The following is a 548,287-nucleotide window of genomic DNA, read 5'->3' on the forward strand; positions in this document are numbered from 1 at the left end:
CCCACTTTGTATTGGCCTTACTTTGCAATCCTTTTTGAAATGCCCAAACTTGCCACATTGAAAGCATTTTTTGTCTGGTTTTTTAGTCGGCCTATTTTCATGATATGCCTGGGCTCGAACTTGTGCAGCATAGACCTCACTACCCACTATCTCACATCTTTGTAACATTTCTTCCACCCCAGCATCCCTTTTCAATCCTATCATGGCCTTTTTGCAGAGTGTGATACCATCCCGAATCCTCCGTGGGTGAGGGTCATGAGATGGAGTGAAAAGATACCAACACTAGTATTACATGGCAGTTTATCACGCATGTTTGGGGGTACAGGTTTTGAATCTATAGGTAAATCAAATGGTTCACAGCCAAGAATGAACTTTACTGGATTGATCGCAGGATTACCGCTCTGTCTTCAAAAGAAGGTTGTTGGACGATGGACTGACACTACATGGGTTTTTAATAATGTAGCAGCTGATATGACATGGTGTGCAAATATAACTCTGGGACATGAGACTTTAGCTTATCGAGGGGACTCTAGACTTTTTCGCCTATGGACTTGGGTCATTGAGGGACAAGATATGGATAAAAAACGAGAAATAGGTTTGAGACACAGACCATATTGCACAAAAATGAATGGGGCACAAGACATGGGACAAAAACGAGAAGTGATTTCTAGATCTGGACCACAATGTAGAAAGAGAAATGATCCTAATGTCTCCATTTATCATAATTATTCAGGTTTTGTACCATTTGAAGATTGTCAGTCACATCAGTGTCAACAGACTGTGTTATTCTTAGAGCATTATAATGAGAGCCTTACTTCCTGTCACAACCTATTGCATTTTAGGCCAGATTGCTATGTCTCAGGATATCCTGGTCCTAGATATGTTACTAACAAGGGTTCTTATACAGCAGGGATTGAACGGGTGATTGCTGCTATTGGGGGACAGACAGAACAAAGTTTTGTAGGACCATTTATTATTGTAAGACCAAACGGTAAAATAATTACAAACCATATTAGTCTTACAGCGCGAGTTTGTTTAGGATCATCTCATGCCTTTATGTGGGATCGTGCAAGTCAGTCTACACTCATGCCACACATGAATATGACAGGGATATTCAATTTAACGTGTCCGGATTGTTCGGTACATGAATGCATGGGGCCACAATTTGATAAAGAAAGGCTTTACATCATTGCTAGGCCAAAGTATGCACTCACGGTAGTGAAAACACAAGGATGGTATCGCACTCTGGCTGACAATATTATGTCAGTATTAGATCAAAAGATAACAAGTTTGATATGATTCAAAAGATGTATCTCATGTGTAGCGTTAGGTATAACCTTATTAGTTGAGCTAATTGTTAGTTCTACTGCTCTCGCAATGTCTGTCTCTAACACACAGAATAGTGTCCAAGAAGCAAATGCTCTTCATGATTTCATGCAAAATGTCTCAGAAGGATTTCAACGTCAGGCTCAAATGGATAAGGAATTTTACAACGCTATTCATGTTTTACAGAAAGCAGTACTGTTCTTGGGACATGAAGTTGCATATCTAGAATTACAAGCAAAGTTGCAATGTGATTATAGGTACAATACTTTTTGTCTTACTCCAAAACAATATGATGCAACTGAAATGGCATGGGAAAAGATTCGGGCTCAATTACAAGGTGTAATCAGTGGTAATATGACCTTAGAGCTCCAACAATTGATTCAATTGGCAGAAAATATCAATCAGGCTTCCCATGAAGACCTACTTCCACATAAAACTGCTCAAAATATCTTAGATTTTTTCCAACGTGCTGATCCCTGGCACTCACTAAAAACTTGGCTAATTTCATTAGGATCAGGAGTACTAACATTGCTTATATTAGTTGCTATTATACCAATATTATTAAAATGGATATTGTTAACAATTCGTAATTCCCTCTTCTCCACTAAACATATCGTGTTGGCTATGAAAGAACAACTGTACCAAAACAAAAAGGGGGAGTTGTAACGGGACAAGTTAGAGCTGACCCCTATCCATTTCAGGACTCCACACCGAGAGCCTGCCTACATAACCTAGGGGCCTGTCAGTAGCGGTGGAACTAGATGGATTTCAGGAGGAAGGGTCTCGTCTTTGTTTGCAACATGGCAGTTCTTTGTCCAGCTCCGGATGTCCAGTGGAGAAGACACCCATATAAGGAAAGGTGATAGGTGATAGGTTCAATTTATAGGCTTAGGAATGTTTCACGTAATTAAGACTATATATGCATGTGAATTAGCTGAAATAAACGGAGTCTTCACCACCTTTGTCTCCCGCCTCATCTCATTACTCACTAGATCAAGGCCTCTTGCTGGACAAGAGCCTTGGGTTGGGTTTAGGGATCCCCGTAATGGTCTAGGGAACCCCAACAGATTCTGGAAATAATCTTAGGAGGTCCTATAGTCCAGAAGGAGTAGAGCAGATGCCAAGGAAGTAGTGGGAGTGGAGAGTCAAAGGCCAGGTGAAACATGGTCTTGGATCGGGGGGGGGGGGGGGGGGGGGGGGGGGGGGGGGGGTGTTGGGCCATCCCAGGTGTACTTGGCCATTTGTTTTTGTGCTGATTAATTCACCAATCAGGGTATAATGAGCACAGGTTGTTTCTTCAAAAGTTGAGTAGATTAAGTCACAAAGGGCCTGGTCTCTATCATTAGGAAACCCTGCATCAACAGTAGAGAACAGGCCCACTAATCAAAGGAATGTGATTTTTGTGAATTGAGAAGAGAGTCAGCTCTGGGTGTTGGGAATTGAGTTTAGTTTAGTTTTTGCATCCTTCTCTGACTCATATTGAATTCTCTGTCTTCCTGTCTTCCTCACTTAAAGTGAAATACTTTTAAAAGTGGGGAGAGAATAGGGGAGAGACTCTTTGAAGGATGGGTAGATTAAGGAATAATAATTGTTGCTGTGTTCATCCTTCGTTTTCAAAGAGAGATGATGACATGATTTGCCCTTGACTTTGTTTTGAGTGAGGTAGGGCTGTGCAAGGTCACCAGCCTCACTTTCTCCTCCTGAGACATCTGGATCCAGTGACCAGCTATTCATCAGGATGACTGGAGATGGCCCAGGATGCAATGGGAGACCTTGGCCTTTTAGGCTAAGGCCTTTTCAGGTACTCACTTAAAGTGAGGTAATGCCCATTCAGTGAATAGGTCTCTTTAAAAGGTGGTCATGGGGGTGACCCCTTTAATAGAAAAGAAAAAATAAATAGATAAGTCACTCTGGGAGGGGCAGGAGCCTCAGAGTTGTTGTTTGGAAGAAAAACTGTTACTAATGACCTTCAGTCTAAGCCAGGAGGGTCCAAAACCAGCCATTGAGTGAAGGTTGGGCTTCAGAGAGCATAGGGGAGAAAGGGAAGGGAGAAGAAGAAAGGGGAGGAGAGGGGATGGGTTACCCAGCTAGCTGGGTAAGGAATAATAATAAAATTCATTTGGAAGAACAAAAGGTCCAGAATATCAAAGGAATTAATGAAAAAAATGTAAAGGAAAGTCTGGTACTACCAGATTTTGAAGTATATTAAAAGGCAATAATTATCAAAACTATCAGATACCGGCTAAGAAATAGAAAGATGAATCACTGGAACAGAACAGACATACAATACACAGTTGTAAATGATTATAGTAACCTTGTGTTTGATAAATGTAAAGATTTAAGATTTTGGAATAAGAATACACTATTTGGTTAAAATTGCTGGGAAAACTGGAAAACAGTGTGGTAGAAATTATATATGGATCAATATCTTACTTCATTTACTAAGATAAGGTCAAAATGACCTAAATACACAGGGAGAATGCATGAGAAAACTAGAACAACATGGAATACATTGCCTATCAGATTTATAGCTAGGAGAATTTATGAATAAACATGAGAAAGAGAACACTGTGAAATGTAAAATGGATAATTTTGATTAGATTAAATTGAAAAGTTTTTGTGAAAGTGGAATGGGAAGCCACAGGAAGCAAGATTAGAAGAAAAACAGAAAAATGGGAGGAAAAATTTATAGAATGTCTTGGGTAAAAGTCTCATCTCAAACATATAGAGAACTTTGTCAAATTTGCAAGAATGAGTCATTCCCCACTTGATAAACAGTCAAAGGATTTGGGAGAAGAAATAAAAGTCATATATAGTCATAGGAAAAAATGCACTAAATCATTATGTGATTAGAGAAATGCAAATTAAAATAACTTTGAGATATCTGGCAGTTAGGTGGCACAGTGGATAGATCACTGGGTTTGGAATCAGGAATACTTATCTTCATGAGTTCAAAATCAGCCTTAGACCAGTTGTGTGGTCCTGGGCAAGTCACTAAACCCTGTTTGGCTCAGTTCCTCATCTGTGAAATTAGATGGAGAAGGAGATGGCAAACCACCCCAGTATCTTGACCAACATGGAGTCAGGAAGAGTCAGACACTACTAAAAATGACTGAACTGAGATATCATTTTACACTTACCAAATTAGCTAAAAATGATAAGCTAAAAGGATAGAAGGGGGAAATGACTAATGTTGGAGAGGATGTGGAAAAATTCAGGCATTAACATCTGTCAGTGGAACTGATTCAACCATTCTGGAGAGCAATCTGTAATTATGCCCAAAGAGTTATAAAACTGTGTATACCCTTTGACCTAGCAATAATATTGTTTCCCAAGATGATCAAGGAAAAAGTAACCTATATGTTCTAAAATATTGAAAGCAGCTCTTTTTGTGGTGGCAAAGAAATGGGAATTAATGGGATGCTCATCAACTGGGGAATGGCTAAACAACTTGAGGTATATAATTGTGATGGAATCCTACCATGCTATAAGAAATGAGGAGCTGGTTGATTTCTAAAAAACATGGAAAGCCTTGCATGAACTAATGAAGATTGAAATGGGCAGAAGCAAGAGAATTCTATATACAGCAACAGCAATGTTGTTTGAAGAATAATTGTGAACAACTAAGTTATTCTGAGTACTATAAATATGCAAATAAACTACAAAGGACTGAGGTTTTAAAAAGTCAAGGTCTTCTTCCATATCCGGGGTTATCTCCAGTAATCCTGATGTGTTTCTGGCCACTGGACCCAGATGACTCTGGAGAAGAGAGTAAGGCTGGTGACTTTGCATAATCCTTCCTCCCTTAAATCCAATTCCCTTGCATGTCACCTCCCTGCTTCATGGTCCTCTTTGAGAAGGAAAGACAAACAACAACAAAGGATCTATGAAGGAAGACAGAAGAATTATCCATGAGAAAGGAAACAAAACTATCAGATACTGGCTAAGACATAGAAAGATGAATCACTGGAACAGAACAGACATACAATACACAGTTGTAAATGATTATAGTAACCTTGTGTTTGATAAATGTAAAGATTTAAGCTTTTGGAACAAGAATACACTATTTGGTAAAAATTGCTGGGAAAATTGGAAAACAGTGTGGCATTTTTGAGAAGGGTTTGGTCTATCAAAATCAGTCCTCACACACTGTGGCTGTTACTGTGTACAATGTTCTCCTAGTTCTGCTCCCTTCACTCAGCATCAGTTCATATAAGTCTTTCCAGGACTTTCTGAAGTCTGTCTGCTCATCATTTCTTATAGCATGATAGTATTCCATTACATTCATATACCACAACTTCTTCAGTCATTCCCCAATTGATGGGCATCCCTTAAATGTCCAGTTCTTGGCCACCATAAAAAGAGCTGCTATAAATATAGCACAGTGTGGGAGGACTGATTTTAATAGACTAAACCCTTCTCAAAAATGCAAAGACCTAAAACAATTCTAAAGGACTCATGATGGAAAATGCCATCCACATCCAGAGAAAGAACTATGGAGTCAGAATGCAGAGAGAAGCAGGCTGTTTTCTCTTTTGTTTTGTTTTCTTTCTCATGGATAATTCTTCTATCTTCCTTCATAGATCGTTTGTTGTTGTTTGTCTTTCATTCTCAGAGGACCATGAAGCAGGGAGGTGATGTCATGACATGCAAATGAAGACTAATGTGAAAATGTGTTTAATAGGAATGTTTGTGTAGAACCCATATCAGATTGCATGTCACCTTGGGGAGGGGGAAGGAAAGGAAGGGGAAGAAAATGTAAAACTTATGGAAGTGAATGTTGAAAACTAAAAATAAATAAATTAAGTAATTTTTTAAAAAGCGTCACTGGTAGTAGATGCTATGATGATCTCCTTTTTACAAATGAGCAACACAAGGTAAAGAGAGGATGAGTGACTTGTCCAGGGTCACACAGCTAGGGAATTCAAGTCATCCTGATATTCATGCACTGCCCCAAGTGGCTGCTATAAATCTCATCACTTAACTCAGTGCTTGGAACATAATCATCAAAATAATTGTTTACATTTACATAGCAATTACTATTTGTCAGGCCCCATGTTAAGTCATTTAAAAATTTCTTATTTGATCCTCAGAGCAGCCCTGGGACATGGGCACTATTATTCTTTTCTTTTTAAAGATGGGGTAACCGAGGGCGGAGCCAAGATGGCGGAATAGAAAGACACACATACACTAGCTCCAAACCCACAGCCCATAAAATATCTGTAAAAAAGAACTCCCAACAAATTCTGGAGCAGCAGAAGCCACAGAACAACAGAGTGGAGAAGATTTCTGTTCCAGAGAGCCTGAAAACTTCTCACAAAAGGTCCTTCGTGCTGCAGACCCGGAGCCCAGCCCAGCCCTGCTTTGGCTGCACAGCACCGAGAGGAGCGGATCCGAGCAGGCTTCAGGGATGGAATCTCCAGCGGCCACACGGGTCCTTCCACCCACAGGTGACAAGGGTCAGTGAGAGGGTCTCTTTGGCGGGTCGAGAGGGGAGTGGGGTACCCCCATAACTCAGGCCCCCTCGGGAGGCAGCAGCAGAGGCAGCAGCAGACCAGGGCTCCCCAAGCAGGTAGGAGCCTGCATCCATTGTTGAAGGTCTCTGCATAAACCCCCTGAGGGAACTGAGCCCTGTGAGGCAGCCCTGCCCCCACCTGAGCAGCTGAACTTGATCTCACACTGAACAGCAGCCCCACCCCCATCCAAAGCCCTGAGGCTGGGAAGCAGCATTTGAATCTCAGACCCCAAGCACTGGCTGGGCAGATCTGGAGGTGAAGTAGGTGTGAAGAGAATATTCAGAAGTCAAGTCACTAGCTGGGAAAATGCCCAGAAAAGGGGAAAAAAATAAGACTATAGAAGGTTACTTTCTTGGTGAACAGGTATTTCCTCCCTTCCTTTCTGATGAGGATGCTTACCATCAGGGAAAGACACAGAAGTCAAGGTTTCTGTATCCCAGCCCACTCAATGGGCTCAGGCCATTGAAGAGCTCAAAAAGGATTTTGAAAATCAAGTTAGAGAGGTGGAGGAAAAGCTGGGAAGAGAAATGAGAGACATGCAGTCAAAGCATGAACAGCAGGTCAGCACCCTGCTAAAGGAGACCCAAAAAAATGCTGAAGAAAATAACACCTTGAAAAACAGGCTAACTCAATTGGCAAAGGAGGTTCAAAAAGCCAATGAGGAGAAGAATGCTTTCAAAAGCAGAATTAGCCAAATGGAAAAGGAGATTCAAAAGCTCACTGAAGAAAATAGTTCTTTCAAAATTAGAATGGAACAGATGGAGGCTAATGACTTTATGAGAAACCAAGAAATCACAAAACAAAACCAAAAGAGTGAAAAAATGAAAGATAATGTGAAATATCTCATTAGAAAAACAACTGACCTGGAAAAGAGATCCAGGAGAGACAATTTAAAAATTATGGGCCTACCTGAAAGCCATGATCAAAAAAAGAGCCTAGACATCATCTTTCATGAAATTATCAAGGAAAACTGCCCTGATGTTCTAGAACCAGAGGGCAAAATAAGTATTCAAGGAATCCACAGATCACCGCCTGAAAGGGATCCAAAAAGAGAAACTCCTAGGAACATTGTAGCCAAATTCCAGAGTTCCCTGGTCAAGGAGAAAATATTGCAAGCAGCTAGAAAGAAACAATTCAAGTATTGTGGAAATACAATCAGGATAACACAAGATCTAGCAGCTTCTACATTAAGGGATCGAAGGACGTGGAATATGATATTCCAGAAGTCAAAGGAACTAGGACTAAAACCAAGAATCACCTACCCAGCAAAACTGAGTATAACACTTCAGGGGAAAAAATGGTCTTTCAGTGAAATAGAGGACTTTCAAGTATTCTTGATGAAAAGACCAGAGCTGAAAAGAAAATTTGACTTTCAAACATAAGAATGAAGAGAAGCATGAAAAGGTAAACAGAAAAGAGAAGTCATAAGAGACTTACAAAAGATGAACTGTTTACATTCCTACATGGAAAGACAATATTTGTAACTCTTGAAACTATTCAGTATCTGGGTACTGGGTGGGATTACACACACACACATGCACACTCACACGCACACACACACGCATAGAGACAGAGTGCACAGAGTGAATTGAAGAGGATGGGATCATATCTTAAAAAAATGAAATCAAGCATTGAGAGAGAAATATATTGGGAGGAGAAAGGGAGAAATGGAATGGGGCAAATTATCTCTCATAAAAGAGGCAAACAAAAGACTTATTAGTGGAGGGATAAAGAGGGGAGGTGAGAGAAAAACATGAAGTTTACTCTCATCACATTCCACTAAAGGAAGGAATAAAATGCACACTCATTTTGGTAGGAAAACCTATCTTACAATAAAGGAAATTGGGGGATAAGGGGATAAGCAGGGTGGTGGGGATGATGGAAGGGAGGGCATGGGGAGGAGGGAGCAATTTGAGGTCGACACTCATGGGGAGGGACAGGATCAAAAGAGAGAATAGAAGTAATGGGGGACAGGATAGGATGGAGGGAAATATGGTTGGTCTTATACAACACGACTATTATGGAAGTCATTTGCAAAACTACACAATTGCTTGCCTTCCAAAGGGAGGGAGTGGGAAGGGGGGGAGGAAAAGAAGTTGGAACTCAAAGTTTTAGGAACAACTGTCGAGTACTGTTCTTGCCACTAGGAAATAAGAAATACAGGTAAAGGGGTATAGCAGTTATTTGGCCCTACAGGACAAAAGAGAAAATGGAGACAAGGGCAGAGAGGGATGATAAAAGAGAAAGCAGATTGGTGATAGGGGCAATTAGAATGCTCGGTGTTTTGAGGTGGGGGGGAGGGGACAAAAGGGGAGAAAATGTGGAACCCAAAATTTTGTGAAAATGAATGTTAAAAGTTAAATAAATAAATTTAAAAAAATAAAAAATAAAATAAAATAAAAAGATGGGGTAACCACGGTAACCTGGTAAGTGACTCATCCAGGGTCACACAGTGAGGAAATCTCTGAGGCCAGATTTGAACTCAAGTCTTCCTGACTCTAGATACTGGAGTGTTCCCACTGAACCACATGGCTTCTACAAGTCTCATCATTTTAGGCACAGTGCTTAAAACGTGGTAATAAGAATGATATCTACCATTCACAGATAGGTAGGCACTCTGCTCAGCACTATACAAATATCTCATTTGATTCTCAGAGCCCTGGTCTTGAACACAAGTCTTCCTGACTCCATGCTCTGCCCTCTAGCCTATGCCCTTCATAGCTTCTATAAACCACATCCCTTAGCACAGTTCTGGGAGCATAGAGATAATAAATAAGGTAACATTTACATAGAACTTACTACATGGCAGTCACTTCACTAAGGACATTGTGTGTGTCCCATTTAGTCTTCACCACAACCCTGGAAGGTGGGTGCTATTTATTATCCCATTTTATAGATGGAGAAACTAAGGCAGACAGAGGCTAAGGAACTTGCGCAGCTTCACACAGCCACAAAAACTCTAAGAAAGGTTTTGAATCTCCTATAGCTGACTCCAAGCCTGTGCTCTGGCCATGTTACCACAAGCCTTCTCTCCTCACTTTTCCCAGTGCTTGGAACCTGAGAAGAAGAATGACTCCCATTTCTGTAGTACTGACTACAGACCATATACTGTGCTAAGTGCTTTCCAAGTATGGCTTTTGATCCTCACCATAGTCCTGAGAAGTAGGTGGTATTACTTTCCTCATTTAAAAGAGGAGAAAACTGTATTAATCAGAGGACGAGGGACTTGTTCAGGGTTAATTAGCTAGGGAATGTCTGAGCCTAGATTTGATCCCAGGTCTTTCTGATTTTATATCCTGCCACCTATCCACAGCACCACATACGTGTGTGATAAACACCAGCACTTAGAACAGTATTTGGAATATAATACTATCTATCTATCATCTATCTATCTATCTATCTCTCTATCATCTATGTGTCTATCTGTCTATCTATACTCAGGTAGGTGGCACAGTGGATAGAGTGCTGCACCTAAAGTCATGAAGATGAGTCTTCATGAGTTCAAATTTGGCCTCAGATACTTACTAGCTGTGTGACCCTGGGGAAGTCACTTAATCCTCTTTGCTGCAGTTCCTCATCTGTTAAATGAACTGGAGAAGGAAATGGCATATCACTCCAGTATCTTTACCAAGAAAACCCCAAATGAAGTCACAAAGGTAAACACTAAGTACAGACTCAGTACAATATAGATGTGCAGGCTGTCGAGTCCTGAAATAAATCAAACACGTAAGTTGAGAAATACAGCTTTAATTGAGGTAGCAGTGTAGCAAAGTTGCCACTATGGGTGATATCCCACTAGGAGATCTGTAGGAAAGGCTCTTAATGCTTTTAGGAGAAATGAGGGAGGGAGTCACATAGGATGGTCTAATCATGTGATGTCAGTGGCCTTTGACAGTCAGAGTATGGAAAACCAATTCACTCTTGACTGCTTTCTCCTTCATGCCATGAATTCCAATGGAAGGGAGTAAGGACACAAGAAACTAATTTGAAACCTGGTTTTGTTAATTAGAAAATTTCTCAAAGTGGAAACTTAGGGTGTAGCTCAACTCAACCCAATCAAAAATATAGTAAAAGTAGGAATGGAAGGAATTTCAGCATTACTAAGATTATTAAGACGAAGGGTAGGTAATATTACAACTGATATTAACAATTTTCTGTCATTTCCCCCTCCGATTCTCTTGAGCAGGTAGTGTCTTCTCAATGAACTAGTATGACACTCAATACTTTGAGGGGCAGGAGAAAGGGTAGAGAGATTGATAGACAGATTGACAGGAGCGTGTTGGGGGGCAGTCCTCAGAAAACAAGCAGGTGTTAGGGATACAGAACAGAGGTTCCATAGGGAAGAAGTGAAAAGGGAGGTGTAACCTATACTGTCTATTTCCTCAGTCCATCTTATCTTAAGTCTCATAAAGTTGCCTGGTTTCTGAGAACATCTCCTAATGCAGCCCTCTGATCCTCTGGAAATATTTACTCTTAGGCATTCTGGAATGGGTGGGTTATCAGATTAGCTTCTTCCAGCAGGTCTGATTCCCAAGTTCAGGTCTCTTAGGTCTCTTGTAGAGATCCCTATTTTGGTTAAAATCTCTTGCAAAATAACAATTTAGTATGGTGACTTCAAGTTTGCTTTGCCAGTAACCAGGTGAGAGCTAGCCCAAACCTTATTTCTCTAATAAGAACATCAAATTCGGGACTTCTACTCCAGAAAATACCTATCTTTCTATTTTCTATTTTTCCATACTTCTTGCGGTTCCTATCCTTATCTAAGCCAGATATTTGGCCACTGCCAGCAACAGGCTGAAGGGAGAGCTGAAAAGAATCGATGAGGATCTCACTTGTCCAATGAGCCCTGTTAGTTATAAATTTGATATCTGCAATTATAGTTATGTGTGCTAAGGTTAAAAGATGCCTTTTAAATTGGCATACATTCCACCATCCTTTAACTTCTGGTGTTCGTCTACTTCATTCTTCACCTCAGATTCTAGTTCCAGAAAGGGAAGGAACTTCAGTTTATCACCTATAATTGCCTTGTGATATAAGTTAGCAAACTGTCATGTTGATATATTTAGGAAATTCAAATATAAACTGAAAAATCAGAAAAATTCTGATCCTGATTCTTATATTTGGGTAATAATATATATTTGGATTTGAAAACAAAATTTTCACCAAGAACAAAATTTTATTTACTCTAGTTATTTAGTTTTGCTATTTACTTATCGCTGCTTATTCCTCCCTCAGGAGGATGAGATTCTGCAAAGGAACTGATAACAGAACACTTTCTACAAGAAGATGACCTCTAATATGCAACTGAATTCTCTTAAAAGTTGCCACATTAGCTTCAGTTGTAACCAAAGGTTCTGGAATGGGATGGGTAAAAACATTATGTAATCAATTTCAAAACAGTGCATGTCAAATAAATTGTTTATAGCCTTAGTAACTCAAATCTTATATCTGCGTCTTATTTTAGTAGCTCAGTTGTATTCCAGTATTAGCATATAAGATAAATATTTAGTATTTTTTACTAATCAGCTGCCATGATTACAGAAATTTGCCATAAAAGGAGAATAAGAACATAGTTAAACAGTAAAGGAAAAAGGTTGCCCTAACGATGGCAAGAATCATATAGTTAGTATAGATAGGTTTAAAGTCAGCCAGGTGAGATATTTTCATACTGGGGAAATCAAGTGAGGAGAATCCTACCTCAGTCCTTGCCAAAAGTCATTCTCCTAGCTTTCCCCATGATAACTGTACCTGCAGTTCATAGATGTCAACCCCACAGGGTTACTGGTATCATGGATCATTTGCTAAATAGCATTTCTAAATGATCATACTTGGAATTAGACTCAGAATAAGATCAATTACAGTCCCTTAAAGTCCAATAATCATAGCTTTGAGAAGAATAAAAGACAGTCCAACCTTAACCTTCCCAACATCTCTTTCCCAAGCTTATTCCCAGGGACACATATCTACTGGCATTAGATCTCAGATGTCACTCCCATTGAGTGACTGGCATTTTTCTTAAAGCAGTGGAACATTGTAACAAATCTACAAATGAAGCTTAAAAAGTATATTCAGGGTCCCAAAAGTCCTCATTTCAAACAGCAGTTTCCACAATTGTTATTAACACTCTCAAGCTGCAATAAATTAGTTAGTAAAATAAAAATTTATCAGGGCTTCAAAAAAACCCATTTTTACTTAATATTCCTTTCTACTAGTCCTTTCTATATTCTAAGCAATTAGGTAGATGAGTATTTGACCTTATCATCTGCCTATTACTAGTTATATATTTGTGCATAAAAGATCCTTAAATATTTCAAATGATGTGAGAATAATTGGGTATTGATGCAGCAGTTTATGGGACCACACTGTTATTCTACCAATTATTGAAACTAAATCAGAAACATCTTCAAGTTTTGTTTTGAAGGAAAGAATTTTGATGTAATCAATTTCTTAGGAGACAGTAATTTATGGAATATCTTGTGCTACCTAAATGGAAAAAAGTCAGGTTTATTTGGGCTTATTATTCTATTTGGAATTACCAACAAGTATGAATATATATTAAAGTACTTAGTTTGTACTCACAGATTGCCATAATAAAAAATAAATGCAAGCTCACTTGATAGAAAGAAGGCATGAGAAACTGGGAGATCAGGAAAACTACAGTACAGGTGGTGAAGTCTGAGCTGAGCTTTGAGGGAAACTAGAGACTCCAAGAAGTGGGAGAGAGGGAAAGGAGGAGAGCCAGTACAATGGCACAAAAGGAAATGTGGAATTTCTTGTGAGGGATGGTAAGAAACCAGGTAATTTATTATAAGCCTGTAAGAATAGATTGGAGCCAGGTTGTGAAGAGCTTCAAATGACAAAGAGAGGAGTTTGTGCTTGATTCTAGAAGTAAAAGGGAGCCACTGGAGTTCCTTAAGCAGAAGAGTGTTCTAGCTAGACCTGTGATTCAGTAGATCACTATGGCAAATGAGTGGGAGGTGGAGTGGAGAAAGGAAACTTGAGACAAAGATGTCACTTAAAATACTGTAACGAGGAAGCCAAGATAACAGAGTACAGACTGAGACCCAGCAGAACTCATTTTTATAACAGATTCAGATTTATTATTTTGTAGCTAAGAAGAAAAGAGCTCCAGATGTAGCTCCACTGTTCTTATGTCCTACATCTTTAATTATTAATCTTAATTGAGATTAATTGATAGCCTCCCACCAGTTCGAAGTCACATATTCCTTGGGAGGGAATTTCTGCCAAATTTAAATTAAACTGAGATTTAGTAAGAACTTCTTCCTTCTGTCTAACCAGGCTACTGTGATTTTTATTAGAAAATACAAACCTTTCTTGCCTTCTAATCTTTTTACCTGGAGAAGTAAGGAAATTTCAAGAAACAGTACAAAAGGAGGGTGAGAATTCTAATCATTTTTACAACTACAAAGAGTTATGCAAAAGTGCTAAACTTTAATGGAAGTCTAGTATACCCATTTGTTTAAACATATATATACACACATATATATACATACATATATACATATACATATATATGTATTTATAGGATATCCTGGTTGTCTATTGAGACAAGAGAAAGGAAAGGAAGAGCAGGAATTGGAGAAAGATCAGATTTCAAAATCATTTGGAGGGGAATGTTGGGAGTGTTCTACTGGGTAGATTAATGTCACTTTAAAAATCTTTGGCAGTAGATTAGCTACAAATAGTAAATTCCACAATATGAAATGTTTGGAATAAATAGCCCTTGTGTTAAACGTAATGCTAAATAATTGCAAAGACAAATCAAGATTCTGTATGATATGTTCTGATTTGTTATACGGATTCTTTCATTTATCTTAGTCTGACTACACAGCATGACGATAGTGAAAATATACTCAATAGGAAAGTTTATGTAGAATCTATACAGAATTGTATGCAGTCGTGGGGAGGGAGGGAGGTAGTGGGGGGTGGGTGGGGAGGGATAAAATCGCAATTGTATGGCAGTGATTGTTAAACATTAAAAAAAATAAAAAAATTAATAGAAAGGAAAAAAAAAAAGATTCTGTATGATAACATTTAGAAAATAGATCTTTGTGTAATTGTCTCATTTTAAGTGAAATATATTCCTCCTAGAATTTTTAATACTGTATGGATAAGGAAACTTGTTAGCTGTGTGGTTTTAAGCCAAGTTACTTCAGTTATTCAATTTGTAATATGTATAAAGATAATACCTAACATTAATCTGATAATTCATGTGATTAGAAATACTGTTAGGAAAAATGAACTCTTCTTTCATTGTTTTGGGTTATAGATTTAATTGTTAAAAGACTGATATAAATATGTTTTTAAGAAGTCCTTAGAAATATAAAAGATAATGAAAATGGTTTTCTATGAATTTGGCATAGGCATAAAGGATCCCTTTAAAAAGTCCTCACCTGTGAAAGGCAGAGACCTAAAATCTTGGTTACCAGAAGAAGAAACAAGTAGCTGTGCCTCCCTGCTGAGGTAGCTATATGTTGACCTGCCATAAACAAATCAATTTGCCCATGATCACAGGATTGCTAAATGGTAGAGGTGAGAGTACAACCCAGATTGTTGTACCAGCCTAGCCAGATTGATGGTGTCTCTCAGTGAAAGGGAAAGGGAAAGCAATAGGAAAATAGGTTTAATCTTATTATTTGTACAAAACTTTTAAGGAATTAATATAGGAATGAAAGCTTTTGCTTTTTTTAAACTTCTAGCACTTTGCACTGAAATGAAATATTATACAACAGTTAAATAAAACAAAATCCCATAAGACTTACTATCATTTATTAAATGCTTTCTAAACCTTAAAGGATATATAAATTTTAGCTATAATTATTATCTCATTCTTATCTTTTTTGTGAATTCAGGTAGAAACAATCCTGAGACACTATCTTGCTATTAGTCTTTATAGTCAGTGTTCTGTGGATTATTTCCCAGGTGGATAGAATATCTACTTTTTATGGTTGTAATTTTTATATATATGTTAATTTTATTTATTTTCAGTGTTCTACAATCACTACCATAAAACTTAGATTTTTTCCCCCCTTACCTACCCCCTACCTCCTCCCTCCCTCCCTGAGATGGCATACAATTCTAAATAGGATCTACACATACATTCCTATTAAATACATTTTCACTATAGTCATACTATGTAGAAGAACTAAAATGAATGGGAGAAATCATATAACAAACTAAAACATAATACACACACAAAAAAATGATCTGCTACATTCTGCAATTGAATTCCATAGTTCTTTCTCTGTATTTGGAAGACATTTTTCCTTAGAAGACCATTGGGATTTTTTTTTTAAGTTCTTCCATTGCTATGAAGTTCCAAGTCTACCAGTAAAAACTCTCACACACTGTGGTCATGAGCAACTGATATTTTTAAAAGACATACACAAGATGGGAATGAGTAGGTAACACGATGAACACAAAAGAGTAGCAGTCTATTTGGTTTAACATAATCTAAGGATTATGCTAAAATTCAGAAGGAACTGAGGCAGTGAAAGGAATTATGATTTTTATAATAATTGATATGGTATGTATAATGATTATACTAATAGATTAGACTTTTCACAATTGCTTTTTCTAACTTGAGTCAAACTTACAAGGCAGCTTGAAATGGGAGATCAAACCTTTAACAACACTCACAACCACTGGTATCCTTGTGTCTGTATGTGTGTGTGTGTGTGTTCATCCTTTGTTGCCAAAGAAGACCATGCCATCAGAGAAATAATGACCTGACTTGCACTTAACTTTGTTTTGAGTGAGGGAGGGCTGTGCAGGTCACCAGCCTCACTTCTCCTCCAGAGCCATCTGAATCCAGTGACCAGATATTCATTAGGATGACTGGAGATGACCCAGGATGAGGCCACTGGGGTTAAGTGACTTGCCCAAGGTCACACAACTAGTGAGTGTCAAGTGTCTGAGGTGAGATTTGAACTCAGGTCCTCCTGACTCCTGCACTGGTGCTCTATCCACTGTACCACCTAGCTGCCCCTCCTTGTGTCTGTATACCTTAAGGGAAGTGAAATATTTCTCCTACAGGACTCCAGAATTGTATTGTACCCAGCCAACAATTGCTTGCAATCCACCTTCCCCACTTCCTTCCCACTTGTGATTTATGTATAAAATCTCTGTCTTCATTTCAGCATGGTGGAATTCTGATCAGGAGAATTTCTGATTTGCAAATCTATTCCTCATAGTATAACTAATTGATTGCTACCTGATTACTGCCACTTGATCTTTGACCTGCTGTTTTGTCATTCTCAGGTTAGAGACTAGCTCAGTGAAATCCTGATAACAAGGTGTACAGATTCTGTTTTGAATCTTATAGATTCTGCACTATTCTGCCAGAATCTTATAGATTCTGTCCTCCTAAAATCTGCTTGGGAGGAAGATACTATTGTACTGTAAGAAATGATGAAGAGGCTTTGGGGTGGTGGAACCAAGATGGCAGAGTAGAGGCAGAGATTTGCTAGAGCTCTCCCCCCAAGCCTAGCCAAATACCTGTAAAAAATGGTTCTAAACAAATTCTGGAGCTGCAGAACCCACAAAATGACAGAGTGAAGCAAATCTCCAGCCCAAGACAGCATAGAAGGTCTGCAGGAAGCATCTATTGTGCCATGCTGAGAGCAGAGCACAGTCAGTGCGGGCCATGCTGGCACAGACAGGACCTGAGCAGGCCTGGGGGAGGATTGGGGAGGGGAAATGAAACTCTGGCACCTGTGACAGTTTCAAGATTTCACATCCCCAAAACAAGGACAAATTGGAAGGCCAGTGTAAAAAACCTGTGGGATCTGCATGACAGAGTAGAGTGAGCTGACCCCAGCCTCAGGGTGGCAGAGAGGGTGGAAGAGCCTGCAGAAGCAACAGCAGAAGTAGAGGCAGAGGCAGCAGCTGTTTCTGGAGCTCTAGACCCAGATTGTGTGGGGATCAAGTGGCTGACAGTACACCCCCCAACCCCACGGAAAGCAGAGAACTATCTTGACAAAGAGCTCAAAAGTCAAGTCAATGACTGGGGAAATGAGCAAAAAGTGGAAAAAGAATCAGACTATAGAATCTTACTTTGGTGACAAGGAAGACCAAAATATACAAACAGAAAAAGACAACAAAGTCAAACCTCCTACATCCAAAGCCTTCAAGAAAAATACGAATTGGTCACAAGCCATGGAAGAGCTAAAAAAGGGTTTTGAAAATCAAGTAAGAGAAGTAGAGAAAAAATTGAGAAGAGACATGAGAGCGATGCAAGAAAACCATGAAAAGTGAGTCAACTGCTTGCTTGGGGACCCCCAAAAATGCTGAAGAAAAATAACACCTTAAAGAATAGACTAACCCAAAGAGAAAAAGAGATCCAAAAAGCCAATGAGGAAAAGAATGCCTTAAAAGCAGAATTGGCCAGATGGAAAAGGAGGTCCAAAAGCTCACTGAAGAAAATAATTCCTGAAGGATGAGAATGGAGCAGATGAAAGCTAATGATTTTATGAAAAATTAAGAAATTAGAAAACAAAACCAAAGGAATGAAGAAATAGCAGACAATGTGAAATATCTCATTGGAAAAACCACTGACCTGGAAAATAGATCCAGGAGAGACAATTTAAAAATTAGGGGACTACCTGAAAGCCATGATCAAAAAAAGAGCCTAGACATCATCTTTCAAGAAATTATCACAGAAACCTGTCCTAATGTTCTAAAAGCAGAAGGTAAAATAGAAGTTGAAAGAATCCATTGACCACCTCCTGAAAGAGATCCCAAAAAGAAACCTCCTAGGAATATTGTAGACAAATTCCAGAGGTCCCAGGTCAAGGAGAAAATATTGCCAGCTACCAGAAAGAAATAATTTAAGTATTGTGGAAATACAATCAGGATAACACAAGAGCTAGAAGCTTCTACATTAAAGGAATTGAAGGGCTTGGAATATAATATTCCAGAGGTCAGAGGAGCTAGAATTAAAACCAAGAATCACCTACCCAGCAAAACTGAGTATAATACTTGGGGGAAAAAATAGAATTTCAAAGAAATAGAAGACTTTCAAGCATTCTTGATGAAAAGGCCAGAGCCGAATAGAAAATTTGACTTTCAAATACAAGAATCAAGAGAAGTATGAAAGGGTTAACAGGACAGAGAAAACATAAGGGACTTACTAAAGTTGAACTGTTTACATTCCTACATGGAAAGATGATATTTGTAACTCATAAGACCTCTCCCAGTATTAAAGTAGTTGGAAGAGATAGATAGATAGATAGATAGATAGATAGATAGATAGATAGATAGATAGATAGATAGATAGATAGATAGATTGAAAGATAGATAGACAGACAGACAGACAGACAACAGACAGGAAAAGGGGAAAAGGAGAAACTTCTCCCCTCAGATCTAAGAGAAAAGGGGTCACTTCACTGATCAAACAGAGGCAGATTTCAAAGCTGTACTTTGGAATAGGACTAGCACTTAACCCTTAACTAGTCACAGAAAGAAAACTGTGTAATATCATTTGGAATATAGATCCAGGTAATTGAATCCATTCTGGTTACTATTTGACCTTAAGATAAATTGGGAAAATGCATAGAACTGAAAAAGAGACACCTCAGAGACAAAACTTTGAGCTCTCCAGTATGCGGAAAATGGGGAAAAGCCACTGGATCTTTTCCAGAGTCCCATACACCTTGATTGGCAGGTTCAAAGCTCTCATTTTCAAAGAAGTTTTAAAGAGTGGACACAGAGGTGAAGTTCATTTGAGTAAAAGCCCCCAAAAAACCACTAAGATTCTCCTCCCTGTGGTCCTGCCTCTGATGATGATAGGGCCATGGTGCCTTCTCCCTGTGGTCCAGTTCTGACCAGACTTAGCCACAGTGAAACCACTAAGTTCTCCTCCCTATGGTCCCAGCTCTTCCTGCACTGGGATTACAGTACTTTCTGTCATCCTGGCTCTGATTCAGTTAAAAATACTGTGAAAGGTTAGAACTATTAAGATCCTTCAACCCTGTCATCCTGGCCCTCACTGAGCTAAGGCTGCAGCAGAAAAGTTAGAAGAATGGTAGGGAATTTGAGTTAACCTCCCCCATCTGGCAAAAAGAACAAGGGCGGAGGCACAGCAGCTACACTGGGGGCCCCACTGGCAATACCTCCAGGCCCCCTGAAGTACATCTCTCTAGGCAAGCAGATAAATCTCTCCTCTCAAATCCCCAAGTTCTTGGTTCCATACCACCAGAAGTGGAGCTTCTGCTCCAAGTTCCCCAAAGTCTAGCAACCCCTATCAGGAAGCTTGTATGTTCCTCAGGGACCCTCCTCCTTATCCACCAAATCCCCCTCGTCAATGGCCCCTGGACCTTTAGTTCAGGTGCTAGACTCTACAACCTCCTGACACTCCCAGGTCCTTAATCCCTCCTACACAAGGAGCAGTGCCCTCTTTCTCCTTCCTTCCCAACAACTGCACCCACAACCAGGCTCTGCAACTGTGGGGAGAGGGGAAAAGGAGAGGGGAGAATGAGCCCAACCAGCCAAACAGCCTCTACACTTGGTAAGCCCACGCTTCTATCAATAATTTTTACATGTGATGATATGGAAATGCAATTAATGTCATCTAAAGTTTTTTGTTTGTATTATTATTGTATTTCTAAATTGTAGTAAAATTCTCTTACACTCAAAGACAGTGGAAATATTATTTAAAACCAGTTATGTTATTGTATTAAGCCCTGCTAACCCTGTCTTGCAGCTAAAACAAGTTGGCTCTCACTTATGAAAATTATGATTGTTAACTAAGTTATTTGGGATTATTGCTATAACGTTAAAACCTAAAATTGATCCCACAGCAGCTCTAAGGGTAGACAGAATAGACACTCCCTACTCCCCTCCCTTAGGAAGATGGCCAAAATCGCCTCCAATGTAGGGCAATAGAGGGTAAGTGGGGGCCACAGGTACTAGCTACCATATACTGGGATCCAAAAAATAAAATATGGAAACCCCAAAAGACATCCTGGCACATTGGTACTATTATTCTTTCCTTTTCAAGGATGGGATAACCATGGTAACCAGGTAAGTGACTCATCCAGGGTCACACAGTAAGGAAATCTCTGAAGCCAGATTTGAACTCAAGTCTTCCTGACTCTAGATACTGGAGTGTTCCCACTGAACCACATAGCTTCTACAAGTCTCATCATTTTAGGCACAGTGCTTAAAACGTGGTAATAAGAATGATATCTACTATTCACAGATAGGTAGGCACTCTGCTCAGCACTGTACAAATATCTCATTTGATCCTCAGAGCCCTGGTCTTGAACACAAGTCTTCCTGACTCCATGCTCTGCCCTCTAGCCTATGCCTTTCATAGCTTCTATAAACCACATCCCTTAGCACAGTTCTGGGAGCATAGAGATAATAAATAAGGTAACATTTACATAGAACTTACTACATGGCAGTCACTTCACTAAGGACATTGTGTGTGTCCCATTTAGTCTTCACCACAACCCTGGAAGGTGGGTGCTATTTATTATCCCATTTTATAGATGGAGAAACTAAGGCAGACAGAGGCTAAGGAACTTGCGCAGCTTCACACAGCCACAAAAACTCTAAGAAAGGTTTTGAATCTCCTATAGCTGACTCCAAGCCTGTGCTCTGGCCATGTTACCACAAGTCTTCTCTCCTCATTTATCACAGTGCTTGGAAACTGAGAAGAAGAATGACTCCTATTTCTGTAGTACCGACTACAGACCACATATTGTGCTAAGTGCTTTCCAAATATGGCTTTTGATCCTCACCACAGTCCTGGGAAGTAGGTACTATTACTATCCTCATTTGAAAGATGAGAAAACTGTATTAATCAGAGAACTGTTCTGGGTCAATTAGCTAGGGAATGTCTGAGCCTGGATTTGATCCCAGGTCTTCCTGATTTTACATCCTGCCACCTATCCACAACGCCATGTAGGTGTGATAAACACCAGCACTTAGAACAGTACTTGGAATATAATACTATCTATCTGTCTACCTATCTATCATCTCCACATCTATCTGTCCATCCATCCATCTATCTATACGCAGGTAGGTGGCTCAGTGAATAGGGAGCTGGACCTAAAGTCAGGAAGATGAGTCTTCATGAGTTCAAATTTGGCCTCAGATACTTACTAGCTGGGCAAGTCACTTAACTCTGTTTGCCTTAGTTACTCATCTGTTAAATGAACTGCAGAAGAAAATGACACACCACTCCAGTACCTTTGCTAAAAATTCCCCAAACGAGATCATGAAGATCAGATATGACCGAAAACAACTGAATAACATAATATATATATGCAAAGATAGATATAAATACTCTTTATATATATCATACATATATAATAGCTAACACTTCTATTGTCTTTATTGTATATCAGATATTGTCCTCTGGTGCTTTATAAGTATCTCATCTGGGCGTTACAACAGCCATGTAAACCAGGGGCTAATATTATCCTCATTTTAAAGGTGGGGAAACTAAGGCAGGTTAAATTACTTGCCCGTGGTCATACAGTCACTAAATGTCTGGAAGGTTTTGAAATCAGGTCCTTCTGATTCCAGGTCACTTGCTCTAGCCATTGCACCACCTAGCTCACCAGATCAAACCATAAACAAAACAGCTGCGTCCCATCTTCCCCGCCCAGATCTCCCCATCCCTACCTTCCTGGAGCTCTGCCTCAGCGTAGGTGCAGCCTGGGCAGAGACCGGCCCTTCTCCCCAAAAGCTAGTGCAACTGATGTCCCAGACCACACAGGGCTCTGATTCTCATCTTTTCCCATTAACTTAGTGAGACGACTGAATTTGGGGTGTTGTTAGCTAGATGTCGCTGCGAGGCCAAAGAAACACACCACCCATGTGCGTCCGTCGCTCCAGCTTAGACTACGGTCGCTCTGCTCTGTAAATTAATAGGTAATACACTCCCCTGGAGGGATTTTTTTTTGGAATTAGCAGCGGAGGGGGGTGGGGAGGGAGGGGAAAGAAGGGGGAGTTACAGTGGGGAATTGGAGAAAGAAAACATAAAGGAACTGGAAAGAATAGAATGTAGATGGACTGGGGGAGTCCAGGCATGAGAGAGAGGGTGACCCGTGCAAAACGGCTCTTATTTGTTTTCCCATTTTGTTTCCAAACCAGCAAGGGACCGGGTGGAGTGAGATGGGAACAAGGAGCCCCATCTGATGACTGCGGATCGAATGGACGCATTGTGTGGTGGGGGCGACAGTGAGGGAGGGGACAACTGATAACTACACTGAGCTTCAGGACTGGGCAATGGGGCACAGGGACGGCCCGCCTCACTCAAGGACTATCACGGGGTGACAGCCGGGGTAGGGCTGTTGGAGGAAGAGCAGACACTCACCGCAGATGTTTGAACTACCAGAATCCATGAAGCTTGTTCGTAATATGTCAGTCCAAAACCGTTAAAATCCAATACCAATTGTCTAATTATCACAGTATTTTATCTGAATTTAAAATTCCTGAAAGGCTTCTTTTTTGGTCTCCAAAATGTTTTCATATTCACTCCAAGTGAATATGAAAGTAAGGAAAGAAGTAAAAATAAGGAAGGGAAACCAACTCTCAGCCTGTGCTTGTTCAGTCTTTTCCTACTGTCCATGACCCCATTTGGGGTTTTCTTGGTAAAGATACTGGAGTGGTTTGCCATTTTCTTCTCCAGCTCATTTTTACAGAGGAGGAACTGAGGCAAACAGAATTAAGTGACTTGCCCAGGGTCACCCAGCTAGTAAGTGACTGAGGCCAGACTGATGCTCCAGGCCATTACAACAGGTACTAGTACTCCACGTACTAGGAAACTTTTGAAGGTGCTTTTTGTGGATGAGTACTGCTACTAGATGGCGCCTTCTGCCTATTGGTTTCTGATGACCAAGGGAATGCTGACTTCTTGCAACGCCAAAGCTGGACAGGAGGCTAACAATTCCCTTAGTCAAATTTCCACAATTTGTAGTGAAAGCGTGCCCCAGTGAGGGTAAAGGACTTGTCTAAGTTCTTACAGCTAGTCACTACCAGAATTAGAACTCTTGATTTTGGGCCAGTGCTCTTTACACTCCACAAACCAAGGTAACCAAAGGATTAGTGATTTTGTCCAGGGTCACGCAGAGGAAATGTCAGAGGCCACGTTTGAACCAAGTCTTCCTCACTCCAAACCTAGCATTCCCACCTCTGCAGGTCAGAGCTGATATAAACCCCAACACTTAGCACAGTGCTTGGAACATACTACTCATAATTAGAGCTGCCACTTATGTAGGTAGCACTTACTGGGTGGCACGCACTGGGCTAGGGCCCGACAATGATTTTCTTTTTTGATCCTCACAAAAACCCTAGAAAGTAGATGCTAATATTATCTTCATTTTGCAGGCGAGGTTAATATAAGGTTTTAATATACTGCTAGTAAATGTCTCAGGCTAGATTTGAACTCACATTTTCCTTCTCTAGAATTGGTCAGGAAGGAACTTCTCTTTAAACTAATGTAAGAGAAGGCCTTGTGACAGAGAAGGGAATAGTACAAATTAATATTAATAACCAAATGATACAGCATTAAAATTAATTTTCCTCACTTTTGAAATAAAAATGTTCATGCTATCTCTATCTTCTTTGTTCTGAATATAAAAATATAGGGCACTGGGTTATGCTTGAAGCAGCTCAGCCCTTTGACATATTTTAAAATTCTATGACATAAGTAGGAAAGACCCTGGAAGAGGGGAGGAACCACTTTTGAAGGGGAGGATGTACCTGATGTTAGACGCTTGAGTTTGAATCCTGATTGTACCCCTGTATGAAGTGGTGACTTTGGGTACTAGTGTGACATTGAATAAGTCACTGAAGCTAACTGAATCATAGTCTCCTCCTCACTCCTGGGAATATTGAAAACAAAGCCCTTGTATAACCTGTTCTTATTAACTCTTCCTGGATCGATTTGGGGTTTCTTTGCAAAACATAGACGTGGTTTATCATTTCCTTCTCTAGCATCACACATCTAGTAAATGTCTGAGGCTGAATTTGGACTCACGAAGATGATTCTTCTTGATTCTCAGTCTCTACCCACTGAAAAACCTCTTAGTGTTGCAGAAATTTATTACTATTCCTGGTTAATCACTGAGCAATTAACTTAAGCTTGGTAGAAAAGAAAATAGAAAAAAATACAAGAAGCACCTGGGGGAAAGTCATAGAATTTAAAGAATAACATGAATTTTAAAAAGAAAAGGCAGGTGATTAGACAGTGGTGGGACGTAGGGTGAACTCAGGTGAAGTTTGTGTGGGTTGAGGTGGGGAATTGGATTTTGTTAATATTTGTAAGATAGACCAGATTCTCTTTAGTATTTAGTCAAGGAAGAGAACTTTTCAAAGCCTCTATTCCTTTCTGATAAAACAAATGGCAAGTGAACAATCCATCTCGTACAAAGCTGCCAAAATAACTTTACTATTTCATTTCCACAGGCTGTCCCTGATATCTGAAACACCCTCCCTCTTATCTCCACCCCCTGAAACCCTTTTCCTCTGACCCCAACTCTCACCTTGGTGAGGACTCACCTTGGTCAGAACATTCTCTGAATGAGAGGGAATCCTCTTTAATTCCATTCCAGGATTTTCAGCCTTCTCTCACACTGATAGAACTTGAACCAAAAACAAAAAACAAAACCCACCCAAAAAGCGAAGGTCACTCCAGTCTCCTTTTATCTCTGTCCATCCTTCCTTCCCTGTTACTTTCTGGGATGTCACAACATAAGATATTTAGAGCTCTCAGAACCTTAATAAGCACCTAGTTTAAATTCATCTTTTGACAGCAGAGTTTGTCAGCTGTGTGGACAGAAATACTGTGGCTGTTACTTTTGTATCTCAAGATTCTGCAGCTTAAGTATGTCAGTTGAATTAATTTCAGTTTTGCTTTTGTATTACAGGGCTCTGCACGGAATAAGAGTTTGAGGACATTGAGTCTGACTTCCAGCTTGGAGTGGCCACTCCCACACCACCTCCACTGATGGCAGATAGCATGCAAGCCCTCCTGAGAATACAATACGTGATGTTCATGGTTTATTATTGCAGTAAAACGATTTTTGTTGAGTAGAAAGAAAAAAAGGAAGGAAATAGGGAAGGAAGAGAAAATGAAAAAGAAAGGAAGGAAGGGAAAAAGGAAGAAAGAAAAAGAAATTGTTGAATTTAATCATTTACAGAGAAGCATTAAGCACCAGAATTAGGACCAGACTTTCACCCTGATGCCTTCTAATGCTTCTTGGATTTTCTCCATTTCTGTCCATCCACTCATTCCCAGATTTGACCGCCCCAACAGCATTGGTCTAGTCTTTTTCCTGGAAGAACCTTTCACCATGGTTTCTTTAATCTAAACACATCTCAATAAGAAAGCTTTAAAGAAGTCCCCTTTTCTGATACAACAAATTAATGGGCTCATAAGTCTAAAGGTAAAAGGGGCCTTAAAGGTTTTCTAATTCAACTTCCTCTTTTTATAGAGGAGGAAACTGTGTCTCAGAGAGGCCCAAGTGACTATCCTAAGACTGAAGAGACACAAATTAGATATGTGATTTAAATACAAAAGATCATATTTTGTTTTAAAATGAGAAAACAGAAGGCATTCTCTGGCAGATAAGGAGAATTCATAATCAGAGAAATGATAGAGGAAATCATAAAATACAAAATATGCAATTTTGTGAATATAAAATGTAAAAGTTTTCATAGGAGCGACATGTAACAGGAATAAGAAGAGAGGCTGTCAGATTGTGGAAAAGCTTTATATAAAATATCTCAGATAAAGGTCTAATACTCAAAACATATAGGAAACTGACACAAGTATATAAGGTTAAGAGCTCTCCTCTAATAGCTAAGTTGTCAGAGGATATGAGCAGTTTTCAAAAGAATTGCTAACCATCAAAAACCATACAAAATGCTCTAAATCACCCATTAAGAGCCACGTCGATTAAAATAACTCTGGAGTTTCACTTCACATAGATCAAATTGGCATACTGTTTCTCTCAGAAATGTAAGTTCCCTGAGGGCAGGAATTGGTTTTTAAATTTTTTTTAATTAACAAACATTTATTTTTCTCTCCCTGCTATCTCCCCCACACTACTGGAAAAAAGAAAAGAGGAGGAGAGAAATGAAACCATTGAAATAAAATATATATAATCAAGTATATTGGCCAATATTGACCAGAAATGGGTGTCTTATTCTATATATTTAGGTCATTGCCTCTCCATCAGGAGGTGAAGAGCCTTTTTTAAAAAAAATCATTCCTCTGGAATTGTGATCACTGTGCTGACCAGAATTTTTAAGTCTTTGAAATTTATTCACTTCTTGCCATGTTGTTATTATAGCATAAATTGTTGTCCTGGTTCTTCTCATTTCCACATTAGTTAACACATTAGTTCCAAGCATGTAAACATGTCCCCTTATGTCAAATGAGAACAGTTTGTTCCAATGGCCATGAAGGCAGCTGAAGCAGGAGTTGGGAAGTGCTTAGAGCTTGGTTAGAAATCAAAGACATCAAGGTAGTTCACTAATTTGGCTCATTCCATAAAAGATGATTAACTAGAATTTTCAGAGTTCTCTGTTGTTCTGTAAGTTCCTGTGGGGTCCTGATAGGCACACCTCTCCCAAAAGGTCCCTTTCCTCTTAGTGGAGAGAATTCCCCTAGTTATAAGGGAGGACTTTTATTGGGGAATGAAGTCTAGGAAAGATATGAGGAAAGACGTAAAAGATGCAAAAATAGAGAAGAAAATACATTTTAAAAAACTGTTGTTTTGGTGTTGGCCAAAGTGGGAAATGGTAGTCAGTGGTAGAGGGAAGTGCATGGGTAGGAAGTGGTTAATACTAGAAGAAGTAGGCTGATCAATTGACAGCAAAAGTTGTGTTATATGCACTGTTATATGACTTGTGAACTGATGTAATCATTCTGGAGAACAATTTGGAACTATGCCTAAAGGGCAATCAACCAAGAATACCCTTTGATCCAACAATACCACTGCTAGGTCTGCATCCCAAAAAGATCATTAAAAAAAAAAAAGGAAAAAAGACCTACATACAATGGAATGCTATTGTGTAATAGGAAATGATAAGCAGGCAGATTTCAGAAAAACCTGGAGAGACTTCTACAAACTGATGCAAAGTGAAATGAGCAGAACCAGGAAAACATCGTATACCACATCAGCAACGCTGTGTGATGATTAACTATGAATGACTTAGCTCTTGTTAGCAACACAATGATCCAAGACAAGTACAAAGGACTCATGATGGAAAATGCTATCCATGCTATGCCCAAAGGGCTATAAAACGGTATATACCCTTTGATCCAGCAATACCACTACTAGGTCTATATCCCAAAAAGATCATAAAAAAAGTGAAAAGGACCCACATGTATAAAAATATTTATAGCAGCTCTTTTTGCAGTGACAAAGAATTGCAGTGGAAAGAATTGGGGAATGGCTGAACATGTGAATGTAATAGAATACTCTTGTGCTATAAGAAATGATGAGCAGGCAGATTTCAGAAAACCTGGAAAGATTTACATGAGCTAATGTTGAATGAAGTGAGCAGAACCAGGAGAACATTGTACATAGCAATAGTAATATTGTACAATGATTCAACTTTGATAGATTTAGTTCTTCTCAGTAATACAATGATATTAGACAATTCCAAAAGACTCATGATGGAAAATGCTATCCATATCCAGAGAAGAACGATGGAGTCTGAAAGCAAATTGAAGCATTCTATTTTCACTTTTTCACTTTTTTCTTTCATGTGGTTTTTCCCTTTGGTTCTGATTCTTCTTTCACAACATGACTAATATAGAAATATGTTTAATATTACATGTATAACCTAAATCTGATCGCTTACCAACTTGAGGAGAGGGGAGGGAGAAAAAAAGCTGGAATTCAAAATCTTATTAAAGTGAATGTTGAAAACTATCTTTGCATGTAATTGCAAAAAAATATAATACTACTAAGTGCAAGGGAAAAAAAAATAAAATGAGCTAACTCAGAAAAAAAAGAAAATACTACTCACATCGAGATAAAGAAGTGATAGACTCTGACTGGAGATCAAAGCATCCTTTCTTCGCTTAACTTTATTTTTTCATGGTGTTTTTTCTTTTTGATCTGTTTCTTCTTTCAAAACCATGACTAACATGAAAATGTGTTTTACATAATTGTACATATATAAGCTATATCAAATTGCCTACCATTTTAGGAAGAGGGGAGGGGAGGGAATGGGAAGGAAGGAGAAAATTTGGAACTCTAAATCTCATAAAAATGAATGCTAAAAATTATCTTGACATATGTAACTCCAATGCAATCCCCACAACAGCCACTATAGATATGCATGTGCATTTCCAGGGTAAATTTGAAAAATATAAACTCTCTTTCTCAAAGATGGAACCAAAATATTTATTCATATACCAGAAAGTCAATTTCACCATGGCAATAATGAATTTTGTACACATTACCAATAAAGGGAACATGGCTATCCCCAAGCCCTTCCCCTGCCGCAGGCCTCTCCACAAGCTCTCATAGGCAAAATCACTCCCTCTCTCACTCATGTTAGCTGCTCTACTCTGCTTTGTCTCATCTCTGCCTCCTGTCTCTCATAGCTCCACCTCAGTCTTTCTTCCTACTGCACCCATTCAACAAGCTCCTTCCACCATCAGCTCCATATGACTCAGGCTATAGGCTGGGCTAGAGCTCAATGCAGGTCACATGGGCCTAGTAAGGGGCAGAGAAGACCTTCAAATTCCCTTACTATTACCATATATCCTTGGGTGGGGGGGTTGGATGGGAATGAAATACTATTAAAATTTTTTAAAAAATAAAAAATGTATTGTAATTTTACCTTGAAGTGAAAATGTTCATTCTATCCCCAATTTCTTTGCCCTTTGGATTAAAAAAAATATATACTGGATTATAATTGATGCAACTCTGTTCTTTGACATATTCTTAAATTCTGTGATGTGAGTAGGAAAGACTTTGAAAAGGAAAAGAAATCAGAAGGACAGTTAGATCTGGCATCTGAGGACAGGAGCAGAAATCCTGGTTAAGAAGTGATGACTTTGACCAAGTCCCTGAACTTAACTGAGCCATATTCTTCTAATCAGTAAAATGAGGAAATAGGACTAGAAAGCCTGTAAGGGCCCTTCCACTACCATCCTGTTACCCTGAGATGAAGATGCCTACACAGTTAACTTTCTTAGCCAGTCTAACTTGGACACTGCTTGTGGCCCCACTATTCCTTCCTCAAGAACACTAAGTCTCCAGTTTGTTTATCTTTAAACAATCTTTTGGCATCCCAGCAATGTTGAAAACAAAGCAGAAATGTATTACAATTTCCTTGTTAATTATTAAACGATCTGGGGCTAGTAAGAAAATAATAAAAACAAAAATGCAGGAGGGGTATGGGAAAGAGCATAGAATTCAGAGGGTGATTCTGGGAAAGAAAAGAAAATGCTGGCAAGTAGATCAAGGTGGGATATAAGGCAAATTCAGGTGACATTTATCTGGTTAAGGTGGGGAATTTAAATTTTATTAATATTTATGATAGAATTCTGCTTAATATTTTGTTAGGGAAGAGAGTTATCTTTTTAAAAGTCTCTATTCTCATCTGATTTAAAAAAAAAAAAAAGGCCACTGAAAAATCCACCTTGTGCACAACTACCAAAATAACTTCTAACACATTAGTGAATGTTACTCAACTACACAAAAACCTTCATTGACTCCTTATTTCTCATAGAATAAAATTTCAAATCCTAGCACCAAAAACTTAAATATACTCTATAATATGGTTCCAATTCATCAGAATAGCTTTATTTTTTCACTTCTGTCTACCTCAGTTTCCTCATCTATTTCCTCTTGCATCCTAGTTAAACTGAACTAAAATGAATTCTAGTTAAACTGAATTACTAAAATGTTCCTCCCTCTCATTTGTTCCTTCATTTCATCCTCCTTTTCCATTTCCACAGGCTGTTCCTGATACCTGAAACACCCTCCCCCTTCTCTCTATCTACTGAAATCCTTTTCCTTTGAACCCCAACTCAGTTGCCACCTCCTTTATGACACTTTCCCTAAATCCTGCCCTTTCTAAATTTTCTTAAAGATCTTTAGTTTGTGCAATTTGGTGCCACAGTAAATCAAGCACTGAGTCTGGAGTCAAGAAGATCCAGTTGAAATCTGGCTTCTGCCACTTACTAGCTGTGTGACCCAGTCACTTAAATTTTATCTGCCTCACTTTCCTCATCTATAAAATGGGAATATTTCTAGCCCTTGCCTCCTAGAGTTATCGTGAGGATAAAAATGAGATAATGCTTGTAAGGTACTTTGCAGACATTAAAGCACCTGAAGCTACTACTTCCTACCACATTCTGCTTTAAGTTTATCTCTACTATCTGTCTACTCGTATCTGACTTATTTATACAGGCCATATTAAATAATCACTTCCAGCACTGAGTCTCAGTTAGAGTGAATTATCCATATCGTTCCTCTTTTTGTTGACTTTGATTTGAGTTTGGCTTCCATTGGGGAAAAAGTGGATGTTTACGTGGTAGTTACACTAGAAAACATCCAATTATTTTGACCACTGCTTCATGTGGCCCTGAGAGGGTCCTACTAGAAGAAAGGAAAAGTATTTTCTCACAGTGCTCGGGGTCGGGGCCCGAGCCCCCTGGATCCCCCTGACCCACAGGCCTCTACTCTGTGGGCCCTGAAGGAAGGAGACTGGAGACAAGATGATCCAGGCAACAACTCAACTCTATTCAGCTGAGGGTTAGGGTTTATAAAGGCTGATCCACCAATCACATACATGCTGAGCTCATCCCATTACTTCACCATCTCATGACTATTCCACATCCTTACACCCGCAGTAAGGAAGGAAGCTTATCTTGTTCCTGCAGCTAGTTCCTGGGTTCCCAGGCTCACTTGTAACTTTACTGTACAGGACATTGGTATCTGCAGGAACATCAGGTTCCAGGGTCACACAGAGCTTCTTCCAGGGTGTGCATCAGCACCGTTCCCACGGGAACAGGCTTTGCCTCTGACTTTCACCCCCTGGGGCCCTCTGGGCCCCTTACATCGCAGTTTGAAAAACATGAACTGGGAGGTTCTGTTCTTATTTTATTCCTATTTTTTTATTCTTATTTCATTTATACCCACATTGCCATGGAAATGAGAAATTCCAGCAGATGCCACCCCAACATTGATCTACTAGTTATATTTTGGAACTGAGAATTTTGAGATCACTTTGTGAGTATTTCTGGGACTGTATGTGGAGATGTCTGTGGAAGGAGAGAGCCCTTCATCCCATGGCCTCTATCTCAGGGTTGTGCTCTGACTCAACTCTCCAGGCTATTTCAGTCGTATCTGTTCAGTTGCATTTCAGTTTTTCTTGGCAAAGATACTAGTTGCCATTTGCTTCTCTAGCTCATTTTACAGATGAGGAAATAGAAACCAATACCATACTCTGTATACCAGGATGAGCTCCAAATGGATATCTGACTTAGGCTTAAAGGGTGGTCTCATAAACAAATTAAAGGAGGATGGAAGAAATTATCTGTCAGATCTATGGATACAGGCAAAATTCATGACCAAACAAGAGACAGAGAGAATAATATCAAACTACGTCCAAAAAGCTATTAAACTATGCATATCTTTTGACCCAGAGATATTGCTACTAGGTCTGTACCTCAAAGAGATATTAGAGAAAGACAGAGAAAGAGAGGAAATGACCCATATGTACAAAATATTAATAGCAGCCCTTTTGTGGTAGCAAAGAATTGGAAACTGAGGGGATATCCATCAATCAATCAAATGAGGAATGGTTGAACAAGTTGTGGTATGTGAATGTGATGGTATACTGTTGTGCTGGAAGAAATTATGAAGGGGATGGTTTCAAAGAAACCCGAGAAAACTTATGCGAACTGATGAAGAACCAGGAGAATTTATACAAAATCAATATTGTAAAGACAACTTTGAAAGACTTAGAAACTCCAGAAAAACCATGATTCCAAAGGACTCGTGATATGAATTTGGGGATTTTTTTTCTTTGGACACAGTGTATGAATTTGTTTCCCTTGCCTATATTTGTTTGTAATAAGTTTTGTTTTCCTTGTTTTCTCAAATCATGGAGAAAGAGGGAGGTGGCAGGGAGAAAATTCAGACTTTTGATTAATTAATTAAACAAATGAAATTGTTTTTTTTTTTTTAAGTAAAGCAACCCAAAAAGAAAATCAGTCAAAAACAAAAAAGCAAAACTTAGGTATGGTTCATATCCAGAGCCCCAAAGGTCAATAAAAGGTAATCAGCATAAAATACGGGTACTAGACGTGGGACAACTTTTATTTCCTCCTCTACAGAAAGTATATCAAGACACAAAGAACTCACGAGTGCACATATGGAAATATGTACATGCATATATACAGACATAGGAAACACTCATATGGTCCATTATGCTGCCCTTAGAAAATAAAACCCCTTTGTGGTACTGCTGAACAGATATGCCTTTCACTTCTGACCTGTTGTGCCCAAAAAAACTCACAACAATTAGGATTTTAGCCCTCCAGCCAAATGATCTCCTTGTTGGTGGTCTCCTACTCAGAATATCCTTAGAGTTTCCTGATGCTGACAAGTATATTTACCATTTCTTCTTTAATCTTTTTCTTCCAAATTAGTCATCATCATCAGACTTTGGGACTGAAGACGGAGAGAAGACAAGAGACAGAGAAACCTAACTTAGTTTGATTTACAAGAATTTTGTATAAATATTTCAACCACTCCGTGCAACTAGCAAGGCAAACTCTAAAACTATCAGATTAATTTTTTTTGTAGATTCTGGAAAAGAAAGTTGAAAGCAAGTATTACCTGTTCGATTTGGAACAAGAGAATGATACTAAAAATAAATTTCCTTGTCATATTTTCAGACATTAATTTTTCCCCTTCCCTTTTTACCACCAAGTCTTCACTTCTCTCTTTTGCTGGGTTATCTCCATGTAATACAATACACTTTCGAAACACTACTTTTGGAAGGTGAGTTATTTTGGTACTGCCTGATGTAACGTGGTTCCTACTTGAGCCACTGGAAAGGTCATGAAGCAATTCACTAAGATCATAGAACTGTTGCTGGCCTGCAGGGGGAAAGGTTTTTCTTTAACTAGGAGGTCCTTACCCTGGTGAAACACCAGGCTTGGGCCAAATAAATAAATCTGACTTGCATTAACTTGAAATTCATTTAATAAAGAATCCCGTAACTTAATGATGCGGTGTTGTCTTTAGGTTACAATATCAGTTGAGATGTTTGACAGCATAGTTAATCAATAAGCATTGATTCAGCACCTAAGTGGTGCCAGATCCCTACCCTTAAAGAGTTCACAATCTAACGGGGGTGACAATAAACAACTACGTACAACAGGCTAAATGTAGGACAAATTTGCTATTGTTCAGTTGTGTCCAACTCTTTGTGACTCCATAGAAAACAGGCCTTTCCATCTTCCACTCTTTCCTTAAGTTTGTCCAAACTCACATTCTTTGTTTCCATAATATTATCTCTCCATTTTATCCACTGTTTTCCCCATCTCTTTTTGCCTTCAACCTTTCCCAACATCAGAGTCTTTTCCAATGAGTCCTATCTTCTCATTATGCGGCCAAAGTATTTAAGCTTCCACTTCAGTATTTGTTCTTCCAATAGTCTAAATTAATTTCTTTAGGACAAATAGGAAATAATTAACAGAGGACAAGCATTAGAATTGAGAGGTTTGAGAAAAGCTTTCTGGAGAAGCCATACATGGACATGCCAACAGAATAATCCAAAAAGAGGAGAGGAGGAGAGCTGGAGAAGAGAGGAGAAAAGGAGAAAAGAAGGAAGCTGAAAATGGAGCTATAAAATGGATTGTTGATAATAATGTCATTTATTTGACACCTTAAGGTTAGCAAAGGGCTTTAAATAGGTTGCCTCATTTGATCCTCACAATGACCCTGTGAGGTAGGTACTGGAGGTATCTCCATTTTGCAGATTAGGAAACTGAAGCTGAGAGAGGTTAAGTGAGTTGCCAGGGTCACCTCACTTGCAAATGTCTGAGACAAGATTTAAACTCAGGTCTTCCTGGCTCCAAGTTCAACACTCTACTCACCTTGCTAACAATTTACTTTCGCTTTGTATTTTTTAGACATCCTTTCAAACAGTACTACTGAGAAAACCCCAAACCAAGATAAGAAATTTGAGTCAAGTTTTTGAATATTGCTACATTTCAATTTTTTATGTCATCAGTTTGTTGCCTCTTCTCTCTGACTGGAGGACTCAAGGATAGAGCAATAAACTCTTCCCATAGCTTTCTTTTACAGAGGACTGACAGAATTTTCCCAGTCACTTTCCATTTTTCAGCAGCAGCTCTGTTTAGTTTTGACTCCACAGAACATCATTCCCTAGGACTAGGCCCCCCTTAGGACCTTCCTGCTTTTCCGTTTTCCCCATTAAATTGCAAACTCCTTGAGGGCAGACACGGACTTCTTCTATTTGTATCCCCAGAGCTTAGCACAATGCCTGACACATAGTAGCACTTAATGTTTATTGTATTGAATTTTATCATTAATCAAAAGGAATTCTCATTTGTTTTCAGTACATTTACCTGTTTAAACTTAGTTTGTTAAAAATGTCTGTTTTTCCCTGCATACATGTGGTCAAGTTCTCTCACCAGTACAAGTTATACCTTTCCTCTTGTAGTACAGATTGACACAATACCTTTTTTTTGTATTTCATCTGCCAATTTTCATTAATACCTATCAGCTTTCTCACAGAGTTGTCATGAGGAAAATGCTTCTCAAGCCTTAAAGAGCTACACAACTATATATTATTATACCAGAATCTTGCTCTCTAGTCTCAGAAGGTTGGGAGATGGGGTGGAGGAAGCATGTTTTCAGGATCAAGTTATCATAGGCTTAGAAATGGAAGGGTCCCCAAAGGTCATATTATCCAACTTCCTCACTTTCTTGATGAGAAAACCAAGGCCCAGAGATACCCATGCCTCTGTATATAGAGGTATCAAGATCCAGAACTTGGATTCATACTGAGGCAGACCCTCTGATGCCAAGTCCAGTTCTCTATCCCCTGAACCACACTGCTCCCCTCCTCCCTGACAGGAAGTGACTTTTATGCTGAAATTGGATACTTAGACAATGTGTTTCTTAGGAGCACTTATTGGGAAAGTCCTCACCAAAAAGGGACCACATGCTGAAAAATTCAGGGAGTCAGCCTTATAATCCCAACCTCAGACGTGAACAGTTGTGCTTTTTTTTTTTTTGGCTGATCTAAATTATCCCAGAAATAATTTAAAGTCTAGAGTTTTGATAGCTAGAAAAGCCAGTTTCTCTCCCCCAAGACCCAAGTCAGAGGATGAAAAGGTAGGAAGAGACTGTATAAACTTAGCATCAAGATTCATCTTAACAACTTGTGGTCCGGGAATTTCCCTTCAGACAAAAATTACTCATAGATTGGTTGAATCTTAGAGTTAGAATTGGCATGAGGCCCTCAAGTTCAACCCATAGTTTAATGAAGGATTTCCCTACACTCAATTCCTGATGGGCCTCCTGGCAGTTCTGCACCACATCCTGTCTCCTGACTCCATGGGTTTTCACTGGCTGTTGCCGATGCCTGAAATGCTTTTTCTTCTCTCCTTTACTTCCTGGAATCTCTAACTTTAGCTCATCTCTCACCTTCCTCAAGAGAATTTTCACAGACCTCCACTTCTACTGCTCGGGTCTGCTCTCTGAGATCACCTTCCATTTATATTGTAGGTATGTTGATATGCATAGTTATTTGCACGGTGTCTTCCTCACTCTGATGTATGTTCTGGTTTTCTTTTTGTTTGCTTGTTATTTGTATCCCCAGCACTTTTCACACTGTCTGGTACTTAATAAGTAATTTGTGACTGGCCACTGGCTGATTGACTTGAATACTTTTAGGGGAAAATAATTATATTCCTTCTCTTGAAGCCTGTTCTCTAGGTTAAGCTTGAAGAGAACTTCCAGCTATTTCTCATACGAAATGATTTCCATTTCCCCATCATCCTGGATGTCATTCTCTAGATGACTTCTAGTTTGCCAAAGGTCCTCTTAGTGGGAGTCCTATTCTAATATCTATAAGTAGGGAACACAGACGCCCAGGTCGAGTCTGACCAGCGCCCAGCGGTATGAACAAAAGTGGTATTACTTATTTTTTTCTTTATTTTTCATTATTTATTTATTTATTATTATTATTTATTTTCTTTCTTTTTTATTTACATGCTATGAGCTCAGCCTTGGACTATTTCAGCTGTTTTGTGTCCGACTCTTCCTGACCCTATTTGGGATTTTCTTGGCAAAAATACTAGACTGGTTTGCCATTTCCTTCTCCAGCTCATTTAACAAATGAGGAACTAAGATAAAAAGGATTAAGTGACTTGCCCAGGATCACACAACTAGTAAGTGTCTGAAGCTGTATTTGAACTCAGGTCCTCTCAACTCCAGGGCCTCTTACCTACTGCACCATCTCCTGATAATCTCATGCCTTTTTTTTGTGAACCTTTCCCTGTCCCAGAATGAATGTCTCTGCCTGATTTGATATTTTATTGGACTATCAAATGATACTTTTCTGCTTTGTAGGTCCTTTAAAGTTACTGTGGCTCCTTAATATCATCCCTCAAAATAGAAAGTGGAATTAAAACTTGATAGTGTCTAGATGGTTCAGTACCAGCTGAAAATCAGGAAGACTCATCTTCCATAGTTCAAATCCGAATTCAAATCCTAACTCAAATACACTGCTGGACAAGTCACTTAACTCTGTTTACCTCATTTTCTTATCTGCAAAATGACCTGGAGAAGAGAATGACAAACGTCTCTAATATCTTTGACAAATATGAGATCATGAAGAGTCAGATGTGACTGAAAAACCACCGAACTGAGGATATAAAATGGTCAGGGACATCCTTCTAGAATGGCCTCAGAATTGAGTATCTAGGGGCTTGGCCTTTAGCAAATCCCCAAGAAACATGAGGTTTTGAATATGACTCAGAAATCAAGCAAACTCTTTGCTAGAAAGTATCTAAGCAAAATTTCAAGGAAATTTAGAAGTTACAATCACCTTGGGTTCTTTACTTAAACTCTTCCTACTTCACAGAGATGCGTCTAGAAGGAAAAGGCACACAGCACACCAGTTGTAATTCACTTGGAGGGAAAGACACTATATAAATGCAGGCTATTACTGCTGTTATCCTTTTCTTTGCTTTTTTCCTGGTACTTTTATACTTTCATTACTGTATATGCATTTGCTGTATGTTATGATAATATATCATTTTGTTTTTATTTTATAGTAAAATAGTTTAAAACCTAAATTGGAGGATAGTTTAGTAAAGTTAATTTTTCACATGATGATGAAAAATATTTTGAGATAACCTGATAAAATAAGATGTTACTTCAAATGTTACTTATTTGAAATTGTGCTTTTTCCATTTTATGATTAGCATTTCACTTAATGTGAATTTAATCTTTGTTGTAACACATTTCAGGACCTGTTATGCTTGTAGGTTTTTTTAGAAAGACAATCTGACTGGAAACTAGCCACTATTTTTCTTCACTGCTGGTTTCCTTTGTTATTTTTTGTTGAATTACAAGGAAACAATATATCCCCTCCAAGTTTGAAAAAAATAAGAGTTCATATGTCAGACTGGAAAACAATCACAGGAAAGCCAGGATGATAGGGATCAGAAAACTATGTTCCATGAGGAACAGCTGAGAGATCTCTCACAGTGCTTAGCCTGGAGAGCAGGTTTGGAGAGAGGGAGTATAATTCTTCTTCCTTATGAAGGAAGTATTTAGAGAGATAACTCTCTCTAAAATTATAATTTGCAAAGATGGTATTAACCTAAAATAACAAAAGGAGGTTCCTAACCAGAGAGTTCCCTCTTCCAGTGAAATCAAAGGTTCATTTCCTCTCCCTAGCCAGGGTAAAATTTGCCTAACGTTGTCTCTGTCACTGGATGGATGGCTAGATGACAGATAGGTAGATAGATAGATAGATAGATAGATAGATAGATAGATAGATAGATAGATAGATAGATAGATAGACAGATAAACAGATAGATATGAGGTAAAAATATTGGTATGGATAGATATAGATATCTAGAACTTATACTTGCATTGCTATCAAAGAGCCAATTTCAATATACCAGCAGGTAATGGAATTTTGGATGGACATTTTCTAGGCAGGAATCAGGAACTGGTTGGATGGAGGCCATGGTTAAGAATCGAAATCTAGATGCCTAAATTCAAGATCCTATAACCTCAGAAACACAAGGAATGTCAGGGAGCCTTTGGTCCATCCTATATGTGACCAGGAGTCCTATTTACCATATCCCTAACAAGTGATGGTCTCTTCTTAATGACTTGTAGTGATGACTGAGGAAGTGGCCTATTTCTTGTTTATGTAGAGAACTGACTTTTTTTTCCCATTCTATTTGACAAGTATTAACTAAATGCCTGCTATGTACAAAGGAACGTGCCTATTTCATAAATGCTACTGCAGACATCAAAAGTGTAAAGACCAATCAATCAATAAACGTTTATTAAATGCCTACTGTGTGACAGGCACTGTGCTAAGTGCTGAAGATTAGTTGTTGATTGGTTGTTGTCGTTCGATCTCGAAGAGGACCTAAATGGCATCACTATGCTAGAGTCAAGTTTCAATGTTTCCGACTGTGGCTGATCAGACCCATATGAAGTCAAAATGCTCTACCACAGGTCAGGTATAAATAGTCCATGTGAACACTTGGGGTGGCTCTCTAAATTTGTGCATCCTGTATTTCCTTTGAGCTGTTTCAATTCTGCTTTGCTCATAGAGGGCAGCACCTTCTCTGATGTGGGCGTGCCATGCTGAGCAGTCCTGTGCCAATGTCTCTCAAATCATATAATCAATTCCAAAGTTCTTAAGTGAGAGCTTGAGAGCATCCTTGTATCACTTCTTCTGATCACCACGTGAACACCTACTTGTATGAGTTCTACATAAAACAGTCTTTTTGGAAAGGGTACATTTTGCATTCAAACAATATGTCCAGCCCATCAGAGTTGCATTCTCTGAAGCAGAGTTTGAATGCTTGGCAGCTTAGTTTGAGTAAGGACCTCAGTGTCTGGTACCTTATCCTACCAGGTGATCTTCAGAATCTTTCTAAGACAATTCAAATGGAAGTGATTCAGTTTCCTGGCATGATGCTGATAGACTGTCCATATTTCACAAACATATAACAACGAGGTCTGCACAACAGTTCTGTAGACCTTCATTTTGGTAGTCAGTCTAATATCTTTTCTCTCCCATACTTTCCTTCAGAGACTCCCAAACACTGAGCTAGCTCTGGCAACGTGTGCATCAACCTCATTGTCAATGTGTACATCCCTAGAAAGTACACTACCAAGGTAACTGAACTTATCCACAGCATTCAGAACTTCTCCATTTGTTGTAACCAATGGTTTCATGTATGGATGGTGTGGTGGTAGCTCATGGAGCACCTGTGTTTTCTTGATGTTAATTGTTAGGCCAAAATTAGCACAGGCAGCAGAGAATTGATCCATACTTTGTTGCTGCAGGTACAAAAAGAGGCAAAAGACAGTTCCTGCCCTCAAGGAGCCTAAGATCTAATGGAGAAGAAAACCTGCAAACGAATATATACAGAATGAGCTATGCAGAGAATAAATAGTAAATAATTAACTAGAGGGAAAAGGCACTGGAATTAAGAGGAGTTGGAGAAGGCTTCCTGTAGAAGATGGGATTTTAGTTAGAATTAAAGGAAGACAGGGAAGTTAGTAGGCAGAGTTGAGGGGGGTTAGTGTTCCAGCCAGAGAAAATGCCCAGAGCCAATAGTAGGAGTATCCTCTTTATGGAACATCCTTCTATCCAAAGAGAATATGGAACATGATCTCTCTCCAGGAGGCCATTGTCACCAGAGCATAGGGCAAAGATGTAAGAAGATTGAAAAAGTTGGGGCAACTAGGTGGTACAGTAGATAGAACCCAGGCCCTGGAGTTAAGAGAACTTGAGTTCAAATATGACCTCAGACGCTTACCGTGTGACCCTGGGCAAGTCACTAACCTTGTTTGTCTCAGTTTTTTCATCTGTAAAATAAACTGGAGAAGGAAATGGCAAACCACTCCAGTATCTTTGCCAAGAAATTCCCCAAAAGAGGTCACAGAGTCAGAAATGACTGAACAACAACAGATTATGAAGGGATTTGTATGGCAAATAGAATATTTCATATTTGATCCTGGAGGTGAACACTGCAGTCTATTGAGGGTAAGTGTGTGAAGGTGAGTGTAAAAGCAAGCACCCTGACATACACAGGAAGGCCTGCTATCACAGGTTCTTTGATCTGCTTTTCTAAAAGGAAAGCAACTTGAGGGGTCAACAATCACTTTAATTAAGCACATGTATCATTCACTTAGTTCAGAGGAAAAAGTCAGCACCCTGAAATTGAGAGAAAATACAAACAGAGAAACAAAGATCAACCAACAGACAGGGCTTCCAACTGTCTGACAGATCAACAGATAACTATCTAACCATACATACATAGTGACCAGAGAGAGAAGCACAAACATGTGGGTTTTCAAAGCCGAGGGGCTTCTTAGCAGCTGCCCAGAGTCTCATCCAGCCAAACGAAACACTTCCAATCAGTAAGCCTCAGAAGTAAAATTTCACCTCAGTCTTTATACACTTTTCAGAGCCAGAGGGCATCACAACCCTTGAGAACCAGTGCCTCATTAAAAGGTGTAGGCCTTCCTACAAATCTTCCCTAACCAAACTCCTCTTAATGGGTAGGCCCATTAATGGATGAAGAAGAGCTTCTTTAATCACATTAAGGTAATTAACAATACTAATATGTACACTGTTTCTAGTTAAAGACTCTTGATTAATTCAATCAAAGGCAAGGTTAAATCAGAGGCACTTGATAATACTGAAAAACCTCAAATGATCCTACTTTGCTTGTGTGTGTTGTGTGTGCGTGCGTGCGTGCGTGCGTGCGTGTGTGTGAGACACAATTGGATCTGTACTTTAGGAAAATCACTTTAGTTGCTAAATGGAGGATGGATTGGAATGGGAAGAGACTTGAGATAAATCCACCAGCAGGCTATGGCAATAGTCCAAGTGTAAGGTGATAAGGACCTGACTGTGTCAGGGGAAAGAATATGAGAGAAGGGGGCATATTTGTGAGATGATGCAAAGAGGAAATTGACAGGCTATGGCAACATATTGGATATTGGAATTGGGGAGTTAGTGAGAAATGAAGGAGCAGTCAAGGATGACTTCTAGATGTTAAGCTTGAGAGACTGGGAAAATGCCATTGCCCTCTATGTTAAAAAGGGGGATGGTCAGGGAAAAAGATAATGAGCTCTGTTTGGAACCTATTTAGATATCTAGTGGGTATCCATTTTGAAAGGTCTCAAAGGTAATTGCAGATGTGAGACTGGAGATCAACTGAGATGTTAAGGCAAGAAAGGTAGACTTGAGAATCATCAGTTTAGAAATGGTAATTAAATCTCAAGGAGGTGAGGAAAGAACCAAGTAGAGTAGTTTAGAGGGAGGAGAGAAGAGGGCCCAGGACAGAACCCTGAGGGACACCTACAGTTAGAAGGCATGATCTGGAAGAGGATCTAGCAAAAGGGACAGAGAAGGAGCAGTCAGAGAGGTAGGAGGAGAACCAGGAGAGAGTGGTGGCCTGACAACTTAGAAGAGTATCAAGGAGGAGGAAGGAAGTAACAGTGTCAAAGGCTGTGGAGAGGTTGAGGAGGGTAAGAATTGAGGTTTTGACAACAGGTAGAGATATTGAAGTAGTATGATCAGACAGCAAGATGGCACTGTGAACAGAGATCTGGGCCTGGAGTCAGGAACACTTGAATTCAAATCCAGCCTCAGATATTACTAGCTGTGTGACCCTAGGCAAGTCAGTAAGACCTCTGTCTTCCTCAGTTTCCTCATCTATAAAATGGAAATAATAATTGTACCTACTTCCCAGGGTTGTTGTGAGACTCTGATGAAATATTTTTTGTAAAGTACTTAGCACATAGTAGGCCCTTAACAAATGTATTTTTTCTTTATTTCTTCCAGACATAGGGGATGGTCTATATGAACGCACAGAGGCAGGAGGGCAGAGAGAAACCAATACCAACTTCGTAAGTAGCCCAAGATTACAAGCAAAAGTTATTATTCCAGTCATATACTTGAAGAAAAGGAGTATGAAATACAGCTATAAAAACAGGTTGAAGCTAGATCATGGAAAATTTTGATGGTTATCATATGGGGTTTCTATTTCATCTAGTAAGTTGGTTGATCAGATTTCTGCATGAGGAAGGTTATCTGGGCAGTGTAAGATGGATTGGAGAGGAGAAGGCCTAGAGGCAGGAAGGCCAGGTCAGAGGTTAATCCAATAGTGCAGATAAGAGCCTGAACTTGGGTGGTGCCAAGTGGACAAAGAAAGGAAGGAATTAGTAAGACATCTGTTAAGAAGGTAGAAAACAATTGGGTAACTTATGGGAAGAAGATAAAGTAAAGATTGAAGTAAAAAGAAAGGATGAAAATGATTATGAAGTTTCTAGCATGGGGACTAGTACTGTTATTAATGGAAATAGGGAAATTAAGGTTGTGGAGAGTTTTTAGGAGAGGAAGATGAGTTTGAAAATATTGAATATTAGCAGTCAACAGGATATCTAGGTAGAGATTTCCAGTAGGTAGTTATAAACTCATTTTATATACATATATACATACATACATATATACTTGTACATATATACATATATGTATGTATGTATGTGTATTTTATATATATGCACATATGTGTGTATATATGTTTGAGTTATACACAGAGAAGACTATTAAACAGTCGTCATCAAAATCAATTACAACTGTTTCAACAGAATTTCATTCTTGAGAGCTTTCTCATTTCTCTCGAGTTGATTTGTTAGTCATATAATCCTGACAGTCTTATTGACAAACTCTTTGAAATCTTGGGGTTCACACCCACAATTCTTTTCTTGGGCTCTTAGGAGAGACTAAAGACACCTAAGAGAGAGGATGTCTGAAAGAGGAGTCAGAAAAACATCAGATTAAAGGCACAGAATCATTAGCTTTATTGTCATTGTTCACCCTTCTTTTCTAAGAGATTCAATGACATTGTGAGGGGATGTCTTGACTTTTGAGTGAATCGGATTTAAGTGAGGCAGAGCTACACAAAGATGTCAGCCTTACTCTCTCTTCCAGAGTCATCTAAGTCCAGTGGCAGGACAATAGTCAGGTTGACTTGAGGATGGCATGGGGTCCAGTGGATGACCTTGACATTTTGAATATCTGACCAAGCTCTGAAAGCTCCACACCACCTGCTTCAATTGTTCTCATCTACCCATTTCTCTGGGGAGAAGTTATCACATGCTTGAAGTAGACATTTTCCTAACTCACCTACAGGTTGAAGGCCTTTTGGTTACCCTCAACCTGGTTTAACCCATCTGCCCGAGGGTTGTGGCCCCTTACATTATGTGGAATTCAGACAGGGCCATAAGGACATTTATTTAATTGGCTTCACTTAGGCAGTAGGTAACCTTTTTGCTGGTGGAGGATCTTACCTCGATGTTGATGGCTGCTGATTTATCAAGGTGGTAGTTGCTTAAGGTTGGAGTGGTTGCAGCAATTTCTTAAAATAAGACAACAGTGAAGTTTGCCACACTGATTGATTGTGCCTTTCACAAAAGATTTACTGTAGCATGCTATGCTGTTTGATTGCATTACCCACAGCAGAACTTTGTTCAAAATTAATGTCAATACTCTCAAAACCTGATGTTGCTTTATCAACTAAGTTTATGTAATATTCTTCAAGATTGTATCTCAGAGAACAGAGAGGTCAAGGGGAGGGAGAGAGATGGAAAGGGAATGAAAGAGATGGAACAGTTAACACATACACATCAGTTAAGTTCACTGTCTTATATGGATGTGGTTTGTGCCTACCCAAAACAATCAGAATGGTAATAGCAAACATCACTGATCACAAATCACCATAACAGATGTAATCATAGTGAAAACATTTGAAATATAACGAGAATTACCAAAATGTGACACACACACAATGTGAGCACATGCTGTTGGGCAGATCCAGAAATATGATGGGACTTGGTATGCAATTATTGATTTAGCCAATGTTTTCTTTACTATCCCGATAGATTCGAAAGAATGGGACCAATTTGCTTTCACTTGGCAGGGCGGACAATGTACTTTTACACACTTGCCACATGGATATCTAATGACAACACAGGGTTGCTGCAAACCTTTAATTTGTAAAAAACAAAAAAAAACCCCACAATATCTGTGAAGTACAATAAAACTAGGCATGCCTATAGTGGTAGATAATGATAGCTAACATTTATAGAGGTTAGGTTATGGTGAACGAGCAGGAACTTTGTCTTTGACTTTGTCTGGGGTACTAGAGAAGTTTGGTTACCTGCCACTAGATCTGATTTTGTGGATATTAAGGTTTTCATTACCCAAATTACAGTATTATAGGTGTATTTCCAGATAAATGGATTGTGCAAAAATGCTACTTCATCTTGTGATCTGTAGGTGGCAACCTTTCTAAGGTTATGAAAAGGAAGGAAAACTATGGAATAGAGATGGAGCCTTACAGACATGGAGGGGCATTAACAAAGAGAGGAGTACTTGGGAGTTCATGTGCACAGCACCACGTGAGTGGCCTTCTAGGTATGAAGTCTGGGGCTGAGCAAGCTAGTTGTTTCGTTTTGTTTCATTCTAAGGGGAAAATTCACAGAAGTCAAGAGATAGTAGATTGTCATTATTGAATTCTATACTCTGTGGTAATATGAATAAGACATCTTTTATTTATAAACTATGTGTCCAGATTCCTTAGCTAATTACAAGACTCCTAAATTTGAGATTAGCTGTCTTACTCTTCAAATTATCTGGTACTTTCTTATGGGAAGCAAGGGGTTGGGGGGTGGGGTAGGAATGACTGATGGATTTAGAATTAGAGAGACAGGAATGAGTCTGGCTTTGCTGTCTATGGTTTCTGGGACCTTGGGAAACTTTTTTTTTATTTTTCTTTTTTATCATGAACTTAAAAAACATCAATAAACATGAATTTCAATAAACAACAGAAAAGAGGATTTTATATGAAACTGTGAACTTTTATTATATGTAGTTCCTAAACATATTATATTAAACTGAACACAATAGTACCTAAACTATCTTGTTTATCTATGGCTCCTTCTGAACTTCCTTAATGCGTATCTGTCTATGTGAGTATATATGTATATAAACATACACATGTATATACACGTATAATTTGTTCCACTGATACTTTTCTTTTTCTGTAACATCCTCATTACCCACCTACCCACCCTTCCGCCAAACAGAAACTCTCCTTCTGGGACCATTCCACCTATAATAATCTTCTCCTCCAATTTGCTATGTGTGTGCTGTCTTGTGGTATCATGTGCTGTTTGCATGTGTGCATGCATAGCTTCTCATTAACTCCAACTACAGGAACTGTGTGCTTTGTATTTCTCTCAGACCCAGCACAAAGCCTGGCACAGAGTAGATACTTGATTTAATAATAGATGCTAGTTTGACAGCTAACAACCAGGATATTGCATAATGGCCTTTTCTGGCTCCCATCCTACAAAGTTTGGCATCTCCACATGGAAAATGACCTAAGAAATAGAAATGTGCACGCCCATACACATACACACACACACACACACACACACACACACACACACATTGGGGCACCAGGATGACTGTACACCCACACACTAAGAGATAAACCCAGATACTCTCATTCACAAATATGCAGATATTTGCATACTGTGAATCAAGCCCATGACTATGCCCACAGATATTTGACCATATTCACATACACACAGATACACAAACACAGAGGACTATACCCCTAGACAAATAAATACCTTCACATGCATGCATAGGCATGAGCCATCGAACAGAACTGCTCATAAATAGCTCTTTCTGTGCATAAAAACATCTAATCCTGTTACAGAGTCACCTGCTCCCATCATCTTGCAACAAATCATTGGTCCAGACCTTGTGCTAAGCTATTTGCTTTTGATCATAGCTTTTATCATGTGTTGGTTCGTCAACAGAATTAGAAAGGTTAGAGAGAAAGGAAAGAAATAAGCATTTATGATGTGCTTGCTATGTGCCAGGCACTGTGCCACTCAGGGTTTGGAGAATTATGATGAATATAGTACAGTACTTAACTTGAGTTTTAGGTGTCAGCAGGACATATAGGTAAGGAAGTCTAGCTTGAAGATAGAAGATTGGATTTCAGATGAGAGATTTATATAAATTATTTATATAAATTTTATTATTTATATTTAAAATTTACATAAATATTGAAATATTTTGGCCAGCAGCCCTGGGGATCTCCCCCTCCCAGTTTGATACTTTTTTTTAATTAAAAGGGCCATGCCTTGATTCACTTCTTAAAGAGATCTATTCACTGAATGAGCATGGCCTCATTCAAAGTGAGAACTTGAAAAGACCTTAGATTAAAAGAACCAGGGTCTCCCAGTGCATCCTAGGCCATCTCCAGTCATCCTGATGAATATCTGGTCACTGGATCCAGATGGCTCTGGAGGAGAATGTGAGGCTGGTGACCTTGCGCAGCCTTCCCTCTCTCAAAGTCAACTACAAGTCATGTCATCATCTCTCTTCATGGTCCTCTCTGAGAACGAAGGACAAACACAATACCATGCTGGTACCACACATATGCCCAAATACATAGATATAGAAACCTAGACACACATACACATGCATATCCACAGCTGCCCCTTATTAGGCCCCCACATATCCAGATCTAAGCCCATAGATTCATAAATTTAGAACTAGAAGGAAAGTTAAAAGGCATAGTATCATAGATTTATAAATTGTCAAGTCCACAAATATTTAATAATTGCTTTCTATGTGACAGGATCTGTGCTTATCAATGTTGATAAAAATAATAGCAAAAAAATAGTCCCTGCCCTCAAGGAGCTTATATTCTAATGAGAGAAGATAATACATAAAAGGAAGCTGAAAAACTGAGTGGCAGAGCTCATGGGAGCATGATGGACAAGTTTGGGGAGTCTGAAGATGATCCAGAAGAGAAAGAAAGGTGGGCCTAGGCCCTTCCTCCAAATGGAAGTAACAGAAAAAACTCACTGATGAGATAAAGGGGCTACAGCAGAGGATTTTCCAGGGTGAGAAAGACATAAAGACTAAGGGAACTTCCAGGATGAGGAGGCAAGAAAGTCACTGTCCTTTGGGGAGATAGGATGGCTGACCCTAAGACAGAAGACCAGAAAACCCTTGGATGCCTCCAGCTCCTGGGACCTAATTTAGGTCCTTGGCCTGACCCTACGGGTCACAGCTGCTACTGCTAAATGTAATAAGATCCTGCTGAATGTGATAGGATGTCATGGTCCCTCCTTATCTTCTGATTGTGGTATTTGAGCTTCAAGCCTTATGTTACCTGAAGAATGGATCTAGGGGCAGTCCATTAGGGATCAGGAGGGTGAGTTGACCTCTAATGTCCAGAAGGACTCTGGAAAGGGGACTGTGAGTCAGTCTGAAGAAGAGGAATTAGATAAATATGATTGGATCCACCTAGGGCCAACAGACTCTCTCTTCTACTGATGGAGCTTGGGGAAAAGTGACTGGAAGTTAGGGGACACCTTAGACTTAGAGCTTACTCTGCACATGAGCATCAGCCACCCCAGGGGATAGTGTTGAAGTTTGGGCCTGCACCTTTGGGCCTGCCTATGGTCCCCCAAACCACAACATCTTAAACGTACTAGCTGTAATCTAGTTCAATGCTAATTTTGTAGATGAGGAATTGATGGCTCAGGTTCACATAGTTAAATTTGGTTTTTCTACATGAATTTGCAATGTACACTGACAAAGGAGATTATAGCTCTTCTCCTGGGCCAGGGCAAATTCTGAGTTTTATGGCTCCTCAGGGAGCCATAAATAACAGCCATCAATAACTTTCTACAATTCCCTCCTGGGGAACAAGCAGGAAAAATAATTGGCAATGCATTGTAGCCTTCTATGACTTCCCACAGGAGCTTATTGTTATTGTCATGGATTCTTCTTTTCAAAGAGAACCAGTGACATCATAAGGTGATGTCTTGACTCTCTAGTGAACTGGATTTAAGTGAGGTAGAGTTGGACAAAGTCGTCAGCCTCACTCTCTCCTCCAGAGTCATCTCAGTCTAGTGGTACAACAAAAGTCAGGATTACTGGTGATGGCCTGGGATGTGTGGATGACCTCAGCAGCTTTGATGTCTGACCAAGCTCTAAGTTCACTGCAACATCTGCTTCAGCTGCCTTCACAGTCATTGGAACAGATTGTTCTCATCTGCCCTTCTGCCAGAGGAAGTCTTCACATGTCTTGGGGTTAACATCCCACTAACTCTCCAACAGATGTGAGGTCTGTTGGTTATCCTCAACCAAGTTTAGCCCTTTTGCTGAGTTTTACCAAGGAGGTAGATGACAGGTGGACACCAAAGGTAGATGAGCAACCTTAAAAAGGGCTTAGCAAACCATCACACCAGAAGTTCTAATCATCCCTTACAACTTCATACACCTCACAGGAACTTACAGAACAACAGAGAACTCCGAAAATTCTAGTTAATCATCTTTTATGGAATGAACCAAACCAGCTCATTGTCTCCTAGTGGGACGTGGGAGGCAGCCTCTTAGAATTCTGAACTACCTTGGGAGAAGTTATTTCTCCAGTTCAAACCTTTTTGCCAGCTCTCAGGTCTGTTTCTTACTACCCTGTATGGGCAAGAGTTAGTCTTTTAATGTCACTGGGCATCATGCTTCTCATCCAGGAGCTCTGTGGGCTACATAGACTCAAGATCCCTTCTAGCTCGAAATCTATGATCTGATGCCTTTAGGGCAATATGGAAAGACAGAGCAAGAAAAGTACCATCTGGAAAAAAAAATGTTAACATGGTATGATTTGGAGGACACTAGAGAAGACCATAGGTGCCTGGAATTATAGGATTATATAGATGAGGAAGAGACTTTAGAGGCCATTTAATCCAACCTCTTCATTTTATAGATGAGGATACTGAGACCCAGAGAGCAAGAGCCACTTGCCCAAGGTCACACAATCGGTGACAGACCTAGATCCTTTGACCCAGGAAGTATATTGGAGTTGGTTCAAAACTAGGAAAGCCAGTTGTGAAATTTTCAGTGCAAACACTTACAACTTAGAAATCAACGAAAGCTGCAAATCAGGGCTTGATTTATTGTTTTACTGATTATCTAAGAAAAACAATAGAAAGAATGTTAATAATGCAGATTAAACTTAAAAGTTTATTGCATGTAATTTTCTAGAGAATCTGTTGTTAAACATTTACCAGTATACCTCTGCAGTTCTGACCCCAAATAGGGTTCTTTCCCATTTTACCATACTGCCCCTTGCTTCCCTTACTAGAAATTCATTCCTTTGAATCTTAGAAGCCTCCAAGTGCTCAAGGGTCCCCTGCATAAACTGCAGATTCCCTTGGGAGTAGCAACACTTTAAATCACTCTTGGTTAGCATGTTAGGGGCAAATAAGATGATAGTGAAATAAGAGCAGGGGTCAAAGAATACACCCAGTGTCCAATCCAATCCAATAAACATTTATTAAGCACCTATGGACATTCCAGGTGCTGTACTTAGTGCTGAGGATACAATTAACAAAAAAAGAAAGACAATTCCCACCCCACCAACCTAAAGGAGGAGACAATACCCAAAAAAGATGAGGTGAGGGAGTGGGGAATGGGACACCAGAGGGTTCCATGAAGTTGAAATCAGGCTGGGCAGCAGATGCAAAATGGAGTGACCTGAGAGTCCAGTTTCTGCCTTCTATAAAGGAAGGCACTTGGGAGGATTTGGATAATCTACTCTCTAGTCCTCCAAACCGTAGGGAGAAAAGACTGAAGGAGGTGTGACCAGGCTTGTGGGAGCAGCACAATTCAGAAGTGATGAGTTTATGGTGGGAGTGGCACCTTGTTCTGCTGAGTTGAAGTCAGGGAGGACAGTACAAACAAAATTGTGTATAGGAGGTAAGGCAATAAGCAAAGGAAAAGGACACTGATATGGAAGAGCTAAAAATCAAATATCAAATATAATGGAATACTATTGTGCTATAAGAAATGATGAGCAGGTGGACTTCAGAAAATCCTGAAAAGATTTATATGAACATATGCTGAGTGAAGTGAGCAGAACACAGTAAGAGCCACAGTCTTCGATAAGAGCCACAGTCTTCAATGACTGACTGATAGACTTAGCCCTTCTCAGAAATGCAAGGACCTAAAACAATTCCAAAGGACTCGTGATTGAAAATGCCATCGACATCCAGAGAAAGAACTATGCAGTTTGAAGGCAAAGCAAAGCATACTGTTTTCTTATTTTGTTTTGTTTTTTCTTTCTCATAGCTCCTCCCATTCGTTCTAATTTTTTTATACAACATGACTAATGTGAAAATATGTTTAATAGGAATGTATATGTAAAGCCTATATCAGATTGCATGCTGTCTCAAGGAGAGAGGGGGAAGGGAGGGGCAGAAAATTTAAAATTTACTGAAGTGACTGTTGAAAACTGAAAACAAATTAATTAAAATAAATTTAATTTAATTCAAAATTAATTAACTTAAAAAAATCAAACATCTCTAAAACTTAAACCAGCAGACATTTGATCTTTCCCCCAATATCACTCTACTACAGATATGCAAGTATTATAGTTCCCATTTTGTAATGAGAAAACCAAGAGGCAGAGATGAAGTAATTTGCCCCAAATTACACAGCAAGTTAAGGACCGAGCTGGGACTATCCCACACACATCCCACTTCTCCAGGATCTAGAGTTGAGTGCCCTCTGTCCAAATCCCTCTGCTGCTGGTGTCCTCCAAAATGTTATATTCCATCAGGATTATTGGGATCATCAGTTACTACTGCCCAAGAAGCCCCTGTGAGTTGGGGGACTTTGCCCTTTCTTCTTCCTTTTCAGCATTTGATCCTTCTTGTCTAGATTCTTCTTGTCCCTGCTTCTCAAAATGTCCACCAACTGCCACAACAGGACAGGCAACTCTGCCTAGCTAAAAACAACGCATCCTAAAGGAGAGAGAACAGAAGATGTTACCAGGTAGATAAAACCACTGCTACCACCTCCTTTCAGACCCCAGTGGAGACAACCCAGAATTCTGTCCCCAAGCTACCAGACAATGCTTCCAATCTGACCCTGAAGCCCTTCACCTGGAAACATCCTCTGTGGAAATGCAAACTGGGAATTGCCTCTGAAGATTCTGCAATTCCCACCTAGTAGGTAACCACAGCTACTAAAGACCTAGAAAAGAAAGTTCACAGTGCCAAATCTTTGGTACTCACAAATGGTTCAACATCAGAAACCAATATGGTTTTATTAATGCACCCAAATTAAAGAAAATTAATTACCATTTGGTTTGATGATGCACCCTAAGGACTAGAGAACCTAATGATAACCTTCAAACTTTTTCATCTGATTTACAGCTGAAACTTCCTATCTGTGTTGTCCCCTCTCTTGAAATGTGAGCTCCTTGAGAGCAGAGACTGGTTTTCTATTTATACCTCTAGTATTTAACATTTAACCTCTAACGTTTAACATTAACCTCTAGCTTTGCATCAAGTAAACACAAGAAACTGAGGTCAAGGTCAAACTTTTTTTTAAAAGTTCATTGATTCTGTGGTCCTTCCTATTCAATAGAATGTAAGGGGATTGCTTCCTCATCCCCAAAGTGCCAAGTCCTTCAAGACTGGCTGAAATTAGTCAAGGCAGCTCTGAGCTTAATGAACTTATTTATTCTTTTGTGTCTAGAAACTTTGATCTGGTATGACCACAAGCTTCCAAACTGTTGTTGACTCAAAATACTCAAGTGGCTCCTTTGCCAGGATAAAGAAATATTCAAAAAGAGCCACCAATTCTGAATCTGAGGGGAAAAAAGATCCCACCCAGGGAAATAGAAGTTGGCTTTCAGTCACCGTTCCTACAAGCCTTGATAATTGGGATTTCTAATTCCTTCTTTCTGTTCAGCCCTTCTGGCATACTAATTGTGCCATGCCAGTCTTTGGGGAAGGGAGAGGTGCTCCCAGCATCTCAGTCTGTCACCCAGCTCCTGCTGAGAAACTATTTGCAAGTGTTGTTAGCACTGGGAGGGCTAGAGTGTTTGCAAATGGAGGAAGGAAGCTTTAGCTACCTTTCCTCAAACCTCATGACAGCCAGCTTTTCCACCTTACTGACCATGCTCCCTGGGGTCTGTTTATCCGGCCTCCTTCCTCCCTGACAATGTTTCTAGCCCCTCATTTCTTTTCTACCCCCTCCCCCATCTCCTTGCACTGAGATTTTTGAAATCAGGGACCAAAACATACTATACTGTGGGTCATATGACTATTCAAGGCCATCTGGTTGCTTAAGCTGAAGAAATTATGACATCTGCTACGGGGAAAGAAGCACTTGCATATATATTAGTCATTTTTGTTTTGTTTCATGACAAGATTTCCAACTAAGCAAGGGGGAAGAGTTGCTAAATTATTCATCATAAGGAAACATTAAGCTGGGGAAGCCAAAACTTGGTGCCGAAGAACGGAAGAAAGAAACACAGCACATTGACTTCTAGGAAAGGCCCAGCAGGTGGTTTAGGTGGAAAAGGAGGAAGAAATCATTTCATTACTACTTATTCTGTGGTGCTTCAAAAAGGGGCCAAACAGCACCAAGTCTAATGTCAAACTCCTGGACCACAAACCTTCCCAAAGAACTGGGAAGAAAGGGAAGGCTTTCCTTCAGAACTTGGCATCCCCTCGTCCAATGTTGTAGTGAATCCTCTTAGACATCCAATGCCTTCCCTACTGGCCAAGGAAACTCTACCCCAACTTCCACTTGGATCAGCAGGCAGAACTCCATGCTTTTCCCTACCTTCCTGAAACTTATAAAGTTACCCTTCCTGAGAACCTTGATTCATAATTAGCATGTCTAATCCATCCCTAATCTCCCAGGTTAATTTGATAAATTGTTTTCTGAATTTTGACTTAGTATAATGCCCCTCCTTTATCATATTTGCATTTTTAAAAGGGGCTTGGGTGCCTTCCCTAATGTTGCAATTTTTTAGGCACTAAAACAAACCTGAGGGAAGTATTCTGGGGGTGACATGCCATTGCTCATGTATTCAAGTACTCTCTGATTGTCTGCTAGGGCTAAAATTACATTAGGACATTTGGGAGCATAACTTTAATTTGAGTTGACACAGGGCCGATTAGAAGTTCTACCGCTACTTAAAGCACTGATCTCAGAAATCAAGGATTTCTTAACTCAGGGACTACCAACTACTCTCACGAGGGGAATATTGGTAAATGGTTAACAACTGGCTCTCCAGATCGGGAAAAAAAATGTAGATAAGACAAACTTTTAAGTTTGATCTCTTTTTATTAACATTTTCTCCATTACTTTCTTAAACCTGAACAAGTAGTATCAAACTCACATAGAAATGGGGGCCACTAATTCCTACAATCCTATGGCTACATGTAATATTATCTATGTTTTATTGTGGGAGTTTTTTTATTAATTTTGTTAAATATTTTCCAATTACATTTTAATCTGGGTTGGAGAGCACTCTGAAATGTTAAGGGCAGCGTAGGAACTTCAGGTCTATGTTCTATACCTTTGGTCTAGACAATCCACAGAACACTAAATCAAGCCCCAATTTGTAGTTCTTGCCAATATCTGACATGTAAATTTCATATTGGCAATTTTACAATAGGCTCTCCTGAGAGTTTGAACTGGCTCCAGCATATCATTGACTCTCTGATATTCATTTTCCCTTGCTTTCCCTGAGAGATGACTATGGCATTGGCTAAAACGTGTGATGATCTCATGCCAATGGTAGATCCAGAAAATTCCTTCTAAACATTTATCAACATAGAGTCAAAACTTACTTCCTTAAAGCTTTCTCTGATTAATTTTAGCACAACTGATCAATCTATTATTCTGTCTCCCTCAATACATCTTTATAATGGTCCTTTATACTTATGTAAAACAGCTTAAGTAGTTGTTCATTCAGTAATCATTCACTGAATGCCTACTATGTGTGAAGGAATATGCCAGTGTAATATAGATGAAGCATGTTCAGAGCTGCCCTTCCTGAGTGACTCAGCCCTGAAAAGAATTGGAGCCTTGATCGTTGTGGTTGGTTTTTAGTCATTTTTCAGTCATGTCTAACTCTTCACAACTCCTTTTGGGGTTTTCTTGGTGAAGATACTGGTGTGGTTTGTCAGCACATTTTGCAGTTGTGGTATACCGGTCTTTGCTTCTGACAGTAGTAGGGGAATGGGGTGCTGCATCAGAAGGAGAGACAGCTTCTAGCATTCGTTTTTCTCTTTAATTCTCACTGTCCTGTGGCAAGTAATTCACCCATCAAGAAGGAGGGAGAAGGGTTGTTCTTCCCTCCATACCAGCAACATGGCAATTGCTCCTACATTGCAACTGAGCCTTGGCCTATAGCTGACTCTTCTGCTATGGGTTCCTTCCCAAAGAGTGTGTGAGCAAACATTAATCTTGAGATGAGTGTGTACAGGTTCAGAAACATCTTGTTGAGTGAATTTTTGGACCTCCTTTTCCATCTGGCTAATTGTGCTTTTTAAGGCATTCTTCTCCTCATTGACTTTTTGGATCTCTTTTGCCATTTGGGTCAGTCTATTTTTTAAGATGTTATTTTCTTCAGCATTTTTGGGTCCTCTTTAGCAAGCAAGTGACTCATTTTTCATGATTTTCTTGCATCACTCTCATTTCTCTTCCCAATTTTTGCTCTACTTCTCTTACTTGATTTTCAAAATTCTTTTTGAGCTCTCCCATGGCCTGAGGTAATTGCATGTTTATTTTGAACATTTTGGATGGAGGAGCTTCGACTTTGTTGCCTTCTTCTGTTTGTATGTTTTGGTCTTCCTTGTCATCAAAGTAAGATTCTATAGTCTGGTTCTTTTTTTACTTTTTGCTTATTTCCCCTGCCATTTTCCTGATTTTTGAGCTCTTTATCAAGGTAGTTCTTAGCTTCCAGTGGGGGTGGGGGGATATACTCTCAACCACTTGATTCTCCCGCAATCTGTGGGCCTAGAACTCTAGAGATAGCTGCTGCCTCAGTCTCTGCTGTGGCTGCTTCGGATTCCTCTACCCCCTCCACCACTGCCCTGGGGCTGAGACTGGGGCAGTACCACTCTGCTCTCTCACACAGGACCTTCCAATTTGTCCTCCACATTTTGGGGTCATGAAGTCTGGAAATCACCACAAGTGCCAGAGATTCAGTCCCTCTAAGGCCTGCTTAGGCCTTGTCTGTGCCTGCGTGGCCTACACTGCACTGCACTCTGCTCCTGGCTCAGCAAAATAGACACTTCCTGCAGACCTTCCAGGCTGTCTTGAGCTATAGATTTGCTTCACTCTGTCATTCTGTGGGTTCTGCAGCTCCAGAATTTGTTTAGAGTCATTTTTTTACAGGTATTTAGCTAGGCTTAGGGGGAGAGTTCTAGCAAGTCTCTGCTTCTACCAGGGATTTTCTACATGGCAAAAGATACCATAGACAGGGGGAAAAGCTGAAGCCCTGGCTTTTTCTTCTTTTAACTTGCCAGAAAATATGAACTTGCATCTCAAAGCTAAGGTGAAATATAAAAATGCACTCAGCAGTTCTACAAAATGTGGATTTTAAGCCTCAACTATGTGGAAAAGTAGTTCAGCAGTTATAACTTACATAGCCTATTTTAAGTTTGTTGATGTTTACTTATGGTGCTTGAGAGTATTAATCACTTGTTTTGTGTCAGGAAAATAAATTTCTCTCATACAGGATTCATAATGTACATTGAGTACCTTTCTACTTCCTCATTTGGGAAGATCCTAGACATTAGTTAAATCTAAGGTTTAATTAATTCCTCCTTAGGGAGATAGTCCTGGGGAGGAGGAGGTGGGGCCGGTGGCAGGGGGGGAGGGAAGTAACCCAACACAGACTCTGAAAGAAAGCTAAGACTTCTTTAGAGGCCAGGCTCTCTCCTCCCTTTCCCTCCCATCAGGTCTGAACCCAGTTCACCATTTCTGCCTGAGTTCAAAGTTGTAAAGGACCCCCTGGTGGAGAGTGTAAGGAGCAGCATCCCAGCCCTTTGGAACCAGAAAAAATATGTTGAACTGTGAAGTTATTTTTTTAATTAATTTATTTGTTTTCAGTTTTCTACAATTACTTCCATAAATCTTGCATTTTTCTCCTCCTCCCCCCTTCCTCCCCGAGATGGCATGCAATCTTATATGGGTTCTACACATACATTCTTTATTAAATATATTTTCACCTTAGTCATGTTGCATAGAACAATTAAAATGAATGGGAGAAACCATGGGAAAAAAAAGCATAACACAAGAGAAAATAGTTTGCTTCATTCTGCAATCCAATTCCATAGTTCTTTCTCTAGATGTGGAAGGTGTTTTGCCTCAAGAGTCCACTGGGAATTTTTTAGGTCCTTGCATTGCTATGAAGGGCTAAGAATACCAGAAAAATTCCTGGAACGCTGTGGTTGTTACAATGTATAAAGTTCTCCTGGTTCTGCTCCTTTCACTCAGTATCAGTTCATGTAAGTCTTTCTAGGCCTCTCTGAAGTCTTCCTGTTAATCATTTCTTTTTTTTTCAATGTGGGAATTGGTTTTACTTGACTATGTATATTTGTTACAAGAGCTTTGTTTTTCTTTCTTTTTCTTCAGCAGGAACTAGAGGTTGGAGAAAAAGAAAATGAATACTTGTTAAAAGAATTTTTTTTTAAAAGAGGTTGTTCATTATTTCTTATGGCATTCATTCATATACCACAACTTGTTCAGTCATTCCCCAATTGATGGACACCACAAAGAGAGCTACTATAAATATTTTTATATACATGGAACCTTTCCCATTTTTATGATTTCTTTGGGATACAGTCCTAGAAGTGCCATTGCTGGCTCAAAGGGTTTGCACATCTTTGTAGCCCTTTGGGCAAAGTTCCAAATTGCACTCCAGAAGGGTTGGATCAACTCACTGAGCTATGAAGTTATGAAGATGAGAATGATGTGCTTCTCCATCATTTATTTTCTAGCAATTGTTATGTCTGTAAGCATATTATCTATCTTTAATCAGACTCTAAACCCCTGGAGGACAAGGCTTTTATCCTTTAATTATTTTCTATCCAAGGTCTCCCAGTGCATCCTGGGTCATCTCCAGTCATCCTGATGAATATCTGGTCACTGGATTCAGATGGCTCTGGAGGAGAAGTGAGACTGGTGACCTGCACAGCTCTCCCTCACTCAAAACAAAGTCAAGTGCAAGTCATGTCATCATTCCTCTGATGGCATGGTCTTCTTCTGCAACAAAGGACGAACACAAATTTTCTGTCCTCCTTCATTGTCGTTCAATTGTACCCAATCGTCATGATTCTGGAATAGTTTTCCGTTTCCTTCTCCAGCTCATTTTACATATGAGGAGACTGAGGAAAATAGGGTTAAGTGACTTGTCCACGATCACACAGCCAATAAGTGTCAGATTTGAACTCAGGTCCTCCTGATTCTAGGCCTGGCACTCTGTCCACTGCTCCACCTAGTTGTCGCTTCTATTTTCTTAACACCACCTAAAACAGGACTTTTCACATTGTAAATACTCAATAAATGTTTTTTAATTAGCTACCCAATTCTCTGTGATATGTAAGTCCTCAATACCCAATTAAAGAAAGAGGCATCTATATAGTGCTTACAATGGGCTAAGCACTTCATGCGTATTATCTCATTTGATCCTCACAACCCTGGGAAGTTAGTAACGACAGTAACAAGTAACATGTATATAGCCCTTACTATGTGCCAGGCCCTGTGCCAAGTGCTTTAAAACTATTGTTTCATTTTATCCTCACAACAACCCAGGAAAGTAGATACTATTACTATCCTTATTTCACAGATGACGGAACTGTGGCAAACAAAGGCTAAGAGATTTGCCCAGGGTCACAACAGCTCGTAAATGTCAGAGCTAGATCCCAGGACTCCGAATCCTATCTAGCATTCTTTCTATATATGCCTCACTGAGTCCTATATGTTTCTCTATGTTTCAGAGATGATATAATGGCCCTCCCTTCCTCCAGGCAGGTGAACTGCCTCAGTGGAGGTGTGGTTAAGAGTAGAAATGAGGAAGGCAGAGAAGTTGGACAGAATTTCAAGTTGCTGACAACAGTTTCTGAATCTGCCAACCATAGAATGGACTCCATGGACCAGTGGACCTACCTATCTTTTCATGAATACTGAAAAACACAGATTGAGTGCTGTGGCTAGCTAGCAGGGATCTCTTGGGGAAGTGCCTCTCTCTTTCATTTAACATGTTCTGAAAATGGGGAGGGGGGATGGGAGAAATTTGATTTTGCTGTTATTATTTCTAAGGAAAGGATCTCTCCTTGTTGGTGGGAATGGAGCAGATTGGCTCACTCTCAACAACTGACTCTAGACAGTTAATTTCATGTTTTAGAAAGTTCATGTAACTTGGACATGAAACTTGTGTTATCTAGTTTCTCATTAATAATAGGTGAGAATTATGTTCCTCTGAAACAGACATATAAATTTTTAATGTTTAAATATTTGGAGACTTATGTCAGTTGAAAGCTGCTAAAGAAACTTTTTCTTTAAAAAAAAGAAAGAAAGAGAAAAATAATAATAGTTTGGTGCAGTCCTGCCAAGAACATTTGGCCAAAGGAATATGTTTCTTTCATCTTTATGTTCTTCTTTTTTAAAAAGACCAACTGACAATGTGGGGAAATGAATAGAAGAAGTTGGACCAAGAGTCAGGAGATCTGAATTTTTTGTCTCAACCAATCAGTCAATAAGTCACTGCTTATCGCCAGGCCTCAATTTCCTTATCTGCAAAAGAAGAAAGTTGGATTAGCTGATTGCTTGGATTTTTGTGGTTGTTGTTATTCGGTGCTGTCCAACTCTCTCTTACCCCGTTTGGGGTTTTCTTGGCAAGAATACTGGAGTGGTTTGCCATTTCTTTCTCCAGCTCATTTTATGGATGAGGAACTGAAACAAATAGGGTTAAGGGACTTGCCCAGGGTCACATAGTTGGTAAATGTCTCAGATCAGATTTGAACTCAGAAAGATGAGTCTTCCTGACTACAATACCTAGCTGTCCCTGTTCAGATATACTGCAGCTCTAGCGTTCTATAATTCCATGAATTAAGGGGGTGCCCCTGGTTCTGCTCAATTCACTTTGCATCCATTCATAAAGTCTTTCCAGGCTTCTCTGAAACCATCCCAATCATCATGTACCACACAGTTGTAGTCCATCATATTTATATACCATAACTTGTTCACTCATTCCCCAATTGTTAGGCACCCTCTCAGTTTCCAATTCTTGCTACTGAAAAAAGGGCTATGGATAACTCCTTTTTGTACGTACTTATTTAGAATTTGTTTTGCTTATAGAACAAATCCCCACAGAACAAATCTGTAAAACTTGGACTCAGGCAAAAGGCCACACCCAAGGACCTAGAAGGCCACATGTGGCCTCCAGGCCACAGCTTCCCCAGCACTGGTAATCCCTCCCTTAATACTACTCTATCTCATTTCCCCTTATAGCTTCTCCCCTTTTCCCTCTTATTTCCTTGTTTAGTGAAATGTATAAAGAAACTTTCTAATGTAGAAATCCCAAGTGAAATGAAGTCAAAAAAGATTTTGAGTCCTCTTCACACCACCCCAAAAAGCTGTAAAATTTGTGCTTTTGTGCGTTCAGTTTTATGTGAAAGAGCTTTGCAAAGTTAATAGTATCATGTAAATTGGTACTTTTAAAGAAAGACTAACACTGGAATAATATTGTCCTTCTTACTAGCCCTATTACAGCACATTATCATTGCTGTGTCATGGTTGATCATAGGCAGGTAAATAATATAGTGTTAAAATAATCAATATTAATTGTACATCATTTTCTTATTGATCTTATTTACAAGTAATTGATTTTTGTCCTGTAACTGCCTGAGTCATGGCTTTTTGTCTCTGAACTAGGTTCAAAGACTTTGCTGGTCTATAACGGGTTAAGTTTAGAAATTCTTGCCTCAGTGAATTTAGCTGCCCTTGGGGAACTCTTATGAGCACAAGAGAGTTGGGTTTAATATCTTTACACCACCAAGCTATCCTCCAAAGATGATTGGTTTGCTGTCCAAAAGTCTGGACCACTATCTTGCACCTGGACTCCCAGGAAGGAAGGAGGTTTTTGCTAGTCCTCATTACCATACTTCCAACCAATCATAATGTTCCCTGCCCCTCAACTCTGTAACCAGTCATGGTGCTCTCAATCCCACGATGTCCCAAATTCCACGTTCTGGTCTTTATTCTGTACTCCCCAAAACCTATAAAGGGGAACTATCCATTTGCCTTGGGTCTTTGGTGTAAATTGAGGCAATCCATTGTCCCCTTTATTGACAGGCAGCATGCCCCTATTAATAAATGTTATCTTGCTCAGAGAATTGCCTTATTTTGCCCTATTGTTCAATTTCACTTGGAATAGCAAAGGAAAACAACGGAGTCAAAGGACCTGGCTTCAGATCTGTCTCTGCTCCTTACTACTTGTACTGAATAACCTTAGTCAAGTTCTTTAACCTGTCTGGGCTCTTAGATTCTTCATTTGTACAAATAAAAAGGTGAGACTATACAATCTCATGCCAGGTCATTGTGGCATTAGTGAGAGTGATATATATGGAAAAGGTCAAAACTAAAGGTTCAGTTAATGTAGACAAAAAAGTGTGTGCATAAATCCCTTGAAACCAGAGGGCAAATACAAAGTCAGAATTCAGGGTTTCAGACTGAACTGTTAGAAACAGGCTAAGTACAGAAGCAGATACTTGTATCTCATGAGACAGACTGATCATGACAATATAGGAAAACATTGTTTGAGTACATTGGCAGGTCTCAGCCAGCGCTCCGGACTCAAATCAAACAAGAATAGGGTATGCCAAATTAAATTCATTTCCTTTTTTGACAGGTTACTAAATTAATAAGATCATTAGAGTGGTGGTGGTGGTGGTGGTGAGTGTTTGGAGGGTGGCTGTGTTACAGCCACCCGTAGGTTACAGATATGTACCACCATGCTCAGTCAATGAGTATAGTTTGTCTAGTTTACCTATCTACTTTTAGCAAATAATTTGTAAAAGTCTTTCATTCTGTCCTTGTGGAAAAGTTAGAGTGAGGTGGACTGGACAATGCCACAATTAAATGCTTTAGAAACTGGCTGAATGACTAGACAATCAATATTTTTGGTTTGATGTCAAATAAGAATGTCTCCAGTGGTGTGTCCCAGCGATGTAGATTCAGCTTTGTGCTGCATAACATTTTTATCAGTGATTTAATTAAAGACATAAATGGCAAGCATGCTACATTTTTAGATGACAAAAAATCAGGCAGATGACTAATTCTGCTCATACTAGATGATATAGTTTAGGAAGGTCTTGATAGGCTAGAATATTAGGCTAAATTCTGTTCCTAAAACCTATTCTCTCTTTATACCACGCTGACAATCTAAATATTTTTATAGTCACTATTTTTTCAGTCATTCAACTAGTTTCTAGTCCACTGTTTCTCTAGTGAAAATAGCTTTTCTTTTTTTGAAAAAATGTAATTAATTTTTTTCAATCAGAAAAAAATCTGCCTTCTTTTCACTACTCCTTGAATTGAAAAATAAAGAAAAACAGAACTTCTGTTACAAACTTGTATAATCACGAAAAACAATATTCAACAATGACCATATCATGAGTCTTTTACATCTCTGTAAGGTGCGTAGCATGTTTCATCATTAGGTCAGAGTTTCTAAGTCTTTCAAAGTTATTTATCTTTGCAAAATTGTTATCAATGTATATGCTGTTTTCCTAGTTCTGCTCATTTCACTCTGTATCAGTTTATACAAGTCTTCTAGATTTCTTACCCCAGGTTTGTAGCAAGATGACACAATAGATAAAGTGCTGAGCCTGAAGTCAGGAGGATCTGAGTTTAAATTTAGCCTCAGATATTTACTGGCTGTGTGACCCTGGGCAAGTCACTTAACTTCTTTTTGCCTCAGTTTCCTCATCTGTAAATAGGGGTAATAATAGCACCTACCTCTTGAGGTTTTTATAACTAATAATTGTAAAGTATAATTGTAAAATTATAAAATGTATAATAATTATAAATATTTAATAATATATGTTTTTTTCATTGTAAAAATCATGGTAAAATAGTTAGCACAGTGTCTGGCACATAGTAAGTACTATATAAATGTTGCTGTTACTGTTTATCTGAAGCCAGCCCCTTCTTCATTTTGTACAGCACAATCTTAGTCCATCACATTTATATATCATAACTTGTTTAGCCATCCCTCAACTGATGGGCATCCCTTCAGTTTCCAATTCTTTGCTACAGCAACAAGAAAAAGAACTCCTTTGTTTTGCTTAGATCTAATTCCCTCTTTAATCCACCCTCCCTCTAATTCTTCTTTTTCCCTTCTTCCCTTTCCCTCCTACTTCACTCTTAATGAATTTTATGAAACTAGCTGTCTAAGGTAACCATTTGAGACAAACTGTAATTGTCTCTAAATATGGTCAAGGTGATCAAATGTCTCCATTTAGTCATAACAATACTGGTTTTGGACAATCTATATGAAGTGGAGGGTGAGGGGGACCCACGCAGACTCACTGAAGATGTTCATTGGTAACATGGAAGATGTCCTGGGCAAAATCCAAATAGAAAACATATTTCCTACAAACTGTGCTGTTCCCCAGCTAGATGTTCATGTTTGTGGATGAAATTATTTTGATTAACTTAATCCTCCAGAGGTTACAAGGACTCTTCAAGAAAATTAACAAGTACTCTGGAGAGATCAGCCTAATGAGCCAGATTGGGAGGGGGCTAGAGGTGGGGAAGTTGATTTAGAGTGCCTGGCCCTTAGTAATATGTAATATATTCCCTTTGTCCCTTCCCCAACACCCAGGCAATGCCCTAAACCTAGAATGTATTTTCTCCTTACCTCTGCCTCCCTCTTGTGTCAACTTCCTATGCTAAGTCCTTTCTGATGATCTTAGTAGTAAGTACTCTGTCCTCAGACAGTCAGTTGTTATTCAGTCATTTTTAGTAGCATCTGACTCTGCAAGACCTCATTTTGTTTTTCTGTTGTGTCTTACTCTCCATAACCCTATTTGGGGTTTTCCTTGGCAAAGATACTGAAGTGATTTGCCATTTCCTTCTCCAGCTCACTTTACAGATGAAGAACTGAGGCAAATGGGAGTAAGTGACTTGCCCAGGGTCACACAACTAGTTAGTATCTGAGATGGAATTTGAACTCAGGTCTTCCTGACTCCAGGCCCAGCACTGTATCCACTATGCCCCCTAGATCTGACCATATCCCCTCCTGGAATATCTTTAGTCTTATGGTTCTAGGTCATGTGACCCACCTTCCTCCCGTCCCTCCTCACTGAAACAAGGAAACCCATGGAGACTAAGAATGGGACTACGTATTCTACTCAGTTTTGGCACTGAAGGAAAATTATCAAAGGAGGATTTTGGTGAGGAACTTCACTAAGGGCTACCTCCAGGGTGAGCTGCAATACCAAAATCCTATCTGGGACCATTCAAGCTCTCATAAGGATGTTAAATATGTTTTTTGCTGTCGTGTTCTCTGCTAGAAGAGGTGTGGTTAGGCCACAGAGTCTGATCTTTGAGCAACACAGCTGATCTGTGCTATTCCATGACCAGATGGTTTGGACATGTGGCAGCAGATGCCTTTCCTGCAGGCAGCATGGCAAACACAACTATTTTCTAAGGACATTTAACACATTTTTTTCACTTTTTGGAAAATCACAGTGGAAGCATGATAGTATTTTAAATGATAATAATAATTCATATTTACAGAGCACTTACAAATTTTCAAAGCTCACAACCACAAGGGTCCCACTACTTTTGACTACCAAGGTATTATGGTCAGGCAGGAGATACGAGGGAAGAGATCAGAAGGTGTTTTGAAGGTCCTAGTTATCCCCCATCCTATGATATTCCTCAGCCCATGGTTATATTCTAGCCTTAAGGAGTCTACTGTACTAGACTCTATCCCAGGAACATATACAACAAGAAAATAAAAGCACACAGGAAAAGTCACGCAGGTAACAAGACTCAGAGTTGCACATGTGCTACACAGAAGTCAACCTGGCTTTCTTACTTTCTACCCTATTCAGTTCCATAGTAAGAAGGGCTAGTTTATAAGCAGTGGGGCATAAACTTAGGCTAGATCTCCTTTTGTAGGCTAGCTACAGACAACCTAAGACAGGGTGGAGAAACTGATGGTCTTTTCATGTTTATTGGAAATAGCTGTTAGCTTCTTGTTGGAAAAATCTATTGCCTTGCCTTCCTGATCATGGAGACAAAAACTTTTAGATCATTTTGTTCCTCTTGTTGAGTTATTTAAGTCATATCTTGACTCTTTGTGTCCCCTTTTAGGATTTTCTTGGCAAAGATACTGAAGTGGTTTGTCATTTCTTTCTCCAGCTCATTTTATAGATGAGGAACTGAGACAGAGTTAAGTGACTTTCCTAGGGTTAAGTAAGTGTTTGTAGCTGGATTTGAACTCACGAAGATGAGTCTTCCTGACTCCAGATCCAGCACTCTATCCATTGGAGCACAGATTTGGAAGCTGGAAGGGACTTTACAGGCCATCTGGTCCAACCTTTATAATTTGGGGGACAAATAAATTGGAAATCAGAAATTAATTGTCACTCAAGGTCAAACAATAAATAAGTACAGAGCTAAGATTTGGACACAAGTCCTCTGAATCCATATATTTATTGTTTTTTTAAATAAGATTTTATTTTCTCCTGCCCTATTTACATGTAAAAAACAATTCTTAACATTTGTTGTGAGGTATTTTTAAGTTTTGAGTTTCGAATTCTAACCCTCCATCCCTCCACTACCCTATCCCTGAGACAATAAGCAATTTGATATAGGTTGTACATGTGCAATGTAAAAACATTTCTATATTAGTCATTTTGTGTGTGTTCATCCTTCATTGACTAAGAAGACCATGCCATTAGAGAAATGATGACATGACTTGCACTGGACTTTGTTTTGAGTGAGGGAGGGCTGTGCAGGTCACCAGCCTCACTTCTCCTCCAGAGCCATTTGAATCCAGACCAGATATTCATCAGGATGACTGGAGATGACCCAGGATGAGGCAATTTCTGTAGTCATTTTGTACAAAAAGACTAGAAAAAGAAAGAAGGAAAGAAAAATGGCATGCTCCAGTCTGTATTCAGACATCGGTCCTTTCTCTGGAGGTGAATAGAATTTTTCATTGTGAATCCTTCGAGATTATCTTGATAATTACTACTTCATAATACAGTCTGATATCTAGTATGGCTACGCCATCTGGCTTCATATTTTTTTTCATTAATTCCCTTGACTTTTTGTTCTTCCAGACGATTTTTTAAATTATTTATATATTTATATTTTTATTATTTATATATTTGTATTATATATTCTATTTATTATCATATTATATATATTGTGTTTGTATTATTTATTTATATTAGTCATTAGTTATTTTTTCTAGCTCTGTAAAATTATTTTTGGTGGTTTGACTAGTATGGCACTGAAAAGTAGATCACTTTAAGTAGAATTGTCATTTTTTAATATTGGTTTGACCTACCCATGAGCAATTAATATTTTTCTAATTATTTAGATCGAATTTTATTTGTGTGAAAAGTCTTTTGTAATTGTGTCCATAGTTCCTGGGTTTGTCTTGACAGGCAGAATCTCAATATTTTATAGAGTCTGCAGTTATTTTAAATGGTATTTCTATTTCTTGCTGCTGGACTTTGTTGGTAATATATAGAGATGCTAATGATTTACGTGGGTTTATTTTGTATCCTGCAAATTTGTTTAAGTTCTTAATTATTTCAAGTAGTTTTTGGTTGATTCTCTGGATTCTTTAAGTATAACCATCATATCACCTGCAACCAGTGATAATTTTGTTTCTTCACTGACTATTCTAATTCCTTCTATTTCTTTTTCTTCTCTTATTGCTATAACTTGCATTCCTAGTATAATAGTGAATAATAGTGGTAATAATGGGCATCCTTGCTTCACCCTGTTCTTATGAGAAAGCATTCTAGTTTATCCCCATTACAGATAATGCTTGCTGATGGTTTTAGATAAATATTATTTATCATTTTAAGGTAAGTTCCACTTATTCCTATTTTCTTTAGTGTTTTCAATAGGAATAGGTGTTATATTTTGTCAAAGACTTTTTCTGCATCTGCTGAAATAATCATGATTTCTGGTGGATTTGTTGTTGGTTTGGTCCCTTACCTTTATTCTGTGTATAACTCTGTGATTCAAAAGTGTTTCTTATAAACAACATATTATAGGATTCTGGGTTTTTTCATCCCTTCTGCTATCTGCTTTCATTTTATGGGTGAGTTCATCCTACTCACATTTATAATTATGATAACTGTGTATTTCTCTTCACCTTATTTTTCCCCTGTTTATCCTTCGCTTTTTCTTACCTTTCTTCTTTCCTGTCTCTCGTCCACTTACCTTGTCCCTCCTCATAAGTATTTTACATCTGATCCCTGCTTCCTCCAACCTGCCCTTCCGTCTTTCAGTAGCCCCCAACCTTCTCTTAGCCCTATCTCCTTTTACTTCCCTACATGTAAGATAGATTTCTATATCCAACTGAGTGTATGTGTTATTCTCTCTTTGAGCCAATTCTGATGAGATTAAGGCTTTAACATTGCCTGCCACCTCACCCTCCACCCTTCCCCTTCCCCTTCATTGTAATAGTTCTTTAAAGACTCTTTTATGTGAGATGATTTATCCCATTTTATCTCCCTTTTTCCCTCTTCTCCTAATGCAATCTTCTCTCTCACTCGTTAATTTTGTCTTTTTAGATAATTATCCCATCATAGTCATCTCACACCCATACCTCTGTCTATGCATATTCCTTCTAATTGCCATTATGATGATAAAGTTCTTAAGAGTTACAAATATAATTTTGCCATGTAAGAATATAAACAGTTTAACCTGATTAAATATCTTATATTTTCCCTTGCTTATTTCTTTTTTACCTTTTTATGTTTCTCTTGAGTCTTGTATTTGAATATCACATTTTTTTATTCGGCTTTGGTCTTTCAGTTAGAAATGCTTGAAAGTTCTTTATGTCATCTAATATCCACTTTTTTCCTCTAAAGGATTATACTCAGTTTTGCTGGGCAAGTGATTCACCCTGATGGTGTGCTATGAAGGCAGGGCCTTTTTGCTGGCCAGCCCTGGGGTTGAGGTCTTACTACTGGTCAGCAATGGGGGTTGGGCCTCACTGTGCTGCTGGTTTGGGACTGCTGGCTTGCCTTGGGGCTGCTGGCTAGCATGCTGGTGGATTGCCCCAGGGTTCAGAGCCTCACTGCAGGCCTCCTGGGGTATGACTTACCACTGCTGCTTGTTTACCAGGCTCGTCTCCCAGTCAGAAAAACAGACTTTCCCTGCTATGCCAGTGAGTTGCTAAATGAGTTCTGAAGCATTTTTCAGGGTTGTTTGGAGGGGAATTTGGGAGGGCTCCACAGAGTTCCTTCCTCACTCCACCACTTGGCACTGGAAATCCCTCAGAATCCATATTCACTATTCTTTTTCACTGTACCACATTCCTCCTAAAAAGGATGCAGTACAAGTGTTATTACCCTCATTTTACTGATCAGGAAACTGAGGTTAAGGCCATTCAGTTAGTTTTTTTGGAGCCAAGACCCAGAAGGTCTGACTCCAAGACTTGTCTCACCATTATACTGATTTCCCTCTATTGCTGTTACCTTTCTGATTAGTAAAGCTTCTTGCATTTTGAGACTGGGAAAACTTGGTTTTCAGGTCATCTGAGTCAAGGAACTAGGTTGTCCCAAATTTTCTGCTGAAATTACCAGTAATATTCTAACTTGAGCAAGGCCAGGACTTAAAGGGCCTGAAGACAGATGGGATTGCAGGTGTTTATTAGTGTCAGCAGGGGACCACCCCAAGCAGAGAGTTGGAAAGATCTACATGTTGGGGTAGGGAGAGGGCTGGAGGGGAGGAAAAGAAGGGAAGAAGATGAAGAGTGAAATCCACTACCCATGATAATTGAGAACTGGTGGTAATGCAGAAGTGTTGGTATTTAGTAAGACAGCAAGAAAAAGAAGGAGGGTGCTGAGTTGATAAATCCAGGAAAGGAGTCCAAGGAGAAATCCTGACTCACAGGTCTGACTTTAACCCTAATCTATACCAGAGCCAGCAGATGTAACAACAGGAGTTCAGAAGGAATTAAAAGCAACAGATTCTCAATATAGGAGATGTGGGAGTCCTCTGATGTCCCTTTCTGGCCCTTTAAGTCCTACCCCCCTCAGATCCTTAAAGGAATATTCGCCAACCAGTTTTGGTACCCAGCTGGGCTCTGATAAGCATTTCTCAAATGGGAAATAGCACAATTCATGTATACAGTGCTTTTTACTTTCCAAAGCACTTTTCATAGATATTATATAATTGGATCTTCACTACTCTATAAAGCAGGCAGGTCAGATACTATTATTCTTATTTGACAAAAGAAGAAACTGCTGTAAAGAGAACTTCTAACTTGCCCGAAGTTACACAGTGAGTCATTGGCAGAATGAGGACTGAAAGATAGGCCTTTTGGGTTCTGGCTCTGAGTTCTTTTCATTGGCACGAGCCATGCTATGCCCCCTTCCACACCTCTTAACTAACTCCAGGCATGAACTTAGTCAAGGCCAACGATTCTGTCTGAAGCTCATTAATTACAGTCCCAACCTGGCTATAAAAGCATTTCTTTCAGGCTGAAACTTGAAATTCCAGCTGTTAGCTCAGGTGGAAACACTGGTTTGTTTCACTTATGCTTTAGGAATTGTTTCACTAATGTCTTACATTAGGAAACTTTTGACAATGCCCACATTTAACTCGCCAGTACAAAATGGCACCCTAAAGCCTTGAGACGGTGTTCTCTGATGGAAGCTAAATCACTTGCTACGTATTCCAGGTCATAGGACAGATAGCAATGTTGTGCTTATGGATCTCATATCCATAAGTCTTCTGTTTGGGGTGGTATGGGAAAAGGATGCTCTGAATGAGAAGTGGGGAGAAGGCGGGCATTAGCCAGGAGAAAAAAAATATTAGTAGGGGGCATTGAAATGAAATTGTTGTGAAGCAGCAAGATGACTCCAGATGGGCCTGGAACCAGGGAGATCTGAGTTCAAATCCTACCTGGGCTATGTACTGTGTTGGGAGGATCAGACAACCTACGCATGGTGCTTTGCCAACCTTAAAATGCAATATAAATGCTAAGTATTTTTCAGCTTGGTACTCTACCCTCTGACACTCTGAGTGGAGGGTAGGGCCATGAATTCCAAACATCCATTTAAAGAGAGATCTCATCTCTGATGTCTCACTTCTCTTCTGGCTACATTACTTAAGGACCTTTCTCAATTCACCAGGCTCCAGAGTAGGTTATGTTCCCTGCTACCCACACCCTTTTTGGATTCCTTTTGTGTGTTTTCTCCCCCCATTAAATTGTAAAGTCCTTGAGGACAAGGACTTGTCTCTCTTTTTCTTATTTGTATCCCCAGAGCTTAGCACTTATTGACTAATCAATTAATGTAATAATGAACATATTAAGATGACTCAAGGTGTTAGCCCTTCAAGTTTGAATGTTTTAATTATGGATATGGGTTCAAGTTCTGACTATGTGATCCTGGGCAGTCACTTAATCTTTCAAAGTCTCCAGGTCGAGGCAGCTAAGTGGTGCAGTAGATAGAGTACCAGCCCTAAAGATAGGTGGACCTGAATTCTAGTCCAGTCTCAGATATTTACTAGCTGTGTGACCCTGGGAAAGTCACTTAACTCTGACTGCCAAAAACAAAAAAGTCTCTGATCAAAGTTTCCAGGCAACTCTCTTAAACTATAAGCTGGAGAAAAAAGAGCCAAATTGCATCCTTAGAGGGAGTTTCCTATACCAATAAAATCACAGCCCCAGTTTCTACCTTTATCCCTATTAGAGACACAATATTGTAAGCCAAAATGTGTTAAATATTGGAATCTCAGACATCCTGGAAGGCTGGAGATGGAGATATTTTGGAGGGTAGTAAGTTTGATGTTGGGACAAAAATGACTAACTTCCATCATGCCCCTGGCTAATTTGGGGGTGGGTAGTGGGAGGAGGAGAGTAGGGCAATCAGCTTTTGTCTTGGCTTCCTGCCAGCATCAAACTCATTGCCCTACTTATACTCTTCAATCACCTGAAGAGGAGAAGGAAATTTGAATGGTTCATTTAGTCAATTAACTAAGCCCTGGTCTTTACATTAATAGACTCCCAATTAAAAGATCAGTGGACCTAGGCAGAAGTAAATTCATGCCATGGCTTCTCTCTTGTGCAATTTAATTGTGAAAATTAACAGCGTTTTAAATATCCAGCCTCAGTTTTTCTCACTGTTTAAAAAACAAAAAACAAAAGAGGACTGGATTAAATGAACTCTAAGGTTCCTCCTTCCAGCTCCAAATTAATGGTCCTCTGGTCCTTCCAGGGGATGCTCAAGTGAGAGATGTTGCCAGCCTTAAGCAATAAAACCAGAAATTTTGGATACAGAACAACATAGAGAAGGAACCAAAGAAGATAGGCAGCAACACGAGTAGAATCCTAACAATTGTTGCACCTGGAAACACAGCAGACAACTCAGGGCACCTCGTTAAGCAGAGAGATAGAAGCAAATTGGATGGAGTTCAAGGGTCAGCTTCAGTATCATTAAAGGAATTGCTACATCTGCTGAGTGGTGTGGGCACAATGGGAAAGTAGGCTGAGATTCATTGGCTTTGGGGACAAAGCATTAATGCTGAAATGAAACACGAATATTTAGCAGAAGAGGGAAGAAAGGACAGAGGAGGATGAAACAAACGTGAGAACAGTTTGTGGAAATAAAAATTAACAAGAAAACAAAAGGGCTGTTTCTCATAGGATCTAATAGGGACTTTAGAAATCATAAACTCCTTGATTTAGAACTGGGACCTTAGAGGTCAACTCATCTCCCTAACTTTCCAGATAAGTCAACTGGGACCCAGTGAGTTTAAGGGCCTTGCTCAGTCGCATAAATTAAGAACAGAGCTGAGTCTAGGACCCAGACTTCCTATCTCCTAGGCCAGAGTTCTTTCCATTACATACAGTGGTCTGTTGTCCTTTAGCAGTTAAATAATCTTTAGAATATTAATTCAAAACAATTCCTCACCCTCCTCTTTTACTGTCATTACTGTCAACCATTCCCTAAGTGTCTCCTGTTTGGATGTTGCTGTACTCAGCCCTCCTGGACATTTAAACCCCTTAGTTAATTTGCAAAATTAAATTACACACAGAGGCAAGCCATGGCATGGCTCTTTTTTTTTTTTTGAAAAAAAGGATAATTTTATTTTGGAATGCTTTGTACATATTTTTCTTCTAAAAGATTTACCTCTGTAATCATATTTTATTTCATTTAATATTGGGATTATAGGATTTAAAGCTAGCAGGGACCTTAGACATCATATAAATGGGGAAACTGAGGCCTAGAGAAGGGAAATGATTTGTCTGTGATCATCCAAAGCTGGGATTTGAATCCTGTTCTACTGATTTCAAAAATCCATTGTTCTTCCCACTTGACCATGCTAAATTCCCTGAATACATCTCACATATATATAAGTCCTGAGTCTACATCAGCTCTCAGTAGGGAAAATCATTTGGAAGAAGGCTGAGTAAAGGAAAAGAGTATTAGCTGTATTTCCAAATACAACAATTGCTCAGATCCATGTTGCTGCCTGCTTTGTCCTCCACTTCTGAATGTCTCTTTGTCTTTAAATCTAGTTTGTTGCTTGGGACCTAAAATATCCCCCAGGTCCATGGAATGTGTCTCCTTTGGGGGTAATGCAATGTTGCTGCTCTGTCAACACCTGTTGATTGAAATCAGTTTGGTATTAAAAGGTTTTCACAGATAATCTGCAAAGTGGATAATACATGTGTGGGTAATTGAGAGCTGATTATAGATGTTAAGTTAAATGATAAAATGAGTCCCTGCAATAGCAGTGAAAATAGTTTTGCAGAAGTACTCAGGTTTCCTGACAGCTAAGTCTGGGATTTTTCCACAGCATCACAATGCTACTCAGAGGTTCATAGGATTTAGGTCTGGAAGGGACGTTAGAGGTCTTCTAGTCTATTTTATAGATGAGAAAACCAAGGACCAGAAAGATGAAATAATTCTTATTATTCTTTTCTCTTATCCCCCTCCTACCTCCTCTTCTCCCAGATATTTCTACTTTGTCTCATAAACAAGTCACCTACCTATTTCCACTGGGGTAATGGAAACACTTCTAGCCTGGGAGTCAGGAGACCGAGGTTCTACTCTTGACTGCTTCTAACCAGCCATGTGACCTTTAGGAAGTTACTTCTCTTTCCATCTTGAAGGATCTCAAAATCCCAAGGAATGCAGAAGCCATCTAGTCCCACCTGTGTCTGACCAAGAATTCCTTCTGGAACTCTGTCAACAAGTTACCATGCATTCTTTGCTAGAAAACCACTAGTGACCCACAAACTCTCAAGATAACCTATTTGACTTTGAAAGAGTTTTAATCAATACAAAGTTTTTCCCCCTTTTGTTGTTGTTCAGCCCTGTCTGACCCTTCATAACCCCATTTGGAGTTTTTCTTGGCAGAGACACTGGAGTGGTTTGCCATTGCCTTCCCCAGCTCATTTTACAGATGAGGAAACAGGAAGCAGGGTTACGCGACTTGTCCAGAGTCACACAGCCAGTAAGAGTCTGAGGTCATATTTGAACTCAGGTCTTCTCGACTCCAGGTCTGCTATTCTATTTACTGTGCCACCCAGCTGATTCTTTCCCATCCTTCCCCCCGCCCCTCACCTTACATCAAGCCTATATCTGTTTCTGTAAGTTCCATCCATCACTCCTAGTTCCATCTGAGACAAGGAAGTGTAGGAGTGATGTGAATAGAGGGCTGAACTCGGAGTCAAGAAGAACAGGTCTCAGACATTTACCAGCTATGTGACTGAACAAAGTTGTTCCCTCCCAATACCACCTGTTTCCTTATCTGTAAAATGGCATTAACAATAGTACACACCTCACAAGGTTATTGTGAAGATGAAGTGAGATATAAAGCACTTGGCAAACCCTGGTGTTCTCTATAAATACAAGGTGTTATTATTCCACGTGCAAGCCCTTCCAATGTTTGGAAACAGTTATCATGATTCCCATAAGTGCTCTTTTCAGGCTAAATATTTTCAGCTCCTTCAATAGATCCTCATGTGACATAGACCTAGTCCCTGCTTACTTACTTTCAGACTTCCCATTTGTCAATGTCCTTCCTAAAACATGGTGCCCAGAATTCAACCCATTACTTTAGATGTGTAAAGGGAAAATTTGTTGCAGATGCACTCCTAATGCAGCTGAAGACTCAATTAGCTTTTTTGACTGTCACGTCACAATGGTGACTCATATTTAATTGATCAACAAATAAGCCTCCTATTAAATGCCTACAGTGCACCAGATCCCCTCATGAGCTCCCACTACATTGAAATGAATAACTAAACTTTCTGAGCATATCCAAGACAACCTCTCTCTCTCTCTCTCTCTCTCTCTCTCTCTCTCTCTCTCTCTCTCTCTCTCTCTCTCTCTCTCTCTCTCTCTCTGTCTCTCTCTCTCTCTGTCTCTCTCTCTGTCTCTCTCTGTCTCTCTGTCTCTGTCTCTCTCTCTGTCTCTGTCTGTCTGTCTCTCTGTCTGTCTGTCTGTCTGTCTCTCGCCCACTGTTACACAGCCAGTATCAAAGGCTGCTGTTCAACCAGACACTTCCTCAATCTAATGTTAGCTTTCAATCCACTGTAGTATGTTGCTTCTTGCTATGCAAATATGACATATTCTGGAAAAGCCACAAAGAATAGTAGGGTAAAACAGCAAATGGCCCTTTAATTCTAAAAGCATCCAACTCCCAAATCTAGCTCCCCACAATTATAACAGACTTCATGTTTTACATCTGCCCTAAAAAAGAAAAAAAAATTCTCTTCTAAGGGAGGAGCAAACAGCCCCTCTTCTCTGATAGCTTCCTATTCTTCAGAGGATGACTTCAGCTCCCAATTTAACAGCATGATGCCTGGCAAGTTCTTTTAGAAATTGTTTTAGGGAACAGAGAGAAAAAAATTTAAAGGCACAGAATCTGACTTACTATAGAACAAACCACAATATCAAATACTGAACAGGCTTCTGACTTTTCTCATTAGAAGTTTAGCAAAGCTTACTGTATTGTGCCTCCCAGACCACACCTGCATTGGAACAGCCTTGAATTCTACAAACACCTATGGAGCACCTACTGTGAACCTAGACCAGTACTGGGTGTTGTAGGGAACCTGAAGACAGGTAAGACATGGTCCCTGCTCTCAAGGAGTGTATAGTCAACTGTTTACTCAAAGGTGTGAAGTGCTTTGAAAACTTTTAAGTGCTATATAAATATTAGTTTGATAACTAATTACTATAAGATAATTATAATAATTGGAGAAGGAAATGGAAAATTATTCCATTGTCTTTGCCAGGAAAACCCCATGGTATGGTTCATGAGGTCATGAAGAGTTGGACACAACTGAGGGGCTGAACAACAACGACAATTATAGTAATATTTATTCTGGTAAAAAAAAAAAGAACCATACCAATAAGATTATGAGTCTATCACAGTAATGATAATAGTATTATTGTTTCAATACAATAACCATTATTACTGTGACAGATCCATGATCTCATTGGAATGATTCTGTTCTTATCAGTATAAAGAGCAACATATTTACACCTTCCAATCCTGTACTATCCTTTTCCATGTCTGTCCATAAATAACCTCCATAGACCCCAAAGATATCAAAGAAAGAAGAAAAAGACTCATTAGTATAAAAAGAGTTAAACAGATTTTTGTAATAGCTAAGAACTAGAAACCCAAAGGGTATCTATCAATTTGGGGATGACTGTGGTATATGAATGTCATAGAATATCCTTGCACTGGGAGGAATGACGAGGGGAAGGTTTCAGAAAACATGGGCAGACTTGTATGAACTGATGCATAATCATGAGCAGAAGTAGGTCAGTTTGTACAATAACAACATTGTAAAGACAAAGAAATGTGAAAGACTCTAGGACTCTGATGCCATGACCGAGCTCAATTCCAGAGGACCCATCCTGAAGGATGCTCCCCATCTAACAGAGAGGGGATGGACTCAAGGTGCAAAATAGGACTTCAAGTTTTCAGGCAAAGCCAATATGGGAAGTTTTTGTGCTTAACTATGGATATTTGTCACAAGGACTTTGGGGGTTCTTTGTCACCTTGGAGGGGTGGGGGTAAAGCAATAAGATAGGCTATTTATAGGGTATCGAAAGAAAAGAAGTTCATTGGAATGTTAACTCTGCTGTATTCTCTTCTGCTGTCTACCAGCCAAAACACCTAGTCCTGATATTGGAAATGTCTTAGCAGACATTTAGGGGTTGGTAAGGCAGACCATCATATATACTGCCAACCTGAGGCCTGTTTTCCTCCATCCTTAGGCACTACCCTACAAATGTTTACTTGGTTAAACCACTGACAGGGCTGATTGGACAAATAACAACAAAGATTGAAAGGTAAGACATTTATATGAAAAGAGTGCTTCTTGATTAAAAACAACGCAACTATGGGCAATGAGTTGATTGCAAAGTAATACAAAGTATTGTTGCATAAAAGCCCATAAGAATATTTTGCTATAAATGACTTTTTTCTTGCTGTCAAAATTTCTCCTGCACTATGATTCCTCATCTTCTTCTCCCAAAGTTATTCCCCTTGGGTCTGTTCTTGGCCCCCTTCTCCTCTCTCTGTAGTCCCTCCTTGGTCATTTTTCATTGCCACTGCTTCAAATGCTATCTCTAAGCAGATGACAGGCAAATTCTGTCTCTAGTTCTAAGCTCTCTACCAAGCTCCAGAAACTCTTCAAATGCCTGCCAAGTATCTCCATTTGGTTACCCGTCCCAACAGACTCATCTTATCCAAAATTGGAGCTTATGTCATTTCTCAAAACCTTCTTCTCTTTCTGACCTTACTATTTCCATCCTGCTTCATCTTTTATCCCAACTCCCAAGTTCATAACAATAGTGTTGTCTATGATTCTTTTGTCTCTCTCATCTATCATATCCAATCAGTTATGAAATCCCACTAAGTCAACTTCCATCACCTCTTACACCTATTTCTTCTCTAGTCACAGTGATACCTCCCTAATATAAGCCCTCCTCACCCTTGTAAACTATGGCGATAGTATCCTAACAGATCTCATTTCTGCTCCCTGTCCTTTATGTCACTGCCAGACTAATCTTCCTTCTACTGAGATACAATCAAGTCATTCCCTTCTCCAAAGCCATAACTGGCTCCCTAATACCAGCCATTCAAGTCCCCTTCTCTTAAATCTCACATTGCTCTCCTAATTCACATTTATCCTTCAGCCAAACACTACTCCCACCTGAACATACCCTGTGTCCATATCTTTGCTCATGACATTCCCTAAACCTCGAATATTCTCCCTTTCTCTTTTCACCTGTTGAACTTCTAGCTTTCCTATAAAGCCCAGCTCACATACCCTCCTTTCCATCAGCAAACCTTTGGCCTCACATGGCACTTTGTTTTATATTCTCTGCTATACTTACATTGTAGGTTATATGTTATTATTGTTATTAGGAAAAAAAACACTTTAAAATTATATAAATGTGAGACACTACTCAACCATGAAAGTACCCTACAACCATGTGATCAAGGTTCTGGAAGATAGCAACATTATGTATACGAAACTGTGGGGGTTTTTTTTTATTCCTTCTAAGCTCCATGAAGACAGGTGTTAAGTCCTTACGAAATTTTCTACCTTCCCAATAGCATCTGTCATGTAGTTTTATACCTAAGAGGTGCTTGATAAATGTTTGTTGAATGAATTATTGTATGAATGAATAAAACTGGCAAGAAAAGTTGGAGCTAGAAGGACCTCAAATACTACTTAAAGGAGTTTGGTCTTTATTCTGAAGTCTGTGGGGTCTAAGTCTTCTAGCTTTCTTTCTGGCCTCTTCCTCCGTCTTTCTACCTTTCACTCATTTCCCTGTGTTCCAGTTTCTTCTCCTTTCCCACCAATCCCGGATATCCAAGGGAGGCAGTAATCATGATTTGGATAATAGTAATTTCAGCAAACAGAAGTTGGGAGGAAACTGCTGGTGGTTATAGGGGAAGGAGTGGGGTTCTAAGTGAGAGTATCTCCTGGACAACAGCCTTGAAAAATTCTCCTGAGTGCAGCTAGGTAGTAGATGGCTCCCCTTGGGTCCTATCTTCTAGAGATGATCATGTGCAGAAAATTTCTGCCAAAAAGGCAAAGTTCCCACTCTAAAAGGGCCAAATCTGAAAACCTATTGAAGAAACACACAGCTGGGGGTAGCGGGCCAAGCCTAAAAGTAGCCTGTGGCAGTTGGCCAAAGTCTGTTAGCAAGAAGAGAAAACTGGTCTGGCCCGGCCAGGGCCAATAGGCAGAATGCTGGGACAAGGGGTCAGACAAAGTGAAGGACTCCACAGGAATTTCAATGGTAGGAGTAGAGGAGAAAATGAGAGGAACATGGAAGATAGATTTAGGTACAAAGACTACATTAAGAGACTGGTTATTAGATATCCGTTAATGCGTCTTTGAGCATCTTTACTCCTTCTCCCCAGGTTTTCACCAATCAGTTCAACGTATTACCCTAAATTATCTTTTTAAAAAGTTCTTTAAATTGTTATTTAATCTGTTATTCTCTGGCCATGTAGCTGAGAGGACAGGCTGGTTGGCAAGGGCCAGCAGGCAATTGCTCAGAAATAATTTGCAATTTGTAGTATCTGGCATGGTGGGGTGGCTTGAGTTTGTGGCTCAAGCTGGCTTATTCTTCAGATTTTTTCCTCCCTAAACTGTGAGATGTGGGAAGACTCTTACAGGCTATATCACTTTAGAATGGGCAGGAGAGGAAGGCAATGAGATAGGCGTATTTCACTAAGTGTAATTGGTAGGTTGTACTACGTACATCTCTAATATGAATAACCACTGATATTGGACCCAGAGGACAAGAGATACTGTTACAATCTCTGCTGAAAGTTACATGAAGCAGTTTGTGGAACTGCTAAAGAGGCATTCCGCATTTCCCCTCAGCTCTGTACTGTCTGCATAATTTCTGTTCCCTGTCTTCTGCCAGTAATGATTTTCTTGTTACCAGACAGCTTCACCCAATAGACTCACACACAAAGTCACCTCCAAGAACACATCTGTCAGAGAAGGATGTTCTTCTCCCACTCAGGACAGGAAACCTAAAGCAGAAATGGAGGAGGGAGAGGCAGATATAACGTCACTTCACTGAGTGAGTAGGGAGAAAGTGTTGCCCATCTTCCTACTATTCCATGGGAATTCTGTTAAGGAAGAAGCTTTCTCTTCTTTTTAACTAAATTAGTACCCTGCTTCATACTTCTCCCTTACCACCTAGTAGACAAATCAGGAAGACCTGAGTTCAAATTTGGCATCAGACACTAGCTGTGTGACCCTAAGCAAGTCACTTAACCTCTGAATACCTCCATTTTCTCAACTGTAATAATAGCACTTACTTTTCAGGGTTGTTGTGAGGATCAAATGAGATATTTGTGTAAAAAATAAAGCACAGCACAGTACCTGGCATATAGTCTGCATTATATAAATGATTACTTCTTTCCTTTCCCCCCACCCAAATGCTATGATTAAGAGACCACCGGGGGTTTTCTGTATAATACCAAAATGACATATTTCTCCAGAAGTGTCTAGAGCAATTTAGTGTATGTTTAATAGGATGACTCTGACCCTGAGACAACCAACTCATCCCCAACCAATCCATATCCTCCAAGTTATCCTCAACTGAAAAGCTCCCAAAGGTTCATCACCAGGTAAAGTCATCAAGATCAATCCCCTACCATTAATAAATCTGTTATTGAGTTTAGGATTACATGAAACCATTGCTTATAGAAATAGATTTTAAGATAAATAATCTATTATTTAGAGATTAAGCTGATGGGAAAGAAGCATTTAGGAAAGGAGAAACTTTTTTTAAAAAGTGAAGAAAATTATACCTACTTCTGAATTGGGAGGAAGAATCGTAGAGAAAGGTTCTCTGGTGGGGATAGCAGTCAGATACCCTTCATTGCCCATTTCTCCCTCTTCTTCCTTTGCTTGTTTCCTTTTGGAGGAAAGAGAGCGAATGTCTCTGAGCCTGCAGAGGTGAATTTGGTAGCGAATTACTCGAAAAACAGGCTGTGAAAGAGAACAGCTGCAGAAAGAATTTCCAATAAGGAATTCTTAGCCAGCAGCAGAGCCTGAAGTCAAAGATCACCATACAAGTCATTGGAGGGTTTTGACAAGAAGTTAAGATTCTCAGAACTTTGTGACCAAATTCTGTGAATAGCATTATTCTTAGAACAAGCTGATAAAAATAAAAGTTAAGGTTTTGTGAATTAAAATATGCCTTCATCAGTATTCATTTCCTTTAAAAGTATATACTGGAAATTGTTAGCTTTATAACTCACTTAATAATGTGTATATTTAACTGTTAAAAAAGAAGAATATTTTTGACAAGTAAGTGAAATGGTCCAAGCATAGCTAAAGTGTATTTTGGAACTATATACCCTAGAAGCCCATGTATAAATTCAATAGCTTATAGCATGAAGTTGTTATTGTTTAGTTGTTTTTCAGTTGTGCCTGACTCTTCATGACCCCTTTTGGGGTTTTCTTGGCAAAGATACTGGATTAGTTTACCATCTTCTCCAGCTCATTTTACAAATGAAGAAACTGAGGCAGATAGGGTCAAGTGACTTGCCCAGGAAAACATAGCTAAATATCTAAGGCTAAATATGAACTCAGATCTTCCTGCCTCCAGGTCAAGGGCTTTATCCACTAGCTTAAAAGAATGGCTGAAAAATCTCACCAGCAGAGAGGAGTTGGAGAGGTAGAGACTCTCAGTTGGGAGACTGGGGGAATGGAAAAGAATGTTAGCTGAGCAACATTGTGAGTAAGAGACCAAGCAGGGGTGTGCTGGTAAATGTTTAATAATTGGCTCCCCCCTCAAAAAAAACCCCACTAAGCGTGACATGTTTTTGAATTTAATCTGCATCATTAACATTTTCTTTATCACTTTCTTAAGTCTAGACAATTCTCAACACAACAAATCAATCCCTGATTTGTATCATTTACTGATTTCCAAGGTAAAAAATGTTCACACTGAAAATTTAACAATTAGTTCTCACAAGCCCAAAGGAGCTGGCTCCAGCACAACCCCTAAGCTAATAAATATGAAGGTGGGGTGACTACAAGATGGCAGACAGCGGTACAGAGACCAAATGGCTTGGAGTCATGCCAAGTAATACTGTCCTCGAAGCTGAGGTAGGACTCCAGGAAAAAAAAAACATCAAAAGGAAGATGATATTGCCCTTTTACAATTTCTGCTGGACCTGTTTATCATAAAGGGCTTGACCCCTTTCCCTTTGTCTGGCGGATACTCACAGTAGTTAATTGGGAGCTGAGGTTATCAATCCAGGGAGACATCAGAGGAGAAAACTGGGAGTAGAAGATGTGGGGGATTAAGTGCCAAGAATGCTTATTACTTAAATCAAAGTCTTTGATTTACCTTTCTAAATTGATTACATTCTCTTTGTTCTTCACCCTCTCTTTATCAGGGATTCTGATCCTTTCTTTCCTTTTTAAGCTCCTTTCCCCATCCCTTAGTTTAGTGTTCATGTTTGCTATATTTATGATTAATCCCAACCTGAATGTATTTTCCCTCTTATTTACCCTTTTCTTCTCTATCTATTCTCTCCTCTCCTTATCAAATTGAATGTATGTCTACACCAAACTCTTTGCGGATGTGTACATTCTACCCTCCTTTGACCAGTTCTGATCACAGGAAGATACAAGTGATCAAACCCCATCCCACCCCCATCCTTCCTCATTTTTATAAAATTCTATTTGAATTCCCCAACTATGTGAGATACATCCTTCCCCCATCTCTCTCCTTTCTTTCCTAGTGTATCCTTACCTTTTAAGATCATTGAAGTAAAAGAAAACCACTCCCAGGCCCTCATCTCTTTTGGTTCCTTCTATGACCCTGATAACAGGGTTCTGAAAGGACAGTTGTACCATCTCCTTCTCCAGAATGTAAACAATTTACCCTTATAAAGTCCTTTCTGATTGTTCAGTTGTATTTTCCTTTTTATTTTTTCTTGTCTCTTGTGTTTGTATTTCACAGTTTCTACCTATTCCTCTTCTTTTCATGAACAATGCTTGGAATTCCTTTATTTCACTGACAATCCGGTTTCCCCCTGTATGAGTTTACTCAGTTTTTTTGAACAATTTATTTTTGGCTGTAGGTCTTTATCATCTACTTTTGGGATATCAAATTCCATGCTCTACGCTCCTTCATAGTGGTTGCTACTCAATCTTATGCAATCTTGAGTATTGTCTAAAGGGCAAAACAAATATATTCAAACAAGATACATACAGGACAAATTGGAGACAATCAACAGAGGGAAGGATAGGGAAAGTCTTCTTGAGGAAGGTGGGATTTTAGTAAGGAAACCAAGAGGAGATGAGGAAAGAGAATTCTAGGCAGGATGGACAGTGAATGAAAATGTCCATTCAAGGTACAGCAAGAAAACCAGTGTCATTGGATCACAAAGCATGTAGGAATTAATAAAGTATAAGAAGACTGTACAGGTAGGAGAAGGTCAAATTACAAAGGAGTCTGAATGCCACAGAAGATTTTATATTTGATTCTGGAGGTGATAGGGAGCTTCTGGAGTTGATTGACTAGGAAAGTGACTTGCACTTTAAGAGCCTGAATTTGAGAACTGAGTGAAAGATTAATTAGAGTGAGGAGGCTTGAGGCAGGGAGAACAAACAGCAGACTAGTGCAATAGTTTAGAGTTTAAGATAATGCAAGCCTGGACAAAGGTGGTGGGAATGTCAGAGGAGAGAAGGTAAAATGTTTAAGACTTGGCAACTGATTAGATATGAGGAGTGAGAAAGAGTGAGGAATCCAGGATGACACCTATGTTGTAAGCCTGAGTGAAGGTGGTGCGCTTGATAATAATAGCGAAGCTTTGAAGATGAAAGGACTTGGGGGCAAAAGTGATGCACTCAGCTTTGTATGTGTTGAGTTGAGATGTCTACAGGACATCCAGTCTGAGATGTCCAATAGGAAATTGGAGATGTAAGACTGGAGGCAGGAGAGATGTTAGAGATGAACAAGAGCTCTCTCTCCTCAAATATCTCATAATGCTCTGCTTGGGCCTTTCCTTTGCCCTTATCTTATTCTCTCTAATATCACAGTTTTTTGTGTCCTTGTCCTCCCTGCCCCCACCCCATCAAATTGTGAATTCTTGGAGTACAAGGTCAGTGTCATTTATCTTTGTGTCCCTAGCACCTTGCACACAGTGGTCATTTAATAAACGGCTGATGAATTGTTTACTTCTTTCCCTGGAAGACTCCCTGAAGTTATTGAAGCAGCCTGAGCCACTGTTGCTGTGAGCTGAAATTCAATTCAATTCAACAATCATTTATTGATGCCCATTTTGCCAAGAGCTCCTTGGCTGCAAGAAGCCCGGGTGGCGTGTGGCCGGGGAGCTTGCCAAGCAATCTGTTCTGAGCGGGGCTCAGAAATGGGTAAAATTTGACAGCTTGCCATGGGGTAAATAAGATTTTCTTTATTGTTTTTTGTTCTTTGGAGTAGATGAAAGAGAGGAAGAGAGGGGGAGAGATTTGACAGCCTTTCTCACATATAAACAAAGGCATCTGATTCGGCAAATGTGGATCATGAGCACACCATGCAGCAAATCACAGGCACTGCAATGCAAGGGCTGGGGAGGCAGGAGTGAAGTGAGAAGATGTACGCAAATATCCATGAAATATGGGAGCATCAACAAAGGGCCAAGAAGTAGCTATGGTATAATAGAAAGGGAGAGGCCCAGGAAAAATGCTGTAAGAAATCTAAGGAGGAATAAGCTCACTGTCAACCAGTGAAGGGAAGAAGTGATACCTGAACTAGGCCTTGAAGAAAGGACTTCCCAGAATCCAGGATCTAGAAGTAGAAGGGAACCCAGGACCATCTAGTCCAACCCCATCATTTTACAAATGAGAAAACTGACGGCTTGGGAAATAAAAAAACTTGTTGAAAGTCATTCAGGGAATTAGCACCACCAGAAACAGTGGGTCCTTTGACTCCAGACTCACAGTTCTCTCCACTATACCACACTTCCTCTTTTAACTCACAGAGATGGAGTAAGAGGAGGGATTCTGTCCTAGACAATGGGACAGTGCAAGCATAAGCAAAAGTCCCACAGTAAGTACACCTGGAGCTCGTGGGTGGACTCAGATATGAGGGAGAAGAGACATTCTAGGACTAACTGGATAAGAGCCTCAAAACTAAGTCAACATAAACTTTGATATTCAATGATCCCAATGCGAAGGTGGGCACAGAGGAGGCTGGGACATAATATGTTTGGTTCAGGATTAAGGAATTAAAGAGGTTAGAATTTTGCATGCCACAAAAAAAGTCGTGCCTGTCGATCATGAATATTTCCTTAAAGAAGAGAATTTAAAGGTACTAGACATGCTAACAACAAATCACAGAAAACAAAACTAATTTCATCTTTATAGACAAAAATAACTTGTTCCTGATAAGAGTTAGAGTTCACTATTTATGAATAAGCTATCTAAATAGTGTCACACCACTGACTAGTTGGAGGAAAAGTCAAAATCAACATCTAATTAAAAAGACAAAGATGAGGAGATGACACTATGCACAATTACAGCTGCTCCAAGCTGACCTATTCAAATAAGGTGTTGACTGAAAAAAGAACTTGTTAAAGATAACACTATAAAGATATTGACTTTTATTTGTACTTCCTTCCTTCTTCCTTTCTTTACCTTTTTTCCTTTTCTTTCTTCCTTCCTTCCTTCCTTCCTTCCTTCCTTCCTTCCTTCCTTCCTTCCTTCCTTCCTTCCTATCTGGCCTATTTGCCTCACTCCTGTGGGTCTCTGTATTAATGTCAAACAGTTTCAGATACCTGATTGACTCAATCCACTGCAGTTCAGAAACACCTAGTTCAAGAAATCTGACATCCTTAGCCTCCCTGGTAGCAGACACTGCAGGCATGAACCACCATGCCCAGCAAGAGCATTTTTTTTTCTTTTTGGTCTTTTATTTACTTATTTTCTCCCCCCTCCATCGCACCTCCTCTCACACCCATTGAAAAATCAAGAAATATTATATCCATTATACATATAAAGTCATGCAAAATATATTTCTATATTAGCCATGATGCAAAACACACACACACACACACACACACACAAAATAAAGAGAAAACATATACTTCAATCTGACTTCTGAGTTCATCAGTTCTCTCTCCGAAGGTGGATAGCATATTTTATCATGTCTTTCGAAATTATCTTGGATTAATTTGTTGATCAGAGTTGCTGTCTTTCACAGTTGATTATCACTGCAATACTGCTGTTACTGCGTACAACGTTTTCCTAGTCCTGCTTGCTTCTCATTGCATCAGCTCATCTAAGTCTTCACAGTTTTGTTCTGAAATAATCCCCTTTATCATTTCTTATAGCACAAATGTATTCCATCACAATCATAAACCATAAATTGTTAGTCATTCCCCAATTGTTGGGCATCCCCTTAGTTTCTGATTCTTTGCCACCAATAAAAGAGTTGCTACAAATATTTTTGTACATATGGATCTTTTTCTTTTTTCTTTGCTCTCTTTGGTGTATAGAACTAGTAGCATTATTTCTGGATCAAAGGGCACATACAATTTTAAAGCCCTTTGGCATAGTTCCAAGATGTTCTACAGAACGGTTAGACTAGTTCACAACTCCACCAATGGTGCATTAGTATATCAATTTTCCCACCTTCCCTCCAGCATTTGTGATTTTCCTTTTCTGTCCTCTTACCTAATCTGATGGGTGTGAGGTGGTGTCTATGAGTTGTTTTAATTTGCATTTCTCTAACCAGTGGTGATTTAGAGCATTACTTCATGTGACTATTGATAACTTTGATTTCCTCTCAAAACCGCTTCTTCATATCCTTTGACTATTTATCAACTGGAGAGGGGCTCTCATTTTATAAATTTGATTGAATTCCCTCTATGTTTGAGAAATGAGTCTTTTATTAGAGAAACTTTCAGTAAAAAATTTTTCCCCAATTCCTTATTTTTCTTATTCTTTTGGCTCTACTGGTTTTATTTGTGCAAATACTTTATAATTAGATGTAATCAAAATTATCCATTTTACCTCCTATAAAACTCTGTCTTGGTTTGGTCATGAACTCTTTCATACGACAGGTAATTTTTTTCCTTTTTATTGTTGTTTTTCTGTCATTTCAGTTCTGTCTGACTCTTAGTGACCCCATATGGGGGTTTCCTTGGCAAAGATATTGGAGTGGTTTGCCATTCCCGTTCATTTTACAGATAAGGAAACTGAGGCAAACAGGGTTAAGTGACTTGCCCAGGGTCACACAGCTAGTAAGTATCTGAAGCTGGATTTGAATTCAGTTCTTCCTAATTCTAGGTCTGGTGATCTATCCCATGAGTCACATAGCAAATTTTTTTCCTATTCCCCTCATTTGCTTATGACATCATCTTTTATGTCTAAATCATGTACTCGTTTTAAGATTATTTTGGTATATAATGTGAGATTTGGGTCTATGCCTAGTTTTTGCCAGGCTGCTTTCTAATTTTCCCAGAAGTTTTTATCAAATAGTGAGTTCTAGTACTATTTCTTATAGAAGTCTAATTGACAAAGTAATTACCACAGTGACCCCAGAAATCATCTTAGTCAGCAAGCACTTTACATACTAGCCAGACAGAGTCATGGCAGCCAAACTCAATATCATGTTCAAGTACCAACACATTTTTAAAGCATTACAATGAAGAGAGATAATGTAAGATTATGAACAGTATTGCTTTATAAAACAGTGAAATGGAATATCAGCAAGCAACTAAATGGAAGTTCTTAGAACGCCAGAACTGTCACTTTTCCATTTGTAGGCTCAGCACATTGCATAATGTCTGGAATAGAAAAGGTGTTTGATAAATGCTTGTTGGTTGACTGCTTAAGTAGTTTCCAAAAGAAGAAATATAAGCTGTCACCCCTCCCAAAAACAATGTTAAAAATTTCTAATATCAGATAAACAAAATTGAAAAAATGCTGAGTTATCATCTCACATTCAACAAAGTAGTAAAGATGATAACAGTTCAGAAAATTCATTGCTGGAAGGTCTGTGAAAAATTACTTGTAGAGCTATAAATGGGTTCAATCTTTCAGGAAAACATTTGGAATTATGCAGGATAAATTATGAATGTGTTCATACCCCTTGATCCAGAGAGTCTACTACTAAGACTGTGTCCCAAGAGTTTTATTGACAATCAGAAATAACTCCTACTTACAAAAATAGCCATAGCAGAATTATTTGTGGTAATAAAAAGCAGGAAACAAAATATATGCCTAGCGATATCCCTTTGGAGGATTTACAGGAAAAAAAAAAGGACAAGAGTCTCAAAGGATAAGAAGCCATAGATGAGTTGAGATGGACATACCTGGAGGCTGTACCTATGCAGATAAGATGACAGACTCATCAAAGTACTGTCTGTTTTTCACTGCTTCTTCCTTATCCCTGTTCTTTATATTTCCTACAGTACCTAACACTGTTCTGAACTCATAATAGGCAGACACCAAATACTTGTCAGTTAATTGATCACAATACTTCTGGATCTGTATTCATTCAAATGTATTTAGCTGTCCCATGTGCAGGTTAATGATGACTAAAAACCTACCATATGTAACATTTACATCACTGAGTACTTCAATGTGTCTTTCAATCTCTGATTGCCACAGTCCTTAGTAAGCAATAAGTAGAATAATTCAGCTTCTTTGCAGCTCTGTGTTCTAATCCTAAGGATAATCCACAAGGGGAAAACGTCAAAATACATTATACTTAACAGAAGCAAAGATCCCTTATGAGTGTTTCCCAGATCCTTAAAACTGAACAGTACCCTACTTAAAGCCATTGGAGGCACGATGGAAGAAGTCACCAGTAAGGTCTGTCTATCCCCTTGTCCCTACCCACAGGGGGAAAAAAATTAATGGAATGAGTATACAAAGTATCCCCATAAACTGAAATGGGTTCACAACTATTTCACCTTCCAGAGAATGGGTTGCAGAGGTAGGCAGACATTCAGGTAGTAAATGGTATTTCCAGATGGAAATACATAGATGAGGTGGAAAGAGCAAAGATCTAACATTTCTTTTCCTCCTGGGAGCTGAAAACATCTGCTGGTGTAAGATTTTTTTTTTTTTTTGTCTCTAACTTGGTATATCTGCACACACAAGCCCTGGCTTTGTTATTGCTGGGGAAGGAAAGGAATGTTAAGCTCTCTATTTCAGGCAGAACTGAAGATGGCAGGACCCTTAACAGCCAATAAACCAAGGAAAGCTATTTAGAAATCCAGGAGACAGAGTACTTGTGTCTGTCTTAATGTGTCCCGTGGGACACAGCAGAACAATCGTTAGCTTCAATAAGCACACAAAATAGTGCATCGGGGACAGAGATAGTCATAGGAAATCCTCATAGGCGGGAAACAAAAGCACCTAATTACATCGACACCAATTCACCAAGGTGTACCTGTGGGTTGGTTGATGGCGTTCCACATGAATGGCTTTCAGTGTGTGGCTACTGCGGCAGAAATTTAACTCAGAAAAGCTCTGTGGATGAGGCCAGCAGCTGACACAGAGGGGGCAGCGGTGGAGGAGAGCTGTAGACAAAGCTCGCTCATTCAAACCCACAGAAGGGAAAGCCAAGGGGAGTTACTGTATCCCATTGCTTAACACAAAGCCTCATGCAACGTTGGCACTTGAAATTTTTGTTGTTATTGATGATGACAGTTAGAAATGTGGTAGAGAAAATGGAAAGACTTTCACCTCTCTTTAGTTTCTTTATCTGTAAAATGAAGGGATTGAATTAGACAGAACTCTAATTAGTATGCAATAACATGACTTTGCCCCAGGGTACCAGCATCCCAGGGACACATTTCCTCTTCAAGGAGACCACACTGCCTGCCTCTTTTCCAGGTCCTCTACCCACCCAGGCTTTGAATTAGGAAGCCCTGGATTTGAATTCAGACTCTGGCCAAAGTCACTGAACCTCTCAGATCCTTCAGTTTCCACATGTAGAAAAGAGGGATATTTTGTGTGTATACATTGCTTACGCAAGTAACATTTGAAAAACACTTCATAAACCTTAATGTGTTATGTAAGATGTCAGTTATAGTATTATCAGAAGTGAAAAAGAATATTTTTGAATAAATATTGTTTCAGAAGATAGTGTGATGTAAGGCAAGGATCACTGGATTGGGGGTCAAGAGGTTTATATTCTAGTTCTAATTTTGCCCAAAAAAGTAGCTGTGGGACATCAGGTAGGTCCTTTCACCTCTCTGAGCTTCAATTTCCTTATCTATGGAAGGTTGGATTAGACAGGACTGTAATTAATATGAACAGGACTTTTTCCCAATGCATCAACCATCCCAGGAACTTGTTTCCTCCTCAAGGGAACCACAGATACTGTCCCTTCTCCTGGCCTTCCACCCACCCTGGCTGCTATATAGAACAATACCACCCCCTCTCTGCCCCACCCTTTATTCCACTGCCTTAATGATGCCCATATTTGAAAAATTATAGAAGTGAATTATTGGTACTTCATGATACTTCATCAATCATATAAGCCCCAGGTATTTATTGGGCACTTACCTTATGTTCAGAATCAAGCTTAGATACTGGAAAGGATCCAACTTGTTGGAACCAGCTCTTACCAATCTGATGGAACCAATTGTTCAATTTTTAGTGAAAGTCTTGATCCCTTTGTTGTTGATGTTAGTCAGTAGTTTTTCAGTTGTGTCTTACTTTTGACCCTATTTTGGACTCTTCTTGGCAAGGATACCGGAGCGGTTGGCCATTTCCTTCTCCAGTTCATTTTACAGATGAGGAAACTGAGGCAAACAAGATTAAGTAACTTGCCCAGGGTCACAACTAAATATACTAAATATATATTAAACATACTAAATATCTGAGGCCAAATTTGAATTTAGGAAGATTTGTCTTCCTTACTCCAGAATGGCACTCTATCTACTGCGCCACCTAGCTGCCCATTTATACCTTAAAAACTGGCAAAGCTACAAATCAGGGCTTGATTTATTGTTTTGTGGTTGTCTTGACTTAAGAAAATAATGGAGAAAATGTTAATCGTTCAGATTAAATGTAAAAGTGTGTATGTCATACATTTTTCTTGGAGCTGGTTGTTTCATATTTATCTATACACCACAGAAGAGGACTAAAAAGGTTACCAGGTATAGGCCCTATTTTCCTTCTATCATCTGACAGATATCACTTCTTATGGGTTATGAAACGCTTTCCGTTCAGAATCTTCTTTGATCCTCAGAACAGGCTTCTGACGTAACAACATAGATACTCTCATCTCTATTTTACAAAAGAGGATATGGAAAGGTTGGCCACTTACCAAAGGACATAGTGAATATGCAGCAGAACTGGGATTATTATGTGATTGTGGGCAATCACTTAACATCTCTAGACATCAGTTTCCTCATATATTTACTAAAAAAAAAATACTTAAACTGTTCTATATCTCAAGCAATAAAAATGTAATCACACACTACTTAAAACTAACTTTAGGGCAGTAGTTGTTGTAAAGTGATTGTACCACAGACCTCTTTGGCAATCTAGTCAAGCCTATGGGTTTCTTTTCAGAATGATATTTTTAAATGCATAAAATAAAATGAAATACAGAGGATTACAAAGGAAACCAGTTATATTTAAATAGTTTGTTGTTGTTTAGTCGTTTGTGTCCGACTGTTCATGACCTCTTTTGCGATTTTCTTGGCAAAGATACCATCAGTTACCATTTTTTTCTCCAGCTCATTTTATAGATGAGGAAACTGAGGCACACAGGGTTAAGCGATTTGTCCAGGGTCACACAGCTAATAAGTGTCTGAGGCTGGATTTGAACTCAGGTCTTCCTTATTCCAAGCCCAGCTCTCTATCTATTGCACCAACTAGCTGTTCCATTGAAATAGTTACCAAAATATTAAAACAAAAGATAAATTCATGGGCCCCAGATTAAGCTCCCCTACTCCATAGGGTTTATTAATGTCACTGGTCTGGAGTAAGAAAACCTATCCCACCTCTCAGGCTCCTCCCTTACCAGGTATCCACAAAAAAAAAAAAAAATGAATCCTAAGAATGTGGGAGTTTGCTCTTTATAGACCTTGTACCAAAGGAGTTGTTCAGAGGCTGATAGTATCTAGGCATTTGGCACAAAGTCATTAGCTGGCAATTCTGTTTGTTAATGCACTAAGTGATCTGGAAGAGCCTAGAAAGTTTCTTCAATGGTCAAGAATTGTGACCTTGGGCAAAGTCCTCTAACCTCCCTAGCATTTAGTTTCCACATTCATGAAACAGTGGAGTTAAAGATATATGGATTTTGATGTGCCTTCTAACCCTTAATCTTATGGTCTATATAGACCTACCATCACTGGTACACATAAAAAAGGTTGTAAGGATACATATTCTAATCAATCCCATTGGCCACCCAATTTCTCAGCTGTCTATTCTGGTCCTTGGGAGGTAGAGGTAGAGCAGCACAAAGTAGATCCAGGAAAACATGCTCTCACCCAGAACTGCAGATTAGGTATTACCGGAGAAATCATATGGGTTGGAGGTAACAGCGTGGATCTTTTTCAAATGTACCAGCAGAACCCAAGTACCTTTCCTATGAACCAGCATGAATAACCTAAATAAATATTTACAAAGGATGGTAATGTTTCTGTAGTGGGACGGGGTAGGATGGGAAAGAGGTTATATTCAGGCACTAATGGATCTATCAGTTGTTCTTTTATAAATTTTAATTTGCTTTTAAAATATAATTTTAAAAAATTTTATTCTGACCTTGACAAACATGAGCAATATGTGAATTTCCTTTCTATTCAACATTCTAGCTATTTCTGTCAACCTTTTGCCTCCTCTCCGTGGGAGGAGTACAGTCTGCTCAGACTGTATCAATAACTGTCCTACCTACCCCACAGGGTTATTTAGGGAGATCAAAAGAGAGAGATATAAAAGCACATTGAAAGTACAAAATACTATACAAATGTGACTATACAGGGAAGCTCCCATTTTCTGATCCACATTGTCAGATATCTATGGGCTTGATTCTCCTGATCTCTGCCAGCACAGACTGATGGTGCTTTGTTGCCAAATTTTCACAATAATTTCACATCCAATGTGTTGTGATATTTCAAAAATAGTCCATGTTCTTAATCATGGCACGTGCAGGGGCAGGGGCTGGGAGGGGAATCTTGATTATCAATATGGTGCAGGGTTTATCTATATCCCAATTCACAAAGATACATATACTGTGTCTGGCACAAATCACGAATCATACTTATAAGGTTATTGCTTGTATTACTCTCAGTACCTTGCTTATGATTTTTTGTTGTTTAGTCATTTCAGTCGTATCCAACTCTTTGTGACCCCATTTGGAGTTTTCTCCAAATGAGGAAACTGAAGCAAATAGGGTTGAGTCACTTGCCTAGGGTTACACAGTTAGTGAGTGTCTGAGACCAGATTTGAACTCAGGAACATGAGTCTTCCTGACTCCAGGCCCAACACTGAATTGTAAACACAGAAATGAATTAATGATAACATAGTGGGCCAAAAGAATACAATCACTCCAAGCCATCTAAAGTCAAGTTAGTCAAGGCTAGTCAACTTTATCATTTTGATAGACAATTAATTGTTCAATGGTAGAATTACTTATCTATAGCACTCAGGTTTAGTGGAAAGTCATTGAAGTAACCAGATTGCTTAGGTCACAGTTCATTTACTGAGTATTATATAGATGACCTTATTCCCAAGGAATATGGTGCATTGGAAGAATCTAGCTCAGAGATAGCATGAGGTACATTTCAGTCATATCCCACTCTTCATGACCCCATTTGGGGTTTTCTTGGCAAAGATACTGAAGTGATTTGCAATTTCCAGAGGAGGAAACTGAAGCAGACAGGGTTAAGTGGCTTGCCCAGGGTAACATAGCTAGAAAGTGTCTGAGGCCAGAATTGAACTCAGGAAGATGAGTCTTCCTGACTTCAGATCCGGAACTCTATCCACTCAGTCACCTAGCTGCCCAGCTACATAAGGTAAATACATTTCAATTAAATCTAGGTAAGAGAGTCAGAGCCATAACTAGGGCCAGGACTTTGACCCATGGGGCCAAACCACATATTTTTCTGAGTGTACTGCAGTGGGAAGAAGAACTTCATGGAATTACATATAGTCCATATTCATTTATCAACAGATATTATGCACTCACTATATATTCAGCTCTGTCTTACCTGTTCCTGGATAAGTAGTCCTTAAACTACAAGGGTCCGTGAACTTGTTTTGTTTTTTTAATTTTAAAAAATATTTTGATAAGTACATTTAAATATAATTGGTTTCCTTTGTAATCCTATGTATTTCATTTTATGCATTTAAAAACACTTTCTGAGCAGGGATCCATAGGCTTCACCAGACTGCTAAAGGGGTCTATGTCATGAAAAAATGGTTAGGAACCTCTGCTTTAAAGAGTTTATGACCTAATTAAGAAGGCAGGCTTATACACATGAAATAACTAGAAAATAAAAAGCAACTTTATATAATCCAGTACTCACTGTTGTGGTACAAACAATAAGTTTAATGTGTGTTCCCAAAACCCTGGGCTAAACCAACTCAGCAGGAGACCGATAATGCTTTTTCCCCAAATAGATGGTTATGGCCCTGAGAGAAGAACTTACAACTGAGGAGGAAGATATCCCTAGGACCCAATACAGTGCTGAACATGCAGCAGGTACTCAATGAATACTTGCTGGTTGGCTGACTTACTTTTTTTCTTTTCTTTTTCTGCTTTGCTTGGGAAGATTTGTGTTTGTTGGGAGCTTCTGAGCATGCTGGCTGGTTTTGTTTTCCCTTACAAGTAGAGACAGCATCAGGAGTTGACTGCGATGGAGGAAGAAGTTTAGTAAAACTATATGCATGTTGGACTTAGGAATTATTTAGCTGCCCCTCAGATGAATTGATAGTCAGCTAGGTGGCACAGTATATAGAATGCTGGGCCTGGAGTAAGGAAGATTCATCTTCCTGAGTTCAAATCAGGTCTCAGACACTAGCTATGTTACCCTGGACAAGTCACTTAACCCTATTTTGTGTCAGTTTCCTCATCTGTAAAATAAGCTGGAGAAGGAAATGGCAAACCACTCCAGTGTCTTTGACAAGAAAACCTCAAATAGGGTCACAAAGAGTCGGACATAACTGGAAAATGACCAAATGACAAGATGAACTGGGTCATCACTGCATCAAAAGAAGACTGGGAAAAGAAGTGTGAAAGCATGGTCCTGTAGAAATAAGGGAATGATCTGCATGGAAATAGAGACTTTGGGAGCTATTGGGTACCAGTTCTGTGTTAGGAGAGCTGGATAAAAAGGGATGGTAATTAACCCTATTCTATTTAAGGATGGTTTTATTTGGTAATGAACCACTGTTTTATGTAAACTGAACAGCATTCTGAAATGGTGAATCGTATTAACATAATGAAGGGTGGTCAGGGGAAGCTGAAAATCATGAGAGAGTTGAAAAGGTTTTCTAACATATAAACCAATGAATGACTGGTGGTCCTTGGTAGTCCTAGAGTCCCTTCCCTATGCGTAAATTTTCTGTGACTCGTTGCAACTTATTGCCTGGGTGACTGGGCAATTCTGTTTCCTCTTCTATAAAAATGAATGAGTTGGACCAGATGACTTCTAGATTTAAGCTTCAGATTTAAGATCTCTGATCTTAAGTACCCCTTCATTCTGAAAATATGCTCCAGGGATTTTGTGTGTGTGTGTGTGTGTGTGTGTGTGTGTGTGTGTGTGTGTGTGTGTGTGTGTGTGTGTGTGTGTGTGTGTGTGTGTGGCCTGGATGGTGGTTGCAGATATATCTTGTCTGTTTGGGACCATGCATACAAATAGCATTATTGTGCCATGTTGCCAAGGAAAGCCCTGTTAAACTCTAGTAGAGGACAAGGAAAGGTGAAGCTACCTGGAAAGTGATTTGACGGAAAAAAGAAACTCAGGAGAGAAGCTAATGCTTCAGACATAGTTCTGACTAGATTGTAAACTCCTTGAAAGCAAAGACCATGTTTTCCATATTTTTGCATTCTGTTACCTTGCACATAACAAGTGCTTAATAAATGCTTGATGAATAATGAATAATTATATTTTCAACAAGTATTTACAGAAATAAATACCAAGCCTAAGAAAAATGTACAAGGGGCCCCTTTAATAGCCTGGTACTGGGACGAAGAGCCAACTTACAGCCTAACTATGATACATAGGGCTGTTTGGTTTGGTGACAGGGCACAGTTGGACTTGTAGAATATTCTAATCCATGTAATAAAATCTCATGGCAATAACAAAATTCTCTTCTCTAGAGAAGGTTCCATACCAGAAAACTGGATTTTGATTTCATACTACAGCAATTTTTTTTCAGGTTATTATGCTAGAAGATTACTTCTTTGCCTCCAACAGAAGGCGTATTTGTATGTGTACATATGTTTGAGAGGAATTTACTGAAAAGACATGGGTATTAGACCATCTGGCAAAGCTTTCACAGCCAGCATCCTTTTTTAGTCATCCCTCTGCTTTTCATTCTTAATGCTCTGAGACCAGCTTAAAGAAAGGAGCAACCCTGCTGAAAATACTGGGTCAAATTAAGACTTAGATCAGGCTTCTGGATGCAGGGAGAAAACCTGCAGCAACCACCATGATGGGGGGGTAAGGAGAAGGGAAGAAAGAGAATAACATCCTTAAAATCTTATTACTGGCTCCTGGGGAGTAACCCTGTCCCTGATATTGCATTCAAATAAATCACATAATAAAAGGTAGGCTAGGAAAATAGAATTATTAGTTGGTATATCTTATGGGCCCCTACTAAAGAGATTCATAGCTCATCCCCTGAGTCTTCATTGTTCCACTTGCTCTCTGCGTGGCTGGTTACAAATTTATTCCCTCACTGCAGTTATGAAAGATGTTTCTTTCCATTCTCCTTTAGTTTTTAAAATAGGGACTAGACTCTGAATTCATTGATACAGGGAATTCCCAGATGTTATTTTTCCATTCTCTTTTAATTTTTAAAATAGGGACTAGACCTCTGAATTAATTGATAAAAGGAATTCTGACATGAGCAAATTCCTCCCCCCCCATGCAGGGTGGTGCCTACTCTGTAACTAATAGCCTTAGAAAGGTGCCTAAGGGCTACTAGGTGGTACAGTAGAGTCCAGAGGACATGAATCCAAATCTGACCTCAGACACTTATTAACTGTGTGACCCTGGGCAAGTCACTTAACCCATATAGCTATAGTCTCCCCCACCATCTAAAAAAAAGGTGCCCAAAGAAGTAGAAATTAAGAGAGTTGTTCACACAGCCAAAATGCATCAGAGGTTGGATGTGAATCTAGGTTCTTCCTCTTTCTAAGGCCAACTCTCTATCCTCTACCCCATGCTAGCTCTCTCTCTTTAAAAAAAAAAAAAATATGAATTAAAAAAATTTAGCTTATTTGTGGCATCTCAATGCTTAAATGTTCAAAATAGAATTTATATTATCTTCCAAACCTGACCCTTTTATTTATATGTGAGACATCATCCTATCATTGGTCCAAGTTCACAACCCAAGAGTTAATCTTAACTGTACATTCTCTCTCCCTCATTCCCTACCCAATCAATATCCAATTAATTGAAATTTTTTTGTCAATTCTGTTTTGTCAATTCTGTCCATTCTGCTCTCTAGCATCTTTCACATCTTTCCCCTTCTCTTCCCCTACACAGGCAGCTACTACCCTAGGGCAGATCCTCATGACTTTTGGCTATTTCATTACCTCTTTTATGGACTTTTCTTCTCCTATTCTCTCCCCATAGAGCCTATACCCTCTTTTAAGGTTACTTCTCTTTCAAGTGCCACTGACATTGAATTTTTTAAATCATCTGTTTTAGAAAAATCTACTTAAAACAGTATCCAAATATTTCAGGCATTATGAAACTGCTGCTTTTATCCTGCTCCCCCATCAAACTCCTGTGTTTTTCCACAGACATTTTTAAAAATAGTGCTAGGAGGAACACCACAGCCTGAAAGAGGTCATGAAAATGCCACATTTAAGGACAATTCCATATTCCATTACATAGCTGGCAGTACTGAGGTAAACTTTCTCTCTGCTACTAGGACATGAAAGATGTTCCTTCTCTTTCTCTCCCTCTGTCTCCTTCTCTTCTTCCCACCCTCTCCCCCCCCCCCCCCCATAGCTTTCTATTCAAGTTCTCACAGCTGAAAGGGAAGGACATCCAAGAGCCCATCCTTTCTATTTCATGCTGTCACCAAGACACCAGCCTTACAATCAATTAGCCAAACATTCAGCAAGGAAAAAAAAAAACCCAAGCGCCTTTCTGGTTATCCATCATCAGATGGTCCATTTAACACTAAAAGAAAATTACTTTCCCTTTTTGCTGCTTGCAGTAGCTCATGGATCTTCCATCCAGTCCCACTGAGAAGTATAGCCAGAGAACACAGAAGAAAGGGACAGAAAAATTGAAAGGGGTACTGAGGAAAGGAACTATTCCTGCTTCAGAGCAAACAATTCATTTATTATTCTTCATCAAAAACTACATTATAAAATATTAAAACTGAAAAGGTGCTAAGAGAGTATCCAGTCCAACCTACTCACTTTGTAGATGAGGAAACTGAGACCCAGAGAGATGGTGTTCACCCAAATGGTTAGTAGGAGAACTAGGATTAGAAACAGGTCTCCCAACTCTCAATCCAGTGTGGTGAGAAGGTCTCTGTATTCTAAATCAGGAGCCCTGGGTTCCAGTTCCAATAGGGACACCCACAAGCTCTGTGACTGGGCAATTTGATTCAAGTTCCTGATATCTGCCCAACCCCCCTTGTAGACCTTTGGGAGGAAAGTGCAAAGTACTACAGAAGCATGAGTTGTGCATTGTAATTATTATACTTCATGTCACTTTCATCAGGTAATTTTCATAGAACCTTGACTAGAAATAAACTACTTCTCTATGGGACAGACCATGTAGTGGTGCCATATTGTTTTTGTTTTGTTTCTGTAAACTAACACAAATAGTAGGGTTAATTAATCAAATCAGCTTTCCTTTTTATACACACATCAAAAAATATTTCCTGCCGTGGGAAAGGAAATGAGCAGTCATTTGATCATTTCACATTCAGGGTATTGGTGAATTCCCATCTGAAAAGGGGAATTTTGAAGTTTTAAATGAACCTTTTGAAGGTTTTTATGTCAAGCCAGCATTTTATTAAATGGAAATATTAATAAGATCAGAGTTTCTAGCAATTTGGAAGAACCAGGTACCTAGCTCTCTGCCCAACACAAGCTTAGAGGTTTGCCCATCAAAGAAAGCTTGCAAATTATTCTTGTACTTACTGTAAACTATTCCTTTGTAAGAATAAGAAAGGCCATTAATATGGGTATCTTTAAAGTTTTCAATATCAACTTATTGAAAAGGTGTGGTAGTATAGAAAACTTACTGACTTTAAAGTCAAAGGACCTGGGTTCAGATTCTGCCTCTAAAGCATTATCTTTGTAACCTAGGGCAAATCACAAAACCTCCAAGGCATCCATTTCCTCATCTGCAAAAGAGAGGATTTGACTGGCTGGCCTCTGAAGTCCTTCCAGCTCTAGAAATATGATTATCATTCATTATGATTCTCCCTTATCTTTCATAGAGACTCCATGGAAATTGTGGACCATAATTGTCATTAAATAAACTCACTATATATTCTAAATCTCATTTTAGTTTATTTCATTAGACATCAGAGTTTCACATAACAAAGGATTATAGATTATAGAGAATATAGATTTTTGAGTCAGAAAAGACCTCAGGGTCAACCAGTCCAAACTCATCATTTTATAGATAAGGAAACTGAAGTCCAGAAAAACAGAAACATTACCTGGGTGATGATTCAAAACCAGATTCAGGTTTGGAACCCAGGTCCTCTGACTCCAAATTCAGTATTTTTTCCACCATACTGCTGCTGCTCTATATGAAGCTATCTTAATAAGGTAAAAGTTGTTACAGGATAGCATAGTAGGATATTGCATCATACAATGGCAAATCAAGTGGTATATTAAAAAAAATCAGCAGGGAAAGAAATCTACTTGATTCAGTGAAAAAAAAATTAGTCAATTGATGCTTTGTCTTCCTGTAGACAAAATAATTTGATCAGTTTTCCATCTGATTATATTTGGATCATATAAGTACAGCCTTTTGTGTGTTGAAACGTTGAACCCAGTCCTTCAGCTTGTTGACTGAAGACTGAAGTTGTCTAAAAGCACTTTGGAGCCTCAGATTAAAGCAGAGCTGTAGAATGGAAAGGGACATCAGTGGTCATTGTGAAACCCTGTCATTTGAAAATTAGATCCAGAGGAGGTTAACTGATTGATCCATGATCATACAGGTAGTGAATAACAGATCTGGGATTTGAACTCAAAATTTAACCCTCTTTCCATTTCACCAGGATATAAAACATGGGTGATAAGCCATCTCCCAAGCAGCACCAGGTCTGTTGGATGTACATGCCCACTGTTCCTCTGCAGCAAGTTTACAAAGTAAAGAGAGAACTTGGCCCTCCCCTTTGGGAGCAACAATGGAAAGTTCCTACAAAGTTCCAGAGAGTATGTGACTGGAGCTTACAGAAAGAGCTGGAGCAGGAAAAGCCGGCTGATTAGGTTCTCTTCATTCCAGGTACTGTAAAATGTTTTATGAGCCATTCCACATAATTATGCTGTACAAATTCATCTGAAAACTACCACAGGGCTTTGGACTTCATGACTAATTCTCAAGGTCCGAATGTAAAGAAGAAAAAAAATGCACACAGACACACAAACCCTCAACACAGACTTCCAACCAGTGTTTGCTTTCAATGGTGGCTGCCTTCCAGCTTTCCAAACTCTTAAACCTGATTGCATTTCATTAAAGGTTTGCTGGTCTTTATGTAGCATCAAATGGAGAACTGATAAATCACAGAGCTGAATCACAAACCACCAGGCAAAAGTGAGTTTCATGTATGTCTATTACAAGAAGGAAAATATTAAATGCCATCTTCTGTGAAAAAGTAGTCTTTCTAAATCACTTAATCCAAACTGCAAGTGTTTCCTGATCCAAGTGCAGTCAACAGACAATGTACTGCTTGTAGGCCTTGAGAGAGAAGGAGGATGATAACCTCTGGCCTATGAGGTCTGTCTGATGTAGGTGCCCTCTGATGGCAGCTTGCCCTTGAACGCTTTCCTTTTATTCTCATAACTCTCCACCTTGGCTTCCAGTCATTTTTACTTTCTATCCTTATGCTGATAAAGGCATCTCCTATCTTCTTTCAGGATTCAACTTGTTTATGGATAGAAGGTACCAAGCTATCACATACATCATTTTGTGGTTTCATCTCAAAGCTGCTGCCCAAATGTCTCAATGGTCGCCTTGCATCTTGCCAGGTCTTTTCTCCTGAACAAGAGTATAGTTCCTTCCCTGGCTCCAACTGAGTGAGGTAACCTGTTCTGGTGTCAATCTCCTTCAGAATAGCAATAATTAAAAAAAGCTAGCATTTATACAATGCTCTGAGGTTTGCGAAGTGCCTTGAGACACGTTCTCTTGCATGACCCTCACAACAAGGTAGGTGCTATTATTATCTCTATTTTAGGGATGAGGAAACTGAGACTGAGACACACAACTAAGAGGGTGAGGCAAGATTTAAACTCAGGTCTTCTCAACTCCAGGTCTAATGCTTTATATACTGTTCCTCTAGCTACTCATCGGGAAACCTGGGCTTGCCATTTACGCAGCCTGAGCCACTTCAGTTTTTTACTTAAAGCCCTGTTTTAGTGGATGTCCAAAGATCATCAAACTTCCCAGGTGTCCACATAAGAAGTTACTGGATCCACAAGTAGCGTCTATTTCTAAAAACTGGAGTTTGGGGGATTAGGAGAGGTTGAATTTGGTAAAATTCATTATTTTTTAAATGCATACCATTCCAAATAGCCATTTTTCAAAAGAATTGGTTGTTTAGTGGAATTCAAATCTTTATATTTTGTGAGTGTGTGTGTGTGTGTGTGTTTGTGTGTAAATAGTCACAAAATGATCCACCCCTAAAATGCTTTGTTAACTCTTTGTGGAGAACATTTCTACATAGATGTTCTCTTCAACAATGCAGGTCTTGGCACATCCTTTTTTGCCCATATTATACAACTCTTGACCATGTCTGTCCATAAGTTTACCTCAGGGAATCCATCCAATATGATTGCAGCCTCCCTAAGGTTTTCTTGATATTTCAAGGATTTCAGTGGAGCATGTGTCTATTCACTGATTTTGTGACCAACTCATCTTCTTTTTCTGTCATACATTTCTTTAATGATATCATTTCTATACATATCCTATGCAATACCTTGTTTGCCGTGAGTTGCATCTTGCTCACACTCACCAGCAGAGGTATTATTGGATCCAGCTATACCTGGCAATCCAGGTCTAATTGTTACATTTTTAATGTACATGTTTATACCTCACAAGTCAGCAAACTACAAATCAGGGCTTGATTTCTTTTTTTATTGATTGTCTAGATTTGAAAGCATGATAAAAAAGATGCAGATTAAACTTTAAAGTATGTCTTGAATACATTTTTTGAGAACCAGTTAAGCATTTACCAATATACCCCTGCCTCACCTAAATCCAATTCACACATCCGTCAAGACATCTCTGTGAGGTCATTGATCCCTTTCAAAAATGAATGACCACCTCCATCAACAAAATAACAGCAAGCACAGTCCTGAAAGCCTCTCCATTGCTGTATGGATGATCTTCACCTTCAGTTCTTCAGATACTACAGAGTGGCATAACTCCTAACAGCAGACAAAGTACGCCTTTTAGGCTAACAAAGCCTAAAATCTATGATGTATGTAATGTTTCATTATCTTTGAAGATGTAACACTATTTTCCCTAATTAAAGACTTAAACTCCTAATCAGGTTCAACCATATGCATAGTCAAGCTCCAAATATACACACACATACACATACACAAATATATATATACATATATAGTATGTGTACGTATACATATGCATACTGATACATAGATGTAAATACTACATGTATATATAAAATACACACACATATATGTGCAGATATAGCTTTGAATTTTGACTATACATAGGGTTGAACCTTATTAGTTTAGGAATATAATTTTATATGTGTGTATAAATATAATACATGTATGTATATATGTAAATGCATACACATATTACATACATACTGTCTATATATATGTACACACCTTTGTGTGTACACACACACAAGTAACGTGAATGGAGTGGAAATAAAGGACCTACCTGCACAAAAATATCAGCAATGTTATAGTAGGAAAAGACCTGGATTTGGAGTCAGAGGCCTGGATTCAAATCCTAGATCTGACCCTTAATATCTATGTGACTGGGGACAAGTCATTTGGCCTTTCTGGATCTCAGTTTCCCTGTCTATAAAATGAAAATGTTGTACTAAATTACTCCTATTGTACCTTCTAGGTCCAAATCTGTGATCCTATGACCTTCAGATCCTATGAGGGGATTTGACTCGATCTCTACAGTCCCTTCCATCTCAGTCTTTTCCTGTGACCCCCACTCCTCTTATTGCATGCCATGATCCTATCATAACATACCACCTGCAGACTTATTGTCATCGTGTCAGTTAGTCCTGTCTGAGTCTTGATGACCCCATTTGGGGTTTCCTGGGCAAAGGCACTGGAGTGGTTTGCAATTTCCTTCTCCAAACCATTTTACAGATGAAGAAATGGAGGCAAACAGAGTTAAATGACTTGCCCAGGGTCATACAACTTTGCCTTGTGTCAATTTGAACTCAGGTCCTCCTGACTCCAAGTCCAGCACTCTATCCACCGTGCCACCTAGCCGCCCTACCAGTAATCTCATACTATTGATCTCTGCCATAGCTTGAGATTCCCAACATTAGTCATAAATAGGTTACTTTTTTTTTAAAGCAGGGACATTATCTCCAGAAAATCATAGCTAAAATGGGCATGTTAACTTTTGGAAAGAGCATTCATTGTTTGGGTGGTTTTTGGCAAATATTCAACATGTCAAAACAAAATGTGTCAATAAATGTTTTTAAAGAAAAAAATATAATCTGCATGCTATCTTGACATTGTGTTCTAGAACTCCTCTATCAACAACAATTTGTTGTGAGTTTAGTTAGCTGACTGTGAGTCATCGGGGATCAAACATAGAAAGGGAAGTTTCATTTGGAGAAAACATAACAATAACAGGTCCCAACAAGTCAGCAAGGGACCAACATGAGAACAGAAAGATGAGAAGGGGTAGATAGGCTCAAGGCAACAGAGGGACCTGGAGGGGCAGGAGAGTGACCTGAAAAAATAAGCTGAAATGAAATGGGTCTGAAGGACAGGTAGAAGATAAAATTTGCCTACTTCACAATTTTACCCGAGGCCCACCCTGCTCGTACACTCAGGGTGTCAGTCCAAGTTTCTGCAGTGAAGGACAGCAAGTTGCCTCCCTCATTCACTCCAGGTGCCTCTCCCTGGCAGCCACACATGCTCCTCCTTCCATCCATTCAAAGCCGAGGCCCCTATCCATCATCCCAATTTGCTGATAGCTCTGACAGCAGGTGTTGTGCTAACCTTTCTCCCTCCTAACCAGAATCCATCACCAGCAAAACATGCTTACCTGCAATGAAGAAAGTGTAGTTAGCATGACTGTCTTTTCCCTTCAGGTATAAAAAGAAAAATGCCTTTTCACCCAGTTCACTTAGAGAAAGAGTTCTGAAGTGCCTTTCAGATGTACATTCTATGGTTCTGAGACTCTGCATTGTCTGCCATGAGTTCTCAGGGAGACAGATCGACTGTTTAGCCTTCGCTTAGATTATTACTGTTCATCTGAGTACTCTCAAGCAGTTTAGTAATACAGATGAAATGCAGCAGAACCCCTGTGACCATATGAGTAGGATTATGGTTTTCATAGTAACTGGGTCTATATTTGCAGAAGGATTTGGAGGAAGGAGGACAAGTGAATTTAGTCATATGATTGTTTACATGGAGCCGCTGAATTTAAGCATTTGTTTCTAAAATGACTAGTTTTGTTTGTTCTTTTAAAACTAAATTGAGATATGTTTCTTTCAATAATTGTATGTATGGGTGTTTGGGAAGGGGAGGAGGGCTCATAGAATATTAGAACAGGAAGATACTTAGAGATGATCTCATTCAAACCTCTGTTACATTAATTTTTTTTTTTTGAGGCAATCAGATAAATGACTTGCCCAGGGTAAGAATCAGAGGCCAAATTTAAACTCAGGTCCCTCTGACTTGAGAGCCAGCGGTCTATCCACTGGGCCACCTACCTGCCCCCAAACCTCTGTTTTAAAGATAAGGAAACTGAGGTCTACAGAGGATAACTGATTTGCCCAAAATAGTTTCCACATTTTTAAGATGAAGTGGTTCCCCCAATCTCTTGGAACTATTACAGCCTTTATCTAAACACAACTAGTGAGTGGTAGGACCAGGATGAGAATCAAGTCTGTAGATGTCCAATTCAAAGACCTTTCTACAACACTTACTAAAATATTTTTTCTGGAGTGGGGGAGGGGAAGAAGTTTTAAAGAAACCATCAATTCCTCTAATGTGGAGACTTCTGGGTATGGAAACTCCCTTCACTGACGCAGGTTGGCAACCCTTCTGCAAATTATAGTACTGGGCAGTTCCCTGGAGTATTTAGAAGTTAAACAACTTGCCCAGAGTCACACAAGTTGTGTCAGACAGAGGCCTGGAATTGAGGTCTTTCTGATTTCCACGCCAGCACCCTATCGTTGTACCACACAAAGCCTCAAATCAAGAGAAAAATTGGCACATTTTTTTTCTAGTGAATCCTAAAATTCAGAAATCCAATGACTAAAGCTCCAGGTAGAAAATCTCTCTAGAGGGTCCCTACAAATGTGAACTGTACAATTTAATCCCCGATAAGCCTCATAAGTAGCCCTTAATACGCCCTGGGGCACTTTTATCCTGACTCCCACTCTCAAAGGTGAACCAGGTTCTCATTGGCAAGAAATTTTCCCCTCAGGGTTCCAGGGATGATATTGAGAGCTTGGGGGGTATCTTTTGCTAACTCCACTGCTTCAAGCACTCATTTCAGTGTGCTTTTCTAATGTTATCCAATTCTAGCTACAGTTACTATCTCCCTTATATCATAGTTATTATCAACCCAGTATCATTTAACCAATTAATGTCAAGTAAGTTTTCTGAAGGGATTTAGCAAGAGAAGTATAAAACACCCTACCTAAGAAGGGGGCACAATCTCCCCTAAACCACTTCCATCTTGGAGGAGAGAGCTCAGACTTAAAAGTTGTTACAAACATTCACCCCTCTAAGTTCACTTCCAAATTTGGGGTAGTCAAGGGGCTAGAACAGCTCTAGAAAATGGCATCTTGGTTTCTGGATCTGAGTCCACAAGATTGTTCCTGAGGGCCAGGACCCTGCTAAGTCAGGCCATTCCTCAGGCCTTGCTGGCCTTTTCCCTGGACCTAGATTCTCCAGCCTATCAATTCTCCCTCATAGTTCAGGCCCTTCTGTCTTTAATACTCCACCAAAGAGCAGGAAAAAAAATGCAAAGAAGTGAAGAACAGAGGCACAGATTCTTAGCTACATATGGGCCTGGATGAAAGGCTTAAGGACGTAGGCCTTTGTCTCCACCCAGAAGTTTATAGCATGTCTTCCATCTGTAAGAAGAGAAGGAACAATGAGCTCAGTTCTTGTGAGCATGATCTGTTAATGCGATCTCCACATGGACTTGAACATGAACATGTATTGTTTCTGGCCTTCATACCATGTGAAGAAGAGGAGCCTTGGGATTAGCTGCTGAGACTAACTAGCCCTGACATGTCCTCTTTCCTCTGGCAGTGTTCCATGGAAGAGGGTGGAACTCTAATTGTTAGGAAGTTAAGTCTAACAATGAACCAAAATCTTCTGCCCATCTTGTAGAGAAACAGAATTTCTACTTCCCCTGGACATGATAGCTGCAGTGATAACACTCCTGAATTCTCTTTTCTCTAGGATAAATAACCTTAATTCTCTTAAATTTGCTTCATATGGCATGGTCTCTAGGCCCTTCACAATATTGGCTGATTGTCTCCAGGTGCACTTTAGTTTGTTACTTATTTAGCTTAGTAAAGTTTGAATCACAGGAGTAGACATTGTGTTTCAGGTGTTGTGTCCTCCAGATCACACCCTCTAATCAGAGGTGTCCCTCAAGGCTCTGTCTCCTCTCCAGTCACCAGGTGACTATTTTCACCTGGTGATCTCATCAGCTCTTATAGATTCAATTCTAGTTTCAAACTCTATGCTGAAAATTCTCAGATCTACCTTTCCTGCCCCAATCTCACTTTTCCAATTGCCTTTCAAACATCTCAAACTGGATGTCCAGTAGACATCTTAAACTCAGCAAGTCCAAAACAAAACTCATTATCTTTCCCTGTACATCTTCCCCATTACAGTACCTACCTTCCCTATTACAGTAAAGGCCAACACCATCCTCCCAGTCCCTCAGGTTCACAACCCAGGGATCATCCTAGACTCCTCACTATCGCTCACCCCTCTTATTTAAGCTGTTGCCAAGGCCTGTTGATTTTACACCCCGCTTCTCTCCTCTGACACTGCTATTTCCAGTTCAGGCTCTCATCACCTCACACCTGGACTACTGTATTAGCCTTCCAGGGGGTCTGACTGCCTCAAAGTCTCTTCTCACTCCAATCCATCCCTCCTCCCATCTAGCCACTAAAATGATTTTCCTAAAATGAAGGTCTAATCATATCACCCCACCTATTCAATAAACTTCCTATTGCCTCCAGGAGCAAATATAAAATGTCTGGCAGCCAAAGCTCTTCATAATCTAGTCCCTTTCTACCTTTCCAATCTTCTTGTACCTTCCTCCCAGACATGTATTATTTTTTGTAATTTAATTTAATTTTGTTACATTTCAAATTTTCAACTATCTCCCTCCCTGCCCAAGATGACAAGAAAAACAGAAAAAATGTTTTTAATTTTTAATTTTTAACATTCTTTTTTTAAATTCTGAGCTCCAAATTTTCTCCCTCCTTCCATCCCCTCCCATACCCATTGAGAAGACAAAATCAGTTATCCATTTGAAGTCATGCAAAACATATTTCCATATTAGCCACGTTGCAAAAAAAATAAAAAGCAAGAAATATACAGAAAGTTAAAAAAGTATGCTTCACTCTGCACTCAGAGTTTATTAGTTCTCTCTCTGGTGAGGGATAGCATTTTTCTTTTTTTTAAAATAGTTTTTCATTTTTTTCCAGTTATATGTAAAGACAATTTTTAACATTCATTTTTACAAAATTTTGAGTTCCAAATTTTTCTCTTTCCCTCCCTCCTTCCTCTTCCCTCTTCCTAAAACAGTAAGCAATTTGATATAGGTTATATATGTACAATCATGTAAAACATATTTCCATATTAGTCATGTTGTAAAAAAAAAAAAAAGAAATAGACCTGGATAGCACTTTTATCATGGATCCTTTAGAATTATCTTGGATCATTAATCAGAATAGTTTTCATAGTTGATCATCATTAAAATAATGCTGTAATGTGTACATTGTCCCCTAATTTGCTTATATCATTCTTTGTGTCTAAATAATTTACCCATTTTGACCTTTACTTTGGTATATAGTGTGAGATGTTGGTCTATGCCTAGTTTCTGCCCAACTACCTTGCAGTTTACCTAGTAACTTTTACCAGATGGTGAGTTCTTGCCCTCAAAGCTTGGATCTTTGAATTTATCAAACACTAGGTTACTACTGTCCTTTACTACTGTGTATTATATACCTAATCTGTTCCACCGATCCACCACTCTTTTTCTTAGGCCCAGTACCAGAGTGTTTTGATGATTACCCCTTTGAAACCAGACATGTATTCAGTCCAGCGACAGTGGCCTCCTGCCTGTTCTATAAACCACATACTCCATCTCTCAGGTATTTTCTTTTCTTCTCTTCTTAAAAAAAATTAATTTTCAGTTTTTAACATTCACTTCTATAAGAGTTTGAGTTTTGAATTTTCTCCCCTATCTTTTGCTTTCCCCTCCCCTAGACAATATACAATCTAATATAGGTTTTCCTTATACATTCATATTAAATATATTTTCACATTGGTCATGATGTAAAGAAGAGTTCGAACTAATGGGAGGAACCACAAGAAAGAAGAAACAAAACAACAAAAGAGAGGGAGAGCATAGTTTGCTTTCACCTTCATTCAGACTTCAAAGTTCTTTCTCTGGATGTGTATAGCATTTTCCATTTAGATAAACAGAAGACAGTGTTGGTGATGAGAAGGTCATGTGATGCACAAGTCTTCAGCAGAAAATGACCATTGCTGTTGCTGTTTCTAACTCCATTCCTCCCTAGGACTCCCTGCCAAGTCTGGTAGTCTGAGCCTACTCTAGCGTTAAAGTCACCCAGAATTATAAGTTTGTCCTCTTTTGGCCCATTGACGATAAGGGTCTCTAGGTTTTCATAAAATTTTTCTTTGACTTCATCAGGGTTTGTCATGGTGGCAGCATAGGCACTGATGATGGTGGCATGGAGTTTCCCCGTGAGTGGCAATCACATTGTCATGAGCCTGTCATTCACTTCTTTTGGCAGGCATGCCAGCTTGTTGATTACATTGGTTTTGATTGCAAAACCCACACCAGCTTCGCTCCCCTTCACTGCGCCCACTCCAGAAAAAGGTATATCCAGCTCCAACCTCAGTAAGCTGGCCTTCATTTGCCAACCTTGTTTCACTCAGGGCTCAGATGATTGTGCACTCAATGCAGCTTCTGAAGCTGAGATGCAACAAAGTATGGATCAACTCTCTGCTGCCTGTGCTAATTTTGGTCTAATAATTAACATCAAGAAAACACAGGTGCTCCATCAGCCACCAACACACCATCCACATGTGGAACCATCAGTTACAACAAATGGAGAAGTTTTGAATGCTGTGAATACGTTCACTTACTTTGGTAGTGTACTTTCCAGGGATGTACACATTGACAATGAGGATGACGCATGAATTGCCAGAGCTAGCTCAGTGTTTGGGAGGCTCTGAAGAAAGGTTTGAGAGAGAAGAGGTATTAGACTGATTACCAAACTGAAGGTCTACAGAGCCATTGTGCTGACTTCATTGTTGTATGCCTGTGAAACATGGACAGTCTACCAGCACCATGCCAGGAAACTGAATTGTTTCCATTTGAACTGTCTTAGGAAGATTCTGAGGATCACCTGGCAGGATAAAGTACCAGACACTGAGGTCCTTACTCAAATTAAACTGCCAAGCATTCAAACTCTGCTTCAGAGAGCGCAACTGTGATGGGCTAGCCACATTGTTTGAACGCAAAATGTACGCTTGCCAAAAAGACTATTTTATGGAGAACTCTCATGGGGCAGCAGATCATATGGTGGCCAGAAGAAATGATACAAGGACACTCTCAAGGTCTCTTTCAAGAATTTTGTATTTGACTGTGCAACATGGGAGACACTGGCACAGGACTGCTCAGCATGGCATGTCCACATAAGAAAAGGTGTTGTGCTCTTTGAGCAAAGCAGAATTGAGACAGCACAAAGTAAACGCAGGATGCACAAATTTGGGGTATCCACCCCAAATATTCAAAGGGACTATTTGTATCCAACCTGTGGTAGAGCATTCCAAGCTCATGTTGGTCTGATCAGCTATAGTCAGACACACTGAAATTTCACTTTACAACGGTGATTTCATTTTGGTACTCTTCGAAGACAAAGGACAACAACTAACCATAGCATTTTCCATTATGAGTCTTTTGGGGTTATCTTAGGTCCTTGCATTACTGAGAAGTTCTAAGTCTATCAAAGTCAGTCATTGAACAACATGACTGTTATTGTATATCATGTTCTCCTGGTTCTGCTCATTTCACCCTGCATCAGTTTGTATATGTCTTTCCAGGTTTTTCTGAAGTCCACCTCAGGCATTTTCTTTGGCTCTCCCCCTAGTCTGGAATGTTCTCTCTCCTCTGCTCTGACTACTGTCCTACCTGGGTTCGTATAAGTCCTAACTAAAATCCCATCTACAGGAAGCCTTCCCCAACCTCTCTGAATTCTAGTAACTTCCCTGTGTTAATTATGTCCTATTTATCCTGTATATAGCTTTCTTTGTCTATATTTGTTTGCATGTTGTCTCCCCCATTAAATTGTAAACTCACTGAGAGCAGTGAATGTCTTCTGTCCCTTTTTTGTAACCCCAGCACTTAGCACAACGACTGGAGCATAGTAAGTGTTTAATAAATAAATATTGATTGATTGGTCAATTGATTGACATTGATCTGGAAAATAAATTTCTATTCTTTATAAGATCTGTGATTTTATCAATTATGGTACCGGTTCTATCAACCCAGACAGCAGGGAGGGATAGCAAACATATTAGAATAAAGGATTAGGACCCCCAAAAGATCTAGACAAGCTAGAACAATCGAGACAAATCAAGAAGATGAGATTTAATAGGAAAGGGTGATTAAAGCTAGGGACCTCCCACTATCCTCCACCATCAAGTCTGAAGAAAACAAGGAGTCACAAGCAGAAAAACTTTAAAAATTATCTGTTGACTTTATTATTTACTTAAAAAGAAAAACAAGCTCTACATAATCAAAATTTACAATTTCATGAACAACCTTCTCCTTTTGTTCCACAATGTATTTGAAAATGCTCATTTTACTTGATGTTTTTAGAATAAAGTATAATAAAATAATTTAATAGGGATAATGTGAAAGTGGGTTCAAGTGTGATCTTGGGTTCAAAAAGGCAATTGCATAAGTATACAATGGGGCTGGTATGGTAAGATAACAGTTTATACAAAAAATAATAATCTAACCATTATTAATGACATACAACCGAATAAAACAATTTCTACAAAAGCTAATTTAAGCATCACCTTATCACCTTATTGATAGAGATATAGTACACTCTATACTCTGCCCTGATCAAACCTCATTTTAGGAGACACTATAGATCAGAAAAGATATTGATGGTAATCTGGAGCCAGATCAGAGAAGGATGACCAGAGGGATGAGAAAACTGGAAACCAGATAAGAGGCTAGATAGAAGGAATTGGGAAATATAACTGAAAAAGAGAAGAGTTAGTGTGGAGAATATGATAACTGTCTTTAAGCATTTTAAGGGCTTTCATGGGGAAACGGTGTCAGATTTTTATTCTGCTACATGCTGGAGGACAAGAACTAGGAACAATGAGGAAAAGTTGCCAAGAGGCAGACTTTAGGCGTATATTAGCAATAACTTTTTAAGAAGTTGGAATGGGCAACCTCAAGAGATTCTTCACATTGGAGGTCTCCAAAAAAGGAGATGGATTATAAAATGTCAAGGATCTTTGGAAGGACGATTTCTGTTCAAGAGCAAGCTGAACTAAATGATTTTTGAGATCTTCTGCCTCTGAAATTTTATTTGAACTGTTAGAACTAGTGATCCTGTGGCCATGAAAATGTTTTCACTCTGGTTGTTGTTTGTCCTTTGTTCCTGAAGAGGAGCAGTGACATCGTGAGGGTGATGTCTTGACTTGTGTGTGAGTTGGGTTTAAGTGAGGCAAAGTGTGCAAAGTCATCAGCCTCACTGTCTCCTCCAGAATCATTAGAATACAGTGGCAGGACACCTGAAGATGGCCCAGCCCACTCTGGTAAAGGGCCTCTCCAAATGTAATTAATCTGGCACTCATGTGATGGACACATAAGTCATCAGCAAACAATATATTCAAAGTCTTTCCATCTTGGTGGGACTTGCCAGAGCTTACCCTACCTGGTGTAGCCTTTAAGAACCACAGACCACCTCTGCATCATTGTTGTTGCTTGACTTATCCTTTGCCTTTGAAGAGGACCAATGACATTATGGGGTGATGTCAACTCAAGGATGAATTCAATTTAAGTGAAGCAAAGTTACACAAAGTTGTCAGTCTCACTCTCTCTTCCAGAGTCACTGAAGTCCAGTGGCAGGACAAAAGTCAGGAAGACTGGCAATAACTTGGGTTACAATAGATGACCCCAGTGTCTTTGATGTCTGACTAAGCACTAAAGTACTCCATAGCTCCTGTTTCAGTCCCCTTTGCAGCCATTGAACAAATTGATCTCATCTGTCCATTCCACTGGGGGAAGTCTTCATATGCTTGGGATAGACATTCCCTTAGCTCACCACCAGGTTTGAGGCCTGTCAGTTACCCTCAACCTGGTTTAGCCAGTCTGCCACCAAGACAGTTTTACTTAGGTGAGGTCACTGAGCATGCTAGAGCTTCTTGGAGCCTGGCGTGAACAAAAAGGGTGGATAAGCAGCCCTGAAAAGGGTTCAGCAAGACCTCACACCAGAAGTGCTAGACTTTTTTGAACACCTCATATATCCCTTCTGCATCATGATGAGGCAATAGACGGGGATTTTAGTGAAGGATACTTCAATTAATGTAGCTCATTTACATTATTCACTCATTGGGTAAATGCTCTGCAGGTCCCTTTTAAAATACAAATATTGTATCTGGGAGGAATAAGCTACTAAGCTATTATCTACTAGTATCACCCTAGTATGAATTAATCTAGCAGACTAGCCCTTGCTGAAAACATAGCAGCTATGTTGTTCCCTGACACCAGGGAAAATGTTAGGCTTGCCAAATCAGGTATCAGAGTGGAGACATAGCAACCAAGGAGTAGGGACTGAGCATGTAAATAGTATAGAAAGGGTGATGGAAGGATGATGACTGAAGAGAAACTGGGTAAAAGTATAAAACACATGAAGCCTATCTTCAAGAGGGTCACTGTTTTCCTTTCTGGGTCTTTGTTTCTCCTTTCCAGAGTCAAATCTCCCCTGCCCCCACAACATCACCCCCAACCTCAGGATGTTCACATGAGCTTCGAGCTGCCTTAGGCCCTTAACTCTGGTGCTTTCTACCTTCTGCTCTAACCACTGAACAATGATCCTCTCTCTTAGACCATTCTGAGAGCCAAACTTAAGAGCACCTTTCACGTTGTTCTTTTAGAACTTCCAAAATATATTTATTATATTTCTGAATTTCCATCAAGGATCAGGCTAGGAGCAGAGCATCTGAAATGAATTCACAGACCATTTATGTGAGATAGAAGAAAACAACAGCCTGATACTGTGAATTACAACAGAATTATACTACTCTTAACAGTTCCAAGAAAAGCATAAATGGGCTAAAAGTCTCTTGACTTTAAGGAGTTTTAGAGGAAGCCAGAATGTGGGTGGGTCAGAGAGCAGTCTGCTCACATATTTTAGGAAGGAAAATGTTTCACTTAAGTAATTTCAAGGGACTCTCAGCAAAGGTAATTTTTATGTACGATTCTAAATTATACACTTGAATCAACCCTAAGTAACTGTTCATACCAGCTAAAAACTAACCAGTTACTGAACTACCATCCTCCCTAATTGACTTGGCTAATCACCCTGCCCCTCCCACCCCCACTAATAACTGTTGTGCTCTAAAAACCAATTTATTTCTGGAAGACATTATGCTAAACTTCTATTCTGCTCTTTTGTTTTGGCTGTGGAAAGAGACAAACACTGAGAGACTTGGGGAGGGAAAGAAGGAAGATAGGAAGGGAGGAAGAAAGGGAGGAAGGAAAAAGCAGGGTGGGGGATGGGGAAGAAGGAGAAGGAAAAGAGAGAAAGAAGAAAGGAAAGAACAAGAGGTATAGATGATTTTTTTTAAGTTAAAATAGGACTGGGATGTTGATTAGAAAGGAGAAGGAAAGAAGAATCCAAAATCACAATTAACTTTCATGCCTGGGTGAATACAAAAATAATGGTGCTATTGATGGAAAATAGAACGTTGGAAGGATGGAAATTTTGGCAACATTCAAAAGCTAACAAGGAAAAACTAACAAGTTTGCTTTGGGGGCATAAGGAGTCTACAGTTTCCCCAGGAACATGGTATTAAGGGCTAAAGACTCTTTTGAGTTTTATGTTTCTCAGTCTTGTTTCCCTCTAAAAGCCCTAATTTCTAGTAGTGTTAGGAGTATTGATCAGTGATAGGAATGATAACTATGATCGCTAAAACTATTGACCGAAGTTTGGGCAAATCCAAGAAATCCCAATCTGGGCTAGCCAAACTGGTTTTCAATTATACCTTGGTGATTTATTTTTACAAGGAAAAGAAACTCTTAAATAAAATGTCAGGATGTGTTATCTGTTTTAGATTTTTAGGGAAATTATTGGCAAGTCCCTCTCAAGCTGTTCTAGGAGGTACTTTTTCCCTGTGTGTTTTTCCCCCAGCTATTATGCCAAGCATTTTCACCTCCATATTTAGTACCATCTGTTCATTAATCAGGACAATAAAGTCTGTTTCATTAGCATTATATTTAATATGATTGCAAACTTGGGTTTTCACAAGTTAGCCAAACTATGAATTATTTTAGTGGGGTCATTTAACTCCCTCTCTCCCTTCCTTTTTTCCTTAAGACCTAAATTTAGTCTTAAGCACGCTTTTGTTCATCAGTAGTAGACTCATGGATTGCTATGATTTTTAATAGTAATAACTGGCTGTTTTGGAAATTAGTTACTCTGAGTATTATTTCTGGCTTATAAATGTAACTTGATTATTTCCTTATTTTTTCAAACTTAAAACAAGTCATACTCAGTTCACAAGCAATGACTTCTTAAGATAGAAAATGACCAAGAGCACAACTTCCCAATTATCTCACATATCAGACACAGTTTAATACTATGCCTGTACTTCAGAGGTGATCATGAGCCAGCAGGAAGAGAAGTCATGTGGTTCCAGACTTTCTTCAAGTCCCTAGAGGGACAGAAAGACCCCAAGGAGAAGCTGACATGTAGAGGAGCCAGCTACTCAGTCATGTCTTTATCCCCAGCTTATTACACTAGAGACTTTGAGGAATTTCCCCTTGGATAAGATCTAGGACTGACTCTCTTTCTTTTACCAGTGGGTGAGTTCATTTATTTTGTGTATCATCTGTCTATATTCTTATACATATACTTTTTCTGATTTCTGTTTACTATCAGCTTAAATAAATGGGTTATTTGCTACATTGGTTCATTGTAGAAACAGTCTTTGGTGGGAAGTGACTTAACTTAACCTTGGATATATTCTTTGCCCTTCCATGATTAGGAGCTTAGTTTGAACCTAAAAATTCCCTCTACACCAACAGTATTTAAAGTAACAGATAGATATGATCCTATCCCAGTTTCCCCTTTCTCTGAGGAGAATAAAGTGGCCAGTCTCTGGTCCAAACTTCCTACTAACTCTCTTGGTAGGAAGAGATCAGTCTTCCTTGGAGAAAGGTAGAGGGAAGAGACTAGAAATGCCTCCCTGTGAGCCACATCTAGACAGACCCATGTGAACACAGATAATTTATATGGGCAAAACATAGCACACATACCCCTACACTTTTTTCAGGTTAAAGACCTTTTGACATCACATCTATCAAATTGGCTAACATGACAAAACAGGAAGATGTGGAAAAGATGTGGGAGAGTTGGAACACTAATTCATTGTTGGTGGAGCTGTGAACTGATCCAACCATTCTGGAGAGCAATTCGGAACTATGTCCAAAGGGCCAAAAATGTGCATACCCTTTGACCTAGCAATATCTCTTCTAGGACTGTATCCCAAAAAGATCATAAAAATGGGAAAAGGTCCCAAATGTACAAAAATATTTATAGCAGCTCTTTTTGTTATGGCCAAAAACTGGAAATTGAGGGGATGCCCATCAATTGGGGAATGGCTGAACAAGTTGTGGTATACTATGTATATAATGGAATACTATTGTGCTCTAAGAAATGATGAACAGTCAGGCTTTAGAAAAACTTGAAAGGACTTATATGAACTAATGCTGAGCGACCAGAGAACACTGTACACAGTAACAACCACAGTGTGTGAGGACTGTTTCTGATAGACTTAGCCCCTCACAGAAATGTAAGGACCTAAAACATTCCCAAAGGACTCTTGAGGCAAAATGCCATCCACATCCAGAGAAAGAACTATGGAAATGGAATGCAGAATGAAGCAGACTATTTTCTCTTGTGTTATGTTTTATTTTAGGTTGGTTTTTCTCATGGTTTCTGCCATTCATTTTAATTCTATGCAACATGACTAAAGTGAAAATGTGTTTAATAAGAATGTATGTGTAGAACCCATATAAGATTGCATGTGATCTCAGGGAGGGAGAGAGGAGAGAGGAGGAGAAAATTTACAATTTATGGAAGTGATTGCTGAAAACTGAAAACAAATAAATTAATTTTTAAAAAATAAGTTAAATAAATTTTTAAAAAGACCTTTTAATTAGATTTATTAGACACCTAGCAAATGCTTTCTTACCAGCCTTTGTTAGGTGTACCCCCTCTCTGGATTCTGTCAACCATAATCCAGAAATCCAAATCCTATTCTCAATTATCATCTTCTTAGCCAACTCTTCACTTCTCAAACTAATTTCTTCCTCTATATCCCTTGTTTTCAAATGTGCAACAGTGAGGAAACACAATCTATGTCCCTATAGTCTTAAATTTCTTGCCTAAGACTTCCTATTCATTTCCAATCTAATACTCAAATAGGGAGGAGAATGACCTGGGATATGGTCATTTGATATTAAAGGATGAGAACTTTGAAAAATAATAGCAACAAAAAAAGTGCAACAGGACTGAACAGGTCAAAGTTATCCTGATTTCTTTTCAAATGGAAGAAGTTTGATTCTTCAAACTACATGCTAATGAACTTCACTTTGAGTGCTGGCAAACATCTAGTAGGTGTCATCAATCAAATGATTTGTTAACACTTAGGAACGTTCACTATAAGTCAGCGTGGCTTTAACAAGAACAAAAAACAAATCTCTTTCCTTTTTTTGCCACATAAATAGATTTCAGCAATGCATTTAAAAAAAATTTCCTGTAACATCATTACATTACAATAACATTACAGCAGTGAGTACAGTTTTTCATGTTTTGGAGTACTACATAAACATCAGTTATTATTATTATCAAGCCAATTAAGTGAATGTATCTAAAGAAATGGTGATTAACAGATAGATGGCAATCTGAAAGAACATCTCTAAGAAGTGCCACAGGACACTGTTTGCTGCCTTATTCTTTTCAACATTTTTATCAGTGATTATTATGAAGACAAAAATGTCATGGTTATTTAATATGGGAATGGTACAAAGTTGAAAAGGACAACTAATATGTTGGGTAAGAAAATCAGAATCCAAAAAGACTTCAACAAGCTGAAACAACTGAGCCAAATCTAGGATGATGTAATTTAATGTAAAATTTAAAAAAAAAACCATCTGTATAAATACAACATAGGGGACATGTGACTAGGCAAGAGTTCATGCGAAAAAACCTAAAGCAAACATAACGAGGTCAAAGAATATGAAAAAAGAGTTTTCAAAAGAGAAATTGAAAAGTATTAGCAATCATATAAAAGAATGTTCCAGGTCACTAATAAGAAGAAAAGAGGAAAAAAAGAAGGAAGAAAAAGGCAAATCAAAACAAGTTTGAGGTTTCTCCCCACACCCAGCAAGTTGGCAAAAAGATGGCTATAGTAGGTATTGGGGGGATTATGGAAAGATAGACACAGCAATTCTTTGTTGGTGAAATTGTGAATTGGTCCAACATTCTGGAAAGCAATTTGGAATTGTGTGAAGAGAATGACTAAAATGCTCATATGCTTTAAGATTTCAGATCTAGTCTCAGGCTTATCTAAGCCAACCTATGTGCCTGCTATTATGTATGGGCAGGCCAATAAAGAAGAGTCCCAAGCCATACCTTGTATCAGCAAGAACCCCTACATACACAGGAGGGCCTGCTGTACAGGTTCTTAGATCTGCTTTTCTAAAAGGAAAGCAACTTTTGAGGAGTCAGCAATCTACTTTAATCAAACATATATATACTTCACTTAGTTCAGGGGAAAAAGTCCTGAACTTCAGGAAAAATATAAACAGAAATCACAAGCAGAAATTACAAACAGAAAGACCAACAGACAGAGCTTCCAAATGTCTGACCATATATCACAGAACAACAGGTAGATCCAGTTGTCTGACCATATATACATAATTACCAGAGAGAGAAGCACCAGCATCTGGGTTTTCAAAGCCAGGGGGCTTCTTAAAATGGCTGCCCAGAGTATCATCTGGCACGCAAACCTTCTTCCAAAAAATAAGCCCCAAAGTAAAACCTCACCTCAAATTATTTATATACTTTTCAGATCTGGAGGGCAGGACCCTCTAACTCAGTGGCTCAATAGAAATTAACAAAAAGTATTAAGGCATATTAATCGGCAGGGAAGATCTTGAACTCTTACTCCCATCCACCATTTAATATTTACCATTATACACCTTCAGAAGAGAGATTAAAATTGTCTCTCTCTTTAAAGCCTACTTAGAGCTCAATGGTCAGTTTTCTTTGACACAGATGCCAGTTACAGTGTGGGTGGAGGAAGTCAGAAGTACAGAGGGATCAACCATAAGCCTCTGGTTTCAAATGTCCTTTAGCAAGGGATCTACCCATCAGAAGGGCCAAGGCGCATGCTCATCCCAACAACTTTGATTCAAGTGCATTTCCTTTGAGACTACCCCCAATTTATCTATATGGAGCTTATTTTTACACACTTGTTTTCTTGTTATCCCCCCATTGAACTGTGAGTTCCTGGAGAACAGGGACAGGTTTTAATTTTTTACCCTTATTCTTAGAACTTAGGCACAGTGCCTGCCACATGGTTAACGCTTAATGAATGATTGTTGACTTGCTTCCCCAAGAGAACACTACCCAGGAACCCCTCTCTTTTCTCTCTAAAAGGCTCAATCCCCAAACTCTCAAGCTTGATTGCTATGCAGACAACCTCAAAGCTGGTGTTGCCTACTAATTTCTCCTTTTCTTTCTAGAAAGGTTCCTGGGTTCCAGAGCTCTGAAGCTTGGGGTTGCCTGAGAGGTAATCCCAAAATTGGCACTGCTTGGGAAACCAGTTCCTCCTCTACTTAGGGGACTGGAATTCAGAAACAATTACCATTTGGCCACAATGAGTTCCTCTCTGTGGCTGCCATTTCTCAGGCCTGGTGGTTATTCCACTACCTCTCCAAGCCTGGTAACAAGAGCTTGAAAAGAACAGGCTGAAAATGTAAAAATCAAGAGAAGAACAGAAGCACTTCAATAAAAGAAAAATGTCTTCCCCCAAGTTACTTTCTCCCTGAATCCATAAAGGAAAAAAAAAAAGACCATCTTGTAAGAGGAGAGATGGATCCTGGAAATGCTTCCCTATGCCAGATTTTTTTTCCCCATTTTTTCCCATTTCGAACTGCTTAAATTTTTCTGCAGGAGGCATGGAGACTGGGGCTATGGTGAGCCTGGATGTAAGATACACCTGGCAGGACTGAGGGGTCTCCTCTAGGCTCAGCTGTTTGTCCCCAGGTATACAGCCAGAGAAGTGGGATTGACCTAAAGTGTCTAGTATAGGTACTCAAAGAAGCCTAAATTCCAAAAATGGGTATGAAAGAACACTGGTCTTGCAGTGAGGAGAACTAGAATATGGTCCCTACTTGGGCACTTCACTCCCATGTCTCTGATTTCTCTTTAGTAAATCAAAAGGCTAAGATAAGGTGCTTTTAAAGATCCCTTTCTATCTTTGGTAGCTTATGACTCTAAAATTTGGTTTCTTAGCTCACCCTCAGTTTTAGTAAAGGTTGAATGAGCCTTCCTGTATAACCATGGGTCAGTGACTTCTTCCTTCTAGAGCCTCAGTTTCTTCCTCTGTAAAATCAAAAAACTGACCTTAGACCATCCCTAAGGTTTCTTCTAACTCTTAATATGAACTTTTGAGCATTTTGGAGAGATTAGCTTCAGTCCTTGGGATGATGTCTGTTTCATTGCGCCATTCCCCTGTTGCTAACATTACCTCAGAACTCAGCCAAGGGACAAGATCTGGAAAGTCCTGCAGATCCCAAGTTTATGGTTTCTGCTTTTGCTAAAAGGGCATAATACTAGCTTGGCAGGCCAGAAAAGGAGCAGTCAGTGGAGAAGCAGCCCCACCCATCAGTGAACTGCTGTGCAGACTGTTCCTGAGGGAAACAAAGGCTCTCAAGGCCCTGTGGTTCAGTGTTGTGAGTTACCCAGGCACATGGACCACCTCGAACCCTTTTTTGGTGCTGAAAGTTTGTTCCCACTCTCTACCATACATCGGTGGGATATGTGCATCAGTGCGAAAGTATGTCCCAGGTTTATGGTGGCATACTGTGTTATTATTCTTGCTTTGTCTTATGTTTGGTAAATGTTTCTGATTAAGAGTTAATAAAATTCATCTTTGCTGACCTGTTCAAAGGGAAGCACTTCAGTGAGGCTTGAGGAGGTATGGTTTACAATAGAAGGAGTTTATTCTTCCCCAACAAGATTATAGCTAGAGCCATGAGAAAGTGATTTTTAACAGTGACCGTTCCCTCCAGGATATCCCAACCTGCCAAAGTGGGTACAGATGGAGTGAGCAAGTTGACCCAGAGGGAAAGAGAAGTCTACACCTATACTGCATAAGGATTCTAAGAGGGGACGATGAAAAGAGAATACATACTAGGTATGGGGACACTGATGTAAATACATAAAGATGAGACATAATCATATATAAAATACAGAAGTAGGCTAACTTCTCTAGACCAAAGAGTGCATGAAGGGAACTATCATGTATCAAGTCTGGAAAAGTAGACTGGAGGCATTCTGTACAAGGCTTTAAATGCCACACAGAAGAACTGGCATTTTATCCTAGAGACAATATGGAACTATTGGAACTTTTTTGGGGAAGTGGGGAAGGAGGTACCAGGGAGTAACACGGTCAAATCTGTGCTCTAGGAATACCATTTTGGCAGCATGTGAAATATGAACTGGAGTAGGAGAGACCTGAGGCAGGGAAACCAAAAAAAAGTCAATTGCAACTATCTAGAAAAGACATTATAAAGTCCTGAATTTAGGGTGGTGCCTGTGTAAGTGGTAGTGGTGGGATGAATTCAAAAGATGTTTTAGGCTAGGTTTCCAAGATGTCTAAGTGCATCTGGTCTCCCCTCTCCACCTTGCCCCCAAACCTCGATACTGCCCAGTACGACTCATGATTTGAAGCCATCCGCTCCCACCTCAGGCGCCAGTACCTTCTGCAGTATGACAACCCTCATGGCCAGGGGATCGTCAAAAATCCTGCTTTGCTTCATTGGACCTATGCAAGAACAGCAAATATCTAGCCCAATTTCAGACCCACGCCCAAGACCTCATTCTAAGACTCTCTATTTGGAATTTGCCCCCTTGTCTTGTAGATTATGTTTTTAAAACTGATAGGGACAAGAGAGAAAAACTTACTCAAGAAGGAAAATTGGAAAGACCACTGAGCATCATTTATTAAGTCTGTGGAAATGTGAAAAACATAAGATTGCTATGTATTTAAGTCACTGTATTACACATCTTGTCAAATGATGGATTCTTACTTAAATTTTATGATACTTATTAAAAAAAAGAAATGTTTCAGAAGTCGAATTGACAATCAGCTCTTTGCTTATGGGAGAGGTGAAGGAGAATCAAGAGTCAAGGATGACTCTGAAGTTGTGAGTCTGGGTTACTGGAAGATTGGTGAGCCTTGAATGAAGATAAACATTCTAAGAAGTAGAGATAGAGAGATAACCCCATCCAGAAAGATCCATCCTGCTCTCTGCCTTGCTACCAGGACACCAACTTTTGGAATGACATGAAAAATAAGGGAGGGCTACTAGTACAATTTGACTGAGTGCGAAAACTGGCCCTAGGAAATCACTTCACCTCTCTTGGCCTTAATTTTCTCATGCATAAGATGAGGTTGACCTAGAAGACTTCCAATGTCTCTTGAAGCTTTAAATTAGGATCTTAGAGACTCCATAGACAATATCCACATAGATACTGTATGACAGGTATGTAGAGTGGCAAAGTCATCATATTCACATAGAGAAAGGAGAGCAGTCACATCATATACTGGGATCAGAAACTTTTTTAAAAAAATCATTTTTATGATTTAATTCTTATTACAAAATATGTTTTACAAGGTACAAATAAAGTTTATAATAACTCCACTAGGTAATGTGTTCATTTTTAAGATAACTTGAAAACTCACAAAGGATGAATACTGTACTTCACTGACTGCCAAATAATTCAAAGTGTTCTAAAATATATGTTCAGAGGGAAGGCTCTATAGGCATCCAAAAAACAGAGGCCTTAATACCAGTATTAAGATGCATTGCACACATTCCCCAGGCTTATTTTGCTCTTATTATTTGCAGGTTTTACTAAGCTCTTATCATACATAGCTTTCTTTGTCTTTTTAATAAATCTATAAATCTGAGACTCCTTAAAACCACTATGTATATTGTATATTTTGAAACATTATCGAGGTTGAGTGATAATAAAATCAAACCAATAACTCTGGGACCATTTAGCTATGTTTTAACAATAAAAAGACTCTATAATAGATGAGAGGAAAAGTACATTTTTCAAGGATAAAGGGAGATAGAGTAAGCCATCTAAGTTGGTAAATATTTGATGACCACATCTCTGGAGGCCCAACAGAGCACAAATATCTGTTCCTTTGTCTCAGCCCAAGATGTTGGGGAACAATGTATGAACAGAACACACTCTTTGTGTAGAATGTACCCTCACCTCTTAGTTGGGCCTAGTGTCTGAGGCTTCCTTCTGGAATGGTTTCTGGTGACAAATATGATCCAGAGCAGAGTCCTGGTTTCTGGACCACTAACAGCTATAGAGGGCTGAGGATGTTCCTTTTCTCAGATGTTTTGATTAAGAAGGTATTAGCCTCACTTTCCTTCTTTCGTAGTCTTGGCCTTGAAGTTAACCTCTTCAGCTTTGCCATTGACTACCCTTGAATTCCCTTTCCCCTTGTCCCCTTGGGGGCTTTGTAAGTTGCTAACCTGGAGTTCATCCCAACATCTATATTGTTCAGTCAGGCTCATGTGTTAGTGAATTAAGATCAACTAAGTTGGCTGGATCCACATATTACTTTATATATTTTTATGTGTATTTATCTTCTTCCTCATCATAGTGTAAGTTTATTATGAATAGGAATTATTTCATTCTCTGTACTTGCATCCCTAATACTTAGCACAATACCTGGCATATTGTGACCATTTAATAAATACATAATGACTGATTTTTTTAAGAAATAGTTTTTAAATATTAAAAAGCAAACAACAACATGAAGCAAAAAAGAGGTTCCTTAGTCCAGCTCCAATATAGTCCTATATCTAAGATTCTCTCCACATCGCTCTCTCTCATTCTCTGTTGAAATCCTTCCTCTTCTCTAATGCCTGGTACCATTCCTTATTATTGTTATCTGTGCTTTGTTTCAAAAAGGATCAATGACATCACAGGGTGATGTCTTGACTTGGGTGTGAATTGGATTTAAATGAGGCCAATATGGCTGGCATTAATATAACAATGGCACTGTCTATATCTAAGGTTCCACTCCTACTTTCTCCATGAAGAGCACCTGATTTTCTCTAGCTGGAAATCCTCTCCCACACTACAATCTTTCAAAGCTCAATCTCTGTATATGGCCAAGCATTTGTCATATGCTACTCTGTAGGAGACTATTTGTGTACATGTCCTTCTCCCCTCCTGAACAGTAAGCTCCTCACAGGGACGGCTGTTCAAATCTGCATCTCTTCCAAGGCCTAACACAGTGTATCATAGACAGTAGACACTTGATGATAAATATTAGTTGAATCAAACTGAATAGCAAAATGTTTTAAAGAAGGGTCAGAGACCACTAGATGTCACTCAAGATCCCTTAAGTGTCCCCATTTTGTGTCCCACTTTGTGTCCTCCTTCCCCTCCAATCCTGTATCAGAGCTATTTCCATCCCTACTTCTCACTCCTTTCAACAACACATTGTCCATGATATATTCGTTAAAAGGGCTCTCAGATCTAATACTGCCAACTATAAGAAAATGAAAACTTTTTTGCTTCTCAGAACAAGATTCAAAGTCTACATAATAATATTTAGAAGTGGAAAGAAACAAGAATTTGGAGTAAATGGTATATAATATGAATAGTTGACATATATGTTCATATATACACACATATATATATACATATCACATATATACATAGCCATATATTTGCAAATGATACATCTAAAGCCTGGTTTTAGGCATAACAAAGACAGTTAAAGTGATGGAAACTTTAAAACACCATCTGTGACTCACCTATTTTCAACCTTCAAAAATCCCAGATTTCTGAATTGCCTCATCCAAAACACTGCATTTATGCATCTTTCCTGTCTGTTGTGCTAAATAAAATTGGATTGCCATTAGATTAGATTATCCTGTAGGTATCTCTCAATATGTCCAAATAGAACTTACTCTCTTTCCCCACAAAACCTCTCCTCCTCTTCTGAACTTTCCTATCTGTCAAAACTTCCCTATTTCCCTGACACCATCCTTCCATTCACTCAGGCTTGACTATTCAATGTCATCATGGACTTCTCATTTACTCATTCCATATATCCAAGCAGTTGTCAGATCTTATAATTTCTAATTCTATTTTATTTATTGTCCTTTCATCCCTTTCCTTCACTTACACAGTCACCACCTTAGTTCAGGCTTTCATCATCCCTTACCTGGACAATTGTACTTGGTCTCCCTGTCTTAAGTCTCGCTCAACTCGAATTCATCCTCCATGTGGTTGCCAAACTGATTTTCTTAAAGTTTCTTAAACCATATCACTCCCCTACTTAATAAACTCCAGAGATTCCCTGTCACCAAAAGGTTTGACCAACTATAATACTCTCAGCTTGGCATTTAAAGTCCTATACAACCTTGTCTCAATCTACTATTTCTGCTTTATTAAGCATTATTCTTCTTTATACACTTTATAGCAGAGGTGTCAAACATCCAAACCATATAAAACTGTAATTGGGGAATATTTTTAAAAAATAAATAAAGATGCAATAAAACATAGATAATATTATATGTGATTTTTAAAGTCAATATGCAGTTTCTACCACTACTCTATAGTAGGTCAAACAACTTCCCAGTATTCCTCAAAAATGACAATATATGATCTTCATGTTTTTGCACTAGCTGTTCTCTGTGTCTGAAATGTACTATCGTCCTACTTAGAATCTCTAGTTTCCTTCAAGATCCAGCTCAGTTGTGACCTTCTACACGAACCCTTCCCTGATCTCTCCAGCTGCTAGTGCATTCCCCCCATACCTTGTATATACTTTGAATTTACTATATTTGTATATAGTCCTCACCCCTCCCCATTTCTGCTGTAAAATATGAGCTCTTTGAAGTCAAGGTCTTTGTATCTCCAGAACCTAGCATAATGTCTTTGTATATAATATGCCTGTGGATTTGAATGACTTTGATCTCTTTGGCACTGGGAGCTGCCAGTGAGGAAACTTCCTATACGAAAGCAGATCAACCACTGCCCTACTTGGTCCCAGAAATTTGCCTATTGCACTCAAAGGTTAAAAGGCATGCCCAGGATCAAAAAGTCAGTAAATCTTCCTGAATCTGAGGTAACCTCTCTAACTTCTACTCTACTCTTTGTCTCTGCTCTCTGTTTCTGTCTGTCCTTTTCCCTCCCTTTCTTTCTTCTTCTTTCTCTATGTATATATAATGTGTGTATGTAGACACAGACATACATATGAGAGATATATACATAATGTGTTTATGTTTAACAGAGGCAGAGAGAAAAAGAGAGAGAGAGCATGTTTACATAAGAATTCTGATCAATGAAATTATCAACCAACCATGATTTCAGAGCATGTTATTTCTTGACCTGGAGGTGATAGACTCAAGGTAAAAAATGAGATTTTTTTTTCTGGATAAGACAATGTGAGGATTTCTTTTCACTTGACAAGGGGTATTAGAATGAGAAAACCAATTTCTGTTAATTAAAAAATAAAATTAATTTTAAAATAAATTTTATTACTTTTTGCTAATATATTTTAAAATTTTGCATCGATATTCATATTGGTCCATAGTTTTCTTTTTCTGTTTTGACTCTCCCTGATTTATGTATTTATGACATATCTGTGTCATAGAAAACATTTGGTAAGATCCCTTCTTTACTATTTTTACAGATAATTTGTATAGCATTGGAATTAATTGTTCTTGCAATGGTTGATAGATTTCACTTGTGAATTCATCTGATTCCAGAGTTTCTTTTTTTTTTCTTTGGAAGTTCATTTATGGCTTATTCAATTTCTTTTTCTGAAATTAGGTTGTTTAAATCTCTTTTTCTTGTCTGCTAATTGGGATATTTTTATATTTTTAGTCAATGTTCTTGATGTCACTTGTCAGTTTTATTGACATAGGATAGGCAAAATAATTTCTAATAATACCCTCTATTTCTCTTTGTGTGTTGTGAATTTTCCTTTTCCATTTTTGATACTAGTAATTTGGTTTTCCTTTTTCTTCTTTTTAATCTAATTTGCTAATAATTAGTCTATTTTACTTTTTTAAACCAGCTCCCAATTTTATTTATTAATCCAATGGTTTTCTTATTTTCAATTTTGTTAATTTCTTCTTTGATATTTTGGATTTCCCTTTTGGTCTTGATACTTTTTAATTTGTTGATTTTCTAATATTTTCAGTTGTATTCCCAATTCATTAGCCAGTTTTTTCCCTTTTTTGTTAGTAAAAGTGGTTAGAGATATAAATTTTTTCTCCTAAGAACTGCTTTCTATGTATTCAAAACTTTTGATATATTGTCTTATTATTGTCATTTAATGAAATTATCTATAATTTATAACTTATTCTTTGACTCTATAAATCCTTTAGGATTATTATACTTAGAACGCTGGTTGATTTTTAATACTACACTTTTTCCAGTGGTCCTTCCTTTAATATAAATTTATTGCACTGTGGTCAGTAAACAATGAGTATAATATTTCTGTTTTTCTTTGTGAGGTTTTTATGTCTTATGATGTGATCCATTTTTGTAAACATGCTATGCAAAGTATAAAAAGATATATTCCTTTCTATTTCCATTCCATAATCACCAAAGGTCTATCCTATCTCATTTTTGTAAAATAATATTCTAGAATTTCTTTCCAAAAGTCTATTTAACTTCTTCCTTGTTTATTCTACAGTTAAATTTATTGGAGGCTGAAAAAAACCTTACAGATCATGCATTCCTCTTCTGACTCTGCTTTTGACTCTCAGGACTTTGTCACCAAACCTCAGCTGCCTTCTCACCCTGGAACATCTCTCCTCCCTGATACCTCTTTCTCCCATTGGTCCTCCATTTTGAATGAGGTCTCAGGCCTGCCATCCTTCATTCCTCTCCTGGTTCTGCTTATGACTCTCTGTGTTCCTCTTTATCCTGAGCTTTTCTACTCCCTAAAAAGAATCCTTCCCATTAAAAAATAAGCTCTTTTTAGGGCAAAATCTGTCTTTCTTTTTGCTTGTACTTGCATGATCTGTGCCTAACAAAATACCTGGAACATAGTAAGACCTTAATAAATGCTCATTGGCTAATAAGAAACTTAGAAATGAACCAAAATTCCTACTATGTATTTCATTCAATATTGGGGGAGCTTGTAAATATTCATCTCCTTAAAGGAAGTTTGCTATATAGAAATCAAGGTTTCACTTCTAAAAAGGTATGTAAATTATTTCTTTAAAGATACTTTGACTTGTTTAGAACAATGTTATTAATCATTAATAACTTAGAAAGGATTCTAAAACCATTGAAGACTCTCAATATTCCTAATGAGGGCTTTAGCAGAATCATAGGATCGTGGATTTAGCTCTGGAATGGGTTTCATATGTCATCTAGTCCAACCTCTTACTTTACAGATATCAAAACAACAATTAAGAATAGAAGTAGGCTAGAGAGTTACAACCTACAACTGTGGCATAGAGGAAAGAATGCAGCATTTGGTGTCAAAGACTGTTGTTCAGTCACGTCCTACTCTGTGACTCCATTTGAGTTGTTCAAGGATAGTGGAGTGGTTTGACTTTTCCTTCTCCAGCTCATTTTACAATTGAAGAACCGAGGCAAACAGAGTTGGGCAGGCAAATAACTTGCCCAGCGACCCACAGCTAGTGGTCTGAAGTCACATTTGAACTCAGGAAGATGAGTCTTCCTGACTCCAGGCCTGGCCCTCTCTATCCACTGTGCCATCTAACTGTCCACTTCATTACCTAGCTACCTCTAACATTAGGTTCATCTTTTGCCTTCAAGGGAATAAACAGACTAGAATGTGCTAGATTTATAGTCAAAGGTTGCAACCCGTACAAGTCTGTCCATTCTGTGAATTTCTTTTCTATGTCTTACCTATTCTTTAAGGACCGACTCTAGTTCTAGCACTTCCATGAAACTTCCTATGACATCCTTAAGCCATAGTGACTTCCCCTTCCTATGATCTCTTATGGTTTTTTAGTCTGTTTCTTATGAGTAAATCTTAACTCCTCAACTTGATTATGAACTTGTTGAGGACAGGAAGTGCCTTTGTGTTGTATCTCCCACTGAGACCAGCCCAGGGTTGCCCAAGTTAGAGTTACTTAATAAATCCTTTTTTAAAGTGCATAATATACTTTGCATGACTTCACATGTATAATAGGTATCATATTACTTGCCTTTTCAACAGGTAGGGAAGGGTGGCTAGATGAAGGGAGAGGATTTGAAACTCATTTTTTTTAAAAGAATGTTAAAAAATAAAATACTTCTCAACTAAAAAAATTAAAGTACATAATAGCTTGGTTTTATGGATAGAGTGCTAGTCTTGGAGTTGAGAAGACTTGTATTTTAATTCTACCTATAATACTTATTAGCTGTGTGACCTTGGACAAGTTACCTAACCCCTCTGAGCCTCTCTAAGGCAATACTCTAAAGGCTCTATCTAAATTATAGACAGATAGAGTCTGTGTGGGTAGAGGGAATTCTTATACTAATGAAATCACAGGTCTTGACTACTGAGGTAATAAATAATAAATATTTATCTGTTGAAATTAAGGACAAAGGGTAGAGGATAGTCAGATAAGAGATAGGGAAATAAGGGTTCAGGAGAACAAAGAAATAGGGGATCAAAGAGGGAGAGGGAACTGAGGAAGGAGACAAAAGATGTGAAAGAAGGGTAGTGGAAAGACATTGCCAATGGAGCAGGAAATCAGGGAGAAAGGAATGAGACAATGGGAAACGATATAAGAGGAAAAGGAGGAAAAAGTGATAGGAAAGAAAGGATCTAAAAAAAGGGAAATTAGAGTAGAAAAAGATCGTAGAGGTGGATAAAATGAAGATTTGATAAACCACTACTAAGCTTAAAAGCATGAGGAATAGGGAACCTACCAACTGAAACACTCCGAGACTTACCAGTACTTTCAAATAGACAATAGCTATTCCTTTTTGTGTCTTATACCCTATAATCAATGGGGGATGGGGGGAAACAGAGGGAGCCTTGAGTCTTTATCGCACTGGATATCACTTACTTTACAGGGTAGTTGAATGGAAAGTGCTTTGTCAACCTTAAATGTGAATTATGGGGATAATTATTCATGCAGGAATTCAGGAGCGGTGGGGGCCTTTCCCCCTCCCCATAAATCTCTGGGACCTACCAGTTGGCACTTATTTAGTTCCATCTCTGAGAAAAGCCTTTGCTAGAAAAATTCTGTTAATAATTGATATTAGAGCCTCTAGGAAAGGCTATTCCTTTGAGGGTAAATGTCCTCAAATAAATTGTTCCAAATAACTGCATATTTCGGTCTCTTGGTAGGTGACTTTTCCTGTGTGGTTAGAAGCATCACATGCAGGGAAAAGGAGAAAATAAAAAGAAAGCAACACTGCCTGCTACAGGGTCAGGATCCTTCTGGTATTTGAATGGAGTACTATAAAGTTATGCTGGTCAATGCAGCAGATAGAGCCCTGGATTTTGAGTCAGAGGACTTGGACTCTAAGAGGACAGCTAAGTGGTGCGGTGGATAGAGCACGCTAGAGACCTGAGTTTAAATCCTGCCTCAGACACTAGATGTGTGACCCTGAGCAAGCCTTTTTGCCTCAGTTTCCTCATCTGTAAAATAAGTTGGAGAAGAAAATGGCAAACTACTCTAGTATATTTGCCAAGAAAACACCAAATGGGGTTACAGAGTCAGACACAACTGAAACAACTTAACAACTACCTGGACTCCAAATCCTGCTTTTAGCTTTCTTTAGGAGAGCTTGGTCAAGTTGCTTAACTTCTCTGGGCCTCAGTTTCCTCTTCTGTAACATAAGGAATTTGGACTAAATGATTTCTAAGATGCCTTCCAGTTCTAAATCTATGATCATCCAATGACTATTAACCTCAAAATATACTAAATTAGCAGTGTCAGGTACCATGGGAGATACAAAATAACTAAAAGACACAGTTCCTACTCAGTGGGTTTTAGGGAGACAAGATTAGTTTACTTGAAATAATTAAAGGTACCAATCAATTTCCAGTACCAGTGCAGGTTACTGATTTTTTAGAACTTACTGGGTAAGTCCTAGAATTGCCTTCTGCACACAGACATTACTTGATTGGCCATGCAGCTAATGAGTGTCAAGGGCTTAATTTGAACCCCAAAATTTTAAAAATAGATCTACGTTAGAGAATACTTTTAAAAACTGATTTTAATTAGACTTGTGATTTCATCAGCTTAGGGAGCTCCTTGGGATTAATGCCTTTAATAATGCAGGTCAGCATCTCCTTTGTTTCTTTAAAGTCTTAGACAGTTACCTGGGGTACTGAGAGGTTAAGTGATCTGCCTTGTGTTGCAGACAGAAGTATCTGAAATAGGATTTGAGTTCAGATCTCCCCAACTCCCTGATTTATTAGAGGATTAGGTAGCTAATGTCAAGAACTACATGAATGGGACAGTAAATACTATCCATTCTCAGTCAAAGATGAGACCACTGTGGTCTTAGAAAGCTTTGAGGAGGAAGTGAGACTTCAGAGTCTTGAAGGCAGATTAGGATTTAGATGGTCTTGAGAACATATGAATAAAGATATAGAGGTATGACTTCGTATGATGTTGGCTAAATTGAATTAGAGGGATAGTAAGGAGACTACCACCCTCACTATCCTTTTGGTGGAGTAAAAGATTAGGTATTAGGGAATAAGTCTGAAAAACGAGGCTGGACAAAATCATGAAAGATTTTGCTTGAATTCAGATTCTTGTCTGCTAGGGAGTGGTAAGCCTTTGAAGGTCTTTGAACAAAATGACATAAAGAAAGTAGTATTTTAGAAACATTAACCTGGTGGGCAGTATATCAGGTGTAACTGTGAATGCATCAATCAATCAACAAGCATTTATTAAACACCTACAATGTGCTCAACATTGGGTATACAAAGAAAATACAAAAACAGTTCTACCTTCAAGATACTTATATTCTCATGGGGGACAAAACATATGTAAATCAGAATACACAAGATAAATGACAAAGAAATGAAGTTCATCTTTTGCTTGTGAGGGAGCAAATTAGAATGTGCTAGATTTGGAGTCAAAGAACCTGGGTTTGAATTCTGGCTGTATCACTGACCCTTGAGCAAGCCAATTAAGTGCTCCACACAAGGCCAGCAAACCAGGCTATCTGAAACAGCAAGGGACCCTGACCTAGAGACACAAAGCAGCATCCAAGCCATGACCACTATCTTGGCCACTATCTCCCCTCAGACCTTGAACCCAAAAGCTTCAGGAAAGCAATACGTGCACAGCACAGAGATTGCTGCCATATTCCTGGGAAGCAATCCCTGTGTAGATGCATCCCGGCAACTGCTCCTGCAGATGCTACAGCCACAGTTACTGAAGACCCAGAAAAGAAAATTCTTGCCACTTAATGTCGTTGGCACTACCAAATAGTTCAACCTGAGGAAATGATACAAGGTATCTACTTTGTGAGTCCCCTGAGGCCAGGGACTATTGTTTCTATTTGTATCCAGTATAGTAGGTGATTAACAAATACTTCATTCATTCATTCACTTAGCTGTGTGGGCCTTCCTTTCCTCATCTGTAAAATCAAGAGGTTGGACCAGATGACTTCTAAAATCCCTTCCAGCTCTAAGCCTATGACCTTATGATCCCTTTTCTATTTTTACATATACATAGCTATATCCATGCTGAATCACTTTGTGTACATCCGGGAAGTGTGATATATATCTTGTTTTGACATAAGTTTAAGAAGGCAGAACCTCTAAAAGGGGCTAGGCTTGCAGAGAGGTGGTTCAGATTAATTCCTACCTGCTGACATTTAAGTAGTTTGTAAAAGATCAGTCTCTTGCTCAAAATATCTCCCTTACTCAGCCTGAAATTCGACCAATTAGTCTTTCAAAATGCAAATACCTCCAGGAAGATTAATAGCAGTGAGTCATTAGCCATAACTTAGTTTATTCAGATTGCTTTCCTTCTCACATTTAGTTGAGATCTGACAAGCTGAGTGAATGGAATGAAAATTTTTGATAAGTTGGGGGTTAGGTTGGAGTCATTTCAGTTCATAGGATGGGGGATGGGGAGAGGGGAGGCCTGTGTGAACTGCAAAATTCCATGGGGTGGGGGTCAAGGTGAGGGTAGATTTGAACAGCCAGAGGCAGTGTGAAGGACAAGCCAGAGGAGGGGGGCATGTAGGAGAGAGTTCAAAGTTCTGAGAGGGAAATGTAAGGGGGCCAACTTTGAGAATTTAAAATTTAGTAATTATCTTTCTCTCCTCTGCCCTTCTATTTTGTTTGTACATCTCTTATGTACTTGTCATAATAATTCAAATTATTTATTTAGCACTTTTGAGGTTTACAAAGCAATTTCCTCAAAACAGTACTGTGAAGTGGATATTATTATCTTCATTTTATTGTTGAGAAAACTGAAGCTCAATTTGGAGATTCTGTGATCTACCCCAACAGAGAGCAGGAACTATTTTATTTAATCTTACTTCCAGCATTCAGTTCAGTGCTCTTTAATTGATTATTAATGTTTGGCTAATGTAAGGTTAATTCATGTTTGTTGAATTAAACAATTGTGTCTATCAACACCTTGCCTTTAGACACTCGCTCTTATACCTTACTCTCTTCTCCACCCCCTAACCTTCCCCCCCTTCTTCTTTTCATTGACAGAGGTTTTCTTCCTGTTCCTAAAACAAGAACTGCCTCTCCAGATTGGGCACTTTCACCTATCTGGAATACTTTTCCCTCCTCATCTCAACTATCTGGCTTCCCTAGCTTCCTCCAAGTCCCAGCTAAAATCCCATCTCCTCTGAGAAAGCCCTTCCTGCTCCTCTTTAATATTATTGCCTTCCCTCCATTGATCATGGCCAATTTACCCTGTCTATATCTTGTTTGTACATAGTTTTCTCCCTTGTTTGTATACTGTTTTCTCCATGGAACTGTGAACACCCTGAGACCTGAGACTGTCTTCTTCCTTTCTTTGAATCTCCAAGTGCTTAGCACAGAGCCTGTCACTTAGCAGGTACTTAATAAATGCTTATTGACTGACTGATTGACTTAGTATAGGTATATTCCTCACTAATGCAGTTTAAAACTCCTCTGTGTTTTACTGCTCACTTCATGAGCTGCTGTGGCTGAAAAAAATCATTTGCCAGTCAGACTTACAATGGTGAGTCTTTTCTAATTAAGCTAGTCTAATCGTCCTGGTGAGGCCTGTACTACAAATCCTTAGGACCTACCAGAGCTTGTGCAGTACTGACTCTTGAGTTTCAGAATGGAGGGCCACCATGAAGCCTCAAAGTAGTCCTTCAATGGAAGAGACTCATCATACTTTAGGACTTCAATGGATCTGTGATTTCATGGGCATGATTGCTCTCCTCAGTGCTATAGACTGCACCCATGTACCTCATATGCATTTCCTATTCATGATTTTCCACAAATCTTCCATAAAGGAACCATCCAACATAATAAGCCCTTCTTCCCCTTCTTTTCATATTTTGCAGATACCAGCGTGACACTTGGTTTGCTATGAGAGCAGATCCATTTAATACTAATATTTTCCCGATGATGATGATTTTTGGTTTTGGTTTGGGGTTCAGACCGACTAGTTTTATCAATGTAGAGAGAGAATTCTCGGTGTGGAAACTCCATTCTTTGGATGCAGTTGGGCAACTGTCTACCACTGAGAATCTTAGAGAACGGCCGGGCTGAAGGGGTTGGGACTCGCTTTTGGTTATCTGTAGGGCTCCTTCTGACTCCCTGGTAAAGATAGCAAATCCCCATATGCTCCCTTTGCATAGGTATCTCATCGGCGGGCGGTCCAGGCGATGAAGGTCGGCTGCCTTTCACAGGTTGATTATCTATCAGTGATAGAGAAGCAGGTTGGCGGAGTGGCGGTGCCTGGACTCGGGATGAGCTGGAATTCTGGATCTGCTGGGCAGCAGCTTTGTGACCTTGGCCAAGGAACCCGTTCTCTTAGGAGCGCAGTCTCCCCACGGGGGTGGCACCGAAATCAACAGGAGTTGGTTCCTTCACTTTTTAGTGGGTACTTATTCGCGAAGTTCCCCACTGTCATAACGACCACACTAGACTCAGCTGTGTTTTAAAAATGAATTGTGCGGTTTTTTTTTTAAATTTGGCTTTTGTTTGTTTCATCTCTTATTTTAGGACCGCGCGCTCCAGCGGACAGCACTGTCGGCACTGGGGCACGTGTGCCCTGGGGCTGCAGGGCCGTCTCAGCCCCAGTCTGCCCCGCAACCTCTTCTCGGCTTGGCTGTGGCTAAGCGGAGGCGGATCATCTGTCCAATCACCTCCAAGTTACGAGACTGAGGGGCGGAGTTATAGAACCCGCTCTCTCCCCCCTCCTCTTCTCGCACCTGCGCGTCCCTACATTCTCCGCCGCAACCTCCTCCCCTCCCCCAAGCCGGGGACCGAATTGGGCTAAGGGCTTCCTCCTCTCGCGAGATTCTCCCCCTTCTCTTCCTCCCTCCCTCCCCCACCTCTCCTCCCGCGTTGCCTGTCCTCCTTCCCCTTCCCCCTGCCCTCTCCCCTTGGCTGAGCGGGCGGCGCTTGCGCAGCCGCCATGTTCGGTTGCTATGCTGCGGCCCCGGGAGACGGGGAGAGCTTGAGGGAGGAGGAGGAGGAGGAGGAGGAAGAGGAAGGAGGGGGGGCGGTGACTGATCCTCCTCTGGCTCTCTGTCTCTCACGCTCCTACCCCGTTCAGACTGGCACTCTCCTGCTCCCCGGCGCCCTTTTGCCCAACCAGACTCCTGGGTCCTCGAGGCTGAATTGAGGGGGGAGTGTCTGGGGAGAGAGGGTTAGGATCTTTTTCTGGGGGAGGACGGTGGTGTTGAGAATCCCACCTCCCTTTGCCACCTGGGTTCTCCCCCACTCCTGCTCGTTGGTGGTCTTTTTTTGAGGAGGAGGGTGCTGTAAATTAGTTTGGGGGGGCGAGTGGTAAGAGGAGCTTATCGCTTCCTCCCCTCCCCCTCCCCTCCCTCTCCTCCTCCCCTCCCCCTCCCCTCCCTTGGCCCGGTGCTGCTGCTGCAAGCCCCGCAGTATGAGGCGGTGCTGGCTGCTGAGGCCGGCGGGCTGGTGGCCGCTCCTGCTGCCGGGGGGGCACTGAGAGCCCGCCGGGGGGAGGGGGGGAAGGAATCGGACGATTTTTTATTTCCCTCCCTCCATCCGCAAGGACGCGACTGATATATGAAGGTAAGAGGCTCCCTCCTCTCCGCCCTCACCCCCTTTGCCCATCCCACGGATGGTCCACGACGTGTGGGTTTCTAAAGGAGCCACTCCGGGCAGGAAAGCGTTTGTGCAAGTGGGCTGGGGAGGGAGGAAGGCCCCGAAAAAGGTACTTTTTTCCCCACCCCCTACTTCCTCGGGCCTTTTCCCTCGCTTCTCCAGTAAAACAGTTCTTTGGAATCTGCTTCGGGCTGCTTGGAGGGAGAAGAAAGGCGGTGGGCCGGGTGCGACGGTCTGGGAGCTCCACGCGGGGGTCCTGCACCCGCAGAATTTCCCGTTACTGACGGGGGTTCTGCTGGTTCGGCTTAAGCCTGGATGCCCAGGTTGAACGTCCCAGTGTGCTGGTGGGTTCTAAGTATGGATGTAGAATGTGGCCAGCAGTGTTTCCTAGCGTCCTCCTCTTCGTGGGGACTTGGGTCAAGCGTCGATGCCCGGGGAGAAGGTGGCTGGCATCTACTAATACCGCTCCCCCCCAAAAAGTTGAGGAAAAAGCTAAAGAAATGTGTTGGTGCCTTTCCTAAAGTCTTGCTGAAGTTGAAGACTCTCACCGTTACGTATGGACGTGTGGGGCTGGTGTCTGCGATCTTGTGATACACAAAAAGAGAGTGGTGTGGGGGATTTTAAAAGAGCTTGTCCAAGAGGACCTAAGGATTTGTAATATTCCAGCTGATCCAGTTCAAGGTTAAGTAACGCGGAATGGGGCAGAACCTTGGGCCTCTGTTTAAACTGAAGGACTCTCTGGCTACCAGCATTTTCAAGGATTCGTAGGGGAGAGAACAAAAAAAGCCCCGTGAATCTCGATGTATCTGAATTTTAAAGGGTGATGATTGCAGTACAAAAAGAGGGTTGTTGAACTATTAAAAAAAAAAACCCAACCCTCAAACCACCCCCACTCCCCAAAACCAACCCAGGCATTTTATTATTCTGAATGTCTCTGCTCCCTGGAGTTAGAGCCTGAAAGGAAGGACTGGATTTTGGGAGAGATTTGAACTCCGTGTCTGCAATACGTTTCTTTTAGGATCAGTGTGTGCCTGGTGCACTGTAGTTAGATAGGTTAACTCAATCCTGAATTTGATCCAGTAACATGAATACAACTCAAATTTAGACTGGAAACCATTTTTATTTAAGCAAATATTTGGCAATTGTTACAGAAACTCCTACTGCACACAGTCTCATGTTAACATAGTGTGTGCACCATATTTTTGGCTGTAATTCATGCCTAATTTACCCCAGAGTTATTTTTGGTACACTACATTTTTCATTATATAGAAACTATTGTTTTTAATCAAACTAATGGTTGCATGAATCCTTGAGTATGATCCCCATATTCTCAGGGATATCATTGTTTTATTACATGAGAAATATAGCGTTCGTACATGAGAAGAGATGATTCCGCTGATCAGTTTTATTCTTTGGCATAGAATTTTAAGTAGATACATAAATATCAGATGTTAAGTTCCTAGGTGACTTTTAATACTGTGTTTTAGTTGTGAGGATACTGGGTTATTTTCAGGACCTTGAATGTTGAGGTATATATAGTAGGTTTATTAAGTTATGGAATTTGAAACCTTTATTTGGGGTGTGATGCTTCCTTAAAAACAGCAATGATGTGATTTTCACATTACTCCATTCTAGTGTGCATAGACTCTGAGTTGTGGTTGGCTTAGATACAGCAGAATATCATGTCTCAAACTGTTAGGTGGTTAAATATTTTAAGTACTAATCGTATAGCTTTTAAAAATCTCATGTAACTATGTTACTTTAAATTTATGCCACCCAATTTCTATTTTAATTTAGGCTATGTGCAAAACCAGCATTGATTGAACACAGGCTAAAAATACTTTCTGGGTCGGGTGTACTTAGATGCAGCCTCAGGAAAGTTCCTTTGAACCATCCTGCTGTGATTAATACACACTTCATTGTTGTTGAAGGACTTGTTAAAAAATTATAGAATCGCATAATTTAAGCTTAATCTGTTTTTCAAGGATAGAAGCCTAGTTATTTGTTGATTGCCATTATATGTAAAGTACTTAAAATGTATTAGAATAAATACAGATTTTTGTTTCATTTTGTGCTCAATGGGACCTAAAGGATATTTCCACTCTGTTGCGTATGTATAAACAAATTTTAGTTTCTGTTACCAAAAACCAATAGCCAACAGGGCAGTAAAGTTTATTTTATCTGTTGAGCTTCTGGAGAGATACTTTATTGATTGGAACCAAATCTCTGAGAAGTAAAGTGTTTTGGTTTTTATTTTAGTGGGTAACGTAACTTAACTACTCAAGTTTATTACTGGTATATCTTTTATTACTAGTATATGGTACAATGGTGCTAGTATATGGAATTAGTTTAATACTAGTATGTGATTTATTACTGGCATATGACAGTGCACATATATACGTATATTTGTGTGTGTGTATACTTCAAAAGATCTGTTATTTCATCATGTTGATACTTCCTCCACTCATACAAATCATAGCACCTCTGTGACTTAGGAGATGATCATCTGAGTTGTGGTGGAAGAAATTCATCACCTATTTTATTAGCTTTCTGAAGATAACTCTCTCTCAGCCCTAAGGTCCACTCTAGAAGATAGTCTATTGGTTGAGTAGAGGGAGGGATTCTTAAAGTCTTTCTGCTTGGTCAAACCTGCCAAAACTTGTGGTTCCAGTGGCATCACCAGATAGCCACACAGTAAAATGATGTTGATAGAATGTTTTAGTGGGGTTGAGTGTGTGTTTGTTTACATGTAATAAGCCCTTTGTGATCCCCACTCTCTCACTTAGTCTTCAGTTTCTCCCCATCAACTGGCTCCTTTCCAGCTGTCTATAAACATACCCAAACCTCCATCATCCTCAAAAAGCCCTTACTTGATCCTTCTAGCCCAGCTAACAATTTTACTATATCTCTTCTGCTTTTTGTGGCTAAACTCCTTTAAAGACAGTCTACAATAGATGCCACTTTTCTCTCCTCTCACTTTCTTAACTCTACAGTCCTGTTTGCAGCTATATCATTATTCCACAGAAACTGCACTTTCCAAAGTTACCAATAATTTCCTTATTGCCAGATCCAGTGACTTTTTCCTCAGTCTTCACTCTTCTTGACCTCCTTGCAGCCTTTGACATTGTTTATTACACTCTTCTCCTTGATATTCTCTTTTCTCTAGGTTTTTGGGATACCACTCCTGGTTCTCATCCTGCCTATCAAACTGCTCCTACTCAGTATCCTTTGCTGGATGCTTATCCAGGTTATGCCCACTCAATGTAGATAGGTGTCCCACCAGACTCTGTCCTCAATCATCTCCTCTTGGACCTCTGTATTATTTCATTTGATGATCTCATTAGCTTTGATGGATTCAGTTATCTCTATGTTGATGATTCTCATATCTCTATATCCTTCCCTACTCTCTCTACTGATCTCCTCTCTTACATCTTCAACTGCCTTTCAGATATATCTTGAACTGGATGTCTAAACTCAGTATGTCCAAAACTGAATTCATTGTCTTTTCCCCCTAATCCTGCCCCCTTCCAGACTTCCCTATTACTGTGGAGAACACCACCATTCTCCAAGTTTCCCAGATACTCAGTGTAGGTGGCACCCTCAATTCTTCACTGTTTCTCGCCTCCATATCCGATCTGTTGCCAATTCCTGTTGATTTTTGCCATTTTGCAACATCTCTTTGCCACATTTCCCTCTTCCCCTCTGACACTGCCACCACTGTGACATAGACTCACTACTTCACCTTACTCTTGGATGATTGCAATAGCCTTCTGGTGAATCTGTCTGTCTCCAGTCTCTCCGCACATTCAAGTGCCAAAGTGATTTTCTTAAACCCTGGAGTCCAACCACGTCACCCTCCTACTCAGTAAACTCCAGTGGTTCCCTAGCACCTCCAGGATTGAATACATATCTCCTGTTTGGTGTTCAAAGCCCTTTATTACTTGTGCGACCCCCGCCCCACCTTCTACCTTTCCAGTCTTTTTGCACCTTAGTGTCTCACATGTTCTCTTTGATCCAGTGACATTGACTACCTTGCTATTACACAAATAAGACACTCCATCTTTTAGCTCTGAACATTGTCACTGTCTGTTCCCCATGCCTGGAATGCTCTCTCTCTTCATATCTGCCTTTTGGCTTCCCAAGCTTCTTTCAAGTTTCAACTGAAATTCCATCTTCTACAGTAAACCTTTCCTAACTCCACTTAATTCTAGTGCCTTGCCTCTTTTAATTATTTCCTATTTATCTGGTGTATAGTTTGTTTGTACCTATTTGCTTGTCTTCCCTTATAGAATACGATTTCCTTGAGAGCAGGGATTTTACCTCCTTTTTGTATTCCCAAAGTTTAAGACAGTTCCTGGTACATAACCTGGTTCTTAATAAATGCTTATTCACTGATTGAACGGTATATGGCAATTAGGAGTGGGTGAATTTTTATTACCTTACAATATAATATGCTCTCTTCTAGCAGATATAATTGATTCCCAGAAAGTTTAGGTAGCAGTAAAAATACATTCACGTTTAAATAATTATTTTGTTTTTATTCCTGGTTGGTACCTTGGCTGAAATTTAATTTGTTTGCCAAAGTCAAGAAGTCTTATACTCAAGTTCAAGAAATACAAGGATTCTTGTTTTTCCCACATTTTCCTATTAGGCCTCTTCCTATTTCCTCAAGTCTTCCAATTTTACTCCCTCTTTATTAATTCCTTTTCTTTTAACAGATAATCTTTCCTTTCTTAAAAAATTGAGAATCTTTAAGTTCTACTATTTAGAGCTGGAAGAAGCCTTAGCAATTGTCCTTGACAGTTCTATCCCCTTATGCCACCATTCTTTCTTTTTCCCTTTGTTGTTAAACTACCATGTTAAAATTCACTGTTTAATGCCCTCATCATGTTGCAGAAAGAGTACTGACTTTGGAATAAAAGAACTTGAGCTCAGATCTCTGTCACCTATGATCTGGGCAAATCACTTACTCTCCTTGGGCCTCATAGTTTCCTCATTTGTAAAATCAGTGGGTTTGATGAAATGATCTTTATGGACCTTTCCAGTCCTAGCTCTGTGATATCTAAATCCCAGCTCTCTCCTTAAACTTCTTTCTTCAAGCTCACCAGTGGTCTCTTGTTTGCCAAATCCAGTGGCTTTTTTCCAACTCTTTAGTCATCTTAACCTTTCTGCAATAATTCACAATGTTGACTACCCACTTCTTAATACCCTTTTCTAGGCTTCTGTTATTGTTTTCTGCTGTTTCACTTACCTTCTTCATCTCCTTTTTTCTGGTTCATCTTCCTCTTACTCCTTAGGTTTGAGTGTTCTAGAAGCTTTGTCCTTCTCTCTAGATACTTTCTCCTTTGTTGCTTGATCTTTTCCATTTTCATCTTTTATAACTTCTCTGTATAGCAGACTTCTAGATCTATATGTCTATATTGTTTAAACTCTTTTCCCAAACTTCTAAATGTCTAAGTGGATATCTCCACTTTACTTTTCTGTGGTACATTAACACTGAAATAGCAAAAACTGAATTCAGTATTATAATATTTCTAAACCATTTGTCACAGTTCCTGGTACATAGTAGGTGGTTAATAAATTCTTCTCGCTGCCATCCAAAAAGCTTCTGCCACTTTCTGTTTTTTGATGATAGTACCATTTTCAGTCACTCAAGCTTGAAACCTCTCCACTTCTCATCTCCATTCTAGCCATTTATCGGTCCCTGTTCTACCTTTACTTTTCATATTTCTTCCCTTTCTTTCATTTCAACTCAAAAAGCATTTAGTATATAGAAAGCACTGTGCTAGGTGTTGGGGATTCAGAAACAAAATATTCCCTTTCTTCAAGAATTAACAACAACAAGAATTCTATTTGATTTAGGGAAGAAGAGAACTTAGCATTTGAGGGAAGATAGAGTACCAACAGCTGGGGGTCATGAGAAGCGTAATGGAAGAGTTGATTTCTGATCTGATTTTTGAAAAAAAAGCAGAGATTCTGCCAGGTGGAGATGAAGGAGGAGTGTAGATGAGGTATGAAGAATAGCCTGTGCAGAGAAGTGCTTGGAAACGGGAGATAGAATTTAAAATTCATGAAACAATTTTTAAAAAGAAATTTTATGCATTGGCAATTAAGTTATTAGTCATCTTCTGGATGGCAATTTCAGTAGAATCATAGGCACAAACAATTGGTAGTGGGTTGAGGAAGTGAGTAGGTGTTGAGGAAGTGGAGGCAGCAAGTGTAGACTATTCTTTCAAGGAGTTTAGAACTAAAAGGGAGAAGAGGAATGAGACAGTATAGTATCTTAAGTGTATAGCTGGATCAAGAGTTCAGACTTTTCCAAGCAAATTCAATACATTTTCCCTTTAAAGGTTCATTTTGTTAGCAAAAATTTATTAAGTGCTAGGCACTGGTGGTGCAGAGACAATAATAAAATAGTCCCTGTTCTCTAAGTGGCTGAGGAAAAGTGTGATTTTCCCAAGTGAAGCTTTTGTGGGCAGCACAAAAAGCTAGTTTAGGTCATAAGTGCCTTAAGGGTCAGACATGGTTCAAAAGGGGAGGTATCAGGTACTTGCACATTAGGGTGAGTAGAACGGTGGAGTATTGAGGGATAAGGGGAGATTTGGTTTTGTTTGAGACAAGTATCACAGTTGGCTATGGCAGTGAGGGGTGGTATGCATACTATCTTCTCACCCTTCTACTGGCTGATTACACCCCATCTTGCAGACCCCAAGGGGATCCTGGTGCCTCTTTTAGAGACCATTGATTTAGTCTTATCACTTCTTCACCAAGTCTTTCAAGTCATGGTTGCTCCCTGCCCTGATTGGAATTCTGAAGTCTTTGAGTTGTTTTCATAGAAATACTTGTGTGTGTGTGTGTGTGTGTGTGTGTGTGTGTGTGTGTGTACACATACATATACATATATATGTTCATCATGAAAATGTTCTGGTTCTGCTTTACACTTGTATCAGTTTATACAAGTATTTCTACATTTTTCTGAATCCCACCTATTCTTCATTTCTTATGGCACAATGAAAGTCAGTTACATTTATATAACACAGTTTGTTCAGCTGTTTCCTAATTATGTACCTATTTTGTTTGCAGTTTGTTGCTAAAAAATTGTTAATGTAAATATTCTTGACATATGAGTTTTTTCCCCTCTGTTCTTAATCTGAGAATTATTCTAGACTCTATTTCTTTTCTGTCCTTTATCTCCATTTCTAATCATTTGCCAGGTATTGACTATTCAACCTTCACATCATCTCAGCTCACATAGCTTCTGCTTTGGTTGATGCGATCAGCATCCTTCACTTGGACTATTTCGGTTGATCTCCCTGTTTTCAACATCTTCCCTCTCCAGTTCATCCTCCATACAGCTCCTAAATTAAATTTCGTAAAACACAGGTGTGACCTTGTTAGTCCTTGGTCAACTAGGAAGCAGTTATTAAGCATTTCAGTGTCCTTGGCTCTTTGCTAGGAGCTGAGTATGTAAAGACAAAAATGAAGCATTGCCCTCATACTCAGAATTCTTCAGTGGGTCCTTGTTGCCTCTAAGATAAAAACTTCTCAGTATGGAATTTAAATCTTACCTATTTGCAGTTCCTTGTATATAGAACTCCACTTCCCTATCATTGTATAGACTTTCTCCTGTGCTTGGAATGAATACTGAACTCATCTCCACTTCTTAGAATCTCTAGCTTTCTTCAAAGTGCGATTCAGGTGCCACCTCTTACATGAGGCCTTTCCTGATGCCCCCTACCCCCCAAGTTGTTAATGCTGTCTCCCTCTTAATATTTATTACTTTATATATGTTTTGTATTTACTTAGACTACATGTTTTATCCCCCAGCAGATTCCTTCAGTAAACTTTGTGAAGACAGAGGTTGTTCATTTTTTGTGTTTCTCTTTCACAATAAGTACTTTGTACACAATAGGTCCTTAATAAATGTGTTTTGAATTAGATTTATTAGACTTTCACTGAATAATGGCCTAGTAATTAGGAGGCCTGGGTTCTAGTTCAGACTTTGTTTGGACATAATTCTGCTCATAAGGAAAATGATGAGGTTATTCTGTGATGCTGTAGAGCTCAAATAAATTCTTTGTATAAGTGAGTTTAAAAATGCTTTTTTTCTTACAAGACTTTGTTGTTTTATATTATTAGGCCATATGGTGCCTCTTATGTGTATTTTTTTTTTATGATAAGTTTACTTTAGTTTTCAACATTCACTTCCATAAGATTTTGAGTTCTCAATTTTTTTGCCTCCCGAAGACAGTGTGCAGTTGATATAGGCTCTACGTATATATTCATAGGAAACATTTTCATATTAGTCATGATGTAAAGAAGAATTAGAACCAATGGGAGGAACTATGAGAAAGAAGGAACAAAATGTTATGTCTATACTTCTTGAGTGTATTACTTCAGGATCAGGGTTCTGTCATTTTTTCACTTTATATTACCAGTACCTAGCACAATGCCTTGTACAAGAGCATTTAATAAATGTTTGTGAGCTGAATCATAAAAGAGGTATTGTAATATAGTAGAAGGATCATTGAATTTATCTTTAAAAGAGCTAGTTTCCAATTTAAGGTCTGACTTTTAATTCTTGTGTAGATTTGAGCAAGTAATGGTGGGACTAGATAACCTCTAAAGCAGTGGTTCTTAACCAGTTTTGTGTCATTGGATCCCTTTTGCAGTCTAGTGATGCTTCTTGACTCCATATACGAATAATATTTTTAAATTCATAAAATAAAATACATAGTATTAGAAAGGAAATAAATTATATTGAAATACAATTATTAGAATATTTTTTAAAAACAAGTTCTGGGACTCCAGGTTAAGTGCCCCTGTCCTAAGATTCCTTCTAGCTCTAAATCTATAATCCTTTTATATAGTAGCTATATACCTCTATAATAATTTTAAATAAGAAAATTAACATTCTAAGTCAGACTTGTAGAGCTGAAAAACACTTTGGAGATAATCTAATCCAATTCAGAGTCACACTTATCTAGATTTTAGCAAAGTATTGTCACAATCTCTCATGCTTTTGAAATAACAGTTATCCCTCTCACATTGCAACTTAACCCATCATAGTTCCGAGGCTCTGCAGAAAAAAATTAAATGTAGATTTGGGGGAAGTTTTGCAGAGGCTGCAGACACGTGAACCAGTAGATAACATAGAAAAGGTTTAGAAACTCAGAAATGCATAAAATGTGTATATAGTATTGTATAAAATCGACATATTTCATCTTTTAATACCATAATAATTCAGATGACTTCTCTTAGTACAAAGAGAGGGCCAAAAAATTTTACACACATCATCTATATTGAGTGGGGGGGAGGTATGTGCTGTGCCTTAACCCTTGAGATGTGCAAGCGTTCTTCGTAGTTGGAGAGAAAGAGATATGAGCAAAAATAAATAGTACAATTAGATGTATTTTGAGTTGGTTGGATGGCTAGGTATGAACTGCATTATTAGAGGTACAGTGCCAACTGGAAAGAAGGTTTCTAGTGGAGTGTGCCAGGAGTCTATGGTTGAACCTGTATGCTATTAAACAGTACTAAGTATTTCTTGTCTGATATTAGAATATTTTTCGCTCTTTAATGCCTCACTTTGCTTGTATTTAGTAAAGGAGCTGTACAACGTGATCCTTGATTTTTTTCCTGCTGTTGATCTACAGACTCTAAACTCTAAATTATCTGTCAGAATAGTAGAATCTTCATTTGATTAATTTTGATACTGAGTTCTTGATCAGAAATGAAACATTAAATTGCAGTATTTTTCCCATGAAAAAATATGTCTGCATTATGTCCTAGTTTCCAGAAATTCATTATGGTGGAGTCAATTACTAAGCATTTATTAAGTGCTTACTTTATGCCAAAAAGACCAAAGTGGAGGGAGTATTGGTGTATGATTTTCTGTTTGCAGGTGATTGTGCGCTCAATGCAGCCTCTGAAGCTGAGATGCAACAAAGTATGGATCAGTTCTCTGCTGCCTGTGCTAATTTTGGCCTAATAATTAACATCAGGAAAACACAGGTGCTCCATTAACCGTCACCACATCATCCATATGTAGAACCATCAATTACAATAAATGGAGAAGTTTTGAATGCTGTGGATAAGTTCACTTACTTTGGTAGTGTACTTTCCAGGGATATACATATTGACAATGAGGTTGACACATGCATTGCCAGAGCTAGTTTAGTGTTTGGGAGGCTCTGAAGAAAAGTTTGGGAGAGAAGAGGTATTAGACTGATTACCAAACTGAAAGTCTACAGAGCCGTTGTGCTGACCTCATTGTTGTATCCCTGTGAAACATGGACGGTCTACCAGTGCCATGCCAGGAAATTGAATCACTTCCATCTGAACTATCTTAGGAAGATTCTGAAGATCACTTGTCAGGATCAGGTACCAGATACTGAGGTCCTTGCTTGAAGTTAACTGCCAAGCATTCAAACTATGCTTCAGAGAGTACAACTCCAATGGGCTGGCCACATTGTTTAAATGCAAAATATAAGCTTGCCAAAAGGACTATTCTGTGGAGAACTCGCTGAAGAAGCAATACAAAGACACTCTCGAGGTCGTTCTCAAGAACTTTGGATTTTATTGTGGGACATGGGAGACATGGGACATGGCACAGGACCGCTCAGCATGGCGTGCCCACATCAGAGAAGGTGCTGTGCTCTGTGAGCAAAGCAAAATTGAAACAGTACAAAGGAACGTAGGATGCGCAAATTTGGAGTAACTACCCCAAATGTTCACATGGGTTGTCTGTGCCCAATCTGTGGTAGAGCATTCTGAGCTCATATTGGTCTGATCAGCCGTAGTCAGACACATTGAAACTTGATTTTATCATGGTGATGTAATTTTGGTCCTCTTTGAGAAGGAAGGAAACAACCAACCAACCAAGTTTGTGCCAAACATAGTGTTAAACACAGGAGATGCGAAGAGAAAAGAAAAATAGTTCTTGCCCTCAAGGGCACTTCATTCTAATAGGGAAACCACATGTGCTTGTGTGTATGTGTATATGTATGTATTTTAGAAGGTACCTCTTGATCTGAGTTTTGAAGGAAATTAGGGATTCCAAGGGGTGGAAGATAAGAAAGGAATGTATTCCAGGCATACAGGACAACCTGAGGGTCTGAACAAAGTAGCTGTGTGAGTGGGCAGAAGGAGACATTCAGAGATGTTACAGAGAGAGAAATGATAAGATTTATCATTTAGTTGGCTGTGTGGAGTGAGAGTAAGTTTCTGTTGACCTTGAGATTTTGATTTTGGGTGACTTTGGAAGAAAGGTGATTCACTTGATAGTAAAGGAAAGTTTGTAAGAGGAGGTAAGTTCAGGAGGAAAGTTACTGAGTTCTGTTTTGGACTTGCTGAGTTTGAAATGGCTCTAGGATATGTACTTTCAAATATTCAATAGCATGGGATTGGAACTCAGGAAAACCAGGGCTTGATATATTGATCTGTGAGTCATCTGCAGAAAGCTGGTATTTAAACCATGAAAACTGATGAGGTCATGAAGTGAATGTATAAAAAAAAAGAAAGAAGGCCCAAGAAAGAGCCTTAGGATATACTCATAATTAATAAAAATTTATGTTGTTTTCACTGCATGGACCACAAACCTTTTTGTTTGTGAATTTGAGAAGAAGAGGTAACTTAGAAAGTATTGCATTTCCCAGTCTGTAGTTTGAAAGACTCCTTTCAGTTTATCAAATTTTCAATTTTATAATTTGTATTTATCTTTAATGAATATTTTTATTGTATTAGCACCACAGTACAGCACCTACAAAGGTTGACAACTTAACCAGACACATTTTACTTTGATCAGTTTTTATAATTCCGTTGCCCTTGTCTTCAACCACATTATTGAGTAGGATTGGAGTTTTTCCTGTAGTTTCTGAGCTTTTAAGTAGATCAAGAGTTGTATTTTGGCACTCTCTTTTACTTATGTAGAACATTGAGAAATGTTATTGTTATGTAGAACGTTGAGTAATGGCTCCCACAATAATTTTATTTTTATAGAAAGGGGAGATGGAGTGGCCACTTTGTATTTTTTTGAACCAAAATCTTAAGTATTTTGCCCGGGTGATGATTTTTGTGAACCTTCTCCTCCTCTTCTCTATCTTGGGGACAAGTTGTAAGAACTTCTCACAAAGTTTTACCTAGTCACAGAATCCTCTTATTTTTCTTGAGATATGAGCTAGGGATAGGGTTGGGGTTAGGATTGATGCTATGGATGTAACTGTTTGACTGAGGGGTTACTGTTTCTTAGTAGAGCCCTTCCTGTTCAGACAAAAGAACTCTGTGCAGGCTTGCTTCTTGGATTCCTTAGACAGACAATTAAGAAGTTGTGCAGAGGAACCTGCTACATTCGTAGTCATGGGAGATTTGGTATTTTGTCACTAAAATTAACTGTATCACAGTAGGTATATATGGTATTGTCATGAGACTGAATAAGAAAGGAGATGGCAAAGATGGCAATGTGAATAACAAGGTTTTGTTCAGCATAGTTGTGCCTTTGGCCAAAAGCATTATATAACTTGGCACTGATATCAATCAGACACTTCATTTCATTTGGAACATTGGTTAAGCACTTACTTTTTGTAAGATTTTGTTAGGTGATAGTACTACAAAGGTAATTTTTTACAGGGCTTTTTCCCTCAAGGAACTTAGAGTTTAGTGAGTTTTATTGAGTCACTGAGTATTTGCCCATAGCACAACACTTTTTTTGGGGAAAAATTTTTTTATTGATGCTTATAATATTGTATTTAGTGACAGAATATCCCACTCCCTGAGAACCATCCCCTATAATAAATAATATTTTTTTAGAGGAAAGATAAAAGTCAGCACAACTGCTTGATATGTTGAAAAAGTCAAAAAACCTATGAAACATGCAACACCTGTGGACCTTCCACCTCCTCAAAGGGAGGTAAATTTCTCTCTTCATTTGAGTCATACTTGGATCTTTATAATTTTGTTATATTTACTTTTGATTTTCATGTGTGTGGTCTTTTTGTTTACATTGTTGTAGTCATGGTGTATATTGTTTTCTTGGCTCTTCACTCTGCATTAGTTCATGTGGATCTTTCCATACTTCTCTATATATTATACATATCATTTCCTACAGCACAGTAATATTCCATTACATTCTTGTACCACAGTTTAGCCATTTCATAGGCATCTACTTTGTTTTCAGTTATTTTCTATCACAAAAAGTGCTAATATAAATAGTACAGATATTTTGGAGTATATGGGGATTTTTTAAAAAAAATCAGTGGTTTTCTTGAAAAAGAAGCCCACTAATGGAGTATAACACTTTCTTACTTTAAAAAGGAGCTATGATTTTATCATTAATTACTATCTTCCACTGATGCAGATTGGAATAATGCTAAGTTTTTAGACTGTTTATGTTTATTGATGGTTTCTGTTTTTACATCATATTCATTTCTAAGTATAGCTTAAGTCCTTTGCATACATCCCAGATCAGGCAGTAGGAATTCAACTTTCAGGAATAGCACTGGATGGGGAATAAGAAACTCTTAAGTTCATTAAGGCACAACTCCCTGCTACTTCATTAGCTGTCTGATCTTGGATAATTTCTGTATGAAACCTTGGCTTCATCTATAACACGAGGATACTAAATACCTTCCCTACTTACCTTGAAGCTTAGTATTAAATAATGCAAAAACATACTAAATGCAAAAGCATTATGAAAACTGTAAAGCCTTTATGTAAGGTTGTGTTTTGTTTAATTATCCGCCCTTTTAAAACTGTTGATTTCTTTTAGCAAAGATCAAGGATCTTTTGACATATTCATAAATGCTGAATTCTTGTGTTCGTGGTAGAGATTATTATAGACTCTTCCATTATGGTTTTCTGAGACTGTACCTAAACAATATGCCTGAAAATAATTTTTCTCTTTAATTCAAGGCATTACTTAGATTTTGGGGATACAGCAATAAAAAATTATATGATCCCTTCGTCAAAGAGCTTTCAATCTACAGAGGGAATAAATAATACATACATTTGTAAATATAATATAGAGTGCTACATATAAAAAAAACACTTAGAGAAAATGCTCTAAGAAAATTTGAGGCCAGAGAGAGTATGTTGGTGTGTATGTGTGTCTACACAGAGTAGGGAGGATCGAAGAAAGATTCTTGTAGGAAAGACATGGAACTAAAGTAAGATTTGAAGGAAAAAAAGGGTTTTAACATATAGAAGTGAAAGAAGTATGTATTAGTCATGGAGGACAAGCTATTGAAAGCACAGGGATAGAAGATAGGTGGAGAGCTGAGAGAAGGCCGATCTAGCAGAAATGAAGAGAATAGAATGGAGAATACTCTAAAATGAGGTTGAAAATGTTAGCTGGTAGTTAGATGCCAAACTGAGAAGTTTGTATGGTAGTTTCATGATTTAGAGGAAAATAAGACACCTCGGAATAAAGCAAATGATTTAAGTAATTTAAATATTTCACCAAAATTTGCAAGAAAAGTAACTGTTGTCCAAATTTGAGCCAGTGCTTTATATAATTTGCCTAAGTAAAAAGAAAGACTTTCTTGAAGAAAATTTACTTTAAGGTAAATTTATCCTATTCATGGACAGATGTATGCATACCAAGTACCTAGAAACCTAGAGAGGGAATTAAAGGTTTTTGGGAATAGCTCTTTTGTTTTATAGATGCTAAAACTGGTGCCCTAAAGTGTCTTCACCAAAATTATGCAAACAGTAAGCATATTAAATGCCTCCCAAATGCCAAACTTTTTACTAAACACTGGGGAAACAAAGACAAACATGAAACAGCCTCTGCCTCCAAGGAGCTTAGGGAAAAACAACATGTATACAGATAAGTGTATATAAATTAATGCAGGGTAATTTCTGGAGAACGAACACTAGCAGCTGAGGGTATCAAAAAAGGCCTCATGTGGAAAACGGTACTGAAACTGAGCTTTAAAGGAATGAAGAGATTCTAAGAGGTAGAGATGTAGGAGCTCATTCTAGGCATGGATACCCTCTGCAAAGCCATGAAGATGGGAGATTGAGTGCTTTCTATGTATGGGGAAGAGAAAAGCAGGAGTTTGGTTGGAAGACATGGCATGTGCAAAGTGTATGTGCTAAGTCTGGAAAGGTAGTCTAGAACTAGGTTGTGAACAGTGTTTTGAATGCCAAAGAGAGTAGTTAGTATTTGCTCATAGAGGCAATAGGAAACCACTGGAGGTTTTTGAGCAGGGGAATGAGATAGTGAAATTGTGTTTTAGGAATATCACTTTGGCAGCTGAGTGGAGACATGAGGCAGGGAGACTATTTTGGGAGATAATTGCAGTAGTAAAGGTGAGAAGTCATGATGGCCTGAGGGTACTATCCATAAGAGTAAAAGTAGGATTTGGAATTTAAAATACTTGCAACTGATTGGCTATATGAAGCATGAGGGAAGACCCTGAGGTTGTGAACTACCTAAGTGTCTGGAAGCATGATGATGCTTTCAACAGAAATAGGGAAATTAGGAAGAAGGGTGAGATTGGGGAAAAGTTAATAAAAGGTATATTTTGGGCATGTTATTTGATTTTCTTATGGAATGTCCATTTCAAAATGCCTAAGAGGTTGATGCAGGACTGGAGCTTATACATAAAACTAGGAGTCATCTGCAGAGAGCTGAATTCCATGAGACCTGATGAAAAAGGAAAAGAGAACCTAGGACACAGCCTTGGAATATCCCTATATAGAGAGAGGCCGAAGATCCAGCAAAGGAGGCTGAGAAGGAGCTACTGAAGAGAGGGGAAGAGAACCAAGAGAGTTCAGTGCCATGAAACCCAGAGAAGATAATCCATTGAGGCTGGGAGTTTCCAGTCCCAGATGTTGCAGAGGTTGAAAGAAGAATGAGGACCGGTGAAAAGACCATTGGATTTGGCAATTTGGAGGTCACTGGAAACTTTGGAGAGCAATTTTAATTCAGTGATGAAGCCAAAAGTCAGATTGAAAGGGATTATTTTGTGTGAGAAAAGTTGAGGCAATGAGGTAAAGTAGCTTTTTAAAAAAATTAGACTGCAGGAGAAGAATTATAGGATATTAATATGAGAAGTTTATCAGATTAGCAAAGGATTTTTAAGGATGAAAGAGACCTGGGCACATAGGCAACAAGGAAAAAGTGGCAGAGTGTGAAAATTAGAATAGATGGGATGATTGTGGGTGGGAGGAGATCAAGGATAAAAGTAGAATGTTTGCTCCTGGTGAAATAATGGGTTACCTCTTCATCAAAGGCTAGAATAAAAGTTGATTTTTTTAAGGGGTTTTGAGGTATAGAGTAGTGGAGGAGAGGGATGCAGTTAATAAATCATTAGAGAGCTATATTAGATTTTCCTATCTCTTGATTGTTAGTTTGACTCTCTACTGCAGAAGGGATTAGCAGCTAAGTACAAGGCATAGACTTGTTTTTCTTTTAGCCAAAATAAATTAATTAATCTGTCCCTGAGTATTGACTCATCTTACTAATGGGGAAAGGTATGTAACTTGGTGTTTCTTACTCCATGTAATGGTTCACTAATTTCCAAGGCCAGGAGAGAGTAGAGTTAGAGCTTCCATCCTTTCCATTTGTACATCTGCCCCACTCAGTTCTCCAAAATATGGAACCTTCATTGAGGTTCCCCCACTTGGGCTCCCTATTCTTACCTACCCCTTTTTTCACTTTTTCTCTCTCCCCTCTAGGTTCATTGTTAAGCATTCTTCCCTTCTACCTCTACTCCCTCTTGTCCCATATCTTATTTCCTGAGGGCCAGAGAGAAAAATTAAAGGGAAAGGACAAGAGTGCCCAGGAGAGAGTCCCAGGATAAAATTATAGTTAGTAGGTGTGATGTCCTTGATAATCCCCAAAAGGAGACAGAGAAGGAGCAGTCAGGTAGGAAGAGAGGGTCAAGACAGAGTTGTCACAAAAAACCAGCAAAGAAAGAGTAGGCAGGACAGAGTGGTCCACATTTTCAAATACTATGGAGAGATGAAAAGAATGAAGATTGAGAAAGGCCATACCGATAAATTTGGGTTATTTGAATTCAGAGATCAGCAAATTTAGGGTCCCAAGACCCTGTTTTGTATAGTCTGGGACCTAACAATGGTTTTTATTTTTAAATAATTTTATTGTATTTTTAAAATGTAGAAATCATTTTTAGGTTGAAGGACATTACAAAACTAGGCAGTGGAATGAATTTGGCCCTTGACCTGTAAAACCTGACCCCTGGGTTTTAAATCATTAGTAATTAGAGAAAGCAGTTTCATTTGAATGATAAAGTCAGAGGTCAGATTGCAGAGGGTTTAGAAGTGGGGGAGTGTAGTGGAAGTGGAGGCACAGAATGTATGGATATATGCATTTTTTTCTCCTTGCACTTTTTAAAAATTAATTAATTTCTTTTTTGTTTTCAACGTTTATTTCCACAAGATTTTGAGTTCCAAATTTTCTCCCCATTTCTCCCCTCTCCCCACCCCAAGATGGTATACATTTTGATTACCCCTTCCCCACTCTGCCCTCTCTTCTGTCACCCCTCCCCCCATCCCCTTCCCCCTTACTTTCTTGCAGGGCAAGATAGATTTCTATACCCCATTGCCTGTATATCTTATTTCTCAGTTGCATGTAAAAACAATTTTTAACATTTGTTTTTAAAACTTTGAGTTCCACAGTCTTTTCCTTCTTCCCTCCCCACCCACCCTCAACCTCAGCTTAGGTTATACATGTGTATTTGTGGAAAACACTTCCATAATAGTGATATTGTGAAAGATTAACTATAATTCTCTCTATCCTACACTGTCCCCACACTTATCCTATTTCCTCCTTTGAACATGTTTGTTTCTGACTATCCCCTTCCACAGTCTGCCTTCCCTTCTATTATCGCCCCCCCCATCCCTTTTCCCCTTACTAGTAGGGTAAGATACCCAATTGAGTGTGTATATCTATCTGTCTGCCTGTCTGTCTGCCTGTCTGTCTGTCTGTCTGCCTGCCTGCCTGCCTGCCTGTCTGACTGTCTGCCTGCCTGCCTGCCTGTCTGTCTGTCTGTCTGTCTGTCTATCTATCTATCTATCTATCTATCTATCTATCTATCTATCTATCTCTTCCTTCCAACTACCCTAATACTGAGAAAAGTCTCATGAGTTACAAATGTCATCTTTCCATGTAGGAATGTAAACAGTTCAACTTTAATAAGTCCCTTTAATTCTCTTTCCTGTTTACCTTTTCATGCTTCTCTTGATTCTTGTATTTGAAAGTCATATTTTCCATTCAGCTCTGCTCTTTTTATTAAGAATGCTTGAAAGTCCTCTACTTCATTGAAATTCCATTTTTTCCCCTGAAATATTATACTTAGTTTTGCTGGGTAGGTGATTTTTGGTTTTATTTCTAGCTCCTCTGACCTCTGGAATATTATATGCTAAGCCCTTCAATTCCCTTAATGTAGAAACTTCTAGATCTTGTGTTATCCTGATTGTATTTCCACAATACTTAAATTGTTTCTTTCTCACTGCTGGCAATATTGTCTCCTTGACCTGGGAACTCTGGAATTTGGCTACAATATTCCTAGGAGTTTTCCTTTTGGGATCTCTTTCAGGAGGTGGTCAATGGACTCTTTCAGCTTCTATTTTACCCTCTGCTTCTAGAATATCAGGGCAGTTTTCCTTGATAATTTCTTTCTTTTTTTCTTTTTTTTTTTTTACAATAATAAATTTCTATTTTTCAGTCTTTAAAAGTTCTTATTTTAGACATACTCTTGAATTAGTGGTTCATAGCCATCAACCCTTTCTACTTTTATGCCCGTTTCATCTCCTGAAGGTTTTCCAGAGCCACCACCTTCACTATGCAGTTCCATTAGCTTTCCCAATTCAAATTTGGTCTTCTTGAGCATATTGACTTTTTGGACAAATACATCATGGAGAGGGTAAAAGGCAAACCTTTTCTATGTCTTTTCCAATGCTATCTGGAATTAGTTTATTGACAACTTCTTTCAAGTCATTTGTTTGTACGTCTCGGGTCATGATTTCCATCATTTTCTTATGAATTTGACGGACCTATTGGTGCTGGGCATAAGAGGTCTTGTGGATCTGGTTGTTGTGCTTTTTGGTAAAATCAGCACAAAAGAGGCAGAGTAAGTACCCATCAGTAGTTTTGACATCTACATGGGCTTCAGTCACAGTCTCCTACTTTTTGACCATGGAGCATATCTTGTCCCAAGTAAGGTCCATTCCATGGAAATTAGTCAAACAATTTTTACCCTGAACATCTTCAGTAATTAACTTGAACTTACGAAAAGCAATCTCATCATTGTGCAGATTAGCAAGGCTCACTTCAAAAACTCGACCCTTGAGACCATCAGAGGCAGTTTTTGTTCCTTGAGTCCTTGTAACCAGTGTCTTGCCAATATTACAAATGTTGAACATAGCTGATGCTTTTACATCATACCAGTCCTTCTTTGAAAATGGATCAACCACTTGCTTTTTGGCTCCTTTTTTGCTGCCTCTGGTGAGGTACTTATTCTTGCCACTGCCATGATCCTGCTCTGAAAGCCAGAAGTCCTTGATAATTTCTTGAGAGATGATGTCTAGGCCCTTTTTTTGATAATGGCTTTCAGGTAGTCCCATAATTTTTAAATTTATCTCTCCTGGATCCATTTTCTAGGTCAATGGTTTTTCCAAAGAGCTATTTCACATTGTCTTCCATTTTTTCATTCTTTTGTTTCTAGTTTAAAATTTCTTGATTTTTCAAAAAGTCATTGGCTTCTATCTGCTCCATTCTAATTTTGAAGGAATTATTTTCTTTGGTGAGCTTTTGGACCTCTTTTCCATTTTACCAATTTTGCTTTTTAAGGCATTCTTCTCCTCATTGGCTTCTTTGGACCTCTTTTGCCATTTGGGTTAGTCTATTTTTTTAAGGTGTCATTTTCTTCAGTATTTTTTGGTTCGCCTTTAGCAGGCTATTGACTTGTTTTTTGTGATTTTCTTGCATCACTCATTTCTCTTCCCAATTTTTCCTCTACTTCTCTTACTTGATTTTCAAAATCCATTTTGAAATCTCCTATGGCTTGTGACCAATTCATATTTTTCCTGGGGGCTTTTGATGTAGGAACTTTGACTTGTTGTCTTCTTCTCGTTGTATATTTTGATCTTCTTTGTCACCAAAGTAAGATTTGTAGTCAGTTTTTTTTTTTTTTAACACTCTTTGCTTATCTTCCCAGCCAAATACTTGATTTTTTTAACTCTTTGTCATGGTAGGACTCTGCCTCTGGTGGAGATGGGGGTGTGTGTACTATTCCAGGCTTCAGGAGTTTTGTATCAGCTTCTCAATCCCTAACTGTCCGTGGGCTCAGAGCTCCAGAAGCAGCCACTGCTGCTACTACACTGCTGCCAATGCTGCTGCCACCACCACCTCCCTTGCTCTGAGGTTGGGGCTAAACTCCAACTTTTTGTTTCTCTTTTCACCCAGGTTCTACAGTTTTCCCACTCTCCTTTTTTGCTGTCTTTGATATTTGTGGGTTGAGGAGTCCGGAAACTGCCACAACTGCCAGTGATTCAGTTCCCTGAGGCCTGCTCTGGCCCTGTCTATGCTAGCATGACCCATGCCAAACTGCACTCTGCTCCCAACCTGGTGCAATATACCCTTCCTGTCAACCTTCCAGGTTGTCTTGGGCTGGAGATTTGTTTCACTGTCATTTTATGGGTTCTGTAGCTCTAGAATTTGTTTAGTCATTTTTTACAAGTTATTTGGAGAGGTTTGGGGGACAGCTCAAGTGAGTCCCTGCTTTACTCCACCATCATGTATTTTTTTTCTTCAAAGAGTTTTGTCAAGAACAGGAGTAGAACTATATTATGACTGTCTAGTGGAGATTGTAGGATCTAGTGAGGATTTTTTTTAAGCATGGTTTAATATTGTAGTGTGCGGGTAGACAGCAATATAGTGTTTTTTACATTATGGCATATTGCCCTAACTCAAAATTGATCCCTCACTATGACCAAAATTTTCCACATTAACATCTTAATAAAAATGCTGACATTTCAGTCATCCAGATTCACAGCTTTGATGTTATCCTTCACTCTTCACTTTTCTCTCTCTCCCCATATAACTAGTCCCTTGCCAGATCTTGTTTATATCCCCACCACATCTACTGAATATTTCCTTTTTTCTCCACTCTCAGCCAAGACCCTAGTTTAGGCCCTCATCACCTCTGCCCTGGACTATTGCAATAGCCTTGTAATTGGTTTCTCTGCCTCAAGTCTTTCCCCACTCTAAATTCATCAGATTTACTATATCAGTGATCTTCAATGGATTCAGAATACATGTAGGGTCAAATAACACCACTCTTTGGCATTTAAAGCTCTCTATAACCTCCCCTGCGACCTCAGTCTTTTTATATATTATTCTCTTCTACCTCATGTTTTGGTCCAGCTGTACTGGCCTACTTTTACTTTCCTCACACCTGACCCTCAGTCTCTCCCGTCCGTTCTTCAGATTGGCTCTTATGCCAAGAGTGCATTTCTTCCTTACCTCTTCCTTGTGGAGTCCTTGGTTTTCTTTAAGACTCAGGTGAAACTACTTGCAAGGGGTCCTTCACAATCCCCCTAGCTTCTAGTACCTTTCCATTCAAATTTATGTCTCCCTATTAAACTTTGGCTTCTTTAAGTCAAGGAGTTTTGCTTTTGTCTTTTTTTTAAATAATTTTTTTCTGATTAAACAAGCATTTTCTGTCCCTTTTCATCCCTCCCCTCAATTGAACATTTTAAAAGAAAAAGAAAATTCGTAACAAACATGCCTACCCAACCAAAACAAATGACTGGATTGGCCATGTCAAAAAATGTTTTTTTCTTTTTTGTATTTTGAGTCAATTACTTTTCTGGCAGGAGGTGGGTAGCATGCTTCATCAATTCAGTCCTCAGAAATCATGGTTGATCATTGAATTGATCAGAGTTCTGAAGTCATGAACCCATGAAACCTATTTTAAAAGGGACTTAACAAGCATGAACATTCAAATCTGCAAATAAGCACAGAAAAGTGGATTGTATACGAATTTATAACAAATTGCTCTGCATGTCTTTATCCCATTATGAACTTCCTCCTGTTCTCTTATGTGATTTTTAAATGTTTAATTGATGTTCTTTTCTTACTTTCTCTTTGGTATCACTATGTATTGAGGAAATTAAAAAGCAAATTAAAAAGCAAAAAATCCATACCTTGGTCATATCCAAAAATGTATGTTTCTTTATGCATTTTAAATTAATCACCTCCGGCTAGTGTCATGTTTTGTCTTCATCCTTTTGGACACTTGGTTTAACATTGCGTTGATCAGAGTTGTAAAGTCAATTGTTTTTCAGTATTATGCTGTCGTTGTATCAGTTCTCATAGGTATTTTTGTTTTGATCTGTACTAATACCCAGTCTAAAACCATTTCACCATTTCTTCCATCACAGTAATATCCCATTATGTCCATATGCCACAGTTTGTTTAACCATTTCCCAGTAAGAGGAGAGTCCCTTATTTTGAACTTTTTGGCAGCCATGAAAAGAACTACTGTGAATATTTTTGTGTAGGTAGATCCTTTTTACTCTTTCTTTGATTTCTTTTGGGGAATAGGCATGGTAGTGGTATTTCTGAGTGAGAGGATATGCACAGTTTGGTAACTTTTGGGGCAGCACTGATGCATAGCTCTACTAACAGTGACCTAGTGTTCCTGTTTTCCCACAGCCCATCCAAAAATTTTTCATTTTTGTCTTTTGCTATTCTGAGTGTGACCGGTGAAATCTTAAAAGTCTTTTAATTTGTATTTCTTTTATAATTTAGAGCATTTTAAAATATGTTTGTTGATGGCTTGGATTTTTTCCTTTAAAAACTGCTTGTTTATATCGTTTGCATATTAGGGAATGGTTCTTAGTCTTAAAACATTTGAATCAGTTCTTTTATGCATCTTGAACATGAGGCCTTTATCAGAAAATTATTGCAAAGGTTTTTTTCCCCAATTATTTGTTTCCTTCTAACTTTTAGTACATTTTCTTTCTCCTAACCCATTGAGAAAGCAAGGAAAATAAAATCTATTACAGATACATAGTTATGCAAAACAAATCCCATATTAGCTACCCCCCAAAAAGAAAGAGAAGTTGCTTCAGACTACATTTTTAATTCATCGACTCTCTTTCTGGAAGTTGATAGCTTGTTTTAGTCATGAGTCTTTTGGAATTATGGCTAATCATTTTGTCTGTCAGAGTTTCTAACTAAGTCTTTCTTAGTTGATTATATGTCATTCTCATTATTTTATAAGTTGTTATTCTGGTTCTGCTTACTTAGTTTTGCATTAGTTCATACAAGAGTTTTTCTGAAACCTTCCCCTTTATCATATCTTATAATATAGTAATGTTCCATTACATTCATATTTTGTTGTTTAGTTGTTTCCATTCTGTCCAATTCTGTAACCCCACTTGGGGTTTTCTTGTTAAGGATACTGGAGTGGTTTTCCATTTCCTTCTCCAGGTCATTTTTACAGATGAGAAAACTGAGGCAAACAGGGCCTAACAACATGCCCAGCATCACACAGCTAGTAAGTCTCAGAGGTCGGATTGAAACCAGGGAAGATGAGTCTTCCTGATTCCAGGCCCAGCACTCTATCCACTTTGCCACTTTTAGCCTCCAATTAATGAACATCCCCTCAATTTACAACTCTTTTCCACCATAAAAATAACTGCTATATTTTTGTATACGTCTTTTTTCCTCTTTCTTTGATTGCTTTAGGTTATAGACCTAGTAGCAGTACTGCTGATTAAAAGGGTATCCACAATTTAGTTGTTTTAGCATAGTTTCAAATTACTTTTCAGAATGGTTGGACCTTTTAATTTGTTAACCTTTTATATCTAGGTTTTGTATCTATTTGGAGCTTATATTGTGTGAGCTGTTGGTTTAAACCTAATTTCTCACAGATTGCTTTCTAGTGTGTCTTGCAATTTTTGCTAAATAGTAAAGCTTTTCTCCAATAACCTGGGGTCTTTGGATTTATTGAACTGTTACTCTGTTTGCTTTTGTATGTTGTGTACTATTCCACTAATCAATCTCCGTTTTAACTAGTATAAAATTGTTTTAGTTATTACTAGTTTGAATCAGTAACTGTGAACATAATTACAAAACACTTCTTACACAAATAATGTCAGAGCTAAATAATTGGAGAAATATTAATTGTTCATAGGTAGGCCAACCTGTATAATAAAAATGGCAATTCTATCTAAGTTATTTTACTGATTTAGTGCCGTACCAACCAAATTACCAAGAAATTCTTTTATAGAACTAGAAAAATAAAAGCAAAATTTATCTGGAATAACAAAAGGTCAGTGATATCAAAGGAATCTGTTTTTTCAAATGTGAAGGCAGGTGGACTAGCAGTATTAGATCCCAAATTGTATTAGAAGGTAGCAATCATCAGAACAATCTGGTATTGAAGAAAAAGAGTGGTGGATCATTATAATAGATTACGTATACAACATAGTTAAATTAGTGTTTGATGAACCCAAAGATCAAAGCTTTTGGGACACAAACTCTCTGTTCGACAAAACTTGCTAGGAAAACTGGAAAGCAATTTGGCAGAAACTAGGCATAAACCAACATATCAAACCTTATATCCAAAACAAAAGGTTAAAATGGGTACATGATTTAGTCATATAGGGTGATATCATAAGCAAATTAGAGGAGCCTGAGAAATTTTATCTGTCAGATCTATGAATAAGGGAAATATTTGTTGTGTTTGTCCTTCATTTTCGAAGAGGACCATGACATCAAGATGATGACATGACTTGCAGTTGGCTAAAAATACTAAAATAATAAATAAAAGGAAAATATTTATGACCAAACAAAAGATAGAGAATACTACAGGATGTAAAATGGATAATTTTGATTACATTAAATTATAAAGGGTTTAAACAAACAAAACCAGTGTAGCTAAGATGAAAAGGGAAAAATGTTTACAGCAAGTTTCACTGATAAAGGCCTCATTTCTCAAATATATAGAGAACTCAGTCAAATTTAAAATAATACAAGTCATTCTCCAGTTGATAAATGGTCAAAGGATATGAACAGGCAGTTTACAGAAGAAAAAAATCAAAGCTATTTGTGGTCATATGAAAAAGTACTCCAAATCAGTGTTGATTAGAGAAATGCAAATTTAAAAAAAAAACCTCTGAGTTATCACCTCACACCTCTCAGAATGGCTAATGTGACAAAAAAGGAAAATGACAAGTTTTGGAGGAGATGTGGAAAAATTGGGACACTAATGCACTATTGGTGAAGTTGTGAACTCTTCCAACCAGACTGGAGAGCAATTTTGAGCTACACTTATGCCTTTTATGTTGCAACTTTCCCCATTTTGCTTTCAATATGTCATAGGTTGACATAAGAAAGTAAATGGCAGTTTTTCAGGAGCTTTGCAAAAGCCACAGACAACAAAAAGTTTATAAACTTAGAAGTACATAAAATAAATGTATAGTATTGTATAATATCAACCCAAATTTTACAATAAAAATTGTAAACAATCCATAAAAGAAAAAGAAAAAATTCAAACTCCTTTTCTGGTATGAAGGGAGGGCCAAAAAATTTTACATGGATTTTCCAGATTGTGAGGCTTCCATATCCTAATAACCCCATGATGTGGAAAGGATAACTGTATGTCCAAAGGGCTACAAAACTGTGCATACCCTTTGACCTGGGCAGCTAGTTGGCATAGCGGATACAGTGCTGGTCCTGGAGTCAGGAAGACTCTTCTTCATTTATTTCATATCTGGCCTCAGACACTTGCTAGCTTTGTGACTCTGGACGTTATTTAACCCTGTTTGCCTTAATTCCTCATGTTTAATAATAGGAGCTGGAGAAGGAAATAGCAAACCACGGAAGACTGAAAATTGACTTAAGCATAACATACCCATTGAGCCAGCAATACCACTACTAGGTCTGTATCGCAAAGGAAAAGGATCTGTGTATGCAAAAATAATTATAGCAGACCTTTTGTGGTAGCAAAGAATTGGAAATTGAGGGGATGCCCATAAATTGGGGAATGGCTAAACAATTTGTAGTATATGATTGTGATGGGATACTGTTGTGCTATATAACAAATGATGAGTAAGGTAGTTTCAGAAAAAACTGAAAAGACTTATATGAACTGATGCAAAGTAAAGTGGGCAGAACTAGGAGAATATTGTACACAGTAACAGCAATATGTATGTGATGAATTGTGAATGATTTAGCTTTTCTCATCAATACAGTGATCCAAGACAGCTCTGAAGGATTTATGGTGAAAAATGCTGTTTCCCTCCAGAGAGAGAGAATTGATGGCGTCGATGCAAATGGAAGTGTACTTTTTAAACTTTATTTTTCTTTTTTTGTCTATGTTTTCATTTGCAACATGGCTAGTATGAAAATGTTTTGCATTACTTCATGTGTATAATCTATATCAAATTGATTGTCTGCTCAAGAAGGGGAGAGGGGAAATAGGGAAAGAGGTTGAAACTCAAAATTTAAAAAAAAAAAGGTTAAAACTTTTCTTATAATATGTAATTGAGGAATAAAATAAAAGTTTGGGGGGGTAGAAAAAATTGGTAGTACAGTTTGCAATCTGGTGATCACCCCCCCACCCCCCGGAATTTTTGACATTTTGTCCCTCTATCTGAATTTTAAATTTTTCCTACCTCTGTAAACTATTCATTTGATAAGTTTGATTGCTGCAGCATTGAATAAGTAAACTAATTTAGGTACTATAATTTTTATCACAGTGGTTCAACTTACCAATGAGCATGTAATATTTCTCCAGTTACTTAAAGTTGTCTTTATTTCTGTAAAAAGTATTTTATAGTTCAAATCATGTAGTTCCTGGGTAAAACTTTATAGATATGCTTCAAAAATAAGTTCTATAGTTATTTTTAGGTGGAATTTCACTTTTCCTACTGGTTTTGTTGGTAATAATGAAGAAGTGCTGATGTTGTATATGTATTTATTTTATATCTTACCAGTTTCCTGAAGTTATTTCACTTAATTTTTTTATTAGTGTCTAAGATTCTCAAAATACATAATTTTTATCTGCAGAAACCATTAGTTTTATTTTCTATTTGCCTATTCTTATTTCTTCAATTTCTTTTTCTTGTCATATTAAGGACAGCATTTCTAATACCATGTTAAATAGTAGTGGTTATAATGGGCATCCTTACTTTATCTTTGATCTTTTGGAAAGGCCGCTAATTTTTCTCTAATACATATATGTAATGCTTGCTCTTGAATATAAATAGATATTATTTACTTTATTAAGGAAAGATCCTCTTAGTCCTATGATTTTTAGAAACTTTTTCAGAATCTATTGAAATATTATGTGGGTTTTCTTATTTATATTAACACAATTTATATTTATAGTTTTCCGTATGTTGAACCACTTCTCAGTTCCAGGTATAATGAAGCCAATCATGTTATAGAATATAATCTTTCATTATGGGCTACTTACTAACTTTAAAAAAAATTAACAACAAAAAATTTTTGAGTCAGTCTTCATTAGGGGTATTAGGCTGTATTTTTCTTCCTCTATTTTGTCTCTTCATGGTTTAGGTATCAAGAAGTTAAGAGATTGAAATAGTACTTATTTTCTTATTATATTTTTAATTAATTGCATTTTTACATCAGTCAGTAAACTTTTATTATGTGCCATGAATAATAACCCTAAACTTGGAAATTCTTCTGGTTCTGCATTTTTTTTTCCTGTGGAAGTTCATTTTTGGCTTGTTCAGTTTCTTTTTCTAGGATTCAGGTTATTTAATCTTTTTGTTTGTTTGTTTATCTGGGTATTTTATATTTTTTGTAAATATTCATGTTTCCTGTTTATCAGTTTTGTTTGTTAATTTCCTCAATTGTGAATTTTCTTTTTTCCTTTTTGATGTGGTTTTCTCTCCATCTTAAAAATCAGATTAGCCGTTTATTTTATTAGTTTATTTTTAAAGTTCCCAATTTTATTATCTATTCAATAGTCTTTTTGCTTTCAATTATATATTAAACTCTTTAATTTTCCGAATTTCTTTGTTATTTGTTCAAGTTTTCCTAATTGCATGTCTAATTCTTTGATCTATCTTTTTTGTAGGGTTGAAAAATGATTATTTAACTGAAATCTTTTGTCATTTAATTCTTTGAATTCTTTTAAAGGTATTTTTTAAGTTTTGAAGTATCATTCTTCTGCCTTGAAAAAGGATCATTAGGTTTGCTGGGAAACTCTCAGAACAAAGCCCCTATCTCTTGGTTTTAGAGAGAGAGGTGAGGGGTGAGAGAGAGAGAGAGAGAGAGAGAGAGAGAGAGAGAGAGAGAGAGAGAGAGAGAGAGAGAGAGAGAGTGTGTGTGTGTGTGTGTGTGTGTGTGTGTGTGTGTCTTGATTAATAGCTCGCTGTTCTTCAATTCTTTTAGCTGTGGAGTATTAGAGTTTGAGGTGCCTTAGAAACTTGAATTTTAGGTTTTTTCTTATATGACTGAATTTTTTTCTGATTCCAAAGTATTATTATTTCTGAGAAATTGTCTTGAATTATTTCCTCAGGTCCTTTTCCTTATCATTGCCCTCTCAAGAGCTAATTACTATGAACTTTGGTCTTCTGTATCTGTCATTAAGTTGGGTTACTTTCTCTTGCTCTGCTATATGCTATCTCTTGACTTTTTAGGTCTTGTTAAATTATTGCCTTGCTCTTTTACTTTGTTTTCGTTGTCCATTTTTTGTTCTACTGATTCATGGTTCATTTTTGCTATTTCTACCATTATTTTCCTTATGCTCATGTTCATTTCAGTATAATTTCCCCTTATTTCCCTTAAGTTTTTTTCCCCCAAGTACCTAATATGTCCAGACTGGTTGATCTGTTGCAGTTCTTGAGTTGCTTTTGGTGTTACTTCAGAAGGAGTAAGGCACATTTTGGATTGAGATAAATATATATTTTTACATATGGCTCCTTTTTCTCTTTGAGATTGTTTTGCTTGTAGGAAGAGTATACTTTCATTTAATGTTACTAGTTTTTACTTTTGACCCCCAGATTGTCTTTTACTTCCATGCATTTACATTCCCAATCTCTTTTCTTTCTTTGGTGAGATTTGCAACCATGTGTTCAAGTTTTCTATTTTGCCTATTTTTTTCTACTGTATAGGTCATAAATTTTGCTCTCACAATTGTATTTCTCATTTAAACCATTCAGGAACAATATTCTATGGTTCCTTGCTTTCCTCAATGTCCACAGTGTCTTCTGCTTCATCAGGTATTAAATAATTTTCCTTTATTTTGCAATTCTTATTCATTAATGCCTAAACTCTAATATTAGGACAGGAGAACACATTTCCTTTTTTTCCTTTTAATGTCTTCACTGTCAGTTTATTTGCTTATGCCTAGATCTTTTATTTTCTTCCTTCTGTGATCTTTGGTAATTTCAGTTCCCCAACCCCTCTTTATTATCTTTATTTTTCCATATTGCTTACTTTCTGACTCCTTCCTTCCTAACATTGTGTCTCAGCTTCCTCCCATGCCGTAGATCTGTTCCCCAAGTTAATTCTAGGGGGACAAAACTGATGCTAGCTGCATGTGCAACTTTCCCCTCAGGTTCATTGTAACACTTACCCTTCAGTACTTTCCCCCAGTGTGTTCTCTCTCTTCCTCAGCTCTCTTACACAGCTATATAGAATGGATTGCCACAGTACAATCACAGCCTGAACACATTTCTGTCCCTTGGAGTTTGATTCTTGTGGAATATTGGGGTATTAAAGTTGAGCTCTATTACAAGCTCAAACACATGTTTCTCCACCTTCCTTCAGAGTTCTGTTCAAGCATACTGCTGTCTGAGCAGATTTCTTTAGTTGAAGGTGGGGGAAGAGAGAGGACAGGATGCAGTGGGTAGAGGTGAATTCTTTTGGAAGTCTGTGGGACTTTTGTATAACCTTGCTCGGGGACTGTGGTGGGCAGTGGGAGAGGGGGTACTGAGTGAGCTCCTGTTCAATGTTTGTGAATATTGGCCTTCTTTGTTATTAGTTCATTAAATTTTTTAACATATTTGGGCTCAGTGGCCTAGATTGTGGAAACAGTTGAATTCGCTTTACCTCTGATGCATAAACCTCATTGGAGAGGTTGAAGAAATCAAGAGCATGGGAAAAAATGTGTATTCCTCCAATTTGGTTACATGATCTCGTTTGATATCTCTGTGTTCAACTCTTCTTTGTCCATTTAAGATGAGTGAAGGTTATTTGATGCCCCATTCCATCCTCCATGTTTGTAAACTTGACTCACATATTTCAATTATGAGAAATAGTAGTTTCATCCCTCTTCTTCTTTTCTACACTAGTGTATTCCTTTTACTCTCCTTTCTCTCTCTCCCCCCTCTTAAAACCATAAGAATTGAATGAGTCCACTCCCAGGTTTTCTGTTTTTCTGAATTAAGTTTCTGAAAGGATACTTGTTTCTTCTTTCCTGTTAGATTGTAAGTACCACATCATCATACAACTCCTTAATTTATATTTCTAGGTTTTTCTGGACTCTTGTGTTTATATTTCAAAGTTCCTACAGTTTTCATTCTCTCTTTCTCTCTCTGTCTCTCCATCATCAGAGAAGCTTTAAAGTTTTCTTTCATTAAAGAACCATTTTTTACCACTGTAGAATTATGCAGGGTAAGTTATTCTGAATTGTAAGCCTTTGTCTTTTGCCTTTTGTAATACCCTACTCCAAAATTTCCTCTTATTACAGAAATTCTCATATCTTAAGTATGATCCTCTTGTAGAAATAGGGCTCTTAGATGTTACAAATAATTAGATAAAAGAAGGAGCAACAAAACATTGGGTATTGTAAGTAGGGATCAAGAGATTCAAGGGATGGAAGAAATTCTTAAGGAAGTATACGTAAGGTCAAGTTGTCATAAAAAAAATTAAGTACTAGTATTCCCAGCCTTCACAATATGTGCTATGCTGCCCTAAGTCTTGTTTTTGTTAAAAGTTTTCCACTTGGTCTACTGACATTTTTGATGAAAGAATGAAACTTTTTTCAGGTCGCTGGGAAAGTAGTTTTTCTGAGGTGGGTCTGCACAGAGTTATCACTGTAATAATTCTGATTATACATATTGGGTTGGAGCTATAAAACTTTTGAAGCCTTTCATTTTATAGGAATTATTCAAAGGCAGTTTAACTGAATTGGGTGTCTCCTGTAAAGCAAAGGGTATTATTTTACTTCTGATTAATTCTTTTTCTGTAAAGTAGATTAAGATTCATTGAGTTAGATATGCTTCTGTAGAAATCATTAATGATAAGATAATACCCTTTAGGATAAATTTTTTTAGCCTAATATAATTTTTGCTTTGCTATTTTAATTTAAGTATTTAGATAAGTGGAAAGGTACTCTTAACATTTTCTTTCCTTTCTAATATATTGTTGGCTTTTGATAGGGTTTTAGAAACATTGCCAAACTCGTGATTTTCTTATGCAGGTTCCCTATAGCAATTTTTTCGTTTGTCTAGCTTCACTCCCCCCCAACTCTGCCAGCCTTCTATTTGTTTTTAGCTCTGTTCGTTTAAGAGCTCCCCAAGTCACACACACTCCAATTTTTTTATTGCCAACTTTTCATTTTGTTTGTATTGATAATGTATTTTTGCTTATTGTTAATGTAATTTTACTTCTTAATGGGAAGATATTTCTCATCCATTAATAGGCCCATGTGACCTACTTAAGTTACATGGAAACCTGAGTCACATGAATCAAGTCACATGGAACAGAAAGGGATGGAGCAGGAAGGGTGGAACAGGATGAGGTAGAGCTAGAGCAGAGGTGAGAGGAAGTTAGAGGGCAGTCAGAGTTGGGAAAGACACAGGCAAGCAGGCAGCTGGTTGTGGGTTAGAGAAGGGTATTTTGCTTAGGGGAGCCTGGTTTGTGGGAAGACCAGATAATGTGTATAGATTTCTTGGTTACTATGATGGATTTCTTTGTTACTATGATGGATTTAGCTTTATAGTGTTGGGATTTGACTTTCTGGTGTCTGAATAAATGTTTTTCTTCTGCCTTCTGTGTGAAGAACTATTACACTTTGTGATTCTGAACTATGCTGGCATAATCATAGTTGCTTGGATGATACAATGTCACTCATTTCATGACATATGCCCTCTGCTTAATTGAGTCCTCGTGTAACAAAGAAACAGGCAAAATAGTCATCTGCAACGTTCTACTCTTGTAGTCATCTAAATAGAAGAGCAAACAGTTCATCGTTTGTTCTCTAACACTTAAATCTGTGATCATAATTTATCAGTGTTCAGCTGCCATTTACTTTTCTTTTTATTTAGTCATTGTTTTGAGCAGTGATTTTGGAAAGTCTGGCGTTCTGGGCTTAGGCTTGATATTGGAATGAGGAGAAACATTTATGGGTCATTCAACAGATAATAAAAGGAGATTGACTTAGCCTTGGTAGTAAAAGGCTATTGGACAAAGATACATTGGAGACCCAAATAGTTGATTCACTTGAGTGATGCTCACCTGGCTCTGATATGCCCATGGTGGGCTGTCAATCAGACCTCAGAATGAGTTTGAAGCCTTCATAATTGTTCTGTACTCAGATGAATAGGAAGTGACATTAATTGTCTGTGCCTTTAATATCCTGAGCCAATCAAATCTCACATACCATTTTAATACCCTTTAAAGAAAAACTAAATTAACTTGCATGAGAAGATTAAGATATTGCCCCCATCATACCTGGAATTAAATTCTGCCTGATATAGTTGCATGATTCTGGATGAGTCACATATACTCTCTCTGCTTGGTCACTTTCTGTCATGTCAGACTTTTCATGACCCCTTTTGGAGTTTTCTTAGCAAAGATACTGGAGTGATTTGCCATTTCTTTCTCTAACTCATTTTACAGATGAGAAAACTGAGGCCCAGATTCATATAGCTAGTAAGTGACCTAGCACTCTATACACTGCTACTTAGCAGCCCCAGATTCAGTTTACAAATTTGAAAAATGATGATTTCCTCCCTCAGTTGTGATAATTCAAAGAAATAGTATTAATAATGCACTTTCCAAATCTTCAGTCAATTAACAGGCATTTATTTGTTAGGCAGTGAAGATATAAATACAAAAATGAGACAATCTCTGCCTTCAAAGAATGTAATTGCTGGGTGGGAAGGCTTGGTGGTGATAGTGGTGATAATGAATAGTATTGGAGGGAGAAAAAATGTTCATAAGTAAGTAACAACAGGATTGATATGTATATACACATACAAGATTGGGGTGAGGCTGCTATACAACTGTCTGCTACAATTATTATAATATTCTCCTGGTTCCTCTAATTCTTCATGACTGTTGTTTCTTGTGATACAGTAATATTCCATAATATTCATATACCACAGTTTTTGGTCACAAATCAATCAGCAAGTAGTCCATTTTGTTTCCAGTCTTTGCAAGTTTGCTATGAATATTTTGATGTATGTGGAGTGTCTGTCTATCTTTTATCTCCTTGAGGTACATACCTAGGATTGTAATCAAAGTAGATCAAAAGGTATATCTATTTTAGAGACTTTAAATACATAATACCATATAACTTTCCAGGACAGTTTGGACCAATTAACAGCTCTACCAATAGTGTATTAGTGTTCCTGTATCACCACAATATTGAATATTTACTATTTTTACCATTTTGTGAGTGTGAGATAAAATCTTATAGTTATTTTGATTTATGTTTCTTAACATTTTCCTAGGAAGCCTTTTTCCCCCCAATAGCATTTTTTTCTAATTACATTTAAAAATAGTTTTCAACATTCATTTTTATAAGATTTTGAGTTCCAAATTTTTTCCCTCTCTCTCTCCCCTCCCTTTTCTCCAAGATGGCAATCTGATGTAGGTTATACATGTTGGTTGTTGTCCTTTATTCTCAAAGAGAACCAAAATGATATCTCTGTGTTAGAATGAAGTTATAGTGCATCTGACTTTGGCTCATGATGAGGTTGGAATGCTCTAACATAGGTCTGACCCAAATAGTCCGTGTGAACATTTGGGGTACATTCTCTAAATCTGCACATCTTGTGTTGCTTTTGAACTGCTTCATTTCTGCTTTGTTCATAGAGCACAGCACCTTCTCTGATGAGGGCACACTGTACTGGGCAGTCTTGTGCTAGTGTCTCCCATGTCACACAATTAATTCCAAAGTTCTTAAGAGAGACCTTGAGAGTGCTTGCCCTGTGAGTTCTTTATAAAATCGTCTTTTTGGCACGTGTTTGACATTTGAACAACATGGCCAATCTTCAGAGTTGCAATCATGTTAAACATATTTCCACATTAGTCATGTTGTGAAAGAAGAATCAGAACAAAAAGAAAAAAACATGAGAAAAAAAGTAAAAATAGTGTATTTCAGTTTGCATTCAGATTCCAAAGTTCCTTCTCTTGAAGTGGTTACTTTTTTTCATCATGAGTCTTTTGGAATTGTCTTAGATCATTGCATTGCTGAGAAGAGCTAAGTCTATCAAAGTTGATCATTGCACAGTGTAGCTGTTGTGCACAATGTTCTCCTGATTCTGCTTGCTTCACTCAGCATCAATTCATGTAAGTCCAGGTTTTCCTGAAATCTGTCTGTTTATCATTTCTAGGAAGTCTCATCCCTCCAAGAACTGTGCCTGTTGTGGTTAAAGGAACAGTGGGCTAGGAGTCTTAAAACACATTATTCTTGACTTTGCTGCTAACTAGAGTTGTGGCCTTGAGCAAGTTATTTAATTTCTCTGTTCCTAAGATTCTTCTTTATCTCTGGAACTGGTGTAGTAATTCCTGCTTTTCCTATTTTACAGAATTGTTATAAAGAGCAAGAACACATATGGAATTGTTTTGTAAGCCTTTCAAATGCTGTTTAAAGTGATATTTTAACAGAATACAAGTGTCTTTTTATAAGTATCTAAACCTTATTAGAAAGTGATTTGTATTCTTACAAACTTTATTCATAGCCAAATAAAAATTATTTTGTGATTACTTGCTTTTTTGAGATTACTTGTGCCAGTAGTTGTCTTTATTTACAAAACTTATTAAGGTAACTGAATAAAATCACCACAATTCTCCTATTTAAACAAACTAGCAGAGGACCATGTATACTTTAGACACTTAAAATGTTAACGAATATTATTATTTATGCTTTGGGTTTCTTTTAGTTGTAGTGCTGTGACTAATTCTATTTGACTAGTTTGCTTCTTTGAAAGTATTATGAGAATTTACTTTGTGCTTTCAGGAAACTAAACAGTTTTAAGTAATAGACTGAGTGGCAATAAATTATCAAAGATACACAAGAAGAATCACTTCAGTTTAGTGAAAAGTGAATGTGAGGAACTGAATTACATTTGATCTGTAGATTATGAGAGTTGCAGGGGTGATACTAAAAAGTATTATGTTCATACTTGAAATGAGGAAAAGCTGGAGAGCTGTGACTGTATCATTAACTTAAACATTTGTATGATCACAGAAACATAAGTAATACATGATCATTTGAATACAAATTCTGGGCTAGGTTGTATTTTGTTGTTGTTGCTTTTGGCTTAAGTAGTTTCCAAGAAACTATGAGGTTATTATTCAAAGAAATTTAAGCACTATGAAGATCTCAAAGACTAGCATTTCTTAGATCTAAGAATTAGAAAAATATGAGACAAACACAGAAAAGGCTTGAGGAAGTTTACCTCTTTTCATCTTTTTTTGTTACTACTTGTTTTGTTCCTTTGTGTCTTGACTCCTCATGACCCCATTTTGGGGTTTTCTTCGCGAAGATACTGAAGTAGTTTACCACTTCCTTCTCAAACTCATTTTACAGATGAAGAAACTGAGGCCAACAAGATTATGTGGCCCAGGTAAACAGGTAATAAGTATCTGAGGCCAGATTTGAACTCATGAAGATGTTTTTCTGATTCCAAGCCCAGTGCTCTGTCCACTGTGCCACCTGTTTATGATGCATAGGCAAGGTGAGAAATCACATAAAGCTATATCTATGTTTCCGGGAAATTCTTCAGTAATAACAGATGTAATCTTTTGACAGTAGTAAGAAGGAGAGATTCATTATGAAGGAATCGTCAAAGATGGGACTATCTGGAGTGATGGAACAGAAGTGGGTAAATGTGGGATGAGTTCTAGAAACGCTTCATATTCATCTGCTTGTGAGCATATGGTTCATGAAGGGGAGGGTTTCTATACCTGGAAAGATAGGTTGAGGCCAGATTCCCAAGGGCTTTGAATGGCATGCTAAGAAATTTGGACTTTGTCAGACAATGGGAAAGTGGCTGGGACCATGAAAATTTGAGTTCATGGTCTCTCAGCTAGTATTTCAGAGCCTGAACTGGATCCTAGTTCTTCCTGACTTGAGGATGGCTCCTTCTTCGCTACACATGACATTCTTGCCCCAGGTCCCTTTCTTACTATTTTTGTGACTTTGGGCAACACACTTAACTTCTCTGGGCATCATCTGTAAAATAACCCTTGAAGCCAGGTCCAGCTCTGTGATCCTATGAAATTCTGTGCTGAGTCTAAATAAACATTAATTTCAGTTCTTTGTTTTCTTAAATCTCTTCAAAAGAATTGCTTTAATGAATAGATAGTTAGAGTTTATAATCAGTTTCTCTGTTATGGGTTAGAGAATTAGATATGTTGTTAATGTTCATGAGAAGTTTGTTACCTTAGGTAGTTTTACAATTTTTCCTTGCACTCTTGTTGATCCTATTGACCTACCTTAACAAAGCAGCTTAATGCAAAGATAAACTTTCATCCAGTCTGAGTGATTTCATACTTTGAACCAGTGGGATGCAAATTAATTTTTACTATAAGTTTCAAAGGGAGCCAATATTATGTAAAAATTTACATGTAAAAGCAAGCACTATTGCTAAAGAACATTGGTCTCTGACCTCAAAAGAACAGGTGCAATCTTCTTTATAATATAGTTTTTTTGTTTACATAATTTTAATAACAAAAATACTTTTCTGCCATTTTTGGATGCTGATGACTTTTTAATTGAGTGATTGTGAGATTTCTAATATTTGAAGGATGTTTATGACATAAGTCTCAAAACTACATAAATATTCCCACAGTCTGGCAAGAATGACATACTTTCACATATAAATATAAATACAAAGCAACATAACAGTTTGGGAACAGGGGTGGGAATGTTGTGTTCTCACAAGCATTTGCCTATTAATTTTTAATGTCCTTTTTTCTTGTTTTTTAGCTGTTTTAGTTTTGTATGAAGATTGCATTTATAGGATGGCCAACCTTAGTTTTCCCCAATCTCTGAACAGTGAACTTTCAGTTGACTTGTGATCTACAAAACATAAACATGGAACAAAACAGATGGATTTCATTCAACACAAGTTTCATCCAAGTATGTGGTTACTGAAGTGTGTGGTTTGGCCAGCTACCTAAACGTTAAGATAAAAAATGATTCTAGCAAAAGTTTATCAGTGGAGATATTACCTGGTTGTTGTTGTTGTTTTTTGCCACATATTTGAGAAAGACACAATAGTTAAAAAATTTCTCTTATTGATTTTTAGTTTCAAAGTAAATGTATGTTCTTTAAAATGAACTACAATATATTTTTTCAGTTAATGAAAATCCAGCTTATCTCTCCACCTCCCCCCATTAAGGAAGGAAAACAAACTGTAACAAATATGCATACTCAGGCAAAATAATCCCATATAGACTTAACTCCACATGTTTAGTATGTCACATATTTGTCAAGACATGAGTAGCTTGTTTCATCGTGAGTCCTCTTGAGTCAGATTTGGATCAGTGTATTGATTAGAGTACTTAAGCCTTCAAAGCTTTATGTCTTTACAATATTATTATATAAATTGTTCCCCTGGTTCTGTTCACTTCACTCTTCATCACTTCATGTAAGTCTTTCCAGGTTTCTCCAAAATCTGCCACTTCATAATCTTACATCACAGTAGTATTACATTAAATTTTTATATCTTACTTTGTTCGGCCAGTCTCCAGTTGATGATTCTTCCTCAGTTTCTAGTTCTTTGTCAAAACAAAAGGAGCCACCATAAAATATTTTTGTATATGTGGCTCCTTTTCCTCTTTCTTTCATCCCTTTGGCTTATAGACTTTGTAAAGGTATCTCTGGATCAAAGGGTATGCAGTTTAATAAGTTTGGGGATATTGTTCCAGAGTGCTTTTTAGAATGTCTGAACCAATCGCAGTACCACTAATATATAGTTCATTAACATGCCTGTTTTTCAGCAGTCCACAGTTGTCATTTTCCTTTTTTTGTCAACTTTTCCAATCTCATACATATGAGAAAGAAACCTAGAATTATCTTAATTTAAAATTATCTAAATCTTAATGATTTGGAGTATTTTTTAATGTAGCTATTAATAGCTTGAATTTCTTCTTTTGAGAACTACCTGTTTATAGCCTTTAACCATTAATCATTTGAGGTTTGGCTTATTCTTATAAATTTGAATCAACTATTTCATTTCCTTTTATCTTAGAATTGAAAATACATATGGACATGTATTATCTATACATGTCTATTCATATATGTCTATACACATCTGTACAAATACATATATGTAGAATTGAAAACACATATGGACATACATATATACATAACACATACTAATTGGAAATGTATCATATGTATATATATCTTACAGTCTAAGTAATGTACATTCTGTACATAGTAGGAACTTAATGACTAATTGTGTTTTGTTATTGTTAATATTATTTGCTTGAAGTCAGGTGTGTATAAATATGCGTGAAAACATGTGAACCCGCATGTGTAAACAAATGTGAATGTAAACATGTGAATGCATGAGTAAACATGTGTAAACATCTGCAATGCGCTGTGTAAACAAATGACTACATGTGTAAACACATGCAAATGCACATATGTAAACACATGTGAGCATAGGGTGTATACTTGTGATCATGAGTGTGACCACATAAATGCATGTGTAAACAATTGTGAATTCGTGTGTAAATGTGAGTGAACATGTGTGTGAATATATTGTAGTACCGCGTGGATGCATGTGTGAATGTGCTGTGGAAACACATGTGAACATGTGTGGAAACATGTGTGTGTGCTGTGTATACAAATGTGGCCACACATGTGAAAGCCTATGACCATGCGTAAGCAACACTGTAAACAAGTTTGATCGTGTGTGTAAACAGGTGTGAATGTGTGTGAACGCATGTGGGAACATGTGTAAACGCGTGTGAAAATTCTGTGTAAATGCGTTGCATGAACCCCTGTGAATGCACATGTGTAAATGGATGTAAACATGCTATGTAAACATGTTTGCTCACACATGTGGAAACATATGTGTGTGGATGTGTGTGAACATATGCAAAGCATGTAAAATGGTGACCATGTGTGTAAACATGTGAGCATTTTATGAGCACCTGTAACTGTGCATGTGCAAAAACGTGAATGCACTGTGAGCATGCAGTGTAAACACATGTGAATATGCTGTGTAAACAATTGCAAATGCATGTGTGTAAACAAGTGCTGACACATGTGAATGTGCTGTGGAAATGTGTGAAACATGCTTTGGAAACAAGTGTGAACACCTATGAATTGTGGGTAAGCACATGGAAATGCTAAATAAGTTTAACCATGTATGAACACATGTGTGAACATACTGTTCAAACAATTGTGAACATGTGTGGAAACAAGTGTGAATGCCTTGTTTCAACAGTGTGTAAACATGTACCAAACGTGTGTAAACATGTCCAACCATGTGTTAACGCATTGTGTCAACAGCTGTGAACATGTGTGTGGGCATGCTTTGTAAACAGTTGTCAGTCTGTGGAAACAAGTGTGAACACACTAATCGTGTGTGTGAGAACACGTGTGAACGTGAGTTTTTATACTCATGTGAATGTGCTGTGGAAACAAGTGTAAATGTACATGTAAACACATGTGAAAAGTTGGAACAAATGTGACTGCATGTGTGTGAACATTGCTTGTGTCAATATGTGTGAATGTACATATATAAACATGTCTGAACATGTGCGTGAAGGCATCTGAATGTGCCTGTGTATAAATATCTCTGAATGCCCTGTGTAAACACTGTGAATGTGTATTTGTGAATGCATGTGGATACTTGTGTGAACTTGTGAGCAGATACCAGCACATGTGTGTTCATATGTGTGTGAATGGACTGTGGATATATAAACATGAGAACGTGTATGTAGAGACATGTGAACATGTGTGTGTAAACATATAAGTGTTTATATAATAACGTATATTTTTATATTCTCATACCTATATAGCATACCTGACTTTTATAGAAATTTCTGCTTTATTTAAAAACATACTTGGATATTTTGTTTGCTTGTTTTAAACTGTTCACACATTGACTGAAATGTTCGCCTTAGTCCATCCTTAAGTCTGATAGTCTTTAAAATCCTGCCTTCTTCCTTGTGCATGTCTGCTGCTTGCTCTGACTCTCTTCCCCTGGTGCTGCAGCTGTCTCTTGGCTGATGCCTTCTCCTCTCATTGCCAGAGCTTTTGGCTGGCCTTTGGGTCCTACCTTTCTGTTTCAAAGGCCATTTCTTTTTGTCAGCCTTCCCTACCTCTGTCTAGGTTTAAGGGAAGGCTCTTGTCTGGGATGTGCTACTTGGTATCTCCTGACTTTTATCATTCTGATCCGTCTCCAGATGTAGTACTATTCTTGACTGGAACCCTGCCTTCAGCCAAAGGGAAAAGACGTGTTCTTTCTAGAGGCTTTTTTTATTGTTTTCTCCCAAGGAGCCCTTCAGTGACTTATGGGACAGTCATTATTTAATCATGCCTTCTGTGATTTTTATCTAAGGGCATAATAAGCAGTGGAGACGTTGCTACAATACAACACCACAGCACCATGAACACTGAGAAAGAACCCTGGACTTAGATGACCAGTGTTTGAATCTAAGTTCTGCTACATGCTAGCTAATTGAGCTGAGGGAAATGACTTCTTGCCTCTGGGCCTCAGTTTTCTCATCTGTAAAGTGAGGTATTTTGGAGACTCCTTGAAAAGATGATTGTTAAGAATTGTTGAACAAGTAGGTGTCAAAATGCTCAGGAAATTGTAGAATGATACAGAAATGGAAATTATTGGTGTCATTGCTATTCATCTCATTCTTATCTTTTTTTGATGGAGTTCATATAGAAACAGACTTTGGTAAATTAATCATCTTGCTATTCTTAATATTCAGCGGACTGTGAACTGTTGGCTACATGGAAAGATTTTTCGTGTTTGAAAAGTTTTATTATTACTTATATTTATGTAACAGTTTAATATTTGCAAAGCATTTCATAACTCTTATATCATTCTCAAAACAGTCTTGGGAGGTGGGGGGATGATGGTACCATTTTAGAGATGAGGAAAGTATATATTAGAGAGATGAAGTAACTGGCCCAAGGTCACACATTTGACTAGTGCCAAAGTCAGGATTCAAACTCAGGTCCTGTGACTTCCAGTTCAGCGTTCTTTCTGTTGTGCTACAACATGATCACTGTGATATCACCAAGAAAATTTACTATAATTATTCTCAGAAGATGGCTTGGTGTCATTGGTGCATGCTGTCCTCAGAGTCTGAGTCCTAGTTCTGCTCCCATCTTTTACCAGCTGTGAGACCTTTGACAGGTTCCTTCCCCTCTGATGTGCTCAGTTTTCATGTCTGTAAAATGAGGAGGAGGTTATTTTCTGATGTCTCTTCTACTTCTGAAATTCCCTATCTTCCCCTTCTTAAGAAATTCAGTGGATCTGTCATCTCTGCAGGACATTTCCAATTTGGGCCCATTTTCCTTTCCTCTGGGGGCAGTGGGGTGGGGACACATGAGCAGAGTTTGGAAATGACTTGGTTGTACAAGTGTCAGTGGAAAGAATGCTCAATTTAGAGTCTGAGACCCAATTTTCAAAATTTAGCCCAGGCACATGCCAGCTACATGACCCTAGGTACATCACTAAATTTCTCTGATCTTGTTTTACTAGGAAAAAAAGAACAGGATTTCATCTCTAAATTCCCTTTAAGCTTTAAATCTAAGCTCCAGTGATTTCAAGTTCTAATCCTGGTTCCCTCATTGGTTCTCTATGTGCAGCTTGGTGCCAGTCCCTTCCCCTCTGAGCCTTGTTTTCCTCTTCTCCAAAATAAGGAGATAGATCTAGAAAGATCCTAGGGCCATAGAGTTAAAGAATCCAAGGAGGATACTGACACTTTGAGAAGTTAAATGACTTACCCAGGATCACTGTGTGTCTGAGGCAGGATTTTAATCTGGGTGTCTTTGATACCAAGTCCTTTTCCCTTTGATATCTCATTGGATCCTCACCTATGAAGTAAGTACTACAGGTATTATTAGCTGTATTTCATATGGAAGAAACTGAGGTGTTAAAGAGGTTAAGTCACTTGCCCATGGTCTCTCTTAGTGTCCCTCCAGTTCTGATATTCTGTGAAATTTTGCCACTTTCATCCTCATATTGATCTAAATGGCTTTGTTTTTCTGGATAATCATTTCTGGATAAAGGATAATCATCTAATCTCAGTCCAGGCAAAAACTATCCTTGGAACTAATGGAAAGCAGAGTGAGCATGCACTTAGGTTTGCTCTGCCATCCCCCACAAATGTAAATGGGTAGAGAGATCATCTGCAAATGTGTGCATATAATTTACAAAGAAATTCAGCATGGCTTCGTGGCTAGAGAGCTGTGCTCGGGCTCAGGAAGTCCTGGGTTCAGGTTCTGCCTCTGACAGATGTTAGCTGCGTGACTCTGGTCAATTCACTTACCCTCTTAGGGCTCTGAAGACTCTAAGTGACAGAAAGTGACCTAGAGGTAGTTTCTCATTGTAAGTTAATTTAGGTAAGTTAACAAATCAGGTAAGTTCCTTACATTGGTCAAGTCACAGATCTAATTAAAAATGAAAAGATTATCAGGGAATTGGCCTTTACGGATGGGCATGGTCAGTTTGAGGAAAGTCACCTTGAGTGTGGCTCAGAGTGGGATGGCTAGAAAACATTTTTATTAATTGGTTGTGCTTTGGACGACAATCTGGACTCATCATCATCAGGTTTGATGCTTAGAACAACCAACCCTGTAGGGTTACTGTATTTGTGCTATTATTCTCATTTTATGGATGGAGAAACTGATACAGAGGTTAAGGTCATGTAGCGTGCATCAGAAGCAGGATTTGAATTTGAGTCTTCCTGACTTCCAACTCTAGCTCACCCTCTTACCCACTGTGTGACCTAGAGCCCTGAACTTGAATTTTGTAGACCAAGTTTACTTTTCAGCTCTGCTGTGTGACCTTGGGTATTTTCACCTGTCTGGGGATAGTGTCTGCATCTTTAAAATGAAGGCTATAGTACTTAAACTACTTACAGTCTGCTATAGAAATGCAAGTTACTACTTACTGTGTGTGTTTTTGTTTGTTTGTTTTTTAGAAAAAATAAGATTCATCATTAATACTCTAAATACCTTAGCATCTATGGAAACTACATATGGCAACATTTGTAGCTAAGTGTAGCTTAAACCTGCTTTTGTAAGGAGGCTGTGTTGATTTGTTCTGTGGGAAAAGGACTTTATGTTATTTTGAAGTATCTGTCTCCTTTTGGTGGTTGCCAGAATCTCCTTTCTTCTTAGCCACTTCTGTCAGGCCGCAGTGTGTATGCGGGGTAGGGGTGGGGAGTCATGATCTTGTTCTCATGTTCTTTCTTATTTTTTCTTTTTCAAATTATTTATTTAGTGTTTTATTTTTCTCCAATTACATGTGAAAATAATTTTTAACACTCATCTTTAAATTGTTGAGTCCAGATTCTCTTCCCTTCCTTGCCAGGCCTAGAGGCCTGAAGGCTACCCGAGTCTTACCTTACCTATCGCAGGTCTTCGGCTGGCCAAACCGGATAAACGTATGAGAGAAGAGACTTTCCAGAGTCGAACAAGGGTTAGGCTTTATTCAGGGTCTTGGTTACATGTGCAGGGGGAACTCTTGCTTAGGAGAGAAAGAAATCTCCCAAGGAGGCAAAGATCTTACAGTAAGAGAATGAAAGCAGAAGTGGAAGTGGGGAGAGAGGGGAGAGGGGCCTTCTGTCCTGTAAGGGTCCCTCAGCGCTGAGTGCCTTCAGGCTTTCCTGACCCTACTTAAGCTCTCCGCCGGCCGCATAGTTTGCACCTGAATACTGTGCCTGTTAGATAACAATAGGTGTGCTCAGATCTGGGCCAATCTCGAGGGCGGGGATGCTCTCTCCCAGCACTTTTCTCAAGGAAGAGGCGGAAATGCATGAGATAGCTCGGTCTCACACCTCAATTCCCTGCTGTTCCCTGGGGGGCCTCATGAGAACTCTAAGGTTTAGAAGTCCTCACCTTTACCCGCCCGAGACTGTCCGCATGGAACTGAGCTTACACCCCCAACACTTCCTTCCATCCCCTCTCTGCTCTTTGAGAAGGCATCTTTCTTGTCCTTAATGTAAATTTGCTGAATGGAACTAGATGGAATTCAGTTGAACTGAGCGTTCTGGGTGCCACTGCCCAGGTCCAAGACATTTGTCTTATGTAGTCAAAAATAAAGATTTTAGATTACCATTCCTATCACTCTTACAAAATCAAAATTAGAACTTTGGCCAATTGTCATATTTAAGAAATTCACATTAAAACCCAGTATTTACATTTTACGTTGATTCACTATTCATTTCCCCCATCAGGAAGATAAGATTTCACTAAGGAGTCACTTCCAGGCTCCAGTACTTACATAAATACAATAAATAATCATTTTTAACACAGTACTTATCACATCATAAAACAGTTCCAACTATTGGTCGTGTGATACTTCTTTTACAATATAGACGACAAACCATTTTTCTTTTAACATTAACCAACTGAGACAAAATAGTAATAACTATATATGCTAACCTCACAAGCCCTTGACCTGATGGTCTCCATACTATTACTAAGAATTAAAGGATCCTAACTTATTGTTGTTGGTCTAAAATCCTAAGCCTAATAGCTTAATTTTAGACAACCTCAGATGTTCCCCTACCAACAACCTATTGTTTAATAGACCTGGCATTATGCTTACGAAACCTTTAATTATAGGAAATTGCCACTAAGAGTAGGGACATTGGAGGGAAACAACATCTCTTTAACTTCATGTCAATTCCAGGCAGGAGTAGATTGTCAACTGGCATTCAACCAGGCTTAAAGTCTGCCAGGTGTCAGTGGGGAAGTTGAGTCAGGAGAATCCTACCTCAGTTCAAGCAGAACAGCCGTTCTCCCAACCTTCCCATGAGATCACCCCTTTGCAGTTCATACCAGCATCTCACAGGCTTACTTGCATCGTGGATCAGTGGCTCAAACCTCCTCTCTTGCTATCCACACCTGGAATTAGACTCAGTTAATAGTCCCATAAAATCTTAAACTAGCAAGCTCCAAATCAAGTTTCAGATATGACTGTAATTTCACATTGAGTAAGGAGCATCTTTTGAAGCAAGTTTTAAGTGGCTTACATGCCTTTCTATACATACTCTAGTTCCTGATTAGATTATTCTAATAGACTTACATGTTTCCCAGACTATTCTGTCCCTTTCTAACCCTGCTCAATCTATAAGAATGAGCTACACGTATTATAAGTTCAAACACTGACTTCAACTTATGTTCATGAAATGAATTCAAATCAAAACAGAAATTTACCCCAAAAGAGTTTCAGTCCCATTTGTCTAAAAGGGCTCTGGAAAATCTCACCTAGTCCCACATGAACTGGCTCTTTAGAGGCCCATAGCAACATATCACTATGCCTTATCAATCCAATTCTCCAGGTTACTGGCCACTCCCATCAAGACCATTCCTGGAACCCCCAGACCACCTGAGGCCACCCCGGACTCCTTCCCCAGAGTCCCTCTGTAGGTAAGATACATCTTGTTTTAGCATTACAAATGCTCAGATTCCCTAAGAGTCCACTCAATATTGAGAAATCTCAGCAAACTTTGACCCTCTGATTGAAAGAGGGCTTGGGTTGAATTCATCTGAGCAGGACTCAGTAAGTTGCTGTTTTTGAGTACTCGTCAATTCCATACCATTACAGTTAACCTTAAGTCCCAGTCTTCTTCTATGGAACAATGATTCAACATCACATTTGTACTTTGGTTTCCTTTTCTTTATCTAATCATTCCCATACATTCAGAAAAACGTTCTATTTCAGGTTTTTTATCTTACACAAGACCATACCAGAGTACCCATTTACCCAATTCATTGAAAATAGCAAGATTCCATTACTTACATCGTGCTTACATCTTAATCTGTCTGCTTTGATTGAGGCAGCTAGGTGGTGCAATGGATAGAGCATCAGTGCAGGAGTCAAGAGAACCTGAGTTCAAATCCCACCTCAGACACTTGACACTCACTAGCTGTGCGACCTTGGGCAAGTCACTTAACCCCAGTGGGTCATCTCCAGTCATCCTGGTGAATATCCGGTCACTGGATTCAGATGTCTCTGGAGGAGAAGTGAGTCTGGTGACCTGCACAGCCCTCCCCCACTCAAAACCAAGTCAAGTGCAAGTCATGTCATTATTTCTTTGATGGTATGGTCTTGGGCAATGAAGGACAAACACATACATACACACGCACACACATACACACACGCACGCACACACACAGACACACATCTGCTTTGATTATAGAAACATGTCATGTAGATGAAAACCAAAGACCAAATTAGATGTCATCTCCACCTTATAACCAGATTCAGAAATAACCAAAGGAGAAAACATTCCTTTACAGAGGACAGTGGGGAAACTGAGTCAGAAGGATCTGCCTGTAACAGTCACATTTCTCTCTGAGTAATAGAACACAATTTGTAGTGGTTCCAGAGGCTTTGCATTTGATGGCAGGTTTCATTAATCAAGAATACGACCTGGACTTACATCTTAGATCTTAAATTTGTCCTAAAAGCCAATCACTGGAGATCATTTCTATACATTTTCAAATTCTCACCAAAGCAAGTTCTTTATACAGTTTCCTCAGCTGCTGGGGCTGTACTTTTTGACTAGCCTGAGGACTGCTTCTTTCCACACATGCACACACAGTGTACCAGTTTTAGGTTTTAGCATTAGAACTATAAACAACAACCTTACAATTTTCATAAGTGATAACCAAATTGTTTTTGTTGTGAACACAATAAATTTCAGATGACATTAATTGGATTTTCATATCATATGAAAATTATTGACGGAAGGATGGGCTGTCTTACCAAGTGCAGACAGTGACTGGCTGGCTTCTCCATCCTGACCCATCCCCCTTCACCCTCTACCCACGACTGTGGCTATGTGCTGAACCTAGATATTACCAGGCTGTAGCTGCTGTCCCTTCAATAGAGTCAGGATAACAGCTTCCACTAGCCGGTCTTGAAAAAGGGCAGAGTTTTTCTTTTCTCCCTGAGCAATTTCTCTAATTTTTTTTTTAATTGATTTTGAAATACAGTTCTTAGATCTTCTAACAAGCAAATTTTCTTATGATCTACCTTTCCCTTATCCTCACTATTCTGATAATCCCATCCTGGACATTTGGGGTCACTGCTAGCCAAACAATCAGCTGACCCTTGAGGAGAAGAAAGGGTCAATGGGGGAGATTCCCAGACACTGCTGTGGGAGTGGGAACTGAGGCCTAAGCAAAATTGCCTCAGGGACAGGGGCTGTACTGGGTCACATCTCAGCTAGTCCTGTTGCTGGGGCTGGGAGAGAGGGCCGAAGTGCTGAGGGCTTTAAGAAAGGGATCATAAAAAATGTCTGGTTGACCCCCACTGCTCCTTTTGAGGGGCAGTTCTAGCTACAAGCATCTCACAGTCTTTCCTGAGAACAGGGTCCTGAGAAAGCTCGACAAAGGCCATTATGTAGGAAACTTCTTTCCATTTTCCTTCTGGGAGTACAGTGTAATTCTAACTGCAAGAATATTCATTTTTAAAGTCCCCAAAACAGGCCATGCTTTGAGGCCTTCTAGGCGATACTGAGAACAAACAGTGTTGCAAAAGAACACCAACTTTTCCCTTTTAAATTCTTTATAGAAACTAAATTTTTCCCAGTTTGGTTAAAGACAAACCCAAAGGCAAAGTTTGGAGATTGAAGAGGATTGACCCATTTTAGGCTCAGGGCTGGAAGACCCTTCCTCCATAAAGGAAGATTTAAGAGTAACCTACAGGGACCTGAGAAGTCAGCACCCCTCCATCCCCCAAAAAACCACTTCCAACTTACTTGGAGAGGGAGAAGGAGAAAAGAAAAGGGAGAAGCTTCCATACCTTCCAGTCTTGACTAGAGAGGAGCTGTAGTTCCTTGTGTCTTATTTTCCAGTCCCCATAAAACCTTTATGTAACAAATTAACTTACAAATACAAATTGGGTAGGCCTTAAAACCATACAAAAGATATTACAAAGCATTTCTTTTTTTAAAAAAATTATTTATTTTTTTTAAGTTTTCAGCATTCATTTCCACAAAATTTGGAGTTCCAAATTTTCTCCGCAACTCTCCTCTCCCCCCAACCCCAAAACGCCTTGCATTCTGATTGCCCCTTCCACCAGTGTGCCCTCCTGTCTAACACCCCTCCCTTCCCTTATCCCCATCTTCTCTCTTGTCCTGTAGGACAAGATAAATTTCTGTACCCCTTTACCTGTCTTTCTTATTTCCCAGTTGTACACAAAAGCAATTCTCAACATTTTGTTCCTAAGACTTTGGGTTCCAACTTCTCTTCCTTCCTCCCTCCCCACCCATCCCCACTGAGAAGGCAAGCAATTCAATATAGGCTATATATGTGTAGTTTTGCAAATGACTTCCATAATAGTCATGTTGTGTAAGACTAACTATATTTCCCTCCATCCTATCCTGATGCCATTTCTTCTATTCTCTCTTTTGACCTTGTCCCTCCCTGAGTGTTGACTTCAAATTGCTCCCTCCTCCCATTTGCCCTCCCTTCCATCATCCCCCCTACCCTGCTTATCCCCTTCTCCCCTACTTTCCTGTACTGTAAGACAAATTTTCATACCAAATTGAGTGTGCATGTTGTTTCTTTCTTGAGCCAGATGTGATGAGAGTAAACTTCACTTTTTCCCTGTCACCTCCCCCCTTTTTCCCTCCATTGGAAAAGCTTTTTCTTGCCTCTTCTATGAAAGATAATTTGCCCCATTCCATTTGTCCCTTTCTCCTCCCAATATATTCCTCTCTCACCCCTTAGTTTTATTTTTTTAGATATGATCCCTTCCTATTCAACTCACACTGTGCTCTCTCTCTCTCTCTCTCTCTCTCTTCCTCCTCTCTCCGTCCGTCTCCCTCCCTCTCTCTCTCTCCCCCTGTCTCTCCCTCCCTCTCCCTCCCTCCACGTGTGTGTGTATGTGTATAATCCCTCCAACAACCTAGATACTGAGAAAAGTTTCAAGAGTTACAAATATCTTTCTATATAGGAATGTAAACAGTTCAACTTCAGTAAGTCCCTTGTGATTTCTCTTTCCTGTTTACCTTTCATGCTTCTCTTGATTCTTGTGTTTGAAATTCAGATTTTCTTTTCAGCTCTGGTCTTTTTTTCAAGAATGTTTGGAAGTCCTCTATTTTATTGAATGACCATTTTTTCCCCTGAAGTATTATATTCAGTTTTGCTGCGTAGTTCTTCTTGGTTTTAATCCAAGTTCCTTTGACTTCTGGAATATGCCCTTTGATCCCTTAATGTAGAAGCTGCTAGATCTTGTGTTATCCTGATTGTATTTCCACAATACTCAAATTGTTTCTTCCTAGATGCTTGCAATATTTTCTCCTTGACCTGGGAACTCTGGAATTTGGCTACAATATTCCTAGGAGTTTCTTTTTTTGGATCTCTTTCAGGAGGTGATTGGTAGATTCTTTCAGTATTTATTTTACCCTCTGGTTCTAGAATATCAGGGCAGTTTTCCTTGATAACTTCATGAAAGATGATATCTAGCCTCTTTTTTTGATCATGGCTTTCAGGTAGTCCCATAATTTTAAAATTGTCTTTCATGGATCTGTTTTCCAGGTCAGTTGTTTTTCCAATGAAACATTTCACATTATCTTCTATTTTTTTCATTCTTTTGGTTTTGTTTTGTAATTTCTTGGTTTCTCATAAAGTCATTAGCTTCCATCTGTTCCATTTTAATTTTTAAAGAACTATTTTCTTCAGGAGCTTTTGAAGCTCCTTTTCTATTTGGCTAATTCTGCTTTTTAAAGCATTCTTCTCCTCATTGGCTTTTTGGACCTCTTTTGCTAATTGAGTTAGCCTATTTTTCAAGGGTGTTATTTTCTTCAGCATTTTTGGGGTCTCCTTTAGCAAGCTGTTGACTTGCTTTTCACGCTTTTCTTTTATCTCTCTCATTTCTTTTCCCAGTTTTTCCTCTGCCTCTGTTACTTAATTTTCAAAATCCTTTTTGAGCTCTTCTATGGCCTGGAACCATTGCATTTTTATTTTGGAGGTTTTGGATGCAGAAGCCTTGACTTTTATGTCATCCCCTCATGGTAAACATTATTCTTCCTCATCCAAAAGGACGGGTGTTTACCAAAAAAGTAGCTTTCTATAGTCTTTTATTTTTTTCCCCTTTTTTTGGGCATTTTCTCAACCAGTTACTTGACTTTTGGGTCGTTTGTCAAGACTAGGGTATACTCTGGGGACCTGTAATTTCTCATTTCCTCCAAGGTGGCACAAGAAGGGAGAGGAGTTTACTCCCAGGCCCAGGTTGGGGCTGAGATTCAGATCAGCTCTTCAGTTCCCCCAGGATCTTTAGATGGGGGCAGGCTGCCAATCAGGGCTGAGATTCAGATCAGCTGCTCAATTCCCCAGGGGCTTTATCCACTGCTGCTGCTGCTGCTACTGCTGCTGCTGCTGCTGCTGCTCCTGCTGCTCCTGCTGCTCCTGCTCCTCTTCCTCCTGCTGCTCCCACCACCGCACCTTCCTCGGCCAGGGCTGGGGAGGATCCTCCTCCCTTGTCACTGATGTGAAAAAGCTCTCTCACTGACCTTTGAAGTGTTTTTGTTGCCTGCGGGTTGAGGGATCTATGGACTGCCGCTGCTCTCAGGGGATTCTGCCCCTGAGACCTGCTCTGGTCCTGCTCCTCCCAGTGCCATGAGGCCCAGGCTGGGCTGGCCTCTGCTCCAAATCCAGTGCGACAGACCTTTCCCGTTGGCCTTCCAGGTCACCCTGGGCTGGAAATCTCCACTCTGTCATTTCTGTGGCTTCTGCTTCTCTAGAATTTATTGAGGGTCTTTCCTTATAGGTATTTTATGGGCTGTGGGGCAAGAGCTAGAGTAGGTGCATCTTTCTACTCCACCATCTTGGGGCTGCCCCCCAAAACAATAATTTTCCTCTCTTACGAGCAATTTACAATTTATCATAACCCTCTCAAACCTAATTGACAAAAATGACATGAAAAGACCTAAAACCAAGGCCTTTTCACATTTGCCCATAAGCTTCCCTTTTACAAACATACTTTGGTAAATGCTTGATTCATAGCAAAAACAATTTTATTTATAATTTCCTTCTTAACAGCAGAAGTACATTTTTAACATACTGAATACATCCTTAGATGGAACAGGCTTGAAAATCGTACCCATATATATGTAAATATATGTATATATTTTTAAAGGATTCTCATTTTCTCAATAAGAATTCTGCAGCAAAGAAACTCTTACACCAAATTCATAACAGCTCTTTTTTTTTAACCAATACATCATTAATTCAGCAATGCAATTCCTAATATAACAACATGAAGATTTACTTAAGAATTTAAACTAAGTTTACTTAAAACTTAAAATATGCCATTACTACTCACCTTGCGCAGTAATTCATCTCCTTACCACCACATGGGCACACTCTTATCACCTGATATCCTTTCAGATAGTCATCTCAAATTTGATTGAGCTATTAACTATATTAAATCAAGTTACATGATTTTTCAGTCTTAAAATACTTTTTCATACCCTCACTACTTCTAAAACCATTGAAACTGAACCATCCAGAACTATTCAAACTTTATTCATCTTTCCAAGTCTCTCAATCCCATTTCTCAGATTATCCAGTTCCTTCTCATCTTAACTGTGCACTGGAATCCCTTTCTAGCTTAAATCTACTGTTATATAGCAAAGATCAGTATTTTCCCTGCTTATTTATAGTCACGTATAAGCTTTAAACTATCAAATTTCTATCACATCCTTTTTAAAACTTCAATCTATATGTAATAAACTCCATATTTAAAAATTGTGTAACAGTTACATTAATGTTGCATCTAACATATACCCAATCCTTATGTTAAGCGGTTTACAATCATAAATACCAAATAACAATATCTTTTGGGGCTGAATCCAGTTAGGAAGAGCATTCTCAGATGCTGCTTTGTATTCCCTTTTTTTCCTTAAGTAAAAGAAAACTTCCCTAGAAGGAACATGTGGGTGGCCATTTTCAGGTCTGAGTAGTCTCCTCCCTCTTACTGTACTTCCTTTAAAGAGCTGAAATGCCATCCCTCCACTGACTCCCCTCCCCGCTCCTCCCCCCCCCCCCCCCCCACACACACACACAAGGAGCTTTCTCAATTCACTTAGACTGGGAAAGGGTAACCTTCCCCTTGTCCATGTGGTCTGAGTACATGGACAGAGTTAATGCTTCTAAAAGAAATCACTGAAATTCTAAAGTGAATTTGCGATTTTAAACACATTGTCTTGTGGTATCAGATATATTTACTTAATTTAATCATAAAGTACAGATTTTAGCTTTGAGATCTCATCAAATTAAAACTCAACTTTTCACTCCATGGTGCCAGTCTTTTACTCTGATTATTTCCATTATAAAAGAGATCCTCCTTTAGGTGAGGTCTCTTTTTCCAGATTCAAAAAAAAAGTTTTGAATCAGATTAATTAAAGAGCCTCCTTGCCCAGGCAAAAAGGCCTAAATAATTTAATACTGACTAAGTGTGACTTCCAAGCATGAAGCTTGGGAGCTTAATAACTAATAGTAATAATTACAAATCACAGTAAACATTTTTTAAATTTTTACGTTCAATAACCTTCCATAACTGTCTATTGGTTTCCCAGTCAGGCTAAACGTTTTCTTAAGTGGGATGGGGGTTAGGGAGCACATAGTCTGAGCACACACATGGATACTCCACCATCCTACCCATATCCTTCCCTCCTTTTATATTTCAAATAAACTAAATACCACCTCTTCCAGCTTCCTTTTTCCTTAAAAAGAAATCTTAGAAGTTAAGAGCCTAATAATTTAATTTAATTTAACTATTTAACTAATAGAGACACATTTTTAAGTTGAATGCTCTACAAAGAGCCAAAATCTTTCTTTTCATATTCACAACCTGGCCAGGGTTCTAGAATGCAGAAAGAAAGATTCTTCTAAAGCAACCAATTAAAAGTTTTCAAACTTTCTGTTAACACCATTATCAAGCCAAACAGTAAAGCACTTTCTTTCCTCTCTCTTCAGCCCACTCATTCCTCTGAGGCTGCTGTAATCAGGGAGAGAAGGAAAGGGGGAGATTAAGAGATACCAGAATTCCAAGGGAAAGTCCAGCTACAGCCCCTGCCATTCTGACTGGCTGCATGACTGCATTCACACTGCATTTGTTATTGCATTCACTGCATTAACAAAACACTTCAGAAACACGCAGAACAGATAGAGCAATATGGTTCCTCTCTTTTTTGGAAATAAACTAATTTTAGATTGTACTGGTCAAAATTCAACTATTCATCTCAATTTACTTTGACTGACTCCAAGCCAATTCTAAGGATGAAATTCCTCCCTAATAAGCTCACCCCAGCGTCCAGGGCAAACACCTAGAGGTCCCGACACCAGATGGTTTAGGGAAATGCAGGTCGGTTGCTTTTGGGACTAATGCCCCTGGACCTTAGTGACCACCATAGATCTTTTGACCTGGGAGTGGATTGAATCTTCCCAATATCCCCAGGGGCTCTTCTTCCCACCATGGCTCAAATTCCTGGAATTCTTTCCAAGTTTTCTCTATTTGCTTAGTGCCAATAAAAAAAAAAAAACTTCTGGACAGGAAAAAGGAGCCAGCAAAGAGTTTGCTACTCTGAACTCCCCTTCCCCAATAAAAGACTGATCCAGAGTGGAAGCTCCTGGGGGGGCATGATCTTTGCTGAGTATACTGACTTACATGGTCCACCAGCAAAGTTTTCTCCCTTCCTTCCTTCCTCTGAACTCCTGCCTGTGGTCCAGTGTTGCATGCTTGGACTGGAGGAGATGTAACTTATAGAGGCTGTAAAAAAAAAAAATACCTTTTTTACAGGAGTGCTCATCCTGTAAAAAAAAAAAAAATACCTTTTTTACAGGAGTGCTCATCCTGTAAATTTAATCTTACTTCCTCCAAGGCAGTGAGTCAAGTGCCCCTCTTTTGGGGGAGCCCCACATTGAGCGCCATGTTTATTAGAGATGAACTTGACACAAAAAAGGTATCAAGAAAAATTTTTTGAAATGGAGTTCAGAGGAGGGAAGGCCTTCTACATTCCTCTCCCTGAAGGAATGGGTAGCTTCCAGCATGGCCATTGGAAGGATTATGACTAGGTCAGGATGAAGCAGGACCCTTATAGAATTCTTAACTTTGGATTTCCCCAACATACCTTCCCCTGGCCATGTGGCTTCATGTTCTCTGATAGGCTTTCCCTCAAACAACTTATTGAGCATGCGCAGCAGTTTTCTGACCTTCATCTCACTGTATTAGGTCACACAACCCCCATCAGAGTGTGGAAATAAAACTTATTTCCTGTTTTCCCATGTCTGACTGCATTTAAGTTTTCCTAGCAGTTTTTTCAAACAGTGAGCTCTTACCCCAGTAACTGGGATCTTTTGTATTTATCAAACATTGAACTACTGTGCTCATTTACTTATGTATGTTATGTTGTGTAATCTGTTCCACTGATTAGCCTATTTCTTATCCAGTAACAAATTGTTTAGATAATTACTGCTTTCAAAATATAGTCTGAGATTTGGTACTACTAGGCGTCCTTCCTTACTACTTTTTTTCCTATTATTTACCTTGAAATTCTTGACCTTTTGTTCCTCCAGGTGAATTTTGTTAATATTTATTCCAACTCCATAAAATAATCTTTTAGTAGCTTGATTTTTATGACATTGAATAAGTAATTTAGGCAGTTTTGTAGTTTTTCATTATATTGGCTCAACTAACAATGAGCAATTGATATTTCTCTAATTATTTACATTTATCATTATTTGAAAATAAAATGTTTTTAATAGCATTCATATAGTTCCTGTATGTTTTGACAGGTAGACTCCCAAATATTTTATATTGTCCATGGTTATTTTAAGTGGAATTTTTCTATCTCTTCCTGCTGGATTGTATTGATAATTTTCAGAATTTCTGATAATTTATGTGAGGTTATTTTAAATCCTGTAAGTTTGCTGGTTTTTAGTTGTTTCAGTTAATTTTTTTAGTTTACTGTCGATAGAGTTCTCTAAGTAAATCATCATACCATAAATGCTGTCGTTACATTTGCTCTTTGCTTCTGCTTTTTCCCTCGGTTTCTTGTTCTTACTGTTATAGCTAGCATTTCTAATACTGTATCAAATAGTAATGATGATAATGGACATCCTTTACCTTATTGCAATTGTGTTATTGCAAAAGACTCATGCTTAATTAAAAACAGAATTAAGGTTAGATCTAGGTTAGAAATAGAATTAGGCCTTGACTCAGGAACCAAAATAGAATAGGACTGGGGTTACATAATTGGGTTAGAAACAAAATTAGGGTTAGATATGGGAAATTAAGATTGTCAAGTTGATACTTCTTACTGTATTTAGGAAAAATAAACTTATTCCTATGTTTCCTAGTATTTTTAACAGTGATGAGTGTAGTATCTTTTAAAAAATTTTGATAAAATAATATCCTTTTTTGTTGTTGTCAGTGTGTCTTATTTATGTTTATGGTTTTCCTAATTTTGAACCAACCCCGAATTTCTGATGTAAATCTTAACTTGGTTATGGTGTGTGTAATCTTTGTTACACATTGGAATGGTTTCCTTGTTTCCTTTTTAAAAAATTTTCATTGATAACCATTAAGACTATCACTCTATATAGTTTTCTTCATTGTTTTTAACCAGTTTTAGGTATCAAGTGTATTAGAATCATAAAAGGAATTGGTAGGCCTCCTTGTTTTCCCATTTTCTCAAATAGCTTCTTTTAGAATTTATTTTTCCCTATGTTAGAATTGTTGTTAGAATTTGCTTCTAAATCCATTTGGTCCTGAAGTCTTTTTTCTTTGACAGCCCATTTATTGTTTATCCAGTTTCTTTTTCAGAGATTCGTTATTAAAGTTCTTTTTTCTTTTGCTGCTAATCTGAAAACATTGTTCATTTTTGTAGGTTTCCATTTAGTTTAGATTTTAAATTTTATTGTCATATAATTGGGCAAAATAATTTCAGATATTTTCTGTTTTTTATATGTTATGAAATTCCTTTTTAATTTTTAATAAAAGAAATTTGATTTCAAATTAGCTAACAGTTTGTTTTATTAGTTTTCCCTCCAAAAAAAAGGTCCCTACCTTTATTAAATCAATATGTGTCTTTACTTTCTTCTTTGATTTTTCAGAATTTCTAGTTTGAAAAAAATTTGCTCATTCTCTAGGTCTTTTTAGTGAAGGCTCAATTTGTTGATCTTTCCTTTCTTTTAAACAATTTTTAGATAGATAAATTTTCCTATAAGTACTACTTGAGCAGATTTTCTCTTATCTTTAAATTATCAGTTGTTTCTGTGATTTGTTTTTTGATCTACCCATTCTTTAAATTACTTTTAGTCTCCAATTTTTTATCATTTCTTAAGCAGCACTTTATTGAAAATAGTTTATTATGGCAATGTGGTCTATAAAAGACTTAACACTTTTGCTTTTTTACCTTTTTAATGCCCCAATCAGGGTCTTTCTTCCTTCCTTCCCTCCTTCCTTCCTTCCCTCCCTCCTTCCCTCTCTCCCTCCCTCCTTCCTTCCTTCCACTATTAGATTCTTAACTTTTTTCTTGTTTATTTTTTAGTGAGATATATCTGGTTCTGAAATGAGTATACTTAGGTCCTCTTAGTATTATAATTTTGCTATCTATTTCTCCAATAATTCATTTAGTTTTTTCTTTAAATATTTAAATGCCATGCCATTTGTTGCATATGTGTTGTCTTTTTTCTTTTTATTTTATTTTATTTTTAAAAATTTTTTAATTTATTTAACTTTTAACATTCATTTCCATATAATTTTGGGTTCCAAATTTTCTCCCCATTTGTCCCCTCCCCCCACCCCAAAACACTGAGCATTCTGATTGCCCCTATCACCAATCTGCCCTCTCTTCTATCATCCCTCCCTTCCCTTGTCCCCATCTTCTCTTTTGTCCTGTAGGGCCAGATAATTTTCTATACCCCATTACATGTATTTCTTATTTCCTAGTAGCAAGAACAGTACTCGATAGTTGTTCCTAAAACTTTGAGTTCCAACTTCTCTTCATCCCTGCCTCCCCACCCATTCCCTTTGGAAGGCAAGCAATTCAATATAGGCCATATCTGTGTAGTTTTGCAAATGGCTTCCATAATAGTCATGTTGTGTAAGACTAACTATATTTCCCTCCATCCTATCCTGCCCCCCATTGCTTCTATTCTCTCTTTTGATCCTGTCCCTCTCCAAGAGAGTTGACTTCAAATTGCTCCCTCCTCCTGTTGCCCTCCTTTCCATCATCCCCCCCACCCTCCTTATCCCCTTCTCCCCCACTTTCCTGTATTGTAAGATAGGTTTTCATACCAAAATGAGTGTGCATTATATTCTTTCCTTTAGTGGAATGTGATGAGAGTAAACTTCATGTTTTTCTCTCACCTCCCCTCTTTATCCCTCCACTAATAAGTCTTTTGTTTGCCTCTTTTATGAGAGATAATTTGCCCCATCCCACTTCTCCCTTTCTCCTCCCAATATATTTCTCTCTCACTGCTTGATTTCATTTTTTTTAAGATATGATCCTGTCCTCTTCAATTCACTCTGTGCACTCTGTCTCTATGTGTGTGTGCATGTGAGTGTGCATGTGTGTATGTGCAATCCCACCCAGTACCCAGATACTGAATAGTTTCAAGAGTTACAAATATTGTCTTTCCATGTAGGAATGTAAACAGTTCAACTTTAGTAAGTCCCTTATGACTTCTCTTTGCTGTTTACCTTTTCATGCTTCTCTTCATTCTTGTGTTTGAAAGTCAAATTTTTTCAGCTCTGGTCTTTTCATTAAGAATGCTTGCAAGTCCTCAATTTCATTAAAAGACCATTTTTTCCCCTGAAGTATTATACTCAGTTTTGCTGGGTAGGTGATTCTTGGTTTTACTCCTAGTTCCTTTGACTTCTGGAATATGATATTCCACGCCCTTTGATCCCTTAATGTAGAAGGTGCTAGATCTTGTGTTATCCTGATTGTATTTCCACAATACTTGAATTGTTTCTTTCTAGCTGCTTTGCAATATTTTCTCCTTGACCAGGGAACTCTGGAATTTGGCCACAATGTTCCTAGGAGTTTCTCTTTTTGAATCTCTTTCAGGTGGTGATCAGTGGATTCCTTGAATACTTATTTTGCCCTCTGGTTCTAGAATATCAGGGCAGTTTTCTTTGGTAATTTCATGAAAGATGATGTCTAGGCTCATTTTTTGATCATGGCTTTCAGGTAGCCCCATAATTTTTAAATTGTCTCTCCTGGATCTATTTTCCAGGTCAGTTGTTTTTCCAATGAGATACTTCACATTATCTTCTATTTTTTCAATCTTTTGGTTTTGTTTTGTGATTTCTTGGTTTCTCATAAAGTCATTAGCCTCCATCTGTTCCATTCTAATTTTGAAAGAACTATTTTCTTCAGTGAGCTTTTGGACCTCTTTTTCCATTTGGCTAATCTTGCTTTTGAAAGCATTCTTCTCCTCATTGGCTTTTTGAACCTCTTTTGCCAATTGAGTTAGCCTGGTTTTCAAGGTGTTATTTTCTTCAGCATTTTTTGGGTTCTCGTTTAGCAAGCTGTTGACTTGCTTTTCATGCTTTTCTTGCATCTCTCTCATTTCTCTTCCCAGTTTGTCCTCCACCTCTCTAACTTGATTTTCAAAATCCTTTTTGAGCTCTTCCGTGGCCTGAGCCGATTGCATATTTATTTTGGATGTTTGGGATACAGAAGCCTTGATTTCTATGTCTTTCCCTGATGGTAAGCCTTATTCTTCCTCATCTGAAAGGATGGGAGGAGATATCTGTTCACCAAGAAAGTAGCCTTCTATGGTCTTATTTTTTTTCCCTTTTCTGGGCATTTTCCCAATCAGTGACTTGACTTCTGAGTGTTCTCAGCTACCTTGCCTCTAGATCTGCCCAGCCAGCACTTGGGGTCTGAGATTCAAATGCTGCTTCCCAGCCTCAGGGCTTTTGGCAGGGGTGGGGCTGCTATTCAGTGTGAGATTAAGTTCAGGTGCTCAGGTGGGGGCAGGGCTGCCACATGGGGCTTGGTTCCCTCAGGGGGTTTACAAGGAGACCTTCAACAATGGATCAGGCCTCCTGCGTGCTTTGGGAGCCCCTATCAGCAGCTGCCTCTGCTGCTGCCTTCCGAGGGGACCTGAGTTATGGAGACACCCCACTCCCCTCTCAGTGAGCCAAAAAGACTCTCTCACTGACCTTTGGTGTCCGTGTATGGAGGGACCTGCACGGCTGCTGGAGATTCTGTCCCTAAAGCCTGCTTGGATCTGCTCCTCTCGGTGCCCCACGGCCAAGGCAGGGCTGGGCTCTGCTCCGGGTGTGGTAGGCTACGGACCTTTCGTGTTGGTTTTTCAGGTGTCTCTGGAACAGAAATCTCCTCCACTCCGTTGTTCTGTAGCTTCTGCTGCTCCAGAATTTGTTGGGAGTTCTTTTTTACACGTATTTTATGGGCTGTGGATTTGGAGCTAGTATATGTGTATCTTTCTACTCTGCCATCTTGGCTTCTCCCCTGTGTTCTTTATTCTAAATAGCAATTTGTAACCGGAAAAATGTAGGCATATGAGTTATGTTTTGTTGATTGTCTTCTTTTAAAAAAATAAACGATAAACTATGATATTTTGGCCACTTAAATTATTTACAAGCCTCTCTAGGAATCTTTTCAATTAGATACCTTAAATCTCTCAACATTGTCAAAAGTGCATTGCCTCCAGTATAGACCTCCTTTATATGTACTTGATCTAAATTAGCTGTATTTTCCATTCCTTTTGTACATTCCTTTTGGAGTACATTCCCTTGTGTAGCATATCAGGAACAGTAATGTTGAGTCAAAAAGTGGCAACTCTGTTTTCACTTATGAAGTTATCTTAATTAATTAACCTAAGTTAATCTTAACAGATCTTTTTCACTTATTGGAAATTATGTTATGTCATGTTTCCAGTTGTGTTGCCATATTCTCTTAGGACTGTTTGCTTTAATTGGGTCCCTTGTATCAAGCTTTTTACAAGCACAATTTACTTCTACTGCTTTAGTTTATCATTATTGATATCTTTTTCTTATGTCATCTTAATTTCCCATTGTTTCCTCTTTTCTCCTACCTGGAAAAATGAAGAATATTTTAAAAAAGCAAAAAAACCAGCTTAATAGAACTAACCAACCTATGAACCTGAATCCAACAAAATGTTATTTTTTACTCTTATCGTCTTGTGCAAGCAAAGGGGTTCTCCTCTGCTTCTTCATGCTTCACAGTCATCCAGCATCTTTTCCTGTAAGATTATATAGGCAAGTTTATATGGCTGCCATCTGACTGGTGGGGAGGTTAAGCATTCTTTGACAGAAGTGATTGCTAGGCACTTTTCATCTCTTTGTCATGGCAGAGATTTATGTTAATTAAAACTTCCATAAGAAATTAGTTAAACTTCTTTCTCAGTCTCCTTTGTTGGCTCATCATCCATCCTAATTTTGAGTGTTCATCAGGGCTCCTTTTTCAGCCTTTTAAAATTTTTTCTCTATGTTCTCACAGTGATCTCAGCTCTCACTGGTTGAATTATCATGTCTAAGTTGATTTCTTTCAAATCTAGAGTATCCATCTCTAATTTTTGTCCCATGTTCCAGTCCCATTATCATAAATTGCCTTTTGGACATTTTGAAGAGGATATACTGTTGATATCTAAAACTCACTGTGTCTAAAACAGAACTCTCAATTCTCTTCCAAACTTTCCCCTTTCTGTTGAGGCTTCAACCTCTTTATTTAGCCAAGTTCCCAATCTTGATGTCATACTCAACTTTCCACTCTTACTTAACCTACATATTCCTTAAGTAGCCAAATTTTGTCAATTCTCCCTGCAATACATCCCATTCTTAGCATCTCAAAAATCTTATTTTCCTTCAAAACTTAGCTCACCTGATAGCTCTTCCATGAAATCTTCCATGACATTGTCCAGTTGTTAGCATTCTCTTCCTTTTTAGATCATTTTGTATTGTACTTACCTGCATACATTGCATTGTGTATGAGAGGAGGGAATGACAACTTTCTAATAACATTATCATTTACTGTTAGGCACTATAGTTACCTGTGTTGGTGCCTAGTTTCTTTACTAAACTGTAAGCATTGTGAAGGGAGGGATTGTGTCGTATTAAAATTTGTTTTTTACTCAATACCTTTGCACCATACCTATATGGCACACATAAAATATGCCTTTGCTTTGTCATAATTTTTTTAAGGAGGATAGGATGATATATTATTCTCACATAAACTTGGAGAGATCTTTGACTCTTTACTCTCTTTCATTCATATATTCACTTTCAAAAATATTTTTAATTCTGTCTCCGCAACCTTCAAAAATTTTCCCCCTTCTCTCCATTCATGCCACCCTAATTCAAGATCTTACCACCTTTTGCTTGGACAGTTGTAGTAGTATTCTAATTGTTCTTTCTGCCTCAAGTTTCTCCTTCTTCAATTCATAACCCAGAGCTGCCAAAATCATATTCCTAAAACAGATTTCTGAGGATGTCATTCCACTACTCAATAAACTCTAGTAATAATTCCCAATATGTGTAGATCAAATACAAACTTAACTGTTATTTAAAATTTTCATAACCTAGTTCCAACCTCTCTTTCCAGACAATTTATATTATTCTCCTTCACACTCTGTGATCCAGTTAAACTAGACTGCTTGTTCCTAATATAGGACACTGTCTGTTTTTTCTGCGCCTTTGCATTGACTGTCTTCTGTGCTTGGACTGCACTGACTCCTCACATTTACTTTGTAGAATCCCAGGTTTCCTTCAGAGGTCAGCTCATTTAGTACCTTGTTCATGTAATGGTAAAGGCCTTTCTCCAAATTGCTTTCTATGTATTTTGTGTGAGAGCACATGCAGAGGTGCGTGCTAATAGAATCATATTTTGAGACCTCTGAGACCATTCAGCACAGTTCCCTCATTTTACAGTTTAGGAAAGTAAGGCCTAAAGAGAAAATGACTTGACTGAAGTCATTCAGATAATTTTTGAACCCAAGTCTTGTAATTTCAAATCCTGTGTACATTCTACTTTACCATGTTGCCTGCTCATGTTATCTTCTGTAATAGAGTAAAAAGTGCCTTGATGGAAGGAACGTTTCATTTTTTTCTTTGTATCCCAAACCCCTAACTTGTTCCTAATACATAATAAGTACTTAATAAATCGAACTATTTTCATTTTTGTCTTCATATCCTTATAACCTACCACGGTGATTTGCACAGTGAGCCCTCAACATTTATTCAAATTAATTGCATTTCTATAAGACTCTTAATTTTTTTTAAAAAACTGTGTGATATAATGTTTTTCTCAAGTGATTCTTTGTGGAATTAGGACAGGTATTTTCTCTTTGTAGAGCAACTCTTAAATGGACTAATTTCTCTTGTAATGAAGCTATTTAGCTTGTCTATTTCTTGCTTTATTTATTGTAGTATTTTATACTCTTTTAGATAATCATTTCTTTTAGATTTCTAGATTTATTAGCATGAAGCTATGTATAGTAATTTCTGAACATTTTCTTGATTTCTTTTGTTGTTGTTCTGATATATGTCAGTTTTAATTTAGTTGAATTTGTTCTGCAGGGTAAATAGACTATTTCAAGATGTAAACACTCAAACAGCAAGAAGTTAGAACTGTATGAGTTAGAGGTGAGACCTCTCACCCATTCAAATATTCTATTAGAATATGATTATTGTAAAAAGAAAGAAAAAAAGCTGTTTTTAAAATCTTACCTGAAAATTATTGTCAAATTGACATTCTGTTTGCTTTAAATAAGGAGTCCTTAATCTTTTTTCTGTTATTGACCTTATGAACCATTTCCCAGAATTTTGAATTTGAATTTTTTGAAGTTTTGAATATAAAGTCATAAATAATATATATACAATTACAAAGGAAACTAATTGCACTGAAATATAGTTATCAAAATTAAAAATTCACAAACCCTTAAATTAAAAGTTAGTGAAATTATAGATGAAATTTTTTCTCCCGTCCATGTTTACAGACCTCTCTACCCAAAAAAATCTGTCCATAGATTCCTTAGGGTATCTTTATTACTTAAAAACTGTTTAAAGTAAAATGTAGCCAAATATTCTTTGCCCTTCTTTTATTTTCTTATAGTTTATTAAGGTAAAATTTAACACATCTTTTAAGGGTCATGTTGTATCTTTCTTTACTATACTGTCATTTTTTTCCCTTATTTGCAAAGACCCTGTGTGGACAGTAATGACCGCACGCTTCCGATTGCCAGCTGGCAGAACTTACAATGTACGAGCATCCGAGCTGGCACGAGACAGACAACACACAGAGGTGGTCTGCAATATCCTTCTCTTGGATAACACTGTACAGGCTTTCAAAGTCAATGTAAGTATCACATATATAAACCTTATTGCTTTTTTATTTACTAGTATAAATTTACCTGTGTGTTTGTAATTGAAGGGAAAGCCAGTCTGAAGTCAGGAAAAGTATTAATTTAAAAAATATATATAATTAAATTTTTAGAAACAAAGATCAGTCTAGTGGTGGTGTATAGCTATGGTAATGGAATGATTCAGCATTCAAGTAATTGAAAATAGACGTCTAATTCTTAGTAAAAGCGTCATTTACACAAGTTGATTTAATTTATAGACTAATTCCTCAGAATGCAGTGAGGAAATACATGAGTAAGCTGTAACATGTAATAAGTAATGATTTGCAAAGAAATGTTGAAATAATGAATAAAAAGAAATGTACAATTACAAAAGAAGATGCACTGATCACGTTAGAAGATAGAAAAGGGAAAACTCACGATGTTACTTCACTGGTATTTTTTCATTCAAAAAAAAAAAGCAAAGAAAACCTTGAACACATTGCGTCATAGCCCTGTTGTGAGTTTTTGTGAAGAAATGAACAAGAAGAAGCCTATAGGACAGGCAGCCTTGTATGGGTTATAGTTGGCATCATTGGTGAGAGCATCCACAGTGAGGAGATAATATAGTTGAGTAGTTTTGCTCTCAAGTATGTGTAGTAACAAATATGTTATCCCATTGGAAAGCCTCAGAAGACTTTAATTGAAATCTTGGGTCCCCGTTAATTTAATGAACAGTTCAGCAATAATTTGTAATTAATCTATCTCATGTATGGGTATATATGTTATATGTATATATGTATATTCTAAAATGAACTGAAAGTTCTTGGAAACAATTCTCGAAAACATTCTAAGCCTATTGCTACTTTATTAATTTGTTCTGTGACAGGCAAGATATTTTGCTGCAACACTGTCTAGTTTTGTGACATAAATTCAGATGTAGCAAAGTGAAATTCAGACGTTTTTGTCAGAGAAACAGGTAAATGAATAACATATTTTGTCTAGAAATAATTTATAAGGAATTCCTTTAGTATATATAGAGTGATCAAAATTACACAAAGCTGTATCTAAATAGAAAATGCTTAAAATAAAGCTCTAACAAGAATATTTTTTCATTTTAAAAAGGTCTTAAATTGTTCATATTGTAACTGGAAATTCACTGAGTAGTGAGTATTTGCTATTATATTTTTCTTACTGTATCATGGTCATTATGTATTATGTAAAACTCAGGTTAGATTGTTTTATGAATTTTGATCAACATTTACCAGCTGTAACATTAAGTTTCTTTCACAAACTGTTTGCTTAGTTATGTGCTTAAGATGAGTTATAAAGTATTGCAAGATCAATGTGGATCAGACTATACCTGATGTTCAAATATTCTTTTTCTCCTTCAAAATAAATTTATTTAAATCACACAAAAAAGAGAAAGTTTAGAGCCAAGAGGTCATCTAATCTCACCTCATTTTAAAGATGAAGAAACAAACTTAAAGAGGCACTCTTAACATAAATGTTAAGAGTGAATAATTAAAACTATTACAAAAAAACCACCACAAGAAAATTAGACATTATTTTAAGGGTTAAATATTTATACTTTATAGCTTCAAAGTTATTGGGAACAACAATACAAGAAATTTTTTTTAAATGGGAAAAGTACACAACAGATACAAATGCATAATTCACAAATGTTTCATGGAATTAAACTTAACTTTTCACAGATGTCTCTTTAATAAATCCGTATTTTAAATACAGTTTAAAGGTTGTTAATATACATTATGCATAGCATACATGTTCCTCCACTAGTATGTGCATATCTTACCATATCCCAGGTTCTCTGGTGGGATATAAAGAAATAAAACAAAGTAAATTTGATCTTTTTTTTATAATAGAAAACAACCTTTGTAAACCAGAAAAATACTTTAAAATACTTTATAAACCACAGATTTCTGCATGTCATCTATTTTTATTAATAACTTTGATTTCATAAATTTCAGAGCACTATTTACTAAAACTGTTCCTGTCAGTTGCAGCTTGAAAACACCTTTGTACTGTGGTGAAAAATTAGTGAATCTTTTCTTGGAAGTACCCATCCCCCCCTTACTGCAGAGTAGTAAGCATCTACTCTGAAGCAGAGAATCTGAGATATAGGGTTATTATTATTATTAAGAAATCATCTGGGTGGGGAAAACCAGAACCCAGCCTTGGATCTTGACATGAATTTCTGTAACTGAAAATCATTTTCTAACACACTCAAATAGAACAGCCAATAGGACATCAAAAAGGAAAAAATACAGTATAATATGAGGAAACTTTCTAGCCCTTTGGAGTAGAATATGACAGAACTAGGATTGTACTTTAATTTATTAATTTAATTAATTTAGTAAAATTAGCTTTTAGTTTCTCAAGAGTAGAAACAATAGTTCACACTTATCCAGCATTTTGGGATTTAAAAAATGGTTTTTGTTACCAGAAATTATTTTACATTTCGTGGTAATTTCCCTAGAGTTGCTAATCCACTGTCCTATTTTGTGTTGTAAACATTTCAGAAATTTATAGGTATGTCAGTGACAGAGGAAGGGTAAGAAAGACTAAGCTGAAATTGGTGTCTGTGGGGTTCTAATGAGGACCTTTAAGCATTTCTGATACCTGTACGGTTATGAAGAAGATCCAGTTTAGTCAGTAAGCATATATTAAGCACCTGTTCTGTGCCAGTCACTGTACTGGGCACTAGGAAGACAAAGAAAGGCATCCTAATTAATGGAAATATTGGTTAAAGATATGTAGACATCCTTAAAGATTATAAATAGACATCACTATATCCAAAGAAGCAATATAATTCCAAAGAATAGACTTGATTTTGGTTTCAAAATGTGTGGTCCAAAGGCTGAGTCCTTGACAATTCAAGAAACTGCCTGCTGCTTTGCAACAGAAATGGTGTAGTGGTTTGTTGGCTTTTTTTCTTTTGTACTGTAGAGATGACCACTGTTAAAAGTTCTTAGCAGTCCTTGAGCCCATCCATGTAAAAGGTATGCAACCTGCCAAATTGATTATTACAAAGAAAAAAATGTGTTCACTGAATAGTACACATTGAACTTCTAGGAGGGTTAATAGTTTTTGACACAGGTTACTATTTGTAGTTTACAATATCTGCCTTCACCACCCTCTGTGACTGTTCAATTTCTGCCTTTTTCAATTTGATCCCAAGGATTTCAGCAGCAACTCTCTGAAAACACAGGAAGACAAGAGTCTCCTGTCTTTGCTTACACAAAATGGCTACTGAGGCTATTTTCTTGACACAACTGTAGGTATTTATCAGGTTTTACTGTTCTCATATGCTCCAAATCAACAACCTAGATGTTAAAAAGAAATGTTCAGAAGATGGGATCTAGGTCACGCATTTTCAGTAATTGAAGATAAGCATGGTATGCTCTTTTATTACCCACCAAGGCCACCAATAGCTATGTTTCTGACTCCTCATTCACTTTCTTCATCATGTTATATCAGTCTTCTAAATTCTCAAAGCTTTGGTAATTTGTAATGTCATATATCAAGAGAACTCCCTGTGCTCCATAGATATATTTATCCACATCTTGCCACCTATTGTTTGCCCTCCTATATTCCAGACTTGTAGAGTAATATGAAGTTTTCCTGGCAATGTTATCATTTTCAAAAAGAAGTCCAGTCCTACAGTTTGTTTGTACTGTTTCCCAAAAGCTTTCTTAACAAACTGCATAGCTAAGGAGGTCTTTCCAGAGGTGCCATCACCCAGCAAGATGATTTTGAGCTGGTGATCCTGACATTCTTCCTCCAAGTTGGACTTGGTGACCCAGGGAATGGGCCTTCCCCCCAGCTGGGGAGTGAACTGGGGGCTGGAGGGTACTGGGGAGGAGGGCCTTCTCCCCTCCTCCATGGGCTCAGCAACTACCAGCAGGATCTGGGGAGAATCACTAGCTGGGCGCCATGTTGAGGGCCCCCCCCCGCCTCTAAGCCCTGACACCTGCCCCTGAACTTTCTCTTAAATACGAATTTTTCCTAACTTTGCTATTTGAATAAATTTGCTTTCAGCTTAATTTGATAATCTGTGTTCCATAATATAAATATTTTCTAATTATCATTGGGATAATGGATCTAGCCTGCAGAATGTTAATGTTTGCTTGAAAAGCATTTTAATCTGTAGCACATATCAGACTGTTCATTTCTACTTCCTAAATTAAGGTTAGAAAATATGGTCTTTAAACAGACTCATGATTTTAAATCTGGGAAAGATTTTAGAAATGATTTGGTCTAACTTCCTCATTTTGTAGATAAGAGAAAAAGGAAACACAGAAGTGGTTATTGCCTCTTTTCCATTTAATTTCCATTATTATATTTGGGCTGTATGTACATTGTAGCATCTCTTGTGGAAAAAAGTCAGATTAAGACTTTAATCTCAAAGAAAAGAAAAAGAAATAATAAGATATGATAAAAGACACAAATGTAGAGATTTAACAGAAACTGAAAAGATTAAGAAGAGTCCACAAAAGAACTGTATTGGAGAGATCTTAACATCACTGGTTGCCACGACGATGTGGTTACTGATCTAGAGCCAGACATCCTGGTGAGTGAAGTCAAACAGACCTAAGGAAGCACTGCTAATAGTGACTGGTGAAGATGATGGAATTCTAACTGAGCTATTTCAAACCCTTAAAAGATGATGCTATTAAAGTGCTGCACTCAGTTATGTCAGTAAATTTGGAAAACACATTGACCACTAGATTGGAAAAGATCAGTTTACATCCTAGTTTTAAAGAAGGACAATGCCAAAGAATGGTCAAATTACCAACGAATTATACTCATTTCACACACCAGCAAGGTTATGCTTAAGATTCTGCAAGCTAGGCTTTGGCATTATGTGAACCAAGAATTACCATAAGAGCAGTCTGGTTTCCAAAAGGCAGAGGAGTTAGAGACCAAATAGTCAACATTTGCTGGATTGTGGAGAAAGCAAGGGAGTTCCAGGAAAACATTTACTTCTGCTTCATTGAGTACATTAAAGCCTTTAGCTGTGAGGATCACAACAAAATGTGGCAAGTCCTCAAAAAGATGAGAGTACTTGTCTTATCTATGTCATCTTACTTGTGTCCTGAGGAACCTTGTATGCAGATCAAGAAGCAGCAGTTAAAAGTGAACATGGAACAACTGATTGGTTTAAGATTGGGAAAGGAGAATGACAAGGGTGTATATTGTCCCATTTTTAATTTAATTTATGTGCCAGGTACATCATGTGAAATGTCAGTCCAGATGCATTAAAAGCTGGAATTAAAGTTGCTGGAGAAATATCAACAATCTCAGATATGCAGATGATACCACTCTGATGGCAGAAAATGAAGAAGAATTAAGAAGCCTCTTAGTGAAGGTGAAAGAGGAGAGTGTAAAAGTTGACATGGAGCTTAATATAAAAGAAACTAAGATCTTGGCAACTGATCTTATCACTTCCTGGCAAATAGAGGGAGAAGAAATGGAAGAAGCAGTGTCAGGTTTTCTGCTCTTGGGCTTTAAAAATCACTGCAGATGGTGACTGCAGCCAGGAAATTAAAGGACACTTGTTCCTTGGAAGGAAAATTGGCAAATTTGGACAGCATACTAAAGAGCAAAAACATCACCTTTCAAAAAAGATCCATATAATATAGTCCAAGCTGTAGTTTTTCTAATAACAGTGTATGACTGTGAGAGTTGGACGGTAAGGAAAGCTGAGCAAAACAGAATTGATGCTTTTGAATTTGGTGCTGAAGAAGACGTTTGAGAATTCCTTGTACATTAGAGAGATCAAATTAACCAATGCTTAAAAGAAATTAATTCAAGCTATTCACTGGAAGGTCAGATACTGAAGCTGAAGCTAAAATACTTTGGCCACATAATGAGAAAATAGGTCTTATTGGAAAAGACCTTGATTGTTGAGAAAGATTGAAGACAAAAGGAAAGGGGGTGGCAGAGGATGAGATAGATTGAGTGTGTCATGGTTTTTTTAAAAGTATTTTACAAGCAAACATCATTTACCATGGTCTTCCTAATTTTCTTTTATACATTTTGAGTCACATAGGTTTATAATCCTCATTAATAGAGGGATACTCATATCAATGAAATTAAAGCTCTAGTGATGTTTTGAAGTAAATTGAAATATCATAAATGTGATTACATCCTTTTAAAATAGTTTTTAGAATTATTCTTTGTTAAATATTATCTTTGCCATACATATGGTCGAAAAATGTACAGGCAAAGGCTGTTTGGTTTATAAATCTTACCTGAAAAAGTACATATCAGTTTGTTTAAGTGCTTTATTTTTATGAGTCTAGGTTATAATTCACTTGATGTTTCTTTCTAGGCTTTTTGTTAGTTAGGCAAATATTCTTTCTTTTTTAAAAAAGGATTAATTTGGAACCTTCTTTGTTTAAAAACAAAAAAGGCAATATGCAAATATTAAAATATATAATAATGTAATATTTTAGTCCTTTTTAAGTGACACAATCCTGTTGATTTTTTTAAAAAGCCAGTTTGTTTCTTGGTTATCATAATTTAAAAGGATGGAAATCATTAAAATATTAATATATTTTAGAAGTCCAGATGGGGGATAACATTATTTTACCTTTTCTTTTCAAGTTATAGTAAGTACTTCTGTTTTGACATTGCAATCTAGTTAAAAATAATGAATTGATGAAAATATTGATATTCTTATCAAATCTGCCATTATGGCAGATTTTTCATTTGGCATTAATAACAGCATACAAATTTGTTATTTATCACCGCAATCATCATCATCATTACCAAGCTTTATAACTACTCTAATGGCTTATAATCATGATTTTAGTGCATATATGTATGTGCATACGTACACTTACATATATTAAGTTCTTATTGTGTGTCCAGCATTGTTCTGAGTTCTGGGGATACAAAAGAGAAAAAACAATAGCCATACACTAACGGAACTCACCATCTTATGAGAAAGACAACAAATAAATCTATAAAAGTAAGCTCTATGCAAGATAACTAGAAAATAATTAACAGAGGACACTAGAATTGAGAGACTGGGAGAAGCTTTCTGTTGGAGATGAAATTTCAGGGTATGTGGGGTGGGGGGGCAGAGACTAGATCTGTGATTTCAATGATAGAAAAAATGAGCTCTCACATGAGGAAGCTCTGTCTGCTCATGTACTAATGTAGAACAACTAGCTCCTCTGCAACTTATGATCATAGAGAATACTCAACAGCATAAAAGACTGAGTTGTGCACCCCCACCCATGGAGCCAGTCTGTGAGAAGCAGAATTTGGACTTAGTCTCCTTGATTCCAAGGCCAATTCTCTATCTATTAGACCCTTACACTCTTGCTGCTATGGAGTGTCTCCTCACCTGGGGCTGCACTAGATAGAGCACCGGTTCAACTGCTGGTAGAGGCCTGTCCGCTGGTGCCAATGGAGGTTCTTTGTGCTGGCATCTGCCAGTTCCCCTAGTTTTGCCAAGGCACTCGAGGATCTTGGTGTTGGCGCTTGCGTGCTCGACCATCCTGGGGCTCAGGATCTCCTACTGAGGTGGGACTTGCAGGGACACCTCCTGTCCTCTACGCTCCCTTCAGCCACAGCATGAGTGACCTTTCCTGTTAATCCCCCTAGCCTCTGGAGCTAAAAGATTGCTGCACCCAATCTTTTTCCTGGCTCCACTGTTCCAGAACTTTTCCTGGGATGGTATTTTCTGGGTTTTTCAAAGTCAGTAAGGGGATGGTGAGAGCCACTTACTACTTACTTACCCACCTGGGCTCCCGGAAATTCAGGCAATTATACTCTTAAAAAATACTGAGGACCCCAAAGAACTTTTGTTTATGTAAATAATATCTATTTATATTTACTGTATTAGAAATTAAAACAAATGTTTAAAATATTTATTAGCTCATTTAAAAATAACTGATAAATTCATTGCATGTGAACATAACAGCACAGTGCCTAGAGAGAGGGAGTCTAAGTTCAGATGTGGCCTTAGACATTTAGTAGCTGTGTGACCCTGGGCAAGTAAATTAACCCTGTTTGCCTCAGTTTCCTCATCAGTAAAAAGAGATGGAGAAAGGAAGTGGCAAACCATTCCAGTATCTTTGCAAAGAAAACCCCAAAAGGGGTCATGAAGAGTCGGATAAGACTGAAACAGTTTAATAAGAACAACATATTAATATGTTGGTCTTGTTATATTGTTATTTTGTATTATGTATTATTTTTACATAAAAATTTAGTGAGAAGAGTGACTGTTTTACATATTTTTGCATGTCTTTAATGTCTGATATCTAATCTCCTGCATTCCTTCTATTTTGAGTATTATTTTGGTTGAAGTATATGAAGAAAATCTGACTTTACATATATAATTGGAAAAGGGTGGAGTTTTTAAATTGCCAAATGTCCTAGTATTTATGAAAATAGTTCTGACCTTGCAGTTGCTGAAAGGGTCTCAGGGACCTCCAGGAATCTGTAGACCATACTTTGAGAACTCTTTCACTAGGCCATTCTCCATCTCCCTGTCTCTGTCTCTGTCTCTTTCTCTTTCCTACCTACTTACTTACCTTTCTGTTTTTATAGGTTGCTGAAAGTTTTTCTGCCACACCACTACCATACAGATGATATAAGCTCTACTGTATAAATTAGTGTACTGAGAATTATAAATTGTTAACCAATTGTGGTCACATGGCTAGTCAATATTGGAATAAGGAAGGACTCTGACAAGTTGAAGTTTTGTAACTACAAATTTAATATTTCTATTTTGTACTCTCCTCATGTCTTGTGAAGTTCTCACTCCTGATGTATCCATTTCCATGCATATATATACACACACACATATACACTCACACATGTGTTTATCTACGTATATGTTCACATATAAATACACTTAGGTAAACAGGAATAACTGTTGGTAACTTTTAAAAACTTTTTAAAAAGTTAATTTCCTTCCTTTGCAACATCGTTAAAATAATTTAAACTTTCTGTGTCTTATTACAGCTTTCCTGTTGCATGAAACTGATAGCTTGACCTTTCATGAGCATAAACTTTCATTACAGTAAGAAATAAGATTCCTTAAAATTTTTAGCTTTAGAAATATTCCATTTCTTCTCCTTCTACCACAACTTCCTCCCATCAACTCAGGATTTTCTCAAAGAAGAGGAAAATAATTATGATTCTTCCTTTTACTATTAGCTTACCAACACATAATAAATAGCTATTAAGTAACTTACTATTTTTTCAATTATGCCTCTCTCTCTCTCCCTCTCTCTCCATATATACATATATATATATATATTTTTTTTTTAAGTAGAATTTATAGTCTTACTGGGGACAAAGATAGCACAGTAGCTTATGTTTACAGTTTACAGAGTACTTTTCAGAGCAACCTTATGAGACAGAAATTGTAAGTCTTCCTTATTTTGCAGAGATGGAAACTAAGCAGTTTTTTACCCTCTTTCTTGTGTCTTGTGTCAGAGCTAGGAAATGGACCCAGGTCAGTTTGTTCTACTCTACCACAGTGTACTCAGATCTCTTTCCATCATCAAGTCTACATGCATGCTTCATATATTTTTATTTTTAGGGAAGCTAGATATATAAGTTTTCATTTAAATGAACAAATATTTTTTGAGTGAGTAACATATGCAGAGATCCTTTGCTAAAAATATTGTTACATAAGGCATGGCCTCTACCTTTAGGAGTTTACAGTCTAGATCAGGAGATAGAATAAACTTGAAGAACTAAAGCAATAAAAGAGGAAATTAACATTTAAAGATACCTTAAGTAGCTCTTAATCACTTAATTGGGAAATTAACTGAGACAGTAATTCACCATAAGCATTCATAAGAGGAACAGTTCCCTGTATTCAGGGTGATCAGCCAAGGTTTTACATAGGTAACAACCTTACCACTTCTAGTTCCTGAAGCATGGGTAAGGTTTGCCAAAGAAGTGGATGAGATTATTCCAAACTGATGAATAACATGAGCAAAAATTGGTGATGGACTTTGAGTTAAAATCCAAAACTCATTAGCTATGTTACCTGAGCAAGTTATTTAATCTGTGTTAGCCTGTTTCATCATTTGTAAAATGTGTATAATAATTGTACCTACCTTACAAGGATTATGATGATCAAATAAGAAAATGTATGTAAAACTGTGAACCACTACATAAGTGTTAGTTCTTTACTATTATTACCAATAATAATAGGAAGTACTAAAGCTTTTCAGTACCTTATTATCTTGCAGTGATTATACCTATAAAGACTAGAAAGTCTGTGACTGGGGAAAATAGCTGCCCTGCAACTAGAAAACCGGTTAAAACGTGTTTATTCAGCTGAGGGATATATGTAATATATATAATATATATGTATTTATACATGTGTCAATAAACTCTTCAAAAATTACTAACATCATTTACTTTCCTTTAGGGAGAGGATAGATAGAGAAGTGGAAGGAAAGGTAATATGCAGGAAGTATTGGAACACCTATATGGTGTTCCCCGCAAGGTTTTTGTTGGGGCCCTCCTGAACTGAGCCATTTATTACCATGCAGTGGCATTCAAAACTGAGGGACCCAGTCTGCATTGAATTTTGAAAGCTTTTATACAGAGAAGTAAGACACTTAGACAAGGTACAGTGGGGAAGGAGGAACGGAAACAAGGTGAGTGCCTTTTGCACCGTACATAACGGTACTTTGGTAGGTCATGTTTCAACAGTTTAATCTGTGCACCAGTCTTCTGTGTAAAGGACATTATGATCATTCTTCAACTTCATGGCATGATCATGGGGAATTAATTTTTAGTTTCTAAAGATGCTTGCTGCATGGCTTGTTGACTCCTGAGCCAGCTATGGAACCATAAGTCACTATGATCCCAAGGTAGGGACTGACCAGAAGATTATATATTTGGCATTCAAGGCCTATAATTTAACTTCAACCTACTTTTCCAATTTTATCTGACAACTGTTACTCATTGTGTTCACTCTAATAAGATTATTGAACACCTTCTGTTCTTGTCCTGCCCTGCTCTTGCTTTATGCCTTAACCTGGCTGGGTACATAGTAAGTGACACATAAATGATAGTTGTTGTTATAGACGTGGAGAATGTGCATGCTTGAAAAGAAGTTCGGTGGGCTAATAATGTAGCAAGAATGAGACACAACAGATGGACATCCTCAGTATGTTTTTGTTTCTTGTTCTGCTTTTGAGAAATGCTTTTTAATTCCTGGTGGTTAGGTTTATCTGTTATAATGAAGAGAAACCATTTTCAGTCATTTATATATTGTGGTTGTTGGATGACTTTCTTGGCAACCATAGGTGTTGGGATAAATGAGGAACTAAAATCAGGACATATAAAATTTTACTTCTTTGGATGAATGAGATACTCTGACTCCAAAAATATTGATTAGTAAACCAGGAATGAAGAGTTCAGAATTTACTTGCTAATAGGAGAGGAAGTTATTTAAGACAATTCAGTGGAACTCTACTACATTAAATGAACAAATTAAAATCCTTATTGTTTAGAGACAGATGGATAGTCAAATCTATTTTGAATGTTAAGATTGTGGGCATGTATAAAGTTTTAGAGTGAAAAATTGTTTTTGTTTTAGGTTTCATTAATTTAACTTAGTTCAGTTTTGCATACACCTACCCCAAAAAAATATGAAATTTTACCATCACTCAAATTTAGTAAGTTTTCTTATGCAGGTCATAACACTTGCTCTGTACTATTTTGTTTATGGGACATAGTCAGTGAGTATGAAAATTATGCTATGTTGAAATGATAATCCATTATGAGAAACATCAATTTTATGCTTTAAATATTTTAAGGTAAGTATATTTTTCTTTATTGTTCATAAGCATTAACTAATCTATAAAACTTTTTGTTCTTGGTATTGACCTGGATCTTGATAACCTTTTTTTTGTTTAATTTAATTTTTTTATTCTGGATTTAAATTTATATACAAAATAGAACACCAAAAGAGGATTGTATATATAAAACTCTACACTACTTGCTTTTAAAATATGTATTCTGTACACATATATGTATAAAACAAATTCAACTTTAAAAATATCTCACTTGTCTGCTTTTCTTTCTGTACAGTGTTGCACTTTTAAAAAAGTTTTAATGGTCCTCCTCTTTTTTCTTTTCTATTTTTTTCATCACCATCACTATGCCCTTGTCCTCCCAGCCCTTCCTCCTCAACAGTTTAAAAAGAGAAAGAAAGAAAAAAACCTATTGTAACAAATAAGCATAATCAAGTAAAACAAATCTACACACTGAGAAAGTCCACAAATGTATGTCAGCTTCCTCTCCATCGGTGTATCACCTCTCTGTCATGGGTAATGTTTCATCATAGGTCTTCTCGAATCTTGACTAGTTACTGCTTTTATCAGAGTCCTTAAGTCTGTAAAAGTTATTTTTCTTTAAAATATTATTTTCATTTTATAACCCATTCTCTTGATTTTGCTCATTTCATCATCAGATGCTGCTTCCTAGGATTCTCTGAAAAAATTTTTTTACCATTTCTGTTGGCAAAATAATAATACTATTATATCCATATACTTACTTTATGCAACCATTCCCCCAGTTAGTGTCTACCCTGTCAATTTCTTTTCTCTTTTTATCCCTTTTAGTCCCTGCTTCATGTAGAATCAAGAAGTTTTTCTCTGGCTATTCACTCTCTAGTAGTGTCTTACCTTAATCCTTTACTCCCCATATCTACTTGTATCACTGTTGAGTTTGAGTTCTTTCTGCAACTTTTTTTTGCCATCACTATTGCTAACCTTCATTCTCCTCGATGATACAAATAATATCCAGCATTTATATAGTACCTTAGGATTTTCAAAGTACTGTACAAATATTCTCTCATTTTATCTTCCCAGTAACTTTTGGAGATAGAGGCTATTATTTACTCCCATTTTACAAATGAAAAAACTGAGGCAGATGAGGAAAGGGTTATGTGGCTTGCCTAGGGTCGCCCAGATAGTAGGTATCTAGCTTTGATAAGGGATTTGAACTCATGTCTTTCTGATCCTAGATCCAGAGCCCTATCTGCTGTTGAACTCCCTCCAACAGTGTATACCCCAACCCATACATGCCTGCCTATCCCATGCAACTCCATGTCTTCCCAGAATTTTGTACAGAGGGTACATCTAATATATGTAAGCCCTTTCTTGCTTTATAATTTTTTTCTTGAAGTAAAATCTGTTGTGAACATATATCCAAGTATTTTATTAGTAAGGCTAAGCCTCATTAAAGGTTTAAAATTTAAAAGTTCAAACTATAACATACAAGATCATTTTGCAACAGTTTTAAATATATAGATAAGTGGCTGGGCTTTGTTTTAGTTAAATTTGAGCAGCATTTAACTGTTTTATACTGAGATTTTATAGGAACAAGTGTCAAAATGTTGATATTGCTTGAAATGATAAGAATATTATTAATATAATTTAAGTGACATCATTCTGGGCTCTGTTAGTCTGCTGAAATACTACTATAGCAAAAATAGCAGAAGAAAACAAAATAAACTCAGAACAGAAATCTTGTTTGTTTTCCAAATGCCCCGCATGTTTATAGTTTGTATTGCTCCTACCAAACAAGAAATGATATTGATGACATGTTACAAATTAAGTAAATACTTGTATCTGACTTTATAATGGATCATTTATAAATTCTACTGGGAGGAAGCTTTCAAAATATGTTTGACATATTTTGACATATAAGTTTGACAGAAATATGATAGGTAAAGTTTTAATTGGAGAGAATCTTAAGGAACCAGCCTTAATATTATTAAGGGCCTTATTTTAATGAGAGTATAAAAGAGAAACCTATTTTTATATTAAGACATTTGCTAATTTATTATTGAGCATCCATAAAATACCAAGTACTGTTTTAAAACTTGTTGGTAATCCATTTTCAGAATGTCAGTCCTTCTGATATGCATCTCAGTAGAGCTTAGATTCAAGGATTGTTGGTGTATTTTAGATAGGCTTTTATTTGGTAAGAAAATTGTATAGAGGAATCACAAGAAGAATCATATCTGAGCACTTTTGTTGTTGTTCAGTCTTTTAAGTTTTATCTGACTCTTCCTGACCCCATGCTCTGAATAAGGGCTTAAGTACTATTTGGTTGGTATTGAATTAGATGGAAATTCCTGCATTTACATGAACAGAAATGGCAGTAAACCAGGAAAGACAATTATTTAGGGATAGAGGGAAGGAAAAAGTCAAAGAAACCTTATAAACTTTCCAAACAGAAATTATTATTTGACATTTTTGAAAAATGTAAAATATAATCTGTATTAGTTATTATTCATTGTAAGGAGTTAAGGTACTTGGTGTAGAATTTGGAATTGGAAATGTGCTTATGATTCTTTGTTTTGTAATACTTGGCAGTTAGGTTGGTGTGTAGAAGATAGTTTTCCCATTCAAGTATTTCTGGTTTATACACTTTGAAATTACATTATTGCCAAAATTACTTGCTATTTTAGTGAATTAAAAGGTTTTTGTGTTTTGTTTTATTTCTATGAATACCAAAAAGCTACAGAGTTTACCTCAATGGTAATTTTGTTTTCTTCATCTCTGAAAGTAACTCTCGGTCAGATGTACACATATTTAAACTCCTAAAGAGTTGTATTTTTTAATCTAGTTTTTAATTAAACATTCGTTTTTAAAACTTTCAGTTCCAAATTTTCTCTATCTCCGTAGCTCCTTCCTCACCCAGTAAGAAGACAGGCAATATGATACCCATTATACAGGTGAGGACATATAGAATATGTTTCTGTGTTGGCCTCATTGCCCCCCAGAAAGCAGGAATAATTTTAAAAGTGGAAAGGAATGCTTCATTCTGTACTCAGAATTCATCATCTGGAGGTGGATAGCATTTTTCATCATAAGCTCTTTGGAATTGTTGTGGATCATTATATTGATCAGAATAGCTAAGTCTTTCATAGTTGATCATCGTTAAAATGTTGTCACTATGCACAATATTCTCCTGGTTATGCTCACTTCTCTTTATATCAGCTCATGTGAATTCAGGTTTTTCTGAAACTATCCCTCTGGTCATTTTTTTATAGGCCAGTAATATTCTGTCACAGTCCTATACCACTTGTTTAGCCATTCCCCAAATGATAGGCATCTCCTTAATTTCCAATTCTGTGTCACCACAAAAAGAGCTGCTATAAATATTTTTGTACATATAGGTCCTTTTCCTTTGATCTCTTTGGGGTATAGACTTAGTAGTGATATTACTTAGGTCAAAGGATATGCACACTGTGATAGCCCTTTAGGCATAGTTCCGTATTATTTCACAGAGTGGTTGATAGCTCCCTGCATTGCATTAATGTATTTATTTTACCCGTATCCTTTCTAGCATTTGTTGTTCTTTTCTGTCAAGTTAGCCAATCTGATGGATATGAGGTGGTCCTTCAGAATTGTTTTAATTTGCATTTCTCTGATTATTAGTGATTTAGAACATTTTTTCATATGAGTATAGATAGCTTTGATATCTTTTTCTGAAAGCTGCCTGTTTATATCCTTTGGCCATTCATCAATTGGGGAGTGGCTCTTATTTTTATAAATTTGTGTCGTTGTCCTGTATATTTGAGAAATGAGACCTTTACTAGAGAAACTTGGTATAAATTCCTCCCCCTTCCCCACAGTTTACTGCTTCCCTTCTAATTTTGGCTGCATAGGTTTTGTTTGTGTAAAACTTTTTTAGTTTCATGTAATCAAAATTACCCATTTTACCTCTCATGATACTAATCATCTTGTGTTTGGTCATAAACTCTTCCCTTATCTATAAGTTTTTGTCAGATAACGAGTTCTTTCCTCAAAAGCTTGGCTTTTTCAGCTTATTAGCCATTAGATTACTATTATCATTTGCTACTATATATTATGTACCTAATCTATTCTACTGATTCACCACTCTGTTTCTTAGCCAGTGCTAGATTGTTTTGTTGATTACAGTTTGAGATCTCATACTCCTAGGCTACTTTTCTTCACAATTTTTATTCATTGATTCCCTTGATATTTTTTCACCCTTTTGTTCTTCCAGATGAATTTTTTCATGATTTTTTTTCTAGACCTAGAAAATAATCCTTTGGTGGTTGGGTTGGTATGGCACTGAATCAGTAAGTTAATTTAGATGGAATTGTCATTTTAAAAAAATATTGGCTTGGCCTAGCTATGAGCAATTAATATTTCTCCAGTTGTTTAGATTTGACTTTATTTGTGTGAGAAGTGTTTTGTAATTATATTCATATAGTTCCTGAATTGGTCTTGGCAATAATAGTTGCCATATAATAATAATACCTGACAAGTATTTTAAACTGCCTGCAGTTATTTTAAATGAAATTTCTTTATCTCTTCCTGATGGGTTTTGTTGTTAATGTATAGAAATGCTGATGATTGCATGGAGTTATTTTATACTGTACAACATTACTTAAAATTATTAATTATTTCCATTAGTTTTTAATTGATTCTCTAGGGTTCTCAATAAGTATACCATCATATCATCTGAAAAGAGTGATAGTTTTATTTCCTTTTTCACCTTTTATTCTTTCAATTTCTTTTTCTTATTGTTATAGCTAGCATTTGTAGTACAATATTGAATAATAATGGTGATGATCGACCTCTTTGCTTCACCTGTACTAGGAGGGGCCTCCATGTGGTCATATCAAAATCAGGAAAGAGATGAACACAGCCCCTCATTCTCTTTGTTCTGCTTCTGGGCCTTGGCCTCTCCTCCACCTATCTCACACTCTGTTAACTGAAGGATTTCACAGCAGATGCTCTTCCTCAAGAATGCCTTTGCACTCAGAGTTCTCAAAACCCTTATTTCAGGGAAGGGTAAAGTTTGGGGGCACATGAGGGAGGCAGGTGTCAATAAGGACCTCTAGTCCCAAGGGGTGTGGCCAGGATTGAAGTTAGTTCTTGTTGCAGAATGGGGGGATGGACTCTCTATAGGAAATTGCTTGCCGTCGCCTCTGTCCCTGTTATTGGGGGGCAGCCCTGCTTGGTGCCTTAAAACAATTTCCCTAATGCTAAGAATTTCCCACTCTGCTCTGGAAAGGGTCTCTCCACTGCCCCACCCCCCAGCCCCAGGAGGGAGATGACTGTTATGCCTTGGTCAACAGTAGGCTCTGGGTCAGTCTGTACTGGGATGGATATGAAGGATACCAAGAACTAGGGTACAGAGGAAGTCCCAAGGATGCATTAATTTTGGACCAGTTACCTTATTCCTGATGGGGGGAGCCCCCCAGTCTGGTGCTGGTAGGCCCAGAAGAACTCCAACCCCTCCTTGGCCCCTCCCTCCCTTCTAGTCATGGGCATCAGAAGCCAGCCTGACACCCCAAGTCTTGTTTCTTTAGCTGCTTCCCCTAATCCTCCATCCCTGCTGTAAATATGATCCCTTGGCATTAACTGTCTGCTTGCTCTCACCCTCCCCACGCCCCAATCGCTGCAGACCTGTGGCCTTGCCCATTTCCCCCATGTTACCCACCCTGTGCCCCACACTCTCCCCTCCCCTGGCTCTGATTCATATCTACCTTGTGCTAAGTCTGATGGTGGGAGGGGAGTGCCACCTCTCACTGAGTTTCTGTTGACTTCCTCACCTGGAATGTCCTTTTTTTTGGAGGCAAATACACATATAAATAAATGTATAAATACTGCTTTGTGTCAAAAAATTTTTTACTGGAAATTCTTCTAGTTGAGCCCCATTTTAGATAGATAATACTTATTTTAAGAAAAGTTCCATTTATTTCTGGCCTTTCTAGTGTTTTTAATAGGAATGAATGCTGTATTTTGTCAAAAACTTTTTTTGCATCTACTGATATAATCATATGATTTTTGTTGTTTTAATTGATATGGTCAGTTATTCTTATAGTTTTCCTAATGTTGAAGCAGCCCTGCATTCCTGGTATTAATCTCATCCAGTCAGTTGTACTGTAAAATCTTTGTGATAGATTGTTCTAGTCCCTTTGCTAGTATTTTATTTAAAACTTTTCTATCAATATTCATTAGGAAAATTGGTCTGTAGTTTTCTTTCTCTGTTTCTTCTCTCCCTGGTTTAGATATCAAAACTTTATTTGTGTTGTAGAAGGAATTTGGTAAGCGACCTTTAGTTTTTCAAATAGTTTATATAGTATTGGAAGCAATTGTTCTTTCAGTGTTTGGTAGAATTTACTTCTGAATCCATCTGGTCCAGGGATTTTTCTTAGGGAGATCATTTATGGCTCATTCAGTTTCTTTTTCTAAGATAAGGTTATTTAAGTATTCTATTTCCTCTTCTGTTTATCTGACCAATTCATATTTTTGTAACTGTTCATCCATTTCACTTGGATTATCTGTTATATTGGCATATAATTGAGTAAAATCTCTTAAAATTGCTTTAATTTCATTTTCATTGTTGCTATATTCACACTTTTCATTATTTTTATACTTTAGTATGGTTTTCTACTTTTTTTTTTTAATCCAGTGAAGTTTGGCAATAATATGCCTGTGCCTATTCATTTTGGGATCTCTTTCAGGAGGTAATTGGTGTATACTTTCAGTTTCTGTTTTGTTCTCTGTTTCTAAGATATTGGAGCAATTTTATAATTTCCTGAAATGTGTAGGCTATTTTTTTTATCATGGCTTTTATGTAGTCTAATATTTTAAAAATTGTCTCTTCTTGATCTGTTTTCCAGGTCTGTTGTTTTTTGTATGAGATGTTCCACATTTTCTTTTTTCTTTCTTTTCATTCTTTTGACTTTGTTTTATTGTTTCTTGATGTGTTTGGAATCATTAGTTTCCACTTTACCAATTCCAATTTTTAAAGAATTAGTTTCTTCAGTGAGCTTCTGTATTACTTTTTCCATTTGGTCAATTCTACTTTTTAGGAAGTTATGTTATCAGTCAAGTTTTGTGCCTCTTACCATTTGTACAATCTTTTATAAGCTGTTTTTTTCAACAACTTTTGTGCCTATTTTACCAAGTTAAAATTTATCCTCTTTCCATAATTGTAGCTTTCTCATTTCTTTTCTCGGTTTTCCTTTTACAACTCTTACTTGGATTTAAAATCTTTTTTCCGCTTTTTTAGCTCTTCCAGGAATTCTTGTTGGTCCTGTGTCCAACCTGTAGTTTTTCTCCTTTTGAAACTTTGCTTGTAGATGTTTTCAAATAATTATCTTCTGAGTTTTTATCTTGAGCTTCTCTGTTGCCACAATAGATTTTTATCATCTGGTTCTTTTTTGTTATTTTTTGCTCATTTTCCCAGACTTTTTCTTGACTTTGAACTGTATTTGAGAGTTGGGTTCTGCTGTTGTAGAAGGTGAGGTGCACTGTTTCATGCTTCATCTTTTTTTTTTTTTTTTTGAAGGCAAGCTAATTTATTTATCCATTTATTTTTGACCATTTTTCTCTATTTTTATTTTTTTAAATATATGATTTATTTTTCCATTCTTAACATTCACTTCCATAGTAACTTGAGTTCAAAATTTTCTCCCCATCTCTCCCCAACCCCACCCCAGTACAGCATGACTTCCTCACCTTCCACCCCCTCCTCCAGTCTGTCCTCCCTTCTATTACTCACCCTTCTTCCATCCCACTTCCCCTTTTTTCCTGTAGGGCAAAATAGATTTCTATACTCCATTGCCTGTATAGCTTAATTTCCAGTTGCCTGCCAAAACAATTTTTAACATTTATTCTTAAAGCTTTGAGTTCCATATTCTCTCCCTCCCTCCCCCACCCACCCTCACTGAGAAAACAAGCCATTCAATATAGGTCATACATGTGTAACAATGCCAAGGACTTCCATAATAGTTATGTTGTAAAAGACTAACCACAATTGCCTCTGTCCTGTTCTGCCCTTCATTTATTCTTTCCCTTGACCTATCCTCCCACAATAGTGTTTGCTTCTGATTATCCCTTTCCCCAATTTGCTGTCCCTTCTATTATCTTCCATCTCTTATCCCCTGGCCCCTTGCCTTCCTGCAGGGTAAAATAGTTTTTCATATCCAATTGAGTGTGCGTTATTCTCTCCTTAGGCCAAATCCCTTGAGAGTAAGGCTCAATTTCCTTTCATCTACTCCCTCTTCCCCTCCGTTGTAGAAGCTCTTTCTTCCTTCTTGCATGTGAGATGATTTTGCTACATTCTGCCTCTCCCTTTCTTTTACTCCTAGTACATTCCATGGGGCAGCTAGGTGGTGCAGTGGATACAGCACCAGTGCAGGAGTCAGGAGGACCTGAGTTCAAATTTCACCTCAGACACTTGACACTCACTAGCTATGTGACCTTAGGCATGTTACTTAACCCCAGTTACCTCATCCTGGGTCATCTCCAGTCATCCTGATGAATATCTGGTCACTGGATTCAGATGGCTCTGGAGGAGAAGTGAGGCTGGTGACTTGCACAGCCCTCCCTCACTCAAAGCAAAGTCAAGTGGAAGTCATGTCATTATTCTCTGATGGCACAGTCTTCTTTGGCAGCAAAGGACGAGCACACACAGTACAGTCTATTCAATAGTAAATTTTATTTTTTCTTAGGTATTCTCCCATCATATTCAGCTCACCCTGTGCCCTCTGTACGTGTGTGTGTGTATATATATATATAATGTATATGTATGTAAGTATATGTGTATACCTACACATATGTAATATAAACATGCATGCATACCCATACACACACACACATACATACATATACACACACACACACATATATATTCCCTCTAACTACTCTGATACTGGAAAAGGTCTCATGAATTACAAATACCATCTTTCCATGTAGGAATGTAAAACAGTTCATCTTTAATGAGCTCCTTAAGGCTTTTCTTTCCTGTTTACCTTTTTGTGTTTCTCTTGATTCTTGTATTTGAAAGTCAAATTTTCTATTCAACTCTGGTCTTTTCAACAAGAATGCTTGTAAGTCTTCTATTTCTTTGAAATTCCATTTTTTCCCCTGAAGTACTATACTCAGTTTTGCTGAGTAGGTGATTCTTGGTTTTAATCCTATCTCCTTCACTTCTGTAATATTATATTCCAAGCCCTTCTATCCCTTAGTGTAGAAGCTGCTAAATTCTGTGTTACCCTGATTGTATTTCCACAATACTCAAATTGTTTATTTCTGGCTGCTTGTAATATTTTCTCCTTGACCTGGGAACTCTGGAATTTGGCTGCAATATTCCTAGGAGTTTTCCTTTCAAGAGGTTATTGCGAATTATTTCCATTTCTATTTTACCCTCTGGGTCTAGAATATCAGGGCAGTTTTTCTTGATAGTTTCTTGGAAGATGATGTCTAGGCTCTTTTTTGATCATAGTTTTCAGGTGGAGCAATAATTTTTAAATTATCTCTCCTGGATCTGTTTTCCAGGTCAGTTGTTTTTTCAATGAAATATTTCACGTTGTCTTCTATTTTTGATTCTTTTGGTTTTGTTTTGTAATTCCTTGGTTTCTCATAAAGTCATTAGCTTCCATCTGTTTATTCTAATTTTTAAATAAGTATTTTCTTCATTGAGCTTTTGAACCTCCTTTTCCATTTGCCCCATTCTGCTTTTTAAAGCATTCTTCTCCACATTGATTTTTTGGGCCTCTTTTTCCATTTGGGTTAGTCTGTTTTTAAAGGTGTTATTTTCTTCAGCATTATTTTGGGTCTCCTTTAGCAAGCTGTTGGCTTGCTTTTCATGATTTTCTTGCATCTCTCTCATTTCTCTTCCCAATTTTTCCTCCATCTCTCTTACTTGATTTTCAAAATCCTTTTTGAGCTTTCCCATGACCTGAGACCATTGCATATTTTTTTTGGAGGTTTTGGATGTAGAAGCCTTGACTTTTAGGTCTTCCTCTGATGGTATGCTTTGTTCTTCCTCGTCCAAAAGGATGGAAGAAAATACCTTTTCACCAAGAAAGTAACCTTCTATAGTCCTATATTTTTCCCCTTTTTTGGGCATTTTCCCAACCAATTATTTTGACTTTTTAGTCCTTTGTCAAGTGGAGGATATATTCTAGGGACCTGTAAGTTCTCACTTCCTCCAAGGTGACACAGTCAAGGAAGATGAGTTTACTCCTCTTCTGGCCTGCTGTCTGCTCTGGGAGCAACCACAAGCACTCTTCTGCCTAGGATCTGTGAGGAGGATTTCCTTTCCTGATTCTCTACCAGTTCTACCATGCCAGTGCTCCTCCTCGCTCCAGGACTGCCACTCAGAACTGAGATCCAGATCAGCTGCTCAATTCCCCCAGGATTTTTAGGCCAAGGGCTCCAAAATGATGGCTGCTACCCTGGGGCCCGACCATGCTCCCCTCTCACCCAGGTGAAAGAGCTTTCTCACTGACCTTTGAAGCTGTCTTTGCTGTTTGGGGGTTGAGAAATCTGGGAACTGCAGCTGCTACCCATGATTCTATGCCCTGAAACCTACTGTAGTCCTGTTCGTGCAGTGCCACTTGGTCAAGGCTGGGCTGTGCTCTGCTCTGAGCCTGGTGTGATAGACCTTTCCTGTTGGCCTTCCATGCTATGTTGGACTGGAAATCTCTTTTACTCTGTTGTTCTGTGGCTTCTGCTGCTCTTGAATTTGTTTAGTCTTTTTTTTTTACAGGTATTTTATGGGCTATGGGAGCAGAGCTAGAACGGGTTTGTTTTCCACCATCTTGACTCTTCCCCCCAGATTTTTTTTACCTTGATATTTTCAAAGCTAATTCTGGGCAACTTACACTTTTCACTGCTTCCAGGTGGTGTGTTCTGGGAAGCAGTATGATCACTGCTCTCCTGATCTGTGCTCTGATCCTTATTCAGGTAGGAGTCCTGTTCCCTTGCAACTTCAAGCCCTAGTGCTCCTTCTTTCTTGGAATTGCCACCAGAGCCCTTGTTCCACAAGTGCTTCTCTTTGGCCTAATATACCTGGTGCTAGGTAATGGGCAGTGGGGCATTAGATTTGCCAGACATCGTCCAGTCTCACACCCAGTAGTGCCAGGGGTCTCCTGAAATCTTTGCTTGACCAATTATCCAGACCCTTATTGCCTCTGAAATTGCTGCAGCTGCCACTTCTAATGCCTCCGAGGTCTGCAGCTAGTATTAATGTTTCACTGCATTGCACTCCCAGCCAGCCCCTACCCCACTGTCACAGACTTCTTCTGACCTAAGCTCTCTTGGACTGAAAAATTGTCTCACCTATGTTTTTGGCTATGCTGCTTCAAAATTCTATTGACACTTATTTTAAAGTTCTTTGGACATTTACGTTGTGAGAGTTTGATTGGAATGCTCCTTCTACTCCACTATCTTGGCTTCCATATGGAGTTGTATCTTTTAAAAATATAATTTCAGAAACTTCCTAGAGTTGTTTAATCTACTCAGAATTGACTTCATCTAAAGCTGTAAACATCTTGTTTTACTTAAGTAACCACGTGTATGTATAGCTCCTTTTTCCTCCTTTAGAATTGTATTAACATCACCCAAGAGCATAGTTTATTGGATGTGTTCCACCAAAAAATAAACCTGGATATAATAATATGAAACAGAAAAAACAGTAAGACATTATAAAGGTTTTTTGGAGGTAATCAGGGTTAAGTGACTTGTGCCAAGGTCACACAGCTGGTAAGGTTCGATTTATACTTCAGATCCTCCTGTAAACAGAGCTGCTATGCCTCGTAGCTGCTCTGCATTATAAATATTTTTTTGACAAATCTTTAATAGGCAAGCTTTCTTAGCAGAGGAATCCATTTTGTATTCTAGAAAGTTTATAATGCCTTATTCTTTACTAGGATTTGTCTTCATTAGTTTTCAGTTAGAATTAAACACTCACCTCTCTATGACTTAAAATACGATGTGATACTGTTCGGCCCTCCATGACTACTTTATATTTGTTTTGCATCTGGTGTGTGTGTACACCCACGCACGCACACACACACACACACACACACACACACACACACACACACACACACACATACACATACACACACACTCTCGAATGTGTGCTCCTTGTAGGTAGGGACTAATTTACATTTGTCTTTATTTTTCCATTGCTTAGTGTCCTGCCTGTGACATATTAAATGCATAACAAATGCCTGTTGATTCATCTGATCCTGAATTGGGTCTAAGATATGATGTCTTTTGTATGTTCTACACATTGTTCTGGAAATTCTTTTTTGTCTAATTATAATGTTAAAATTTTGAATGTCCAGTGATATATTGTTATTTGGATGCTAATTTTGTATAAAAATAATTCTAATATTGATTACTTTCAGTTGGCTTTGCAATTCAATATTGATATGAAATTATGTAGTGGTCACCATTTAAATTTTTCAGTTACTGTCACTAGTTACTATCATTTGATGTATTACTACATAATTTACTTCTCTTTTGTTACTCTCCCCTTTTTGAGGCAAATATCAGAAATATAGTCCTTTTAAAAAAATAAGATGTATTTAATTACTCTATCAATTAAGGAAATGAAAAATTAAAATATTGTAGGATTTCTACTGATAGATATGTGCGATATGTGTGTGTGCATCTGTCCACATATGTACCTTTGCTTTTTACCTTAGAAAAATCCTTCAGTGTCTTGTAAAATAACTGTAAGAATAGCTGGAATCATAAGAATGATAACTGGAAGGAATTGTCAGAAGTCGTCTAGTTCACCAACCCCCTTATTTGACAAATGAGGAACCTGAGATGGGGAGATTAAGTGATTTGCCCAAAGTCACACATGATAGGATTTAATCTGGGTCTTCTTGCTCTAGAGCTAGTGTTCTTTCTACTGTTCCTTGTTTACCTAACCCAGAAGAATGTTTGAGCAGGGAGAGGAACTATTTTTTTATTCCTCTTCCTTCTCCCTCCATTCCTAGTACAGTAAATATTAAACTTAATTTTTATCCTTTACTGATAATAAATAACGTGTATTAGGAATTTGCAATAGTGAAATATCAAAGAGTATATAATATTCTGATTTGAATGTATTGATTTCATTTTTGTTCCGAAAATGTAAATTCCTCTTGTCACAGACATTCTAAAAGTATTTGAGCTAACTAGAAGTACATTACAAGTATACATTAATTGATTTATTGCTTCCAAAGGAGGCCCAGCTGAATAGAGCTGCCTCTGAGTACTTGGTAAATCCATGGGCAGTAGTAAACAAAGGCTCTAGGCAAGCTCCAGTCCTAGCAATTCTCAAACATATGGCAGGAGCCTAGAGTCAGAATGGCTCCAAGCCCAGCAGTGTTGAAAGACCCCACACAAAATCCACAGCAGAGGAGAGGTTGGGAGTTTCAGAGCCCTGTGGTAAGAGAAAGTTCCCAATTAACAATACAGTCCATCAGACAGCCCAGTGTCCCTTAAAGAAGAGGCCTAGTCTTTGTCTCTGTACTCAGTATCAGGTTCTCCATCCTAGATGCTGAAGAAGGATGAGATGAGTAAAGCAAGAAAAATTCTAAATACTATTAAGAAAGCAATTTATTTTCAGAGGGACATCTGGAGAGTATAGCCTAAGTTTTGACACTACAAGAAATCCAGGTAAAACCTTGGAGAAAAGAAATCTCAGCCACAGGGATTGCAGGTGTACCTAGAAGTGAAATAAGATGCAGAATAGAAAAGCTAAGGAGGAAAGAATGGTGAGGGAAATTGATACCTTACAAGAGATGATGGAAAATCTCACTCAAAAACCAAATCCCCTGAAAAATTAGCATGAGCCAGACAGCAAATAATGACTCAGTAATACAGTAAAAAATAAAATAAAACCTAAAGATTGAAAAAAAACTGAATAAAATGTAAGAAATATTGTGATAAATTTGATTTATCTGGAAAACAGATCCAGGAGAGTTAATCTAAGAATTACCAGCCTATCTGAAAACTTACCAAAAGAAGTCTATATTCTATAGTCTATATTTCAAATATTATAAATGAAAATTTCCCCTAACTTTTAGAATGGAGAGAGAACCAATCTACCCATCACCTCCAGAAAGAAACCCCAAAATGAAGACAGGAACATCCAAGCCAAAATCCAAAGCTTCCAGATTAAAGAAAAAACGCTAGAAGTAACCAAAAAGAAGTTCAAGTACATCGAGACTTAGCAGTTGCCAGTCTGAAAGAGAGGAGAGCTTAGGATCCAGTATTAAGATGGAAGAGATAAAAGTTAGAATCAACGATAATTTACCTGGCAACACTAAATATAATCTTACAGGGGAAATGAAGATATTTAGGATTACCAAGCACTCTAAATGAAAAGGCCAGTGCTGAGGACATATTTTGTAATGAAAACACAGGCACTAGGAGAATCATGGAAAGATAGATACACATTTGTTAAACTGAATGGTAGTCTTTGGGGATGAATTGTTAACATTTTAATTTGGGGATGAGACACATCCTGTCATAACCCTGGTAACTTTAAGGGTCATAGAGAAAGATAAAAATGACAAAAGGACAGTAGGTGGTATTAATCTGTTTTAATGGTTTTAGAAGACAAAAATGAGAAGTACAGGGGCATATAGAGAAAAGAAAGGAGAAGAATCAGAAATCACTTTGGCATAGTAGAAGTGTACATAGATAAAAGTGGGGCAGAGTGGAATGGGTATCCTATGAAATCAGTTTAGCAGCTGAGTAGAGTGGATTGGAGCAGACACACTAATTTGGAGGCTTTTATAATGGCACAGGTGAGAATTGTTGAGGGCCTGACCTAGGTTTGTGACTATGAGAAAAAGGAATAAACTTGAGGTATGTTTTAGAGGGAACAATGAAAAGATTTGGCTACTAACTAATTAGATATGCAGGGTGAATAAGATGAGGGATTGAGGATGACACTATGGTTGTAAACGTAGGGTCCTTGAAAATATTAAAGAAGTTTGTAAAAGTTGTGGATTTGTGAGAGAAGATGCGTTCTATTGAGATATGCTGAATTTGAAATACCTATTGGACATCCCAATCTAAATGTCCAGTGCAGCCAGCTGTAGGACTAGAGTTTAAGATAAAGACTAGGGATGGATAAATATTGATTTGGAAATCTGGATCAAAATACTTGTATCACCAAGGCAATATTCACAGCACTGGTGGTGACTATGAATATGCTGGTGTAGTTCTCAATTGCAAAGTATAACAGACTCTCCATATAGAAGACCGATATAGAAGACTTATTTAGACCAGCTTATCACCACAGAAGGCAAAGCCTTTTCCAAGCCTCCCCGCCCCCAGCTGGGATCTTCCCACAAACAAACACTTATGAGCCTGAGCCCTGCCTGCCTGTCTGTGTCCTTCCCAGCTCTGACTAGCCTGACCAACTTCCTCCTAGCTCTGCTCCACCCTTCCTGTTCATCCATTCGGCAAACTCCTGGCACCACTTGTGATTTAGGTTTCCATGTGATCTAAGCAGGTCACATGGGCCTATTAATGAATGGAAAAGATTTTCTCATTTACATTACCATTATAATATTAAGTACCACTTTCCAAGAAGTGGTACTTAAACTCAGGGGAGCTATTAAGATCCACAGGTGAGAGGATTTTACAAGTCAAAGGGAAGAGGTCCTTTGGGGCTGCCTCAAGTCTCAGTCATGGACCCTCTTTTCTGTGGGTTCCCTTGTGTACATCTAATTCTTATCTCTTCTGAATTCCATTCATTCATTGCTTACTGGATACTTCCACCTGGATATCCTATTATAAGTGCCTAAAATTCAGTGTGTTAAAAATGAAATTCATCACCCTTAAACCTGACTCCTAACAGTCCCATTTATTTTGAGAGCACTGCCATCTTACTACTTACCCAGATTGACAACCTTAAGAGTTATCCTCAATACTAGTTCAACCCCATATCCAATCAGAGAGAAAGGTGTGAATAATTGTTGTCTTGACATTTCTATCTTCATAACATTTTTTCATGTTATTGGACTACTTCTTTCCACTTATGGTCATTAGTCTAGTTCAAGTTATCATTTGTCATCTGGACTATGGCTACACTCTCTTAATTTATTCCCCATACTTCAGTTCTCCAATACTTACTCCCCACAGCTGCCAAAATTATTTACCTCTGGCATAGGTCTAACCTTGACACACTCTTGCTCAATATTTTTCTGTAATTTCCTATTTTTTTCTAAGATAAAATTCCTTAGCCTAGCATGTAAAGCCTTCTGCATTCTGATTTTTAACTTAGCTTTTTGGCCTTATTTCCTATTACTCTCCTTCTTATAGTTTACACCCCATCCATCTTATTTGACTTTTCACTCAATTTGACATATCCTGTCTTTGAATTTGATGTCCCCATCAAATCTTTACATAGATCATTTCCAATGAGGATAGCACATCCTTCTCTCACAGTTTTTATTTTCCCTTGACTAATGTGGAAATGGTTAATGTGGCTTAGCTTCAGTGCCAACTTTTCTGTGAAGTCCTTCTTCAAAGTTGTACTCCCTCCTGCCCCCCCCCCCCCAGTCTCTATTCCTCCTCATATTACCTTGTATTAATTTATCTATGTCCATTTTATTTCCCACTCTGGAATCCAGTAGACTGTAGACTTCTTCAAAACAATTTTCCTTTTTCCCTTTTATATTCTAACGCAGTAACTTCCACATAATAGACATTTAATATCTGTTGAATTGAAGTAGAAAGCTATCCAGTGGTGGTTTGGGTGACTCATAGTAAATCTAATTTTGCTCCCTGAAGATCTTCTGGACTAGATATTTAAGGTCCCTTTCTGCTATAAAACATTTAATGATACACTGTAAACTACCACTTGATTCACTGAAGATACAATTAGATATTGATAAAGATGTATAAATATTTTTATTTTATCTTAAATTGGTAATAACTTCAAATAGGTTTAAACAAACAAGTAGATTGTTGACAAAAGAATGTTAGAAGAAACTCCTAGTGTTTGTTATATTGTATTATTATAGTTATATTGTATTTCTATGTTTAGGTTGAAAAAGTCACTATATCTTTTAAGCTGAAGTAACTGTTAGGCTATTTTAGTGATTCTAAGATTTATAAACAAAAATAGTTTATTTAAAATTGTTTCTGATGGTCCGTAAACAAAATTTCTTATCACTGTGGGAACTGCTGACCTCCTGAGCAAAAAATAAATAAACAAAAGAATCCTGTTTTGTACCTCTTGTGCCATTTTATAAAGATAAGTCCTATATCACTTCCTAATTTCTTTTTTAAAAAATTAACATTTAATTTTCCCCCATTACATGTACAAACAATTTTTAACATTTGTTTTTTTTTACTTTTTGAGTTCCACATTCTCTGTCTACATACTACCTCTTCATTCCCTTTCCCCCATTGAGAAGGCAAGCAATTTGATATATGATATATATGTAGTCATGCAAAATATATTTCATGTTAGTCATTTGTGAAAGAAAACACAAGCCAAAAAACAAACAAAAACCCAAGAAAAATAAAGTTTAAAAAAAAGTATACTTCAATCTGTACTTAGACTTTGTTGTTCTTTCCCTGGAGATGGATAGTGTTTTTCATCATCATCCATTGCTTTTTTTAAAATAGTATTTTATTTTTTAAAATTACATGAAAAGATAGTTTTCAGCATTCGTTTCTATAAAATTTGGAGTTACAAATTTTTTCTCCCTCTCTCCTTCCTCAACATGGCATACAGTCTGATATAGGTTGTACATGTGCAGTCAGTCATGTAAGCATATTTCCACATTAGCCAGGTTGTGAAAGAAGAAATAGAACAAAAAAAAAAGGTGAAGTTAGTTTGCTTAGATCTGCATTCAGACTCTATATTTCTTTTTCTGAATGTGGATAGTATTTTTCCATCCTGAGTCTTTTGGAATTATCTTGGGTCATTGTATTGCTGAGAAGAGCTAACTCAGTCATAGTTGATCATTGTATAATATTGCTGTTATTGTATACACTGTTCTCCTGGTTCTACTCACTTCACTTTGCATCAGTTCATATAAGTCTTTCCAGGTTTTTCTGGAAAGTATCCTGCTTATCATTTCTTATAGCACAGGAGTATTCCATCATAATCATATATCACAATTGTCCAGCCATTCCCCAGTTGATGGGCATCCCCTTAATTTCCAACTCTTTGCCACCATTATGAGAGCTGCTATAAATGCTTTTTACATATAGGTACTTTTCCTTTTTGTTTTTATCTCTTTGGATATAGACTTGGTAGTGGTATTGATGAATTAAAGGGTATGCATGGTTTTATAGCCTTATGGGCAGAGTTCATATTGTTCTACAAAATGGTTGAATCATTATACAATTTGACCAACAGAGCATTAGGGTCTCAGTTTTCCCAAATCTCCAACATTTGTCATTTTCCTTTTCTGTCATTTTAACCAATCTGATAGTTATGGTGGTACTTTGGAATTGTTTTAATTTACATTTCTTAATCAGTATGATTTAGAGCATTTTTTCATATGAATATAAATTTGATAACTTCATCAGAAAACTGCCTGTTCATTTCAGTTGACCACTTATCAATTGAGAAATGGCTCTTATTTTTATAAATTTGACTAATTTTTCCTATATATTTGAGGGATGAGGTCTTTATCAGATAAATTTGCTGTCAAAATTTTTTTGCTGTTATGATTACTAACTGTATATTTCCATTCATCCTGTTTTCCCTACTCTCTCTCCTTTTACATTGTTTATCCTCAAAAGTGTTTTACTTCTGACTACTGCCTCCCCCAATCCACCTTCCTTTCTATCAACCTCTCCCTTTCCTTCCTACTTTTCCTGTATGGTAAGATAGATTTCTGTATGCAACCAACTGTGTATGTTATAACTTCTTTGAACCAATTCCAGTGATACTTAAGTTCATGTGCTTCCCCCCACCTTTCTCATCTTTTGCTCCAGTGTAAAAGCTGTTTCATGCCTCTTTTATGTGCAGTAATTTACCCGTGTAAAAGCTCTTAATGTCTCTTTAATGTGCGATAATTTACCCCATTTTTACTTCTCCCTTTCACCTCCCAGTGCCTTTCTCTTTTCCACATCAAAATATTTTTTTAGGTAATCATTCCATCATATTCAAGTTGTACCTGTGCTGTGCCCTCTATGTATACTCCTAACTGCTCTAATAATGAGAAAGTTCTGTCAGTTTAATCTTATTGAATCGCTTAGGATTTCTCTTTCCTGTTTACCTTTTTATGCTTGTCTTATACTCAGTTTTCCTGGGTAGGTGATTCTTGTTTGTAATCCTCACTTTTTTGTCATCTAGATTCTCATATTCTAAGTCCTCTGATCCTTTAATGTAGAAGCTGGTAAATCTTGTGTTAACCTAACTGCAGTTCCATGATACTTGAAGTGTTTCATTCTGACTGCTTCCATTATTTTTTCCTTGACATGGAAGCTCTGAAATTTGGTTGTAATATTCCTGAGAGTTTTCATTGTGGAATCTTTTTCAGGAAGTGAAAGGTAGATTCTTTCAATTTCTATTTTCCCTTCTAGTTCTAGAATATCAGGCCAGTTTTCCTTGTTAATGTCCGAAAGGATGATGTCTAGGATCCTTTTTTTTAAAATGATGGCTTTCAAGTATTTCATTAATTCTTAAATTATCTCTCTTGATCTAGTTTCTAGGCCAGTTACTTTTCCAATGAGATATTTCACATTTTCCTCTATTTTTTTCATTCTTTTGATTTTGCTTTATTGCTTCTTGATGCCTCATGGAGTCATTAATTTATCTTTGCCCAATTTTTTTTAAGGATTTATTTTCTTTCTTTTTAAAAAAAATTATTTTTTAGTTTACAGCATTCAGTTTCCCAAGCTTTTGAGTTCCAAATTTTCTCACCCTCCTTCCCCTTTACCCTATTCCCCTTCCCAAAACATCATGTAGTCTGATATAGTCTCTCTCTATATATACATTCACATTAAATGATTTTCACATTAGTCATATTGCAAAGAAAAATTTGAACCAATGGAATGCACTACAAGAAAGAAGAAACAAAACAAAAAAGAGAGAGAGCAAATAGTATGCTTCAGTCTGCTTTCGGACTCTATAGTTCTTTCTCTGGATTAGATGGCATTTTCCATCATGCGTCTTTTGGAGTTGTCTTAGAACCTTGCATTGCTGAGAAGAACCAAGTCTATCAAAGTTAGTCATCACACAATGTGACTGTAATATTCTCCTGATTCTGCTCCCCTCACTCAGCATCAGTTCACATAAGTCTTTCGAGGTTTTTCTGAAGTCTGCCTGCTCATCATTTCTTATAGTAGTATTCCATTACATTCCTATACCACATCTTGTTCAGCCATTCCCCAACTTATGGGCATCCCCTCAATTTCCAATTCTTTGCCACCACAAAAAGAGCTGCTATAAATATTTTGTACATGTGGTTATTTTCTTCAGTAAACTTTTGTACTTCCTTTTCCAATTGGTCAGTTATACTTTTTTTTTTTTTTAGGAGTTCTTTTCTTCAGTGAATTTTCTCTGGCTTTTTCCATTTGGCCAGTTCTGCTTTTTAAGGTGTTCTTTTCTTCATTGGATTTTTCTGCCTCTTTTACCATTTGACCTATTCTGTTTTTTAAGATGTTATTTTCTTAAGTAATTTTTGTGTCTCCTTTACCAAGCTGTTGACTAATTTTTCATGATCTTCTTGCATCACTCTGTTCTTTTCCCAGTTTTTCCTCTACTTCTCTTATTTGATTTTTTAAATTCTTTTGGAGTTCTTCCAGGATTTCTTTTAAGGTCTAAGGACAATTCGCATTTGTCTTTGAGGCTTTTGATATTGCAGTTTTGACTTTGTTTCTTCTGTATTTGTGTCTTGAACTTCCCTGTCATCATAGTAACTTTCTGTTGTCAGAATCTTTTTTTGTTGTTTGCTCATTTTTGTAGCCTCTTTCTTTTAACTCTGCTAAAGTGGGACTCTGTTTCTGGGGTGGCAAAGGCACTATGCCAAACTTCAAGTTTTTTGTGCAGCTGTGTTTTTTTCCAACATGTTGAATTATTATATTTATTTTTAAATTTTTATTTAATTGATTTATTTTTATTTTTAAACATTCATTTAAACAAGATTTTGAATTCCAAATTTTCTCTCCCTCTCTCCCTTCCCCCCCATTCCAAGATGACATGCATTCTGATTACCCCCTCCCTCAGTCTGTCTTCCCTTCTAGCTCCCCCATCCCCTTCCCCCTTACTTTCTTGTAGAGCAAAATAGATTTCTGTACCCCATTGCCTATATATCTTATTTCTCAGTTGCATATTAAAATAATTTTTAACATTTGTTTTTTAAAATTTTGAGTTCTAAATTCTCTTCTTTCTTTCCTCCCCACCCATTCTCATTGAGAAGATAAGTAATTCAATATAGGTTATACATGTGTAATTGTGCAAAACACTTCTATAATAGTCATGTTGTGAAAGACTATCTCCCTCCATCCTATCCCACCTCCATTAATTCTGTTTTCAACTTTGACCCTGTCCCTTTTCAAAAGTATTTGCTTCTAAACTACACAGATTTGGCCTATATTGAATTGCTTGCCTTCCAAAGGGAGGGGATGGGGAGGGAGGGAGGAAAAGAAGTTGGAACTCAAAGTTTTAGGAATAACTGTCGAGTACTGTTCTTGCCGCTAGGAAATAAGAAATACAGGTAAAGGGGTATAGAAAGTTATTTGGCCCAACAGGACAGAGGAGAGGATGGAGACAAGGGCAGAGAGGAATGATGGAGGAGAGAGCGGAGTGGTGATGGGGGCAATTGGAATGCTCGGTGTTTTGGGGTGGGGGGAGGGGACAAGGGGGGAGAAAATTTGGAGCCCAAAAATTCTGTGAAAATGAATGTTAAAAGTTAAATAAATAAATAAATTTAAAAAAAAAAAAGGTATTTGCTTCTGACTACCCCCTTCCCAGTCTGCACTCCCTTCTATCATCCCTTCACCCTTATCCCCTTACCCCTTTTCTGTAGGGTAAGATACCCAATTGAGTGTGTATATTATTCCTTCCTTAAGCCAAATCTGATGAAAGTAAGGTTCACTCATTCCCTCTTACCTCCCCCATCTTCCCCCTCCATTGTGAAACCTTTTTCTTGCCTCTTTTATGTGAAATAGTTTATCCTATTCTGTCTCTCCCTTTCTCCTCCCAATATGTTTCTCTCTCACCCCTTAATCTTATTTTTTTTCTTAATTTTATTTTTTAGGCGTCATCCCCAAATATTCAGCTCACCCTGCACCATCTATCTATCTGTCTGTCTGTCTGTCAATCTGTCTACATTTCCTTCAACTACCCTGATACTAAGCAAGGTCTTATGAGTTACAAATATCATCTTTCCATGTAGGAATGTAAACAGGTCAACTTTAATAAGTCTCTTGTGATTTCTCTTCTCTGTTTACCTTTTTATGCTTCTCTTGTTTCTTGTATTTGATAATCAGGTTTTTTTGTTCAGCTCTGGTCTTTTCATAAAGAATGCTTGAAAGTTCTCTATTTCATTGATGTCCATTTTTTTCCCCCTGGAGTATGATACTCAGTTTTGCTGGATAGGTGATTCTTGGTTTTTATCCAGCTCCTCTGACCTCTGGAATACGATATTCCAAGCCCTTCAATTCCCTTAATGTAAAAGGTGCTAGATCTTGTGTTATCCTGATTGTATTTCCACAATACTTGAATTGTTTCTTTCTGACTGCTTGCAGTATTTTCTCCTTGGCACGGGAACTGTGGAATTTGGCTACAATATTCCTAGAAGTTTTCCTTTTGGGATCTGTTTTAGGAGGTATTTGGTGGATTCTTTCAATTTCTATTTTACTTTCTGATTATAGAATATCAGGGCAGTTTTCCTTGATAATTTCTTGAAAAATGATGTCTGGACTCTTTTTTGTTTTTGATAATGGCTTTCAGGTGGCCCCATAATTTTTAAATTTATCTCTCTTAGATCTGTTTTCCAGGTCAGTTGTTTTTCCAGTGAGATGTTTCACATTGTCTTCTATTTTTTCATCCTTTGCATTCTGTTTTATAATTTCTTAATTTCTCATAAAGTCATTAGCTTCCATTTGCTCCATTCTAATTTTGAAGGAATTATTTTCTTCAGTGAGCTTTTGGACTCCTTTTCCATTTGGCCAATCCTGCTTTTTTAAGGCATTCTTTTCCTTGGTTTTTTGGACCTCTTTTTCCACTTGGGTCATTATATTTTTTTAAAGTGATATTTTCTTCAGTATTTTTTGGGCCTCTTTAGTAAGCTATTGAGTCATTTTTCATGATTTTCTTACATCACTCATTTCTCTTCCCAATTTTTCCCCTACTTCTCGTACTTGATTTTTAAAATCCTTTTTGAGCTCTTTCATGGCCTCAGACCAATTCATATTTTTCTTGGAGACTTTGAATGGAGGAGCTTTGACTTTGTTGTCTTCTGGTTGTATGTTTTGATCTTCTTTGTCACCAAAGTAAAATTCTTTAGTCTGACTTTTTTCCCTTTGTTTGTTCATCTTCCCAGCCAAATACTTGACTTTCTAACTCTTTTATCAAGGTGGGATTCTGCTACCAGTGAGAGCGGGTGTACTGTCCCAGGCTTCAGGGGTTTTGTATCAGCCTCTCCATCCTCTACTGTTTATGGGCCTAGAGCTCCAGAAGCTGTGGCTGCTGCAGCTGCTGCTGTTGCAACTGTTGCCACTTCCTCCTGTACCCCAGGGCTGTGGCCAGATCCCAGCAGAACCGCACCCCTCCCCTACTCAGGTCCAAAAGAGTTTTCCCACTGACCTTTTATGCTGTCTTTGGCATTTGTGGGTTAAGAAGTCCGGAAACTGCCACAGCTGCCAGCGATTCAGTCTCCAGAAGCTCCGTAGCCCATGCCAAACTGTGCTCTGCTCCATTCCCAGCCCAGTGCACCAGGCACTTCCTGTTGACTTTCTGGCCTATGCTGGGCTAGAGATTTGCTTTGCTCCTTCACTTAGTGTGTTCTGCAGCTCTAGAATTTGTTTAGAGTCATTTTTTACAGGTATTTGCAAGGGTTTGGGGGAAGAGCTCAAGCAGGTACCTGTTTTTAGTCTGACATCTTGGTTCCACCCCTGTGTAGTTGTTTTTAGAGCTAATTCTGGGATCCTGAAAGTTTTTGGTTCTTTCAAGGTGATATGATATAAGGAGAGGTGTATTAACTACTCTCCTTGCCTGTACTCTGATCTGTGAGTGATCACAAGCACTTTTTATTCCTGAAACTGTGGACAGGGTCCCTCTGCTCCTTAGATCACAAGCTCTGGTGTGCTGAGACCTAAGTCTGCCAACCAGATCCAGATCAGAGAAATGCAACAGTCCTGTCCCTGGTGCCAGCAAAGGGATCCTTGTAATCTCCATCTCACCATTTGTCCCACCCATTACCATCTGTGGTCTGAGAGCTGTATAAACAGCTACTGTTGATTGAGTTGCCCCCAAGACCTATTGCTGGTTTGCTGGGACAGGATCTGAACTGACACAGATTGTTGAATTATGTACAATCCACTCTCACCCCATCCTTTCGTGGGTTCTGCCTCTCCAGAATTTGTTTTGAGGCATTCTTAAAAGTTGTTTTCAGGGGAATTTGGTAGAGCCCAGTGGAGTCCCTGCTGTTTTGGCTGACATCCCCCCCTTCTGATTTCTGAAGTTCATTACTCTGGTTATGTTTTAAAGCAGGGTCTACTTAGACAAATATGTACCTTCCTCAAAACTTTCAAGGTTGTTGATTAGATTAACTGACATAATATATGTAAAAGAACTTCCAGAACTTTAAAAGCCTATTTAAATGTTTTATGCAATTTATCACTAATGAAATATTAACTGTGTTGTTTTTGTCATTCATTCAATTCCAGTTTTGTTCAATTCTTTGTGACTCCATTTGGGGTTTTCTTGGCAAAAATGCTGGAGTGGTTTGCCATTTTCTCCTCCAGCTCATTTTACAGATGAGGAACTGAGGGAAACAGTTAAAGGGCCACTAAACTTGTCTTTTGAATTGCCATATTTTCCAGAAACACTGGACCCAGAGTATTAAAGTGGCCCAGAATTATGAACATTTTGGAGGTCCATGAATTTTTTTTCCCAACAGTTATTAAGTGTGAGAGGCCAACTTTTAAATTACTTTGTGTTAGTGTGGGAGGCAGAATTTGAAATTACTTTGATTACTCCAGTTTCAACAGATTTTTCCCTTAGACCAAGGGTTCTTATTCAAGTCCTTAGATAGGAAATCTTGCATACATTTCACAGGTCCATGAATTTTTTTTATTATGTTGATAACATTATTTGAATGCAACTAGTTTCTTACATAAACTTTTGCATTTTATGCACTTAAGAACATTATTTTGACAAAGGTATTTAGGTTTCACTGGACTGCCTATGGGTGTCCACGACCAAAAAGAGGTTAAGAACCCCTGAACTACATGGTGTGGCCACATAATGCTCTTACAGCAGTCTTCAGTGCCCTGCCTGTCTTCTCTCCCCTATCCCTACCCTTTTGCTTTTTTGTCTTCTCCCATTAGAATGTAAGCTCTTTGAGGCTTTGCACATTGTCTGGCAGGTAACAAGTACTTAATATTTGCCTTTCCTGGCCTCTTTTAACTGTCAGAGTCCTGCCTTCTGAAAGAATCCTTTCCCTTGCCTCCTTAATTTTAGTGCCTTTCTGCTGAGATTATCTCCAGTTTATCCCATCTGTACCTTGTTTGTACATAGTTGTTTACATGTTGTCTCCCTCATTAAACTGTGCGTGCCTTGAGAACTGAGACTGTCTTATAACTTTCTTTGTATCCCCTCTACTTGACACAGTGCCTGGCACATAGTTATTGGCACTTGATGCACATTTGTTGACTTGCTATAAATGAAGAGATTACCTTCTAATCTGTGTAGCTGGAGAATGTGTGATTTATTTGTGATTCTCATTAGAATAATGAGAAGAATAACCTTCTTCACTGACTTCCTGACATTTAAAATCAGGCAAGGCATAAAACAAGGAGATGCATACCAGCCAAGATACTATTATGATGGAAGATATCCAGTTCTGAATCCAGGTCAAGGAGGGATCCTTTTTGAATGGTTTAAATTTATATTATTCTGCTAAAGGATGGCAGAATCTCCTGGAAGAAATGTAATCATTCAAAGGAATTTGGCTTGTCCATCCTCATAGGAAAGGAGAAATGTTTGAGGAATGTCTGTTGTCTATGTTTCAATATATATTTGAAAGGAGACTCTATAGAGCTTGTCTGGTTGTATGTATCAGATGGTACAGAAGGTGGGTGAGCTGGGCCCAGAGTAGCGTGCTGGATTGCTTTTGGAGATCACAGAGTCTTCCCAAGTTTCCACAGAACATGAAGGCACCTATTATTAATGGTAACATTGTACTAGTTTTTTTTCATCAGTGAGACACAACTTTCAAAGAACTGAAGGTAAATAACACATAGACGGCTACAGAAAGTCAAATGGTACATGTAAATAGACTAACATAAACCACGAGAAGCTGTAGGACATCAACAGAGAATTTTATGAGACAAATAGATTGGCCTCATGGTGAGAGGGAGAAACAACAGATAGATAACTAGAGTGTTTCTCTAGTATTCTTGCTTTTGGGAAATACTGAAAATGACAACAAAAACAAGTCATTTTTTAATCTCCCATCATATGCCAGACATTGTGCTAAGTAGTTGGGACACCAAAAAAAGGGCCAAAATGCAATCCCTGCTGAAGGAGCTCCTTTTTTTTTTTAAATTAATTTATTTGTTTTCAGTTTTCTACAATCACTTACATATTTCTTAGATTTTTTTTTCCCTTCCCTGCTGGAGACAGAGTGCAGTCTTATATAGGTTCTATACATACATTATTATTAAATACATTTTCACCTTAGTCATGTTGCATAGAAGAATTAAAATGAGAGAAACCATGAAAACAAAACATAACACAAGAGAAAATGGTCTGCTTCATTCTGTGATCCAATTCCATAGTTCTTTCTCTGGATGTGGAAGGCATTTTGCTTCAAGAGTTCATTGGGAATATTTTAGGTCCTTGAATTGCTGTGAAAGACTTAAGTCTAGCAGAAAAATTCCTTGCACATTGTGGTTGTTGCTGTGTACAAACTTCTCCTGGTTCTGCTCCTTTCACTCAGCATCAGTTCATATAAGTCCTTCCAGGCCTCTCTGAAGTCTTCCTGTTTATCATTTCTCGTAGCACAACAGTATGCCATTACATTAATATTCCACAACTTGTTCAGCCATTCTTCAATTGATGGACATTCCCCTGGATTTCCAGTTCTTGGCCACCACAGAGAGAGCTGCTATAAACATTTTTGTACATGTGGGCCCCTTTCCCATTTTTATGATCTCTTTGGGGGATACAGTCCTTGAAGCGCTATTGCTGGGACAAAGGGTTTGCATATTTCTGTAGTTCTTTGGGCATAGTTCTAAATTGCTCTCCAGAGTGGCTGGATCAGCTCACAGCAAGGAGCTCCCTTTCTAAAGAAAGAGGCAACACATAACGTGTGTATGTGTGTGTGTGTATAATTGTACATAAAAGCAGTATCACTGCAAGGTAATCTCAGAAGAAACATTCTAGTAGTAGGAGCTTTGGGAAGAAAGTGGAGATGAGCTCTTGCAGAAAGTAGAATTTGAGGTGAGTTTTGAAAGAAGGCATGGAAGCTAGAAGGTTAAGGTGAAGAAGGAATGTATTCCAAGCTGGGGGAGGGGTGTGTGTGGGGACAGCCAATCAAAAAACACAGTTGGGAGATGGACTGTTTTGATTATTACAGCAAATAGACTCATGTATCTGGATTGTAGAGTATATGGAGAGGAGTAAATTGGAAAGATAGGAAGGGGACTGGTTACATAGGTTCCAAATGCTGAACAGAGTGCTTAAAAGTCTCTATTTTTATATTATAATAATAATTCTATCAATATGCCACACTTTGTCTAGAGTCATTTCCTAACCAGTAGTCTACTCAGTTGCTAGTTTTTTTTACTACTATAAAAAAAGTGCTGCTATTTATAGTTTGATTTGTGTGGGGCATTTCTTTGTGTTTTTGACCTCCTTAGGATAATGAACAGTATAAAAACTTCTCTCATAAGTATAATTGTTTATCAGAATTGACAGCTCTCCCAGCAGCATATTAATGTCTAGGTCTTCTCATCACTCCTCCAGCACTGTTTTCATCTGTTACTCTGCGTGCCAGTTTGATCAGTATAAATTGAAGCTTGAGTTATTATAATTTGCGTATTTCATTATCAGTGACAGTATTTTTTCATATTCTAGTTAATAGTTTTCACTTTTGAAAATGGGTATGCCCTTTGAACATATATATTGAAGAATGGTTTTTCATTTTGTATATTTTTTGTCAATTTCCTCAATTTCTTTAATATCATACTTTTGTCAAGAAATTTTTGATGCAAAGATTTTTCTTCCAACTATGTCTTTTCTTCCTGATTCTAATTGCTTTGATTTTCTTCATCCAAAAGCTAATATCTTTTGAAATGTAGCTTATCCAAATTTGATTGCTAAAACTGCATTCTCATTTTGGGAAGTTCGTCATGTCATATTACTTTGGGGTATTCATTTTTCTTTCTCATTTTTGTAGATAGAATTAGCATGGAAATAACCTCTAATCTTAACAGAAAGTACAAAATGTCTATGTTAGAATTTCAATGTATTATGATGGCATGATTTCTTTTCTTTTATTTTTCTTCTAGAAACACGATCAGGGACAAGTTCTGTTGGATACAGTCTTCAAACATCTTGATTTAACTGAGAGAGATTATTTTGGTTTACAATTGGCTGACGATTCTGCAGACAACCCAGTAAGTCTAATTTGTTATGGTATTCTAAAGCTTTTTATTCTATTGAACTTCCTTTTTATTTGTAAAAATTGCATGTTTTAGTAGCCTTAAATATTAAGTTTGATAATTTAACATTCACTTTCTTAACTTTTCCTATGTACTTCTTCCTATTTGTTAGCCTTATTTGTTTTTGTTTTGACCCTAATGCATAATGAATTATTTTCTTTCAAATATTAATCTTCTAGTCCAATCATTAAATCTATCCCCTTTTCCAGACTTCATATCACAGGAAACTAAAAATATGGCAAATTTGACTTCTGCTTATCGACCCACAGAAAAAATGAACTATGAAACAATGGTCACCAATTCTGTTTTAAAAATTTTTAAACAAACTAGTTTTCAATATCACTTTTATGGCATGCAGGTATATCCAAATAAATTTTAGTTGTTTGAGCCTAAATTCAACAAATGGAAAGATTTACAAGTAATAATTGAATGACCTTCAGTAAGTTACTTAGCCTTTATCAGCCTTCAGTTTTCTTATCTGTAACATGAGGGACTTAGACTAAATGATCTTTCTAGTTCTTATATCTATGAGAATAATTCACTTGCCAAATGAGATTTTTTTTGTGCTATTTGTAATCCTGTCTTAACAATGATTCTTAAAAATCAAGACTTTAGATTGGAATTATAAATTCTGAGAGTGGAATTTGATCAAAGTTTGTAAGACATAATAAATATAGATGGATTAGACAGACTTTTTCATAAAATCCTAAAAATAATAAAACTAAAAATGAGGCAAAGTACCAAGTTGAAAGACTGGGAAATAAGAATTCGTATAGACACTCATTTATTTTCCCAATACAATGCCTTTGTTCTCTGTGACTTATGATTGAAGGTAAAATTTTAGATAGCTAAAAAGTAAAATTGGCTTAGCCAACAATTTAATTGTAGAATTTAACTTAAACGTAAAGAGTTTAGATTAATTCTTGGATTTGTGCTGTTTTGTTAAAGGATTTATCGGTAACCTTTTTATGTTAATTGGCAACTTCATCAGCTCTAGTGGGTGTTTAACATCTCCATGTAAAGACCTCTCAGAGCTATGGATGCAACCCTATTCTCTCCTCTGCCCTTCAGGTCTATATCATCAATTGCCCATTGAAATTTGAAATAATATATCCCAAAGACACCTGAAGCTCCAGGTGTCCAAAACTGAACTCATTGTCCTTCCCCCTACAATCGCCCCTCTCTGATCTTCTCTATATCTGTTAAAAAACGTCACCATCCTTCAACTTTTAGAGGTTTATGACTTCAGCATTATCCTGGACTCTTTGCTGTCATTCACCCCATCAAATTCCCCTGCCACATTTCTCCCATCTGTGTGACTGTGAGATGGAATTTGCCATTCCAGGTGCCTGGAATTCTTTCATTTCTTAACTTCAGCCTCACAGTTCTTTTTGTTTCAAGGAACAACTTGAGCACTATCTTCTACATAAAGCTTTATCCCCTCAATTACTAACATCCTTTGTATCAGACATTTACTTAACTATATTGTGTGTGTTTATGTATTAGCATACATAAAATATGTATCAATATATGTATTTATTAACTTTATACTTAGGCCACGTATTTTTGTAAGTACTTATGTACTTCATTAGAATGCAAGACACTTTTGAGTGGGAATATTTCTTTTTTTTGTATTTGTGATCCCAATGCTTATGACAATCCCTAGTAAATAGTAAGTGCTGAGTAAACAGTTATTCATTAATACAATGAATGTACCATATTTGTTATTTGTGGGGTAACCCATTCGCTCCCAAAATATCCTCTGATGCCTCATTATTATTCTGTGTGTACAACTTCTTGACCCTATATAAAATGTCTTATATTGTTATATTTATTAAAGTGTCACAACAAAATTGTTAGTTAATATGCTCTGTGTGGGATATGGGTCTATCCTTTAGAGCCTATTTTGCTTTCTAAGTGAAAAAGTATATGTTTACTATGTTTACTTTTATTTATTAGTTTTATATAACTAGCAATATGCCTTATGTTGTAAAGTATTTTAATGAGTAATTTTCTAGATAGTGATGAAACAACATGCCACAATATCTGGGATGCAGCTGAAATAGTCCTCAGGGGGAAAATCATACCTTTACCAACATCCGTTAATGAAATAGGAAAAAGTGAAGATTAATGAATTGAATAGTCATGTTAAAAATTCGAATCCCAACAAATAACCTAAAATAATCATAAAAGAGGAGATATTATTTAGAAGGGAAATAAATAAATTTGAAACATCTATGTTGTTCAGTCATTTCAGTCATGTCCAACTCTTTATGACCTCATTTGGTGCTTTCTTACTAAAGATACTGCAATGTTCTGCCATTTCCTTCTCCAGCTCATTTTGTGGATGAGGAAACTGAGGCAAACAGGGTTAAGTGACCTGCCTAGGATCACATAGCTAGTAAATATCTGAGACTTGATTTGAACTTATAAAGAAGAGTCTTCCTGACTCCCAGCACTCTACCCACTGTGCCACCTAGCTGCCCAGAAACAACTATAGAAAATATAAATAAAACTAAAAGCTGGCTCTTTGAAAAAATGAATAAAATTGATAATTTTAGTTAATCTGATTAAATGCAGAAAATTCCCTTGACAAGAGTACAACACTGTTGTGCTAAAAACTCTGGAAAGTATTGGCATGAAGGGATCTTTTTTTAATGTCACAAAAGCATCTGCGTAAAACCAAGGACAAGTTTCACATGTAATTAGGATACCCAAGGACTTTTTCCAGTACATTTGGGTGTGAAGCAAGGATGCCCACTCTCCCACTGTTATTTGAAATAGTTCTAGAAAAGCTAGTTAGCACCACTGGTAACACAAGAGATAGAAATTAAACATATAAAAATAAGTAAAGAGAAGAATAAACCATCCCTGTTTGCTGATGAGATGGCTATTTACTAGGAAAATCCTAGGGAATCTGCAAAGATACTAATTGAGACAATAGCGTCAGCAAAGTTGCAGATTACAAAATAAATTCTCAGTAGCCTTTCTGTATAATAACAAAATACAATCATCAGTAATAGAAAAGCAAGTCCCATTTGAACAACTACAAAATACATAAAATATATGTGGATCAACTTACCAAAGTACTCAAAATATTTGTATAGCTGTAGTTGCAAAAGTGCTCCTTTACAAAATAAATACAAAACTGGAAGATTCCAATTAAATATCAGGAGGAATATTCATTTCTTTTGGCTGGGCTGTGCCAATATAATAAAAATGACAGTATTGCCAGAATTAATTCACACTTTTAATGCTTTTGCAAGCAAATTGTGGGGGTGGGGGACACATGTTACTTTGCAGAATTTGATAAAATAATAAGAATTCATTTGGAAAATAAAAAGATCTGCAACATTATGGAAACTGATGAAAATAAGTAGGGATGAAGGGGGAATAGTACTGCCAGTCCTCAAACTATATGATAATGTAGCAGTCGAAAACCAGAAACCAGTCTGGCAGAAATTAGACTTATACCAACATCTTACACCATACTCCACAATACATTCTAAGAGGATGGATAACCTTAATATTAAAGATCATGTTATAGAAAAATTAGGAGAAAACAGATCATATATAGGTTGGGGGATCTATCTTAATCAAATATGAGATACATGCAATCAACAGATAAAATAGAAGTTTGAAACTGAAAAACTTCTGTATAGACAAAATTAATGCATCTAGGATAAGAAAGGAAGTGGTTGAATGGGAGGGGGGAATCTTTATCAATTTTCTTTCATAAGGCTTTGACTTTCTAAGCCATATGTACAGTGAAAAAAATACACACACACAACCGTAGCTATTTTCCAGTAGACTAGTGGTCAAAGGATATGAACAAACAGTTTTTAAAGAATTGCCCGTGTTCTCAAATATGTGAAAGAATACTCTAAATTGTTAATAAGAGAAATGTAAACTAGAACAATCTTGAAGTTTCACTTCACACCTTGCAACCTTGGAAAAAAAAAAGGACAAAAAATGGCAACTGCGTTGTGGAGGGTTTGTGGAAGGATGTAGCCATTCTATTAAATTGTTGGTGTATCTGTGAAATGGTCCAAGGAATCTGGACCATTTTGGAAAGGAATCTGAAATTATGTAAATAAAGTGATTAAATTTTCATACCCAGGAAGCAATTGATAAGAACAACCCCCCTATATGCTCTGAAATTGTTTATGGAAAGACTTTTTGCAATTACTACAAGTAAACAAAGTAGATGCACATCAGTTGGGGAATAGGTAAACAAAATGTGTAGAGTTATGAATATAATGGAATGTTACAATGCAGTTAGATGTTGTGTCTAATCACTATAGGAAAAACATGAAAAGATTTACATGAACTGAAAAATATACATAGTAATTACATGTAAATGGAAAGAACAACTATATACCAACAAGTCAAAAGTAAATATAACCAAATTGAAGATCAAGCAGTTCTAGAATGAGAATATATAGGAAGTCACCCCCAACCTATGCGGAAGTAAGAGGTTCACAGGTATTACATATCACATTTTCAGACTTTTTCAGTGTTTTAATCAGTTGTGTTTATTTTTTCCCCTTGTATCAGCAAGGACCCGGACATACACAGGAGAGCCTGCTGTAGAGATCTGTTTTTCTAAAAGGAAAGCAACCTTTGAGGGGTCAGCAATCTCCTTTAATCAAGCACATATCATTCACTTAGTTCAGGGGGGAACGTCAGCGCCCTGAACTTCAGGGAAAATATAAACAGAGAAATATAGACCAACAGACAGGGCTTCCAACTGTCTGACCATAAGCAACACATGCATCACAGATCAACAGACAGACCCAGCTGTCTGACCTTTACATACAGAGTTACCAGGGAGAAGCACCATCATCTTGGTTTTCAGAGCCAGTGGGCTTCTTAGCAGCTTTCCAGGGTCTCTCACAGGGTCTTCTTCCAAACAAAAGCCCCAAAACAAAACTTCACCTCAGAGTATTTATACACTTTTCAGAGCTTGAGGGCACAATCCTCTGATTCAGTGCCTCAATAGACATTAACAAAAGGTATTGAGGCCTATTAATGGGCAGGGAAGATCTTAACTCTTCCCTTCATCCACCATTAACCTTAAGTTACCCTTACACCCCTCTAAAAAATTAATATTTGCCATGTAGGATGGCCCTGTACAAGGTATATGGGGAGGAATGCTTTGGATAACTATGATGATGTAAGAAGCAAAAAATATCAATAAATTTTTTTTTTAAATATAAGATATCAAAATAAATTAGGTACCTAAAAGAGAAAAATTTTAGCACATTACTTTTGATGTGGGCACTTCAAAGATGTCTGAAAAATAGCACGCACACACACGACACTTGAAAATTTACAAAGTTCTTTATATATATTCACATTTGTTGTTTATCTCAGCCTAATAAAATAGTAGTGAAAGTATTATTATTCCCATTTTACATATTAGTAAACTAAGACTTAGAGTGATTTGTCCATACTTAATAGAGCTCTTAAATGATAAGTAGGATTTAAGCCTAGGTTTTCTTAAGTCTAAATCTCACCCTCTATTGGCCAAACTTCTCTGTGATTTGAATTTAAATACCAAAACATTTGTGTAGAATTGAGAAATCAAGAGGCTGAAAAGGAGAGGTTTCTGTGACATTTATTAGGTTTTGTTGGATACCCACATGAAGTAGATGCTGAAGTAAGCAGTCACCATAACCTTAAAATACAGGTCAGAGATTAAATGGATATTGTGTTGGGAACACAGATCAGTGTCTAATAATTCTTGTTTGCCATTCTTCTCAGTTTAAATTACTGTATTCTTATTGAGTGCTAGACAAGAAAGCTGAATATTATAATAGTATTACCGTAATTCAGTTGGTCCAGCCTTCCTGTCCTAGAAAAAGCTTGATTTGGAATCATTGCAATAATATCAGAAAAGAAAGGAAAAAATCATCTTCCTTACCATTATAGTTATATCTGTGATAGTGAACTCTTTACTCTTATTTGATTGGAAGATTCCAGTTTCCTAAAAATTCATTTCTTTGATAACATAGACTAAGTTTCTTTTCAACTTGATAATTCCATATAGTTCAAAATTCTACCATGTAAACATGTATGGTGAGAGATCAAGCATTAGTTTATTTGGTTTTTTTACTATACCTATTATTTCATTTGTATAGGAAACTCTCACTTAAGAAATTCCCTCTGTTAATGCAGATCAGCATCTACTTTGAAGTTTATATGGAGTCTTAGGGAATTTGCTAGGGACCCTGAGGTTAAGTGAATTATTCAAGGTCCCACAGCCAGCAAGTATCAGGAGTCCCAAATCTTACTGACTCTCAATCTAGCTCTTTACCCACTATACCATATTATATCTCATGCTAATAAAAGTAAAGGAGAGATTAAAATTTGATTTAGCTTTTTCATTTCTCTAGGGACTCTGTATTGGGGCACTTTCCAAAAGCAAGGGGCACTGCTCACATTGAAACAGTTTTTGTACAGGAAACTTGGTATTGTCTGGAAAGAGAAAGGCTTCACAAACAAATAACCTTCTCATCCTGAATCCAACATTTTGACAGAAGGATTCATAGAAATAATAAAGGAAACAAATCAAGTTTTTATTACAATATTACTTTTGTGCCTAATACTTTAGTAAGGACTAGGCATACAAATAGAAAGAATTAAATAACCTCAACTCTGAAGTAGTTTGAATTCTGAGGAAAACAATATATAAATATAAGTAGAATAAATAGAAAGGATTTTGGAATGGAGAGTACTACCAGTTGGCAGGGAGAGGGGTGATCAGGAAAGATGTCATGGAATTTTGCTTGAGCTGTGTCTTGACAGAGAAGGATTCTGTGATATGTGGAGGTAAGAAAGAATGCGTTCCAGGCATGTGGGATAGAGAGTTTGTTGGATGGATGACTGGTGCAAAAGCTCAAAGATAGGAAGAAAAAGAAGAACTTGAGTTTTCCATAAAGTCGCCATCATCTTACCTTGCTCTAATCATAGCTTTCCATACCAGTTACACTGACTACACTACACAGCTTATTAGTTTTCCAGCCCTCATACCTTATTATCCTTTCTGTAGGAACTTCATGTTCATTTTTATCCATTCTTCAGCTGTTTTTACTTTTCCCTTAATTTCCTCCAAGAGAGTGTAAAAACTACCATATCTAGTGACTAAATTATTTGAGAAGCAGAAGATATTTGAAATTTTGAAGTACTTACTCCACTTAAAAGATGAACTATTATTGCTGTACTACACCAAGCACTTCATTTTATTTATTACACTTGGAGATGTCAGAATACAATGTCTTGGCCACTAGTTATCTAGTGATAGAGAGAGGCCAGTACAAAGAACTTATTGAAATTTTCTTCTGCATCAAACTAGTCTTATGGTGTAATCTTTTTTTAAAAAAAATTATTAATTGCTATTTCAGTCCTTCAGACTATAAATGTAAAACCTCATTTTACGGAAGAAGAAAATGAATTCTAGAGAATTAAGAGACTGCTCACGGACACAGACAGGCAGACCTTGGATGAAAAACCAGATTTGTTGTCTCCTAGCCCAGTGCTCTTTTCAGTTCATTCTAGTAAGATTAAAATATTTCAAAGAATTGGATTTTGATGTAGCTAAACAGTACTTAAGAGAACCAAGTCTATATGTAAGAAGAATCTGTATTTGCATTAGTTAGAAGGAAAAATGAAGAGAATTTTCAAGAGATTAATGGAAGAAAATATTGCTTCTTAAAGCAATGAAGAGCTATCTGTGGATTTTGCCATTGTCTTCATATATGTAGGAACTTTAAAAACAAAAAGGTTGATAGGAGGGGAATGAAATACTATGAAGTTGTGAAACTATATATGCACAGTTTTAGTTTGTGCAGGGCTTTTTGGTTACAAAGTACTTTCACATACATTAACTCATTTAACCTTAAAAACACCAGATGAGTGTAATTAGTATAATTATTATTATTCCCATTTTTACAGATGTTTTGCTTAAGGTCACACAAGGGGCGGAAAAAAAATCAAATCCAGGTCTTCAGACTCCCAAGTTTTGTGCTTGTCTTAAAACATCAAACATAGATTGTCACTGTTTAGAAAGTAGAATTTGTTGACGAATGAATGTAGGGTTAAAAAATAAGCGGCCATTAATTATCCAAGGAGACAATATTTTATGTCTGCCAAATGATTCATTGTTTATTTGCTTTCCTTTATTAGCTCTTGTTTTTAAATTTGATGGAAAGGTTGAGCTAATGAGGTTTCAGGCTCATTGAGCCATCTCGATTCAAGCTCAGTTAAATGAGCAAAATCATAGAGTGGACTAGCTAGCCTCATAAATTATGTGGTCTTCTGTCTTTAGGAATGTATCCAGTGCAACCATAGAACATGGCTGTCTATACATTTCTTTGGCTGTTTTAAAACTGTAACTATAAAACAGGGGTTCTTTATCTTTTTTTGGTCATAGGTTCTTTGGCAGACTGATTAAACAAATGGGAAAATTCTCAGAAAATGTTTTTTAAAGTTGTTAATTGAAAGAAATATTACATTTTGGCCAGAGGTCTGAAAATTAAGTTGCTTTTTTTTGTCTCATTCCAGTTCATGGACATTTTGAAATCTCTATGGACCCCAGTTTAAGAATCCCTGCCGTAAAGATTTGAGACATAATAAAATATCCTTAAGCACAAATTATCATAAGCAATGAAACACAGACAGAACAAGTAAATATTTATAAATGACCCATATCAGCTTTGGAAATAAACAAGCAAATATGCTGACACAAAAATAATATTGTCTCAGTAGTCTGATAAATAGCATACTGACATGTTCTGAATGGGAATATTCCTCTTTCAATTGCTTGGGAGACGAAAGAATCAAAATGGTTCTATTTCTTTTCACAGAAGCCCTGGATAATGAATGAATCCTAACAATTATGTTTTCAAATATAGGTTAAGGAACTTTGATTTTATAAGCCTTTTTTGTTTCTCATAAAAATAACACTTTTTTTTTTTTAAATAGGAAGGAGACTGGCATAAATAGGGCTATGTTTTTCCCTTGAGAATGTGATTCTTTCCTTTTTTTTTGGATAATTTATTTTTCCCAATTACATTTAAAAACAATTTTTAACATTCTTTTTAAAATTTGAGGTTCCAGTTTCTCTTCCTTCCCCTCCCCCTCCCTGAGATGGCAACCAGTTTGATATAAGTAATACATGTGCAGTCATGCAAAACATTTCCACATTAGTGATGTAGAAAGGGAAACACAAAGAAAACACAGACAAAAAAGACCACCCCCAAAAAATAAAGTGAAAAATATTATGCTTTAGATCTGCATTCACACTTCATCAGTTCTTTTTCTGTTGATGGATAGCGTTTTTCATCATGAGACCTTTGGAATTGTCTTGAATCATTATATTGCTGAGCATAACTAAGTCATTCATAGCTGATCATCATACAGTACTGCTGTTACTGTGTACAGTATTCTTCTGGTTCTTCTCATTTCATCAGTTCACATAAATCCAGGTTTTCTGAAATCCTCCTACTCTTTGTCTCTTATAGCATAATAGCATTTCATCACAATCACATACCACAACTTGATTCCTCAGTTAATGGGCATCACCTCCATTTACAATTCTTTACCACCACTAAAAGAGCAGTTATAGATGTTTTTAGCACAGTCTAAATTATATGCAGAGCCTTGGGTCATGAAGGCAGAAGATTTCCAGTGTATGGCAAGTATTACTATAGTAGAATGTAAGTAAAAGTAGGACAGAGAAATGGGCTTAAATTTAAAGTGCAAAAAATTTAATTTTCACCAACTTCTGACATGAGAAAGTTCCTGAAATTATCTTTTGACCTAATTTAAATCATTTATTGCAATTGTCAATTGACAATTTGGCATCTAAAAAAATTAATGATTTTAAACTATTTCTGGATGAGATTTATTCTATTTATTACCAGCGTAATAAAAATTAAACCAATTTAGAAAGTGTAGCTAAAGAATTTGAAATTATTAAAAGGGACCGAGATAGTTATACAATATGAGCTGCTACTGCTGTATATCAAGCATAGCCTGCATTTTGTATTTATTTTTCTTCTTCTTCTGGCTTGGCAAAAAGATTCGTTTGTGACATATAAAAAGTTCAAGAGGCATAACTTCTGGATAATTAATAATTTTGTCAAATATGGCGAACAAGTAATTAATAGAAGAACGATCATTTGACCTTCTCTCATAAACCAAGATAGCTCATGGTGGCTTCTTGATGCTTATGCCCTTGGAAGAGATGTTCCCACCAACTGGCAGTCAACTCTGATTAATAATTAATGAGATAATGAATGAATAATATAATGAGAGGTATAGGTATTCTGATGAAGGCTGGGGGATTTGACCTTTGATTATGTCACTCTTACTCCCACACCACCCCCAGCCTTAGGCAGTCTAAGGATCTACTCCCACCCAAACCTGAGTAGACTGGATTTCACCTAGATGAAGTTCTTTTTGATCTTTAATCACATCTAAGCTCTAGTTGGGTGGGGTCTGAACAAGATTGAGGAGAATGTCAAATCCAATCCCATCATCAGCCCTATTCTTTAGAGCCTAATTTGACCTAGTAAAGAATGAACAAATAGGAAGGGAAAAAATCCTGGATCTCCCCAATATTAAGTTGGCCGTTTAATCATCATTTCTTTCAAATTGGCATTAATTTCTTATAATATTTTGTCATAATAATTGACATTCTTGAAGTTTATAGATATTCCATTTAATAAAAATAATAAATTTAGTACTTTTCCTAGGAATGTGTTACTAAAAATAATAAACACATGAACTTATAGGAACAGTGGTGAAAATAATTTTAATTGTTTTAATTTATTAGAACTATCTAAAGAACTATATCATATATACATCGCCAGTTAAGTGAAATTTTAAAATATGATTTTCAGGATTCTCTAGGTAATGTAGAATCAAATAATGTTCTAATTTTTGCAACCGTACAAAAAACTAAAAAGATAGTTAACTGAGATCAATAGTGCTAAGTTAAAAGAAGTTTCAGTTTGATGAATATAATTTGGACAACAGTGAGAAATATTTTAACAGATTATATATCAGATTTAATGACAATAAATTTATTGGGAAAAAAAGAGGATTGTTAAATCCACCCCATTTGTTAAATCATGTTTGAATTGCAGTCATAGTATTGGATATAGATATGTATTTTGACAAAAATGAGTGGAAGCATCATATGACAATATGTTGGTTTTATGTAATTTACACAAAAGAATATTGTACGTTTTGTTATTATTTGTAAATTGTATGCTACAATCCTGTTACTTGAAAAATTTATAATAAATTTATGTACATATGCATACATACATATATTCCTATCTAATTCTACTTACTTTATAAGGTTTCCTAGCTGCTCCAGCATTATATCATCTCTGCTCCTTGTGAACTTAATTTACGTAGTATTTATTAAGCACCTGATTGTGAACTGCCTTAAAAACTGATAGCTTTTTTACTTTTGTACTGTACTGTTATTTGTTTCTTGTGTTATTTATCTTTTCATGTGTTTTTTTATTTTTATTTTATTTTATTTTTTTATTTTATTTTATTTTATTTTAATTTTAATTTAATTATTTTAATTATTTATTATTTATTGTTAATTATTATTATTTATTATTAATTTAAATTAAATTAAATTTAAAATATTTAAATAAAATTTAAAATATTTAAAATATTTTTTTATTTTATTCTTCATTTTTAACACAGTTCATAACAGATAAAACAATTCAGACTTTTGGTCAGGTGGTACTTCTTTTTAAAGCATTTACAATATGGACCACAAAAGAATTTTTTTTTTAAACAGTAACCAACTGAGACACAAATAATATTGATGTTTGCTAACTTCACAAGCTCTTGACCTAATTATCTCCACAGTATTACTAAGAATTAAAGGACCCTAACTTATTGTTGTTGGTCTAAAATCCTATGCCTAATAGCTTAATTTCAGACTTAACCTCAGAAGGTCCCCTACCAATACTCTATAATTTAATAGATCTGGTATTAAACTTACAAACCTTTTGACTATAAGAAATTGCCACCAAGAGTAGGGACAGTGCAGGCATGCAATATCTCCCCAACTTCATGTCAATTCCAGGCAGGATCAGATTGTCCACTTGCATTCAGTCAGGCTTAAAGTCTGCCAGGCGTCAGTGGGGAAATTGAGTGAGGAGAATCCCCCATCAGCGCATGCTGAACAGCTGCTCTCCCACCCTTCCCATGAGATCACCTTTTGCAGTTCATACCAGCATCTCCCTGGCTTACTGGCATCGTGGATTGGAGGCTCAGACTGCCTTTCTTGCTTCCCATACCTGGAGTTAGACTCAGAAGAACAGTCACTTAATAGCCCCATGGCATCTAAAAATGGCAAGTTCCAATAACCAGGTTTCAGATATGATTATAGTTTCACTTTGGCTAAGGAACATCTTTTGAGGCAAGTCTTAAGTGGCTTACATGCCTTTCTGTACATGTTATAGTTCCTGATTAAATAGCAATTATAAAATCATATTTACCATTAAAACCTTAACTTTTCCGTCAATGCCAAATTTTACCTGAGGTTACCTTCGTCTAGGAAATTTAGACCAAAATTCTTTTCCCCAAACTAAAGATGTCATTGATTTATTCTCAGTAATTAATTCAGTCAATTGTTTTAATACTAATTGCTTTTATCTCACTTGGTAACATGTCCAATTTTTCTTCCCATCACTCCCCTCTCCCCGCTTCCTAATACCTCGCATTCTGATTATCCCTTCCCTCAATGTACCCTCCCTTCTATCACACCCCACCCTTCACTTATCCCCATCTTCTCTCTTTTCTTGTAGGGCAAGATAAATTTCTATACCCCATTCCCTGTATTAATTATTACCCAATTATATGCAATAAAAATTCTCCACGTTCGTTACTAATACTTTGAATTCCAACCTCTCTCCCTCTCCTCCTCCCTCCCCAACCCCACTGAGAAGGCAAGCAATTCAATACAGACTAAATATGTGACATTTTGCAAAAGACTTCCATAGTAATCATTTGTGTAATACTAATTATATTACCCTCTGTCCTACTCTATCCCCCCACAATTGACCTTGTCCCTTCTCGAAAGTGTTTATTTCTAGTAACTCCCTTCTCCTGTTTGCCCTCCCTTCTATCATTCCCCTCACCCCACTTGTCACCTCCTCCCCTACTTTCCTGTGATGTGATATAAATTTTCATATCAAATTTAGTGAGCATGTTATTCCCTCCTTCAGCCACGTGTGGAGAGAGTACCTTCATTTTTCCCCTCTCCCCTTCTCTCTTTTCTCCTCCATTGAACAACATTTTTCTGTCTCTTAGTTTAAGCTAAGATTTAAACATCTATAGTCATACCGTCTTTCTCCTCAAATTCACTGAGTCCTTCCCTCTCCTAGTAATCTGGGTCTGGCAAAGCATATAATTCAGTTCTGTCAAACCTGTGCTATCATTGAAAAGTCCCTTTCCCACTAGTGCAACTCATAGTGGTGCTATTTAATTTCTGTATTTCTGTCCTTTTACCTGCGCTAGTTATAAAGGTAATTATAACTGTAACAATCACTTAAAATAAATGTAATTCCTAAAAGGAATTACAAGTAGGGATGGCACTTTGGTTTCTGTATAATGATTGCTTTTGTTTTGCTTTATTGTGATAGTTTGGAAGGGGGCAAAACACGCAGATTTCTGATATAGATACATCCCAAATTCAGTGTTTTTCATAAGTCATCTACCTACCCAAGAAATCCTCAACATATGCAGAAAATAAGCCTCGAAAAATCATACCATTCATACTTACCTTTAATGTGCTTGAATCTTGGATTCACTGTTGGAGTATTTTTTTCCTATTAAGTTATTCAGGAAATAGGGTTAATTCTCCTATATGCTCTGCAGTGTACTAAGTATGAGTTCAGGATCATGACCTCTCCTCAGCCCCAGTTCTTTCCCAGGCTGTCACCTCCACATTGACTCCACCTCCCTTCTTAATTTTGAGTCCTTTGTCACTTATTCTAACAAAGATCTTGCTCTGTCAGTGTCATTCTTGGATTACTCCCACCATCTCCTGCTTTCTCTCTTGTTCTCTTGATGTTGAACATAGTTGGAGAACATCATGAAACTGCTGACTTGGTACACTGCAAATTCATGTTGTATGATCTCAACTGGAGCTCTCACTCTGGCAAGGTAGTCCCAGTCTTTTTTCACTTTCTCTAATCAATTGCTATCCTACTCACCACAGTGGCTTTTCTAAACCTTTTCATCCTTCGTCAGTGTCCCCCATAATTCACCTGTTGCTTACCACCTCAGTTGAGATATGCTTCATGTTTCACAGAAAAAATTGAGGCTCTTCCCCAAGAGCTCTTTTTTCTTCACTCTTTTTCTCAAATCATTCAGATGCCTTTTATTACTGTCTCCTCTTTAAGCCTATCTCACACGAAAAGGTAGCCCTTCTTGCTAAGAAAATACCTCTGCATGTACAAATGATTCCATTCCAAAATACTACCTTCTTCAGTAGATTTTCCTCTCATACCTACTTTTTTACTAATCTTTAATTTCTATCTAATACCTACTTCCCTCTTGTCTATAAACATATCCAAGTCTCCCTCATCCTCAGAAAACCCTCATTTGATTCATACATCATGTTATCATTCTATATTTCTACTCTCTTCTGTGGCTGGCCTCCTTGAGAGGGCTGTCTACAGTTGGCACCCTGCTTCCTTTCCTCTCATTTAACTCTCTGCTCTCTGGCTTCAGACCTCACTCTTCAACTCTGTGCTCTCTCCCAAGATCTTTTTATTCTCAAATTTAATGGCCTTTTCTCATTCTTCATCCTTGACCTCTGTGCAGCCTTTGACATAGTTAGTCATTCTCTTCTCTTTATTCTCTAGGTTTTTGAAATACTACTTTCTCCTGGCTCTCTTATCTGTTACAACCACTGCTTGCTTTGTCTTCATCCATGTCAAGCCCGTGGTTGTTCCCCATGTTTTGTTCTAGGCCCTTTTCTCTTCTTCAGTTCTCTTTTGGTGACCTATCAGCTCTCTTGGATTCAGTTATCATCTCTATGGAAATAATTCTTAGATCTCTTTGACCAGCCCTAACCTTTCTCCTGAGAGAGAACTCCTCTGTCTGATGCTTCTTCCTGCCTGTTAGATATCTAGAACTATATGTCTCAAAGATATCTTAAACTCAGCATGTCCAAAACTGAACTAATTAGCTTTTCCCCAAAACTCTCCCTGCTTCCACACTTATCTGTTGTCATCACGGGAATTACCATCCTCCCAGGCAGCCAGATTTGCAGTCTAGGTGTTATCCACCATTCCTCGCTCTCAGCCCACCCATATGCAACTATTTGCCAAGTCCTGTCAATTTTACCTTCACAGCATTTCTTCTATATGTTTCTTTCTCTCTTTGCTACCACCCTGTTATAGACTCTCATCTCTTCATGCTTGGACTGTTGCAGTAGCCTGCTTGTTGCTCTGCCAGCCACTAACCTCTCTCTATTGTAGTCCAGGATGATATTCCTGAAGCTCAGTTCTGATCCTATCACTCTCCTATTCAATCATCTCCATTGTCTTCCATTTGCCTCTGGAGTCAGTTATAAAATGCTTTCTTTGATTTACAAAGTTCCTTATAACCTGGCCTTTTCCTCCCTTTCCAGTTCTGACACCTTACACTTCCCCACATAATCTGATGCAATGACCCTGACCTCCCTGCTCTTCCTTTCACATGACAGTCCATCTCCTGACTCTGGCCATTTTCACTGCCCGATGCGCAGAGTTGTTCTTCATCTCCACTTGTTGGCTTCCTTCTAGTCTCAGCTAACATTCTGTCTTCTATAACAAATCTTTCCCAGTCCTCCGTAATCTTAATGCTTTCCCTCTGAGACTCTCTCCAACTTGCCATGTATTTTGCTTGTTTGTACATCGTTGCTTTCATATTTCTCCATTGGACTGAGCTCTTTGGGAGCAAGGACTTTTGTCGCTGTTTTGCCTTTCTTCGTATCTTTAGGGCTTTACACGGTGCCTGGCACATGCTGAGCTGTCTAGACTTGATCATTTACCCTGAGAAACTCACAGGGCTCTGCGGAGCTTAGAGTGCAAATCTAGGGCTCTAGAATAATGTTTGTCCTTATATTTATGTAGTGCTTTTAATTTTTTTCAACATGCTTCCATGTTTGTGCCTGTTTTGGCTACTTTTTTTTATTATTACTAAATCATGCAGCTAATTGGACTATATTCTCTTCTGATTCTAGTTCTGAGTACCCAGAAATAGAGTTTTAAATTTTGGGTGTTCTAAAACAATGTAACTTATAGCCTCATTAATCACTTATCATTTCCAGATTCTAACTACAGTTTTATCTAAAATTGTCATGTGTTTAAAAGGAGTAAATTGGTGAAATTACTTTTTATATAAATACATTGATTCAGAAGAATCTACAAAAACACTCAAAAGTAGATTGCTGCTTTGATCTGAATAAAAGAATGTAAACCGTAGCTAGTTCATAAGAATTTTTTAAAGTATTAGAAATTGCTTAAGTCAAAACCACTTCAAATTACTCACAATAAAATGTGATTAATAAGGTGGAGCTTCTCTATTTTAATAAATACTACCCTTAATATAGGACAAGCCTTATAGTCTATCATTTGAGAAACTGAAATTCAAAACCCACGTAGGTAGATTTAACTAATAGAACCGTCTATAATATAACTTTCTTCATTCCTTCACTGAGCAGTGTATTAGTAATTTCTATTTTAGCAAGTTTAATTGTAAATTTCAACATGGGACAGATTTACCAGATTTGATACATTACTTTCAGAGTCCTTTGAGGTTTTTATGGGTTTCAGAGAGAGACAGAGAAAAGAAATCATAGTTTTCAAGTCATTTATTTATTTATTTATTTGTTTTTCAGAGGTGGCTGGATCCAAACAAACCAATAAGGAAGCAGTTAAAAAGTGAGCACACGTACCTACTTAATGTTTTCCAAGTGTGAATTGTAAAGATAAAGAATTAAGATAACCTAATTAATTAGACATACTTTTATTAATTCTAGGAGGATCTCCTTACAGTTTGAACTTGAGAGTTAAATTTTTTGTGAGTGATCCCAACAAGCTACAAGAAGAATATACAAGGTAGGTTAAAGCAGCTTATTTTCTAAGTTATGTTATCTTAAAACTGACATCAGTCTTGAAAATCAGTGAAGCATAAGTGAAAAGTGTCATTTTCTGTAACTAATTGAAATAATTTGACAATTTTACTCCTCTCTTGGAAGTGTGAGCTGCTTATAATCAAAGAGAATTTGGCATTTTTTATAGCATGATGTTTTCTTATAGTAATGTGTAATGATAAAGCATATTTTACACCCATTTTACCTTCACTGTGGAGAACCTGTAATGTTATATATGGTATTTGAAAGCTATTCTATGGAAATTTTTGGTTCTTTACATTGTACTTCCTTAAACTCTACATCTGCAAGTGCAACCCTTTGACTGAATCCAAATTTAACAAGTTTAAGATTCCATCAAAGGGCTGAAATTGAGGATGTAGAGGGCCACATGTAGACTTGAGGTCACATGTCCCCCACCCCTATGTTAGTAGTAAGAAAAAAATAATGGCATTTGGAAAAGGTAATTAAATTGGTTTTACTTCATAGAGCTTTAGTATATCTAGGCCCAGTAGCATCCTTGTCAGGCTTATTTGAGAACAGTTATGAATGTTTTTATGCCGATGTATTTAGCTTCTTCATTCTGACAGAACACAGGCTTAAGGTAGGTCCGTCCTAGTTCCAAGGTCAGAAGTTATCCAGTTTTGAATTTATGTATTTCACATGTCTTGAATTCTTCTTTTGACTCTACTAGAAGAATATTCCGTAGAATGTTTAGAGTGAGAGCTGTTGACCTGAGGAAAAGAATGCCATTATTACATGGTGATTGAATGAGTACTCTGTAGGAATCCCAGCACAAACAACTGTAGATATCATATTGACTTACCCAATATCTAACTACATATTTATTCCTGTCGTTAAAGTCTTGCTTTTCACATATCTCTAAGTGTGAGTCAGTTCTTAAATATGGAATGAATCTTTATTCAGTATATGTATGCTTCACTTAATAATTATGTATAAATCTGTCTATATACTCTGTCCTCAAACTTCAATCATCATGATGTAGAGGTGACTTTTTATTCTTGAAGAGTCCAAACTGTGGCAGGTCCTGTCAGGTTTTCACAGGGATAAATTGTATGTATTTTATCTTAGAACGGTCCTAGTCAAATATGAAGAGACTCATCACCAGACTGACCATCAGCAACTGATGAACTTTTTGGCCATAATAATTCCTAAAAACCATCTACTGTGTTATAGAGGAGCTGAAAACTGAATCAATAAGGATAGTTCTCATAGTCATGTGATCACAGATATCATTTTAAAGTATGTCTGTTGATCCATTTAAACCCCTATAACAGGAGAAAAGAAGACAAAGGAGAAATTAACACATTTAGTCTTTACTGTTTTCTTTAGTCTTTAGGAGAAGTGAGGAAAGGATCAGGAATTGTGATATCATTGATATAGAGAACTCCATGTAAGGAAACTCTTTTTGTCAATGCAAATTGGCAGCTTCTGCATTTCATAGTCCTAGATTCCTAGGGATCTTAGAGATTGAGCAAATTGCCCTGCCATTGTGTCAGAGGCAAGACTTGAAGACAGGTTTCTTGATTTTGAGACTGGCTTCCTATCTAATATACCATCACATTTGTCTTTCTTTGTTAGTTACCATGTAAAGTAGGGTTTTTTTCCTCATTGGTGGTCTAAAGTGAGAATACCTTAATAAATATTTCTGTTTTTATTATAACAGAAGATTTTTTTAATTATATGTTTAGTATTAAGTCATTTTATTGAAATTTTAAATTTGTTTTATTTGGAGACTTTTGTAACTGAAGAAAAATGTATAAAACAGCCTTGTTAATAGTACAGATGACAGGGAAATATCCAACTCAATGTTTGTCATGGCATGGCCATGAAATCTTGAATTTTATTTTTAATTACTTTCTAAGAAATTTTAATGTTTTATTTTTCTCACATTGGTTTGGGTAATCCAGATTTCTTCTTTAATACCTTTTAATTTGTCAGAGAAACACTTTTTTGGGTTATATAGTTAGATTCAATAACTCTCATTTAATTTTTTTGCTCTAAATTGTTGACTTGTCATGGAAGTATAGAATCTTAAAGAGTCAGAAGTCATCTTGGGAAGTCATCTGTTTAAAACTTCAGCTTTTGCAAGAACTCTGAGGTCATGTAGTCTCTGTTTGATCAATATGATAGATAAGAAATTTTCTGTATACTGTACTATCATATAGTATAGTATATACTATATGTCATAAAAATGACTGTGATTTTTATTTTGGTATGGGGAGTTGGAAGTGAGGAATCTCCTTTTAGTAGTGCAGATTGGCAACTCTCCTAACATATTCTTAGACTTGTTGGGGGGAGTGGGAAGAATTGGAAGTTCAACTAAGGAGGGATTGACTTCAACCTGAGGTAAACAATCAGTGACCTCAGCATTGATTGATGATGGTCTGTTGAGAACACTATGGACATGTTCAGCCCATCTCTCTAGGATCATGTCCTTATCACTAATCAATGTGGCTCCATCAGCACTGAGTAGTTGTGATGCACCATAGGTTTTTGGTCCATAGATAGCCTTCAGGGAATCTTAAAAGCGCTTTGGATTGTTACTATCAGCATAAAACTGAATTTCATCTGCCTTTTTACTGAGCCAGGAATCTTGCATCTGTCTAAGCTTTGCTTGTGCTTTGCATCCATCCATACATGGAACCATTACAACAAATGGAGAAGTTTTGAATGCTGTGGATAAGTTCACTTACCTTGGTAGTGTACTTTCCAGGGATGTACATATTGACAATGAGGTTGATGCACGCATTGCCAGAGCTAGCTTAGTGTTTGGGAGGCTCCGAAGAAAGGTTTGGGAGAGAAGAAGTATTAGACTGACTACCAAACTGAAGGTCTACAGAGCCATTGTGCTGACCTCATTGTTGTATGCCTGTAAAACATGGACAGTCTACCAGCTCCATGCCAGGAAACTGAATTGTTTCCATTTGAACTGTCTTAGGAAGATTCTGAGGATCACCTGGCAGGATAAGGTACCAGACACTGAAGTCCTTGCTCGAGCTGAACTGCCAAGTATGCAAACGATGCTTCAGAGAGCACAACTCTGATGGGCTAGCCACATTGTTCGAATGCAAAATGTACGCTTGCCAAAAAGACGATTTTATGGAGAACTCTCATGGGGCAGGCAATCACATGGAGACCAGAAGAAACAACATAAGGATACTCTCAAGGTCTCTCTCAAGAGCTTTGGATTTGACTGTGCAGCATGGGAGACACTGGCACAGGGTCACTCAGCATGGCATGCCCACATCAGAGAGGGTGCTGTGTTCTTTGAGCAAAGCAGAATTGAGACACCACAAAGTAAATGTAGGATGTGCAAATTTGGGATATCCACCCCAAATATTCACATGGACTATCTGTGCTCAACCTGTGGTAGAGCATTCCCAGCTTGTATTGATCTGATCAGCTGCAGTTGGACACGCTAAAATTTCACTTTACAATGGTGATGTCATTTTGGTTCTCTTCAAAGATGAAGGACAACAATCTTGGAATCAATATGTATATATATATATTGCATGGGAATCAAGACTAGAACCCAAGTGTTCTTGATTCCTAGATTAACTTGGAATCCAATATAGTACTAGGTTTCTGGTCTGTAGAAAAGTCCTTATCTTTTTTAACTTCATCCATTGTATCTAGTTCTATACTCTGGAGCCACAAATAATATTTACTCTTTATCCAGTATGACAACTCTTCAGGTGTTTGAAGACACCTGTCTTGTTCTTAGTTCCTTCAGCTGTTTCTCTTAAATTTCACCATATAGGATACTCTCATCTGGATGCATTCCAGATTAAAATGTCCCTCTTAAAATGTAACCTGATCAGTGTTAGTAAAATACCGTGCAAGTTAAAAGACATGTTCCATCTCTCTGTTAGCAGTATTAGAGGAGTTTTTGTGGTGGGAATTGGCTGTGTTAAAACAAAATATATCAATATATATATATTTTTTAATATGTAGCCAGAGTTGTACTGAAGATTTAGGGTATGTTGTAATGAAGAAGAATGTAGCAAGCCTGTCACTTTTCATTCTGCTATACTTTTCCAGTGCTCTTTAATTCATGTGTCTCACTTCATCAATATTTAGTGATACCTCTGGGATGATATACCTCCTTACATTAAAATAGCAAATTTTGTTACCCATCATTCTGTACATTGATTTAGAGACACCTGAGGTCATAAATATTTCCTCTTTCTAGTTACTTTGCATGTGAATTACTGGCTACGTTTTTTTCTTTGCAATAATGGATAGCAGCATGGTACCCTGTAAAGAAAAATGGATTTGAAATTAGAGGATCTGGTTTTGAATCCTCACTCTGTCAACTAATTGCCAAATTCACTTCCCCTCTGTTGTAGTTAAGTGATGGAGCTAGGATTCAAACCCAAGTCCTCTCTGTATACAATCAATACGGATAAGTAAAATGGACTTAGCCAAATTAATCTCTAAAGTTTTTTTTTAACTTATAATTTTAAATGTAACTTGATTAACCAATACAATACAATGTAAAAGAATAGGAGATTAAATAATAAAACCCTACAAGTTGTGGCTTATAGAAAGCATATTTAAAAAATAAAGACATAGACAAAATGTGTGTTCATCCTTCGTTGCCAAAGAAGACCATGCCATCAGAGAAATAATGACATGACTTGACCTTGACTTTGTTTTGAGTGAGGGAGGACTGTACAGGTCACCAACCTCACTTCTCTTCCAGAGCCATCTGAATCCAGTGACCAGATATTCATCAGGATAACTGGAGATGACCCAGGATGAGGCAATTGGGGTTAAGTGACTTGCTCAAGGTCACACAGCTAGTGAATGTCAAGTGTGTGAGATTAGAACTCAGGTCCTCCTGACTCCAGCACTGGTGCTCTATCCACTGCACCACCTAGCTGCCCCCCATAGACAAAATAAAACTATGGGGAAGGAAGATATTTACTGTGTATTTAGTGAATTCCCCCCCAAAAAAAGCAGGAGTTGCAAACATGTGGTCTGACAAAGGAAAAACAAACATTCAAAAGAAGGGATAAACAGGAACCATATTATGCTAAAAGGAGTCATAGACACAAAAACCAGTGTCAGAACTAATAAACCTGTATACTCCAAATGCCTTAGCATCAAGATTTACAGGAAAAATGGCTGATCTACAAGAGGACACAGTAGTTACAAGAGACTTCAGTATTCCTCTGTCAGTTTTGGATAAGTCTAATAGAGAAAGAAAAAGTGGAAATGTGGAACTGAACAAATTGTTACAGAAACTAGAATTAAAAATCTTATGGTGTCTTCTAAGTGGGACATCAAAAGAACATAAATACTTCTCGGTACCACATGGAACTTTTATTTAAAAAATGTATGTACACAATAATGCAAACAAATGTAAAAAGGCAGAAATAGTTAATAAATCCTTCAAAGTAAAAATAATTAGTGGAGCGACCACAAACAAAGATACTGATCTAAATGGAGACTTAACAATGAAAGTCTCAATAACAGGTCAAAGAACAAATCTTAGAAACAATAATTTTGTAAAAGAAAATAATAACTAAACATCCCAAATATTTTGGGGTGCAGCTAAAGCAGTCCTCAGGGGAAATATTATATCCTTACTTGAATAAAATGGAAAAAGAGACAATGAACTGAATAGTCATTTTTTAAAATTAGAAAGCCAACAAATGAACAAACCTAAAATAAGCAAAGAAAAGGAAATATTAAAAATTAGAGAGGAAATAGAAAAATTAGAAGTAAAATAAAAATCCATAGAAGTGATCAATAAAACTGAAAGCTGATTCTTTGGAAAGATGAATTAAGAACAGTGAGAACATATTATGCATACCTGTATGCTAACAAAACTTAGAAAACAAAAGAAATAGAGGAATATCTTCAAAAATATAAATACTCAAACCACCAGGCCAGAGAGAAAGAGCTCAGCTTCAGAAAAAGAAATAAATCTACCAGCAAAAGACCTACCAATATATGAATGAATACCTATGTATTCATAGAATTCTGTCAAAATTTTAAAGAACATTTGATGCCCATACTTAGCAAATTATTCTTTAAAAAAAAAAAAAAGAAAAGCACCCTACCAGAATCCTTTTTATTAATTCAGGGTTGGGAAACCTGCAGCCCTTGAGGCCACATGTGACCTTTTAGGTCCTTGGGTGCAGCCTTTTGACTGAGTCCTGGTTTTATAGAATAAATCCTTTTGTTAAGGGATTTTGTTCTGTGAAGTTTGGATTCAGTCAAAGGGCTGTACTTGAGGACATGTGGCCTGGAGGCCACAAGTTTCCCACTGTGTTCTTAATACTTAAACTATAGAAAGATAACACAGAAAGAAAATGATAGTGCAATGTTATTAATGAACTTTGACTCAAAAATTTTAAAACAATCCTGTCACACCCACTATAGCAATTTATCCAAGAAATCATTTATTATGACCAAGGAGGATATAAATCAGGGATGCTGGGATGGTTCTACATTAGCAGAACAATCATCATAATCATTAAAAACCAAAACATCCAAAACCACATGCTTATCACAAAAAATACAGAAAAAGCCTTTGATAAAATGCAACTTTTATGGTAAAAACCCTACAAAGTATATAAATAGACATTTTTAATATCAAAAAAATCTAAAACCAAAAGCAAGCATGATATATAATGGGAATATACTAAAATGTCTCCCAGCAATTATGAGCATAAGACAAGGATGCTCATTTTCCCCAGTATTATTTGATATAGATCTGGAAATGCTAGCAACAGCAAAAAGACAAGAGAAAGAAATTATATGCATAGAGATAGGTAAAGAGAAGATGAAACTATCCCTATTTGCTAATGATATGATGGTTTTCTAGGAAAACCCTAGGGAATCAGCAAAGAAGCTCACTGAGGCAGTAGTTTCAGCACAGTTACAGAATACAAAGTAAATCCTCATCAGCAATCAGTGAAACTTCTGTGTAATAGTAACAGAGCACAAGTAACAGTTTTACATTTGAAACAACTACAAAGTGCATAAAATACCTGGAATCAGCCTACCGAAGGACACGAGATTTTTATAGACTCAAAGTGCTCCTACAGAAATAATTACTTAAGTATCTGGAGAAATGTTAAATGCTCATGGCTGGGCTTTGGCAATACGATAAAAATCACAGTATTACTTAAGTTAATTTATACTTTTAATGGTGTACCAATATTTGAATTAAAAAATTAGCATTTGGAAGGGAAAAAAAAGATCTGCAGTATCAAGGGAAATGATGAGAAAAAGTAGGGACAAAGGGGGAATAAATAGTACTTCTGGTCCTCAAACAGCATGATAAAGCAGCAGTTATCAAATCTATCTGGTATTATTTAGAGAGATAGATTAGTGGAACAGACTAGATAAGGGAAATTCAGGAACTATAGAACTCAATAACCCATTGCTTGATAAAGTGGAAAACATAATTACTTAGGAAAAAACTTACTTGTTTAAAAAAAACAATTGTTGGGAAAACTAAAAAGTAGTCTGATAGAAATCTGATATATACAAACTCCTTGCACCGCAGTCCATGATACGTCCAAAATGGATGTTATATCTGTCCTACTCATCATTTCTTATGTCTTAGTAACATTCTATTAATACGACTTAGCACAATCCCTGGCCTGTTTTTTTTTTCGCAACCAGGTTGCTATGGATAGTTTGTGTATTTGTTAATAAAGACTCATTGCATTTAAAAATGTAGAAACCATTCTTAGTTGCCAGTTAAACCAGGCAGTCCCTAGTTTGCCTATCCCTGCAGTCCATTCAAATGCCAGTTTCTTAATCTTCTCCCCAGCTGATAGACACCCATTTTAGTCCAGTATTCTCACTACAACAAAGGGCTGTTGTAAATATTATTGTATATATGAGTCCTTTCCCTCTGTACTTGACCTCTGTGGGGAATGCTAATAGTGGTGTCACTGGGTCAGAAGATAAACAGTTTAATGATTGATGGGATACAGTTTCAAATATTGTACAGAATGGTTCACAACTATATCAGCTATATTTTGGTGTCCTTTCCTTCTCACAAACTCCAACAATTACTATTTTCTCCTTTTGTCGTGTGAAGTAGAACCTGAGTGGTTTTCATTTAAATTTCTCTCAGTGATTTGGAACCCTCTTTTCACGTGGTTGCATTTCTTTGTTCTAAAATTGCTTTTTCATATCTTTTACCTACATATATACATATATATGAAATTGGCTCTTTTTCTTACATATTTGTATCAATTCTTTATATATCTTCTTTACTATTAGGCCCTTGCCTAAGAAATTTGCTAAGAATATTTTTTCCAAATAATTGTTTCCCTCTCATTTTAATGTTATTTATTTCACATATACACAGGGTTTTCACTTTTATGTAATCAAAACTGACCATTTTACCTTTTATGGTCACTCAGTCCTGTGTTTTAGGTAAGAGTTGCCATATATATAGTTGTTGAAAATATTTTCTTCTCTTTTCTAATTTGTTTATGACTTGATCCTTTTTATTTAGATCGTGTTTCCAACTGGATTTTTTGTGATGTCCATTGTGCAATGTTAGTCGGACTGCTTTTCAGTCTTCCTAGTGCTTTCTGTCAAATAGCAAGTCCTTTCTCCAGTAGTTGGTGTCCTTCGATTTATTCTTGCTAGGCTTTGTTTACCTGATTTATTCCATCCATCAACTTTTTGAATAGTTTTGATGAATATTTCAAATGTGAAACTTTTGCTAATGAAAATTGCTAATAAGCAATTAAGAATTTTTATTTTATATATTATATATTTTATATGTAATATAATAAATAATAATATATTATATGTATTTTATTTATACCTTAAGAATTTTTATTTCTTGGCCTTTTGTTGCTACAGATGAATTTTGTTAACTTTTCATCTAGTTTTACAAAGTAACTCTTTAGTAGTTTGATTGCTGTGACACTAAAACAGTAAATTAATTTCAGCAGTATTGTTATTTCCATTACATTGACTCAGTTTCTCAGTACATAAGCAAGTGATCAGAGAATATGAATAGACACTCATCAAAGAAAGAAATTCAAGCTGTCAACAGCTATATGAAAAAATATACCAAGTTATTAATAGAGAAATACAAATTACAGTATTTCTAAGGATCTGCCTTTTTCCATTTGGCAAAGATGACAAGTAAAAGAAAATGAAAATTTTGGAGAGGTTATAAGACATGTGGTACTTACGTTAGGTACAGTGGAGCTATAAATTGATATGACCATTCTAGAAAGCCATTTGAAACTATTTCCCCGAAGTTGTGACCCAGCAAAATTGATTCTAGGCCTATGCCAAAAAAAGAACCCAAAAGAAAGACAAAAAGGACTCATGAATCAAGATACTTAAAATAGCTAAAAAAAAAAAAAAGTAATAACTAGGAAGGAACCCATAAATTGGGGGGTGGTTGAACAAAATACAGTATGTAGTATAGTATGAAATGTCATTCTATGATAAGAAAATATTAAAGAGAAATGGTTTCAGACAACTAGTGCAGAGCAAAGTGGGAATTAAATTTTTAAAGCTGTTTGTCTTTAAGATGTTACTATAACTGTATAAATTCTTCTGGTTCTGCTTGACCAGCCACAGCTCTAGAGTACTGATGTAACTACCTCCTGATACAGACAATGAACTCAAAATGCAGAATGAGATATGCAGTTTTAGGATGTGGTCATTGCAGTAATTTGTTTTACTTTACTATGTATATGTGTTAGAAAGATTTTTTTTAATTGGAGGGAGAATAGAAGGGAGAGAGAAGACAGCTAGTAGTAGGGTTTAATAGAAAGGTTAGAAGGCCTTAGAGAGAAGCAGGGTACTTTTAAAAGGTAAATGTAGAATTTATTGTTTGCTTTAAAAAAAAAAAGCAAAACCCTTTGTAAATGGGAGTCAGTTTCATGTATAATATTCTCTTCTACAGTGTATTTAGAGGCTTTGGATGGAGGAGCTTTGACTTTGTTTTCTTCTGTTTGCTTGCTTTGGTCTTCCTTGTCCCCAAAGTAAGATTCTGTAGTCTGATTCTTTTTCCAGTTTTTGCTCATTTCCCCAGCCATTTACTTGACTTTTGACCTCTTCATCAATGTAGTTCTCTGCTTCCAGTGGGGTTGGAGGTGTACTGTCAGCTGCTCGATTCACCCACAATCTATGGGCCTAGAGGTCCAGAAACAGTGGCTGCAGCTGCCCCTAGGTTTCTCTGCCCTCTACCCCCTCTGCCGCCCTAGGGCTGGGGCTGGCCCACTCTCCCATACTGGCCCCACTGGCTTTTCCCACTGACCTTCCAATTTATCCTCAGTGTTTTGGGTTCATAAAGTCTGGAAAGCACTACAGGTGTGAGAGATTCAGTCTCCCCAAGGTCTGCTCAGGTCCTGTCTGTGCCAGCACAGCCCACGCTGGACGATGCCCTGCCCCCTGTGTGGAGCAATAGACCCTTCTGGGCGACCTTCCAGGCTGTCTTGGGCTGGAGGTTTGCTTCACTCCGTCATTCTGTGGGTTCTGCAGCTCCAGAATTTGTTTAGAGTCATTTTTTTTACAGGTATTTGGCTGGGCTTGAGGGCAGCACTCTACAAAGTGCCTGCTGTTACTCTGACATCTTGGCTCCGCCTCCCTACAGTGTATTTAGAAATGCATATTTTATTTAGTGTTTAAGGTCAGAATGAAAAGAAATGAAAATAAAATATTTCATTAGCTTGACAAAACCATAAAAAATTAATAGTTCTTCAATTATTTAAGACTTTTATTTTTGTAAAGAGTATTTTGTAGTTATCCTCCTATAAGCCCTTAATATATCTTGTTAAGATAATCACCAGATAATTTATATAAGATCAAAGACAAAGTTTTGTCTGTTGTCCTCACTGTTTATATGTAGTTCCTGAAATCCTTGATATAGCAATAAGATAAGGAAAAGAAGTTGAAGGAATATGTCATGTAGGCAAGGAAGAAACAAAATCATTGGTGTTTGCAGATGATTTTATTGTTTACTTAAAGAATCTGTCAGATTCAAGTGAAAAATAATTGAAGTAAATAGTAATACCTTCTGTTAAAATAGTAGGTTATGAAATAAAAAATTATTTATGAATTTATGAAAATTGTCAGCATTTCTCTGTATTATTAATGAAATCCAATTGGAAGAGAGAGATTCCATTCAGAATAACTGGAACTTTTGGGCCAGGTACTTGATTAATTGCCTGCTATTCAGTTTTCAGGCAGTTTTTCATTTAGTTTTGATTTCCAGTGTTGATTCTCCAATGACTTTTGTGTGTGACCAAAGCTTCTGCTAGTTTTTATGATTACTTAGTTGATCTTGACTTTCAGATTCAATAGAATGAGAAGTATAATGCAGTCATTATATCTCTTATGACTGAGGCTAGTGTCAATAGTAGGACTTCCAGCGGGGCAGAGATATGCCTCAGGAGGGAAAACACAAGACAGCTTCCTATCTAAAAACAGAAGGTTCTGATTGATACTATTAAAATTAGGATTTTTCTTGAAGTAATAATTCTAGGTATCATATAATTTCTTTTTTGTCCCTTTATTGTATCTAGAACAGGGCTCTGTACATAGTAGATGCTCATTAAATATTAATTGACTAGATATTGTCAATAGATATTGCTATGTGGTTTAGAAATCTGTAGTATTCTTAAACCTGAGAGGTTTTAGTGTTTGTCTTATTAAAAGGTCTATTTTCAAAATTGCCTTTTTTTGATTCTTTGTATATTATTGACCATGCTAAGAAAAACTAATAAGTATATTTCAGTTTTTTGAGTCTAAACCTGTGATTTCATCAGTGTGAGAAACTTTGAATGTGAAAATTCCTTCTACTTTGTGCAAATCCTCAGCTAGTTTGAGTCTTACAGTTTTGCCCAGAGAAATGGATATGTTAAGTGCCTTGCTTTTGGTCATACAGCTAAGTGGCATTGGGCTTAGAACTCATCTTATAGAGTTCATATCCAACCTCAGACACTTACTAGCTGTTTGGCTCTGGGCAGGTTAGTGAACCCTTTTTTTGCTGCAGTTCCTCATCTGTAAAATGAGCTGGAGAAGGGAAATGGCAAACCACTCCATTATCTCTGCCAAGAAAACCCCCAGGGGGACTCAAAGAGTTGACAAAATCTGAAAAACAACTTAACAACAGTACATTCACACACCATCACTGACTGCTCTTTAACTTAGTCCTCCTAACCATAAGGACCCTTGCCATCAGGGGACTTTGTTTCCAACTCACATATAGAAAGAACATTTTACTAGTGTTTATTAAGGGTGTAGATGAGTATTCAGCTCTTAACCCAACAATTGACTCTCACTAAGAACATCTGTGTTTAGTTCTGGGAAAAGTTTGGCCTGATAAAAACAAAATAAAGTTGCCCTAATTAGAATGAGGAAATAGATAATTTTTCCATCTTTGTACATTAAACCTTAGTTGAAGAATTAAATAAAATTAAAAGTATTAGATAATTTTCTCTTTATTTTCCTAAAAAGATGTTATATACGGTAAATATTATTGGAGTTCACTTTTCTATTTACTTCCTGAAGATCTTAAACACTCTAACATCACAATAACCTATTTTGGAAATCAGAATGATGTCACAGAGGAGCAGCTTTTCATAATAGAACTGTCCACTCTCTCACATCTAATCCCTTTTCTCCTCTCACACAGTTCCTTCCCCCTACATTTACTTTATCATATCTGTCCTAAGTTGTGGCAACAGCCTCCTAAAGAGTGTTCCTGCCTCAAGTCACTTCCCACTCTATGTAACTCTACACACTGCTACCAAAGTAATTTTGCCAGTCTGACCCTGTGACTCTCCTACTCAGCCAACCTCAGTGGTTTTTCTATTGCTTTCAGGCTAAAATACAAGCTTCTTTGCTTAGCTCTTACAATCTTCTTTCTGCAGAAGGCATGGTGCCACATGTCTATAACCTTCTGACTAATATCTTGCCACTTCTGGCACTTCACTTCTCTCCTGTTTTGTACAGTATTCCCTAAATCCTGTACCCAGGAAGCTATTAACCCCATGTCAGTTATCCTCACATTTTCCCCTATTGGTAACACTTGTGAAAATTTTTTTTCAGTTTTATAATGGAAGTTGGTAGGAATCTATGCTTTGTGTATAGAGTTTTACTTTCCAGGGAGTTTTTAAAGGAAATGTTTATTTTCTTTACATTAATCTTAGTGGTCTGTCAGAGTAAATTTCCTATAGTTACCTAATATAGTTTTAATACTTTGTTAATTTATATATGCAGATCTCAGTTTATAAGATTTTAAAAGTCAAATGATTAATTTTTATTTTAATTTTGTTTGTTAGAGTAAATGTACTTTGAAATAAGAAGTGGCCTTTTTCATTAATTATATCTTAATTTATATTAACATATTTTATATTATATGTTATATTATGCATTATATTATATATTATATTGGTATAAATATATTATATTACGTTATATATGTTATGTATTATGTCTCTTTTTCTTTTTAAAGATACCAGTATTTTTTGCAAATTAAACAAGACATTCTTACTGGAAGGTAAGCTATTTTTCTATTTGAATCCAGTGGTAAAATTGGTTTTTTTTGTTTTCTGATTGGTTACATTAGTATTCTCACATCTAGAGTTTTATGCTTAAAATTTATCAGAATACAAAATCTTGAATATTAATTCCTGTCATTAATAGTAGCTAAAGTTTTTACATAATGATTCAAAATATGCAGAGTGGTTTGTATACATTATCTTCGTCCAGATTCTCTGTTACTTTCTTCTCTTCACTCTCCACACTCTTTCTCATTGATGTCACCAGCTCCCATAGTTTTTAATAATTATCTCTATGCAAATGACATGTCTTTCTATACAGCCTTATTCTCTCCATTGAATTCTAGTCTAATATCACCAATTTCGTATTAGACATTTTCAACTAGATGTTCCACAATTACTTCAAACTTACCATGTCCTAAACCAAACTCAGTTCTTTTTCTTTTCCAAAATCTATCTCCTCTGCCAAAGCTCCCTATTTTTGAAAGTACCACCCTTCCAGTGTCCCAGCTTTATAACCTATCTACTGTCCTCAGTTCCTCATTCTTCCTCACCCCACATATTCAATCAGTTACCAAATTATAAGTTCTTACTTTCACCCCTTCTCTTTATTTAGATAAGCACCACCCTAGTTCATGCACTTATATAACCCACCTCCTGTTTACTTCAGTGGCCTTCTAATTGGTTTCCCTGTCTTAGGTCTCTCACCACTCTTGGACATCCTCCATAAATCTGCCAAAATGGTTTTCCTCGAGCACACCTCTGACCATATTAGTCCTCTACCCAGTGAACTCCACTTGCTCCCTGAGATCAACTATAAACGACTCTGTTTGGCTTGAAAAACCTTCTCCAAGCTGGCTCCACCTTATCTTTCTGTTCTCATTGTACATTGCTCTCTTCATACTCTCTGGGCCAGCCATAGTGGCTTCATCTCCCAAGTGCTCCATCTCCAATCTCCTTGTCTTTGTGCTGCCCCGTCTCTTATCCGTGGAATACATTCCCTCTTTACTGTTACTTCCTAGAAGCCATCTCTTCCTTCAAGAGTAATCTTCTGTACAAAGCCTTTTCTGATCCCTTCCCCAACTTCTAATCCCCTCCTAATTTTTATTCATTCTTTATATGCTTATATGTGTGTGGATGAATGGATAGATAGGTGCATATTGTCTCCCCTTTAGAATGTAAGCTTCTTGAGAGTAGAAATTGTTTAATTTTTTAGATCTTTATCTCCAGCACTGAATACTTTGACTAGCTAGAACATAATTAATATGCTTAGTAAATTTTATTAGTTGATTATTTGATCACTTGACCACCCCCCCCCCCCACACACAGCAAAACTGTCAAGTGTGTGCTATTTTTATCCCCATTTTATAGGTGAGACTAGGGGTAAGAGATGTTAATCATCTTGCCCAGAATCCTGAGGTTTTAAGTATCTGAAGCTGAAATCAAACCCAGACCTCACTTAACTTTAAATCCAACCCTCTTGTCCACTATACCAATATAAAAATGTTGTAATAGAGTAAATAATGCACATACAGCATGCTGACTGCAACAGAAAAAGCATTACCCAAATTTAAAAAGACCAAACTATAACATGATACTTTATTAAGAGTGCCTCTAGCGTCTTGGATAAAATTCAAGCCAGACTAATCCAATCCTTACATGCACAGTGGTGTGGTTATTGTCTTCAGAAGTTTACATGGAAAAAGAGATGAGGAAAGCACAAGAGGAATTTACCCAGAGAGCCTTAAGAAAGTGTTCTTCTTTTGAGGATAATAATTAAATACTAAGTCGCTAGAAATTCAAGTCACTATTTTGAAATGTAACTATAAATGCTATAAGGGCTTTTTAAAAGATTGTAATAAATATCTTCTCTTTTTATCAGATTGCCCTGTCCTTATAATACTGCTGCCCTTTTGGCTTCCTTTGCTATTCAATGTAAGTATTATAATTATACATTTACCTAACACTTCTCTGTCTCCCAAGCTATAAAATAATACATAGTTGTTGTATGTTTTTTTCTTGGTCTCATCTGTATTAGGTGTTCCCAATACTTTATTCATAGTAAGCACTTAATAAATGTTTTTCATTGATTCATTTTTTTGTTCTCAGTGTCATAGAAAATCATTACCCTATAGAAAACTGCAGATTTTTCAATATGAAAACTTAGTGAAGTGTACCGTAAGATTAAGTTAAAATGTAATTTAAATGGTTTCAGGCAGAGGTTGAAGAATAACATGGACAGATCCTTGTTATTTGCTAAAGTGAAAATTTTTTCCTTCTAGAAATTATTTTAATTCCTATATAGTTGTATTAACTAAGAGATTCATCTCTAAATTAAAGTGTGAGCATTTTTCTTTTGTCAGCTGAATTGGGAGACTACGACCATTCAGAAAACTTGCCAGGCTACCTCTCTGATTATTCTTTCATCCCTGGTCAGCCTCAAGACTTTGAAAAAGAAATCGCAAAATTACATCAACAACATATGTAAGTTTTAAATTTCTACTTATGTAGTGAAATCAGAGTCATTTGCATCTTTTTATTAACTGCAAATATTATGGTGCTGCACAGATACTTACTTTAAAATCTGTGGAGTTTATACAAATTATTGAAAATGCCAAGAATTTTAAAAATGCTAAGAGCGATAAAATAGGCAATTTGCATAAAATTGAAAATAAATGCCCAAAATAAATGTAGTTAAAATTAGAAGGGAAACAGTTAAATTTTTTAAAGTATTTTTAACAAATTTATAACAGAGGATTGATACCTAACGTATTTGGGTAATTGATTCAAATATATTTATGAAAAAGAGCCATTCCCTATTAGAAAAAGGTGTGAATAAGTAGTTCCCAAAAAGAAGTGCAAGGTATTAATAAGCAAATGGAAAAATGCTCCCAAATCACTAATATCAAAAGAAATTGTAAGTTAAAACAACTGAAGTTATACCTTATACCTATCAGATTGGTGCAGATGGCCAAAAGGAATAAAGACAATGACAAGAAAGGCTATAGGACAGCAGGCCTACTGTTGCCCAATTGCTAGACCTGTGGAATGCTCCAAGCTTCCTGGAAAGCAATTTGAAACTTTATCTAAAATATCACTAAACCATTCAGATCCTTCCTCAAAAAGATTTTTTCAAAAAGGGGAAAGACCCATATGTACAAATATTTATGGAAACACTTTTGTTTTATCAAAGAACTGAAAAGAAAATGAGGCGTCATTTGAGAAGTGATAAAACAAATCCAACATCACTTCCAACGTACCAGCTTTATTTAAACAAATATTCTTTTAGACAATTTAAAGTTGCTAGTTTTTAAATAAATGCATCATTTACTTCAGATTTTTATATATACTCTTAACAATATCATACAATATGATGGACATTTCATATCATTCCTCCTTAGCAAATATTGCAAGTTCTTGGTTTTTTTGTTACAGAACCATGAAGAGAATAAAGAAAAGAAGAATATTAAATGATACTAAATTTATGAGTAACTTTTAAAAAATATTTAACTTTCACTATATGTTATCTTCATAGATTTTCAAGTAAAATATTTGTGACACAACTATTATTGCATAGTGCATTTTTTAAAAACTAAGCTATAATTTAAAATCCAGTAGTGTATTGTTGATTCATTTTTGCGGTATGTAATAACAAGTGAGCAATTTAAGACTGATGGTATAGCTAAGGAAAGCAACCCTCTATCATTTTGCTAAATATATATTTTATATAAATTTCATATAATATATAATTTATACATTATATGTAAGTATATATATTTTGCTATCCATCTGTTTGCATCCTGTGGGATGAAAAGATGTAGTGGATTGGTTCTTTCTGGACACTTGGCTTTATTCTCTTCAGAAATTTGTACTCTAAAAGACAGCGCTACTTAGAAGAATAACTTTTAGATAGCTTGGTAAATACAAGAATGCATAAATTTTTTAATATACCTAATTTTTAGAATTTTATAAAAATGTAAAGTCTCAACAAGACTTTAATGTAGTTGAGTAGATACTAAAGTAATTTTTTTAATTGCTTGATTTTTAGGAAGATATTTTTGAAATGGTTGTCCACGTAATGTATTTCAGACATTGTCAGTAAATCTGATATAAGTGCATTTTTCGGGTAATTAAATCTTATATGCCCATTAAAAATTTCTCAGTCATTTGAACTGAAATCTTTCTAAAATAAGGTTTTCTTGATGATTCACAATCATCTTTATGACTCTTAAGTTATTATACAATACTATAATATAGTAATTTTCTTTATCTCCTTCCTTGTAAGATGCCTATCTATTGTCATTTATCCTTTTATCTGCCTCTATGCATTTTCCTTTCTAGTTTATGGCTTTTAATATGCTATTGATTGAAGCACCTGATAATTAGGGTTGCTAAAATTGTATATAATCTCTGAGTGGAAATCAATCGCAGTGACGTAGTTTTAAGGCATTTTATTTTCTTTTATTCCATATACCCTCATTTTAACTTACCAATTTCTCTGTAAGCCTTCTGTGTATTTCTGTTTTCCATTGTTGTTATTTACATGCATGTCTTAATTTCCCTACTAACTGATTGAGAATATAAACTGTGTCTTAAGGAAATAACACTGGCTTTTGGGTTGACAGACTTGGGTTTAAATTTTATCTCTGATGTTCACTACCTATGTGATCCCAGGCAAGTCACTTAATCTTCCTGGGTCTCAGTTTCTTTATCTGTAAAATGAGGGTTTTGGCCTGAATGGCTTCTGAGATTTTTTTCTAGCTCTATGTTTATGGCTGTGAGTACCTAAAACATAGTAGGCCCTTACAGTTCTTTAACTTACATTGAAGCTAGCTATTTTAGCAGCCAGAAAGCCTTTTAAAAAACAACAACAAAAACTTTCCTGGTTCTTATATGTTCTGGTTGTTAAGGTTTTCACATTAGAATAAGTATTAGTTTTTAAGATTAAATTTGTCGTTAAATGATGGTCCTAGGAAGCTCAAAAACATTTTGAGTGTCAAGGCATTTTTAAATTTCTTGGAAAGTATCATATATACAAAGTATATCTATTTTTGAGATTTAGCTGATTTTTAATTTAGTGTTGTTCTTACAGAGGCTTATCTCCTGCAGAAGCAGAATTCAATTATCTCAACACAGCTCGAACCTTAGAACTATATGGAGTTGAATTGCACTATGCAAGGGTAAGTGAGGATAAAATATTAATATTCTTAAGTTATACTTTAATCTAAAAAGTTGCTTTTATATAGTAGGAAAAAATAATTTTTTTGTCCGAGGATAGCATTAAAGTGTTTTAGAGTACTTGTAGCTGCACTGAACATTTTACTTGATGTATGCATGTGTTTTTATTCAGTTTAGCAGTGGTTTTGACATGTGTCAAATTTAAATCCCAGTTAAGCAGACAAAAGAAAGTTCATTTCTTCCAATGATGTTGTTTCAGCCAGTTGAATAGTAGATTACTTATAATAACTACTCAATATTTTTATGAAAATGATATTGCAAGCAAGGCAAGTGTCCTTTTTCATCCTTTCAGCAAATATTTCCTTGTGAATGAAAACTCAGTGTGAAAAGATTGCAGAAATTTTTTTTCAGATAGATTTAATTCTTCCTTTTCTGTATATTTTCCTGAGACATAAAATGTTGAAAACTATACCAGTAATTTTAATGTAATAATCTTAAACTGCAAGATGTGAGATTAGACATTGCCAGGCCTAGAGGCCTGTATTGGGCTACCCGAGTCTTTCTTACCTCACCTCCGAGGTCTTCGGTTGGCCAAAACCGGATGCACATATGAGAGAAAGGACGTTCCAGAGTCGAACAAGGGTTGAGCTTTATTTCAGGGTCTAGTTACAAGTGCAGGGGGGTCTTCCTTAGGAGGAAGAGGGGGAGATTTCCTAAGGAGGCTAAGATCTTAAGGGGTTGGAAGTAGAAGTACAAGCGGGAAGAGAGGGGGAGGGGAGAGAGGAAAGAAGAGGAGCGGAGCCTACTGTCCTCTTGGCTCCACACGTGCTAAGAGAGAGCTTTCAGGCTTCCTCAATCCTATTTAACCTTCAGCCGCACAGTTTGCATCTCAATACCGTGCTGTTAGGTAACTAGGTGTGCTCCAATCCGGGACAATCTCGAGGGCAGGGAGACTCCACCCATCACGTATCTCCTGGGGAGAGGCGGAAATACCCGAGCTAGCCGAGCTAGCTCAGTCTGACCTTCTCGAATCCCCGCTGTTCATGGAAGGCCTCGTAAGACTCTAAGATTTAGAAGTCCCACTTTTACCGGCCCGAGACCGTCCACACGGAATTGAGCTTCCAATCCCAACAAGACATGATCTTTGAGCTCTATTTTATGATTCTGTGCATTAAATTAAACTCTTCTCATTTAGGTTCTTATGATAATTTATTCTTTTTATTTATTGTACTTGATAAATCAGATAAATACAAAATTATCTACATTTTGTAGAAGAATAAGGTTTTTTTTGTTTTTTTGTTCTTGGCTTGGTCAGATCTAAAAATTAAGTTGCTTCTTTCTCAAAACTATGTTCTCTTCCCCAGAAATCTGCTAGTATACATCTGTTGGATTCCTTTCTTTCTTAAATTTTTTAAATTCCATTTAAAAGTTCATTCATCTCCCTCTTTAAGAAACAAATTTGAGGTTCGTCTCATGAGTGGCTGAGGTGTTGAGAATATTCAATCACATTACATTGTTTTCTATTTCATTTTAAGAAAGTTTTATTCTGTAGAAAACTTAGTCTTGAAATATCTTATCAGATAAGGTGCTCTCTCTTCCCTATGTCAGAATTTTGAGAGTCTATAATAGGAAGATATCACATCAAGGTAGTAAAGTCTTGATATCTAAAGAAAAAGTGTGAAACGGGGAACTAAGTTGTCATTGTTATGGAAAATGTCCTCTATAAGGTCCTAATAAAAGAAAGATTTCTGATTTATAGTGAGATTCTGCAAATGCTACTGTTTCTAGTTAACATCAGACTAGTTCCTTGGAATCCCTACAAAGCTTCCTCCATAATACACCTAGTCACATGAAACAGATGGTTGTCTAGTTTGAGAAAGACTAAGTGGATGAAAATTATATTCTGCCATGATTTGTGACTTGACGTTCAGGTTAGTCCATTGCTTTGTGTAATCTTGGACAAATACTACAGCTTGACAATTAGCCAGAGTTGGAATGGAGTTAGAAGGAGATCAAACTAAATGAAAATAGGGCAACTGGCAAGAGTCTAACTCTTTAACACCAGTACAATAAGAGTCACACAGCTTGTAAGTATAAAAGGCAGGAATAGAATTAAAGTCTCCAGACTTCAGGTATATCACTAATGTTATACTCCCTCTAGAATATTTTTCTGTTGATAATGTATCTGATCTCAGAGGACTTAAAATTACAGATAATCTAAGGGCTAACAGGTGCCTACAGGGCATAAGATATTACTGAGGAAAAGAAGTGGCATCAAACATTTGTGGGAGAGCATGAGCAACAGTCACATAGATGGCAAGGAGTACAGGGGTTGGTAAGGGAATTACACAATGATAACATCCCAGATCATTCATGCGAGGCTGTCCAATTTTCCTTTAGCCGTATTCTCTTGTTTTTAACCAACTCTTGAGAATTTGTTGAGATGAAGTACATAAGTGGTTAATATTTGTGTGACTAGATATATTTTGCTTTTTATTGTAATAAAATCAAAAGTAAAGTTAGAAATATGCTTTTTAAAAGGTTTTTACTTGGGAAATCCTCTAAATTCCAAGTAACTGCCATAAATTAAGGCAATTAAGTAATCATAGTTATAGATTTCAGCAGTTTTCATGAAATATTTTTAGATCTTTAAGAGAACATTAAGTCATGTGTTGGGTTTGAATTTATAACTTAAATGACACCCCTAACTCTCTTGCTTATTTATTAAGTACATTATTTTTTATTATTTAGGATGAGGTAATATAAAGTGGTTTTATAAAAGACATTTTTTGGAATATTATCATGGAGTATAATATGATTTCTTTTCATCTAAGTCATTCGATCAAAGGAGATTAAATTGAAAGTTAAATCTGAATCATTCATTCAAAAATTTTTATCCAGTCAACTTGAAGAAAGATGATGTCAGTGAATTGAGTAACTTACATATGAAAAAGACATGGTAAAAGAAATTCCAAAAATTAGATCATAGCCAGTCACTAAGATAAGGAAGTCAGTAGCAACAGTGTAGATGTGGCAAAAATGAACATTCAAAGAGAGAGCTGTCTTGGTTTCAGCAGATATAAAAATATATGAGTACAAGTAAGAAAGTTTTACCATCTTCATTATGAAAAAAGTAAAAATCTGGTAAGTTAAAATAGTAATTCATAGGAATTAATAGTTTGTAATTCTTTGAAGGTTATAAATACATTTCCACCTCTCAAAATCTTTGTCTTCCTTTAATTAATCCAGAGGCATTGGTTAAACACTTAAATATGTTGCCAGGCAATATAAAAGGTTGTAGAAATACAGTAAAACAAAAAAAAGTGTAAGAATACTTGTCCTCTAGCTATAGGAGAAGTAGGGAGAAAGGCCTAGCAACCCAGGTGGAATTAGGAAAGGCAGGAGAAGGAAGCTAGGGATTTTAGAAGGCAGAGGTAAAGAAGTGGTGCCGTCTCTTTCTCTCCATTACTGTCACCAGATAGGCAGACATAGAGTGTTGTAAAAAGCTAATATGTAAGGGAATATACTTGCTATTAACAAATGTAGATGTATACTCATCTTTATCACTGTCTTCTTACTAGTCATTGTTAACTAGTCTCTGTTCTATACTTTTTCTTCTCCAGGCTTTCAGGACACTGTACTCTCCTGATTTACTTTCTGCCTGTCTCACTGTTCCTTCCCTTTCCTCTGCTGGCTTAGACACATCACTAACCTAACTGAGGTTCTGTCATAAGCCATCTTCTCTTCTCCTTCTACACTCCCAACAACTTAATTAGCTTTCATTAACTATCATCTCTGTGTAGAAGACTCTCAGATCTGCATATCCTGCCCCATTCTCTTCCCTATGCATCTTTCCCACATCACTAATTGCATATTGAACATTTCAAACTTGATGTCTCCAGAGACATCTTAAAATTCAACATGTCTAAAACTGAACTCATTATCTTTCTCTCTCCCCTCTTCCAAACTTATCTTCTTTTAAAGGTACTACTATCCTTCCAGTGTCCGAGGTTCATAATCTTGGATTGTTCTTAACTCCTTACTTTTCTATATTCTATATATGCTTTAAGTTGCCAAATCTTACCATATCAACCTTCACAGCATCTTTCTCTTTTGACCCTTTCTCTCTGCTCTCCATGGCTACCACCTTAGTTATGTCCCTTATCACCTGTCACCTACTTTATTGTAACACTCTCCCAACTTGCCTTCTCCCACTCCAGTACACCATGCACACTGCTCCCAAAGGAATTTTTCTTAAAATGTGTCTGACCATATCACAATCCTACTTAACCACTTCCATTGGCTTCCTGTTGCTTATAGGATAAAATATAAACTCCTGTGTTTCACTTTTAAATCCCCATACAATTTGGCTCCCCAACCTACCTTGCCAGCCTCATTGGATATCACTCCATATCCTGAATTCTGCAACCTAACCTAATTGGCTTCTCTCATGATGCTCCATCTCCCATATCTATGCCTTTCTACTAGCCATGATCACATCTGAAATGTATTCCCTTCTACTTCTGCCTCATAGCATTCCTCTCTTACTTTAAGGTACAAATCAGACATCACCTATTACATGAGGCCTTTCCTGATTCCCCCAACTATTAGTGCCCATCCTCTCATTTTACCTTATTTAAAACTGTTTTGTATTTGTATATATAAACTTCATATTTATACTGTAAATATTTATTTGTCTCTCCACCAGTATTCATTCTTTATACATGTATCCTCAGTACTTGGCACATAGTAGTTGCATTAAGCATGAAGATGAACTTCAGTAAGCTTTATTTTAGTGGACGGCCTGCGTCCCAACATGGCTCGGTGATGTGGTGAAGAAGAAAGACTTGGGAGGCAGGAGAAGAAAGGCCAACTTCGTTTATTGATCTGAGGGTCAGGGTATTTATGGACAGAAACTGCAAGCCTACACGGTGACATTCCGCTTGTCTCCTGCCCTAGTGATTTAATCAGTCTTATCTTAAAGACTGTGAGCCTAAAGGGCATCTATTTTACATATCCCTTGTTTTCTGTAATTCTCTTGTTTGTCTCATGGGGACAACAACATCTGGGGGGCATGGAGAGCCATTCAGGATGATAATAAGCACAGTCTCAAAGAACAGTTTCCCTGAAGGTCTATCCTGATCTTGTCAACAGCACTCTACCCTGGCCCTCAACACTTTATCAAACTTGATAAAATGCACTCAACGTTCTCAAATGTACTTAGGTTAAGTAAAATTGATAAGATCATATTAAAAGCAAAATTACTCTTTTGCCATGTTCAGGTTCATTTTTATTTCAGAAAAATAGTGTTTGCCATCAAACATAAAATGTTAATGAAACTTGATAAAGTATTAAGTACATAATGCTTTTGTTCTCTAACAATGATTCTACTGTGCTGTTATACATATTAAAGAGAGATTTATAGAAAACCAAGTAAAAAACTACTTGAAATAATAAGCAACTTCAGCAGAGTTGCAGGAATGAAATAAACCCACATAAATCATCGGCATATCTACATATTACTAACAAAGCCTGACAGCAAGAGATAGAAAGAGAAATTCCATTTAAAATTACTGAAGACATTATAAAATATTTGGGAGTCCACCTACTGAATAAACCTAGGAACTATATGAACACAATTAAAAAACACTTTTTACACAAATAAGTCAGATCTAAATAATTGGAAAAACATTGAGCTAATAGAATGAAAATGACAATTTCACCTAAATTAATTTACTTATTCAGTGCCATACCAATCAGACTACCAGAAAGTTATTTTATAGAGCTAGAAAAAAATAACAAAATTCATCTGGAAGAACATAAGGTCTAGAATATCAAGAGAGTTAATGAAAAGGAATGCTAGGGAAGGTGACGTAGCCGTACCAGTTCTTAAATTGTATTATATACCAGATCTTAAATTGTATTATAAAGCGGTAATACCAAAACTACTTAGTACTGGCTAAGAAATAAAGTGGTAGGTCAGTGGAATAGGTTAGATACACAAGACACAGTAGTCGATGACTATAGAAATCGTCTGTTTGATAAACTCGAAGACCCCAGCTTCTGGGATAAGAACTCACTATTTGACAAAAACTGCTGGGAAAACTAGAAAATAGTATGGCAGAAACTGAGTATAGACCAATACGTCTGATACATTATAGCAAAATAAAATCCAAATGGGTACATGATTTAGGTATAAAGGCTGATTGTAAGCAGATTAGAGGAGCAAGGAATAGTTTATCTGTCAAATTTATGGAAAATGGAGGAATTTATGACCAAACAAGATGCAGAACATTATGAAATGCAAAATGGATAAATTTAATTACATTAAATTGAAAAGTTTCTGCACAAAGAGAGAATCAAATAAACTTTAAACTCTAGCATTTTTTCGTTCTGCAAGCATTTATTGTCTAATATATACCAAGCATTGTGCTGGTACGCAGAGATCTTAGTAAAATAGTCTCTGCCTTCAAGTTATATTGTCTTGGGAGGGAGGCAGGGAACAACAGGAGCACAATTAGATAGGCACACAATACATACGAAGGAGAAGAACCAGGAGGGGAAGAGGAAGTATCGTGCAGGACATAGTCAACAGTGTCAGATATGTACTTTTAATTTTTATTTTTAATCCTTGTCAGTCAGTGGAAAACTAGATCAGGCCAGAACCAGGAAAGCCCATGTCCTTAACAGAAAAGCAGAAAATTTCTGAAGGAAGAAACCTCAGTGCATGCACAGAAATATCCATATGTTCTGGATGACATAAACTTCTATGTAGCAGACTTGGAGAACTTCAAATATGGTAGGGACCTCAGAGACCATCTAGTCTAGCCAGAACAAGTTTCCTCTATAGTATCTCCAACAAATTTCTAACCAAGGGTCCCACTGCCTTCTAATGCTTGCTGTTTCACTTTTAGATAGTTTTAATTATTAACTCAGAAATTTTTTCCTTATTTCAAAGCAAATTGCTTCTCTGTAATTTCCACACATTCTTCTAGTTGTGCCCTTTAGAGCTGAGCCGAATGAGTCTAATCCCTCTTCCATATGTTAGCCCATCAAATACTTGAAGACATTTTCTGTATCTTTCTTCTCAAGTTCTGTGTTCTCTAGTCTAAACATCCCTACTTCATTCGATTCTCATAAGACATTATCTCAAGGCCCTTTTCCATCCTGGTCACTCTCCTCCAAATGCCCGCATGCTGTCAATGTTCATCCTAAAACAGAGTCCAGAACTGAAAACAGTGCTAAATATGTGATCTGACCCTAGCAAAATATAGTACTTCAGTCTTCTTAGACCTAAACATTGTACTTTTCCTAATGAAGTCAAAGAGAGGCAGCAGCATCATATAGCAGATAGGGCTGGACTTGGGGTCAGAGAGACCTGTGTTTAACTTCCTTTCTGACACTTAAGTGGATGTATGGTCTTGGGCAAATCAACCTCTGTGTTCTGCAGACAGCTCCCTAGAATTTAGATGATAGCATTCTGGTTGGGTTTCTGTAGAGTTAAAGCCAAACAGGATTCTAGGGATAATGTAGTGTAACTCTCCCATTTAAAAGAAAAAAAAAAAGCCCAGTAAAGAGAAGTTCAAGGTGACATCCTGGGTTAACTACAGGAATTTGTAATTTGCTGAGCTGCCATTAGTGGTCTTTGAAAATCACAGAGAATAGGAAATGTGTCACAAGGCTACAGAAAAGCAAATGTCATAAACTTTTTATAATGAAGAAAGAGGGTAAACACTTCAAACTGTAATCCAGTGAGATTAATTCTTATAAAAATTCTAGATTTTTCATTCAGAAGATGGTTTGTAAGGATTGAGACCTGCTGCAAGTTAGTATAGACCTGATCCTGCCATAATACCCTCATTTCCTTTTTGATGGAGCATACTAAGTAAGATTTGGTAGATAAAAGAAATGCTGAAGATACAATATACTTGGATTTTAGCAAAGTATTGTCAAGCTTTCTTATATAATTCTGTTCGACAGCTGGAGGAACGTGGGCAAGATGATAAGTATTGTTTGATAGCTTCAGAGCTGATGTCGCCATTTGGATCTGTTCTAAGTTAGCAATGGTCACTAATGTGCTTCCCCTTTGAATATTATTCCCATGCATCTACATTTTAGTTATCTTGAGTTATACATTTCATATCCATTTACAAACATGTAAGGACAACAATACAGAGAAAAGATTATTATTTTACACATGAAGTATCAAAATTTTATTTGTAATGTCCTCCCCAAATGAGAAAAAAACTCTCAAGCCTAGGTGTATTCACAAGCAAATTATACCAAGCATTTAAAGAAAAATTAATTCTAGTACTGTGTAAACTGTTTGGAAAAAATATGTACAGAAGGGATCCTACCAAATTCCTTTTGTGACATAAATAGGTTTTTGATACCTGAATCAGGGAGAACAGAAATAGAAAGGAAAACCATAGGCCAATTTCCCAAATGAATATTAATGCAAAAATTTTAAATAAAATACTAGTAAGGTGATTACAACAGTATATCACAAAGATCATACACTGTGATCAGGCTGGGAATGCAGGATTACTTCAATATTAGAAAAAAACAATAAGCCTAATTGGCCATATCAGTAACAAAAGCAAAAATTATGATTATTTCAATAAATGCCGAAAAATCTTTTGATAAGGTATGACACCCATTCTTATTTAAAAAAAAAAACCAAGAAAACAAAGAAATAAATGACTTAAAATGATAAGTGATTTCTATTTAAAGTCAAGAACAAGTGTTGTCTATAATGGAGATAAATTAGAAACCTTTCCAAATAATACTGAGGTAAAGCAAGGATATCCATCATCATCATTATTCAATATTGTACTAAGTGTTGTAGCTAGCTATAACAGTAAGACAAGAACGAGAAATTGAAATGTAGGGAAATTGAAATGTAGGCAGTGAGGAAAGAAAACTCATTTTTTTTACAGATGGTTTACCCAGAGAGTTCACTTAAAAACTACTCAAAACAATTTACTACTTCTTCAAAGTTGCAGGATACAAAATAAACCCAAATAATCATCAGTGTTTCTGTATATTGCCAACAAAACTCAGCAGGAAGACGTAGAGAAATTCAGGTAAACGAAGACAGTTTAAAATGCTTGGGAGTCTCCCAGCCGAAATACGCACAAATGTGAATACAATTGCAAAACACTCAAATACAGATGCAAATGGTATGAGATGTATTAATTGCTCATGGATAGGCTGAGCCAGTATAATATAATGACAATACTAGCTCAGTTAATACTTATTTAGTATCATATCAAACAAACTGCCAAAAGATTACTTTATAGAGATAGGAAAAAAAAGTAACATTCATCTAGAGGAACAAAATGTCTAGAATATCAAGACAATCAATGGAAAAGAAAAAATGGACAAGAAAGTGGCCTAGCAGTACCAGTCTTCAAACTATACTATAATAACTATAATAGCCAAGACAATTTGTTGCTGCTTATTTTGGTTAAAAAATAGGATCTGGTCAGTAGAACAGATTAAGTACACAATATACAAAAGCAGATGAGCACAGTAGACTAGTGTTTGATGAACTCAAAAGATCCCAGCTACTGGGGCAAGAACTCATTATTTGACAAAAACTACCGAGAAAGCTGAAAGGCAGACAGGAGTCATACCACATGATGCACCAAGATGAGTTCAAAATAAATACATGATTTAGACATAAACAGTGATACCAAAAGCAAATTAGAGTAGCATGGAAGAAATTGCCTGTCAGATCTACAGATACATGAGTTCATGAACCTAACAAGAGATAGGGAGGTTTATGGGAGGTAAAATGGGTAATTTTGCTTACATAAAATTTAAAAGTTTTTACACAAACAAAACAGTGTGACCAAATTAGAAGAAACTGGAGAAGATATTTTTATAGCAGATTTCTCTGATAAAAGTCTCATTTCTTGAATATATGGGGAACTGAGCCAAATTTATAAGAATAAGAGACAACTAATCATCAAAAGAATATGAACAATTTTCAAAATGAATCATAGATATCAATGGTCATATGAGAAATGCTCTAAAGCACTAATACAGAAATGCATATTAAAGCAACTCTGAGATACCACTTTATACTCATCAGATTGGCCAAGATGACAGAAAAAAGGAAAATAACATGATGGAGGGTATGTAGGAAAATAGGTACACTGATGCGCTGTTGGTAAAGTTGTGAAGTGGTCCAAACTTTCAGAGAACAATATGGAACAAAGCTATCAAACTGTGCATATCCTTTACTCAGTAATACCACTAGTAGGCATATGCCACAAAAAAGATTAAAGAAAAAGTGAAAAGACTCATGTGGGCAAAAATATTTATAGCACCTCTTTTTGTGGTGGCAAAACAAATTGGAAATTGAAGGGATCTTCATCACTTGATGAATGGCTAACCAAGATATGGTGTATGAATGTGATTAATTATGCTGTCAGGTGATGAAAGCGGTAGATTCAGAAAAGCCTGTGAAGATTCTTATGAACTGATACAAAGTGAATTGAAGAGAACCAATGGAATAATTTACATAGCAACAGTGATATTATAAAGTTAATCAGTTTTGAAAGGCTTAGTAACTGATCAATACAATCAACCATCCAAGTTCTAAAGGACTCATGAGGAGAAATGCTCTCCATCTCCAAACAGAGAACTGATGGACTTAGAATGCAGGTTGTGGCACCTTCTTCTCTTTCTTTTATTTTTTCCACAAGACTCTTCTAATGTAGAGACACATATGACATGATATATGGTTGATGGATATCGAATCATAACTGTTTCCAGGTCATTCAGCACTTTGGAGATAGAGCTTTCTCCTCATCCTCTGTGTTGTGCAGTTGAACCATACAATTGGGATGGGAAGAGAGGACACACTGGTGAAGGAAATGGTTAGTGCTGGTGTTCCCTCACCGTTCCTTAGAGTGTTATCAGTAGTATCAGTGGATGGTTCACCTTTCAGTACTGAAGGGTTAACCATAGTTAGCCTCATTTTGAGTAATCCCAAAGTCATATAACTTTTAACCTTGGAGTTTTAGAAAAGAGAACTTCCATTTTTAAGTATTAATGGTAGCTGTTTATTTTTCTGCAATTGCATTTGCCATTTTGTTTCCTTCTGTACTACTTAGGCAAAGTATTTAGAACTAAATTATTAAACCAGAATTAATATATGTAATTTCTTTTGTACTGCTCTTTCTTTAAAATAGCCCTTTCAGTTAAATAGAATTTGATCCTGTAATTAAAGCCTACCGTTTCCTTTCTGTGATGTTTCATATTCTTTTTTTTAAAGGATCAAAGTAATAACGAAATTATGATTGGTGTAATGTCAGGAGGAATACTAATTTACAAGAACAGGGTACGAATGAACACCTTTCCATGGTAAGAAATTCTGTTATTGCCTTTTCTTTTACATTTGTATCTAATGTTTGTTGGATTTCAAAAAAAAAATTCCCTCTAATTTTTTTTGTTCAGTATTTGATTCTTACATGTCAGTTGAAACTTGTGTTTAACCACATTTTTAATTTCCAACATGACTAGAAAGTTGAAGTGTCTGTTGAATCTGCTTCTTGTCATCAGTCCAGCCTCTTGTAGATCCCTTTTAATCATGTATTTTTCCTCTCAATAAACTATTTTTTTGAAACTACACTTATAGATTTTTTTCTTGATATCCTGTGGTTACATCTGTTGAAGTCAATATAATACCATTAAAAATGGCTAATCTTAGTCATATATATTTTCTGCTATCAGTTAGGGAGTAGGAAAATCACATTCACAGAATCACCAAGTTCAGAAAGGACCTCAGAGATTGTCTATTTCAACTCATACCTAAGTAGGAATCCCTCTACTACATCCCTAGCAAGTGCTCATCTCATCTTGAAGGACTGTGAAAAGGAATTCACTATATACCAAAGCAACCCATTCTATTTTTGGGTAGCTCTAATTGTTGAAATTTTTCTTGCTTCATGCCGAAATCTTCCTCTCTGCAGCTTCAGCCCCTTCGTCCTAGTTCTGCCTTGGGGTTTGGGGATTAGAACAAATCTAATCCCTCTTTCATATAAGTTTTCAAATACTTGAAGACAACTAACAGATCCTTCCCTAAGTCGTCTTCTTCTCCAGGCCTAACATCTCTAGTTCCTTACATTCATTCTCCAGGTCCCTCATCATTATGGTCACCTCCTTCTGGATGTACTCCAGTTTATCTACATCCCCCCTAAAATGTGGTACCCATAGTTCTAAAATATTCCTAATACAGGTGACCAGAAGGAAAAAAATAGAACTGTTGTAAGCCTCTTGAGTGTATGGGTGTATCTGACCCTCTGCTTCTTAATGTGAACTGAATTTGAGGTGGCTTCTTTTCTGTTGCAAGCACTGTACTGTTGTTGAGTCCTATTGAATTTATAATACACTGGAAGCACTGGGTCTGTTTTCTAGACACTGCATATTTGCATTCCCATTAAGGGTGCGCTCTCTCTCTCTCTCTCTCTCTCTCGATACGTGTATGTGTGTGTCTGTGTGTACGTGTCTGTGTGTGTATGATTTTGTATTTGTACAGTTAACCTTTTTTTAATCCAGATGTAAACTTTGCCTTTTTTCATTTGATTTATTTTGTCATCTAGCCTCTCAAGATCTCTTTCATTCTGATTGTAATCCAGTATATTAACTATCTCTCCCTACATATCTACTTTCTCTAGCTTTTTATCAATAAATTTAATTAGTGGAATAGAACAGATAAGCAAGATGTAGAAATAAGCACACAGTGACACACATGTAACATAAAACAAACTAGTAGGCAAGGGATGCTTTAAAAAAAAGCAACTTCTGGAGAAACTGATGAAAAATAGATTTACTTCAGCATTTTGCTGAATTGTAATAAATTGTAATTTATTATTGTAATTATTATTATTGTAATAAATTTCTAGTGATATGTAATCTAAATGCAAAGTTATACCATTTAAAAATTAGGTAATAGAATGTTATGTCTTTACCAGATAGGAATAAGGGAACAATTCATAATTAGGGAGATGTTAAAAGACAAAACACAAAATCTGATTGTAGAAAATAGAAAAACTTCTACACAAATGAGATCATTTATCTAGAATCAAAAGAAAAGACATAAGTATTCAATGATTAAGAAAATACATGATGACAAGCTGTTATGATTTCAGTAACACTTTTAAGTGACTTAGTATTTTATTAAGCATTGTACCATTTTCATTTATAAAATAGTAATACATGTATATGTAAAACATTTAATCTTCCAAAGAAGTTTCTTTATTTATTATACTGAATCTTGATGCATCTTTTGTTAGTGCTAAATAAAAATAATGCCAGTAGCTAACATTTATATAATGCCCTAAGAAAAGATAGTTAAAAACACAACTCCTTGTTCTCAGTGGGGAGGTAGGATGGAGATTGGTGGGCACAGTGAGTACAGAATGTTCCATACTTTAACAAATACAATCTTTGTGTTGCTTGGTTTTGCTTAATTGTTTTTCTTTGTTAGAAGGGAAAGTGGTGGAGGGGGATGGTATTGGGAAATTATTAGCAGAAAAAAAGCATCAATAAATCAAAATAAAGTCAGAGCCTTGAACTACTAGGTTAGCTCTAAGTTGTTTTCTAACTCTAGGTTAAATCTTGGGTGTGTATAATTTTTGGGGGGGTGGGATTGTAAAGGATAGAACACAAAAACTAAAACTGTGAACATTTACATGAATACATGGACATACAGACCTTTAAGACCAGAGCCCTTTCTACTGTGCAACATAGCATATATGAATACATAAATACAAGTATGTTGTTCAGTCTCATGTCTGACTCTTTGTAACTCCATGCATCATACTGTCCATGGAATTTTCATGGCTAAGATACTGGAATGATTTGTCATTCCTTCTCCAGTAGATTAAGGCAAATAGATTAAGTGACTTGTCCAAGGTCATACAGCTAGTAAATGTCTGAGGCCAGATTTGAACTCAGGTCTTCCTGACTCCACACCCAATGCTCTATCTACTGGGCTACGTAGCTATCTCCATATAGAAGTATATATCCTTTGTTGTTCCTAAAGATTTAAGGTTTGTGTTTTTCTCCGTCTTCTGTTATGTTATGTCTGGGAACTTGTGTCCACACATGATATGACGGAAGAAATGCCCCAATCCACTATGACTCTCCAGCTGTAAATTCCATGCCTTATTTATTAACTTCCTTATAAACTTTATAAACTTAGCTAAAAGCTTCATATTTGAAGGAAGAAAAGCAATGTTCTCCCCCCCCCCCAAAAAAAAACAACATAGAGTAGAATTCTTCTTATGCAAACTTTAGCTCATTTGCTTCTTTCAAAGATACCTTTGAGTTATTTGCTGGTATTCTACCCTTTGGAAATATAGATACTCACTATAAATATAAAATTAATGTTATCTTCAGTGTGTGTCTGTCATTTGCTGAAGGTCCCCCAAAACTAGATTTTTGTAACATTGGATCCTTTTAGCTCTTAAAGAAATTTTAGTGATATTTACAACTGTGTTATAATACAAGGGACAGTCTTTTGTTGGCAGTGGTTCTGTTTTGTGTCTTTTTGAAAAACAGCTTGGATCACAGATCTGCATGCACATACAAGAACTTTCTTCTCATTAAAATTGTACATTAGGGGAAAAGTGGTATAAGAGTAAATTAAAATGGTTTTGAAATGTAAGTTTATTTTTTTTAATAGTCCAAGTATTAATCTTGTAAGCTACAAAATCTCAAACTTTATATTCAGTAATGTTTGTGATTTAGAATGTTAGAAACACTCATGGGCATTTTAGAAAGTCTCTAATATATTTTGGAAATTGGTTCAAACCCTTGCACAAATTGCAATATCAAATCTGAATCTCATTTATGATTTTAGTAGCCCATATGCAATTATGAACTTAACCAAGTAATTATTTTCCTTTACTTTACCGTAATATTTTACTCAATTCATAAGAAAATGTCAGCCAACAATTGTTTTGTCAATATCTTTCTAAACAATATTTTAGGAATACAATGAAGCAAAATGTTTTCACTTGCATTTTGTTTTTGTTTTTGAGTTTTTCTCATGGTTTCTCCCATTCATTTTAATTCTTTTATGCAACATAACTAATATGAAAATGTGTACAATAAGAATGCATGTGTAGAACCCATATAAGATTGCATGCCATCTCAGGGAGTGGGGGAAGGAAGGGAGAAAAAAAATCTAAGACTTATGGAAGTGATTGTAGAAATCAAAACAAATTAATAAAAAAATTAATGTTCTATTAAAAATGTATTGTGAATAGAAACGATTCTTTTTTGTGGTAACTTTCATGGAATAAACCTATTCTTTTCATATTTTAATCATTTTGGGCATATATGTCTTGAATACTTCAGTTGAATTTTTTTTTATAGGTTGAAGATTGTAAAAATTTCATTTAAATGCAAACAGTTTTTTATTCAACTTAGGAAAGAATTGGTAAGTACCAATCTTGTCTTGTCAAATCAACATAGAAATTATTATATATATTTTTAGAGAGGAATTTAGCCATTTTCGTATTATAAACTTTTCCCATTTTGCTAAGTAGACGAGGCTTATGTATCTGCGTTCCTATAACTTCTTTTGAATGAATTTATATATAAATTTTAAGTAGTGATGCATTTGAAAATCATATCAGGCATATATGACTTCAAATAAGATTCCTTTTGGTTAGGACATGATATTTATTACTTAAACATGTTTAAAGATAGCTGATCCTCATTGGATACACTTTATACTAATGAAATTACAGATTAGATAAAAACAACAAAAAGTCCTTAAAAATGACAGCGGATGCTAAGATTGACAGTTATTTGACCATCTATAAAGATTTAATGTTGATAATCTAAATATGATGACCAAAAAATTGACATACTTTGGGCGGGGGCGAGGGGGGGGAAACAAAACCATACCAGTATTGATATTCTCATGAAAAACAGAAACTGGGTGGGAGATCGAGAAGGGAAATTACACATATGTAGTAAATGCAAGAATTACTCACAAATTTTTCCTCAGAGACATAATCCAAGGAATTTGATATGTTGGTTTCATTTTGTGCCTAGGGGTGCTCTTGGCCATCCTTGTAATAAACATAAGCCAAAGGAAACATTGGGAAGAAAATTGCAGTTTGTGTCCTAATATCTGTTACAGGTGATAAAGGACAGAAATTCTATATAGAACTTGGCAAAATTCTTCAAATCAAGTCAAATGTGCTTCCTACCTTTAATGTGACAGTGAACATATGGAAGGCAACATAGTATAACAGAAAGTACACTGGCTTTTGAGTCAGAGGACTTGGGTTCAGATCTTGGCAGTCCCATGTACTGCATCTATGACGTTTGGCAAGATCTTTCCCTTTCTAAGTCTTATTTTCCCTATTTGTAAAGTGAAAAGATTAGTCTAGATTACCTCCTAGGTCCCTTTTAGCTGTAAATCTGTGATCTATGAAGAATTTGAAAGTATGGCTCAGATTTGAGAAATTTAAGAGGCCAAATACTTGTAGACTAGTCAGAAGCCTCACATCTGTACGCCGTAGCTATGTCCTTCCAGAAAGAGTTGGCAGGTGCTAGACATAGCAAAGACGGAATGACGTTACACACAGAAATGAATTTGATTATATGTTAATAGAAAAGGAATAATGTATTATTGTGGAAGGGCTATCAAAATCAACTACCTGTTTACTGTTAGACAGTTATCTAGATAAAGCAAAAGTCAAATTTAAACTCAAACTAGGAAAAAAATTAGAAAAGTTCATTAATTTAAACTGGACTACTTAAATAAGCTATATTGATATTCCTGTAAATGGGAAATAGAGTAAGTCATATATATATAGCAGTCTTGATTATCATCATTACCCTCAAAAATTAACCAAGGAGAGCTTAGAAATCACCTTAGCCAGCCAACCCTTGATTGCCTTTCCATTCAAAGTTATAGAAGCCAAATACCACATCAGTTTTTTAAATACAAATTTGTTTGAATTCATCGGTTAAATTAATATCCCAAAGAGATGGCCCAGAATACATCAGTATCTCTCAGTATCTCTCCACTCATATAAACATATGTATATATGTGTTCTTGCCTTTATAAAAATCTTTATAAGATTTATGTATGCATGTCTTAGGTGTGAAAATATGAAGAAAAATGGACAGATTTTCACAAAGGATTTTTATTATGGTAGATCCATCTTTGTAATGACATAATTGACTATAAGGCGCAGAGAATATAGGAGGGGCAAGATAGTGCACTTGAAAATATTTGAAATCAAAGGACCTTGGTCTGAATCTTGCTTTTGCTTATTTATTACCTTTGTCACTTTAGGCAAGTTCTTTTAACCTCTCTAGGCCTCATCTTCCTCATCTGTATAATGAGCAGTTTGAACTAGAAGACCTCTTAACTTCTAGCTTTAAATCTGTTAGCTATTTGAGAACATAGACAGAGGTTACTCAAAATGAAGAGGGAGAATGGACAGATTGCATTCATTGCCAGTAGAGGGAGGAATTATATTGTGAAAGTCAGATATTCCTTTGAATGTTACCTGCCTCATACATGCTGACCACTATGATAAAAATTGAATTTTAATTATAATAATTTGTTTGGCATGAGATTTTCTTTCCACCAAAAAAACCCTTTTTTTGTTATGGTTTCAGTACAGAGTTTTCCCAACTAGCCTGTTACTGTGTAAGATTCCTTAAATAGATTACTTTCCCACTCAAGGACATAAATGGTTCCATCTACATGGTTATTATAAAAGGGCATTAATGTGATTCTTTATAGCATCAGTTTCTTTGCCGTGCTTTATTCAGATCACTTGCTTTCACTCAGTTCTTGGATTGGTCGCTTCTCCAAAGAATCTCAGCCCTGTCCTATCTTGCATTTAATGTAGATAGACTCAGAATGAGAAATCAAATTTTTATTACAACTAAGAAAGGACTTTGTGATAAAAGGTATCAGATAAGAATTAGAATCATGTAACACATCTAGAAGGTCAGTTAGTCTGTGCCCTATATTTTATGGATGTTAATAGGAAAACTGAAAGAACAAGCCAACTCTGCATTGTGTTTGGTCAATACTATCCTTAGAGGAGACATGGCTCATTATTACAGCATCAGAATAGGAGTTTTAAAAGAACACGGTATTTTCCTTTAGTGTGTTGATTTCCTGTTTCAGCCAATAGATAGATCAAAGCCGCATAAAAGAATGAGTGCTAGTCTTGAGGTCAGAAAGTACCTAGGTGGAAATTCTACCTCCATTCTTACTAGTTGAATAGCCACAGAGAAGTTAATAATCTCTGTGAACCTCAGTTTCTGCATATTTCAGTATGTGACCTTGAAGAAGTGACTTGACATGACCTCGGCCTCAATTTCCTTATTTTTAAAATGAGGATATTGGTATGAGATTTCACCTTCACCTCACTCACATCAGACAAGCAAAGATGATTTAAAGGGGAAAAAAATAAAATAGTAATTATCAGAGAAGCTGTGAGAGGATAGACACACTAGTATGCTGTTGATGGAGCTGGGAATTGGTTCCAGAATTGATTCTGGAAAACAGTTTGGAAATTTAAATAGGAAGTCACTAACTAGTATATATTCTTTTGACCTACCAAAACTACAATTAGGAATGTACCACTAGGAGGTCAGAGACAGAAGGAAAAGCCTTATATGTTCAAAAATATTTTAGCAGCCATTGTGTATGTGAGAGAGAGAGAACTGGAAATAATAGTTACTCATCAATTACAGGATGTCTAACAAATTATGAGACATGAATACCATGCAATATTATTGTACAGTAAAAAATAGGGAACATGAATTCAGAAAAATATGAAAAGATAATGTGTGAACTGAAATAGTGAGGTGACCAGGTCCAGAACAGCAAATTATACTTTGACCAAAATAGTGTGAAGGGAAATAACTCTGAAATACCTAAAAATATTGATCAAAGGAAAAAAAAATCTATCCTAACTTAAAAAGGCTGGTTACCAGATGTAACCTCATTTATCTTCATATATGTGCTTACTAAGTGAAGCACTAATGAGTTAGTAAAAAACAGTTGATTAAGCACAATATGCCAAGAACTGTTCTAAGAGCTAGAGATATGAATAGAAAAAATGAGACACTTCCTGCTCCCAAGGAATTTACCTTTAAATTGAGACGACAATACATTTAAAAGAATTCATCTTTAAGGCTGAAGAAAATATCTGTGATTATAAGCATTCTGTGGCAAGGTAGGTGACTAAGCCCATTGATCTGGAGTAAATAATAGTAAGGCAGTATGGTAAGACCTGGCATACCGTAAGACACAGTGGCAATGTAAATGGAAAGCCTTGTGGTCCTCCATGTCACTGGAAGAATTGTAATTGTTGAATCAATGTAAGTGTCATCCAAGTAAAGGGAAGAATCTTGTTTTACTATGTGGCCATCCAAATGGTGTGTGAGTTGCACAGGTTGTCAGAAGAGCAAAGTGGGAGAATAGGGAAAGGTGACACCCACTAGCAGTGGCTCTTCTTCCCTGGTGCTCTAAAAGCTTGGCTGTAAATCCTTCTAAATTATATGATATTAATGTTTATTATATTTTGTCAAGTTGTTTTATGTTTTTGGGTGGGGGGGTTCCTTCCCTACAGCATGAATCTAGAGAAACATTACTGGGATTCAATATGGTGAATTATAGAGCATGTAAGAATTTGTGGAAAGCATGTGTAGAACATCACACATTTTTCCGTTTGGATAGACCACTGCCACCTCAGAAGAATTTTTTTGCACATTATTTTACTTTGGGTTCAAAGTTCCGATACTGGTAAGTACTACTTTCATGATTGATGTTTTTTATATTAATTGGTGGGTTTTTTGGAAGTCAAATTCTAGTTTACAGTAGCATATAATGTTCATGGTACCTGGTGATGTTAACAATATAAAAATCTTATTTATGTAAGTTTTAGGCACAGATTTTTGTCCATCTCAGCATATCTTTGTCAAGTGGTATATAAGCAAGGATGCTCATTATCACCACTGTTATTCAGTAGTGCACTAGAAATGCTGGCTATAGCAATAAGAGAAGAAAAAGCAATTGAAGGAATTCGAATAGACACTCAGAAATCAAAACTTAATCAGTCTTTGCAGATGATATGATGGTGTATATACTTGGAGAATCCTAGAGAATCAACTGAAACACTAGTTGAAGTAATTAACAACTTGTAAGATATAAACTCACATAAATCATCAGCATTTCTCTATATTATAAACAAAGTTTAACAGCAAGAGATAAAGAAATTCCATTTAAAATAACTGGACGATATCAAATACATGGGATTCTAGCTGCCAAGATAAACCCAGGGAACTATGTGAACAGAATTACAAAACACTTTTCATATAAAAAAGTTCTGTTTTAGCAGTTGGAAAAATATTAATTGCTAATGGGTAGTCTGAACCAATATAGTAAAAATGACAATTCTGCCTAAATCAGTTTACTTATTCAGTTCCATACCAAACCACACACAAAAAAGTTATTTTATAGATCTAGAAAAAGTAATAGCAGTTTGTCTAGAAGAACAGAAGGTCAAGAATATCAAGGGAATCAGTGCGGGAAAAATCAGTGAGGGAAGGAAGCTCTACCAGATCTCAGGCTCTATTCAAAGTGGTAATCATCAGAACAGTCTGGTACTGGGCTCAGAAGTAGAATGGTGGTTCAATGCAACGACTAGGTACACAGTACACAGTAGTAAATGACTACAGTACTTTATTGTTTTATAAACCCAAAGATCCATGCTTTTGGGACAGGAATTCACTATTTGACAAAGACTGCTGGGAAACCTGGAAAGCAGTTTGGCAGAAGCTAGGTAGGGACCAATATCTCACACCATATACCAAGATAAAGTCGAAATGGGGAAATGATTTAGACATAAAGGGTAATACTGTAAGCAAATTAGGGGAGCATAAAATAGTTGAACTGTCAGATCGGTGGATAAGGGAAGAATTCATGATCAAGCAAAAGATAACATGAGATGTTAAATAATTTTGATCAAATTAAAAAGGTTTTTGCACAAGCAAAACTAATGCAGCCAAGATTATAAGGAAAGCAGAAAACTAGAAAATTTTTAGTGTTTCTCTGATAACAGCTTCATTTCTCAAATATACAGAGAACTGAGTCAAATTTGTAAGAATACAAGTCATTCCCCACCTAATAAATGGTCAAATGATATAGGCCGTTTTCAGACATATGAAAAAATACTCTATATACAGTTGGTTGAAGAAATGTAAATTATAACAACTCTGAGGTACCACTTCGCATCTGTCAGATTGGCTAATATGACAGAAAAGGAAAATGACAAATGTTGGAGAAGACGTGGGAAAATTGGGACACTAATGCATTGTTGGTAGAGTTGTGAACTGGTCAAAAACATCTGGAGATAAGTTTGGAACTATACTCAAAAGGCTATCAAACTGTACATATCTTTTAATCCAGCAATAGTTCTAACTAGTTCTGTATCCAAAAGAAATTTAAGGAGAGAGTAGGGTGCTATATGTAGAAAAATATTTATCTCAACTCTTTTTTGTGGTGGTAAAACTATGGAAGTTGAGAGGATTGCTCATCAATTGAGGAAAGGCTAAATAAGTTGTGGTATGTTGTTCTATTGTGCTATATATAAAAAATAATGAACAAGATGCTTTTAGAAAAACCTAGACTTACATGAACTGATGCAAAAGGAAGTGAACAGAAGCAGTTGAACGTTGTAGCTGCAATATTGTAGGATGATCAATTGTGAATGACTTATCACTTCTCATCATTATGGTGATCTAAGGCACTTCTTAAGGACTTGTGATAAAAAATGCTGTCCACCTCCAGAGTATACTGATGGAGTCTGAATGCAGATGGAAGCATACTTTTTAAAATTTCTTTTTTCCTTTTTTTATGGTCACTGTTTTCTTTAACAACATGACTAATATGGAAATATGTTTTGCATGACTGCATATGTATAAGCTATATCAAATTGCTGAAAAGAAGAGAGGAAGAAAAAGAATTTAGAACTCAATTTTTAAAAAAAATTTATATGTAAATGCTAAAAAATAAAACGTTTTAGAATTTTTTTCTTAAAATGGAACTACTGATCCTCAAATTACTCTCCAAAACCAGTCTCAGCCCTATATGAAAATAATATCTGATAACTTGTTTATAATGATTGGGAAATAACCATACATGCTAGAAAAATACTTCCACTTAAGTCTACTTTTATTGTCTGCAAAAACAAAGCCTAAATTATAGTAAAGATACAATTAGTCATTAACATTCTATTTGTGAGTGCCATTTAGTTTTCAAACCATTTCAAGCAAAAAAAAAGTTAAATACAGAGAGGGAGGAGGTGAAGGAGGGAGAGAGAAAATGTGGAACTCAAAAAATTTTTAACATGAATGTCAAAAATTGTCTTTACAAGTAACTAGGGGAAAATAAAATATTATTTTTAAAAAGAAGTTAAATGTGTGATTAGGCAAAAAACAAAACATCACAAACTATTATCTTGTCATAAACGTCTTCATCTAAAAGATAGATGACCATTTGAATATGTTGAATGGGCATAGGTGCTATATGTCATAACTGAAATACAGTAATCCCTGAGTTCCTTTCCAACTCTAATATTTTTCTTGTCTTAAAATATTACATATATCATTATTATACATATGTGATGATATATTTTATTATTTGTATATTGTATATGCATATATTATAAAATATTAAAATAAAAATAAGATATTACTGTGTTTATAGAGCAAGAGGGAAAAAAATTCTAATTTGAATAAAAACCAATACTAGAGATATGGAGGAAAACCTAATTCTCATATCTTTAAATATGAATGGAAACTCCACAATCTGTTGCTTACAAAAAACAAAGACAAAGATGAAATAAAAATGAAGAGCTGGGGGAAAAAATTTACTCTCCATCAGGTAAATTCAAAAAAAAGGGGTTTGGAATTATGCTGTCAGATGAAGCATAAACTAACATTCAAAACATGAAAAAGATAAACAAAAAAACTAAATTTTACTGAACGAAGCTACAGAAAGCAAACCCAGTATCAGTATTAAACTTACATGCTACTAATGCCATAACATCTAAATGTATAAAGGAAAAATTAATTGAGCTACAAGAAGACAGAAACAGTAACAGTGGCTTGAAATTTCATTATTCCTCTCTAGATTTTGGATAAATCTAACAGAAAGATAAAAGGTAAACTATAGAACTGAAAAAAATTGCTATAAAAACTAATTGGACCACTACAAGAAATATGTATTTCTCAGCACCACCTGGAATTTTTATAAAGTCTGACTGTACCAGTAACACGGAGATATTACAAACACATGTAATAGATTAGAAATAGAAAACAAGAAAAATAGTAATCAGTTCAAAGAGTGCAAAGAAAAGTCACAGATCCATATGGAGACTTTAATAGTGAATTCCTAAATGTTGAATGGCTACAGAAATAATAATTAGGTGAAAGAAAATTATAATGCTGAAACAACATAACAAAATTTCTATGATGTAGCTAAAACTGTTCTCAGGAGAAAAATTATATACCTACAGAGATATATTGACAAAATAGAAAAAGAGGATTAATGAGCTATATTACATTTTAAAAATTAGCCAACAGATAAACCTAAATTAAGCACAAAAGAGGATGTTAAAAATTACAGAAAAAATAGATAAGCTGAAATCCAGAAAACTATAGAAATGATGAATAAAACTAAAAAAAATAAAACCAAAAGCTGGTTCTCTGAAAATAAATTCTAGTAAAACTAATAACCCTTTAAGACAATCTGATTTTAAAGAAGACTACAGAAAATCAACAAAATAACTAATGAGCAAGGTGAAATCGAAAGGAAATCAGAACCTGTCGTATGATGTTATATGCTAACAAAACTAAGAACCCCAAATATAGGAATACCTTCAAAAATGTTAAGTACCCAACACCAACAGAAGACCAGTTGGAGATCTTAACTCACTTTCAGCAAAGGCACCAAGTTGTAAAGGAGTTACTGGAATTGGGGGAGAAAAAAAAAAACTGTTTCTGAAGTTCCACAGGAGAATTCTATCAAATTTTTAAAGAACAGTTAGCTTCCATACTATATGTTTATTTTCAAAAATTGAGGAAACATCGTACTGTGTTCCTTTTGTGAGAGTCCTAAAACCTAAACCAGAGAAGGCTAACATACAGGACAACTGTAGGCGTATGTCACAAATGAAGATGGAATAGAATCTTGTAAAAATGGATTACTGCTGTTCATCTAAAAAAATCATCATGCCCAAGTTGGAGTCATAGTAGGAATGCAAAGATGGTTCAGCGTCAGGAAAAGTCAACATAATTGTTTTAAAAAACCACAACATTCAAAACCACGTAATTATTTTGATAGATATGGGAAAAGCCTTTGACAAAGTACCATACTCATTTATGGTAAAAACCCTACAAAGTATGGTAAGAGAGGGACCTTTTTTAGTATAAAAAATATCTGAAACCAAAAGCAAGCATGATGTGCAACAGAGATAGACTAGAACCTTTCTAGTAAATACAGAAGTAAAGCAAGGGTGTTTACTTTGCTATCTTGGTCATGCTTTGAACTCTTCCATGTTTCATTTTTTTATCTAGAGATAATCTATCTTCCTAGAATAATACGAAGTATCAGCATCAAATAAACTATTAATTTTAGATCAACTTAAGATAATAACCCATGGTTTTAGTTAACCAATCTCTGATTCCCACAGACTCTCAAACCTTTCCAAAACAAATTGTTTGCAAAAGGTGAAGCAACTTTAGCTGTCTCCATGGTGTAATTAGGACACCCTGAATCCAAAAGAAGTTGGTTTTTTTTTTTAATGACCAGAAAACTCCCTGCAGTTTTTGCTTTTCTTTCTCATATGAATAAGCAGAGTGATAATATAGTACTTGGTTGTTAAATGAAGTAAATTCCAGATTTTATTTGTTTTGTATGTAAAGAAATGTTTGCATAAAACCTTCAATTCTCAATTTTCCATCACTAGCTTTATCTATGAATTGTCATTTGAAAGAATAGCATAAGTATATCCAGCAACCAAATACTATATTACCACTTTCCTTGCTCATACTCCAAAGAAAAGTGAAAATGATGGGGAAATTTGAAATGAAAGACACTGTTGCAACCTGGTTTTAAATAAGTTTTTTTTTTCCCAGCCCACTCATGTTTATGATTCATTCTGTCCTTGTCACTGCACGTTTTATAAAAGAACTAATTGGCTTAGCTATATTTGGGTCACTTAGTATCATATGTTTGTATATTCTTACTAAAAAAATCTGAGACATTTGAAATGATAGAATTATCAGTTGAATAGTACTGTGCATAGTCATTATTTTTCCCATTATCATGTAAATTTGTTTCTTTTAGTGGGAGAACAGAAGTCCAGTCTGTACAGTATGGCAAAGAAAAGGCAAACAAAGACAGAGTATTTGCAAGGTAAGGTATTGCTATTTTAGCCCTTAAATGAAAATTATATTATACTTATAGGACCATCATTTCTTTCAGCCATTCCAGAAATCTATAAATTAGCAGATATTTATTGAGCACTTGCTACTTAGAAGGTATTGTGGATGACTTGAAGAAGTATCATCTGTCTTCAAAGAGGTTTTGGTCTTACTGAAAAACCAAGATACCTGGGGGAAAAAAACATGGGAAATTAAGTAGCCAGTGATTTAGATAAAACCACATAGAGGTCATATTTCAAGGTAGCAGGTGATTGTGAAATGAATTGTACAGGTAATATTTGCTATAAGAGTCCAGAGAAGAGAGACATCAGTTCAGACTGATGGAGGATGATGGAGGAGAGAAGAGGTAAAATTTAAGCTCATGACTAAAGAATGAGACAGATTTCCATTGATTAACACAAGGGAAGAGACTGTTAAGGTAAAGGAAATGTTATTTGCAAAAGTATGGGACAAGAAAGTACAGTGTGCAAACTTTATAGCACTGTATAAATAGACCTTCATATTAATCTTATAGTAATTAGAGTACAGCCAGAATTGTTTGAATGAAGGAGTAAGTCTGTTGGAACACTCAGGCTGTGAGATGATATTCCACTGGCCATGGTAATGGAAGATAAAAGAAATGACTGATGAAAAAGATAATATGAAGGAAGAATTCAAAAGACGTAGTTATTGAATTTGGAGGACAAAGAAATACAGTTCAGACAATTAACAAGCATCTAAGTGCCTGCTGTGTTTTGGGCACTGTGATAAGCCTCAAGGATGCAAGGAAAATATCCCCAAGCCTTCAAGGAGCTTACATTCTAACACATACATATATAATGTATATGTATATATTTAAAATATACATAAAATGAGTACATGGTTATTTTGGGAGTAAGAGTACTAGCAGCCAGGAGAGTAGGGAAGACTTCATGTAGAAAGTAGCGTTGGAATTGATGAAACATCCAATACTTGCTGATGTTTCAGGGACCTTTCAGTAGAATGGAAGAGACAGAGGCCATGTTTTGGGATTTACAGGAGAGTCTACACATTTAAAAAGTTTACTAGTGGAACTAAGGATGTTTTCCTCTACATTTTTCGTGGGCTGCCCGACATCCCCTGCAGACCTGTTATATACCATGATGCAACAAATTAAGTTTGCTGCCCAACTAGTATGTACTATATACTATATATAGTATATAGTATATACTATACTGCCCAACTAGTATATACATTAGTCTAATCAACAAAAGATTAATAAATTCATTGCTGAGTAGCAATGAGAGCATAAAATAAGATGATTTGTAATGAATCAAGTCCCTGGTTCACTGACTTTGTCAAACACTTCTTTGTACTATAGCAGTCATAATGGGAAAAAAAATATGAGTAGGGCTGATCCAGTGCTGGAATTTGCCCCCATAGACATGAAAGTGCGCCGTTTTGTTCATAATGGTGTTAATCCCTCAAGTAAGAGCGATGCAACAATTAAAATAATATTTTTAAGCCTCTTGAACCTAACATAACTGTGCATTGTAGATATTTTCCAGAATTTAGAGCATTAGTGTTATATAGTTTGGCAAAATTTATTGTTCCATTGTCATGCACAAGGAATTTTATTAACTATTTTGTTTGTGTGTTGTAAGCACTCAGTAAGTACTTATTAAATTGAAAACTAAAAATCTAAATAATTCATTGTGTTGATATTGGGGAGTGGGGAAAAATGCAACTTGAATTGGGAAAGGTGCATTGGTGATCTTTTTGCATAAGAAAATAGATGGACATGATTAATAAGTATTTAAAGTCCTTATTGTGAATTTAAGCTGTATGGCCCTAGTTTAACTCATAAATGGAATAGAAATGTGGCTTTAGGTCAGAGTAGGCTAACTAGTTTTGCTACCAAATGCTAACATAAACTCACGCATTCACCTGTGTCAACAAAACAGTTCAGTTGAGCCTACTGTTTTGTTGTTCAGTCTTTGCAGTAGCATCTGACCCTTTATGACCCTGTTTGAAGTTTCTTGACAAAGATGTTGGAGGGGTTTGCCCTTTCCTTCTGCAGCCCATTTTACAGATGAGGAAACTGCGGCAAACAGGTTCAGTAACTTGCCCAGGGTCACACAGCTAGTAAGTATCTGAGGTGTGATTTGAACTTAGAAGTTGAGTCTTCCTGACTCTAGGCCTGGTGCTGTATCTACTTCACCAGCTAGCTATTGTTTTGAGCAGTGTGCTAGATGTGTTAGGTTCAAGGTTTTGCATCATGTACTGCCAGGCCTAGAGGCCTGAGGGCTACCCGAGTCTTACCTTACCTCTATCGCAGGTCTTCGGCTGGCCAAACCGGATAAACCTATGAGAGAAGAGACTTTCCGGAGTCGAACAAGGGTTAGGCTTTATTCAGGGTCTCGGTTACATGTGCAGGGGAAGCTCTTCCTTAGGAGGGAGAGAGAAAATCTCCCAAGGAGGCAAAGATCTTACGATAAGAGATTGGAAGCAGAAGTGTAAGTGGGGAGAGAGGGGGAGGGGAGAGCGAAGAGAGGGAAAACGGAGCCTTCTGTCCTGTCAGGGCCCCTCCGCGCTAAGAGAGCCTTCGGGCTTTCCTGACCCTACTTAAGCTCTCCAGCCGCATAGTTTGCACCTGAATACCGTGCCCGTTAGATAACAATAGGTGTGCCCAGATCCGGGACAGTCTCGAGAGGGATGCTCCTCCCATCACGTTTCTCACGGGAAGAGGCAGAAATACACGAGATTGCTCGGTCTCACTCCTCGATTCCCTGCTGTTTTCTGGGGGGCCTCATGATCACTCTAAGATTTAGAAGTTCCCACCTTTACCCGCCCAAGACTGTCCACATGGAATTGAGCTTCCATCCCCAACAATGTACCAGTATCAAAATGTTCTTTTTAATTACTTTAAATCACAATAGCAATTTATATGTTTAAATGTATCAAAATTGAGGCTATTTTAGTCAAACTGTTTCTTACAGTGCACTGATATTCTAAATTCTATTAAGGTATATATATACCTCCACTTTGGGTAATATTTGTTAAAGTTATTTGTAATCTGTACTTGGGAAGTCTGTGAGTTAAAGCCAGTGAGGACTTCAGTATTTCTATATTAGACACAGGTTTTGGAATGAGGAGCTTTAAAAAAAAAACCCCACAATAAGCATTAGTACAAAAGTTATTTTGTCATGAGATTATTGCACATTGAAGTTTTTGTACTTTTCTGCATCTTTAGATTAGAGGAAATGTGTAATCATTATGCATAATTTGTTTTTCTTGACCTAAATTGAAGATTTAAGTAAAAACTTTTTTTTCCTTGTTTTGAAGCTGGAGAGCACTTCTAAATGATTCATTGCTTTTTTATAATTGTACCAGTACTAGTACCCTAAACCACTGAAATAGATGTTGTGAGCCCCCTGGAATAAGAAACTTAAAGAAATTTAAGGTAGTTTGATGTTTTATCTGCTTACAAATAAAAGAATAAAATTGTTTTGCTTTCTTCTGCCAAGACATAATCTATCTTATAATGAATCAGTAAGTATATATTAAGTGCTTTCCATGTACCAAACACCTGCAAGTAATAGTCTCTGGCTCAAGAAACTGACATTCTTTTGGGAGAGACAACAAATATACGTTATCTGGATGTAGGTGTAGATTAGACTTAGAGATATCTAGACCTGATCTCTCTTCTGCATCGCCACCTGCCTCTTGGACATCTCATATTGGATGTTCTGTAGACATCTCAACTCATCCTATCCAAAATAGAGCTCAGTTTTTCACCCCAAACTTTTCACCCTTCTTCCAAATTTTCCAGTTACTATACAGGACATCATCATCCTCCCAGTCACTCAGGCTCACAGCCTCACTGTCATTCCTATTTCCTCACTCTTGCTCTCCCCCCACCCCTGCCATTTATTTAATCTGTCGTCCAGTCTTATTGTTTTCTACCTTCACAATACCGTTCTTGTTTCCCCTTCTCTCCACTCACATAGCCAACTCTCAAATTTAGCCATCACCCTCATCTCTCCTTCTTTCTCTCCCTACTTAGTCTATTAATACTCCACTTAGTTGCCAAAGTGATTTTCTTAAATTAAAAGTCTGGCCATGTTACACCTCTGCTCCATAAATTCAAAAGGCTCCTTTTACCTCCATGATCAATTTTCTAAGAAAAATTAATCCATTTTTATTGATGTCTTTGACATTTAAAGCCCTTAACAGAAAGCTCCTTTCTGTCCTTTCCTGTTTTATTCATTCCAGTCACCATGGCCTACTTGCTGTTCCTCACCCTTGGTATTCTTGCCATCATTCCTCTTCACAGATTATCTCCTCATCTCCAGTTCCTAGCTTTCCTCCTTTCCTTCTAGATTTGGCCTAATTCCCACATCACGTATGATGTCAGTCACTCCTCCACTGTCTCTGCCTCCTGCTAGTCTTGAGATTCGCTTCCATTTCTTGTTGTTGTTCAGTTGGATCCGGCCCTTTCATGACCCCATTTTGGATTTTCTTGGCAAAAATACTGAAATGGTTTGCCATTTCCTTCTCCCGCCTATTTTACGAATGAGGAACTGAGGCAAATAGGATTAAGTGACTTGCCCAGGGTCACACAGCTGGTAAGTCTGTGGCTGAATTTGAGCTCAAGTCTCCCTAACTCCAGGCCCAGTAGTCTTTGCTACTTTACCACCTAGGTACTAAGTACCTTCCATTCTACACTATATCTTTTATGTACAGAGTTACTTGCATGTTGTTAAAATGTGAGTTTCCTGAAGGCAGGTGCTCTTCTTGCCTTTCTTTGTATACCCAGAACTTAGCACATTGCATGACACATAGCAAGAACTTAATAAATGCTTATTGACTGATTGAATTCCTGACAAGGCACCAGGTGCTGAAGGATATGGAGTAGGTGGCAAGTAAATAGAGCTTTGAAAGAAGCTAGGGATTCTCTAGAGAACGAGAGAGGCATAGGAGACAGTGTATGCCAAGACACAGGCATGTTAGATGGAATGTCTTGTTGTGAAGAAAGCATTGAGGTCAGGTAGGTTGAGTATAAAAATTATGGTATAATAAGGCTAAAAAGATCAGAAGTTGCTGTGAAGGGCATTAAAAGCCAAACAAAGAATATTTTATTCTAGATGTAATGAGGAGCCATTGCGGTTTATTGAGCAGGAGAATAACATGGTAAGAATCAGGCTTTAGGAATATCACTTTGACAGCTGTGTGGAGGATGGATTGGTAGGGAGAGGACCAATTAGATTCCTGCCAAGTTGAGGTGAGACATAATGAAAATAGTAGAGAAAAAGGAACCATGTGTGCAAGGTAATGTGGAGGGAGAAGTAACAGGATGACTTGTGGTACTCTGAGAGTAGTGAAAGAAAAGATTACATATGTAGAAAGATTATGGTTGTTGATGTAGTTTATAAAAGTATTCTTTACCTCTCTAACAACAGTGATGTCACTTGTTTACATGACTGATGTATACTTTGCAGTATGCTTCTTTATAACTTTGATTATACACAAAATACACAAAAATTGATTATATACAAATATTCCATTGCTGTTGATGCTGCACATAACCTATGTGATTAGTTATAGCATCCAACCCTGTTCCACTTCTCCTGAAGTTATCACAAGTCATCTTGGTCGGTGGAAAAGTAGTCCTGTTCTGTGGTGACCTACTCTGTGATTCATGTCTTCTCAGACCTAGAATACCCTAGTCATTACCATTTTAAAAGAAATCGTTTTTGAAAAAATTGTTAACCATCCTTCATTGCCTAATTTGGATGTTACCAAGTCTTCTCTTGACCTCCATACACCCAAACAAATCTTTTGCCTCTGACCTTTCATTGTATTTTATTTACATTTTTCTTATTCACTTGCCACATTCCATTTTGTATAGTAGTTATTTGTATGCATATCATATTAACTTTTCCTAAATTAAAAGTTTCTGAGGACTTAGACCATATTTTTTTTTTTATTTGTCTTAACTCCAAAGTGCCTAGCATACACATAGTAGGTGCTTGTTGAGTATGATTGCCAAAACTATACAGAACATGAGGTTGGATGAGTTCACCATGTCAAGGCTTGCTTTTGAAAATTCTTTGAGTCCCACAACATCCAGTGAATAATATTTTGAGATTAATATTGCCTATAAAATACTTGGAATATCTTTCCTTTTAAATGAGATCATTTTAAGTCACAAGTTTTCAGAAATGTACCAATATTTTTAATCTGATTTGAAACTTTCTTAATGGGTATTTCTGTATTTGTAGTTACCAAATAAAATATTTCATCTTTAACTTGGCAGATTTTTGTAACCAGAATCAATCATATTCAGTGTACTACCAGTACAGATCAAATCCCATTAGAGTAAATTCCAAAGGACTGTCCTAATTATTTAATTGTGCTATAATACATTTGCCTTGAGTCCTGCTTGAAATAGTAAGCCATTAGCTAGAGGTTGGGAATCTTTTTAGACAGATATCTTTATTGCAATATGGGACTCAACTTGTCTTAATTAGCACCATTATTTTAAACAGTGACATTTGGCCCTTAGTTTCTCATCTTATAAACTTTCTATGAAATATCTTAACCTTGTTCTAATGACATGATTGTACTTTCTAGAATACTTCATAGCTTTAACAATTGCTAAATTAATTTATTTCACTAACATATTGACAAGATATAGAACCCTTGTCTTGGTGACATATTGTCTACTCAGATTCCAAAAATATAGAATAAATTTCTGCTGAACATTTTCTACAAAAGAAAGACTAATTTTCAACAGTAATTAGGCAAGTTATTTTACTTGAATTTTTTTTTTTTTTTTGCTTTTTAGCTTCCTAGAAGTATTTCAGCAATCATGTTCGGTGTATTTTATTGTCTGAGGAAAGAGAATAAGAATATACGCACACAGCAGAAAAAGAGTGCTATGGTCAGAAAATAGATCTTACCACACTGCAAAGTCACAGATACGATGTGGTATTTTTTTCTCTGAAATTTCCTCAACAGGAAACTTGAGTGTGGGTGGGTCCCTGAGGTTAAAACTGTTAATAAAATAAATATCTGAAATTTACTTAGGATACAAAATAGTTCAAGTTATGTTTAAAACAGTAACAGAGTCGTAACAGATCCTGAACCTCTAGAATATAAAAGGTGAGTGTGTTCTGTTTTCTTCAAATGAATCTTTCTCCCCCAAAGGAGACAAAAGTTGACTGTTATAACTCCTGCTCAGGAATTGAATGTTCTCATAGAGTACAGTTAGTAGGTTGTTACTTAACTTTGATTATCAGAGTTGAGATAAGGAATTGATTTTATACATTTTTAAGACATAGTCCGTTTGACCTGTCTGTTTTTAATAAACTAGGAACATAAGGTAGTATTTTTTTCTTTTCGCTGTGACAAATTTAATAGAACTATAAATGAAGAGAAAGTGACACATAAATAAGATGTTGTGAAGGTAGAAACAAGACTGAACAACAGTTTGAATGTATAGGGAGTGTGATTGAGGAATTAAGAATGATACTGAGGTTGTGAAGCCTGCATTATCAGAAGGAGGATAACGCCTTGTACCACTTGTAAAAAATACCACTATATTTAGAAGATACAGGAATGATTTGGTAAGAAACAATAAATTTCATTTTGGATATGTTGAGTTTAAAATGTTTACAGAACATTGAGTTCAGAGATAGATAGTTGGTGATTTGAGAACTGGAGCTCAGGAAAGATATTAGTGCTAGATAAGTAGACTGAGAATCATGTGCGTAGAGGTGATAATTGAAACTGGGGAACCTGAGATCACCATTTAAGATACAGAGTAGAGGTTCTTAGCCTATTTGTTTTTATATAATCTGTTGCAGTCCTTAAGCATTTTGGTGATGTCTCTGTATCTCTTCTTGACTAATCATTTCAAATGCATTAACACAAAATATGTTGGATTACAAGGGAAATGATACTAAAATTTTGTTTTAAGTTCATGGAATGTAGTTTAATTACCCTGGTATATAAGGAGAAGAGGGCTTTGAGGCGCTGATTAGTGGACATCAGCTAGATAAAGATCCAACAAGAGGCTGAGAAGAGCAGACAGACAGGTAGATAAACCCGGACAAAGCAATGTCCAGAGAAGCTGGAGAGAAGGGGAGTTGGAGACAAAGGCGTTAGTCAGACAAGGTCAGAGTCTGCAGAGAGACCAGGATAGTGAGGATTGTGAAAATGCCATTAGATTTGGCAATTACAACATCATTAATAACTTTGTATAGAGTATTTTTACTTAAATGGAGTCAGAAGTGGAATTGAATGAGAAGAAAGGATGTAGAGACCAAGTACATAAATGGCTTTCTCAAGTTTAGCCAAAAATGAGAGGAGAGATATAAGATGATGGCTATTGAGAATGGTGAGATTGAAAGTTTTTCAAGGATGGTGAAGACATGGGTATTTTTGTAGGCAGATGGAGAGACTGAAGATTAGTGAGAGAATGGGAACAGTGCAGGGGAGCAATCTATTGGAGAAGACAATTGAATGAGATTAATCATGGATGTAGAGGTGTTTAAACAAGACTATGTATGTGTTTAAGTGGAGTAAAGCATAGGGAGAGGCAGGAAGAATAAGATATTATGGAATTTACATAGGAATTTTGCATTTATTAAGGAAATTAAACACTTTGGGAGATGCAAGATCAAGGGTATGACTGTCCCATTTTGTATCTGAGTGAAGTGGATGACTCGGTAATAAGAGCTGAGTAGATCAAAGAGTTTTGAGTTAAGAGAGAATATTTTGGGCCCAAGAGATAAGAGTGGCTAGAATCTGCAATGAATGATAAATTTAGATAGAAGTAATGTAAAAGAGGAGAGGTTAGTAATTGAGAGTCTTGAAAGTGTCAGTGAGGGGCAATGAGTATTCTGATTCCTACTTTGGGACCAGGAGAGTTGGGGTGTGAAAGAGAAGGTACAACCAGTATTGGAAAGGATGGCTAGGGATGCATTTTCTAGGGGAACAAAATCTCTGTGAATTATGGAAGATGAAAGGAGCATGGGATGATGAGGTCTCAAATTAAGGGAAATCATTTAATTTTGAACACAGTGGAAGGGGTAAGCAAATCTGGGGTGGGTTAAAGGATATTTCGGAGTTTGCTCGGGGAAGGGATATATGGTTTATTGTCATGAAGACTTGATGTAACTAGTATTGAGAGAATAAAGATAGAATGAAAATTTGCCAAACACTGGAGAATGAGTATAGGCAAAGTGTAGCTAATGAAGGCAGACGAGATGAACATTCTAAATCAGATTGTAACTTGGAATATTTTAGTATTCCTCCTCAACGTGTGTGATACACTTGAAGTTTTCCCTGTTAAGCACTCGTTTCATTTAGTCAACTTGATTTCATATCTACAGTTAGTATTACTTCTCCAATGTAAGCTACAAATTGACTATATAGGTGTTAATTTTTTTCATCAGAACTTTTTTTAATGAAAACCATTGATCAAAAGAAAAACAATATTGTACTGACTCATCTTTGTTCCTAACCTTTTTTTATCCCTATAAAAATATGAGCAAAATATATTTCAAGAGAAAAAGGTGGTTTATTTTGGCCTTAAACATCAAATGTATTGTATTTAGATAGCAAACACAATCTTAAATAGTGTTTTATTGCATTTGGAAAATAATGTCTATAAATCTCTTTTAAGATCATATAAAAGTATTAATTTTATGAAATACAGTTTTTGTGAAATGGCACAGGTAGTCACAAACTTCAAAATAGTACTTACAATGCACAGTGTGAAAGTATAAACAAGAAGTTTTTATTGACTTTCTTTTTATATAATATGCATTTAAATAACTATAAAATTTGAGAATAAAAACAAGAAATTTGTTAATTATTAATGTTTTTAACACATCCATAGTATTAATGTTTATGCCCAAATGATCTTTGTTTTTGGTGCCTGACATATTTTTCTCAAAGGCATTTTGGCCAAAATGTTAACTTCTACATTTAGGTTTTTAAGAAGCAATCCCTTGCGATGCGTAGATGTTGCAGTGGATAGAGCACCAGCCCTGGGATCTGGAGGACCCAAGTTTGAATCCAGTCTCAGAGACTGACTAGCTTTGTGACCCTAGGCAAGTCACTTAACCCCAATCACTTCTGAAAGAAAAAAGGAAACAAACCATTAATCTGCATAAATGTCTGCATGAAAGTCATATTGCTAATGATCTCTGTTTAAGATTTCTATATACTTTCCCCAAGTTCTTTCCCTTTTTTAATTAAAGTTATCTAAATCAAATCTTTGTCATATTGGGATTTTACATTTAGTATCTTTTGGTGGTGGGTTTTTTTTTTTTTTTTGAACAAGTAGAGATGTAACTAGATTTCTGGTTTATATAACAGAACAAACACATCATGACTGTACATAAATATATAATATTCAACACTAGCCACGCTGCCAAATATATGTGCTCTTTCTATTACCCAGCATTAATAAAGCTGGAAATTCTTGGCCCTAATTTTGAGACACACTGACCATGCTAATGTACTTTTCTCACCTTTTCTCTTTTCTCTCTCCTCTCTCCTCTCTCTCTCTCTCTCTCTCTCTCTCTCTCTCTCTCTCTCTGTCTCTGTCTCTCTCTCCCTCTCTCCTCTTTCTCTCTGTCTCTGTCTCTCTCTCTCTGTCTCTGTCTCTCTGTCTGTGTGTGTGTGTGTCTCTCTCTCTCTCTCTCTCTTTCTCTGTCTCTCTCTGTCTCTGTGTCTGTCTCTGTCTCCTCTCTCTTTTTTCTCTCTTTTTTCTCTCTTTTCTCTCTCTGTCTCTCTCTGTCTCTGTCTCTCTCTCTCTCTCTCTCTTTCTCTCTCTCTCTCTCTCTCTCTCTCTCTCTCTGTCTCACACACACACACATACACATACACATACACGCACACCCTCACACCCTCTTTTGGGTCTATGAAACTGTCGTCCTTTTAATAAATGTGAACACTCCTGGAAAGGCTTTAAAGGAATTAACAGAAATGAGGTCTAGGATGGGTGAGCTGGGAGGGGAGGGAATGATGGAAAAAAGTGGAAGAAGGCTATCAGGAGAAAGGAAAGGATCATTGATAGGAGAAGTAAGAGTTTACCAAAGATAAAATTTGTCATTTCAGCTCATTCTACAACCCAGGAATTATATGTCAATGTCTGGAAATAGTCTGAGTTGACTCTTACCACAGAAGTGATTCCCAGTCTGTAGGGCAGGGGTTCTCAACCTTTTGGGTGTGTCATGGACTCCTTTGACAGTCCGATGAAGTACATGGACCCCTTCTCAGAATAATGTTTTTAAATGTAAATATATGTTATTACAAAGGAAATAAATAATTACATATACATTATCAAAATATGTTTTTAAACAGAAGCTCACAGACTCAGATTAAGATTGCTCAAATCCTATTATTTGAAAGGATGGCACAAAATCGTCCAAACAGATAGAAGGGGTATTGGGGAAAGCTTTTAGCAGAAAGTAGAATTTAGTTGAGACTTAGCCAGGAGATAGAAGAGAGGAGGGAAAGAATTCAAGGCATGGAAGGCAATAAGTGAAAATGTAGAGTAGGGAGATGTTGCATCTTCCTTCAAGAACAGTATCACTGGATCATAAAGTATGTGAAGGGGAATAATTTATATAAAGATTGGAAAGATCCTGGTTATGAGACTTTAAAAACTAACCAGGATTTTATATTTATCCTGGAGGTAATGGGAAATCACTTTTGTTTATTGAATAAGGAAATAACATGGTCAGACCTATACTTTTGAAAGATCACTTTGAAGCTGAGTGGAGTGGGGAAAGACTTGAGACAGGGAGACCAACCACCAGGCTCTTACAATTGTCTGGTTTTGAGGTGATAAGGACCTGGGCCACGGTAATAGCAATGCTAGAGGAGAGAAGGGGGTGTGTATGAGATATTGTGAAGGTAGAATGGACAGGACTTGTTAAAAGAATGTATTAGGGGAAGGGGAAATGTATGAGAAAGAGAAATTGAGGATATTAACCTTAGTGAATGGAAAAGTGGTAGTACCTTCAGTAGTAATAAGAAAGAGAGAAAGGGGCAAGAGGGATGATGACCTCAGTTATGAATATATTGAGTTTAAATATAGGATATTGAGCTTAAGATGTCCTTATAAGCAGTTGGGTTTGTAAGACTAGAAGTCACAGAAGATGTTATGATTAGATAAATAGATCTGAGCATCATCTGCATTGAAATGATTATTAAATCCATGGGAACTGATGAGATCGCTAGACAAAATGAACAGTATGAAGAGAGAAGGCAGTCCAGAACTGAGCTTTGGGAGACACTCACAATTACTGGACATAATATAGATGATGATCCAAAAAAGCTAGGAGAAAATCAAGAGAGATAGATTGTTGTCACAGAAACGTAAAGAGAAGAAAGTATCAGAGACAAGAAGGTGATTTGACAGTGTCAGAGGTTGGAGAGAGGTCAAGAAGGATAAAGACTGAGAAAAGGCCATTAGATTTGCAATTAAAAGATCATTAGTGACTTTAGAGAGCTATTTTTCTTGAATGACCAGTGTGAGTTCAGAAGACAGGCTAAAGAGAATTGAGAAGAGTGAGAGGAAAGGAAGTGGATGCACCAGTTGTAGGCAGCCTTCTCAAGTAGTTTAGCCATGAAAAGGAGTAGACATGCAAAACAGTCATAATTGGGGTGGCTAAATCAAGTGAGATTTTTTTGAGAATGGGTGAAACCTGGGTGTCATTGTAGACCATGAGGAAGTAACCAACCAGTAAGCAAGGAGTGATGAAATAAGGATCTCTTGTACATGCAGAAGAGTTTACCTTTGCAAGTAGAAGGGCCACTTCTTCATAGAGAAGAGTAAAAGAGGACGCAGTGGGAAAAGGTATCTGAGTGAGATGAGGAGGATGGGAAAAGAGAGAGAGATCTTAGAGAAGGGCCTCAATTTTTTCTGTGAAATATGAGGCAAGCTTCTCAGCCGAGAGGGTGATGGGAAAGGGAGCCATAATTGGTTTGAGGAGGGATGAAAAGGTTTGGAAAAGCCTTTGTGGTGAGTGGGTTAGTGAATCATATATGGAGGACTGCCTTACTCCAGTGAGGGCTAAGTTGAAATTATGTAACTTAAATTTGTAGTGGAATCAGTATACATTTTTCCCAGTTTGTGAATAGGAATGAAGGCACAAGATGATGAGAGTAATCTAAGGCTAAGGCTTGGCAAGAGAAGATTGATGATAGGATAAAGGGGCAAGGAACTCAAGAGAAGAGGATGGTGTAGAGTTGAACTTATTTACTAACAGTTCAAAATGGGGAAGAGATGGGAGTGTAGCCAGTACAAAGTGATGGGCTGGGGGGGGTGGGGTAGGAGGGAGGATGATAAGATGTCACAATGAGGACAAAGAACACTGAAAAATACTGAAAACATTCATTTCTTGCATGTAATTACTTCAGAGAATATTTCATTCATATTAAAGAAATACTGATTTCATTTAAGGTTTGGTTAGGTAAACTAAGTCCTGTGTTATAATTTTAGCCATTTCTTATTATTTCTGCAGATCCCCAAGTAAACCTTTGGCACGGAAATTGATGGATTGGGAAGTAGTGAGTAGGAATTCATTGTCTGATGAAAGATTAGAAACACAGAGTTTACCATCACGCTCTCCACCTGGAACACCAAATCAGTAAGTAAAATATGACCTCAGGTTTGCAATAGTATGAACCTAATTGTCAGTGTTGTCCAGCTCCCAGATTACAATGTAGGTCTATAATTTTAGCTAATCATACAGTATATTTCTGCTCTGGCTCCATAGTTCCCATTCTATCATGAACAGGTGAAAAGGATTGTTACCCTTTCCAATATAATTGAGTTAACACTATGGGTGACCAATTACTTACCACTGGAACCCAAGGTAGAACTGTAAGTTAGTTGCTATTGTCATGCTCTATCTCTTATATTATAAGGTATCTTATGGATACCTTACCTGTCAGTAGCTCCCATTATCAATTATCCTAGTGCCACTCTTCAGAAGTGATCTCATAGCTTCAGAATAATTGAGTCTCTAAAAAAGCTTGGGAAATCTGACCTACACTCTTCACATTATCCCTAGCTTCTCACTGTCTCTATTATTATAAATTTTTTAAGATGAGTTTCTGCCCTATGAAAATCACTTTAAACTTTGTTATCATTTGTGTACACACACATACACACACACACATACACAAACACACACTTTCTCTCTCTCTCTCTCTCTCTCTCTCTCTCTGTCTCTCTCCAGTAGCCACATCTGGATGATAACCAGGCCATTGAAACTTCATATAACAACAAAAATAAAACAAATCTTTGAGGCACCTTAAAAGAAAATGCTTGCAGTTCTACACAGTCTTACATTTTCAGAGTGCTGAACTCACTCAAGAAAATGAGGGTTGGATTGGAGAGATTGGAGCTGAGCAGCACAATTTTGAAACTATACATACATGTACAATAAAAATATTTAACAAGTAAAAAGTTTAAAATGTCAGTGATTTAATAACATGTCCATTTCCATTATTGATGGAATTACTAAGAAAATGAAAACAGGAATATTCAAAAAGCTTTTTATTTTTTAAAAGAAAACTTTTTGGTGTAACTTCACAGTTTAAAAAAATTTTAAATTAAAAGTTTTTTAAAAAATCTTATCCAACTTATATTTAGTCGCAATTCTGCATTTACACAAGAGGGAACCCGACTACGACCATCTTCAGTTGGACATTTGGTAGACCATATAGTCCACAACTCTCCAAGTGAAGTTTTTGTGAATCATAGATCTCCATCATCCACACAGGCTAATAGCATCATTCTGGAATCATCACCGTAAGCATTTATTTTATTCAATTCTTTCACCAGTATTTTCTTTAGTGTTTCAAATTCTATCAGGTAAGTAGCATTAAAATTGAAGGTACCTAAATGTATAGTTCAATTTATATATTACTTGATATTTATAGAAACTATGTACTTCATATGAGTTTGTATATCAGGGTTCATATTAGTACAGAATTTGTAATTTTTCTGTCATTTCATTTAACTGGGATTATATCTGAATAATGATTAACCACTCTTGCATGTTTATGGGCATAATGTGGCACCAGTGGAAGAAAGGAAAAGGGGAGAAGTAGCCAGAGTAAAGACAGCTCACTTCTTTTTTGTAAGTGTCGGAGGGTGGAAAGAGTTGTGTCAGAGAAGTGTTCAGTAGCCAAGAAAAATATGAGGAAGTGGTCTTCCTGCTCTAGCATGAGAAGAACCAGTGATGCAGAATACTTAGACTTACATATAGGTAAGTATCTAAACATTTCTATATGATCATAAAACCTTGTATATAAGCTGATCTAGTATAAGTATCTTTTCAACCTGTGCTGTAATATAATCACATGTATATATCATAAAATTTAAATACTAATTTACTGATCCATATTATATGTCATCAACACAGACTAAGTATTCTGGAATCCCCATAAATTCTTAATCCATCTCTATAAAAAAAAGTGCAGAGGGTCCTTGAGGAGAAGAATGGAAAGGTTTGATTTGTGTCTTAGGAATATCAGTGTGGGTAATAGCAGCTGTGTGGATAATAGGATCAAGATGGAAGAGTTAGGGCAAGAAGACCAGTGAGGAGATTATTGTAACTGCCCAGGAGTGATAAAATGATTAGAATTTGGGGTGGCAGAGTAGAGGAATGGGATAGTTATGAAATATTTTTGTGGTGGTGTAGCTTACATTGCTGATATCAGGCTTCCATCAGTTCAACTATGGCTTTATCCAGATAATATCAGAATTGGTGTATTTAGTCTAGAGTCTCTCTCATGAGCTCTAGTCCCAAGGCCCAGCTGTATTTGACAATTTCTGTCTGCTTGTTCTGTAGGTGTCTTAAACTCAGCATTTCCAAATCAAAATTCATAACCTTTTTACCTTAACTCCCAAACTCTCCCTTCTCTGCCTAATTTTCCTATTTCCATTAAGTAAATCACCATCATTTGAAGACCATAGATTTGCAACCTAGGAATCATACTCATTTCTTCCCTTTCCTTCACTCTTCATAACCTGCACAGGCATCAAATAGCATAATGCTGATATAATTGAAGGAAAGGTTAATCAAATTTCAGGAAGAATTAGGAGGCAAAACTATTATAGTTGGAGATCTCAATGTTCATTTCCTCCAACCTAAACAAATTAATGAAAAATTCAACAGTAAAGAGTGACCCAAATTAAATTTGATTATATACTGCAACATCTAAACCTCATAAATGCAGAAATACCAAAGACATCCTTCAATTACTACAATGAAGTAAAAATTATGATCAGCAAAGATTATTTGAAGAAAATATTCAAACATATGGAAAGGAAAGAATTTAATCTTAGAACATGTTAGCAAAATGTCTGTAAATTTAATTCAACAAAATCTATCACATGCCTGTGATTTGCAGTTTTTTCTTTAGAACCTGATGCTCTCTCTCAGTCTGAGTACTGTATTATAAGACTAACTTTGCTTTTGTTTATTCAGTTTTTAATCTGCGACTCTATTTGAACTTCAAATGAGAAGCATAATAATATAACGGAAAGAATTCTGAACCTGTATTCAAACCCCTACTCTGACATTCACTGGGTGACCATGGGGGAGTTATTCTGAGTCTCAGCTTCCTCAGTGGTAAACATTACAGTGTTATAATGAACAAATGAAATAATAAGTGTAAAAGCTTAAGGTGCTGTATAATAAATTATTACTCAAAGAAGAGAAGGGTAAAGGGGAGTTAGGGTTAAGTGACTTGCCCAGGGTCACACGGATAGCAAGTGTCTGAAGCTGGATTTGAACTCAAGTCTTCCTGACTCCAAGGCCTGACTCCACTGCTCTATCTACTGTACCACCTAGCTATCCTAAGCAATTTCAAACATAATTAATCTTACTACTAATTTAATACTAACAGACTGTGTGCTACAGACTGTTTTTCTCTAGTATTCTGCACATATTACTTTGAGGAACTCCAAAATATAACAAGAGATGTGTAAATTCCACAGCTTTGTAAATTTCTAGAGGGCACAGTGATTTTTATTTTTGTCTTTGTATCCCTGGCACCTAGCATAATGCCTTGCATGTAAACCCTTGTTGAAATGAGCTGAATTCTTTAAAGTTTATCCTTTTGCTAAATCTGAAAAGAATGCAAATGAATTATTATATAAAAGATAGGATAATACACCAAAAAGAGAATATCTAAATTGCTTGGAACAATTGGGTAGTGATTTTCAGGGCATTCTAATTTGCCTCATAATAGCCATATTTAATATGATACTTGGCAGTTTACAAAATACTTTCTGTACAACCATGAAAGAAGTAGCAATAATAATAGATATTGAGATTTATAATTTATGGAGTGCATTTTGCCCAGCAGCTTTGTGACGTAGCTAGTGTAAGACCTATCCTTGTTTTACAGATAAAGAAACTGAGGCTGCAAGAGTTTGAGTGAATTGGCCAGTTTCATAGCTACTAAGCAAAGCTAGGACTTGTATATTAGTCTATTTAGTTCAGTCCATTGTACTAGGCTGTCTTTATTGTGTTTGTGTAAAATTTCAATCTTGTGGAATTTTCAGAAGTAGGGAAGTGGTTCTGGTATTACAGATGAAAAAAATTAAGCATTAAGTATTGTGATTTTAGATCACATGGCACAAAAGTAGTAAAAATAAAACCAGAACACGGGTCTTTTGATTAAAGCTTTAGTATTCTTTTCACTAGCTTTTACTTCTTTCTTTTGCAAACTTCAGAAGTGCTGGAAAAGGGAGATGAGGGTGGATGGAAGAGAAAGTTCACAGTCAATATTTCATTTATTTGCTTGAACAAAGAATCACATATGTGATTTCTTGTTTTGCTTAAAGTTATCTATTAGTAATTACATCTAGCACTTGATTCTCAATATTACTGAGATCCCAGGTTGTCATTTCCTTTCTTGTCCTGTGACTACTTGAACAAGTTAGAATGTGTCCGTTTGTAATTTATTGAAATAATCCACAGCTTGAATTAGTTTAAAAATACTTGACAAGTGTTTGTTTCAGTGAAATCACACTTCCAACATTAACATATTCCTATTAGTATGTAAGAAGAATGACTGTTTCTGTAACAAAACTAAAAAGAACCAAAATTTCTCTTGTTATGGAGGAGACTGGAAAGGAATATGAAGTCCCAGCTAAAATCCCACTTGCTACAGGAAGCCTTTCCATATCCTTTTTTAATACCAGTGCCTTCCTTCCTTTTGTATAGTCCCAACTGATCCTACTATAGATCTTCTGTACATAGCTGTTTACACGTTGTTTCCCCTATTAGGTTGTAAGCTAGTTGAGAGCAGGAACTGTCGTTTGCTTTTCTTTGGATGCCTAGAGCTGAGTACAGTGGCTGGTACATAATAGGCACTTAATACATGTTTGTTGATTGTGGATTGTGTTGCACGTTGTTAAAAGCAATAACCAATAGAACTCCTTTGACTGAAGACTGAGCTGCTTGGATTACTGTTGTTTAATAGATACTTATAAAGAAGATGAGTTTTTCCCATTGATAGATTGTCAATTATCACAATTCACTATACTAATATATTGCAGTACATCACTGCAATATATTAGATACATATTGCATATGTATTAGATATATGCAGTGTTGCATCTGTTTTTACAGAGTGAAAACCCAAATATAAAAGCTAAACACCTTGAACCATTTTAGAATTTTTTTTCTTTTATATCTCCACTTTTCTTACAGTCAAAAGTTATTATGTAATAGGGTGCATAATACCTTCTCTGTAACCTTTATAGCGCAGACAAATATTGTATAACATACTTTTAGAGTCCTATTTAACTCAAGTAAAATAATTAGTATTTCATCTTAAAATGCCCTAGCTACATGTTAACCAATATATAAATGAATGCTTGTCTGAAATTTCACTTAAGTTCAGAATATTTGTGTAGCAGACTATAGTAACTACACTACACCAGCATATAAAAATATACTCATTTAATTTATGATGGAGGGGATAGTTTCAGAAAAACCTGAAAAGACTTTAGGACATGATGCAAAGTGAGTGAGCAGAACCAGAACAGTTTATGCAATGACAAACTTTGTAGAGACAAACACTAATGAAAGCTTTACTTAATTTATAGTTATTTTCAGAAAATAAAATTCTGAATTTAATAAACACCAATAAAAGATTATTTCCATCAGTTTCAGAATTATCCTTCTTTGTCAGTTTCCCTCTGAACTTCTATTCCATTCTGTGTTTTTTTTTAAGATGCTTTAGGTTTTTTGGGGTCTTTTTTCTTTTCCTTTTTTTTTGGCAACACTCTTTCGAGCTCCCCCCTTTCTCTGCAAGTATCTTTCCACAAACAAAAATAGGAAAACACAGTGATTGTAACAAATAAGCATTGTCAGACAAAGCAAATCCAAATATATTCACTGTCCCCAAATGCATATTTTATACTTCATTTTGTGTCCATCACACCTCTCTTAGGAAGGTAGCAGCTAGATCAACTTATCAAAGGTTGATCGTTCATTCATTGCATTGCTCAGAATTCTTGTTTTTCCAAATTGTATTTGCTTTTACAATAAAAAAATTATTTCATTTTCAGCTCAGAATTCTCTCATTCCTACCTACTCCTTCTCTGTATTTGAGAAAGCAAGAAAAACCAAACCCTTAGAAATGTGTGTGTGTAGTCAAGCAGAACAAATTCCTGCATTAGCCCTATTTTCTCCATCCCTCAATATCCAAGTCATCTACAGCCATTTGAAAAAAAAAATGTTCTAAATCTTTATGTTAGCCATTCTAACTAAATTAAAAGCTGAAGTACAATGAAATGATTTATAGTATCCTTTTTATCCTTTTTTCCTTCCCATGCTTTGTACCAACTTGGTTGTAACTAACATTTATCCTTAAAGATAAAAACATTTCTTCAGTTGTTTTTACTGGGATGCTTGCTAGCATAATTTGTCAGCTCTTACTATGGTTTGAACTACACAGGCCAGGCAGTATTCTTGAGGAGTTCTTGGCTCTCCCAGCTGTGGACCTGAACTTAGCATTATAACCTCACAGTCCCTGACCTTACTGTCCAGTGCTCTGACCCAGGACAGCTTCTGAAACCATAGCATTCTATTGTCTTGAGCAACCCTATGACATTCTATTTTCTCCCATTCCCCATTGTCTGAGTTACCCATTTCTGGTGATGAGTATTAGGGGTCCTAGATTGTGAAACTTCTTTTTTTTTTTTTTTGAGGTTATTGTTTTTTATTTATTTATTTTTTTATTATTAAACTTTTAACATTTATTTTCACACAATTTTGGGTTACAAATTTTCTCCCCTTTTTTCCCCCTCCCCCCCCCCCCCCAGGCCCAAGCTTTCTAATTGCCCCTGTGACCTATCTGCTCTCTCTTCTATCCTCCCTCCCTGCCCTTGTCTCCGTCTTCTCTTTTGTCCTGTAGGACCAGATAGCTTTCTTGACCCCTTAACCTGTATTTCTTGTTACCCAGTGGTAAGAACATTACATTTGGTCCTAACACTTTGAGTTCCAACTTCTTTAGCTCCCTCCCTCTCCACCCCTTCCCCTTGGAAGACAGGCAGTTCAATATAGGCCATATCTGTTTAGTTTTGCAAATGATTTCCTTACTAGTTGTGTTGTATAGGACTAACTATATTTCCCTCCATCCTATCCTGTCCCCCATTACTTCTATTCTCTTATGATCCTTTCCCTCCCCATGAGTGTCAACCTCGGATTGCCCATGCCCTCCCCATGCCCTCCCCTCTATCCTCCCCCCCATCCTGCTTGTGCCCCTGTTCCCCACTCTCCTGTATTATGAGATAGGTTTTCCTATCAAAATGAGTGGGCATTATATTCTTTCCTTTAGTGGAATGTGATGAGAGTAGACCTCGTGTTTTTCTCTTGCCTCCCCTCTTTATCCTACCACTAATAAGTCTTTTGCTTGCCTCTTTTATGAGAGATAATTTGCCCCATATAACTTCTCCCTTTCTCCTCCCAATATTTCTCTCTCACTGCTTGATTTCGTTTTTTTTTTTTTGTTTTTTTTTTTTTTAGTATATGATCCCATCCTCTTCAATTCACTCTGTGCACTCTGTCTCTATGTATGTGTACGCGTGTGCATGTGTGTGTGTGTGTGTGTACTCCCACCCAGTGCCCAGATACTGAAGTGTTTCAAGAGTTATAAATATTGTCTTTCCATGTAGGAATGTAAACAGTTCAACTTTAGTAAGTCCCTTATGATTTCTCTTTGCTGTTCGCCTTTTCATGGTTCTCTTCATTCTTGTGTTAGAAAGTCAAATTTTCTTTCCAGCTCTGGTCTTTTCATCAGGAAAATTTGAAAGTCTTCTATTTCATTGAAAGACCATTTTTTCTCCTGAAGTATTATAGTCAGTTTTGCTGGGTAGGTGATTCTTGGCTTCAGTCCTAGTTCCTTTGACTTCTGGAATATCCTATTCCATTCCCTTCTATCCCTCAATGTAGAAGGTGCCAGGTCTTGTACTATCCTGATTGTATTTCCACAATACTTGAATTGTTTCTTTCTAGCTGCTTGCAATATTTTCTCTTTCACCTGGGAATTCTGGAATTTGGCCACAATGCTCCTAGGAGTTTCTCTTTTTGGATCTCTTTCATGCGGTGTTCTGCGGATTCCTTGAATATTTATTTTGCCTTCTGGTTCTAGAATCTCAGGGCAGTTTTCCTTGATAATTTCATGGAAGATGATGTCTAGGCTCTTCTTTTGATCATGGTTTTCAGGTAGTCCCAGAATTTTTACATTGTCTCTCCTGATTCTATTTTCCAGGTCAGTTGTTTTTCCAATAAGATATTTCACATTATCTTCCATTTTTCGAATCTACGCGGTATGTTCTGAGATATCTGTCTTTCTCGAAAAGTCCAAAGCTTCCATCTGTACCATTCCAGATTTGAAAGATCTATTTTCTTCAGTGAGCTTTTGAATCTCCTTTTCCATTTGGTTAATTCTGCTTTTGAAAGCATTCTTCTCCTCATTGGCCCCTTGCACCTCCCTTGCAAGCTGAGTTAGGCTAGTTCTCAAGGTGCCAGTTTCTTTAAGATTTTTTTGGTTCTCCTTTAGCAGGGAGCTGATCTGTTTTTCATGCTTCTCCCTTATCCCTCTCATTTCCCTTCCCAGTCTTTCCTCCACCTCTCTAACTTGATTTTCAAAATTCCTCTTGAGCTCTTCCATGGCCCGAGCCCATTGGGTGGGCTGGGACACAGAGTCCTCGATTTCTGTGTCTTTGCCTGATGGCAAGCCTTGTTCCTCCCCATCAGAAAGGAAGGGAGGAAGTGATTTTTCTCCGATAAAGTACCCTTCAATAGTTTTATTTCTTTTCCCTTTTCTTGGCATTTTCTCCCCCTAGTGGCCTGACCTCTGAATGTTCTCCTCACACCCACCTCGCCTCCTGGTCCTCCCAGCCAGCATTTGGGGACTGAGATTCAAATGCTGCTTCCTGCCTTAGGATTTTTGGCGGGGGCAGGGCTGTTATTCAGTGTGAGAATTAAGTTCAGGTGCTGAGGTCAGGGGCAGGGTCGCCTCTCTGGCTCAGTTCCCTCTGGGGGTTTATGCACAGACCTTCCACAATGGATCCAGGCTCCCGCTCTTTTGGGGAGCCCCCGTCCGCAGCTGCCTCTCAGCCCCCACCTCCCGGGGGGGCCCAAGCCTTGGGGGCACCTCACTGCCCTCTCAACCCGCCAAAGAGACTCTCTCACCTACCCCCATCAGTCACCTGTTGGTGGGGGGACCCGCGTGGCCGCTGGAGATCCCGTCCCGTAGCCCTCTCGGATCTTTTTCTCACGGTGTCGCTGCCACGGTATGGTTGCTCTCTGCTACCCGCCCTGGCGCCCAGTCCACGGCGTGAAGGACCCCCCGTGAGAGGTTTGCAGGTCTCTCCGGAACAGAAATCTCCCTCGCTCCAATATTCCGTGGTCTCTGGGTGCAGAATTCGCCCTGGATTAGTCCCCTCTGCTGTTCTGTGGTTTGTGGGTTCGGAGCTATGTGTATGTGCGTCTTTCTACTTCGCCATCTTGGCTCTGCCCCCAGATTGTGAAACTTCTAACCACAGAGAGCAAAGAGAAAGCACAGCTATAGAGTCTTCAGAAAGCCTTGCCATGTGTCTTTTGTTCAAGGGGAATTAAAATCTTGGCTTTTATGTGTCTGTTGAGCTCATTTATATTTTATTGTCCTTGGAAATATAAATTAATGCAGTACTGAATTTGACATTTTTTGTATTTCAGTATAAATGGACTTGTATTCAGTATAAATGGACTTGAAAGACTCTCTAGGAGCCTTATCTGAGGCATAAGGTTAAACACAAAGTATAGTGGCAGTCAGAGGCAAATAAAGACAGTGTATAGGGCTCTAGGCCTCATGTCAGGAAGACCCAGATTTAAATCCAGCTTTAGATTTACCAGATTAGATTCAGATAATCCAATTAACTAGATGTGTGACCCTAGGCAAGTCACTTTGAATCTATCTCAGTTTCCTCAACTGTCACAGCACTTGCCTCCCAGGGTGGTTGTGAGGACCCAATGAGATGATATTTGTAAAACATTTAACACTGTGCCTGGCACATAGTAGTTACTTAATGAATGCTTATTCCCTTCCTTCATTAATCTTGATTGCAAATTCAAAATGAATTCAAAATGAAAGGTTTTTTTAAAAACTTTTTTTTAAAACCTTGCTCTTTTAAAGCAGACTCTTTTCTGAGGATTGTTTTATTAATGTATTCCCAAAATGCAAATACTTTAACTTGAATCAAAACTAATCTCAAATCTTACAGGATTTACCCTGCAGAGAGCCTAAAGTACTGTCCTTTAAAAATATATCAGAAAAAAACCATAAAACTGAATGTAGTATAATTAAAATAGCTACTCTTGACCCAGAGGACCATTGTGGAAATTCACTTCCTTCTTTTCATTAAGGTGGAAGAGTATTCTGGTTGTGAAATGTAGTGCCAGTTGGGAAATAGCCAAATAAATTATATCATATAATGGAATGGGATACTGTTAAGCTGTAAGGAGTCAATTTAACAATATTTATTAAGATCAATTGGAGATGATCTTAGAAAGAAGGCATTAGCTTTAATGGGAACTGAGAAGGGCTTCTTCCAGAGAGTGGTATTTTAGCTGAGAGGTGAAGGTAGATGGGGAAGTCAGGAGCAGGAAGAGATTCCAGGCATAATGTGCCTGCTGTGTGCCATGCTGAGCCCTGGGGATACAAAGAAGTGCCAGAGACAGTCTCTATTCCAAGGAACTAACAATTTAAGGGGGAAAGACAACACATAAAAAGAAGCTGAAAAGTGTCAAAGAGGTGAGAATATTCGGTACAGGGGTGTGATGGAGTCCTGCAGCCACAGTAAGAAATAATCTGAGAGGGTGTGAGTTACTAAATTGAATTCATCTTGCAGAATGATGAGTTTTTGGAGATCATTCAATTCAGGTCAGTCAGATAAGAGATGATGAGGTGAATTCCCTGAATGCCCTGAGAAGAGCTCCTTGAAGCCCATCCTCCCACTCTTTCCAACCAGAGGGAGGGACAGAAGAGCCACAGAGGCAGAGGAGGGAGAGTAAAGTGTAAGAACACCGAAAAGGTAGGAAGGAAACAAAGTGTGAAGAAAGGGCTTTACAAAACAAACAGGGATTATCTGTTTGGTCCTGGATGTAATAGTGCACCACTGGAATTTATTTAATATGGTCTTGATATAGTCAAACCTGTACTTAGGGGAAGATCATTTTGATAGCTGAAAGGAAGGTAGACTGGAGTAAGGAAAGACTTAAGACAGGGAGACTATCCAGAAATGTATTGCAGTACTTCAGGCTTGAGTTAATGAAGGCCTGCCCTGAGGTAACAGTGATGTCAGAAGAGAGGAGGCTTTATGATATATATTGCAAAGGCAAAATGCACAGGATTTGGCAAAAGATTGTACTTATGGAGTGAGAGATATGGGAGTCAAGGAAACAGGCAGTTTTAGAGAAACCTGGGAATGCTTGTGTAAACTTTTATGAATAAAGACAAACAACTATGAAAGACTTAAAAACTCTGATCAATTCAGTGATTCCAGAGAACTGATTATGACCTGTACTTTCTGACAGATAAGTGAGGTATTAAAGATGTACATTTGTATTTGTGATGTATTCAAGGTGACATGGATTTTAAACAGATACCATGTGGAATTCTGTTTTGGTTTGGCTATGCTTATTTGTGACAAGCATTTTGTTTTTCTTTTAAATTGGAAACTAGAACGAAAAGAAGAGAAAATAAATGCTTGTTAACTGAAAAAAAATAAAAAAGGAATTGAGATTTAACAGTTTATTTTATGAGAACTCTGAGGACCTAGAGAGTTTTGACTATCATTCAGTCAAATGGTGACTGAGGAGAAGACAGAGGCAAAAGGTCTGAGACAATATACTTCCTAAGAAAACTGAGTTTAGCCTAGTTTATTTTGCAAAGAAACATGAATTCTTGGAAAGAGCTTTTAGTTGGTATCCTGAGAGAACTAACTAGTGAGACTCTTTTTCCAGAATTGAGAAGTTGGCAATTTTAATGATTAAGGTTGACTTTATGATCCTTCTTACAGCTGGGTAAATTGTTATTTTTGTCTTTGTCTTATTGTTTGTTATACTGTTAATAGTATACCAAGAAAAGAAAAAGAAATGGTCATTATACTGGTTTTGCTGAAATCCTTTTTTTTCTTTGTTATGTCACTGGGCAAGGAAAAGGGAGAGCTGGCTTATCTTATGTTCATAAATTAATGTGATATAAATGTAAAAGAAATCAGCAAAACTTTAAAATATACAATTTTTTTAAAAATTGAAGATACTTCACTTCCTTTTTATAAGGAGGTAAGATAGACCTGCCCAGGTAGTCACTATGCATCAAAGAAATTCATTCTGTAGGGCTGTGTTGCTTGGCCCTACCTTTAAGTTCTTGGTAGGACTTAACCTCCTTTTTAATTAAAGTCCCCCTCCCCCACCCCTCCACTGCTTTACCTCGTAGTTCTTCCCAAGTACACAGTGTCTTATCACCCTATTACACTTGACAGATTTCTTACATTGGTCCCAGAATAGGAACTACTATTAGAACTGGCCTATTTAGTGATACTATTTTAAATCTGGTATAATTCCCTTATTGTAATTTTTAGTTTGCCTATAAAACTCATCACTGACTAAAGCAGACACAGATCATTTTTTAAAAGTAAGCCGCAGAATGACTACGTGTTAAATGGAGAGACATTGCTTCTGTACAGATTACGCTGGTTTGTGAGTACCCTTTGAATATATATCTTAGAAACATAACTGGTAACATCTGCTGAGAAAAAAGGTTCATTTATTAGGGGGGCACATGTCAACATAACTGCTTAGGAGTTTAAGGCATGAAAAAGATGCGAATTTAATTGCTTTGTTGTATTATACTGCAAGTCAATGAAGGGTTTGTTCCTAGATTTCAGGTTAACTAATTAGTCATTAAATGTTGCTTTTTTTCTTTTTTTTTTTTGATAAATACTTATAATTTCATTAGTGTGAGAAACTTGAGATAGGTAACTCCTCTGTAGCTTATAGTTCTGATCTCTCAGTGCCTCAGACAGCTCTCAAAGTAACTTCCCAGTTGGTCATCACACAATCAGTATGTGTCAGATGCAGAATTTAAATCCAGGTCCTTCTCATCCAAGGTCATCTCTCTACCCACTGTATAACACTGTATCTCATTACTTTATATGCGTGAGTTTGGTAAGAGAGAAATAACTTTAAAATCATAAACTGCTCAGAAGGACCTTTGTTAGCATTATGGAGGCTGTCCTAGAAACTTAACTCTCTTCCTCAAAGACTTAGCTCCTTACTTCAATCACCAACACTTTGTAGAATCCTGTTTCACTCTGAGCAGTAGCCCAGACTTGCTAACCTTTACCTAAACAAATCAGGAATGCTCTCTAAAACCAGGGCAGAAGGTACAGTGTTCTGCTATATTGATTTGTCCACCTATTCCATAACTTGAGATCCTGTTCCATGTCATAGCCTGAACTGTTTAATTCCTTCTTCCTTATGCCTATCTTGAATCATAATCTATGCTTTCTACTGGATTCCATTCATCTCAATAGCCTTCTCCCTAGCTATTAATTCCTGTTCTACCTGTCTGTGCCCCTCACGTTGTTTAGAGCTAAACATAGACTAGATCAGTGGTGTCAAACTTAAACAGACACAAGGGCCATCAAACCATACATAAAGATCCCTGTGGGGGGCATATTGACTTAGAAAATCATAAATTAGCGTTATGTATGTTTCATTGTATTTCTATTTATTTAATTTACTTATTGTTTTACTTAATACTGCCTGATTACATTTTAATCTGTTTTGGCTGTGCTTGGGAGTGTTTGGGCCATGTGGGGCCTCCTAGCTGTGTTTGACACTTCTGCTCTGTATCATCCATTGTGACTCTCAGTATTATCTCCCAGATTAGCTTAATTCCCTTAAATTCTTACTTGATTCTACCCTGAGATAAACAGTACCTACATACCCAGTTTCTACACTAATTGTTCTTCCCTCTACCCCTCTAATTATGATCTCTGTCCTGCACATCACCAAATCATCCACCCACCAGCCTGGCCTCAGCCTTGCTTTTTGTCCTGGACTCTTTTGACCTGTCTTGATCTATAGCTTCCCATTACTAGTGCTGACTGTATTCCATGAATGTTTCTATGGGTTCCAACTGAAATTATTTGAGTTAATCATGCCAACACACACTGCAGCATGAGCTCACAGTCCAGTAAGCCAATGAAATTTAGCCTAATAATCTCCACAGGAAAAAGTAAGGGAATAGAGAATGACTGTCTGGACTCTAACATGCCTTTAGATGGATATTCTAAAGCTTAGGAATTTGATCCAGCTTATGCTGATGGGCATTGAACTGGGCCTAGAAATGCAAAAAGTGAAGGGTTAAATTCTGTTTGGAAAATTATATGGTGCTTCAAACCATCCCATGCTGGTCAAACATCTATTTTTTTTAACATCATTATTTTACTCATTTTTTATGGCTGTTAATCATAAATGCCACAATTTCTGAAGAATTAATGTCATGGGTGACTCAAAAGAGCATTGGAAACATATGGTAGGTTCAAATAAGTTATAGCCTGTTACAAAAAAGTAATTGAAAATAAAACATTGCATAAAAGAGATTACCCAAGGAATTATGATCATGATTTAGAGGAAGGATAGGGACTGATAAATGGACAGCCTGAGTGCAGCACTGGTACATACACATGTATTTTTTTTAACTTAAAATTTTTTTAATTGGTTTTTTTCCTCTGTTTTCTTTTCTTTTTTACTGTTTATTTATTTTTAGTTTTTAACATGCCCTCTCTTCTATCGTACCCCTCCCTTCCCTTATCCTCATCTTCTCTCTTTTCTTTTAGGGCAAGATTGATTTCTGTACCGCATTACCTGTATTTCTTATTTCCCAGTTGTATGCAAAAACAATTCTCAACATTCATTCCTAAAATTTTGAGTTCCAACTTATCTCCCTTCCTCCCTCCCCACCCATCCCCACTGAAAAGGCAAGCAACTCAATATAGGTTATATATTGTAGTTCTGCAAGATTTACATAATAGTCATGTTGTGTAAGAATTACTATATTTCCCTCCATCTTATCCTGCCCCCCATTTGTTCTATGTCTCTCTTTTGATTTTGTCCCTCCCCAAAAGTATTTACTTCTAATTACTCCCTCCTCCCATTTGCCCTCCCTTCTTTTATCCCCCCCTACCCTGCTTGTCCCCTTCTCCCCTACTTTCCTGTAGCATAAGATAGATTTTCATACCAAATTGAGTGAGCATGTTATTCCCTCTTTAAGCTAAATATGAAGAGAGTAAGCTTCACTTTTTCCCTCTCACCTCCTCCCTTTTCTCCTTCATTGAAAAAGTTTCTTCTTGCATCTTTTATGAGAGATAATTTGCCCCATTCCATTTCTCCTTTTCTCCTCCCACTATATTCCTCTCTTACCCCTAAAGAGTTAGAAATATTATCTTCCCATGTAGTAATGTAAACAATTCAACTTTAGAAACTCCCTTATGATTTCTCTTTCCTGTTTACCTTTTCATGCTTCTCTTCATTCTTGTGTTTGAAAGTCAAATTTTCTTTTCAGCTCTGGTTTTTTCATCAAGAATGCTTGAAAACCCTCTATTTCATTGAATGACCATTTTTTTCCCCTGAAGTATTATACTCAGTTTTGCTGGGTAGGTGATTCTTGCTTTTAATCTTAGTTCTTTTGACTTCTGAAATATCGTATTCCAAGCCCTTCAATCCCTTAATGTAGAAGCTGCTGGATCTTGTATTATGCTGATTGTATTTCCACAGTACTCAAATTGCTTCTTTCTAGCTGCTTGCAATATTTTCTCCTTGACCTGGGAACTCTGGAATTTGGCTGTAATATTCCTAGGAATTTCTCTTTTCAGATATCTTTCAGGAGGTGACTGCTGAATTCTATCAGTATTTATTTTGCCCTCTGGATCTAGGATATCAGGGCAGTTTTCCTTTATAATTTTATGAAAGATGATGTCTAGGCTCTTTTTTTGATCATGGCTTTCAGGTAGTCCCATAATTTTTAAATTGTCTCTTCTGGATCTGTTTTCCAGGTCAGTTGTTTTTTCAATGAGATATTTCACATTATCTTCCATTTTTTCATTCTTTTGGTTTTGCTTTGTAATTTCTTGGTTTCTCATAAAGTCATTAGCTTCCATCTGTTCCATTCTAATTTTTAAAGAACTATTTTCTTCAGTGAGCTTTTGAATCTCCTTTTCTGTTTGGCTAATTCTGCTTTTGAAAGCATTCTTCTCCTCATTGGCTTTTTGGACCTCTTTTGCCAGTTGAGTTTGTCTATTTTTCAAGGTGTTATTTTCTTCAGCATTTTTTTGGGTCTCCTTTAGCAAGCTGTTGACTCATTTTTCAAGCTCTTCCATGGCCTGAGACCATTGCATATTTATTTTGGAGGTACTGGATGCAGAAGCCTTGACTTCCTCTGACAGTATGCATTGTTCTTCCTCATCTGAAAGGATGGAAGAAAATACCTATTCACCAAGAAAATAACCTTCTGTAGTCTCATTTTTTTTTTCCCTGTTTTTGGGCATTTTTCCCAGCCAGCTACTTGACTTTTGAATCCTTTGTCAAGAGGAGGGTATACTCTGGGGACTTGAAAGTTCTCAGTTCCTCTAAGGTGGCACAATTAAGGGAGAAGAGTTTACTTCTCTCTTGGCCTGTGCACTGGTCTGGGAGTAACCAAAAACTTTTCTGCCCAGAATCTGTGAGTGGTAGAATTCCCTTTCCACAACCACCTTCAGCTCTGCCAGTGCCCTTCCTCCTCACCCCAGGGCCCAGCTCAGGGCTGAAATTCAGATCAGCTGCTCAGTTCCCCAGGGGCTTTTTAGTTGGAGGTCTCCAACAATGGAGGCTGCTGCTGCAGTGGCTTTTGCTGACAGAGCCAGACTGCATTCCCTTTCCCAGATGTAAAAGCCTTCTCACTGACCTTTGAAGCTTTCTTTGGCATTTGTGGGTTGAGGGAATCTGAGAACCGCTGCTGCTGCTGGGGATTCCGCCCCCGAGGCCTGTTCTGGTCCTGTTCCTGCTGGTGCTGAGTGGCCGGGGCTGGGCTGGCCTCCATGGGCTGCACTCAGTTCCGTACCCTGTGCAATAGACCTTTCCTGTTAGTTTTTCAGGCTACCTTGGGCTGGAAATCTCTTTCACTCTGTCATTTTGTAGCTTCTGCTGCTCTAGAATTTGTTTAGAGTCATTTTTTACAGGTATTTTATGGGCTGTGGGGAAGAGCTAGAGTGTGTGCGTCTTTCTACTCCACCCTCTTGGCTCTGTCCTCTTCTCCATTTTCTTGTTACTACATAAATTGTTCTGCTTCTGTTCACTTTGCTTCATTTCAAAGAAACCTTCCAAAGTTTCTCTGAGCCCATTCCTTTTGTCATTTCTTATTATAGCATGATGGTATCCTAGCAAATTCATACACTATAATTTGTTCCGCCATTTCTCATTTGATAAGTAACCTCTTAGTTTCCAATTCTTTGCAGCAAGAAAAATAACTGCTATAACTATGTTTGTACATTTGGGCCCTTCTGTCTAGGCAGCTAAGTTGCACAGTGGATTGGGTGCTTAGCCTAGAGTTCAGTCCCAGCCTTGAACATTTACTACATGAGTGACCCTGGGTAGGTCACTTTGAACCTGTTTGCCTTAGTTTCTCCCACTGTAAAATAGGGATTATGATAGCACCTACCTCACAGGGTTGTTGTGAGGCTCCAATGAGATATTTGTAACGTACTTAGAACTAACTATTTCTGACACTTATTAGACATATGATAATTGTTTGTTCTTTTCTCTTTCTTTGGTAATTTTGGAATAGCATCTATGTAATGTTAAAACATACAGAAAAAGGCTTTCATATTGGCCACCTGTCATGGAGTGATGGGTTTATGTGAATAAGGGAATGATTGATGGGGGTACTAAAAAAAATTACCCAGAATGAGAAGCTATGGATTGTTTGCACCTTAGGAGGAAATGCCTCCGTCAGTGACCTTATGGATCTGTTGAAGTATTGGTGCAGAATAGTTCCTGCCCATCTCCTCTCCAGCAAAGCCTCTCCCTGGGAGTGGCCACCACCATAGAGAAAGCACAAAGAGTCTATACATGCCGGGCTTGGTTGAAGTTGTATTTAAACTATGACAAAGAGCAAAAATTGGGTTACTTGGGACCAGTAGTCATATTGAGTTTATGATATAATAGAACACAAGATATAAGGACAAAAGATGTTTTAAGACCTGACTCAGCCAGTTAGTGGCCATTTGATTGTGGAAAAGCCACTTAACTAATCTGAGTCTGTTTCTTTATTCTTAAAATTAGAATTGGAAATTATGCTTTCTACTACCTACCTCTGTGTTGGGAGTAAAACTCTTTGTAAGGATCCAGGTACTAGCCACATGTTAGCTTTTTTAATTTAATTTTCTTTAATGAATGTGCTTTGTTATTTCAGAGCCTGAGATAACTATCTCCCTTTCTCCCTGTTCAAACTTTTTTTCCCACCTGTTTTCTCTTGCCCATCTTGAATTCTTGATCCCTCAAATATACTTTCTTGCTTGTATCTCTTCTCTAGATATCTTTCTTATTGAACTAAGATATTCTTGACAAGTCTTCTGTCTGTGTTCCTTGTTTGGATTCAGTCTCTGAAACCCTGGACCCATCTACTCAACGCTCAACCTTACCTGTGTTGGCTAATTTGGCCTGTTATGCTAGACCTTGACCTTGACTCTGACCTCAGAATTCTTGATTATTGTCCTTCCCTTTTGTTGCAAACTGGCTCCCCACAGCACTAAGAATTAAGTAGAAGAGAGTAGAAAGTAGTTCAGAAGGGAACCCAGAGAAGCTGGGAAATTTACTATGCTATCAAATTAATATATACATTTTTAAAACTACATAGTAGGAGTTCACAATTTCATATATTCTTTTATATATATTAAATTTCTTATTTTTGTCAATTAAGTTCATAATAAAAATTTTAATTTTGAAATGTGAAGAAAAAATGAAGGAAGATAAATCATTGGAGCAGAAAAAAAAGAAAAGCAGCCTAAGGGTTTTTTTTCCACTAACTCTAAAATGAAATATTTTACCTTAAGATTTTTTCCCTAAAAATTTATTTTTATACATATTTAATTTGTATGTAAATTAATATGTAGAAGTCAGAACTTAATCAACAATGGAGCTGATTAGATTTTTATTATATAAAGGTAAAAGTTAATTTAGATAGTGACGAATTATTATCTCAAAGCCATCTCTATTAAACAGTGTGTAAATATGTCGGTTGTTTGGCTCTCTTTTTTAACTTAATGCTTCTACTAAGTCTGTTTTCAGAGAATTGTCTTCTCTCTCCCATTTTTCTCTTCTGTACTCTAGATCTCAAGAGACTTCTGAAGATGGGCAGCCTCCTGCATTACCACCTAAACAATCTAAGAAGAATAGTTGGAACCAGATTCATTTCTCACATTCCCAGCAAGACCTGGACAACCATATCAATGAAGCATTTGATGTTTCTGCTTCACCTGAAAAATCTACAGTCAGTTATTGCTTGACATGTATTAATTTTATATTTTTATGGACTTACAAATGTGTGGCATATTTTTCAAATGGATCTGATCATAGTATTGCCATTTTCCCACCATCTTACAGTGCAGCCAAATTCTGGAAAGCCCTATTTATTGGTCCTATTTGATGCCTGCTATGTAGAATGTTCCTAGTAATTGCAGCAGCATTATAAATCAGGCAGCAAACATTGAGCACTTTCTGTGTGCCAGGTACTAAGGCAAAAAAATGATCCAGGAACTTAAAATCTAATAGGCAAGGCAGCATACTTATATAATATGTAAAGTGAAATGGAAGGTAATCTCAGAAGAGAAGGGAGGGGGCTTAGCAGTAGGGGAGACTGGGAAAGGCCTTTTGCAAGTCTGATTTGAGCTGAATCTTGAATGGAACCAAGGAAGTCAGGAGGCAGAGTAAATGTAAACAGTGACTTTATCATTCCAGAATAAAACCTTTAAAAAAAAATCTTTTCAAAATAAATATGAATTTTTAAATATTAAGATACTTTAGTAAAATTATTTTATAATTTTAAACAAGGAATTAAAATTCACTGGCAGTCCCAGGAGTATTTGTCATCCATTATGTGAATTGCCTAAATACCTCAAAATTCTTAATCACTATATTTTGGGGACATGCTTTTATCTCAGGGCCTTTGGTGGTTGTTAACCTCAGAAGTTTAACAAATTGCATTTTGTCAAATTCCTTAGGCATTTTTGTCTCTTATTATACACATTGATAGCTCAAGAGGGAGGCATTTTCCTGAATTTAAAGTTTCACTCTAATAATGGACATCAAGAAAGATGGAAAGACAAGAAGGTGGGAATTGATAAGCATGATCAAAGAGAGAGAATAGGGAAGGAACAACAGGGCATGAGAGGGAAGGTCAAAGAAAACCAAAGATAGCATTGTTACTCAGTTCAATAAAAAGTTAAGCCCCTGTTGCATACAAGGGACTCTGTTAGGTACAGAGAATAAAAAGGGGAGAAAGGAAACAATTCCTGCTTTTAATAACTATATTCTAATAATTTCTGCATGTTATCATGAGCAAATAGAGATTTTACAAAAAGAAAGAGCACTAAGAACTTGGGGGACCAGAAAACATTTTCTCCTAAGGAGGAGGGAAAGTAGTTAAGTTAGCTGAACCTTGAAGGTAGCCTAAGTATTTTAAGAGGCCAGGGTGAAAGGGAAGCATGCCCCAGGCTTGAAGGATAGATAGCCTGTACAAAACTACAGAGAGGAAAACATTTTGTTCAGCAAACATGCCACTTTGACAAGATTGTTGTATTGGTGAAAAAGAGTTGTATAAAGTAAATTTAGAGATGTAGGCTGGAACCAGATTGTGAAGGACTTTAAATGCTACACCGAAGAGTTTTTATTTTCTCTTAGGCCAGTAAGAAACTGCTGAACATTGTTAAATAGAGCAGTTTAGTAGCTGTGTTTTAGGAAGATTCCTTTGGCAGCTATGGAGAATGAATTGAGGAGAGACTATAAGCAAGGAGACTAGATGAAAAGTTATCATCATTCTTTGGGAGAGGTGATGGGAACCTAATATAGGATAGTGGTTGTCTAATTGTAAGAAAGAGAACGATAGGGAAAGATGACATTAACAAATCACAAGGCTTGACACTTGATTGGGAATAAGAAATGAGAAAGAGAAGAGTCATGAATGACTGAAATTGCAAAGCTGAAAGACTAGAAATATGGTGAGGTCTTGAGCAGAATGGAGAAGAAAGTGGCAAACCACTCCATTATATTGCTAAGAAAACCCCAAAATAGGATCACAAAGAATTGGACACAGCTGACATGACTGAACATCAAGACCTTTAGCAGAAACATTTGTCTAGAGGAGGTATGGTTTTATCAGAGAAGAAAATAAGTTCCATTATGGATCTCTGCCACTTTTAAGATGTGCATCTTAATACATGTGATATATCCTTTGGAGATTAATAACAGTTGGTGATCTGAAATTATTAAGAAAACCTAGAGTTAAATATATAGATTTAGGAATCATTTGTGTATTTGAATCTGAGGGACTTGATAGGATCATAAAGAGAGGAAATATGAGAAGTCTGAGACATCCATGCTAACTAAATGGGATAGTGATCATCCAGCATAGGATCCTGAGAAAAGGAACGTTGAAATAGATAGGAGGAAAATGAAGAGTATTATTTCAGAAGCCAAAGAAGAGCAGTGCCTAGTACAGTGTCTGGCACATATTAGGCTCCTAATAAGTACTTGTTAATTAGCAAACTGTGGTGGCATACACTTGGAAATCCTATCAAGGGAGGAGACCAGCTTGCTCATTGATCACTTGACTTCAGAAGTTCTGAGCTCTAGTGAGTTTTCCTTATTTAGTGGATCTCAGCATTAATTTCAGAACTTCTTGGGAGAAGGGACCACCAGGTTGCCTAAGAAGAAGTGAACCAGCCGAGGTTGGAAATGGAGTGGGTCAAAACTCCCTTCCTGAGCAGTAATGGGATCAAGATCAGGCCCATAACTAGCCCTTTCTACCCTGGGTAAGATAGGGAGATTCAGTCTTTTAAAAACAACAACCCCCTTCATTGTATGCCCCCCAAAAAGAAAAAAAACCTTATTGATTAATTAATTGAATTTAATTAAAAGAAATTAATTAATTGAATCTCTGGGTCAAAGGAATGTGAACAATTAGTCACTTTTCTTGTAAACTCAAAGGAAACTACATGTTTTTTTTTCTTTTTTTAATTAGCCCAATGGTGGTATTCCTCAGGATAATCTTGTTCTGATCAAAATGAAACCTGATGAGAATGGAAGGTTTGGATTCAATGTAAAGGTAATTGAATTAACTTTTCTTTATGTACAGAAATTTTTCTTTGTCATGAATTTGACACTAACTTTACTACATTTTCTAAGGGTGGATATGATCAGAAGATGCCTGTGATAGTTTCTCGTGTAGCTCCGGGAACACCAGTAAGTTTTCTAAATTTCTTTGGTTTCATGGGGTTTGTTTAAAAGGAATATTCTTTATATGGTTATCTCTCTTCTTTCAGTAAAGGAAATTAACCTTTTTTCCCCCTTTAAATTCATCAATTAAAAAATAGAAACTGAATCTATTACTGAAAAGCATCCTTTAATTCTCCTTTTGGGTAAGTTTATTTAAAATCCACGTGAACTTTTGTCCTTTTTTCCTGGCCACATGTTTGGCAAAATGGGCATTTTATTATTATAACTCTTGAAGTGGCAAAAGATAAGTTAGCTCTGTTGAGCTCCAAGTTTTTATAAAAGCCAATTGAAATTTTTCACGTAAAATAATTTATTATCATTTCATTTGTCAATTAGATGATTTTTACCTTTTTTTAAAAAATGAAAATAAATTGGAATGTTTTTGCCTTAAATTTGTTTAACTCTTGGTTATCCAAAGTCAGATTATCCTCATTACAATTTATATTCACCAGATCTTCTTTTCAAATTCCTATTTACATTGTTACCTATTTTCTTTTATTCTAGTTTCTGATAAAAGCATGGCCTTGCCCAAGCCAACCCTTCTCCATGTCCCACTGATCCCATTCCTTCCATTAGATTGTCTTCAGCATCATCTCCTCTCTCCTTTTTTAATCTTCAGTCTCTCCCTTATCCATTTGTTCCTTTCTTGATTCCCATAAACACAACCAAATATTGTCTTTCTTAAAAAAGCCTGCCATCTCTGCCTTTCTCAGCCATCTCTTACTTGTGCCCATAATCACTGCAATGTGCCTTCTAGGCCTCGTCACTCATCTGAAGCTGCTTTCTCCAAACTTACTAATATTCTCTTAATTGGCAAATCTAACATCCTCTTTTTAAAATATTTGTTTTATTTTTTATAAATTTCATATACAACAGAAGAAAAAAAAGAATGCATATGAAATTAAGTGCTAGTTCATTTTATATCATTTTTTTAAAAAAATATAGAGAATACGTTCTATTCATTGCTGTTAAAACTTATCCTGATCGTGATTTGATTCCTTCTTTTTGTTCTCTTCTGTGCATTTTTTTCTAAATGGTTCAATGGGGGCAGAGGGACCACAGATTGTCAAAGGTTTAGAGCAAAAAAATAAAATTTATAAAATAATATTAAAAAATTTTTTAAAGAGAATGTTAGGTTTGCTGTTTTGCTAATTTAATGTTTTCTTCTCAGTCCTCTCTGGCAGCATTTGATCCTGTTGGCCACTCTCTCCTCTCTCAGGTTTCATGACATTGTTCTCCCTTTGTTTTCCTCTTACCTCTCTGGGTCCTCTTGACTCCACTGATGATGATAAATCATCATATGTGTTGTGTCCACTAACTGTGGGCCAAGGTTATATTGGGCTCTCTTCTCTTTTCTTACACACTCTGACATGGTAAGCTCTTCAACTATCATCTCCATGCAGATGTTTCGCAGATCTACATATCCAGCCCTAGTCTTTCTCCTGGAATATCAGCCTCATATCACCAACTGCCTTTTCAACATTTAAAACCGCATGCTATAGATAGCTCAAAACCAACATATCCAAAACAGACCTTTCTACCTTTTCCCCAAAACCCACCCTTATTCCAAACTTCCCTATAATTATTGAGGCCCATCATTTTCCCCATCATCAAGATTTGTAAGCTCAGTGTCATCTTTGCCTTCTTGGCCTCAGGCACCCTGTACAACAAATTATTGTGCTCTATGCAGCTAGGTGACACGGTAGATAAAGTATCTGACCATGAGTCAGGAAGATCTGAGTTCAAATATGATCTCAGACATTTGATTTGGTGTGTAGCCCTGGGCAAGTCACTTAGCTTCTGTTTGCCTCCTTTTTTGCATCTATAAAATGGGTATATTAATAGTACCTATCATGACCCACAATTGTAATGAGAATTAAATGAGATAATATTCCCAAAGCAAGTAAGTAGGCACTATATAAATATTCGCTTTAAAAATATTGCTATTGTTGTTATTTACAATAAATCTCTCACAGAAATCCCCTTCTCTCTCCTCACACGACTACTTTGGTTTAGGTCCTTATCACCTCTTACCAAAGGCTGTTGGAGTAGTTTCCTTTTTGGTCTCCCTGCCTCAAGTTTCTTCCCACATCAGTCTACTTTCTGCTCTAATACCAAAGTGATTTTCCAAAAATACAACTGAGACTGCATAGACTCCCGAGGTTGACTCTCTTTTACCTCTACAGATATCAACTGTTCTATCTGGCCTTTAAAGCTCTTCATAACCTGATCTCTCCTACCTTTCTAGGTTTCTTATACATCACTTATGTGCCTAATTACTTTCTTCTACCATAAACAGAATTTTTCTTTATTCCTTCAATAAACTTTTTAAAATTAAAATTAAAAGATTTGAAAATTAAAAGATTTTAAATTAAAAGATTTCAGTGCTAGTTAACAGTTTAATATAGGGAAGAGAAAGTGACCAAGGAGCTCACTTGTTTCAGGATAGTGCAATATGTGCTGAGATATGAATTAGCTGTTTGTATCATTAAGTAAGAGTCTTAGGAGGAATTTAGTCTGCAATGCAAAGTAAAGAAACTGAACCACTTCCCATATGGATGCTTCCTGTATCAGGTCTTCACTTTGGCATGACTTTGATTATTTAGTTTTGAAACGTGTCTTTCTGAAACATGTATGTATTTCATTTAAAGTTGAAAAGTACTTTTAAAAGCCATATACAAATTCTATGTGGGGATTATTTGTGCCACCAGTCATTTGCCTTAATGCAAATGACAAAGACCTAATTGTATTTACTCTGTGCTTTTAATCCTTTCTGTAATTTCATCTCATTACTTGTCGAATGTCTTTTCTGTGCCTAGCATTATCCCTAGGTTTTGTGGTTAATACAAAGGAAACGTGTAATACAGTTCCCTATTTACAAGGAGTTTACAGGATATAATTACTTGAAACAGAATAGGAATACAAAACAGCATATAATGTAGCACCAAATTGAATGTAATTAAGTGCTCCTAAGATGTATGACATAGACAATAAGTACTCTGGATTGTCTCATTATAATAGTTGATTAAATCAAACTCCATTATTGTACTGTATTAGAGAATATTGTAGCTATTTTTAGCTGTACTATTCAGTTAAAATATTAAAAATATGATTAAATGGCAAGCCTTTATTTTGAATTGTGAAACAGATGTTCTCAAAGAAATCATTAGATATGAAGTAAGGTTATTTTTAACCTATTTTAAACTCACAATTTTTTTTTTTTTTTTACAAAACATAACGATAATCCGTACAACGTTGCTAGGACTTAGACTGTCAAAACAAAAGGAATCATCCATCACTCATGATGTGCTGTTATTTCTTAAGTTGAGCAACTGCTACCAGTGGCTTCAAATGAGGAACCATATTTTGGCAGTTGATTACTAGAGAATATGACCTAGTTTTGAGTATTTTTTATGCTAACTCTTTATCTTTTGTGCTAACTTTAGTGCATGTTTTATACTAGATAAATGTGCTAGAGTGAACAGTAATCCACAAATATAATTAGTGCAAAGCTGAACAGAAACATTGTCTTTTTAATTTTGTTATGAATATTTTCATCATGTATTGAGAGATAGTTCAAGATATTATCCTGATTACTGTTGAAGGACGACTGAGGAAATGGTACACTCAGTCTTTGCTTTTAAAACACATAACACTTTTTAGGGGGGTTGGGGAGAGAAGACTTTTACAAAGAAATGCTCACTTTTCAGATTATATGGAAGGTATGTTTCCCTTAGCTTTTTCCTGAATAGAGTCGAAATCACCTAAATTTTAACAAAGATAAATACAGAACTGTGTCAATGGACTGCTGCGTGTAAATAGTAATAGTAAGTAAGACAACACTTCAGGGGTATATATGATGACTTTTTACAATCCTTTAAATGGACTATGAAGAACTTTTTTCAAGTCTGTTCCTCCTGGAGGACCAGACTCATAAAAAGTATGATTAGAAACTAATCAGGTACATCAAGTAAAGATTTTCTCTTACCAATAGAGGTAACTCTTTCATACTTAAAATGCCTTTTCCTAGGTTTGGTACCACCTTGCTTTTACATGGCAGGCTGCTACATAATAGAAATAGGATACACAAAATCCCAGAAGGAGCATCTAAGCTGCTTTAGTCCCTGCCATGTCTACAGAATGAATGTCTTCTGGCAGTCAAGGGAAAACTAAGCTCTAGTTTTCATTTGAATACAATTTGAATGCCTTTGGATTAGTTTGTAGTGAGAATTTGGATTTCTGAATCTATTGTTCTCCTCATATGTTGCCATCAAAAAATAAAGTGTAATTCTTTGATCTAAGAAAGAATTGAGAATCTGAAATCTTATTTACATCATATTTTAGGCTGACCTCTGCGTCCCTCGATTGAATGAAGGGGATCAAGTTGTACTAATTAATGGCAGAGACATCGCAGAACATACCCATGATCAAGTTGTCATGTTTATTAAAGCTAGCTGTGAGAGACACTCAGGGGAACTTGTACTCCTAGTTCGACCCAATGGTGAGTGAGCTTTTTTTTCCCTTCCTCTTAGCTCTATATATTTTGTTGAACCTTGATCCATACTCTGGAAAATTCTTTGACAAGATAACATTATCATTATTATTATTATTATTAGGATTTTTTAAAATATCATACAGGATTTTGAACAGGTTTCTAATTGTGTCTTATTCTTTAACTTTCTCAACACGCAAACTAATCAAGATAGTTAGCATTATTAAAAGTTTCAGAAAGTCAATGTTAAAAGGCATTTATACTAAAGTAGAATGTTGTTGTTGTTGTGTTTGTCCTTGTTTCTCAAAGAGGACCATGACCTCAAGATGATGACATGACTTGCAGTTGAGTTTGATTTGAGTGAGGGAGGGCTGTGCAAGGTCACCAGCCTCACTTTCTCCTCCTGAACTATGTGGGTCCTGTGGCCTGATACTCATCATAACGACTGGAGATGGCCTAGGATCCTAAGTGAGACCGTGACCCTTTCAGACTAAGGTTGTATCACATTCTCACTTTGAGTGAGATACACCCATTCAATGAATAGGCTTCTTTAAGTTACTCAAGGGATGGCCCCTTTAATCCAAAAAAAAAAAAAATCCAACCAGGAGGGGAAGACCTTTAGGTTTCCTGGGTAAAAGAGAAACAATTACTATTTAGTCATTAATCTTCTGCACTTCTAGCACTCTGTGCTAGGTGGGTGGGGACTTCTTGTCCAGTCTATGAGCTCCAGAGTGAATTGGTTTTAAGACTTGATCTCTGAGCAAGAAATGGAACCAGGAAACCCAAAGAACAAAAGGCAACTTTGGGCCATGAAGTTTACCTTCCCCTGGGCAGAACACCAGAGGAGAGGAGGCGAAAGGAGAGAAGAGGAGAGGACAAGAGACGAGATGCTACTCACTCACAGGTTTTGAAATCCATCTTTTTATCTTTGTACAAAGTTAGATAGTGTCTCAAGTCACTTCATTCCTATATGTAACTAGAGAGGTAGCATGGCATAATGAATTGAAGGATGGTCTTGCAGTCCAGAAGACCCTAGTTCAACTCCTGCCTCTGACATAGCTGGTTCTATACTAAAGCCACCCAGGTTGCTCTCAAGGCTATAAGTTCTCTAAGGCTTTAAGTTGCAAATGAATTACCTATTTGCGTCGTAGAAAAAGTTTCTGAGAAGTCCTTTAAACCACTGAAGTCATGTCTATATTTACCTTTCCCTCAATGGACCATTGTCATTCCTGCTTCTCTTCCATTTCAACAACATAATGGCATGTAAAAATGTAAAATGAAACATTCTCTTTACCTATCACCTTATCCCAACTTTGCCTGTTTGTCTTCTCCAGCGTGTCATGTGATCAGTGACTCCTGGATCAGGTCAGGAGGTAACAGAAAGGTTGATATGCTGCCTGTAATCTCTTGCTGCCCTGCTCTAGTTACCCAGGTTATAATTTGAAATGATCCTTTTATCCATTTGAATGCTTTGGGACCAAAGCCTACCATTTCTTTCCTTTAAATCTCATTTTTTGTTGAGAACGTTTATTTTTACATCACCTTTTTCTCCAAATATATCCTTCCTCTTCCTCTACTCAGTGATTGATCCCTTTAAAAAAAAAAAAAAACGAAAAGAAGACACCAGTTCTACAAACCCATTCAAATTCTCAACTATATCTAACAATATATGGCACATTTTAAACCTTTAGTTCCAGGATGTGAATTTTCTCAGATCTTCTCCTGGACCAAGCTTGATACATGCCATTTCTAAAGGTCCACAGGTAGAGTAAGTTGGTTAGAAACTTTAAAACAAAGTTTCGAACAAACAAAAAGCAAAACAAAACACAAACAAAAAGCACACACCCCTCCCTTTGTAGCTTTTCTTTCTTTGTCCTGCACTAAGTTTATTTGTAAAATCAGCTTAGGCACTGTAGTAGATGTAGTATGCCCTTGAGATTTATGGTCCCGACTAATGTAGGAGCTAAATGTCTAAACATGTCTTCCTTTTTGTTTGAGTTCATAATAAAACAAGAAAACTTTTCAGTGAAAATTCATTCTTTTATTTACATACATTGTCAGACATGGTTCCTGAATTACTTTTCTTTGTTATAAGGGAATTTTATTTTCACATATATCCAGAGAAGATTAATATAAAAATAAAAGGCATCAATAAATAAATTTTAAAATGTTATTCTTTGGAGTTTTCCATCACTCTTGGGCCTATTTCTCCTTATAGAATTTTAGTCTATTGGATCCTGTGCTTCATCTGAAATCTTTGGAATATACTTCTGCAAAATCTAGAGGGCATGTCAAACCGTTCCCAGTTCTCCTTTCCTTTCATATACTCTACAGTGATTTTTTTAAAAATCTATTACAAATTTAACAAATATCAACTAAAAGGAGCACTTCATGTAGAAAGAGATATACAGAGAAAAAAGAGATTGTAATGAAACCAAAAATCTATATAACAAGGATTCTTAACAGATCATTTCAAGGGGGTCCCATGAACTTGAATGGGAAAAAAATTGCATCTTTACTTTCACTAACATTTCCCAGATGTAGACAACAAACCTCAGTAGTAATTAGGCTTTATCAGACTGTCAAAGGATCCATGACACAGAAAATGTTAAGTACTCCTGTTCTGTTATGAACAGCTTGCTTTTCTTTTTAAATATGTAATGAATTCAGCATGTTACTTTCAAAGGTGTCCTGCTGGTCAGTGATTCCTCTTGATCTCCCATCTCTTTTGTGATTAAAAAAAAAGTTTCAATGATCCTCTTTTTTAGGGGAGTAGGGAGGGGAAGAGGGAAAGATAATCTTATCTCCTACTTTCTTTTCCTTTCCCATTGCCATTTCCTAACTTAAGAAAAATAAAAAGAAAACCTTTGTAGTAAATATGCATAGTATATTTGCTTCCAGGGCTTTGTTGTCCCTTTTTTTCCCATCAGAGAAGAGAGGTTTGTAACTGGGGAAAGGTGGCATAGAGAAGAAAAAAGTTAATGTCTTTAAGGAATTTTTTTTAATGCAGAGATAAGAATAGAAAGAAGACCAGAAAGAAGGAGAGACAAGCAGGACCTTTGAAAATTACAGCTTGAATTTATTATACATTTTTAAAGCAAGGTATATATAATAGACATCTGTAGTTTTGTGTACAATCTTCTTTTTTGATTCTGTGTACATGGAAATGCCCACTTTGATTGGTCTGCTAAATTCAGAATAAAATTTTTTTTAATGTTTAAGTCAAGCAAAACAAATTTCCATACTTTGTCAAAAAATATAGATTTTTCTGGAACTTGAATCCATCACTTTGCTTTCAGGAAGTAGATAGTATGCTTCATTTGAAATTGTGATTGATCTTATTTTGTTAGAATTCTTAAGACTTTCAAAGTTGTATGTGCAATAATGTTATTGCATAAATTATTCTCCTGGTTCAAATAGTCACTTTTCCCTAGCAGTCTCATCATTTTTCCATTCAAGCAGATAGTTATTTCTTTTTTTTTAAATTTATTTATTTAACTTTTAACATTCATTTTCACAAAATTTGGGGTTCCAAATTTTCTCCCCATTTCTCCCCTCCCCCCACCCCAAAACACCAAGCATTCTAATTGCCCCTATCACCAATCTGCCCTCTCTTCTATCATCCCTCCCTTCCCTTGTCCCCATCTTCTCTTTTGTCCTGTAGGGCCAGATAACTTTCTATACCCCACTACCTGTATTTCTTATTTCCTAGTAGTAAGAACAATACTCAACAGTTGTTCCTAAAACTTTGACTTCCAACTTCTCTTCATCCCTCCCTCCCCACCCATTCCCTTTGGGAAACAAGCAATTCAATATAGGCCATATCTGTATAGTTTTGCAAATGATTTCCATAATAGTCATGTTGTATAAGACTAACTATATTTCCCTCCATCCTATCCTGCCTCCCATTGCTTCCGTTTTCTCTTTGGATCCTGTCCCTCCTCAAGAGTGTTGACCTCAAATTGCTTCCTCCTCCCACTGCCCTCCCTTCCATCATCCCCCCCCCCACTTATCTCCTTCTCCCCCACTTTCCTGTATTGTAAGATAGGTTTTCATACCAAAATGATTGTGCATTTTATTTCTTCCTTTAGTTGAATGTGATGAGTAAGCTTCATGTTTTTCTCTCACCTCCTCTCTTTTTCCCTCTTTTGCTTGCCTCTTGTATGAGAGATAATTTGCCCCATTCCATTTCTCCCTTTCTCCTCCCAATATATTTCTCTCTCACCACTTAATTTCATTTTTTTTAAGATATGATCCCATCCTATTCAACTCACTCTGTGCTCTGTGTGTGTGTGTGTGTGTGTAATCCCACTAACTACCCAGATACTGAAAAGTTTCAAGAGTTACAAATATTGTCTTTCCATGTAGGAATGTAAACAGTTCAACTTTAGTAAGTCCCTTATGACTTCTCTTTGCTGTTTACCTTTTCATGCTTCTCTTCATTCTTGTGTTTGAAAGTCAGATTTTCTTTTCAGCTCTGGTCTTTTCATCAAGAATGCTTGAAAGTCCTCTATTTCATTGAAAGACCAATTTTTCCCCTGAAGTATTATACTCAGTTTTGCTGGGTAGGTGATTCTTAGTTTTAGTCCTAACTCCTTTGACTTCTGGAATATCCTCTTCCATGCCCTTCGATCCCTTAATGTAGAGGGTGCTAGATCTTGTGTTATCCTGATTGTATTTCCACAATACTTGAATTGATTCTTTCTAGCTGCTTGCAATATTTTCTCCTTGACTTGGGAACTCTGGAATTTGGCCACAATGTTCCTAGGAGTTTCTCTTTTTGGATCTCTTTCAGGCGGTGTTCTGTGGATTCCTTGAATATTTATTTTGCCCTCTGGTTCTAGAATCTCAGGGCAGTTTTCCTTGATAATTTCATGAAAGATGATGTCTAGGCTCTTTTTTTTGATCATGGCTTTCAGGTAGTCCCATAATTTTTAAATTGTCTCTCCTGGCTCTATTTTCCAGGTCAGTTGCTTTTCCAATGAGATATTTCACATTATCTTCCATTTTTTCATTCTTTTGGTTTTGTTTTGTGATTTCTTGGTTTCTCATCAAGTCATTAGCCTCCATCTCTTCCATTCTAATTTTGAAAGAACTATTTTCTTCAGTGAGCTTTTGAACCTCCTTTTCCATTTGGCTAATTCTGCTTTTGAAAGCATTCTTCTCCTCATTGGCTTTTTGAACCTCTTTTGCCAATTGAGTTAGCCTATTTTTCAAGGTGTTATTTTCTTCAGCATTTTTTTGGGTCTCCTTTAGCAAGGTGTTGACCTGCTTTTCATGCTTTTCTTGCGTGTCTCTCATTTCTCTTCCCAGTTTTTCCTCCACCTCTCCAACTTGATTTTCAAAATCCTTTTTGAGCTCTTCCATGGCCTGAGCCCAGTGAATATTTATTTTGGATGTTTGGGATTACAGAAGCCTTGACTTCTATGTCTTTCCCTGATGGTAAGCATTGTTCTTCTTCATCTGAAAGGATGGGAGGAAATATCTGTTCACCAAGAAAGTAACCTTCTCTGGTCTTGTTTTTTTTTCCCTTTTTTGGGCATTTTCCCAACCAGTTACTTGACAAGAGTAGGGTATACTCTGGGAATATGTGAGATCTCAGTTCCTCCAAGGTGGCACAATCAAGCGTGTACTGGTCTGGACACAGAGAGGGATTTTTATGCCCAGTATTTTAGCAGATACCTTTCCACAGCCACTTGGCCTCCAGTTCCCAAGTCAGCACTGGGGGCTGATTTTCAGATAAGCTGGATGGGCAGGGCCACCATTCAGTTTGAGACAAAGACCAGCTTGGCCAGGGCCTCCACCCAGGGCTGAGGTAAGACTCAGCTCTTTAATGCCCCTAGGGGTTTTTATGCTCCAACAATGGAGCTTCTGTAAGGGCTGCTGTGCAGGCTCTGTGGCTGCTGCCTGCTGCTAGAGCTGTGGGAAGGCCTTTCTCCCTTCCTGGTCAGCTGATAAAACCCCGTCACTGACCTTTGGCACCTGTAGGCTGAGGGATCTGAGGACCCGCTACTCCAACTGGAGATTCCGCCCGCCCCTGAGGTGTCCTCCTCCCAGAGTCTCCTAGCACCGCTTGGCCAAGGCTAGGCTGGGCTCCGCGCTCGGCTCCATGTCCAGCGTAGCCAACATTTCCGGGGGCCTTTCAGGTCACTGTGGGCTGGAAATCTCCTCCACTCTGTTGTTCTCCACTTCTGCTGCTCCAAAATTTGTTGAGAGCCCCTCTCTACAGGTATTTTATGGGCTGTGGGGAGGACCCTGCCTAAGTGTGTCTTTCTAGTCCACCATCTGGCTCCACCCCTAGTTATTATTTTTTGATTGAGAATTACATCCAGAATAGAATTTCCCCTTATCAGATCCTCTACCTTTTTTGAAGGATGAAGTCATTAAAGCAATTCAGGAAATTAATAGCTTCTCTGCTTTGAAAGAAAATTCTAGTTAGATAATTGAAAAATTAAAGTACTTCATAATTAGTACATCAGCCTCTATGCAAGGCTTATGATCTAGCTATTTAGCTAACTCATTTCTTTCCTCTTTCATCCACTGATTATCACTTTTATTTCTCCCTCTATTGATATTTACCCAAATGTTTTCTACCATGCTTACTTCTTCTAATGCCTGGATTTCTTCATGAGTGTGTCTTCTTAACAGACCATGTTACCTGATTCCTGCATTCCTCTTTACCTGTCCTGTTGCTTTAAAATAAAATATCAGTCATTTTCACTCCTCTTCTTCCTCCTCCTCCACCTCTTCCTCCTCCACCTCCTCCTCTTCCTCACTATCACCACCATCCTTCTCCTCCTCCACCTCCTCCTGCCGCTGCTGCTTCTTCCCCCCCCCTCCCCCCCGCATTCCCTTGGAGCAGACCATTCTGGTGCCTCTTTTGTGAAGCGGTGACTGAGGAAACCCCTGGACTTGCCATGGCTAACAAGAAGCCAAAGGAAGGAGTCAAGACTGAAAACAAGATCGCATTCATTTGAAGGTGGCAGGGCAAGATGGTTCAGTGGGGCAATTTAAGATTAAGAGGCACACACCACTTAGTAAACTATTGAAAGCCTATTGTGAACGACAGGGTTTGTCAGTGAGGCAGATCAGATTCCAGTTTCATGGGCAACCAATCAGTGAAGCAGATAGACCTGCATAGAAAATGTTGTTAGCCATGAGAAGCTGAATTCTCCTCTGGAAGAAAAATGAATGTTGGGTACTTATACCAAGAAACACACTTAAAGTTGGGAATGGAGGATGAAGATACAATTGATGTATTCCAGCAGCAGGCAGGAGGCGCTCACTAAAAAGAGAAGCTACAACTGTACTCCAGAACTGTGCTCCCAAGGAAAACAATACATTCACAATTAGAAAACAAAGATTTGGTTCATCCACATCCTGACTACTGCAGTATAGTTTTCTCTCTTCTTTGATTCCCTTTCCCCATCCCTTTATTGTTACATAAAGTAACTGGTGTATGTGCACAGGCATAATGCGTATTTTTTTTTTAACTAAATGGCCAATGGTATGTTTTGAACAACATCAAATAGAAATGGGAAAGGGAAAAAACAAACTGGTTCTGTGAAAATATCCCTTTTCTCCATTAGTGGCATGCTCATTCAACTTTTATCTTTATATTCCAGTAAGTTATTTTGCTCTCACTATTTAACAACAGCAACAAAAAATAACCTAAAAAAAAATCCTTGCATACCTTGTTTGATTGGATAATTTTAATGTTTTTCTTTTATCATTGTAAAATCAAGGACAATTTTATACCTTTTTTGTACATAGCTGTTACATGTAAGGCAATCTCTGTCTCTTAATAGGGATAAATTACTATAAAGAAACTGATCCTAGATAGTTTTCCCTTTAAGTCAAATATCTTGTTGTTTAAATAAACTTCTTGTTTAAAAAAAAAAATCAGTCATTTTCCTATCATTTTCCTTCACTTGAATAAAGTGGCAAGAAGGGAGAGAAGGAAGGAGAGAGACAGACATTTATTAGGTGCTTATTTTTTCCAGTAACTGGGGATACAAATGGCAAAGTGAGACAGTTTCTGCATTTGTGCACCTACATTCTTACAAAGAAGTCATCACCTAGAGAAAAGGCAGCCACAGAGTGGATAGCAAGGCACAGAGGTCCTTAGGGCTCAGCATCAGAGTGGATTGCAAAGACTGGCCGTCACCTGAGGAGGGGCCACAGCAAATTCCTGAGTGCCAGTGGTGTAGTGGTAGGGTAGATGATTGAGCAGCCAGTCAGTAAGCATTTATTAAGTGCCTGCTATGTGCCAGGCACTGTTCTAAGCTCAGAGATTACAAAGAAAGAGAAAAGATAAGTCACTGCTCTTAAGTAGTTCACAGTCTAATGGGAGAGGCAGTATGAGAAACAACTGTTTACAGGCAAACTATATACAAGATAAACTGAAAATTAATTGAGGGGAGACACTAACATTAAAAGAAAGACTTCTTGTAGAATGGTGAGATTTTAGGTGGATCTTGAAGGAAGACAGGGAAGCCAGGAGATAAGAGATTAGGAAGAAGGAATATTCCAGGCATGGACAAAAGCCAGTAAAATTTCCTGGAGTTTGGAAATAGTATCTTACATGAGGAACAGAAAGAGGGCCAGTGTTACTGGATCATAGAGTACAAAGAGGAGAGTGAGATGTAAGAAGATTGGAAAGGTAAGGAGTGGGTCAGGCTGAAAAGTTTAGAATGCCAAACCGGATTATATATTTGATCCTGGAGGTGTCAGGGAGCCAATGGAGTTTATGAAATAGAAGTAGAGTGTGGTCAAATCTGCACTGAAGGAAGATTAGTTAGCCAGCTGAATAGAGAATGGACTAGAATGAAAAGAGATTTGAGACAGAGAGACCCACCAGCAGGCTTTTGCAATATCCAAGCATGAGATGATGAGAGCCTACACCAGGATGGTGGCAGTGTCAAAGGAAAAGTGTTACAAAGGAACAGTCAGCAGGACTTGGCAACATATGGAGCGGGAAATGGGGTCAGAGAATTCCAAGATACCAGTTCAGAGTCACTTTTCCAGCATCCAAAGGACTATGAAGGCAAAAAAGGAATTTTGGCTTAAGTGATCTGGAAATTGGCAATTTTCTTTCTTCTGCTGTAGTGGAGACATACAGGAAGAATAGATTGTATACACTGGGACCTATGCAACAGTTAATCCAGTATTAATCTGTAAATAGTAACTAGTGCCTCAGCTACCTGTCAGTAGGTTTAAAGCCCAGTGACTCTTACTTGATGTGTATGTGGCAAACCACATAATTACACACCTGAATTATCCATGCCTCCATGATTTTAGAACATAGTGCTTACAACTGTTAAAATCTTTATCTTCCTCTAATCTCAATGTAGGAAGATTGAGATTCATAAAACATATGGACTCTTTTATATATATGCTTTTTAAGTTTGCAGTATTTGGAACCAGAAAGAAACTTAATATCTAATCCAGCCTTTTTATTTGGTTTAAAAAGAGCTTAAATGATTTGTCAAGGTTATACAGGGAAATAAGGAGGATAGATAGCTGGGTTTTAAACACAAGTGCTTTGCTTTCAAATTCTATATTCTTCCCATTTTGTCATGCTTACACTCAGCCAATTACCCTTATTCAGACTGTTGATGTTTCTGAAAATGCTATTACAAAATATTTGGTCAATGTTATTCTTAATCATCTGAAATTAGTGAGACAGGGAACTAAAGAGCAAAGATCTGGAACTTGATTTCTCAGTGTCCCTCAGAGCAGTTCATTAAAGTAGAATCAGTCAGTAATCAAGGTGTCCTCCTGCCTCCTTGTCTGCTAGTCTGCCTTTATACGTGAAAAGTGACTAAATAAGCAATAAAAGACAAAAGAGGTGTAAAAATAAGAGATAATGTTTTCAAAAAAAGTCTGGGGCATGTTGAGCAAAGTTTAGTTGTTATTTTTCCTTAATAGATTTCATTTAAATCTGAGAAAGGTCAGAACCTAGATAAGATTAGGGTGTCAGACCCCTTTTTAGCAGAGTTTGAGTTTAATGGCACTTTCAGGTTTTATACAAAAAGATTTTCCAGCTATCAGACGAGACACTTTTCTTATCTTTTAAGACACTGTAATGTTAGCTCTGCTTTCTTCTCCTGCCACTGCGCTCTATGGTTTGTATATTCTTCTCTATGGTGCTAGTTTTGTATAATTTTAGAAACTAGCTTTCATCATAGTTGGAAAATTCTGCTCTGTAACTAAATGTTGTATTTTGTTAAGTGTTACAGAGTCATCCTACCATAATGGAAAAAAGAACTAGCCTCAGGACCAAGAAGGACTGAGTTCAAATCCTACCTCAGACATACATTGACTTAATGACTCTGGGCAAATCACTTATAACCCCTCAGTGTTGTAGGCAACTCTAAGATATATAAATTTCAGAGAAGGCTCTCTGAACTCCTGTGAGGGAGTTCCTCATAGGGATCTCTGTATCAGCAAAATCACAGTCCAGACTCTATCTGTTTCCTCCTATTTTGTCACAGTCTGGTAATAATCTTAATTTCTTCTGGTCCTCAAAGTCTGCCAAAATCCTATCCTAATATCATCATTCCTCTCCATTTGGGAGTGGGGTAGCTATTTCAGAAAATGTTGCTTTTGTCTTTGGTCTGTGCTTAAGCATAAGAATCTGTGGGTGAAGAGCCTTGACACTTTTTCAAAAAGCAGTCTGTCTATACCTGTAGAGGTTACTCAAAGCTGTTGGCACTGGGTTACTAGCTGTCAGAATGCTGACAAGCTCAAGCTCTACCCTCTCCCATCAGAAATTCCTCCTCTGTTTTGTGCTAAATGCTGATTGCCAATCAAGTGTTGGTCTTCAACCAAGACAGGTTAAAGAAATTCTAAGTCTTTGCCCCTTTGAAATTATATTGTATTGGAGTAGGCTTTAATTTAGTTATTGATAATCATCCTATGCCACAAGTACAAGGATTTTGCTCAACATAACGGAAGCATTTCTCCTATATTGTAACAGATGCCAAATTTTATGTATTTCTTCTTAAATTTATCTTTCTTTAATCTGTTTGTCCAAAGGAACATGTCCAGCAAGTGAAAGATGCTAATAATTTCCATGTTCCTTTACAGCTGTGTATGATGTAGTAGAAGAAAAATTTGAGAATGAACCAGACTTCCAGTATATCCCTGAGAAATCTCCACTGGATGGTGTCCATCAGAATGATAACGCCTTGAGGGAATCGATGATCCAACTCGCTGAGGGTCTTGACAGTGGAACGGTCCTTACACAATTTGATGTAAGTAACAAGGCACTTTGGTTTTTTTTAGAAAATATTTTGTCTTTCATAAAATCTAGTAATTTTCCAGTCTTAATTCCTTTGTTTTTTAATAGTTTACCTTAATATCCATGAACTATTAGCTTGCCAACAAGTCTCTAAGGAACCATTATCTCAGCATTGAAGAACTATGAATGGATTTTTATGCAGTTTAAGCTGATCTTGATAAATCTTATATGCCCAAGTTATGTTTTTTTATTTAAAAATTACTTTTCTCAAATAAAAATATATAACCAAAGCAAAATCTGCTACTTAGCTTCAACCAAAACTCTATATGATATGTTTATCCCTTTCAAAAATAAAGAAGGCAAGCCAAAAAGTTTTATTATGAATTATATTAAGATTAAAGGCTAATCCTTACAATAAACAATAGAGCTCATATGTGCAAATCAAGTCCTGTTTCTGCATCTGGTAGTAACTAGTGGACAGTTGCTTATTTAAGAGTTTGAAATGAGAAAAAAGCAATAAACATAACACTATTTAAAGGGAAAATTTTGTCCTATTAGCTTAGAAATCAGCCCTAATAAAAAAAACACACCTCAAAAATTAAAATAAGTCAAATTTAAGAGATTAAAATTTTACCTTACTATACTTTTTTCATTTTTTATTGTCTTTTTCAATTGATAAATGTTTTAACATAGCACAAACATAAACATGTTTTTCCTCAAAAACAGGGCAGCACAACACCAAGAGCGATCATAATTGATAATACATACAACCATATGCTTTTATAATTGATTCAGTTTTTTTTTTAAGGAAGACTGTACTTTAATTTTAATAAGGTAGTACCAACATCATCCACGGCATTCATCTGTGACTTCTTGTTATTTAATGTTATCTTCATTTATGTATCTGCAATCGATACATATTTTTCTTTTGCCTCTGCTTCGTTTTGCATTAGTAGCAAGGCAGCATGACGTAGAGAGTATACTTCCAAACTTAGGAATATCTAGATTCAGATCCTATCTTTGATCCTTTTGTGACCATGAACAAGTTACTTCTCCTCTGAGTCTTAGATTCTTCATCTCTAAAGTCATATGCCTATAGAAGCTACCTCACTGAGCTGTTGTGAGGCCCAAATTACAATGTATTTAAAATTCTTTGGAAATTTTAAAATTCTACATAATTGTAATTTACTATAATTATTATTGTATATGTCTTCCAATATTTCTTCCAATTTTTCCTGTTCTTGATGGCGTAATTATATTCGATTACATTCATACACTGTCATTTATTTGGCCCATCTCTAATAATTGGGCACATAATTTTTTCTCATTTTTTTTACTGCTACAATTAGTGTAACTGTGAATATTATTTTCTTACTCTCTAATGAGATTGATAAGTCAACTCTTTAACTTGTAAAATTCCATATTCTTTTCCAAAGAAGTTGGGCCATTTCACACAACCCTAAAGAGTAATTAGCTTGCCTTCTTTCCCCTAGAGCCCCACCAGTATTGAATTTTTGCACATTTTATTATCTTTTACAGTTTGATAGCAACTCTAAGCAACAGCAAATAGCAGTTACTAAGTGGCAGAGGCAGCTCCCGATGTAGTGCAACAGTGTTATGACAAAGAACAAATAGTTGAAATTCTCCATTTCGTTAGTAGTATCTTCAGCAAGTTACCAAGAAGAATATCACAGATTTTCACATGGGCTGTGTAAAAAATAAATGAGTTCATTGTTTCTTGTTGTAGTGATGGTCTTGAAGATACTTATACATTTATAGATGTCCTTTGTGTGTTAATGTAGATTCAGTAGTGTAACCAGAACTGTCTGACTTGTTCTCTTATAGCAACTCTATAGGAAAAAGCCTGGAATGACAATGTCTTATGCCAAATTACCTCAAAATATTTCCAAAAATAGATACAGAGACATTTCACCTTGTGAGTATATTTTTAAGATTTGTGTGTTAGTATTTTGGTCTTTCTAATTTGTGGTTGCCAAATAACATTGTTTTAATACTCTTTTTTCAGATGATGCTACACGGGTCATTTTAAAGGGTAATGATGACTACATCAATGCAAATTACATAAATGTGAGTTTAATTTTGTATAATGCTAGTGGTGTATGGAATGTGTAGGGCTTTTTAAAGTTTCTCAACAGAAAATGTTTTTGTTAGAACTTTCACTTGGTGTGCTTTTTTTTAATCAGAAGTCCTTAAATGTTACTTATTTCCCACCCATACTTAGTGGAGGCTTAAAACAGTAACTGACTCTATAACTGCCTCATGCATGTAAATAAATAAACAAGTGACAAAGTTCTTGAACCTCACAATACATTCTCCCAACAAACTACACAGTCTGTATTAGCATATAATAAAATTATTTACTATACACAAGTCATAAATGATTGCTTACCTCAAAGAAGTAAGCAGTTGGCTCTCTATAAACTGTTCTAAAGCCATAATAGTCTTATATATAACTAGGACAATAAGTAACTGTCCTAGGGCAACTCCCTGTGTGTTGTGTTCATGTTGAATTCAACATGTCTAAAATGTGTCTTCTAAACATCTCCATTTTTATGAAAGGTGACTAGGTTTGAAATCTTTGCATTATCCTGAGCTCTTCTTCCTCCTTCAAACCCTATATACATTTAGTTGCCAAATCAATTCTACCTCCTTCACATCTCTTTCATCAATCCCCTTCTGTCCTCCCATGTGACCAAACCCTGCTTCAAATCAAGAAGCATTTATTAAGCAGTGACTATGTGTCTAACACTTCTAAGTGCTGGGAATACAAATTCAAATGGAATTACAGCCCCTGCCCTCCAGGAATTTACTTTCTAAGGGGAAACAATTTATAAAACAGAGCTGGAAAGAGAGAGTAGGGGCATATTGGAGAAATCTGGAGAGTCAGAAACAACTAGGAAAGAAATGAATAGCTGGCCTGGGCCCTTCCTCAACAGGGAGGTTCCTATAGGATTTTACCAATGAGAGAAAGTACATACAAAGGCAGAAAGATGTTCTACGGTGAGAAGGGATCTTCCAGGATGAGAAGGCGCTTATGGCATGGTGGAAAAAGGTCAGAGATTCAGGAGCGGAGCCTGAATACACATGAAGTATTAGTGATGGCCTACCAGGACTATCACAGTGGCCTTCTTATTGGTGTTCCTGCCTCAAGTCTAGCTCCCTCTGTACATCCTCCTTACAGTTGACAAAGATATTTGATTCCTAAAACAGCTCTGAACTTGTCACTCCGCATTGTCAGATTCCAGTGGCTCCCACTTATCTATAGGATAAAGTGAAAACTTCTTTGTTTAGCATTTTAAAATTGGTTCCATCCTACCTCTTCAGGTTATTGTGTATAACTTTTCTTAATGAATTCAATATTCCATCCTAGCCAGCCTACTTTCTTTCCCCATATACAACATTCTATCTTCCATCTCCATATCTTAGGCTGTCCTTCGTGCCTGGAATATATCTCCTCCTGTGCCTTTTTCCTTGCGCATAATCCCAAACCTCCTTTAAGGCTCATGTCTTAAACTAGACCTATCATAATCCCCCAGTTGCTAGTACCCTCCCTCCAAAATTAAATTGTATTTCCTTATGTTCATATTGTTTCTCTCCTTTCCAATAGAGTGTCAACTCCTTGAGACCAGAGATGATTTCACTTTTGTCTTTGTATCCGCTGAGCTTGGCACATGATAACTGCTTAATAAATGTTTGTTGAAATAAATAAAGGCAAACTTTCTGATTTCCCTAAAAGAGACATAATGTTATAATAATCACCATTAGTAACACCATTCCTCTTCTGATAAAATTAGACATGGGTAAAAAGGATTTGTTGTACTATCATCAAAATGTGTTAGCAAAATTCATTCTTCACCACATTATAATTAGAAAATTATTGATTTAAATTATTTTCATAAATCTGGCAATAACAGAACAATGACTGCTGATTAGCTAGGAATTTTATATCAAAAACTATATATTTTAAGTATCTCTGTTGTTCCTATAATTAAGACATTAGGACTTATCATTTTCTTTCCTTAGTGTACATGTGTCTTTCCATTATAATTTGTCTTACAACAGAAACATGTAATCAAACAGAAACAGTCCTGAAAATTTTTTCTGTCAGTCATGTCTTTTTCATCCTTAAAGCCCTTTATCATTCTAATCTGATTTTAAAATTCAATCTAAATTATCCAGCAAAGATTTAATCTGTGATTCATATTTAGTTGACCAAGGGGGATGATAGTTAAATAGTGTAATTATACTGCCTGTGTTCTTTTCCTTTTAGATGGAAATCCCTTCTTCCAGCATTATAAATCAATACATTGCTTGTCAAGGGCCATTACCAAACACTTGTACGGATTTTTGGCAGATGACTTGGGAACAAGGTTCCTCCATGGTTGTAATGTTGACAACACAAGTGGAACGAGGCAGAGTAAGTCAGAGCTTGGATTCTGTGTGCTGCTTACTGAGGTGGAGAACCTTTCTATAACCAAAACAATCAAATAATCTTCTAAGCTTATACTCTTGTAATGTCTTGGTTAGGGTTTTCCAAGGATTTCATTAAACATTTCAGTCAATCAGTGAGTAACTATTAAGTACTAATATGCCCAGTGCCAATAAAGCCAGGAGTAGATGGACCATTGGGAAGTTAGTCCTATCTATGCTAAATGTATAGTCAACAGTTATTAAGCACTTAAGTGCCAGACACTATACTAAGCATTAGGGACACAAAGAAGGGCAAAAACCAGTCCCTAGCCCAAGGACCATATGTTCTAATCATAGTTCTAACTGCCGCGACTGAACTTGTAGGAAGGATGTGAAGAGCTCTTTTCTGGCAGTTTGGTGTCACTGTGGATAGAGGGCTGCACTGGGAGTCAGGAAAACAACCTGAATTCAAATTTTGCCTCAGACATTTACTAGTTGTGTAATCCTGCACAGTTACTTAGCCTATTTCAACCTTGGTTTTCTCAAAGTTAAATGTAAAATGGGGATAATAGTGGCCCCTGTATCACACAGTTATGATAAGGATAAAATAATGTATTTAAAGAGCTGCACAAACTTTAAAACACTATGTAGATTTTAGCTGTTGCTATGATTATTCAATAAATTCATGACAAAAGCAAGAACTAGAGTGCTGGACTTAAAGTCAGGAAGATCACAGTTCAAATCCCACTTCAGACACCAGGTGTGCGAATTCTGGGAAAGTCGCTTAATGTCTGGAGCCTCAATTTCCTCACCTTTAGAATGAAAATATTGAATTTAATGACTTAAGGTCCTTTGCAGCTCTAAATCTATGATTTTATGATCCTTTGAAGAGCTTTTACTCTAATTGGGAAGAAAAGACTAACGTGAAGAATTAAATGACAAAGTGTGGCAAATGGAGGGACTCTTCTGGGCCTGAGTAGTTGGAGACTTCATGAAGCAGGTTTGGCTTGAAATGGGTTTTGGAGAATCATTAGTGTTTGGGTAAACTATACAGAGGAAGAAGAGAGTCCTCAGCATGGGGATGGTGTAAGTCAAAAATATTGAGATAGGAAAACAAGAAGACTACTGTATAGTACCTTAAACTTCGTTCGTAATGGATGCTTGGTGAAGACTTTGCTTTTGCGTTCCCATAGATTTTCTTTGGCTTGATTGTTCTTTTAAAAAATGGACTCTAATTACTCTTCAGTCCTTTGTAACTATATATTTACATATGATCCTTCTAATTTACAAATGCTTTTCTCACTGCATCTGGAAAGGCTATAGATGCCGTAGTTGTAGGCAGCATGTTATAAAGGGAAGAACATTAGAATGAGATTCAGAAGACAGATCAAATGAGGTATCCATGTAAAGCACTTTGCAAACCTTAACACACTATATAAATGTTAACAATAAAAACAACAATGAGTTGTTAACCATTTCAGTTTCAGTTTTTTCATATGAATATACCATATAGGTTTGTTATGAAAATGAAAGGAGATGTATAGCTGGCAGGGACCACCAAGGCCATTAATTCCAGCCCCTTATTTTATAAATGAGAAAACTAAGGCCCAGGGAGGGGAAGTGACTTGCTCAAGGCCACCTAGGTAGTATCAGAGGCAAATATGTATTTTGTTCTTGTGTTAGTATTCTATAAATATGCATGTTTAAGAGGGGCTTTTTAAAATACAAACACAATTCCTTTGGGAATTTTTTTATCTTAGGTTAAGTGTCATCAGTATTGGCCAGAACTCACAGAAAGTTCATTGTATGGGAATTTCCAGGTCACCTGCCATTCTGAAGAAGGAAATTCTGCCTATGTCTTCAGAAACATGACACTATGTAACTTAGCGGTAAGAGTACATTGTATCTGGTGTCAACTGTGTTCAAAGAAAAGGCTCTCTCTAACCCTAGATTTAAATGCAGAAAAAATATATTGAGCTGTGTGCATAGCCATGTTATTGATTACTTTGGATCTTTTTATACATATCTCAGTGATGTAGTAAAAAATATCTCACTTGTAAAGCTGAATGGAGGTTGTTGAACAAATTAAAAAGGCATACTGTATTCCTAGCCACCGCCTGCCTTTCTCTGTGTGCTATTTGGATGCCACCAATTCTAGACATGGAAACTGTTTAGGAACTGATCTTCTAGCACAGAGATTCTTAATCTTTTGTCCCCTTGGGAGTCTGGAGAAACCTATGGGTTTCTTCTTAGAATAGTGGTTTTTAAATGCTTAAAATAAATCCATTATATTACAAAAGGAAACCAGTTATATTGAAATACAATTATGAAAGTATTTTTAAAAGCAGATTCAGACATCCCAGGCTAAGAAACCCTGCTCTAGTGCAAAGAGTTGATGATCTGGCCAGAATGTCCAACCAAATTAAAATATAGTTGGTAAATATTTAATGAAATAAATACAAATATAATGGATAATATTAATATGCAGTTTTCTAAATTAGTATGCACTCATTACAGAGTGATCCCATTTCCACTTGAATTTAACACTTTCTGTTTAAGGAAATTATCTTCTGCTCTGCAAAAGAGCATGTCAGACTTTTTTTTCCTGTGTCATAACTGGGCTGATAGCAATGCTGAGCCCAGTAAGAATCTACAAGGCTCTCTTATAAATATAGTGAACAATCTTTAAGGCTTCAGCTTTTTGACATTTTACACTTAACACATAGCACATAGCCTTTGTTTCCCCCTGTTGTTTCTGAGCTTGAAGTCATCTTCTAAATTGTGAAGTTGGCCTCGTGTAAGGTGTTCCCATATTGGAGGATCTTGTGAACTTTTAAGATTTCACAGTGGAAAGAGAATCCTAGTTAAAAATTCCCGAAGATTTGAATAAAGAACTTAAAAGTTATGTAATAATATAAACACTTTTTCCCTCAGGATTTTTTTTTTAATCAGTTCTGTCCAGGAATCACTTCTTCCAGTGACTTCTAGACAGTCTGGTTTTTCATCACCTTACAGAGACCCAAATGGAACACCTTCTTGTTTTTCAGTATTTCTCCCCTCTGCCACTTTACCAAAGAAGAATTTGGATGCATAGAATATACAGTATCTTGCACTGAGACCTAAAATTTCATCATTTTATGTAATATCATAAAATTAATGAATAAAAATCTTTACTTTTCCTCCAAGGGCAGCATGAAATGTTTACTCCACATTTGTTGCATTTCTTTGTTAGTTTTTTAAGAAATCGTAATGAAAACTTTTCATGTTAAACCAAAATCAAATGCAGTTTTACCTGATAGATAATCTTAAGTCAGTTGACCTCTGCCCCCCCAGTTTCCTCAACCGTGAAATGAAAATAATGATAGCATCTCTCTCCCGGAGTTGTGAGAATCAAGCAAGATTTGTAAAGCACTTAGCACAGTGCCTGGCACATAGTAAGCGCTATATATAAATGCTGGCTATTTATTTTTATTATCATTATTATTATTACACTTACCTGTCATAAACTTCACTGCTATCAACAGAACCAGCCTTTTAAATGGGTACAAGTGTTAATTTTACATGCATAAGTATTAGATTATTAAAAACAAAGTAGTAGGTATGGTTTCTGTGACATTAGCTTTTTCATAGCATACAGGAAAACCTGTTTTTAAAACTTCATTACTGCATGTTATAATTTTTGTTGGCTTGAGTTTGCTTTACTTTAAAAATTAAGGTGCAAAAGCTTTTATATTTGACTAGCATTCCTAAATCATAAGCTCACAGTTTCTATTTTTGTAACTAGGAAAATGAGAGTCGTCAACTCACCCAGATTCAGTACGTAGCATGGCCTGATCACGGAGTCCCTGATGATTCCAGTGACTTTCTTGATTTTGTCTGTCATGTACGAAATGAAAGAGCTGGCAAAGAAGAGCCTGTCATTGTTCATTGCAGGTATTCTATTTCCTCACTTTTTTGGATGAATAGGTACATAAATAGGTTATCTGAAAGGAAGAATATTATGTTTATCTTTATGTATAATTCTTTAAACTATAATTAATCTAACCATCATACAGTAATTTAAGACTTGTAGATATTCCTGCTCACCTTTCACAGGTTGACCAGAGGTGTACTCAGAATTATTGGGCTTTCTATATGAAAGAGGAGGCAGGTAGTTTTTTTTTTTTAATTTAGTTTGATTTTCAGTTCTGAATTCTCTCCCTCCCTTCTATCCTCCACCACCATTGAGAAGGCAAGAAAAACAAAAATTTGTTACAAATATGTATAGTCATACACAAGCATTAGTCATATTGAAAAAAATGAGGAAGAAAGGAAAAGGAAAGTGCAGTGAAAAAAAATACAAACAAAATGCTATTAGAATTCAGATAAAGGAGAATTATTTCCAGCTAGGGACAAATAGGAAAGGAATTTATGAAAAAAATGGCATTTTGTTAAGCCCTAAAGGATGGTTAGGAACTAAATAGGTACAAATTAGGTGGAAATTTTAGAGAAGATTGAAGTGATCTAAAAGGAGTTTCTACTTTTTCTCACCACAATTTCTCAAAGCTTCTAAGTTTCATCACTCATTTTCTCCTCTGTCTCTAATGAAATAGAGGTATCCCAGGTACTCTTTCTTAACCCTTCTCCTTTATTATGTCTTCCTCCAAGCCTCTGGTAATCACTCTTGGTCTCTAATCCCTCCTGTCTCCTATAGAATAGGCTTGTATTTTCAGAGCCTAGCAAGATGTCTTGCACATAGTGTTTATTGAATGGAATGGTCAATCTCTTGGTCATTGCTGTTACCTTTTTATTTGCCTACAGATATACATAGGTCTCTTCAAAAAATAAATCAAGCCTTGGCATAGCAGAAAGAATACTGAAACTTGACCTCAGTAGAAAGCAGGGGTTACCTCAGTCCTAACACATATAGTTCAACAAGTATTGAATTCCTACTTGATGCTGAGCACTGGAAATCCAAAAACAGTAAATCCCTACTCTAAAAGCAGTTGCATTCTAACAGGGGAGACAATAAGGAAGTAAGTTAGTATATGTAGACTAAGTATAAAGAGAATAAACACAAAGTAGTTAACTACAAGGAAGTTTCAAAGGGAAGGTATTAGTAGTAGTTTCTTACTTTACAATTTTTACAGCTTTTTTTAAAAAATCTATTTGCTTACAAGCATTTGTATTTTTAATCAAGGTGTTAAATGTAAAATGTAAATTTTTAACCAGTATTCTTATTTCTAATTATGGAAAAAATGGTAACCTGGGGAACAATAAACAGAATTTTGGTCAAGTTCTTAGACCATTATTTGTTCTGATTTTCTTCTAAAAATGATATTTCTGTAACTAAAATTCCCTTGCAGACAGCACTTGCTTAAAATAGAATATGATCATTAAAGTTTCAATTAAATTTTTTTGCAATGTATTTCATTTGTAAGAATTCATCAAGAAATTTTTCAGCCAAGTTCTCTACCCCATTTATTTCTTTTTTTCCTAGTGCTGGGATTGGACGAACAGGGGTTCTTATCACTATGGAAACAGCTATGTGTCTCATTGAGTGCAATCAACCAGTTTATCCACTAGATATTGTAAGGACAATGAGAGATCAAAGAGCCATGATGATTCAAACACCTGTAAGTATAGAGCTTTTTATGCTGAATGCAAATAGTGACTTATTACACTTATTTTATATTTAGTTCCCCAGCAAATTTTTGCGTTTAGGTATTTTGGGAGTGCTTTTTTTTGGGGGGGTGGCCAGACTTATGATATAATCCCAGTCAGAAAATTCACTCTCCCGATAGCCATTAACAACCTAACTGTAGTTTATGGTCTTAGAGAGAAGTGTCAGGTGCTGAGAGGTTGTGATTTTCCCATGGTCACACATCTCCTGTACACTACAGGAACTTGAACTTGAGCTCAGGCCTTCTTGACACTAAGACCAATCTTCTATCTACTATGCATGCTGATGTTTTATAAATGAGCATATCAATTATTTAATACCCAGACTATCTCTGCCCAGTATGATATACATCATGGAGAACAATATGAATCATATAGTCACTGAATGAAGTATCTTAAGATAACTTCAAGAACCTCCAGTGTGATAGCTTTATTGGAATTAACAAGTCTATTATAATGAAATTTCCATTATTATAAAATAACCTGAAGTCAGGCTATTGGGTGACTATGATCAAATTGCGTTAAAACAAATCCAAAAAGGAACCATAGAATCTTAGAGCTGGAAAGGATTTTTGTCTAATTTCATTTTAAAGGTGTGGAAATTGAGGCCCAGAAGGGTTCAAGGTATTTGCAATACATATAATCTCAGATTTAGTTTAATAATAGATCAGTAAAAATTATTTAATATTTAGAAGGTTTTGAATTTTTAAAGATAACTATAGAATTTTTATTCTCTCATTTTTTTCTGATCAGTGACTTTGATCATCATGTTTTGGATGAGTTCCTTTTGTGGTGTTTGATTTTGTTTTAATCTTTTGTATTAACCGAAGGATCATGTGGAATTAAGTTAATGTTCTAACAAGAAAGCTTGGCCTACATTAGTGATACTATTTTTTTTCTAACTGATTTCATCTTCTTTTTCAGAGTCAATACAGATTTGTTTGTGAAGCTATTTTGAAGGTTTATGAAGAAGGATTTATTAAACCTTTAAAGACATAGTTGCATAAATAAGAGAGCAAAAGGGCTAGGATCTTTCTTGAAATGTTCTTGTCTGTTATAACAGAACTGGCTGTGTCCACTGTGCCACCATAATTCTGCTTACAGACAATGGCATCAGAGAACAATGAAGAATTGACAAAAGACTTAGAAAATTCAGCACTGTTGCACTTTATGTTGAAACAAAAGTTAGTCTCTCAAACTCTATAACTCTTATGTTTGAAGACTTTATTTCATTCTTTGCTCCGAACAAAAAAAAAAAGATGAATGAACTTAAATGGGTTCAGAGTAATTTATGAAATGTCATGGTAATGCTCATCCAGTCCTCTTCTGGTGTAATGGCTTGGAATTCTTACCATCTGTGTTATGCACCTGCATCTTGGAAACAAAAATAAGTAAACACCAAACATTAGCCACAGTCTTCTCCAGCGCTTCATAAATTTACAGTGTACTGGTTCTCATTTTTTTAAGACATTAGCAATATTCTGAATATTAGCCAATACACTGCCTAATGATGTGGCACATTTTACCCAACACTCCTTGGAAACAGATCTGCTGGTTATTAGAAGAAAAATGGAATTTTCTTTTGTTAGGAAGATACCCATTTGCCAGCACCTAATAAAAAGTATTAATATGAACCTACAGAGTGCTTTGCAGTGACATGACACTCTCAGTCCATAGAATTGGTTTGTTTCAAGTCATGTAACTTCTCATACATAATGTATATGAATGCATGCATTATGTCTTAACCCCTTAAGTGCCTTGAGACTTCCCAAATGGCTAATGAAAAGGCACTCATACAACCCTGTGGGGAAGGTGTGTATAGTGTACATTCTCACCTTTTTATGCATTTTGAATGGGTTCATATTTTCTAATGGTATCTAGTATTGGAAGTATATAGTGATATAAGGGGTCGAGAAAATGCCATTCCTTTTTATTCAGTGCTTGTTTGTTCCTGTGAAAAACAAAGCTATTTTGCTTACTGAGTAAATAAGCAGTCTGCTGCTATAAAATTATTTTAAAACATGGCACATTCCTTTTGGGGGAGAGGGTTTTCATTTCAATGAGACCTAGTAGGTTCTTCAGATTGGATGTTTAATTTTATCCCTGCTCTGTCTTTTGATGGCAATATGAAGAATACACTGATAACCACAGACGTAAATTTGTAACAATGACTTCAGATTTTTTTTCTTCCCATCCCCTACAAAAATTTATTTTTCAAAACTCATTTTGACTGCTATCACCTTATGTCCATATTGCTCTGTTTGGTTTGGTATCTCTTAAGTAAGCAGTGAAGCCCTGTTGGTTTGTTTCTAGATTTTATTTCTCAATGACTATGACGGGTTTTTCTTGTTACTGTGATATGCAATTGAATTGCCCCGTTTGCATGTGCTACTTGTTTAAATTATATACATATCAGGAGGAAGAGTTTTCATCTCTGTATCTGATATAATATCAGAGTTCATTTTGGTTGTCTGTATGTTTATTTCCTTTTTTGTAGCCCATGGGAAGAAAAAATTTTTTTAATTGTCTGGTTTGATATACATAGGGATTTACTCATGTATTTTGGATGGAGATGAAAAGATGATTATATATATGTGTATGTATGTATATACATATATTATGATTGAGAAGAGATGCTATTTACAAATGGTTTTCTGAAGATTTGTGTATTGTTTTAATAAATTATGTAGAGAATAGATTTAAATGGGCATTTTAGAATGCCATATTTGGATGTTAAGAATGTTGCACACTGTGAGAGACTTCAGTACGATCTAGATGAATAATTATAAGTTAATAGAAGTCTCAAATAATCAGGACCTGTGAGGTTTACAGGAATTATATTAAATAGTAAAACAACATATAAACTGATAATTAAAGGTAAATTCTGTTACTTGTGTCCAGATAACATATTCTCCCCAAAATGAACAATGAAGAAATATAATCAGTCCTTTTTAAAAATCTGTCCTCTACCAATCACAGATAAATGCAATGTAGATGCCTATATAATACCAATAGAACTTGATGAAAAGTGAAGAATTCAGTCAGTCAGATAATCTTGTCTACATGATACCAAATAACTAGTTTAACTAATGTGTTTTTTCCGTTAAACTGAACATTAAACTATTTGGTTTGGCATCGTATAAAAAAAAGTGTGAAAACCAGACCAGTGAGGAGGAAATTGTATGATGATGAATATGTGCAAATATCATGGTTGATATTTCTCATCAATGAGAGTTCTTCTTGAGCTATTGTTGTCAACTGTAATCATTACTTTTATCTGAGTTCTTACGCCTTCATTAGTGCCTATAAGTAAATGATAATGTGTTTGAATTATCATAAATATATTTAAAGGTCTTACTCTTGCATTTCTTATCAGGGAATACCCTCAAGTTTATTTTTGCATTTGTTGTGGAGGCCTGATATCCTTCTAGAGCTAACAAAATATATTGTCCTTCAACAGAAGAATAACAAAGAAGATCCTAAAGCCATTTTCATGAATATACCTATTCTTTCCTCTTTCATGAACATTTATATAATTTTATCCAACTGAAACTTGTGGAATATTTCAAAAATTCATTTTCAGATCAAAAATTATTTCTAGTAAAGGTCCCTAATTTCAGGATTATTATTCTGATCACCATCCTTCCTAAATACTATTTTGTAAAGAAATGCCAAGTCTCTTCTCATTGCCTAAACCATTACTGTTCCCAAGAAGAAAATAACTCACTACCATCTCTTAATTTGATGAGTGGAAATCAGGATATTAAGAGCATTTATTTGTAATAGGAGAGAAAAGCCTATCATCTCTCTTTTGTAGGGTTTTTTCCTTATAGCACATTGGGTAGAGATTATTTGGATATAAAATATATGTTCACAATAAGAGGAAAAACTATCTATTAGAATAGGTGTGTGTATATACACACACGCATGCATGCACGCCCACATACACACATGCAAATATACGTTCAAGGTAGATCATGGTAGATAGAGCAACAGAATTAAATTCCTTCCTAATGACCTGCCAGCATAGCCAGTTAAAAAGAATGTTGATCCTCTGGATTAGGAGAATTCAAAGAAAATAATTGATTTTTTAAATTGGCTTTAACCAATGTTTTTATTAAGCCATTTCCTTGAAAAAGTTGTTTACTTGGAGTTGTCAAGCTTTGTTAGAGAAAAGCTATTTTGCATGTACGCTACCTACCTATATTTCATAGTCTCTAATGTCAGTGATTGAGGGAGAAATGAGCAATTAATTATAAGGTCATGTTTTTATTACATGAGCAGATCCAGTGTGTTTAAACTAAAGCCCTGCTTAGACGTGGAAGTCATCTAATATAACCCCCTCATTTTACAAACAAGCAAACTCATGCCCCCAAAAGGTAAAATAGCCCTAAGGGAAGATTGGGAGAGAACTGAACACAGCAGGAAAACCAAGGCCTCGACCCCTAGTATTCTTTATGCCTCTCCATACTGCCTTCTGATGACATCTTGATCCAGTGGAAAGAACTCTGACTTGGAAGTCCAAGAACCTGACTTCAAATCTTGTCTCTGATGCTTCCTACCTGTGTAACTGTGGGTATGTCACTTAAATTCCCTGGGCCTCAGTTTTTTCCTCATTAAAAGAAGAGGCTTGGACTAGATACCTTTTTTGCTCCCTATTCTAGTTACCATCTTTTATGCTTAGGCATTTATTCTCTAAAACACTACGATCCTATGACTAATCATTTGTTCATGCCAGTAATTTATGATATGCTTAAATTTGACAAGTGTTCATGATTTGCAGTTTTTCATTTCTTCCTGGGGGACCTATCCTCAGTCATTGTTTTCACTTGAAGACAGCTATAATGAAGTCATGGGATTTCACTTAAGGGAACAAATAATTATGCTTCAAAAGGCAGGTGTGAGCCTGATTCATTAATTTGCTCATTTTACCTCCCTACTGGGAACATTTTAGCCTTTGTAAAGTCATTAGTCCAACATTTTATGAAAATTGGTTGACATTATAAGAAACCAATGTGGGCTATAATTTTATTATTACAGAGGGCTAATTTAATAAAGCACTTAAAGTCTACCACAAAGATTTAGAATGTGTCCATTATAATAAAAGAATTTATGTTCATATTATGAATATGTACTGGAATTAAAAAGGAAGCAAGAATGTATTATAAGAGTGTACTATATAGCATCTGTATTTTGCATATCTAAATATTCTTATGTACCTTTGCCAAAGCAGTTTTGTGTTCACAAGAACCATTTATACCACAGTGATATGGGGGTATATTTACAGGTAGTTCTATTGTTACAGATGTTATTTTTTATTTTTATAGTTTATGTTAACCTAGTTTTTAGCCTATAACAATAAAAGCATTATTGGCCAAGAACATTACAACAGTTCTTTGGTAGAACAGAAATCTGGTCAAATGACAGGTGTTTAAAAGTACAGTCTTCTTAATCTGATCCCAAAGTATAATAGATGTGCATTCCCATCAACTGTCTTACTAGTATACATTAACTCACTCTATTCATCAAAATCGCAGGCTATGATTTTTAATTTCTATGGAATCTGCTTCGGCTCCAAAGCCAGAATTTTGCAGGGGTTTTGCAAAATGGCTTTTTATGTTGTTTCCACCAAATTAAACAGAAACTGATTACCATTGAATTCCAAGGCATCGATATGATTGCATGTCAGGTTTGTTAGACAGTTTGTTAACCTGTTGTGATTTTATAACCATACATTACATGTTTTCTAAAATACACTTAGGACTGTATTGATAACAGCTCAAATACCATAGCTTCATGGTCTAATGAATAGAATGGCAATAGCAACCTTGGAATCAGGAAGACTTGAGTTCAAGTCTCCCTCTGATACATACTGTGTGTATGACAACTGGCCAGTTGCCTAACCTCTCAGTGCTCTAGAAAAAGATCTAAAATTATATTAGAATTCTTGTTTTGTTTTATCTTTAAATTTCTAGACCAAAGCAGATTGTTTTGCTACTTGCTTTTTATTATCTGCAATACGATCTCCTAAGTTTTCCTTTATTACAGAAGCATTGCAGATTTTTTTTACAGCACTACACATATCCTTAATAATTCACTCTCACCAAATACAAATGTTGCTTCAGCAATAAATTAGATATTATTTCATCTTGGTAAAGCTGATTTGATAAAGTTATTTTTAGGTTATTTTTCTGGACTTTATTTTTGTAGCAGATTAAAATCCTTGGCAGAGTAGTGGTCAGAGAAGTTATTCTTTGAATAATTTATTTTAATTAGATGATCTGAAAAATTATCTCCATCAACCCTGTACTTTTGTGGAGTATTTAAGAAATATAAAGAAATAATGTAAAAGTTGCCATGATTTAAGACCATGGTCTTAGAAGAAAGTTCCAACACTTATTTAAGCTCTTAAAAATATTTAAGAATTCCCAAGACAAATTTTTAAAAGATTTGAAATCCTTATCATACCATAAAAGCTTTAGCTAAACTTAGCTTTCCGTCTATTGTGGTATAAATGGCCTAAAAAGTGTAAATATATTTTTCTATGGACAGAAAAAACCAAAACTGCTAAAAAAAAAAAAAATTAGGTATAAATTATCACTTCTTTAAACAATAAAAATGGTTTTTTGTATGTTATTCATGTTATAAAAGAACATGAATGTACCTTTCAGACATATAAGTGTTTAGAATTATGACTTGGATTTTACAAATAGTTATTTTCATACCATTTCTTTAAAAAAAAAAAAAGGTGGCAGAGTATATAAAGGAAAAGAAAAAAAGTTTGTTAACTTCCCTTACACAAAATGCAACTTAACATTAAGTGGTTTTCATTGTATTGTAAATAAGAGCAATATCATTGAATTTTGTGACAGCGTATGATGTACAGATTTTCTTTTTTGTCATTTTGTTTTCCTTTTGGCTTTAGAATTGAAAACTCTAAAGGCCATATATCATTTGTAAAAATTTTAGCATATTGTTTTTAAGTGTAGAAGATTTGTATTCTTGAATTCTGAAATATAGAATGGGGACATGTATGGAAAGAAATTGAGAAAAGGAAGATATTTTCAAATATTTTCTGGTGTATTTTGTGTATTTAACATGAGGTGATATCTCATGGAACTGTCACTAAGGTATCCAAAAGTTCAGGCAAACATTTTGAAGGTTATAACTTTGGTTTAGGACAGACAACAAATACAATGAATTTGAGTTAAATGGAGTACACTGAAGCAATAAAGTGGTTAGGTTTTTTAATTCTAGGAGTCATGTTCAGTCAAGACTATTTTGTCCAAATTATCACCACAAACTATTGATTGCTTGTAATCCTTAAAGGATTTACTGGCTCATCTGCAAAGAAACTAAAATATGAAACCAACTTTTTTGAACGATCATTTTATGTAGCAGTTCCTCTAGAAAATAGCAGTCCAATAGATCATTTCTTGTAATTTTTACAGTTTAGAGGCTGAATTTTTATCCCCTACTCTTGCCATCCATTAACCTCTCTCAATTATCTTCCAGTTGTTTTAATAACCAGGTTTACTTTGAACAGTTAGGTTTCCTTGAAAGTGAAATGTTCTAAATATTTGTGGGGCTTATTTTTCCTTTGTTTTCCAGTTGTTCCTTAAAAAATTAAAGGCTTCCCAGTCCTAAAAGATTTGAAAAAAACAGTGAATTATTATCCATTGTGTTTGCCATGAATGAAATGCTTCATTACTAAATGAAATCTTTCACCAAGAGGCACTTAGGAATAAGAGGATTCTGATTACATTAGTTCAATTATAGCAAAGTATGTTTTAATTGGAGCCCCCATCACCAAAGTCAACATAGGGACCTTAGAAAGTTAAAGATGCAGACTTGCCAAACTGAGTTTAAAGAGTAAGGAATGAGTTGCAAACAGCCATGTTCTTTAAGTGGAAAATTCAGGTTCCTTAAATCTGTTCACTCCTGGAAATGTTACATTCAAGTTATATACTTAATCAAGTTAATACTGGGCTAGAAGAGTGTTTTTTTAAATTTCCTGGTATTTATCCATTTCCAACGTTCAGCAGTAATTTTCTTCCCATAGTTGGGTTTGAAATTAGTGGTGCCACGTAGTTTTCTGTTTAATAAACCAAATTTGAACCTACTGTTTCCTGTAAATTCAATAGTAGCACTTTATATCAAGCTTAACTACTGACTTTTTGTTTTAGCTGGGGGGGGGTAGATGAGAGGGAGTAAAATTCTGGAAAAGGAATTTAATCAGCATGTAGCATTAAAAAGAAATTATACTCAACTACAAATGCTTTGACAATATCAATTTATAATTTACTGAATATCTCTAAAAGTCAATTGGCATAATCTTAGTTGTCCACCTTTCTGCAATTTTATTTACTACAAAAACTGCAAAGGGCTTCCCCTTGCTGAACTCTGGGTTCTCTCAGCTGCAGACAGGCTTTGTTTAGTATGAACATTTCTGCTTTGCATTATTTTGACATTACATAAATACCTGGAAATACGTATTTTTTGTACTTGTAACTTATTTTAGGTTTTGATAACTAAAGATAAGTAGATAATGTACAACAGTACAATTAAGAAAAAAAAGTCCTAACCCTTTTTACTCTTGAGGCACATGCCAAAAAATGGGGCGTAAGGGGTTAAAACAGTTTATATTAAGCTGTTTCATTTTCTGCTGTATGTTAGAACATATCTGCTACAAAGAAACAAACTGCCCAGCCCTACAGCATCAGGACGCTGCAGTTACCATCCATGTTATCTTATCAAATAAGAAAAGCTAGTCTTTATTTTCTACAGTGTAGGCTTAATTTTGGGACAGACATTTCACTGTATATTTAACAGTGATCTCATTTTAAATAGTAATTTTTGAAAAGATTATTTGTGTATAGAGAATGTTTAGAATTTTGGTTGTTTTGGTTTGGTTTTTTTGTTTTCCTGGTGCTAGCCTCTGTGTAATAAAAAAGAATCTCATCCATATCCTCATCCTAGCAGAAATTATTTCCTAATTACAATATAGAGTTTCATGTTTTTCCTGCCCTTTTTATTTATCAGATTCCATGGAACTGGACATTGCCTAATTAACTATCCCAAGTTTGTAAACTGATCGTTTGAAAGCTGAAATTAGTCCTGTGGATTTTTATATTAATTTTAACGACTTCCTATTGTTACCAAAAACTCCCCCTCCCAATACATATTTATTTATATTCAGAACTTATCAAATAAACTCCCTATGGCAAAAGAGCAAAGGGTTCAGATGAAAAAAAAAATGTATAAACTTGAACTTGATCAACACTGGACAATATGAAATTGTCATTGCGCTTTTTGTCACTGCAGCTATTTACTGTATGCTTTAAAAGGAGTTTGTGTATTTTGTCTTCATCTCAGCAAAGATGAAAACTCTTGCCATCAAGACAACAAAATAATCTACAGAATACCAGCAATTCCCAGGATGAAAATACTCATTTTCATTAACCAATATTGTTTTAGTCTTTAAGAAAAACTTCATTATATCACATGAGATGCTGTTAAACATTTTGTGGCTATATTTAATTTCTGTTGAGAAAGAGTTGTTTAGGTAAAACTTGAAAATAAATATAGTTGTGCAACTTACTTGTTCAATTGCAAAATAAAGATGTGCTTTAGTAATTTAAAGTTCAGACTTTTGGGGCAGTTATTTTGTGGGAGACTTAAAGGTTCTGTTGTGACAGTGTTGATAATCATTAACTTTTTGTCCCTTGGATGGGATCATGAAAAAAGTATGATAAGTGTGAATTTGGTTCCTACTTGTTGCTGACTTTTAGGATGGGAGAGTAATACAATAACCATTTAATTGGTAGGAGTCCACACAGTGATTAGATACTTTTTCATAGGCATTGCTTATCAACAATTAACATATTACCCTCATTATGTCAAATATATCATACTCAGTATAAAGTCAGCAATATTTTTGTTCTTGGTTCTGAAATAAAATATCCCACTGGGCTCTATATAACCCAGTAGTAGCAGAACATGTAAGGAACCTTTCCTTCTCTCTACCCTGCCTTGTTTACTGGCTGGTTGAACCCAGAGCCCTCCTCTTCACTCTGATCATCAGCTCTATTCATTCCCAACAGTCACAGGCCCTTCCAAGTTGCCCCACCCATTTTAGCATAGGAGAGGATGTGTTCACACATAACTTTTGGTTACTTTAGGGAGGGAATCACCAAATACAGTTGGTCTGGTAAAATCCTTATCACCTTCTTCAACTGCACTCTTCAGAACCATTTGCCCTGCTCTTTATATCCTTCCCCTTCTAAATGATCTTGGTTATTTGAACTTTGGGATCAATACATAACAGAACTAAAAGGTAAAGAAAAAACTGATAAAGGAATATAGTAAGGGAGATTTTTAAGCTGAATTGTGACCAGAATAAATGAATAACAGATTCCCAAGAAAAAGAGGTTTGTTGTTTATCAGAGGAAGAGTCACCATGAGTTGTGCACTTTGACCCAGGAACAGTAGGGCTAGCAAAGGAGCCTGTGTCAACCTCAATAGACATTACTTAAGCATCTACCATGGTCCAGCCAGCCGCTAGTAAGCATTAAGGATTCCAAGAGGTGAATGAGTGCATTCCAGGAAACAGCCCATGCAAAGAGACAGAAAATGGGAACGTCTTATATGGGCAGTGACAAGACAGCCAGTTTTACTGGACCACAGTGCGTGACAGGGAATGCCATATGATTAGTCTGGCAAGCTAGGCTGGAGCTAGACTTTCAAAGCCAAAGAACCCTAGAGAAAATAAGGCACTCAATCCTAGAGGCAAGAGAGAGCTCCTGTAGCTTACTGTACAAAGTGATACGGTCATCCCTATTACTCTAGGAATGTCCCTTTGACAGTTGTGTGGAGGAAGGGACCAGGACAATTGGGACACTACTACAATAATCCAGGCAAAAGATGTTAAACACTCATCCCTACTGAATTCAGATCATCCTGAATAAGAAATGTGAGATATCCTCTTCCATAAGGAAAGATTTGCTACGTGTGTTCCATTTAACTCATTTGGAAATTTTGTAGATTAGAATAATGCTTAAGTCTTTTAGCATCACAGGTCCAGACCAAAAGAAAGAATATTATTATGCTTAGAGTTGGGAAGAGCTGGGGTTGTTTCCCATCTTTGACCACAGGCAGGTCATTTTAGCATTCCTGAGATGGTAAGGAAATGTAGCATCCTTACCTGTGAAACGTGTATAAAAATAGCTACTTTGCTGAGTGATACCTGTTAGCACATTAATCTGCTTCTGTGATACATTAACTGAGCTAAGGATGGGGGGATGGGGAGAGTCGGGGTAGAGAGAAAGATGAGGAACCAAACAACTTAAGTATGTGAAATGCTTTGCAAACTTTAAAATGCTATATAAATGTCATTTTTAATAGGCAAATTTGGTAACCTGGATGAAATCTCATTCAAACTGGAACTTAGCAAAGATTTGGCCTGAGAAGCATAACTGACAGTGTGCTGATAAATGTTTAACAACTTCAGGGGAGGGGGGGAGGGGAGGGGGGAGCCAAGATAGCAGAGTAGAAAGATGCACATACTCTAGCTCTTCCCCCACAGCCCATAAAATACCTGTGAAGAAAGACTTTCAAATTCTAGAGCAGCAGAAGTCACGTAACAACAGAGTGGAGGAGATTTCCAGCCCAGGGTGACCTGGAAGGCTGATGGGAAAGGTCTGTCATACCAGACATGGAACAGAGCCCAACCCAGCCTGGGCCACGTGGCACTGGAAGAAGCAGGACCTGGGTAGACTTTGGGACAAAATCACTACCAGCAGCAGCAGTTCTCAGATCCCTTAACCCACAGGCACCAAAGATCAGTGAGAGGGCTTTTTCAACCATAGCAATAAGGAAGCAGAGTCCTCCCCTAGCCTCAGCCCCAGGCAGGGAGGCGGCAGCAGCAGGTGACAGCTACAGTGGTGGCCCAGGCAGCAGGCAGGGCCAGTGTTGGAGCGGCTCAGCATAAAGCCTCTGGGGAAACTGAGCAGCTGATCTGAACCTCAGCCCTGAGTATCACCCTGCCCCACCTAAGGCCCCTGAGGGAATTGACCAACCAATCTGAATCAGCCTGGAGCCAGGTCAGAGAGTAAATGCCTCTCCCTCGATTGTGCCACCTTGGAGGAACTGATATCTTACAGGTCCCCAGAGTATACCCTGTTCTTGACAAAGGACCCAAAAGTCAAGTAACTGGTTGGGAAAATGCCCAAAAAAGGGGAAAAAAATAAGACTATAGAAGGTTACTTCCTTAGTGAACAGGTGTCCTCTCCCTTTCAGATGAGGAAGAACAATGTTACCATCAGGGGAAGATATATAAGTCAAAGCTTCTGTATCCAAAACCTCCAAATTAAATATGCAATGGTCTCAGACCATGGGAGAACTCAAAAACGATTTTGAAAATCAAGTAAGAGGTGGAGGAAAAATTGGGAAGAGAAATGAGAGCAATGCAAGAAATCATGAGAAGCAAGTCAACAACTTGCTAAAGGAGACCCAAAAATAAAAATGCTGAAGAAAACACCACCTTTAAAAATAGGCTAACTCAATTGGCAAAAGAGGTCCAAAAAACCAATGAGGAGAAGAATGTTTTTAAAAAAGCAGAATTAGCCAAATGGAAAAGGAGGTTCAAAAACAACCTGAAGAAAATAGATCTTTAAAAATTAGAATGGAACAGACAGAAGCTAATGACTTTATGAGAAACCAAGAAATTACAAAACAAAACCAAAAGAATGAAAAAATGGAAGATAATGTGAAATATCTCATTGAAAAAACAACTGACCTGGAATACAGATCCAGGAGAAACAATTAAAAAATTATGGGACTACCTGAAAGTCATGATCAAAAAAAGAGCCTAGATATCATCTTTCATGAAATTATCAAGGAAAACTGCCCCAATATTCTAGGACCAGAAGGCAAAATAAATATTGGAAGAATCTACTGATCACTTCCTGAAAGAGATCCAAAAGGAGAAACTCGTAGGAATATTGTAGTCAAATTCCAGAGTTCCCAGGTCAAGGAGAAAATATTGCAAGCAGGTAGAAAGAAGCAATTCGAGTGTTGTGGAAATACAATCAGGATAACACAAAATCTAGCAGCTTCTACATTAAGAGATCAAAGGGCTTGGAATATGATATTCCAGAAGTCAAAGGAACTAGGATTAAAACCAAGAATCACCTACTCAGCAAAACTGAGTATAATACTTCAGGGGAAAGAATGGTAATTCAATGAAATAGAGGACTTCCAAGCATTCTTGATGAAAAGACCAGAGCTGAAAAGAAAATTTGACTTTCAAACACAAGAATCAAGAGAAACATAAAAAGGTAAATAGGAAAGAGAAATCACAAGGGACTTACTAAAGTTAAACTGTTTACATTCCTACATGGAAAGATAATATTTGTAACTTTTGAAATTTTTCTCAGTATCTGGGTAGTTGGAGGGATTATACACACACACATACATATAGAGAGAAAGAGAGAGAGACAGAGAGCACAGGGTGAGTTGAATAAAAAGGCATCATATCTAAAAAAATAAAATTAAGGGATGAGGGAGGGATGTGTTGAGAGAAGAAAGGGAGAAATGGATTGGGGCAAATTATCTCTCACAAAAGAGACAAGAAAAAGCTTTTCCAATGGAGGGGAAAAGGGGAGAGGTGAGAGGGAAGAAGGCGACTTTACTTTCATCACATTTGGCTCAAGGAAGGAATAACATGAAGACTCAATTTGGTATGAAATATATCTTATACTACAGGAAAGTAGGGGAGAAGGGGATAAGCAGGGTGGGGGGGATGATGGAAGGGAGGGCAAATGGAAGGAGGGAACAATTAAAAGTAACCACTCTTGGAGAAGGACAAGGTTAAAAGAGATTAGAAGAAGTGGGGGCCAGGATAAGATGGAGGGAAATATAGTTAGTCTTACACAACATGACTGTTATGGAAGTCATTTGCAAAACTACACGTATACAGCCTATATTGAAATGCTTGCCTTCTCAGTGGGGATGGGTGGGAAGGGAAGAAGGAAGAGAAGTTGAAACCCAAAGTCTTAGGAACAAATGTTGAGAATTGTTTTTGTGTACAACTGGAAAATAAGAAATACAGGTAATGGGGTATAGATATTTATCTTGCCCTACAGGACAAGAGAGAAGATAGCGACAAGGGAAGGGAGGGCACATTGGTGAAAGGGGCAATCAGAATGCAAGACATTTTGGGGTGGGGGGAGGGGAAAGATGGGGGGAAAATTTGGAACTCAAAATTTTGTGGAAATGAATGCTGAAAACTTAAAAAATGAAAAAAAAAGATTAATAAATAAAAAAATTTTAAAAACAACTTTTGGGTGAGGATCAGGGAATGGAATTGTATCCAGTACAGATTTTTAAATTTAATCTACATTACAAACATTTTCTCTTATCATTTAAATCTAGGCATCAAAACAATAAGTCAAGCCCTGATTTGTAGTGTTTGTCATGTGTAAAAGCTCACACTTGAAAATTTAGTCTACAGATTCAAGCTGACTTGGGTGGGGTGGAGAATTAAGATCATTTCTGTAAGAAAAGTCCAGTCCATTATTGCTTCTGAGGACATGTTATTTTTAGTGGTAGACAATGCCATAAACCAAAGAAATACATTTCTAATGTTGAAAATTTTATATATCTGCGATAGTTTGAATAGGAGAGAGATCTGGGGCCTGTATGTCTTACTACCATCACTCAGATTTATAACCTGTAAGTGTTTAGTGTTCATTAAAAGTTATTTGTAAATTTTCTTAGATACATTAAAGGATCATAAAGTACTTAAAGCTGGAAAGAACCTTAAAGATCTAGTCCAATATTCTCATTTTACAGATAAGAAAACAGGCCTACAAAGGTTAAATGATTTGCTGGAGTTCACACAAGTAAGTGGCAGAACTAAGGGTGGTACATTGATTCCTATTTTAAGCATTTCATAGAACTTTCAGTGTAAAGTTCCATTTGAGGAGACCATCAAAAAAGTTCTAAAGCATATTTGCCCTAAAGTGTGGTTTGTGATTGTTAAGCTACCTAAAATGACTAGTGTTGTGAAATCTGTCCATTTTGAAAATGACCAAAATAAGCATACCCCACAGTTGATTTACGCTGGACTATTTTTGTTTTCAGTGTCACTGGTTTTAATTTTTGTTTTCTGATTTTTTGGTGAAGGGTGTTTGCTGAAGTACTGTTTTCTCTTTTAATCTTTTCACATTCTTATGACCTAGGAGCTTTTATATTTGGCTATATTCAAAACTCAGGAGCTCAAAAGAAAGGTGCAATGTGCAAATTTAGAGCTATCTTCACTCCAAATGTTCATATGGACTATCTGCCTAACCACAGCAGCTTAATCAATTCTCATTGCCCCTTCCACCAATGTGCCCTCCCTTCTGAGCTTATATTGGTCTGATCAACCACAAGCAGACACGCTGTCAGCACCTTGACCCTGACATAGTGATGTCATTTTGGTCAACAGCAAACTAGTGGTCCTGAGTCAGTCCAAGTGATTTCTGTCAGTATTGATCAAATGAAGCTTAAGGGGGTTTATATTAAGAGTAGGAAAATTTCTCTGTAAATATGGTAAAAACATGTTATACCAAGCATGTTTGGACACCCATCATAATAATATATGCATTTAACCTCTGGAGAACTGTTCATTTTCTGCCAGCATTACCCAGAGATTAGAAGTTCAGCTATGACACTAAACTCATTCAGTGTTCCATTTGAGATCATCATTTCTTCACTGTATTAAGATAACTGGCCAGGACCTGGGACTTAGAACAGCAGTCAGGAGAGGAAAGCTGCCAGGCTGGGGGAGCCACAGTGCAGTCAACACCTTGGGCAGAACTGAACTCAAAGAACTTAACCCTTCCTTAATAGGGACAGCTTAACAGTACTTTTAGTCTCAGCAGATGGTAGCACAAAGCATCAAGTGGTCTTCAGTCCTCTTCAGACTGAGTAACTAAAGACAGCAAATGAAGCTAGAGAGCTGCAGCTCTTTGGACACCACCATAGATAATTTAACACAGATTCAGATTGTACTGCTTAGCGGTAGGAGAATGATGACATTACAGGATAAGCCACAGCTTTGCAAGGCAGTCTGTAATTGTGAACTGTTTCTTGTCCTAGCAACTCTTCAAGAGGAAAAGAAACTATATTAGCTCTCTTCTAATGCAAAATAAAGAGATTGAGTATTTAAACAAACATAACTGAACAAATCCATCCATCTGCATGTAGTCAGACTGCAAATAAACTCAGGGTACAAAAATAAGACATTTTTTTGACAGAGTCAATGAGATTGTTTTGCTTCACTATTCACACTTGTTACAAGGGTTTTCTGTTTTTTTAAGTGGGGGGAGGATGTAGGTCAGAGGCATAGAAAATTGATTTTTGTTCATTATTTTTTTGAGTGTAGTCACTTAAAAAGTCTTTTTTTTTTTTTGCCTCCTATGTATGCCTAAACCACATAATTCATAGATTTAGAACTTGAAGGGACCTTAGAGGTCATTTAGTTCGGCCCTTTCACTCTGCAGATGAAGAAAGTGAGTCCCTAAGAAGTTAAGTAGAGTGCTCAGGGTCATACAGGGAGCAGTAGAATCAGAATTCAAATTCTCTAACTCCAAATCCCGTATTTCGTGTGTCACTTCACACATATTCTCTGGCCATGCCCCTCCTTCAAGTACATTCCTATTCAATGTCTCGTCAATGTGTGTGTGTGTGTATTCTACCTTTAGTTATGCTGGTAATTTATGGGAAAGTGTACCCCTGTGAATAGGAGAATCTTTTCTCCTGGCTAAATTGGTTATGCCATTTGTTTAAATGCTTTTAGCTTTTGACTAATGTGTCCTTGGTTGGCTTGGTAAAAATAAATATGTCAGTATAGACTTATAAACTGTGTTTTTGAGTGGACTCTATTACAAAGTGGCTTAAACTTAGACTTGAAGTCTACATGTGAGGGTTATCCCATAAAAACTGGTTCCACGTTCTCATATAAGATTATAGGAATAGCATGTTTTAAGCTTCAAGCCATACAGAGCTAGATCTAAAAGGGCCCTACCTGATTCCAAGCCCACCCCATAGTCTCCCATCATTATATTGATGAGGCATTTGAGGGTCAGAGATATTTAATAACTTCCCCAAGATTACACAGTAAATTAGTAAGTAGCAAAGCCAGTACCAGAACCTAGTCTTCCTGTCAATGTCCTGTTCTTGTCATTAACCTAGCCCTAAACTTTTGTCTGTGAACCCAAATATTCAATATTTAGTAACACATAAGCATGTGCTAAGGATCACCAAATAACGTTTTAAAATATAATCCCGTTATCCCATGAAATCTGACTTGACCATATAGTCACAGATCCCATTTCAGCCCTCTAACTGGAATGGTACTATTAGAGTGAATTTTCCTGCTTTCTTATTCCAATTTTCCTATCCCTACTTCCCTATTCCTCTTCTTACTTCCTATGTCCCTCCCTATTAGATATTTTAGAAAATACTCTTACCTATAGATAACATGGCCGTCACCCATTGATATCATGCAGGTTCTTTGTCTTAGAGGATATATTGGTGGTTCTAGGCCTTCAGCTGGAGCATGGATACCTCACTATGTACTATGCACGGCAGACAGGGAGGCCACATAGCAAGACTGTCCCTGCTAACAGCTATTCTCCCTTTCCCCTTGTGAACTGCAATAAAGTTGATTAAAGATATTTCTCTATGGAATGATACTCTTCATCTAGATTTCCCTGCACTATAAAACCTTAAATTTTCTGCAGAATAGCAGCTATACATATTTTCCACAGTTATAATTTTGAATAATATCAATTTGAATACATACATTCAGGGGGATTCATGGTTCAGGCTAATAAGGACCTACTCGCAACATTTATAAAATTATTTGCAAACCTAAAAGTGCTAAGTAAATACTTGCTATTATAACATAGTGGTTTTCATTTTAATCTGGATGCAATAAACATTCACTGGAGCTTTTTGAGAAAACATGACCAAATGTATGCTTTAGGAATCTAAAGAGATGTCATTTTTAGCACCTGACATAAGATGGTAAGTCAGTCCGTAGGTATTAATTGAAAACCTACTATGTGCAAGGTATTGCCTTAAGCATTGAGAATCACAGACATGGTCTTTGGAATTGTGATTCATGTATGTGTGTGTGTGTGTGTATGTGTGTGTGTATGTGTGATTTCTCCATCTGTCCATCTGGTGTGCTCGACAAAATCAGATTCTAAGAAAAAGGTAGTCTCCAATTCCTGATCTCATAAGAAATCCTTGCATTCCCCGTGATTCCCATCCTCAATCATATAAATGTGAAATTCCAATAAAGGTGTGAGAAGGAAAAAAAAATAGCAACTATCATTGTGCTAACTCCATCTGACAACACTGCCCTTGTCAAATTCTATCACTACAAATAAGAATTCTTCAGTGGAGGTGGCCTGCTGATTTTGGGGGGCGGCTACCTTTCTTATCTTTTTACTTGTGTCTAAAAGCTGTGAGTCTAGAGCTCAGGATCTGGTATCAGACAACCCAGTATTATTTAATTCCCCACTCCAGCACTTACCACCTGTATCACTTTGGGCAAGATCTTTCTTGGCCTTTCTTTCCTCATTTGTAAAACATAGGAAGACTATAGACTAGGTAGCCAGTAAGGTCCCTTTTCAGCTCTAAAATTACGATCCTATGATCTTTTGTTTGCAGGCTTGCTTGACCTTCCTTGACCTTCGAGCAGTGATAATCTAATTTTTAATACTGTTCCTAGAGCCTGAGGAGGACCATGTTGAATCTCTTTTTACCACAAGGAGGAGCTGCAGTATTTCAACCCAAATGTGAACCAAAAAGTAGTAACCCCATCCTCTTCACCCTCTAGTTTAATAGATTAACCTTTGATCTTCAGTTTCTGCCAGTACTGCTGGGACCTTCTTGGTTTAAATGTTAGATTCCTTTTCCTGTTCTGAAGTGTAGAACTACTTCTTTTCTCACAACCCTTCAAGAGAAAAAAACTAAAATATATTAGTTGTCTAATGCAGAGCAATAAGACTGATACTTCAAACAAAGTTACTAGAATAAATCCATCCAAATGAACATAGTCCCCTCCAAATCACGGTGAGACCATCACTTCCGTGTTTTGGACACTGTACTTCTATTGATACATCCTAAGATCACATTCGTTGTTGATTCAATGTGTTTTCACCCAGGTCTCTTTCACAGAAACTTTCCAGTCATTATCTCTATTCCAAACGTTTCTATATTAGATTTTTGGTATGAGATATTATATTTATTCCTATCACACTTCACCTTGTTAGAATTCACCCATATGTAGCTCTTCTGCCCAGCCTTTTATCATCTGGAAATTTCACAGGCATATCATTCATGAAGTCACTTGTTAAAAACTTCTAACAAGAAGAGGGCTGTGCCTTGAGCCCTGAAGTTTGCCACTAGAAACCTTCCCCTAACGGTAGGAATTCTTTGTGTCACAGATTGCTTTGGCAGTCTGGTGAAGAGCAATATTAATTACTAATTACTATCAAACTATTAAATACGAATTACTCATAATGATTTGTTGCCTACAGTCATAATTGGAGGAAATGCTAAATTTCAGTTAAATGTTACTGAAAAGAAAATGTAATTCTTTTCCCCATCCAAGTTCATGCACTCTCTGAAAGCTATGCATTGAAGGCCTTGCAGATCCATGGCTGCCAGTTGAAGAACCTCTACTCTAGGATGACACTATCTGTTCATTAACACTCTTGAGTGCAGTTGAGTGATCAGCACTTCCCTTTTTAATCATACACAAAATATCAGTTATCTAGTTTTCATTACCTAAAAAAGCAACTTGTCCATGTAAAGAGACTTGAACTTTAGAGCAACTAGGTTCTCTCCTTGTGGTCGTTACTTTGCTAGAATAAGAATTTATTTAGAAAAAGTTTATAGAACTTGACACTGAAATGCTTAAAAATACATGAAAATTTAGATTTGAACAGTCCAGAGTATGACCAGCGCTGCCTGGGAGATCAAGTCTAAGGAGTTACTGAGTGAGAAAGAAAAGAGGTAGATCCAAAGACAAACTTAAACTACGCCATAGTGGTCCAAGAGGATGTACCCAGTGTTCAGTGAAATGTCTCCTGGATTGACCTAAACCCTTCATTCTGTATTAATTGAACCCACAATTCACCAAATACTTGTTTAGAGTCTATTATAAGAAAGACATCCTTCTATTTTAAAAAATATTTATTTATTTTTAGTTTCCACCATTCACTTTTATAAGATTTTGAGTTCTAAATTTTTTCCCTCTCCCTCCACACCACCATCCCCAAGACAGCATGCAATCTAATATAGGCTATACATGTACAATCATGTTAAACCTATTTCTACATTAGTCATGTTGTAAAGAAGAATCAGAACCAAAGAGAAATCCCATGAGAAAGAAAAAAAGAGAGAAATAATATGCTTCAATCTGCATCCAGACTCCATAGTTCTTTATCTGGATGTGGATAGCATTTTCCCTTGTGAGTCTTGGAATTGTCTTGGATCGTTGCATTGCTGAGCAGAGTTACGTCTATCAAAGTTGGTCATCAAACAATGTTGCTATTACGGTGTATAATGTTCGGATTTTGCTTGCTTCACTCAGCATAGTAAGTCAAGAAAGGCTTTCTTCTATGCACTAGGAATACAAAAAAAAAAAAAATCACTGTCCCTGCCCTCAGGGAATTCACATTTTTACTGGAAGCGATAGTAGAATGAATAAGAATGAAAAAACCTTTACAAATGGAAAAAAAGGAGATAGATAGTCCTTGCTCCAAGAAGCTTACACTCAGTGGGGAAGACAGCCCATGTAAGAGTCTAGATGCAGGGTGGATGGAAAAACTTAAGGCCTCTCATCAGTTTAGATGACCTTGCCCAGGAGTATGGAGAGCACAGAAGCATGAAGATGGTAAGGACTGCAACTGTGTCACTCTTCATGACTCTTCCCACCAGGCCAGCCCATTGGGTCTAAGTGGCCTGGTATAAGGGGAAGAACAAAGAGAAGGTAAGAAGGAGGAATCCCTCACACTGAGAAAACCACCAGTTATCCCATAAGATCTGAACCAAGGTGGGGGAAGGGCCATGGAAGGAGGACAAAGGGAAGGCAGGAGGAAAGGGCACCTCCTGCTGGTGGTTCTTTCCTCCCAATTGCCCGGAAGTAGGCTGGGTGAGGCTGCAAGGAGAATGGAATAGCCTGGGAGGGACAAAAGGCTAGCTGTTATGGTTATCATAGTGCTTGCCAAACACTTTGTCAAGCTCCTTCCTGACTGACTTTCAACTTCAGCTGAAACAGGAGAAGTAAACTAAAACAGGTGACCGCCTTGGTCAAGGGAAACTCTTTGGGCCATCCAGATGGCCCTCCCCTAAAATCATAGACTCACAGAGTATTAAGAAGTTAGAGTCTGCCTTGCCCTCCTCCTTTATTTGGCACATAGAAGCTTGAGGTCCAAAATGCTTGACCCACAGTCCACCGGCTAGTTATTGGTAAAAGTATAACTAGAATTGGTGTCTCCTGACTCTGAAGGGCCTTGCTCTAGGGGATGTTTTATCAGGTCTTGTGAGAAATGAGGCCAATTAACAAGCCCCCAACTGTGAGAAACAAAGAACAATGTTTGTTGTGAAATCAGGAAAGCTTTTATTAATTCTACGTTCATTCCTCCTGAATAAACAGGTAACTTCCCAAGTAAGATTACAGGAAGGCTACAATTTGTTCAGACTAATGGAAGCTTCTTATACTGCTCTGAATTTTGGACCTCCCACCACACCATCCACTGCCACATGACTTCATGTTCTCCTCTGTGATAGGCTTTTTCTCAAATACCTCATCAAGCCTGTGCACAAGTTTCCGACCTTTAATCTGACCGTGCTAGGTCACAACTCTGATTAACCTGTGGAAACAGAATTCCCTCCTTTGTTTCCTACAGGTCTCACTTTCAATCTCTTTATCCATTGGTGCCTTACTACCATCTATAAATATGCCTACATTGATCTCATCCCTTCAAAAAAATTTTTTTCCACTTGATTCTGACATTCCCTCAAACTAGCATCCAACATCTCTTATACTTTTCACAGTATACCACCTCAAGATAGGGTTACTATATTTTTTGCCTTCATTTTCCTCATTCCCTTATAAGTTGGCTTCTGACCCCATCATTCAACTGCAACTAATCCCTCCAATGATACCAGTGTAGTTGTTGATGTTGTACAATAGAAAGAGCTTCTGGATTTGGACTCATAAGAGTAGGGTTTAACTCTTGGCTCTCAGAGCCAAGAATAAACCCTAGTCTTATGAGAATCATATCTCTCAAAAGTACGCTAGAAAACAGAGGGGGAAAATTGGCTGTAGAAAGTGACAGACATTGCATTAACCACTGATTTTTATTTCTTTTTTTACATTTCAAACTCCCAGAACATATTTCATCTACAGTCAGTATATACTGTTTCCTCTGATATCAGGACATGGGCTGTTTCCATTTTTGTATTTGTGAACCCAAAAACCAGCACAGAGTCTGGTACATAGTAGGCACTTAAACTTGATTGATTGAATAGTAAATTTAGCCTTCTACACTAGGGGTTGACAACCCCTGGAGTGAATTAAGGTAGAAAAAGGGATTAAATAGGATTAGGTTTATGAATCTGAAGAACACAGAAGGGACTTCTTACCTCAGTATTCTCTTACCAAGTTTGTCACAATGCCTGAAATTCTACCATAAGTAAATCATCAATTGAAATGTATATAGATGTTAGAAAATATAAAGTATTTACAGGCTAATTTTTAAAAGAAATCAGTTTATCATATGTTCTTCCACTTACTGAGTACTTAAGCTTTGAAAACGTGGGAAGGGACTGCCAGATGGGATGGGATGGAGTCAAGGAAAAAATACTCCGATCTCTTAATTTTTCCCGGGGCTACAGCGGCCTATCAAGTTTCTCTCTACTTTATTATAAGGGTTGCTTTCTTTCCCTTTTTGTTTCTTTCACCTCTCATATTGTTTTCTTAGCTCTCTTTCTTCTTCCTCACCCCAGTTTTGAATTCATAGAATGAACTATAACCACAGAAGAGGGTGTATGTATATTGTTCTTGTAGTTTAAATGTATCCACAAGGGTCTGTCTAGATGTGGCTTGAAAGGAGGTACTGAGGGTTAGTCTAGCCTCCTTAGCCCACTCTTCTCCAAGGAAGGTTTTGATTCCTATGAGGTGAGAAACAGTTGCTTAGAGCCATGAGGCTGGTTACTCTGTTCTCCTTAGAGGGTACTGGGTTATATCTATTAATTCCTCCATATTTTTAGTCTAGGGAAATAATTTTAGGTTCAAGCTGTGCTCCTGATTATTATCCCTTAATGGAGAAGGAGGGACCCAAGTTATATACCTAAGGCTTGAGTCCCGTCCCATTGTCATTGCTTCTGGAAAGAGCATTAACAATGAACTGTGATATGGATCCATTCATCATTCCGTTGACTTCCCAGACAACAGCTTCCCAACTGTGAACCCCCTCCTCAGGAGGTACTGTCATCCCTTGGCAACTAGATGGTGCAGTGGATAGAGCGCCAATACAGGAGTCAGGAGGACCTGAGTTCAAATCTTACCTCGGACACTTGACACTCACTAGCTGGGTGACCTTGGGCAAGTCATTTAACCCCAACTGCCTCATCCTGGGTCATCTGGTCACTAGATTCAGATGCCTCTGGAGGAGAAGTGAGGCTGGTGACCTGCACAGCCCTCCCTCACTAAAAAACAAAGTCAAGTGTAAGTCATGTCATCATTTCTCTGATGGCATGGTCTTCTTCAGCAATTAAGGACGAACACACAACTGTCACCCCTATTAGAATGTAAGCTCTTTGAGGCAGGGTCTCATTTTTATTTTTATGTCCCCAGTACATAGCAGGATGCCTGGCACACAATAGGTGCTTAATAAATGCTTGTTTCCTTTCTTCTGAGATGTCTTAGAGCCTTGTCAGTTGGGAGGTGGACCCAGGATGGCACTAAAGAGGAGAGAAAAGCATTGTTCAGTGGTATTTATGGTATTCCACAATGTGCCAGTGCCACCAGGACTCAGCAACCTTGTTAACTCTTAAGCAGTCACTAGGCAGGATATTATCCCAGCTGGCAGGCCTAAGGACCCACAATAATATTGAGTATATCACCACCCTATATTTGTATAGCTCCTTAAATGTTCAAAGCACTTTCCCTAGGCATTACTTCCTATGATCCTTTCAACCATCTTCCCAGTTAGTTATTTGGAAAATGTCTTAACCTGATGTTGATTTGGTTATTGTTGCCAGAGCAAGAGATGGAAAAGGACATGAGGAGGGGAAAATGTGAGGGAGAGGAAACATGGGAAGAGATGATCACGAAACAGGGTGAATGGAGATAGCAAGGTATCCCCAAGAGCAATAGGGTGTATGGTTTTAAAGTGTGTGATAACCAATCTTGGTCCTGGAAAAGAGAAGAGGGAATGTATCAGCTTCCTTTCCCCCAGAGGTGGGGGGATGATGGGTGTGGGACCCTCTCTATTTTGTCAAACACAATCACCAGTTGTCAAATGGTTTTGCTTAGCACTTTTTCTTTGTTCTACAGGAAGGCTCATTGAGTCAGTGTGGGAGGGGGATGGAGAAGAATATCAAAATGATTGTGATATTGAAAACTTCAGTAAAACGTTAATTTAATAATTAAAAAAAAGAAACCTTTCACTAATATAAGACTTCAAAGGATGAGTTTAATGAGGAAAATAGGTTGATAAAATGAGATCTAAAATGTAAATACATCTGTCAGGAAATCCTTTTAAGAAGAAATCCATTGAATATTTTACCCTATTCCTTTGGCTATGTTAGCTTTCTCTGACTTCAGTGGCAAAAAGCACTGGAAGGACTTATATCAAGCGTCCTGGGACACTTTGGAGAAGTCTGGCCTCTCTCAGGATGCTATTTGATTAAAAGCAGCATGGTGCAGGGGAAAGAACACTATTTGGTGTCTGGGGGTCCAAGTTTGGATAAATACTAGAACTGTGGCTTCCTTTTTTTAAACAAAAGTTATTTTTCTAATACATTTAGAAATTTTATCTTTGGCTAGATTCAGATTAAAAGGTAAAATCTCTTAGTAAAGACAAGGCTATGTCTTTTAGCAGTCTCTTCCTGACATTCTTCTTTAGCCTCTTTGATTCACTTGAACAAAGCCTTACTATATTCTGCTGTTTCCTTGTTCTTCTGGGAGGGTGACTTCTTTAGAGCAATGACTCTATGCTTGGGCAATAGAACATGGTGGATCCCCAGATGAATTTTAGAACTCTTGTTCCTGGGCTTTCACCCTTCTTCATTTAGAGGCTTTCTCATGATATACTGTGGACTTCTTTGTACAAGTTGGAAAGTTTTCAGATCCCACTAATCCCATGTGACAAGGCACAAGGGTATCTTTCAGTTCAGGTATATCTTTCTTACCTTTCTGGTCTCACTCACATTAGCATCCATAACGCAATGCTGAACATATTTGTATTTGTTTGTTTCTGGTTTGCTTAGGGTGATAACAAGAATGGCCCTCAATGAGAAGTAGAGAGTCGTATCCATGAGTTGACCCAGCAGTACCACTACTAAGTTTGTATTCCAAAGAGATAAAAAGCAAAAATATGTACAGAAACTTTTATAGCAGCTCCTTTACTGGTGGCAAAGAATTGGAAATTGAGCAAATGCCCATCAATTGGGAATGGCCAAACAAGTTGTTGCATATGATTGTGATAGAATACTATTGTACTATAAGAAATGACGAGCAGGATGCTCTCAGAAAAACCTGGAAAGACTCACATGAACTGATGCAAAGTGAAATGAGCAGAACCAGCAGAGCATTGTATACAGTAACAGCAAAATTGTATGATAAATAACTTAGCTCTTCTCAGCAATACAGTGATTGAAGACAGTTCTGAGGGACTTATGATAAAAGGTGCTGTCCATCTCTAGAGAAAGAATTGGTGGAACCTGAATGCAGAACAAAGATACTTTTTCGTTGCTTTACTTATTTTTGGGGGAGGAAGACCGTCTATGTTTTCTTTCACAGCATAGCTTACATGGAAATATGTTTTGCAGGACTGCAGTTGTATATATCCATATATGTCGGGTTACTTGCTTTTTCAGTGAGGGGATAGGGAAAGGAAGGAGAGGAGAGAATTTAGAATTCAAAATTTGAAAAGAGGAATCTTGAAATAGTTTTTACATGTAATTGGGGGGTGGATATTAAATTGGAAAAACTCCACCCTGCAAACCTTTTCTGTCCTTCTCACCACTAATATAGACCATCTAACTTTTCCATTCTTCATGCAGAGCATCAGCAGAGATGTCAGTGGCTATCTGTTTATCATAAAAGGTCTAGAGCCTTTGTTCATCATCTATTTAGATGAGTTTCTGACAGCCAGTATCTGGTAAAGAGATAGATGTTTGGCCTTCATCTTTGCATAGGTCCAGATCACCCCTAGAAAGAACCCAGCTAGTTATTTCTTGTGGGAATTAGGGAAATTACCTCACATGACTGTTCCTTAATTTCCTCTTTCAAAAATGTTAGACAAGAACAAGAGTGCTTAACTTCGGGTCCACAAACTTGTATTTAAGAAAAATATGTTTTGATAATTATATTTCAATATAATTGGTTTTCTCGATAAATCTCTGTATTTAATTTTATGCATTTAAAAACATTATTCTGAGAAGGGTCTGTTGGTTTCACCAGATTGCCAAAGTAAAAAATGAAAAGAAGTCAAGAACTCTTAGAATGGAAGATTTCTAGGGTCCACTTAGCCTTACATCTTTTCAATCCCCTGATCTTTATGGTCTTATTTGGTTGGTATGACAACACTTTACTGAAATTAACTTCTATCTTTGCCCAATTGGGCAACAACATAGAGTAGTGGAGGTGCACTCTCCTATCTACCCAGCCACTTGCCCAGGGACTACAGTGTCTGAAATTCTTTCATTTGAGATTTATCCCAGTCTCTCTGTACTGTTTTACTAAATACTCCTGCAGGGGTTAGAGGGAACACATTAAACCAGTTCACACTAAAATGTTAGTCAAGAATCAGATACAACACCCCCTAAAGAAGGGGTATGCCTGGGGGAAAAATGGGAGGGAAGATACTAAGAAGCCCAGGTTTGTGTGCTTTCTTTCATGTTTAATCATATAATCTACAGATTTCGGGGAGAGGGTCACCTGGAAATTCTAGAATTTCAGAACTGGAAGACAGTTTTGAGGTTACTTAGTCCAATCCCTATATGGAGGATAACACATTCATAAATCAAGCTTCTTATCTCTAGTAACAGACCTCCAGTGACAGACTTTCGTATCTTCATTTGGAAGGCTCAATTCCAGAATGTTCCTGGGATCAGCATTATTGCTGAGAAAAAGTATTTGGGAGAGGGGAGAGGGGAGAGGTGAGAAGTGGCATTTCTTCTCTTGGGGCAGCTCTTCATCTGGTTGTTAAAACTGCTAAATAAAATCAGGTAATTTCATCAATATCACCACTTCTGATTTTTTATAGGAGATTATTAATAATAATTCCTGCACTTATATAGTATGTTAGGGTTTACAAAATTGGTTACATACATAATCTATCTGATCCTCATAATCCCAAGGTAGGTGCTATGATTATTCCTATTTTCCAAATGAGGAAACTGAGGCTGAGAGAGGTTACATAATTTGTCCAAGATTACACAGCTAGTGAGTGACTGAGGCAGAATTCAAAGTTTTCTGACTCCAAGCCCAGTGCTGTATCCACCACAACACTTGGCTGCCTATCACTGACAAAGTTAATTGTATTAACAGAGAAACCAACACTTAACTAGCTAGTTTCTGTAGGGGGAGATCTGAAAAAGGGATTACTCCAGTAACAGATGCCTTGTCTTGAGATCTATCTGGGCATCCAAAACACACGATTTTAGGACAGTTAGCATGTCTGGATACTGAAAGACAGAGATCCACTTGATTTATGTGAAGTGACACTGGTCCCTGCTCCTGTCCACGCCACTCAGATGGAGGAAACCAAGAATCCCCATTCCACATAGGTCTTTACGCCCATTCCCACCTGTCCAATAGTTGTAGGCATACCCTACTGTAGAAGAAAGGACCCTGACACACACAGGAGGACCACTCCACAGGTTCTTAGATCTGCTTTTCTAAAAGGAAAGTAACTTTTGAGGGGTCAACAATGACTTTAATCAAGCACATGTATCACTCACTTAGTTCAGGAGGAAAAGCCAGCACCCTGAACCTCAGAGACAATTCAGAGAAATGCAGATCAACAGACATGGCTTCCTCTGTCTGAAGGATCAACAGGCAGATAACTGTCTGACCATATATACAGTTACCCAAGAGAGAAGCACTAACATCTGAAGGGGAGGAGGGAGGCTGCTGAGCAGCTTCCCAGAGTCTCCTCTGGCCAAACAAACACTTCCATAGAGTAAGCCCCAAAGTAAAACCTGACCTCAGAGTATTTACACAATTTTCAGAGCTAGAGGGCATCACATGCATTACAACCTTGTGAACCAGCGCATTAGAAATTAACAAAAGATTTGGGCTTCCCCTAATCAAGCTTTCCTTAATGGGAAGGCCAATTAATGGGTGGGGAAGATCTTTAATCTCATTGACATTACACCTACTCGCAAAGGCACCGGCCAGTCCATCCTCACTGCACTTACTGTACCAGTCAGTCTTTCTAGTAAGATATAAGACCTCTAGATCTCATTATCTTCCTTGCCATCAAATCCTAAGATCTCTACCCTATTGTTACATCCTCCAGATTCCTAGGTACTGCTATTTGATCTGCCACTCTGAGGACCCACAGGGTTCCGCCACTTGTGCTGCTTTGGGACTTCTAGGTCTTGCCACCTGCCCTATCACTGACCTCTTTCACGTGCTATCTCCCCCAATAAGAGCATGAATTCCTCAACAACTGGGGCTGTCTCGCTCTGCTAATTGCATCTGTAGTGCTAAGACACAGTGAGCACTTAATAAATGCTTTTCTATTCATTCAATTTTAACAATAAACATTTATTAAATACCTACTATGTGCCAGGAACCCTGGTAGGTGCTGAAGATAGAAATACAATAAATGAAGCAATCCTGACTTGCAAGGAAATTATATTCGAATGAGGGAGAGAGTAGGACATTTACAAATATATATCTATATCTCTCTATGTACAGATAGATAGAATATAGGGAAAATAAATGCAAAGCCTTTAAGTACAAGGAAGGCAATGAGCATTTCCTTCAGCACCTACTATGTGCCAGGCCCTCAGCTAAGTGCTTTACAAATATTTCATTTCATCCTCACAACCACTCTAGGGGGTATTCCACTTATACTGTTTTTGAACGTTTGTTTTTTCCATTATCAAGCGTTTATTTTCTCCTACCTTCCTTGCCCCAACACATTTTTTTAAAATTGAAAACACCAACAGAATCTTGTTAACAACTGTGCACAGCTGAGTAGAGCCGTGTCCTGCACTGGCCACATCCCCAGATGTCCATCATCTCTCCCTTGGGGCGTGGGTAGCGCATCTCCTCACAGGTTCTCCGGACTTGGGATCAGCGGCTGAACTGGGAAGAGTTCTTCAGCCTTTCAAAGGCTGCTTTTCTTTCCCATGCGCAGTAGCTCTCCTGACCGTCCTGCTCACCTCGCCTCCCTCTGCGCCAGTCCCCGCACGTTTCTCTGAACACGTGCTTTTGTTATTTCTTATGGCTAGGGAGTCTAGTGTGTTCTCAGAGGCCATCCTCGTGCTGCTCCTTCGTTCCCAAGAGGACCATGACGTCAGAGAGGGAGGATGACTTGACGTGCAATTGACAAGGGAGCCGCTGAAGGTCTGGGAGGAGGGAGGGGCTTGATCAGCCTCAGGTCTTAAGAACATTAATTGGCAGCTAGACGAAGGATAGCTGGGAATGGGGAGAGAACCAAAGCGGAGACACTAACTAATTAGCAGGAGAACTCGGGAGTAGTTGGACTAGTCTAACTTCCTCATTTTACAGGAGGGGAATTTGGAGCCCAGGGGAAAAAGGCACTCCCAGAAACTCGGAGCCTGGAACCTTTCAGGTGCGTGCCTTCTCTTGGAATCGCCCTTTTAAACAGGAGCCCAGAAACCTTTCCATCCCCGAGGGAGGTGTTCCTGGGAGGCGCCGTTGCCCTTTTAAGGTGAGGCCCCGCCCCGCAGGCGGGATTTGGAGAGCTCCTTAAAGGGGCCAGGGCAGGAGCGGGGAGGCGCAGGTTCTCCCGGGGGATTAGCGTGCACCCGCCACCGGCCGGAGCCGCCATTTCCTGAAGTCCCTGAGGAGGAGCCGACGCCCCCAGCCCGCCCTCGCCCTCGCCCTCGCCCCGGCCGGGGACCCCCGCCTGGAGCGGAGCGCGCTACTCCGGGCCCGGGGCCTCCCTGCGCGCGCCGTCGCCTCCTCCTCGGACTCCTCGGTCGCGGCCGCCGCCCCCAGGTGAGTGAGGAGCCTCGGCCGCCCGTCCCCGCCCCGGGCCGAGAGCGCTCCCGCCCAGGCTGGGCCAGGCCGCCCCCACCCCCACCCCGCTCCTGACTTCTCTTGTCGACGCCGGCCCCTTCAGCCCCAGCCGGCGCCCCCGGGTCCGCAGCCCCCATCCCCCAGACTCCCGGCCCCTTCCCCCTCCTCAGCCCGCTCTGGCGCCCCCCGGAGCTCCCTTCTGGCCCTCACCGCCCCCCGACACTCAGCGGGGCGCTCCTGCCGCCCGCGCCTCCTCCTTCCCCGGGGAAGGGTCGGGCGGCTGCTTTGTCCTGTGGACTGCTCCGGCAGCCTCCTCCGGCCCCCTGCCGGGACCCCGGCCCTGGCCGCCCGGGCCGCCGCTGCCCTCCCTCCTGGCCCTGCCCCGCTCCGGGCGGGGGGCGGAGGCGGCCGTCGTCGGCCCTCCGGTCCGTGCCCCGCTCCCGGGGAGCGCCTCGCCGAGGTTGAGGCGCCGGTGGCTCCGCTCCGGGCGGTCAGCCGAGGCTGGGGGCTCGGCCCCTGCGGAGCCCTCGGGAGAGCGGGGAGGCTGCACTTGTCCCTGGAGGGGCGGGCTCGCGTAGTCCGTGTGCCGTGGCTGGCTCCGTGGCCGGCGGGCTGGAGGGGTTTAATGGGCTGCGCACGAATTCTCAGCTGAGATGAGGAGAGTTAGGGGCTTCTCGCGGGGGAGCTTTTTAAAAAAGGAGGAGGCAGGCAGGACCTTGGTTTTCCTCTTTTCCCCTTTTATGCCATGTCGTTCCTGAAGAAACACTGAAATCCTCAGCTGTCAAGTTGTGGTCTTTTTTTTTTTAACTTTTTAAATTTTTTTTCCCCAGGAGAGGAAACTTGGCTTCTCCTCTGATCTCTCTTCTGTCTTGTCAGTTGAAATAACTTTTGTATTTTTTTTTAAAAAGAACTTTCGTCCTTAGTTCAGATTCTTTTAAATAAATGCCTTGCTCGTTAAAAAAGGTCATTGATCCTTTCTGTTGGACTTTCCATTGGAGCTAAAAACATGTGTTGTTTCCCCTTATTAGAATGTGAGCTAAGAGACTGCCATAAATGCTTTCTCATTCTTTGGTCATTTCTTATAGCTTATTGGCTTATCTGTTACCCCATCTCCTCCTTGCCAGACTCTGTAACTCACTCTTTAACTTGTGGATCTACCACTGTACCTAGCTAGTATCTCAAAGGTCGCAGGGACTTAGTTGTAGTGGCCAGTTTTGGGCATCCTATTGCCTGATCTCTCTGTAATATTTGTTATTATTAACCACTCTTGGAAATTCTCTTCTACTTCTGTCCTTTATCTTTCCGATTAAATCAAGTATTTTTAAAATCTCCTACGAAGTGCCAGGAACTATTAGATGCTGTCGATACCAAGACAAAAATAAACCTGCCCCTGTTCTCAAGGTACTTACATCCTATGGAAAACAGTTTATATAAGTAAATATAAAGATACAAGATAAATTTTTTGAAAGGTGGGGAGGCAATGACTGCTAGGGGATCAGGAAAGATCTTATGTAGGAGGTAGCATTTTAGCTGAACTTTGGAAGAAACTTGGGATTCATAGAGGTGGAAGTGCATTCCTGGCATGCAAAGGTGCAGAAATAGGATATGGAATGTATGAGGGATAACAAGAAGACCAGTTTGACTGGACCATAGAGCGCATGAAGGAGAGTATTGTCTAATACTGGAAAGGCAGAGTGGAGTCAGGTTGTGCAGGGCTTGAAATGACAAACAGAAGAGTTTGTATTTGATCTGAGGCAGCTGGGAGCCACTAGAGCATACTGAGCCTGGAAATAACAGGGTCAGACTTTTTGCTTTAAGAGTATCACTTTGGCAGCTATGTGGAGGATGAATTGGATCAGGAAGAGACTTAAGGCTGGGCAAAGTTTGGAGACTGGGAGTAGTTAAGACTATAGTTGATGAGGACCTGAAATAGAGTGATGGTTGTATGAGTGGAGACAAAAGGACTGATGGGAGAGATTGTGGAGGTAGGACGGGCAGCTAATTGAATTTGTGAATTGAAGTAGAATGAGGGGGCCTGGCATTCAATGTTTTGAACTTGGTAATCACTAGAAAGTAAGTGGTGCCCTTGACAGGAGAGATAAGAGGAGGTCTCTTTTTGAATGTGAATTTGATGTTGAATTTATGTGTGTGTATGTATGTGTGTGCATATATATGTTTATAAAAATGAAAACTGGGAGAGCAGTATCTTTCTACTTCATGTGTGTACTTAGAAATTTTTGTTCAGTCCTTATGCATCTTCTTTAAGTTCTCTCTTGGGGATAATCTTCCATTTTTACAGCTTCAGACACCTCTGTGCCTAAATTTTCAAATCTTTAATCATGTCATTTCTCGGTCGGTAGCTCCAGGCCCACAACTCCATCTGATTGCAAACACATTCACCTTAGAGACCTCATCAATACCTTAAACTCTTTTTAATATCCAAAAGCAGATTCTTTGTTTCTCCAAGACACATTTCTCTTGACTTTCCTTACTCATGGTAAATATACCATTATCCTCACAGACAGGAGGAATGGAAACCTTGACATCATCTTTGACTCCTACCTCTGCCTTTTTGCTTCTAGTCAGTCCTGTTGATTCTACCTCCCTAGTTAATTTGTCCCTGGTTTTTTCTTCTTCCCAGTGTCCCCACCTTAGCTTGGGCCTTCATCATCACTTCGACTATGTTACAATCAGTCTTCTCACCTATAGTTCTCTGTTGCAGGTCATCCTATATATAGGTGTTAGAATAATGCTCCTACAGTGTTGCTCTGATGTTGTCACATCTGTACCTAGAAATCTTTAATGGTTCCCACAACTTTACAGAATAAAGTCCAAGTTTGGACATTCAAGGTTCTTTATATTGTGGAAAACTGTCTCTTCCTCTCCTTTTTATGTACTTTGTGCTTTAGCCAGATTGGGCTATTGGTAATTCTTAGAATGTGATTCATGATTTCCTTCCCCCTTACCTTTGCACATGGTACCATACATACCCTATGTCAGAAATGCCCTTTACCTCTACCTCAGGAAAATCCTTACCTGTCCTTCAGTGCTCAGCTCAACTGCCATCTCTTCCTAGATTTTTTTCCTTCTCCAAAATATAGAATTATAATCTTTTCTTCCACTATTGTGCCTTCTTGATTTTTAACAAACCATCATTCTTCCTTGATCTGTAGGGATCTCAAATTCTTTATGTCAAAAAGAACTCATCCTTTCCTTCCAAATGCATCCTTTTTAATATTTCTATAAACAACCCCATCATCTTTTTCAGATAATTTCATAGCTTCTTGACTCCTTATTCTCCCTCATTCCACTTAACCAACCAGACTTACCTATTTTACCTCTACAGTATCTCTTGGGAGGCAGCTAGATGACTCAATGGATAGAATGTTGGGCCTGATGTCAGGAAGGCCTGAGTTCAAATATCGCCTCAGACACTTAATAGCTGTGTAAGTGCAAGTTACTTAACCTCCATTTGCCTTAATGCATTGGAGAAGAAAACAGCAAATCACTCTAGTATCTTTGCCAAGAAAATTCCAGGGACAGCATTGGTGTGCTAGGAAATATGGGGTCGTGAAGAGTCGGACACAACTGAACAACAGTATTTCTCGTATCGGTCTCTTTCTCTCCACTCACATTGCCACTGCTCTAGTTTAGGCCCTCATTTGCCTTTGCCTGGGTTGAAATACTTCCAGATTATTCTCCTTTCCTCAAGTTTCTGCTGTTTCCAGTTCATCTCCATACAGCTGCTGAAGTTTTCCTAAAGTACACGTCTGATTATGTTCCTCCTATTCATTAAACTCTGATGGCACTGTTCCCTTTTGTAAAATAGAAAACTCCTGTTTTCTAATTAAATACTTTCATAGTCTGCCTCCAGCTTACCTTTCTAGACCCATTATATTAATATTACTATGCATATCATATATTACTCTCTTTTCTGTACTCTTAACTTTTGTGCTATACCTGACACATTGTACTTTCCAATCTCCATACCTTTGCATAGGCTGTTCTGGATATATTCCCTCCTCATGTTATATTTACCTTTTAGCATTCTTATTTCCTTCAAAAATTGACTCAAGCATTGCTTTTCTTCATCCCCTCCAACTCCTAGTGCCGTCCCCAACTAATAGGCATATATTATGTGCATGTTCTTTTCCCTGACAGAATGAAAGCTCTTTCAGGACAAGGATTAAATAATTTTTGTCTGTATCCTCATCGCTTACGACATAGGTACTTAATATATGTTGGTTGGTTGAATGGTACCTGTTATGGTGGGCATTTAGTAAATGTTGATGTGTCTCTTAGAGCTCATTCCTTTCTATAGAAAGTCAGAGTTTCTTAACCCATCATCAGAAAGGCTTGTACTTGGAATAGGAATAATGGATTGGCAGTGATGTAGTCATCCCTTCTTTTGTGATACTGTAGATGGCATTCACGTTCCATATGGCTGCCTTTGGGGTTGTAGAACAAAACAGTTTCAACTGACCTCCATAGGAATCTGGATGTATTGTAACTTATTGTGGATGAACATGGATTCCCATTTTTAGATAATTAACTCTTCACTTTTGTATCCCCAGTACTTACTGTGCTTGGATATAGTAGGTACAAAATAACCATTTGGTCACGTTCTGTCTTTCAGAAGATTCAAGGTTATCCAAAGGAGGCAACATAAGAGGCTGGTGTAGATAAATTAAGATTACTTGTCCTTTCCTTTGTTTCCTTGGTTAATCACAGACAGGGCTCTTGTCAAGTGTTAAGGCTTTGTAGGTTAGAAAAAACCATGATATGCCTTACTAATTAATCTTTAAAAGAGAAAGCTAACTTTTACTTTTGATTTTTCAGTGAAGAAGATGCTAAGTTTTTTCCGAAGAACGCTGGGGCGCCGGTCAATGCGAAAGCATGCTGAGAAGGAACGTCTGAGAGAAGCCCAGAGGGCTGCTACCCACATTCCTGCAGCTGGAGATGCCAAGTCCATTATTACATGTAGAGTGTCATTGCTAGATGGAACTGATGTCAGTGTGGATTTGCCGGTGCGTAGCATCCAAGGGAATTTTTTCATTTTTGTATGGATTAAATTTCTTGTTGATATTATCTCAGGTCAGTAAGTGAAAGTAAATGTACATTTAAGTGTCCTAGAACATTTATTAAAACTAAAGGGAGAAATGGAAGTTGGCTTTCTTGGGCTTCTTTTTGATTAGAGTATAATTGGCGTTGTACATACTCATCACACAGAAAATTTGATTTCCTAAGACAGTTATACAGAGTTCTTGGACAGGATACTGTTGATGAATAGCAGAAAAGGCTTTTATAACACATTAAAGTAACGTTTTGGCTTTTTTGGCTCTAACCGGTGCTTGATACTGGGGATACAAAGATCAGAGTAGAACAGTGCCTGCCCTTACACAACTTACCGTCTTTTTGTTGGGGGAGATATAACCAAGTGTATACATGATAAATACAAGTGGTCACTAGCATTTGGGTAGGGGAGTGGGAAGTCAAGGAAAGGCTTCACGGTAGTGTTTGAACTGAACCTGATTCCTTGAAGAGAATAAGGAATTCTTGGAGGCGACGGGAAAGAAGGAGTACATTTCCAGGCAAGGGTGGCCAGCTAGTGCCAAAGTGCAGAGACTAGAGATGGAGTGCCAAGGAACAAAGAGAAGATCAGTTTGATTGGACTAAGGCTGGAAATGTGGGTGGGAACCAGGCTGTGATGGACTTTAAATGCAAAATAGAGGAAGTTTATGTTTTATCCTGCTGAGATATAGTTAGAAAAATAATTTTTACAGCTTTGTGGTGAATAAATTAGAGTATGGAGAGACTTGAGGCAGAGACCAATTAGGAAGCCACTGCAGCCATCCACAAGAGAAGTGAAGGCCTGAACCATGGTAGTGACTGTGTGAGTAGTGACAAGGCAATGAGAGACTCCAGTATATTAGAAACATGTCAGATTTGGCAACTGACGTATGTGAAGTGAGAGAAAATGAAGAGTAGTATATTACTCTGAAAGTTGTAAACTTGGGAGATTGGAAAGATTATGATGCTGTCAAGATTTGCCCCACCTTCAAAAGTGACTATCCATTACACTATACTGATTCTCCGGTCATTATGCTTTCAAATTTTCATTTGTTTTAGTAGAGGGTTATTTATAGTTTGTTTGCCATCAAATTTCTAATATTACTTTTCATTTTGTGGATTAAGCCTTTTTGGAATCCTCAGACAAAAGCCAGAATGTTTCCTTTGAAAATAGTTTTACTCTATTTTATCTTCTTTATATGTTTTTAAGTCTGTCCTCACCACCTATATCTCCCCCTTTTCCCCCCCAGTTCATTATATTTAGGTTTTTTTGGATTTTTTTGTTTTGTATATAGGCACTTAATCAATAGGAAGGTCAGGAGAAGGGCATGTTTTGGAGAAAGAGGAGTTCTATTGTCAATGTGCTGTTTTAGAGATGATACATCTCTGGGACATCTAGCTTTTTAAATGTCTTATAAATGTTTGGTAAATTGTTGAATTAAATTTAATGATGCATTTAGCAGTTTGTAGGACTGGAACTCTGGACTGAGATTGCTTGTTTTTTCTTTGCCTCGTCTCTTAATCTAAATAGGAGGAGAAGTGATACATGCTTTTGATGCTATATTCCTGTCTTGTTCTTTCTAAATATCTAAATGGGATCTTTACCTTTCTTTTTTTCTTCCCCTTTGCCTTCCTCTTCTTTGACACAAACGCTGTTAATGCTCTTATCTCGTCACTGAGAATTTGCATATAAGGCATTACATAATCCCATACCTTTTGGTTTTTTTCATTTATCTATAGTCAGAAGCTAATCAAGTTAAATTATAATGAAGTATATGTTTCAAATAGTTTTTAAAAGCAAATTTCAATAAATATTCCTTAGTTTCCACTCCTATTTTTGAATTTAAAATTTTTGTTTTTATTATCTTTTGTTTTGACATTTATTTCCAAATATTCTCCTCTCCTCTTCCATACCTACTGATTCATTCCTTCCAATAAATATTTAAAAAGAGATAAAAGAAGTTTAGTAAACCTGTCAGTCAGTACAGCATCTGGATCTAACCATATGCAATAGTCCACCGCTGCAAAAACCTCTTTGTGCAGAATGGATATGTCCTCTAATAGAAAACCTTTAGTAACTCCCTGATACCTACCAAATAAAGGATTACACCCTTGATTTTGGGGTTAAGAGACCTCCAAAGTTTAACTTTAGCCACCATCTAGCTTCTCAGTCATGCTTCTCATTCTCATTGCCATCTCTGAGTCTTTGTCAACTCTGCCTGTAATGGATTCTTTTCCCCTTCCGTGTTGAAGTTTGCTCAAATTCCAATACCCAGTGCTAACTTTTTTCCCTTCTACTGCATTGGGACACAAATGACTGCTGTAGAAGATATGTTTTTTTTTCACTTAACTTTATTAAAGTTGCTGCAATGTTGATTTTTTTTTTTTTTGCTGACTTAGGAACACATTGCTATGCAGTGTAAGTTGTTATTCTGTTTTGTTTTTGTACAGACTGATTAGATTAGGGAGCTTCCAGGGAGTAAACTCCCACTACCAATGTAAATCAGTAACTGTTCTGCTGATAGCCCTAGAATCTCCTGGGATTGAAAAGTTGTGACTTGCCTGGGTTCATGTAGCTGGTATGTGTCAGGGAGGTGGTTGCCCCACCTCCAAAAGTGACTATCCATTACACTATACTGATTCTCCGGTCATTATGCTTTCAAATTTTCATTTGTCTTAGTAGAGGGTTATTTATAGTTTGACTGTTTGCCATCAAATTTCTAATATTACTTTACATTTAGTGGATTAAGCCTTTTTGGAGTCCTCAGACAAAAGCCAGGATGTTTTCTTTGAAAATAGTTTTACTCCATTTTATCTTCTTTATATGTTTCTAAGTCTGTCCTCACCACCTATATCTCCCCCCCGAGTTCATTGTATTTAGGGCCTTTTTTGGATATTTTCTTGTTTTGTACGTAGGCAATATACAATAATTGATCAATATTGAGTTGCATTGCTGGTGAATGTAATGTTATCAATTTAATATTCTCACTAACTGAAAATATTTGGAATGAGTATCATAGAATTTTAGAGTTGGAAGGGATTAAATTAGTGAGATTTTCTTAGAACACTAAGCCCTGGGGAGGTAATATGACTTGGCCAGAGACACACAGGTAATAAATAACAGCAAGGATCTAAATCTAGGACTTTTTTTTTTCACTCTGTCTTGCTGCCATAATTTAAATTAAAGGATTTTGTTTTAAAGCATGATTTGGAATATATTTTTCCCAGAAACATAATGATATAATGTTAGGTTCCTAGCTGGCAAATAGAAACCTACTTGAACATATAGTATTATGGATAATACAATAAATACCATATTTTCCCTATTGTACTATGGGAAAATAGGTTCTGCTCCTCTGGTTATATTACTTTGCTCTCTGGGATTTTCTAGATTCCAGAATAAAATTTATTATCCTTTTTTCACCTTCCTTCATATTTTAGCCTCATCTCACATACTGACAAAAGGGATTATGTCTTTTTCTTCCTCTTGTGGCTGCACTGGTGAGGGAACTTTGGCCCTTGCTTATAAGGGAGGGAGGAAGTGGAATGAGAGAAATGGGTTCTTGGGTGGGGGGGATGATTCCAGAAGCTGTTGAAAAGTTTTCAGGGGGTTCTGCATCTATCTGTCAGTGGGGTGGGCAAGTTGGACTACAGAGTAGGAGGGGAAGAATGAGAAATGGACTTAGGTTAAGGAGGCAATAGAATGGTGACAAGTAGTAAGGGTGGAGTTCTGGGGTGAGTGGAGGAAGGGGAGAGAAAGAGCAGCACTTCACAGCTATAGTTGCAGGGAGAAGGGGGAGACATTCTTCAAACTGCAAGTCAGGATTGGAAATCGTAGAATTTGATCTTTACCTATGTGTTGGAAATTTTTAAAAAAATGAAAATAAAATTACTTAAATGTGAAAACTGTATTGAACATATATCTTTGATTCAGGATTTTGAAGATCTCTGAGCATTACTTAATGATGAGTATGATGCAGTATAATGAAGAAAAATATCTGGTTACTGAATATTGTGGTGGTTTGAATTTTGAATAAATAAGCGTTTCCATAGATAGGATACTTCAGATCTTCTGAGGGTTCTGGGTGGTTCACACATTCTAACATTCTTGACAAATTGGGTAATGCAATTTCATGTTCATTTCTTGTTTGAATACTTTTCTCTAAGGGTGTTTTGAGCACTGTTTCCCTGTGACAGCTTGAATCAATATGGTGAAAGCCTGAGATGGCTGTGCACAAGCAAGCAGATAGAAAATAGTTCTTTTATTATGTAATGTTTGAAATATGAAGTCTCAGGATTACTGATGAAGTGACTGATAGTGGTAGGGTAGAATTTGTGAAGTAACTTTTTTGTTTGTTTTTTGAATACTTATATGGTGAGGAGCTCAAGAGTTCCTGAAGCAATGTGTCAAATGACCTGTGATCTCCTAGCACAATTGGTATCCATTGGGATGTGTGTTATGTCTGAATGATAGCTAACCCTTTCTTTTTAAGGATGCCTACAACAACATGTGAAGAATTTTAGATTGGATTCTTAGTGGAACTTAACAGTTACGTTTTCAGTTCTGTAAGTGAATTCTAGAACTAGTAACCCAATTCTGGCTGCTTGGAAGGGAATAATAAAATGGGTTTCAGAGTGTTTGCTGATCTACCCAAGGAAGAGACAGAGAAATTGTCAGTTCCTACAAAAAAGAATAACTATTCTCACCTTATTTAGCTCTTCACTCTTGCGGTAAGGCCTTAACCTAAAAAAAATTAGACTAGTCATGGAAATTAAGTGATGTGCACATCTTAGATTATCCATAGTTTTATATTTCCTGTTATGTGTGCAGAATTCATGAAAATAAGGAAACAATTCAGCCACAGATAACCTATCACTGAGCCATCTCCTTTGTTTTGCCTCTAACCCAGCCCCTACCCCCACACCCAAACCTAGGTAAAAGGTTCCAATTCTCAGAAAATAATAATGCGTTCTCTAGTCAATACCTAGTGACAAACTTGGCTGCTAACAGTCCTCTTCCTTCCCTTCCTCCTGTCCCTAAGCTCAAGACAAAGAAAAACAAATGGGGTGGTTGCCCCCTCAGCCTTTGGAGTTGGGTTACTAGCATTAGAAACTTACCTGCATAGCTGAAATGGCAACTGTTCATGTTTCACAAAGATTACAGTCTAAAATTCCTAGTGCCTACTTGGAAATCCTCAAGACAGTTTTTAGACCATCTATAAAAAGTAACCCTTTGTGCCTTGTGAGATTCTTGGTGGTTGTATCAGTACGGACATTTCTTGTTATAAAGGGAATCAAAAGGACACAAATAGCAATTTTATTACAAGTTTTTTTTTATTGATATATGTGTATGAGTTACATGTGTATATATATCTATTATGTAAACAATTGTTCTTTATATATAATAGAAATTCTGTTTCTTCTATGTAACAGAAGCTTTGTTTTTATAATAATGTGACTGTAAACATAGGATCTATTGTAGAGTATAATATGTAAAAGCCTGGCTGTTTCCTTCTTAAATGTTCTTCAGGTGTGTTTTTAATAAGTATATGCATCATTTTTTAGAAAATTGGATTTATGGGTCAGTAGTTAATGATATTTTCTCTTACCTTTTTTAAAAATAAGGTCCATGATATTTTTTCTTGTTTTTTTTTTTTTATTTGAGTTCACTAATAGTTGCAATAGTTAGGGAAAGCATTACACATTTGGATGTATCTGTGTATACTCCCATTGGTGTGCATTGCAACTCATCCATACCTTATTCTATATGATCATCTGTGACTTCCTGTAAATTCTCTATCATTGAGGTCTACCGATGTAGTATGAGGCTCTTTGTTTAGTTCTCATGACACTGTGTGAATATATGTAAGTTGCCCATTGGTTACCTATTCCTATATAATAAGTCTGCCATGCTTTGCTTTCATCCATCTCTTGCACATACTTCCTAGGTGTTATGATTCAGCCACTAACAATAATGTCACTTTGAGGTCTTAACAGTGAAGCCAAAGAAATAATATCACAAGTACTCATTAAAGCAAATGCATAAGTAATAAATACAACACAATCCACACAAAGGGGCACATTCTCAATATACTCAGTATCTGTGGGGAAGACTGCCGGCGGAGGCAAGAGTGAGAGAAATCTATGTGCTCAGAGTAACTCAGAAGTCATTGCCCTCTCCGTGAAATTTACTTGAGTAATGTAGTTTCTATGTTGAATACTTACACTGATAACTTAAGATGATACACACTGCTTTACTAACACCTCACTGGATGTGAAGCTTCAACCACACTAGTCAATTCGCTCTGTAGCTTTTCTTATTTTTTTCTTCTCTGTTGTTCTGCCCGGCTAGACTTCTAAAACAACATTTTAATCCTTCATTTTCAGCTTCAAAGTTAGCTGGTAGGGTTCTGAAATCTGTCCTTTTATCTACTTCTCTTTTTCTGGGTACAGACTGTAATCACATAAATTACATTTGTTCTGTTATCCATCGTAGCATAGTTTTCTTGTCTACATTTTAGATATAACAATTTTTAACCTTCAAAATAAGCAACTATTTGTTTCAGAACCTTCAGCCAACATTAACTTCCAGCAGATGTCTTAGTTATGCTTTTTTTAAGACTCTAATCAGAAACTTAACTGAGTAAACTTTAAAAATGATAGTAAATTTATTTGTAACCATACAGCATCACTGGAAGAATATTGTTTAAAATACGAACCTTTGATACAAGGAGAAAATAGAGCTAATTTTAAAATACTTAACAATTTTACAACGCATTTTACTCTTCCTGCTTGGAAGTCTATTGTCCATCTGTAGTTTATGTATTATTGGCTCAGTTCTGTGGTATGGGAACTGAGGTGTATATCATCTTCTGGAAAAGAAGCTTTATTCATCCACCTTTTTCTTATTTAAAAACATTATTTGTTATTTAAATACGTGATTGTACTGTTTTGAGTGATGACTCTTATTTAGGACTCTGCAGTGTCCTATGACCTGATGAAGTGAGCAAAATCATCCATAAACCAGGGCATCTGGAGGACCTCACCATCTGTAGGGAGCCTCCCTCTTTGATAGGAAGTCTTTAGTGGGTGTTGTCTAGGACAAGGTGAAGGCTCATTAACAATCAAAAAAATTTATGTCCCTCCTGATAATAACGATCAGAGATGTGGGGTTCTTTTTTTGTTTGTTTTTAAACAAAGTTATCTCTGATACACATTTTGGAGAATCTTTTATGTTTTTGTCATGTATCATGAGGGAGAGTTTGACAAGATTGTTTTAGGATAAGTTTTGCTTTGGTAAGTCAAATACTTATGGATAGACAGTACTAAGATAGTCAACAAACCAGTAAGTTCAGTAGGATTATATTAATGTTTTTTAGTCAGTTGTGTGACTATAAAGATACAATCTGTTATACTGTATAGGGTGTGAATGTCTGTTTTTTTCCTTCTTATATCTTCATCAAATATGTTCTAAATGAGTATGTTCATTCCAAAAAAAATAGGCTTATGAATCAGTTATTGATATTTTCTCCTATTAAAAAAAATAAGATCTATGATTTTTTTCCCCCTAAGTCTTTGGTGCCCTGCCCTTTTCACTTTGAGACTCGATTTTTAGTGATTTCAGAACTGTCAACATGGCTCCTTTCTGTGAATATATATTTGATGTTGCATATTGTTGGTATTATACAACTGTTAACTCCTGCCTTTATTTTCTTCATTGTCATTCCTGATTACACTCATATAGCACATCAGGGTTGTGATATTAGTTCAGATGTGGTGGTTTTATTTTTGATGGGGAAAAGAAATTTTGTTATAAAACTCTTTGTAGCTCTTTTCTGTTTTTTGTTTCTTTGTTTTCTCCTTGCCAGTATCTTTCTTAAATGATCTTAGTTGAAGCTCTCCAAATTCTTTGTAGAGTTCACTATTCCAATTTTTTTAATGACTTATGAGGTGATTGATATTAATCATAATCTTGTACCAGTTTCTTTTGTTAAGATTTTGTAAATGAGTTTATACTCCATAATGGTGTTTCTTTCAGCCACTATACTGGAAGGAGAATATAAAAATCAATGTGTGAGAATTTCATCAAGGCAGCAAGCAGTCAAACCATCGAACAGAATGTTCTGAAAGTCACTGCCCTTCAAAAGCATGACAACTGAGGTGAAATGGATAGAATTTGGATTCTTTTAATTGTATTCAGATTCAGTTTCTATTCAGATTTTAATTTTAAAATTTTTCACATTAATTTTACCCTGAACTTTATAAAACACCAAAAAAAAAAAATAAGCACTTTCACGTACATGGTAGAACAGAAAGAGAAGAATGTACACAAAACTGTGAAACTCTTATATAGAACTTGCTTTCAAGTTTGTAATAAATTCAAAATGTAACTTTAAAAGCTCCTGCTTGTTTGTGATTCCTTCCAGCCTTCTAATTTTTGGGGGGTGGGGCGTGTGGGGGAAAAAACTTTTGCTAGCCCCTTCTTCTTACCTCATGCCCCCAAATAGAAAAAAAAAGAAAAAGAAAAACCAGAGCAAAATAAAATTCTTCTAACAAAGTTGTAAAGCCAAGAGAAACAAATTCCCACGTTGGACCATGGCCAGAAATGTTTCATATTGTATCCTGAGTCCATCTCTTTGTTAGAAGATGAGTAACATTATTTATCATTAGTCATCGGAAATCTTGGTTGTGGTCATTGCATTGATCACAATTCATAGATCTTTTAGAGTTGTTTGCATTTATGTTATTATGGTTATTTTATAAATTAGTCCGATTCTACTCACTTTACTCTGCATCACCTCATATCAGCCTCAAGTTTCTCTGAAATCATCCCATTTTTTCATTTCATATGGTACAATAATATTCTGTTACATTCATTATACTACACTTTCTTCAGTAATTCTCTAATTGATAAGCATTTCCTTAGTTCCAGTTCTTTGTCATCACAAGGAGAGCAGTTTACTTATTTTTGTGAATTTGGATCCTTTTTTTCTTTCTTTGATATCTTTGGGGATCTAGGCCTAGTAATATTTTTGCTGAATCAAAAGATTTGCACAGTTTATTTGACTTTGGACGTAGTTCCAAATTGCTGTCCAGAATGACTATACCAGGTTACAGATGTAGCAGCCCAGTAATGGGCCTATTTTCTCCTATCCCTTCATTTTCTTTTTTTGGTCTCTTTTGCTAATGTTAAAGTTGTGAGGTTTTGTCTCAGAGTTACTTTAATTTGCAATTCTCTTTATTAGTGATTTGGAACATTTTTTCACTTTTTCATGTGGTTGCTGATAGCTTGGGTTTCTTCCTTTGAAAACTGATGGTTTGTAACCTTTGACCATTTATCTGTAGAAAAATGGCTCTTGGTCTTAGAAATTTCAATCAGTACATTTATGTGTTTTGGTTATGTGACATTTAAGAGAGAAATTTGTTGTGAAGATTTTTTTTTCCCTCAGTTAAGTATTTTCTTTCCAATTTTAACTGCCTTTGTTTTGCTTTTGCTGGAACCTCTTAATTTTATGTAATCAAAGTTGTTTATTTTATCTTCCATGATTTTCTCCTACTTCATGTTTGGTCATGAATTCTTCCTTCTCTTAGTTTATAGATGTGAAAATAATTCTTTCTTGCACCTATTTTTTTATGGTGCTTTGTTTATGATGTTTCTAATGAAACATTTTTATATACATACATATATACCCTTGAAGCTTTGTTGGTATTAGGTATGAGAAATGGAGTGAAGTCTAATTTTTGCCAGACTGTATTCTAGTTTTCCTAGCAATTTTTGTTGAATAGGGTGTCCTTAATTGCAATAGTTGTAGTCTTTGCATTTATCTAACATTGTACTATTATGCTTCTTTGCTTCTGTAGGTCAGATACCAAATCTGTTTCACTGATTAATTGGTATATCCATTTCTGTGGCAGGCATACATGGTGAAGAAGTCTTTGCATAGGGTTGGTATTTATAATAAATATTTGTTGATTGAGAAGAGATAGAAGAAATGAAAGTATCAGTAAATAAATGTGACAAAGAAGGAAATAGTGTAGTAGCTAGAGAGGGCATCGTGGTAACTGGAAAATGCTTTTTTCCCCTCAGACATCTTGGAGACTTGTGTTTGTTTAAATGAAATGAGTTAGTTGGGAGGAAAGAAGAGAGGATAGATTTAGAGGGACATATGTATTTAAGTGGGAATGATTATAAATGTTGCTTTTTCACTTAACTGTGTATATCACCTTTCACTTGCTGAATTGTATCCTGAGTTTTAGATTCAATTTTCTGCCTAAGAGAGTCATTTCAGATTTTTTTCATTGTCTTCCAAACTATTAGCAGCTCCATTTAATTTCATTTCTGCTGCAGACTTACATATTCCAGAATCCTTCATCAAGATGTAGCAAATAAACAGGCCCCAGTACCAATTTTGTACAACTAAGCCATTTATAACTTTAATCATAGATACAGTCAAGTCTTCACTCATCTCTCAGTGGCATCATTTAGACTATGCTTTCCCAGTTTGTCAGTGATAGTATCTTCTGGAAGAGTCAAAAACCTTACTGAGTCAAGGTGTTGTAGCTACACTTATCACTTCTTCATTTTGTAAGTAATTCATTAATCTCATGAAATGCTGTTCTGTATTGCTGGTTAGATAGTAGAACTTTATCAGTCTTTTTAAAATGATGATTATCCTCATACTTCTGCTTCTAGGTTGTCAGTTTTGTGTACAGTACAGGCTCCTGAATTAAGATTTTTTTTTCTAAAACCATCGTTAATTTTTGGGAGCCTCTTTTGGGGATTGTTAGTGGTTATTAGCTGGGAAGAGCCCTGTGTTGAAGGGTTCAGTGCATAATCTTTCAAGACTTTGTTTTGTAGAGGCAGCTTTCCAGCTGGCAGAAGCAGCGTGAGATGACTAACTTCCCACTAGGCTGTTTTCAGAACTTAGCTGACGTTCTTGAAGTCCAGGCAAATGGTGCTTTGACAGAACAGGAATGTAGGCCAACTTGTGTCATGGTTCTTTGGGGCCTTTGAAAGTAGCGGAGGCAAAAGAAAAGGTTTTGAAAATAAGATGTGGTGGAGAAGTTGGAAGTCTTTGTTAATCGATTGTTTTGTTTTTACTTGAATTAACAATGCATTTTATTGAGCATTTACTACGTGTAAAATAGTTGCTCACATTCTAATAGTGGGGACTACACACAGAAAGTTTTAGCAGCAAGTAAAATGGAAAGGTCTCATGGTCCTTAGGGCACAGAGGCAAAGCAGGTGGTAATACCCCTTGAAATGTTAGTTCCATTGATAAAATCATATTTCCTAATGTTAAACCTTAGCAGTGCTGAAGACTTTGGTGATGAGAACTTTTCTTTTGTGGGTTTTCAATAGATGTGGCTGGCACCTGCAGGAGGAGTTGCCTCCCAGAATGATGACTAAGGACCCTGACCTGGAAACATTACGATTTCCTTTGCTTTGTTGGTTTTGGAGACATTGCCATTTGCCAAGGCTTTTGAGCTCAGGATCCTGGACTGTCTCCACAAAAATTTTCTTTAAAAAGTTCAGCAAAACTAAGTAACACAGACCTTGTCTGACACCAATTATTGTATTCCATGCTCGTTAGTTTCTTCTAGTGAAGGAAGTAAAGACCATTTTCTCATCTTTTCTCCCAGGCTTGGGCTTAGTCATTGTAATTATATGTTGATATTGTTGTTTGTCATCCTTTCCATTAACATCTTTGCACAGTCTGTTTTCCTGGTTCCACATACTATCAATTCATATTAGCTTTTCCAAATGTTTCAGAATTTTTTGTGTTGTTTTCTATGGGGGAATAGTCTATTACATTCATGTTCCTCAATATTTTTAGCCATTCTTCAATTAATGGGTATTGTTCTAGGCCAGGCCAGGGATTCTGGCTTGGGATTGAAACACTGGTGCATCATAAAATTCAGTAAAAACACATTTAGTCTAAATACTAATATCAGAGATATTAAAAATAATGCAATGATTAATTAATTGCCATTTTAAAGTAATTCAAGCTGGTCCAGGGATTCAAGCTTGGGAATGGGACACAGTGGAACACTAGTGCATCATAAACTTAAATAAAAATAAATTTCTTAGACTAAGATATTAAAAAGAATACCATTACTAATTAAAATAGACACTATTCCTTTCCACCTCTGAATTTGCTATGGTTGGATCACAGTGACCCTCAGGAACACTTGTCTTCGCGTAGACTTGGCTTTTTAGCATTAGTTCACAAGAAAATCAAGTCATTTTTTTCTAGCTCTAGTCATAGGATGATGGCATTAGAGCGGTCCTAGAGGTCATCAAGTCCAAGCTCTCATTTTATAAGTTTATACAAGTTGACACCCATTTAGGGGTTAAATGACTTGCTCAGGATCATAAACACTTGAAGTCACTACCCTATTCACTACATTGTTCTGCTTGCCTTATCTGGACTAATCATATCCCGAGAATGACTTTGTTGCCCCCCCTTAAAGGGAAACCATCTTAGCCCGTGTAAAACAGATGCTCTTTGCTATTGGAGACAAGATCCCTAAAATGTTTGTGGGGACTTCAACTGTTTTCATGATCTAAAGGCCATTTGTAAGCAATTCTCACCTCATTGATGAGAGAAGCAGTACTGGAGGAGGAGCTTAGAGAAAAATTCATAGTGTGTTTCCTATATGGAGTGCAGTAACAAACAGAAACAGTAACAGTAACATGACTATAACACCTGATACAACCACTAAATCATGTATAGCATGTCCTAGGAAGTGAGTCAGTAAACATCTACTAGGTACTAAGCTCTACAGATACAAAGACAGTCTCTGCCCTTGAATGGCTTGCCATCTAATGGGGGGAAACAGCATGCAAACAACTATGTACTTATATGTAGGATAAATTGGAAATAACGAGAGAGGACAGTAAGAATTAAGAGGGATTGGGAAGACATCCTCAAGAAGGTAGGATTTTAGCAGTCACTTGTTTGTTCATCCGTCATTCTTGAAGAGGACCAATGACATCACAAGAATGATGTCTTGACTTGCATGTGAATTGGATTTAAGTGATTTAGAGCTAGGCAGAGTCATCATTGTCTCCTACAGAGTCATCGGTGGCCAAACAAAAGTCCAAGACCATTGGTGATGGCCTGGGATGCATTGTTGTTGAATATTGCATATTCTGTTAGATCTGAACAATGTGTTCATTGGTTAGAGAATATGTACTTATATATTATATATACATATACATGTATACATAAATATGTGGTGAATATCATGTGAACACAAAAGCCATCAACATAATTGCAATAAAGTAAATTTTTTAAAAATATAAGCATAAATCATTCCACTGAGAAAGAAAAAATGGAATTACTTAAAAAAACAAATGTGGGAACCTAGGGAAGTCATCAAAAACTATTTATAAAAGACATGAAGGAAGGACAAGTGGGATGCTCATCATGTAACCACTGCTGTTAATTGTGATAGAAATGCTAGCTAGCTATGCATGACAAGAAAACCAATTGAGGAAATGTGAGTATAGGCAGAGAAAAAAACTGCAGTTGATAAAAGACAGTGTATGCTTAGTGAATAGTAAAGATTCCAGTAAAATTAAGTGAAATAGTTTATAGCTTAAGTAAAGTTATAGGCTACTAAATAAGCATCAGCACTGTCATGTAAACAGCAAAACCCAGCAAGAAGAAGAAAGAGGTGGAGATGAGAGAGGCATCCATTCATAGGGGTACAGAGCTGGGAGGTAGAGTGTCTTATCCTAGGAGCAGATTGTTCCTCATCTTCATCCAGGGATTCAGTGTTACCACCAGGTTGTCTAAAAGATTACATTTCTTTAGACCAATCTATATTCACTGTAATGAGATAGACAGTTTTCGTTTCCCCCATATCATTAGAAAGCCAAAGCACCAGTAATGCAGTGTAGAGTCAAGGTGGTAGAGTGAGGGTCAGCATTTTTATCCAACTTGCCCAACACACCTTTTCTAAAGTAATTTAGAAAATATGCTGGACTGAATTTTTATAGGGAAAGCTAAGAAAACAGTCACAATTAATAGTTTATCTTGCCCATGTTATTTTCAGAAAGATAAAGAGCAGCAGTTGTAGGGAATGTTCTGGCACGAAGAAGCATTACCATTTCCATTGCTCTTTTGATTTTAGGGACACAGCCATTTACCACAGCTTTTGAGCTCAGAATGGTAAAGGGATGATAAAGTAGCTAAGATTGACTTGAAAACATCTAAAAGCAAAGCCTCAAAGAAGAATGCAAATTGGACAAAAGTACGCAAGAATTTTTAATAGAATTATAGATTTAAAAAAGCAAAAAAAAGATTTAAAAAATTAAGAGCAGCAGATGAAAAAATGGGAAAAGAAATGAGAGCTGTGCAAGAAAATTAAGAAATAAGAATAGCTTTGCAAAAGAGGTACAAAACATTACTTGAAGAAATTTTTTTAAATTAGAATTAGCCAAATGGAAACTGTCTTCATGAGATATCAAGAAATGATTTAAAACAAAGACAAGAGTGAAAGAAAATAGAGGAAAATGTGAAATATCTTTTAGGAAAAACAACTCAGTTGGAAAATAGATTGAAGAGAGGTAAGTTAAGAATCATTGGATTACCTGAAAGCCATTGTATTTCCAGAAATTACAAAGGAAAACTGCTCAGATATCTTAGACTCAGAGGGCAAAGTAGAAATTGAAAGAGTCCACTGGTTACCTCCTGGAAGAAAAAGAAAAACTCCCAGGAATATTATAGCCAAAATGCAGAACTCCCAGGTCAAAGAGTATTGTAATTGTATAAATTGTTCTCATAATTTTGTCTACTTCACTCTGCATCAGTTCATATTATCCAGAATTCTCTGAAATCTCTTTTGTCATTTCATAGAATAAAATAATATTCTCTTATCATGTTCCAATGGCATATTCCAATGCCATAATTCAGTGACTCCGATTGTCTAAGAGACAATGTATAAAGCACCCCTTTAGATTCTAGTTATTTTTTTTTTACCTCCTTGTAGCATCAGGAAGTTTGTTTTGCTTATGATTATTCCTCCAGTCCTCAATTCTTTCTGAATTCATGAACATGAAAGTGGAACACTTGTGGCTGAAGGGTATCACCACCATCTCTCTGTAGCTGAGGTGAAGTCTCTGGAGTAGTATTGGTAACTGGAATTGAATAGATTAAGGAAGCTAGAAGTTGGGTATTTGTGTGTGTGTTCATACTTTGTTGCCGAAGAAGACCATGCCATCAGAGAAATAATGACATGACTTGTACTTGACTTTGTTTTGAGTGAGGGAGGGCTGTGCAGGTCACCAGCCTCATTTCTCCTGCAGAGCCATCTGAATCCAGTGACCAGATATTCATCAGGATGACTGAAGATGACCCAGGATGAGGCAGTTGGGGTTAAGTAACTTGCCCAAGGTCACACAGCTAGTGAGTGTCAAGTGTCTGAGGTGAGATTTGAACTTAGGTCCTCCTGATTCCTGCACTGGTGCTCTATCTACTGCACCACTTAGCTGCCCTTGGGTATTTGAGGGAGTATCAATGTTTATGTTTAATTCCCCTAGCTTGAGGGCCAGTGATAAGATGGGGGACTATGAGAAGACATTTAGGAAGGAAAGAGACTGTATACTAGGGATCAGTAGATGATGGCTGCCAGAATCTCACTTGGATCATAAATATGGATTGAATGAACTCCAAAGGAAGAGAGGTTTACTGAGTGTGCTAGATAGAAAGTCCGACAGTGAGGAAGAGGGAGTATTCCAATTCCTACACTATGACCTGGGTATAAGGGTGAAAGTGCATTTGGAAAGTTTGGCCAGGGATGCCTTGTCATCAGGAGGGATCCAGATCTCAGTGTGAGCCAGAAGCTGAAAGGGGTGGGAAAGAAAGTTTAAGCCAAATGCAAGTTTCTTAACTATGTAACAGGTATCACAGAGACCACAGTGAAAAGAATGGACATTGTATTGGGGCACTTGGAGGGAATTGCATTGAGAAAGACAAAGGAGTTAAGCAATAGTGATAATGACTGGGATTTGTATAATGATGGCAAGATTTCAGAATCACTGAGAGGAATAAGCCCAGGCAAGAGTATCAGTGGCTAGAGAAAAGTTTATTGAAGGGGCAAGTCCCTCTCTCTATGGGTTCATCTTCTTGGTAATGGAGATAGTATAGCATGAAGATTTCCAGACAGGTGACTGAAGCAGGCCTTTAGAAAGGGCTGTAGAGCATTGTAGAAGCCTTCCTCTGGGTAAAGATAGGGGCCACAGCTTGATAGGATGGATTGATGCTAATGTAGGCCTCCTTGGGAAATCTCAGTAGCCAAGGGGCCACAGATCGATGGCTTGGAAAATGGAGCAATTTGAATGACAGCAAGGCAGGTGAAAAAGATGCCTATGCCAGCTAGACCCTAGAAAATCACAGGATTTCGAAATCATCAGATTTAGAGGAATTTCAAGGGGCATCTAGTTCAAGCCTGTTTATTTTGCAGATAGGGGAACTAAAGCCCAGAAAAGTAACAGTCAAAGTCACACAGGTAATGGGTAGCAGAATTGGGATTTGAATTCAAATTCTCTAACTCTAAATCCAGCACTTTTTTTAATTAAAATTTTTTTTAATTTACAAGCATTCATTTTCTTTCCCTTCTCCCCATTGAGAGAGGGAGGAAAAATGAAACGAATATGCATAGTGAAGCAAAACTAATTTCCTCGTGGATCATGCCCCAGTATATGTCTTGTTCTACATTTTGAATCCATTACTACTTTGTCAGGAAGTAATCCAGGGCTCTTTCCTTTTTTTTTTTTATGTTTGTTTTGTTTTTGGTTTTTTTGGATGACTACATGGATTTTGAAGAGCGTCTGGGTCCAGCAAGATGTAATGAGTTTAAATGACTTTTCACCTCTTTCACATATTTCCTGAAAACAATTTGTCAATCATTAGCAGAAAGGAAAGATGTGCATTTTAATTTTGATCATATTTTGCCTCTCAGTGTTTATTTACATTGATAGTCATACTTTTTTGTAGCTTGTAGTCTGTTCTGCATAATTTTTTGTGTTTCTCAGAATTCATTATTGTCCTTTATTGCTAAGTAATATTCCTTTGCATTCATAATTTGTGTAGCTGTTCCCCATTTGCTGCACACATGTTTTTTAAAGTGATCATAGGATCATAAATAGAGCTGGAAGGGATCTTATGAGGAAGTTAAGGCAAAGAGTAACAAGTTACCCGTGATCATGCAACTTGTAAGTGCCTGAGATAGTATTTGAACTGTGGTCTTCCTAACTATAAATCACATCACCCTCTTTTATTATGCCATGGTGCTTCTTTGTGAGTGGGACAGGTTTAGTGAAGACTTCTCAGATTGTAATTCTTCTCCCAAGGGTGAGGTAAGACCGAGAGGCTCAAGGTTACAATATTTTTAGAGTGGAATAATTCCATATAAAGATATAAAACTGTGTAGTACATTAGGGTCTCAATGATTGGATGAAACTTACATAATTCCTCGATGTCTTCATTGCAAAAGGGATTGGTTAGATTTCGTGTCTAGAATGTAAGATCATATTCTCAGCTAATGAGAATAATGCTCAGTGGGGGGGGAGGGACTTGCATTAGGGTCTATATAAATCACTGCCTTTTCTTTGTCTTCAGCTTTTTCCTGCTCCAGGTGAACTGGTACAGGAATTGCCCGATTCTCGAGAATCTAGTAAATAAATCTTTCTGTCATCACTTTGAGAGGCCTTTGAGTAATTAATTTAAGTAGGGATCTGAGCCATCCCACACAGTTGGAATGTTTTTGCACATTTGGATTTATTTTTATTGTCAGCTTTCTTGAAGTATGGTATAATCTCTAGGTTTTAAACAAAAGTTAGTAACTTTTCCCCTCCTTAAATGCAAGTTGTTTTCCAGGACAGTTGAATCAATCCACAATAGCAGTTTGTGAGAAGTTATTATAGGATAGAGTTCAGAGAATGATAATATGTTTTTAGAAAGCTTAAGATAACCCTTTGAATTTTCTAGTGGGCTGCTATGTGGCGCAGTGGATTGAGAACACTGAACTTAGAATCAGGAAGACATCCTCATGAACTCAAATCTGGCCTCAGACATCTACTTGCTATAGATAGCTATGTTGTGTTACCCTGGGCAAATCACTTTAACACTGTTTGCTTTCAGTTCCTCATCTGTAAAATGAGCTGGAAGAGAAAATGGCAAACCACTCCAGTATCTTTGCCAAGAAAACCCCAAATGGGGTCATGAAGAGGCAGACAGAACTGAAATGACTTGACAAATGTGAAAAGGAAGTAATAAGGAAGTTGGGAAGTATTCTTTTAATCTGGAGTCTGTCGCTATCTTTGATACTTTTTTTCATCTCTTAGTTTAATCAGTACAAAAGTGACTGGCCTTCTGATCTTTGCACTGTTAAGTTATCTGCTGATATGAGTGAGGATAAGTTAGAACATTAAAGGTTTGGGACACACCAGAGTCTTGCACCAAATCCTTTTGTTCTGTGAAGTTTGAATTCAGTCAAAGGGCCACACTTGAGGACCTAGAGGGCCACACACATGGCTTCAAGGCTGCAGGTTCCCCATTGCTGGTATAGACTGTTCTTTAAGTACAGAAAGTCCTGCATTTTCCATTGTCTTGAATTGCTTTGGGCCTATGATTTTCCCTGCTAGGTTTCTGTGACCTTGTGCCCATCCTCTGTATGGATATGGTAAGTTTTGGTGGGAGAATGTGATCCAGTTTGTTAGTTGGTATTGTTAGATAATGATTACTCTTGTTTTTATCTTCTTTGATAGATATTTCATGATTAAAAATCAAAGGTGTTGATTTTGGCTGATTTATTTATTTTTAATTTAAAAGAAATTTTTTATATAGTTTACAATTTATTTATTTTTAGTTTTGAACATTCACTTCCATAAGTTTTAAATTTTCTGTCCCTCCCTCTCTCCTCCCTACCCAAGATGGCATGCAGTCTGATAAGGACTCTACACATACATTCCTATTAAATAATTTTCACATGAGTCATGTTGTATAGAAGAATTAAAACAAATGGGAGAACCTATGAGAAAAGAAGAAAATAGTCTGCTTAGCTCTGCATTCCAACTCTGTAGTTCTTTCTCTGGATGTGGATGGCATTTTGCATCATGAGTCCTTTGGAATCATTTTTAGGTCCTTGCATTGCGGAGAAATCTTATCAAAATGAGTCATCGAACACTGTGGCTGTTTCTGTGAACAGTGTTCTGCTCACTTCACTCAGCATCAGTTCATATAAGTCTTTTCAGGCTTCTCTGAAGTCTTCCTATTCATCATTTCTCATAGCACAATAGTATTCCATTACATTCATGTACCACAACTTGTTCAACCATTCCCCAGTTGCTAGGCATCCCCTCAGTTTTCAATTCTTGGCCACCACAAAAAGAGCTGCTATAAATATTTTTGTATTTGTGGATCCTTTTCCCATTTTTATGATCTCTTTGGGATACAGCCCTAGAAGCAGCATTGCTGGGTCAAAGGATATGCACATTTTTATTTGACTGATTTATTTAAATGGGTAGTACAGTGATGGGGATGTAAGCTACAGTTGTGAGTAGTAGACTTAGGATTTCCCTGTGGCCTCACTCCCGTGCCCTTTGGGGAAATGCCTAGACTAGCTATTAGGGGTGGAGGATGAGGTGAGTAAGTCATGTCATCCCAGGGTGAGAGAGAAGTGGGTTTTGTGCATACCCATAATACACATGCAAAATGCTTTGTGACCTCTTAGTGCTATTTTTGAATTTCAGGAATTTATTTTCAATAGGTTTAGATTGTCTTCCATCAGGTTTCCTTAAAATTGTCACTCAAAAGTAATAATATTTAAATCTTTGGGAAGAAATTTAATGAGAAGCAACATGCTCTCATGGATAGTCTGCTTTACTTAAGAACTGAGATACCTGGGATTGGGTATCATCTCAAACATTTGCTCACAGTGTTATTCTGAGAAACTCACTTAACCCTTCTGAACTCCAGTTTCCTCCATTGTAAAATGGTGAAAATAACACTCACCATCAGCTCTCTACTTCACAGGGCTGTTGTGAGGAAAGCTCTTAGAAAACATTAAAGTTATGGGAGTTAGTAATAATATGTGAACTTCTTAAAAAAATTAGTTATTAATTTCAGATTTCCTGAGAGGATGAAGATGTTAACATTTTTGTTTTTAAGCATACCAGAATAGGCTTGTGCCCTCCCGTGTGCGATGCACACTTTTTGGTTATATATGATTTGGTTATACATATGGTATCTAAGTCGTGAACTATGTATATTGGTTATCTTGGAAACATCCAGTCTCTTATGTCCTGCCTGTGGTACTGCAAAGGGACTGTGTTACTAGCTCTAATGGAATTTTTGGTATTAAATGATTTGTGAAGTGTAGCCTGTAAAGAGAAGGTCATCCAGTATCCAGCGTTTAAGGCCCACTCTGATACTTGTCTGCACATTTGCTCAGGAGCCTGAATGCCATTCTGTGCCCCAGCTTGCCCATCCTAATTTTTACTCACCTTTCAAGGTTCTCTTCCAAAAGCATTCTTTATTTTTCTTTTTGGGAAGTAATCTTTCTATCTGTATTTTTTTTTCAAATTATACCTTGTCACTTTATTTTAAATGTTTAAGTACTGTATTGTATCAAGGAGGCCTTTAAGTTCCTGAACTAGAACTTTTTGAAGAAAAAGAACTGTGTCATCATCCTTTTGTTCCCTCAGCCTTGTGCTTTTGTACGTATCAGGCACTGAATAACTATTTGTCGACTGATTGCACCTGTCAGTAGAATTAGTAATTGTAACATGCCGCTGGTGTGTGACTCACCGCAATGTGGTCTGGCTGTCCGAAGACTCCTTTGCTAAGGAGAGTCTCAGAGGGAACCACACAGAGTGGGGAGGGGTGCTGTGATAATTGATTTCTAGAATCTTAGAGGTGAAGGGAAACTTGGATGCTGGTGCAGTCTGGGTCAGTCAGCACATTCGTGAAGTTCTTACCATGTGCCACACACTCTGCTAAGTGCTGGGTATACAGTCATGTCCTCAAGGAGCTCACATTCTGATAAGGAGAAAACATGCCAGTAGCTGTAGCAAATTAACTTTACCTACTTGTATTGCTAATGAATCTTAGTGAACTGGTTAGTGATGGTTTTTTGATGTCTTTGCCCTTGAGGGCATCCCCCCATTCACCTACCACCTTCTACTTTGTCTTTCCAGACTCCCCCTGAAGATAGTGCTTCCTTCTCACCAAATTTTATTTATATGTAGTATGTGCCTATTACTTCCTTCTCTCCCTCATAGAATGAATGTAAGCTCTTTGGGGGCTTGGACTGTTTCATTTTTGCTGTCTTATCTCCGATGTCAAGCACAATTCCTGGCACAAGTGCTTAAAAATACTTATTGATTGATTCATAGCTAGCCAAATGTTCTGTAGTTTATATTTGAACTTTATTTGCATAACTAAGTGAAACAATGCAAAGATCATTATCTCAATCTGTAACCTCAACCTCAGTCACAGCTATCCACCTCTTTGTTAAAAATCACAAGTTGTGAAATATAATCTACATTAGCAGCTGAAAACTTCACTAAAAACTAGAGAGACTGGAAAGTGAAACTTCTATATTGTGTTCGGTTATTTTTGTCACTTGCTTCCCATGATACTATTTAACACCATTTCTTTAAAAGTGGGAATTTGTGGACCATAACAGGAAATAAAATTCTGATAATTTGAATGAAAACCTAGAGTTTAAGAATCTGGGACATATTCCAATTTCCTGACAGTGCAGTGGGCCCAAAGTATCCTATCAAGTATGTTTTTTTGGAGTTTCTTTTGTCTATATATCCGTGTTATATCTGTTAACTTTTGAAAGAAGGAATGAACCTGGTTTCTGCAGATGGATGTTAATGGTAATTATTTAGTCATTTGTAGAGGGAAAAGACAGCTAGATATTTGCACTGTCCCTAGACAGTGCTTCATTCCCTGATCCTTCTCAAGGATTTTTGTACCAGGCAGAAAATAGAGAAGGAAATACTTGTTTAACTGGTGCTTATCAAGATAAAAATGAACTATGATACCTCCTCTTATTGTTCACACCAGTGATTCTTAAATTTTTTAAATGTCTTAATATTATTATAAGAATAGTTTTGACCTTGTAGACCTCCTTAAAGGATCTTTAGACATCTCTGGACCACATTTTGAGAACTGCTGGTATACATACCCTCAAACTATTTGTTGCCTTTTTATATCCATTTTCTCTCTTCTCCTATAAAGGCTGCCTTTGATAGCCACTTTTTATCAGATTTTACTTTTACAAAAATGTCTCACAATATGATTTGCCTAATACCACATCCTCTCCAGGATGACTTATTAATAGTATACTATTACAAAAGATAATGGTTAGTGGAGAATAGTTGCCAAGGCTATGTTTAGTAATATTTGAAGCATTAATTTCTTAATATTTATAGATACTTACATCCTTTGTCATGTTCCCAAATCAAAACTTGGGAATCAAGGTTAAGGTTTTTGTGTTTATTTTTCTTTTGGCTTCTAAGTTCCTTTTCTTGAATCCAGTTTTTCTATTCAAAAAGCAAAGTATAGCCCATAATTGTACCTAACTGTTATTCTGGGAGAGAAAAAGCCACATATTTTGATATGTAGCTGTTTGGCCTTTTTCAGTAATTTCAGCACAGGTGCATTTGGAATAGAATTAGCACTGACTTAAGGTTAGTTTCACTGTTCTGCATGTTTGTTAACATTTTGTTTTTCTGATGTACCATTCATTTGCTTTCCTTAATAGAATGTTTTATTGCTTTATGTTTTCAAGCGAAAAATAGTGCCCTGGAATATAATGGGGGTGGAGGGGTGCGGGTGGAATAGAGATAAAACCCTCAAACTTTATGGGATGGGAGGAGGGAGAGGGGACAAACAACCTCTAGTCTAAGATAGGACTTAAAGGAGGGTTTTAGAGACCATTCCCCAGTGAATAAAAGAATGTGAAAGATTTTCAAAGGAAGAATAGCAAACAATAAATGACCATATAAAAACTTGCTCCAAATTTCTAATAATAAGGGATGATGCATGTTGACTCACCTTTGAGTTTTCATTTCAGCACCTTGCAAATTGGCAAAGATGACTGCAAAGGGCAGATTCTGTGAATGCTCAGGAGTGTGCCATTGGTGGTGCTGTGAACTAATCCAGCTGTTCTGGAGTTCAGTTGGGAATCAAGGACAAAGAATGGCGGAAGTTGTTCATGTCCACTATGGAACGTACATGTTAAGGCTTTCAAAGACTGGTCTGATATCTTGTTTATAGCATCATTGTAATGCTAGCAAAGAGCTGGAAACATAAAGCAGGTGTTCATCATTTGGGGAATACCTGAAAAATATGTGAATATGATTAATTCATAGAAACCTGGGAAGATTTGAGTGAACTGGTGCAGAGTGAAATGAGAACTGAAAGAACAGAATTATAGCAAAGCAAATGAAATAAGTAGAAAGAACCTGAACTCAGAATCAATAAAAGATCAGTAATAGTAGAGAGGTGGACCTCTAAAAGAGCACAACGTTGTATACAGTTTGAGATGTGTTCATTGTATTAGGTGCTTTTGCTTAGATTGTTCCTTTTTTCTCTGTTGCTCTCCTTTCTCCCTCCCTAGTAATAGATGTCTAGGGTTAAGCAGAATGAATCACCATATTGGTTATGTTTGAAAGGTGCTCCTTCTGCTCTGTATTCCACCATCTTTCTACTCAGAGGTGTATTCTGGGTAGGAGGACTTCCTAGAGGATCAGTCTGGCAGCTGGACCTAACAAAAGTCAGTCATCACACAGTGTTCTCCTGCTTCTGCTCACTTCACTCAGCATCATTTCATGGAAGTTTTTCCAGGTTTTTCTGAAATCCGCCTGCTCACCATTTCTTATGGAACAATAGTGTTTCATTACATTGATATTGAACAGCAATGGCATCTGCTCAATTTCTAATTCTTGGCTACCACAAAAAGAGCTGCTGTAAATATTTGTGTGCATGTGGGTCCTTTTCCCTTTTTTATGATTTCTTTGGGATATAGACGTAGTAATGGTGTGTGTTCGTCCTTCATTGCCGAAGAAGACCATGCCATCAGAGAAATGATGATGTGACTTGCACTTGACTTTGTTTTGAGTGAGGGAGGGCTGTGCAGGGCACCAGCCTCACTTTCCTTCAGAGCCATGTGAATCCAGTCACCAGATATCCATCAGGATGACTGGAGATGATCCAGGATGAGGCAATTGGGAAAAAGTGACTTGCCCAAGGTCACACAGCTACTGAGTGTCAAGTGTCTGAGGTGAAATTTGAACTCAGGTCCTCCTGAGTCCTGCACTGGTGCTCTATCCACTGCACCACCTAGCTGTCCCTACGTAGTAGTGGTATTGCTAGATCAAAGGGTATGTACAATTTTATAGTCTTTTGGATGTAGTTCCAAATTGCTCTCCAGAATGATTGGCTCAGTTCACAACTCCACCAGCAATGCATTAGTGTTCCAGTTTTCCCACATTTTCTCTAACATTTATCATTTTCCTGTTTTGTTATGTTAGTCTGATTGGTGTGTTGTGGTACCTCAGTTTTAATTTGCATTTCACCAATCAGTGATTTTTTCAAATTGACCATTGACATTGACAATTTTTTCACATAACTATAGATAGGTTTAATTTTTCATCTGAAAACTGTTTGTTCATATCTCAAGTGACACTTCTATGCCTTTCCTAACATGCCCTTCTCCAATTTTGAGTGCCCCATTCTTTGTACCTTATATTTGTTTTATGTACTTCTCTAAGTTCTTTGAGGGCAAGGACTAGATAATTTTTGCCTTTGTAAATCCAGCACCAAGCACAGTTCTTGGCATATAAGAAGCAATAAATGTTTGTTGATTGAATCATAAAATTCTATAATATTAGCAACAAGGGCCTTTAGAAATAATGTAATATGTAATACCATGTCCTATTTTACAGAAGATATAGCCAGGGGGATTCTAGTGTCATATTGGGGGGAGGTCTTTTATGCAAGATTTTCGAAAGGGACGTGGACAAAAATTGCATGGAGGGTTGAAATCTTTACCAATGGGGAGGAAGTGACCATACTGATGAAGTTCACTGTAGTATCAAAACAGATTCAGGTAGGTCTGTAGTCAATGAAAGAGCTATGACTCATGTTCTTTTCATTATATCACCCAACAAGATTGCATTTCTTCATGTGTGGAATGTGACAGTTTGCCCTAATTTTTTAAATAAACATCAAAAAAGGAGAACATTTTTATATGCAGAGTACAACAGAGAAATAGGATTGTTTGAAAAACCAAAAATCTCTTATTATGTGCAACTTTTTGAAAAGTATATAATAAATTCAACTTGTTACTTTCAAAGCTGCTGTTGTCAGTTTTTCTTTGAATTTTCTTCTGTTCTCCTCTGTATTTTTAAAGATGCTTCCATGATCTTATGTCTTTTCTTTTTCAATGGAAACAGTATTTAGCTCCCCTAAATGAAAAGGTAAAAACACAGTCCTTACAACAAATATTCAAACAAAATAAATCCATACTTTTGTCAAGTTCAAAAATATGTGTCACATTCTGCATCTTGAGTCCATTACCTTTATTAAAAGGTGGATAGTTTGTTTCATCATTCATCCAGTAGTCATTTACCCAAAATTAACAAAATAGCCTAATTTCTGCATGTTTTTTACTGTGATATTTCTTTGAAACATGCTGTTTACATTTCATGGAAAGCAGAGAGAAGGAAAACAATTTGAGAACATTAAACCGGTGTTCAAAAATTACTCATAGAAGTAAACCAATGTTCAAAATGTTACTCATAGAAAATCTGATGTTCCATTATCAAATAAGACTTGAGCAAATGGTGGAGAGTGAAAATCAAGTTGTAAACTTTATTTTGTAAGGTGTATAAGTTATATCTTTCTGCTCTTCATTTTGATTCTTAAATGTAATTTTTAAGAGAGGATTTCAAGAAGAGGGAATTTGATTTAGTCCTAACTTGGCTATTTCCTTTGTTGTATATTTTGTTTTATACTTATAATTTAGAAATATGCACAAAATAATATAAAGTGTTATTTTACAATTAATTTTTAGAAGCAAATACAAGTAGGTTGGTTTTTTGTTTGTTTTTGCAGGCTCTGGGTTGTGACTTGCGTGGGAGTCACACAGCTTGCATCTGAGGCTGTATTTGAACCCAGGTCCTCTTTATTCCAGGGCTAGTGCTTTATCCATTGTGGCACATAGCTGTCCCTACAAGTAGATTTTAAACCTGAGATGAGTGGGCAAAAGTACTTGTAACTGCCAAGCTTCTAGAACAGCTGTGTTATGGTGAAAAGAACATGATTTGTAGTCATAAAGACCTGGGTTTCATTGTTAGCTCTACATTACTAGTTCTTTAATCTTGGGCAAATTACTGACTGTGTCTGTACTTGCAGAATGGTTGTAATTATAATGGTATCACATTTCACCTGGTTTTTGTGAGAGTAAAATTAGATGTGAATTGCTTGGTAAATCTTGAAGTGCTGTATAAATGTCAGCTGTTGTTAGGTGAGTAGTGAAACACCAGTGTCCTAACTGCCTATTTTTAAATGCCAAGGGATTTGTATTTTGGTTCTGTCTTGTGCTGAATGAACTTGGCCTTTCCTAAACAGCTAGTCTTTTGAAAAACTGAGTTCTTTTTGTCTTCCTTTTTAAAAGAGGTCTGAGAGAATGGCTGTGAAGGAAAGCTAATGTCCTAAGTAGATTCAGAATGTCAGTGAATAGTGGCTGCTGAAATAGAGGCTCCTGTCAGTTCAGCTCAACAAATATTAAGCACCTACCATGTGCTAGACATTGGCATTAAAAAGATAAGTTATGGCACAGTCCCGAGAAACTTACATTTTACTTCAGAGGAGGAAAAGAGAATAAAGGAGCTAATCAAGGTTAGGTATGGGTCATGGAGATAAAAATGATACAGGTATATATAGTGCTCTTGGAAAATTTGAGGAGGGAAAAAAATTTCTCCACATTCTCTTTTGAAACAGGGAGCATAGTTTTAAAGTCCAACATTATTTGACAACCATTATTTTTTTTTCTTTTAATTCTGTTTTAATTCAAACTAAAACAGAGTAAGCAAAGAACCGAGTGAGAGCAAACAGGTTTGTGTACGTAGAATCAAATGGTACTTCTGAGTTATTCCATGTAATCTGTGTTTTGCCTTAAATGATATCTTTACGTACAGAGAGAAAACCCCATATTCTTCGAGAAGCTGCAGGCCGTCATCACAATTCTCTCCTAACTGCACGGTGGGAACAAAAGATGTGGGGGGGTTGCGGGGGGTGTTGGGGGGAGCCCTAGTTTCCTTTCAGCCTTGAGAATTGTGCTTTGGGGCCTTTAAGATGTCATTTCATTTCAGCAAATGCTTCAGCTGGTCCTATAGATTGGAAGACAGTCCAACACTTTTCTGAATAGCTTCTTGCTGATAGTGAAGATGAGTTGTTATAATTGCCATTTTCCTTAAACTATCTTCTGAGTGCAAGATGGCGTCTTCCTGCAGTACCATGTTTAGAGTTGCCTGACCCAGCAGCTCCAAGCTCCGTGAGCCCTTCAGCACCTGCTTGGTGAGGGCGATCACATTGATACCGCAGGCGTTTACCTTCTCTGTGAGCAGCCCCTTCACCAACTGACCAACTCGAGACTAGGGATTGGGCGTCCCCTCTGCCATTGCAGTGGATCTCCAATGGCCAGACAACCATTATTTCAAGGTGTATAAAGTTTTATTTGAGTATGCTATTGAATCTTTTCAGTGACATCATTGGCTAGGAAGATTTCCAGTGTAATTTTATTTAAGGGCACTTAAAAAATAATATTTGATTAAAAAAAAATGTTTCCTTTTTTCTATTGTTACCATTGCCATCTGTTCTAATCTTGCTTTACTCTGTCCCTACAATACAACCTTATTTCCCATATCTTTAGTGTGAATTAAGTTCAAAATAGAGAATTTGTGACTGGGCAGTCTGAAAAAAATTCTAAAATTTCTAGTGGACTATATATTTTAAACTGAGCCAATAGTGGATGTGGTGGCCAAAAAAACTAATGTCATCTTTGTCCTGCACTAGAGTAATGACAGTATACTACTGTCCTGAGATATGCCCTTGTCAGATCACATTTTAAATACCATGTTCAATTCTAAACATCACGTTTTGGGAAGGACTCTAATAAACTTGGGGAATGTCCAGAGAATGACTGGGATGTTGAGAAATCTTGAGATCATATGACGATCAACTGAAGAATCTAACAATATTTAGCCTAGAGAAGAGAAGATTTTGGGGTAGAAGGCGCATGATAACTGTGGGTCAAGTATCTGAAGAGGATGTCATGTACAGGATAAGTTAGTCTTGTTCTATTTGATCCCAGAGGAAAGAATTAGTAGTATTGGTTAGAAGTTGCAGAGAAGATTCAAGCTTGAAAAGAGAGAAAGGTTACTAACAATTAGACCTGCCTCTGCCTTGTCCCCAGCACCACCCCCCCCCCGAAAAAACGAAATTGGAATAGTTTGTCTCAGTATGTAGATGGGTCTAACTCCATAGTCTTTGTGTAATGCCTGCTTGCTCGGTTTGTCATAGGGGAGATTATTGTTTGGTTATGGTTGAGCTGAAGAGCTTCTGAATTCCTTTTTAACTTAGAGATTCTGTGATTAATAATCATGCTTTTCAGTTAGTCATCTTTGATTACTCACATCTCCCTGACTTTGCTCATTTTACTCTTTATCTGGAACTCCCTGTCACTACTGACCTGAATCCTATATCATCCTTTGTAAAGCTTGACCTGTTTACATACTTGTCTTTAAAATCTTTTTAACTTAGGGGAACTGGTACACAGTTGAGTACATAATTGTTTATTAAATAATATGTTTTAGTATTAATACCACAAACTTTTAGCTGAGTCAGAAGTTCTTTTACTCTGCTGTTGGGAATTCCCCATAATGGGTAGCACAATGTTAGACAGTTGACAGAAGATCAGCACTTATTTAGTTGATTTTAAAAAAAGAAATTCCGATAAGTTCGTCTAAACCCTTGATTTAAATGATGTGGGGGTCTCTTGGTAAAAACATCTCTACCAATTCAGATGGACAGTAATTCTATAAACTTAGTTATGTCAGTTTTTTCAAGCTTTTGTGAAAGTCTTCTCAAAAATCAGGTCTCATTTAAGTCTTCTTTTCAGGTTAAACATCTCAAATTTCTTCAGCCAATTCTCTCATAAAACTTCTACTCCTGTACCTTCTCCCTACATCCATTCCATTCTCAGTTGTTGGTGACTGTACTTCTCAATGTGATTGCAAATACTGCTTTTTCAAAGATATTTTAGATAACTAATTTGTATCCACCTTTTTGTTCAGGCTAAGGGTTCTGTTAATCCACACTCTTACATTAATTATGTTTTTGCTATTTCAGAAAAAAGCCAAAGGGCAGGCCCTTTTTGACCAGATCATGTACCATCTGGACCTGATCGAAAGTGACTATTTTGGACTCAGATTTATGGATTCAGCACAAGTGGCAGTGAGTAAAAATCTCTAGAATTACATATTTAGAAGACCCTGAGCTTGCTTTCATATGATAGCCAATTTAGGCAAGATTGTCTTCTTGCCTTATTTTCTTAAAGTAGTCATGGTGTGATGGGTAAAAAAGCTGACCTTAGAGTCAGGAAAACTGTGTGACCTTGGCCAGGTCACATGACCTTTTAGAAACTGAGGCAACCATGATTCTCAGTTATAGAGCAAATATCGATTGCACTGATAGGCGTGCCTTCACTAGGAATTCAGTATGTCATTTCCCCACACCATTTTTCCTTTTTTTCCTTCCCCATCTTTTTTTTTTTTTTTTTTACTAGTCTTCCTGTTTTCTTCTACCCTCATTACTTTCTGTACCCAAGATTTTTTTTTTCCCTGTGTAATTGAAAAAAATGCTGTCATCTTTTTCAAATATACTGTGCTCTTGGTTCTTTAGTGCCTATTTTCTTCCACTTTGTGCCATTGATTCATCAATATCATAAATTTTTTTTATTCTCTATTTTTATTCTGAACTATTTAATCACCAAATTAAATGGGCATTTCTTTAAAGAGAGAACAGAAAAAAGGAGGAAAAGTACATTAAATTTTGATTTTCCTTTTAATTATATAAATAAGACAGCTTGTAGCTTTCAGAGTTGTTCTGCTTCTTTTTTATTTCTCTTGGCCTTACTCCTGTTGTTTCCTGTATGCTTTATTTTGTGTCTTTGAGTTCATTGCCTCTTTCTCAATTCTCTTTGGAATTGTAGTTTGGCCATTGCATTGATGAGTGTTCTTAAGCCTTTCAAAGTTCTCTTTCTTTATAATGTTATATATATTGTTCTACAAGTCCTATTCACTTTATTCTGCAGATTTTGCCAGATTTCCCTGAAGCTGTACTTTTTTGTGTGCATTTTTTGTTGTGGTATAGTAATATTCTATGCATTCACATGTCACAATGTGTGCAGCTGTTTTCCATTTTCTGGTCACCTCCTTAGTTTCTAGTTCTTTGCTGCTGCAAAAAGAGCTGCTGTAAATATTTTATACAAAAGGGTACAGAATTATTTTTCAGCATGCCAGTTAGAAATTCACCTCCATTTCTCTGAATTCCTCACTTACCACTTTACTGCATTCTGTATTCCGTTACTCATAGACCATGGCTTTTTTCAGATATTATCCAGTTGTCAGGCACCCACTTTTTTATTTAAGCTCTTTGTCATCACAAGTACAACTGTGAATATTTTGGCATATTTTCAAGGTATTTTGCAGAACAGCCTTTTTCTTTTTCTGAAGAAATAGAAATATACTTGCCAGTTCTCACTAGCCGTAAAATTACAACAGCAATACTAAAACAGTAGTAATAGCTAGCATTTACACAGTGATCTGCAAGTCACTTTACAAGTTCTGTGGCATTTTACCCTCACAACGGCCCTAGGAGGCAGGCTCTGTTATTTTCCGCATTTTAGAGGCACACTGGTAAAAGACAAGGTCACAGAGATACTGAAGGCTGAGGCTCCCCTATTGTTCCTGAGACTTATCAACCTGCATTCTGTACTTCCTTTTCCATTTGTTCAATTTTCCTTTTTGGAGAGCTGTTTTCTTCAGTGTATTCTTTTTTCATACTTTTCAAATCAATGGCCAGTTTTTCTTCTGTTTCCTTCTTCAGCTCTTCCAAGAGTGTTCTTTGTGCATGCGAGCAGTTCATAGTTCTTTCTGAAGTTTCAGATGGGAGTAGAGTCTCAATACTGACCTCTTCAGTATGCATGTTTTGATCCTTGTTCCCATAGAGAGAGTCTGTGGTCTTTTCCTTCTTGCTTCAATTTTTCTTACTCATGATGACACTTTGTGTATTGTGGCCTCTGGTTCTGTCAGCTGAAAGTTAGAGAACCTGGTGCTGAGCTGGGTGGTGTGAGAAAGGAGAGGCCAGGTGAATTCTTTCTTTTTGTTTCCCCAGATTTGCCCTGGAGCTAGCTAGTGGAGCACACTGGTGTGTGTGTGTGTGTGTGTGTGTGTGTGTGTGTGTGTGTGTGTGTGTGTGTGTGTGTGTGTGTGTGTGTGTGTGTGTGTCTGTGTGTGTCTGTGTGTGTCTGTGTGTCTGTGTGTCTGTGTGTCTGTGTCTGTGTGTGTCTATGTCTGTGTGTGTCTGTGTGTCTGTGTGTCTGTCTGTGTGTGTGTGTGTAGGGGGGATCTGATCATGGGAGATCTCCTCAGCTGACCTATAGCAAAGGCAAGCTCAGTGGTTGGTGAATGGATTAAAAACCATAATCCAACAATGTGGTTTACAAGAAACACATTTGAAACACACAGAGTAAAGGTAAAAAGTTGGAGCAGAATATATTGTGCTTCATCTGATGTGAAAAAAGCAGGGATAGCAATTCTAATCTCAGATAAAGCAAAAGCAGAAATAGATCTAATCAAAAGAGATAAGGAAGGAAACTATATCCTGCTGAAAGGCACCATGGACAATGAAGCAATATCATTACTAAACATGCTCCAAGTGGTGTAACACCCAAATTCTTAGAGAAGTTAAGGGAGTTACAGGAAGAAATAGACAGCAAAACTATATTAGTGGGGGACCTCAACCTCTCCCTCTCTGAACTTGGTAAATCTAACCTCAGAATAAACAAGAAAGAAAGAAGTTAAGGAGGTGAATAAAACTGTGGATAAGGTAGATATGATAGATCTCTGGAGAAAATTGAATGGGGATAGAAAGGAATATGCCTTTTTCTCAGCAGAACATAGCACATATACAAAAAATGTACTAGGGCATAAACACCTCACAATCCAGTGCAGAAAGGCAGTGATAGTCCATGCATCCTTCTCAGATGACAATGCAATAAAAATTATATGTAATAAAAGGCCATGAAAAGATAGGCCAAAAATTAATTGGAAACTAAATAATCTAATCCTAAAGAAGGAGTGGGTTAAGCAACAAATCATAGAAACAATCAACAACTTCATTCAAGAGAATGACAGTAATGAGACAACCTACCAAATCTTATGGGATACTGCAAAAGCAGTTCTTAGGGGAAGTTTTATATCTTTGAGTGCCTACATGAATAAAATAGAGAAAGAGAGGAGATCAGTAAATTGGGCATGCAGCTAAAAAACCTCAAAAAAGAACAAATTGAAAATTCCCAAGTAAATACCAAATTAGAAATACTGACAGCCAAAGGAGAGATTAATAAACTTGAAATTAAGAAAACTATTGAACTAATAAATAAAACCAAGAGTTGCTTTTATGAAAAACCAATAAAATTGATAAACCTTTGGTCAATTTGATTAAAAAGAAAGAAAACCAAATTACTAATATCAAAAATGAAAAGGGTGAACTCACCTCCAATGAGGAGGAAATTAAAACAATAATTAAGAATGTTTGCTGAACTTTATGCCCATAAATTTGACAATCTAAATGAGATGGATGATTATTTTAAAAAATATAAATTGCCCAGATTAACAGAAGAGGAAGCTGAATACTTAACCCTGTCTCAGAAAAAGAAATTGAACAAGCCATCAATGAACTCCCTAGGAAAATATCTCCAGGGCCAGATGGATTTATAAGTGAATTCTATCAAACATTTAAACAACAGTTAATTCCAATACTATCCAGACTATTTGGGAAAATTGGGGAAGAAGAAATCCTCCCAAATTCTTTTTATAATACAAATATTGTTTTGATACCTAAACCAGGAAGAACCAAAACAGAGAAAGAAAATTATAGACCAATTTCTCTAATGAATACAGATGTGAAAATTTTAAATAAGATTTTAGCAAAAAGAATACAGCAACTTATCATGAGAATAATACATTATGATCAGGTAGGATCCATACCAGGAATGCACAACCAAACCCAGTGCAACCAAGATTTGGAGGAAAGGAGAAAACTGGGAAAGAAAATTTGCAACTAGTGTCTGTGATAAAAGCATCATTTCTGAAATATATAGAGAACTGAGTCAAATGTACAAAAATACAAGTCATTCCTCAGTTGATAAATGGTCAAAGGATATGAACAGGCAATTTTCAGAGGAAGAAATTAAAGATATCTATAGTCATATGAAAAAATGCTCTAAATCACTATTGATTAGAGAGATGCAAATCAAAACAGCTCTGAGATACCACATCATACCTATCAGATTGGCTAGCATGACAGAACAGGAAGATGATAAATGCTGGAGAAGATGTGGGAGAGTTGGAACACTAGTTCATTGTTGGTGGAGCTGTGAGCTGATCCAGCCATTCTAGAGAGCAATTTGGAACTATGCCCAAAGGGCTACAAAAATGTGCATACCCTTTGACCCAACAATACCACTTCTAGGACTGTATCCCCAGGAGATTAAAAAATGGGAAAGGATCCCACATGTACAAAAATATCGATAGCAGCACTCTTTGTTTTGGCCAAAAACTGGAACTCAAGCGGATGCCCATCAGTTGGGGAATGGCTGAATAAATTATGGTATATGAATGTAATGGAATACTATTGTGCTATAAGAAATGATGAACAGGAAGACTTCAGAGAGGCCTGGAAAGATTTATATGATCTGATACTGAGCAAAAGAAGCAGAACCAGGAGAATTTTGTACACAGCAACAACTACAGTGTATGAGAATTTTTTCTGGTTCACTTAGAACTTCATTGCAATGCAAGGACTTAAAACATTCCCTAAGGTCTTTTAAGGCAAAATGCCTTCTACATCTAGAGAAAGAACTATGGAATTCAATCACAGAATGTAGCACATCATTTTCTTTGGTATTGTATTTTGTTACATGATTTCTCCCATTCATTTTAATTCTTCTATACAACTTGACTATGGTGAAAATGTATTTAATAGGAATGTATATGTAGAACATATATAAAATTGTATGCTGTCTTGGGGAGGCAGGGAAAAAAATCTGAGTTATATGGTAGTGATTGTAGAACACTGAAACTAAATAAAATTTTAAAAAATACATGTGTATGTAACAAAAATAAACAGTGACCTAGTTAACTTACATTTAAGAGTTGTGAAAGATTTATTTCTAGCACAACCTAACAGGGTCTGCTCTTCAGGTGAGAAGAATGGGTAAGTACCGGGGCAGATGACTTCCTATAAAAACCAGAAAGGATCAGGTATGACTATTAAGTATCATCTTTTTTAGATTTCATTGCATTTAGAGCTCAAGAGACTTTAGAAGCCATCTAGGTCAAGACTTTAACTTTATAGATGAGGAAATGGAGTCACAAAGAAATTATTTGCCTCAAATTTACATGGGCAGTATTATAGCCAGGATTTGAAGTATAATTCTCTGTGCATAGAAAGCTGACTCATGAGTAGCTCCCATGTCAATAATAAGCATTTTTCCATTTCCTTCTTTGTGGTGTCATTTGTGCATTTGACACTGAACATTCTCCTGTCAACCTTTTCTTTTGTTTGAATTTTCGTGGTACTGTTATCTCATGGTTCTCCTGCCTGTCTAGCCACCCCTTCTTGAGATCCATTGCTAGACCATTGTGCAGGCTTCCTTACTTTGAATCTGTCTGAAACTGGGTGCTTTTCTTTCTTTAAACCTGACTTTTCTCACTGACCTCGTCAGCATCCATCAGTTCAGTTATCATCTCTATATGAATATCATATTGTTATATCTAGGCCTTTTGTCTCTCCTGAGCCCGAGTTCTGCCTTTCTGACTACAAAGTAGAACCTTGAAGGAGGTGAGGTTATGTTTATAGGTTATGAAGGACAGTTAGTTGAGGAGAAGCCTATCTTTGATCAATAGTGTTGTGCAGCATCAAAGAAGGACACTGAATCTCATTCTTAGGAAGTTACTGGTAAGTTACTGGCACGGAAGAGTGGTGATCGTAATGAATGAAAGCCAGATCAAAGGAGGAGATGAGAAGTGGAGGCCCCATGTAGGCTACTCTTTCTAGAGATTTGGCAGTGAAGGGGAGGAGGAAGTGGAGGGTTGGCCACAGATTGGAGTGAAGGTTTTATTGAAGATATGGGAGGAATGTGCTGCTGGAGAAATGAGCGGAAAATCAAAGATGGGATTGCTCTGATCATGTCACTTTTCCACTCAATCCTTCAGTTGCTTGCTCTCCACTGTCCATTGATTGCTAAGTTATAAATAAGACATATAAAACTCTGTATAACTTGCTTCGAGATTAGGAGACATCTTGCTACAGAAGAAAGAGCACCAGCTATGGAGTCAAACAGCCTGAGTTCAAGTCCTGGCTCTGCCAGCTTGGGTGCTACCTTGGGTGTGTCACAACCTCCCTGGGTCATAATTCCTTTAGCCATAAAATGACAGTGTTGGACTAGAACAGTGGTATCAATATCAAATAGAAAGGGATCCCTGAGAGCCACATATTGACTTTGAAAACCACAAATTAATGTGATCCATGTTACATATTTTGTTAAATATTTCCCAGTGACGTTGTAATCCAGTCTGGGTGTTACTAGGGAGTTTTGAGGGTATCATGATCCATGGGCTGAAAGTTAGACACCTCTAGACTAGCAGTTCTCTGAGATCCCTTCCAGCACTGGATGTTTGATCTTCTGCTATCATAGCCTTTTCATGTTATTCCAGTTTGTTCCATCCCAGCGTTTTCCAATCTGTGCATCAAATGGACTCTTTCCCCAACATTCTCCCATTGAGTCCAACCTTCATGGGCCATGTCAGTTGCCAGCTCCTCAGTAAAACAAACATTTATTGAACATTATGTGTCAGGTGCAGTCCTAAGTACCAGACATACAAAGAAAGGCAAAAACAGGCTTACCCCCTAAGCAGCTTAAGCCTTTAACCAGTCAGTGAATAAACATTTATTAAGTGTCTGCTGTGTGCTAGACACTGACTAATCACTAGGACAGCAAAAACAGGACATATTCTCCACCCTTGAATAGCTCACAGTCTAATGGGGGAAACACAACATGCAGACAACTATATACAAACAAGTTATATACAAAATGCATAGGAAATAGTCAACAGAAAGAAGAATTAAGCAGGATTGGAAAAGACTTCCTGTAGCAGGTAGAATTTTAGCTGGGACTTGAAGGAGGCCAAGAGGCAGAGATGAATAGAGCATTCTATGTACAGGAGACAGTCAGTGAAAATGCCCAGAGTTGAGAGATCTGGTGTCTTGTTAGAGGAAGAGCAGGGAGGCCAATGTCATCTGTATATGTGTGTTAGGGATGGGATGCTTGTCTCAGGTCTAAGAAGACTGGGAAGGTTTTGGGATGAGGGTAGGTTATGAAGGGCTTTGAACACCAGAGGATCTTACATTTAAACCTGAAGGTGATAGGGAACCACTGGAACTTAAGGAGTGAGGGGTCTGGGAGATAGTGTAGAGCTGGAGGGGAGGCGGCATGCTCACTCTGACACTTTTGGAAAACCAGTTTGGCGGCTTTGCCTCTCCTCACAAGTGTAAATAGTCTGTCACTGCAGTTTGCCCAGACTTCTCTTTTACATTTCATTCACCTTTCTTCCTATCATGGTTGAATGTGCGTATTTTTCTGTTAGTTTGTAGACCGCTTGAGAGTCCAGTCTGTTGTATCTCATATCAGTTACATTAGGTACTTAATAAGTGGTAGTTGAATTGAAAGTATAAGATGTGAGAATGATTGAGGAGCAGGAAGATTTAAAGGACAGAAATGAGGGAAACTTACGATTTGTGAGCAAGGGGATGATCTGGTCCAGCTTTTATTCTGATACTATGTTTGAGCTTCAGAAGAGAGGAGGTGAGGGAACAGCCTCATCCATCTCCATCATGGGAGTCTGATATTTTTAAAAAACAAATTCTCACTAGTACTTGACTGGTGGTTTCAAGTGTCAAGTCCCAGCAGATTATACTCTTTAATATTCCTCGAGTTGGACTTGATAATAAATCACATATTATATAGAGAGGAGGATTCTAACCAGCAGTTACATATATGCTAATACCTCCCCACCTCCTTTTGCCATAATTAAAGAAAAAAAATCAGTTCTAAAGTTTGGATTTGCATTTGTCATGCTTAGTGAGTAGAGGTACGAATAGTAATTTCAAAATTGCCTTAAAAATGTCAGGAAATGAATTTCCTTTAATATGGTCTTTAAAACTACTAAGTTTTGTAATGATACTTAAGTAAAATTAAAAAAAATTACTTGTACATGTGATGACAAGCAAAATAGGATCTTTTGCTATTTCTGTTTTAGTATAATCAAGTGACTCTGATTGAATCTTGCCATTATCAATCAAGAGTCTTTACAAGGCCTAAAGTACAGAAACCAAAGTTTCTTTAACTAGAAATAGTATATGTATTTGTATTGTTAATTATTTTAAGGTGATTAAAGATCTTCCCCACCCGTTAAGGGGCCTGCCCATTAAGGGGAGTTTGATTAGGGAAGATTTGTGGGAAGGCCCAAGCCTTTTGTTAATGAGGCACTAGTTCTTGAGGGTTTTGATGCCCCCTGACTCTTAAAAAGTTATAAATACTATGAGTTGAGGTTTTATTTTGGGGCTTACTGACTGGAAATGTTTGGCCAGATGAAGACTCTGGGAAGCCGTAAGGAGGCCCCACACCCCCACACCCCCATTTTGACAACCCAGATGTCAGTGCTTCCCTCTCTGGTAACTTGTGGTCAGACATGTCTGTTGACTTTTTTTTATCCTCTGTATTTTTCTTTGAAGTTTAGGGTGCTAACTCCCCTGAACTAGGTGAATGATACATGTGCATGATTAAAGTGATTCTTAACCCCTTGAAAGATGCTTTCCTTTTCCTATGAATGCAGATCTAAGAACCTGTGATAACAGGTCCTCCCTGTGTATGCTGGGGCGCTTACTGTTACAGTACATTATGTTTTGTGGAAATGACTGGAAAGAATGTCATGTTTATTATTAAATAGCATTTCTGATAATTTGAAAATACAAATCACTTCAGTTTTATTAGTTATTCTGTATTTTATTAGTTATTTTTATTCTTCCTTTAATTTGTGCAGTAATATCTTCCCTCCTTTACAGACACTTGATCAGATCCAGGTTTTCAGAGGCAAACTTGAAAAGCACAGTGATGAATGAGTTACTGACAATTTTTATTCTTAAGCAAAAGCTTTCTATAATACACTAATGCCCTTTCCTTCATCTGAGTTGGAGCGTTTGTAATCTGCAAAGCACCTTATAAATACATAATAATCCTGACAGCAGCCCTGTGAAATCAGTACTTGAGTGTTATCTCCAGCTTAAAAATAGAGGTGTAGTTAGAAGTGGGAGAGGAGAGAAAACTAGAGAAAATAACTTAAGATGAGGTTGACTTTAATTTGCTTCAAAATGAATTTAGGGATTAAAATACAGCCCCCCTATCCCTACTTTTTAAACAGGTACGAAAGATATGGTAGAATTATGTAGTGTTTCATCCAGTATTTTTGGGGCAGGTGGCTTTTTTCTTGTTTTGTCTGAAAGGTGAAACGTGACTAATTAAATGTGACTAATAGTCTACCTATTAGGTAGACTGTGCCTGTAGAGAATCTAGTCATATGCTAGATACTCTGAACTAATCAATATTGTTTGAGGGCTTTTGTTGATAAGTAACCTGTAATTTGTGGGCAACTTATAATATTATTTATGAACAATTTTTCTTAGAACCAGAAGAACAGTACAATATTCAAGATTTCTTCTGTGGTTCTTCTTGGTTCGTTCTCATTAGTTGCTTAGGCTGGTTGAATTTCCTGTAGTTTTATAGCCGAAGACCAAGGAAAAGAGGCTTTTTTTATGGATTTAAGAGTGATGAAAATGACAGCGTGCTAGTAAAGCATCATTGTAGGAAACAATAATCTTGCCAGGATTCATGGAAAAATTGAAACTTTATTGTAGCAGTAGTACTTGGGCCAGTTTTTTTCATAAGGGCAGAGCTGGGAAAAGGCATATTTATATACTCTAAGGGAAAGTGTTTTTTCCTTAATTTAACTTTTTAAAATTCTAAACTTGACCCCCAAATAAAACGAGTGTTTCCATTTACAAAGTAGGACCCCCAAAAAAGAGGATTTTACATGAAAATGAAGATTCCTTATATATAGCTTGATGTTCCTATTAACCTGCAAAGCCATCCTCTTTTTGTTTCCTTCTAGCCTATGCAAAATTTTAAAATTTTCTCCTCTATCTGAAAATGAGAGAGGTTATTTTTATGTTGCTATCAGCTAGAACATTCAAAACCATCATGGAATTTGACAGCACAGAATAACTATAGGCCAAAGAAAGCATTTCTGGCATTAAAAAATACGTAAAAAATGTTGGAAAGTGTTCTTTGATTTCTGTTTTTCCCAGGGCAGTTGCCTAACCCTAACTGAATCTGTATACAAAAAGAGCTACTAAAGGGACAACTAAGCCTCTTCTATGTACTAGGGTTATGTACAAAGGCAGACACAGTTTGGGACTGTTATACTGAGCAGTTATTTAGGTAGAGTTCCATAGACTATAGAATTTGAAGCTATCTTTGAAGTTTGCCTCTGTTGGTGCCTTGGAGGTGCCAAAAAACAGCCATCAGTAAAGCATTTACAGTTACGCAGGAAAACAAAAATTTAGGACACAGAAATGGCAGTTTTGTTGCCACTGTACTCAACTTAATGTTCACTTTAAAAACTTATTCATAATCGTTTGTGTTCAGAGTTAATAAAAACCTATGTTCATAAACATAGTTTGCTATGTCGTGAACATAGTTCATAATAATTCAGTAGTCCTTTCTTGGTTCTTTTTTGTTTATTTAAATACCAAGTAAATAATATTATCAAGCTTATGAAATGCAGTCAGCCTCTAGAACTTGTCTATCCATATATATGTCTGAGACAGACTGTACACATTGACTGATTGGACTCATAATTTCAACAGCAGCAGAAGGAGGAACAGTGTACTGGATTGCTTTCAGAAAATTACAAAGCTCTTAAAATGAGCCAAGTGTTTTTTTTCTTTTAAATTTTTTAAAAATTCTGAATTCCCCAAAAAGCATTTCCTCACATAGCAGAACACAAAAAGAGGGTTCTCCCCTCAATTTGATTATGGAAGACTCAATGTGAAGTCCCAAATCTCCGGTTTCTAGATACTCTCACAAACAAGAGCCAATCTTTTGAAAAGCCAGTATTTTACTAGGACTGTTACATAACTGAAAAATTAAAAATGACTGTGACACAGAGAGCAGTGGAGAGGTACATGGGGGCCATGAACAGGCTGCAATGTACAACCAAAGAAAATGTTTTTTTCCAAGAAATTGGAGTGAAGGGTGTCATTAGGAAACTATGACTGGAATAGAATATGGGCTGGTCATATGGGGAGGGTAAAGGATAAATGGAATGGGTCTTTGGACGTTTGGTGTCCTCATGTTGGGAAGTTGCTGCCAGCACATAGAACTTCAGTGAAGTTGTGGAAAAACAGGAACCATAGTCAAATAAAATGACCAGATATAAATCTCTATTGTTGGAGCAAATATCCAAATCAATGAGATCACAGATTCAATTGAGAATTTTTAGTATTTATAAAAGCTGACTTAGTTTATATTGTGCTGCTATTGATTATTTCCCAGTAATCAATAAAATCCAGATCAAATAAATAAGGTGAATGTTTTTATATGATAAATTATACACGTTAAATGTGTGTCTCCTGGCAAGTTATTTAACCTCCCAGTGTTCTTAGGTAGCTTTATAAGACTCTTGCTTTGCAGAGTATTTGCCAGATTTACATCACCACAATAAAATAATGCATTAAGTATGATCCCCCAAAAAAGACAAAGGATAATGTAATCTAAAAAGTTTCTGTTGTCTTTTAGCAAAACATTAATAGATTTCCTTTGTATGTCTGTAGAGTTGTAAATCATTTTACAGATTATCTCATTTGATCCTCAGCAACCTTGTGTAGTAGGGAGACATCCTCCATTTTTATAGATAAGGAAGCAGACAAGTGGTGTTGAAGGTTATATAGCTTGTAGGTAGTAGAGGGAAGAGACAACATTATACAACAGAAAGCACTAAATTTGGATTTGGAGTCGGAGAGTTTGTATGGGGTTGAATTCCAGCTCTGCCACTTAGCCCTGTTACGTTGGGCAATTTCCTTAACCTCCCTAAGCCCTGATTTCTCATCTGCAAAATGAGGTCAATCGGAGTGATTGCATGAGGTTCCGTTGAGCTCTAAATATATGATCCTATGACTTAACCCAGGTTTTTGGACCCTGAAGTCAAGGGGTTCTTCTTTAAAGTCAAGGGTATGCTATTTAAAGTAGTATGATGATACTCTTTTCTGTTAAGAAAGAACATCACTATTACTTGAAGTGGACAGTTTTATTTATCTGTAGGAGTCACTCACCCAAGTAAAACTATAGAAAACTCTCTTGTTATTCTTTAGTTCCTTAGGGGTTGGGACAGAGGACTTGTAGCAGACTGTGGGAAATACGATTGTTCTCTGAAGGCTGGATGGTTGGGTGATTTTTAACTCTTTGTCTATGTAACCACAACTATCCCTGGATGCCATTGTTATTCCTTCCTTGGTAGGCTGGGTTAGTGGTGATATGCAGGGGCTGCTAGCATTGTACTATGTGACCATTCAGATATTCATTCATGTCTGACAGTAGCTTTGTTTGCTCTAGGTTGTTGGTCTTTGCCTTAGAAATAGTAAGTTAGTGACACCTTGGACATAATAAGTATAAATACTTGGTCCCTCCCTCTTCAGGTTATAATTTTCAGATATTTATTGCCAAGTTTATTTATTATCAAAACATAATTTAATTGAATCTTTTGTTTTGCTATCTCTTACATCCCCACCTGCAGCCCCTCCCCGTCCCTTAGAGCCATGTAGTATAACAATATAAAAGAGGGGAAAGAGTTCTTCCTAACTAACCTTAAGTCAGTCTGACACACCTTTAGTTCTTTACTTCTACAAAGGCTAGGCTGGGAGAGGTCCCTGGGCAGATGTTTTAAGACTGCATTGGAATATGAAGATAGCACAACTAAAGCAAATTTAAGAAAGACTAAATGAAAATATATTTTCGTTTAAAAATCTGGTAATGAATTGCCAGTAAAATTTACAAATGTCTGATAAGACATCAGTGTAGTGTCTTCTGAATTTGCTAAGACCTTTTAAAAGAAAAATTTCAAAAATGCAATACATGCTTTGTCCCCAAAAGGTTGATGTGGCTTTTAAAAAATTTAGTTTTCTTAGATTTCCTTAATAAACTTTGGTGTCTCTATAAAGAAAGCTATTTTTTTTTCAAATGAAAGGAGAAAGGAAATTCTGTGAAAAGAGACACTAAACAAAAAGTTAAGTTTAGTAAGGACTAATGATAAAATCAGAAATAAACTGATCTGTGGGAATATAACAAAAAGCACACCATTCTGCCCTTGAGAATTAATCCATTTGTGCTCATATTAAAATGATACTTTGATTCGGAGTACAAATGGAACCTTAAAGAACAATGAAAGTTTAATTGATTGAAGAGCCAGCATTTAAAGTGTGGTGTCTACAATGATGGCTGAGCCTTTTCAGCTTAAGCATTTATCCTTAAGTTAAGTAGCAAGATTTCCCTTCATTATTTGAAAAAACAGCTTCAGGTTTGTTACTGTGTATACAATATAATTTGGAGTTGTGATTTTAGAGTGCTTATTTCTTTAAAACAAACAAGCAAGGAATTTATTCTAGAATGTGAGCTTATCACCTTTCAGAATTCATTAAGATGTAAGTAAATACAAGTTTTTCTCCCCTGTCATAATTCACTTTAGGCCAATATGAGTTTTTAAATGATGGGCTTGTCAGAAATGAGATTGAAAGCAGTTTTATTCTCTTTAAGAAGGTATAATGAAGAGAGATGGAACACGTAGGGTCCTAGAGGCTATATATCCTCATGGTTAGAATGAGAATACTTTTATCTTTTCTTATAATTTAAATGTAAGTCCTAAAGACACCGACTTAAGGAAAGTACTCTCAGTGCCTGTCTCTGAGCTCTTAAACAGCTTGGGTCTGGAATGTGGAGGAGATGAAAGAAAACAGACTTGAGAATAAGCAAACATGAACTCCCAGCCTTTCTGTAAGAGACTGTCATTGAGAACTCTCCCACTTCTGAATCCAATTTTATAATCTAGTGCTTGAGTCTTTAGTATTTTCTTGAGGAAGAAGGGCAATGATAGTAGAGAAAAGGAATAATTTCATTTAGCTGTCAGTCTTTTTGGTTAGTGATTGAACTTTATACCTTGAAAACACTGACCTTTTCTCTCTTCATTTCTCAACTTTTAGATATAATAAATTCTTGGTAATTTGTGTAACAGGATAAAATTAAAGAAGATTACCGAAAGTAAAGGGGAAAGCAAATATGTAAAGACAAGTCCAACTATAATTTTTTTCTCTTAAGAAAGAAGGACAAAAACTTGGTCTCAAATAGTCATCACTGCCTTAATTAGTAACATTTATAGAATACTTTATGGTTGGTTACAGTCTACATTTTATCAATCAGTTATTTATTAAGTATCTTATGATGTGTCCTCAGAAGTCTATCAAGGTGTGGACACGCTAGCTTTTTATTTTTTATAAATGAAGAAATTGAGGCTCAGTAAAATGAGGTGACAGTTAAGATCTGGTGGGATTCAATCCCAGGTCTCTCTTCTCTAAGTGTAGTGTGTATGTATTTAGTCCTTTCTAAGTGTGTGTTTGTGATTACTCCATTGATAACCTATTGCTCAAGGACCAGGCTAACAGAAACAGAAAAACTCCTTAAACTCTTGTCTCCAAAACAGAACTCACTTTTCCCCCCTAAGCACACATTTCCCCTATTATATTTTGTTGAGGGCATTATTTTTCTGGTCATTCAGGTTTAAAACCAGTGTGTCATCCTTGACTCTTGCCTGTCTCCCCCCCTTATTGTCAGTTGCCCAGTCTTATCTACTTCCACCGCATCTTTCTCATCCATTTCCGTTTTTCCAGTCACACAGTCACCACCACACTATTCTGTCCTTCATTTCTTATCTGTTCTTTAGCAATAGCCTCTTAATGGGTTTTACTGCTTCTAGCTTCTCTCCATTCTAATCTGTCCTCCATACAGTTACCAGAATAATCCTCCAGTACTGGTTCAGACACACCGTTCTGCTGCCCAAAAATCTCTGGCAGCTCCTTATTGCTTTTTGGTATAAAATATAAATACCTCCAGTACGACATTTAAAATTCTTTGCACTCTGACTCCAGCCTTTCTTTTCAGCCTTATTACATACTACTGCCCTTCACACACTTTTTCAGCCAGTGGGTCCTAGATGCTGTTTCCTGATTTTGACATTCTATCTTCTACCTTTGCGGCTTTACATAGGATGTCCTTGACATCTAGAATCTATTCCCTTGTATCTCTCTGCATCTTAGAGTTCTTAGCTTCTGTGAAGATTCAATTCAATTGCTCCCTCCTAAACTTTTCATGATACTCCTAATTGTTAGTACCATCTCTCCCTCCTCAAATTATCTTGTATTTACTTATTCACATCCACATTGCAGCTTCCTTCAGTAGAATTAAAGCCCTTTGAAGAGGACTGTATTCAAGATAACTGGGATAGAGGCTGTGTACATAATAGATACCTTAATATATGTTTGAGATATTGGAGTAAACTGACACTTCTTGCAAGACTTTTGGAACTGAAGGTGTCTAGTACTCTACTGTGGTCTTCTGGCCATGGAAAGAAAAGAAGGCCACACGACTGCTCAGAGCATTTGATACATGATTTAGAATGGGACCTCTGGGTCCATACATCAGAACAGTTAGGATAAAGCTGCTCAGGTATTTAATAGAGAAGTGGACCTGTGTATCTAGTCTGGTATCCCACCTCTGTGGTCACAGAAAGGAGAATGAGCTAAGCTACCAGTGAGCTAAGATTCCAGAAAGGAGAAGTAGGAGAAAGGGCCATGGCTAGAACAAAATCAATTTACATATTGGATGGATGAAGGATATATTAGAATAAACTATTTGGGATAGGGGAAGATTCTCTAGCAAGGGGTTTCATTATAGATCTGGACAAAATCATAGTGTAATTAACCTGGAAAAATAAAGTGGCAAAGGGTCAAAGAACACACAGAAGAGAAAAGCTATTGAAAATTATCTTTATTTTTTTCTACTTTAAAACACATTACAGAGCTATCTAATATTTGACCAGTAAGAGACATCATTTGATTAGATCACAGACCTTGAATCAAGTTAATATGAAAGATGAATTTTTTTAACTTGTGATCCTGACATGAGCGTACTCCTTTGATATCTAGCTTTGCCTATGTTAAAGAAAATCCTAAAAGTAAAATATTAACCCTTATTAAAGGGGATTTTGTCTTTGCTAAGAAATAAAGTACAAACGTAAGTACTCGTTATTTTTAATTGTCCAAGACTTTCAATTAATTTTATTGTTTGTTTCAGCATTGGTTGGACAGTACAAAAAGCATCAAAAAACAAGTTAAAAGTAAGTAGCTTTTAAAATTTTTTTTTGAATAATTCTTTGGAACCGAATTTATTTTCTAAAATGTATTAATTCCAAGGGTGTACTGTAGCTTATTAGGAGAAGCAGGGTATAGTATATTTGAAATTATCCTGAATCCTTTTCTTTCTTCATCTTTATTTTTACAGCTTGTTCCCAGAAGGTAATGCCTATGGTACTTCACTAATCCCTAGCTGAGCATCTGAATGAAAATCTTGTGGTTGGGGAGGGGAAAAAAGAGAAGGAATAGTAGAAAGGAGGGAAGTCCCTTACTAGAAAGATGATTTTCTTAGAACTATTATAAAAATTAGCCAGGGAAGATAAAAAAGTGAGATTGCTACCTATCAGTAATCTCTCTATGTATGTGTGTGTGTGTGTGTGTGTATACACATATATACATGCTTATATGTATATAGGATGTGGATGTGTATCTGTGGCCATTGTTCATCCTGAAACTTTTCTTTTTGGTTTCAGACAGTATTTGTAGTTTCAAAATATCTTCAGACCCGTTTAGGGTCTTTTTAATTAAGAATAACAAATTGAAAACAACTTATGATAAAATTTTGGTTCCTCCTAAACATAGCCAGGGGTAAAAAGCAGGCATTGTACAGACTTTATTCTATATTCTGTAACTTTAGGCTTTACACGTGCATATCTTTAAAAAAGAATTGTAGAATAGTGACTTTTTTATTACCAAATGCTATTTTGTATCATTATTCATAACCATATTAGCACTTAAGTTTGGTTGATAGATTTCAAACATGACAAGGATGTCTGTTATTGTACAGTACTCCCTGGTTCTTCCAAACCTAGAGATGAAAGTAATTAAGAATTCTGATTTGATTAGACTAACAAGTTGTTTGTTTTGTTTTCCCCCACCTTCCCTAGTTGGTTCACCATATTGTCTGCACCTCCGTGTTAAGTTTTATTCCTCAGAACCAAACAATCTTCGTGAAGAATTGACAAGGTAATAAGTCCACAAGCTTGATTTCTATTCATTATTTCTGTTACCTGTATCCAAGACTGTCCAGTGGCCCTGATTTCAGAACTGTAGCTTTCTTTTGTTTTCTTCTTGTCTCCTAGAATTATTTCTAGTTTAAAGGAAGAAGTAAGGAAGTTGCTTTTATGTCTTGGGTAGGGAGGTGAATGAAGAACTAGAACAAAGCTTCCATTCAGTGTCATGTATTTTTATTGCCTTGCGCCATCCATCAATATGTCAAGACCTCACTCCTTATCCCAGTAGATGGAGGGTGGGAAGTTCTGTTTTTTTGTAACAAATTCAGAATATTGTGTTTGAATATTTGAATTCATTTTAAGTAATTTACACAAGTTAAACACAAGATTGTCCTGGCTAATGTGTCTTTGCAAATAAGGTTGTACAAGGATAGTCAAAAGAGAACTGGCTATTTAGTTCAAGATTCTAATTTTGTCTCAGTTCTAGTAGATTACCTTGTAGTCCTTGTACAATTATGTAAGGCTGGAAATGGATCTAAGTTTTTCCTGAGTAGATTTCCTAAGAAAAGATTGTGGCCTTATAGGCGAAGGTTTTTCAGTGGAACAGCAGTAGTGTATTATTTCTGTGGTCAGACACTTGACATGCAGGGGCCATTGGAGCAATTGCTCCACTTTGAGCAGTTCCCACAGTTAGTGAGTTGGTATAGTATTTGACTTTTTCTATTCTGTTGTGGAGTCATTGAAAGCACTTGCTCAACTCCATCGAAGAAATGCACCATGGCCAATATACTGCTGTGTCTGGAGGCTGTGAGCTTTGTGATATACTTTAAAATAGCATGGGGAAAATTTGGATTTATGCCCAAAGAGCTATCAGACTATATCTACATCCTTTGACCCAGCAGTACCAGTATCAGGTCTGTGTCCCAAAAAAATTAAAGAAAAATGAAAAAGACCTCCAATGTACAAAAATATTCATAGCAGCTCTTTTTGTGTTAGGGATACAGTGAAAGGTAAAAAAAAATCCCCTGGTCTCAAAGAGCTCACACTCTAATAGGGGAAGATAGGTATAAATGACTGAGAACAAACAGTTAGATGAATGGTAATCCTAGAGGCAGCAAAGAATTGGAAATTAAGTGAATGGCCATGAGTTAGGGAATGGCTGATCAGGTTGTGGTATATGATTGTGATGGAATACTATCGTGCTGTAAGAAATACTGTTTAGTTGTTCAGTTGTGTCCGACTCTCTATGACCCCATTTGGGTTTTTCTTGGCAAAGGTACTGAGGTGGTTTGCAAGTTCCTCCTCCAGCTTATTTTATAGGTGAGAAAACTGAGACAAACAGGGTTAACTAACTTGCTGGTTTGTACAGCTAGTAAGTTCCCACTAAGCTATTTTAAAATCCTAAAAGATGATATTGTTGAAGTGTTGTATTCAATATGCTGGCAGATTAGAAAACTCTATGGGGCCACTGAATTCGAAATCATTTCTATACTAAAGAAGGGCAATGGCAAGGAAATTTCAAATCACTGAACAATGGCTCTTCTGTCATACACCAACGTTGTGCTTAAGATTCTGCAAGCTATGTTTCAGCAGTATGTAACCGCAAAATTACTGAGGGAGCAAGGTAGTTTTCAAAGAGGCAGAGGAACCCAGAGACCAAATTGCCAGTGTTCGCTGGATTATGGAGAAAGCAGAAAAGAGTTCCAGGAAAATAGCTGCTTCTGCTTCATTGACTGTTTACATCATAATATGTTATAAGCCCTCAAAGAGATGGAAGTACCAGGTCATCTTACTTGTCTCCTGAGGAACCTGTGTGTGGGCCAAGAAGTAACAGTTAGAACTGAATATGGAACAGCTGATTGGTTTAAGATTGGAGGAGAATGTTATTTATTTAATTTATATGCCAAGTACATCATGTGAAATGTCAGGCTGGATGAATCAAAAGCCAGAATTAAGGTTGCCAGGAGATACAGCAACAATCTCAGATATGCAATTGATACCACTCTGATTACAGAAAATGAGGAATTAAGAACCCTTTTGATGAGATTAAACTTAAAAACTGGCTTACTTAACATCAAAAAAATTAGATTTTGGCAACCAGTTCCATTGCTTCCTGGCAAATAGAGGGAGAAGAAATGGAAGCAGTATCAGATTTTCCATCCTTGGACTCAAAGATCACTGCAGGTGGTGACTGCATCCATGAAATAGAACATTGTTCCTTGGAAAGAAAGCTATGACAAATCTGGAAAGCATACTAAAGAGCAGAAATATCACCTTGCTGAGAAAGGTCTATGTAGTCAAAGCATTGATTTTTTTGGTAGCAATGTGTAGCTGTAAGAGTTGGACTAAAAGGAAAGTGCAGTGCCACAGAATTGATGCTTTCTAATTGTGGTGTTAGAGATGACTTTTAAGAGTCCCTTTGACAGTAAAGAGATCAAATCAGTTAATATTTAAAGAAATTAATTCAGTCTTTTCACTGGAAAGTCAAATAGTGAAGCTTAAATACTTTGACCACATAAAGAGAAGATGACTCATTGGAAAAGACCTTGATATTGAAAAAGATTGAATGCAGAAGGAAAAGGAGGTGGCAGAGGATAAGATGGATAGATAGCATGGAAACAAGGAACATAAACTTGGACAAATTTTGAGAGATAGTGAAGGATGGAAGGTCCTTGTGTGTTTCAGTCCTTGGGATCATTAAGAGTTGGACACAACTGAACAACAACATAAGAAATGATGAGGAAGATGGTTTCAGAAATACCTGGGAAGATGTATCTGTATGAAGTGGTGCAGAGTGAAGGAAGAAGAACCAGGAGATCATTGTACATCAAAATAGCAATATTGTTGTAATGATCAACTGTGAAACACTTAGCTACTATTATCAATACAGTGGTCCAAGACAGTTCCTGAAGGACTCATGATAAGAAAAGCTATCTACCTACAGAGAGAGAACTGGTGAAATCTAGGTTTTTGTGTGTGTGACATGATGTTTGCATGATTTGATATGTATTATTGATATATTTCTCACCTCAGTGGGGGAGGAACTGGAAGGAGGGAGAGAATTTGGAATTTGAAATTTGAAATAAAAAAAAAGTTAAAACTAACCCTAAAAGTTAAAAACTAACCCTAGGAGTAAGGTTTACTATCCCCATTTTAGAGTAGAGAAAACAGAGGCAGACATCAGTTAAGTGACTTGCTCAGGATCATACAGCTAGAATGTGTCTGAACCTAGATTTGAACTCAGGATTTTTCTGACTCCAGGCCCAGTGTTGTGTCCACTGTACTACCTAGCTACCTCTACTATCAGCTGGTGCCTTATCCTCTAGCATTACCAGATACCATATGTATCTTGTGTGGGCCCAGTCACCTATCTCTCTTCCATTGCAGTGTCAGCTCTTTGAGACTCACCTTTCATTGGTATCCCTAGCACTTCGCTAAGTGCCTGCACATAATAGTCCATAATAATAATGGCATGGGGAAGTAGTACTACTGTGAATAAGGTGCAGTGAGGCAATATCAGTGACTGGTTTATGACAGCTAAGAATTCATGAGTTTGGAAAATTCATTTTTTTTAGACCATATTGATTTGCTTCCTCTAACTTTTGATTTCTTTTTACAATATTATGGCTATATGGTAGTGTTCCCTGTTTTATAGTTTGGCTACAAAGTTGAGAGAATACCTCTCAAGACTGGTAGGTATCTAATAAATTTGAACCCTAGAATTCCAGCTACTTCTTTATTATACACTGAAAGAAATACTGTTAAATTATAATTATCCACTTTTATTCATGGCATTTTGATTAGAGGGAGGTGATCAGGTCTTCCAGTAAGAAACTTTGTCAGATCACAGACATGTTTTGATATCCTGCCATTATCCAGTATACACATATAGCTGATAACCTATGAATTTCAGCTGCAAAGCCCTTATGTCTTTACATCTTCCATTCTTAAATGAGATAAAAATAAAGGTGGTTATGTAGCAAGTTGCATAGGTGTTTGATTATGGAATCAGTTCCTCAAATTAGAGGATTAAAATATACTGCCAATAGTGTTTATTAAAATAATGTCTTCCTACCTTTCTTCCTGGAAGAGGCAAAAACTGGAAATAAATTTATGTATTTCCTTCAAAGTAAAAGGTATTTATTTTACTATCATTCTTAGCAGAATGTATACATGATTTGAGGATTTGATCATTGTATCCCTTTTGAGCAAGTTTTCCAAGTAACTCAGAGGCAGTATGGTACAGTGGTATAAGGACTAGATTTGGAGTCCATGGAACAGGGTTCAAATTCCATCTTTGTGGGACATTGAGCAAGTCATTGAACTTCTTTAGACCTCAGTTTCCTCATTGGCAAAATAAGGGATTTTTCCTGAAGATGTTTTCTAAGGTCTCTTCTAGCTCTAAGTCTCTGGTCCTACTCTGGGGTCTCTGAGCACTGGTTTAGACTCAGGAAAAAGTTCAGACTTCTTTTTTTAAAATGTGTATTCTCTGTGATAAGAATGTTGCTCTTCCACTAGGGGAAAGGATTATTCCTTAGTATAAGAGCAAATGCCTGGCTAATACAAATTGTTGGTGTTTTCTTTTTCTAGGTATTTGTTTGTTCTTCAGTTAAAACAAGATATTCTTAGTGGAAAGTAAGTACTAGTTACTAGAGTTACATGGTGGTTCTTTTATGTTTTTGGAAAATAATATTTACATAGACCAGGTGTTCTTAAATTTTTGGATTGTAGACCTCTTTGGCAGTCTATTAAGGCCTATGGACCCCATCGTGTTTTTTAATTGCATATAATAAAAATTTGAGGGAGAGAAAAGTACACAAGTTCACGCCCCAGTTTAAGAGCGTCTGATATAGAAATACTTTTTTCATGATTATCAGTTGCTTGTTCCATTTTGCTTCATCTTTCCCAAAAGAATAAATTATTAAAAGCTTACATTTTGAAAAGCTTGTTTTTAACAAATCATTATTTTGATTTCAGATTGGAATGTCCTTTTGACACAGCAGTCCAGTTGGCAGCTTATACATTGCAAGGTGAGCTTTTCTTCTTCATAAAGGCTACCTTATCTTAGCCTTTCTGTTTGTTGTTTATGTCAAGGAATTTAAAGAGAGAGCAGCAAAGAATCTGCAAAAAGAAATTGTGTACTAAAAAACCATACTTCATTTTCTGTTCAGACATATATATTTAAGGATAGTTATTTCTCCTTTGCTTTCAGCAACTTTACCTGCCTCTATTCCCTGCTTTTTTTGTTCTCCTCAATAGTGGGGGATCAGGGGAGGAAGGAACAAGATAAGTGGGGGAACATACTTTTTTTGTTATTATGGGATAGATTTATATTAATACCAAAGGAAATAGAGTAGTGTTACCAGAGGTCAGCAGTGAATTCCAGGGGAATGAGGAAGGCAGGAAGGGGATTGCCAACCCATGGAGGGAGAGGATGGCACACAGTTCAAGACCTCTAGGGGCTGGAGTCAGACCTGTGGAACCTGAGTTTGAAGGGTTGGAAGACATGCCCATGGGCGGGTTGGCAGAGTGGGGCAGTGGTCTCCTTCCTTTTGCCACTGAGTTCTCAAGCCCCAAATCTGGGGGTGGAGCATGGAGTGCCAAGCCAAGGGGTGGGGTTGGTAGGAGAGAGCAAGCATAGTACAGTAAAGTTAACATAAATGTTAAAAGCTAAAGCTAGAACTGTCTGTTTAGGGTTTGGTACTATCCGTGGCTTCAGACATCCACTGGGAGTTTTAGAACATATCCCCTGTAGGTAAGGGGGTACTACTGTATAATTTATGTCAAGGAACAAAGTTCTGATAGCTCAACGCTGACTTTGAGGACATGCTGTGTCCATAATTCATACTTTATAGTTTGTCTTCTAAATACAAGTGCTCTGGAACAGGGATGTGTTTTGTAGGCTTACTGTAATTTCAAACTAAATTCCTACCATCCTGGTATTTAATACATACATAATACATACACCACTGAAGTGAAATTGGCATAATTTCTCTGTATTTCAATTCTGAGGAAATTACTATGTGAGTTTGTAACAGTAACTTTCTAAATTTATCAAGTGGAGTTTAACTTTGGATTAAGAAGATTTGATTGTTTTCTCTTTTAAAGCCCCAAGTCATGAAGAGAACAAGTTCCTTTTTTGTCCTTCTTAAGAATTGGATCTATTTTCTCTACCAAAAGACCTTCTGATGCACCCTGATGGTGTCTTGGAATGAGAGTAATGCTCCAGATCACAGGGCCAGAGATTTAGAGCCAAATAGGAACTGAGAGTTGATCTAGTGTACCCTTTTCACTTTAGAGATGAGGAAACAGACGTAGTTACATCCTTAAGGTTAGTCAAGTGCTAAATGGCAGAGCCCTCTGACTCAGTCTCCCATTCTTTCTGTAATGCCATGCTAATTTAAAAAGGTGGGTATGAGAACACTTAGTATTTTGACATTTATTCTGCAGTTTATATTTAAGCTTCTTTTTTTTAATTCTAAATTTACTTAATGTCTCAGAAAGATGGAGTATTTATTGACTGTGGGATAGCCTAGGTGGCATTTTAGTGATAGGGATTAGTTTTTTAGGATTTATTATCTAGTTATAAAGCTATTTCTCTCCTTGTTGCATCCCATTGCTGAAGGATCTAGATTTTATATACAGGACAGAGAGCATGAATGTAGAAATCTTCAGTACTCTTTTTATATCTGACACTCAGTGAATCTTTACCCATGTTACTTTTTCCCTATTCCCCAAAAATGAAAAGAAAAATTCACTTAGATGTCAGTTAAGTTTCATGTTTTCTGAAACTTAATTATTTGAGTTCTGTTGTATCAGAATGGGCAGGGACTAAGTTGCTATGTGGCTGTGGTCTCACCCTAACTTCTCAGAGTATTAGTTTGCAATTATTATCAAAAGCAGCCTATCTTAGAAAGTTTCTCTTTTAATTTATGCTTTTCTGTGCTTCAATTTTTTCAATCTGTAAGGAGAAATATTTAAGTCTTGAGATGAGTGATTCACAAAATTGAAAAACTTTTAAAGAGACTGAAGGCAGGTCTGTCTGAAGAAGTATTTTTGCATTAATTATCATTCTTTAGGTATTATTATACCTTCAATCTTTCATGTAAATCTTGTATACCCATATAGATTACAGGCTCATTGATGGCACAGATTATATCTTATACTTTTTTGCATATGTTTGTGATTTTATTGTTGAGAATTTACTAGAACATACCATAGTTGTTTGACAAAAACTGCAGGGAAAACTGGATAATAGTGTGGTGGAAACTGGGCATAGACCAATGCCTAACACTGTACACAGGAATAAAGTCCAGATGGGTACATGATCTTGGTATAGGGGAGCAAGGGATAGTGTACTTGTCAGATTTATAGAGAATGGAGAAATTTACAACCAAACAAGAGATAGAGAACGTTATGAAGTGGAAAAGGATAATTTTGATTACATTAAATTGAAAAGTTTTTGCACAAAGACAGTGCAACTAAGATTAGGATGGAAGCAGAAAACTAGGAAAGAGTTTTTACAACTAGTATCTGTGATAAAGTCCTCATTTCTAAAATATATAGAGAACTGAGTCAAATTTACAAGAATTTACAAGTCATTCCCCAATTGATAAATGGACAAAGGATATGAACAGGCAGTTTTCAGATGAAGAAATTAAAGCTATCTAGAGAGATCCAAAAAGCTTAGAGAGATCCAAATCAAAACAACTCTGAGGTACCACATTACACCTATCAAATTGGCTAACATGACAAAACAGGAAGATGATAAGTGTTGGAGAAGATGTGGGAAAGTTGGAATACTAATTCATTGTTGGTGGAGCTGTGTGCTGATCCAACCATTCTGGAGAGCAATTTGGAACTATGCCTAAAGGGCTACTAAAATGTGCATACCCTTTGACCCAGCAGTACCGCTTCTAGGACTGTATCCCCAAAGAGATCATAAAAATGGGAAAGGGTTCCACGTGTACAAAAATATTTTATAGCAACTCTTTTTGTGGTGGCCAAGAACTGAAAATTGAGGGAATGCCCATCAATTGGGGAAAGACTGAAGAAGCTGTGGTATATGAATGTAGTGGAATACTATTGTACCATAAGAAATGATAAACAGACTTCAGAAAAAAGTGGAAAGACTTATATGAACTGCTGCTGAGTGAAATGAGCAGAACCAGGAGAACATTATGCACAACATTAGCCACAGTGTGCAAGGATTGTGTCTGATACACTTAGCACTTTACAGCAATTGCAAGGACCTAAAACATTGCCAAAGGACTCTTGAGGCAAAATGCCATACACATTCAGAGAAAGAACTATGGAATCAGAAAGCAGAATAAAGCAGACTATTTTCTCTTGTGTCATATTTTGCTTTGTTTTTTTTCTCATGGTTTCTCCCATTATTTTTAATTCTTCTATGCAACATGATGAATGTGAAAATGTGTTTAATAAGAATGTATGTGTAGAACCCATATAAGATTGCATGCTGTCTTGCAGTGGGAAGGGGAGAAAATTTAAAACTTACAGAAGCAATTGTTGAAAACTGAAAACAAATTCATTTTTATTTCATTTTTTCCAATTAATTTATTTTTAGTTTTCAACATTCATTTCCACAAGTTTCAGATTTTTTCCCCATCTCTCCTCCTCCCCCCACCCCAAGACATTGTGCATTCTGATTACCCCTTCCCCAATCTACCCTCCCTTCTATCACACCCCTCCCTTCCCTTCTCCCCATCTTCTTTCTTTTCTTGTAGGGCAAGATAGATTTCCATACCCCATTACCTGTATTATTTCCCAGTTACATGCAAAAACAGTTTTCAACATTTGTTCCTAAAATTTTGAGTTCTGACTTCTCTCCCTTCCTCCCTCCTCACCTATCCCCACTGAGAAGGCAAGCAGTTCAATATAGGGTATATATGTGTAGTTTTACTCAAGATTTCCGTATTAGTTATGTTGTGAAAGACTAACTATGATTCCCTCCATCCTATCCTGCTCCCCCATTTATTCTGTTCTTTCTTTTGATCTTATCCCTCCCCAAAAGTTCTAATTAACCGCTCTTCGCATTTACCCTCCCTTCTATCATCCCCCCCACACCCCACTTATCCCCTTCTCCACTACTTTCATGTAGTATAAGATAGATTTTCATACCAAATTGAGTGTGCATGCTATTCTCTCCTTAAGCCAAATGTGATGAGAGTAAGCTGCACCTTTTCCCCTCTCACCTCCCCTCCATTGAAAAAGCTTTTACTTGCTTTTTTTATGAGATAATTTGCCCCATTCTGTTTCTCCCTTTCTCCCAATATATTCCTCTCTCACCCCTTAATTTTATTTTTTTACATATTATTCTTTCCTATTCAACTCACCCTGTTCTCTGTCTGTATATGTCTATGAATATGTGTGTGTGTGTGTGTGTGTGTGTGTGTGTGTAATTCCTCCAACTACCCAAATACTGAGAAAAGTTTCAAGTTACAAATATTATCTTTCCATGTAGGAATGTAAACAGTTCGGCTTTAGTAAATCCCTTATAATTTCTCTTCCTGTTTACCTTTTCATGCTTCTCTTGATTCTTATATTTGAAAGTCAAATTTTCTATTCAGCTCTGGTCTTTTCATCAAGAATGCTTAAAAGTCCTCTATTTCATTGAATGATCATTTTTTTCCCCTTGAAGTATTATACTCAGTTTTGCTGGGTAGGTGATTTTTGGTTTTAATCTTAGTTCCTTTGACTTCTGGAATATCATATTCCAAGCCCTTTGATCCCTTAATGTAGAAGCTGCTGGATCCTGTGTTATCCTGATTGTATTTCCACAATATTTGAATTGTTTCTTTCTAGCTACTTTGCAATATTTTCTCCTTGACCTGGGAACTCTGGAATTTGACTATAATATTCCTAGGAGTTTTTCTTTTCAGATCTCTTTTAGGAGGTGATAGGTGAACTCTTTCAATATTTATTTTACCCTCTGGTTCCAGAATATCAGGGCAGTTTTCCTTGACAATTCATGAAAGATGATGTCTAGCCTCTTGTTTTGATCATGGCTTTCAGGTAGTCCCATAATTTTTAAATTGTTTCTCCTGGCTCTCTTTTCCAGGTCAGTTGTTTTTCCAATGAGATATTTCACATTGTCTTCTATTTTTTTATTCTTTTGGTTTTGTTTTGTATTGTAAATTTCTTGGTTTCTCATAAAGTCATTATCTTCCATCTGTTCCATTCTAATTTTTAAAGAACTGTTTTCTTCAGTGAGCTTTTGAACCTCCTTTTCCATTTGGCTAATTCTGCTCTTTAAAGCATTCTTCTCCTCATTGGCTTTTTGGGCCTCTTTTGCCATTTGAGTTAGTCTATTTTTAAGGTGTTATTTTCTTCAGCATTTTTTTGGGTCCCCTTTAGCAAGTTGTTGACTTGCTTTTAATGATTTTCTTGCATCGTTCTCATTTCTCTTCCCAATTTTTTCTCCACCTCTTTTGCTTGATTTTCAAAATCCTTTTTGAGTTCTTCCATGACCTGAGACCATTGCATATTTATTTTGGAGGTTTTGGATGCAGAAGCCTTGACTTTTAGGTCTTCCTTTGATGGTATGCAGTGTTCCTCCTCATCCAAAAGATGGAAGAAAATATCTGCTTGCCAAGAAAGTAGTTTTTTTTTTTCCCTTTTTTGGGCATTTTCCCAGCCAGTTACTTGACTTTTGAATCCTTTGATGAGAGGAGGGTATACTCTGGGGACCTATAAGTTCTCAGTTCCTCCAAGGTGGCACAATCAAGGGAAAGGAGTTTACTCCTCTCCTGACTTGTGCTCTGGTCTGGGAGCAGGATTCCCTCTCCAGAGCCTCCACCAGTTCCACCACACCGGCATTCCTCCTCCCCTCAGGGCTGAGATCCAGATTAGCTGCTCAATTCCCCCAGGGTCTTTAGGCCAGGGCTCCAGCAATGGAAGCTGCCACTGCCTGGGGCAGGGGTTAGACTGATGCCTTCTCTTCTCAAGCAGGTGAAAGAGCTTTCTCACTGACCTTTGAAGATTGCTTTGGAGTTTGTGAGTTGAGGAATCTGGGACTTACAGCTGCTGCTGGTGGTGCCTTGGAGCCTGTTCCAGTCCTGTCCTTGCCATGGCGCAGTCCACAATGTGCTAGTCTCTGCACCCAGTGCAGTGCACTAGACCTTTCCTGTTGGCTTTCCAGGCTACATTGGACTGGAAATCTCTTATACTCTTGTTGTTTCTGTGACTTCTGCTACCATGGAATTTGTTCAGAGTCATTTTTTACAGATGTTTTATGGGCCTTGGGAGGAGAGCTTCTAGAGGTGCATCCTTCTACTCTGCCATCTGGTCTGTGCCCCAGATAAACTCATTTTTTAAAAAATGCTTGGCAAGCCATAAAAAAAATTGTAGTTGCAGCCACAAAACCTCACCTCTATACCTTAGTGTATACCTTTCTGATCTTAAATTACTGAAATTACTACTCTCAGATGATAGATCCAATCAACCACTATATGTATACTTGAAACCTTTCCAGTTTGATATGACCTTCCAGGGTTATCTTCTTGCCATGATGAAGTATCAGAATAGGACTTTAGCATCATGCTAGATATAATAGACTCTTAGTAACTGATCTCTAATTCATCAGGTTTACTGAAGAAATTAAGGACAGATGCTTGACTAGCTGTTCTGCAGAAAGGACACCCAGGAACTAACCACAAGATAAAGAAAGCTGGGTGGGGTCAGAAAAACTAATCATGAACATGATAGAATGTCAATCTCTATAGCCACCAGTTTCACAGGTAACACAAGGGAAACACTGGAGCTTTTGGACTCCAGCCTCTTAACAGACTGGAAGGATAGGAAGACAGCTTTAGAGAGGTAAATAATCTTACTTTAATCTAATCTAGTCTTTTCAAAGGGTTGCTGATAATGGGAGCACCAACTCCCACAGCATTCCTTAATGACCTGTCTTGCAAGGGCCAGCAAGAATATAGTAGGAGCTACAACTCCTACAGAATCCCCTGAGCCTCAGTAGGGGCCAGTTGAGGCAAACACAGATTTCCCTCAAGCATTGATGGGGGCTGATCAAGGCATACACAGTGTTGCACTGTCCCCACTCACTGACCAGTGCCCACTTGCTTTATAAGGCAACAGACAAAGAAAGCATCTTGTCATCATTAAGCTCACAGTTAACTTTAGCAGTATTCTCATTCAGCCCAAGCATAGTAAGAATCACATTATGTCACCTCTGTATCTCACTGTGCAACTGTGGTGTAGATGTTGCAAATTATGAGCCTGGGAAATATTTATCTAACCCTTGGAAACAAGAGATTGCCATGACTATGGATCCTGAGAAACTAAATTCTAAAAAGGATAACAAAATTTTCCTTACTTATACCACCAGATCAGATGGAGCTCATGGACCCCTCTGGCTCCCAGGTGTTCTTTTTCTGGGCCAGGATGTTGGGGAGATTGGTGCTTACTCTGAGCTGAGTGTGGAGTTGGTCATCAGTGTCACTTTTCCCATTGAGAGCTTAGCAGTGCCGGTCTGATTAAGGACAAACAGGAGAGAGTTTTCTGGAGAGGGGCATGTAGCAGTGCTTCGTTTCACCCTGACTCCTGAGCATAACCTTGCCCCAAGAGGTCAGCATGCTGCTAACTGTCTCAGCTCCCAATGTGGAGACTAGCTCCTGTGCTCACAGTGGGGCCATGGGGAGTGTGAAGCATCCTGAGAGACATGGCCCAGACCTCTTCCCTTTCCTATCATTCCAGGAAGTCATCTCTATATGATGTTATAAATGGGGGAAACTGATGTTCAGCGAAGCTTCCTGGATTTATCAGGATAATCAAAGCTAAGTTATCTGCCCCAGTCTAGAGATTTTTCTGTCAAACCATGCTGCTTTTTTGTACGAAATAGACATTGATGCTTGTCAATTGACTCAAAAGAATTTTGTATCAATCCTTGTACTTGCTGTATTTTATCAAAAAGAGTGCTTGTTTACCCCTGGGAGACCCAGAGGTGTTCAAGTTAGACTTCTTTGTAATCTATGTTTATTTGAAATTAGAAGAAATGCTTTATATCTATTTATTAATATGTTTTATGATTTGTTTAACTGATCTGGTAGGATTAGGATGGATATGTCATTTCATGAGAATAAATTGGACGTCTTAAACTTCAGCATTTTACGTTGATAAAGCTGATTTTCAAGACAGATTTAGCCTGAAGTAATCTGACTTGTACTGAACAAAATATAACTTCGTGTAACTTTTGTGTTTATAGCTGAACTTGGTGATTATGATCTCGCTGAGCATGGCCCTGAGCTTGTGTCTGAATTCAGATTTGTGCCCATTCAGACGGAGGAGATGGAGCTAGCTATTTTTGAGAAATGGAAAGAATACAGGTACCAGCGCTAGCACACATTAACCAATCTTTGTCATATACCTAAATGGTTATTTAATGTGTATTTTGAGGCTTTTTGGGGATTACTTTTTCTCTTAAATTTCAGAGGTCAAACACCTGCACAAGCTGAGACCAACTATCTGAACAAAGCCAAATGGCTGGAAATGTATGGAGTGGATATGCATGTAGTAAAGGCAAGTGGAACCTTGAGATGCTTTCTCATGTTTTCATGAATGTATTTATTGATGTGTGATGTTCAGTTCTGGAGTGTTTTGGAATATTTAAAATAATGTTATGTATGATCCTCATGAAACATTATGTATGGAGCAGTTGATGCAAACCACCCACGATTAGTAGAGGATCATCCTCAGTTTGGCTGCAGTGTGATGACTGTTTTTGGTTCTAGCACTTTTTCAAGACAGCTTACAAAGTTTCAAAGGAGGTGTAATTTGCATTTTAGGAGGTAATACCAGCATATCCACAAAATAATAGGTTTTTGAATAGATTATATATAATAGATGGTAGATTTTGAATAGAATATAGATATTTATTGAAGTTGCGTGCATGTTTTTGACTGAGCAGTGATTTTATATTTTTAAAAAGATAATTACTCTGCTAAATATCAAAATGGATTTGATATTTTAAGTCAGTCTCCTGACAAAAAGATAAAATAATACCTGAAATCCAAATGCCATTTTGCAAATTGTAGATAAGTGAGATTAGACCATGGAAACCTGCAGGTGCTCCTGTAATTAATTTTTCCATTTGTGTAAAATATCTTGAATATTATTAAGTCCTTGTTTGGGGCTTACTTTTCATTTTTCAGAATGAAAAATTGCTAAATACTTTTCTAATTTTTAGAAATTGGCTGTTTGCGACTGTTCTCAAAGGAAAAAAAACAATTTCTGATAACAAGATACAGTGCTTTTAGTTTTGTGTAGAGACTTGGCAAACTAGTGAGCATGTAAAAACAGTATTATTTTCCTCTCATTTACCAGTGACAGTTTCCTTACAAATTTTTCCTGATTTATTCATGGAAATAGAATATAGGAGGGGTCTATGAGAAGTATGTTTGGAATTGATTGTTAAAGCACTTTCATTTGAGATGCAACTTGTGGCTCTGGTGGATATAATAATAGATATAATTTTATTTTCCTCTGAAAGTTGAGAATATAGCCTTTCGAATGTGTTTTTTATTAATGTACGTACAATTAATATTGCATGCAAATTTGTTTATCTTTATCTTTTTAAAATTAGGCTCGGGATGGAAATGACTATAGTCTAGGACTCACCCCAACAGGAGTCCTTGTGTTTGAAGGAGAGACTAAAATTGGATTATTCTTTTGGTAAGCCTACTTAAAACAAATTTGAAGACATTTTATTCTGCTTTTTTTTTTTTTAACTTGAATGCAATATGAACGTTGTCCAGTGCTGAAAAAAAAATTAAAAGATGAAGCAAATCTTTTAGAATAATATTTTAAGTTGTCTACCGAAAGAGGCAAAACCACAATGAATAAAGGCAAAATTCATGTGGCCAATTAATATGCTTTTACTAATAGACTCCAAATTCAGATGTGGAAAGTCATTGCAGAAACATACATACGTGTGTGTGTATGTGTGTGTGATATGTGATCTGTGTATGTATGTATTGTATATATAAAAATGTATGTCAGGATATATATAGAACCAGATTTTATCCCTTTACTGCTATAGATCTTAACCCATTTATAGTCTTATAGATTTTCATGAGGCTTAGAGTAGTTAAGTGATTTGCCTTGGTTATGTAACTAATAGTTATTAAGAGGTGTTATTTGAGCACAAGATTTTTGACTCTGTTTAGCAGTTCATCTACTAACCTATATTGTCCCCTTCTTAGCTTTGACTGTCAGCCTTTTGCCCTCCTTCACCTCTTCAGTGTGAGAGTAAAATATCTCATAACTCATATAGAGTAGAAGTATTTCAGCAAACTTGGGTACTCTTGCAGTACCCAAAATAATCAATAGTCTATTTTTCCATGGTTTAGAAGTTAAGATTGGTTTTTACATTTTTAAATACAATAAAATTTTTTTAAAATGTAAAAACCTTTCTTAGTTCATTGAACATGAACAGCAGCAGACCAAAGAGCTATAGTTTGCTGACCCTTGGTGATATAAAGTAAATTTAATTTATTCATTAGTTTTCTTTATCAAATTAGAGATATTAATACTCCCATAGACCTCGGAAATTAAATGAAACCTTTGTTGCATTGTAAATGAAGAGGTAGGAGCCTCAAAATCCTTTCATTTTATAAGTGAAAGAATTGTGGTCCAGAAAGATTCAGTAGCTTTTGTCCATGGCCAGCAGAGTCGGGAGTTGAACTTGGATCCTGCAACTCCAAGTCAGTCACTCTTTTCACTGCATACCAGCTTTGAGACAAAATAGGGTTAGATGGCAAACTCTTACCATTTTTGGAATCACAATATATGAGCAGATTTTACTTATATGATTTATAGTCTCTGTCTTGCATCTGTGTTATTTTTTCTTTATATACTTTTTATTATTTTTCTGCTTTCCTAGGAACAAAATAATTTTATCCATGCTTTGAGTATTCACTTTTAGTTCCCAGAATTTTATTCTTTTTTCTTCTTTTGCTTAAATGTGTATGATATCTTATAGTAGATAAAGAGCTGGCTTTTCATCTATGAAAGTCTGGTAGATTAAATCCCAGTTCTGTTTGTGACCCATACTTGCTGTAGGACCTTGGGCAAGTCATTTAACTTTTCAGTGTAAAACTCAGTTCTCAAAAAGCTCCCTTAGTAGCCCGAATCAGATTAGAGTGCTATTGGAATATGTTTAACAAAATAAAAAAAAATACAGTACAGTGTAATGTTATTTTGTGATTTTATAATTAAATATGTGGCCAGTGATCTATTTCCAACTTGCGTTTGATAATATCACACTGCTCTAGGCAACTCTCTCAGGCTACCTATTCCTATTCATAATGTGTATGTTTCTGTATTTATAGTTACTTACAGTGATGGCTACAACATCAGGGTGTGCTCTTATATATTGTTTGCTATACCTTTAAGTAGTGTGATAATACAAAATTGAAGATAGTCCTTGCCTTCAAGGAGCTTACATTCTAATAGTGAGTAGCACAGGAGGATTATTTTGACTTGGGAAGTTTCTGTACTCACTATATTTTAGGCTTGCTCCAGCTACTTTTCACTTCACTATGAACCCATCTCTTTGCCACCTACCAGCTTTTAACCCCTGCTTTCTCATCCTGGCGAGGGTATGTCAGTCTGTTCCCCTCGAGTTAAAATTGTCATCCGAGTAACTTTCCAAAGTGGCCTGAGGACTGGTGAAGATTTTACTGGAGAGAGACATGTGCCTTCAGCCACATGTAGTCACAGTCACCATGAAGTCTTTTAATACAAGATGTTCTTCAGCTAAGACTTTTTTTTCAACTTTACATAAGAGTCAGTTCCTTCCCTTTTTCCTTTCTTTTAATTCAGAATTAGGTATATGATAATTTTACCTAAAATAAGAGTTCTGAAGTTGGAATGGATTTTTGAGATCATGTAGTTCAGTTTTCCCATTTTATAGGTTAGGAAATGAAGTTACCTGTACTTCTTTATTCCAAATGCTTTTATGTCCCTTATAAGTATTTTTAACCTGCCTCTTATTCTCATAGGCCCAAGATTACCAGATTGGACTTCAAGAAGAACAAATTAACTTTGGTAGTTGTGGAAGATGATGAACAGGTAGGTATTTTGTAAACTACCACGGGGCTGATAACTTAAAAATAATCTAGGCAAGTGGTTCCCAATTGTTTTATGTATTCAGGTACACAGACCTTTTATTAATGAATGAACATATGAAAAAGCACATGTTACAAGCTTAGTTGTGCAAAGTCCGTAGTAACAGAACACAGTTTCAAGGATGCTCATTGGATGGCATTTGCATTCAAATTGCATATTTTATTGATGTTAAATAAAGCCAGCAATTTTCAGTAGACACTTGGATATTGAGGACCTTTTGTGGTTAGAAGAATCCTCTTCTCTCCCAAAGGGCTGTCTCAGCTCTTTAGTTTGGAAGTACTGATCTAATCCTGTTCTTTCTTCTTCTTTTCTTCCTCTAATAAAATATAAAATCTGTAATAAAACTAATTGTTTCCCTTATTAGTACATGTAAGTGTCCTTTTGAGTTGTTTAAGGAACTACATTTCATGGGATCATAGATTTTGTTCTCTGATGAATTTTAGAATCATCTAGTCCAGGGATGGGAAACCTGTGGCCTTGAAGCTACATGTGGCCCTCTAGGTCCTCAAGTGCAGCCCTTTGACTAGATCCCCCTTTATTAAGGGGATTTTTTCTATGAAGTCCAAACTTATTTATTTATTTTTTTTGGCAAGAAAATGGAGACCAGAAAGAGCCTGATCCATAGCTTTGCAGTCTAAACAGCCAGAATTCAAACCTAAGTCTTGCAACTCTGGATCCAGTATTCTTTCCAGATGCCTTCTTTAAAAAATAGCAGTAACTTGGACCTACAAGTACTCTGAGTCTGCCTTAGCAACTTTTCAATTTTGCATACAAATATTCTCCCTATGCTCCATCTCCATGATAAACCAGAAGTATATAATATTTATTTAAAAGGCATCATACCCTTTTTAAAGTGGTTTTTTTTTTAAGTTTATTTCTCATTGCACTGGAAGTTATATGTCAATTATTTGTAGTTGTTATTGTGAGCTTTTGATGTTCCTTCTGTGACCTTTGTCTTGCCTCTGTATCTCCTTCTGCCTCTCTGACTTGTCCCTTTTTTATATATTTTGCAGTCTTTTTATTCATGCTCTATTTACTTCCCCAAAGCTCAATCCTGGACCTTTTTCTATATCCTCTTCTCAGTGATCTCATGAGTTCATTTACAACTATGCAAACAACCCCCAAATCTGTGTTAAACTTTAATCTCAATTCTGCCCTCTACCTACAGCTGCCTCCTTGAAATCTCCAAAACAGGAACTCATCATCTATCCCTCTAAACTTCCTTCTTCTCTGGGCTTCCCTATTTTTGATTGAGAGCAGCACCATTCTTCCAGTCACCCAAGTTTATCATCTCTTTATTCTTCTTCCTCACTCTTTGTATCTCTTTAGTCATGTGTCAATTCTTTTAATTCTACCTTTCTCATATCTCTTGCAAGGACCATTTCTTTTTTATTTTAGTATTTCCAGCACCTAGTATGATGGACACATAACAGAAGCTTGTTCATTGACAGCTTTTGATCTACAAATCTTCCTCCATGTAGATAGTTCAGGCCCCTCTTCCTGCACTTCCAAATTATACCACTCTCTCATATTGAGTTAGGTCACTCCTTTGCCTGGCATTTGAAGTTCTCCCCAGTCTGTGCCACCCCCCTGCCCCCAATTCCCTTTACTCGTTGTTTTAGCCAGAGTGACCTCCTTGCTGCTCTCTGACCTCAGTATTTCACCACTCATCTTCATACCTCTGCCAGATTGTTTTCCAAAGGCTTTGGAGTCCTCTGCCTCTATTCCTTTATCTCTTAGAACCAACTGTTAACTTTCTTTAAGATTTAGTTTACGTGGGCACTCCTATGAGAACCTTTTTCTGGTTCCCCTAGTTGTTAACGGCTCTCTCCCTCTTCAAATTATCTTTTATTTACTTCTTTCTATACAGGTTGTATCTCCCCAATAAGGAAGAGACTAATGGTGTTTTTTATCCTTATACCCCCATCATCTCTGCAAGTATCTTGCATAAATTGAGTAGTTAGTAGGAAGTTAATAAATATTTCTCAAATTAAATTGAATTGCTTTTTTGTTAATCGTTTCTTCTTTCTAATTTTTTTTTGGCCAGACATTGGTACACAAGCATGAATTGGTGTACTGATTATGATGAAGGAATGACTTGGTGTGTCACATGTAAAATGAAGTGTAAAATTAAGAGATTGCCCCAGGACTCTAGAGAGGATTTTGATTTCTATTTATTAGAAATAACTTTCTGAATTGTATTTAGGTGTGGTCTTAATCTAGCCATTCTGTGAAATGATTATTCTGCCCCATTATTCAGTGTTCTAGCTCTCAGTAAATCCTTTTTAAAATTGGGCCTCCTGATACAAGCCTGGAGTAACCTTAGCCTTTCTTTTGCCCTTCCTAGTGAAGACATTATCAGGATTAATACATGTCATCTGTGTACTTTACAATGACCTGTTCTTGGTAGGGAAGATCACTTTTTGCTTGTGATCACTATGCAACAGCTAAAGACCCTTGAAGTTGTATATGAACACAGCACACCTCAGTTGTTTTCCAGTTGGGAGAGGGCAGTGGAAAATTTAAATTTTGTTTAAGGGTTAGGGAATTTTCTGTACTTAATAATATTTTTTTTCCTTTCCATTAAGAATATTTAAAATGTATTCTGTATTTTGATTTAAGTTTTGGATTCTGGTCACTTGTCTTCAATATGTACTTACTTTGGTGGATTTTCTTGTGTGATGACTCATGCACGGTAACTTAGACATTCTTGGATCAATATTAATGTAGTGAAAATAAAAGGAGAATTAACATAAAGGTGACATTTGCCAAAATGTTTCTTTTAAAGTAAATATTCTAATAGACTTTTATTTAATCTCTATTTGGGTTATGATTTTAATAATGTCTCTCAGACATCATCTAAAAGATAGCCTTTATATCAGCTGTTTGAATTTTGTACAATTTACTTAATTTGCAAGTAAAATCAAAGGCATACATCTCTTTAACTTTTTAAGGCTCTAGAGAATTGCATGGTGTATTACTCATTGTAATATGTTTTGTAAGAAAGCTAACGTTGTTAGAAGTGTACCCAGCAATAAAATATTAGTAAACTATGCCAATACCCATTTTGAGTCTGCTCTGGCCTGGAAATATAGTAATCAACTGCAGGCCATAAAAGATAATGGTATTTGCTCTGGTTAATTTAGACTTTTTAAAGCATGATTTAAAACATGGATATTTCATTTTAACAACTTCTTTTCAAGAAACTAGACAAACTAATTCATCTTAATTGAAAGGAGTAAGGATGAATTAGATAATACTCTTTCCCATTTTTGTGATAGTCTCACAGTGACTCCTCTTAGTCATTAGTGCCAAGGAGAATTTTTTATTATATAAAAATCTATGCAATGAGGTCACCTAAGTGAAACAGGAGAGAATATCTTGTGAGATTGTAACCATACACTGTAGAGAAACCTGAACCACTTTAAACTCCTTTGAACTCAGTTAGAAGATAACAAATATGTGTTTATCTTAGTTTGTCTAAGTTGAGAATAAGCTGGATAGTTAGATTAAAAAAATAATGCTAAATATGTCTGTGTTTGAACTTGTAACTCAATACTGTATATGTTTTTGGCCTAATAAATGTCTTGCATAATTTTTGTCTTTTCCAGGGCAAAGAGCAGGAGCACACTTTTGTCTTTAGACTAGAGCACCCCAAAGCTTGCAAACATTTATGGAAATGTGCTGTGGAGCATCACGCTTTCTTTCGTCTCAGAGGACCTGTTCAGAAGGGGTCTAGTCGATCAGGATTTATTCGTTTAGGTTCACGGTTCAGATACAGGTCAGTTTCCTGTTATACTTGATGTCTTTCTTTGAATCATAGAATGTTAAAGCTAGAAGGAACTTAGAGTCCTAGCTCAATCTGCTTCTTTTATAGACAGGGAATATGAGACCCTGAAGTCCTTTTTTGTCCCCTGAGCAATGAAGAAAAGTGGTTTCTATTTAGAGACTCAGAATTCATAGGAAAACAGTACAGACTATTTGGAAGGGATGGATGACACAAATTTTAGGTTTTAGAATGTGTACTGTACTAAAGAATATTGGATGTTTTCCTACTTAGTATTTAAAACAACAGTGTGTGAACTGGTTTATAAAGCAGTTTGTTCTCACTGAAAATTTTCCAAGGTTAGTCTCTTTACAGTTAGTAGCTTGGAAGTTCGGAGAAGAGAATGATTTCTTTAACTATTTCTGAATTAGGGGTAGGGATAGGGATGAGACCTGTAATTTCTGTTGACAGAATTTGTCAGAGGTGGAAATTTTACTCAGCTCTTGTGGCTCTGAGGCTAGCTCTCCAATCCATTATAACTTGAGGACAATTAACTGCAAAAGATAACTCATTTTCTGCTTCACCCTCATTCTCATCCAAAAGAGAGAAGCTTATCCTCTCTCAGTAATAACATCTCCATTTAGAGAGGTGATACCCCACTCAGGTTTCCCCTGGTAACACCAGAATTAAGCTCATTTTCTAGGTTGTTCTGTCAGCTCACCTACTAGCAACCAGTAATCAGTAGACATGTTTGAAAATACAACTATTTATTATTGAAAGACAGATAATGCATAAGTAGTACTCAAACTGAGTCCAGTAGCAAGGGACACATTCCCAGCATTAATAGGAAAGTCCCTGTAATATGTTTTCATTTGGAACTGTTTCCCTGCACCCAGTCTGTGGTCCCTACTCGTGTGTAGCCCAGCCAGGTCACCCAGCACATCCTGTCCTAGGAATCCTTAAGTACTTGTTTGTTGCCACTGACATTCCATTCCATTTCATAGAGCATGGCTAAGCTTAGGAACTCCCTGTTGTGCGCCTTTGAAATGTAGTACCTGCAGCACTCCTGGAAAATTCTCTTCCTCTTTCTTTATGGTCCTTTTTTTCCAAAGCCAAACTTGCAGTGTACTGTCAGTAAGTGCCTAAACCATCTTGGGAAATGTAGTCTTTCCTTACTGTTACCTTGTTTGCCACATAATTTCAGAGTCTTTAAAATGTGATGTGAATAAAACTTAAGCTGGGGCTTTGAAAATGAATTTGTCTGTCTGGTATTTATCAGGTTATTCTTAACTGGAGATTTACTGTTGTGTCTCGTAATTTGTTTCACATTATTGTAGTGGGAAAACTGAGTATCAAACCACAAAAACCAATAAAGCAAGAAGGTCAACATCTTTTGAAAGAAGACCCAGCAAACGGTATTCCCGACGAACTCTGCAGACGAGAGGTAGAGTAGGATTGTTTCCGTTAGCACTGCCATTACTCAACATCATGTTTTTCTTAACTCTTGTATAATATCTTGTATAATTTATTTTAGAAGTATTGATTACATGATCATTGGATAATGTTCAAGAAGGCTCATCCCTGTATCTCTAACTGAAATAATTTTTCACGGTAATGAATTCAAATCTATAGCTTTTTTCCACTTAGTTTCCACTAAATCCCTCAGGAGTTAGTGGAGAATAAATTGTCTGTGCTAGATAGAAAATAAATGGCCCATATCTATTACTCATTATTTACTTAGTCCTTTTTTTCACAACATATAATTCTTATAATGGGGAAGATGGTATTGTCCCCATTTTGCAAAAGAGAAAATTGAGATTCAGGAGTTGTAGCCTTCTGGTCACAGAGATAGCATGTAATAGTGTCTGCATTTGAATCCATTTCATCTCTTAAGTTGGTTTTTTTCCTTATTCTTACCAACCTCTCCTGCATTTCTGATTCCCACTATCAGAGACTGAAAATTTGATGTACTTGTCAAAGAAAACCTTTTCCCAAGTTTGTGCCTAGTTCTTTAACAGTTGTACTTAACTTACATTATGTTTTCAAGTAAAGCTTTTGTTTTGATGAGCAATTAAATAATGGCTGGACTAATTAGAGGCAATCTTTTTCTCTCCTTATTCCCAGCAAATGCAATGAAACCTGAAGAATCCAGGTGAGCAATATTTTACATAAAGCATTAATGTCAGCTTGTGGAACTGGAATGGTCTGCTTTTAGAACTAAGCATAATAAACATTGCAGACAGAGGGTATTTTGACACTTGTAAAATTAAGTTTGGTCATCTAGGAGTCAGTCAGCAGGTATTTACTAGGTGCTTACTATGTGCCAGACACTGTGCTCAGACAACATTATTAAATTTATTTTCCGTGTAAGCAAATTTAAAATCATTCTTCTGGATAAATTTTTATAAAGCTTAGGTAGCTATTTCCAAACTTTCCTCTGTATATATTTGTTTAATATGTTTATTTTCCCCATTTCCTTCTGGAATATATCCTAGGTGCTATCAATCTAAAGAGGAGCAAAAAACTCAATAACGTTATGAGTTTTTTTGGTGGCGGCAGGTCTTCTGGACAGTTGATTAGATGGGATAAAAGTGAATATGTTCGTGTTCATTGTAAATGAATAAACTACTAGTGGAAAATGCCCCCAAATAATCAAGAAACATTTATTAAGCACCTGCTGTGTGCCAGGCATTGTGTTGAAGCATTGGGAATACAAAGAATGTAAAAAACACTCTTCTCTAGGAGCTCAGAGTCTAATGGCAGCAGCAGTGTGCCAATTGTTTGCAAAGAAGATATATCTAGAGAAAATTGGAGATAATGGAGGGAAAGTACTCTATCAGTTCGATCAGGAAGGACTTCCCATAAAAGATGGAATTTTAGGTAGAATATTAATGATGCTGGAGGCAGAGAAGGGGAGGGAAAGCATTCCAGGCTTGAGAACAGATGGAAAAAACCCAGGGTTTGGGGGTTACAAGGCTTAGGGAGGGATTGAATGACAATAAATTGTCTTCAGGTAAGTGGTTTTCAGAGTTCATGAATATGAAAGTACTCTACATGTGGGTAGGATGAGGCAGGTCATGGGAAATTAGTAAACTGAGGAACTGAAGTTAGGGCATTTGAGGGAGTATGTATATGTAGGTTGAAGTCCTTTAGTGTGATGGCAGGAGCTGAGGACAGAAAAACTGTCAAACAGGCCCTGAACTCATTGAGGAAAGAAGTTCTGGAAGTCAGGAGGCCATAGCTACCAGAATACTAACAGTAATTTCCAAGAGGGTTCTGACAATCGTGCATTACTCTTCAAATTTTAGAAGAATTCTATGAAGATGGCTTGAAGCAGGTACTTTATATCTGCTAATACTGACAGGAATGCTTTCTGTTTAGAGGGCAGATACTAGTCACTTCATTGTTAGTGAAGTCTAGAAACTCATGCCTGTCTTTTGGTATGTTCCATTGGCATCTACATATACTTTTCATATTGCAACTAAAGCCTCAGTAGTAAAATATCCTTCTCTTTTAAAACAAACAAAAAGCAACTACTTCCGGGGTAAAAACTGAGTGATACTATATAGCTGGTGTTTAGATATTATGCTTTAATTTTTAAATATTACTTTCCTACTTTAAATAGTATATAATACTTTAAAATTTGCAGAACACTTTATATTTATTATCTCACTTGATCCTCATAAGCGTTTTGTGAGTTAGGTGTTGGTATTATCCTCATTTTACAGTTGAGGAAACTAAGACTAAAAGAGGTTAAGTAATTTAACACCTAGGATCCTCTAAATGTCATACCTGCAAATATTGTGTGTGTGTGTTTGTGTGAAAATATACTAAATTACTCATTTATCTGAGGTACATATTATCTTAAACTGTATTCATACACAGACATGCATGAATACTTTTGTGTATATCTCTGTGTTTATATACAATGTTATATCACATTTGGTTCCAAAATACATGCTACTTCTTGCCCTAAACATTGATCTAACTCTTGTGAAAACAAAGAATAAAAGTGAAAAAAGGAAGCAAAAAAGCCATTCAGTAAAATACCAACTAAGTCTAATAGTATATTCCTGCATCTCTCAAAGAGAAGAAGGTATATTTTTCATCTTTTTTTTTTTTTTTCAGGGACAGGCTTGATCATCATAATTACACAGCATTCACTTTCAGATTTTGTATTCTTTCCATTTATAAGTTACTACATATTCTGTGCTCCTGGTTCTGTTTGCTTCATTCTGCTTCAATTTGCCCACGGCCTCCCATGATGCTCTTAATTCTTTGTATTTTTAATTTCTTATTAGCATAATAGTAGTCCATTACATTTATGTATTACAATTTGGTCAGCCCTTCTGTGGTTCATCGGCACCTATTTTGTTTATAGTTTTTTGCTATCATAAGTAAATGCTGCTGTCTAATGTGTAGTCTTATGGGTTTTTTTCCAAGTACTTTTTTCCCTGATATTCAAATTCAGTTCCTTTTCAGGTCTGTCAGATAAGTAAATTAATTACTTGTTACCCTGGTTGACTTATTTCTGGTATAATCTTCAAAACTTTTATTGTTTGAAAATACTGAAAAACTACATATTTTGTAAAAGTAAGTATGGAGATAATAGGTCCCTGATTTTTTTTTCTATGTGTTTCTATTGAGCTAAACTTAATGATTGGACTGTAACACCATTTAGAGCAGATACTCAGGTTATTCCATGTAGTATATGAATATTCCTTGTGACATCAGAGAGGGGGATGTATTTTTTGAAAGCCATGGAATCATGGTTTATCTCTTTGGCTCTGCATTTAGATACTCATAGTGACTAGTTACCTATGCAATTATACATATGTATGCACATTTTTGCTCCATTGAACCATGGCAAACAGAAGATTGTTTGTTCAAAGCCACAAAAGTTTGACCTGAAAAACTTCCTGACCTTGTATTATGCAGATTGAATCAGCCCCCTTCTTGAAAATTAACAGTTTAAAAAATAACTGCTGAACCTTTATCAGTTGTAATGTGCTTGTTTCTAACAAATCTCTTGTGATTCTTTTCTAATCTAAACTATAATGCCTATTAATGAAACTTACATTTTAGCACCTGAAAATGTTTTGCTCAAATTTAGAAGGGAACCAGCCTTGATGGTATAAAAATGAATATAGAGAGAAGTTGTGAATAAGATTGTGTATGAAATTAGCAAGGTGTATTGATGAGAAAAAAATGGTTTCAGAATAGAATAAGAAGAAAACAGTGCTTCCATTTAATACATAATAGACTTTGGACCTCTGTGGTAAACAAAAAAATGTTTTAGTTTCTTGTGGAATTTCTCTTTAATCAGAGTAATGACCATTGTTTTTTCTGAATATTATAGGAATTAGGGTTAAGAATGTTTTGCACAATAAGATTTAATTTCTTAATTTCTTCACTTGGCTTTTTTTTCTCTCTTGTTCCTTGTTGTTTTGGCCAGTGTGCCAGATTGCTATTTAAAGCATCTCCTCACTACACCTAAATGGGAAAAGGCGAAGTAGAGAAATTTTAAAAATTGTACCTGCAGATCCTAGATAAATTGGATTTGTATCCAGTAGTATCATAGGATTATAATTCTAGAGGTAGAAGGGACTCAGAAGTAGTCTAGTCTAACCTAAGATAATTTTATAGAAGACCTTGCTTCTCCTCTAAGTCCAGTGTTGTTTTCCACTATGAAATACTACTTCATTATTCTTGGAAGAAAATAAACATGGCTTTGTAAGGAAAAACCATTCCTCACTATTATATTTAAATACCAGTTTGTTATCTCAAAGAGTATAACGTCAAGTCCTTGAACGCAGCAACTGTTACATTTTTGTAGTGCCTCGCTTTGTCTGAGATCCTAATTCTCAGCCCTCATTTTTACTTCAGCTCAAGCATAATAGATTCTGCTCCAACCTCTTATTTTAACTCTCGTGTGTTTCTTTCCATTTCAAGTGCATTTCTTGCAAACAAAATTGTTGTTGGATTTGGAATTTTAATCCATTCTGCTGTCCTTTTCCATTTTATGGTTGAGTTAATCTCATTCACATTCATCGTTATGATTTTGGTGTATATTCCATCTGTGATATTTTCTTATTCTCTTTTTTACCTTGTCCCCTGCTAAAGAGTTGGTTTTGCTTCTGAGCACTTTCTTAGTTTACTGTCCTTTTTATTCCCCACTCCCTTTCTCTTCACCCCTTTCCCTCCTATTCCCTGTTGGATAAGATGAATTTCTCTATTTAATTATTATTTTTATTCTTCCTTCCTTGAATCAGTCCACATGAGAGTGAGGTGTATGACTTTCTTCCCATCATGGCACCTTCCATTGTATAAACTCTTCCCTACCTAACTTATGTAAGCCAATTTTTCCCTTATTCTTCTCTTCTCTTCTCTTCTCTTCTCTTCTCTTCTCTTCTCTTCTCTTCTCTTCTCTTCTCTTCTCTTCTCTTCTCTTTTCTTCTTCATTATAGAATCACATCTAGGCTCTCTATATAATTAGATTCTTTATAAGAGGCCTAATGATGATAAAAGTTCTGAGGGGGTCACATATATCCTCTTTCCATATAGAAATGTAAGCAGTTTAACCTTATTTAGACTTTTTTTTTTTTTTTTTTGATATGGGAGTTCTGGATTTTGTCTATAATATTCCTTTGAGTTTTCATTTTGGGATTTTTCTGTAGATGACCAGTGGTCACCAAGTAACCAGTGCATTCTTTTGATTTCCATTGTTCTCTGATTTTAAGATATCTAAGCAGTTTCCCTTTATAATTGGAAATTTGATGTCTAGGGTCTTTTTTATCCCCTTCTTGACATTCAGGTAGTTCTATGATTCTTAAATTATCCCTCCTCAATCTATTTTCTAGGTAGGTTGTTTTTATTATGAAATACTTCATGTTTTCTAATTTTTTTATCTTTGTTTTGTATTATTTCTTGATATCTCATGGAATCATTAGCTTCCTTCTGGCCAGTTCTAATTTTTAATAAGTTATTTTCTGCAGTAAGGTTTTGTACATCTTTTATAGAAAGCTGTTTTCTTTTACAACTTGTACAACTTTTTTTTCATTTTCCATTTTTTCCTCTTAGCTCTTGCTTGGTTTAAAATTTTTTTAAAAAATCTTCAATTCTTCTAAGAATTCTTTTTAGGCTTGTTATCTCTTTTTTTCTTTGAGGCTTTTTACATTAGATGTTTTCAAGACATTAACCTCTTTGTGTCTTGAGCTTCCCTTTCACTGTAGTAGATCTTTGTGGTTGGATTCTTCACCCTGCTTCTTGACCTTGGACTTTGTCATTGTGAGCTCTTCTCTTCTCTGGGAGGATGTGTCTGGCCTGAACTGGGTTTTTAAAATTGTTGTTGTTTTCCTTCTTTAAATGTTCTTCTGCTGTGTTTACAACTCAGACTGGGGGCCTACAAATTTTCAGGGCTTCCAAAGTAGTGCATTTTAAGGAGTGGTCTGTTTGCTGCAATTCTGCAAGTTGCCAACCTGGCTTGTATCTCTTGGCTTGTGTACAGTTGAGTTTTAGTAGATCCCTGCTTAACTCAATCACTGGTCACCTGCTGTGAAGTCCCACAGTTTCAGAATGACTGAACTCATTGACTCCCCTTTGATTTTATTTTAGTTTCTTGCCGTGGTTATTCCCCTGTATGCTTATGTGCAAGGCTAAAGGTTAGAACTAAGTTCCCCTTCTGCTTAGATCCATAGAGCTAAGTTTTTAGAATTTGTTTCTTGCTCTGCACATAGCTGGGGCCCAGGCCTCTCCTTTCTTGCTTGATGTTGCATCCACACATTTCCACCCTAGAACTGTGACCTGGAAGAAGGTAATGGACAACAGCTGTCAGCTGGCACGGTTTCCTCTTCCTATCACTGGTTCAAGGGGCCCCTTTCTTCCCCTCTGCTTTTAGCCCTGCTATTCAGCCTTAGCCTGCTTTCCTTTCCTAGGTGCTAGAATGCTTCCTGATGTTGCTGGTGCTGCCTCCACTGCTACTTTTCTCCTAGTCAGGCCCTGCACCAGCGTACACAGACATCTTTATCTATTCTCCTTTACTTCCTTGAGCCAGAGAAGTGACTTGCAATAACTATTTCTTGAAATAACTATTTGATCTGGTGCAATTTCTAGGATGCCTGTTGGGTGAGCTGAACAAAAATACTGACTCTCCCCAGTACTTAGCAAAGAATGTAGCACTTAGTAGGTGCGTAATGTTTATTAATTGAAAATTAATGCAAGTGAGAAAAGAGAAATTATAAATATGCAATCTATTTAAATTTTCAAAATTTGTCAAAATAGAGAATTACATATCCAGCTGCTGGAGGAAATGGGAAACGTTGATATCAAAGTAACTTACAGGCAGTAACTAAAGCTTAGGGCAAAGGAGAAGAAAATGGTATGGTGAAAGTAGCCCTTTATTTGGAACCATAGGATCTTGATTCAAATTCTGCTTCTACCATTTAACTACGGAAATGATTTTGGGAAAGTCATTTAATCTGTCTGGGTCTCACATACCTCATTTGTAAAGTAAGATTTGTAAAATATGCGATTTATAATGAAAGGAGCCATTAAGAAAGACTTAAGGGGCATGTATATGGTTAGAAGTACAGTTGATTTCTCCAGGGATCAGTTTTAGAACCAGTTCTACTTGTTTAGAAGCCATTCTTCTACTTTTTATAAATTATTGGAAGGAAGATGCACATCATGAACTCTCATGGTTTGAAGCTAACACTGGCTGCTGCACAGGGTTGAGGGGAAGAAGGGAAGGTGATCCAAGAGCACGTTGGGAGATGACAGAGAAACTGCAGGAATACCTTGAAATAGTGACATTTGACAAAGGAGTATCATAAGGTGGCACCTGTTGATAAAATTTGATATCATGATCTATGATAAATCACATATGAAAAGAGAAGAGGAAATACAGGAATTTGTCATAGCCCTAGACAGAAGAAAGTACTATAACTTGCCCCAAAGGTGGACTTTCAGTCACAGCTAATTGATTCAAGCCTCAACCTAAAAGCAAATATTTCCTGCTAATATATTTTGAAGTAGAGATAATAATAGCTAACTTCTTTGCAAAAAATGTGTGCTACTTTATTGCTTCTCTTTGAGATAAAAAGATGTATGTCTCTGTTTCTGTCCATCTGTGACTGTCTCTGTCTCTCCGTGTCTGTATGTCTATATTTATATCTAGATAGATAGATAAATACACACCCCAACAGAGATATGAATATAGACAAAGAACTATTGATAACTATAAATTAATCCTACAATTTAAAAAATTGAATTTTTTTTTTGTAGTCTCCAGAAGAATGTTTCAACCCAGAACAATGGATCCCAACAAGTAAGATTATCTTAGGGCTCCTGAAATACACTGAACAGCAAGAATTCTTAGGCCAGTAAACTTACTTTTTTCATGTAGTTACTTTGTTATTATATCCTCTTGTCTGTCCTATTTATTAGAAAGATCAGTGGACTGATATTAGGGATGTCAGGGATCTTATTCCAACCCTGTCATCTGTTTGTAGTTACGGTTGGGCAAGCCACCCTCTCCATGTGTCAATTTTGCTTTCTATAAAGTTAACTTTATTATTATGTCCTATGTCTGACTTAGTGGATGCTGAAAGGAAACCTCTATAAAACATCTTTTTAAAATTTCTTATCTCTGCAAAAAGAGAGAAGATTAAAAATGCTTGAAGTGTTCCTCTAAAGGTTTCTATAAATTTTAAGTAATTTGTGTTGCCTTCAATCACCACGCAATCATTATTCAGCTTTTAATTTGTATTTGTCATATATTTGTATTTAATTTGTAATATGTGGGTAATGTATGTCCCTGTTGATATCATTTCTCTTTCATCTTTATGATGGCTGCTTGTTCTAAAATGTTTAGATAAAATTATTATTTTTATGTTTTGTTCCCTAAGGTTAGGGGTACAAGATCAACTATGCCTGTAATCTCATCCATTCCTTCTGGTCCTGTTCTGGTACAGATAGAGAATCTTCCAAGAAGTCCGGGAACAAGCCACCATGACAGGAAATGGTTTGTAAACTCTTGACCCCAGAGAAAATGTTACTTCTATGCATGCAGTCCAAATACTTAACATTACTCTGAATTTACATAACATTTAAGACAAACTATTCATATTTGTGAATAGAAAAGTGAATGTCTGATGATAGTTCAGCCCTGTGGAGATAGGGAAATAAAGTTTGTAGGAGAGAAGGATCATAGAGTATGCTTGTTTTAAGTAGAAGACTGCCTGACTGCTAACTGCTCTTTTACCTTCATCTCAAATGTGTTCTCTGAGGACTTGCTGCAGCATTTTTTCCTTAAAGGATGCTCTCCCGTAGTGCCTTTTCTGAAGTGCTTTGCTTCAGTTAAAAAATGTTCCCAAATAGATAAGATGTTCATTATTTGTGGAAGTTACTTCTTCAAATTAACATAAACATAAAATTTTAAAAGTAAACTCTGAAGGGTATGCTAGTGGAAAATGAGCTTCACTGAGGGGAAAATGAGGCTGCAAAAACCCAGTTATGTAGAATCAGGCATATTACTTCCTAAAGAATGAAAGGCAATTAAAAGATGATGAGAACAAAGGTTTTTTGGATTTTGAATTTTGAATTGTTTGATTTCTAGCTGTTATAGAAAACACATAGATATGAATAGTTTGCCTGTTGGGTATAATCAGTGGTTCTTCTTTTTCTCAAGCAAATGAAATAAAAGGAAGATAAGCTTCCTTAGCAATGTTTAATTTGGGTGGTTTGTATTGGGTGCTTGCATGTATTCCATTATGTTAATCTGTGAAGGCAAAATAGATAATCAAATGGATTTTTCTTTGTCTTTCTTGCTCTTAGTTTGTTTAGTATCTGAAACCTAATGGGTTGTCTGTGGTGATCTCAAGGTTTCATTCGGCTCTTTATGCAAGCGGCTCTTCCTTCTCGGTGGTGGGCGAACGGTGGTTGGTGATTATTTTTGTTCAGTCTTCTCCATTTGATTTTTTTTCTAACTGTTCTTTTGGCCTAACTGCAAGGTGCTTTGCCGACACTGGATATAATTCCTTAGTTGAGAATGTTTTGACTTCAGCTCCAAATAGGTCTGACCTAGTCCTTTTTTTTTTTTTTTAATACTAAATGATTTTTAATTAAGACTGTTGAATCTCAGATTTAGTTGCCTCTCCCCTGAAGTCTTTTCAATTATGTTATAATGTCTATTCCAAAGCCTAGAACATAGCCATATGTAGTTTATTTCCTAAGATGTTAGCACTTACTCCCATTGGCAAGTAGCAACGTGCACTCCAATATACTTCAGCTCAAATAGACACTAGGTTATTTTTTGGAGGCTAAGTAAGACGAATGTGCAGCCTGCCTTTTGTTATGACACTGAACATTTATTAAGGTCATAAACTTTAACTTATAGATACTTAAGTCTGCTAAGTATGATTCTGCAGTTCTTGCTGAGTTTAGTAGAAAGCTCTCTGAGAAAGAGGAGAGGTATTGGGTTTGATTTGAGTTCCAGGGATTAAAAAAAAGAAAGAACAATTTGGAGCTGTGTGTCATCTTTTGTATATTGTGCTGAGATCTACTAGGCTGGAATGGAGCAAAGTGGTGACACTGAAAAAACAGAATGAGCCCTTGAGTGCCTAATAATCAGAGGGGTGCAGCTGAATGAATGCTGTCCTTTCTTGGGAGCTGATGGATTTTTCTGCCTTTAATCCAAAATGCTTACTTGCCCATAACTGGCTCATTTCTTATGCATGCCTTGACTGTTGATTATTGTCAGTCTGTTTTGTGTGTTTTGAAATAAAAAATAAAAATAGGCCTCCTCTAGAAATGAGTAAATTGGTAAGGTTTTGAAATGCAATTTATATGCCTCAAAAATTAAGAGTGACTGGTAGAATTGGGTGATGTATTACTCATTAGAAGTTTCATCTTCCTTTCTCTCCTTTGCTAAATAAACGTACTGCCTGTGCAACCCCCTCCCTCCCTGGCCACCATAATGGTTTGTTTAATGGTCAGCATGTAGGATACTCAATTTTTAAACTACCAGCATTTGGAGAAATGAGGATCATACAGATGACTTTCATAGAGCAGTAGGAAATAAAGCAAAACAAAAATTAGCTGCCTAAACAAGAAGTGGCATTTTAGAAACACTTTTTACACATGAAACCTTTCTGATTGGTTCAGTGTCCAAAAAAAATTAGTTTCTAGATTTAAATTTTGTGAATCAGCTTAGATGAACAATCATGATTCCAAGTGAAAGGAAGGAAAACAAAGCAACCCTCCCCCCCCAAAAAATGTTTCCAAGTTCATGGTACATCCTTTATTGAATATCTGAGGAATGATGTAGGTTTACTATAATTTTGTATGTAGGATTCAGAGGGATCCATTTTGAAAATTGATTTATAATGTATTTAAAAATCTGTTTATTCTGTCCTGTATCTTCTTGTTTCTTAGTTTAAGAAATTTAGGTGGGGTTTGCATTTTACAAATATGAGCTAGCAAACGTTACCTTTCTGCAGGAGGACTATTACCAGTATTAATGAGGGAACTTACACATTAAATTTTCTGTGGTCCTCTGTGTTTCGTCTGGACTTTCCAGTTGTGATTGCTGAGCAGAATGATGCATGTACTAATGAACGTATTAAACTTTGTTTTCTGGAAAGAAGCAGAGAATCTGATTACATTGTGCCTGATGGGTCCTACTTCTTTTTTTATTTTAATGAAGATTGAGTGAGTTCTCCAGTGTTAACCTTGATATGCTTCACTCAGTAGTTTGTGTTTCCATATCATTGGTAATTGGAAAAGACAATCTCAAATTCACATGCCATAATACAATTTATGCTATGAATTATTTCCACATAAGCAGTTAAAGCTTCTGAAATCCATCTATCAAGGTTTCTATTTCCTATTGTTTCTTGTTTTAAGACTGGTGCTTCCAAAATATCTTTGATATTTGTTTTTGTCCTTGTGGCAGAAATCACAGTTAGAAGACTTATTAAACATTGTTTCAGTTCTTACTTTAAATTGCAACATCAGGTACAATATAATACTTTGCTCCTTAGTGAAATTTGCTCCATAAAGCTGGATTTGTTTGCACTTGGGAAACCTGCCCTCATTCTGTTGCTTGCACCCTAAGTCTCTTCATTTTTTCTTCTTTAAAGAGATACTGTGTTTTTAAATTCTGTATTTGCATGAACAAACTTCTATAAGTTTGTTTCTATTTTTGAGTTGCCAATTAAGTCCTTTAACACTGCCATGTGTAAACCAGCCTTTTTGTACTGGATTGATATATAACATCTCTAATATGGCAGTAGTAAAGGTGTTAGTTTGATACATGTGAGTTTGTATGTATCCTTTGTCTTTGTTTCTACTCACACTCCCACTTTTCCACATCCTCTTTTGTCACCTCGTCTTTTACCTCTTGTACTTTCTACCCTATCTGTTTCTAATGACTAACTGTACTCCCCTCCCACTCCCCAACCATCCAGGCTCTCTGATGCCGGTGACCGCTGTCAACGTGGTGGAACCCAGTGGAGCACAGGGGCCTTGCCACCACCCCAGGCTGCTTGTAGAAACTACACTGACTTTGTCCATGAACGCAATGTGAAGAATTCAGGAGTCCATCGTGATGTTGACTATACTGTCCATGCAGCCATGACTGAAATATAATTTATGGTTAGCCTGATTTAAGGCATTGGGACTGCTTTGTGATGCCATCTGGTGGTATACGTTTACTAAGATGCCTTAAATTGACCTGAGGAAAGTTGAGGAGAAGCCAGTTTTAAGTGCCAGGTTTCCCTTTGTGTGGTGCTGAGCCCTTTTTAGAAAGGAAATAAGAAGTTATGTGACACAAATGATAATGTTAAGTGTTTCTTGCATCGAAAAGGGAATGCATATTGTAATTTTAAAGTTTCCTTAATATAACTATGTTAGGTCTTTATTGATCAGTGGGTGCCTTAGCAGGTCTCTGCATGCATGTGTGTACGTGTGTGCTCACTTGTGTACACATGCATATGTGTGTACATATACAAACCCATATGTATGCACATACATAATATGGTCCATTTACCTCACAGTAAAAAAATATATTTACTTTTTATTTGGGAGAAGAAAACAAAAAAGCCTTAAAATTTGGAAGGAATGACATATGTTTCATCTGAAAGAATGGCATATATTTCATCTGTACCTAACGATCTTTATTTTAGTTGTTTATAATATATTATGAAGGAAAGAATGTGATTTAATTTAAAAAATAAAAGTGCTGCTTGTAATCAGCTACGTAGAAATGTCTAAAATAGGGTTTTGATCTACTCTTAACAGTTATTTTGATAAAACATTTCAGTTAGTGAAATAAATTTGCTGCTGAATTTTAAACGAAGACTGATTTTCTTGTTTTCTACCTTTTTGAGGGATTGATAAAGTTTTCTTCATAGTCTGGTGTCACATCCAGCGTAATGTACTCTGATAGATATTCTGTGTATCTCTTATTAGATTTAAAAAAAAATTTTTTGTAATGGAAACAAATTGGATATCAGTTTGATTCTTGGAATTTGGTTCAGTTGCTAGAAGCAAATCAGTGGTGTGTGTGATAGCTTTCCTTCTGAACTTTTCAAGTTTTCTTGCAGTTTCTTTCAGAGATATTCTGAACTTATAACTTACTTTCCTGCCTAAGTTGGAGAATTGTGTTGTCATTTTTACTCCAGTTTAAGCATGTGCACTTTTTGGTGATTACTCTGAACCCTGTAATCGTCTTCTTCTTGTAATTATCCTTTTAATGGATGTTAGTTGGTAATCTAAAATAATGGTGTAAAACTCAAAAATAGAAATGGATCCCTGCTGGCCAGGCCACATATTGACTTAGAAAACCAAATTAGCATTATAGTCAACATCTGTGTTGTATTTTAATTTCATCTTGTTAACTATTTCCCAGTTACTTTTTAATCTAATTTAGGTCATACTGGGGCAGAGTTTGACAATTCTCATTGAAAATAACAGATAGTTGAGGGTATTTTTCTATTAGATTTTTGAATGTGTCATATCCTGAGATTTCATAATATTTCAGAGTAATGAAATAGCAACAAAATTAAATTCAGGAGGAGAGAGAAACCTATGTTGCTTATATATCCTAAGAAAAGCTGCTACTTTGAAAAATTTATCCTTTACGTTCAAGACAGGATTTTAGAAAGCTTCCATTTGGAGCTTATGGATGTAAGCAAAGAGAGAATAGAATGCAGCATGTCAACAAAGGGCATGATTAAATAGAGGTAAAGATAATGAGAAAGTACTTGTCATTGGTAATTTGTGAAGAATATGTTAAAGTTGAAGACCACTCCAAGATATTTTTCACCAGTTTTGTGTAAAATAATAAGCCAATGTCAAAACCATCTATCCAGGGATTGTTCTTGCTTCTGTGGACCATCATCAGTATGTTCTTTTAGAAGCTGCTAATTTTATTTCTCAGGGACACTGTAGAAAATGATATTTGTACTGTTACACCTCCTTAAAAATAGGATACTTTTATAAGTGACTTATAAATGAAATAGTGGGTTGTGGTTTGGTGTTTTGTTTTTTTTTTTGGCATGCTCTTCAAATTAATATGGTCAGCAGTGGATCAACTGTGTTGTCAGAAACTGAAGTTCATACGTTAAAAAGATACCTTAGTCTGCAGTTGAGCCAAGTCTAAAGGGTTTTCTAACTTTAGGCTTGTTCTGTATTAGGAGAATAAATCAAATATGAGTTCCTGCAACTGACTGTTTGGTTGTGATCAAATTAACCATTTATAAAGCACTGTTATATTCAGTGAAGCCTGGAGTGGGATTAAATTTGCATTGATTTAATGAATTTGTTTAGCAGGGTCATTAATCCTAATATCCTTGTAAATTTGGTTAGTGATGTACCATTCCCACTTTATATAAAGTAAGGTTTAGGAGATAGAATAATTCAGTGACTTGCTGTCATATATTAAACAGATGTCGATCGTTCATTCTAATTGTTGATTACAATTATTTTAATTGTGTATTCATCACAAAATGTTTTACAAGTTTCTCCCCGTACCTGCTTTTGCTGATCTTTGATAGATTACTCATAATATCTTAGTGGGATGACTTTACAAAGAAAAGTAGAATATTATTTTGTCCTTAAAAAAACATTTCATATTAGAGGCAGGTAAGTGCCTCAGTGGAACTGGACCTGGAGTCAGGAAGAGTCAAGTTCAAATCCAAATTGAGTCACTTACTATCTATGTGACTCTGGACAGGTAACCACTCTCTATCTCAGTTTCCTCATCTGTAAAATAGGGATAATAATAGTACCTATCTCCCAGAAGTGTTGTGAGAACAAAGAGAGATAATGTTTGTAAAGCTTTTTGAGAACCTGAAACCAATATATAAGTGTTAGCTATCCCAGAGAGTTACCTTGGTGTAGTAGGTAGGGTACTGGGCTAGAATTCAGGAAGACCTAGATTCAAATCCTGCTTCACGACCCTGGGCAAGTTATTTTCTCTGCATGTCGGTGTCCTCATCTTTAGAATGATAAAGTTGAATTTGATGGCCTCTGTGGTTCTTTGTAGTTCAAAAATCTATGATCCTATTATGATATGTTTTAAAATATAAAAAATTAATAAAATGTAACCCAAATATCCCCTCACCTTCTTTTTGGAATTATTGAAGATAGCACCCTGTATCTCTGTAGGTAGAACTTTTACACATTGAAGTTTTACAACAAATGAAATATATTTTATAAGTTTATTAATCACAGAAGTAGGCTTCCTCCTAAAAAAAAAAGCTTGGCAACAAATGGTTTGAGCGTGGAACATTGAACTGATCGCATGAGCTGAGCTGAGCTCTAATTGAGGGTTCTTCTTACTGAGATATATGTATGGTTAATACTTTAATTACTCGGTTGGTGTGTTGGGACATTTATGTGTATTACAAAATAGTTCCTAGTATGTCTTTACATATACTGTTTCTTTGGCCAGTTTTTTTACTAGGTCTGAATTTTTGACTGAGTATGGTGTTTGCATCTGTGTCTGAGTTTGGACATGTAACTGGTTAGATAAAAGTGTAGAAAGTAAACTTCTTTTCCTGCTCCTCCTCTATTTCTCCAATAATGTCTTAACAAGTTCACAGGTATGAACTGCCAAAGGTGAGAAATGAGAAACATAATTCTCTGTTATTGTAGCAGGTGGTAGGTTAAGAACAGTTATTTTTAAACCAGGACACTTTATCTCATCTCATACTCAGAGTTCCTAAAAAGTCATCTTCAGCTGCATGCCAATTTCATAAACCGAAAAAATAATATATCTTGGTTTTGTTGTGCCTTTGAAAATAATTGCCATGGGTTTCATTAATATAAATTTATTAGTCATATCTTAAAGGCAGCATAACATGATGTAGTAGATAAAGAACCAACCTCTCAGCCAGAAGACTTGGGTTGAAATCCTGCCTCATCATGATACCTTGGACAAGTCGCTTAACCTTTTTATTGTCTTCTGGGTAATTATCTTAAGAGCATACATTGCAGAGAATGTTGCATTAGTAGAGTAGGAGTTTCATCAGCCAGGACTTTACTATATCAGTGAAAATCATAGGTCCAGGCTATATCCTTATTCCCAGATCAGTTTCATGATCTCATTTTCAGTTGTTGACTCATTATCTCCTCGTGAATATTTTTTGTTAGCACCTCAAACTCAGCATATCTGAAACTGAACTCATTCTCTTTCCTCAAACTAACTCTTCCTCTGAACTTCCTTTTTGATGCTCATACTGCCATCCTCCTTCAAGGAACCTCAGTTTCATCTTTTGACTATTTTCCTCTCTCACTCTTTTTGTACCTAGTCACTTGCCAAAGCTAGTAAGTTTTTACCCTTGAAGTATCTCTCAAGTTTTCTAATATATATTATTACTGCCATCAACCACAGGTTGTCTGTCATAACCCCTTGGTTATACTATTACAATAGAAAATAAAATTGGCATGTTTTCTTTGTTTTGTCATAGTGCAATTTACTCTTAATTCAATTTACTCTTTATTATTTACACTTTATTCAGCTGCTAAAGTAATTTTCTTGATGCATCAAACCATCTCAGTCTTTTAATCAGTGAACCAGTTTAAGAAGATCCTAAAGAAGGAAATGTGCACATAGACAAGTAATATATAAGCTATAGTTTTTATGGTTCTAAGAGTAGAGAATGAAAATGAACTTTTAACCATGCAGAAATTAGAAAGCATATTCATAGTTTTAGCAGCCATGAAGTATCTCACTTTAATAAACTTGCTTTGAATGTGATTTTAAAAGGGAATATTTATGTTGGAATAACGAGAGAGAACCATCCACTAGATTTAAATGGCAGTGGTGCTACACTCCAAAGAACTGTGGCACTACCTTCTCTTCACACACATTGACAGCCGTGATGTCATCCTGGGTTTGTCTCATTCCACATATCCACTCGGTCACCTAATGCTGTTTCTACCTATTCAAAATCTCTGAAAATAATCTTTTTCTGTCTGCTCCCTAGTTCAACTCCTTATCACTTCTGTCGTGGACTATTCAGTTTTTGTTGTTCAGTCTTTTCAGTCATGTCCAACTCTCTGTGACTCCATTTGAGATTTACTTGCAAAGAAACTTGAATAGTTTGCCATTTCCTTCTCCAGCTCATTTTCCAGATGAAGGACTGAGGCAAACAGTTAAGTGACTTGCCCTGGATCAGACAGCTAAGAGTCTCAGGCCAGATTTGAACTCATGAGCCTTCCTGATTTCAAGCTCAATGCTTTATCTATTGTGTCACTTGTTGTAATAGTTTCCTAATTAACCTTTTTATCTCCAGTTTCTTCCCACTCCAATCTATCTTACGCAGAGCCACCAAAATGATTATTTTTTTAGTTCAGGTCTGACCAATCCCCTACTCCACAAATTACAGTGGTTTCCTATTGTTTTGTGGGTTCATGAGTTCTTAACTGTTTTGTGTACCAGACTTCTGGCAAATTGGGGAACTGTGAACCTCTACTTACACACTGGAAGGAAATGCTAAATTTTAACTGGGGCTAGTAAAAGTATTTTTTTATCCATTCTTATTCATAAACTTCCTGACATTTGTCCATGGGATCGCTGGAGCCCAGCTCATGAACCTCTGCTCTAGTATAAAATAAGACATTCCTCTTTTTGACTTGTAAAGCCTATCATCACTACCTACCTTCTATGTACTTTTCTAGCCTTGTTATACCTTAATCTTTTTCCTGTATTCTGGCCGAGCCCAAATATGTTTCTCATATGCTATTCCCCTGGAATTGGGTCTCTTGCTTGGACCCTTTACTGATCTGAGCTGCTAGTGCTCTCCCTCCCTAACCTATTTATTCTAGTTGTACATCTGTGTTCTCTGATAGAACGCAAAGCCCTGGAGAGCAAGGACTTGTGTCATTTTTGTCTAAGGTATTCCTACCATTTAACCTTAAATGTGTATTGTTTGTTCAGAAATCTTCAGAGGCCTACCATTGACCATGAGACAAAAGAAAAATTTGTAGCCTGACATTTCTTCATGATCTGATTCTAGCCTACTTTTCTAGCCATAATTCTCTTCATATGCTATGTTTTTTGCAAAAAGAGATTATTACTCTTATCTCAGTATATTTTGCCCTTTTCTACCTCCATGCATTCTCACAAGCCACTTCCCTTGCCTTGAATTCTCCCTGATCATTGAAATCTTCTGTAGGTTAGTAAGACCCATCTTCAGTGCCACTTCCTCCGTGAAGTTTTCTGTGCTCTCTGAGTTGTTTTCGTTTCTCTCTGGCCTCAGCTGCAACCAAGTTCTTTCCCATGTGACGTTTTATACTGTTTTGTCCAGACCGCTTTCTTCACCCTTACTACATTGTAGTATTTATCATATTTAACATCTTATTCTCTTCTCCTTCCCCTCTCTAATTTGGTTGTAAATTTCTTTTTTTTAAATTTAATTAATTTATTTGTTTTCAGTTTTCAGCAATCACTTCCATAAGTTACAGATTTTCTCCCTCTTCTCCCCTCCCTTCCCAAGACAGCATGCAGTCTTATATGGGTTCTACACATACTGGTGGTAAATTTCTTAAACATAATAACTTTTTTTTTTTTTACCCAATACCTTTTTACTCTTAATACCTCACACATATTAGGCATTTAACAAATGTTTGCCTAACTTGAATATGCTTGAAGTTTGTGACTTGGGTAAATTGTCATGTAAAATAATGTTAGTGAACCAATCACCCTGCGTACCTCACTTACAAACAAATTGGATTAGAGAACTGTGGATATATCGAACTTTCCAATGGTAGTGTTAAATTGTGTACCTTAAACTTAAATAAAAGCTAGATCCCGGCTCTCTCACTGGTAATCATTTATTTGGACTGACTCCCCTTTGTATGTTTTTAACTTATTGGTAAAATGCAGTTATTATTCCTCTGATTACATTTGGGGAATTGGGGAATTGTGGACTTGGATTCAGGACACCTGGGTTCTAGTCCTGGCTCTCTCATCTCTGGACCTCAGTTTCCAAATAGTGCTATTTATACTATCCACTCCCCATCGTTAGGAAGAAAATGCTTTGGAAACCTGGGTCATTCTACAGATATTAATTGTTCTGTAAAAATAAGCTGCTATTATCTGGAAAGTGAAGAAATTTGACTAACTGAGCAATAAGGTTCCTTCTAGTGTTAAAGGAGGGTTTGTGAGCATAAGTACAACAGTACCTTTTCAGATATTTTGAGCTGTTTAAATAGCTGATTGAATGAGGTAGTATTTATATAGTGCTCAGCACAGGGCCTTGCACATAGTAGGTGATTCCTTCCATTCTCCTCCCAGTTGGAGCTAGCCATGTTGGTGCATGTTTGTAATCCCAGTGGAGGCTAGGAGATCTCTGTTCCACAGTGGGGCTAAACTGATTGGTCTGCACGAAGTTTTATGTTAATATAGTGAATTTTTTGGGAATAGGGGTCTCTACCTGGTTGTCTAAGAAGGCTTAAACTAGCCTAGGTTGGAAATGTATCTGATTATTAGTGGTATCTGAAATCTTCCTTATGAGTAGGCCTTGTATTCCATCCTGAAAGAGGGACACAATTGGGAAAACACTTTATCGTAGTAGAGAAAATGAGTTAAATTTATTACTAAGTATTGATAGCAAGCTAGACAAAAAAGGTCAAGAGTTTCAGGACTCCGAGAAATGAAAGGAAGGAACTTCCTGCTGTTTTTAATGCATTATGGCTTTGTTTTTCCCTTAAATGAAAAAAAAGTGTACAGATTAGCTAAAGTTAACAACTTTCCTGGTCCTCTTGAAAGAATTGTTTTGCTATGTCCCTTTGTGAAGTCCTTAATCAAGTCAGTGGCTGTGACTGACTAGAAGCTGTAATTCTAGGTTTTAGGGAGTGGCTGTTAGAATGGCCTTTTTACATTTTGCTTCTTTATTAATGCTGATACTTCTATCTGGGCAGAGACAAAATTCCTCCCTCCCTTCCTTCCTTTTTTCCTTCCTTCTATTTTCTTTTTTTCTTTTATTATTCTGAACTTGACCAACAAACATAAACACACATGTCTCTATACTAAAAAAAGGAATTGTATATGAAATAGAATACATGTACAGCTGTTTTTTAAAGTGTACAACAAATGCAAAACAATGTCAGAGCTGCTCTCCTTTTCTTTGAGAACAACTATTTTCAGAGCTAAGTGTGAGAGCAAGGAATTTCTTGGGGGTGGAGCAGTTTTGATACCTGATTTTCTTTGAAACAAGATGAATAAAATCCTTTTTTCCCTCTTTTTTGGAGTATCCAAGTAGATGCTACTCCACATCCTTTTGTCCTTGAGTAAAAACCAGACAAATAATAGCTAGGTTTTTCAAAAGGTATAATACAGAATCTTAACCTAAAGATAACATTCTCATTATTTAGAAATGTTCTCAGCCCTAATTCTGAGAACATAACAGTTGGTACAACTAATTATTGTATTTTGTTCTTCCTTCCCTGGATGATTTTTTAAAAATTTGATGTTCTTATCCTTATTTCCATGTCATCTTCCAGTAACTCCTCCTATCTCAAATATAGTATTCTACTACTATAAGTTATTGTTGTTAAACAAAACAGATCAACACAGTCAGAAAATGTTTGCCTCCTTCTATTCCTTTAGTCTGCTACCTCTATACTGAGAGGTAGGAAGCATATTTTCACTATCATTCCTGAGTGGTAAGATGTAATTTATACAAAATCATCTTGAAAATAATGTTTACTGAGAAACATTTTTTTCCCATTCTTCTGTAGTCATCCACTTCTGATTTAAATGAATGTCAGAGAGGTGCTTTGGAAATTTCTAGAAAACCAAACAATTGGATTTTTTCTCAAATTAAAAAAAACAAAAAAACAGCCCATTTACTAGATTGAAATAGCTCTTTCAATGTTACGGCAGAGCTTAAAAACATCAGGCAAGTAAGGCTTATTAATTTAAAATCATTCCTTTAGTTTCATTTCTCATGTGCCTTTTGGGGGTTTCCCTTCCACTATTTTGAGGAGAAAAAAAGAAAATATTCAGGATTCTCTTCTCACATTCTTTGAAATACCTGCAGTCCTAGTCCAAAAGAGTTAAATTAGGGGAGGGTCCAACATCTTGGACTGGTTGGGATGTTGAAATCCATTATATACTGGTATACCCACTATCTAGCTGCCTCTTACTATATTTCACATCAGTGTCATTGATGCTTGCGAGTATATAAAAATTAAAGAATGTTGAAAAGTTAGAAAGGACCTTATCCGCTATATGAATCCATGTTACATCCTAAAGCATTCCATTTAGGGACGTGTTTAGTTGTGATGACGTTTTTTCCTTATTTCTAGATAAATCCTTATGACTTCTATCCTTTGGTCTTTGACATGTCCCCTGGAGATATTCTACATCTACATGATGATACTTAAGATATTTGAAAAGAGCTTTTCTCCAGGCTAAAAAAAAGTCCCCAAATCTTTCTTTAAACTGATCCTTTTTTCAACAGAATTATCAGATACATACCCCAGGGGCCAGAGGGCCAAAACAGATTAAAAGGAAATTGGTAAAAAGTAATTGAAAACATTTTAACAAAATTTAAAAAATAGAATACAACATAGCATTACACTTCAAATTAAGTGAATATATTACTGTAGAGATCCTTACGTATGGTTTGTTATTATTCTGTTGTTTTCTGTCGTGTCCAACTTGACCTCATTTGGAATTTTCTTGGTAAAGATACTGGAATGGTTTGGCATTTCCTTGTCCAACTCATTTTACAGATGAGGCAATTGTGGTAAACAGGGTTAAGTGACTTGCCCAGGGTCACTAGCAAGTGAGCAAGGCCAGATTTGAGTCTGACTCCAGGTAGGGCAGGAACTCAATCCATTGTGCCAGCTGCCCTTTTATTTTGGATATTATCCTTCTGCTTAGCATCCTAGCCAAATCAGATTTGGGGGTCCTCATATATTTTATTTGCTGACTCAGTTAATAGTCCTCTAAAATCCCAGGTCTTTTTTGAAAATAACACTCCAAATTTTTTTCATATGAAATGACATCCCTTTTAAACTTAGATTTGGCTTGTCCTTTTGCCCTGACGTAATCTTTTTGGATCCTAGCTTTTGTCATCCAGTGTCATAGCTGTCTCCTATGTGCTTAGGAGCTGTGGATAGAAATGTAAAAAATGATAGTACTACCAAGGAACTCACAGTTTAATGAGTTAGTAATGCATTTATACTTAATGGAAAACCTCAATCCCCTGGGGCTAGTGACTTTTTTTTTCCTTTCTTAACTACCCATACTTTTTACTGGCACCAGTACTGTGCTGGTGAACTGAGTTGGATTAAATTGAAAATTGAGCAAGCCTTTTTAAAGCCCTTGTAACATACTGGACACTACAGATAACAAGACAAAATGAAAAATATGCCCTGATCTCAAGAAACTTACATTGCATTTTGATTAATTCTCTCTGAATTTCCTTATTCAACAGTTACCAAGTCTGTATTAATATGATCTCAGCAGCTTTTTCTTGCAACTCCTTGACAGGTATTATGAATGGAAGAGGGAATCCCTGTAGATGGTGAGGTTCTGCTATTGTTGCTAGTTGTGAATGACAGTGTGTTAATTGCATCAAGACTTCTTCAGAAATTGAGGAGCTTTCTAAATGATAATCTGCAGTCACAGTTTTGGTCTAACCATCTGCACAGGAAAAACCAAGCAGATTGAGGCTACCTTTGATTCAGACCATACTATACAGTTGGATAGATTGTAGAACTGAGCCGTCAGTATGCTTAGTTACTGAAGATAGACCATAAACTATGCCCAGAATAGAACAAAAGAGAGTGATTAGATTTTATTTGGCAAATTGGTACTTTAGTTCTAAACCTCTTAACACCAGTAGGCTTCTAATGATGTCATATGCTTGTGAATCATAGAATACCACAATAGCTAAAGAATTGGAGTTGTTGGTTATGATAAAAATCACACAGGACAATGGAGAGATGATGTGAGTAGGCCAGCTCCTGTGCAGTGCCTACACTAGAAGGATCTTCACAGGACTTTCTTGTCAAGTTCTTCCCTTCCCAGTGTCCCCAGACCTTTCTCTTCCTGTGTTGACTTGGGTTGGGAAAATAACTCATGACTTGTGATTTTTCCTTTGTATTTCTTGATCAGGACTTTGATTTCCCATCTTAGTGAAGTAGTTTCATAGGGGTTGCTGTATTGTACTACTTCCTTCTTAGCAGTTTTGGATAGCCTTTCATTTCTATTTTGGGAAAGGCATTGGTGGTTGTAAAAACAAAATTAAAAGGTTCTTCCCCTCCAGGAGCTTACATTCTATTGTGGTAAAACAACACATACACTCTAACGTAATTGCAAGATTATTTTTGGAGGAATAAAGATCAAAGAACTAGAGTAATTCAAAAAAGTTTTCATATAGAGCTGTGTAGAGCATTAGAGATTCTATAAGAAACAGATGAGGAAGGAGTGCATTCCATCCATGGCTGAAAGGCATGAAGAAGATAAGAGGAGGAATGTTGATGTCAGGAAATGGCTTGGTAGTTCAGTTTGATTAGAACATAAAATTCATGGAAGTGTATGAAATGTTAGGCTGATGAGTTCCTATTTTATCCTAGAAACAATAAGAAACCACTGAAAATTCTTGAGCTGAGGAATAACGTTGTCAGACTTGGGTTTTAGGACAATTAATTTGCCAGTTTTAGAAAGGATAATTTGGAGAGAGAGATATGAGGGCCTCTTTGAGTGAGAGGAAATGAATTTGAGAGATTTTGTGTAGGTAGAATCTTGCCAAGTGATTGGATATATGGGGCATAGAGGAAAATGAAAAGTATGGGAGAATTCTGAGTGTAAATGCAACAGAAACAACAAGGGAACTGGAAGTATGGTGCCCCCAACAACATTTTGCAGGAAGGCTGGTTTTAAGGGGGAAGATAAGTTTTAATCCAAAAGCCTCACGCTTGGAAAGAGATCTTTGACTTTGCCTGAGAAGATACCTGGATGCTAATGAATGTCTAAAACTATTTCATCCCCTCCCAAATTCTTAACTCCAACTATCTAGGTTCCTGCTACCCAACCTCCAATGGTCTCTCATCAGGCATCCTCCTATCAGCCCTCCCTGCAACATTCCTATAAACTATCCCCCTCCCACCCCAACTCTTCCTCATTCTAGTCTGATGAGTTCTTAGTCTCTGTTGTGGAATCATTTCAACTTCCACCTAAGGGAGAATACGGAAATCTTCCAAAGCTCTGTCCTGGGTTCTCTTCTGTGTGTGTGTTTGGGGGTGGGGGGACAGGGACGGGGACGGGTTGAATTCGAGGAACATTTTCTTTTCTCTTTGGGTAATCTCGTTAGATTCTAAGGATTTAGGATAACTCCTAAAACAATTTATATCCAGAGCTAACCTCTCTCCTAAACTGCAGTCCCCAAATCAAATGCTTATTGTTTAGCAGCACTTGGATAATGCATAGACATCACAAACTCTAAATTACCTGTTCAGGGTTTCTCTGAATTCCTGTATTTGTTTTCAGAGTTCCTATTTGGCTCTGGTCTTTTCAACAAAATTGCTTAAAAGTCTTAAGATTCTATTTTGTTTTTAAGGATGATACTAAAGTACAATGATAACTCAGTTTTACTGGGACAGTCTTAGTTATAACCCTATATTCTTTTCTTTTGGAATATTGTGTTCCAAAATCTCTTGTTATTATTTTAAAAATTTTTTTATATGAGCAAAAATCTATCTTCTCTTCATCTTCCCTTCCACTCCAGTTGGACAAAATTCCTGTTATAAATATATATAGTCAAGCAAAGAAACTTTCCTTATTGGCCAGTTCCTCTCTCACTTCCCCAGATGTGCTCCATTCGGTATCCTTCCTCTCTAATAAATAATGTGTTTCCTCATTAGTCCTCTGGAATTGCATTTGGTCATTGCATTGATCAGAATGCCCAGTTCTTTTAAGGTTGTGTTATTGTCGTGGAAAGTATTCTCTTGCTTTTGTTCACTTTACTTTGCATAATTTCCCATAAGTCTTCCCAGATTTCTCAGAAACCTTCCCTTTCATCATTTCTTATAGCCCACAATAGTATTCCATCACGTTTATTTACTGTGATTTATCCAGGCATTTCCCACTTTATGAGGACCCCCTCAGATCACTATTTTTTTCATCTCAAAAAGAGCTGTAAATATTTTTATATATTCTTAGTTACAGACTCAGGACTAATTCCTCCCTTAATCTGCTCTCTGATTTACTCTTTTCCTCTTTCTCTTTCCATATGTTGAGTGAAATGAATTTCTGAACCTCACTTTGTGATGTTTTCTTGTTTTACTCCTATTTCCATTTTAAATTCCTGCCTTGGGGCTTCCTGGTTTTTGTGTTGTTTGCCCCAGGAGAGTAGGGAAGATAGCTAAGTGCCTGTTTAGTCATGAATGGATTGCTATCTATTGGTAAAGTGCCTATGTTGATGAAATCAGACATTTTTGAAGTTTTAATTCATTTTTTGTGGCTTCATGAAGTTTTACTAATCTTGTGAGATAAGTTATACAAAGAGTAGTAGTGTTTTGTTATGTAACTAGATGCTCTGAGTGATACTGGCCCTGAAGAAGTCTTCAACGAAAGAGGGTTGAGATACCACAGAAGTTAGCAAAAAATGCCCTTTGACCTTTGTATGTCATCTCAAGGGCCCTTCATTTGAATGATGAAACTGGGAATGTGCAGTTTGAGAGTTTTCCAGATGGGTCGTTGCCCTGTCCAGAATCTGAAAGGATATAGTAGAGTAGAGTGGCTGTTGATTTTGAGAAACTCAACTTTATCAGCCAGATCTTAGAGCAGTCATTCTTTTTAGTGTGTTGTTGCTATCAGCTAGCAACATCAGTGAAGCAGTTGGGTCCTAAGTTTTTTTTTCCTTTGTAGATGCATAAAGCCTTTCTGAAAGTTCTGTTTCAGCTCCCTCTTCTCTCTTTTCTACTCAGCTGATTCCAGCTACTGCTTTCCTTTTGGGTTCCCCTGAGACTTTGAGAGCTTAGGAATAGATTGTATTAAAATTCTATTCTTCTTGGGGTGTAAGGAAGTGAGTAAAATAAGTTGTAAGATCTCTTGCCCTTTTAATATCTCAGCCTCCAGCAAACATTCAAAGTTCCACTCTTCAAATAGGCTTGGGATATGATAGAGTTTATATTGCTGTTAGGGCCTGAAAATTAATTACTTGACAAGGTAATGTGAGTTCATAGTATTATGGAATTTTAGAATTGAAGGGACCCTAGAGATTATCTGGTCCAGCTCTCTCAGTTTTGCAAATGAGATTAGGACCAGAGCCATTACTTCTTCTGCAAGGCCATATACTAAGTATTGAATGACACAGCACTGAGCTGGATCTTTTTACTCACAATCCAGTGCTCTTTTCCCCTCTCCTTCCCTTTGAACAATGAGAGGCCTAACCTTTTCTCTTAAACCGCCAAATGATGGGGGTGGAAGGCAGGGAGCAAGTTTTATCTAAATTTTAATGATATCTTGTTTTCAAATCAGCTTCATTTTCACATATATCTGATCTTCCTTTTGAGCCATCTCTATCACAAAGTTTTAAAAGGGAAAGAAAAAGCAATTCAGCAAAATCAAAGCAAACCCTGTGTCTGACAGTATATGCAATATTCTGCACCCATAGTCTAGTGCTTCTGCAAAAGTGGGGTATACATTTTCTGAACTCTAGGTCCAGGCTTGGTCATTACAATTATACAGCCTTCAGTTTCTCTCTCTCTTTTTTGCTATTTCTATTTCAAGCATTCAGTAATCACTTATTAAGCATCTACTGTGTGCCAGTAGATGGCACACTGGATACAAAAATGCAAAAGATAGCCCCTGACCTCCAGAAGCAGGGGAGTACATAGGCAAGCAAATACAGACAAAGCAAGATAAATAGGAAGTAATTAAGAGGGAAAGCTCTGGTCTTAAGAGGGGTTAGGGAAGACTTCCTGTAGAAAGTGAGGTTTTAGCGAGGACTTAACAGAAACCATGGAAATCAGTTGTCCAAGTTGAGGAGGGAGAGCATTCCAGCCAGAGAAAATTCTTATAGCCAAGAGATGGTTGGTTGGTGGTTGTCCTCCATTCTCAAAGAGGACCAAAATGCCATCACTATGCTGGAGTCAAGTTGCAGTGTGTCTGACTGTGGCTGATGAGACAAGTACAGGTTTGGAATGTTTTACTACAGGTTGCGCACAGATAGTCCACGTGAATATGTGGGATCGGTTCTCTCAGTTTGTGCATCTCATGTTTCTTTTGAGCTACTTCAATTCTGCTTTGCTCATAGAGCATTGCACCTTCACTGACATTGGCACATCATGCTGAGAGGTCCTGTGCCAGTGTCTCCCAGGTTACACAGTCAATTACAAAATTCTTAAAGAGAGACCTTGAGAGTGTCCTTGCATTGCTTCTTCTGACCATGTGAGCATTTGCCCTATACGAGTTCTCCATAAAATAGTCTTGGCTATGTTTGTATATTTGGCATTTGAACAACATGTCCAGCCCATTGGAGTTGCTCTCTCTGCCAAAGAGAATGCCAAGAGATGAAGTGTCTTGTTCGTGGAATAGCCCCAGGGCCAGTGTCATTGGATCAAAAAGTACATGTTGGGGAGCAAGATATAAAAAGACTGGAAAGGCAGGAGAGGCTAGGTTATGAAGGGCTTTGAGTGCCAGAGCATTTTGTATTTGTTCCTGCAGGCAATAGGAAGCCTCTGGAATTTATTGAATAGTAGGAAAATCACTTTAGTGGCTAATGGAGGACGGATTGGAGTGGGGAGAGACTTGAGGTAGGCAGACCCACCAGCAGGCTATTGCAATACTCTGGGTGTGAAGTGATGAAGGCCTTCATTAGAGTAGTGGCAGCATCAAAGGGGAGAGAAGGAGGTATATTCAGGAGGTTTGTTTACATTGTGAATATTGTTTTAATGATACTGTTTACTTCATACTGCATAATTTCACATCTTATTCTTATCTAGATTCTTCTGGTTTATGATGCTGATCTAGTTGGTTATGCTAAACTAGATCTAGTTTATTATGCTTAAGTAATATTCCATCAGTCTTGCACCCCTGTTTGTTGAACCATTTTCCCATCAGTGGACATCTACTTAGTTTACAATTCTTTTTTACCCCAAAAAGTGTTGCTATGAATATTTTGGCATGTATGGGATCTTTCTGTCTTCTACCTCTTTGGGGACGTAAGCCCAGCTGTGGCATCCCTAGGTCAAATGGTGGATATTTTTGTTAATTTCTTAGCATCATTACAACTTGCTGTCCAGAATGGTGGTTAAACCAATTGATAGATCAACAGTGTATCAGGCAAGCCCACATTTTGATGGTGCATTCTTGCTTTAGTTTTTCATTGCAAAATGAGGTATTATATTCGTATTTCAAGAGTTTGATGATATGCAACCGAAATGAGTTATCTTCTGCAATAATAACATTTCCAAAATGGAAATTATTGGAAAAATGCTGCCAAGTCTGTTCTGGGTTAACGTCAGTGTTCAGAGTGACTGTCAAAGTATTCAGACTAGAATTCTTATTACTTTTTTTAAAATCATGTACTCTTTTTAAAACAAGATGGTAACAAAGCCAAAAGAGCCTCTGTACCCTAACAAACAACATATTTGTTAATGTTCTAAATAACTTTTGAGAAATTTCTTGTTCCCAGTTAGTGGTAGCACATCAAAGTATCTCCTTGCCATCGTTGCAGCTTGCCTCTGACTGATGTACTAGAGAACACAGATCTGTTAGAAACAGCTGACGAGGAGGCCAAGGGAGTGTCTGGAACCCTGGGGATATCTGGGATACCTGAGGAAATCAGTACGGCTGCTACTGAGCCTGGTCTCAAGGAAGCTAGTGTTGAGACCAATGGTAAGTAACTGTTCTTTGTTTCTACAAAAAATAACTGCCATAAATGTTTCTGTATCAATCTTTTTTTCTCTCTTTGATCTCTTTGGGTTTGGGGCCTGGGACTGGTATTACTGAGCCAAAGGGTACACATAGGTGAGTAATTTTTTGAGCATAGTTCCAAATTGCTTTCCAGAATGACCAGAACTCATTAGATCTCAAAGTTGACCAGAAAGGAAAATGACAAATGTTGAAGGGGAGCTGGGAAAACAGACACATTCATGTCTTATGAGTGGAATTCTGAATTAATTGGTCAAGATAGTCTGGTATTTTCTAAAAACCCCTCCCATATTTATCAACATTGAGAATCCTAAAAATCATTCAATATTTTCAAGTTTTTCATATCTCATCATTAAATTATAGGTTAATATGACATGAAGGCTTCCTAGGAAGTAGCATTGAAAGGAGGAGGAGTCAGTTTCCATACTACACAGAAGCTTTTTAAGACAAAAATTTCATTAATGCTCTTTAAAAAAAATCACTCACTTCGCAGTCCTCCTTTTCTCCTCACCAATAAAATCCTCTTTTCTAGTAAATAAATGCTTCTAAGCAAAATAAATGAATAGCCATAGCTGAAAATGTGTGCCTCACCCCCTACCCAACTCCCATATCTACTGTCTACCACTTTTGCCAGTTCACTTCACTGATTAGTTGGGTTAAAGATATAAACTGCACAGACAATCTCTAAGAATAAACTTTCCATTAGTGGTGAAAATCTGTTAGCCTGGTTATTTTTTTGATAATCACATTTAATTTGTGTGAATAAGCCAAGGCCAGGAAAGCCAACATTAACTTTGACTAACAAATTTTCCATTTTTGAAGTGATTGCCCTATTTTACAAGAGAAAGATGGCCAATTGTGAGATTATGCAAACACCGTGCTCAGTCACTTTTTAGAGACTTCTGCTATCATTATCCTTGTTTATTTAGAAACTACTCAGAAGATCCAGATTAGCTGCATGGTACTGCCCCCTTCTGGTCTCCATTTCTTATTACGAGGGCCTACTCCATCAGTTAACAAGCATCTCCAAAGCACTTACTGTGTGCCAGGTACTGTGCTAAGAACTGGGCATACAAAGAATTGGCAAATATAGTCCCTGCCCTCAAGGAGCTCATATTATAACGGGGAAGCTACATGTAAACACAAAAACATGTACAAACAAGCTTTATACAAAGGGGAAATTGGATTGCAACCTGGAAAGTAACGGGATTCTTGCATTAGATGAAAAGTTGGGCTGGGTAACTTCCTGCATTCTGTAGGACAAAACCATAATTCTGTGGTTTCACAGATTCATAGAATTATGATTTGTGTGTTTCGTAGTGGGAGGGTGGGATAGTCACTTGAAGTAATTATCCAAAGATTGATCATGTGAACAAAAATGTCTCCCTGCTTTGTTTCACAAGTTACATTACAATTAAGTATTTATTGAGGGAATCAATCTCAGCAGCAAAAGGATGGTATTGTAGCACCTTCCTCACAGAATTTTTGTGGGAATCAAGTGTATGTAAAGTATTTTGCAAACCTTGAAGTACAATATAGAGGAGGGACTATCATGATTACTTATCCTTGTCCACGTATTTCTTTCTGCAATGGTTGGCCTTTAAAGATCAAGATAATGGAAAGTTATATCCTAAGTGAAAATAAAATCTGTTTACTCATGACAGTAAGGTAATTATCTTTAATTGAAGATATCTGGTAGTTGGAAAGGAGCAATTTAAAATTAATCCCTCACACAGCTGTGTGAGGCATGTGAGCCTGGCATGCTCATGGAGTTGTCTTGCCAACTTTTTCTCCCTAGAATTCAAGGATGCCTCTGTGAAGCTCAAGCTGCTTGAGATTGAGAACTGTTCTTCATCATCTCCTAAACCCAATATCAACATTAATGTGAACAAACAGGTATCAAGCTTCATTTTTGTGCGCTTGTGCATTTTCTACAACTTCTTGGGACTTTTCTCTCTCCAGCATAATCTGTGTATGGAAAATCTATGTAAACACAACTCTTGGAGGGCCACTTCATATCTCCTTCATCGTATTAAAGAAGGAGGTGAAATTTCGGGGTGTTTTTAAAGGAGAAGACAAGAGCTATCTAGTAAAATTAAGAAAAAGTAGAACTGGCATCCATCAGGACCCAATTTCCCCTTCTTCCTTGCACCAGAACCTAGTCCAAATCTTCCTGTTACTGTACCCTTTCCTTTTTACCTTCCTGGCCATGTACTGATTCATCTTCTCTTCTGCCTGTGGGAAATAAAAATCTCTCCATTCTGACCCTTGGGCCCTACTCCCCCTTTCCCAGAAGTAGTGGGCTGCTTCTGTAGAGCAGACATTCATCCTCAGGGCCCTTAGTTCATTCCATATTTGTATCTACCATGATATATTCCTAAGGAAGCCATAAGGTTTTTGTGATCATTTCCTGTATTTCTAGACATGTACCAGCCATTCTAAAATTCTCCGATGTATAGAACCAAGACAATACATGGTGGCTCAATACAGACTAGTTCTCCCTTCAGTAGAGCTTCTGGGTTCTAGGGCTACTCTGTCTAATCTCATTTTCTGTGACTAACAAACATCTATTCTTTTGGTCTTATTCCATTGAATTCTTGATGGCTTCAAGGAAAAACCCCTTTTTTGGGTGATTTAGTCAATCTGAAGGCAAAAAATTATTCAAGCTTGTCTCCAGAGTCCTCTTTGTTGTCAAGTATACCAGAAAAAAAGACATAGCCACCTGATGTGCCTGAACTTTCATAAATGTAACCTTCCTGTCCATTTAGAATGAGGTATTCTCTGTCAGGGATGCTAACGTATGTTCTCAATTTCTAGGAAGAAGTTGTGAAGCTGACAGAGAAATGTCTCAATAATGCCATTGAGAGCCCTGGCTTATCTTCCTTGAGAGTTCCTCCAGACATCAAGAGCAACATCCTGAAGGCTCAGGTGGAAGCGGGTCATAAAGTAAGAAGGAGTCCTCACCTTGATGGCTCTGAGGGGTGGGAGGCTTTCCCAGTGTGGTTCTGTTGTGTTACAGAGATCAGGAGCTCATCAGAACTCACCTTCAATTGTCACTTAGCCATGCTGCTCTACCAAACAGTCTTCTGTTTCTTACTCCTTTCTCAGTGCCATTGTCTTTTCATGGGTTGCACACATGGATTGGTCATGATCCTTGGAATGAATTCTCAATTTGCTAAGGTCACAGATCTATTGGAGTTTTCTTCATACCATTTTCTTGACATCTTCCCTTTCCTATTAAGGTGTTTCTTTTCCCCATATTTAAATTCTGTCAGATGAAAACCATCATCTGACTGGAAAAAAAAGATAACACAAAACTTCACTATATTCCTGAAGAACAACATAAAAAATTGCAACTACTGCTTAATAGCTGTTTTTTTAAATCTCTTTATAAATTTTTAAAAGATAAAGATTGGATCATTTTGTATTTTCTAAACCTTCCATATTCTTTTTCTTTTTTCACTTTCCTCTCTTTTCTAGTTTTAGTTTTTTCCCTTAGAGCAAAGATTTAGGAAAACTATGACATATTTACATCAAATTTTTTTTTCTGCAACTTTGTTACTTTTGGACATGGGATTGTTTGACATTTAAATACTAATATATCTTTTTAAAAAATAGCAGCCAAGAAATAATACTCTCTTGCTTACTGGTCTAAAAAAACTACCTCAACCAAGACTGTTACGATTTCTTTTTCTTTTCTTTTCTTTTTTTTTAGGTCACAAGAGAAGATGACGCATTGAGTCATAAAAACTCCAATGTTCAAGATAATGTTTTCAGGTATTTTTCTGACTAAAACAGACTGTATTAACTTCCTTTTAATTCTTACACATTCTTCTTTGTATCCCAAATCCAATTCATCATCATATGTTGCCAATTACTGTACCTCTAGAATATCTATTTTGTCCATTCCCATAGTCACAGACTACTTAATCTCTCTAAGATTCAGTATATTCATTTACAAATGGAAATAGTAGTATTTTCTCTATGGTATATACTTCAGAAGGTTGTAATGAGGCTCAAAAAAGGTTGTAGTGAGGCATATAGTGTGAAACACTATATGCAGGTGAGGGCTGGTGATTTCATCTTGTTAGAAATTCACGGCATGGCACTTCCCTTCACCACTGGCTGTTAACAGCTGCTTATAGTTTTTACTCTTGGAGAGTTTCTGGGGGCACTGAGTGGTTAAGTGATTTACTCATAGGTACCCATGGTCAGAGACAGGACTTGAATCCAGGTCTTTGTAACTGCTTTTTGCACTGGACCTTATTGCTTTCTCATACATATTATATCTTTTCTACTTGATATCCCATTTTCTTCAAACATTTTAATTGTGTCATTTTCCTTCTCCACCTGTTAGATGAAATCTAAATTCTTCACCTTAGTTTTTCAGGGTGCCCTTTTCATCCTACACTATCATTTCTTATTTCTTTCAAACACTAGCTCTCTCTTGCAGTCAATAAACCCTTTTCTTCTGTCCTGTTTTCATAATTTTATTCCTGCCTCCTTTTTCTTTAAACATACTTTTTCTCCTTTCTGTGATATCATTGTCCCATCTGTTGGCAAGTTTGTAAGCTTTTCTTGTCATTTAAAACCCTGCTTAAATTAAAATTTGCCTTTTCCAGGAATGTTTTTCCTAATTAACCTCATCTATTTCCAGTCACTTTTGTCAAAGCTTTTAAATAATTTGCAAAAAAATATGTACTGGCCTTTGCACATTACATCTGCTTTAAAATGGAATATTAATCGGCTGAGCGGCGTGGAATTGAAATTGTATCTGGCAGTTCCAGAACAATCTGCCAAACTGATAGATTTTGAACAGCTAGTATTAACATACCCTCATTTTGTGCTTTTCTTTTTCTCAAATAGGCTGTCTTCTTGTGGCTTTTTTTGTTGTTGTTGTTGCTTAATTTGGTTTTGGACTTTTTGGTGAGAGGCAAGGGGAGGGATATAGTCCTACTGTGTGTCTAGATGTCTCCGAACACAATACCTTCTTCCTCTTTGTGTTTTGGGTTAACAAAATAGCCTTTGACACTATCGCAAAATAAAAAAAATCCTGGGGAGAAATGAAAGCACTTACTAAGAATTAGATCTGAAAGGAATCTTGAGGATCGGGTCTAATCTCACTTTTATAAGTGAAGAATTTTCCCCTACAGAAGTGTGATGATTTGTCCAAAGTGACCTAGCTAAAGTCTTAGGATTTAGAGGTAACAGAGACCTTCAAGATTATCAGTCCCTTCGTTCTACAAATGAGGAGGCAGAAGGCCAGAGTGGAGAAGTCCCGTTTTGAACCTAGCTTCTCTGCGTTCAGATCGACATTCTTTCCTCTTCGCCCTGCTTTCTTACACTAAGTAGCAAAGGTGGACATTTAACCTGGGTTTTCTGACCTGCCAAGTTCAAGTTTTTTCTACTGTGTCATATTCTTCTTGTTGACTTTGCGCGAAAGAAGAGAATACAACCTTTGACTAGTGAGAAGATAAAATACTGTTCTGCCTAGTATAATCAAATGAGAAAATATATGTAAAGCGCTTAGCAAACCTCAAAATACTGTACAAAAGTCAGTTATTTTTTTTCCCGTCAGAAAATATGTCTGCCATAACCCCTTCACATCCTGTTCTTTTCCCCAGTCTCCAGCTTTATTTCTGGTGCTTTCTTTGGTGAAAGAAGTATAAATTTGTTGTACAGTAATGTAGCATATTTGGCATCTTGTAATTGTCATACTGTGATCACTATAACCACGTTTTTCTCCATAGTCAGGTCCTATGCACCGTTATGCATCTTGTGCTTTTGTTTATGAAGAGAAACTGAGGCAAACATGCATGCAGGTGTGTGAGTGCATGTGTGTATGTGTATATATTGCGCACAAGGAGAACTGCATAGTATCATAGCATGATTGATTTGGGTTTTTAGAACCCACCTGGGCCATGGGTTCTTGTCTTATGGACCCCTTCTCAGAATAATGTTTTTATATGCATAAAATAAAAATACTTTTTTCTAATGGAAACCAATTACATTAAAATAGTTACCAACCATTTTTTTCAAAAATTCAAGTTTATGGATCCTAGATTTTGAACTCTTGATTTAATCCAGCCTCCTTTTTACTAGATAAAGAAACTGAGATAGAGAGGAGTTAGAGGATTTGCCCAAGGTTACTACCTAGGTAGTAAATGAAGCAGCCTGACTGAGTCAGGAGATCTTCTGACTCCAGACCTCGTCTTTCTTAATTGAAGGGAGCTTGAATCTGAGGAAAGTGAAAGCTCTGATGTCCGATGCTTCCTTATACCCTCAGTCATGTCTCTTTTGAAGTCTCTTGGTCCTTCTTAATCTACCCGAGGGCTAGCTAGACCTTCTTTGACTCAGCTGTGTCTCTGAGGGTGTGCTTCTCACCGTAGTACCAGAACCTCCTCTTGCTCAGACATCCAGCCACATGTACCTAAAACGTTATTGTATTAACTTTTGAACTATAATAGAATTTGTAGAATTCTTAAGAGTGTCTTAGGACAGAACTTCAATACCATTTAATACACAGGTGAGTTATTATCAAAGATTAGTCACAGCCTCCTTGCTATGCCAGTACACTTCATTTTAGAGTATTAAGATACTTCAAGGTAAGTTCCATGGAGCCAAAAGGAAGGATTCCTTGGCTGCATAGATAGGCAAAGCTGGTTGACCCGTAGTGTTGGCTTTCTTGACCCCTTCAGTAAGAAACTGAGTAGGGAAAAGTTCAAATATTTACATTCCCGAAACCTGCAAATATGTAGCAATGTGAATACTGTTAAGAGCTATGAGATTTTAGTCCTTCCATAAGAAGTGAAGCTCTTCACCCAGGAGCTAATGGTGACAGTAAAAATGATATGACTGTCATTGTTGCTGAGGGGCCACAAAAAATGTTAGTAATAGAACTGGGAATATAGTCATTCCTCACTAATGGTCCACAGTTCTTCTTTTTCTTTGATTTTTATGCTGGTCTTTGTTTAGAGTTTGCCCTTATTTCTAAATTATTCATGTAACTTGCTTCCCAAAAGGCATAATTTATTTTGGTTGGGCTGAGCTTGAACTTGTCTATGAATGTTATACATATTTTCACAGGAGTAGTGGGATTATTAGTTCTGCACCACCCCACATTTCCTTCTTTTTATCCTTTCTCCCCTTTTTATGAACAGTATTTTATTTTTCCCCAATTTCATGTAAGAACAATTTTTAACCTTCTTTTCTATTACATTTTGAGTTCTAAATTCTCTCGCTCTTTCCCCTGGCTTCTCCCTGAGGTTGTAAGCCATCTGATGTAAATTATACACGTGTAATCGTGTAAAAATGTATTTCCATATTAGTCATTTTGTGGAAAGGAAGGAAAGAAGGGAAAAATAGTATGCTTTAGTCAGCATTCAGACTTTACCAGTTTTTTCCTTGAAGGTAGATAACATCTTTTAACATGAGACCTTTGGGATTGTATTACTGAGAATCGCTAACTTATTCATTGTTGATCATCATACATATTGTTGTCACTGCGTATAATGTTCTCCTGGTTCTGCTTACTTCACTCTGTATCATGTAAGTCTTTCTAGGTTGTTTTTTTTTAAATCCTCCGCCATCATTTCTTTATAACATAGTCATATTTTTTATAGCATACAGTCAACATGCTACAACTTGTTTAATCATTCCCAGGTTTCCTTTTGAAAAGTCACCAGAATCCCTCAGATCTTCTAATTTGGCTTTGAAGAAATCAGTAGCTTCATTACGTGGGAATCAGAAGCAAAACCAGAGTGGGCTCAAAGAAATGGCTTTCAAGGTTGCAAAGAAAATTAAATATGGAACCTGACAGAGAGGGCATTGGGAAATGTGGATGGTTCAGGGGACATGCTTATGGTAATGCAGGGGTGACTTCTAGCTTAGGTTGCCAGTACCTAGTTGAATTTAGCTTTGGGGGCAGGGTTAAAATTGTCAATAAGGCACTCTTGCTTCAGGTGACCTCTTTTTAGCACTATCCATTGCTTTAAGATCATCCCTCGGGATAATCTTCATGGGATTGGTAGCCCCTGCAGGCTTCTTTAGAGAAGACTGGGCTAGGATCTACAGGCACTCCTAGCTGCAGTACCAGTGGGAGGAGGGTGGCCTTTTGTACCAACTGGTTCCAGTCCATTTAATCACCCTTCTGCTGCACCACTGATTTCTGTTTCACCTCATGTGTAAAGCGGGCTGAGACACTGCTCTTGGCTTCAGGACCTTTGTGGCACAGTAAAGACCTTTCCCTTTTTCTTTCCTAGCAGTGTATTAAAAGAAGACAACAAAAATCTCAGTCCAGAAAACACAATGATTCCCATACATCCGAGTGCTGTGGAAGAGAATGCTGTTCTGAAGGTAAGAGAATATTCCTGGACCCAAAATGTATCACATTTTAAAGCTGGAAGAACCTCTCCTTTGGCAGATGTGCAAACTGAGGCACAGAGAGAGTAGGTGACTTACAGCAAATCTAAAATTCTGATCTTAGAATTTTTAGACCAGCGTCGTTCCTGTTATGCCAAGATATTTTAACCTGGCATTTGAGATTCTATTTCTTTTTAATGGGCTGCTAGGTACAGAAGATGGAATGCTTGACCTAGAGTCAGGAAAACTCCTCTTCCTGAATTCAAATCTGACTCAGACACTTGCTAGCTGTCTGACCCTAGGCGAGTCACTTAACCCTATTTGCCTCAGTTTCCTCAGCTGTAAAATGACCTGAAGGAGGAAATGGCAAACCAGTGCAATATCTTTGCCGAGAGATGGGGTCACAAAGAGTTAGACACAACTGAGAAGCAGCTGAATGGGGACATTCTTTTTAATATACTGGTATTTCTATTTTAACATAATTGGTTTCCTTTGTAAGTTCAAAAACATTATTTACCGGATTTCTGCAAGGGTCCATGACCCAAATTTCAGGTTCTCTAAAACCTGGAATATAAAATTGAATTACTAAGATGAAATTTCAAAGATTTTTATTAAGACTTCATTTACCTTGGGACTCTATGTAGAATACTTCTGATCATCTGTATAACCACTGAGAGTGTTTTCAGAGTATATCATCTGTAGATTCCCCAGAGTCCTTCTGTCCTAGTAGTTTCTTCAATTTTTCAGTTCTTCAGAACCTCTTTGAGGTTTTGGTTACCGGATTTCCTATTTGAACTCATATCTTCTTTTGTTAAAATATATAATAAGTACTAAATAAGTGCTTGCTAACTGAATGAATAGTGGAGGCCCCAAAGGAATTCCTAAGAGACCATCATGTCATCAGAGGTCTGAGGTCCTGGAGAGCAACAAGTGTTTTTTGCCTTTCTTTGTCTCCCCAGTGCTTAGCACAGTGTCTGGCACATATGCTATACTTAATAAATGCTTGTTGACTGATTATATATATATTATATGTAAATTATAATTTCAAACTCTAGTACCAAAAGACAATTCTTATAATCACTATGTATTGCTTTGCAAATAAGTGCTGGGAAAGGTAAAAACTTTAGATAAAAAGAGGGATTCCTTCTCAACTGGAGATTATAGAAATTATATAGAAATGAAATACCCAATTGTGCTCCAGTATTTTGATGGATCTTTGATTTCTTTGATGTAAGTACTTACTCAAATACTTCAGATTTGAGCACATCCATTCCTTCTTATTCTGTGCTACTCTTGTCAGTGGACTCCCTTAAGTGCTGCACTGGAGTCTGCTAGTTGTACAAGGTATCTTCTTAGCCTTCTGCCATTATGTGGGTCTGAGTATAGCACCCGAGCAGTCCGATCCATTGGTTATTTCATTGGTCATCTTGCTCAGTGACGGTACTCATGATATCTTTAAGGCCAATTTCACACAAGAGTGTGAAATTTTTTGTTGGTAATGTGCTGCAACCTGCTCATCTTTACCAGACTTCTGAATAACCCATGATTTTGATTCTTCAGATTGTGACATTTTATGTTTCTATTACATAGCATAACTGGATCAATGTTAGTGTTGAAAAGTTCAGTGTTTTTGTTTCAGGGAGAAGTTTGTGTTCATCAAAAGCACTGTTAATTTCCCAGGCTGGTTTCAGTTCATTGTCAGTGGTCAGCATCTGTCCAAGATATATGCATCACTGAATCAGCACTATAGGCTATACCAGTGTTTATCAAACTATGGCCTGAAGGCCAAATTCAGCTTTCTGCCTGTTTTTCTATAGCTGGAGCTAAAAGTGTGTGTGTGTGTGTGTGTGTGTGTGTACACACAAATACATACATATATATACATGTATATGTATATATATTTATGTCATCAAACTACAGCCTGGGGGCCAGATTCAGCCCCCTCTGCCTGTTTGTGTGTTTAACATTATTGTAAAGAACATTTTTAGCTCCAGATATAGATATATATATATACACATGTGTGTACACATATACACACGTATATACACATACACATAACACATCTCCAACACCATATCAGACTATGGGTCATAGGAATTCTTCAACTACTTGGTTTTTTTTTTTCCTATGTAGATAGGCTAATCTCTTCTAGGTGATTATTGATCTCAGGATGTTTCACAATGTTTAGGGCCTGGTGCAATCAATGTAGCTTCTATAAATAGGAACATTAGTGGACCTCACTGTCTCTAGGAAGTCCCTTTTCTGTTTTGATTCTGTAGCGGATATCATTCATGACATGAAAATACCTTTGGTAACCAAAGTTTTCCCTGTTTTTGTGTTTTACTTAATATTAATAATTAGAAGGTCATCAAACAAAGTTTTCTCTTTTGGCTTTCATGGAATCTGACATGATTTTAACAGGTGAGGGAGTGATTTTGCTGGAAGAGAGATGTTTTAATGTGACATACTTCCCCTGTATCAAATTCTTTTTTATAAACAACAATTTATAAACCTAGTGGGATCTTGTATTCTCTGCCCCTCTCAGCCAATTACATGACTATAAAACTGTCTGCTATAGAATATAATTTATAAACCCTGTTTCTTTTTCATGCTTCCTTTAAAGAATCCTTAAGGAGTATGTGTGCAAATCTTTTTCTTCAAGGTTTTATTGAGTCAGTTAATATTTAAAAATACCTTACTGATCAGAACTCAGAAACCAAAAAGAGTTGGAAGGAATCACAGACCATCTAGTACAACCTGTGCCTCACTTCTTCTCTGTAACGTACTAAACAAGTAGTCATCCAGCTTTGATTTAAAGACCCCCAAGAGAGGGCTCCCAGTATATACAGATGGGTGTGTTTTGTCTGGCTTTTGTTTACTGCTCTTTCTGTTTATTTATGTAGCATACTAGGATGGTGCTTATTTATAAATAAGTTGAAATATGAAGTTTCCACTTTCATAGATGCAGAAGATAGTTTGGTATAGAAATAATGCTTCAATGCTTTTCTGTGTTATATTTGTTGTCCTTCCAGTTTCATTCTTAAGTGCTCCCAGGATCATCTTACTTAACTTGATTTTTTGTCAAACTTTCTGTAAACTGTTTTCCCACTGCTTCTTGCTGTTTCAGGAGGCAGCATTTCTCATAATCTCCAAACACTCATTCATTTATTCAGTGTTCAATAAACATTGAAGTGCCTCCAATATGTAACCCTGGAGACACAGAAACGGTAGTTCTTGCTCCAGAGGAACTCTATTCTCCTCTGTATGATTTTATAAATCAGTTTATATTCTAAATTGATGTTGCCCTTGCCCTTGCAAAGCTCTCTACTTGGCAAGGATTATAGGATAATAGATTTAGAACTGAAAGAGACTTTAAGAATTATCTGGGAAGTATGTGATGTGAGGTTATAAAAGTAGAAGGCAGCAAATTGCCGAAGACTGGGGTTGGGCAGGGGGTGCTGCGGTGGGACAGGGAGAGGGGGACAGTGGTGGAGGAAAGAAACCCAGAAAGAGGAATTTGAACTCTGTAGGAAATTTGGAACTCCTAAGATATTTGAAGAGTGCCAAGATTAGATATATACATAAGAACACAAGCAAGTTATTTACTGATCGTATGAAAGATGAATTGGAGGGGCAAAGTTACTAATGAAGTGACTAAAAATTAGTTGGAGCTTTCCTTTTGGTGGAGATGGTAAAGAAGGTACTTAAGAACTGGACTTGGTCTGTGGCCTTGAGCATCATACTTACTATCTTGTGGAGGGAGTAAGAGCTCTTCCCAGGCTGTGACAATTAATAATCGAAAATAATTAAAGTCCCAAAACTTTTGTCTTCAAAATGAAATGCATTCCTTCCTCACCTCCTATTCTTATAATCCAGTTTCCCTCAAAACTTGGCTCATACCACCTCCTATATGAGGTCTTATTTGATTCCTGGCCCCAGCTGTTTGTGGGGCCTCCCCCCCAATTTCCTTATTTGTTTTGTGTCAATCAACAAGCATTTATTAAGTGCATGTGTGTAAAACCACATTTGCTTCCACCAACAGAATTAAACTCCTTGAGGACAGGTATTATTCCATTTTTGTCTATATCCCCAGTATCTAGTGTGGTACCTGGCATATAGTAGGTGTTTAATAAGTGTTTGTTGATTAATTCTTCCATTTAAATGCAAGTTCTTTTTATCTTCAGGTTCCATTATAATAAGGATTCCAGTAGTGATAGGATTCCATTCTTCTAGCAGTGTTTTGACTTGCTGGTCATTGGGCAAAGTACAGTAGAGAACTAAGTGTTAATTTATCATATATAGTATCTCAAATTTGTGATTCTGAGTATCTTCCATCTCCTTTTCTGCTTTTATCTTCATAGAATAATAATGCATTTCATGTGAATTCAAACAGTACTGAACCCAGAGCCTGAATGTCAGTATGCTGTATTCAGCTGAATTCTACAAATAACTTAATACATACCAATTTCTACATTTATCCTTTGTTCTTATACAACATTTCTAGCAAATTTACAGAAACAAACTAGAAACAGGAGTGGACTCTGAGTTGCCCAAGTCATTCTGTAGTCAATGCTTCAATTTTAAAAATGGTTGCTATAATCTCTAGGTTTGTATGCAAAAATTGAACTAACACAGAAAAGCTCACTTTTTTGCCAGTTAAGAAATAAAACAAAAGGAAGAGTCAAAGAAATCAGTAAACTGTACCCAAGGCTTTCTGGAAGAGAGAAGTTGTAACACTTCAAAGACTTTTCATGGCCAGTCCTCTACTCCCAAATTTTGGTTCTTACATCCTTAGATTTGGACTTCTGTGTCTTCTTTTGGTCAGAATATTATTTCTGTAGTTCATAGGATAGTGTTGTCTCCTCTATGGGTACCTAAAGAGAGTGGGATCATGAAGATGCGTGGAATAAGTATCCGGTATGGTTTTACAAACCAGGACATTTTTGTACTAAAACCACTGGTTCACATTGTAGTTTTGATCAGTAGCTTTTAGTACTCTTTTCTGACCCACTACCTCCCATCCTGATTCCTGTTCCCTTGTGTCCAAGGGGTGAAACACCAAGTGTAGTATTCCAAGTCACAAGAGCTGGTTTGAGAAGTTAATGAAGATTTTGTCATCTTGTTTAAGTTCTAGGTGTAGTCTAGATTTGCCCTGCTCTCCAAGTATAACAAAAGTAGCTTCCCACCCCTAAAAAAGCAAAACAACCCAGCATAATTTAAGAATGGTCATATTTCCTTAATAGGATTAACCCAAACTACCCGAGTAATAATAATGAATTGAGGAGGAAATTAGGAAGTAAATTTGTTTATAATAATTATTTTTTCTTTCATAGACTGCCACTGATGAATTGGATGCCCTGCTCTCATCCTTAACAGAGAATCTGATTGATTTAGCTGCTGTACCTCCGGTAACTATGGTTCACAAAAGTCATACAGAAGGTGGGGGAGAGGGTGTCTATTTAATGAACAATGCTAGCTTTTCTTGTTAGCTATTTCCCAGGAAAAAAAAATCTAGTCAAACGTGCCAGTCAGTCAAATTTTTTTGAGTTCCTACTATTGCATCTAAGTATCTCTGTAGGAGTGCTGTAGACAGTACAGAAAAATGTAAAATATGGACCCTGTCCTCCAGTAGCTTATGCTCTAGATGAGAAAATAAGGCAAACAGAAAACTTCCTAGAGTTACATGTGATGAGTTGGAGTGTGCAATGAGTTTTACTGACTCATAAAAGAGTGGAAAGATCCCTGTACTTGGAGTTCAAGTAAGACTGCCATATACTAATCATATAACTATGAACAAGTCACTTAACCTCTTAGAAGCTTAACTTAGAAACTTACATGTTTCCTAATGTAATATAGGACTAATAATGGGACTACCTCATAGATAAAACTTTATATAAATGTAAGATGTTTTTATCAGCAGTAAATGCTATGGAAAATAGATCTAATGTTGACAGGTCAAGATATAAGGGTGCCTCTGAGATATTCACATGGGCCATCAGACCGAACCAAATCACAGAATTCTGTGGCAGCCCTGGCTAGGTGAAAAGCCTCTTCTTTAAGACCTTCAGAGACAGGGGGCCTACTACCTTCCATGGCAGCGTATTCCACTTTTGGACAGCCCTATTTCTTAGGGTGTTTTTCCTCCTAATTGGAAACAATATCAATTTGAGGTCAACTGGAAAGTTTTCAACATATAGTCTTAAGTCATGTCATAAGTTACTAGTTAATAATCCCATCTTCTTAAAGGGATGGCAGGAGATCTGGTGTGGAACAAAAGAAAAGTACCATCTGATACAAAATTTGAAAATCAATTTGTATATGAAACTTTACATTTCTAAGGTAATAGATATGGATCAGTATAGATCCAGTATAGATAAAACAAAATGTCAGGTTTATAAAACACATTTTAATTGATTACCTACTATTTGTAGGACACTATTCTCTCCACTAAAAAGTGTGAGATGTGATTCATATGCTAATGCAGTCCAGCAGGGGGAAGTACAGCCATAAAACTACAACGAAAAGAGCGTCAGAGTGCCACTGTTGAGTGGGAGTTAGGAGGAGAGAGATTCCATCTGACTGGGGGATTAGGGAAGGTTTCATGGATTGGAAAGAATTGAACCAGTAGTGCTGAGGAGGGCCAAACCAGGAGAACAGTTTATACTTTAACAATATTATAAAAATGAACATTTTTGAAAGACTTTAAGAACTCTGATCAGTGCAATCATCAACTGATATTACAGAGGCCCAATGATGAAGATACTTCCCCTCTCCTGACAGAGAAGGGATGAGCTGAATATTCAGAATAATATAAGCAAATATTGGGCTGCTGGGAGGCACAGTGGTTAGAGTGCAAGACTCAGGAAGATTTATTTTTGTGAATTCATGTTTGGCCTCAGATACTTTCTAGCTGTGTGATCCTGGGCAAGTCACCTAGCCCTCTTTGCCTCACTTCTTCATCTATAAAATGAGCTAGAGAAGAAAATTACAAACCACTCCAGGATCTTTTCCAAGAAAACCCCAGGTGGGATCACGGAAAGTTGAACATGACTGAAATGATTATAAACAACAGATATTCAGAATGAGACACGTGTTTTTAAACATGGCCTATATGAGGGTTTGTTTTGCTTCATTATGCATATTTGTTGTAAGGACTCCCCCTTCTTTCGCCCCAGTAGGGTGTATGGGAGGAGATAGAGAGCGCACATAAATGAGAAAAACATTTTTAATTGGGGGGGAAAGCCAGTATTGGGCAATCTGAGGCATTCCAGTTGGAAGAAATGCTTAAGCAAAAGCACGGTAATAGGAAGGTTGAGGGTATTTCAGTAATTTGTTCTAGCTGGAGCAGAGAAGGAAGGGAAGAATGGAAAAATCAGGACAGATGGAGAGGTTAGGTCCAGACTATGAAAGACCTTGAAAGCTGGGCTACACAGCTCACACTTTATTGCACAGACAAAAGGGAGTCACTTATGGTTTTTGCATGTGTGTAGAGTGGGCAGCAGCCTGTGGGTTAGAGCAGAGTAAGAGAAAGACTGGAGTCAGGGTGACCTATTAGAAGTCTATTGCTGTTTTCCAGCTGAGAGCCGAAGGGAACCTCAGCCATGATGATGATGGTGATAATAAAAAAGTGGGCCTCATTTTAGAAAGAACATTGCCCAGGGTTGGGCTGAAGGACTTTAAGATCGTTCCCATGTAAGGATCACTTGGAGGAACTGAGAATGTTCAGTGTGGCCAAGAAAAGATGTGGGAAGGAGGAGGGGCATGAGGGTAGTCCTCAGTTACTCCAAAGACTTGCATGGGGTGTGGGATTATATTTGTTCTGCTTGTTCCTAAGAAGAAAGACTAAGGAGCAGTGGGTGGGTATTCCAGAGAGACAAATAGGGGATTTGTGTAAAGGAACACTTTTTTATATTTTGAGCTGTACAAAATTGGAATAGATGATTTGGATAAGGAAGAGTTTGTAGGATATCAAGTCTTATGTTCTGAACCTGAGTGATAGGGAAAATTATGTTGTTAATATAAATAAGGAAATTAATATTAGGGCCAGATTTTTCAAGGGAAGATGAGATTTTAGATTTATGTTGACTCCAGAATCACAGCTGGACATCCAAGTGGAGCTGTCTAACAGGCAGATGGAAATGCAGTCTGGAAGTAAAAGAAAGATCAGGACTGGAGGTAAAGATTTGGGAACCAACTGTATTCAAGTAATTATTGACATCATGTGAATGGATGCCCAGGACTGTCAAGAGAAAAGAAGACAGCTGAAAAGAGTTCCCTGAGGGAAAGCTATCTTTATTTAGGGGCAGGTAGGAAGAAGAACAGACTAGAAAAAAAATGTTAGGAGGAGCAGGAAAACAGTGTGATAGAATCCAAGAAAAAAACTTTGAACAAAGGTCAGCCGTGCCAGATGCAGCAGAGAGGTCAAGGATGAGAAATGAGAATTGACCCAAGGACGTGGTCCCTAGTAAACAGGCCTCTAATGCTGAAAGTAAGTAAGATCTAGTGTCCTCTTCTCAGTTTAGCACTTGTTTCCTAGATTATCTTCTCTGCCCATACCAGAATCTGAGAAGTCCTATGATTAGGCATTAAGGCTCAGTGCAAGAGCATCCCACCATTGCTAAAAATACTATCTGGAACACCTGCTTACAAATGGCTACTTCACCAATTACCAAAGTAAGGTCGAAATGGATATATGACTTAGATATAAAGAGAGATATTAAAAGAACACGGAACATACTTATCAGATTTATGGTTTGGTGAACAATATATGAATAAACAAGAGATAAGAACAAAGTTAGGAGTAAAATGGATAATTTTGATTACATTAAATTTAAAAGTATTTGTACAAAAGAAATGTAACCAAGATCAGAAGGAAAGCAGAAATTTAGGGGAAATTTTTTATAGACAGTTCATCAGATAAAGGTCTCATATCTAAAATATATAAAGAACTTCATGAAATCTGTAAGAATATGAGTCATTCCCCATTGATTAATAGTCAAAGAACATGAACAGGCAGTTTTCCAGTGAAGAAATCAAAACAATTTATAGTCATATGAAAAAATGCTCTAAATCATTATTGATTAGAGCAATGCAAATTAAAACAACCTTGAGGTATCATTTTACAACTACCAGGTTGGATAAAATGATAAAAAGGGGAAAGTAACAAATATTGGAGAGGATGTGGAAAAATTGGGACACTAAACCATTGCTGATGGAATTGTGAACTGATCCAGCCATTGTGGAGATAAATCTGAAATTATGCCCAAAGAATTAGTAAACTACCTTTGACCCAGCAAAACCACAACTTGATCTATTTTCAAAGATAATTAGGGGAAAAAGAAAAAGAACCTATATCTTCTAAAATATTTATTGCAGCTCTCTTTGTAGTGGCAAAGAACTGGAAATTACAGGGATGCCCGTCAACTGGGGAATGGCTGTACAAGTTGTGGTATAGGATTGTGATGGAATACTACACCCTAAGAAATGATGAGCTCAATGATTTTAGAAAAACGTAGAAAGATTTGGACTAAATAATGAGAGAGAAATAAGCAGAACCAAGAGACTATTGTATATAGTGATAGCGACATTGTTTTAAGAATGGCTGAGCAAATGTTATGACTATTATAAATTTATATTATTAGTATTATAAATATTATATATTTGAAAGGAATAGCAAGTTGTGCATAGTAGATTTGCAGTTTCACATGTAACCATTTTTACTGTACTGTTATGGAAATGTTTGTTTTATTCCATAAATTTAAAATATTTTAATAAAATAAAAGTAAAATCATAAAAAAAGGCTACTTCATAAAAAAAGAACATCATATCATTTTCACCACTGAAATAGTCAGCCTGAAACAACTAAGCCAGATGTGATCTCTCCATTTTTGAGCTCTTTTAGCATATTATTTAAGCCACACATCTCATACAGTTATCATTTACTATCTTTTTTATTATACTTCATATGCTCACCTTTACTACCCTGTTAGGTTTCTAACTTCTAGAGGACAACAGGGTCTATATTTCATAATATAATATATATATATATATATATCTCATGTCCTCCCCAGTACCAGGATAAGCAAATACAGTATATACAGTAAATGTAGAGCAATTGAATCCAGAGGAAGGAGAGCTCCTCTGTAGATGATCAGAAGAGACTAAATGGATGAGGTAGGAGAGGAAAATGGCATGATTTACAAAGATATGGAAAGCAAAACCTGCTTGCTGGTGGCAAGTAGAATTGTTTGGAATGAATGGTCCCTGTGGGGAAGAGTGGAGCCTCTCTAAATAAAATGTATCTGAACTTAGAGAACTGAAGCAAGAGCAGCTCAAGTATTTAAATGTTTTCCAGTGCTAGGCCAAAAGAGAGATGCCAAATGACAAACTGGACATCACTTTTAGAACAGGTTGAAATGGCATTAAAGGGAAATGGTATACTCCAATTCAGACACAGAAAGGTTTGCTTGAAACTGAAATAAACTGTATTTAGGATCTTTATTATTTTCCTTAGCCATGATTCATAATTAGAAAACTATCCATATAAATATGCTTTCTCCTCTATTCCCCTTGCTTTGTTCATGTGTGCTTGTTATAAGTCCTTCTTCTTACTTCTACCAGGGAGACCAAAATTAGTTACAGAAGGCTAAAATTATAGAAAAGAAAGTTTTGTGCTGTGTACCAGGAAAAACTTCCTGGTTAATAATTGTCTCTATAGGTTACTAGAAAGCCTTGCTACTTTTTTACTGACTGGGAACTGCTCCATTTCTGGCAATATCTCATGCAGTGGGTGTTATTTGGAACAATCTTGGATTTCATTCTCTCCTTGGAACATTTCCTTAAAAACTTAATTATTAAATTTAAAGATTTTTTTCTTATTCTATTCTTCATTTAATACTAGAGAAAGATTTTTTAGTGCCTTTAGTAAAAAATGTTTTCCTTCTGTTCTTTTAGGTGTCTTCCTTATCCTCGGTTACACCCCGGTGGATTGTGCCAGTGAGTTGTTAATACTTGTGCTATGGGTGCTAGATAAGCTTAGGATTAACTAAAAACCTTAAGCATTGTGATCAAAGCTTTATAATGACTTTGGTAACCTGAGTTTTTTTTTTTTTACATTTCTGTGTGCTTTAAATAATGAGAGGTGCTGGGAGAAATCCCTAAAAACCTCTGAAATGGCAGATGAGAATGGAAAATTCAAGGTAGTTAAGTATTATTGCTTTAAGGGGCCTTGCCCTATAGCATATTTTGAACATATTTTTCCTGTTTTCACCTTATTAACCTCCCTTTCCACTCTTTCCTCAAGGATAACTTTGGCTGTGATTGACAACCATGTAGGGTAGCATTTGTTGGCTGTGGTCATTTTGATGCTAATTTTTTGAGTTTGTTTTGTCTTCCTACAGCAGACCAGCACTCTTTCCAATGGAATCTTAGGGAATGAAGTGGCTCTGGAAAGGAAAGAGGAATGTGATGACCCAGAGGTGCTCTCTTTGATGGCCCAGCCAGGTCCCTTCCTAGTTGATGCTGTGACCACGTGAGATCTTTTCCTATTACTCTTCATAGACAGTTGTTCAAAATGGGAGGGAGTGCATTGGAGTACAACCAGACATAATACTTCTCTATTTATTGTTTAACTGCTTACTTCTCACTGTGTCAAGTGCTAAGTCTACAGGTTTTTATGGGTTTATGAAAAAATCTTAAACTTGATTGTGGTGCCTTGACTTGAAACACATTTGCAGTTTTTTTATATACAGCTATTGAAACTGCTGGAATGGAATAAAAAACATTAATAAAGCACTTAGTTTGTGCCAAACACTGTGCTACATGCTAGTCATACAGATAAGAAAACTGAGATGTTCTTAGTTCTCCAGGGCCTCACATTCTAACTGGGGGAGACACATATAAATAAGAGTTTGTGTTTATGTTCAGTTCATGATGGATATAAAGGCCAGGTAGTATCTAGGCCAAGAAAGTAGCCAAGCAAATGGCAAGGCCCAGAGGATTTGGGGAGTAATGGCAGGGCAAATGGTCCCCTACCATGAGGATGTTGTAATGTACCTCTGGTATTGTAATGGAATGAGGCTCTGAGTTATCTCCAGCAGAGGTGGGGAATGTAAGAGTCAGTGTTCAGCTCATAGTGGACTTGTTATATCTAGTGGGGCTAAAGGGAAGGGGGGTAAGTCTGTGACTGCTCAATGGCAGCAGGTATTGCTGGTCTGTCTTCCTCCTTCCATTGGCAGGTTGGGGTGTGGGAGGGGAAGGTTTATCTCTTGCTAGGGGAAGTGGGGGAAGGGAATGAGATAATTGGTCCAGTTCTTGGTTAGGGGGCTGAGATGTATGTGTGTGAAGGGGCATATCATATGTAGAAAAATTGTAAGGCTGAATGAGATTGATGTGACCAAGTCCTGGCTATGGATACTGTGTGAAGCTATTTACCAAAGGTAGGAATTATACCTAAAATAGCTTTCCATATTTTAGGTCCTTGTTCTTTAGCCTTTGCTGGGACATTAACCAGTATTGTTTTGACATATCTGGAATGAATGGCCTTCACTTTTTCACTTATGACTCTATTGAGAGAAATTTGCAACCATATAGTTTTCTGTTGTTCCATTAGGGAATATGGAAGATTTTGTTGAATGTAACTCAATAGATGCATTGAATATGCTGATGCTTGTAGAGACAGAGCATTGTCTAGCTCCCCTTTGGATGTATGCTTCTGGTATAGAGAATTTTGGTCAGCACAAGCACTTAGTTCTTTCAGAGAAAAAAACTCAAGAAATTACAATCTTGAGAGAAACCACTAATACTTTTATTTTATTTTTGTTAATATTCTTCACAGTCTATCTAAGCGCAAGTAAATTCTGGGCTTTCCTAAATATTTTGTATGCTCACATATGCCCCTTTGGAAAATTCTGCTGAAAGACCCATTTGAGCGTCAGGAGTACTGTGCAAGGGGATTCACGTGGTAAATGGGGAATTTCTCCATCTCTTCTGGATGTAGTCCTTGGGAGAACTGTGAAAGGGAAGAGCAGTAATGAACTGAGCCTGAGACCTTGGCTGGAAAATCAAGCAAATAACAATCACACTAGTGCTGTCTAGCATCTTTAGGGATCAAGAACATGTCTGGGAATCTGGAAGTTACCCAGAATGACTTCTGAGCAGTCGTAAGAGAGAAACAATCAGCTATGAAGGAGGTCCTGGGAGGTTTCTTTAATCCTTTTATTCTTTATACAAATAGCTAACTAGCTTGGTTATCTGATTTCCAGGCCCGTACGACATTAGCTGCAGCAAAGTAGTGAGAGCAGGGACGCTACTAAAAGCTAGAGCCAGAGACAACAGAAATGGACTTAAAAAATAGAAGAAGCAGCTTGGAATCCACTTCATTCAGGAGACATCACAGCGTTCTGTACGATGACGTGTTTGCATTATTGACCCGACGTTATCAGGAGAAGTTTACGTTATATTTAGTGATAAGGAAATGGGGATCTTTAGGATATATTCAAAAAAGCATTGTCCATAGAATTTGGTTGAAATAAATCTTGTTATTTAAATACCTTATTTGGAAAGGGTACTTAATGTTGGAAACATTGCCACCAACACATCCACAAATGCTTTGTACCAAATAAACAAGGCATTACTATGATCTAGGTCACTGAAAGCCCTTCTCCTGAAGGCAAAGCAGGGCTAATCACTGCTTCTCCATGAACCACATCTGCTTCTCACGGACTCTGTCTTTTCTTTTCAGCTCTGTCCCCAGCCTGACTGAAGGAGCTTTGAGGAAGCAGCATAAATGTTTGCTCACGACAGAGCTGTGAGCATGTGCTCACCCACTCCCGTCACTGGGATGCCTGGCCCTGCCCGCAAGACCGTCCTGGAACTGCTCCCTGGATGTAAAATGTGTTGGGACCCAAGGAGCCCGGCTTTCTCTTGTGGGCACCAGGGAGTCAGAAACTCCATTCTGACTTGGCTTCCCCAAAGAAACCAAAAATAAGGTCCATCACAGACGCGTCTGCCCACACAGGGACTTTGGTTCTCTCGCTTTGTAACTTCTGAGATTTTCCATGGGGAAATGTTCTTGATGGTACTCCAAGTGTGGAATTACTGGAGGAAAAAAAGGACTTGTGCACCCTCTAGTGGTTGTGATGAGTAACCATGACTTCACAAAGCCCAAATGAGCTTTGATATTGTGCAAACTTTCTGAGTCTTACTGCTTTCTCCTTTCTTTTCTTCATTATAAGTATCCCATTTAATTTTTATGTTTTTTAGAGCCATTGACCTTTTCTTTGAAATAACTGGAAAAGTTAAAGCAACTGGGACGGGAACTTGGGGGCATCAGTAGGTAGACAGGACAGAAGGACACCTACTATGTAATGTTGAAGAGTCTATAGAAAGCTACCCAAATCACCTCACTGTCTTATTTTCCTACCAAGTTGCCTGACCCAATATCCTACTTTGTGTTTAGGGGGGTGTAGCAGACTTGCAAACACCTGTAGAACAATTCCTAATCCACTTAGCCCTCTTTCATCACAAGAACTACACAGATTTTAGCATAAAGGACAATAAGCAATATTTGGTTTATACTTGGTGTAAATTGTTGTTTTCTGTGGCTGAGCAGATTAGTGCCTATCAGGAGAGCTTGGTGTAGACATTTCTTGTGAATATTGTTTTATTGGAGCATATTTCTCTAACAAGCAGTTTGTATAAGAGGGAAGGGATCTGGAAATACTTTCAGGTTACGAAATACAAACGTGTTTTTCTCCACTCCAATCTAACCCGTTTACCACTTTGATCATGTCATCTGTCCTACTTCATTCAGTTTGAGGCTAGATAGTGAATTGCTTCATCTTTTTTTGTATAATACTAGAGAACAAATAATTAAAACTGTTGTTGTTATTGTTGTCTGTTACAGCAACACTATCTAGATGTAGGGAAGAATTGTAAAAGAAAGTCACAGGTTCCACCCTAATGGTGCCACGACAGCCCTAGGACAGGAGTAGAGACCAAATCAGTTTACTGATTATTTTACCCGTAATTGCTGCTTTTGGAGATCTGATGGTGAGCTCTCACTGTCTCAAACTCAGGGAAATAAGGAGAATTATGGCTGTCTCTTCGAGAAAATGATTATGTCACAAACTCATCTATGTCCCTTTTTGGATCTAGATTTATTTTAGAATAAGATAAATAAAATCCGAGTTTGACCACTTTGAAAACAATCCTGGGATGTGGGCTGGGAACTAGAAATTTGAGGTCTATTTTGGATTAAAGGCCTTTCTTTTGTAAATCATTGAATATTGATGATTTCCTGAATTACTGTTTGAGCACCTGCTGTATTTACTAAGCCCTACCTAGAAAGAAATGCAAGTGTAGGAATGAACTGACATTTTAGTAAGAATTTGTCAGTGTTATATTTTTCTAAAATTCCCTGGCACTTTGAATTGTCTGTACAGAGCAGACTCAAGAAGAAAACCCACTTCAAGCTGGCATGTGAGCCAAAAAAACCCAAGTCCTTAATCAGTTAAGGGCTCCATTTGCCCAGCTGCGTGGGGTGTAGGCTTCATAAGAGCAAGCAGGGCTCATTCACTTTAAAAAGAAGGCCTTCTGGGGCCTTCCCAGAGCAATCACATGTGGACTGGGCAAGGAGGTGGGGAGAAAGTATGAAAGAACTGGAAACAATCTTAGTGGAATTGCCAGCCCCTTGAGTTTTGTAACTCTTGTTGGTATTTGAATCTATAACTCTAGAAGTTTCCTTTTCAGCTGCTACACTAAAGTATTCTGCACAGGGATATATCTTTTGGGCTAGTCTTGTTTCATACCATTCAACTTGAGAGAACATTTAATAATTAGGTTTAAAGTGCCCTCTTCTACCACCAATGTGTGCATAGCAAACAAATAGTAGCATCTGGCAAAATAGGTTAGAACTCGGCCTGAATTGCACAAAATATTGCCTTTGTTTAGGGGAAATCTGGTCCTTCCCACTAACCACTTCTCCTTACCAACTGCTTTGTAAGTGACACCGTAAGTGTTGTAAGTGGCTTTGCCAGAGGATGGCTTAAGGATAAATTTGCTGACTAGTCTTCAGATTTCTTCAGAGGGTTTCCAGAAAGTAGGTGCTACACTCTGGAATGTGGGATTTAGCCTGGGACATATTGAATTGAGCAAATACTCACATTTTCAGTGGCATTCATGCTTTTAATTCTGGAGGCACTGAAACAACAATTTAGGCATAGACCACAGTACTTTTAAAGTTACTGAGATGTGTTAAACAACCTGCATTTTCCATCCATTAAATCATAGAACAGTATAGCTAGAGGGGGGCCTTAGAGCTCGTCTGGTTCAGTCCTTTTGGTTGACAGATTAGAAAACTAAAGCCAGAGAGGTGCTATGACTTGCTTTAGGTCACACAGCAAGTTATATAACACAACCCATATACTGATCTTACTAAAATAGTTTAATATAGAAGATGCATTAAAACCCAGGAGCAGAATAACTGGGGGAAAATCATCTAATCCTTGTATTTTCATTTTCCCATATCTTACCCAGTCAAGATAGAGGCTTTCTTAAGATTCATTTGAATTCTAAACCATCAGGAAACTTGACAATAGTTTTTTTTTAAGATTTTGCATCTTATGTAGTACTTAACTATGGAGATTAGCATTCCCTAGAAAGTATTAGATTTGGCAGGTGAATTTATAATGTCTTACATATAGTAGGCACTTAATTTTCATGGGAATAATTAGATGGGGAGCAAGATTACAGCTGCTATTACTACCAGGACTTTTGGCATTGTTGCTCTTGTTAATGTGTGTACACTTCGAATAGCAACTCATTGTGCTTCTAGCTCTTGACTGTATGGGTTCAGTGGTAGAAGGCCTGTGTTGATGGAAGAACCTGGGAGTGAGAAAAGTCATTGTCTTTTAGGCATGATAAATGAGAACTATGTGTTATAGGTGGACAGAAAGGAAGGACTTTCATTATGTAACTTTGAAAGTTCTATCTAGAAGGGTGTATCTAGAATTTAAGATTGTAGAAAAAAATGGCATGAAGTGAAAGGAGAGAGAGGAGAATATTTGCAAGTGAAGACAGGCTAGTAACATTTTTAAACAAATAGTTTAATTTCTGGTCAGGCTATTAGATTCCTCCTTCTCCCTGTCCCCCCCCCCCAAAAAAAAATCTTACCATCATGTCCAAGAATCAATCAGTCCAAATAATTAAAATTTCTGTAGCAAAATGAAGTTTCTGTACAGTTATCTAAGATCTCTAAAAAGAGGGATTGATGAAGCTTTTAATGAATTTGAGTCAGAAATAATGAGAACATGTTTTCATATTCAGAGGAAGAGAAGAGCCAGGGCAGTAGTTTGTTTGATTATCCTAGCTTAGAAAGCTGTTCACATTCTTGAATTGGAAGGCTGCTTGGATGTGATTTACAGCAGAGATAACAGGCTGAGGTCAGCAAAAATGGAAGGCAAGCTGTGTCAGCCACAAGGTTCTCCACAGATTCCAGCTGGCAGAACTGGCTTTTGCTTTTTGCTTGTTAACCCATTAGGTACAAAGATAACGCAATGTATGCATCTTGATTCATTTTCAAGAATCTTAAAATGTGGAATAGCCTGTATAATTTGAGGAAATCTGTTTCCTACATTTATTCAAATTGTTCCTGAGGAGTCACTTCCAAAAGGAAGTGATCACAGAATCTGAGCTGGCAGGGACCTCGAGGCAAATAAGAAAACTACAGCTCCCAGAGGCTGAGTCACTTGCCCAAAGTCACACAGGGAATAAGTAATGTGACCAACATATTTAAACCTATGTCCTCTGACATACATTTAAATCTATTGCTTATTCCATTTTATCACACTGCTATCCAACACATGATAGAATAGGAATCCCTTTTAAAATAATTTCAACAAGTGATCTTCAAGCAGAAGCTAGCTTATGTTGAAAGACTTCCATTAAGAGGAATCCAACTACCTCCCAAGGAACCCCATTCTATTTTGGATAGCTTTAAGTGTTTCTACCCCTTTTGTGGAACTGGAATCTGCCAATCTGGAACTAATACCCCTTTCACTTTTTCATTTGAAATCCCTTTATCTTCTTGATGGAAGGCAGCTAAATTACTTGGGAATAGAGCTCCAGGCCTGGAGTCAGGAATACTGGAGTTTAAATGTGGCTTCTGAGACTTACTAGTTGTGTGACCTTGGGCAAGTCACTTAACCCTGTTTTCCTCAGTTTTTTCACCTGTAAAATGAGCTGAAGAAGGAAATGTCAAAGCACTTCAGAATCTCTGCCTTGAAAACCCCAAATGGGGTCATGAGGCATCAGTTACTACTGAAATGACTGAACAACAGCAATATCTCCTTGATTCCCCTAAATTTTCTATACTGCAGAATCCTCCCAGATTTGTTAGTCATTAGTCCTAAAATATGTCACCTGAAACCCAATACATCTTGATTTATGGATCTGACACAATACAGTGGGACTGTGACCTTCCTTGCACTGTGCTTCTATTTATTTCAAGTCACATCATTGCATCTAACCTCTTTCCTTTTTGTAATTCAGTTTTATTTTGAGTGTCAAATTCTCCCTCATCTTTCTCCCCATCCCCCATGCACTGAGAAGGCAAGAAGAACAAAACTCATTACAAATATGTATAGTCAAAACAAATTCCAACATTAGCCGTGTCCAAAAAGAAAAAAAATAGGCTTCAATCTGCATACTCAGTCCATGAGTTAGCTCTGTCTAGGTGGGGAGCATGTTCTATCATGAGTTCTTTGGATTGCTGTTGGTGGTTGCCGTTATCACAGTTCCTAAGGCTTTCACATTGGATTCTCTTTTATAGTTTTACTGTACTGTGTATGTTGTTCTCCTGGTTCTGCTCACTTTGCTTCGCATCAGTTCGTGTAAGTCTTCCCAAACCATTCTCCTCATCATTTCTTAGAGCACCATAGAATTCTAACACATTCGTATTATACCATAGCTTGTTTTTGATAGGCATCCCCTCTGTTTGTAATTCTTTGCCATAAAAACATATTATAAATACTTTTGTACATATAGGTCCTTTCCCCTTTTCTTTGATCTCTATGGGATACAGACCTAGGAGTAGTATTGCTGGGTCAAAGGGTATGCACAGTTTTTAGAGCTCTTTGGGCATAATTCCAAGGCTTTCCAGAATGGTTGGACTAGAACACAGCTTCTTCAACTGGGCATTTGGTGTCCCTCCTTATCCACATCCCCTCCAAAATTTGTCATTTTCCTTTCTGGCCAATTTAGCTAATTTGACAGATGTTGTACTATGCTTCTTAAAAATCTTGGCTTTTAAAAAAAAAAAAAAAACACTTGTAGTCTATTGAAAACTGAAGATACTTTTAGTCTGAACACTTTAATTGTGCCTTCCACATTCTGTATTTTGTACTTTTGAGTGTTTTGAGTCCTCTGTATTTTAGTGTTTCACTGACGTTCTTTCCTTTTGGAATCATTAATATTACTGGTGCCCCGACCCTGAATAAGGAATGCATTTAGTTTGCTTTGTTTAGGACAGGTAAGAATTATATGGGGAAGGGGATTTTAATAGTTATGGCAAAGGAAAAAAAGGTAATGAAACACATATACAGAAGAAAATATAAAATAAAATTCAGAAATAGACACTACTTAAATTTATCCTCTGACAGTACTAGCTATGTGACCCTGGGCAAGTCACTTAATTTCTGTCTGTGTTGGTTTCCTCATCTTTAAAATGGAGATAATGATAGTGCCTACATGGTGAGGGTCAAATAAGGTAATTGTAAAGCACTTAGCACCGTGCCTGGCACATAGCCAGCGCTTAATAAATGTTTCTTTCTTTTCTTCCTTGCCTGCCTCCCCTTTTACATTTTAGAAACCTCTTTTATAAGACATCTTAGAGTTTTTCTAACAATCAAAATCAAGGCCACAGTCCAGTTTAAAGTTTGAAAACTCTACCCTTCTATGAAGGATGGGATATTTGTCCCCATCCTATCCTGGTATCCCACCCATTCAGTTTTTCAGAGATCACTGGGAACATCTCGACAATCACAGCTGGCCAAAAGGATATCCCTGGGAAGTGATTCCTTTGGGCTTGTTTTCTGAGCTTAGTGAAGACAGCTAGATGCTCTCTTACCATATCATCACTAGTCTTGGGCATTCCACTATCCTGTTTAAGCATTTTGTCCTTTGCTCCACAAAGATTGTTCTCCTTTATAGGAAAAAAAAAAGAATTAAATGGTTCATTCTTCTCTCTTCATCCATTATTGTCACATTGGCCCTAATCTTCCTTATTTCTCCCACCATAGATTTAAAAAAAAACCTTCTTAAAAAAATCTTGGCATTCTTTGTTAGCCTTGGACCATTCTAAGTCTCACATTGCTGATACCTGGCTTTTTTTAGAACCTTTCCACTCTTGTAGTCATTCGGCCCTCACTGCTGTCTTTCATGTCTTTTTTTTTTTTTTTTATGAACTTGACAAACATTTTTATATGCAAAGAAAATGAAAAGATTGCATATGAAATTTTGAGTCCTTCACATGCAGGCTTTTTTTTAAAAAGCATTTATTAAATTTAATGTGATCGTACCCATGCTTTTCTTCTTGTCGGTGTCTCCTGAAATTCCTTCTGTTCATATCTATTTTAATGTGTCATTGATGTTCTTCACTATTACTACTCTCCCCATTCCCACCCCCTTCTCCCTCTAGTAGGGAAAGTATATAGTTCATCTTAGTTGGGGTGGGGAAGAATTATTTGGAAAGGGGGTGGTAATAGTTATGGCAAAGGACAAAAAATGTTCATGAAACACATAGCTACAGAAGAAAATGGAAGAAAGATCAGACAGACATAATTACTATGTTAATTCATTATATGCTTTTTAAAAATTTAAGCTATACATAATTGTTATTTGTGGTTTTCAGTGTCATTGTCTTTTTTTGCATATGAAAATGATCATGCTGGTGACTGTACAAGTTCACAGTTTAAAAAAAATTTTAAGCCCCTTTTGTGTAACAAATAAGTATAATCAGGCAAAACAAATTCACACATTGGCATGTCTGAAAATCTATGTTTCATTCTGCTCCTCAGCTAGGAGGTGGGAAGCATGCTTCCTTATTAGTCTTCTGGAATCAGAATTAATCAGTATGTTGTTATAAAATCTGGAGTCTTTAAAAACTGTCTTTCTTTACTTTTTTAAATCATAAAAATTGTTTTTGTTTGCTTCACTTTGTATCAGCATCATTTGATACAAGTCTTGTCAGGGTTCTCAGAATCTATCCTCTGTCACTTTCTAGAGTACAGTAATATTCTATGACATTAATATGATATTTGAAAAGGAATTTTCAGTGTTCTTAACAGTCCAAATTGGTCTATGAGTTTCTTATGTTTCCATACCCTTAGATAACTCCTCCTTTTCTTCCTCATAAGAATCATTTGCATAATTAGAATTTCATTCGTGAAAATTTCTCTTCCTTCATAGGCAGATTTTCTCTGTAGAATTGTTTGCCTCAGGACCTCCCTGTACTTTTTCTCATCTCTTTCCCAAAATCTAAAACAAATGTTTTTAATGAGGTGAGGAGGAAGGAAGAGGGGGTGTAGTCTATGAACTTTTAAAAATGTCTTGATAACTGTATTTCAATATAATTAGTTTCCTTTGTAATCCTATGCATTTAAAAACATTCTGAGAAAGGGTACATAAGTTTGGCAGAACTGCCAAAGGGGTCCTTCAGGCCAAAAAGGTTGAGTAAGCCTTGTTCTCAGGTGTGTATCAGACTGTGTCAGGCTTTCTGTCCTTGATCAAGAGCTATAAGATGGAGGTTACTTCCTCCCAAGATTCTTTTTATTTCTATTCATTCATCCTTTTCTCCTTGTTGGTTAAAATTAGATCCAAAATGGGAGTTCCTTTGAAAAATAAAATGATCATTGTCAAGAATTTTTCAGCTACCCTGCTATTGGCACAGAGAAAACTCTAGATGCTCTTGAGGATGTTAGGCTTCTGTGTCAACTTTATGGTCATCTCAAATGGCTCCTGCATTTGTCCAGAGAGTCTCTAACAGATCAGTCAAAGGCTTTTATCAGGGCCCTGATTATCCTGTATGGATGACCCGTTGGCTTTGTTTCTGTTGTATCTCCCTTGTTGATTCTTTTGTAGTTTATGTATGCCCACACTTAGTGTGTGTCTTTGCTCTAGATCTTTGGTTGCTATGCTAAGTTGGTGTCTCTTCTTTGACTCTATTTAACAGCTGGAGGAAGGGGCAAAATTAGAGCTTCAGAATGAGATTTGGAAGTTTCTGTTAGGTCTACTCTGCTATCCATCTAAAAGCAACTCAAAACACGTCTTATCAATGGTGGGTAACTAGTTTAACCTTTATTAACAAAGGAAGGCACAATATTTTTACAATATCGTCTTATTGGAAACACAGACAATTGGTTAGATGATTCATACATTGCTTTTTGAACCTGCTTTAAATTCTATGGACCCTTTTCTAAAATTTTAGATTGTTTTTGAAGGACTACTCTTTTTAAGGTATTGCTTTCTGTAAGTACTGTCCTTTTGGGATTGCATCTTCACCCTTACCCTAATTCCTTTTCCTTTCCTGTGACTTATGTGATTAGTAGAAGAAGGCTAAAGCTCCTCCTTGTGCTCAGAGCTCTTGTCTCATGTATTTCTCAGTTCTGATGAGGGGTCTCCATCTCCCATCCTCTTGTCATCCCTAAGATCTTGTGTGAAGGAGCACTTGATTGACTCTCACTTTGATAGATATAAAAATCTAATGTGTACAAGCAAGAGACCCACATAAACCAAATTAAGATACCATTTCTCTTCAGAAAGGAGTAGAGAGCTGTTCTTGAAGGAGTTGGCAGTATAATATAATGCAAAGGATATTATATTACATGTCAAAACAACTCAAATTATGGTCAGAACTCTTGCCACCAACTAGCAGGGTGACCTTAGGCAATTAATACACTTAACCTTGTTGGGCCTCAGTTTCCTTGTCTGTAAAATAAAGGAGCAAGATTAAATGATATTCAGGATCTCTTCACACTTTAAAATTTTTTGACTTCCTCTAATCTCTGTTCAGCCTTACTTAGGTTTTTTGAGATGCTGGGAATTCAGATGCCAGCAGGTGGAAAGACACCCATTTATTACAGCAACATTCCTCCTTTCCCTATACTCCTTTGGAATTTGAAACACTGGTTCTTGCATGATTAGAGGTATGCTCAGCAACTCTGACTCTTCCTTCCCTACCAAAGTCTGACTGGTTGCCTGCTAAGAAACCTTGTGTGAGTGGCAGAATTCTTAATTTGCCATATAGACACATAGCAGAGTTGAATTTTATCCTCATCTTCCCAAGTGGAAGCCTCAAGAAAAGAGAACATAGTTTACAAGTCCCTAGTCCGTGTTCCTTGTCATTTTCCTTGGTCATAGTCCAGTTTTCCCAAATAGACTGATTTCCCTGTCCTTTTTATCCTTAGCCTAACATGTTAAACTGTCATCAGAACTTATTTTATGTTTGCTTTTTATATGTGTAAAGCTTGGTACTATCTCTCAAAGTATAATTTATTGTTGTTTTTTTTTTAATCTGAAGTGCACCCTTCACTTTGTATTACCACAATTAGAATTTTTTCTTGACCTGTATTAGAGACACTGAGGCGTATTTATACACTGGAACAAGAACTATAATTTGTGACTGCACTCCAATAAATCTTTTATAAATGTTTACACTAGGATTTTCTAACCTGTGTGATGACTGATTAAATGAAACTTCTTCTAAATCCATCTTCAATCCATTTCAAGATGGATTGTCATTTCTGATGAGCCAAGATACGGGTGAGAAGAAATAGAAAAACAATATTTTTGCCAGTTTTTATCAGATATATAATGTTTCCTGGAAGCCAAGAGTGGCTTGACTTAAGCCTCATGCCTTATCCATCATATCCCAGAGGAGACAGATTCGTTCCTCCCCATGGGGTGGTGTGCCCTATCCCAGGGCCATTCCAGTAGCAGCCAATGACTACCATTCTTCCTGGCTGTCTTCCACAACCTCAAATAAGCTTCTGGCTTCTGTGCTAATTTTATTTCCCTCCTGCTTCATAAGGAAGCCAAGAAGCAATGAAGTTCTGAATTGTTTCATATGCGAATCCCTGGAGGGAGAAAAGAGTTAATATCCATTCCTTTTGAAAGCAGTTGGAAATGTCAGTAAGTCTTGACGTTGTCTGGAAAAGCCCATTGTTGATAAACAGAACAAATGGAAAGCCCAGCCCACAACATACAAACTTGTTCTGTTTTGTCCCTGCCCAGCATTGGATTCTAAGCACTAGGCTTTGGAAGGATGGGGGGATGAAGAGAAAAAGAAGGGAGAAACCTGGATTCTTAATCACGGTGTTAGATAGTGATGATCTTGATAGGAATACCTGGGGGAAAGTTCTTTCTTTAAAAAGAATTAAGAAATTTGGCACCAAGAAAACTGGGGACATACTGGGGCTGGAAGCCCATGCATTATAGTTAAGTAACCTTGGGAAAGGCCATCAGAAAGGTCCAACTCTAATTCTGCGATAGGTTTCTCCCAGAAAAGGATGTATTTTGCTCTTTTCTACCCCTTTGTAACCTTGACTGAATTAATCCTTTAAGTGAAAGCTGCTTCATAGAACCTTAGATCCTTTCTACATGGAAACCCCTAATTAAAATGTTGTTTCATAACCCTCTTCTTTCAAAACTGAAACACCTCAGGCAAAATTATAGTCAAAACTTTATATTAATTCAGTATATGTAGCTGTGTAACCTTGGAAAAGTCCTCTAACTTCACTTTTTTTTTTTTAAATTAGCAAAATGAGGAAATTGGGGTCTTCAGGCAGAAGCTAGAAGGTTTTGTGTGGAGGTTGGACACACTCTAGGCATCCCCATGATTTTCCTTATTCTCTCAGCTCTGCTGGGACTGCCCTACTTAAATTTTAGCCTATCAGTTGTTTCTGTTTTGGCCAGAAACTCTAAGGTCTTCCTCCCCTCCTTGATTGATTTTATTTTTTGGGCTGAGTGATAGAGACCATTTTCTGCCTCATTTTTTGCCTTTTTACCTAACCTTAATCACTGAATTGGCATTGCCTCAATCAAACAGACCTGTTAAAGTCCTTAGCTTAAGAAGGCCAAGGTCTCCTACTGCATCCAGGGCCATCTCCAGTTGTCCTGTTCTGTATCTTGCCACTAGACTCCAATGGCTCTGGAGGAGAAGAAAGTGAAGCTAGTGACTTTGCACAGCCCTTCTTCACTTAAATCCAATTCAAATGTCTGCGACATCTGAGAAATTACTTCCTTGCTCTGGGTTTCACTGGTCTTTAGTATCTTAAAATGAGATTAGGTGATCTCTAAAGTCCCTTCCAACCCTGTTATTCTGTAGTTCTCTGAATTTAGGAACTGCAGTGCAGAGAGAAAAGGCATTGCAAGGCTCTGCCTGGTACAATGGAAAACCTGCTGGCTTTGGAGTCGGAAGACCTGGAATCATTTCCTGGCTTCTTAACTCACGACCTTTGTCAAGATATTTAACCTCTCTGGGCCTCAGTTCTACTTCTATGACACAATGAGATTGAACTAGAGGACTCTGAAATCTCTTCCAGCTCTAAATCTATGATCCTAATTAGTGAAGGGGCCCTTCTGATTGCTAGTAAGTGGATTTCCTATCCCTGTAAGGCTGCAATGTTGGGGAGCAGTTCAGGATCAGACACAGAAGCATCTCAGCTACTACATCTGATTACAATGACGGGATGAGATGAACACATTGGAACCACAAGGGGGAGCCATTGTACTTTGGTGACTTTTGACAGGCTCATGCCAAGAAATTAACAATTTTGCCGAAGAATCAATACGTTTCAGGGCAGCCGACTCATGTAGGGTGTGGTAGTTCCTAAAGTAAGGAAATATATAACTAAATTGGGCCATCAGAATAAATGGGCCCCAGATGGTGTTCATTCACCTTTAAACAGTGGACCATTTAGGGAGAGAATGCTAAGATCAATCTGGATACTATCTCATCAGAGCAAAAATAAACAGCTCCCAGGACTCTTGGGTGTAACTGTGCCACGGAGTGTTTACAGACGTAGTTCTCAAGAAAATGCTTTCGAAGGAATAGAGATTAAAAAAAAAAAACTTTTAAAGTTTTCTTTTAAAAAGAACAACCCAAAAACGTTTTGCCCATATTTATTTCAGATGAATTTTTCTTTTGATGTTCAATTTTGGCCTAGCATCAGGATTTGTCCTTGAATTTGACCTTTTGCTGCTTTTTCCTTTCCCATTCTGATCCCTTGTGCTCAGCTCTATCTTAATCCATATGGTCAGTCTCAGGTTGGTTGGTTGGTTTTTTTAAACCGATAACCACAAAGCTATTTATGAGTCATTTTCATCTTGTTCAGATTTGAATTGTTGAGAAGTCATGCAGTTGATCATCCAAGTGGCCTCTCAAACAAAATTATTAGTATATTATTGTTTGACTCCGTTATCAATGGAATCAAAGCTTATTGACTTCTCATGCTTCTCTCTTCTCAAAGAGTTGACCCAAGGCCCTGTTGACAGACACACCAGTGCTCTCTGGGCCTCACTTTACCTGTTCTTTTTAGCTTACTATGTGGTGCAATGAGAAAAATGTTTCTTACACATATTTCAGATCATATACACCTAATTTAGTCTCTTCTTAAGTAGTAACATCCATAGACAGGCTGGCAATAAAAATTGATTAAGAGCTTGCTGAGTGCCAGACATTGTCCTTCGCACTGGGCATACAAGTAAAAGCAAAAAAGCAAAATCCCTCTTCTTATGGAGCTTACATGTCAACGGAAGAAGATATACTAATTACAGTGGTGATACCATTGTGCCAAATGTTTTTTTTTGTAGCTATACAAAATTGTCACACCTTAATTTTCGCCTCAGTTTTCACCCCAAAGTGTATTTCTCGGTGTGGTCACCCACCAGATTCACCTGAATGACTCTGGGCTGTACAAAAAATAAGACCCATTGTTATTTTTAAGTTTGCCGGCATGGAGGACGTTCCAAAGAATATATTGAGGGCCATTCCTAAAAAGAGAGAATTTACTCTTCAAGCAAAGGGAATAGTTAGGTGGCTTCCTGACGTGATTGGTTGGAAGGTCCACATTCTCTTGAATGTACTGATGTGATGATTTAAAGTTGGGGTGGGCTGTTTGATGATGCAGAGATGATGAACAATGTCAGTCAACACTTGCCTTTGATCTGTTATCCCTAGATAGAGCTGCCTTTCTAGGACCTCAGGCTCATGACACCTGAGAAGTAAAGCCCACTAATTCTCACCAAGCAGTCAGGCAGAGAGTGTTTTCCAAGGTGACATTTTGCTTTTCAGGCCTGAGTTTGTCCCCCCCAACCTAGTATCACTTGACCTGCAGATTGAGATGGGAATGTTTTTCAGGCAATCTCATAACACCCACCAGTTTCCTAATCTGGAAATTATGAATCCATTTATACACCTAGGCCTTGGAGCAAGGGTGTGGGAGACCAGTGGGGAAGGAAACATTCATCTAAGTCTCTGCAATCAAACTCATTCCCTGAAGCCATCAGGTTGAGGAGAGGTAAAGGATGGGAGTGTAGTGGAATTTCTAGCTAGTAGGAAAACCATTGTAGGACAAGGGTACTAAATTAAAGAATTAGAGCAAGACAAAACCTTGCAACATTATCTAGTTCCACTCCCTTCATTTGGCAGATGACAGACTGAGGTCTGGAAGGGTGTTGGAGTCATGCTCTGTGCTAAATAGTGAAGTTGAAACCAGGGATCCTTTGAAAATGTCAGACAGCACAATCTGCTTAGTATACTGGACTGAACCACTAAACTCCCATCCACATCTAGTGTTTAGATGTCTTTCTGTGTCTTTGGAATAAAGCTCTTAAGACAAAAGAGCATTAGATATATTTCCCCACTGCCCTTGCCTCTTGTAACCTTACCCCCAGGGCATCACTGCCTATCTGGTCAGCTACCATTTACTAAGCACATACTAGTGCCAGCACCAGTGCCAGTGTACTTTCTTTACAAAGAAAGTAAAAAAGAATCTGTGGTCTTTTCCTACTTTAGGTTGCCAATGATTTTTGTGTGTTTTTAATTTACATTTTATTTTATTAAAAAACATAATTTTATATTCTCTCCCTTCCCTCTTTCTTCCCCTCCCCCAAATGAGAAAGTAAGAAACACAAATGTATTTGTGTGTAGTCAAGGAAAACCTTCTCACTTTGGCTGTGTTCCATATATGTTGCAATCTGCTCCCCAAGTCCATTGCCTTTCTCTTAGGAGATGGCAGCATGTTTCGTCTTGAGTCCACTGGAATTGTGGTTGGTTGTGGCGTTGATTGGAGTTCCTAAGTTTTTCAAAGTTGTTTGTCTTTACAGTATTGCTATTATTTTATAAATTGTTCTGATTCTGCTTGCTTCACTCTGCATCAGTTACAGAGGGATGTTGGAGCCAACTCATAAATTATTTTGCTAGTTGTCTAAGAATTTTAAAAGTGATGGAGAAAGTGGTCATAATTCAAAATAAATTACACTTAAAAGTGTGCAATGCATACTTTTTTTTTGGTAGAAGTAGTGGATAAACATTTACCATCGTACCACTGTCCAGTTTGTACAAGTCTTCCCAAGTTTTTCTGAAACCATCCTCCCTTATCATTTTTTTAACAGCACAATAATCTTCCATCACAATCATATACCATAATTTGTTCACACATTTTTCAGTTGATGGGCATCCCCTTGGTTTGCAAATGCCTTTGATGTTTATCTTAATCTGTCTAGAAATACTAGGAGACTTGGTGAGCATTTTGCACACAACATGCACATACATATTAATTGAATGAACATGAATCTTGAATCTGTACTTGTTCTGTAACTTAAAAAAGATGGTGGTGCTGAAGTAGATGTTAGTAAATGATGTGTTTGTAAACACTGGACCTCTAGGGTAAGACCCTGTTTATAATACCTTTAGTAGGTGAAAACTGGGACATGGTGACATTTATCAGGATGGCCTCAGCAATAGAACTCAGAGCTTTTCTCAGCTTTGTTCCAGGGACATAAAAACTCATCTAAGCCTTAGACATAGGCAGAGATTCAATCCAGTGTATCTCCCTTTAAGGAAATCCAACACCCGAAATCTTGAATTATATGCTAAAGTTGTAATGAGAGGTGGTTCTTGAATGTACACCAACATTTATTCATCCAAAGATATTTGGGAAGTGAAGCATTGTGAACAAAGCAGAATCCTTCCAAGAACCAAGACAATTATGCAAGTGAAGACCACTTTGAAACACAATTCAGGTCAAATACTTGGATAATGTAGTGCTGACTAATTAAAGTTAAAGCACAACTTTTCTTGCTTTTAGTAAGTGGTAAACTGCTCATGTAAAGTTGCAAGTTGCATTTGCAATCCAACTTTTATACCTTAACTTTTCACGCATTGTACTTGGTGGGGGTAGAGAGTGTTGTGAGTTTGACATTTGTGTGCCATGCTGAAACAGAATTAATCTATTAAAACTCCCAGAAGATTAATTTGCTGAATTATTTTAGATTGCAAGCACTTCTTGTAAATGTATCATTTTCTCCTTCCTTCCTTCCTTCCTTCCTTCCTTCCTTCCTTCCTTCCTTCCTTCCTTCCTTCCTTCCTTCCTCCTTCTTTCCCTCCTTCCCTCCCTACCTCCTTCCCTCCCTGTCTCCCTTCCTTCCCTTCAAGAACACATCCATCACATAAAACAAAGTGTGTTTGGACTGTGCTGAAATCCACCTATATTTGCTCTCACCAGATGGCAGCATTTTGAGAGGACACTGCAGAAGCCAGGACCTTCATTCAGTCAGTCAAAAAAGACTAAATGCCTACTATGTGCCAGGCACTGTGCTAAACATCTGGGATACAAAGTGATAACATTTAATATCATTTTTGATTTTCAATGAAGACCACAGCCTGAATTAATCAGACTGCTTTGTTTTGCTGTAAAAATGCCTTTTCCTGTGTCAGCAACTTCAAAGACCTGTTTATGACAGACAGGATGCCTACAACTAGAATGGTATGATTTTTCTTATCTTGATAGGCAGAGACAGAAGAAAACAGACATCCTAGGATCTTAATTTCCAACTGACTCTACCTTGTTAATTGTCTTATCTCACCAAATTTGCAACTTATACAACTAAGAAAATTACTTTCTCATGGTAAAGTGTATTTAAGCCTGGTTGTTCTTCCATCAGTCAGTCAGAGGTTTTCCTTCTGACTTCATGGCCATGTAACTGCTAGCTTTAAGGGAATAAACAACATGCATTTAGCCTGTTTCCCATTTTGAACAAAACTTTCAGGTTGACGAAAGAAAGGCAAAAGATAGTCCCTGGCCTCAAGGACCTCACAATCTAGTGGGGAAGACATGATGCAAATAATTACATACAAATGGCCTAAATACAGGATAAATAGGAAATAATTTACAGAGGGAAAGCACTAGAATTAAGAGGGATTGGGAAAGACTTCTTGTAGGAAGTGGGACCTTAACTAGGACTAGAAGGGAGCCAGGAGGTGGAGATGAGGAAAGAGAGCATTCCATGCATGAGAGACAGCCAGTGAACATGTCCAGAGTTCAGGGAATGGAGTATCTTGTTTGAAGAACAGAAAGGAAGCCAGTGTCACTGGATCAGAGAATATGTGGGAAAATTATGTGGGTGGAGATAGATTATGATGGGCTTTGAACATCAAATAGGACTTTGTATTTGATCCAGGAGGTGCTAGGGAGCCCCTGGAGTTTATTGAGTAAGAGGGTGACATGATAAGCCCATATACTTCAGGAAAGTCACTGTGATAGCTGAGTGGAGGATAGAGAGGAGTAGAGAGAGACTTGTGACTGGCAGACCAACCAGCAAAGTAAAGTACAGATGAGGACCTGTTATTGGGTACTATCAGAGGAGAGAAGGGGGCACATTTGAGAGATACTATGAAAGTAAAATCAACAGACCTTGGAGACTGCTCAGACATGGGGGTGGTGGTGAGAGTGAGGAACTGGAGATGACATCTAGGATGTGAACCCCGAGGGACTGAGAGGATAGTGGTGACCTTGATGATGATAGGAAAGTTAAGAAGAAGGGAGGATTTGGAAGGAAAGATAACAGAGTTCTGTTTATGACATCTTAAATTTAAAATGGGCAGCTAGGTGGTGCTGTGAGTAAAGTACCGGCCCTGGAGTCAGGACAACTTGAGTTCAAATCCAGCTTCAGACCCTTGATACACTTACTAGCCGTGTGACCGTAGGCAAGTCACAACCTCAATTACCTTGCCTTCCCCCCTCCAAAAAAAACCCCTACAGAATATCTAGTTTGAGATGTCTAAAAGGCACTTAGAGATATGAAACAGACTAGAGAAGTATATTTGAAGATCATTAATATAAAGATAATTGAATCCATGTGAATTGATAAGATCACCAGGTGAAATAATATAAAAGGGGAAGGCCCAGGACAGAGGGCCTCTGTGTGACCTCCAATACTAGCCAGTGTGACCTGCATGAAGATTCAACAAATCAGACTGAGAAAGAGTGGTCACATAGGTAGAGGGAGAGCCAGAAGAGAGCGGTGTCCTGAAAACCCAAAGACAAGAGAGTATCCAGCAGAAGACAGTCATCAACAGTGTCAAAGGTGGCAGAGAGTTCAGGAAGGATGAGGGTCAAGAAAAGGCCCTTAGGTTTGGTAACTAAGCTTTGGAGAGAGCACTTTCAGCTGAGCTCTGCGGCTGGAAGCCAGATTGTAGAGGTAAGCCTTTTAGAGCTTAGAAAGGAGATCATAGATTTAGAGATGGAAGGGACCTTAGCGATGACTTAGTACACCTCCCCCACTCTTTTTGGAAAGGACCACAGAGAACACCAGAATTGAGACTAGAACTCAGTCCATCGCTCTACAGGTGATTCTTTGCCTGGAAGCTGCTTAATTCAATCAGAATTAGAAAATGGGAAAATCACAGGGCCAGGCAAAGTCCCTAACAAAACCTTACTGGGGATGCCAACCCATTACCCTTAGAAATGTTCATACTTTATATCTTTGTTTATCAGAACCTTTTAGATACTAGGGATGTGATTGGTGCTTAGTCTACATAGAGGTGATAATTGAATCCATAGAAGCTAGTGAGATCTTCAGGGGAGAGAGTATAGAGTGAATACAGAGCCTTAGGAGATGGCATCATTTAGGCTAGCTGACTGATTGACTGATATAATGTGTACAAAACACTTCGCAAACTTACATGTGCTACATAAATCCCAGCTGTTGTTGTTGAAAGGAGTCAAATGGAAGGAGGAAGAGAGAGAGAGAGAGAGAGAAAGTGAGAGTCACCAAAGTCAAGGGAGCAGAGAACAGATGCAACAGTTAAGCAATCCTTGGATCCTAAAGAGATCAAAGAAAAAGAAAAAGGACCTGTACGTGCAAAAATATTTATAGCAGTTTTCTGTGGTGGCAAATAGTTGGAAATTGAGGAGATGCCCATCAATTGGGGGATGACTGAACAAGTTGTGGTATATGATTGTGATGGAATACTGTTATGCTATAAGAAATGATGAAGGGGATGGTTTCAGAAAAACCTAGGAAGATTTCTATGAACTGATGCTGAGTGAAGTGAACAGAACCATGAGAACAACGTGCACAGTAACAGCAATATCGTTACAATGATCAACTGTGAAACACATAGCTACTTTGATCAATACAATGTTCCAAGATAATTCCAAAGGACTCGTGAAGAAAAATGCTTTCTACATCCAGATGATGAATTGTTAGTACACATTGAAGCATTCAAAAAGGAATTTCATTCCTTTTTTTTCTTGCTACATGACCAACATGGAAATATGTTTTGCATTACTTCACATGTACAATTAATATTATATTGCTAGCCTTCTAGCAGTAAGTGGGGGAGGGGATGGAGGGAAAGAGAATTGGGAACTCAAAATTTTTTTTAAATGAAGGTTAAAATGAAGTATGAGAGAAGGAGAGAGAAATCTTTGGAAATCTTGGAGAGGACAGTTTGATTTGTGTGATAGGGTTAGAAGGCAGATCATGAGAGATTGAGAAGAGAGTGGAAAAGGAGGCAGTCTTGGCTGTAAAAGAGAGAAAAATTAGAAGATAGCTCAAGGGGATAGCAAGGTCAAACAGGTTTATTTATAGTGTCGTAACAAGAAAACCCCCCACCAGATTTGGAGTCAGTCAAAAAACATTTATTAAGTACCTTCTATGTACTGGGCACTGTGCTAAGTGCTAGGGATACGCTATCCATTCTCAAAGATCTTACAATTTCCTTAGGCATGACAACATGCAAAAGGAAACTGAAAAGAGTGGAGGAGACTGTGGGATCTTAGGCAAGTCCTTTCATCGCTGAACTTGTTTCAGCGATGTTTCCTCATCCTCAAACGAGGGAATAGGATTAAATGACTTCTAAGGAATCTGTAGCACTAAATCTGTGACTAATCCCTGGTGCATAAGATCAGAGTGAGTTTGGGAGTTCTGTCCCACCTTGATGTAAACATGAATCTCAAGCTTTATGCAAAGAAAGAGAGCAGCACACCGGGAGGAATGGTACAGGGGAAAGACGATTGACTGGAGTCAAAGGGCTAGGATTTGAATCTCTCCAGTACCATGTATTACCTGTATAACCTTAGACAAGCCACTCAGACCTAGGCTTTCTCATCTGCAAAATGAGAAGATTGAACTAGATGGACTTCTAACATCCCTTTTAGCAGTAAATTTATGATTCTAAATAAAAGATGAAACCCTGGATGAAAAAAAGGTGTGTGTGTGGGGAAAGGTACCTGTGCTTGGGCAGGTAACGTGAATGGCTAAAAGGAGCATCTGGTATGAGAAGATTAGATGGCTTAGTCAAAGACCAGGGATGGAAAGATGGATACACTTGAAGAGGTCACTTTATAAAACAACTGATCACTTCTTTCCTCTCTGACCCTTTTAAAACAAAACAAAATACCAGCACAGTGAGTTGGCCTCCAGAGGTGGTTCAAAAAGATCGATAATGTACCAATAAGAACTGCCAAGCACTTGTTCAGCCACAGGGGCTGAAAGAACTGGCCAGGCAGGATGTTCTGGGCATAAGAAGGTTCTGGGGAGAAACATCGAGCCAGATTATTCTATCTCCAGACTCAGTGACATTGATTTCCCATTTATGAGATTCTAGGGATGGGACAAATCAGTCACTTGATTATTTCTCAGCCTGAGTGACTCAGTTGACCCTGGCCCCATTTTGGATTGTGAAAGGGTTCTACTTGAGGCTAGATCAATTTTAAATGGCTCCCATCCACTGTAATACTTCATTTTAAAAACCCCTACTCACACAGCCCAGTACTGTTACTGGAACAGGCCTGATAAAAAGGGGGATCCTGTGTGTGCCTTTACCTATGACACAGAACCATTTTTTTGGAGCTTCATTTCTTTTTTAATGTGTACAGACATTTATTAAATGCCTACTGTGGAGCAAGAGGAGATAGCAGCATAGTGGATAGAGAGCCAGCCTTGGAGTCAGGAAAACCTGGTTTCATGTCCATTCTTGGACACATGCTAGCTGGGGGACCGCAGGTAAGTCACTTAACTTCTCAATGCCCAGGCAACTCCCTAAGACTTAAGGTACAGATAAATTGCTGATATGAGTTGGTGGAAGGAGTTTTTGCCCCAGAAATCCCCTGCAGTGATGAAATTGCAGATTAAAACAAACAAAAATGAGTAACACACTGTACTAGGTAGGTATTGGCAAGTCAAAGATAAAAACAATATTGTTTCTGCCCTCAAGGAATTTCCATTCAGTTCCTAAAACCTATTGAATAATTTTTCAAGTTTCTCCTAGGAACAAAAAAGATAACTTGAGATCATATGACCCATAACCCAACTTCCAAGGCTCTGCACATGGATGGGATAATCTCAGGCTCTTAAAACACTGAAGAAGAATCTAGCTTCTCGAAGTAGCCTTCTTCAGGGCCTGATAAATTCAAGAAAAATGTTACATTTTCTCAAAATTTAAAAAGAAGCACAACCAACTAGAATTCAAAGCCAGCTTTCTGTCCTAGGAATCAAAACTACAGGATCCTTCAGGGCTTGAACCTGAAGTCACATTCTCTTCCCAGTGATCATGGAAGTCCCCAGTAGTGGGCAGAGGGGTTTCATTCTGTACCCCTCTGCCTTAGTGGTGAGATTGTGTCACATTGACTCTACCCCCACATTTCTAAAACCTCAGGCTATTGGGCTTCTTCTGCTTCTGCCAGAGCCAAGTCACTGAGCCAAGGGGCTCACTCGCTGAACAGAACTAGGCAAAACCACCACTTGACCCAGGCCAAGGCAAAGATTCTATCTCCCTGGGGTTACTCTGTGGCTATAAAGCAATGGGAGGTTCAGCAACATTTGTCCTCTGAAGACCAGGAATGTTGCCACGAGCCTCTTAAACATTGCACAAGCCCTCTGGGTAGAACAACTGTGTATTTCAACACTGAGTTCCCAAGCAAGCCTGAATTTTAATCTAGAGCACTGCTGAGTTACAAAGATATCAATCCATCAGCAAGTTTTTATTGAGTATCTAATTTGCCCAGCTTTGGGCTCCACCTATGGAAAATAGAAAACATTTAGATTCTAATTGGAGAGAGACAAGACAATTACAGAAGAGAAAAGATCTAAACTAAAAGATAAATGGCATGATATCAACTGCTGGTGGGTCACTATGTCTGGGGCTTCCTTACTCCCCTTCATTCATTTTTGACACTCCCCACTGCCTTCCTCCAACACCTTTGTGGGGAGGGGGAGTGGTAATCACTATCTTAGCAAGAGGAGGATATGTCGTTATTGTACATGGGTATAAGATTATACCCCTGTACGTGTGTATAAATAATATGGTTGGGGTTGAAGGTGTAGATAAAGGCTTTGTGAGAAGAAAGAAGCATTTCACCCTTCTTGGTGTATCTGAGAAAATTCTGCAGTATGAGAGTTTGCCATAGCAGAAGTATGTCATGGACTGAACAAAGCCTTGGGAAGTTGATTTGGAACAATGTTCTCAAACATTCCTCGTCCTCAGTTCCCATCTGCAGGAACTACCCATTCTGTCTTTCCCACTTACCAGCTCAGATATACTTATGTTCTAAGATATACGTCCTCTCACTGATGTGGACATTCCCCATAGGACACACACCTTTCAGCTTGTCTATTTGCTACCTGGTGTGCTGGAGAACATTTCCTCTCGATTTTTTATAGAGACAGCTACATAGAGCAGTGGATAGAACACTGGGTTTGGAGTGAGGAAGGCTCAAGGTCACATCCAGCCTCAGACACTAACTAGCTATGTGACCCTGCTGGGCAAGTTATTTCACCTTTGTCTGCCTCAGGTTCCTCAAGTGTAAAATGGGAGTGAATAATAACACCTGTCTCACAGGATTGTTGGGAAGATAAAATGTGTTAATATTTGTAAAACTCTTAATAGAGGCTTGTTACCTTCTTCTGTGAATATCAGTGCAGCATTTAAACCAGGGGTAGGGAACTTGTAGCCTTGAGGCCACATGTGACCCTCTGGGTCCTCAAGTGTGGCCCTTTAACTGAATCTAAACTTCACAGAACAAATCCCCTTAATGAAAGGATTTGTTCTGTAAAACTTGGAGTTGATCAAAAGGCCATACTCAAGAACCTAGAAGGCCACATGTGGCCTCAGAGCCACAGGCTCCCCATCCCTGATTTAAACTGTCATCCTTTTGCCCCCTCTCATACTACATGACCAGCCTACCGCCTTTTCTAATCATCCATTGTCTAGATGATATGTTTTATGCTGCTTCTTACAAGTCATCGGTGGTCATATGCTGTGGCCTACTTCCACTGACTGGAGGTCTCTCCGTTTCCTTTCAGGCCACCCACAGCCTTGATTCTTCAGAGATTGTGGTGTTCCGTAATTCACAGACATGCAGCATGACTATAAAAATATTGAAGCTAAAAAACTGGGATGATTGTAGTTTGTTATAGAAACCTAGGGATATCTCTTTCATTTTAGCCAGCTCTTGGGCCAATTTGATTCAGCCACACATCAAATTTTCTTCCTGCTTGCCTTCCTTTTTTTTCTTTCTCCTTGGTTCCTCTATTTCACCGGGTGGCCCCTCATTGGCCCCATCTGAATTCTGATTGGTGTAGAAGCTTGGACCTTCTTTGTTCTGCTGGCTTCCTTGGGCCATCTGATTCCCCTCTGCTCTTGAAATTCACCACTTTAGTGCTGGCTTCTCGATCAACCTTTGTCCCACCTCAGCTGGGAAGCATTAGCCTCCTCTAGTAATAAGGACTACAGATGTGCATCACCATGCCTAGCTTTTCTTGATGTCCCCTCTGATTATTTTATGAGGCAATAGTTCATGACTTTCCATCATCTATTTCATAATGTTTCAGAAATGAGATTATATTCTAAATTAGCCCTGAATTTGTCTATGATGTCCATGATTGACAAAGAGATCAAGGCTTTGTTAACTGAAGTGGTCCCTAGGTCTTTTTGTGGTGACTTTTACATTGGTTAAGCTTCTGTCAGAAATTATGATAATTCATATTAATGGCTTTTCTTCTAGCATCAATAAATTATTTAACAAGATTAGGTTGAAGCTATTTTAATTAATTGTATGCTTTACCTTCTGCTCATCTTAATCCTTTTAATTTGGTGCTGATTACATTCCTTGCTCCAACAAGCCTGATCATATACGCACTTGCATGTGCATGCACACACACACATGCACACACACAGATTTGGAAAAGATTTCCACATTGGTAATCAGTTGTTTCCTGTCTGTTAAGATAGAATCTATTTACTTTTTTGTGATGTTGTTTACTGTTTGCCATATGCAAACTTTTTCAGTTCTCTTCTTAAATAAACATTTATGGGAAATATGCTTGAGGCTTCTGAATAGTCAACATACCTTTGGTCAATTTTATTTCTTAATCCTGAACCTTATTTTCCAACATTTTTATTTTGTTATTCTCTCTTATGCCCACTTATACACTGAAATTGCCAAGTATTCAGGTATATGTTGACTTTGTTTGGGGGATTTTGTTGACTTGGAGGATACCTCTACCTTTTAGTCTTCTGCAATAGATGTTAGTATGTTAACTGCGATTATCTTCAGAGTAGTCTTTGTGCTGGTACTTGCAAAGTGGGATGGTCAAGTGGCCCATGAAATGATTTTTCTTGTTGACTAACGAAGCTAACTCTGACTATTCCTTTACTTGCCTCTGCAAAGAGAACCTGTGAGTCATCCTTCAATTCAGTCACAGCTGCATCTTTTGTTTTCATTTAGCGTGATAACGTCCATATTGATATGGATCAATTTCCATCAAAAGTATGTTGATTTATTGATCAATGGACATGGATCTAATATTTGGAATACAGGCAGTTAAATTAATGTTTATGGACAGTCTGAAAACTCGGATTCCTAGCCCCTTCTTCTCCTTTTTTCATTGCTTTGCCATCATTCTGCAGAAGCAGAAGGGGTCACAAAGGACTGGAGGCCATTTTTCTTGTCATTACAAAACAGAATCATTTTATTTCAATATTGTTGGGAATGAAAGCGCACACACACACACACACACACACACACACACACAATGGGGATAGGAAAGAGGTCTTCTTTACACAAACATGAAATTAAAACCATTTGCAAATAAGAACTCCCATCTTTTCTCTGCCTCTTGTATGGGGCCCAAGGCTGGCTGGGGAAGGCAGATGGGACAAGAGACTCATCAATAAGTTATTTAACAAGGTCAGATTGGAGGTATTTTAATTAATTGTGTGCTTTGTCTTCTGTTCATCCTTATTCTAATTTGGTATTGATTTCATCCCTTGTTCTAACAAGTCTAACCACACACACACACACACACACACACACACACACACATTGATTTAGAAAAGATTTCCACATTGGTAATTAGTTGTTTCCTGTCTATTAAGATAGAATCTATTTCATTTTTGCAATGTTATTTGCTGTTTGCCACATCTAAACTTTCCCAGTTCTCTTCTTGAATAAAGCATTTATGAGAAAGATGCTTGAGGCTTCTGAATAGTCAGTAAGTCTTTGGTCAATTTTATTTCTTAATCCTCAACATACTTCTTTATTTTGCCATTCTCTCTTATGCCCACTTTGACATTGAAGTTGGGCCAACATTGTTGGCCCAGCAAAATGGCCAATGCATCAAAAAGTCAGGAGAGAAGACAATTTCCCAGGAAAGAAGCCCCAGGCTTTAACTACTTCCCAGTAGAGGGGAAGTGGGGAGACTGGTTCAACAAGAATGAAGTTGGCAGGGACCAAGGTTACCTCAGGACTCCAGGCCCAGTGGTCTACCCACTGTACCATCCATCCCTGCTACATCAGTAAGGCAAATACCAATAGTTTTCATATACCAACCATAATTATTCATTCATTCCAGATACTCATAGAAGTAGCCCAAACTGGTGGAGAGAATGCTCAACCTGAAGTCGGGAAAGTCTAGGTTTTATGTCCTAACTCTGATACTCACTACCTGTGTGACTGTTCAGTCATTTCAGTTGTGTCTGACTCTCTGACCCTATACAGGATTTTCTTGACAAAGATACTGAAGTGGTTTGCCATTTCCTTCTTCAGCTCATTTAACAGATCAGGAAACTGAGGCAAACACGGTTAAATGACTTGTCCAGGGTCACACAGCTAGTAAGTATCTGAGGTCAGATCTGAACTCAGGAAGATGAGTCTTCCTAAATCCAGGTGCAGCACACTATTCATTGGATCACCTAGATGCCCCTGTGTGACCATGGGCTGGTTACTTTTCCTGTAGAGGAAGACCTCCCACCCACCTAGAGAACTTATCTACTAAGGCACAGATAAGATTTATGTTACTGGACAGGATTTCCAAACTGAACATTCCATGTAGACAAACTCACAAAGCCTTTGAGTAGCTGCACACCAGATATTCAAGCACTGCATGGGAATATAATGAAAAGGGGAATATCTCTTAGCATCTCCGAGCCTATTTCCTCATCTGTAAAATGGAGAAAGTAATACTTGTGTTCTCCCTCACTAGATAGCTAGATGGATGGATAGATAGGAGAGAGAGACAGAAAGAGAGGGACAGAGAGAGAAAGAGAAAGACACAGAGAGACAGAGACAGAAAAAGAGAAAGAGAGAGAGAGAGAGAGAGAGAGAGAGAAAGCATTTATTAAGCAAAGCCTTACCATATTCTAGGCATTGTGCTGAGTGCTGGAAATAAAAAATATAGCACAAGCAAAAAAAGAAAAGAAAAGAAAGTCCCTGACTTGAAGGAACTTACCTTCTAATAGAGGAAAACAATATTTAAAGGGGTGGAGGTGGGGGGGGCGGTGAGGGATAAGCAACCAGAAGGAGTTACTAGGTTGTTGTGAAGCTAACAAAGGGTGTCGGTAACCAGGCCAAAATTCATCAATTATCCATCTGTAAGCCATACTTTGAGTCCCACTTGAGAACAAGTGTTCAGTTTTGAGTCCAAATCTAGGCTCTGATACCTTCTATCTGAGTAACAGTGGGCGATTCATTTCCTGTCTCTGAGCCTCAGTTTCCTTATCTGTAAAATGAGGGGGTTGGACTACATGGCCTCCGAGGTCCCATCCAGTGTTACATCTATGATACTATAAGTCGAATTATAAAATGATAAAATGGTAAGAAATTATAGTCCTTTCTATATCCCCAAAGAATGAGCACATAATCAAGGTCCATTTGTCAGGAAAAGGCAATGATCTTCTCGCTGTGGAGAGCTCTCTCTTCAGAATAATGGCTCAGTTCTTTGAAAATACTGTTTCAGCTGATGGTCCAGCCACAGGCCCATGGAAATTACTGGAAGTAATCATCTCAGGACCTGTGGGAGACACGCTATTACAGCGCTGTCCTTCCAAAGCTGAGTGGTCTAGTTCTTGGGTCAGCTGCATGCCTGTGGCTGTGTCTACACACCCAGAACAAAGGGGATGAAAACAAAGTTGGACAGGCCCAAACAACAGAGCGGTGACTAGTTATTTGAACCCCAAACTTTTGTTTTCGAGGCTGCTTGATTGAATTAATCCGTTTTCCCTAGGGGGATATAGGTGAAAGCCTTCTTCTTCCCTGATGTTTCAGAACAGACTTTCTGAGTCATAGAAACACAGACCATTAGAATTGAAAGGGATATCAGAGGTCATCTAGTCTAACTCTCTCATTTTATAAAAAGGAAACTGAGGCCCAGAAAGGAAAAGGAATTTTTTCAGAGGCAAACAGTAACTGTTGGGAGCCTTCATCCCTGGTTTCTTGCCTCCACAACCAGTGTGCTTTCCACTTAGCCATAGCCACACTGCCTTGCTTGGCTTTCCTTCCCTTGAAGGTCCCCCATGTAGTTCTGAAGCTGGGATGTTCCAGTCTCATGCCTAGAAAAAATAAGGACCCAGAAATCTCACAGGTGTGGCTGATAATGCCAAATTCCCTAACTTTTCATCACCCTACAATACCCACCCTTCCTCTCAAGCTTAGGAACTTACTAAAACATCTACTTTCCTTCCATCACTATAACCAGAGGATGGGAGAGAGGGGAAATGTTAGCTCTCTGTGCATTTTTGTTTGCCTAGAATTGTTGTACTTAGTACAACGTGCAGAAAATATACTGTTCTTTGTATAGAAAGCCGAGGTCACCACCCCATCCTGCTTTTTTCTCTGCTAAATTTCCAGAAAGAATATATCACATAAAGAACTATACCTCTTTGCTATTGACAGAGAAATGGGGGTCTGCCTAAACGAACATATTGTTTTATATATGCATATAAAACATGTGTATCTATATATATCATAAGACTTATTCAACTCATGTCATAAAATAACTCAACTTGTGTTGAACTGGGATTGTTTTGGGTTTTGTGTGTGTGTGTGTGGTTTTTTTTTTTGCTATTTTCTTTGTTAAATGGAAGGGTTTAGTTTTGGGACTGGAAGGGGAGTTTCCTTGAAAACAAAAGGCATTAGTAATACTTATTATAAAAAGGAAAAAATACTTAATGCCTCCACTTCCTCATCACCCACTCACTTCTCAGATCCCTGAAATCTGCTTCTGTTCCCACCAGTCCCATGAAATCCTTCTGAAGTAGATAACCTTTCCTCAATCTTCATCTTTTTTTTTACCTCCTGGGGAGCTTTGATGGGGTTCACCACTCCCCCTCTTGATTAGTTCCTCCCTTGGTTTCTCACTCAATTCCTCTTTGTTTAAGCATTCCTCCTTCATCTCCCTCACTGTTTTATCTCCCACCTGAAGTTCTGTGTGTGCGTGTGTGTGTCTCTCTCTCTCTCTTTCAGTATGTCTCTGTGTGTCTCTCTGTGTATCTTTCTCTCTTTCTCTGTCTCTGTCTGTCTGTCT

The 548,287-nt window shown here is 37.3% G+C and overlaps 3 protein-coding genes, 2 long non-coding RNA genes and 3 pseudogenes across 33 annotated transcripts; 4 read left to right on the forward strand and 4 right to left on the reverse strand.

Moving 5' to 3' along the window:
- The first annotated feature begins 36,390 nt into the window (after positions 1-36,390).
- On the forward strand, positions 36,391-110,637 carry LOC140506301 (uncharacterized). Of its 18 annotated transcripts, none has more exons than XR_011967856.1 (10): positions 36,391-36,619; positions 37,121-41,141; positions 41,567-41,705; positions 42,951-43,015; positions 45,447-45,584; positions 76,535-76,609; positions 99,721-99,947; positions 100,580-100,743; positions 108,144-108,252; positions 108,816-110,637. It is a non-coding gene; the product is annotated as an uncharacterized lncRNA (long non-coding RNA). The 18 variants fall into 18 exon arrangements; XR_011967854.1 differs by lacking the exon at positions 41,567-41,705 and adding an exon at positions 93,910-93,991 and having other exon boundaries at positions 36,392-36,619; XR_011967863.1 differs by lacking the exon at positions 41,567-41,705 and having other exon boundaries at positions 37,121-40,267.
- LOC140506303 (uncharacterized) lies at positions 57,098-80,290 on the reverse strand. 2 transcript variants are annotated; one of them, XR_011967870.1, is made up of 3 exons: positions 80,113-80,290; positions 79,255-79,322; positions 57,098-57,656 (listed from the first exon to the last, which is right to left on the reverse strand). It is a non-coding gene; the product is annotated as an uncharacterized lncRNA (long non-coding RNA). The 2 variants fall into 2 exon arrangements; XR_011967871.1 differs by having other exon boundaries at positions 57,145-57,656; positions 79,267-79,322.
- A 24,746-nt stretch (positions 110,638-135,383) lies between the features above and the next one.
- PTPN4 (protein tyrosine phosphatase non-receptor type 4) lies at positions 135,384-365,375 on the forward strand. Of its 7 annotated transcripts, XM_072613348.1 has the most exons (28): positions 135,384-135,931; positions 173,143-173,295; positions 199,582-199,736; positions 240,249-240,356; positions 257,332-257,374; positions 257,473-257,551; positions 271,073-271,117; positions 273,001-273,053; positions 273,482-273,602; positions 276,211-276,298; positions 287,584-287,672; positions 291,693-291,756; positions 295,937-296,109; positions 301,717-301,785; positions 315,323-315,448; positions 316,459-316,617; positions 334,751-334,910; positions 337,659-337,742; positions 337,823-337,879; positions 342,257-342,413; positions 353,496-353,662; positions 355,495-355,585; positions 355,676-355,737; positions 357,941-358,087; positions 359,841-359,969; positions 361,865-362,013; positions 363,560-363,695; positions 364,666-365,375. In XM_072613348.1, the coding sequence occupies exons 2-28, from the start codon at positions 173,265-173,267 to the stop codon at positions 364,738-364,740; spliced, it is 2,817 nt and encodes a 938-aa protein (XP_072469449.1). In that variant the 5' UTR covers positions 135,384-135,931; positions 173,143-173,264; the 3' UTR covers positions 364,741-365,375. The 7 variants fall into 7 exon arrangements, with proteins under 7 accessions (XP_072469449.1, XP_072469452.1, XP_072469450.1 ...); XM_072613351.1 differs by lacking the exon at positions 173,143-173,295 and having other exon boundaries at positions 135,442-135,931; XM_072613349.1 differs by lacking the exon at positions 173,143-173,295 and having other exon boundaries at positions 135,757-135,931; positions 257,452-257,551.
- Positions 154,675-155,584, reverse strand: LOC140503226 (small ribosomal subunit protein eS1 pseudogene; annotated as a pseudogene).
- LOC140503227 (ras-related protein Rab-28 pseudogene) lies at positions 202,707-207,253 on the reverse strand (annotated as a pseudogene).
- Positions 365,376-393,659: 28,284 nt separating the features above from the next.
- EPB41L5 (erythrocyte membrane protein band 4.1 like 5) lies at positions 393,660-481,512 on the forward strand. 5 transcript variants are annotated; one of them, XM_072613355.1, is made up of 17 exons: positions 393,660-393,848; positions 399,098-399,285; positions 428,770-428,874; positions 445,220-445,262; positions 446,166-446,244; positions 450,822-450,866; positions 451,209-451,261; positions 459,472-459,592; positions 459,698-459,785; positions 460,849-460,937; positions 463,268-463,337; positions 467,006-467,175; positions 468,498-468,604; positions 469,285-469,312; positions 476,443-476,485; positions 477,066-477,181; positions 480,627-481,512. In XM_072613355.1, the coding sequence occupies exons 2-17, from the start codon at positions 399,106-399,108 to the stop codon at positions 480,805-480,807; spliced, it is 1,518 nt and encodes a 505-aa protein (XP_072469456.1). In that variant the 5' UTR covers positions 393,660-393,848; positions 399,098-399,105; the 3' UTR covers positions 480,808-481,512. The 5 variants fall into 5 exon arrangements, with proteins under 5 accessions (XP_072469456.1, XP_072469455.1, XP_072469457.1 ...); XM_072613354.1 differs by lacking the exon at positions 393,660-393,848 and adding an exon at positions 393,969-394,237; XM_072613356.1 differs by lacking the exon at positions 393,660-393,848 and adding an exon at positions 393,969-394,237 and having other exon boundaries at positions 477,132-477,181.
- LOC140506307 (BLOC-1-related complex subunit 7 pseudogene) lies at positions 426,702-427,040 on the reverse strand (annotated as a pseudogene).
- A 24,233-nt stretch (positions 481,513-505,745) lies between the features above and the next one.
- LOC140506306 (band 4.1-like protein 5) lies at positions 505,746-519,853 on the forward strand. The gene is made up of 5 exons (XM_072613360.1): positions 505,746-505,915; positions 511,255-511,329; positions 516,875-516,916; positions 517,321-517,451; positions 519,663-519,853. The coding sequence occupies exons 1-5, from the start codon at positions 505,868-505,870 to the stop codon at positions 519,730-519,732; spliced, it is 366 nt and encodes a 121-aa protein (XP_072469461.1). The 5' UTR covers positions 505,746-505,867; the 3' UTR covers positions 519,733-519,853.
- Positions 519,854-548,287: the final 28,434 nt, after the last annotated feature.

The sequence above is a fragment of the Notamacropus eugenii genome, chromosome 5, assembly GCF_028372415.1.
Source record: "Notamacropus eugenii isolate mMacEug1 chromosome 5, mMacEug1.pri_v2, whole genome shotgun sequence".
Classification (NCBI taxonomy): domain Eukaryota; kingdom Metazoa; phylum Chordata; class Mammalia; order Diprotodontia; family Macropodidae; genus Notamacropus; species Notamacropus eugenii.

Excerpts from the sequence above, each read along its gene's own strand:
- PTPN4 (XM_072613346.1), top strand. The coding sequence starts at position 173,265 with ATGGATTTCATTCAACACAAGTTTCATCCAA. Across the intron at positions 199,737-240,248 it reads TACAGGCTTTCAAAGTCAAT|AAACACGATCAGGGACAAGT; the intron begins GTAAGTATCACA and ends TTTTTCTTCTAG. Across the intron at positions 257,552-271,072 it reads CTACAAGAAGAATATACAAG|ATACCAGTATTTTTTGCAAA; the intron begins GTAGGTTAAAGC and ends TTCTTTTTAAAG.
- EPB41L5 (XM_072613355.1), top strand. The coding sequence starts at position 399,106 with ATGCTAAGTTTTTTCCGAAGAACGCTGGGGCGCCGGTCAATGCGAAAG. Across the intron at positions 399,286-428,769 it reads ATGTCAGTGTGGATTTGCCG|AAAAAAGCCAAAGGGCAGGC; the intron begins GTGCGTAGCATC and ends TTGCTATTTCAG. Across the intron at positions 467,176-468,497 it reads GGTTCACGGTTCAGATACAG|TGGGAAAACTGAGTATCAAA; the intron begins GTCAGTTTCCTG and ends ACATTATTGTAG.
- LOC140506306 (XM_072613360.1), top strand. The coding sequence starts at position 505,868 with ATGATTCCCATACATCCGAGTGCTGTGGAAGAGAATGCTGTTCTGAAG. Across the intron at positions 511,330-516,874 it reads ATTTAGCTGCTGTACCTCCG|GTGTCTTCCTTATCCTCGGT; the intron begins GTAACTATGGTT and ends CTGTTCTTTTAG. Across the intron at positions 517,452-519,662 it reads CTAGTTGATGCTGTGACCAC|CTCTGTCCCCAGCCTGACTG; the intron begins GTGAGATCTTTT and ends TTTTCTTTTCAG.